General features: G+C 45.1%; 3 protein-coding genes and 1 long non-coding RNA gene across 5 annotated transcripts; 1 reads left to right on the plus strand and 3 right to left on the minus strand.

The window, feature by feature from the left end:
* Nucleotides 1–62,717: 62,717 nt before the first annotated feature.
* LOC142776792 (uncharacterized) lies at nt 62,718–266,757 on the plus strand. Its single transcript, XR_012887809.1, has 3 exons — nt 62,718–62,773; nt 134,122–134,176; nt 266,547–266,757. It is a non-coding gene; the product is annotated as an uncharacterized LOC142776792 (long non-coding RNA).
* A 5,461-nt stretch (nt 266,758–272,218) lies between these two features.
* On the minus strand, nt 272,219–366,672 carry LOC119187253 (AP-5 complex subunit beta-1). The gene is made up of 21 exons (XM_075881845.1): nt 366,417–366,672; nt 366,218–366,309; nt 366,023–366,146; nt 365,814–365,939; nt 362,976–363,092; nt 362,305–362,445; nt 358,873–358,947; nt 356,765–356,899; nt 346,472–346,592; nt 339,507–339,660; nt 339,326–339,427; nt 333,212–333,359; nt 317,805–317,940; nt 317,605–317,711; nt 317,292–317,361; nt 314,979–315,199; nt 296,862–296,943; nt 296,225–296,260; nt 296,100–296,160; nt 275,480–275,650; nt 272,219–272,988 (listed from the first exon to the last, which is right to left on the minus strand). The coding sequence occupies exons 1-21, from the start codon at nt 366,525–366,527 to the stop codon at nt 272,709–272,711; spliced, it is 2,610 nt and encodes an 869-aa protein (XP_075737960.1). The 5' UTR covers nt 366,528–366,672; the 3' UTR covers nt 272,219–272,708.
* Nucleotides 366,673–372,805: 6,133 nt separating this feature from the next.
* LOC142777437 (uncharacterized) lies at nt 372,806–373,651 on the minus strand. The gene is made up of 2 exons (XM_075881847.1): nt 373,285–373,651; nt 372,806–373,137 (listed from the first exon to the last, which is right to left on the minus strand). The coding sequence occupies exons 1-2, from the start codon at nt 373,570–373,572 to the stop codon at nt 373,051–373,053; spliced, it is 375 nt and encodes a 124-aa protein (XP_075737962.1). The 5' UTR covers nt 373,573–373,651; the 3' UTR covers nt 372,806–373,050.
* A 56,937-nt stretch (nt 373,652–430,588) lies between these two features.
* On the minus strand, nt 430,589–455,358 carry LOC142776793 (uncharacterized). Of its 2 annotated transcripts, none has more exons than XM_075881149.1 (10): nt 455,192–455,358; nt 451,411–451,490; nt 448,495–448,665; nt 442,302–442,391; nt 441,857–441,934; nt 441,318–441,401; nt 440,061–440,188; nt 435,649–435,699; nt 432,738–432,869; nt 430,589–431,491 (listed from the first exon to the last, which is right to left on the minus strand). In XM_075881149.1, the coding sequence occupies exons 1-10, from the start codon at nt 455,331–455,333 to the stop codon at nt 431,479–431,481; spliced, it is 969 nt and encodes a 322-aa protein (XP_075737264.1). In that variant the 5' UTR covers nt 455,334–455,358; the 3' UTR covers nt 430,589–431,478. The 2 variants fall into 2 exon arrangements, with proteins under 2 accessions (XP_075737264.1, XP_075737265.1); XM_075881150.1 differs by lacking the exon at nt 455,192–455,358 and adding an exon at nt 454,161–455,020.
* Between the last annotated feature and the right edge of the window lie 121,358 nt (nt 455,359–576,716).

Raw genomic sequence — 576,716 nt, forward strand, 5'->3', positions numbered from 1 at the left:
GCCTACATCATTTCCGCCTCCATCGCAAATGCAGCCGTCGCAGCCGGGTTTCAATCCCGCGACCAGCGGGTCAGCAGCCGAGTACCTCAGCCACTAGACCACCACGGCGGGGCCACAGAAGACAATGAAATAACTAAGGTTACAAATACGTATTAAAAGAAAATGTTCAGTGATCATTACAGTGAAAATTTTGAGCATGCTTATGCTTATAGATATCCCGTTCCAAAGTTTAATTGTGCTTTTCATGGTTACGCTTGCAAAGCAGTCAGGATCAGCAAAATGTTACTCCCTGGTGGGACGAGCAGTCACTTCTTGCTATTGCCATCTAATAGTAAAATGGTGGACATAATAATGTTTGCCCATGCCTTTGATCAGTGGTCACATTAAATGCATCACATCAGGGAGTCTGCTCCAGTGCTCGCTGTAGTGCATACATAGTGATGCAAGCTGGAACTACACTTTTCAGCAGCATATCTGAGCATAGGTAAGGTAGAATTTTTACAATTGAAGTTATATAGAAATGTGACTGGCTCATATATTTAATACATACATGACCACCTTCTGCGCTCAATAATAAGTTCATTAATAAATCTTACTCAATGGCATGGCTGACAGCGATAATTATTGTCTCACATTGTGTACTCCCTGGATACATAGCTATCTGCAAAGGTGGCTTTTTACATACACAACATACAGTGGTCACTTTTTAAAAAAAATCAAAAGGCTTCATTTTGAGCACCCTGGACATGCGAGCTCATTTAATACAGCTATCAGGTGACTCTGTGCAGTTCCCTCTTAACAAGAAACGGAAGCCATGCGCAGCTTCTGTACATCAGCAGCCAACTTTTCTGCAAGCCAGCATTGATGACAGGCTTGTGTGGACGTCTTGCACACTTGCTTCGTACGATAAGCATGCATATCCTGTGATGGAAACGAAAACACAATTTAGTGACATGTGTCTGTTAGCAAAGCTGAATTTGTCACACAGTCTTTAAAACGATCAGGAGCATAAGTCTTAAAAAACAGGATGCACACAAACTATACATGTTACCAAAAAAACTTGATCAATGTTCTTGGTGAATACAGCTACAAATTTAAGAATGAATATGCTATTTCTACCTCACAGATGTGTCGCAAATATGTTTGAGTAGTGCTCCTGCATAGTGCGTAGATATTCCAATTCAGTGATACGACAGCACATGCATGACGATATGCACTTTCATCAAGTATCCATTGCCGGTGACGTATGAAACAAAATTATGAATTTTATTTTGAACACAGCTAATGTGGCTTTCTTCAGGCTGCTTACAATGGGATAACTATACGTATTTTATCAGATATTGGTTTTACTAAATCACTATTGTCTGCTGCTAAATTATGGTCATTAGTTTCAATGATAGTAGTTTCAATGATAGTGGTTGGCTAAAAAAAAGGTAGTAACTCTCACTCATCACTCACATACCCCTCATCACAGGCTGTCCATTAACTGTATGGAAAAAAATGTGGCAGTTCTAAGGCATGCATACAAGGCAGCCATTTTTAACCACGTACCATACCAATAAAGCATGCAAGCTTCTGCTAAAATCTCTGGTAACCAGAATCCTGAAAGCTATTCATCGCCATTAAGCGATACACAATAAACATTTGATAAGACTGATTTCCGAAGTGCTATAATTGCTTCAATTCCAACAGCTTGAAAACACGCAGTCTATATTCGTGATTCTCAGATAAGTACATTGTCCAATTTTACATTTTAACGGCAACACGCGCATGCATCATGCATGCATACTGTGGCTTCTAACATCATCGCGAGTTTTGAGTGGTAAATAAAATATTCCCTCTCTGCAAATACCACACATCACTTCAACATCTGTAGCGCATGCCTCGAGAATTTACTCAAGTTTGCCATCTGATTTGAGGACACTTAAAACAACACGTACGCTGACCACGACTGAAATCAAATAAAAGCACGACGTTTTGGCCCCCATACAAGAGTCTTGTTCACAAGTGAAAAAAAAAAAAACGATCTGCTCTCACTCGTGGTCAATGTGGCTTTTAATTGTTTTGATGTCTGTTCCTAGCCAAACGGGTTTCCTTCCAACTATTGATTTCAAGCTTCTCATGCAGCAGAAAAAATGTCATTGCAGGTGCTGGTTTAAACTGTTCTTAATGTTAGTACACGTGAAAGTTTAGCAAAGTGCGAACACCAAGGTTGGACGAGGCGCACGCGACGTTTAATTAGCCAAAAAAATAAAGAGATCCAAATGTAGTGAAAACAAGCCGAATGAAATCAATTGTGCTCGAACGCGTGGACTAACGATCGAATTAGGGTTTGCACCGTTAAGGCACAGAAATTTGTTCGAAAATACAGTTGAAGTTTAAGGAACCGCTCAAAATTTATGGGTTCCGGCTGCATCAGGCAACCTATGTTGCGGCTCGGATTTGACTAAATGGGCTGCATGAACACCTGAACATAAGTGTAAGTTTTGCGAAGCCTAGCTAAGACGAAGCAACATGCTGCATACGAACACTCAACTCGAGTAATATATGGTAGTTCAAAGGCGCGTGCTGGCATAGATGCAAACACTGGCATACGTTCGGCCACTCGCAAGAAAAGCTCGCCTCTGATAGCAGTCATAACATATAACGATCTTGTACCTTTTTAAAATAGGACGTACATCATCAAAATAGGACGTGCAGCATATGAAACTACCTTAGACAAGGTCAATTGTATTGCACACAATATGAACAAGCGTGCAAAAAATATATCAAATTAACACATCCAAGCATGCGCGCCCTTAACGTGATCAACGCTTGCAGCTAACAAACGTTGTCTTCACCCACCAATTATTTAACCAAAATAGTGATCCATCGCGAGCAGGGCCGACAGAGGGGGACACCGCCACAACTCTGCTGAAATCTACCACCGCATTCCCGCTACACAGGCATGCACTCTCTGCTTCACACACCAAACCATGCTTCAAACAAGAAAAAAAAAAAAACACATCACCCGCGCTTCATTTCACACAAATTTGTCTTTATCCTTATGAAGAGATGCACGCAGACAGGTTCGCTGCGTTAACAAACCTTACTTATAGTCCACATGTTAAAAAACATAGTCCGGCGGCATTATCGCGCTAGCGGTGTTAACAAAGCGACAGCAGTAATGTGGTACATACTTGGCGAATGCCCCACAATAAGAAGCCACACGCCCTCGCTTGAGTATAGCTCATATTCGTAATAAGCAGCAGCGGCAGAACTGAATACACGAACACATAGCGTAAGCACACTTCAAAACACGAGAAAAACTGACTCAAACCCAACACTCTGCGACGCGCGGCCGAGCGGCAAGCACCACGTCAAACCAGTGGCATGTTGAGAGCTTCCCGTCCGCGCCTTCAGATGTCGCCCCCGTCGAAACGACGACAGCACACCGCTAGCGGCGGCAAGCGAAACACCATCTAAGCCTTTTTTTCGGCGATTTTGTCTATAAGACACGAGAATGGTACGCATAAAAAACTGCTTCTCATTTAATCTTAGGCATTTAAAGCGTGAATTGTGCGAAAGCGTAGAAGATTGGAAAGTGACCAACTTTAACTGGCAGCGCGAACCCGAAAAGAAAAAGTCACGTCGCACTGCTCGTGAAAGGCACGTGGATACGTTGATATCAATTACAGAAAGTTTGCCGCATACTGTCAACGAGGTGTTACATCTCAAGCTACATAAGGGCAGGGACGTTGTGGGTATACCTTCACTTACTGCAGCAAAGCTTTTGCGGAGTGTTATGGGATATATCAGCCAGCTCTGCACAGCTGCTGTGCTCCGGACGTATGCGTAGTACGTACCTTGTTTGTACACGAACACTAATGCATGCGTTTTCATCGCTACTGTACATGCCAGAACGTTAATTACGTGGCCTGTATTTTATATAAACACTGATTGGCTCATAATGAAACGACTTATTGCTGCATGTTTGTGTGATCTGCGTAGTCGTTTCGCTCGCCCTGCATGACGCGTCACTTACTTACTAAAATAAGTATGAAAGATACTTGTGAGCTTCCACTGAGTAGTGTGCTGCGTTTTACTATATGAAAACGAGAAAAATTGAGAGTGGGGGCTGCTTCAACAAGGGGCAGTCAGCCATGACACAGAAGCAGACAACGATGGGGCCGTCTGCTATGCGGCAGGCCAGCCACCATATCAAAATGCCCTGCTGCTTTTGAAACCTACTTCATTTTCTACGCAGCTATAAATTATATAAATGCCAGTATTAGTTATTGTTTGTTCAAAAAATTTATTTGAGTGCTTAATATAAGAACTTTTTCAGTCAATAATAAAATAGGGATTTTTCAATCTTTTTACAACTACCGCCAGAATCCAGATGGCGCTCTCATCGCGTCCAATTTTTGTCCCCATTGGCTCTATGGACATGTCAGTGATGCCACTCCTTTTACCACGTCCAGACAAGCATTACCATGGTTACATACCCGCAGATGTACACCCCATTTGCACACTAAAAAGCTATAGCATTGAATTCAATTGTAAAAAGAAAGGTATATGTAAATATATTTTATCAATACGCAAAGCGGAAAATATTTAGACTTTCAGGAGCGAAAAAATAAAAAAGTAAAGGTAAAAATTTTTGCGCGTGACATTTGAAACGTCCACAGGTACACAGTGAGCGCGAATTCGAACAAATGAACAACAGCGCGCACAATTGCCTTAAAACATTCATGCCTATTGAATTAAAAGTATACAATTGTTGATGCAGGCGTGTACATGCGAGATTTTATTGCAATGATTGATGGCTGTTATGTCAAACTAAATAGATATCAAATACAAATTTTACACACACCGTGGTACGCTCACCTATAAACACACACACACACACACACACACACACACACACACACACACATATATATATATATATATATATATATATATATATATATTTATATATATATATATATATATATATATATATATATATATATATATATATATATATATATATATATATATATATATATATATATATATATGTGTGTGTGTGTGTGTGTGTGTGTGTGTGTGTGTGTGTGTGTGTGTGTGTGTGTGTGTGTGTGTGCAGGGGTGGGGTGCGTGTGTGTTTCATAACGCGAAAATAAGGAAGGAGTCTTTGGCACCCCTCTGGCCGCGGCACTGTGAGGAACTGTCTTTCGTTACTGCTACTTGTTACCAACTTGTAAGATCAGGTGCACTTGCGGGTAACATATGGTTCGCTGTCAGGTAACATACTGTCGTAAACATGAAGCATCCTTGAGGTGAAAAAAAAATCACAGCATACCCAAAGAGCTATTGATGGTGAGTGGGGCGAAGCTTCAGAGTGTTTTATAGTAAACCGTGAATCCTCCGTCCGTCCATCCGTCCGCTCGTCAGTCTGTCTGTTCTTCCGTCCACCCCCACCTGCTGAGGGACTCATAGATCTAGGCGGTCACGTACCAAGAGACAAACATATACAGATCGACGGCTTTAGGAGCTTTGCCCCTAAAAGGAATCCTTTCATAGGAAGAGGAAGGGTCAGGTGTACTTGCATATGGTTCGCTCCCAGGTAACATCCTGCAGTAAATATAAAGATCACATCCTGGGGGTAACAAGAACGAATCTTCCCATAGGAAGAGAAAGGGTTTCGTAAACATAAGGTATCGTCCTACAGGTCACATAAAGAAAGAGGAACCATAAAGGTCGCGTAAGATATTAGTAGGAACCAGACAGTACATTGCCCAGATATCATTATTTTCATACGAGAGTCGTCCACCGGATAATTATAAAGTATTTCTCTCTCTCTCTTCATCTTGTACTACCATTGTAAGTTCGAAACTGCAACTATTGTATATTATCTATTGCATTGGACGTGAGGTGGCGCGATTGTTTCTAAGGAAACGAGTGCCGGAACGTTCTTTCATTATGTTGCTTCTAGAATTTTCCCGTAGTTTTGGGGTTGCGTCCCGTTGGACTAAGAGTGGGAGTTCTCCCTGATGCTTCAAAACAATTAAGTAAGCCTAATGGAGCCTTGTGCCTGTTACGGGCTCGAAGAGCAGCACAATACCGAAGAAAAAAACCGACACATTACACATATTGACTTCATACGCGTTGTCAGGGCAAGCCCTTTGTATTTAAACACAGATTTTGGAGAAAGAAATCGAATACAGCTTTGCATCTCTCAAAGAAGCGCGCCAAACGCCCGTTGCAAACGTGACAGCTCCATCTCATGGGTAATATTGCTACTAAAATGTAACTTTTGTCTAGCTAATAAATATTTCTATCATAGAAGCTAACTACTTGTGTTTTCCTGTGGCAAGCACTTGGTATTTAAATGTAGATCCACGCGAACCAGGCATCTTTTAAATAAACGCGTGAAACGCCCGCTGCAATGGTGGCAGCGCCATCTCAATAGGACAAAAGATAGAGGCGAATCCGCGTGTCCCCCCAGTGAATCACGACGCACCTGGAGTATCTATACCCAACGGGCCATTGATGAGTTACTCAACACCTAAAACCAAACCAACAAACAGCGTGCATGCCACAGTAAACGTGTTAATAGACCTGGCTCAGTATGATTCAAACAGGTGCGGGATTTGTTTAATTCTTTATTCGAAACTAGCTTTTGTAGTTTGTTACTCTAAGGACTTGCGCGATTATGGTTACAATTGTTTCCAAAGTTAAAGACACTTAGGCTCGCTTTTCTCATGAAATTCCGTCAAGTTTCGGTTCCAGGATTTGATTTTTGTAGAAAAAACAAATGCCAAAATTATCGCATTTAAAATGCAGACTTCCACCCACGGGTACAATAATGCATTATCTTCTATGTGGCTGCTATAAAAGAGAGGGCGAGAGACTCTTTCCACTCACAAACCGATACCGCTCCTAAACCATCCAGTGAATCACTGCACTGGCTAGCGCGTTGCGATGCCAGAGAACTCGCAAAACAGTAAGGGACGGACGCATATGTATGGCCTTTTTAGTTCATCGCGCATTGAAAGAAAGGAAATGTTACGTACTACACGTCGACTGCTTTATTTTTAACGATAGTAGCATTATGAGCCAATAATTAGTCACTAACATTTCGACATATTGTCGATAAAAACTTAAGGAGCTCATTTAATGATGCGTTACTCATCAGCATCATCAACAGCCTGACTACGCCCACTGCAGGGCAAAGGCCTCTCCTGTGATCCGCCAATCAACCCGGCCCTGTGCTTTCTACTGCCACGTTATACCTGCAAACTTTTTAATCTCATCGGCTCACCGAACTTTCTGTCTCCCCTTTGTGTGCTTGCCTTCTCTAGGAATCCAGTTAGTTACCCTTAACGACAAGCTGTTATTCTGCCTACGCGCTACGTGCCCAGACGATGTCCATTTCTTCTTCTTGTTTTCGACTATGATATCTATAACCCCGGTTTGTTACTTCCCTGACCCACTCTGCTCTCTTTTTGTCTCTTAATGTTACACCTATAATTTTTCTTTCCATAACTCGCTGCGTCATAATCAACTTAATTTATACCCTCTTTGCAATCCCCGAGATTTCTGCTCCGTAGATAAGTACCGGCAAGATGCTGCTGTTATATACTTTTCTCTTGGGGGTTAGTGGCAGCTAGATTAGCATTCGTGATTTGAGAATGCTCGCCGAATGTGGTCTACCCCATCCTCATTTTTCTAGTTATTCCACTCTCATGGTTCGGCTCCGCGGTTATATACCTATTTTAGGTAGACATATGCTTTTACAACTTCCAGTGTCTGTACACCTATTTCAAAGTCCTGTTTTCTGCTGAGATTGTTGCACATTACTTACGATTTGTGCATATCAATTTTCAGAGCTACTCTTCTGCTTTCCGTGTCCAGTTCAGAAATCATGAGCTGTAATTTGCCCTCTGAGTTACTCAAGAAGGCAATGTCATCAGTGTATCGCATGTTACGAAGATACTCTCCATTAACTCTTCTCCCTAACTCTTCCCAAAGGTAGGGTTCTGAAAACCTTCTGTAAACACGCGGTGAACAGAATTAGAAACATCGCGTCTTTCTGCCTTACACCCTTCTTTATTGGGATTCTGTTGCTTTTCTTATGGAGAACTATGGTGGCTGTGGACCCACTGTAGATTTCTTACAGTATGTTTATGTATAGGGTTCACCGATGCTCTGATTCTGTAGTGCCTGCATTACAGCTGATGTGTCGACTGAGTGAAACGCCTCCTCTTACTCTATGAAATCGATGTATAGAAGCTGGTTGTATTGCACGAATTTCTCTATTACCTGATTGATAGTATGAATATGGTCTATTATGGAGTAGCCTGTACGAAATCCTGCTTGCTCCTTTGGTTGATTGTACTCTAATGTTGCGTTATTTCTATTAGTTATGATTTTTGTAAAGAGAACGGACAGTGAGCGGATCGGTCTGTAATTTTCAAGTCCATGACGTCTCTTTTGTTATGAATTAAGATGACGTTGGCGTTTTTCCAAGATTATGGTACTTTTCTCGTCAGGAGGCACTTCGTATATAAGGTGGCCAGTTTTTGTAACAAAATCTTTCCGCCATCCTTTACCAGGGCCCTTCTTACGTTATCCTCACCAGCGGCTTGGTCTCTTTGCAATCCTTCTAGGGCTTTCCTTACTTCCGTTGTCGTTATTGGTACGTTGTCGAATTCATCTGGGATATTATTGCTTCTTGCTGTGTCATCCTAGATTGTTCGACTTCTGTACAGCTATCTGTAGAACTCCTCCGCCACCTAAACTAATCTATCCATGTTGGGTATGACATTGCCTTCCTTGTCCCTTAATGCATACATCCGATTTTCGCTTGTGCATAAGTTTGCCTTCCCAGCTTTTAGACTTCTGCCGATTTTTACAGCCTGCTCAATTATCTCCGTGTTTTATCTTCTGATTTCGGCTACCTTGCGCCTATTGATTGACTTCAAAAGCTCCACTAGCTCTATATTGTCGGTTGCATTTGAGGCTTTATTAGTTCGTGCTTTCTTCATAAGATTTTTTGTCTTTTGAGATACTTTACCAATGCCCTGTCAAGCGAGTGTACCTCTGGCTTCCATTACACACTCTTTGATGATACTAGTAAGATTATCATTCATTGTGTCAGCGATAACGTCACTTACCTCGTTTAGAGCCTCAAATGTATTCTGAAACGAAACTCTAAATTCCTGTGCTTTCGCTCTCACCGCTAGCTCATTAATTAGCTTCTTGCGTATCAGCTTATGCCTCCGCTTTGTTAAATCTAGGTGAATACGACCTCCTGCTGTTCTATTGTCACTGCACCGAATCTTTCCAACTACTTCTACATCTTGTGGAATGCGTGGGTGTGCACACAGAATTAAGTCTATTTCATTTTGAGTTTCGCCATTAGGACTTCGCCATTAGGACTTTGCCATTAGGACTTGCGTTATTACTGGCAGGTAGTGACGTCAAGTTGGAGGTAGTACGATGATAAAGGAAATCACCGGTATTTTTATAAGTTATCATGTAATACCGACACTACGCACACAACTGCTGGTTAATAACTCATACTGGGAGCACCTACAAGAGCATGACAAATAAAACAGCTAGTCCTTGATATCGTGTGCAGTAACAGTAACAAATAAAAATAAAATCGGAATCTTTAATGTGTGGCACATAATATTACAATGCATATTTTTTTCGTGTGCTAATGAAGCGTAAACTGTGTAGTCTTTCGCAAACAACAACAAAAAAGAAAAGCCTGGAAGATTCCTGAAGGACTCCTGGTTTCACTGAAAAGCTTGCCTGAAAACAGGCTGAAGAAAGAGAGGGCGTGTTTTAGCGATAGCCGAGGTACTCTAACTCAAAAAAAAAAAGGGGGCATTTTTTAAAAGCAGCGACACTTTAACTGAGATGAATCGACAGGATGGCCTTCTCCTCAAATGCTGACCCGACGGCCAAAGTGAAGCCATACACAGAGGAGCGTGTGCATCTGAAGTGCCGTCGTCCTTCTATCGGGTCACTTCTGTCTGGGCGCATTTCTCTCAATTCGCACCGATCGATCTTCGTTTGCCCCCAGAGGTGTCCAGTGCTGACCACAAAACCACCTTCTTTCATCAGTCTCTGTCCACTTTTTTTTTTCATACGCCACAAATCGAAAGGCCGTTCATGCGTAGAAACCCTGCTTCCATTAACTGCCTATAAACGACGTCTTCAGTGAGGGCGTAGCCAATATTTTAGTTCGCTCATAAAGCACATGTCCGTGTTTGTATGCACCCAGTAATTGTAACAATCGCTGAATATAGTGTGCCGAGAGGCAACGAAGGACGTTATTCTCTATTATCCAGCATGCTTCTCCCAGTGCAATGGAAGTCTTGCTCTTCAACACACCTTGCATATTCATCACTATATATCCTCGCTCTGGTACCATGCGCTTTCAAAGTACAGGAGTCGTTGAGGAATTCACAGCCATCAGTAAGGCCAACTGCTACATAGAGTTTGTGGCAATATTTCTTATCGTGATTATTGTTTACCTTCAAGCAGTGAAAGAAAAACATAACTGCTCATAATGAGCCAGTCGTGAAAAGGCACAGTCAGGCATAATATATGAAATTATATAAAGTAGCGCTCGCTAGCAATTTCGCCTTGTAGACTGTTGCATTCTACATTGGCGCTAAGAATAAGAAGCCTGAGTAAAAGAAAATGTTTCACCACGCACGGGCAGGGTCCTTAATGACTCAACATACCAATTAGATAATTCAGTTCTTTAATCTGAAATGTCACGTGTGAGCGGGTTCAGTAATACTGACTGTTTTTTCCTATTGTCATGGTGTCGTGACGCGGACGAAAGAAGAAGACTGGATGTGCAGGCTAAACTGTTCATTTGGCCGAACTTGTTGCCACGGGAAAGGAAAGTCAGATTAGAGCAAGACTAGCACTAACAGCGGCGAACTGAGCGTCGTCCATCGATCAACTGATAAGCAGCGAAGCGTGTCGGCATTTATACACATGCCATCGAATAATGAAGTCATCAGTGGTCGTCGCACAAGATCTGGAATAATCTCTAGCGTTCGCGCCTTGCGCGCAATAATAACAGAACGATCTACAATGATCGCGAACCTTCTCGAAGCCTGTCAGAAATGCTCAGCTTGCGCTGAGCATTCCTGACAGGCTTTGCGCGAGAAAGTCGAATGAAGCAAAAGTGAAAATAAGAAACGCGCGTGGCACTACATAAGGGCGTACTTTGATACGACATCTTGTGAAAACAGCAGCTTCCTTACTATAACGGGAAGCAGACGGGATAGCTAGAGGAAAACTACGCGGAAAAAACACCATCGAGTATTGCCTCGTTTTCTTGCGTTGGTGCTTCCCACACAATGAATACCTTTCTTTTAAAGGGCCACTCACCACCCCGCGTTTAAAGACAGGGGCGTGGTTTTTTCCTCTCCTTCATACACACGGTGCATCCTCCTTACCCCTTAGTTCTTGAATGCGCGTGAACAATATCACCACTAAGCGCTAGAGCCTATCACGATTTCGCGTTTCTTGGCTGCACGCTGTTATCGCCGCTTGTGCATTCGTGAACACAGAAAGGGAAGTTTGATCAGTTGATTTTGCACGATATTCATGCGAGACAAAGAAGAACGTATGGGCGGCTGCATGGCAAAGCAGTGCAGGAGACAAATCACTTGTGATATTTCGCGTATATCAATGAATCGAGAACATGTAGGCTGTAGACGTCCCGGGAACTGCTCTCTGCGTCACAGAAGTTCACAAGAAGGACAACATATATCAAGAGGAAATATTGCGCTCTTTTTTTTTGTATTTGAGGAGCCTGATGAGTGGCCCTTGAACAAAAAAGAGGGTGTATAAGACGAGTCTCAAAACACGTGACTTGTGGACGTTTTACTTGCGGCCAGCAGCTTGTAAATAAATGCCAGTGACTTGGATAAGTCATACTCGTAATATTTACTCGCCTATCGCGTTTTATAACGCTTTATTCGGGGAAGCAACAGTGACGAAATTTGCCTGAAGTAGTGTTGCCTGAAGTAGTGTTGCCAGTGTAGTGTTGCCTGCGCAGTGTTGCCTGAAGTAGTGTTGCCAGTGTTGCCTGAAGTAATTTTTTTTTCGTGAGGCACCCCGCGTGGCCACCATGTTGTGAAACGTAACAACGGAACGAAAAAACTATTGTTCACAATTGGCGTCCAGATTGGAGTCATTTTGGTAACTGTAGGAATCGACCACACCCTCCCCTTCAGCGCCTTGCTCCCCAGCTTACGAGAGTGATGGCCGCGTGCGACTCGAGTGCCGGGATCATGGCCACAGTGGTTTCGCAGCCAGGACTTCTTGTATGGTGCGAGCCGTGCGTCGATTTTCCCTGCACGGAAACTCGTTAGCGAACATTCCCGGACAACGTCTACCCTCGCGTCACGCTAGCACACACGGAGGAAGGAAAAAGGTAAAGAGAGGGCATGCCCAGCCGGCGCAGGGCGTAAGAAGTGTGGCAGAAATGACATCATGGCGGCCATATTCACTAGGCACAATGGCAGCATTGCTATGGTTACGTGTTGCGCAGTGGAACTGGTCTAGCAGTGAGCGGCCGTGGCTGGCGGCGGAATGTGTGCCTCCCCAGGTCTCGTGCTGAGCCGTGGCGGACAATATCTGTGCTCTGCGCCGCGTTATTGGTTACGCACTGTTCTCCTGGCTGTTACATTACTCTTAGCAACGTTTACAAATCCCTTTGTCCATCACGGGGTTTCAACAGTGCGTAGAACAAGTGCATATCCATGTGTCGTGCGGCGGATGACGCGGATGAAGCAGTTAGTGTTCAGCGAAATCGCGTTGGGCACCATGACGAAGCTGAATGACGACGAACGCCTTCCAGGTCAGTGACGGTTGAGAAGTGCTCCTGCTTGTGACAATGGACGGCGCTGTTGAGCCCAGCAAGACGCCGTGAGGACCATGTGCACATACGTAGTTTCGTGTTGTGTGTGTACAGTAACAACTTGCATGTGCGTATTAAAACACCTTTTCTGTTCCACTTGGTACACTCTCCACCAGCAGTGCATGTAATCTCAACGTAACAGCAACCACGTTCAACTGTCACTAGCACCGTGCTCAGTCACCACGGTCGCAGAATGCTGACGCCGGTGATTTTCACGCGGAACACGGACACAGTGGCAGGACGCTGCGTCGGCCGCGTGGCGGAATGCAACCGTAGAAGGCGCACGACCGATCTTGTTGTCTGTACAGTTGCTGAATTAATGACGTGAAAGCACTCGCCGTTGTCAGTGCATCTAGCGCGCGTTCTCTCGTAGTTGCTTCGTTGTCGGCGAGTTGTTACTCCTTGTTATTACTTGGACGAAGCGATTTCGCTGAAGGTGTCCCGCTGGCTCAGAGTGATGAGCCCAGTTCCATTAGTTTCGGATCGTCACGACACACGCGCTGCTCAGCCCACGTGCTTTCCGAGCGGGAGAGGGAGTCGCGCCTTCTACTTCGCATTCATATGCAAACAAGAGAGGAGAATTTGCCTAGTCAATATGGCCGACTTCCGGCTTCATCACGGCTTCACAATGAGTGACGTCAGGGCCTCTCCTTACCTTTTCTTCCTCCGTGCTAGCACACGTCGCGGTGTTCTGCCGGTCCTCAGAGGCCGCCCGTGACCACCCCCTCTCCCGGCAGTAAGCGCGTTTGCCCGGCGCTTGCCCGCCACCACGCAGTTTCACATTCACACAGACCTGCACGTGAGGTAGACGCATTGTCCTGCAGGTGGCTTCTCGTACGTGCGATCAGCTGCTGCCCTTTGTGTGCTAGCCCTAGCAGCTGCCGGCTAGCATACACTCGGTGGGTCTTGCGGAGTTTCCCTGCCACAATACAACCCCGTGATTGCCGCACTGATCTGCATCTCGGATTAATAAACCCATGTTTGTGAACGACCTGTTTCGAGTTCCATCTCTGCACCGTGTCAGAGAGTTGACGAACCCTGCCGTAGTGTTTTTGTGCGTGACGTGACTTCCCGGTCGCTTCGTAGGTTAAGCCTTTAGCAAATATATCTCCACAAAATCAACGTCGATTTATTTGCTGAATTTGGACGCCAAATCAAATCCCCTTAAGAAATAGTGTGACTTACGCGCAATGCATCCAACCAAGTGATTGTACACTTCATATCGTTCAAACTTTCACCCCGCTTTAACCACTTCCGCAGTCCCGGCTATTAAGACGCCTATATTAAAAGTTTGTCGCTGTGGCCCTCTAGTTGAGGGGAGTTTTAGGTCCCAGACATTACGTTCGCAAACAAGACTGTAGCTTTAAAACACCCAGTAAACAAGAAAATACCCGCAAGTATGGTGTTCATGCAAAATGTGAGCATATTTTTACGCATTTCGACAATATGAGATGCTTATGCAGAACATTGAGTCAGAAATGCATGTACGCACAGTTACAAAAGCTTTTTATAATAATAATATTATTATTACTGTTATTCTTTTCATGTGCTTTTGATTCTCAATTTTTATTTATTTTGTGTTTTGGTGGCGGTGACTGACGATACTGAAATTTTAGTATGTTACTGTTCGTAACACCACTTGGCCCTTCTATCCTCCGGAAGACCACGTGCTACGTTTTCAGACGTCATAGCCAAGCACCTAAACAGCATTCCATTAGGATATACGCCAGCTGCGAGAATGGCATGTCCTTTGTGGTACCTCGACCAGCCGCAAGTACGTCTAGAAATTCCCGGAATCAAAAAGAAAAGCAATCACTGCAGAGTAGCATTGAAGCAAGCAACACTGCTATATTACACGAGTTGTACTTAGACCGACCGCAGATATACACTAATGGGTCCGTCTCGACCAGCAGCTCATCAGGTGACGCTGTAATTCCGGCTGCAGCAATGACAATCAAGTTTAAGTTTTCGCATATGACTACATCTACGGCATCAGAGCTTGCTGCTATAAGGGCTGCTTTACAATATCTCGTTCAAGAACGTCCAAGAAAATGGGTCATATTCTGTGATTCGAAGGCAGCGCTTCAGAGTTTGCAGTCTGCCATGCGTAGGAGTCATGGACAATTAGTACAAGAAATAAGACATTGCCATCATGAAGCTCTAGCACGAGGGCATGATATTATATATCAATGGCTGCCTGGACATATCGGTATTACCGGAAATCAATTAGCCGATGATGCAGCCCGCTCAGCCCATGAAGGAACCCGTGTAGTCCCGGTTCCTCTATCAAGGAATGATGCAGCAAGACAGCTTTACCTGCTTGCTCGAGATCTCACACGCACGTTCTGGTCGTCTACCAGCTTCCAAAGGTGTCAATTTTATGAACTGGATCCTTCGCTCAAGCTAAAGCTACCATCACAACTTTCCCGCTCCGACGCGACACTGTTATGCCGCCTTTGGTTGGGTGTTACATTTACAAAGGTGTACTCTTTTCGCATTGGTATGGCAGACACTCCTACATGCGACTACTGCGGAGCTGAAGAGACCATCGAACACGTCCTGTGCAGCTGCGCTCGCTACGACACACAGCGATGCCAGCTCCGGATGGTTTTGAATAAACTTGACCCCGGACCATTTTGTGTGCAGAAGATACTAGGACCTTGGGCATCTGCCTCAGTTGCGCAGAAAGCGACTAAAGCACTGCTACTTTACTTAAAGTCAACAAACCTGAGCGACTGCCTGTAGACTGTGTGTGCTCCCCGAGTGTGCTCGTGATTGTGTGTACCTTCTCATCTCTCTGCAACCTCTTTTCTCCCCTTCATCCCTTCCCGAGTGCAGGGTAGCAAACCGGATGTGCGTTTGGTTAACCTCCCTGCCTTTCTTTGCATCTTTATCTCCCTCTCTCTATACTCTTCGTACTATTTTGTTTTTCTTCAACCTTTTTTTTTTAATTTTCAATTAACTTTTTCTTCGTTCATAAGTATTCCGTCCGTCATGGTGGAGCAGTAGGTATGGTACTTGGCTAGTCACTTGAAGGTCGCAGGTTCAATCTCGGCTGTGGTGGTCGCACTTTGATCGAGGCGGAATAGTAGGGCGCCATGTACTCTGTGATCTGTAAAGTCACATGAAAAAAAGCACTCGTGAGGAACAGAAACTCACACAAATCACACACGCACTAAGAAAATGCCCCCACATCCCCGAAGAGAATCGCGAGGAAATGCGAATGCTTTGTGGAGCTTCACAACGGCGTTTCGCACTTGAGAACACAGCGTTAGAAGAATAATGCTTTTTTTTTTCGCTTACACCGTGCAGACAATAGCGCCGTTTGCCGCACGTGACGTTTTTCTATCGCGAAAAACGCGGTATGCGTTTCCAGCTCTAGTAGCTAGCGTGTAGGGCTAAAAAATATTGTGAAGTGAACATAACAAACAGTGATCTCGGCTCGGCGTTTCACAGCGGCGTCTCGAGCACTCATTTCCGCATGTTCGTGAGAGGCGCCCAGCCAGCGAATAGTCGAGAGTGAGGCGTGAGTGGGGTGAACGGAGGAGAAAGACTGAACGGCGAGAGAAAGAGTGGCGAAACACTGCACCTACCTTCTCCTACACTCGCTCGCACCCACGGTGTAACAATGATTCTTACACCGTGCTCGCACCACATGCTCCGGTTGCTAGGGGCGAGGAGAAGCGCGCGCGCCCACAGCTGTTGCTATGGAAGAGGGGGGAGAGCAGAGGGAGAACACCTACTGGCACGCGGACACCGCCATGGACAACACTGGATGCCTGACATAGCCCGACCAAGAAATGCATTCGCATTTAAAGCACCAACGCGCCTGCAAACTCGTGGCTGCCGACGCGCGATTAACGCAGCCGCTTCGTTCTTTCGACGTTGTTGTAACTGAAGAGATACGAATAAAAAATTAAGGCCTATAAGCCTGAAGCACCTGAAGTGCTGAGCTGGACAACCTTCTTTCTCCTTATTGACTTTTCTGTTGCTTAATTAAAGACAATAGTTTTTCTTGGGGTACTTCGACGCCAAATTGTCATCTGTCTGTCTGTCTGTCTGTCTGTCTGTCTGTCTGTCTGTCTGTCTGTGTGTACATTTGTCTGTTTGTCCACCGTAACAATACCTTAAACGGCACCAAACGATACCTCAAAGGCCAACCCCATCTGCAGCAGCCAATAATATTGCTCAATTCAGCGTTCATACTTGTACGATTGTCAATTAAAAAGCAATTATTGCGCATATCTGAGGCACCATAACAACACGTCAATATTTTGTATGTGTGTCTTTATACTAGAGAAGGCATACATAAGTAATTCTAAGGACCGTACCGTTTATCACGCTGCGCTGACAATCCATCGCGATGCTTGAAAGGGCATGTGTTTCCAACGCTTTGCTAAGACGACACGGTGGTAGCGTAGTAAAGTGTGAAATTGGGCTAGTTGGTAATGCATTATTGAACTACTCAGCGCAAAAACTTGTCGGGAGTTTTTGCGCTGAGAAGTTCAATTACGGTGGTGGCACCTGCTCGTCACTTTGCATTCTGCACCTTATCGCCTCCAAGACGGGCGCGCACGCCTTCCTTCGTTTTCGAAGATAACTGCCAGATAGCGCTCGTGTCTAACGTGCCTCAATGCGCTCCTTCGCCTTCGCGGCACGGATTGAGACTCTCTAACGTAGCACCTCCAGAATGCAATTCACCCATTTTCTCGCGCACAAAATCAAAACAAGCACTTCGTTTACTCTCTCCAGACGCAAGACTATCGTTTTTCAACGACATTTACGGTGAAACATGCAGATATGGGGCCATTTTTTCTTGTTTTCCATTTTTTTCAGTTTATTTCCAGGTACTTATATATTTTCTTTGCATTTTTTTCTTTCTAGTTCTTACTTGCTTTCTGTTTTCTAATATTATACGTGGTATTTGCTACGTGACGTAGGTCGTATCAATCATGTAGCTTGCTGCGCCAGCGCTGCGGCAAGCTACATGAGAAGATGATAGCATACGGCAGCCCGGGCGCCTAAGGTGCTTCGCATTTAAAGAGAGCGACGTTCAGGGCCTTGGCCTGAATTCGAATCATCACTCGACCACCGCTTGGATTTAAACGCGCCTTAACTTCGTCCGTGAGATGGTCGCAAGATCAATTGGTTGATATCCTTTCAAATTACCATCGCACCTCGAGCGTCACATCAATGAAAACTACACTAGCATTACCCCTACTGTCTCTTCGCAGGAAAGTGTCTCGGCTGTGTATATTCCATAAAATTTACTTCACCAATCCGTTACTCAGAAGCAGATTATTGGCCCAACCAACTTACGTTTCCACTCGCATTGATCATCGCCATAAAGTAGGACTTCCTTTAGCGCACACCAAGTGTTTTCATAATTCATTTGTGCCAAAAACATCTGTATGCTGGAATCATCTTCCTTGTGATATTGTTGGTATAAAAGATGCTGCTTTATTTAAAATTGCCGTCACTAATGTTATTTGTACGTAGCCTCAGTTCAACCCTGTAGCAAGCGACGATCGCAATTTTTCTGTTGTATTTTGCTTTGTATGCTATGCATGTATGTATGTACCCACTCCCCTCTGTAATGCCCTCGGGCCTTGATGGTAACTGAATAAAATAAAAAATAGAATAAAATAAAATAAAATATATGTGGGGTTTAACGTCCCCAAACCACCATATGATTATGAGAGACGCTGTAGTGGAGGGCTCCGGAAATTTTGACCACCTGGGGTTCTTTAACGAGCACCCAAATCTGAGCACACCAGCCTACCAGATTTCCGCCTCCATCGGACTTGCAACCGCCGCAACCGGGATTTGATCCCGCAACCTGCGGGTTAGCAGCCGAGTACCTTAGCCTCTAACCCCTGCAGTGGGGCGGTCGCGAGACTAAACAATAATTAGAAGAGCAACTTCGCCTTTGCGGAAGTGTCAAATAAGATGAGGTAAAAAGGAAAATATCGAAGACGATCTCTCGGCGCAGCACTAAAAGAAACGTGGCTGATCCCTGTTTTAAAGGAATAGGTATGTAATGAACGGCGTCACTAGCTTGTCGCCACTTAACGCGTAGGCATTTTGGTCAAATGTACTCTGATTTCTTCCGGGTCACTGCCCCCGAGTGCCCCAAAAGCGACGACAGTGCAACGGTCGTACTTCGCATTCTTCAGGTCCGTCGGCTCTCGTCATCAAAAACTCTTTCGACATGTCTGACCAACTGATGGTCTTGGAACGGCTGTAAATTCGTGTCTTGGTTCACCAAGGTGCACCGCACAATACACGAATCGTCTGAGATCCGTTTACTGGTATGTTTCTTGCCTTCGCGGAACTTCGGGGATCAAGCCCTGACTGCGCCTGATTTCACAGCTGATTTGCATGCGTGACACCACAAGCCCGTTATTGTGTTTTGTTTCTCCGTTATCATGCGACAAATTGGGCGTTCCTCTTCCCTGTTTCCTGTGTTGGGAAGGATGCGGTGATTGACCTTCCGATCTTGGGGGTGGAAATGAAACCTACCCCGTCACTGGACTGTCATGGACTCATTTGTTTTCCGCTGCAAAGAATCTCGGGAAGACCCAGGATTTTACCCGTGAAGGCCGAGGCGCTGTGGTCACGCTACCATCACGCTACCGTCAATCAGTATGCAAATATTGATGATAAATGTTCTTGTTATCAGCTCTGGCTAATTTGCTCGTCTTGTTGCTGAGACTTGGCTGAACCCTGTAGACCCCCGATCGCATCAAAGTATAACACGAAAGTGAAACGTGTCTTCGAAGAGGTACTTGAGCGTTTATTGAGGTACTTGAGCGTTAGTTATCTATCTATCTATCTATCTATCTATCTATCTATCTATCTATCTATCTATCTATCTATCTATCTATCTATCTATCTATCTATCTATCTATCTATCTATCTAATCTAGCTAGCTAGCTAGCTAGCTAGCTGACTAGCTATCTATATATCTAGCCACCCACGACTTTCAGCTCTCCTGGCCGTTTTCATAATGGTATCGATACCAAAAACGGTATGCCATAACATTACTGTATGATGAGCATAAGTGACTATTCATAACATGAACATAATGTTATGTATTTCTTGAATGACATAATTTGCATTTCATGGTCTTGCTGCATGCTCTTGTTGTGGCTTCGTTCACATGACATATTGCAAAACTGGTATGGTATGGCATGACTGCATGGAGAAAATTAGTTACAGGCCCTAAAGTGAAATCATAAGATGCATGTCATGTAAGTCGTGACTACACGCTACTCACAAGGAGCGCTAGCGATCGTTTAGCTAGCTTCACATATGCCGAATTCGGTATTATGGGAGGTGAACAGATGACGAAGGTATATGAGTGGTGCAAATATGATAATCATGAAATGCGTGTCACGTAAGCATGACTACATGCCAAGCTCATGATGCCATCACCGTCGTTTCGCAAGCTTCCCATATTCCAAATTTGGTATTACGTGGCGTGAATGGCCCATGAAGGTAATGGACATGACCAAACATCATAATCATAATATGCGGGTCATGTAAAACATGACTTCATGCTACGCTCATAGCGCGCTCACGGCCATTTCACTAGCTCCACATTTACCAATTTTGGTATTACGTTTCATGACGTGAATAGATGACGAAAATAAATTACACGTCCTAACGTGATAATCACAACATATAAATCATGTACGACATAATTTACGTCCGCCTCCTAACGTTGTGCTGATTATTTCAAAGTGACATATTAACCTTCCTCATTCGTGCTTCGCACACCATCCATGCCCACTGTACGTGGGATCTGTCAATTTTTTCTTCTCGTTTTTCTTCTTTGTATTCTGTTAGTATATATTTTGCAACGTTCTATGAGCCACGGAAATACGTCAGTCGAGCCTTGATGGGCCTTGACACAAAATACATTCGTGTTAAAAAAAAAAGGTGTGTTCGTGGAACTTCTTGCGGTGCCATAGAAAAGTGATTTTTATGAAACAGTGCACAAAAGGACACCATCACGTACACATAAAAAGGCGCAAACGCAAGCCCTGTACCACAACTCATTCTTTATTGCCGAAAGACCCGCCTCATAATCGCAGTGTCACGAAGTATATGTGGTGCGCTGTACGATTTAAAATTGTGCCCGGAGGACAGTCGACCTATTTTTCAGCATAGGAGCACATAAGACGAGTGGACATACGGTCTGTGCCACTTTCAGGTTTCACGTTTATTTTCAGTTATTTGTACAGAAAAGGAACATCATACAGGGTAAATATACAGTAGGAGGTCCTAATGCACAAGGCTGCAAGGGGCCCTCCTGTGTAAAATTGTATAACAATTATTTAATTAGCAGTAGCACGGGCAAATCAGGGAAATTAGTGAGTTGATAAAACCAACACCACATCACCCTGTGAGCAAAAGTTAGCCGAGATGGGAGTTTCTCCTGCACATGAGTTCACAAAACTCCCCTGCCCAAATTCTTTACTCCCTAGTAGGGAGTGAACTCGGCATATGTCGTCGTAAAACGCCCACTGCTTAATGAGAGAGTCTATGAACGACATTACCTTGTTAAACTCCCCAGAGAGTTTCAGGTCACGTGGTTACAAACTCCCTATGGTAGTTTTATAAACCCTTTTTTGATGCGACGTGCGTGTGTGCGTGTGTTTGTGTGTATGTACGGCCATATGTTTGCATGTCGGTGTGAAAAACCAGTGCTTTGTGTGGCTTACCGTGCGAGCATCTGTCGACAGCCAACGAAATTATAAGTTCAGTGAATAATTGCAACAACCGGTTGGTATTTACTGTGAACATTTCAATATATTTCGCAACGTTGAAGCACACTGGGCATCGGTCTGATTCCTCAACGAAACGCCGCGAATGCCGTGCTTGCAAGGACCAAGTTAAAAAAAAATTCGATGAATAATTCAATGGTGGCAAAAGTAAGCTGTTACGATCGTCAGCGATTGCTCCTGGAGCTTCACCGTAAAACTTCAAAATGGTCTGAAGTAGGCTTCGCTCGACCACAGCAGGCTGGCTGGCCACTGGTGTGAGAGTTGTGCCGGCAACGCACTCGTCCCGTCTCCGCCGATGGTGGCTTCTCGGAGTGTCACCGGTATTTCACCGGCTGCAAAATCTAAGCGGTAAGAAGGCCTCGCTATGCCGTCGGTATCAAGCCGGCATCGTATCGAGCTCGCACTGCGCACCAGCCGCCGTGGCGAGCTCTACGAGCTAGCTAGCACTGACTACCGGGGAGGCAATGAATGTGTTTTACAAAAAATAAAGGCTGCTGGTATGAATAACAGATTGCTGCGCCTCGCGAGTGCAGCTGTCAAATAACTAACTCGAAGGCGAGCGCAGAACGAGGCAGAGACGCACAGAAACAGTGTACGGCATGCATGCATGCCCATGCAATGCAATCGAGCAACGGGAACAGCAACTGCGAACCGTCTCGTTCGTTTAAGTCTATCGCTCTGTAGCTTAAACTGCGCGGATACGGGACACCTATTCCTGTGCATGAGAAAAAGAACAAGACGTAAACTGCACATTGGGAAGCATTTTGTGATCGCCAGCTGTCAATAATCGAATCACCCTGCCGTACTCATGAGTGAGGCCTATTCGTCAAACGCGGTAGCAGCGGTCTACCTCGGTTCATCGCTGAAACTGCTGAATGTGCCTCGTTGATGCGTTCATCCAAGCCTGCTCGGGCTTTTGTATGATGCAGTGCATTTTACGGATTCACAAACAGTACCATTAATGCAAATTCGGCCCGTGCGACAGAGCGCAAACTGATAAAATCCTTTAAACTTAAAAATTATTGAATATCAGGCAGGCTTAGGATAAAAGGCATGTGTGTTGAAGTGCTTACATCAGGACACCGCAAATTTATACTTACGCCGTGCGTGTTTATTGCTTCATTATTAGCAGAAAGGGTCCCTTCAGAGCTACATAAGAGGTCTGAATATGGTGCCTATATATACCCAGTGACTGAATCGTAGGTGTGCAAGCGGGTGGCAAGCTGTGGTGAGTGTGAGTGTTGTAATATTGCATGAACGTTGTGTGTTTGCGTACTATAATCATTATTGTGTGCTAAGAAGGTATTGCAATTAAAGTTACGCTTGCGAATGGTATGGCTGCTGACGTAATTTTTTTTCTCGGTAGATGTAAAAATTTACTCCAATACTAAAAACCCCCCTGGTACCATGCAAAAACCCTCTACTTATCGGGAGTAAATTTTTTACTCTCTCCGGAAGGTGTTTATAAAACCATCATCGGGGGTGCACTAGAGGACAAGTCATTTACTTCTATCTCGGCTTATTTCTGTTTACAGTGATATAGGTACAGGTTAGGTATGTTTGGAAAACGCTTACCCTCTACACTGAGAGGGAAAGTACAGGAATTCAGAGTGTCGCTTCAGAACAGGTGCTCGGCTCTTAGTGTGGAAACCAACCTTAGCGTAGATACAATGAATGATAATCTGACGAGGGTCATTACGGAGTGTGCAGTAGAAGTTGTAGGCAGGGTAGTTAGACAGGACACTGGCAAGCTTTCCCAGGAAACGAAAAATCCAATTAGGAACCGTCAAATCATGAAAGTCTCAAGTACAACAGACAAAATAGAACTGGCAGAACTTTCGAAGTTGATTAATAGGCGTAAGGTATGCGATGTGCGAAGGTATAACATGGAGAGAATTGAACATGCTCTGAAAAACGGAGGAAGCGTCAAAGCAGTGTAGAGGAAACTTGGGATAGGCAAAAATCGGATGTATGCACTAAGGAACAGACAATGCCAAATAACTACCAATATGAATAGGATAGTTAAAATAGCGGAGGAGTTTTACAGAGATCTGTACAGTAGCCGAGACAACCACGACCCCAATACTATAAGAACTAGCAGTAACCCAGACGATACCCCACCAGTAATGATAGAAGAAGTCAGGAAAGCTTTGGAGCATGCAAAGAGGCAATGCTGCTGGTGAAGATCAGGTAACATCAGATCTGCTGAAAGATGGAGGACAGATTGTGTTTGAAAAACTAGCCACCCTGTTTGCGAGGTGTCTCCTGACGGGAAAAGTACCAGAGTCTTGGAAGAACGCTAACATCATCTTAATACATACGAAAGGAGATGACAAGGACTTGAAGAATTACAGGCTGATCAGCTTGCTCTCTGTAGTATACAAGCTATTTAGAAAGCTAACAGAGTAAAGAAAACATTAGAATTCAATCAACCAAAGGAACAAGCATGATTTCGAACAGGCTACTCAACAATTGACCACACTCATACTGTCAATCAGGTAATAGAGAAATGCTCAGAATATAACCAACCACTATACATAGCCTTCATAGATTACGAGAAGGCGTTTGATTCAGTAGAAATATCAGCCGTCATGCAGACACTTCGGAATCAGGGCGTAGATGAAGTATATATAAACATTCCAGAAGAAATCTACAAGGGATCAACAGCTACCATAGTGCTTCATATAGAAAGCAACAGAATACCAATCAAGAAGGGTGTAAGGCAGGGGGACACAATCTCCCCAATGCTATTTACCGCGTGCTTACCGGAGGTTTTCAGAAGCCTATAATGGGAACAGTAAGGGATAAAAGTTAATGGAGAATACCTTAGTAACCTGCGCTTTGCCGATGACATCGCATTGCTCAGTAACTCAGGGGACGAATCGCAACTCATGATTACGGAGTTAGACAAGGAGAGAAGAAAGGTGGGTTTTAAAATTAATCTGCAGAAAATAAAAGTAATGTACAACAACCTCGAAAAAAAAACAGTGCTTCGAGATAAGTAATAGTGCACTTCAAGTTGTAAAAGACTATGTCTACTTAGGGCAGGTAGTAACCGTGGAGCCGAACCACGAGACTGAAGTAATCAGAAAAATAAGAATGGGGTGGAGCCCATTTGGCAAGCACTCTCAAATTATGACAGATACATTGCCACTATCCCTTAAGAGGAAGGTATATAACAGCTGTTACTTGCCGGTACTTAGCTACGGAGCAGAAACCTGGAGACTTACAAAGAGGGTTCAGCTTAAATTGAGGACGACGCAGCGAGCAATGGAAAGAAAAATGGTAGGTGTAACCTTAAGAAACAAGAAGAGAGCAGAGTGGGTTAGGGAACAAACGGGGTTAAGGATATTGTCACGCAGCAAAGGACGACGCAGTTGTCTATAAGGAAAACAAGTTTATTGGAGCGAACCTGTGCTCCCCTAACAACTGAAAGAATACACAGGCGGCGAAGCAGCGGCCGGCAAAATGACGTGCACGCTAGTGAGCGTCGGCGGTCGAATGTCGCGGCATCGGCTGTGCGAAAATTTATATCCCTCGGCGCGAGGGTTTCTCGAAAAGTCGAATTGTATCGAGAACGCTGTGATAGCGTTTGTTCGAAACGCTGTTTGTTCGGAACGCTCGAAACGCTGTTCGATAGTGTTTGTGCGAAACGCTGCGATAGCGTTTGTTCGAAACGCTGTGAAAACAGTGATAGCACAGGCCGGCGCAGCCAGGCCGAAAAAGCAAAACGCAAATAAACAAACCCAATGCATGGTTCGTGGCATTACCTCCCCCCCCCCCTCTAAGAGTGCATTGACCCGATGCTAACATAAGGGACAGTCCAAGCAAATTAAAATAAAAGTTTGTATCGTCCGTAGAAAGGTTTTAAGCGAACCACATGGACGACTTCGGGCCGCGTGCGGCGTCGTGATGTACGGGAGTCACCATCGGGGATCACTTTATACGTTAGTTCGCCAACACGTCGTAGAATCCGGTAGGGTCCGAAATAGCGTCGAAGAAGTTTCTCACTGAGTCCACGTCGTCGAATGGGAGTCCAAACACACACGCGATCTCCAGGATGGTACTCGGCGTCTCGGCGTCGGAGATTGTAGCCTCTGGCATCCACCAGTTGCTGGTCCGTTATACGAACTCGAGTGAGCTGGCGGGCCTCCTCCGCACGTTGGAGGTATTTTTGGACGTCGGCGTTGAGGTCGTCGTATTCTACGTGCGGAAGCATGGCGTCGAGCATGGTAGTCGGCCGTCTTCCGTAGACGAGCTCGAACGGTGTCATCTGAGTGGTTTCTTGAATAGCCGTGTTGTACGCAAACGTGACGTACGGGAGGACTTCGTCCCAGGTCTTACGTTCAACGTCGACGTACATAGACAGCATATCCGCGATTGTCTTATTCAGCCGTTCCGTTAGTCCATTCGTTTGGGGGTGGTACGCCGTCGTCCTTCGGTGATCTGTGTTGCTGTAGCGTAAGATTCCTTGCCTGAGCTCCGCAGTGAAGGTCGTTCCGCGGTCCGTGATTAGGAACTCAGGGGCTCCATGTCGCAGCACAACTTGGTTAACAAAGAACTTGGCAACTTCTTGTGCAGTTCCCCTCGGAAGAGCAGTGGTCCCTGCGTAGCGCGTCATGTAGTCTGTCGCTACGACAATCCATTTGTTCGCGGATAGGGATGTAGGGAACGGGCCCAGAAGGTCCATTCCGATCTGTTGGAAGGGCCTCGTTGGGACGGCGATCGGCTGCAGAAGTCCGGCGGGTCTCGTCGGTGGTGTTTTTCGTCGCTGGCAGTCACGGCAGCTCCGGACGTAGTCGGTGAAATTGGATGTAAGGCGGGGCCACAAATATTTTGCCTTGATTTTTGTAATCGTGCGAGCTGTTCCGAGATGTTCGGAAGACGGGTCGTCGTGGCACGCTTCCAAAATTTCGTCACGAAGGTCTGCGGGGATGACAAGTAGATAATTTGTTCTCGCTCCGGGGTTGAAACTCTTCTTCACTAGGATGCAGTTTTTGAGGCTGATCGCTGGTAAGTTGCGCTTGAACGCCCTAGGCACGGCGACTTTGCGTCCATCGAGGTAGTCGATCATGGCGCGGAGGTCAGCGTTGGCGCGCTGCTGGGCGGCTAGGTCGCTCTCTGTCACGACTCCGAAGAACGCGCTGTCCTCATCGGAGTCCTGTGGTGGTGGGTCGACGGGGGCGCGGGACAGGCAGTCGGCGTCGGAGTGTTTCCTGCCGGATTTGTAGAATATTGTAACGTCGAACTCTTGCAGGCGCAAGCTCCACCGCCCAAGACGGCCAGAGGGGTCTTTCAAATTGGCGAGCCAACACAGCGCATGATGGTCTGTCACAACCTTAAACGGTCTACCATAGACGTATGGGCTAAATTTTGAAATGGCCCATATGATAGCGAGGCACTCTTTCTCGGGGGCAGAGTGGTTTCTCTCCTCCTTCGACAGACCATGGCTTGCATAGGCGATTACCTTTTCGTAACCGCTTTGCTTTAGGACGAGGATGGCACCCAAACTGATATCACTGGCGTCCGTGTACATTTCCGTTTCGGCGTTTTCGTCGAAATGAGCGAGCACGGGTGGGTTTCGCAGGCGTTGTTGCAGCTCGCAGAATGCCTTTTCTTGGTGTTTTCCCAGCTGAAAGGCATGCTTTCTTTCGCCAGGCGCGTGAGTGGCTCTGCAATGCGTGCGAAGTTTGCGACGAAGCGCCGGTAGTATGCGCACAGTCCGAGAAACCTTCGCACACCCTTCTTATCTTTCAGCCTTGGGAAGTTCGCAATGGCTGATGTTTTTGCCGGGTCAGGTAGGACTCCCGCGGCGTTCACGACGTGACCCAAGAACTTGAGCTCCTCGTACGCGAAACGGCACTTCTAGGCTTCAGCGTTAACCCCGACGTACGAATGGCCTCGAGTTCAGATTCCAACCTTGTGAGGTTTTCGTCGAAAGTCCGGGCGAATACGACAACGTCGTCGAGGTATACGAAGCAAGTGTGCCACTTCAGGCCTGCTAGCACAGTGTCCATGACTCTCTGAAACGTTGCGGGCACCGTGCACAGCCCAAACGGCATCACCTTGAACTCGTATAGACCGTCCGGGTTTATAAATGCAGTCTTCTCTCGGTCTCTCTCGTCCACTTCAATTTGCCGGTAGCCGGTCTTCAGATCCATGGATGAGAAGTACTTGGTGTGGCAGAGGTGGTCGAGGGCGTCGTCGATTCGTGGCAGGGGGTACACGTCCTTTTTGGCGATTTTGTTTAGTCTCCGGTAGTCAACGCAGAATCTTAAAGTTCCATCTTTTTTCTTCACGAGTACAACCGGCGCAGCCCACGGACTTTTCGATGGCTGTTTTATGTCGTCGCTGAGCATGTTATCTACTTGAGTCCGGATGGCTTCGCGCTGGTGTGAAGAAACGCAGTATGGTGACTGTCTTGTAGGTCGGGCTCCGGAGCATCTTCGGTTATTATCCGGTGCTTCGCTTAAGGTGTCTGACGTAACTTCGAGTTCGAGGAAAAACACTCGCTGTAGCGACGGAGCAACTCCAGTAATCTGTCCCGATTTTCTTGCGACAGCGCCGGGTTCACGTCGAAAGGATGTGGCAGCCTGGAAGCATCTGCGCGTGCGCGTTCAAAGGTGGCGACCGCGATCACTTGACTCGCTTCTTGCGTTTCTTCGAGGAACGCAATTGCAGCACCCTTGTTTAGATGCTGGTACTCCTCGGTGAAATTGGTGACCAGAACGTGGGATCTGCGTTGCTTGAACCGCGCAATGCCTCTTGCGACAGACACACCGCGGTCTAGAAGCAACCTTTTGTCAGTCTCCACGATAGCGTCGACGTCAGGAACAGCACCTTCACAATAGACGGCGATCATCAAGCTTGCGCGGGGTGGCAGGGTGACGTGATCGTCGGCGATCCTTTCAGCAGCATGGTGTCCGAGGTTCGGCTGCGGCGTCGTGTAGTGATCGGAAGAAAACGTTATTGATCTGGTCTGCAGGTCAATTATTGCGCCATTGTCCGTCAAAAAATCCATTCCGAGAATTACGTCGCGGGAGCAGTTAGGCAAAATGACGAACTCCGAAGGGTACGTAGTGCCGTCTATGATGACGCGCGATGTGCACATTCCACTTGGGGTCACGAGGTCGCCTCCTGCTGTGCGTATGAGCGGACCGTCCCATCTGGTCGTAACTTTCTTTAGCTTGGACGCGAATGACCCGCTCATGACCAAGTAGTCGGCTCCCGTGTCGATGAGGGCGACTACGTCAAGGCCGTCGATGGACAACTGGACGTCGGATGCCGCTTTCCTCGAATTTCGGGTGCGTCGGGGCGTCGTATCGCGGCTTGCGCGTGTTGATGGTCGGGCACTATGCGTCGTCATCGTCGTCTTCTCAGCGGCAGGCTTCGTCATTTCGGGTACGCGTCGCGCAGAGTAGCTGTCGTCGTTTTCGGGGGTCTCGTCAGGGTGTCGTCGGGTCGTCGGGATGAGGGCATGTCATGAATCACGGTCGTGCGTCGTTAGAGGGTTTTCATTTTCTTGCCGTTGTGCAACTTCACCTCCAGAAGTTGCTGCTTTTAGTTTCCCCCTCGTGGGCTGGGGGATCTTCCACGGGCGAAGTCAGCATTGCTGCGATGGTTGGGGGGATTGGTACGGGTAGGGCGACGGCGAACGGTTGAAATGGGATGGTCCACGGCTGGTGTTCGACAGGTATTCTTCGATCTCAAATGGGTGTTGGCCGGCTCGCGGGCGGGGTGCGTCGACGGAGAACCCACGCAAACCCAGCCTCTTGTACGGGCAGCGGCGGTAGACGTGGTCGGCCTCTCCGCAGTGGTAGCACAGCCGATGATTATCTGGCGTTCGCCACACCTCGGTCTTCTTGGGAGCCTGGTTTTGGGTTACAGGGGGTCGGGCGGGCGACATTGGGCGGTGGTACAGCGGGGCCTCTTGATAACGGGTTGGGACGGGTCAGGGTCGACGAGCAGCAGTGCAGTCGGTCGCTTGTGGTTCGTAAGATGCTTCCGACGGCGTAGAATTCTCCAGTGCTTGCTGAACCTCCTTGCGGACGACGTCAGTGAGGGAGGCGACTTGGGGCTGCGGCGTTGCTGGGAACAATTTCCTCAGTTCCTCGCGAACGACGGCGCGGATGGTCTCCCGCATGTCTTCCGTCGCCAATCCAGGGGCGTTTACTGGGTTCACCGAAAGGGTGTTGAGTGGTCTATCGTATTGCCGTGAACGCATATCCAAGGTCCTCTCGATAATCGAAGCCTCGGGGACGAACTCAGCGACGGTCTTAGGGGGGTTGCGGATGAGTCCAGCGAAGAGCCCTTGTTTAACTCCCCGCCTCAGAAAGCGCACCTTCTTCTCTTCTGCCATTTCGGGGTCAGCTCTCCGGAACAGCATCGTCATCTCTTCAGCGAACAGTACAACACCTTCGTTAGGGTGTTGCATTCGCGTCTCCAACAAAAGGGCGGCTCGTTCTTTCCGCACAACCGTAGCGAATGTTTTAAGGAATTCGCTCTTAAAGACAGTCCAGTCGGTTAGGGAGCCTTCACGGTTCTCAAACCACGTTCGAGCTGCATCCTCCAAATAGAAAACATGACGAAAAGTTTCTTCGTCACCCACCTGTTAAAGATGCGAATGCGCTCCAGCTTCTCCAGTCACTCTTCCGGGTCTTCACCAGGAGATCCTCGGAATGATGGGGGCTCACGAGGTTGTTGCAGAACGACGGGAGGGTTGGTAGCGCTGGTCATGGTGCCTGCGTTGATCATCGTGGTTTTTACGTCTTCTTTTCTCTTTTTATCCGGGAGCAGTCCAAGATCTGGCTGTAGGCCTTGCTGTCGGCGGCTGACACGAGTTGGGCGTGCTTGTCGTGTTGGGCTTGCTTGTCGGCTTGGCAATGGCTTAGGGTTCATGCACCCCGCACCTCCACCAGATGTCACGCAGCAAAGGACGACGCAGTTGTCTCTAAGGAAAACAAGTTTATTTGAGCGAACCTGTGCTTCCCTAACAACTGAAAGAATACCCAGGTGGCGAAGCAGCAGCCGGCAAAACGACGTGCACGCTAGTGAGCGTCGGCGATAGAATGTCGCGGCATCGGCTGTGCGGGAATTTATATCCCTCGGCGCGAGGGTTTCTCGAATAGTTGAATTGTATCGAGAACGCTGTGATAGCGTTTGTTCGAAACGCTGTTTGTTCGGAACGCTCAAAACGCTGTTCGGTAGCGTTTGTTCGAAACGCTGTGAAAACAGTGATAGCACAGGCCGGCGCAGCCAGGCCGAAAAATCAAAACACAAATAAACAAACCCAATGCATGGTTCGCGGCAATATCATAGTTGAAATCAAGAAGAGGAAATGAACAGAGTGGGTTAGGGAACAAACGGGGGTTAAGTATATCATAGTTGAAATCAAGAAGAGGAAATTGACATGGGCCGGGCATATAGCGCGTAGACAGGATAACCGCTGTTCAATAAGGTAACTAACTGGATTCCCAGAGAAGGCAAGCGGGTTAGGGGGAGACGGAAGGTTCGGTGGGAAGATGAGATTAAGAAGTTTGCGGGAATAAATTGGCAGCAGCAAGCACAGGACCGGGTTAACTGGCGGAACATGGGAGAGGCCTTCGTCCTGCAGTAGACATTGTCAGGCTGATGATGATGATACGAAGCGACCGGTAAGGGACGTGATGCGCTTCACTGCCGTTGCGCAGAAAGAGGCTGCGGCGGGGTTCGTCCACTCTTCGACACTTCGCAGAGATGGTGCTCGAGGCAGGTCGTCAACAAACACGGGTTTGTTAACCCAAGATGCAGCACAGTGCAAGAACCACGGGCTCGCGGGCCGGCAGGAGAATTCCGCAAGGCCAACCGACTGCACGCTTGCTGGCAGGTGCTTGGGCTATATCACACAGAGGCCAGCCGCCGAGCGCGCGTACTACGAGAGGCCGCCTGCAGAGCAGCGCATCCATTTCTCGCGCAGGCCTGTGTAAATGTGGCCGGTGGTGGGCGAGCGCCAGGCGAACGTCAGCTTCCGGGGAGGGAAGTGATTTTAAATGAATAGAAAAAAAGTGAGCCCCGTAACTCTCAGGGGGAGGACACCTCAACAGTAGCTCACGAGGGATGGGGGTAGGGAAGGGATAAAAAGATAGGATTAAAAGGTAAAGAGATATAGATAGAGGAAGGAGATAGTGAGGTGCAGGTACAGCGAACGACGGAAGTAAGGGGAAGAAAAGAAAGATGGATACGGTTGCAGGAGTCCAAGGACGGGGCATCACTGTCGAGACCTCTTGTCGGCGTCAGGAGATAGCGTAGGGCAAGTCCAGTAGGCCAGAGCTACGCTGTCGTCGAAGCTCGGCGTCAGGAGATGGCGTAGGGCCAGTCCAGTCGGCTAGAGCTACACTGACGTCGGAGATCACCAGGGCAGAACCGGTCGACACGAAATCCAGCGAGCGAGTCACGAGCTTCTGGAAAACGGGGTGTCACGGGCGGCCACTGAGGATCGGCGAAGCACCGTTACGTGTTCTGAAGTGACGTGAAAGGGAGGCATTGTCCAGACATGCTAGGACACGCATCTTCCTGTAGAGAAAACCGACGCACCGCTCGCACCAGACGAAAAAGACCTGGGGGTGTAACCACCGTGACCATGTGCCCGGCGTTCAAGCCGCACGTGGTAGCACTCGTGTAAACTGGGGAACGAGGCACGAAAGGGGAGGTAGCACTCAATCCCCGCAGGGTAAAGAAAAGAAAAAAGTGGTATAAATAGAAATAGTCGAAGAAAATATATACATCTAGTAGTTAACCAAACACGAATAGAGTTGTTTTTTTAAATAAGTCAATCGCAGGATATTGCTTGATGTGATATTGCTGATAAGTGTAAGCAGCGTGGTAACCTAAATTAGTAAGAAATGCAAGTAGTAAAAGATCAACTTGAAGCATAGTTAGGTGAAAGTTGGGCAGAGCATCAGGACGAAACACATTTCGTGGTACAAGACGGTTCAGTGACTTGACAGGCATTATGATAAGTTAATCTTGCAGTAGGAAGTATCTCAAAGTGGAAAATAATGGTGATGCAGTAGCGCGATATGAACTGAAATTTAATATTATAACGGCTTCGTTTTGAATGGGTTGAATGGTGAAACTTGTTGTAAGTTAAAATATACAGCTACGAAATGATGGCAGCATAACTTACCTAAAAAATCCGAAGACTCTCAGCTGAGTTGATGTCACATTCCTATCCAGTCAAGTGGCCCCTATGTTTGGCTGGTGTACAGACTTCGAAACTCGAGGGAGCGATCACTACCCGATCGTCATCTACGCCCGACATTCGCGGCCTCGCCCAAGCAGGTGACACTTCAGTGGGTAGACTAGGAGGCATACGCAACAGTGGTAGACAGAAGGATCACAGCCTCGACTACTCATGGCGAATGAATACCGACAATAGCTCAATGCCTCCGAAAAAGGAAGCACTTTGTCGTTAAATATCTGTAAGGCACCAGTTAGCGACAGAGAATTCGAAATATTATGTGTCATTATAAAGCTTGCCACAAGCAAGGCTCTACGTACGAAAAATATTGAAGACGTAGGAGCTTAACGACGGGCACAAAGACACATGCGGCATTACCTAACCGAATTGAACCAAAAAAGGTGAAAATACTTCTGTGGTACACTGGATATACTACAACCACTGCGCAAAATCTGGCGAGTCATCAGGGGCATCCGTCATGAGCCACAACAGCTGTACCCTTTCATCGCACTTTCGTGAGCGCGCATCGTAGAAAGAGATGGCAGGACAGCACTGCAGGGTCCTTTCCAATAGAGAAAATCCTTGACTGAACACGGCAAATCATCAGCCTCGTACACCTCAAGTTACCTTTGCTTTCTGAGAGGTGCCTTTTACAATCGAGGAACTGACGTCAGCAATTGGCCCCACAAACAAGAGATCAGCACCTGGTCATGAGAGAGTGAGTTATGCAGCGCTCTTCTGGAGTTTTACAACGCATCATGGATGAATGGGTGGTTCCAGCGGAGGAGAAATTCGGAAAAGTTATACCTATATTCAAGCGAGAAACACAGCCAACAAATTACGCCTCCTTCAGACCTATTTCTCTACTGAACTGTGTAGAGAAGTTATTAAATATTGATTCATTAGTAACTCAGTTTGGCTTCTAGAAACTGTGAAAATTTACCTTGGAGAAATGAATAGCTTTAGTCAAAATAGGTCTGCAATCGATGATGCCATAGACTAGATCTCATCTATAGAAGAAGGGTTCGTCTGTAGAAGCACACCTATTGCGTTATTTTTTGGACGTTAGGGCAGCTTATAACTTCGTTTATCATAGATTGATACTCGACTCCTTAGAATAAACGCTCTATCTTGGAGAATGGCTTTACGCATGGGTTGTAGACTATATTTGAAAACACCAACTTTTCATGTGTACTCCGGAGGGCCCTGCTGCGTTTTATGCCATCGAGAAAGGAGTGCCGCAAGGAGCTGTACGAAGCCCGGTATTATTTAATCTCATGCTTATCTATATCTGAAAAGAAACCTACCCCGAGGCATCAGCATCACACTACGCGGACGATATCTGCATTTGGAGTGCGTTGTGTTCTCGCAGTAACATCCAATAGCCTCTAAAGCGAGCATTGGTAAATAGATCGGCCTATCTGAACTCAAGAGGTCTCAACCTGTCCTCTGACAAAAGCGTTGCCATAGCTTTCTTGAGGAGGAAAATGGAAACGCACCCGTTAGTGTTAGGTGGTCGCTCTCTTCGATACGTCAAGACGCAAAGGTTCATTGGAGTGACCATTGATATAAATCTGACATGGTCTCCTTAAGTGTAAGAAAAACGAAGGAGAAGATTTCGTTGGCGTAGAGCGTATTCCGATTTTAACGCGATAGCGTTAGAGAGCTCGTGTCGCAGAAAACCCGCCGCCGGCGTCTGCCTTGTTGGTTGTGAGCGAAAAATCGTCTGTGTGTCTGTGACCGAAAAATCAAGTTACCGAGATAGCCGCGGGAGGCCGCTACTTGTCCACGCGTGCGTGCGCGATCACACTGAGAAAGCCGCGCATTCGAAAAAAAAAGTGCTCAAGATCTCGAGGGCCGGCAGTTTTTTTTTTTTTTTTGCCCTGCCACTTCTCTCTGCTTAGCTTCCAGCGCTTTCGTAGGGACTAGAGAAGAGATAATACGATTGCAGCATGCGACAAACCTTCGTAACTCCACTCGCACTGAACAGATTCTTAAAATTTTTGCGGCGTTGAGTTTGTGAGGCAATAAGCTCTTCTAGTAATTTCATTCCATGGTTACTTGAAAAGTGTTTCAGGGCTCCTTTAACGCATTTTGTTCGACAGGTGTCACGACGAAAACGAGCCCATTCGACGATAATAGCTCTCGCTGGTCCAATCTACTGTGTGCGTGTTTGTGTGCGTGCGTGTGTATGTAACAAAACATATAACTAATTATGCACTTAGCAGTTAAAGGGGACACTGGGGGCCGGATTTCGCTATCGCGTTCTACTTTTAAAGGCGAAGTCTAAGGGTTCCCTAATTTTTCAGCGGGATCGCAGAGGGGCAGCAACTGCCGATAGACGGTGCTCCTCCATAAAGCCTACGTTCATGGGACATGGCGTCATCACCTACCTGTCCTACGTAATATAGCGTATGTAAACAGGAGAAAACTTGAGGCAGCACGCACCATTCTTCGAATATGTCTTGGTCTTCCAAAGTAGCCTCTCGAGCAGGCACTGTAGCAGAAGCCAGCTGCCGGCCTCTTCTTCTCGGAAGATACTTCGGATTCACCTCAGACATGTTATTCGTATACCAAGACTCACCGCTTAAAGAATATTTCTCAAGCCAATTATCCGTCTAGCTTCGGCGAGGCCGTCTGAAGTATATGCGCTCGTTTCTCAATCACTGCGCAGGCGTCATCTATTATGCCAAAGAACATCTCTCCCTGGACACTGTCACCACTAAAAATTGGGCCATAGATCTCGAAATCAGTGCAAAAAGAAAAATGCGCCAGGCAGACACCCATGAAATAGCATTGCAGTACATGTGCAAAGAAGACGCTGACGTAATGCATATATTAACATGTGGCTCTACAACACAATGTCTATTGTCGTACGAAGTATTGGTGCCCTCCACAGTAAAATCTCTCATGATTCGCCTAGAGAGAGTGGTATCATCGACGTTAGCAGAGTTGTATGAAATTAGGAAAGTTCTAAAGGAGGCGGAGTAGCAATACACTCTTTAAAAAAAGGCAGTGCTACTTACTAACTTTGAGGTAGTAAATTGTTGTCACAACATTCACTACATAAGTAGTAACTGTAGGTAGTAGACCAGACATTTCCTACTTCTGGTTGTTTCAAGGTAGTAAACGTCTGTGGTATACTACCTGCAGTTACTACTTAGGTAGTGAATGTTGTGACAACAATTTACTACATCAAAGTTAGTAAGTAGCACTGCCCTTTTTTTAATAGTGTATATGTGAAAGACTCCCTTTCTTACTCGGTGGTCGAAGAGCTCTCAAAATCAGAAGGTATGTCGAGTGTTTAGCATTGCAAATAGGAAAAACAATAATATATGTGATTTACAGATGCCCGAGTGGGCAAAAATTATTTTAGTCATTTTTGAAACAGTTACTTCAACAGCAATAAGAAGCAAATTAGTTGTTTATTATCATAGGTGATATTAATATCAACTTGATCTCCGAAGACACATGGTCACATGAGCTAAGTAATTTTGTTCATTGTCATGCCTTCAAAAACTTCATCGATTCACCCACAACATTAACGGTCACTTCTAGTACTTTAATAGACGTATGCCTATCAAACATTTGCATTAGTAGGGGCGTAGCCAGGCGTGGCACATCGGGCATGCACTCTTTTTTGCCGTGCCATAAGAGCAAAAAAGGGCCATTTTAAGAGAAGGGGGTACCCCTCCCGAAATCAAGATTGTGCCCCCCCCCCAAAAAAAAATTCTGGCTATGCGTAGTAGTGACATCAAAGCAAGCTTATAGCTTCAGACGTAAGTGATAATCTTTCTATTTTTTTTCATAATCAAAATGAGCTGTAATATCGGAAATACAAGTTCCCAAATTCACTTTCAGTGCAAAATTAATGATCAAGCAATGGAGAACATTAGATTGTTGGTGTCGAAGCAACAGTGGCAAGATGTTTATTGTGAATCCGATCCTGGAAGGGCTTACAGTATCTTATTACAGCGTATGCGTGAATACTATGACATTTCTTTCCCATTGCAACAAGCATATCGCGGAAACAAAAAAAAAAATAAGACAGCCATCGGTAGATAAAAATTTATATAAACGCATAAAACATAAGATTTCAATGTTTCACAAGTTCCTTAGAAATTGCGATCAAGAAGTACTCAAGGATTACAAGAAATATAGAAATAAATTAAACAGTGATATAAAAGAGGGGAAAGACTCATACTTCGACAGGTAAAGGCTGTGCTGCAAAGTTGAGGACGAAAAAATCACAGCATATCGACAGAGTGAATTATGATGAGTGGGACGAAGCGTCCGACAGCCCGTCCGTGCTTCCGTCCGTCCACGCGACCATCCGTGCGTCAATCCATGCGTCCGTCCGTCTGTCCATTCATCTGTCCGTGAGTACGTCCATCTGTCGGTCCGTCCGTTCGTGCGTCCATCCGTACGTACTTCCGCGCGTCCATCCATCTGTCCGTCAGTCTGCTAGTCTGTCCGTTCATCCATCCGTGCGCCCATCTGTGCGTTCATCTAGTGAACACTCAAAGTACCACCATCTCCCATCTCGCAACGTCGGTGACACATACCCGCTCTAGAGCGGGTATGTGCTACCGGTGGCTATGTACATACATACATACATACACACACATACACATACATACATACATACATACATACATACATACATACATACATACATACATACATACATACATACATACATACATACATACATACATACATACATACATACATACATACATACATACATACATACATACATACATACATACATACACACATACACACATACATACATACATACATACATACATACATACATACATACATACATACATACATACATACATACATACATACATACATACATACATGCGGAGGAGCGACAAACCCACGCCATAAGGAGTTTCGCCCCTAAAAACTGGACTGGAACCGGGAAAGCGCATCTAAGAAGTGAAGTCTATTGAAACAAAGATGCAAAAAAAAAGGGTGGAGTAACAAACAAGGTATACTGGGCACTGCAAGCAAACCACGCATGATCCTAACTTCAGTTGATAGACGCGCATCCCGGTGTCAGTCCCGTTTTTCGTCTTCAATTTTGTAGCGCAGCCTTTGCCTGCAGTATGTTCCAACTAGCCCCCACAGAAGCTTTTCTGGATGTAATTTCGCACTTCGAAGCACTTTTTTACTGGTTTCGCGATCAACCGAAAAAAAATGTGGGAACCGGGGAACAATCTGAAAGAAAAAATTAAAAATGACCAATGGCACTCAATCCTTACAAAAGCGGAAAACAGAAAGTTAGTGGACGACATGAATAGACACTTTATAAATAAAGTCGGCGCTTATCCAACTGGCGCAGATAGCTGTATAGAAATGAAAATAAAGTTATAACCTAAGTCAGTCAAACTATTTTCTTAACCGTAAACAGATCGTATGTATGCAGGATGTTTCGTCAAATTATTTAATGCTTGAACAAGGCACCTGTCAAGGCTCCAAACTAGGTCTGCTATTATTCATAGTTATCGTAAACAATATAGTTGATATACCTGATTCACAAAAACCGATAGTGTACGCCGACGACACCAATCTATTTTTTTATATCACATGACCTGAATGAGATGGGAACACAGTGGTAATCACTGCATTTTACCACTAGATTGTTGGATGAACCGAAATAACTGGCATTTAAACGACATAAAAACAAAATACCTTATATCACACCTTACACCCATCGATAAGGAAATAACTATTACTTATGCAGGAGTGAAACTGCAACAAGTAACAAGCCAGAGGATTCTCGGAGTGATGTTTAATGAAGGGTTAAGCTGGAACGCACATATTAACCAACTGTGTATAGACTTACCAAAAGAAAAAAACACCAAGCCTGGGCGGAACGCGCAGCAGAATGAGAGCGAAAGCTAGAAGAGTGGCCTTTCCGAGCCTTTTCCTAACACTCTTTTCTAAACCCACTAGGCCATAAATAATCATACTTTTTGTGTAGTAGGCCAGCAGTCACTATGCTATATATCCTTTGTCATTCTGCGGCGAATGGTGGTATCCGCTGCACACTTGCTAGGAATTTAGTTCATTTTTTTACGCAGTAGCTCACGACAATAAAGAATAATGCCTGAAGCGGGTATGCGCCACCGTTGAACGTGAACAAGAACAAGTTTTCTAATGAGTTGGAGCATTGCATGATACACTCGTTACGCAATTCACATTGTGGGACGGCTGTTCCCTTGATATTCTAAAAGGCTTTATTACTGATTTCTTTCGCGACAACAAGCCTGCCTAAGTTCAGTTTAAAAACGAGCTCCAAGCACCGACACGGCTTAGTGGTAGAATACTGGGCTGGCTTGCAGTGAACTGGGTTTCGAATCCCATTGCATCCTTGGTGTTCCTTATTTAATGTGTCTTATTTCATGCGATACTGCTTACGGTCAACGGCGGTGGTGGCGGACGACTACGGTGTCACGCGTTACCCCTGTTCTGATCTTATAACCGTGTTCACTGTAAAGGTATTGGTATTATGCAGAGAATTGCTACACGGATTTTTTCTATGGTTGAAAGAACAGCTATACTATTGCTTTTTTTTTTTCATTTTATATAAGCAATGCTATGGAGCTCTGGTGGAGGGAACTACTACAAAAATTAAATATAAGAAACTTGTACTTCTGCGGAAAAGAGTTCTCTGCCTGTACTCCAATCACAAAGAAAATTACGCAAACTTGAGAACAGCACCTCTACTTGAAAGATATAATATGCTTCGTGCTGATCAAGTCTTCTACATAAAATAGTTGCAAATCAAATACATTAAAAAATTGTATGAGCACAACGAAGGAGCTAGAAAACACGTTTATTTCATCCGCCAAAGCTTACGCCGTTCAGAACGAACACGCGTAAATGATGATAAACTAACGTTTACCTGTCAAACAACCTACATATTGAACAATTAGGAACGTTTGCTTAATTTTCACTGTACGTAAAAATCCTTCAAGGTGCGAGTTAAAGTGCTAATGCAGGAGAACATGCGGTTTGATGAATCATAAAAAAAAAAGACTGATGTAAGCAATGGAAATACGCCAGCGGTGGAAATTTCTACTTACTGTGTTGTGATAACTACAAAAATTTTAAGGATATGACATGTCTCTATTGCTCTAGACTAATCATTTTCCTCAGTGAATAATAGTTATGTTCGTTATATACCAGTGGTGTATAGTCTAAGCCAGATTCCGTGTAACACAAAAGTTTTTACGCGATCTGTTATCTCTATTGCTTCTTTTGTTTATGATTGGATGTATGCTGAGAACACTATTTTTGTGTGTGTTTTTAATCAAAGCTGATTACTATACACATATATGTGCTGCATGAACTGTGTACAAGAGTGTAGGATCATCTGTCAGGCTATATTCATTTAGTTATTTTACGACACCACCTGCCAAAAAATGGGCTGCATTTACATAATACAAAGCAGCCCTAGAATGTATATAAAAGAGGCAAAAGAGTAAGAATCAGCAACCTGTAACGCCTGATATCGCGTATCTTCATCACAAGGCTAAAACTTCAAGACATAGTAATACGTTTCAATGAATACCGGACCATGCTGGTATTTCGAGAAACGAAAAACCGGATGAAACTGCCCGAAACTGACTACAATTTCAGAGAGAGTATTTTTTACTGAAGCCGACAGTTGGAACGTCGCAAAATGAACCTGCCTACCAAAAAAAAAAACGACCACATTTTGAAATCGCCACTTCACAAAGACGGTATTCTCTATTGTATTGAACCGAAAATGAGTGCGTAAACTTTCCATTCAGTCCCTGGCCACCTACAGAAGCTATGTTATCGTCTTCGACTGAACGTGGCATTCACGAACAGTTATATGTACCGCATACGGCGCACCACAAGTCCATGTCGTGAAAACTGTGGCATCATAGAAACATTGGTGCACATACAACTCAATACCCCATGTATCGCGACGGGAGACAATTGTTTGAACGAAAAAGGCACACGATCTGCCACGAACAACTAACGTTGCGCAACATAAATGGCCCTGTGCGCGGACCTTGAAAACAGCGCCGGGCTGTACTCTCATTAATTCATTACCTGTCCGAAATCGGCCTTGTCGATGGCTCTAATGATAAATATCTCATACGGGAAAGCCTTGATTTACCCGATACTCTATTTGAGATATTTTTATCAGGTTCACTTGGTAACTACTTTTTCTTCAAAATTTTTTTCTCTCTTTTCTGGAATCTTTTATTCTGCCCAGTTTTTTTAAATAAAGAGCTTCTTTCTCTCTCTGCTCCCCGTGGAACTACGCAAGCAGGCGTTTGGTGTGTGGCGTCACTACGGACCCGAGCCAACAGGGGGGTTCTGACCACCTCCCACCCCTCACCGCGCGAGCCTTAGCCAAGCCCGAGGAAAAAGGGATCCTGGGGGTTGAGCCGACACTGTGCGTTTGGACATTTAAGGCCTCGGCAGAGGCAATGCACGCCTTTGGTTCCACATTCACGTAGACGGCACCCTTAGGTTGACCCACCCTGGAGAATCGGCAGTCGCCTTTTCCTGTCTCTTTCTCGCCACATCTTCGTATTTCTACCTAACTTTTAGGGGCGAAGCTTTTTAAGGCGTTAGTTGGTCGTCACCTGTATGTATGCATGCATGTATTAACCCCCTAAAAGCATAACCACTGAACGAATGATGATGAGTGGGGCGCAGCTTCAGGGGGTTTTATCGCCAAAGCATGAATCATCTACTGGCCGCGTCCGTCCGTCGTCTGTCAGCCTGTCTCTGATACACGGACGGACGGACGCATGGACTGACAGACGCACGCACATACGCACGGACGCACCGACAGATAGATGGACAGACGCACGGATGGACGGATGGCCGCATGGACTGTTAGGTGGACGCATGGACGGTCGGATGTACGTACGGACAGATGGACGGAATTATGGCAGTAAGAACGAACGGATGGACAGAAGCACGGATGAACTGACGGACGCTTCGCCCCACTCATAATCATTTACTCCGTGAATATGCTTTATCTTTCCTGTATATTCCTCTCTTCTATTTACTTTCTTGTTTTCTGGCGGCGAGGGTTCACCTTGTATGGCTGTTCAACCATGGGCACACCATCTTCGGTTATAGTAACAATGTACAGTTGGCATGGCAGGGCTTGCAACATCACAAACTCTGCCGTGTCTCCTCGTTGGGCTCGGCGGTGGGCGACCGGCATTGCTATCGAACAAACAACACATTTTGTGGGACCACAAAATCCTCATTCAACTGATCGTTTCCATAAAAGAAAGCGCACCAACAAAACTTTTTCAGTTTCTTTCCTTAAAAACAAGACACCTTTCGAAAATACCTGTCTTACATTACGAGACAGAAAAGACAGCGAAAAACTTCTCACATTTCCTTTTGTCCAGATGTGCCATTGAGACCATTGGAAATGGCTATAAAGCCACCAAGATGGCCAGTGGTGATATCTTCTTATCGAAGTGCAAGATAAGTCCCATTGTGAAAAACTAACAAACTTTGATGTCTTATTAAAAGACAATCATATCAGTGTGACTGCTTATCTAACAATGAACACCGTCAAGGTTGTTGTATCCGATGATGACTAGCTGGATTTCACAGATGAGGAACACTGCTGGATGATTGGAAAGGTGAGAATTTACTACAAGTCGAACGCGTAAATATAAGTGAGAAAACAAGGAATCTCAACCAAGGCATATAATAATAACGTTTGCGGCAAGCACACAACCAAATAAAATACAAACAGGTTATACCTCAAGTTGAACGCCAGACAATATATACCAAACCCACGAAGCTGCTTCAAGTATCAAAGGTATGGCCATGCTTCACAAAGCATCACTTCGGTTTTCGGCGGTGCCCTGGACCCAGCATGGCGTGCCGAGGCGGATGTCATTTGCCCTCACGGAGGGAGCAGCCACGGCGGCCCCGCCATCTCTGAACACGGCCCCACCGAAGGTCTCCGTGAGCTTCGGTGGCTTCGTCCTCCCTTAAGAAGCGTATACCCTACGCAAACACAGCTCGGTAGAGTGACTGTCCGTCGCTTCGGCTGATGCAATAAGCGCTTCCTGCACACCGGTACAGGCAGCGCGAAAGCAGTGGCGACAACCCCTCGACCGCTCCAAAAAAGACAAACAACCCATCACAGGGTCTGACAAAGGCTCTGTGAAATTAGTCTAGCTCCTTCTTTACCATACACAGCACACGTACATTCTCACATGAAGAATATATTACAACGGGACGCTAGAATACCATTACACAATCTCGATGATATCGAAGAACTCCTTAACAATTTTGGTCCAAACGTGCTGTGTGTACAAGAAACACACTTAAGCCTAAAACAAACAATTTTCCTCCATTTGGCGTTGTTGCAATTCTGGCGGCTTTGCAATGATTAGGTGGGGCGAAACTTCAGAGGGTTTTATCGGCAAACCATGAATCATCCGCTGGCCACGTCCGACCGTCGTCTGTGTGTTTGACACATGGACGGACGCACGCAGGGATAGATGGACGGACGGAAGCGAGAACAAGCAGACGTACGGAAGCGCGGGTGAACTGACGGACGCTTCGCCCCACTCATCATCATTCACTCTGTGGATATGTTATAATTTTTTCTTGTGATTCTCGTACTTTACGCAATGAAATCGTAAAAATACAGCTGCACTTCTTCGCTGACTGTACGAAGTGCTACATAACTCACTCGAAAAAGTTTTACGCTTTCCATGATGCCTGACTGCCAGCGGGGTCTGCTATGGCCCTCCTATATGAAAACCACGGGGGCCGAGCGCGCTGCTTTTGTAAAACGTAACGACTCGTTATGTGTCGACTTGAAGCATCGAATGGGTATTAGCGCATGTTTGCGGCAACGAGACTTATTTTAGTGAAAGAAATGTGTGCAACCACGCTGCTTCATTCATTGTAGGTTTGCATCTTAAGACGGGCCTCGGTTGAGACGACAAGCATGCGCAAATCAGCAGTTTTGTTTAGCACACACATATAGCCTTACGAAGCACAGCGCAAGTTGATTCCCCGCTTTGTGGGAAGCAACACAGCCCTCTTACGACCAGATAGAGCCGCAACCTTTCTGTTACGATTACGGGCAAACTCTAGAGCCACATGCACGCACGTGGCCCATTCAGAGTTGTTGATTTATTGATTCATTTATTCATTGATTGATATGTGGGGTTTAACGTCCCAAAACCACCATATGATTATGAGAGACGCCGTAGTGGAGGGCTCCGGAAATTTAGACCACCTGGGGTCCTTTAAAGCGCACCCAAATCTGAGCACACGGGCCTACATTTCCGCTTCCATCGGTAATGCAGTAACCGCAGCCGGGATTTGATCCCGCGACCTGCGGGTCAGCAGCCGAGTACCTTAGCCACTAGACCACCGCGGCGGGGCCCCAGCCTGTGATAAAGCTTACCTTATCGAGAGAAGTAGCCTTAGCAGACTGGAGCGGCACATGTATGATGCAATCAAGAAGGTTTCGATGAACGCGCTGGCCGAGCAAGCAAAAGCAACTGGCCACGAAATAGACCGCATGGGGTTAAAAATAAGCGAAAGAACTGAACTTCCGGGTTTTAATTGACTCTGACAATTCAGACAATGGCACACACTCTTAAATGTAATGACGGCAACCTTCCCCACATGTACGCATGCACGTCGTATTTGAACATGTACATAATCTGTCTGTTGTGCATATTCATTTTACCTTGTGAACAAGGCTCCCGTGTGATAACAGAAACGTTCTGCTTTTATGTGAAAAGTCGTGGTCAGTGCTCATTTTAACCCCATGGGATTGAATTAACAACCACACCAACGAAGAAAGAGAGAGATGACAGCGGCACTGCCAGCGGCTTGTGACAATAGCATCGCGTACGTAGCACGCTGTGGTGTGCAGCCGGTAACTTTTACTGCAGTTTTCTGGACTTTGTAATCTCTGAAAGTCCGCACACATAAAGTTAGAGCAACACAACGCGGTTCGAAAGAGAAAACACCGCGAAGTCGCAGTTAAAAACAATGCATCCAAGCGCCAACTTTCATTCGCCAGAGCGAGGCGAGATCGTGGGATACCACCCTACACGTCACCGCGATTGCAGCGCCCGCTCCTCCAGTGGTGGGCATCCCGCCCAATATCCACCGAACGGGATATCCAGTTAAATCGGAGCAAAGCAAATCACGTCTTCAAACCCGGTTATTCGTTTATCCGAATTTGAACAAACGGGTATTCTGCTGTACCAGTTTTAGGAAACGAGCAACCAGATATTCGAATATTTGGAAACAAATATATGGTGCCGCTTTGCCCTCATGCAAATTTTAGCTTCTAATGTGGGGTTCCCACTAACCCAGTGTCGAGGGTGGTTATCACTAGAAACTCACGTGACGTCACCACAGTTCGCCACCATAAATCATCATCATCATCATCATCATCATCATCATCATCATCATCATCAGCCTGACTACGTCCATTGCAGGACAAAGGCCTCTCCCATGTTCCGCCAGTTAACCCGGTCCTGTGCTTGCTGCTGCCAATTTATACCCGCAAACTTCTTAATCTCATCTGCCCACCTAACCTTCTGTCTCCCTCTAGCCCGCTTCCCTTCTCTGGGAATCCAGTCAGTTACCCTTAGTGACCAGCGGTTATCCTGTCTACGCGCTACATGCCCTGCCCATGTCCATTTCTTCATCTTGATTTCAGCTATGATATCCTTAACCCCCGTTTGTTCCCTAATCCACTCTGCTCTCTTCTTGTCTCTTAAGGTTACACCTACCATTTTTCTTTCCATTGCTCACTGCGTCGTCCTCAATTTAAGCTGAACCCTCTTTGTAAGTCTCCAGGTTTCTGCTCCGTAGCTAAGTACCGGCAAGATACAGCTGTTATATACCTTCCTCTTGAGGGATAGTGGCAATCTACCTGTCATAATTTGAGAGTGCTTGCCGAATGTGCTCCACCCCATTCTTATTCTTCTAGTTACTTCAATCTCGTGGTTCGGCTCTGCGGTTATTACCTGCCCTAAGTAGACATAGTCTTTTACAACTTCAAGTGCACTATTACCTATCTCGAAGCGCTGCTCCTTGCCGAGGTTGTTGTACATTACTTTCGTTTTCTGCAGATTAATTTTAAGACCCACCTTTCTGCTCTCCTTGTCTAACTCCGTAATCATGAGTTGCAATTCGTCCCCCGAGTTACTGTGATGCAAGTTCTTATTGCTGATTTGTTTTTCTCCCGGGTTGAGCCCCGGAGAGTTTTTCTAATAAGGACAAAGCCGTTCGGTTTCCAAGAAACACACAAAAAGTTTAATTGAAAAGAAAAAAAAGGCAAAGATTCCTCACACAACAAAACACTTAATAAACAGTTGACTGGACATGACGAAACACATCTGTAAACACCCAACAAAAACGTTCACAGTCAGTAACTAAACCTAACGTTCGAAAGGGGCTGAGTGAAGGGAGTAGCGCAAGATATCTGTTCGGTCTCACCCACACGCTGAATTCCGCCGACGATGAGCAAACCGGAACGCGGTGATTCCGGCTTCAGGACGCGGGCAGGACGGGGATGAAGGAACGCTGGCTGCTGACGACACGTCGAGAAACCAGGCCGGAACGTGGTGGCTCTGGCTTTAGGAGTGTGGACCCGTCTGTGACGAGAGAACGCAGGCTGGTGGTGACGCGTCAGAGAACCAGGGTCGACCTAGTCAAGCAGCTGGGCGCACAGCTCGGGCCCGGAGCCCGACGGCTGTAGCTCGCCTGCCGGAACCAAAGTCCGCAGGCCCTGGAAAGGAGTTCAGGACCGGATGGCCACGGTCCTTTGGAGCGGGAACCCGACAGCAGGAGGCCCCGGCCGGTGGAAGTCCTGTAGGCTCGGGTCCGGAACCCAACGGCCCATCTTCAGCGCCCGGTCCGGTGACGACCTTCCGCTTGCACTGCCTGCCTCGAATTCCCCTTGCTCTGGTCTGCTCAGGCTCCTGCTTCAGCTCTGGCCCACTTGTCTCGTTCTCATTGGAGATACTGCTGTTTCGTGGTGTCAAGCCATTGGGCCTTGAAATCTCCGTGTTCGCTGCCCATTGGATGTTTTACCTTTTGTTTACTTCACGTCCTGCCACGCATCCTCGTGCTTGACGCTCTTTAACGTCGTCATTCTTGTTTAAGCAGCACCGCACGTGCACTCTGGTATTTCTCCTTTTGTTTTTTTTTTTTTCGTGACGCGCACTTTTCGAAGGCGCGCACTTTGAACGCGCACCACACATCACAGTTACTCAGCAATGCAATGTCATCGGCGAAGCGCAGGTTACTAAGGTATTCTCCATTGACTCTTATCCCTAACTGCTCCCATTCTAGGCTTCTGAAAACCTCCTGTAAGCACGCGGTAAATAGCATTGGGGAAATTGTGTCTCCTGCCTTACACCCTTCTTGATTGGTATTCTGTTGCTTTCTTTATGAAGCACTATGGTAGCAGTTGATCCCCTGTAGATTTCTTCCAGAATGTTTATATATACTTCATCTACGCCCTGATTCCGCAGTGTTTGCATGACGGCTGATATTTCTACTGAATCAAACGCCTTCTCGTAATCTATGAAGGCTATGTATAGTGGTTGGTTATACTCTGAGCATTTCTCTATTACCTGATTGATAGTATGAATGTGGTCAATTGTTGAGTAGCCTGTTCGAAATCCTGCTTGTTCCTTTGGTTGATTGAATTCTAATGTTTTCTTTACTCTGTTAGCAATTACCTTTGTAAATAGCTTGTATATTACAGAGAGCAAGCTGATCGGCCTGTAATTCTTCAAGTCCTTGTCATCTCCTTTCTTATGTATTAAGATGATGTTAGCGTTCTTCCAAGACTCTGGTACTCTTCCCGTCAGGAGACACCTCGTAAACAGGGTGGCTAGTTTTTCTAACACAATCTGTCCTCCATCTTTCAGCAAATCTGATGTTACCTGATCCTCACCAGCAGCTTTGCCCCTTTGCATGCTCTCCAAAGCTTTTCTGACTTCTTCTATCATTACTGGTTGGGTGTAATCTGGGTTACTGCTAGTTCTTATAGTATTAAGGTCGTGGTTGTCTCGGCTACTGTACAGATCTTTGTAAAACTCCTCCGCTATTTTAACTATCCTATCCATATTGGTACTTATTTTGCCTTCTTTGTCCCTTAGTGCATACATCCGACTTTTGCCTATCCCAAGTTTCCTCTTCAATGCTTTGACACTTCCTCCGTTTTTCAGAGCGTGTTCAATTCTCTCCATGTTATACCTTCTTACATCGCATACCTTACGTCTATTAATCAACTTCGAAAGCTCTGCCAGTTCTATTTTGTCTGTTGTACTTGACACTTTCATGATTTGACGCTTCTTAATTAGGTTCTTCGTTTCTTGGGAAAGCTTGCCAGTGTCCTGTTTAACTACCCGGCCTCCAACTTCCACTGCACACTCCGTAATGATACTCGTCAGATTATCATTCATTGTATCTACGCTAAGGTTGGTTTCCTCACTAAGAGCCGAATACCTGTTCTGCAGCGACACTCTGAATTCCTGTACTTTCCCTCTCAGTGCTAGCTGATTGATTGGCTTCTTGCGTATCAGTTTCTGTCGTTCCTTCTTCAAGTCTAGGCGAATTCGAGACCGTACCATTCTATGGTCACTGCATCGTACCTTGCCAATCACTTCCACATCCTTAACGATTCCAGGGTGTGCACTCATTATAAAGTCTATTTCGTTCTTATTTTCGCCATTAGGGCTCCTCCATGTCCACTTGCGGTTTTCTCGTTTTCGGTAGAAGGTATTCAAAATCCGTAAATTATTGCGTTCTGCGAATTCTACTAGTAGCTCTCCTCTGGCGTTTCTAGTACCGATGCCATAATCTCCTACTGCCTGGTCTCCAGCCTGCTTCTTCCCTACCTTTGCATTAAAGTCGCCCATCACCATAGTATACTGTGTATTTACCTTACTCATTGCCGATTCCACGTCTTCATAGAAGCTTTCAACTGAAGCGTCATCATGGCTGGATGTAGGCGCGTAAGCCTGTACTACCTTCATTTTGTATCTTTTATTCAGTTTAATTACGATACCTGCCACTCTTTCATTAATGCTATAGTATTCCTCTATGTTGCCAGCTATGTTTCTGTGAATTAGGAACCCCACTCCCAGTTCTCTTCTGTCTGCCAAGCCCCTGTAGCAAAGGACGTGCCCATTCTGTAGCACCGTATAGGCCTCATCTGTCCTCCTAACCTCACTGAGCCCTATTATATCCCATTTAACACCCTCTAGCTCCTCGAATAGTACAGCTAGACTTCCCTCACTAGATAAGGTTCTAGCGTTAAACGTTGCCAAGTTCAGGTTCCAATGGCGGCCTGTCCGGATCCAGAGATTCTTAGCACCCTCTGCTGCGTTGCAGATCTGACCGCCGCCGTGGTCAGTTGCTTTGCAGCTGCTGGGGACTGAGGGCCGTGAGTTATTTGACGTAAGCATGTGGGAGGTAGTGGCCAGATACTGCACCAGGGTGGCCAATCCTTCTCTGGTGAGGGAGTGCGTTCTCGGCGGTGTTTGCCGGTGAGGCCGCACCCCAGGCCTCCTAATGCAGTTCCATCAACACGCGGATTTTTTTTTTTAATCCGGTTGGGAACTGCGCGGTACCGGGATTTGAACCACGGACCTCTTGCATACGAGGCGGATGCTCTAACCACTACGCCATCGCTGCTCTCACCATAAATGTGCTATCTCAACTAGTCGCAATGCATATCAAACGAAATGTCTTTCAAACCAGACCGCTAGCACAATATCGTGACGTTATCCCAAGTGATTTACAGGACGTTACTCCGCTTCACTGTCATGACTGATTTCGCCCAATCTGCCGACATGCATGTCAAATGAAATGGCTTTCAAGGGATAATGTCAAGTGACGTCAAGTGTCATGTGACGCTATCACTACAGAGTCACGCGATGTGGCCATTCTCCACTCCCATGGATGTACCCACGCAGGCTGCCAAAATAATGTCAAACAAAAGGATGTCGCGAGTTCTTTGTGATGGCACGTGTGTCGCAAACATCATGTCGCGTGGGAAAATCATGTGACATTATATCATCAGTCCGAGGATGATCCCCAGCCCCACCGACATGGGTATCAAAACGAATGGAGATAGCCAGTACTTTGGGATGGCATGCGTAGTTGAATGCAGGAGACATGCAGTATAGTTATATATCTGTCGCTTGCAACTAAGCCGCGCATAAGATTTCGTTTGCTTCCGCCTTCGTGCACAGCTTCTGGGAAACGTTCATTTTCTCAGCATATATTTCTGTTCGTTTTCTTTACTCTTCCTGGAAGCATACTACAGCTTGGGCGTCACTTTGTTGCAGACGACAGATATGTAGCTATACTGTGTATGTACGGCGTTTTGTTGTCGCCCTGCATGGTGTTTCTTGGCCGTTTTTTTATTTTTATTTTTTGTTGGCAGCAGTTCTGCAAATAGAAAATTGTTTTCAAAGATACTATTTCGACGAAAGTTTCTTCTTGCGCAAAAGACTTACTTGCCCCGCCGCGGTGGTCTAGTGGCTAAGGTACTCTGCTGCTGACCCGCAGGTCGTGAGATCGAATCTCGGCTGCGGCGGCTGCACTTCCGATGGAGGCGGGAATGTTGTAGGCCCGTGTATTCAGATTTGGGTGCACGTTAAACAGTCCCAAGTGGTCGAAATTTCCGAAGCTTTCCACTACGGCATCTCTCATAATCATATGGTTGTTTTGAGACGTTAAACCCTACATATCAAAAGATTTACTTAACTATTTTCGGGGGTAAAACTGATGAGCAGACAAGCGTTGGAGCGTACAGAAAGAAGCTTTATTGCAGACGTTATGCTTTCTGTTCGAAGAGATTGACTTGCTTTTGAGCAGTACATGCTGGTATGGCTTTCGCTGTGAGTTATATGACGTTCATGAGCAACTTCGACAACGCCTGCTTTGTAATGATGGATGTAGCCAGTACAAATCCGTGTAAAAATTAGTGTCTACAGTGTACCGAGAAAGGATCATCGACACGTTGAGACGGGGCGGAGACCTGAACGAGCTGGCAACTATGCTTGGATATACCATCAAGACTTTGCGCTCTATTGCCGCTAAAGACTGAGATGGCGCACTAAAGCGTGGGGGACCTGCCAAAAATTATATGCCAGATGTGGCTAATACAGTTTGCAACAATGTGGTTACAAGCCCGGCATTTGCGTTGAATCGAATACGTAGGGCCTTAGCAGAAGTGTACCAAGGGCTACGTGTAATCACATCGACCATTGACAGAATTTTCTATGGTAAAGGTTACACGCTAAAGCTGACCACTCCAATACTGGTGGACCGCAACCGGATTGACGTGAAGCGTGAACGGAAACAATACGTGTAATGGCTGCAGAACTTAAGCTAAATGTGTCCAGTTTTTATGTTGACGTTACGAAAAACACCGGTAGTGCGCCTGAAAGTTCGCAAACGGATCGGCAGCCGTACATGTGGGACAAGCACACAAGGTGCCAATATTAACAATATAGCGTGCATGTCCGAAGGAGGATTCATTCACTGCAAATCAGCGAAGTTCACTGGATGGTGTCAATAAATGTTTTGCGTATAGGCCTTGAAGAAACTTCAAGAGAAGGACCCAAACAGCCCCGCAATAATCATTTTCGACAAAGCACCACCATACCATGCATGGTGCGGAAAACACCACCCTCGCAAGCGCAACACACTCCCTGAAGAAGCTGCCACCTTTCAGCCCATTCTTCAGTGCCATTGAAGGGGTGTTTTGAAAGATCAAAAATCACGTTAAAGCTTACCTGAGCGAGCGCCTCAAAGAACTACTCACGAATCCGCCGGGAATCACGAAGAAACAGCATCCGCGGACTCCTGGAGACTGCCCTAAGCTCTATGCCGCCAGTGCAGCGCGCGGTCTGCAAGTTACAGAACGAACACATCTTTTCTTTCGTAGAAGCCACGCTGAACAGCAGGGACGTGTGAAGGGAAGAATAACTCGGTGGAACAGTCGTCTCACCCAGTGCTGCAAACCAAGCAAGAAGTATTGATAGATGAGCGAGTGTACTTATTCAGTACTTTTATCCAAACAGCAATGCATTCGTGGAAGTTTCAATTCTATCAAAGCCGTCCCAATATACGACCTTTAGTAGGTGCAGTGAGCGTACGCTAAAAAGACTGTTGCGATGTAGGCAGGTTCAAACAGTAAAAAATTGGTCAACTAACATCATCGATATTCATCCGAAACTAAAATGTAGCGGTCATAAATGCCGTAACGGGGACCTTCACAAAGGGCTCACTGCATGCACGGTAACCGGGTACATCCAGGAAAGTGCACAAGCACTTGTGGGGTATTTTATGGCGCTGGCTAACACTCCAGGGCATTAGAAGGACACAAATACCAAGCAATGTGGACGAGCAAACACCCTCAGTCGCAGTTCTTTTGGCAACACGTTGGATACGTATTTCTAAGTTTTCGGGCACAGATGCAGCCACCGCAATGGGTCACTTGACATCATTTAACCATATGGTGTAGTAGCGCAATTTTCACGGGGACAAAGAGAACAAGAACACACGACACTCGCTACCTTCGTGTTCTTGTTCTCTTTGTCCCCGTGAAAATTGCGCTACTACACCATATGGTTAAATGATGTCTCACACACTAGCCCAGCTCTCAACCCTACTGGGTCACTTGACGTCCACCTTAATTGCTTTCAATATGGGACAGAACCTATAAATTAAAATAAATAAACAATGTGTGCTATTTCTTCTTTGAATAATTGTCTGTTGTTTTCATGAGCTTTGTCAAACACAAAGCCATTGCATTAACTGCATCCGATAACGAGCGCCTGAAGGCGAGACGTGAGCGACAACCGTGTTATCAGGGAGCTGCTTCTAAGCCCGTTTGTTTGATATCAATGTCGATATGGGTGCGGGCTAGCAATGTACTGGCGCGAGTTGCACGAATTCATGTGACTCTCTCTATCGCAACCTGAAGTTAGCAACACACAAGCCATCGCGAAGCACCCACTATCTCCTTTCGTTTGATACCCCATATCGGTATAGTTGGGAATCGCTCACGGAGGTGGAAAAGTTTGCACTTGGTGATCGCTTTTCGTCAATGTGTGAAGTGCGCGACGCAGGTACTATCGAAGAACTGCTTCGAAGTCCATTCGTTTGATACCCATAGGGTTGGGTATCACCCTTGGAGGGGCGCAAGTTACACGACGCCATATGGCTTTCTGGCCTGACCTGATGTTCGAGACATACGTGCCATCGCAAAGCACTCGCAAACTTGTTTCGTTAGATACCCATGTGGATAGGGTTCGGGATCACTCTTAGACGGATGAACGTTACACGTAGTCACGTAACTTCCTCACTTGACCGCATGTTCGTACCGGCGGCGGCAGCTGCATTTCCGATAGAGGCGGAAATGTTGTAGGCCCGTGTGCTATGATATGGGTGCACGTTACGAAACCCCAGGTAGTCGGAATTTCCGGAGCCCTGCACTACGGCGTCTCTCATAATCATATAATGGTTTTGGGACGTTAAACCTCACAAATCGATAAATAATCATCAATGACCTGATGTTCGTGACATACGTGCCATAACAAAAAGTGACCGAGAATACGGGCAGTGTCGAAATCGCCGTCTTCAGTTCGGCGTGGGCCTTTTGCAGTGAACTGCTGCGCCGGACCCGTGGGCTGTCACGCTCGGAAGCGCGCCACACATTTCCGTGTCGGCTTTAACGAGTCTAGTAAGTAAAAGAATTTCGCGTGCATTATTTATAGGGAGCGTGCCGTGGGGTGGTCCTTGACCGTTGTTTTAGAGACTTGATCGCAGGCGTGTGACGGCGTCAGTGGTATGATTGGATAATATATGAAACAGTTGGACTTTTTCCTTTTGAACGTAACTATCAAAACGTTTGATGCAACTGTTTCGCATAGAACTCACTCAAAAAGAAAATTCATTTGCGTGTTTTATAGACACAAATATCTCGCCTTTTTCTCACGTGAAAAATAAAATAACGTATTGGAGCTTGATAATATTAAAAAGAATGTATCGGCAGTTCATTCAAGAATGGAAGTGGCCATGCTTTTTTATGGCTAAAACAAAATTATATTATCTGACAAGAAACATACTTCTTGTGGACGTCACAGCAAAGGTGAGGAAAACTTCGGGTCTGCTTTCATGTGGCACCTGGTCAAGACCGATAGCACCTTTTCGGTAAATTCGATCTTGAGAGCTCTGCCGCTTCACTAACGGGTGGCTTTCTGGCAGCGTCAATGACAGCCGTCATTCTGCCTGGCAGAGAGCTGTACGGGATGCGCTAAGGCCGCGGTTTACGCTGCCCTCATTCTTATTCTGCAGCAGTCCACAGTGCGTCCGCCAAGAGTCCATAGAGCTGCCGGCGTATCATTGACGCCTTCATGGTGCCTCACATTGATAATATTAAGGTCTAGAGATTTCTCACGCCACTCAAGAACTTGTATATACAGAAACTTCACAAGTTCTCCAACATTTGTGCACTTGTGAATGGGGAAGTTGTCGAACTGCAAATTAAAGTTGCCGTCAGGGAAAGGTTGCTTCAGAAGGTATGGATGGCAACGTGACATCGTCCAGTACTTGGCAGTACATGACACCGGTGAACTTGTTTCTATCCCCACATATATATATTGGGTTCCCGGCCGGCCAGTGTGATTGCGCCTCAGACACTCACAGATGAACGGGCACTGGCTGCTACCCGCCGGATGAATTCAGGCATAAATTCAAAGGAAAATGAATATCTTTTGAAGAGCTTAGCTTTCTTATACAAACAAAAAATACAAAAGTGTGCGCCTCTTCAGATTTTCATATATGCATGAACACGCTCAGTAAACGTTTTGAAATTCTGAAAACTATGTTTCAACTTCTGGTGCACGAAATTCTGTGTGCCTTCATCTCCAGGCTTTTAACACTCTTTTTCACAATGAGAAAAGTTGAAGTAATGTCTGAAATTCAGCCTTCGGCTTAGGTAAAAAGTGGAAATGCAATTTCATAAAAAACATGGCTGTAATGTCGTGTTTCCACTCTTACTTCCAAAAACGACGACTGCCCTGGCTTTAAAACACTGTATGTCAAATTTTAGTGAGATTTACTATCACTATATTTAAATTAAATAAGGACTGGATTTGGCGCTTTAGGTTAAAGCTATGCATGGGACCACGATGGAACACAAAATTTTGTTCTACACGTACTACGTACAAATTTTTCGGCTCGCGTGACCTGTTTCTCACCCACAGTTGTCCGAGTGCCACACGCGCTGCGTTTGGTCCCACCTTGTGGTAACTGTCGACTTGTCGGTGAGGAGGGCATTTTGCCACTCGTCAGTCCAGTGCTCACTCTTGGGCAAACAAGGGGCGCCTGTTGTCATTGACCACCCTCACTATCAGCCTTTGGAGGCTCTCCTGTTTTTGAGGCCGCTGAATGTAGGCGACGTTTCCCCGTAGTATCCGATGCAACCGACACTCTCAGAATTAGCTTGAGTTCTCTGAAGAAAGCAGGAACGTCATTTGCCGGACCGAATGCCCCATGACCATGTTGGCCGAATTTCGGCAGATGCTCGTGTACAGGTTGCCTATAAAAAACCTTACATGATGAAAATTTCCGGGCTCCCCATTACGATGTCCCTCTTAAGCACATCTTCAATTTGGGGCGAAAAACCCCAACAATTATTGTAACAAGTGCGAGCGTGATCCCAGTGTAATACCATACTATGGATTTTCATTGCCAATATCCTTGAAGAAATGCAATAGAAGCCGTCACTTTCGTAATACGATACAACATAACGTGAAAATACACTGGTTCGTTTCAATTTCTTCATTTTGCAGCAAATGCAATTCGGCGTCATCAATTTTTGGGCGCAACTTCACATCTTTCTTCCCCCCGCCGAAAGAAAACATAAAACTCACGTAATTTTTATCTTCAGTGCCGAAGAGTATGAAGATATGAAAAAAAAAGTCGGAAGTGTTCGTTAACTTCAGCAGCTTTAAAGGTGACACATGTGCCTGTAGGTAAAAGGGACAATTCTTTTTGTATAGTCGATAAAATGGAGACCACTTGGCGTCTGGGACGTCTTTAGGGTGCGACACTGAAACTAAATGTTTTATTGGCTGCAGAAAATACGTGACACTGTAAGCAAAGTTTCTTTCATGGCAGTGCACGGTCGGCGCGCCAAAGAGCGCGAGCATTGTAGCAGACGACGCGAAGCCACGCCTGCAAGCACTGCGGCGCCTGCGCAGGTTTGCTTCGATGCGCGGCCGCACTGGTGGAAGTGGCGCTTCGCGGAGCACGGCCATGCGCTTACGCGTTCGCCCTAACAGTGGACGGCACTGTACGTGGACTTTCCGCGTAGGCTTACGTGAAGTGCCTTCGTACGTGAAACAAAATTCCCATTGAAAGCACAAGTTACCACAAATTTTCACGTAAACATCGCGTGTCGCAAGCATAAATCAGATTTACCTTGTCACGGAGAGCCCGCTTTGTTCACTGGTGCAAAAAAAAAAAGCAAAGTGGTAGTGTTGGTTTCTTGCTAACGCGTTAACACTCAGACTAGCATTGCTAGCACAGCCGAAAAAGAAAGGCCAACCATCCTTGAGAGGACGCTCCTAAATTACACTCGGTGGTGTGACAGTCTATGATCATTACGAATATAGTATATCACGCTGGAAGGAAAGGTAGGAGAGGCCCTGACGTCACTCGTTGTGAAGCCGCGATGAAGCCGGAAGTCGGCCATATTGACTGGGCGAATTCTCCTCTCTTGTTTACATCCGAATGTAAAGCAGAAGGCACGACTCTCTCTCCAGTTCGGAAAGCACGTGAGCTGCGCAGCGCGCGTGTCGTGACGATCCGAAACTAATGGAACGAGACTTAACACTCTGGGCCAGCGTGACACCTTCGACGAAATCATTTCATCCTAGTATTAACTGCGAGTAACAGCTAATCGACAGTGAAGCAAGTACAAGAGAACGCGCGCTAGATGCACCGACAACGGCGAGTGTTTTCACGTCATTAATTCAGCAACTGTACAGACAACACGATCGGTCGTGCGCCTTTTACGGTTGCATTCCGCCACGCGGCCGACGCAGCGTCCGACCACTGTGTCCGTGTTCCGCGTGAAACTCACCGGCGTCAGCATTCTCCGACCGGGGTTGACTTTGAGCACGGTGCAAGTGACACTTGAACGCGGTTGCTGTTACGTTGTGATTACATGCAATGCTGGTGGAGAGTGTACGAAGCCGAACAGAAAAGGTGTTTTATTACGCACATGGAAGTTGTTACTGTACACACACAACACGAAACTACGTATGTTCACATAGTCCTCATTGCGTCTTGCTGGGCTCAACAGCGTCGTCCGTTGTCACAAGCAGGACCACTGCCCAACCGACATTGACCTGCAAGGCGTTCATCGTCGTTCCGCTTCTTCATGGGACCCAACGCAATTTCGCTGAACACTAATTGCTTTATCCGCGTCATCCGCCGCACGACACATGGATATGCACTCATTCTACCCACTGTTGAAACCCCGTGATGGACAAAGGGATTTGCAAACGTTGCTAAGAGTACAGTAACTGCCAGGAGACCACTGCGTAACCAATAACGCGGCGCAGAGCACAGATATTGTCCGGAACGGCTCAGCACGAGACCTGGGGAGGCACACATGCCGCTGCCAGCCGCGGCCACTCAGTGTTAGACGAGGTATACACTGCGCAACACGCAACCATAGCAACGCCGCCATTGTGCCCAGTGAAAATGGCCGCTATGATGTCATTTCCTCCACACTTTTCACGTGGCGCACCTTTCCTTCCTCCGTGTAGTATATGCAGGATAACGGGCGCAGGTGCAATGACAGCAGGGAATATGACCAAGGCAAGAAAAGTAGATAATAATAGAAAATGTTGAACAGATATGAGTCAATGACGTGTTTCTGGTGACAAATTGCAAGCAGCAAGTTCGCGAGGGCAGGGGTCTCAAAGTCACCTTAACTAGCGGGCCGCAGTGACGTATACTTACAAAAGCCGGAACAGCGGAAGTGGTTAAAGTGAGGAGAGAATTTGAACAATATGAGGTGTGCAATCATTTGATTGGAGCTATTGCGCGTATGTCACATTATTTCTGAAGGGCATTTCACTCGGCATTCGGCAACCATTTCACACTAATTTCCAAAGTGACTCTAATCTGGACGCCAATTGTGAGCAATGGCTTTTTGTTTAAAGGTTACGTTTCAAGACACGATGACCACGTTGGGTGCCTTACGAAAAAAACAAAAATTGAGGTAAGTTCCTTTTGCGTAGTTGCCTGAATAAAGCGTAACAAAAATGCAATAGGCGAGTGAATGATACAAGTGTGACTTATCAAAGCCCCAAACCTTTATTTTTATGCAGCGGGCAGCAAGCAAATCATCCACAAGCCATGTCTATTAAGACCCGTGGTGTAGGGGATAGCAAACAATGCAAACACGATTGACCGTATTCCCGCATGACGCCTGTATAGGGTCATTTTCCAGAGCAGTTTCAGGCACTGTCGGGACTCCGGGGCCGAATGCTTACGCAGAATACCATGCAGGTTGCTCAATTTTAACGCGATAGCGTTAGAGAGCTCGTGTCGCAGAAATTCCGCCACCGGCACCGTTGGTTGGGAGCGAAAAATTGAGAAAGAAGCAAGCGAAATAAAGAATAAATTTTTCGGTTACGTTGAGGAAGCAGGTGCCCTACCACAAAGCCACTATGGTACTTGCAGCGGCTTCAAGAAATAAAAAACACTACACAAATGCCAGCAGTGCAAGGAGACTCCTTAACGTATTTCGTTCGAGAGGTGTCACGACGAAAACGAGCCCATTCGGCGATTCATAGGCGCATTCGGGAGGCCATCGAACTACGTCGAAAAAGGCCGGGATACTGCAGCCATCACCGCTAAAAACACACAGGAACTTTCAAACAGCTCTAACAATAGACAACTATGCCCATCTAGTGGAAAACATATCATGCCTTTCCTGAGACATTGTTCAAGCAAACAGCAGACGCTAGATAATGTGTTACCATCTGTCAGGCATTGTGAGACTCTTTATGGCCTTCGCAATGACGAGCGTGCGGCGTGTATCCTGGTGGCCATGCGACTATTGCTTTAGATAAAAAACCTGTATGTATCATTCGCGCGCGCTCGTGTGTCTGTCTGTGTGCCATCCGTCAGACATAGTGAAAAACGCTCTCGACTACAGCACAGCGCTGTTCTAGCAGAGGGAAGTGGTCACACTTTACAGTCACTGAATTACTATAGATACATTGTGATTGCACACGTCCGTCTGTCCGTCCGTCCGTCCGTCCGTCCGTGTGCGTGCGTGTGTGTGTGTGTGTGTGTGTGTGTGTGTGTGTGTGTGTGTGTGTGTGTGTGTGTGTGTGTGTTGACCCCTGCATTTGCATGTTAATTTGCAAATGTCGTCGAAGGACGATAGTCTTGCGTGTGGCGAGAGTGAACACAACAAGGAAGACGCCCTAGGGACCGGATTTCGCTATCGCGTTCAATTCCTAAAGGCGGAGCTTTCAATTTTCGATTTCAGCTCGTGTCGTGGGTTTTTGTTCATGGCGTCCTTTTATACTTCTCGCTAACGCACAATGCCACGGACGCCAGCACCATATAAAATTCGAAAGTACATTCTCAGGGGTTCGATGCAGAAAGGCCCAAGCTTCTCGGGTGCGAAGTTGCTACGAGCTCGCTCTGTGGCGGCCATGGCATGAAGATAGTGTGGAGTGTGGGATAGAAGCGGGGATAAAAATGGCTACAGGAACGCGCGTGAGGTTGAAGCGCATGTGAGACATTTTCCGCGGTTATCAAAGACACACCACATGCGAACACGTCAGCGCCGCCACTCAGTCAACATTATAGCAGTGCAGCGGCGTCAGCGTGATTGTCACACTATCTTTTTTACCATCTAAACACGCGCCTCTGACAGGTGTGTCCGAGTGAGTATGTCCTCTTTCGGACAGGTTCTTTTGTTCCACCTGCAGCAGGTAAATTTTGATTATCGAAGCCATCAAGGGTGCACACGCAGCACTCTCGGGCTGCTCGTTTTGCTTCTATCAAGTATTGCAGATAAATATAAGGACAGGTGGTCACCTGTGGCGCGATGCATCATGGCGGGAACGCGGCTGTGATTGAATGGGTCGCGAGCGCGGTGAAATTTGATGTGACACATCGTAGCCGCCTGGTGATATCACTTTTACTTCTGCGTGCGTGTGTGCATAGTCCGCGCGAGAAAGCTGATAGGTTAGTCGTGCCGCTGGACGTAAGCAATGTTTCTCGGCAAGAGAAAACTTGGCGGGCGTACCCAATCTTCACCGCGGGTGTCTGTCAACTAAACTGACGCGTGAACTTGTATACAAACTCGTTGATTCTGATAAGGCCCGAGTTCAACTCGTGACTGTGAAGGTGCCGGTGTGACTGTCAAGCGTTTTGACGCGGCAAACGCTAAGCGGCAGCTTCTTTGCATATAAAATAATTTGGTGAGCTTACACTACTTGTGGAAGTATACCGTCCAGCCAAAAAAGTCGCAGCATATCCACGGAGTCAATGATGATGAGTGGGGCGAAGCTTCGAAGGGTTTTATCAGTAAACCATGAATCTTCCGTCCGTCCATCTGTCTGTCTGTCTGTCTGTCTGTCTGTCTGTCTGTCTGTCTGTCTGTGTGTCTGTCTGTCTGTCCGTCCGTCCGTCCGTCCGTCCGTCCGTCTGTCTGTCTGTCTGTCTGTCTGTCTGTCTGTCTGTCTGTCTGTCTGTCTGTCTGTCTGTCTGTCCAGACCTGCTGAGTGAGTGATCTAACTAGGTGGTCACGTACCATGAGCTAGAAGGGACAGACCTACGGCTTTAGGAGCTTCGCTCCAGTAGCTAATTAACCGGCGTGACGAGCAAGACTAGCGCGACTAACAGGCGAGGACAACAAAAACGGCACGCACCGGCCGAGGAGCGTGCTAGAATGTACAAGCTGACCATGATGATTAACATGTGGCGAGGTTCAGCTGTGGTTGTGATGTTGTAAGGTGCTCGGCCGGTACTGAACTCAGAGGCCACCGTGCATGTTATTCTAAAACAGACTTAGTGCAGGCATCAAAAGCTCCAAAATAAATTTTAACTACCCGTTCCTCCAAAAATGTTATCACAAAACGTTTCTGACACTTTTACTGCATGGATGCACTTCTGTACTCAGTGGAAGGACAAACAAGTGAAAGAATATGCCTCTGGTTTGATTAAACCACCCAACTTACTCGACCATCCTTGACGCGATGTCTGGATCCATCGTAACCAATGAAACACAGCACGCTGAGGGGTTGATTTGACTTTTTTCGTACTGTCAGCTCGTTAATAAGGGAGTTTCGCCAGAGCTCGGGAAGATCCCGAGTTTCGCGAAACACGGGCGATCCTGCATAGCAGCCCTGGCCATTCCTTGGTTGGTATAGACTATTCATCAGCTGTCCACGCGTATTCCAGGAGTCGTGGGTATCCGGGCATGTGCCACATGTGACTGCGAAAAAGACTTGTATCATGTACGCAACAAACATGTCGTGTTATCCATGTCGTGATCGGTCAGTCAGGTTCGCTATACGCTAATGCCCTCTTATGCAAATTGGTATATACTAAATGATGCCTTTCGGCCCTATCGCCGTCCATTGATGACGCCACACAAAAATTCACCTCACAAACAAAAACAAAACTGATCATTCTCGGGAAAGTATTTTTTCAACGCTCCCTGCTGTGATCCGCACAATCACAACACCACAACTTATTAAATCGAACAATATTGAAATAAAATGTTACCGTCTTTAAAATCACTTGGTGCATATTTCTTTGAAACTATGTCATGGGATTGCGAAGGGAATCACTAAATCAATTATCTAGAGCAATACGTCTAATAATTTGTCCATTCATATGATTTTATATAATTTCATAATTCTTTCTTTGGTTAAATACGGAATTCTAGTCTGGGGGATGACTTCAGCTGAAAACATTCACAGACAGAACGTATTACAAAAAAGAGCCATACGCCTTTTCTCCAAGGTTCCATTTCTTTGGCATACTGCTCCTTTGTTCACAAAGCTTAGTACCATAAAGAATTGAATCTTTGTTCACATATAGGCTTTGGCACATGTATAGCATGGAAAAATTGAAAACAATGACGCTTTAACAGAACTGGCGTTCTTACAGCAACATATATTTGTATAAAAATTGTCAGTTAGAGCCTTAGATTGTCAACAAAAACCAAACTAGACACGGTGAGTAAATTCTACAGTTACGTTTACCGAGTATTATAAATCAGTTACCCAAACAAAATGGTCCCAATGTATCTACTCTGTCGCTAGGAAGGCTACGTGAAACATTTATGTGATTCTTTGCGCTGCCATGGGATCATCTGGTGTTTTCTTTCTTATTTTGCTGTCATCGCTATACTGTTTTTTTTCTTGTTTTCTAAGTAATTACACAATATCATTGTTCATTATTTCTTACCATGTTTCTTTACAGTTTTACTGTTTTGTTCATGGAGTATGTATAAGGCATGCTTCTGTTTCCGCTGTTATTGCTCAGTGTATGAGGTGGCCAGCTCCCTCTCAAGCTGCTCAATGCAGCTTTTTCGCCTGGTCTCCTTGCATCCTTGTTGCAAATAAAATCAATTCAATTTAATATATTTCAATTATGTATTTTTCTTGTGCAGAGAGCCGCAAAAAACAAGAAGCTTGACCCAAGTCTTGGGTGAGGCCGAGGCGGGTAAGCACCGTTTTTTGTAACCAAGTCCTGAAGTTGCTTCCAGGACTTCCGCACTTTCAAATACGACATTGGTTTAGATTTCGCACAGTTTAGTAAGCAGCAGGAATTAAAAAAATCATTTTTTTTTTCATTTCACGACGACTGAGCATTAATGATCAAATTTGAGACCACATCTGTATAGGTACAGATACTTATACAACTAGCTCAATTTTTTAGTTCTTCTCAGGTGCTAATTACGAAAATGCATGCTAAATAGGTATGTTACAAAAATGAAAATTGCAGGAATGACAGGGTTAAGAAGGCAAACTTCAGAGTAGCAAGACAGAATCGGTCAGTCTGTTTTGGTTCTCTAAGAAATGCTTCGCATTTGTTAATGATTAGTGGGACTCTGGCTGAGAATCAGTTCTTAGCCAATTTAGCCCATGGTGAGCCTAATGTGGGTGATCGAAAGGTGATACGTCATGGGGACCACTCGGTCTATTTCAATCTTCTTTTCGGCGGCGAAGTTGTTTAAGCGATCGTTAATTTCTACTCGTCGTTCAAAACTTCACAAGAGGCGCCATAGAAACTTACCAAGCCCGCTACCGAGTACAGCAGGTGCGAACGTCAAACACGGCTCGTTGAAGTGAAGCACGCCAAAGAGAAAAAAGAAAAAAATAGAGAGAAAGAAAATTATGAAAAGAAAGCAAGCGGCAAAGAAAAAGTAGATTAAAAAATAAATCGATAGAACAATATAAAAGAAACACCAAAAAGCGATAGACAAATAGGGAAGCAACACAGAAGGGGAAGCCCCACTGCGGAGGTATATGGTGGTTGTATATGGCGCTAAACTGCTAACTCCATGGCCGTGGGATCGTATCCCTGCTGAGGCGGCAGCATTTTCAATCGAGGAGAGATGTTTGAGGCCCCTGTGTTTTGACTAAGGTGCGATAACACCAGTGGGTTTAAATCTGCGGAGCCCTTCACTACGGCGTCTTTCATAAACGTATCGTGGTTTTGGGGCGTTCAACCTCCAAAAGTAATATTGTACAGTCGGAAAAGAGAGAGAAAAAGTAGACAGACAAAGAAGCAACAGAAAAAAATAAAATAGCAAGAGAGAAAAATAAACAGGTAAAAAAGAGGACAATAAGGAAAAATAAGAGCAAGAAGGCCACCTATAACAGTGGTCTTACGTCACGATTGGGGCCGCTAGTGAGACGCTGTCATAATTTTCTTGTTTTTGTTTTCGAGCTACGATAATTTTAAGTACGCTCTCAAATGAAAATCAAAGAGGTCAGAATGATGGCAAAGAGCTAATGCAATCTGTGTCTCCACGTTGCTCACTGGTGCCTATTAAACTTTTTGGTAGAACACAACATAAAAAAAGACAAAAGTTCAAAGTTCCACTCTGGGTCAGATTAAAGGGGCGAGAAGCCGCCCTAAAACCATGGCCTTCATTCAAATTTAAACTTGACTGTCTCACTTCGAGCCACACCGCGTAATTGAACCCGGCCCGATGTAACCGCATATATCGATCTTTGCGGTTCCACTACGCCAATTCAGCCTCGCTAATGCACTCACCCACGAAACGCCAAACGAAGCGAATAATTTCCTGTAACCGCGGGGGCCAGAAGGTGGCGTGTATAATATACATATATCAATAGGATCGCTGCGTGAAAATCGCATTGCCTCACAGGCGCCCGGCTCAAATGAGCAGCGGGGTTACTAAGTGAAACACAGGAACAAACACAGGAGATGTAATTGCTTCCGAAGTGTTTCTATATATGTATATTTGGCCGTTGGGTTGGGGTGATCGCTGAAGCGTGGCTCGAAATTACTCGTGCGTTCCTTTAAACGTATTTCGTACACTTTTACAACCATTAAGGGTGTTCCCCATGATTGCTTGTCAAAGTGACGAAGGCAAAATTAAATAAAATAAAACAGCTCTCCTTGAATGGGGCATCGCTCTCTTTTCTTGGGAAGTGAGCAGAAGAGGAAGCAGTTGTGGTATTTTGATTGACGCTCGATTAGGATCCTCTCTCCCCAGTGGACTCTTGCTTCAGGTCAAAACGAGAAAAAAAACCCTTTCAGATTCTGCGATGCTGCGAAGGTTTCATAGGAGAAAGCTGGTTTACTATTTTACATTGCCACGTAGTATTGTCACGTAGTTTTACATTGTCACGTAGCCGGAACTTGGTGGCAGTCTTGGGGCATACACTTTATTTGGGCAGAACTGGGGCCCTAAATGGCCGGCGGTAACGCCCGACAGGCGCAGCTGCCGCGTTGGCGTGTCACACGAAAGAACATTCGTGGCTCGGCACAACACGCTATTTTCACCCGTCAGTGTGCCGGCTGGCAACTTTTATCAATAAGATAACAGAATGGGACGTGACACCGTCATTCTCACGTGTTCATACAAAGCGACTACTTTTGCACATGAAAAGACGATTCGTACGAAAGATAGGCGTGCACTTCCATCGCGTCAAACCGGAAGACATCACGTAGCAACATTAGCTGGGAGTATAAAAAGAATGTATGTAAGCGGAAAAAATAATTGTAGACTTTTTTTTTCTATAAGTGGCAGTCTTTCAAGAATTTCACACAGCTTCGTAACCCTTCATAGCTCGACAGTGCAAAGTTGAGCAATTCAGCAAGTGCGACGTACTGACTTCAGGTGAAATATCTGTCATTAGGGAGTTTTAGAATAGCGCACCGAATGGAGGCGGTAATGTTGTAGGCCCGTGTACTCAGGTTTGGGTGCACGTTAAAGAGCCCCAGGTGGTCAAAATTTCCGGAGCCCTCCACTACGGCGTCTCTCATAATCAAATGGTGGTTTTGGGACGTTAAACCCCACAAATCAATTGATAGCGCACCACGAGCCTTTGCGGTACGGTTGCGGCCACTGCGCATGCGTCGTAACGCGAGCATACGTTCCCGTTCGCGGCCCGCCCGCAGAAAATCCGAAACAGCGGGCGGCGTGTGCGGCCCGCAAACGCTAATTTCTAGGTTATGGTGTCGCTGAGATTGTGCGATGAAGTTTGCCGGAGGGCAAACGCTATTCTAAAACTCGTATGGCGCCCACTATGCCGGCAACGCCCGCAACGCCTGCAAACGTTATTCTAAAGCTCCCTGATATCGAACGCGTTGCGCCAGAAAAGCAGGAAATCTCTATGAGAAAATCGTGAGCAATGCTTGTGGCGGCGTTTCTGATGATCATGACTGCGTCAGTGTGAACAGATAAAATAGAAAAGTGTGGAAGCACAGAGCACAAAATTAGCACTCTGACAGGAGATCACAGAAAAGGGTGAGTGTGCAAACACAGCGTGTTTTCATAACTTCTTTCGGCGTCAGGACTTCCACTCGTATTGTATATACTTTCGGTTAATTACGCGCGTAACATTCTTACGAAATAATAGCAGGGCAATATAAACTATCACTAGAGTCATAGCTGACGCTACGTCTCACGTACGCTCAGTGCTCACCACGCAGTATTATTTTTGCATTTCAAAGAATGGCTGCAAAATATATTACCACCATAAAGTGGAAGAAAGTGTATTTTTAGCTTGAATCTACATAAATATACGAGCTTGGGCTGTTCAGGCCCCGCCGTGGTAGTCTAGTGGCTAAGGTACTCGGCTGCTGACCCGCAGGTCACCGGATAAAATCCCGGCTGCGGCGGCTGCATTTCCGTAGGAGGCGGAAATGTTGTATAGGCTGGTGTGCCCAGATTTGGGTTCACGTTAAAGAACCCCAAGTCGTAGAAATTTCCGGAGCCCTCCACTACAGCATCTCTCATATTCATATGGTGGCTTTGGAACGTTAAACCCCACATATCAATCATCTATCAATGGGGTTGTTCAGTAAAGTATCAAGTCTTCGGCAAACTTGATTTATTGCGTAATGCAATCAGATAGGAAACATGCTCTAGCTGCTTCTGAAATAGTGTTGCGCAGCTCTGAGTCCAGAATTGGAATGATTACGGAATAGTTCCACATTTTTTACACCCCGTAATGGAATGGGAATAGAATAGGGGCAACGCTTGGTAGAATGGAGGTAGAGCTGTGCGTCGCCGCTCGTTTCCGCTCACACTTCCGCCGCCCCACAGCAATTGCGGCGCGCCGCTGTTTGTCTCATTTTGATTCGAATGCAGCATCCGATCATAAAGTACATCACTTCACATTCTTTCCTTAAGCTTTAATTTTTTCCAGAGCTGCATTCGCGGTGTCGTGACTGCTCTCTTGCGGCCATGTTTCCACGCCCTGTATATAAAGGGCCCTCAAACAGCTTCTGAAGATACAGAATCGAGCGTCTTATTCTCTTTTGGCGTTTCTCGTTCTTTTGGTGCTCTTTGTGACGACAGAACGGTGATTCACGTGACGTGACAGAGCACATACTCTCCAATGGCCCATATACGAGAAATATCAGTTATAAATTGTTTTCCACCCTGCTTTGCCATGCCATCTCCCCTGCTCTTCCTCGCGTCTCGCATGATTATCACGTGCGATGAACTTGTGATTTCAATTAATTTTGTGAGTTGCCGTTTGCGTTAGTGGAAATAACAGAGTGCAGCCCTCAAGCTCGAAATCCTGATAGGCACAATGTTTAGCGCTTACATCGCACACGTCTTTTATGAAAACATAAAAGTCAAAACGTTATAGCCTGTAAGAATTGTAGTTAAGGCAGTATAGTGGAGTGTAAGGCAGAACAAAACTAAAATAATAGGCTCTGAATTATTTCATTCAAAAACGGGTGAATTTTTTACAGCGAAGAAGACGAAGCTCTCCATAAACAAAGGTCAGCCCGCTTCCGACAGTTCTTGCGTGTTGGCGTATATTGGTTTGCGTGTTGGCGTATATTGGTGCGAGAAGATCACGCGGTTTTGCAAGATTGGACACACTCTCCAGGATTTCATTGTCACCGTCATGTTCTGTATGAGGTCCCAATCAATAACTTTTGTATTCACACACTATGCTGTTGCCGCGGATGAAATATCGCGAGTGCTGTAGCAAGGAACAATGCTAAAGCATAGATGAAATCACTGCCCATCTTCATAGTACGGAGGGTGCATGCCATAACATCACTTCACGTGTGATGCCTGCCGTCGATTGCTCCTCAACTAGAGAGGAAGTTCTGTCTGTCTGACGAAGCAGTATCAAGAGATACTCAGGTAGGAGGCTGCGTTACTCGATCAGCAACTGTGAACTTTGATTAGAAGGGCGGGGTTGCGAGCGCTATCGCGTGCGATATCTCAGCAGGCATTAGCGAATGGCTCGTGTACCCTTCTACGCGCTATGATATCACCGCACAAACACTGCTCTTTCCCCGGGAGCAGCCGTATTTTCTCATAACCAGTGTTTTGCAGTATCGCGAGATCAGACGAAAAAGAGGAGCAGTCTACATGTTCGTTATGGGACTGCGTGCTCCTATCGCACGGTTTAACATGTGAAGCCAAAGGGTTTTCATGACCACAAATATTTTGAAGTCGCCTCGAGCATAGCGCGTTCTCCTCGAAGACCTCAGAACAAGACTGTTTTGATCATTCCTAAAGTTGACATTTCCATATACCGGACACTTTAGCCTTACATCATGAGAAATTTGAATGTTGTAGTGAATTTCACGATGTAGGTGCATTCCTTTCTACTCTTTGTGACATCCTGCGTGAGAGCTTACCAAAATATGTGCCTAAAAATATATTAAATGGAACCCACACCCATGCTACCATAAAGATGTAATTATTTCACTCTTTGCATATAGTGCAAACGTTAGAAATATAATTCCAAGTGCAATGATAATGTTTCTACATTTATTGCCGTGAAAAGTAAATTAGAAGCTAAATGAAACAGGCTAAGAACTACTACTTTAACAACACCTTCACTACATTTATCGGAAAAAATCTATCCAGGTTCTAGAGGTCGATTAGTAGTGCATCGTCTATGCCCTCGTCGTATATTCTTGATGGCCAATCCTTCTATAAATCTTGAAGGTGTAGCAGATGCCTTTATAATTACTTCGAATCAGTTTTTTTCTTTTTATTGATAATGGCATCACTCCTTCATTTTCAGAGTGCAAAAACTGCCTGCTCGTTTTAATCCAGAATTGTGTTTCACTAGAGTATATAACCTTTCGTGTTATTCTTTATAGAATAATTACCCCGCTTAGTCTGAAGGCACTGTAGCAGGCGCGTTACAGTGTCGAAAAAACGCATCTCATTATTACAGCACACTCGTTTATTGGCTAGTGATTTCATTCGCTGATAGAACGAAAAACAAAATAGCGTACAAATTAAATCTGGTACGGCATTTTAAAGTCTTGAAACATTGATAATTTTCCTAAGAGACATGCATAATGAGGACTGTGAAGGTAGTTTTCGAATGCTGGTTTTACCATGAAATATTTGGTACAGGCACTTTAGCCGCATTTTCTTTCGGTGATATGAAAGTAATTCCCACCCTAGTTCATTTTTCACATTTTTTTTTTTGCAATTGTCATTTCCTGAGTACCGACTTAGGACAAACCTTGCAGCTGTGTTCCGTATTTTTTTCAAGTTTGTCAGTTAACGTACTTTTCCAGAGGTCACACATGGCACAAGCGTATTCAATTTTTGGTCGAATATAAGTTGAATACGCCATTGATTATCTTCAGACATGTCGGCGTGTGTCGCAGGTTTTGATATATAATGTTTAGTGACTTGGCGGGCTTCTCAATTACTCAATCAACCTGTGAATTCCACGAACAGTTGTGGGGATATTTTTGCTTACAGCTTACCGTTCGAAGCACCAGGAAGTGACGCGACGTACTCCACTGCCGTCACGCACAAAGACGCAACGGCCGGGTTCGTCGACTCTCTGACACGGCGCAAAGATGGCACTCGAGGCAGGTCGTCCACAAACGCAGGTTTATTTACCAAGGCTACAGTACAGTGCGACAGTCACAGTCTTGCGGGCCGACAGGGGATTCCGCAAGACCGACCGAGTGTACACTTGCCAGCAGGACGCTAGGGCTAACACACAAAAGGCAGCAGCCGAGCGCGCGTACTCGAAGCTGCCTGCTAAAGCAGCGCGTCTACTTCTCCTGCAGGCTGGTGTGTATCTGCCCAGCATCAGGCGAATGCAAGCAGCCGGGAAAGGGGTTGTTACGGGTGTCCAGTGAGGATCAGCGAAGCACCGTGAAGTGTGTGCCTATAGCGGGACGCGAAGAGGACGCATGGTCCGAGCATGTTCGGACACGCGTCTCCTAGCAGGGAAAACCGACGCGCGGCTTGCCCCAGACAAAATGGCCTGGCGGCGAAACCATGGTGGCCATTTTCCCGGTACTCGAGCCGCACGCCGTCAGCCCTCGCACAAGCTGGGGGAATGAGACGCCAAAGGGGAGAGCTTGCTCGATTACCACATTTCCCCCTCCGAAAGAGTGAGGCCAGCCTGTGAAAGAGGCTGTTCGAGGCCAAATGGCAAGGTCAGCTCAGCCGCAAGGGGGCTGGCCAACGGCACGATGTGCTCCAGTAGGGTACACTCTAAAAAAAGGGTGCGAAAATGGAGCGACAGGCTTCGTTTCTCCTTCGGCGCAACAACTTTCTCCCTTTCGGGCGATTTACCCATCGCGCCCTCTTGCGGCAAGCGCTAGAGAAGTAAAGTTCTTCCTACAGTGTTCAAGTTTCTCCTCATTCATGGGGGTTGACGAGAAGCAGGTAAAATTAATCGCGCGTGACTTTAATCGTAGGTAAAAGTAATCGCAGGTAAAAGTAGTCGCGTGCGATCACTTTTACCTACGATTGATGCAAGCAATCCAGGAGTGGCGTTAATACTTTTGTTTTATTGGTGTAGAGTAAAAGCCTTCTTTTTTATTGCCAGGCTCTCGCACCAGGCACTCCCCACACTTCCGCGTGTGTCGCGACTTGTTTCCTGCTATACCAATTTGTCCCAAATAGGAGCTCTGCTTCGCTAAACAGTCTTGCTTTATGGATTACCTTAGACTGCAATCAAATAATGGATTTTTTCGGTGTGGAGAAATTTGGTCAGCATACCCAATTTTAGTTTTGCTCGGCACCAATAGCAATCATCAATTCAACGAGCTGACACCCAAAGCATCAATGTTAATTTTTTCAACTCTCTAGGAAACGTGATACCGCTGTACAGTCCATGCGTGAAAGCACGATCGTATACAATTGCTGGAGTTATACGTGCCGCTACCGCCATATCATTATCAGGCACACTGTTGTGGGGGTCTGCGGGTTAATTTCGACCCACTGAAGTTTTTTGCCGTGAATCCAAGCATAAGCACATGCACTCTAAAAAAAGGGAGTGAGAATGAAGAAACGGGCTACGTTCCTCCTTCGGCGCAGCGACTTCCTCCCTTTCGGGCACTTTACCCGTCGCGCCCTCTCGCGGCAAGGACCAAAGGAGCAACGTTCCTCCTTCAGCGTTCAAGTTTCTCCTCAATCACGGGGGTCTTGCTCGCGCGCATGCGCACGCCAAGCCTATAGCCGGCCGCGGACAGTCGCGAGCAATTGCTTTTACCTAAGATTGTTGTAAACAATGCAGGAGTGATGTTTTCTTTTGTTTTACTAGTGTAGAGTAAAAGCCTCTCTTTTTTTATTGTCAGGCACTCGCACGATGCCCCGCACACTTCCATGTGTGTCTCGTGTTGTTTCATACTACCAATTTTTCACGAATACAAGGAGCTCTGCTTCCCAAGCAGTCTTGCTTTATCGATTACCTTAGAGTGTAAAAAATTAATAAATTTTTTCGGTATCGACATATACTTGGTAAGCCCACGCATTTTTAGTTTCGCACGGCACCAACAACACTCATATATTCAATGAGGCGCGTAAAAAAGCATCACACTTAATTTTTCAACATTCTAGGAAACCTGATACCACTTACAGTCCATGCGTGAAAGTACGGTCATATACAATTGATAGAGTTATACGTGCCACTACTGCCATATGGATGTTCTTTGCAGCTTTCCCCCATGCGAATACGGTCGCCGTGGCTGGAAGTCGAACCTCCGTCCTCCAGCATAGTCACACGACCCCCAATAAGGCTATGCTACCACGGCAGGTGAAAGCACAAAGGGAAACAGGCTGCGAAGTTTCACCGAGCGTTTATTCGCCAGACTAGATTACAACCATCAGAAACTTTTTAAAGGTCATCATAACTAAACTTTTGTGAAAAGTGAACCAATGACTTCTGTAGGTTAAACCAAATTCTCAATCGCAATCGTTTGGAATTGCCCATGCTAGCACTGAGAAGTAGGAAGGAATTATGCACGCGAGCAGTATGCCTTTCTCGTCCATGATGCGCATTTGTCTTGAGAAACTCAACACAAAATGCACTTCTAGTAACAGCTGTGCACAGCAAGTAAGTACTAACGCTCACTCACCTTTGTGAAAAGAGTATTACCAATCCAGAGTAATAACCACCACAGCCACAGCGCTAACAACAAAATTGTGGCGCGCACTATGATTGCAAGTTGACACGCGAGGCGAATCGCGAGAGGCATCTGAAGCAGAAAAGTATGCAGGCACAACATTCTATAAAGTTATAGTAAACTTGCGCACTGCAGCGATAGTTCCTCCACTCAAGTACTAGAGCTGCCGCGACGCCAACAGCCACTGTCATAGCTCACAAAAAAATACCGTCGGATGCGAGGTCATCGCTTATTTCTCTCGCAATACCTGCGTTTTAACGTACGTATACACTGCTAGGACGGTCGTAACCGCATCAAAAACATTGTCATTGAAAGCTAGTGGTGTACTGTATCCATGGCTAACGGTCACACTTGTGGTACGCACGTAAAAAGAATATAAGCAAACGTTAAGACGAAACAACTAAACGAGGTCGACGTGACCACAGAACACCTACCACGACGGAGACAAAGTTTGGTCTGCATGCTGTGCCTTCTCCAAGTAACAAGAAGAAAAAACAAGGTGACCTCCGAAATGGCTAACGCGCGACAAGTGTTTGCACTCTCGGATGCTTCAAGAAAAAAAAGTAACTGTGGCAGTGGTCGACAGATGGCGCAGCAATCGGAATGCCGTGGGCATTCTATGCATGGCTTGGGGTATCCCCCTTCGTGAAAACCTGATAAGCTCTAGTAAACATTCCGTTCAATATTGTGCAACCATTGATAAACTTGCGTTTGTCTAAGCATCAGATACAATATATTTACGTGTGCGCATGTTGTGGTATTGATACAAAACGTAAAAAAAGTGTAAGAAAACCTACTTGTAACCTGTGCCACTATGGTCAGTCGAAATTCATCGCTATATAAGCTGGTGCGCTTTCATAGTAGGGTGTTAGTAAACACGTTAAGTTGTGGGCCGTTTTTTTTTAAAAAAGTAAACACGTTGGGATGTGGGCCGTTGCTGTGAATGGTTGATTGTGCTCTTGTTGTGTACGTGTTAGCGTATATGTTAGTGTACTTGTTGCGTACTATATGTGTACTATGTGACCATGTGTGCATGTGTAGCTATATGAATTGCATCAGCACATATTACACATCCGGTGTCCGTGAGTAATCCTGAATGGGCTGAGGCGTAAACAATCCGCAAGGGAGCCGTGATAGTGGGTATGATGACGTACGTCGCGGCAGGCAACTTTTTTAGTTTCGTTTAGTCCCTCCAGATGGCGCCAGCTACCACCTACTTCATTGCTATGACACTCTCACACCTCCAGCTACTCATATAACGTTGAACATCTATCTATCAAAGCTGCAGTATACGGATTCTGAATGGTTTCGCTGCGATCGAGTGTACGGTTTGGAGCCACATCTCGTGACCTGCGGACCCGTAAACGCATGGATAACGTTGCTACACTATGTGAATCTGGGAGAAATAAATACTGCAAGCCTAGCAAGCACTCTTCAGGTGAGGGCTCTGCAGTATCCGTGTCTTTCGGAGTGAACGTGGCTTTGCTGACCCAACAAAACGTACTTGCTCCGTCGTTCTCTTTCGCGATGTGTTCACCGCCACAGGTTCGTCTGCTTGTTTTTATAATCAATTCGTTCAATATCAAGCTCCGCGGGACCGTTTTTTGTAACTTTCAGTGCCGTGTACTCCTTATCAGTCGAGAATCGTTGCATTTGCTAAGCCTACTCGCTTCGCCGGGAGGCAGCCATGTTGATTTTCATAAGGAGGAACGTGTTTCTCCGTGGATGAGCGAGCAACGTTTCTCTATTTAAAGACGAACATTGGGGACATCGCCGTTCCTCCCTAAATGGAGAGAACGTCACTCAATTTTTTAAGAGTGTAGGTGTTCTTTGAATTTTCCCCATCCAAATACAGCCGCCGTGGCTGGCAGTCGAACCTGCGCCCTCCAGCATAGTCACACGACACCCAATGAGGCTATGCTATCCCGGCAGGTGAAAGCACAAATGGAAACGGGCTGCAAAGTTTCACCGTGCATTTATTTGCCAGACTGGGTTACACTTATCAGAAACGTTTTAAACATCACCATAAATACACTTTTCTGAAAAGTAAACCAATGGCTTCTGTCAATTAAACCAAATTTTCAGTCGCATATGCGTTTTGAATTGCTCATGCCAGCACTGAGAGTTAGGACGGAATTATGCACGCGCGCAGTATGCCTCTCTCGTCCACATGATTCTCCTTTGTCGTGCAAAACTCAACACAAAATGCACTTCTAGTAACAGCTGTGCACAGCAGGTAAGTACTAACTTCTCACTCACCTTTGTGAAAACAGTGTTCCAAATCCAGAGTAACAGTAACCACACTCTAAGCCGAAAATGACCAAAGTGGGGTATGCCATTGGTCCTTTAGGGGTCTAAATGCGCTGCCACAGATTTTGAACCAATTTTGGACTAACTGCGGGAGTAACTGCAAGGGCTCAACTGTTACCCCAAGCACTTACTCCACTTGGTTTAAATGTTGGTCGCAGTAGAATGTTCCAGTGGGACTAACAGTTAAACCGTCTGGACCAATGGCAAAAAAAAAAAAAAGATGCCGACACTGCGTTTGTGGAGTATATTTTATGTTCATTCCAATTTAATCAGCATTGAGAAACATAGCGTGTTATTCATGCAACACACACACATATACATACGCCCTATTATTTCAATGTAAAACACCGCAAACACTGACTTCCCGCGCTATGCTACGAGAACAGACTATCGGGTATATATAGCACAGTATTTTGACCTCCCATCTAGTGCCAGTGGGCGAATTTTACTCGGCTTAAAAAAACAATAAATATTGATACCGTAACGCTAAAATTTACATGGGCTAATTCGTAGCACCGATACGCACCGATCTTTTAATGTGGATCCATCTAATCTTCAACATGCCTCCAGCCCAAGACTACAAATTATCAGCTGGCATTCGATCATGTCGGCCGAACCAGCGTTCGCAGTGCTGGCGCGCGAGTCCGCAAACACAAACATAGCAGCGGCGCTTATGCGGGAAAGCCGGCGAAGCAGCCAGGCGCCCCGCCGATGCCATACCGTGTCGGCTTGCCGACGGCGTCGCTAGGCTTACGACGAGTACAGCTAAACGATCACCGGCGATCACAACATGCGGCTCACGTGGAATTTTCGTCGTCGTTAGTTTATTGTCACAAATGAACAATAGATAAGTGTCCCATGTTCACGGTGTCTTACCGGGTGATGTAGATATCTGTATACTTACAGCGACGAGACCGTTCGCAGGCACGGTTCTTTCATCGTGCTGGTAAGTCGCTCCCTGTGTACCGCCGGCCGCACGATTAGTCGTTTCCGCGATCGCCTACACGCTGGATTTTTGATAACGATTGTCGCATGGAGAAAAAGACATAAGTTTGTCTGAGTTACATTTTCTGTGAATTTGTACGCGACGTTTCCTTCGCTTGTGCCGGCAATGCACTCACACCGGCAGCCAGCTTGATACCGATGACGTACGAAGCCTACTTTTTCTATATATCGCTTTGAAGTTGTGGTCACTGTGTGGGTACACGACCGCTGATGAACAGCTTACTTTTATTAGCGTTGTCAGTGTTGATCGTAGTTCAAACTAATTCAGCACATTGAAGCGAGTTATCCGCCTTGCCCGTGTTCGGCGATTTTCACTTGGTTTCGGCCAGCACGTGCCGGCATGGTGAAAACGCGAGGGCGCTTGTTGTGTGCACTGACTGCGTGTTGTACTACTTGCCTCTCTAACATCTTCTATTTGTTTCATAGTGCTTCGCTTTCACAGTGGCGTATAGCCTATCTAACTTGTTTTCATGATCGCCGACCACGCCGAGCATTGCAGTGCAGCATCGACAGGAGGCGATCGCGGCGCAGTTGTCCTCCCCGTTGGTCTCTTCATTGTCGGGCGCTTGCGCACGACAAGCATTGCCACGCATTTAGTCCCTGTTGGATGAACCGTTCGTCTGTTGGTTTAACGGCTGCAGTTAGTCCAACTTTGCCGAATTTTGGCTTAGAGTGCACCACAGCCACAGCGCTAACAACACAATTGTAGCACGCACAATGACTGCGAGTTGACACGCAAGGCGAATCGCGAGACGCATCTGAAGCAAAGAAGTATGTAGGCACAGTATGCTCTATTGTTATATTAAATTCGCGCACTGCAGCGATAGTTCCTCCACTCAAGTATTAGAGCTGCCGCGACGCCTACAGCCACTGTTATAGCTCACGAAAAAATACCGTCGGATGCGAGGTCATCTCTTTTTTCTGTCACACGACCCGCGTTGTAACATACGTAACAACCTCTGAGATGGTCATTACCGCATCAAAAACAATGTCATTGAAGGGCTAGCGCAGTACTTATCCATGGCTAACGGTCACACTTGTGGTAAGCACGTAAATAGAATATACGCAAACCTTAACACGAAACAACTAAATGAAGTTGACGCGACGACAGAGACCAAGTCTGGCCTGCATGCTGCGCCCTCTTCGAGTAACAAGTGGAAGAATAAAAAAAAAGACGTGACCTCCTAAATGGCAAGTGCACGGCAAACGTTTGCAGCGCATTTGCCTTCGCGGAGGCTTCAAGAAAATAAAATTATCTGAGGCAGTGGTCGAGAAATGGCGCAGCCTTCGGAATGCTATTGGCCTTCTTTACGTGGCTTGGGGTCATTGTTTTCGCGAAAACCTGATAACGTCTAGTAGTTATTTCGTTAAACATTGTGCAACCGTTGAAAAACTTCCGATTGTCTAAGAATCAGATACAATATATTGTAACGTGGAAATAACAGTAGACAGTCCGCAGCCACAACACAGCTCACCGACAACGTCCACTTCTTCACTCTCAGTCTGAGGCACCCTTTTTTGGGTATGTCCCACTATGCCCTGTTACAGTCAGCCGAAACTACGTAACAATATTTATGTGTGCGCATGTTGTGGTACGACCACGAAACGTGAAAAATGTTGACCAAAGCTTACATGTAACTTGTGCCTTTATGGTCAGTAGAAATTCATTGGTAAATAAGCTTGTGCGTTTTAGTAGTTGGGTGTGAGTAAACACATCTAATCGTGTGCCACTGTGACAAAATGTTGATTGTACTCTTGTTAATTGAATTCATGTACTCTATATGTATGTATGTGTACTATGTCTCCTTATGTGCATGTGTAGTTATATATGCATTGCATCAGCATAGATTAGGCGTCTGGTGTGAGTGAGTAATCAATAATTGGGCTGGATCGCCGACTATCCGCTAAAGAGCCGTGCGGGTGTGTCAACTTAGAAGTGGGGCAGCTTGGGCTTGTTAGTATGAGATGACGACAGTTATAGCGCGAGAATAGAACGACGACACAGAGACAAGAAGTGTCCTTCGTGTCCTTCTTGTCTCTGTTTCGTCATTCTGTTCTCGCACCATAATTATTGTCAGGTGTGTGAACTTACGTCTCCATAAACAACTTTTTTTTTCGGTATCGTTCAGTCCCTCCAGATAGCGCCAGCTACCGCCTACTTGACCGTTGTGACGCTCTCACACCTCCAGCTGCTTATATAACGTTGGACATCTATCTATCGAAACTGCACTGCAGTATCGACAGACAGACAGACAGACAGACAGACGGACAGACGGACGGACGGACGGACGGACGGACGGACAGATAGATAGATAGATAGATAGATAGATAGATAGATAGATAGATAGATAGATAGATAGATAGATAGATAGATAGATAGATAGATAGATAGATAGATAGATAGATAGATAGATAGATAGATAGAAACTGCAGCGAAGTGGTTCCGCTGTGATCGAGTCTACGGTTTAAAGGCACATCTCATGGCTAGCGGCCCCGTAAACACGTGGATAACGTCGCTACACTATGTGAATCTGCGAGAAATAAATACAGCAAGTCTAGCATGCACTCTTCGGGTGAGAACTCCGCAGTATCCATGTCTTTCAAAGTGAACGTCCTCTCGCTGGCCGAATGAAACCTACTAGCTCCGTCGTTTTGTTTCACGATGTTTTGATCACCACAGGTTCGTCTGCTTTTTTATATAATCATGTCGTTCAATATCAAGCTGAGTGGGACCGTTTTCTTTGTAATTGTAGTGCTGTGTATTAGTTATCAGTCGAGAATTGATGCATTCGCTAGGCCTACTCGCTTCGCTAACCAGGGGTCGGCCATCTTAATTTTGGTGGGGAGAAACAGTTTCTCCGTGGCAAAAGGCATCAACGCTTCTTTATTTAAAGACGGACACTGGGCACATAGCCGTTTCTTCCTAAATAAAGAGAACGTCACTGCATTTTTAGGAGTGTAGAGCCGTCTCCACGAAAACCAGGACAGAAGGGTGCTGCACAATACAGAGAGGCGAGTTTCTCGCTTCCGTTCACACCAGTGCATGGTCGGCCAATGTCAGACAATGGTCCCCAAAAGTTCCACCACATCAGGACGAACCCACTGCCAGGAAGTAGGTCCACATCCCAAAAGGAACAGGCCAGACTGCACGACGGGTGGAAGCCAGCTTCCTTGAAGTTCACCGATCTGAAGATGGCAGCCGCATACGTACGAGACGTGGCTGCAAGTGTGCCGCCAGTGGGTTGGGCTGAAAGGTGGTGTCAGCTGGCTGAAGGCGGAAATCGGGCCACAGCGGAGATGATCAAGGACAACATGTCATCACTCAGGAACAGGCTGGCGGCAGGGTAGAGCTGCAGGTAGTGGAAGACGACCGGGTGACGAAGAAGCGAACAGGATGCCCCTGGCATGGCCGGCTTGCCAAAAGGAGTGCCTCTGCAGGGCTCTCCGCATTCCGAGTGTTGAGATCACCAACCGGCGGCGGCGGGGAAAACAGTCTTTCTTGGCGAGTCGCTTTTGGGGAAAGTGGCTAAGCGCGGATAGGTAACAAGTGAGACGACTGCGCTGGTTGTCATTTAAAAACTTCCTATAAACAAAGCTGCATAATGACCATACTAAAGTTACATTGTAGTGAAATATCAATTTTCACCGGGAAACGCTCAAGTCCGTAGGGCTCTAGCTTCTTTGATGGAGGACAGACATGTTTGCCTGCTGCTCTTGCCTAGAGCCAACGCTTGCACAAAGCATGGTTCACACCCGTAGGCGTTGACATAAAGACGTGTATAGGCGGTATTCACCTCCGAGCAACCAAGTGCTCCCACAGCCAACTACTCAGCATATTCGCACAGTATGCGAGGAAGCCACTACTTCCGGCCGCCATGACGGCCATGTACACTCTGGGGGCCCCGGCGGGATACTAAAGTTGGGCCGTTTATTACGCCCGCCATCCGTTATCACGTTTGATTGTACCGTACTTGTGTGCACCCATCCCACAAAATGGAAGGGTGACGAGCCTGACAACGCAAAACCAGTTAAATTTTATTTTTTGCCAAACTTTATTCGCGGTCAATGAACACTGCAGGTTTCAGTGAAGCGTCGCGACGAATTATTCAGCCGTCTTCTTCGCCGGGCTGATTTTAACAAGCATCGGTGGTCAGTGGCTCTGAGTGGTTCACGTGCGAATGGAAACTCAGTTGAGTTCACATTCTCACAGATCTGAGTAAAAAAATGAGAGCCATTAAATCAGACGCGAACGAAAGATAAGAAAAAATAAATCGCAATAACAGAGTAAATACAGTTAGTTTGAGCGCACTGGCAGAGACATGTGCAAAAAGCATGGTACAGCAGCGTACTCAACGTCAGACTGTCCATACATGCGTATACTGCGAGCTAAAATGTGAGGCGCCCGCTTTTGTTTTTCTGGCTAAAGTGACCTGGCTCATTATACTTGCACCTTGGTCTAGTGAATATTTTTATGCCCCAGAGACTTTTCATTCGATTGATCCAAGCGATGGCCGAGTCAACCACGTCATAACTTCTGTCTCGTGTGCACTCGACTTCAATCGAATGTGCCCTGTGCAATCGTGCTTTTACGTGCGACTTCGTAAGCGCTGTTAAGCCTGCAGCTTCCACTAGATTCATAGAAAATTCCACTATTATAAAAGTAATAGGTAAGCTCCACTTAGGCGCTTACAGATGGAACATAACTTCAGATTATCTTACATTTGCACACACAACGAGGAAGTCGCCGAGATTTTTCAGCGAGGGTTCGTAGACAAACCTACGAGTCAAGCATCCTAATATTTATTCGTGTGTTACAGAACTTGAAGTGTGCACCAAGTAGTCCATTATATGTCCGAAAGTTCCACCTTCGGGACGAGTTCGATGTCAAATGCCGCTTCCTCACTCGGCAGAATGAGTGGGTCAGCGCACACTGCAGAGAGACACTTTCTCCGTGTATTGTTGTTTAACATCGGTGTCCAATTGTCGTCGTACACGCGCAAGCGAGTCAATCACGCATCAGCCAGGTCTGCAGTGGCTTCACATATGGTCAATCTCATACTTCAACAGCCAAATAACATTAAAAGAACATCAAAGTACCCGCAGTGACTTATAGGCAGTGGACGAGCAATGGTGAATGAATGCACCTGTCGTAACCGCCAGCCTTCAAAATCTAGGCCACGTGGTTCCCCCAGCCTGACGTCGCGTGAATGCAACCTATTCTCAAGTGCAGAGTGCAGAAATCACTTTTAAAGCAAACACGTGTACTGAACAAAAATAAAACATACTTGATTACTCCATCAATCGTATCGGTATAGCACTAAAGTGAACAAATGGTTTTTCGGTGGGCTAGTTGGCTGACATCTACACGGTACTCGATCAATCAGAGCCTGTTTCAGCCCCGAACGTCAAGCCACATTGTTTTTGTTGAGTTTTACACGTATGGTGCGAACTCCTCTCATTTTAATGGGACCGACACCTGCCCAAAAAGTGCGATTAGATCTTTCTTAGTAGAAATAAAAAACCCAAATATAGTGAGATATTCCAGCATTCTTTACGTGTTTGGATTAAAGGAGCCCTAAAGAGCTTTTTGAAGCCCCGCCACGGTGGTCTAGTGGCTAAGCTACTCGGCTGCTGACCAGCCGGTCGTGGGATCGAATCCCGGCTGCGGCGGCTGCATTTCCGATGGAGGCGGAAATGTTGTAGGCCCATGTGCTCAGATTTGGGTGCACGTTAAAGAACCCCAGGTCGAAATTTCCGGAGCCCTCCACTACGGCGTGTCTCATTATCATATAGGGGTTTTGGGACGTTAAACCCCACATATCAATCAATCAAGCACTTTTAAAAGTAACCATGGAATGAATTCCCTGGAAGAGCTTATTTCGTTACGAATTCAACGCCGCAAAAGTTTTAAAATTAGTTCTGTGCAAGTGGAGCTACAAAGGTTTGTCGCATGCTGCAATTGCATCCTTTCTTCTCTCGTCCCGACGAAAGCACTGAGAGATAAGCAAGGAGGGATGGCAGAGTCACAGAAAAACGTCACGCGCACCTCTTGACCTTCTGCACTTTTTTCTTTTTTTTTCTTAGAATGCGAGGTTGGTTCAGTGTATACGCGCGCGCACGCGTGGAAGAGTAGCGGCCTCCCGCGGCGATCTCTGTAACGAGCAAGCGCGCCATGCTCAAATCAGCCAATGGCTGGTAGATGGGCTTTCTACGTGTGACTTTTGGGCATATTCGGTGATTTTTCGAGATAAGAAAAAGCTATTTTTAGCTGACTTTAATAATTTATTGTGAATTCCAGGCCGCGTGCTGCGCTACATTATTTGCCTCACGTGTTATCGGGATCCTCTACTACCAATCGGCAGCGTTTTTTGACCAAGCTCAAAAAGTGTTGCAGGGCCCCTCTAAAGTCATTACATATGTACTGCTATGATAAAGCTGCCACATGGCGTTCACGTTAAATTCAGTGTAGCAATATCGGCTGAAGTTGATTTATAGTTTCTATCATCCTCGCGATAACAAGCGCTACATATAAGCTTACCACTTCTGGTGCTCTTAATAGCGATGTTGCTTTTCGCATCGCTATGCAACTCTAAACAACTGTGTATATAAAACGTATATGTGCAACTCTTTACCATAAGTCAGTGTGTGGATTTGTACATATCTTTAGCGCCACTTCTTAACGTTTCGCTCAACTAAAAAATTGCAACACAGTAACCTTTCATACGCACGCTTCGCATAACATCGATTCTCAAGCTACGTGGGATCATCTGCCCTTTAACTAGGTGAAGATTCTTCTAGACCTAAATAAATGTTTCTTCTCGTCTGTTGCATGATCCAGTCTTACAGCAATCATTTGGGCTGTTCTGGACCATAGATTGTTGCACACTTTGGAGAACTTTTACTTGAAATTCAAAAACCATCGAAGCTTACTGTGAGGCCACTGCCAGAAAAGCGTGGCTATGTTTCACCTTGGCGACTTTTCCGTTCGGGCAATTCGAAAGTAGCTTTTTTTTGTGTGTGTGTGGCTGAGTATTTGAACGGTTCTCCTACGCGTTCATATGACCTTGTAGGAAAAAGAGGGCGGGTGGGGGAGCCGACTTAGCGCAGTCGAGGCACTTGCACGTGCTTCCACGGAACCTTCGAAAGGCACGAATCATTATCGCGAATCGGGTGAATCAGGTAAATCGGGCACAGGACAGGTGGACCCATTGCAAAGTTTGAGGCTGCAGAAAGTCAGAGAAGAGCCGGTGTGCTAACCACCATAATCCCACGTAGAGAGTTCACACTGCGCATGAATAAAAGTGGGCCCCAACGTAACGGTGGCGTAGTTACACTTTCATTATTGGCCTCGTGTGCGACCGGTGGCGGCGCTGCGAACCGCGCCTGTGTGACGACAGAGAGGGGGGTTCAGGCACTTTCGTCTCGCTGGTTGGCATGGCACCGTGTATAAATCACCGTCGTGGTAAAACTCAACAAAGACGCAGTTAGGTTGGTTATCTCGCGAGTGGTCCGACGCTGCTTGAGCAACTGTGGGTCTCTGCTTTTGACTTTCATTTCAGGAGCACGGCGCTTTATTTCAACGGCGGCCGCTATTCTAGGTGGCGAGTGCTGCGAAATGGCGATGTATACGGCTCCATGCCTCGGTGTACTTCATCCACCCGTTAAAAGGGCGTCCGCTTTCACAACTCTCCTCAGGGCCCGAAGCTGAACAATAGGTGGATAGTCAAACTGGGGATGAGAAAGCGTCCCACACCTTCATCGACCGTGTGCAGCAAGCACTTCACTGACACGAACTTCTGCTATACCCACCCCGTGTTTGAGTGCCTCGCCAGGGCTTCATCTATATATTGCACGCAGACATGTGACTTACACCAGGTGCGGTGGCGTCCCAAAACTTGCCGCGAAGGCCGAGACAGGGAGCCGGCTATGCGGCCTCCGAGTCGTCTCGCTGGTAACGAAGTGCGTCTCATGAGCGCAGTTAAGCTTTGCTGGGTGTGTGAGATAACGGCTTTATTCGGTTGGTGTACGTACACACGTAGTTTTCTTATGAAGCCAAGCGCGAATAGCAGACTAATTAGCAGTCTAGTGGCTAGTGCACTCGGCTGCTGACCCGCAGGTGGCGGGATGAAATCCCGGCTGTGGCGGCTGCATTGCCGATGGAGGCGGAAACGTTGTAGGCTTATGTACTCAGATTTGGGTGCACGTTAAAGAACCCCAGGTGGTCGAAATTTCCGGAGTCCTCCACTACGGCGTCTCTCATAATCATATGGTGGTTTTGGGACGTTAAACTCCACAAATCAATCAAATCGATTCCCGCTTAAAGCAGGTGATCCGCCTAGAGGAGCATGGGTTGCTACAGCGCTGTCGAGAGTGAAGTCTCCCTCCCCGCTCTTACGTCATACGCGAGAGGGTGCTACTCCAAGATCTCACGGCCAATATATTCGCGCCAAGGTATATTCGAATGGGTCACTCAGGTGAAAAGCGGTTCAGAAGCTGTAGCCAATAACAGCAGCATGGGGAGTTATGAGTGCAGCGATTGAAACACGACCATGTGCGGAGGGAACAAACACTAATAGTGAAAAACCAAGTTTGATTCAAAGTCGACGCAATATTTATGTTTTACAAATGACATTTCCTTTCCCCAACAATATTACGTAGGTGTAACTAGGAAATAATTCATAACTTTTTATTATTACGAAAAACCTTTTTAGCACCCTCTCCCCACGCTATTATTACTCCGTGCAGCCCTTGCACTGCATGAAAAGGTGCACTCATACAAATCGTCTGCGATGACACAGCTGTGTTTTATAATGTTCAGCACTTGCTTTACCATCGATATCATCGCAGATCTCGTATCTTCACTTGAGTCATCTCGAGAAAGCAGACACTGTGCATATATTCTGTTTCTGGACTTACAACAAGCCTTTGATTCGGTGCCATATCAGGCGATTGTTTTTGCACTTATGGCCGCGGGAATTTCAGGTCGGCTGCTTTTCGTGCAAAACTTTGGGATGGAGCGCAAAATTAAAGTAGCTGTTGAAGATGCAACGAGCGGATCGCGCACTCTGATGTGCGGTGTCCCTCAAGACAGCATTTTATCGCTGCTTCTGTTCGCCAGCGTGCTTGCTGGACTGCCAAGCCAATTACCTCAAGAATATGAGTCTCCAATAGGCGTAGCAATTTATGCTGACAACTTGGTACTGTGATCAGCGGTAGTTTCTATCAGGGCCACATCTTCATGGAATCTCACAGAAAGCGCTTCATACAGCTGCAGAATACTTAGAAGAAGTTGGTGTACAAATTGCTCCTGCTACATTAGCCGCCATTGCTGATCATCCAAGGCAGCGCGCTCGATGGAGCATGAGCTGGCTGTATATTGGAGACACACCAATTGCGTGGGTACAACAACATTGCTACCTCGGGGTAATTATCGATGATCGCCTGTCTTCACGCCCTGCCATTATCTCCATGAGGCGGAAATCCCAGCCGATCTCAATATATGTGGTTGCATTGACTGCTAGGGGCACAAGCTGTTACCAGACAACAGCACTACAGGTGTATCAATCAGCTGTGCTCTCTGCATTGATGTGCGCTTTGCCTATTCTGAATGTGCCACCAAGTTTGATGTCTCTACTTGAACGGGACCAGCGTGTTGCCCTCCGAATAATACTTGGCTTACTTCGCGATGCGCTATCTGTTCCTCTACCCATCGAAGCGCACCAGTTACCCCTGAGGCTGCAGGCTGACGAGAGAGCGCTGCATCATATTGAGCCCATATACAAAACTGCAGATTGTAATGCACTTATTAATCGCCTCTATCAGCATCAAAGCTCTCGCATGTGAAAAATGGCAGCATTCTTTACCACAATTACACGCAGTTTGGCAAATTCTACAACTTTCAATATTCCAAAAGAGCGCGACAGATGCATCTTCCCCATTTATCTATCCATTTCCGAAATACTCAAAAAGTCTGACCTGCCTGTTTTGGCACTATTTCAATTGGCCCAGTCACACCTGTTTGAAAATTTTTACGGTCATCTTCATCACACAATGAGAGCCAAAGTGGCTCTGCAGCTTTTTTTTTTTCGCCCTTCAACTAACGTCCGACGGGTGTTTCGTATACCTCATCCATCCTCTTCAACGACTGCGGAACTAGCTGCAATAGATGTTGCACTGAAAAATGTACTAGAATAGCTAGAAGAATCGAAGGTTGTCATACTTACAGATTTTTGTGCTGCCCTTAGCAAATGGTTGAGAGAAGACTCCATTGACCCAATTAAAAGCAGCATCGTTAAATCTGCCACAAAACTTATTACTCCTGGGGTGTCCCTCATTCACCGGTGGATACCTTCGCATCTTGGTATTCCTGGGAACGAAGAGGCCGACCACCTCGCTTCTAGTAGTGCCCACAACGAGTGTGACTACCAAGACATTTCTTGCCGGTTTGACAACGCTCGTCTGCTGATTCACCGACATCTAAAGCACCATCCCGATCAGCGTGTCACAAGCGGATCGTTTCCTCCTGGCATTCGCTGTAGTGGATTGAGTCATCTTGACGCAGTCCTCTTATACAAGCTAAGAGTCGGTTCTGTGTCAGTGCGCGAATGATTATACCGTCAAGGACAGTCCGATATGTTCGTCGTGTGGCTCCTGTGAGACACTAAAACACGTCATCTTAGAGTGCCCTAAATTCGTTGTACAGCGAGCACTACTCAAAAAGAGCTATGAACTGCTTGTGATTAGATGCACGACCCTTGATGATTGCTTGTTTCCAAGATGATGGGCTTCTTCACTTCACTTCACTTTATTACCTTAAAAACCCCGGTGAAAGGGTATTACATAAGGGGTGGGTTAACAAATGGAGGTTACAGAGAGTGATCTTCTGACAAACAATATGTATTTATGTTTTGCGCAAACGTTGATGAACACGTGATGGCTGCAATGTCACGGGGAAGGCCATTCCAGTCCACTGCTGTGCGAAGAAAAAATGAGGCAGCAAAAGTAGTAGTGCGGCGCGTGCACGTGCGCGTGCGATTGAGTAAGGATGGGTTGTGCGGCGAGATATGCGCGTTGGTGGGATGATGTAAGGTGCTTGATTGAGGGAACTGTGAAAGAACTTGTCAAACAAACAGAGGCTGGCGATGCGGCGACGCACAGAGAGATTAGCAACATCAATGTCACACTTTAGGGATGATATGCTTATGTCGTATGAATATGAAGAGTGAATGAACCTAGTGGCACGATTTTGTACAGATTCTATTTCGTTTATTAGGTATATCTGGGGCGGGCTCCAGATGGGCGCTGCATGTTCTAGTTTAGGTCTGATGAGCGATTTGTAAGCCTGAAGTTTTATGTCTAGTGGTGCGTGACGCAAATGACGCTTTAGGAAACCGAGAGATCTGTTCGCGGATGATATGATGTTGTTGATGTGTGTGTTCCAGGAAAGGTCAGCTGTTAAGGTGACGTCTAGGTATTTATATGACTGAACTTGTTCGATAGTGGAATTAGAGATTAGGTATGAGAATGATAAAGGAGTACGCTGGCGTTGAAATGAGACGACTTCGCATTTAGTGGGGTTAAGCTTCATTAACCAAAGATCACACCACTGTTGCACGAGATCAAGATCCAGGTGGAGTGTAGTTTGATCAGAAATGTTAGTAACTGTGCGATAGATGACACAGTAGTCGGCAAACAAACGGATATGGGAAGATACATGAACAGGAAGATCATTCATATATATTAGGAACAAGAGGGGTGCGAGTACAGATCCTTGGAGGACGCCGGATGTTACTGGGAGGGAGCTAGAACGAGTATTTTTAATGGAGACGAACTGAAAGCGGTTAGTAAGAAATTGTGTGATCCATGCAAGAATTTTGGGGTGCAGGTTCAGCTGGGAAAGCTTTAACAGTAGGCGTTTGTGCGGTACCTTATCAAAGGCTTTTGCGAAGTCGAGAAAGATTGTATCGGTCTGAAAGTGACGGTCGAGATAATAGTGTATATCATGAATTAATATAGCAAGTTGGGTTTCACAGGATAATGATTTACTAAATCCATGCTGGGAAGAATGGAAAAAAAATGTTAGTGTCAAGAAAGTGCATGATGTGTGAATATATGACATGTTCCATGATTTTACAGGGGACGCTTGTTAGAGAGATGCATGGGTCGATAATTTAGGGGGGACTGTCTGTTACCTGATTTGTGGACTGGAATGACCTTTCCCTTCTTCCAGTCGTCTGGTAAAATTCCTGTTTCAAGTGACAATGAGAACATCATAGAAAAGTACACTGCAATACATTCCTTAGTATTTTTTAACAATTTAGAGTTAATATTGTCTACGCCAGCCGATGATGAAAGTTTTAATTTGTCAATGAGTGATGAAATGCCACTAACGGATAACACTACAGGGGCCATCCCTGGTAATGTCGTAGTAGGTGGCGTAGGAAACGGTACGTTGGCTTCTTTAGTGAACACTGATGAGAACGCGGTGTTAAAAATATTGGCACAAACAGTGTCGCTTATGTCTTCATTTTTATTGTTTGTAAGCGTGATGTCTCGTGTTAGTTGCGGGCTTATGATTTCCCAGAATTTTCTAGGGTGAGATTTCAGAATTTTAGATAAATTATTGTGATAGAATGTCTGTTTCGCTTTTCTAATTTCAGCATAATAATCAACATTAGCCAAAGAATTCGTCGCCCTGTGCTCTGTATTTTCTTTCTCTCAAGTAGTTCATGAACCGACAAGAACAACATTTTCAACCGCCAATACCCTTGACCTCGTACTAACAACCAGTCCTGACGTTGTTTCGAACATTTCATTACCTACGCACCGGGCCTAAGTGATCATTCTTTATTGTCGTTCAACATTAAGCTCTCGCGTCCGAAGCCGCTTAAGAGCACCAAAATAATTCGCGATTATAATAAAGCAAATTTTGAAGGCATCAACAATGACCTGTGCAATTTTCTTGACACCTTTCTGGAGGGTTTCGATGAACGCACTGTCCAAACTAATTGGAATCTGTTTATACGTAAGGTAGATAAACTGACCAACAAATACATCCCCGTCCGCTCTATCACTACAAACTTACACGCCCCCTGGTTTAATAACCACATTAAACGGCTATCCAACAAAAAGAAGCGTCTATACAGATTAGCAAAGCGTTCTAACAACGCTGCCCGATGGAATGCCTACAAATTAGCGTCTGCTGAGTACATCAGAGTCATCCAATCTGCTAAAGACACATTTATCAATACCACTCTTCCATCCATGCTATCCAACGACCCTAAAAAGTTTTGGCGCGTCATAAACCCAAGTAGTGAACAAACGATAACCCTTATCAATGGCTCTGGAGACGCTGTAGCCCCTGAGCAGTGCGCTTCATCTCTCAACATCTCTTTCACTGGCAATTTCTGTCGCACTATTAATGTTCCTCTGCCACCTAAGATATGCTATAACTACCCAATCATGTTCCCAGTTATGATAGATTCTGTTGGTGTAGAAAACATAATTAAGTCCCTCAAACTTTCATCTGCCCCGGGCTGCGACCTGATTACCACCAGGTTCCTTAAAGGTACCTGTGCCTACTCATCCATTATTCTTACTAAAATTTTTCAACAGTCTCTTCACGAAGGCGTATTACCAATCGAATGGAAGATTGGCAAAATTGTGCCATTTCACAAGTCCGGTGACAAGCATTCCCCTTTAAACTATAGACCCATCTCACTTACTAGCATTCCATGCAAAATACTGGAGCACATTTTGTACTCTAACCTTGCAACCTTCCTTGAATCTAACTCGTTTTTTACGCGTCACCAACATGGCTTTTGAAAAACATTCTCGTGCGAAACCCAGCTTGTAGCCTTTACACACAAATTAAACGTTATTCTCGACCAAACTAGCTCTGCCGATTGCATATTCATAGATTTCTCCAAAGCTTTTGATAAAGTCTGTCACAACTTGCTGTTGCACAAATTAAATGAACTTAATATAGATCACAAGCTTCTAACATGGCTCGAATGTTTTCTAAAAAATCGTTCTCAATTTGTTTCAGTTAATAATGTAAGCTCTGAACCAAGTGCCGTTCATTCCGGCGTACCACAAGGCTCCGTACTAGGCCCACTGCTCTTCCTTATATACATTAATGATTTACCGTCCTGCATTACCTCCAATATTCATTTATTTGCGGATGACTGCGTAATCTTCCGAGAGATAACTTGTGATGGCGATATTACCTCTCTTCAACATGATCTTAACTCCATTTCTCTTTGGTGTAAAACATGGCTCATGGAATTAAACAATAAGAAATGCCAATTTTTACGTGTTTCGAGAGCGAACCATCAACTTCCAAACTATTACCTTGATAACACCCCTCTTCAATCCGTGACAAACTATAAATACCTTGGGGTGCATATAACAACTGATCTGACCTGGACTGTTCACTGTAATTACGTCATTAAAAATGCTAACCGAATGTTAGGTTACCTCCGCCGCAACTTTTCAACGGCCCCTTCTTTCTTGAAACTTCTTCTTTACACTACACTAATACGACCTAAACTTGAATATTCCGCTGCAGTATGGGATCCTAGTCATGCCAACCTAATACACTCTCTTGAAATGGTACAGAATAACTCAATTCGTTTTATACTTTCTAATTACAACAGGACAGCTAGCATAACAGCCATGAAATCTAGCCTCAACTTACCTTCACTTTCATCCCGTCGTAAAATGTTTCGTCTCCACTTGTTTCACAAGCTGTTTCATCACACATCGCTGCGGGACGGTCTTATCTTGCCTCCTAGTTATATCTCACCCCGGCTGGATCATTCCCATAAGGTCGGGTTGCCTTCTTGCAGGACTCGCGCCTTTTCTCAGTCTTTCATACCTCGCACCTCTGAGGACTGGAACCGGCTTCCCGCATCAGCGGCAACCATTGTAAATCACCTTCATTTCAAAAGTGTCTTAGCTAGTTATGTGTAATTACAGCCAACAAAGTATTGTAATACCCGATGCTGTGTTGTTCCTGTACAGTATTTATTTTGTTGTCGTTTTTTCTGTCTTGATGTAATTCTCATCATTCCCGCGTTTTTGTTTGCTATAAAGCCTGTTAGCTAACCTGTATAATTAAGATCTTCTGCTCGATGTAAGATTCGCCGCTGCATTTGTAAAAATTCTTGTCTTTTCTTTCGCAACCACTCCCCTCTGTAATGCCGTTTGGCCCTGAGGGTATTGCAAATAAATAAATAAATAAATAAATCTTCCGCAGCATAGTACTTGCCCCATGCGCACGCATTACTATTAAAGTCTCCCAGCTCGGAAGAGGCGCTTTTTTATTTTCAAGTGTTTTCAAACTTTTGGAAAACCATGGTTTATTTTTATTGGCAGTAAAGCTCACTGTGGGGATGAATTTATTAGTCAAGTCAGTTATCTTGACCTTAAACATTAGCCAGCTGTCATTGAGAGAACAGGAACCGAGATTGAGTTCGAAGTATGGTAGGAAATCTCGTAGTTCACGATTAATTAATTCATAATTACCTTTATCATACAAGTGAATCGTTTTGCGGAAAATGGGGCGTATTTTGGGGGTGAAGTTAAATATGGTATGAATGACTTTGTGATCGCCGATTTCGCGTAAGTATGCAATAGATTTTAAGCTTTCGGGGCTGTTTGTTAGTACCAGGTCTAAAATGTTTGAGTATTCACTAGTGACGCGCGTTGGTTCGGTTACCTGTTGGATGAGGTTAAAGTTGAGGCAAACATAGACGAATTCTCTTGCTTCAGTATTTCCCGAGGTTGGTGAAACCTGATTGAGCCAATTAATGGAGGGAAAGTTGAAATCCCCATAAAGCTGAATACGTGTGTTAGGGTGTTTATTAGTTAGCTGGGATAAGATTTCGTTAAGTTTGCGGGGGATGTCTGGGTCAGTTCGAGGGGGCCTATAGCATACGCCAAGTATTATTGCTTCGGGAGGGGCACGGCATATTACCCATAATGATTCTAGTTGTGAAGATGTGTTGATTAGAGAGCATGATAGTTCTTTTTAGTGGCGATGAGTACGCCTCCGCCACGTGCATTTCTACGATCGTGACGAAAGACGTTAAAGTTTGGCAAGTCGGCCAGTACCTCTGTACCTTAAATGTCGTCACTGAGCCATGTGTCTGTTAGTATCAGTACACTACTGCCGGATGATTGTACTAGATTAGACAGGGGCACGCGCTTGGGAAGAAAACTACGTATGTTAGTATAAAGTACAGAAAATGACAGGTTTGCTCTTGCGTTTGTACGGGGCTGATGGCGTGCTTGCTGACGGCGACATGATCCCTACGATACGTCTCTGACAATTCCTGCTGCATTGTCATAGATATATCGCTGCGCTCCGATGTGCAGGGTTTGGAAGCGTAATGAAAATGGTACGGACTTGCATCTAGCAAAGGTTACAAGCTATTTTCGTGCAGTTCAAACTGGACACGTGAAATTTTCGCCAATGCTGAAATTAGTCCCTTTTAGTTTTGGGCCGCTCGAAAGGATAGATTCTTTAGTTTTGAAGGATGAAAGCTTAACAATAATGGGCCGTTTCTGGTTAGTGTTGTAATGCCCTAGACGATGTGCATGCCCTATATCTTTAGTCTCGACTGTAAGACCAAAGCTTTCGAGGCAGTGGTTAATGATTATTTGTTCCGATTGAGCGTATGTTTCCTTCGCGTTGGTGTCGGGAAACCCGCAAAATATTAATTTGTTGCGTCGGAAACGGTTCTCGAGGTCGTCAAGGCGCTCTTCAATGTCACACATACCATGCGTTAGTTGACCGGTCTTAGAATTAAGGGCGTCGACTTCTGTTCGGAGAGCTAGAAGACTTTGGTAATGCTTTTCTAAGTCTGCGAGACGGGTGCTTAGGTTAGTGATAGAGTTGTTTGTACTTGTTAGCTGCGTTTTGAGGCTCTGCATCTCGGTTATTAAAGTGGCCTGCCCGGCAAACAACCTTCTCAGTTCTTCGAGGACGATTTTGTCAGAACCAGGGTTTGTCTCTACATCCCCCGACAGCAGTAGCAAGGCGCGTATGACATCAATACATTCAGAAACAAGTAAAAGGCAGCACTGTGGGCTTGGCAGCTGCACCAAAAAGTAATCACTTAATTTTTTAGTAAGTGTTTATACGAGCTACTAACCTGCATGATCAGGATGAACGGATTAGCGGTCTGTGAATCGGCACAGCCGTGAAGCCCACAGTGCGCGGTGAACGGTGGTTGCTGCTTTATAGTCTGCGCATAAGATGTTGTCGACGGCGATAGGGCAGCTAGATTCCTTTCGATGATCCACAGCGGGATTGCGGGCTCTGCTGAAGGTCCTGCAGCATGGGTGACAGGCAGGAGTAAAACGCAAGGTTCACTTCCGTTGCCAGCAGGCCCGAAGTTTCCCGGAGTGGCAGACGAGGCTGTCAGAAAGGCAGACACGAGCAGGTCGGTGATGATGCGGGCAAAAACCTGCATGATCAGGATGAACGGATTAGCGGTCTGTGAATTGGCACAGCCGCGAAGCCCACGTGATCCGGCTCATAGAGCCCTTTTAACTTTCTCAAGCAAAACAGACATGGCATCACGTTTAGAGGCATTTCTCATGTGACTATTTATTCTTTTTTTGCATCTCTGTTTTTATGGGCGAAGCTCTTTAAGGCATTGCCGTTCGTTCTACGGTTATAACCACCGGCGGAACATACCCGTTTGTAACAAACGGTGGCACATTTCCGCTCTCTCGGGCACATATCCGCATGTCCACATGTTACGAAAAACGTAGCACTGTGTCTTGATCACTCTCTCGGTGTTCACAAAGCACTGGCCACATATATGCGGTACATACTCTCGTTTAGTCCTCGGATATCATGCTGGGTAGCGGTACTTGTATATGATGAATATATGGTAAAAAGAAGTGAAATGGTGGTACTTAGTGTTCACTAGATAGACGAACGAACGCATGAACGCACGCACAGACGGATGCACGGAATGACGCATGAATGGATGGACAGACGGATGGACACACGGACGGACGTACGAACAGGCACTCGTACCGACAGACGGATGGACGGAAGCACGGACGCATTGATAAGCGCCTCGCCCCATTCATTCATTCTGTGGATATGATGTGCTTTTTCGTCTTCTTTTTTTAACACTCTTCTCTCTTATTCTTTCTTCCTTTACTTCGTTTGTGCCTCCCCTTCGCGAACGAGCAGGCAGGCGTTGTGCCCCTATAGGTGGCAGTTGTCAGCCTGTTCCCTCCCTAATTCCTCTGTCTTGGTGTTTTCTGTGTACTCAAACCAAATAAAATAAATAAAAACAAATTGCTTATGTTCTCTGCTGTGCGCGAAATTGCGAGGTGAGTTTTATTGTTGGTGAACTTCTTGAAGTGTCCAACGGACAGCGGAATAATGTGGATTACATTTAACGCCAAGTGCTTTCGTCGGTACCTGCGTAAACGATCTACTTTGCAAGTATGCAAGCAACAAACATGTGCCTGGTGACCCATGTCCTCTAGATAAGAAACAAGCACAATGCGTTGGAATACAGTGCTCGCTAGTCTTTCATCCATCACTTTTCTTGCAGCCCGTTTTCCTTCTTGAGCAGGCAGTGCCTACTATTATTCGCGTTATCGGTGAGCAGATCGACGAGTTATCTATCACGCTACGATTCGCATGTCTGCATTCGCACACGTAGTGGTAATTTATCGGAGCATTATGCGAAGAAAAACATAACACAAGTAGTGTTCGCAAGCTTCTTCGTGCTTATTATCATTTTGTGCAGTGTCATAAATTTGAGTTATTGTGACTTTTGAAATAAACTGAAACGCCATAATTTTAGTGTAACTAGGCGTCATTTCTTCTTCTCAAAACTGGAGAACACAAGCATTGTGCATGCTAAAGAACCTGCGTATGTGTGAAGAAAATAAGCAATGCTGCAGATATGAAACAAATACGCCATTGCTTTTTTTTAATTCATCTGACGAAGATGCCACGAATGCTGAATAAAAGTACGAAGAATAAGTTTGCTTGTAAAACTGATTCAAAGTGAACAGTAGTACAATTAAACATCACAATCTAGGCATGAGTCGGTATCAGGTTAGCTGGAGTAGACTTCAAGCGCACTCCTGAAAGACTCACCGGCGATCGCCTTAGCGCGAGTCCTTAGTGATCGGGTACCTATTATACACAGTAAAAAAAATTTACACCCAAAAGGGTGTAAATGAGCTTGTCCCATGGACGACACCCTAAGGGCCTTAATTCAGCACCTTCCAAAAAGGGTGCTTTTCCATGCACCCTTAGAATACGGTGTACATGTAAAAAACTGTAGGGTGTTACAAAAACACCCTTAAAGAAGGGTGCCTTCAATGTCCTCCACTTTTAGCACCCACTGATGAGGGTGCGAGAAGGGTGCACAAGGGTATTGAGTGCCCATGGCAGGGGTGCCAGTATTCTTTTAGACTGCACTAATAGATATCAGCATGCACTGATTACACACTACTTGAAGAAAGTGGTCCTGATTATCAATGGTGCGCCACCAGTCGAGCTCCATTCATTGCGTGTGGGCAAAAATATAAACACGTACAATCGTGTATGAACTTCTGCCGGATCTATATATACTTCACAGTATATGCATAATGCGTGTTACAGAAAACTGAGCCTTGCTGCTCTTGCATATTACATTTATTTAATATGCAAATAAAACTTATAAACTTTTCTTCTGCCAAACAACTTTGTCACCAGATGTCTAACATGTTCACGTATACGTACACTACACACGTAACACCTCAAATGTTTATTATGTTTTTTTTCAGTTTCACTTTATTGACAATTGTTTGAAACATACAATTACACTGGTTTCAGTTTAGTATGCTGCTTCAAGTACATAGAGACTACAAATGAAATACACGCTAATATATCCCTATAATTCTTTCAAGTATCTACAATCCCAGTGATTGCCACGCCGTGGTGGTCTAGTGGCTAAGGTACTCGGATGCTGACCCGCAGGGCGCGGGTTCGAATCCCGGCTGCGGCGGCTGCATTTCCGATGGAGGCGGAAATGTTGTAGGCCCGTGTGCTCAGATTTGGGTGCACGTTAAAGAACCCCAGGTGGTCGAAATTTCCGGAGCCCTCCACTACGGCGTCTCTCATAATCATATGGTGGTTGTGGGACATTAAAACCCCACATATCAATCAATCAATCCCAGTGGTTTCCAGTTTATTACTTCTTCATGTACACAATCGGTTAATAGGAATGAAATACAGGCAAATATATACTTATAAATCTCAAATATATACAATCACCATGATTTCACTATATACGCCTTCATGTACACAATCGTTCCCAAGAAGTGATGCACACGAAAATATATACCGATAGTGTTTTCAAATGTATACAATCACAGTGGTTTAAGCTTTGTATTCCTGGATGTATAACAATTGGTTATGAGAAATGATGTACATGAAAACATATATGGGTTTTCGCACATATAACTTTAGCGAATACTTAAAAAACCAATACAATGATCAGAAACAGAATAGGCTAAAAACGAACACAAAACCGAGTCAGGACACACAAAAAACAAAAGAGGCAATGCATAATTATGGCTAATGACACAGCTGGGTCATATTATGCCAAATGTCCCAGCCATTTTGGCGACCATCTCAAGTGTATTCGAAAAACTCGTGCTGCGTTGAAAATAGTGAACTTCTGGAATATTTAGAAGAGGAAAATTATTTGGTAACATGGCTGCCTTCTGAACTTCCTGGAATGCCGTCTAGGTGTTGTATGTGAAAAATTTTATTTTAAAAGCACCGCTCCTTCTTTCTATATGAAACTCGGTCTACGTGTTAAGTAACAAGAGTTTAATGTGGGCGAGTTGGTTCATCGTGGTTGTGTGCTAGTCACAGCGCGACAACTTCAGGAAGAGACAGAAAGGACAAGAAAGAGCACCGACTGTCAAGTGAATTTAATGAATGTGCTACGAGCGCCTTTATACGGGGTACAAGAACAGTGCTCATGCGCGATGACACGTGTGACCACTACAAAATATTATTTACTGAGAAAAGAATACTCCCTCTCGGAAAGGATGAGTGAACATGCAGTGATGCACTGATCATTGGTCTTCCTGATAAAAAATACTTCTGCAAACTTTAAATTAGCATTAAGTAAACCTATTCTTGTGACGAATGGGGCAAGATCGACTATTCCTGTTGCTGTCTAGTACACAAACTTTTGAAAGCTTGCAAGGAGTGGAAACTAACACGTTAATATCATATCTGCTGGCTACTTTTTTTAATTGTGAGACACGTTATGTGGTATAACATGCAAAGGTATTGGTCATTCTGTTTTTTTTTGTTGGTCCTGTCTTCTTTCACTTTACTTTCTGCAGGAAGGTTTAACAAACGGGTGTGATGATTCTGTTGGGATATCCAGCATCTTTTAGTCTTTTAATCTGGTTTTTAAGCCTGACTTCACCCTTGTGCTAACATGACATCTGAAGGGTGGCCTGAATACATGTGGTGTCAATTCCTCTTTTTACTAGTTTTAAATGCCCACTATCAAAAGGCAGAATATTCTTAGCACTCCTGAGCTGACAGCACCAGCCGATACCCCAACGGCATCACACTCGTTTGCGAAGCCCTCCTGCAGAAAGTAAAGTTAAAGGAAACAGGACCAAAAGAAAAACAGAATGACCAATGACCTTTGCATATTACACGATACTACGTACATAAGGTGTCTCACAATTTTAGAAAAGGAGCCAGCAGATATGATATTGTTGTTTTCTACCCCTTGCAAGCTTTCAAAAGTGCATGTGCTTATAGCAACAGGAATAGTCAATCTTGCACCATCCGTCACTAGAATAGGTTTACTGAATGCCAATCGAATGTGTATGTGATACCGCTAACATGTGGAAAAATAAACATAGGACAAACTGGGCAATGCTTCAATGATCGAGCAAGACAGCATGCTTTAAATGTTAAGAAGGGCTATAGTAGTCTCATGGCCGGACACCGTAAAGAATGTAAGTGTATTCCTAGGTTTCATAAAACAAGGTTTTTGAAAAAAAGCAAGCAGAAAAAATGAGAGATTTTAGAACTCTTTATCAGGAAGGCCAAGGATCAATGCATCAGTACATCTTCACTTATCTTTTCCGAAAAAGAGTATTCTTTTCTCGGTTAAAAATATTTTGTCATGGTCACACACGTGTTGTTGCAGATGAGCCCTGTTCTTGTGCTCAGTATAAAAACGCTCGTAGCACTTTCAATAAAATTCAGTTGACAGCACTCTTTCCTGTCCTTCTTGTGATAAGATTTTTATTATAAAAAGAACTTTATTTTCTTACAATTTAGGTATATTGATGAGTTTTCATTGTATCACAACATGGAGCAAATTGCATCTCAATACGGGCAAAAATCACGATTTTGTGACATTCATGATATTTTCTCGTATATTTCAGCAGCTTGAAAGCTCTAAAGATATTTTTTCCTCAAAATATACTTTCTGTGGAGTAAGTATTCACTGCACAGATAGTCATACAAAGTGCAATATTGCAATAAAAAATGCAAACATAACACATTTTGGCTTGATCCTTGGAAGTGAATGTGGCAAAAAAATTGCACTAATATTATTGAGCTTCAAATAACTTACACAAGCACATTTACTTAACATGTAGACTGAATTTGCTTTAGAAAAAGTAAGCGGTAGTTTTAAAATGAAATTTTTCACAAACAGCACCAAGACGGCATTATGCCAGGAAGTTTAGAACCCAGCCACATGAACAAAACTTTTTTTCTCGCTGAGATATTCTAGCAGTTCACTGTTTTCAACGCAGTAAGTCAGCACTTTTTTTTTTCAAATACATTTCAGATGGTCGCCAAAGTGGCTGGGATCTTTGGCATGGAATGGTCATGCTATATTTAAGCAAAATAATTTACACAAATAACAATATTTATTCATCTACCATGACCACACTAGAAAAAGTTGTTCAGGCATTGTGACACTAAACGTTTCAGCGTCGTACTGCCTGAACAACTTCTTTGGTAAACTCCAAACTCACGCCGAGAAAAAGCGCTCTATCACGGTGGTTGTTAAAGGCTTTGAGGCCGTAGACAATGTTGAAAATAAAAAAAACAACTCATCAGTGCTGTCACTCCTTCTTCGTCATTACTGACACGGAAGATTTTTCGGTCATCCACGTGGAGGTTCAGGAACTAGGCTTGCTCTAGGCTGTGGTAGGGGTAGACTACGCAGGGCGTCAGTGGCACCCTCTCGTCCTGTAATAAGAGCAAATATGATTTCTCATAAAATGATGTTCGTGCTGTTCCGGCAGCACCATATATGAAGAATGTGTAGTGTATATTCTTTGAAATGGCGTGTAATTGAAATTACACTGAACTCGAAGCATACAGCCCATACATTCCAATAATTTCGTATGATAGAGATAAGATAGTTTTTCAGCATACAGCCAATTCCCGAATTGAGGTGAAGTGTAAGACTACAGCTCAAAAATGGCACTTACGAAAGCCTGACCTCACCTAAGAATCAAATTTCTTATAGGGTAATGAGCCAGTGTGAAAAACAATTCTTAAAGTACAACATTCAGAACATGTGGCATTAATCAAAACGCACAAGAAACTTACCTCTTCATGTAAAAACAGTGAAGGCATCTCTGCTTTCTCTTTTACATGAGAACAAATGATCTTGGGCGGGGCACTAGCAAAGAGGTCCGCAAAAAAAGTAAAAGATTTATTGACTTTAATCACGCCTCTAACAATTTGAGGAATTGTGACAATTCAGCAATCAGTGCGATTCTGACTGCCTCTTTAAGGGCATCAAAAATGAACAATTTTCTCGTTCTTTCTACCCTCACAAGAAGCTCCGTCCATGGCATCTAATCGAAATTTGACGCTGTGCTTCCTATTCGCCTGCTTTCCAGACGTAGGGCTGCGAACATGTATTTTGTGCACCTAATCTAGCACAGAAATTCGTCATCTATAATTCAATCGTCTTTATTCATTGTAATTTGATAAAAGATGTGATAGCTCGTCCAGTTTTTAAAGAGTTGCGGGCCTGCAATAGGCACTGCCTAGCACGCATGAAAGTATTTCATTTTTAAAAAATTTCTTTAAAGCTTGCTTTCAGAAAAAGTATCTGGCATATTTCGACAACCAAGCCCATCCTCTGATGGCAATCAGGTGCACGCTATTAGCGATTATTGACCACGGGATTCACAAACGTAACCCGTGCCTAAATACTCAGTTAAACACAATCAAGCAAGCACGAGTGCTCGAGCGACACCAACGGGCGCGGACGCCGTCTACGTTGCAGCAGCCATGGCTTATGCTAGAGCTACCGCACATAGCTCCCACAGTCACGTATACTCTTTCGATTCTGTTATATCGCCGAACGTTATCGCAGATGAAAGCAAAGCACGAAAACAGCCAACACAAACGAGGGAAAACAACGCACGGCGATGGCCACAACAACGCGCCTTTGGAAGTCTGCTAGATCTTTCCCTGTTGCGGGTGACCCTTGTCCTAAATAGCTTCAAAGACCGAGGCGCACGTGCTGGAAGCATCGCGGCATATCAGCACCTCCAACTATACCGTATTTAAGCAAAAAAAAAGCCATTTCGTACAGTGCGCCTCTGTACATAAATTTTTTTCTTTCTTTTTTTACGCTTACACCTACAGAAGCACGTTGCACATTTGAGTATTAATAGAAATGTTATTACGATGTTGCCTAAAGCGCATCTTGAAACAATATCAATCACTTTGAGCAGTGTAGAGACTATGTGCGGTCAGCAACTAATCGCGCACTTGTTAAGTGATCACATCACTCACTGTATGAGCTATGCAGGCACTTACACAACATCGCGCATAGCAGTGTGAGCTCGTTAAGTGACACGTTTAATCGGGCATCTGCAACAGGCCCGCGAACGCATGCTGTTGTAAATGGCTGGCAGCCTACTTTGGTAGAGCTGCTGCAGGCACCCAGCTAGCGCTGTATGATTGCTACCTACGAAAACAGTACAGTCACTGTTAACAGGCCCACGTTGTCCGTGTCCACCGCTCCATGAATATTCCTTAATCCCAGCGTCGCTTCGAACACGGTGTCATGCGTCACCACCATTGAAGATGCGCCTGTTCGCTAGAACTCACACAGCGACCAAGACCCCAGACCAACGCAACGCATTTGAAAGACGGATGAGACAGAGAGAGCAACGTTGAGAGAGAGAAGGAGGAGGCACTGGCAGCTGCGCCGCAGCTGTCGACGCAGGTGTTCGGTGACGCAACTATTCGCTTATCTACACCACCGTTGTGGGGCAACGCTGGCCCGGGTGAGCAGGGGGGGGGGGGAGCGGGAAACCCGCCAAGAGGGCGCCGAAAGACAAACGCTATGGCGCATACGGCGGGCGGCGGTTCGACACGGAAGGCAAGGAAAGCAATCCTACTGCGCTTCAAGAATGACTCCTTGTAAATGGCAACACTCCTTCCACCCAGCCGCACAGCGGCGCAGGTTATTTCCCAGCCTCGGGTTCTTTGAGTATTTTCACAGAATGCGACTGCAGTGGGCGAAAAATAGTGAAGCAAAACTTTCGGAAAACAAAGTGCACCCTGGAATGGCCAGAAACAATAATTATTTCGTCCTCGGTGGCATTAGCGGAAGAGCATCGCTACACCTTTTTTCAGAGGAATTTCTTTTCGCATTGTCTGTGTCTGGCAATTCCGCATGTGGAGCCGCAAACACTGAATGCGTAGTCGAAGCTGGAACAAATTAATCCACAGTCACGGATGTTTAGAAGGCTTGTCACGCACCACGAAACGTGCCGAGGTTGTTATAACAAACTTCTTGCTGACCATATGATCTGCACATAATTCCATATGGTTGCCCAATGAGCTCGCTAAGCACCTGTAGCAAAGACAGGGCATGTTCTTGTTAATTGTTGTTAATATAAACGATGGTTGTGCATAAGTGCAGTGACAGCTTTCCGTGTGAATTGGTCATAACCCACGTTTTCGAGCGTAGAAGCGCCTCAGCATACCTAATCAGCTACCACAGCAAGTTCGTAAGCAATGATGAGGTCCGAGAATGTGCAGCTGTTTTCCATGTACTGAATAGTCCGTGTACAGTGCGTTGACCACCGCCATTCCTTAAGCCACCTCCCATATAGACTCCCAGTCTGAACAGGTGGGGGAATTAAACACTAAGAAGCAGTGCCCCCCCCACGCACACACACACACACACGAAATTCGAGGGCGCACGGGCTGATACACACGCATACTTATTCACAGGCGCACACACATACACGTATACACACATACGGCCACACACACGCGCGACCGTAAACGCACGCATGCATGGGCGTACACATGTGCACAGGCACGCTTAACACAAGCACGGACTCGCACATACACGTGCACGCACACATGCACGGGTGTGCACACAATCGCGCTTACACACGAACACATCCGCAGGCTCACGCACACACACCCATACTCGGGCGAACGTTATGTTCGTGTATATAATCCATAGCAAACATGTAGCTTATAACCAACGCTAAGGAAAGCTTTCGTAACATGGATTGCAGTTATTTGCCATTATAGATGAAACGCGATTTGCTTCTGCTGGCATTCTGCTGTATTCGGAGAGCACCTTCACACATTCTAAGTCAATTAGGCCGTCGTTTAACGCAAGGTCCACATATTCGTGCAGTAGCTACGCTGCTCGGCCGCCAATTCGAAGGTCGCGGGTTCGATGCCGGCCGTGGCAGTCGAATTAAGACGGAGGCGAAAAGGTAGAAGCCTGTGGACTGTGCGATATCAGCGCTCATTAAAGAACACCAAATGGTCAAAATCTCTGGAGCTTTCCACTAAGACGACCCTCATAATCATATCGAGGTTTTTGAGACGTAAAATCCCAAATTTTATAATTATGTGTTCTTCTTTTGCTGCATATTCCTTCTGATGAATCGTCACCTACACCCTTCTCAGGCACGAAAGCACCCTTAGAGCCTATTTTAGGGTGCTATCGAGGCAAGCACCCAAACAAAGGGGTGCTTTTTTTTTCAATCGACCATTTATGGGTGTTAAAGGGTGTTGCAAAAAATGCTTTCCCGTAAAAGCACCCTTTTTACACCCTTTTGGGTGTAAATTTTTTATTGTGTAAAGAATTTGAGATCAAATTTCGCGCTTCTGTACGCCAAATTACGTCACTTGTTTACTAGCTGTTGCATCACATCCACTTTATTTTTTTTGTTCCACCGTAAGTGTTCCCTCCTCAGAGAGATGGCGCTAAGCCCAATGAACAGCTGATCAGCCGCCGTTTTCCGAACGTATGGGCTTCCATGGAGCCTCCGCTACAAGTTGCATGTATACCTTGGTAGCGCTTCTTGCCGCGTGCGTAGCGTATACACTTGCGAATTTTTATTATTTTTATGTTTGCGAGCTCGAAGACTGCAAAGCTTCCGCCCAGTTCCTTGAAGTGTTTTTTTTTTCTTTCTCGTATAATCTTTAGCGGTATAGGATTGATCGTCCCTTTCGTATTTTCTTCTTGCTTCCACCATCGGCCCTGTAGATTTTGTGCTTGCCACCGGCTATCGACAAATCTGTCTTTTCACACCTTGTTGCGTCAATGGCAGGGAAGAGGACCAAAACATTTTTTACTGATTACATGAGAACTGAACTGGACATGGAAAGCAGAAAAGTGGGTCAGAAAATTATTATGCATAAAACTAAAGTAATCCTAATAATTGGAAGCACAAAATGGACGAGGACAGGAACACAGGCAGATAGGAGAGGGCGTTGTCCCATCTTTCTATGTTTTTTTTCTGTCCTCTTGAATTTTGCGCTTCAAGTTTAATTGTTATGTACCAACTAGCCCAGCAACGCACTCTTTTAAACTAAACTGATGGGCGACAATCTCGGCAGAAAACATCCCTTTGCGATAGGTCGCGAGACACTGGTAGTTATAAAGAAATATCTCTATTTAGGACAGGTGGTAACTGCGGAACCAAACCATGGCATGACAGTGAAATAAATTGAAGAATAAGATTGAGGTGCAGCACACTTGACAGGCATTCTCGAATCATGAATGCTAGTCTACCACTATCCGTCTAGAGGATGGTGTACAACCGCTGCATCTTAACTGCTACTTACTGATGGAAAAGAAGCCTGCAAGCTTACTAAGAGGGTTACACTCAAATGGAGAATGACGTAGCGATCAATGGAAAAGAAAATGATAGGTGTAACCCTAAGGGCAAGAAGGGAGCAGAGTGTATCAGGAAACAAACGGGGATTGATGGTATCATAGCTGAAATTAAGAAGAAATGAGCCGGGCACGTAGCACGTAGGCAGGATAACCGCTGGTCCCTAAAGTAACTAACTAGATTTCAAGAAAAGAAAAACGCGTAAGAGGGAGAGAGGAAACTGGGTGGGCAGATGTTATTGGGAAGTTTGCAGATATAAAGTAGCAGCAGAAACCACAGGAACGCGTTGATTGGCGGAACATACGAGATGTCTTTGCCCTGCAGCGGGCGTAGTTGATGATGATGAAGATTATATCAAGATAGAAAAATGGCGGAATAAAGACAGGATAGATAGATAGATATGTGGGGTTTAACGTCCCAAAACCACCATATGATTATGAGAGACGCCGTAGTGGAGGGCTCCGGAAATTTCGACCACCTGGGGTTCTTTAACGTGCACCCAAATCTGAGCACACGGGCCTACACCATTTCCGCCTCCATCGGAAATGCAGCCGCCGCAGCCGGGATTCGAACCCGCGACCTGCGGGTCAGTAGCCGAGTGCCTTAGCCACTAGACCACCGCGGCGGGGTAATAAAGACAGGAAGGTTAGGTACTTAGTTTATTACTGGCCAGGCGTGCCCGATTGCACAAAATGCCGGACAAAGCAAAGGAAACACAAGACGTTATACATTCAGTGTGTCTTGTCCGCATTCTTCACTTCTCTGCGATGCTTCACAGGAATTGAATGATGGTCATCGATTGGCCATTTGTGGACCTTCCTGTAGCTTCCCCCTCCCCCCTCTGTGTGTAACAAGTTTATGTTAGATCTGTGAAAATGCAGAATATTTATTTTATTGTCACTGTACTTTTGTTTCTTTGTGTTGCCAAATACTGATATATTCAGGGATAGACCACCATCGTTGCGGCCCTGCCGAGACAGCACGATGGGGCAAATGCTATGGTCGTTCGTACGCGGATAGAATCATGGGGCGCACTGACGCACGCGTGGGTTTGTCACGTGGTATTTTTTGTATTTTGCCAGAATTTGTAATTAGCAGGAAAACACTAATACTTGACCGATACAAAGTTCTAAACTATCTACTCGGACGTTTTGCAAACCGATCTACAACTTTAGCATAAAAATGTTTTATCCATCTTTGTTACTTCAAAAGTTAGTTAATTAGACACATCTAATTAAACAATATTTGAGAACACAAAAATAGTCTGACTAACTCCAGGCAACGGTGAGCAATATGCATTTGTTCGCCTCGTAATGGCACGTGCCGGCATATTTTTAAACTCTGGCTAAACTTACCCGGTACACCATGTATATGATGTCCGTGGATGCGTAGCGTGCATATGTAGTGTACCTGCATATGTCTGCTATCAATGTCAACTACTTCCATCATTACCAAGAGAGTGTTCTGCAAGCACACGACCTTATTCACTACAAACCTAACAACATGAATTGGCGAACGAAAAGAAAGCTGCACTTCAATTAAGCTTCGACTTCACTACCCTTAATATAAACAGGCCCAGGCATGGTTCCGTTCTGTAATCAAGTGAATGGCTTGCGTACTCAACTTTTGACGGGACGACGGAACTCAATGGCATCCATCCAATCTGCAGCACGAGTTTCAGCTTATAGTTACCTCCACAAGTGTTAAGGCCTCGCCCGTATCAGCGCAGCATCACAGCGCTAAAGTGCTAGCACGTTTCAGAAAGGCCTGCGTGAGCAGTTGCCTTCTTCAACCTCGGGCTCGCTTGACAGGTTCTACAACAAGTAAATCTGATGTGGCTTGCCGATAAGGGTCAATTTTAGCGTGCACAGAGCAAATTTTTCCGCTGTTTTGAAAGTGAAATTCTTTAGACGAATAAGAATGAGGTGGTCCGTGTACAAGTACCCTTTTGCATTCGACGAAGCAATGCGATCCGACGCCACAATCACGAAACTTCAGCACAGCGCCAAGCGAAAGTGCCGCGTTGACTTCGTTAAGCGCAGCCATCTTCGTTTTTTATCAGTGTTGCCAGCACATGGAGCGTTTTATGCAGTTGCAAAGACATGCTTGCAACAAGTTAAAGTCATTCACTGCTTTGATTAACAAAAACCATCAAATACTACCTCAAAAAGCTAAGTGTTTGTTATACAATGGGTCATTTTTATCATCGTTAAACTATTGTCACCTTGTATGGGGTTACACATCATCTGGCAACTTGCAAAAACTCAGTTTATGCCAAAAACGAGCAATTCTTGCTATAGCTGACGTTCCGTGCTACTCACACTGCTCCTTATTTTGAAGCATTCAATATACTTAAAGTTAAACTGACCTACGCATTTCGTCTTTCCTGTGCATACCGTCTCGCCATAGGGACTAACAATATAGACTTAATCACTTCGTTTCGCCTAACAAGACGCCACTATGAATACGACACAAGAAGACAGGACCTCTGGCTCTTGCCATTATGTCGAACAAACTAAGGAAATCAGTCCGTATCATTTCAACTAGCTGCTCTTTTAAATAGACACTCCAAATATGGCATATCGGCTGAGACGGCTTCAATACGCACCCTTCGCTCATTTTTATCGGCTGATGATAAAAGTTTGCTTTTCCACTAGCATTTCGTTGTGATAACCAGATGCGTATGCGTATGTGTTCGGCACATGGTGTTTTCTTTGCCTTCATTATTTTTTTATTCTCTTCCTGTTGTACTTTCATTGCCCCCATAGTAATCTGTTGGCCTAAATTGTAAAGTTATGTCGTATAGATTACAATATTTTCAATTGCGATTGTGCCTTTTTTTTTCTTTTGCCCCCCCCCCCTCCTTTATTCTTCTGAATCTCGTGACTGTGTCTCATTGCGTATGATGTTTCTTAGAGAATCAAATATTTTGATGTTTAACCTAGATTTTACTACATGTTGCCACTACCTATATTAGTGCACTGAATTCAAATGTTATATTTCAAGCAAAGTTTTTCTTTTTCTACTTGACTATTAGCTGCTGGATTTTGTAGGAGGCCGGAACTTTGTCAAGCCGCAGTACTGCGACTTCTTTTCCGCTACCTTCATATTTCTCAAGAATAAATAAAAGCTGATTGATTGAACAAACGCGGCAGAATAAAAATGGCGGCTATGACATCATCTTAATTAGTTTCATTGACTGCAGTTTTGTGACGTGATGGAAGTAAGGGGCTCCCCATGGGGTTCCTCTTGATGGCGTCAACACCTTCCAAATTCTAACTTCAAAATTGCTGTAAAATACCTCTTCATATTTTGCATGTGATATACGCAGTTTTACGAGAGTCGATCCCGCAGGTTGTCTCTTTCACTAAATCTTGTGTCATTGCCCCTTTTAAATAGCAGTAGAGCGGCTTGACCCACGTAGGAGTGTCACCGGCAAGAGTCATTTGACTCCCTGAGAAGTGGCAGTGTGATCGCTCGCAGAAGAGTCCTGCCAATCTGCATGCCTAAGAAGGTCAGGGGACTATCCTGGAGTGCGCCTGTACTCTGACTCACCAAGAGAGTCACTGGCTAACTAAAAAGAGTCTCATACGACGCAACTCCGAACCCTGTGAAAACAGACATGCATTCTGATTTTTTTTAGAGCGTACCCGTACGTGCAAATGGTAATTGAAAACAGTGCTTAAACGGTACACAGAAAAGACTGCCCAACAGGGGCAGTGTTGTGAGGCCCCTTCTGTGTCCCGTTTATGCACTGTTTGGAATGAATATGTAAGAAGTAGTCCACACTCGTTTTTTCGTTTTCGTCTAATTTCTAAACTAATAATTAACTAACTTTTGAAGCAATGAAACTTATGGCAGTTTTGCTGATGAGAAACCTGTAGATCGGCTTGCAAAAGTTTCATTGTTATAATTCGCAACATTATTTATTTATTTATTTATTTATTTATTTATTTATTTACAAAGTACCTACATCGCCATATATGCATTACGGGGGGGGGGGGGGGGGATAAAAACAATCAGTAGAAAGGAATTAGTAGAAAAATACATAACCGCACATACAAAAAAACACCATCAAATTTATCAGAACATAATTATTGATCAAAAATACACTTTCATACACACAGAACGTACATAATGCAAAAAAAATTCACAGCGCAGATTGCCTTGATTGATATGTGGTGTTCAACGTCCCAAAACCACCATATGATTATGAGAGACGCCGTAGTGGAGGGCTCCGGAAATTTTGACCACCTGGAGTTCTTTAACGTGCACCCAAATCTGAGTACACGGGCCTACAACATTTCCGCCTCCATCGGAAAATGCAGCCGCCACAGCCGGGATTTGATCCCGCGACCTGCGGGTCAGCAGCCGAGTACCTTAGCCACTAGACCACCGCGGCGTTGCTTTCACAGCTTAGAAAAAAATCATTATTATATCTGTGATGTATTCGTGTTTTTTTAGTTTTCTACATATATCTGTGATGTATTCGTGTTTTTTTAGTTTTCTACATATGCCCGCGAAATATAAAAAGAAAATACCGCGTCACAAGCCCATTTGCGCGCGTCATGTTCCGGGTAGCCAGAAATTGTACTCAGTGGTGGATTATACAACCTACCTTTCATGAGTGTCTTAGTATGCGTAGGGGTATAAATGCAGATACAAAGTTCGAAATTTTGGGAGGGTACTCTGGCTGCGCCAATCATCGTACTTTAATCTCTAAGAAGTGCGTGGTTAAAATGGGCTCCACTGGGTGCAGCCACTAACCCAGCTCCTCGTCCGTTTATTCAATTAAGCATCATTAGTTTTTCTGACAGCTCATCTGAGGTAAACGTATGGCTCCAATAGCATAGGTATCCAATACAACATCCAATTTGAACCAGAATAATTGACTTTGCACTAGTTTTATTTGAATATTTTTACACAGCGCAACGACAACGCGAACAAGGCAAGAAAAAAAGGGACAGACCACAACGCTGCTTCTTTTCAGGTCTTTTTTTCTTCGTACGCGTTGACATCGTGCTGGGTCAAAAACTTTCTAGTATATGGCCACCAACTTTAGCTCCGCTTTTAATGCTTCTATGGATTTAATTTTTGTGATATCCTTTCTTTAATATTCGGAAAAGCGGAAAACTCTTCGGGAAGCACGCGCAACTTAAACAAAAGTTTCACCCGTCGCTTCTAATTTCTTCTTTAGCACTTATCAGCACGGCGTCCGTAAAACAGTTTCATGCGAAACGCAGTTGCTGTGTTTTGCTAGCGGCTTGTTTATTAACGCAGATTTTGAATTTGATGCTAATTGCACTTACTTAGATTGCGCTAACGCATTTGACTCCGTTAAGCATGAATACTTATTTTCAAACTTGCTCAGCTGAACATCGACCCAATGTACTTACATGGATTAAGGAATTCCTCTCTAACCGCAGCCAGCACGTGATATCTAATCATCTTTGTTCACATAATTCCACAGTACCATCTGGTGTTACGCAAGGATCCGTTTTAGGCCCGCTGCTTCTATTAATTTGTATTAATTATCTTCCTTCTCGTGTTTCTTTTTCTACTGTCCGTTTCCTTGCAGATGACTGCGTCCTCTACCCGAAAATAACCAGTAATGTGGATCATCTTAACCTTCAACGTGACCTAGATATAGCATATCCACATGGTGCAGCACATGGTTCGTGACACTTAATATATCAGAATGCAAGAGCATGCAAGTTTCACGTCGCACTGCCACCCACTGTCCACGTAGTTATTCCCTCATCAACATTCCACTACCATCTGTTGACAATTATAGATACCTTGGGGTTCACATATCTTCGAATTTTCCCTGGAATAAACACACAGAATATGCGCTTACCAACGCTATAACCACCTCGTTGGTTATCTGCGCTGTATCTTTTACTCTGCTTCATCGTCACTCAAGTTACTCTGTATAAAACATTGGTGAGATTAAAATTAGAGTGCACATGCGCCCATGCCGAGCAACTATCGTTGGACGGATACACCGTGGAGGGCGATTTGAAGGCTATCGTGCCAGCGCAAGAGTGAACACAGCGCCACGGCCCAGGATTCTCTTTCGAGGAGAGGATGATATTGTGCAAGCTTTACTCAGAAGGACCGACAACCGGGCAAGTTGGTACGAATTCATAAATGGCGCCACAAGGTAAGAAGAACGCACACGAAGAGAAGGAAACACGAAAGACAATCACTTGTGTTTTGTGTTTCCTTTTTGTGTGTGTGTGCAGTTGTCTTACCTTTAAGCTTCACTCCCTCTTGATGCTGCTTAAGCTGCGATCACACCCGTCTGAGGAAGCTGTTTAAATCAAGCCGTGCCAAGCACCAGCTGTAACTCATCTTTCTCCGCAATTTTGTAATCACCTGCGCTAATAAGAGCCCACTAAGAATATACACTTGATCACGACGAATAGAAAGCTCCAACTAGAGAGAAAGGATGTAGATTTCTTCTTAGGGGTGATTTTCTAGCATGGAATGGCCAACGAGGGCAATAATAAAGCAAAATCTTGATTTTCATTGTTCCGGAAAGTGCCGCTGGGCCCTTGGGACGTTAGACAGGTCGACACTAGCGCGAAAGCCTTCATATCACGCGCGACTGTGTACGTGAAAGCTACAAACCGGATTGCTGCTTTACACGCACTGGAGGCGCGCTACGCAGTGACACCAGGCTGCAGCTACTGAAACCACTACCACGGCCCCGTTAAAGAGTTGCCGCTCACGTCACCGCGTAGAGTCTTCCAAGCAAGATGCACAAACGACACGCAGAGCCCACAGAGCAATCTCCAAACGCTACGCAGCTTTTGGAAACCTATGGATACTTTAAGGAAACCGTGCGTAGTGTTGCGTATTGCGCATGCGTACTGACACCTCCACGCGTTTCCTACGTACACATAGCTCCTCCGTACGCAGAAGCATAGCCAGAATGTGGCACACCATGCTGGTGCCCCAACCCCCGAAACATTTTTCGCCATGGCATCAAGAACGAGAAATGACCATTTAAGGGGGACAGGCGAGAGCTGAAAATTTTTTCGACGGTGGAAAGGGGGGAGCCACCACCTTGATTTCGGGAGGGGCACCCCTAAAAATGGCAATTTTCTCCTCTCTATGCTATGGCAAAAAACAATTCGGGGGGTGGGGGGCACGTGCCCGGTGTGCCACTCCTTGGCTATAGGCTCCTGCAGGGGGAAGCCCCCCTAAAATCAAGGAAGTGCCCCCTCCCCCCAAAAAAAAATTTCTGGCCCTGTCCGTAGCCTAACTAAATCTGCATAATATCAAGGCGTAAACGCGACGTATACTCGAACAGCATCTTTAAATATATATATAGCCCCTACCTCGATCGTGATATGAGACATCGTACCGTTGCCCCGCCGCGGTGGTCTAGTGGCTAAGGTACTCGGCTGCTGATCCGCAGGTCGCGGGATCGAGTCCCGGCTGCGGCTACTGCATTTCCGATGGAGGCGGAAATGTTGTAGGCCCGTGTGCTCAGATTTGGGTGCACGTTAAAGAACCCCAGGTGGTCGAAATTTTCGGAGCCCTCACTACGGCTTCTCTCATAATCATAGCGTGGTTTTGGGACGTTAAAACCCCACAAATCAAGACATCGTACCGCAGAGAAGCCATTTGCCAGACATATGGGGGATATTTTATACCCGGATTCTGACACCTTCCTACTTGCATGTGTTCCATAACAAAGCGCAATACTGTTCTTGCAGCATAATCAAGAAAACTTACGGTTTGCTTGATTTTTCCTTAATTCGCACAATTACAAGCCATTAGCGGTATAGTAGCATTTACTTACACGTTACGTGCGCATTGAGTGACCTTTAAAGATCCCTCATTAGTGGTGACACACTGAGTAGTAACGATGTTTACCACTTCTTAAATATTATTGCAATAGTAAAACGTTAGCAACATGTATAGTAACGTATACACTTGGGAGTAGTAAATGCTGAAGCTACTAAGTTTTTACCATTTCAAGCGTGCTCTATATACATTTTTGTTTCATATCGCACCACGCATAAAGAATGATTTAATGTTCATGAGCTAGAGAACTTCGAATGAATACTTTACCTCAGAAGATAATGGGGCAAAGAGAAAGTTTCCTCATTTATAACGTACCATATATCAGCAAAAACTGTAGTGTCCCCATATTTCTTTCTTTCCAGGGTATTTTGTATATCGCAACCATTTACTACGGCCTTGTTCATTCACATATATTTACTACGTGTTAAGCTCTCTCACAACACGCACCCCATGCGAAGAACAAGTGCGTGACTTTTTTTGTTTTACACACTCCTGTCATACCTATATGTGTTGACTTTTTCCAGAGACCCGTAGCTTGCGCGATAAAAGACCACAGAGTATATATTATCTTTGGGTGGCATAATGACTGTCGCTTATTATTTATGTCTTTTACGCGTTGACTCCTGCCAACTGTGCCAAATAGCTGGTATGCATACATTCAAGTCATGCACCTAAATATAAAGGCGTTTGTACAATGTTGGGCAATTATTTCACAATTAAAGCTGTTATGAGATCACAACAGCCGAGTTTGGTGGTGTAGTGTTCCACCGCCGCCGGTCAGCGTAAGCGCAATCGGATGAAATGAGAATAAGATACCTGGGATCGGATCGGATTTGAAGCCAGGCTCCCTGCTACGCAGGAGGTCCCGTCTTTGAGATGGCCCGGGTGTGCCATCTTGATCTATTTTAGTCTTTGAAATGTTCAGGACGTACTCCTTGTACGGAAGATAAGTAGACGCACATTATCATGGCAAATATTTTAACCCTGTTGTCAGCCTTCATCAAACGCCGATCATAGTTGCTTACACAAGGATTTGGGTACTGCAGCGACAAAGGCCCCCCTTTGTCTCGAGGGGGTGCAGCGTGCACGCATCTGCTTACATGTCAGGGCGCGAGAGCATCGGCGATAGATGCTGTCTCCATCCATACTGGTTCCGCACATGGGAAGTGTCGCATGACAGGCGCGAAAAAACATGGGACCCAAGGAGCCTTCGGAAAAGGATCGCGCTTCGGTCGTCCCCGATGTCTCCTCGGCGGCCATAATCCATCCTGGTTAGAAGGTCAAAGAGCTCATCGCGTAAACAAAGAAGCGCCCAATTGATTCCCGAGACGCCCGCGGGACATGTTTTATTCAGCTTGGCTGCTGGCGCCGGCCGCGCAAAGTTTTCGCCAAAGTAGCGCGAGGCCGGGGGAATGCAGTGGCGCGTAGGCCTGATAATGAATAATGTCAGCGGCGGCAATGGAAATTGCCGCACCCGGTGCGGTGATGAACAGCATCCGACGGAAAAGCGAGGCGAGGAGGGGAGAAGAAGCAAGACAAAAAGGAAGAAGAGTAAAAAATAAGGCCGCACCAAAGTGCGCATCACCAAGGGTGGAGCTAAGCCCTTCAGTGCCGCCAACTCCGCCTCTGGGCGCTTTTTATTGGCTCCGAGGGCGAAGCCGCGGGCCTCGTTGCTCACAAATCAAGTTGTTCCTTCCCGGGGCGACGCGGGCCCCGGGCCCGCCCTCGAGCGACCTCGGTTTCCCCCCGGGCCTCGGGGCTTTTCGTGACCCACAAATGGTGAAGCGCGGCGGTCCACGGGGACACCCAGCCCTGGGCCTCGGCTTCTTGCCGCGTTCGACATGTGTGAATAAAATACCAAATGTCCTCCACGACATACGGTACCCGTAAAGTTGGCAAAACGATCGCTATTTTTTGCACCAACCTGCACCGAACCAACTTGCGTTGTAGGAAAGCATGTAATCAACAGAATGCAAACGATCCCGTAACTGGTACCATAAAGGAACCTAAAGGGTGCGTATACTTGGACTACTATCAACTACTTCCGCTCTGGCTGCGTCAAAAGAATCCGTGTGGAGAAGCACAACAATAAAAAATTACTTTCCTTTCTTGTGCCATACGTATCATCTGTAGTTGACTCTTCTAACTCAGGATATCGAACTATCAAATAGGAGGTTGTGAAACTCTTTATGAAAAGAGACATGATTTTTCATTGTACGCTAACGATCGTAGTAAACATCAAGATTAGGCATTACGCTTCTTATGGTGTTGCAGAGACTTACTTTGCAGCAGGGGCGTAGCCAGAACTTTTTTTTCGGGGGGCTTTTATGATTTTGGGAGGGGTGCCCCCTTGAAACGGTCATTTTTTGCTCTCTAGCCTATGTCGAAAAAGATTTCGGGCAGGGTGGAGGTGGGGGGACGAGTCCGGTGAGACACCCCCTGGTGACGCCCCTGCTTTGAAGGTATCTGTCTTGCACGCCTATGATAGTTTAACCCATTTTTCCCGATGTGAATTATTCTTCGGCCATGACGAAACTTCGTTAAATGCTGGATGCTTAACGTTTTTTTTTAAGTAGTAATCCTTTCACGGGTATTAAATTCACTATTGGCTTCAAAAGCACATACAATAAATGATAAAAAATTTGCGGACACCTAAAGCAAAAATATTGTCATAAAATTGTGACAAAGTTGAATAGCGTTTTGGTCCATATTAAGCTTCATTTTCGCAGTCTAGAGATACAAGTAAAAATATGAGCTAAACAATTCTGTATGGTATACGTCAATAATAATAATAATAATAATAATAATAATAATAATAATAATAATAATAATAATAATAATAATAATAATAATAGTAATAAATATATGTGGTTTTGCGTGCAAGATATATTTATTATTTACGTCCCAAACCATATTGTGGCTTTAGGACGTTAAACTTCAAGAAATGTTCAGAAAAAAAATTACGGAAAAAAAATATGGATGACTCAATATGCCACTCCCCAGCCCGACAAAAGTGTTTTATTCTACAAAGTCAGGGTGTAATCTTCCCAGAGTCTCGCCACGTTATCAGTGAGAACAGGCTGTTGTATTTATTGCTGTTAAGCGTCCCAAAACCGCCATACGATTATAAGAGATACCGTAAAGTAGAGGGCTCCGGAAATTTCGGCCACCATGGGGTTATTTGCCTTGGGAGATGATTTAGACTCCAACCAAAAGATTTGCAGAAACCCGACGTTCCGAAACCGAAACCGACTTGGTTCCTTCCTCAGGGGTGACTGCGGGACTACGTTTCCAACCCAAACGGACAGACTTCTGACGAACGTTTACATTCAGGTTATTCGCCCTGCATCTAAATATAAGTGCACGGGCCACAAGCCTTTGCTCCTCCATCGAAAACGCGGCCATCGCGGCCGGGATTCAATACCGTGACCTGCGGGTCAGCGGCCGAGTACCTTTGCCACTGGATCACTGCGGCGGGTGAATGAGAACTGTCGGCCGTGAGATATGCGTAATGACAATGGCGTACCATTGATCGGGATGAATCGTTGTGAAATTCAGACGTACATGCATTGTTGGCATCCGACATATAGCCAAAGTGTGCAATGGCTGTTTTTGGCAACAGAAAACAGGCAAGGCGTTTGCTTTCTGAGAGCACTGTTTTCTTTTGCGGAGGAATGCTTAGTGACGTGCTATTTTTCAGATTTTCTCTGACTTTCTTTATCCTCCGGGAAACAAAGTTAGCTCGTAATGTGTAAAGTTGTTGGAAATTACACAGTTAGTTGTCCTTTGAGCATTCCTACGTATCCTCCATCGACATTTCGGTAGCTACGTGAGCACTTGACGAGTTACAAACCTAGTCTTGACTAATTATATTTCACAAAGAAAAATGATTCGAGGCTGCTCCAGTCTTCTGAGAACCATAAGTACAATAGGTGCACTTGACGTAACGCCGTTTTTTTTAGTGACGCTGCAGGTGAAAATTCCTGAAATTGTTTTTGAGTGCGCAAGTGTTGCACAGCACTCCTTTCCATATATTGCAAGAAAAGCGGCTCACAACAACACACCTGCATTTTTTTTTAATTTCCCCCCCATGGTATGCAGCTAAGGAACGAGGGAGGTTATTCAAGGTGCGAGAGAAATGAGTGTGCTCTCATAGACGTCTTCATAGGCAACTATGCGTGCTCATCGGGTGCCAGAACCCACCCGGGATTTTCATGTCATACTCAGTGTGCCTCGTGCGTCGACTACGTGAGGCATTTTTCTTAGTTCGACTGCGTTAATAGCTCTGTGGAGTCAGGTGCTTCTCTTTTAAAGGGCCCTTCACCGCGCAGCGTTGAAAGACAAGAGAGTGGTTCCTCCTCGCGTTAGCTACCCTTCCTAGAGGTTATATCTCCTCCTTGCCACCTATTTCTCGTAAGAACGCGTATAATTTCAGCACTAAGAGTTGAGCTTATCGAGATTTCGTGCTTGCCGGCTACACACTGTTGTATTCTATTGCGAACACGCATAATAAACAATCAAGTGAAGTGACTTCATTGCGCACGATAGTCAGAGAACGTGTGTGGGCAGCCACGAAGTGTAGGAGAAGACAAATAACGTGCTCTTACGGACACCCATCGACAGTATGCACCGTAAAGACATCACCGAAATTACTGTTATTGCATCACAAAATGCACAAGAAACAACATCAGGAATGCCTGGAGAGAAGAAAGTTCGCTTTTTGTGTTTACAGAGGCTTGTAAGGTTCCGCCGCGCTAACAAAAGGAGTTGAGAAGTGAACAGCGTGACTAGGAATCGGGCACGCGATGGCATTTCCCACTCACTCTGCGTGGCGCCCCCTAAACATCCCGAATGTAAACACAAAGCTTCCCTTCCATGACAAAGAGCGGATTTCTCGTGAGGGAAAGCAAACTTCTCGGGGTCAATATGGTTGATTGGGTGAGTTTGTGATACCTGATTGTTTTGAAATGACAGCGCACTACTTAGACGCGGACAGAAAGACAGGGACAAGCACTGCCCCATTTTTGATGGGTGAACTGTTCGGCTATTTTCACTCGACACAGCCGTCGCTTACCGCTTACTATGAAAGTTGTAGGCTATCTGGGGGCAACTAATGCAAGTACACATGCAAGGTATGCTCACTACGCCATAAACCACCTTAACTGTCAGGAAGTTGTGAAGCACCCAATATGCCACTGTTCGGTATTCTGCAGATAAGCCAGGTACCCGCAACACATATGTAAGGCACTACGCTTACTTTGCGCTGTGGCTGACGACGGTGAAGAATTAAGGCTGAGTCACGTATAATTAGTTGCGAACAATGAATGACCCACTCGTTCCGCAACTCATTATGGAACGCCTAGTTATCATTTTACTCTTCTACGATGATATAATATATATGTTAACACGGTTCCTAGCTTGCTCGACGTGGCTCCTGCATAGTGTGTTTTAGCGAAGGAGTTCCAAGAGCCAGCGTGGCTGTGTGAATATTTGACGGCCACGCAGAAGTCGCAAGTTCAAATCTCATCTATTCCAAGAATCTTTTTAATTACAATTCCTTTTTGTTTTTCACGACAATACAGCGGTTACGGACACCAGCGCGGACGGCGGCCTATTACTACAGCACGTAAGTCACTTGTTTTAGCGATCTGTATAAAGTTTTCACTGTATATATTAAAGGCCTCAAACATCATCACTGTCCCTGGAGTCATGGCAGAGAACACGGCGTGGCTGCTTACGAATGGTTAGGTGGGTGGAAGCAAAGAGTAACGGCCACTACTGGTAGCATCTCATCGACGTTGACTCTGTTGCTTGATGTTAAAAAGCGAGGTTGAAGCACGGAACCTCACCCGCTGTTAGATGGGCTCAGGTTTGAGTCACGATGATAATCAGAATAGCAGACTATTCCGGAATATTTTAGGGGCGCAGCTCCTTTTTTTAGGGGCGCAGCTCCTGGGTCGTTCCCTCCTTTGTAGTAGTAGTAGTAATAGCAGTAGTAGTATGTAGCCACCTATAGTTTATGAGATGGTCAGTATGGCGTTTCGGTATATGTTCTTGGGAACAATATAACTAGATGCCGTTAGTGATATTTACAGCATATGCACGGAGTGAATGATGATGAGTAGGGCGAAGCTTCCATCTGACCATGCGTCCGTCCGTCTGTCTGTGCATCCATGCCTCCATCTGTCCGTGCTTCCATTTGTCCGTCCATCCATGCCTCTGTCCGTCCGTCCGCACGCACCGACGGATGGACGCTTTGACCCGCTCATCATCATTCACCCCGTGAATATGCTGCGATTTTAGGAGTGAAGCTCCTCTTTGTTTAATCTTGTTCTGCATCAAGCGCGTCAGGCCAGACAGATACACAAGACAGATGGACACATGGATAAACAGACGGACAGATAGACAGACAAACGGACAGACAGACGGACAGACAAACGGACATACCAATGTACGGACGCTTCGCCCCACTCAACATCATTCATTCCGTGATTATGCTGTAATTTTTTTCCTGCTTTCTTTTGTCTGATTTCATGCGGTGTGGTTGCGGGTGGCAGCAGCATACTACACCACTGCAACTGCCACTGTAATCTGATGAGAGCTTTCTCCGTAAAATTGAGCTTTTATGAGTTACGAAACTTACATTTTGCGTTAAATAAAAAAAATGCTGATGGTAAACAAGTTTTTAAGGAGTGTGTGACTACCAAATAGTATAGCTTCCGAATCGAATCGAAGACAGGGAAGACGAATATCGAATGCAATATAGAAGGTTTTCTTTTCACAGGCTTCAATTTTTACGAGTTCTCACGACAAATAAATATCCGTGGTGGGACACACTCGTGGTATTTTGTTGTTATTTGTTGTTGTTGTTGTTGTTTTTGGCATCGGGTGCAATATACAGAGGAGGGGGAGGGTACAATTGCATAAATGATTGTGTAAACTGTGCGAATAGTGTAGACCAGTTGTGTGAATTGTGTACACCTTACACAAAATCTGCGGCCATCTAGTCGTCACCGTATGCCTTTCCCCCATGTTGAAGGCTAAACACGATCCGCAAGTGTACACACAGAGAGTATAAGTAGCAAACAACGTGTGGCGGCTGACAGGAACGCAATGTCAACATATTTGTGTGTGTGTGTGTGTGTATGTGTGTGTGTGTGTGTGTGTGTGTGTGTGTGTGTGTGTGTGTGTGTGTGTGTGTGTTTGTGTGTGTGTGTGTGAGTGTGTGTGTGTGTGTGTGTGTGTGTTCAGATTGAGAAAACTGGGACGCTGGAAAAAATCGCAGCATATCCACGGAGTGAGTAATAATGAGTTGGCCGAAGCGTCCATTCGTCCGTCTGTGCATGCGCCCATGCGTCCAATCGCGTTCGAGAATGCAGATGGCACGCGGGTAAAACTGACGAGACGCAAGCCAAAGAGGTCGAGCACAGGCGTCTTCAACGCGCCCGCCTCTCAGCTTCGTTTATGCTTCACCAACGATCAGCCATGTACGGCGACTATCAAGGAAACTGGGAGAGGTACTCGTTCTCCGCGTACCCAAGCACGGCACGCGCAGCAGCCAATCGGAGAGTAGAGGTACAGTGCCATCTTAAATAACCTCAATCAAGTGCAGTTTGTATGTACTGCTGTGAGATAGTGCCGTCTATTACACTGTTCGGGAAATACTGTCTTCATTTCTTTCTCGTCTCCTTTTCTCTCTGTTACGCGTGACGCATGACAAGGTTAGCCTAAGAGGAGCTTCGCCCCTAAAAGTCTTACTCAAAACTAACCCCTCTATCATTATATTTCTTAGCGGTCAATGAGAAGCAGCAGATCGTTCCGTTTCCCGGCTACTGCTTACGACTAACTTCCCGGCGCATACAAAATGGCTTCGTGTACGAGTTTCAAAGCTGCATCGTGGCTGTACTCGAGCCTACCTGTACTGATCTTGACGTTATTGCTTTATTACATTGCGTTAACGTATACATGTTGGACAGGTAGCTCGTGCGTGCCATCGATTCTCGGTGAATGAACCGAGTACACTGCAGCGTGTTTCTATTTCGTTGGCGATTGTGGTGTTTAACAAGGTAGCGATGGGTGTGGGATGCTTTACACCTTTATTGCTCCACTATGCATAATTTTCAAGCATTTTATTTGTTATCATTCCCATTTCATAGGGGTGGCCAAAATTTTCAGACCCCGACCCCCCCCCCCCCCCTGATTTCATTCTTTTATGCCGGGGTCCACCAATACTTCGGTGGCGTATTTCTGGCACAAAAATGGCGTCCAAAATGTATTCACGATCAGAAAGCAACCGAATCAAAGTTCTATTAACGGGAATCGAACCGACAATACTTCGACCCGCGACAATAGAGGCCGGGCACGCTACCCAAAGTGTCATTGCCACACACTCTGGAGGCTTTTTTTTTTCAAACACATCTCTTTTTTTTGTGACAGTGTCATTTCACAGTAACCTTGGTATGGTGAAGTAATGCTTGATTACCGTGCCCTCCGCGACTAGTTCTTCAATGCGTCATTCCTATGCGTTCACCATATTCGGCAAGTTTCTAAGAAGATAAGTGCAACATTGTCCATTGATCAACACAACGCCAGGTGGTCACATTACCTGTACCGTCAGCCTCCCTCATAGCATCCATTCACAGAAAAAAATAGCTTTGCGTCGTTTGGCTGTAATAGCTAATCAAGTTATACTCGGCGTACCATTTTTCAATAGAGCCCTTTATCATGCATTGTTATTCGTGCAAGAGCCGCTCAAACCTCAAAAACTTTGCGTGCCAGTGTGAAAGTAATTTCATATGTCTACCATTAGATAGTTTTCCTTGCACTTATTTGTATTTGCGTGTCTTATTCTTAACCTTCGCCTTAATTTCTGCTGGTCTTGTTCATAGCCGTCCAGTCGCAGCGAAGCGTCAATCTCGTTTCACGCACCAGAGTTTCACTTCTGGCACCTCAAGTCTTCCATTCGCTCTACCTGCGGTCAATTACTGTAAGTTTAGGGTTTAGGTCCCTTCATTCCCTCCCCTCCCCTCCAAACGTAAAGCTTCTTAGTTATTTCACTTTCGTTAGGCCGAAGCTGGAGTATGCGAGTATCGTGTGGGACCCCCATACTAAACAAAACGTTAAAAAACTTGAAAGGATTCAGCGGAAGGCCATTCGGTTTGTTTATTCTAGGTTTTTGCGAACGGACTCCCCCACAGACCTAATGCTAGTTAATAATATTCCTTCCCTTCAGGATCGTAGAAAGAAGTCCCGCCTTGATTTTCTGTCTTTTTTTGTATAATCGCAAACTTTCCCTTGATCCAACCCCTTTTCTTTCTCCATTAAACACAAGACCGACAAGACATCGCCAACCAAATGCACTAACTCCGTACTTCGCGAGAACGGACACGTTCAAATTTTCATTTTTTCCACGCACCATTTCAGACTGGAACCAGACGATCGAATGTAGTACTTGCGATACTGAGTAACTGTGCACTGTTTTTCTTTTGTTTTGCGTGTATTGTATTTCTCTTTGCATTACACCATGCCCTCCTGCTTGGACCGAAGTGTGGTCCGCAGTATGTATTAAATAAATAAATTCCACTACGAGGTGCCCGTTTGTTGCGACATAGTCCAAAGCTGCTCCGACAGCTCAAACAGTGCGAGCTAAGAGGGCGGAAAGCAGTGGTCGTCTGCTTGTCGTCTGCTTCTGCCATAACTACATGTGGTCGATACGAATCTTAAAATCAATAATTTCGTTATAGTTCCAAGTTGAACAGGTTAAAATTTGCTTTTTATTAACATCTAGCTGTTTGAAAGTTTTTTTTATTGAACTATGCTCGATTTTCTTGTTTATTGGGCTTTCAACAAGTTCAACCAGGGTGTGCAGACCACAGCAAAATAGCGATATCTCTGGCAGATCGCGATGCGCGGGTCCAAATAGTCTTGATTCCCATCACGCCCGATTTTGATTTAAAGTGACCGTGTAGCAGTACCTAATTTTGATGGTGGCTAATCCGGATCGATACTGATCGCGATCGAAAGTGCACGTGTGACACTGGTATAAAAGTGGGCTGCGGGTTACTGTGCCAAATCAGAATTTTCTGTCCCCTTTTGCTCATCTGTGGTGATTTGCATGTCTCAGTAAAAAACACTGGTCCATCACTGTGTTCTTTGCTCCTTCCCAGGTTTCTCGCCTTCGTAACGCCACGATGAGCGCCAGCGTCAATGCTGCCGCAAGTGCAAGCGTTAGCACCCGCTGTTTTCCATTCACACATGGTTCTCTTTACCCGGAGATGGTGTAAATTTTTCATAATGTAGCAGCTATTGGCCACATGCTTCGGGAGCAACTAACACTTTTCATGTTCACTTTTAGGTGTGAGATGTGCGTATTTTTTACATTTTAATTGTATGGTAGGTCTATACATAACACACGTCGGTGACAGCAATTCTGTGTACAACTTACGTCGTTGACTACAACAGCAAAATATTATTTCATTAAACGATCACGGACCATCTCCCTGAAAGGAACCATGATGAGATACGAAGAAGCAGCGGTGCGCACGCCATTAACTCTGCTGAAACAGGCAACAACGCGGGTGCAGAAACAACTGTTTGAAGCGGAACATGATGTAGCCTTTATTCTCGTAAACATTTCTTTGAAACGCAGACATGGGAGATGGGTTGGGTTTCGTGTAAGTTTCATCAGAGATAAACGATCCGGTAGAGTGTTTCTACTCGACGTATAGTCGAGGGTTGCGGATGGTGGAGCCCTAGGGTGAAGTGAGAGAGAAGTGTGTTGCGAGCGGGCGGAGGAGCAACACCACCTAGGTGTGTTGGGAGGAGCCGGCAGCTGCTGCGGGTGAGAGAGAAGTGACGTAACCACGCAGCTGCGGCTTAACCTACTTGGCATCGTTCCAACAACTGCGGTGGGGGAAAGTGGTGCGGCGCGTTGGCACGGAGACGCGAACGAACATCGTTACACAGGCTAGTCAAAGAGCTACTTCGCATCTAAAAGATTGTCTTAAAAACAATGGATACTTAGAAATATTATGTTTAAGATTAGAAAGTTAGAAACGTAAGAAGCAGGAGGGTATACGTTTTCCGCTAGTATATGCATTTTACGAACGTTACACGTTAGTTTAATGCTTGTATAGGCACATAGTCACTTCCACTGATACAATATTTTCGAAGCTACGTATCTGCTACGTTACTTTGTCTGTAGGTGGTGGTGGTGGTGATTGTGGTGTTGCAACAGTCAGGGTTACCCTGCCCTAAGTGGTTGGCAATCGTTCCGCCCGAGCATCTGAATAAAATGGTCTGTCACTAACTTACACACAGCCCAGGGTCTCGCAGGAAAGCCATGAGAATACGTTGCACGCTCCTACCGTTGCTTTGGGCCCTTCAGAAAAAAGTCACAGTTTCGGCACAAGGCCGAAGCAATGAATGCGACAGCAACGCATCGAGCTAGGGTATTTCGGAACCATGCCAAATGTAATGAACGCGATCTATCGTGCTTTAATTGAAAGTAATGCAGTAACCACAATATCGGAGCAGGTGTTGTGAGTACTTAACTGCTTGACGTTTGACAGGAGGCGAAGTGCAACGTCGGCACTGAAAAACGCGACAACCCACTGGTTTTCACGTCGAAGTACATAAGCGTTCAAGTCTCCAGACAGATTCTGTAGGGCACACCGCACATAAATTGCACCGCAAGAAGTTCACGACGGCAGTCCGCAATGTTCCTGGTGAGTAATATGCTGTTGCGAAGACAAATTTGTGCCATATTTCAACGGCGCAAGCGTCAACACAACAAATCTGGGGCCGTGAGCTGACTTTGCCCGTCTAAAGTGATAATACCGGTGCGCATTTTGATGGGAACCAAATCCATAAGCACAACAGGACCAGCAAAAAAATGGGGGGGGGGGAGGCAGACCTCAATTTCAAGTCTCGCGGCCCCATGCCGCTAATTTTCCACAGGATGGGTGCCTTCCCATCTGACAACAACTTCGCTTTGCCGAGCACCACGCCGGAAGTGCACTTGTACCTATTTAACCAGGACCTGACGGCACCAATTCTCTGCCTCCCACAGGAGCGGCGGATGCTCAACTATTTCACCAAGGCTGTGGCGGGTTAAGTTACGCCTAGGGGCCTTCGCAGAACCTTATGGGGCTACCTTTGGAGATGAGTACCCAGAAACAACCGAACGCCAGGTCGGTTTACTCCTCTACCCATTGGGAAAAACCGGTGGGTTTCCGGTCGACCCTGGGAATCGAACCCGGACCTTTCGAATTGGAAGCGGACGCTCTAACCATGTAACCACCGCAGTGGTCCCGAATAGTTCTAAACTTGATGCGAGCAATTTTCGTTTCTGCTGCTTCAGAGTTGAAGTGGAGCCAAAGACATTTTGAAATGCCCCTTTCATCCAACTCTATGTGCTTCGTGAACCCACCTTTCCATTGATCAAGCCATCGGACACTTCAATATTTAGGGAAAGCATGTATGACTTGTCCAAGCAATGTACGTGCTTTGTTGAAGAATGCTTCTTTCAAGATCATTGACTGTTAAGTCAGTGGTAAATGGTGTATATACATAGCTCGCCGTTAGCGATATCACAGTATGAGCGGCGTGGCCTAGTTGGATAACTCAGTACGGTGGCGTGTGATGGGTCACTGGTTCGAGTCCCCTTTAAGTGTCTGAAATTTATTTCTTCCTATCTATATTCTTTGGGCATTTTATAAATATATACATGCATATACATACCTGGGACATGGCGAAGACGGGGGTGACACAAATCAGCCGACTGTGTTCATATAATGGCTATCACAATAAAACCACATCTTAGACCATCCCATGCCAGTGACAACCTTTTTGTAAGCTCTTATGCCCCGCCGTGGTGGTCTAGTGGCTAATGTACTCGGCTGCTCACCGGCAGGTCACCGGTTCGAATCCCGGCTGCGGCGGCTGCATTTCCGATGGAGGCGGAAATGTTGTAGGCCCGTGTGCTCAGATTTGCGTGCACGCTAAAGAACCCCAGGTGGTCGAAATTTCCGGAGCACTCTACTACAGCGTCTCTCATAATCATATAGTGGCTTTGGGACGTTAAACCCCACATATCAATCAAATCAATCTTTTTGTAAGCTCCGTACCATCGCTGCTCTTTTCCTCTCCGAACGTGGGAACAGCCGGACAAAGTGTTCGATGTCGCTGATATCACCACTGAAGACACAAACTGGGGAAGCGCCCGTCCCAGTCTTGAAAGGCCAAGCCGACGTGTATGCTGAGTCAGTCGATATCCTGTAAAGAAGCGTCAATTGTTCTCCAGAAAGTCTGTTGATTACAAATGACTGGTGTGGAAACTTTGGCATCATCCTGAAGTAATTGAAGATTACAGTCTTGTTGTTGTGGTAAATTTTAGCAGCTCTTATTTTTTGAACACAAGTTTACACTTTACGTGCAAGGGCATCAGTTTTTTTTTCATTGCTTCAATTTCATTGTGTGATGGTATTCATTGAAACTTCACATTAAAGCTCTTGTCCATCAGGTGTTTGATGGGTGCCAGATATTGCCTGGCGAGCTCTTCTTGGGGTATATCTCGATGCAGTTACTCTAATGCCGACTATGAATCAGTCAGGAATACTACATTTTGTGCAGAAACGGATCGTAACTTTCGGAAAGCCGTGGTGATTGCGGCACGGTTTCTACTGTTGTGAACGACGCAACATAATCCAGGCGACTCGACCCTGGCACACCCAGGGAGGGCATGCAGAAAGCCGCTGCGCAGCTATTCGCTTGCGCGCCCACCGGTCTGTCGCTAACCACAGCACACGGTAACCACAGTAAACGGTGCTTAAACGGTCTAACAATGAGAAAGTGCTTCGGCAGCTGGAACGGTGGGTTTCACCGGTAGTTTAGGAACTCTGAAGTTACAAGCGACGTCCACAAAAGACCATGGCAGGTTGGTATGGCTGCATTGAGGCGATTTCAAACCTAAATGTCTAAATGTGTTCAGTATGGTGCAGGAAGGGTCTTCGCTTGGTGATGGGAGTCCCTCAGGTGGCGTCACGAAGTTGAGTCTTTACACTCCGTCTTTTGGCGTCTCGGGCTTTGCTGACGCAGCTATCAAGATTAGGCGAGTTCACCGCAGGCACGGCCCTGTTTCGACGGCTAAGACCAAGAACTGACTCACATTTCTACTTTGTGTGTAGACTGGTAGAACACATGTTTGTCGGGTGTGCGCACACAATTGTGTGTTTAGTGGTGTTTAATATTATCAACCATGCCTTGAACCACAATCAGACTGAGGTACAGTAGGATGGAAAAATGGCTACACCATTGTCACTCGTTGTTTTCGAATGATTATAGAGTCATCCACACAAAAAGGCGTCCGCTCCTGTAACCGCTTCTTCTCTCCCACTTAGGCCTCACTACACCATGAGTACCTCTCAACGAGACCCTCCAGTATTCTCAGGCCCCCGCGGCGAAGACTTCGAGGAATGGCTCGATCATTATGACCGCACCATCGTTTGTAATTCTTCAGACGAGGCGCGTAAATTGCGCTACATTCCTTTTAACCTCAATGGGGTAGCCAAAACCTGGTTCTACAACCACGAAAGCGACTTCTCGAATTGGCCGGCCTTCACGGGGTATCTCCGTCAGATAATAAGCACGTCTGCCGAATGCTCTGAGGTATCGAAAGAGAAGCTTGCAACTGACATCCGAGCTAGCACCCGACGAATTATATACATCCTACTATGAAGATGTTCTCGTTGTCTGACACCGTGCCCGAAGTAACATGGCGGAAGCCGATCGCATACGACACATTGTGAAATGTACCAACTCTGCGGCCTTAATGCTCTCGTCATCCAAACTCCAAATACAACGGGACGTCATTACCACACCCCTACGCCTGGACGTGCTCCATTCCATACGCCTTCCACACGCCTCCTGTGACGCTCGCCTTACTGGAGAACATGAATTGCGAGTCCTTATACGCACAATTTTCAGAAAGGAACCACATGGCCTTGTGTCGGGCAACCCAACCATTTCGTCTGTCCGCACTTCTGCCCACCTGCATAAAATCATCAAGGATGAACTGACATCAGTGACAAATATCGCACATGCCCGTCTCCTGCGCTATTTCGTGCGCCTTCGTACGCAGACGTTTCATCACGTGCCCCTGCACCGATTTCAACCATGCCTGCGGAAATTGGATGCGACCATTTGGCAGCGATGGGAGCGCAGGCACCCATGCCACCCCACTACTCTACATGGCGATCCTTGCACCCCGTCTGCACCAGCATAAGGGGTCATATATCCCGTTTCTGCCACCACCGTCAGCAGGATGAACGACGTGGTTATTCAGCTAACAAAAAAGTCTTTGCCCCGAGACCTTATGCCTACGATTCTGCACAGTTTCCGTCCACTGCTATTCTCCGTCACCATTTCGGCGTACGTCATCACCCCTGCGTCCTGCTCTCATCTCTCTGGACAGGCACTCGGAAAACTAGAAGGTGCAGTTTTTGGAGCGAAAGGTGCTCGTTATCAAAACGTTACAACTTCTCCGTCTCGTCCAGCTAATTATTGTCTGTTGGTGTGGAAGGTGTTTCTTTTGACGCCTTTATAGAAACTGCAGCCACCATTTCGGTAACCGATCGTGAATTGTGGTCTCGCCAGTGTAAAGTGCAAACTCCTTATGCCGGCCCCACAATATGCAGTGCTAATGACAGTCCAATTTGGCCAACCGGACAGTGTACTGCTCGCGTTCTCATCGATGGAATCCGCCATCACATACAGTTGACTGTGCTGTCTTCTTGCTTTCATCAGGTAATTTTAGGCTGGGACTTCTTGTCAGCTACGTATGCTGTAATTTCGTTTAGTCGGCCCCTCAATCATATTGCAACGAAGATGCGCGAGTCTACGGGACGTGGAAGAAGAAGAAGAGTAGTGGAGCAGTGCTTGAACTGTGTGGCTGGGTGAACCGGACTAGGCCTGTCTCAGAAATACGCTGCTCTTTTCCAACGCCATTTCACCTCACCTGTAAATAAACACAATCACTCGTAACAGTTTGGTGGAAAGTACCAGGTACATCGATCTGGGGGACCCAGCTCTACCGATTTTGTGACGGAGCAGACGCTTGGCAGGCTTGCCACCGCAGCTATCAGACATGGAGGACGCGGGAGCAGGCCATGCCATAACAACCTCGTTGCTGATGAGCCACACGCTCACTCGCCAGGAAAAGCTCGCTGCAGCACGCCGGAACGTCAACCAAGGACCTTTTCGGGGCAGCCGGATGACGACGTTGAGGATTGGCTAAAGCACTACCAAAAAGTGAGTCGCAGCAACCGCTGGAGCACTGCTAAGCAGCTCGAGAACGTGGTGTTTTTTCTCGTCGGCACCGCGTCTCTTTTGTTCGACTACCATGAGAGTGCGTTGACCACATGGGATTTTTTGTGGACGAGCTGAAGAAATGTTTTGGTGACTCAACTGCTAAGGTGAAGCAGGCGGAGCAAACGCTTTCAAGCAGAGCTCAGTTACCTGGTGAAACATGCACCACCTACATCGAGGCCGTCTTGAAGCTTTGCGGAATCGTGAATGCGACCATGTCTGACGAAGATAGGGTAGGTCATCTGCCCAAGAGAATCGCGGAAGACGTGTGCAATTTTCTCATCACTAAGAAAGACCTACACACACCTTCCGACTTAAGGAGACACTGCCGAGCGTTTGAAGCGCTAAAGAGGAGGAGAGTCCTACCAAAATTCGATCAACTAGCGCGCCTTTGAACATTGTCTTCTCAAGAACACAGCAGGAGTTGCAACGATGCCAAGCATATCCCCATAGAGTTTTCTCCTGGTGACTACGTTTGACTGTGGGCTCCTGTTCGTAGAAAAGGATTGTACCGGAAGTTTCTAGCAAACTATTCCGGCCAATTCGTGATAGTTACTCGTCTCAGGGACGTCGATTACGTTGTCGCCCGAGGCACAGCCAATTACCGGCGTTCGCGCACTACGCAAGTTGTTCACGTAGCCCGCCTCAAATAGTACCACCATAGGCCTACTTAACTCGCTCGGCGAGCTTCGTCTGCCGCCGGGGTAAATGCAACAAAGATGAGTGAGCCTATGGGACGCAGAAGAAGAAGAAGAGTAGTGGAGCGGCGCTTGAACTGTGTGGTTGGGTGAACCAGACTAGGCCTGTCTCAGAAGTACGCTGCTCTTTCCCAACGCCATTTCACCCCACCTGTAAATAAACACAATCACTCGTAACAGTATTACGGATCCTGGGCTTTCTTCTACTGCCATGGTTTCGTCGCCCAACCTTGTCACAGCTGCAGATTTTCACCTGCCCCTCGGACAAAAACGTGTTCTTGCGATCGAGTCACGAGACATTCTAGAGGGTGACGCAGTGGTTGTTCCTTGCCAGCCGGCCATTTTTTGCGGGATCGTCATGGCAACTTGTTCAGTGTGGTTCACACGTGGTTATACAAGTATCACCGCCCTGCTGTTGGGCGGAACCACTGTTGCCAACACTAGCGAAGAAGCACTGGTATGTGTCGTCACTGGCTTATCTGCTTCGTCATTCTGAAAGTGTATGCCAGCGGAAGGTTCATCTTCTCTTCTCAAGGCCACTATATGTAAAGATCTCAATCCAACACAATCTGAGGTCTTGCTAGAATTATTGATGAAGCACAAAACTTGCTTTGACGTTTGTTTCAAAACCATGGGTCAAACAACAGTGCCCGCTCCTCGTACCAACACCAGTGGTATTCGTGTCATTCACCGCCGCCCTTACCGCGTGTCGGCTTCTGACCGCAAGGTCATAGAAGAACAAGTCAACCACATGCTCGCGGGCAACGCCATCAGGCCTTCGACAAGCGCATCATCTTCTCCTGTCGTGCTAGTAAACAAACAAAGAATGGCTCGGTTCAATTTGGCATTGATTACAAAGCACTCAACAAAACTACTCGTAAGGACGTCTATCTAATGCCTGTCATTGACGACGCTCTTGATACTTTACAAGTTGTCGAGTACTTTTCAAGCCTCGACTTGCTCTCTCATTACCGGCAGATTTAGATGCACGAGTCTGATAAAGAAAAGACTGCGTTTGCTACGCCAGGTAGGCTCTTTGAAATCAATGTGATGTCTTTTGCCTATGCAACGCCCCAGCCACATTCGAACGAATGACAGACATGGTACTGCGTGTATGAAAATGGAAAACTTGCCTTTGCTACCTGGACGACATTGTCATCTTTTCGTTCAGATTCTCGCAGCACTTGGAACAGCTATAGGAAGTTCTCACGCATTTAGCTAAGGCCAGTTTCCAGCTCAACACTAAGAATTGCCGTTTTGCCAGTCACAGCATCAAGGTACCGTGGCAGCCTCATCGGGATCGGGCTCAATGCCATGTTTACTGACGACTTGAAACATGGAATTTCACCCAATCTTCTGACTGCGAGCGCACCCTTTGCCTGTCGGATGACTTTGCAGCCTCCCTTCACACTCTTAGGCGATGCCTCACAATATGGCCAGTGCTTCGCCATTTCTCCCCTGCAGCATCTACTGTGCTACACACTGATGCAAGTAGACTTGGCATCGGTGATGTCGTTCTTCAGTGGAAACAGGCTTCCGAAGAACAAGTCGTGGCCTACGCGAGCCGTACTTTTTCACCTACTGAGTGGTCTAGTAACTTAAGTACTCGGCTGCTGAACCGAAGGTCACAGGATCGAATACCGGCTGTGGCGGCTGCATTTACAATAGAGGCGAAAATGTTGTAGGCCCGTGTGCACAGATTTGGGTGCACGTCCAAGAACCCCAGGTGGTCGACATTATCGGAGCCCTCTACTACGGCGTCTCTCATAATCTTGTGGTGGTTTTGGGACATTAAAACGCACATATCAATCAATAAATCAATCGATCAAATCACCTGCTGAGGGAAATTACAGCATCACCGAACAAGAATGTCTCGCCATCGTGTGGTCCGTGCAAACGTTTCACAATCTTGGCTCACCGCAGTGTTCTGTGTTGGTTATCGTCTCTCAAAAATTTGTCGGGATGCCTTGGCCGTTTGGTGCTACGATTGCAAGAGTATGACTACAGCGTCACATATAGGTCGGGTCGGCAGCACCAAGATGCCGATGTTTTGTCGCGTTGCCCACTCTCGCCAAGCGCCTAAGCGTCACCTTCCATCTGTTCGTCACCGACCAGCCAAGTGACTAAGCAGACGGCTGTTGGTTCGAAACAGTTCACTGCCTTGGCGGACCTTCTTTCGTCCACAGATCCTACCTCGCCTCAACATGCCGATACCTACAGTCGTACAATCATCGATCGGCTCATTGGCTTATCCCGTGCTCCATAAAGCCGCTTAAGACGATAGCATGCATGTTTAAAGCTTCAAGATTGAAGATTATGTCGACAAATTTACCATCCTCTCGGTAACCAATGGGGTCTCGTCATTCCTCGCTCACTTCTTCTGGAGGTCTTACATGCGTTTCATGACGACGCGACAGCTGGCCACTTAGGGTTCCACAAGACTTACGACCGCCTCAAGACTCGCTGCTTTTGGCCTGGCCTCTCCACTTGTCTCGCCAAGTACTTCGGTTTCTGCGCGTCATGCCATCACCGAAAACGTACCACGTTTCTTCCTGCGGGGCCATTGCAACTACCGTGCCCGTCCATTTCCCTTGAATTCGTGGGCATAGACTTATACGGAGCCCTTCCGCTAACGTTGTGTTTTTACTGTCACGGGCCACCTTGCTCGCTACGCGGAGACGGCAGCTCTACCATCTAGTGCCACCTCTGAAGTCGCCGATTTTTTCCTTCCCGCCATTATTCTATTCCATGGCGCACCGCGTGTGCTTCTTAGTGACCGTGGCAAGACATTTCTTTCGTATGTCCTTGCTGAAGTCCTCCAGGTCTCTAACACCATCCACAAGACCACATTAGCGTATCATCCGCATACTAATGGTCTGACAGATCATTTCCACTAAACTTTCTCCGACATGATCTCCATGTAGGTTCAACCGGATCACGAAAACTGGCACACAATACTTCCTTGCGTCAAGTACGCATATAATACTGCCATACAACGTACGATGAATTACAGCCCGTTTTTCCTCGTGTATGGCTGTGTATGACCTTGGTTCTGGACACCACCTTTTTGTCCATATCCTTCGTTCGATCTTCATCTCTCTCGGAATAGTTCGCTGCTCGCACCACCCGCTGCCGTGGAATTGACTGCGCCAACACTGTTACCATTCAAGACAAGAGGAAAGTCAGTGTTGACGCGAAACATTGAGTTGTTCTGTTCCGCCCAGGCGACGAAGGCATTTTGTGGACACCTTTTCGTGCACCTTGGTTCTGCGAAAAATTACTTCACCGATATGACGGTCTATACACCATTATGAAACGAACATCCGACGTCAATTATCGCGTCGCTCCTGTCAGCGCGGCTCTTGATCGTCGTCGCCGCAGCACCACGTCTTTCGATTAAAACCATACATTCGGCGTTCCAATCGTTTCTAACTTTCTGCCCTTTTTCGCTAAGGGGAAACAATAGTGCGAGTGCTGATTATGTACATCATCTTCATGTGTATAACCAAACCATTGTAATGATCATCATTGTTTGTTACGTGGCCTGGGCCGCCTGACAAACAATGACGATCACTATGATGATCACTATGTACTTCATCTTCATGTGTATAACCAAACCATTGTAATGATCATCATTGTTTGTCACGTGGCCTGGTACACTTTTGCTTTCGCGCGTATGGATCGAAATATAGCCTGGTCACTGCCAGACCAGACATCGTCTCGTAATTTAAATATCACTGTTGAAGGCACTCACTTATAACAATACCAGTTTAAGCAGTATCTTGATTACGCCAATGGGAAGCTGACGAACCGTCAACTTTTCGATGTTTATATGGTGAAACAACGCACTTACAGTAACGCACACATACCGCATTATTGGTTATCACAATAAATTATGGCTGTTGGGGTCTATGCCCTGAGGCGATGGAATGATACATTCTCGAAAAGAAAAAGAAAAACAAGAAATTCAAGGTTCGAACCTCAGCCCACAACTGCAGCTTCGCCCCGCACCTCTTCAGAGTTACATTATGCATCACTGCAACGCGGTTTCGAACTGCGGCAATGCTAACTTTTGAAATTCACTACGGCGTGGGAGTGGGGTGGCTTATGCAAGCCTTTTATTGCGATAACAATTATAAGAACAGTCTCAGCTGGTTTTTTCCATCACCACCATCACCATCGTAATGTCATCATCATCATCAACCTGGCTACGTTCACTTCAGGACAAAGGCCTTTCCCATGATCCGCCAGTCCACTCCACACACACACATATATATATATATATATATATATATATATATATATATATATATATATATATATATATATATATATATATATATATGAATACTTAAGTAAGAAAAAATTGCCCCCGTATCTGCATGTTACACTGCAAAGGTCACTTCGCTCACTGGGCATGCCCCGTTTCCTATCAACTGAGAACTCGTTAGTTGCACTCGTCTCTGTACCTGCGATTACGTCTCGTGCGTCGTTTTTATTTAGACAGCGTGTTAACCATCAAGCTATAAATATTGTGTGTTAGCTCACGTCTTACGTGTGTTGTTTTTGTGCGTCATTTGTGCGTGAGCAGCGCACTGCACGTCTCAATCTGCTAGCCGTTCTGAGCGTTACATTCTATGTTGTTGTTATCGCATTAATTGCTTCGCCCTTGCGGCGAAACTGTGACTTTTTTGACATGCAATTGCAGTAAAGAGTAGAAACTGAAAGGTTTTGGCATTAAAAACTTCAGACGTTGTCATACATATGTTACACGGGGCTTGTGACAGTTGCATGAAAGCGTCCACATTTTCAAGCATGTCCGAAAAATTGGCAACTTTGTTATCCTTATCACTGATGTGTGTCGGCATATCTGATGCGATAATATAGTTTTCTGACAAGAGCCTGCCATCCTCTTATTTTGCATTTCTTTTTATTGCAAACCAGTTTCTAAAAATCCTCAATCATAACAATGAAATTTTGAGATCATTTGAGTATTGTGATAAGTAGGCTGAACTGTATACGTGGTATTTATTTATTTATTTATTTTATTTATTTATTTATTTAATAAATACTGCCGGCTTCTACGCCTGTGCGAATTTTCGCATGCGATATCTAGGCGCAAATAATTGTTCACGTGTTTCCACACTTTACACATCTGACTACAGCCACGTAAACAGCAGCATTCCCGACAGTACGGTTTTTGATCATTCCATGGACTTTCGCTAATGAATAACAGCTGTTCTATAAGCATAGCGTTTTTAATGTGGGTAGCAATAACTTCACCTTGTATTTTTCGTGATTAGTGCTGCATTGTTTTAGTTCCGTATTTTCAGTTTTACGTATAAAATACTTTGCCTTGTTATCGTCTAGTCAAATGGTGTATCTCATACGTTGTTATTGATATTGAAAATAATACGTTACTATTTGGTTAACCACATATTTTTTTTGAAAGTGAGAATCTGCTATATAAGATTCGTAGCATCTTCTTTATACTCATCGCATTTTCAACATTGTACGTTGATTGTATGTTTGCAGGTGCGATGCTCAGGTGATAGACGTCTTCACTGTGGCATCTCCTGCTCCTCATTGTGTAAGTATACGTGAAACTAGCGTTAATATTACTTTGTTTTATTAAACTATCACCTGGTGGAAAAGAGCAGCGACTCTATACATAATAAACAAAACACTCTATCACGCGCTTTTCAATCAGTAAGGCTTTGATTTGGGTCACTTGGTTCATGGTTATTCAGAAGGGCTGCACTTACAAAATAGTATAGTAAGAAGAAACACACAACGAGATCATAACTGCTAACTAACAAATGCTTTTATTTGAAACAAACCCTGACTTTACTGCAACGTGTGATTTCATTTGTGGTTAATTATTACACAAGAGGTCCACCTGTATGCCATTGGCCAAAAGGACGCGTTATAAAGAAGCACATTGGTTGATGCAGCCTACCCTTAAAGCTTACTATCTGTAGTTGTATGTCATATAGGTGAACTGTCGGCATCACCGCAGTGTCTCGATGTTGTCCAAACCATACCTAACCTGTCAGCCGGGCTAGTTAGTCTTGACGCATTTTGAAACTTCTTGCGCAACGTAAAATACAACTTGGATGACAAAGAACCACGAACTGACGGCGCTGAGTATATGTACTGAGCTTATTTCAAATCATATAAACGCGAAAAAAAATAATAATAAGCAGAAATAAGGAAAAGAATAGGTTCTCTATTATATTTACCACCTGCTTTGACTTAATTTTTCGGACTTTGATCTCATCGCTTAATAAATTGGACGGCTAACTGATGCACTTTGTATTTTTATTGATGTGGTTAGTCTATACAATTCCCTTTAAATGCGAAGCATTACTTTGCGTACTGCAAGCACGTTTGGCGTCTATCTATCTATTTATCTACCTATCTATCTATCTATCTATCTACCTATCTATCTATCTATCTATCTATCAAATTTTCTACGTTCATCTTAACACGAGGTGATGTCTGTATCATAAGAGCAAATATATAATGCTTATACAATTGTATGACCAGCACTGCAACCTCAATTGATGTTTCACGAACATTGGAGCCTATTTGAAAAGCAGTTCCGAGGCCTGGCATGGCTCTGTAGTAGAATAATTGGTTGTCACGCAGGATGGTGGGGTTTGATTCCTGCTGGGACCCTGAAATTTATTCTTTGCATTCGGTGGGTCAATGCTGCCGATGTCAGCTTTTTTTTTACACTCACGCGTTGAAACTACCCATGTGTGTTCTCACCGTTACATAACAACCAACGGCGTTGTGCCACACGTATGGCAGAATGTATTTCACGGTGTACGCGACGAGATAGTGGCCTTATTCATGTCATGACCAGCGAGTCGTATTCACCAAACCATTTTTCATTCCCATAAAAAGTCACAGCTTTGCCACAAAGGCGAAGCAATAAACACGGTAGCAACAAATTGGAAGGCCAAGCTCAGATCGGCAAACAGATCGAAACGTGCCCCGCGTTTCTCACGCACAAATGAAGCACGAAACGTACTCATAGGCAAAGATGAATGCGAATAAGCGTCTCAGTTGTTACTCCGCTGTGTCTGAAAAGCGCACCCTTTTCGCAAATGGAGCCTGTGCAACGATTGCAGTGACCTTCGTGCGCCCCGTAACCACAACAAAATCGTTCCAGTGCAAGCCCAACACCAGCCAAAGACCCATGGTCTTCCCTACCGGGAGATCAGGGCACGCGAGACATCATCCACTACCCTCCTCTCCGCGGGCCAAAGTCCGTGTGAGAGATAAGAGCCGCCGCCGCGCGCTCATTGCGCCATCTTGCTGATCATGCCGAAAAAACGATATCTCCCCCCTGAGATGCCTGCCAATAGCGGTAAATGTTACACATAAATAGCTTGCTATTTGAACGCTGAAGGAGGCACCTCTCGGTAGCTCAGTGGTTGACGCCTCGCATTCACGACGTGAATGTCCCACGTTCGGTTCCATGCCCCCGAGTATTTTTCTGAATTTTTTTCTTTCTTGCGTTTTCATATATAAATAGACGTATACATATACGGTGCATGACATCGACGCTGACACCCACGCCGGAGGTGAAATCCAGCCGAGAGTGTCCATATAGTTGCTATCGCAATAATAATTTTGGGATAGCCCAAGTTAAGGAGGTCACCAGACGTAGGTGGCTAGATAGATAGATAGATGCTGAAAGTGCCTACAGTAGCAATGAAATGCTTCGCATTTATTAAAAACTCAGAGGATCCCTATGCTTTTATGACGACTCGAAGGCCAAACTCATTTGGTATAGCTATTCTACTATACACTTTACATCGGCGTCCAATGTTTCCTAATTAGCTATCTCTGACTTGATACCAGTATTGTCAGCCTCATTATATAAAATTGAACGTATTAGCTACCACTTATTCACTGACTACTCATTCAAATGGCATCTAAACCACCGGTATGTTAATAGTTAGTTGTGGTGTCCCAGTTGTCCACAAACCTACGACGAATACGTGGGCATAAATTTTTTAATGATGCCGTAAGAGAGGAGTTACACGCACATGTTCGGTGATCCGAAACGGGGCCCTCGATCATTTCGCTCTTTCTATTTGTCAGCTCATCTCTCCTCCTGGCCATGCCAGCAATAAAATCAGGCAGTTCACGTACCTGCAGGCAGAAAAGCATGTTTTTTTTTTCTGCCGCTGAAAAAACTACGTTCTTCCCGTGACGTCACGATCAACGTTGGGGATACCAACACGTCCGCAGAGGATTGTTTCGTCCTTTTTTTTCTTCGCTTTCCGCACACTTGGCACTAGCACTGTCGCGTTTGGAGCTTTTGATTGTGATGACACTTTAAACTCGATGCGCACTCTCTTAGAGTACAAAAAATATCGAAGGTGATTTTTGGGCCCTTTAGTTTCCTACGATTATCATCACATATATACACAGTCATTCCTTTACTCGCTTTTCGGTCTCTTTCCCTCACGCAGACGTCAGTAAGTCGAGACAATTTAGACACGCTGTCTGTTATAATTTACAAGCGGCCAGCGCCACTCCGCGGAGTCTTTCCGTGGCGTCTGCTCAGTCACGGTATCACCTACTTTAGTTCCTTTATCGACTCTATTTCGCGCTTTCGCAAAGGCCAAGTGAAGGTAATATGAACGTTGGTTATTTTTCATATTTTGTATTTGATCACCCGAAGACCACAAAGCGAAATTCATCTGTTTATATTTTGTCGGAATTGCCATTTGTTGACATAGCAGAGGGCAAGAATCTAATAACAAAACTATGGTAGATACCAACTATACAATGGGACTTGAAGCTAGGAGGAGCACACATGACGTAATCTTTTATACTGGGTGAAACGTTACAAAATTACGCTCAAGATAAGTGCAAATGGGATAAACACATATATCTCCAAAAGTAGAATATGTTTTATATCACCATTTCCTTACGGTAGCGTAATTATGCCAACAGCAATATGAGTATTACCGACACTAGAAGCGGTAAGCCGAGGCGTAGTGCTTATACTCGTCTGTTATAACTATGACTCCTTGGTTCCCAGTTAATTTTTCTTAAAAATCACAGGTTGTTTTTTTGGCGTTCATTTTTTCGGTGGAAATTCAACGTTTATCGTAGTTAATTCTTCGTAATTTCATAATTCTCCATATTGCGGTGTTTAGTTTCCCATATTAAGCTGTTGCAGTTGATGTGATCTCGTTATCTTCATTTTCAATGGAAATGCGCTGCATACTGTACGAAGAACTTTATTTAGGGATCCGGAGAAGTGCCACCCCTTAGGGCGACACCATGGGCCACTCCCACGTGGGGACAGTTAGACCTAACTTAACCGCCACATCGTGGGCTCTCTGGAAAGCCTGAAGTTGATGCTCATACTCCTAGCTCTTGAGGGCCGAGTTCATGTGCACTGCTGAGGCTGCTGTCAACCCGCCAAAGTAAATTTTTCTGGACTTTGTAGGGGAGGGGGTAGCCGCTAAACAAGCTGCTTTCACATTTTCTCTTAGCCTCCTTAATCGTCTTGATAAAAAATGAAGGAGCTGTTAATAGATGCGAAGCAGCTTGGCGTCGAGCTCAATCCAAAGTGTGGCGTAACCACCCCTACTGCGCATGCGCGTCCGCACCCTCTCTCTCCAATACTATGCTTCCCTCTCTTGTCTCGCAACGCCGACGCAGGGAGCGTCTGCTAGCGAGTTTCTTGATTGAAAAAATTCGGCAGATCTCACGTATCTGGGAATCGACGTTATGCGAAGCATGCGAAGGGAAGGTGACCGTGTAGCAATTTTTTCATTAAGCCGGTGACACGTCATGAAAGGACGCTAAATATATGTACAAATGTTGCCCGCACAGACATGTTGAAGAGTTGCTGTTGTTTATATCACCAGTTGTTTGCACTTGCTCAACGATGCTAACTGGAACATGCGTATTACATAGCAACATTAGAAGCTGTTATGAAGCGCTGATGCTCGCGAGGATGCTGGCCTTATGCACTGCTACATAAATGAACGTGAGCGCATGGCAACTAACCACAATTGACGTTAGCCTGACGTGACGGCTGTATCAAAGAAGTACATATGTAATGTTTATAAAATTGAATAGGCATGCGTACCAAATTTATATTAGTGACGTTTCACTTTAGTGACGTTTCACCATTAGTGACGTTTCACGAAGGTTGGCGTCTATTTGAAAAGTAGTTCCGAGACCTGCCGTAGCTCGGTCGTAAAATGCTTCATTGCCATGCACACAATGCTTGTGTTCGATTCCAGCTGGGACCTTAGCATTTAATCATTGCACTCGTCGGGTCGACGCTCCCGATGTCGGGTGTTTCTTAACACTCGCGCATTCAAATCGCCCATTTGTGTTCTCGTCGTTACTGGGTAGATATTGTGCGAATCACCTATGGCACATACCCGCATACCAGCGGCACATACCCGCCCGTGGGTATGTGCCACTGTCTGGTGGGAATTGTTTGACGACATATGTGACGGGATTGTGACATTATTCATATGTCTTGACCAGTGCGTCATATTCGTAAAGCCATCTTACCCTCCCATGCTAATTTTGGTCCACACCGAGTTAAAGGGGTGACCACGAGAGCACCCAAACATAAGCGGATAGATAGATAGATAGATAGATAGATAGATAGATAGATAGATAGATAGATAGATAGATAGATAGATAGATAGATAGATAGATAGATAGATAGATAGATAGATAGATAGATAGATAGATAGATAGATAGATAGATAGATAGATAGATAGATAGATAGATAGATAGATAGATAGATAGATAGATAGATAGATAGATAGATAGATAGATAGATAGATAGATAGATACGCTCAAAATCACCGAAGTTTGCTAAGAAATGCTTCGCATTTAAAACTGACTGCTCACGCTGCACAACCATTCACTGGCCACCCCCATATATATTACCACCCGTAAAAATGGGTCAAATGCATGGCCAGTGGCACAGGCTGCGATAGAAAAACGTGCGCGTGCTGTCCTTTTCTAGAGCGAGCTCAACCGACGTGTTTTTCCAAGATCCCTGCCGCTCTATGACCAATAAACCTCGCCTGGACCTCTGAGGTGACGTGGAAATCAGTGGAGGTGCGAGGTGGCCCTCACGGATGTTACGTACCTTTCCTGGAAGCCGGGCCACAAGCCCAGTGCCAGTTAACACCCCTGTGCGTGGGGCTAGGATCAGGGGATTTCCCTTGCAAGTCGACGTTCCCGTTAGCAGCACCTCAGCCGGCATGACCAGCACTTCTGTACAATCCAACCCAACCGGTATGGACAACAGAGCGGTGAATCGCTACACGCTTGAGAGCCCACAGGTTCCAACGCCGTTCCATGGCACGGAGCTCGAAGATGTCAAAGACTTCAAAGACTAGCAGGTTGATGTCGAACGTGTGGCTGCCATGAATGGATGGGATGAGACAGCCAAATTGCGGCACGTGTACTTATAATTGGAGGATGGAGCACGAACATGGTACCAAAAACATGAGGAACAGCTGACTTCCTGACGCGAATTCCACCGTCGGCTACTGAACACGTACACCAGCACCGATCACCATGAATGAGTCAAAATAGAAATCTATGCCGCACACAGATGCCCAGTGAAACTGTGACACGCCTGTTCAAACGGGCTGATCCAAGAATGACGGAGCAAACAAAAAGTTGCGTCATCTTAAGCGAGGAGTCCAGGAGCAGCTGTTAGCTGGTCTTGTTCGGAGCCCTTCGAAGACTGTCGCTGAATTCTTATCCTAGGCTGTCACAGTGAAAAAGATGCTTCAACACCGATCCACTCTGTATGAGCGGCAAATCAACTGCACGTCCACTACTCACAATTTCACGGCTATAGGGAACGTAAACCTTTACGTAACGTAAACTACCCACCAGATAGGCTTTGCGTTTGCGGCCCCTTCTCAGAAACCCACCTTCGTTCGTAGAAACTTGTGGTATTCGCACTGCAGAGGCTCTAGCCGTTGAGTCAAAATAAGCTGAAGTGCAAGCGTAAATAGCGATTACATTGTTTCAGCGAGATTACCAAAGCCTAGAACATTGAAGCCGTAAACGTGTGAGCCCCCGAAAGGCTGGATAGGTGGTGCCATTTAGCAGGGTCAAAATGAACCAGGTGATCACAAAATTGCTATTTACAGAAACATCGTGCATTGTACGTCTGTCGAAAAATTCACGCAACGGCGTTATTATGAATGAGCGACCTGTTTAATTAATTCCACCTCAAAAACATTGCGCGTAAGCCAACGTGTTTCTGACTGGTTGCACAAAGTTTCACACAATGTCTACATCATCGTTGCACTAACCTTGTATTCCTTCACTAGAAGCGAAAGTAGGACTAGTTGGGGGTTCATGCTTGGGAAGTAGAAACAGCGCAAAAATATCGACAAATGCTGGAGAGACGACAGAGCACTGTTATTTGAGATGTCTGCTTTCAGTAGTCTGTCGTCTCAGTCTTTGTATATTTTTTGCACTGTTTTTACTTCCCAAACATTTTTTCACTCATCTGCACATACAAGGATACTGTCCACAATAAAACAACGTCTTGCGATTTTGCCGCAGCGGTGATTCAATCCTACCTAAGTTCGATACAGTTCCAGTGCAGTTAACATCACTTTTTGTGGTTTGCAAAGACGCAAAGATATGTGTTTACGTACGTATACGTAACCATTTACGTATGGGGAGCTGAAACGTTGCAAAACATGCACTCTGGTTAGACTGTTAATAACACGTTAACATAAAGATGTATGCGTACAAGCTAAAAGCCCCTATATTAGCACTGGAAATGCACTGGAAAAGCATTTTTAAAATCGGAGCTTATTAGATTATTCAGCATTGTTAAAATCTTTCCCGGCGATTGTTCATCCAATTTCTTCAGATTTATCCGAAAAAATGGACCCCTATTGTAAGATATTTAGCGCAACCTCGACTTTCGCAAACACTCACACAATCAATCACACACCCACGGCGGCGGGCTTCCCTTCGTCGGTCATAAACACGGTCGCCGAGTCACTACTGCAGAAGATGAAACGTGGAACACAAAGGGATGAAGCTGCTCGGGATCCAATGGGTTCCAAGCCACAAGTGCTGCCCTACTTGCACAAGCTCTCTCATAACCTTAATAAGGTCGCTGCTAGGCATGGTGTCGCTGTGGTTTTTACGGCACCAGATAAGCTAGCCAAGTTGTGTCCGCGCATTTGCAATGGCAAGAGACGCGGCTGCGGGAAAAAAAATATGAGAAAGCCTTCGTCAAATGTTCTATGAGAACTCGATTCCTTTATCCTGTGGAAACCTGTACATCGGCATAACCGAGAGATGCCTAAATGACCGGCTTAGGGAGCATGCGCTAAAAATTAAGAGGAACGAGGATAAGTACGCACATCTTGTGGTACATACCGCCGCATGTGGGTGTGAACTACGATTCACAGGCACGTAGGTTCTCGGAAGAAGCTTCAGTTTATCTGCACGTTTGATGTTGGAAGAATATTTTATAGACAAAAATAAGAACATCTGTGTTAGCGAGCCGTCTTTGGTGATACATAAACAGGAAATATCTTTTTTTTCCGTGTGCTCAGATTTGGGTGCACGTTAAAGAACCCCAGGTGGTCTAAATTTCCGGAGCCCTCCACTACGGCGTCTCTCATAATCATATTGTGGTTTTGGGACGTTCAACCCCACATATCAATCAATCAATCAGGAAATATCTTTTATCGATGCAAGTATTTAGTGCTTCTAGCTGGTGTTTTCTGCTTTTCGTATTTTTTCTTACTTGTTGTCTTTTTGTGTGGTGGTGCTGTATTCATCGCGATAGCCTGACGCGATTGCGGTTGCGCTATTGTTAAAGGCTTTTCACATGCGCAGCTTTGTTCTTTGTAGGCTTTGCGCACTCTTGTACGTATATAAGGTCTTTTTGGTGCAATAAACAGTTGGTAGTGAGCGCTGTAAGCTGTGTGTGTTACTCGGGTGGGTGGGTGAGTGATTGTGTGAGTGTTTGCGAAAGTCGAGGTTGTGCTAAATATCTTACAATATGACGAATAACCAACTAGCCCAAAAACAAGTTGTATGGAGCCCTAGTTTTAATGAATAGTCCATGTACGTTGTGGAAGGGGGTTTTTGACTGCTATTGAACGAGGCCATTGTTGATCATCGTGCACCTGCAGCTACGTTCGTGATCGCGACGACGAGGATTCTATACGTTGTAAAGTGCACTCCTCCCCAGCTATGCTGATCTTGATATATTACAAGCTGTGGAGACGACAAGGAGAGCCCCAGACATAAACTAAATCGTTTGGGGGAAATTGTCTACGATGCCTTTTCTGCTGGAAGTGGGAAGGAGGTCTTCTGATTCCCTGACCGCATCGAAAAAACGCATTTCATGCAGTGTAATAACGAACTTTGCTGTTGGATTTGGACAATTCAATGTCGAAGTTACCGAAAATTATGAGGTGCTCGTCCTTTCGGCAAGGTAAAAATAATTGAGTCCGGTTTTTACCTAATTGAAGAGGTACAGCCGCCCATTTTTTTAGCCTGAACACGTGAGAATATCAGCCATCGAGTCAATAAGAGCTCATTCTTGGCATACCGTTGTCCGGTTCCAGCAACCCCTGGGCCAAAGGCAGCTGCACAGGACTGTTCATCAGGAACATGCGAATATTCTCGATGATTTCGCCACAGTGCTTGGTTATACGGCGCTTATCAACTGTGCGGTTGACACTCGCCTGTTGAGGTTAAAAAGATGGGCCCTGTATATTGATACAAACCACTCCACAGACTATTTTGCCCACCAGCCCACAGGTATGTTACGGCCAGCGCCATATCCTTGTTACTGAGATTGACGTTCGCAACTCAGACGTCGCCGACTCGGCTGCTTGTGCTCAGTGTCTGGCGGCGGGCAAAGGGTGATGCGGCCTACCTTGAAGTTGCGAATCACCATGTTCTAATATCAGCCACCCCACCACACCTGCAATCAAGCCGCTTGCTGCGAGCACACTGAAATCTCGTGATTGCAGTCGGATGATAAATTTTAAAAAGTGCTAACATACCATTTTCTGTGAGCACTGAGCCTTTCTCAAGGCCGTGCACTTGGGCATGCATAGACAGTACGTTGAGGTGTTCGGTCTTTAGATCTTTCTCGCGCCCGGCGTTACAAGGTATGTTCGCTGTTAGTGAGTTTACTGCTGATAATTCCCAAGGTTTAACGTTCCAAAAACTGCGATTTGATTATAAGAGACGCCGTAGTGAAAGGACCCCTAGATGTGGGGCACCTAAGGTTCATTAACGGGCACCTAAATCAAGTAAAGTGGCCTATTTTCGCCTCCATCCAAAACGCGCTCTCTGCGGCTGGGATTCGGTCCCGCGACATGCGGGTCAGCAGTGTAGCACCTTCACATACTAGACCGCCGTGACGAGCGATGTGTTTGTTGAGGCTGTAAAATACCTGTGGCACATATTCGCATAACATTAACTGTTGTATGCAGGTGTGAGTCCCACGTGACTGAGAAAAGGGGTTTAATGACGTACGCGAAAGGCATTTAAGTTATTTATCTAATGACCTGTTTATCGTCTTCGTCACACACTGATTCCAGCTTTGCTAATCTTGGTTTATTACAAGTTACTTATAGATAGATAGATAGATAGATAGATAGATAGATAGATAGATAGATAGATAGATAGATAGATAGATAGATAGATAGATAGATAGATAGATAGATAGATAGATAGATAGATAGATAGATAGATAGATAGATAGATAGATAGATAGATAGATAGATAGATAGATAGATAGATAGATAGATAGATAGATAGATAGATAGATAGATAGATAGATAGATAGATAGATAGATAGATAGATAGATAGATAGATAGATACGGCAAAATTCTCCTAGGCTCACGAAAAATTGCCTCACATTGAAAAGTACTGGTTGAATTCCGTCACTGTACTTTTCACTAAGGAAGTGTAATGCACATATTAGTGAACTCTGTTCAACAGTCAGGTGCATTCACAGGTCTACAGTTTTAGCTTGACGTGATGCTAGAGCGATCATAATAAGTACCTGGTCATTTATTCTGAGTTCTGCAAACGTCCAACTATACATTGGAACATATCCACTTGACAGCTTGAAGTTTCATGCCGGTATGATGCAAATTTTTCGTTGCGCTGTTGTTGCTAAAGTGTAAGGACATATATTTTTTGCAATTAGCACTTGCATATTAACTCCTTGTGAATTCTAAAAGTTTTATATTTTACTGTTTATGATAGCAAGAGCGCTTCTGTTTCTTACACAGTTTCATCCAGGTCAGATATTAAGTTTTCGGTTATTCGGAAGCTTGACCATGCATCATCTAGTGGACATCTGTAACACTTTTCCTTGTGTAGTGGAATTATCACAGATACGTGAATTTGTATACTATTTTAAAAAGAAAGTAAGAGAACTTTCCGATACAGGATGAAACGTTTCTTTGTTCGGTGTTTATGTATATGCAATGTATTTTGCCACTTGCACTGTCTACTTCTGTTCACCTTACTGTAAATTATTGCGTTTCAATTGTTAAGTTGCACACTTTGTTAGCTTCACTTGGACTTTGATTCGTATGATTGTACCTCTTCATTATTAAATCGCAAAACATAACGGTGATAACATATCAACATGAAAGGGCTTAAAATTTTGTACTTACATTATAAAATGTGCTTCAACTTGGTATGAATCTTCCATTACTTTTTCACAGTGATGCTATTGAATTGTGTTGTTCTGGATATTTTCACTTACCTCATTATTGCCCTCGTTTTTGTTCACGAGCCGGATGTAGAGGAAACAGTTTGCTCTGTTTTATTTTGTCTCACCTCCATGACATGTAACTTTCTTCAAGACATACCAGAATAAAGTATCATAATTATGTTTCCTTTTTTGCACGAGGAGCTTCCTGTGCTGGTAAAATTGATTTTAACAATTTGTTCACAACCCTATGGAAGCAGAGCCAAATTTGTTCTCGATCAATTCGATTACATTAAAATTAATGCTTCACAAAACTCAAGTAACCGATGGGACCCCTGAAGAATGCCACAGCTTTCGTAGAGAACTAACGCTCGTCCTTTGACTAAGAGCTATTGTTTCAGCGATTACTTTCAACTCTAAACTGACCTCACGAGATTCGTCTGATTCGGTTTGTCGTCTCCATCCCCTGAGCCCTCTTTAGGTAACGTTTCACAGAGTTAGTTTTAAAGCTTTGGCTCGCATAGTATCATAGTGCCGGTATAATCTAGGCACTATCATACTATGCCAGGCTACGCATTGATATACCTCCTTCTAGCTTACTTGCTTTACCCACGCTACTGCTGTACTATACAATGCAAGTTTAGGCTTTTATATACCGTCTCCCCTATTCCTTCCTCCTCCACACCCTCGCTTTTCTTTCCCACCATACTGTATTACTATCGAATACAAGGCTAATCTTAGATAGAGCATCTCCCCCATTCTTTTCCTCATCCACGCCTTCACTTCCCCTTCCTACCATACTGCTGTACTATAGAATACAAGGGTAAGCTTGGATATACACCCCCTCTTTCTTTCTTTCTCACTTCTCTTTCCCACCTGACCGCAGTACCCTAAATGCAACGTTGAGCTTTAAAATACGCCCTTCCCTATTCTATTCTGTCCTCATCAACCTCCCTTTGTTTCCTACCCTACTGTTGTACTATATAATACAACGCTAATCTTAGATATACCCTCTCTTCTCCTTTCATCTCATTTCCTTAACACCCCTTTCCCACCCTATCGCAGAACTAGAGAATGGAAGGTTAAGTTTTAAAACAACCCGTCCATTATTCATTTTTATCTGCTCACCTTTGCTTTCCTTGATAGATATGTGGGGTTTAACGTCCCAAAACCACCATATGATTATACGAGACACCATAGTGGAGGGCTCCGGAAATTTCGACCACCTCGGGTTCTTTAACGTGCGCCCAAATCACCTTCACTTTTCTTTCCTACTCTAATGTCGTACTATAAAATACAAGGCACTGCTTGGATATACCATCTCCCCTCTTCTCATTCCTCCCTTTCTCACTAACTTCCCTTTTCCAGCCTACTGCAGTACTATAAAATGAAAAATTAAGCTTTAAAATACCACCTCCCCTATTTACTGGTCTTCTTACTCTCACTTCCCCTTCCTACTCTACTGCTGTACTGTAGAATACGAGTAAAAGTTTTGATTTATTCTCTCTCCTATTCTTTTCTTTTCCCTCACCTTAATTCTCTTTCCCACAGTACTGTAATAATATTGCCGCATGTTGTTAGGCACCCTTGTTTGTTACAATATATTTGTTCGTTACCATATAGAACACAAAAGCATGCTTTGATATAACATCTCCCATATTCTTTTCTTATTACTCACCCTCACTCTTTTCCTAGTAGACTGAAGTACCATAAAATAGAAAGACAAGATTTGATATATCCTATTCTCTATTCCTTTCTCTCCCCATCACCCTCATTTTCCTACCCGACTGTATTACTATAAAATGCAAAGAGAAGCTTTGATATACCCTTTTTCCTATTCTTTTTCTCCCGCTCACCCCTAATTTCCTTCTTATGCGACTGCTGTACTACAGAAGATAAAGTGGAGCTTGGATGTACCCTTTCCGCTATTTCTTTCACTCCCCTCACTCCCACTTCCCTTCCCTACACGACTTTTGTACTATAGAATACGTGGACAAGCTTTGATACACCACCTCCCCCTAATATTTTCTCTCCCCCTCACTCTTCCTTCCCTTTCTTACTCACCTGCTGGTCAAGGTTAAGTTTTGATATTCCTTCTCCCCTATATCTTTCTGTCACCTTCACTTTCCTTTTCTACCCGACTGCTGTACTATAAACTACAAGGTCAAGCATTGATACACTCTCTTCCATATTCTTTTCTCAACCCTCACCCTCACTTCCCTTCTCTATCTGACTGCTGTCCTATAGAATACAAGCATTTCTCTCGCCCTCGCCCTCACTTCCCATTCATTCCCAACTGTTGACTATAAAATACAAGGTCTAGCTTTTATATACCCTCTCTCCTACTCTTTTCTCTCCCCTCACCCTCACTTTGCTTCCCTGGCCTACTACTGCACTATATATACAAAGTTCGATTTAACCTCTCCCTTCTTTTTTTCTCTTCTCCTCACCCTCACTTCCCTTTCTCACGTTACTGTATTCCTATAAAATACAAGGTCAAGCTTTGATACACCGTCTCCCCTACTCTTATCTCTCTTTCTCACATTCCCTTCTTCTTTCTACTCGACTGCTGTACTATACGATACAAGGTCAAGCCTTGATATATATTCTCCCCTGTTCTTTCCTGTACCCATCCACCCTCACTTCCCTTTCACATTACTGTATTACTATAGAATACAAGGTCAAGCTTTGATACACTGTCTCCCCAATTTTTTCACTCTCCCACTACCATCACTTCCCTTGCTTACCTGACTGCTGTACGGTAGAATACAAGGACAAGCTTTTATATACCTGCTACGTAATTAACACTCTGTTACGTGAGTCATTTACACTTCCGGCAATTCACAAAATCTGTTTTTAAGAGTGGTTGCAGCGCTCGCCAGTCCGGCTCCGAGCTCGAGCAGAAAGCGACCTTCATCCTCTTCGTCGGGCGCACACGCGCGCCGACAATTTGCATTCCGGCAGCCTACGTGTAGCGTAACCCCCGCCGGCAAAGGCGCCGTCTCGGCACATATAGACGGCAACATCATTGGGCGAGTGGTACTGCTTCAGGCGTGCGACGTGTACGTTGTCACTGGCCTGAGGCGTAGATGAAGAGGACTAAGCAGCAGGAGCGAATTCTTAACTGACGGAAGTCATTGCATAAAGCACTCTGTATGGCCCTGTGTACTGAGAGAGCAGTTTGTCAGACAGCCCAACGTGTCTGGTTGGAGACCACAGCAGAATCAACGAACCGGGTGACAAGTGCACTTCGCGGTGTCGTTGATCATACAGACGCCGTCGGTTTTTTCGGGAGATCAGAAGACGAGCACAAGCGGCCTCGCGTGCGTGGGCGGCCCGGCTGATGGCGTCCAGGAAATATGCAGTGGTCGGAGCTTCTGGCAACGGAATGACTGTATTGAAGGGGCAACGTGGGTTCGTGGCCGAACAACCAGACAATGGGGAATAACCAGCCGTGTCATGACACGATGAATTGTACGCAAATGTCACGTATGCTAGAGCGAGGTCCCAGCCGGAGTGGTCTGAGGAAACGTACTTTGAAAGCGTGTCGGCTATGTTCGGTTTAGACGCTCCGTGAGGCCATTTGTTTGCGAATGGTACGACGTAGTGAGCTTGTGGCGCGTTTCACATGAGCGCAGGATGTCCGCTATGACTCTCGATAAAAATGTGTGGCCTCGGTCCGTGAGCAGCTGGCGTGGAGCACCATGTTGCAAGATCACGTCACGCAGAAGATCAGTGACGTCAGTGGCGCAACTTGTTGGAACAGCACGTGTGATGGCGTAGCGCGTGGCGTAGTCTGTGGCCACAGCTATCCACCTGTTGCCAGCAGAAGGCAGTGGAAAAGGGCTGAGTAAGCCCAAGCAGACGCAAAAGAAAGGTTCAGAAGAAATGTCGAGTGGTTGAAGGCACCCAGCTGGAAGCGTCGATGGTGTTTTGCGGCGCTGACAATCCTCACACGCCGCAACGTATCTTCTGACAGAGCGTGCGAGACCTGACCAATAGAAGCGACGGTGAATCTGGTTGTATGTGCGGGACACGCCGAGGTGACCAGCAGTTGGAACATCGTGAAGTTCGTGGAGAACAGCTGAGCAGAGGTTTTTCGGTATAACGAGCAGCAGAGATGGGCCGTCTGGATAAAATTTATGGCGGTATAACGTACCATTCCGGAGTACGACAAGTGATGGGATCGGTTCGATGGAGAGGATTCGAGACGCTCGATGACAGCTTGTAAGGCTCCATCACGGCGTGTCTCATCGGCTATGTGGGTCAGTTGGGAAACCGAGCACACGCAGGCGTTCTCGTGGACGGCGCTCCGCAAGTGTAAGGAGGTGGCTAGCGTAGGCAATAACGCGGTCGTTGGTGTTGGGCGAGAAGGGCTCCAATACCATGATCACTGGCATCAGTTCGCACCTCAATCTGGGAGGATGGGTCAAAGCGGGCCAGATAGGGGGCGTCGTCAAAAGTGTGATGAGGCGAGAGAAGGCGGCAGCTTGTGTGGACCCCTACAAAAATGGGACGCCTTTCTTCAGAAGATCGGTAAGTGGTCGAGCGATTGCTGCAAAGTCTTTCACGAACCGCCTGCAGTAGGAACAGATTCCCACAAAGCTCCAGACATTCTTTGGCGGAATAGGGTACGGAAATACTCGTCACGGTGCGAATTTTCTCAGGGTCCAGCCGCACACCAGACGCATCGACAAGGTGGCCCAACATTCTAATCTGTCGGCGGCCGAACTGACACTTCGAGGAGTTCAACTGGAGGCCAGCATTGCGGAAGACCTCGAGAATTGCCGACATATGCTCAAAGTGGGTCTCAAATGTAGGTGAAAATACGAGGACGTCGTCTACCTAACACAGACATGTTGACCATTTGAACCCATGTAGCAGAGAGGCCATCATATGGCACAACGTGGCTGGGGCGTTGTATAGACTGAAGAGCATAACCTTTAATTAGTACAGGCCATCGGGAATGGCGAAGGCAGTCTTCTCTTGGTCTTTCTCATCCATAGCAATCGGCCAATAACCATAGCGAAGGTCGATGGTTGAAACGTAGTGCGCGCCATGGAGACAATCGAGAGCGTCATCAATACTGTGGCAAAGGATACACGTCCTTTTTTTCGTAATTCGGTTTAGAAGCTGGTAATCGATGCAGAAACGCCATGTGAGGTCCTTTTTAACCAGTACGACGGCTGACCCCCATGGGCTTGATGAGGGCTCAATAATGCCTTTAGTTAACCTCTCTTTCCCTTCGGCTGGAATGATCTGGCGCTCCGATGCGGACATGCGATATGGTCGATGGTGAATGGGAGCAGCATCACCTGTGTTGATGTGGTACTGGACAAGAGAAGCTTGGCCGAGTGGTCGATCGTACAGGTCGAAGATGTCACGGTAGGAAGCTAAAAGCCGGATTAGGGTGGGTGATTGCGCTGGGGGGAGTTCAGGGGCGATCGTTGGGCGCAATGACACGTCGAGGCGTGTGGCATCGGGTGGGTGACGAGGTAGATTAGAGCATACGCCGGCTGCCAAAGTGGGGACGTGATCATCGATTAAGAACCACAACGTGGTGATTAAGATGCCTTCAGGGATGACTCGCTTCATGAAGCCGAAATTTATAACGGGTAGGTGTATCCGGTTGGCGACTATAGTTTCAGCGCAGTGATGGACAGTGACGTCACGGGCCAGTAGGACATCAGGAATCGGTGTGACGATGTAATCCCTATCCAACACGGGTGAGGTCGTGGCGAATTCGCCAATTTTGAGGGCTTTAGGCGGTAAGCGGAGAAAATAGGTAGCACAGAAGTTCTGGGTGAATATCCGGCTAAAGAGGAAGGTCCAAGCAAAGTGTACCAGCGTAACAGCCTATCAGAGCAGAATGGGTCGAAAGAAAATCCATCCCTAAGATGAGGCCATGAGGACCGTTATGAAGCACCGTGAATAGAACAGGAATGTTGCGGTCGGAGACGCTTATGCGAGCCGTACACATTCTGATGACAGGAACAGTTCCGCCATCGGTGGCACGTACTGCTTCTGTAGTAGGAGGCGTGAGTACTTTCTTTAGGTGGCGACAAAGATCAACACCGATTATGGACACCGAGTGTGGTTAAATGACTACCATCCACATGCACATCGATAAGATTCTTGTTCGTAAGAAGCGTCAACGAAGGATTTCGTTCAGACGAAAATGATGCAGCACTATCTCCCGAAGCTGCACGATCTAGTTTTTTGTCGGCTACGATGCAAAGTTGGGTGATGAGGGATGGCGGCATGGTTGGGGCGACGGGGAGCGATGGCGTTGAGGAGACGGTGAACGAGCAGAAAGGAGGTTGTTAGGTGTGTCAAAAGCAGGGTCCGTGCAGCTGGGCGAATACTGGCGACCATCTTCATAAGGGAGAGATGGTGCAGAAAACTGGTTCTTATGCGGTGGCATCCAAGTGGCATTGCAGTTGCGTGAGATATGTCCAACGCGGTGGCACCAGAAGCAGATCGGTTTGTCCTCGGGAGTTTGCCATTTCGTGGGGTTGCTCGATTGTGGAGAGACAAATGGGTCACGTCGACAGGCATTGATGGCAATTGGTCTGGAGGAGGGGCGAGAGACGGGGCAGGCGACAGAGAACCCGAGGTTGGCGAATTCTTGCCGTACGACCGCCTGAATAATGAAGACCGCGGGGGTTGTTGGTATAGTAGCATGTTTGAAAGGAGAGGGCTGACGCGGAGCTGGACTCGCTGCTTCAAGTTCCCGTCAAACGATACGCGTGACACTCTGCTCAAAGGGTGGTGTGGCGGCGGAATTGGAGCAGGTGAACGTAGCTGCCGTGTTTGGCAATTGAGAAAAAGGAGGGCACACACGACGGCTTCTTGCCATTTAGCAACGGTGGCATTCTTGGATGACGCGGTCGATAGTCGAGACGTTGCTGTAGACCAGCAAGTTGAAAGCGTCGTTCACAATTTCCTTCAAAACGTGACCAACCTTGTCAGCTCCAGACATCGCCTCGTCCACTTTCCGGCAAAGAGCGAGAAATTCTTGTGTGTAGGGCACATACAATTCACTTGGCGACTGGACATGGGTAGCGAGCTCCTGCCGTGCAGCTGCGTGGCGACCGGTCGGGTCCCCAAAGATGTCACGTAGCTGGTGAGTGTGGACTCGTTTGTTTCGTACCAGACACGCGGGGTTCCTTCCAAGTGAAAGAGAACCTCAGCGAGCGTTATGGTATGGTTCCAGCGCTGAGTTTCATTGACTCGTTCATACAGACGAAGCCAGCAGTCGACATCGAGGCCAGGTTGCGCGGAGAATGTCTCGGGATCACGGGGTGTTGGGACTGCGACAAAGGTTCTTGGAGAAGCCGCAGATGGAGAAGGGGACGGGTTGTCACTGGAAGCTCTGGCGGGAATCTGGAAGATGCGGCCACTGCGGACCTGCGTGGTGACGATGGGGAACGTTCCACCTCCACCAAACGTGTTACGTGATGAACGATGTCGTCTACACTGCCGACTATTCGCAAAATATATATTCAAGAGCGCTTTCAGCGCTGGCCAGTCCGGCTTCGAGCTCGACCAGCAAGCGACCTGTGTTGATGTGGTACTGGACAAGAGAAGCTTGGCCGAGTGGTCGATCGTACAGGTCGAAGATGTCACGGTAGGAAGCTAAAAGCCGGATTAGGGTGGGTGATTGCGCTGGGGGGAGTTCAGGGGCGATCATTGGGCGCAATGACACGTCGAGGCGTGTGGCATCCTCTGCGTCGGGCATACCCTCTCCCCTATTCCTTTCTCTCACCTTCACTTCCCTTTCCTACCTGCTCTCTTGTAGACTACAAGGTCAAGCATTTATATACCCTCTCCGTTATTGTTTTCTCAACCTTCACTCTCACTTCCCTTCTCTACCCGACTGCTGTACTAAAAATACAAGCACAAGCTTTGATATACTCTCTACTCAATTCATTTTTCTCCCCCTCACCCTAGTTCCCTTCCGTACCTCACTGTTGTACCTTAAATACCAGACAGGCTTTAATATAACATTTCCCTTATTATTTTCTTTCCCCGTCACCCTCACTTCTCTTTCGTACCCGACTGCCGTACTAAAGAATACCAGGTCAAGTGTTATATACTCTCTCTCCCATTCTTTTCTCATTGCTCACTCTCAATTGACTTCCATACCCTAGTGCTGTAGTATAAAATACGAAGTCAAGCCTTGATATACATTCTCCCCTGTTTTCTACCCACTCACCTTCACTTTCCTTTCTCATGTTACTGTATTGCTATGAAATACAAGGCTAAATTTTATATACCGTCTCCGCTATTCTTTTCTCTCCTTCGCACCCTCGCTTATCTTTCCCACTATACTGTATTGCTGCCGAATACAAGGCTCAGCTTAGATATAGCATTTGCAATATTATTTTACTTCTCCTCACCCTCACTTCCCCTTCCTACCCTACTGCTGTTCTATATAATAGAAAGTACACTATATATATATATATATATATATATATATATATATATATATATATATATATATATATATAAAGTAATAATAACAACAACAACAATAATATTAATTATAATTGTTGAATAGGAGGTAGGTATATACCTACCCCCTATTCTTTTCTCTCCCCCTCCCCCTTGCTTTCCTTTCTATGCAACTGCTTTGTACTATAGAATACAATGCGAAGCTTGGATATACCCTTCCCCTATTCCTTTCATCACCCTCACCCCCACTTCCCTTCCCTACCCGACTTTTGTACTATAGAATACGTGCACAAGCTTTCATAACCATCTCCCCTTATATTTTCTCTCTCCCTCACCTTCCGAGGTTACTGTATTACTATAGAATACAAGGTGAAGCTTTGATACACACTCTCTCCTACTTCTTTTGTCTACCTTATCCTCCCTTATATTTCATACCTCACTGCTGTGCTATAGAATACAAGGTCGCGCTTTAAAATACCCCATCCCCTATCTTTTCTCCCTCCTCACCCTCAGTTCCCTTTTCAACACTACTGATGTACGATAGAATACAATGCTAAGCTTTGATATACACTCCAGCCTGTTTTTTTTTTCACCTCACCCTCACTTTCCTTTTCTATGTGTCTGTAATACTATGGAATACGAAGTCAAGCTTTGATATACCATCTCTTCCGTTCTTTTCTCTCAGCCTCACTTTCCTTACCTACCCGACTGCTGTACTATAGAATACAAGATCAAGCTTTGATATACCTTCTCGCCAATTCTTTTCTCTCCTCCTAACCTTGACTTCCCTGTTTCGCCCTGCTGTAGTAGTATAGAACACAGAACTAAGTTTGGATACACCCTCTTCTTTTTCTCCTCAACTTCCTTTTCCACCCCACTGCTGTACTATAGAATACAGCGTTAAGCTTTGAAACACCGCCTTCCTTCTTTTCCCTCCTCCTCCCCCTCCCTTTCCTTTCCTACCCTACAGCTGTACTATATATTGCAATGCTAAGCTTGGATATAGCCTCTCCTTTCTTCTCTTTCGTCCTCTTTCCTACACTTCTCTTTCCCACGCTACTGCTGTACTAAAGGTTACGCTTTAAACTACCTTCTTCCCTGTTCTTTTAAAGACTATCATCTTTCTTGGGATACTTCAATGCGAAAATTTTGATCTGTCTATCTATCTGTCTGTTAGTTTGTCTGTCAAGCGAAACAACTCAAATACGACCATATCCACAGCGCCCACCAACATTGCCCAGGTTTCTGCGTTTCATCTTCCTTATTATTTTTCCCCTTCTCACCCTCACTCGCCTTTCCTAACCTGATGTACTGTTGAATACAATTTGAAGTTTTGACATACGCTATTTCCTTCTCTTTTTCCTCGTCACATCAATCATCCCCTGTCGCTCCACCCTGCTGTACTATCGGATCATTCCACGTAAGACATCCCCACTATTCTGGCGAACATCTGCAATGTATTCGAAAAAACTTTTTTATTGCTTTGAAAGCAGCAACTTGTTAGAATATTTCAGACAAATAAATAGTGAAGTGAAAGCCTTCTTATTATGCATAATGAAATGGGCTGCACTAAAAACAAGGACACAAGCAGAAGTACATTTTTTATCATTTGTTTTTATTTTTGAGGCGCACCCCCCCCCCCTATGTATTGTCCCTTAAGACCCTTGAGGTATCAATATTTAAATATATAAATAAACAAACCACACTGTGGCTGGGTGTGTCCCCAATTTTTGAGTCCTTGTTTTACGCGCTGACCTTCTCGAGACACATAACGAATTCCAACTTGCCCAAACGTCAATTTTTCTGGGGCCTTCTGAATTGCATAAAATCTCGTATGAGCATTTTTGTCACAATAAATAAAAGCATCATTTATCATCCCGATACCCTCTTTAGCTTCTATATTAAGCAAAGCTATTTCAGTAGGCAAGTGTTCAGCGTTCAATATTATCACTGGAATTTTTATGCTCTACACACCTCCAGAAAACTTACCGAAATGTTCCATGTTTGTAGTCTTTCTCCTGTGTTGTTGCTTGATTATTGATTACCTGAGTAATCAATACTTTGCGGAAGATGCATTTTACTCAAAATTATGTCAAGACAACTGAATTTTGTAGATCTTGCGGGATTTCAGTACATATTGACACAATTTACGCGACGTGGTGCTCCAACTAAAAGTCAGGGGTATGCCTCACTTGAAAGCGAAACCTCAGGTGACATCAAATAATTAGTTCATCTTATATGGGAAGTTTTACCATCACAATTCTTTTATTTCATGGAACAAAATAATATTTGTAATTCCCCATTGAAAACCTTTATCACTACAAACTTTGCCTAAAGAAGAAATTATTTTTTGTAGTTCCACGTTGACTTTATTTTGTTCCTTAAAGCAAAGACTATAATCATAAATACTGATATATAAGTAGACATTATTTTACTTCAATTGTTGTACAAAGAAGATCTTCAATTGGAGCATCACACCGTTTAAAATAATTGCATCGCAATGCGTACAAAAATGAAGGTTTTCTCAAAGTTCTAATTTTTCCTTGTAAGAGTTAGAAACTTCAGTGGTCTTAACCGCTACAACAACTTAACGCTGAACAAACCATTTCTAGAGTAGCTAGTGATCCCTCAGACCTTCATACATAACGCAATAATACAAGAAAAAAACTGCAAACATGAAACATTTCGGCAAACTTTTTCTGGGACTGTTTATAGTGGAGAAGTTGCAGTAACATTATATCGCTTCAGACTCACCACACAAATGCCTTCACTTAATTTGTAAACGAGATTTAGTATTAAAATAAAGAGACTCCCAGCCAAGTAAAGTTTTTACTTAACACGCAAGCTTCTTCATTGAAATTCCCAATTGCCGCAAATTTGGAACTTCAATGAGGTATAGCTGCCTTATGAAGTAATGGGAAGGTAGCTGTGAATAGTTTTTTCCCTAGGACTATTGCCGACTGGAACTACTTACCAATAAGTTATTTTGAATGCGAAGATATTGAAAAACAGTTTGTAGCTTTTTTTCTCTAGTTTAGTTTTGAATGGTGTATTAATATGGCGTGTTGACAGTGGCCAAGTGAATTATTTATTGAGGTTCGTTGCGTATGTTCATTGTTTATCTGCCGTAACACAGCTGGCTAAAAGCTCTATTAGTCGTCTGATTATACGGGATGTGACAGGGTACAACTTTCCAATTTTTTTTTCGCCCCTCCTGCTAGGGCTTAAGTATATTCCTGCAGAACCTGTCAATAGAAATAAATATAATAAATAAATAGTGAGCTCTAAATAAAACCGTTTTCTTCCTTAAAACAAAATTGTATTGATAAAATTTTCCGTATGTAAAAAACCCTTTGTTTTCATGCTGAGGTCACTGTTTTGGAGAGAAAGACAACCACTAAGGAAAAGCGCTGGCTTCGGAGCCGGCTGGACAGTCAACCCCTGATGAAGAGGCCGAACGGGTCTCGAAATTTAGGACTACTTTTTGAAATTGAAAACCTAACTTGGCCGGAGAGCCTTTTTTCCTTTTAATTTTACCCAACCCGACACACTTCTATCAAATATGCATGACTTTAGATTTGGTATCGCAACGAGCAACTAAACTTTCATAATAATTTTGCTGACAGCATTCAGACGACATGCTGCGAAACTTGGAAGGCTCTTGTGGGAGCAAAAAAAGCTTCACCTCGGATATCTTCTATAGGAATGGAGTGCTTTTAATACAATATATCAAAAGGATTTTTTAATGTATTTCAGATGAATGGTCATCAAATGTCTGCAACATTTGTCGGGGGATGGCCATGAACAAGACTGCGCTATATATTTCCACTTGACTATGCACAGCTGACCCGAGTTTTCTGCCGCCACGGTTAGCTTCAACAGCTACACTGTTACGAACAACAAACGTGTGCATCAACAAGGTGCATTATGTGCAAAATCTGCTTGTGCAGCGGATAGTGTGCTGTCCTTCTTTCGTGAACGATTTACACTTCATAAGTATTGCGTGCACTCTGATCATGGTACTTTTTAAGAACCTAGCTCCAGCGAGCAAGGAAAGAGGCTGCACCGCCATAAGTAGGAAAGACTACGCAGCTATGGTCGACTGGGCGATCAACACAAATTGGCGAGCACAGTCGTCTCATAAAACTTACAAACAAACAGCAATGTCTAGCAACAGTGCTGTGTTACGAAAAAAAGGGAATTTGGTCCTCGTAGATACCAGCACAATGCGCTTGGCACCAGCAATGTTCAGGATACTTTTGTGTATGCCCGTAACTATCCATTTCCTTAGACGCCAATAACAGTGAGTGCCTTCCGCTTGGTGTTATCGAATATGCGCCGTTCTTCAATTAGCTTCTCTAACACCAAGTGGCTTTGTGAAATTAGTTATGCTTCACAATTAAAGCGTGTAATAACTCCGAATCCTCCAAATTACTGAGACACCGTAAACTACTGCGCAGCGTCACCGAAATGGCAGCCCATTGAAGCCTCACCTCCAACCACTTCCTCGTCCTATAAAAACTATAATGACGTCCTTACTCTCGAGCTTGATGACAGCCGCCCTTATGCGAGCATGACAAGTGCGTGGTAAACGGCCGCAGGATCATTAGCCAGGCAATAACGTTCCGTAGCATTCAATTAGGTATTAATGGAACCCCTCTTATGCCTCTCGCAATAAGTGCCTGTTTAAATCTCTACACCACACGGGCCACGCAGACGACGTCTCATCAGTGCATGCCCGGTGGAGACAGCTCCTAATTAGCTTCAAGTAATCTGACACGTCGCGTTGGGGCCTCGGCTACTGTGCCCCCAAAGCTTTCCTGGTGGTCATTTGCCGCCGCCATGTCCTCGCGTTTATTCAGCGCCGCTGTCTCGGAGGTTCAAGGGGACGATGGACGGACAGTGCACATACGCGAACTCTTCGGAACAAAGTAATCAATTTTCTAACATAATGTAATCGCTCAACATACGTACGTTACTGCGACAAACTAAAGCAAGTGGATCTAACGCACTGTGTAAAAATCGCTGTTCTAACAGAACATTTTATTGCCTCAAGCATTGCAAGCATCATTAGGAACGAAAATCGCGAGTTCTCTGCCCTCCACCCCAAAAATGTAAAAAAATTAAAATACTAAAGATGAAATAATTAAACGCATTACGAAAAAAATCTTCTAGATGATTATTATGCATGAATAGCAACCAAAAGTAACAATCAGCAGCCCATCTGCAGGACGAAAGCACCTCCTAATAATCACCCTCTGCTGTGCGAGCTGATTATATTTAACTTTTCGTTCCTCCAGCAGACATTGTCTCTCTCGTTTTTCATCTACTGGTAGGCATTTCGTTGCGCTAACTGACAATTCGGTTGTCTGCCCGACGTGTACCGGTCCAAGTCGGTTTGCTTTAGCCTGACCTGAACCAAGCCTTTATAGTCAGGGAGGCCAGACCCACTTGCATTTTTAGGAGTCGCTCGAACCCCCTCAGCAGATCAATTGTAGCACCCGTTCGACAATCCATGTAGCTGTTTTTTTTTTTTTGCAGTAGTGCCTTGTGCGGCGAAATTCTTACTGTCCACAAATTTAATCGCGATTAGTCAGTTAATGTAGCACGAGCAAAACAAGTATTGGCGTACATTTCCTCGAAACACTGCGGCACATGACATGCCACCACAACTCTGTCCGACTTTAGGCGCCTAAGAAAACCTAGGCGCCTAAAGATGGATGCGCGACGAAAGAGCGTCTCTTTTGCTGGTGGACGCCACTGGGCGTGGCAAGCGTAGGCACCCTGAACTTGAAAGCAGAAAATTGGGGACACGGCCATTTCACCGTAAACTGTCGTATGCAACCTAGGTCACCTATACTGCCTGTCACGAAATCTTCGAATGATTTGAAAACTCTGTGTGTCAAAATGACGAACACGAACTCAAAAGTACATCAATATAACACCCGAACTTTTTTGCAATCTCCGGACAGTGCCTTGATCCGAACGGGTTTGAATACAGTAGCCCACCACTAATCTGGCCAGTGGGTATTCAAAGCTGCTGAAAGAATCAATTTATTTGCATAAGATGTACGTTCATTAGTTTTACAAGGCTGTCGCTTCGTTTGCGTGCATATATGACAACGCCCTGCCAACTCTTCTTTCATACCCCACCGCGGTGGTCTAGTGGCTAAGGTACTCGGCTGCTGACCCGCAAGTCACGGGATCGAATCCTGGCTGCGGAGGCTGCATATTCGATGGAGGCGAAAACGCTGTAGGCCCGTGTGCTCAGATTTTGGTGCACGTTGAAGAACCCCAGATGGTCGAAATTTGCAGCGCCCTCCACTACTGCGTCTCTCATATGGTGATTTTAGGAGGTTAAACCCCACATATCAAACTCTTGTTTCGTGTAGCAAAGTTGATTCAACAACTTGTCACAAGCGCCTGCAATACAGGGTGTCTATTTTTCAAGCAATACAGATTTTCTCTTAAGCAATTGTAATAGTGACACACTTGTCGTCTTCGCGACCAATTTCTAGGCTGATTCAAAATGATTTTGTCTCTAATCTAGCCATTCAGAAAGAGTCAATTAACAAAAAAATGTTAACGTTTTATAGACCATTTCACACCGGTAGTTCAAAGTAGAAAGTTTTTCTACGTCCCAATTGATGGCTAGCCTAGTTTTTTAAAATTGAAAATATCACGCGTAGTTTAAGAGCTCCACAGTCAGATTTCGGGACCTCGATGCCGAAGAAACCAAAACTGAACGCACCGGGTGGGCCGGAAGGGCTGTCCGTGAGCTGCCTCACCTCGGAACTTCATTCTACATAATCGCAGTGAGACACGTGACTAATCTGCTTCTTTTCGCATCGTTGGCACTCTCTCGATTTGCACCCCGCCACGGTGGTCTAGTGGCTAACGTACTCGGCTGCTGACCCGCAGGTCGCGGGCTCGAATTCCGGCTGCGGCGGCTGCATTTCCGATGGAGGCGTAAATGTTGTAGGCCCGTATGCTAAGATTTGGGTGCACGTTAAGGAACCCCAGGTGGTCGAAATTTCCGGAGCACTTCACTACGGCGTCTCTCATAATCATATGGTGGTTTTGGGACATTAAACCCCACATATCAATAATCAAATCTCTCTTTGCGCATTGTCAGGTGATACCCGCGTTTCAGTGCTCATAAAAGTCATTTATTCTCCCGCTTGAGTGGGAGATGCCACAGCTAGCACCGTGCCAATGGACCTAGTGCAGGTCGAGTATGAAATAATTAAGGCTTGCGCCCTAATATCCGAGTCTACGCAGTCAGTCTATGCGCGCGGGCGTGGCGTGCCTACTAGGGTAATAGATCATTGAAACGCTTGCGAGGCTAGCATCACGATTCGTACGGACAGGTCGAGACAGCGGACTAAACGGCTATTGCGCTCGCAGGGGCCACCACCGCGAACAAAGGAGAAATCAGCGAATCACAGACAGCAGTACGCAACTTCGTCAACTGCCGCGTCTCTCCCGAGACGTGGCAAATTTTACTTGCGGGCAAAGCAGAAAATTGGGACCTTCGCATCTTATGGGAGCCGTCTCACTCTACCTCGCTCTCTGGCAGAGTCGGCGCACGAGGCGGCTCAAGGAGACCAAGCCGCCACCGTCAACACCGTCGCCGTCTTGGCCGCAACGTCAGGTGAGGAGTGGCAGTGGGAGGACCGCGTCACCAGTTTCACGGATATTACACAGCATTACAGACTGGCCAGGTGCGAATTTTCGCCACCACGCCAAAAACGGAACAAGAAGCAAGCGATTACGTGGCGACAGTTGCAGACCAGAACGTTTCCAAAACCGGTGATCTTGATTATCTCTAACCCAGAGCTTTATCCATCATGCTGCAGGTTTTTCAAGGCCAGGGCAACCTTGGAACTCATGCTGTGGAAGGGGACAGAAATGGACCTCAAGACGGGGACGCAGTCTCAAACCAAACGCACTCGAAGACAGCACAGCACCGCCCTCGAAGACCAACTGTCCGCCAGAGCTCAAAATGGCTTGTTACCGACAGCAAGACGGAGATATTCACCAAAATTTCCGAATAACTCGCCGGAGTTTGTTTAAATGCGAAGCAGCCCTTTGACTAGCCTTTGTAACACTGTCCATCCATGTCTCCGTTCATACGCGCCGCACCACGCTACCCTTGCTGCAGGTGTTGGGGCGGTCACGCCTTCCCTTGCAGTGTTCCGTGACGTCACTCTCTTCATCACCTGCTGTGCTCTCGCCACGTGTCACCTCTCTCTCGGTTCATCCTCTCCGCCACTCACAACGTTCGAGCGCACAACAAGTGAACTCTTTCGGCTCGTTTCTCTGCAATGTAGAGGCCCCCGAAAACGAAGCTTCTTCGCCCACCGAAACATGCGCGAAGGCGATTTGTCCTTACCCGGCCGTCACCGTCGTTGCGTGGGTTAGCAGAGCCGATTGCGTTCGCGAATAGTGACGTCGCACCTGCAACACCGACGAGGCGCGAGCCAGGGAAGCCGGACAGAAGCGTTGTCAGTGGAAGACCAACGACACCGACGAGGCGCGAGTCCAAAACGCCGACCGCGTCCGAGCGCAACGGTGCTGCTTCCCACCAATCAGGATTTCCTTTGGGAAGATGTTAATTTTTTTCATAAAGTTGTTTCTCCCTCTCTCTCCGAAGTTGAAATTACAAAGAATCACACAGCCACCGCACATTACGAACATGAGATCATTGGTCATTACCATCTACTAAGATGACATATCGTTTCTGGTGTGGCACGTCGTCGTTTGAAATACGTAAAAGGAAGTTCTGGAGCGACCTGCAGTGCCCTTCCGGCGCAACCATTGCGCTCAGTTCCTGTTTCACCAGCATTGCTGTCTCGAAATTCGACGATGGATCTTCGGAACTACGCTTGATGTTTGCGATTTGAAAAAACCAGATTTGCTATAAATTAAGATGTAGAACAACTTCGCCATATAAAAAAACCGTCTATATAAAACCGCCATATAAAAACAACTGAGGATTGATCGAAGAAGAGAACGACGAGGCGTTTTATCAAACAAACCTCTTCCGATCACAGATCTTGTCCGTGACAATATTTATTCTATATGTTCATTCGGTCAACGCAAAGGGCGAAGCTCATAGGGCGAAGCTAGGTCGGCCCTAGGGCGAAGCTTGTGATGGAATATTTGGTTTCCATGCAGAATGCTGGGGTTAGATTCCTGATAAGACCTTGATACTTTTTTTATATTCGTCGTGCCAATGGCGCCGACGTCAGCTTTTTCCTTAACGGTCGTCCGTTAAAATTATGTATGTGGGTTCTCGCCGTTCTTTGGTAGATATAAAGTGTCAATTACCTGTGGCACATACCCGTATACAAGTGGCACATACCAATCCGCGGATATGAGCCAGACTTAGGTGCCTAGATATATATTGAAAATTGAATCAGGAGAAAAGAAATGACTGGGAGGTTAGCCAGTTCTTAGCGCTATCCTGTGCTGGGGAAGGGGAGTTGAGGGCGAGAGAAAGGGAAAAAGAACAAAAGATACATGACACTGCGTGTCTCTGAGGCCAGTTGTCCGCAAGATGCGCAATGACGCTCTCAATGCCTTGCGGGCAGAGGACGGTCTCAGCCAGTGTCCTAAGAAACTTTCTTCCGATAACGGGCGACTGTCAAGTCTATCTAGAACTTTCAAAGGCTCTTTTCTTGGTGCACTGAAACAAATACTCTCACGGAGAAGATGGGCAAGTATTTCTGTGTAACTACTAATGTCACATATCCGGCTGCTCGCCATTCTGATTTCAAACGAATAAGGACTCTTAAAGGCCTCTCCGAGCAACAGGCGGCACAGGAGTGCCTCTTCAGCTCTGCTTATTCCGGACAGAAGAGGGAGCTGTAGAATTGGGTTTAAATTGTGAAGACGGGCACTGGTAAAGGCCGTCAAATTCCACTGAACGAGTGTCAGTTCTCGTACAAATTAACGAAGCCTTGCGTCCGTTCTTGATAATGGTATGGCTACACAGGGGACAGCATCGCGAGCAGATCGGGTTGATTCATCTGCACGACTGTTTACGCAGATACTGCAGTGGCACGGTATCTATTGATACGCTATATTATGCTCTATGTCTACCACCCGGTCATGAAGCAGTTTTATGTAAGCGACCATAGCTGTTCAATTGTTCCATGACGATATGGTGGGGAATGCATTGGAGGGCTGCTTTGGAGTCTGAGAAGATTGGTATGCCGTAAATTGTGATGGCCTGCAACTTTCCTTTATAAGTAGGTGTATCTTAATTGTCTGAAACATTGCATTGTCAAAAACAGGAGTTCTGAAACGTCCTGAACTTTGGGCACCTTATAACGACTTTTCCAGAGTGCCGCGTAATGCCTAATTCAATCAAAAGCGGGAAAATGGTTTGAGGGGGGTGGGAGGATAAGTGCTATAACACCTCTTGACGCGTACAACCACAGTAGCAGTGCCCACATTTTGTCCTGTTCTTTTCTTTTTTATATCGAAGGCCATCGCCCTTGACATAGCAGAACTTCTGATAATATAGCGACCCCTCCTCGAGTCGTTTGAAGCGCCCGCCGATCATACATTGCATTCTTCGGGCACCGTTTAGCGTAAACAATGCGTTCATACAAACGAAGCGCCGTTTATTTTTAGCGAAACAAAAAGCAGTCGTGCTATGTCGGAGAAACGGCTATCAAGTGATATAACCATTCGTAAAGCGAAGCCTACATACTCGTATAGCCCATAACAGGCATAAAGCGATCCCTCTTATAAAGCGCCCGTTGGACGTTTCGTTACCAAACCAACCTAGAGCAGTGGCAAATCATCGTTTATGAACACTGTGCCACGGGAACTCTGATGCGCCAGGAGCCACGAATCAAGCGCAGAGGTTTCGTTTGAACTGATTTGAACCCTAGCGGATTTGAGTTATTAGCCCTCCGCGCGTTCTGTCATCACGAGTCCTCAAATTGTGGAGATTTCATGGCGTGCTCTATTGACAACGAGTCTTTGATGCTGCTATCATGTGGGTATCTCGTTGTCCGCAGACACCCGATGGGCACATGCGGCTTGCGATGACTTGTCAAATGCCAAATGCAATGTGAATTTGTTGGTCTAAATAAATAAATTAGTCACTAATGAGTAAAACAGGAACGAGTTCTATTCGCTCTGGCCACTCGCAGAAACCCAAGATGTCCTTCATGGAACCCGGTTTCAGAACCTTAAAACACTTTGTTTATATAGAAAAGAAGAAGGGTCCATTTCATTGGTGATACACATTTTAACTGGAGCGCACCGGCCACATAGGTGGCGGGCAGTGTCATCAGTGGACTAACCACGCCTTTGCTTACACCGCTCAGTCTCCCCGAACTCAGGGTGCATTGGTGCACTAGATGCAGCCCTCTGGTGAGAATATATAGGACATGCATGCCCATCCGACCAACGCGGTGGAAAAGCTTGGAAACAATAGTTATCCTTAAGAAAAAATAATTGTGCTTGTCATTTGGATGGTACGTATCACAGCGGCCCCTATTAAGGCAGTCTCTGATATAATTTGTTATGTGCTCTCTCATTTATGTAATTTAATCTTGAAACTAGTACGTTTTCAGACAAAATGAAAATCCCCAAAGTTATTGTGTTATACAAGAAAGGCGCGGTTAGCAATATTTGTAATTACAGGGTAATATCTATCCTCCCGCTTTTTCCAAAGATCACTGAAAAAGTAATTAACGCCCGAATACCTATTCACCTAAAAAAATATCAACTGTTATTTCCAAAACAATATGTGTTTCAAAAGGAAAAATCAACAGAATCATCTTTAGTTAACATTAAAGAAAAAATAGTTTCCAACATAGAAAACTGCCTCTATTCAATTGGTATTTTTGTTGATTTTAATAAAATCTTTTGATTCAATCCAGCATCATATTCTTTTCAGAAAGCTCCCATATTATGGAATACGTGGCATGGTGTATAAGCTACTGCAGAGTTATCTCTTAAATATAGTACAGTTTGTTGTATATAATAACGTATTATCATATGCTAAATATCTTGCTTTTGGTGTCCCACAAGGGTTTATATTAGGACCGGTACTATTTCTTCGTTATAATAATGATATTGTCAACATTCCTGAAACTCCTGAAATTGTGTTATACGACACAAATGCGTTTTTCTCTTCAAAAGATCTAACAGTCATCGTACGTGATGCTAATATTTACCTCCAAAATTTATTGCAGTGGTTAAGTGCAAATCAGCTACTTTTAAATACACTAAAAACTAAGTATATTATCTTTCTGCTATAAATAAACCGGTCCAACGTCAAAATGCCATATCGTTCGAATCATAACTGTTACAACAAGTTTCAGAATGTAAGTTTCTTGGTGTCTATTTTCACGAATTCCTTCGGTGGACGTATCATGTAAATTATGTAAAACGTAGTGTAGCCCAAACAATTGGCGCCCTAAATAAACTTCGTATGTTGTTACCCGAAAAGAGAAAACGACAACACTACCATTGTGCTGTTCACACAAGGCCATATTATTGTATACTAGTTTGGGGCGCTACGTCAAAAAGAAACATTCATGGTCTTTCTTATGCAAAAACGTGGTTTACGATTCATTCACAACTTATCAAGTCGACAACATGTTTCTTTACATTTTAAATATAGCTCCATATTGACTATTAAGGACATATATAATCAACGCCTAGCCTAAACAACCTTCGTTAACTTGAAATCAGACTCAGAAATATTTTTATCATTATATACTAATGTTGATCCACATTATAGTCTCGGACACGCGGCATTTAAAAAAAAATCAGGCTAGGACAGGATACGGCATACTTCTCCAATGGCAGATACCAACTCTTTTAAATATGTACCCTTCTCTGCTTGATGTGATGCACAGCTGCTCTTCTTTGCTAACCTTCCGGAAAAAAATGTTAAACAGCTTCTACTCGAGCAATAATCTCATGTTCTTCTGTCTCCTCATTTGTAGCTCTATTATTGTGTGCGAGTGTGTTTTTGTGTTCTTTTGTAAAAATGCTTTTGTGTTGAATCTCTAAAAAACTATTTTTTTGTGTGTAACAAGACTTATTTTATTACACATATTTGTGCTTACAAAGTTTGACTACAGATTCCAGAAATTAATACAAATTGTGTATGGTTTGCCAGATATTGTTGTATAGTTGAACATAGTATCGTATAAGGTTTTGAATTACAGTTTCTAAGCTATTTGTGTTTTGTATTAAACTGCTGCTTGTGTGATTGTGCTGCCTGGGGCTAGAGGCCTAGTCAGGCGACATTAAATGTTGCCTTTTGTCATAGCCCCAGGGCAACCTCTTTTGTTGCCAAAAAATAAACAATTCAATTCAATTCAATATGCTTGCTATTTTATCTGCAAGTAGTAAAAAAAACTGTCTAGCAAATGTGGCAAAATAGACGTTCAGTATGGCCAGAAACTGGCCATAGCGCTGACCTGAGAAACTTTTAACACCAGACGGAGTCCTATATAAAGTAGCGAATTTGGTGCAATGTAGCCACCAACGGCCACCGTGGCTAGTTATACTAAGTATGTGAACGTGCATGACTGTTGCTGGGTGATAACCCAAGAATAAATGAGCTGGAAGTGCCAGCCGCATCGTCTCCGCGTTCATCAATTGTGGCCAAAACGTGTCTTTCTGCCAGCTTCAACAGTCATTCCTTGCGAATAATTGCGTCAAGACCAAGCAATACACAATCTGAAAGCACTTAGTAACATCGGTAGCGTCTGGACGCACGCACTGCATCTCACTAAGATGGATTAGGTTCATTGTGATTAAGTGACAACTACCGACAAAATTCATTTGATTGTTTATACGCGTCAGCAGCAGATAAACTATACGCAACAGAAATTTCTGTGGCAGAGATATTTAACCTAATACCTTTGCATGATATAGACAGGAGCAAGATGCAATAACGCCGGCGCTTAGATTGGTATGCCCGCATATAAAAAAATCAATTGTCTCTCAAAATTCAGTTTGCGCGGCTTTAGCATGGAAGTTGCTGTCAGGTATACCAGTCTGAAGCGATGGAAGCATATTTCAGAGAGAAACTTGTCATTGTGTCGGTATTCTAGTGCGATCGCGCGTGTCCAAACTGAAAAAGATACGTGAAGTATTGATTTATCGGTGCAGAGTTTAAAAGCTAAAGAACAGTCGTATATATTCATTGTCAGGGAGGAAAAAAGGTTGTCTAGTTGATCATGTTTGTGCATGCAAGAGTGGGGGGCCCGGCAATAGGATATTTCACAGCGTAGCATCCTCGCTTGTTTTGGTCAACTTAACCAAGGGGAGCAGCATATAGGTCCTATTTTCTCGTGAGATAGTCGCGGTACAAGATCCGTTGAGAGCAGGTCACGCGAGCGGTCTGACACAGTGCATCCTTCGGCTGCACCACGTTTACCCTTGCACAGAATGTTCGAGGCTGTGGCATCATGAATACTTTAAAGGAAAAACAACTGCAGTGGGTCCATGCATCAAGGGTTCTCCCCACGCGAACAGGAATGCAACTTTTTGTGTGTGTGTGTTTTTTAACAACCGTCCATTCCTCCTCAATACTTCCTAGATGAAATAACGCTTCACCAAAGTTAGTCGGCCAAGCGGCGCCTTTCGAAGCCCTTGCAAAAGAAGATGCACGAACATTCAAGCCGTATTTTTGGTGATACGGCAAAGGTCGTGGGCTGTCTTGGACTGCGTCCATTTGCTCCGTTCACTTTTCGCAGGAAGATCAGTGGAAGGAGAGAGAAAAAAAACTCGGCTGGTGCCTTGTCCCTCGAGGCCCCGCTCGGGGCGCCTTTCTAATTGGCGGGCCCCTAATGCCCCCCAGGGGAACTGGCTCGCGCGCCACTATCCTCACTTTTTCTTGATGCAATCTAATTGACTTTTGACAGTTTTTCCGGTACCGTCCCGGTAACGACTGCTGGGGGACTGAGGCGCCGCCGGTGCGCCATTAATAATGCGCCCCAACAGTGACAGTGCGCGGGGGGAGGAGGGGCGCCGTGCGCGAGCCAAAAAAGCAGCGCCGCCGGACCCCAGGGCACGGCCCGCTCCTAATGGCCGCCGCCGCCGATTAGCGTCTTGGCCTTCATTTGTTTCGCCACTGAGAAATGGATCCTCCCGAGGCTGCTGCTAATGCCAGCAGCAGGCGACCGCAGATCCTGCGGTGCGCCACACTCTCGGGCGCCGACGATCGAGCAGCTCCGACCGCCGGAACCTGCGCCTTCGCAGCATCAGAGTAAATACCGAGGCGCACCATTTTGGCATTTCGATGTAGTCACGAGTGCGTCCACTGTTCTTGTCTCAACAAGTGATTATCGGCCCGAAATTTTCGAATGAAGCAGATCGAAGCCGTTTTGTCGCGTGTAGACAGTGGTACAAGGTATCGCGGCAGCAAGGCGACGAAAAAGATCAGCAGGAATTTGTAAATGCCACAGGTGTCAAGAAGGCTTTTCAATGCAAGTGCTTTTTCGTCGTTGCCGGTGTGCTGCGAAGGTCCAGGCGCGCTGGTTGGTTGGTCTCCGCAAAAGCGGCCAAGTCAAGGGCTCTCAACGCCCTGCTTAAGGTCTGGACAAGCCCGCCGCACCAGCCATTGGCGAGGAAAAAATTTACTTCGGAGGAGGCGTGTCTTTATTCTGAAGTGAGGACTGCACGGGAAGATGTCATTGAGTCTCCTTTTGTGTTTTTACACTAACGAAAATGTGTTTCACCTTTCTTACCCCCGTCACCCCAGTCCGTTTCCCGCCGACTCGACCTATCTGTAGACCTGGTCTGCATATTTTCTCCACTCACTGAGCAGACGGCAATCAGCCTTGTCTGAAAATGTGTACCCCGTGTGTGTGGGTGTAGCTATTATATACGTATATACCTATGTATTTTAAGCCACGACAACTTGGATAACAATGATTAAAGAGGTTTCACGTTTCATTCAACTATTAATCACCCACCAGTCACCCACATCAAGCCCTAGTCTGATTATTTTCTGCAGGCACACCAATAAAGTTCTGCGCCCACCTACCCACCGAGCAAATGGTGAACAGAATATGCTGTTAATTTGAATCCGTGAGTGAGTGTCGATGTATATGTTCTATACGCATATATTTGAAGAAAAGGATAAGGACGCAACCCATGTAAACAAAAAATCTCACCATCTCCACGAAGTGAATGATGATGAGGGGGGGGGGGGGGCTAAGCAGCAATTAGAATCGATAAAACCGTGAAGCGTTCACCCACACATCATATAAAGACTCAACGCGATCCAATGGGGGGGGGGGGGGGGGGGATTGTCATCATAATCATCATCATTCACCTGGCTCCAGCCACTGCAGGGCAAATGCCTCTCCCATGATCCGCCAATCAAACTGGTCTTCTGGTTTCCGTTGCTACGTTATACTTGCGAACATTTTAATCGCATCGGCCCACCTAACTTCCCGTCTCCGATTCGTGCCTTCTTTGGCAATCCTGTCAGTTACCCTTAATGACTAGCGCCTACGGGCTACGTGCCCGGCCCATGTCAATTTCTTCTTTTTGATTTCAACTACGATATATTTAACCCCGGTTTCTTCACTGACCCATTGTGCTCTCTTCCTGGCTCTTCAGGTTACACCTTTACACCTCTAATTTTCCTTTCCATCGCTTGCTGCACCGTCCTCCAATTCAATTGAACCCACTTTGTAAGCCTCCAGGTTTCTGCTCCGTAGTTAAGTATCGGCAAGATGCAGCTGTCATATACCTTCATCTTGGGGTTCAGTGGCAGATTACCATTCATGATTTGAAAATGCTTGCCGAACGTGATCTACCCCATCCTTATTCTCCTAGTTATCTAACTCTCATAGTTCGGCTCCACAGTTACTGCTTGTCCTAAGTAGAATTATTCGTTTACAACTTCCAGCGTCTCTCCACCTATCGCAAATTGCTGTTTTCCGATGTGACTGTCGCACATTACTTACGTTTTGTGCATATTATTTTCAAGCCTGCTTTCCATGTTCAGCTCAGTAATCATGAGTTCTAATTAGTCCCCTGAGTTACTTATCAAGACAATGTCATCAGTGAATCGCAGGTCACTAAAATGCTCTCCATTAATTCATATTCCTAACTCTTGCTAATCTAGGGTCCTCAAAACCTCTTATAAATATGCGATAAATAGAATTGGAGAGATCGTGTCTCTCTGCCTTACGCCCTTCTTTATTGCATGTTTATGTAGGGTTCTTCGATGCCCTGTTTCCTATAGTGCCTGGATTACTGCTGATGTCTCGACTGTGTCAAACGTTTTCTCGTAATCTATGAATGTAACGTATAGGGGTTGGTTGTATTCCGCGGATTTCTCTATAACCTGATCGGTAGTATGAATAGTTTCTAATGTGAAGTAGCCTGTAGGAAAGCCTACTTGTTCCTTTCGTTGATTGAACTCTAATGTTGCCTTAATTCTATTAGCTATTATTTTTGTAAATAGATTGTAGATAACGGTCGTTGAGCCGATCGTCCTGTAATTTTTCAAGTCCTTGACGTCTTCTTTCTAAAGCATTGAGATGATGTTCATGTTCTTCAAAAATTGTGGTACTCTTCCCGTCAAGAGACACTTTGTATATAAGGTGGCTAATTTTTCTAACACAATTTCTCCGCCATTTTTCAGGAGGTCCGTTGTTACTTTATCCTCACCAGCGGCTTTGCCTCTCTGCATTACTTCTAAGGCTTTCCTTACTTCCCCTGTCGTTACTGGTAGGATGTCGAATTCCTCTGGACTATTATAGTTTCTCACGATATCATCCTGGTTGTTCTGGCTTCTGTACAACTTTCTGTAGAATTCCTCCGCCATCTCGCCTATCATATCCATATTGGTTATGACATTGCCTTCCATATTTCTTAATGCACACATCCAATTTTGCCTACGCACAAATATGCCTTCACAGTTTTCAGGCTTGTGCTGTTTTTTACAGCCTGCTTAATTCTTTCCATGTTACACCTTCTGATGTCTGCTACCTTACGCCTATTGATTAACTTCGAAGCTCCATTACCTCTATTATTTCAGTTGCATTTCAGGCTATCATGGTTTGTCGTCTCTTTTCGTCTCCTGAACTAGTTTGCCAGTGTCCTGTCCAGTGACTGTACCTCTGACTTCCATTGCACACTCTTTGATGATTATAGTACTCGAATATTTTGTTACAGCGAGAAAGGCAACTGTTCGCGTTAATGATCCATAGTTCATCAGTCAATAGAGAAGGTGTTTCTGGCTACGAATGTGTAATATCACATCCCAATGTTGCTATATGCGCGTGTGATGTACGTTTTTTTTTTACGTATTTAGGGCTCTTAATAAAGAGTGCGCGTTTGTGACCACACCCTGCCACATGAACTTATGCTTATCTCGCATCAGCAGAAAATACCCGCATTTGAGGAATTTATTGCAGCATACAACTAAAAATAACGAAACTCATTACATATTGACTTTAATGTTTTAAGCTTTCTTGTAAGCTTTTTTTTTTCAAAAGATAATATGCTTCTCACAGTCACGTATACCCTTCAAAATTGTGTCGAAAAGTATCTGGTTTACCAAAAACGCTCCAGTTTGAAGATGCGTACCTTTTCTAGAAATGCTCATGGGGTAATCATTATTCTCTCTAATTAAAGTCAGAAAGCAAACTGTGAAGCAATTTGCCAGAAAAGGAAGGCTTTCATTTGCGCACTCAACGAGGCTCCCGCTCTCGTTTTCGTTAAGAAACTAGTTTTCGGTAACACGTTATATAAGCAATACACTCGTGTCGGTGGTGTATAGTGTTACGGTGTGGTGCGCCAAGAGTGGTTTTCAATTCACATAATCAGTCTACGTGTGTTCACTATTCCCATAATCCCCGATCACTTCTTCCATCTCTTCACTTCACTCGGAGACACGAAGGTTGCCACTCGGGATGGGAAAGTCACGAGCAGCGCCGTTCACCCTGTGAACTAAGCTTGCACTACACTCCCCTCGGTTGAACACGAAGACGCAGGAAACGAGGTTACTGACAACTTACGCAAAACATTTGTTGTTTAAAAGAGGCTCGCATCATCTCGCACTTAGTCACATGTTTCAAAAGCTATTGGGTTTTACACGATAATGGCAACCTTTTCTGCCAAGTCTGTTTTTTTATTTATTGTTTTCTTGTGAACCTTTGTTGTGTCTTAGAAGGATAGACTGTTTTGCGGGTTGGTAAATTGTGGTGAAAAATTACTGCATGAGAGAACATGGGACAAGTCGAAGAAAACGACCTGCAGACTACACTGCTGTTTTTCGTCCCACCTTTGTGCGCGTTATATCTTTTCTTCATTTCATATATGTCGATGAGTTATTGCGGAGAATTTGGCAAACTCTCAAACTACACCTGACATACAATGTGGTAATTGCATATGCGCTTGAAAAAACTTACTTTCGCGTATTCTTTTTTAAAGTATCATGGCTTCGAAGTTCGGTGGGTCCACTCGTGTTGGATGCATCAATATTCCCTGATGTTGTTGCAGCGCGGTTCCTTACCTAAGGCAGTGGAGCACGAGAGAATTTATTCAATGATGCACACAATATTTAATTGAACTTTTGACCCTGCACAAGCCTTATAAACCCATTACACGCAAACAAAGTCTCCGAGCGAGAGTTGAGCCATTGCCGATTGCGCTATTTACAATGAGACCACCTACACCGCGGTGCATGAGTTTAAAAACATTTGCACAACATTTAGTCTACCGGATCTTATCAATTAATGTTATAGTAGCTTAAAGATGCCTATCGAGTTGTATTACATAGTTCATGGGTGTGGCACATGGTGAAGTCATTTTCGATGTGAAGCACCTAATAAACGAGGCCTGTCCGCTGTGACACCGTAGCCGCCAGTGGTGATGAAGAAGATGCTTATGACGATGAAGAACAAGTGCGTTCTAGACCACTCATTCTTTTTCTGCCATCCCGGCACAGCACATGCAAGGTAACCCAATATGCGTCATGACCATCACGCTAATGATTATCGCGGACAACGACTGGCCTGGGCACTAGGTGACATCTCGATATGCTCCACGACGCCTTTCGAATGACTGGAAACAATCAACAACCATCATGGGGAATGTGCTGAGACCTCGTATTCACCAACTTCCGGCTAGATCCGCTACCACAAAGCAGTAACAATGAAGGCAAAACGAAATTCACAACTCAACACAGCACAGCAGCTATGTCTAATAGACACTGCATATTATTCTCTATTCTACTGCATATAATAGTCATTTATTTCATTTGTCAGATACTGCTCAAGTATATTACGCGGTTCCAGCAAATAAATCTTGATGTAAGTCAGTGCTGCTGTCCGTCTCCTTCTTTTCTTGTCCCTCGTTATTAGTGCTGTTTTCTATGTGAATCATTGCACATAACTGTACATCGTTTCACACTCATTTACATGCGTGAGTGGATCATGCGTTAGTGGTTAATATCATGGATGATTTTCGGCCACACCCAATTATCCCACTGCTCCGCTTACTCATCATCATTTACTTCATGAATATGTCATGATTTTTTTTCTCAATCTGCCATTGTACGCAATATCTGATTCAATTATCTCCCCTATCAACAAAGAAAGCACCACTGAACCTGCAAGAAATGTACAGCAATCTGTCTTTTTTGCTCCCAACAGCACCTCCAGTGGAGATCGTCTAAATCGAAGCTGTTGGTCCTTGGGCTCCGAAATTGTGCGCCGCACGCTGGTAGACATTCACGGAGGCCTGGGCATTTTTTTTTTTGCAGGGGGGGGGGATGAGGGGGGCGGGGGAGGCGTTTGTGACACAAGTCTCTCGGTCCTAACATTTTGTCGCACTTTGGCCACCAAAACTTAGGTGCATGCACAGTTTTCCTATGCGGAAAAGGCCCATTACGACAACGTGCTTTTACTAGTGATCTCGATACGCAAACATGCAGTATTAAAGAAATACTTTAACGTCCTAGTCACTGAACAGTATATCTTGGCGCAAACATTTTTCGTACTCTTTAACCTGTTTAACTATCACAAAAAGTTTCAGAGCATTTATATCAAGTTCAACACAAGCCTCCCTCGTTAAGGAGTTCAATAACCACAGACGTAGCTGCCGTTCCTAAGAGAAAGAAGCTAGATTTGCCTTACAAGGTTGAGTATTCTTATCAGCTTTGTAGCAGCTGTTAAGCAGCAACTATTATGAAATGTCAGACTTTTATGTATTTTTAAACAGCACTTCCCCTCACTCTACAAGTTTTAGACAACTGGTTTACTTTTAGCTGTACATACATTTCATGCACAAAATGTCTTCTTTGTAACAGTAATATTTGTGTTACATCGTCGTGAATTTTCGAGAACGATGGGTAATGAAATCGTTACCTCCATGTTGAATATGTTCAATAATTTTGCCCCCTAAATTAGACGCTAAGTTTACTTCTGGGCAAGTGTGTTGGTATGTGCATAAAATTTAATATACTCAATCAAATCTAAATTTCCAGCTTCGCGTCCCTGTCCATCTCTCGGGGAATCACCCGTTCGCGATAACCATGGTTAGAAGACCAACAGTGGTTATGCTTCTGTGTGGTTAGCCGTAACCGTGGTTAGCCATAGTGCACGTGTGATAGAGGTATTAACGAACAAAAGTTGAAACAGAGAGACGCCAACCAAGGAGTGAGTTAAAAACAAAGTCGACGTTTCGCACGCCACTGCCATTTTTTAAGGCTATTTCTCCTTGCCATTGGTCATGCCTATTCTCCTTGATTCGCAAAATTCTCAATCGTCAGCACATCTGTAGACCATTTGAACTTACCAGCTGCCTCCTTGTGTGCCAGAGTTTCACAAAAAGCTGTAGATGTGGGACTTGTCAAAATCGATGCGGAGGTCATTCACCGCGCTGTGCTCAGCGAGTGTAGACTAGAACTTGTTGCCATCGGGGAACATGTTACCATCGTGGAAGCTTTTCGCTTCACCCACGAACGAAGAGTGACAACGATACTAGAGATACTGTATAAACTGAGAAAACTATCCCATGCGCTTTCTCTTCAGGCATCGCATCTTTTGAGCATGGCAAGACCAGCTGCCATCAATCCGCCTTCTACAATGCACTTCCACGAAAAGCACGTCCGTGCAGAGTCTCATGGCAGATTCCGAAGCTTTTTTCAACATTCACCACAGGTAACGATATGTGGGGTTTAACATCCCAAAATCCCCATTAGAGTAAGAGAGACGCCGTAGTGGAGAGCTCTAAAATTTCGACCACCTGGGGTTCTTTAACGTGCGCCCAAATCTGAGCACATGGGCTTACAGCATTTCCGCCTCCATCGAAAATGCGGCCGCCGCAGCTGGGATTTGATCCTCCGACCTGCGTGTCAGCAGCCGAGTACCTTAGCCACTAGACCACCGTGGCGGGGGATTCACCACAAGTAGTCGGCCTATGTAATTTACACCCGCGACTTCCCCAAACAAAATCGATCTTTCTTTGTCCATGCCTGGCAGGATAACAGCTGCTCGAAGGTGCGTCGAAAAAATCGTCGGTGCGAGTGCTGGGGAAATTGCATCCAGATGATGAAAAAGTAGCTAGTACCATGACATCACACGTTATCAAGAAATGGCAACATGAGTACGTTACAAAACAGATAGAAAGAACGCGTTACCGGTAACGGCGTTACTTGTAACGCGTTACCGTCAACACCGAGTGTAAGGCACCTAATCAACTGGCGACAACCTAAAAAACACAGCATATCCACGTAATGAGTGACGATGAGTGGGGCAAGCATCAAGGCGTCCATGCGTGCTTCCGTCCTTCCGTGCGTCCGCCGTGTGTTGGTCCGTGCGTCCGTCCGCGCTTTCATCTATGTGATCCATCTGTGCGTCCGTGCATCCGTCCTTGTGTCTGTCTGTGCATCCATTCATTCATCCGTTCATCCATATGCCTATCTGTCTGTCTGTCCTTCCATCCGTCCGTGTGTCTGTCAGTGCATGTATCTATGCACCCGATCGCGTTCGAGAATGCAGATGGCGCGCGGGTAACACCGACGAGACGCGAGCCATGGAAGCGGAGCACAAGCGTCTTCAACGCGCCCACCACTCTGTTTCATCCATGCCCCATCAATGATCCACCACACACGGTGACTATTCAGGAGACTGAGGGAGGCATTCCTTCCTCGTGCACTCAGGCACAACCCGCGCAGCAGCCAATTGAAGAGTATCGGTACAGCGTCCTCTAGAATATCCTCACTCAACTGCAGTTTGTATGTATTTCTATGAGACAGCGCCGTCTATTATACTGTTCGAAAGATACTGCCTTCCTTCTTTCTTCTCGTCTCTTCTTCTCTTGGTTTCTCGTCTTTTCTTCGCTCAATTACGCCATACACAGGACAAGGTTAGAGTAAGAGGAGCTTCGCCCCTAAAATACCAGCAAGCTGTGAAAGAAACAGCTTAGCCTTCTCGCATTACAATGGTATATGTTTCTTCTTTCGCTGTGAAGTCTTAGGTCCAGATAACGTCGGTGGCATCAAAATCTTTCTCGTACGCTCTAACGTGTTCAATACCGAAAGTACATTCAACAGCTTCTTGTCGCGGTATCGCACGTTCCCATTTATCCATCTTATCACCATCTCTAGGCTAGCTACACATTTTGGGTCTTACATATGCAGTCGGAGTGACAACAAGGCACACAGAATATTTTGGGCATCGTCACTTATGTACTCCATCCGTGTCCTTTAATACAAATATCACAGCCATAAGTAGCAAAAACTGATTACTTGATATGTGGGGTTTCACGTCCCAACACCACCATATGATAATGAGAGACGCCGTAGTGGAGGGCTCCGGAATTTTCGTCCACCTCGGGTTCTTCAACGTGCAGCCAAATCTTGAGCACACGGGCCTCCAGAATTTTCGTCTTTACCAAAAAGGCAGCAGCCGCAGTTGCGATTCGATCACGCGACCTTTGCCGCTAGACCACCGCGGCGGGGCAGTAGCAAAAATGAAGAAATGCGAAAAAAAAAAACGAGGAAAAATGCACACTGATTCTGCCGAATTATCGGGCCCCCAGCGCTCTCAACGCAGCGAAACTCTCCTCAGTGCCCCCTGCGAACACCGCCCTGCGGCGTGGTGGCGACAACGTTACGGGTGAGTTTTGTGACCAGAAAAGTACCGAAGTACCCTGGTTTTACGAAAGTAATGCTGATCGTGAACGCTGCATTTTTTTTTTTTGCAGTGACACGGTACAACGAGGTCATTAGACTTGCATAATATGAATACGCCACTAGTTCGTACAGTAGTTGCGCAACACTAAACATGAGTACGGGGAGTCACCTGACTATGCAGTGCTAGCGTTTGAGCCACTTAGCAGCGTTACCAGCAATAGTCGCGTGAATTTCACAACAGTGGTCACGTGATTTTTCAAATTAGTGTCTTTGCACAGTACCTAAGAGAGCCAAGGTACAGTCCTAGAGCGCACTGCCACACTGACCCGAAAAGAAAGTTCTCTTTATCTCTTTAAAAGGAGTCATATACGTCCGGACTGACCAAAAATAGTTATACGCGTTTTTTTCTTAAGAAGACGTTTAAGATAAATAGGTTAGAACGGAATTATTTGACGTAGCAGCGTGATAATTCACACTATCGCAGGGCATGTATATTCGGCAACGCCGAAGCCATAACACCAGATTTTCTTTGTTCGCCAAAATAATGAACAATTTAAGCAGCAAAATTTGGAAAAGTAACCCGTCATACTATTGCTTCTTTGTTCAACTAGCACAACTTGCCATTTTGTTACTCTGATACTCAGTCCCTGCATATAGTTGACGTCCCTAATTGATCAGTATTCTCAGGGTTTGCATTCCTTAGACAGTTGCTGTTTAGTGGGCTTACTAGATTAGCGGGATCAAAATCCGCATGCGCAGTACGCTGTAACGTCCATAGAGCTTACCGTGCGCACGCTATTCTAATATGTAGCGTTACCATGTTTGCGTGAATATTGTAGTGTATACAGTGTACGTAAAACATGGGAGTGGTGTTGGAAACCTGCTTCAAACTGTATTTAGCGTTTATGTGCCCGGATCTACCTCTTTCACAGCAAAATGTGTAAAATGGCTTCGCTTGTTTTCAGGTATACTTTCGGAGAACGAGTATTGCAAGTAACAGCGCATATTTTGAGATCGCTTTCTGAATTTCTAACGTCATCAGGCCTAACTAGAAGGTCGGTGTAAAGAAATCTGCAATTCTCGCTTTTGGTACATGCTTAGTATTTATTTTGATGGTTACTCAAGAAACGATAGGATATTGATGCGCGCGGGGAATGTCCAAGCATTTTTTTTTCGCTTTTTTAACACACACACACCCTCAGACAGGTGACGCCACAGCTTGGGCATATTAGTGTCTCTGTATAGTGTGTATCCTACCGCAGGTAGCAGAGTTGCGCATACCTTTTCACCGCACCTGCAATGCTGCTATTTGACGACCTCCGTCACGTGGTGCACAATTACGTCAAGTTTTCAATTTATCCGCGGTGAAGCCAACATTATGAACACGACTGCACCACTGTCAGTTTCATCGTCATTGCTTTTTCGAACAGCAAAGCAGTAGCGAATCATGGTGGATAACAAATGTCTTTTTGTCGGTGGTTGCCAGCGTGATCGTACGTGCAATAGTCTTCTGGCAAAGGTCACTCACTTAGACGGCCAAAATGCAGCCGCCTGATTGTCGACCATACATGCGTGAAGTTGCTTTCAAAGTGTCTTCCGGACAGGCGGGAAAATGTTGTGAGCACGTGAAAAATAGTCAGTTGCAAGGTAGCAAGCGAGCTTTTGAGCTGTTAGATTGCAGCATGTATGCAAAAGCTGTGGTGGTCGCCTCCACTGTATTATTCTTTGACCATCATTATCATCGTCATCATGAGCCTGTCTTTACGCCCACTGGAAGGCAAAGGCCTCTCCCATGATCCGCCAATCAACCCAGTCTTGTACTTTCCGTTGCCGTGTTATAACTGCAAACTTTTTAAGATCATCAGCCCGCCCAACTTTCTCTCTCGCTTTCGTGCACTTGCTTTCTCTGGGAATCCAGTCAGTTACCCGTAATGACCAGCGATTAACCTGCCTACGTGCTACGTGCCCGACCCATCTCCATATTTTGTTCTTTATTTCAACTATATATCGTTAAACTCAGTTTGTTCCCTGACCCACTCTGTTCTTTTCCTCTGTCTTAAGGTTACACCTGTTAATTTCCTTTTCATCGCTCGCTGCGTCGTCCTCAATTTAAGCTAAACCCTCTTTGTAAGCCTCCAGGTTTGGGCACGTTCCAACTGTTATATGCCTTCCTATTGAGGGTTAGTGGCAGACTCCCATTCATAATTTCACAATGCTTGCTGAATGTGATCCAACCCATCCTTATTCTTCTACTATTTCACTCCAATGGTTCAGCTCCGCGGTTACTACCCGTCCTAAGTAGACATATTCCTTTACAACTTCCAGCGTCTCTGCACATATCGCAAAGTGCTGTTTTCTGCCGAGACTGTTGCCCATTACTTTAGTTTGATTGATTGATATGTGGGGTTTAACGTCCCAAAACCACCATATGATTATGAGAGACGCCGTAGCGGAGGACTTCGGAAATTTAGACCACCTAGGGTTCTTTAACGTGCACCCAAATCTGAGCACACGGGCCTACAACATTTCCGCCTCCATCGGAAATGCAGCCGCCACAGCCGGGATTCGATCCCGCGACCTGCGGGTCAGCAGCCGAGTACCTTATCCACTAGACCACGGCGGGGCCCATTACTTTAGTTTTGTGCATATTAATTTTCAGGCCTACTTTTCTGCTTTCCGTGTCTAGTTAAGTACCCATGAGCTGTGATCCATCCACTGAGTTACTCATTAAGGCAATGTCATCAGCGCATCGCAGGCTACTAAGATACTCTCCATAAACTCTTAGCCCTAACTCGTCTGAATTTAGTGTCATCAATACTTCCTGTAAACAAGCGGTGAATATGATTTGCAAGATCGTGTCTTGCTGCCTTACGGCGTTTTTATTGGGATTCTGTCGCCTTCTTTATGGAGGACTATGGTAGGTGTGGATCAGCTACAGATTTCTTCCAGTGTGTTTATGTAAGATTTTTCGATGTCCTGATTTCGTAGGGCATGCGTTACCGCTGATGTTTCGACTGAGTCAACGCCTTCTCGTAATCTATGAAAGCTATGTATAAAGCTTGGTTGTATTTCGCGCACTTCTCTATTACCTGATTGATTGATAGTATGGATATGGTCTGTTATGGAATATATAGCCTGTACAAAATCCTGCCTGGTCTCTGGGTTGACTGAACTCTGACGTCACTTTATTTCTATTTGCTATTATTTCTGTAACTAGTTCTTGTGAATAGTTTCAGCACATGAGCCAAAAATAAACTTTTCCATTCCATTTCATTTCACACGAGGCAATGAGTGGGCGTACGTTTGCTAAGAGATGCATATACAGCTTCACTAAAAGCATTATTCCTTCGGTTCTATTAGGGCGCCTTCGAACAAGTTTCACATTCCAATCGCTAATCACGATAATTAGCTCCGTAACCTTTGGATCACATACAGGACCTCCGATTAATTTCAATTCTCACTTAGTTCCTTTATTTTTAATTTTGTTGCGCGTATGAGTCACTGCTACTCCGCCGGAATTGGGTAAATTGGTGTCACACAGGTCATTTTGCCAGCGGACGCGATGTTTTAGAACCTATTGGCCGCGAGGGCCTCCACTCAAAATACCAGCGCGGCGATCGTTTTGACGTCACAGATAGGATGCGTGCGCTCGCTTTGCTGCGTATAGTAGTTGTGGAATACGACAGCTTTGCTTTCGCGACGCCACTTGCATCGTCCCCCATGGCTGCACCTGTTTTTAGTCTAGATTTTACGGTTCAAATTAGGCCCGATGGTGCCACCGGGCGCACCGATTCATAGTTCGCTTGCCCGTACTATCATTTCTTACCATTTCTTATGCACTGAGCTTCAAAACAAACGAAATCACGCACAGTGTCCACAACAAAAGCGCAGGAAATGCGGTGTTCTAGTACACAGCTCAACCCTTCATCCTATGAGTGACGTCATCACGCAGGGGGCGTCACGGTATGTCCTCGAAGCCAATATTGACTGAGCTGGTGGCGTTATATAATACTTTTCAAAAAGCTTCGATGTACAAGTGCAATCACGCTCAGTGCGTGCTTAGCGTAAGTCTGAGACACGTCACCCCGTTCCGAAACGTCACACCATATTTTTCTCTTGCGTGCGTGACGAGTGGCTTCACTGTACAGCCGTTGAACATTGTGGCGGACGTATGCGCAACGGGAAAATATACAGTAACTCTATGGCACGCATGCACTATCCCGCTAAACAAAAACGCGCTGTCTGCAACGAACGTTCGCGTTACAATAACGCTATTCCCTTAGACCCCGCTAGCATGCCAAAAAAACGGTAAATGTTTATTGTATTCTTATTGCGATATCAATTATATGGACGCTCCATCTGCGTGCATCGTATGCTCTACCCGTGGTAAGAGATGACGTTTGGCAGGTCTCGTTATGGAGTCGTCCACATAGCCGATTTTTCGCAGTGATGAAACGCGTTCCTACGAGAAGGAATAGGTTTATGTATACTTTATGGATGTCGTTGTCTAGATAGGAAGAAGACACGGCGCCCGGAGGCACTTTGTCTCAGAGTCTGACGTAACTCATCAACCCATCATCATCCGTACGTCTGTCCCGGAACTTCCTCTCCCCAGGGTTGTGTGAGAGGGAAGATTCGTTTTGGGCTAACAGCCATACCCTGGAAAGAGGGCCACCGCTCGGTGCCAAACAACGTGGCCTGCCTCCCGGCGTACAAGCCAGGGAGATCCAACAAAGGGATTACCCTTCAGCACAGTAACTTCGGTCACAACACACAAAGCGGACTTACCCTGGAAAGGTGGGCTGTCGCAGCGCGTGGGGCGGACTGCGGCCGTGGCCCGTCTTCTGGCTGCAAGGGTCCAGCGAGACCCAACGGAGGGGCTACCCTCTGGTGCAGCGACTTCAGTCACCACACGCAAAGCGGACGTTCCCGGACTCTCGACTAAGGGACTACCCTTTGGCACGGTGACTTTCGTCACCGCCCACAAAGCGGACGTAGCCCGACACGTGACAACGGCGCTGCCCTTCGGCGTGGTAACTTCTGTCACCGCCCACAGCGTGCACGTGCCCTCACACTGCCGCACGGCTGGGAGCCTGCAGCGTTCCCTCAGGACGGATGGACAGTCGCTCGGCGCAAGGCGCTTTGGGGTCATGGCCCGTCTCCTTACCACTAGAGCGCAGTGAGACGCAATCCGTCCCTTGAAGACTACGGGACTACTGCTTGGTGAAGCCAATGCCGCTGCACACAAATCTAACGCACCCTGATAAACCAGCATGGCTAAAAGCCTGCTTAATCCTTCCCGTAGAAGGGAGCCATCCTCCGTCTCGGCGAGTAGAGTCGCCGGGCACGGAGAAGGGGCCAACACAGACCTTGCGGGTGAAGCCCGACAAGGTGACAGGATCGTCACAGCGCCTCCAAAACTCAGGGGAACAACCACGCAAGCTACACTCAGGGGCGACCAGCTCACTAGGCCGAGTCTTGGAACTTGAAAAACGCCATCATTAAAAACTGATGGTTATCTGGACTCCTGATTCACTGAAAATCACTGCCGTATGGTGCCACATTTCATAAAACTTCTTTCCACCTAGGCGCTGCCACTCTCGGTGAAGAACGAACGTGACCTCCTTCCATATTTTTGCAAGTACTTCGTGAAGCCCACGGTGCTTCCTACCAAAAACGGTACAGCACCGTGTGACCCAAACTTGGTAGGAGAACTCGACGAGCAGAAGCTCGTACTGCTTGACCGCTCGCCCCGACAGGTGATGCCTGGAAACACATAAATGGAAATTATATATATATATATATATATATATATATATATATATATATATAATGAAGAAGAGCTTTATTCGAGGCGAGCTCGAGCTGGGACACCTTGATGATGATATCTACAGATGAGGAAATTATACAAATGATGATGACACGTCCAATTGATAAAGAAGAGTCGGTGACTGCGCTCACAATATACATATATATATATATATATATATATATATATATATATATATATATATATATATATATTATTGAAATAGAAAATAAACGAAGCAGTTTTTGTCACCGTTGCTTGGCGATGGCTACCCCCTTCCACTTAATTGGTACAAATAAAAATATGAAAAAAACAATAGCAATATACATATATACAGTCCTACATAGGTATATATATATATATATATATATATATATATATATATATATATATATATATATATATATATATATATATATATACGTAGTGTGTGTGTGTGTGTGTGTGTGTGTGTGTGTGTGTGTGTGTGTGTGTGTGTGTGTCTAGCGCGCTTGACATCCAGGAAACTGGCAGTAATGAACTTCCCGTTAGGATTCTAGTGGTACAGGTCAAATCTCTCACAGTGTGCCAGTAACTCTGGCGTAAGTCTATCGACTAACTCGTGGAGTTCGATCGAAGCTAAATCTATCTCAGTGTCCACCTCTTGGAGACGGGCCAAAGTAGAAGCGGCCCCTGCAAAGAAGACAGAACGCGTTCCCGCTCGAGGCACCAAATTCGAATATGCCTCGGGCGAGAACAGCCTCAGCCACGTGCTGAGAAAATACTACGCGAAATTTCTAGTGAGGAGCATATCTGAATCGAGAGCTACTCATGTCCATCTAGCGTGTAGCGCCGTGGCCACGATGCCAGGTCAGAAATACCGAGTCGTCCTTTATCCCTGCGCACCTTGAGCACGGGGTGCGGCAAGTGCGCAGCTGACCAACTTCAAAGAAAATAGGAAAGCGTCCCCTCCAGGAGAAGCCTGGTTCAGGGTTTATTCGGGGTTTAACCGGCGTAACTAAACCTACATACGTAAGGAAGCTAAACAACAACGATTGAATTATCGTGACCCTAGCTGAAAGTGGACAAGACAAGGCACTGAGTTCCCGAATTCTGTTGGTCAGCTTCTTTCTTTAGCTAAACGCCAGTTTTTGGTAGCCAGGTGATCCGGTTTAAAATGGAAACCCTATATGCGTATACGGTCCTTTATGGGCAGGCCGTGTACGGGACGTGGGCTGGAGGGAGCACAGTTAGGATACATGACTGCACTCTTGGACTTATTTATCCTGACGCCGCTCACCGAGCAGTACCCCTCCAGAACGTCCGAAACGGTGCAAACAGTTGCCTCATCCGAGACGACATTGGAGAGGTCATCTGCATAGGCGAACATTGCCACCACGGAAGAACCTGGCGGAATTGTAAATTTATCAAAGCTGGTGTCCCTAGAAAGCCTCGGCAGGAGCGGCTCAAGCGCTGGCACATAGAGGGCATCCACCTGGCGCACTCCACGGCACACACTGAACGGCTCCGAGAGGCGATCCTGTATCGCGACAGCATAGCTAGGCCTAAATCCTAGGGTCCTACAGATGACTCAGCGCTCCACCAAGAAGAGAGAGAGAGAGCAGAAACTCGGCCCCTCATTTGATCGGCAAAAGTTCCAGCAAAAGCATGGGCAAAAGGTCCAGTCTTGGTCGAATGGGGAGCCCGAGCACACAGCACATTGATGTTCTCGCCCCACGACTCGAATACTCGATTATGTAACGCAAGGCGAGGAGGTAGAGTCTGGAGAAGGGGTGGAGGAAAAGTAGTTGACCTCTTAGGAGAGGATGGCCGCTGACACGAACACCTGCAGGTGTCAATGGCAGCGTGCACGTGCTGGCTCCATGAGAACGTCCTCCGCGGCGATGCTTTTCAACCACGCTCGAGAAAGGGGTGTTCGCGATATCTCCGTTGGTATCCCAGTAGCGAACTGCCGGCAGCAAAACGCGGAGCTACGTGCTTCTGACCAACCGCCTATATCGTGGTGAAACCATTCTGGCATACAAGTTTACACACTACGGGGTCTTCCACAACGAACTGAAGGGTGAAGCGTAGCATTGTATAGGTAACAGCATGCGAGCGGGGGCGACGGAGGCGGCTGAAGCAGAGATGAAACGAGCCGGCCCATCTCCATCGCACTTACGGCACATACTATAGCATCCATAGAATATATGATAACATCAGCCCAGGGGAGAGGCCTCCGTTTATTGCTGATCAAGAAAAAAAGGGAAGCGGCCCACCCTTCTAGAAAGAGCATGTAAGAGGGGGCTGTGTAGCTCGAGCTGCTACTGCGATCTTTGATTAAAAGGGTGCGAACGCGATAGATGGCGCACGCACTGCAGGCATCAGGAAACGGCTCGTAGACCCATTTACTCGGTGTGCTCTCAAAGCGAAGAGACTGCACGAACACCGATTCTGTCCTTGTAGCGGCCGTATTCTCACACACCAAAATTTTGTAATGTTACGCGATGTCGAAACGAAAAAACTTAGCTTCTTGCTTTATTTTGTAAGACATTATAATTTGTTGCTATCGCACCCATTGCTTCACCCTTGCGGTGAAACTGAGCTTTCCAATATTCAACCATTCTTTTTTTCTTCAGCGCATAGATATAGTTTCCAAGAGTCAAGTCCCCTCACATACCAGATCAAGTTTTCCCCTCGGCTGGATGAATAGAGTAAATATATAGAGCGAGTCGTGCATTACGGAGCCCTTGCTACCATCTGCACGCGTCTGTTCTGGCGTCATATATGGCACCCAGTTCAATGCGTCTAAACTAAAGAAACTCACATATTCAAACAATGGTCGTCGAAAAGAGAAATGTGAGGGGGGAAGGGCCGCTCCCCCGAGGGGAATCGAATTTACAAACCTCGGGTCGAGCCATTCCACTTCGAGCGACGCTCGCCCCTCTTCGCCGCTCCTGTTCTTTGCTAGCGTAATATTTTCCGAGTATGACACCCTTTCGACGTCCCACTGGAAATGTAGCCGAAAAGTGCGCAACAAAATGAGAACTCATCGTGTAGGGCGGCCAAGGTTTCCGCAGAGATTATCAACATTGAAGCGAGAATACGGGAGGGGCTTTTTGACACGTGCAAAGAAAAATTCGAGCGTCACCTCCCAACAAAGACAGCTGTCAAAATAAGCGAACAATTCTAGCAGCCTTTAAGCGGCCATATACGGGGTGCTGAGATACGCTGTATATTTTTCTTCAAGGGCAGCTAAGCAATCACATAAAGAAAAGGCATTTTTGTCAAGAACCGCTATTGCACGACTGATAACCACCGCTATGCCATGACCTATTGTCTCTTGTCAGCTTCTGTGCACAAAATTCGAATGCTTAAATCGCCTGCAGTTGACGCATGGAGTAGCTGCCCCCTCCACTAACCGCGTTGACAACGTATTCAAAATGCCTCTTTCCACTTTCGCTGAAACTTTTCGGGACCGATGCTACGTGTGCGTTCTAATCTTATATTGGCCCAAATATTTTGATAGGCCAAATTTTTACTCGATAAGCATTTATTGATTGTGTTGTAACAGTAATTAACTCGCTCAGCGAGTATCAGTCATGCCGCACACTTGCAATGCGGCAATACTCCGATGCATAAACGCGACCCCTAGTAACGTGAGGTGAACGGACGCTCTAGATGTTTACCTACTTTTATTGCGCAACTACTGCCCAGTAGTTTTAGTATTTTATATGTGCTTACATAAGCATTCCGACAACAGACAACGCAAATCTCTCAATAAGCTTCGTAGAATATGTTAAGCGAATATGTCTTTAGAAAAGTACAAATCAACCCGTACTGTAAGAGGTAAACAGCGTGGAACACGAAGACACAAAAATAGAAAGATACAAGACAAGCGCTGACTATCAACTAGAAACTTTAATGAAGAAACATCATAAATATACAATTATTAGCGCATGCTCTTGCGTGGCGAGAATAGTAAACAAACTAAAGCAACTAAAACAACCGCTGGGTAGACACGAGGCATAGCAACGTTAGTGGCAATAATATAAAAAAATATTTCGTTATTAAGGAGAGCAATTGACGGTTCATTGACGCATTTTGGGCCTGCCTTTTGAATTCAATGGGATTCGAATATTTCTATTGTCAGGTGGTTGCGGTGGTGGAAAAGAACCCTCGTTGTCGAAAAATCTGGAGTGCATCCACAGTCCCGGCAGTGCATGGCCAAGTGTGTCGAAGGTGCAATACCCGAAGAGGATTTCAGGTAGAGTCCACATACCAGCCCGCCCCGTCTGGCCAATATAAACGCATCCGCACGGGAAGAGTACATTACTCCAACGGCACACTCTACAAACATATTTTTGTGATTAATAGAGCATGCATTCCTCGTCAACGGGGCGTTTTCGGCGCATTTTTCGCACGACCGCTCCAACATTGCCGACATTATTCTTGGCAGCAAAAGCCACTTCAATTCCATGACGTGAACCCACCTTCTTAAGCCTATGCAAGTGGGTGAACGTAAGGCAACATGACGAATTTCTTCTTTTCCTTTTCTTTGGCTGATCTTGTGTTACCTTTAAAGTTTTTCGTCAAACTACGATTATTAGATTATTAACTACAATTATTAAACTTTAGATTCTAGCCACTAACGTTGTTAGGGCAAAATGCCTCGTGTCTACACAGCAGTTATCTTAGTTTCCTTAGTTTGTTTAGTATTGTCGCCTGTAAGGGCATGCGCGAATAATTGTATACATATATGATGTTTTTTCATTAAATTTTTCAGTTGAAAGTCAGTGTTCGTTTTGTGTCTTTCTACTTCTGTGTCTTTTACCAATAAAAAGAAGCTTCTACAATTTACATACGCTTTGGGAAACACTACAATCTCTAGAACAGATCATGTTAAATATTTAGGTGTCACACTCACGAGTAATCTCAGCTGGGAACCGCATAGGGAGAACGTCTGTAGGGGGGCACCAAAGAAATGGTCCTTTTTAAAGATAAAACTGCGAAATGCTCCTCCTACAGTTAAAATTAATGCATACAAAGCACTAGTCCGACCAAGGTTGGAGTATGCCGACGTTATTTGGAGCCCTTGGAAGCAGTACTTGATTAGAAATATTGAACGAGTTCAGAATTCAGCTTTGCGTTTGATATATTCTGTGAACTAATGGCATTCTAGTGTAACTAATTTACGTAATAAGGCAAGCCTACAAAAACTTGAGCAGCGCAGGATAGTATCGAGATTAAAATTCATTTACCAGCTTTATCATGGCGACTTTAAATTATCATGGGAGCATTATCTTCAACATACGTCAAAACTTTCAGCCAGAACGAATCACAGCAAAACTTTAAGGCAACCAGTTAGCCACATTAATGTCCACAAATTTGCTCTATTTCCTGACGCGACTTGTTGTAATAACTTGCCGAGGAATTTGTAAACTGTGGGACGTTGGCTTCACTTACAGAATATATTGTAAATAATACTTTTTCTTGGCGTATGTGTCCTGCATGTATGTGTATATGTGTGTGTATATATTAGTATAAATGTGTAGGTGTGTATATACTGCTGACTGCTATGTCTTTCGACTTGTTAATTTGATATATAATATTTTTTCAGCAATAACAAGATATGCTGTGCATTTGTATTTATTTTCTGTTTATACTTTTTGTATTCACTCCTTCATGGGCCCGTGAAGGGCCTGCAGTATCTATAAATAAATAAATAAATAAATAAATAAATAAATAAATAAATAAATAAATAAATAAATAATAAAGTCTTTCTGTTTCGCACTGTTACCTCTTATAATGAATTGTTACCAACTTGCCCAGTTTTCAATACTACTCACTTCAATTTCAATACTACTCAATGCCACCTTTGGGTCATGAAGAGAACGGATGTCGACGTTCTTTCGACGAACGGCACGCTACCAAATCGTCCTTCGGTCGTCTTTAAGAAACGATAGCGCTCACACCTTCGGTCCATTGTCGTAATTGCCGCATCAATTCGGCACGCAGACCCCCCCACACCCCGAGCGGATTTGTAGCCGTACACTATGTGAATATCCAGTGCAAAATGCGCATCATATATGTACGCAGCAGTTCGCAGACACGGAAAAACACGGTCTTCTTCAGTCGCTAGATTGTGGTTATAAGAGGGAAAAGAAGAGAAAAGTGAGCCTCGTAACTGTCTGCATCGGGGTGCAACACCTCGACAGTAGCTCACAAGGAATTGGGGTGAGGAAGGATTAAAAGAATATGATTAAAAGTATAAAGAAAGAGAGAGGTGCGCTAGGACAGCGAGCGACGACATAGGGAGGATAGGAGAGATAGCAAAGATGGCAACACGGTCACAAAAGTCCGAGGACGGGGCACCACTTGCGAGAGCTCTTATCGGCGACAGGAGATGGCGTAGGGATAATCCAGTCGGCCAGAGCTGCGCTGACGTCGTCGTAGGGGACCGGCAGCAGGAGGTGGCGTAGGACAAACCAAGTCGGCCAGAGCTGCGCTGTCGTCAGAGATCGCGAGGGCACAACCGGTCGGCACGGAATCCAGCGAGTCGCTAACGAGTACACCTGTACACCACGAAGGCGTTCGTCAGGCTTGTCAATCCGTTTCTGTCGAGGGGCCTGAGCAAGCGTAGGCTCGCCCGTGCAGCAAAACCCGACGGTCACAATGGAGTGACGTCAGAGTTCATGGCAGGAACAGTGAGCAGCCCTGAAATTATCTAGGTAGCATTGGCTAAGTACGTGTGAACAGGACGCTTTTTAAACGGCAGAGCCAAACGTGCGAACAACGTTCAGGCGTGCGCAATCACAGGCCACCTTTTATCTGATTATCGGGCATGTCGGTGCTAAGGACGCTTTGACAACACGACAGTAAAAGCCAAAATGCAGGATATGGACGCTCGTGCATATATAGAAGCTATCGTCATAAAAATGAAAGGCACAGATTGTATCCGCGCCCCATCAGTGTTGTTGTGATGAAAAAAAAATTGACTACCTTCATGACAAGTGTTCGACCCTTCCTAATCTTGTTTAGCCTATGTAATCTTTGACCGCATTTTTTAACTGTAAATTGCTGCACCTATTGTCACGAATGCTATCTTGATGAGGTTGGTTTAAAGCCAGAAATACATTGAGTAATACTCAGCGCAGATCACGCCTCAGTGCTCGAGAAGTTTCTCGTTTGTAGTAGATCATTTTGCTAAGAAAGCTTGCAGGACGTGAACACTGAAGATTATTCCAAAGCTTGCACGACCACCAGTGATAAATCTGCACAATTTTACGCGTGATGCAATAAAGACAGTGCGACTCAACGATCATCAGTTGATCGACTACCGAAGCTCTCTTCACCGCTATCAGTGCCAGTGTGTATCGCTGTAATCTGAGTTTCCACTTACCGGCCACAAGTTCGGCCAAATAAACAGTTTCATTTTAGACAAGCCGTGTAATCTATAGAGTCTCCTAAAATTAGCTAGACGGGACTCTGGCGCTGAAATCGTTCAGTGACCACAGGAATGATAGATAGTACATGGGATTGCCTAGTCTGCGTACTTGCGGGTGGTGAATAGCACTTACAACTTTGCTTATTTCTGGTTTCGGTTTCGTTTTGAAAGAAAGAACGAATTCTTTTCAATTTCGTGACCCGATTCGAAATGGTAGGCCGAAAAGAATATGGTGGTGAAGCGCAAACGGTGAAAATTCGTTGTTGTTTTTTTTCGTGAGAAAACAGCTCCAAGCCCCACGAACACATACGCAGCCAGAAGCAGGCCAGAAGTACGAAGATAAGACAAATCTGTGTACTACCCATCATTCTCGTGCTCGCTGAAGCGTCGTTCGCTGCAGCTCCCATAGACACTAGCGCCAGAGTTCCCTCTAGTGTATATTAGGAAGCTCTAAGGTATCTTCCTTTGTCAGCGTACGACCCCATGACAACATTATGCGGAGGGTTTCAGTAAAGTGCCAGTTGTCAGTGTCAGCACTGTCACCGTATTTCATTCCTTTGGCCATGCGTTTAAATCTAGCTACAACCAGCAGACATGCTTGTGTGAAGTATGTGGTCGCAACATCTGTCTTTTCCTTATCAAGGTCCAAGTTTTGTAATTTCACTCACTACTTCTTTTGAATTGCAGGTAGTGTATGCATTGCGTTTTTGTCTTCAACGATTCTCGAGTATAACCAGGGGGCGGAAACACCCTATACCTCCCATGTATTCGGTCTCGGCAGCGGCAGTGCCACTTTTACCACTGGCGGTTGCTGGGCATCTTACTAGAAATAAATCACGAACAGAAAACTTATTTCATGACGTCACTGGTGAGGTCCCCAAACAAAGCGAAAAGACGAAAAAATCGAGAGGAGGGTGGTGTCCGCGGAAGCCCTCCTTTTCCACTTCACATGCAAGCGGATTGCGCTTGTGCCTTCTGTCAGGTACGCTGGCCGCTTGAGCGATGCGACCATGAAATTTTGTTTATCTTTTTTTTAATTATGTTCGTGTTTTCTGAAAAGACGAACGTTATAAACGGACCAATTTCTCAGTAAGACGGAACTCAATTGGCCCAGATGAACATTTTTCTTGCACGTTTTGTATAAAAAAACAGACTCCCGTAGCGTGAAAGTGTCAATGTATAACAGCAGCTTTCATTTACAACTGACATACGGACTTTAAGAGTAGACGTTGAACCCGGAACATCCGAACGAATATGAAAATTATCGATAATCGCGATTAGGACACGTCGTATTTCACTCAATCACGTTGTTATGAAGGCGCGCACAGTGTTCTTACAGAACTTACCAAACGAGAATAAATTTCAGAGGCATGGAAAGGCTTGAAGCGATCAGAAGGTTTTCGAGGAAGAACGTCACTGGAAACAATGTTTCGGCAAGTTGAGTCGTTTTCGTGAGGATAACAGCGTTGCCTTGACGAAGAAAAGTTCACTTTTCAAAACGTTTACTCCACGGAAGCTTTATGTAATGATTTATAGAGGTATTTATTCCGGCCATCACACGTGTTTCTGGGACAATATTAGTAGTAAAGACTCACAACTTTTTCAACAGCGGCTACGAGAATTTTATGAGTAGAAGCAGCCTATATATCATTTGAACTACATGCGAAAAGCAAAAGAAACTATATAGCCGAGCCAACTCGAATTCAAGCATTTCAATAACCGCATTTTCTCGACAGTACCTTGGCTGCCATTTTCACCAATTAGTCAAGCGATACTGGATTTCTGTCATCAAGTCATGCTTGAACAGAACTGGGTTTACTCACATGTCCTCATGCCGAATCTATACCTGCTCAAATAATGGGTTGCCCCGCCGCGGAGGTCTAGTTGTGATACTCTACTGCTGACCCGACGGTCGGGGAATCGCATCCCAGCTGCGACGGCTGCATTTTCGATGGAGGCGAAAATGCTGCAGGCCCGTGTGCTCAGATTTGGGTGCACGTCAATGAACCCCGGGTTGTCTGAATTTCCGGAGCCCTCCACTACGGCGTCTCTCGTAATCATATGGTGGTTTTAGGATGTTAAACCCCACATATCAATCAATCAATATTAGGTTCAAATTTTCGTGCTAACCTGTTGTCTTTAGAAAACGCTAAAAGACCTTCGCGGAAATCAAAATCCTCGGGTTGGCACACCGCAGAGCAGCGGAAAACATGTGCTGCCCGATTAAGCCATCTTCGACGAATGTATATGGTTGACCTGCTCGGCGTAGCTTTCTGCGGCTTTTGTTTTCTGCCCGACACAACTTTCTGTCTTTACCGTAGTTGACACGCCATCCGAGCGAGATAACTGAGTACGATACATCTTCTAATATCGCTGAGCGGGGGGTGAGAAGGAGCGGAGGCAAGTGCTATACGAACGCAAGTCAGTCACTTCCCGCGCTTCGCCTGACTTAAACTACATAAAATCAAGAATAAAAAAAGAAATAAAAACAAAAGAGTTGTTTCTCTCAGGAGTATCATTTTTTTTTTATACTTGTGAAAGTCAATAAATGTGAGCATTCACATCAACCTCACTTCGTTTCAACCGAATGTTAGGATGCCCGGCAACCACTCCGTGCGTGCATGTTCTTTGAAACCGAATCTAGCGCCGAGTTTCCGGGGCCTGGTATAAACTTGTTGGGCGACCACTCCCTCTAGTGCATTCAAGTAAAAAAAACTTATGTGTATTTTTGCACAGGCTGTGTAGTATGTCTGCAGTGTGCATTGCATCGCATTTTTCCGTGTTTTTGATTATGGTAGTTATTTATAACTCCTGGCGTGTGAAGGCCAGTCGTCTACTCGATTCGGTACTAACTCAAAATGCGTACAGGCAGTGCTTCCTCTATTTTATCAATGCCAGCCAGATTAGGGCTCTGCATGGACCCTGCCCGAAAGCCCGGGCCCGGCCCGCGGGCTGGACCGGGTAAGGGGTTGTTGGATCGGGCCAGGCCCAGGCCTGAGTCAGGCTCGAAATAAGTCCGGGTCTCATACGTATCGGTATAATGACGTGGGTACGCTGTTTTACTTTGTTTTGTGGAGGTTTAACGTATCAAAGTGACACACACTATTTGAAACGCTGCAGATGAGGGCTCTGGGTAATTTAGAACGCTTTGAGTTTATTAGTTTACATGGAAATCGCACAGTAAAAGAGCTCTAGCCTTTTCCTCCATCGACATGCTATAGTAATTTAAAGAAAAAAAAACTCTCAATGTGTGTTTATACCATTGAGTGAAGGGCGCTCTTGAGTGGCGTGTCAGTAAACGTGTACCAGGTGGTATTGCGGCGAGAGCAACAATAAATTGACTAGAGTAGTGCATCTATTACATACGCGTCTCTCGGGAAACATTTCGAGCATACAGCTGTACACTCTCGCGGCCACCGCACCTGTTTCCAGCTGTGTGACTCCATATACTGGTAGACGCGACTAATAAGTCTATAATGTATCAGGACCTGTTTTTCCTGCACTTTAAGTGCATGATACGGAATTATTCTTACCCTAGACGCGCCTATCGATGCCAATGTTGCTCATTTGTTCTGCTAGCAAGGCGGCTTCATATCTGTAGCATACTGTAATTAGCAAATAATACTTAACTTGAATTCCCATCGTAAAGAACATACCTTTAGTTTATTTTTACAGCCTCCTTTGTTTTTTGCCATATTTTGTTAGTTATTCACAAGTGTACTGCTTTGTGGAAGTGCAAGCCTATGGCGCTGAAAAACGTAAAGACTCTCCCACAGCGAAAGTGAATAAAAGCTATAAAGAAGGTGATGAATATGATGGTGATTTGCGGCTGTACCCTTTGTAACACGGAGGTGTACTGTCATGGCTGTGTCGACACATTTTATGGCACATATTTCTAAATGCCCCAGTCACACCCAATGCTCAGGATTTTTTAATTCTCTGAAACTTCTTCTTCAAGCTTCTGCCATTTTCGGATATCAACGGAAAAGTAAAACGCATCAAAAGTGCTGACATGATCCTTATCTCTTGTAAAATTTCAACGTCGTTAAATTTCAATACAGGTCGTAGGTACTGTGGGGTCTCAGCGAGGCGAACGCGCGCATCGCCACGCCACGCTCTTGGAGTGAACGGACACAGCAGACGCGGTCGGTACAAAGCACACAACATACATACATTTATTAACTAATTTAGACGACGATATCGTCCGCCGAATGATACATCAATATTGATTAACACGCTACCATACGAACAGCATAACGTTGTGACACACTAAACACGCAATACATGATAAACTTACACTAACACATTAACACATACCCAAGGCGGCGTCGCCAACGCCTGACTTTCCACGTGGGACGGTGCCGAGCACCGGGGACCCACGCTACAGACAACCGTTGGCGGCAGCCGCCACGCGCAGAAGAGGCTCGCTCAACTCTCGCCCACCACCAAGGCCTGCCTACCGCCAGGGGCCACCGCCAGCGCTACCACTCTACCAACAGTGGTACTCAAAGTGAACACAACGCCATCTATCGCCCGGCGGTGGTCACCACCGAAATAAAGCCTTGGGGTGAGACACGTGCGCCACGCGGCGCAGACAACTTTACAGGGGGGTGTCAGCACCCCCACAGTACTTAGCTAATCTATGTTTGGTGTCTGCAAAGGTTCAACTTGCTTGCCTCGCATAGTTTCGCAAGCTGCATAGTTGCTGCATAATAGTGACCTGAGGGGGCCGCATGCACTGCATGCCGTATGTTTGGCGGACATGTGGCTTTATTCGCGAATCATCTCTTTGTGTGTTGCAGGCACCATATGCCTGCGTATCTATCTATCTATCTATCTATCTATCTATCTATATATATATATATATATATATATATATATATATATATATATATATATATATATATATATATATATATATATATATATATATATATATATATATCTTACGCCTGGGTGCTCACGTGATTAATTAACTTAGGTTAAACCAAATTTAGTACGGAAGGGTAAGATGGTGTGAAGATCACGACTAACTATTAATGACATACAAGATGAGACAATCCCGTCACGCACATCGTCCAACCCTTTTCGCCAGACATGTGTGGCACGTACCCATATACCACGGTTGGGTATGCGCCGCAGGTATGTGGCGAAATTGCGCCTCTGCCTTGTTGGAATATATTCATCGTGAAGTTTGTGCACCTGTTTGTGCTTCTCCTCTTTGTCTCCATGTGTTTTCGCAAAAAACTTCAAGATGAACCGATATGCGAATATATGCCACAGTTGATTGACAGCTTATATCCACCCAGGAAGGAAGAGAATAGGCATTCGTAATTTTAACGCGAGAGCACTAACGAAGAGCCGACGTCGACAGCTTTCATACGGCGAATGTAAAGAATAAATATCAAGGTCCCAGCAGGATTCGAATTCCTGCAATCTGCTTGAAAATTATGTATTCTACCACAGAGCCAAGCCTGGTCTCACAACTACTTTTTGAATAGACCTTAATTTTCACGAAAAGTCCAGTGTGGTTGCAGTGCTGGCTATGTTCAATGTTATAAACAATAAATATGTACTCCTATAATACAGTTGTCTCGTCGGGTTAAAGTCCATTGTACATGGCTGCCATCCGCTGAGGTTAATTTATGCAGCAAAGTTCGGGGCTACTATCCTCGCGAGTGCAAGCGCGATATATCTGCTTAGTATACTTTTGGTGTTGCCAAAAGCCATGTTGCTGTTGGTATCATTACGCAGCTTTAAACAACTGTTTATATAAACCATATGCCACTGTTCATCATAAATCTGTGTGTATACAACTTTTGAACACATCTTTACCTGTATTTTTCGTAACGTATCGCTAAAAAAACTACAAAATAGTCACCTTCTCTCCGCATGCTTTGCATAACATCGATTGTTAAGTACGTGGGAACTGCCTATTTTTTTCTTTACCTTTTACTTTTTTCTTCCCCGCCATATTCGCCACATTTTCTTTTTGTCGCGCATCTCACTCTCCTCTACTGTCGCTGTCACTAGATGCAGGTCTGCAGCCACTACCGTGGACACGGTGCAAGAATACTTTAGATTAGCGAACGCCGTGAAGCGAGCGCTTGGTGGGGAGGGACCGATTATGTTCTCATTTACAGCATGCCGATAGATGGCTCGCCCGACTGAGGACCGTGGCGGGCTGCTGACAAGTTCCGCAAAGCACATCCGGCACGCGGGTGATGGCTTCGAAATCTGAGAAAACAGGGTTATCGCGTGACAACAACCACGCCACACGCATAAAGTGGCGCCGCGAAAAGGGGGCTGATAAGGGAGGAGGTCGACAGTGCGGCGAAGGTGTTGTGGCAATGATAAATGAGCGCCGCTACTTTCCTACGTACGGGGCTTTCCTACACCGAGAGGGAGGAGGGGGAGCCGGGGCATAAAGCTCCTTTAAGGTCAAGAGGCCTTACCGGGGCAAAGTTTGTAGCACCACCTCTCGAGCTCCTTGCGAAGCAGAATATTATCGGGCACGGGATAGTTTCGGCGTTCACTCGTGTAAAGTATTCTTGCACCGTGACTGTGGGCCACGGATAGCCCGACTTCATTCCCCTGATACCACCGAGGACTTCGGCCATTGGCCACCCAATCTCCAGCTTCGGGTCACGGCGGCGGATCTCACTCCGGACACTCGACACACAGCGTACTGCGGGGATGTAGGTAGGTAGGTAGTAAACGGGGAGGCGGGTGCCAAAGATACCGCAGGCTGGTTAACACTTTCAAAGATCGAACGCGGTCACACGAAGACGACGAGATAGGCATTGTCAGGGAAGATCGAGTACGGTGGCTCGATTAAACAGATCTATGGCAAGGTAGCGGCAGTGATTCGGGAAAGAAGGGTGGGATGAAAAACCTTGTTGTTGTGAGAGTGAAAACGTGGTGTACTTTAGGGACAGTTGCTTATCCAGGAGTCGACACGACAGTTTTATGTAACGCTACTCAGCCTGCTGTTTCCCTGCTAGAAATAGCTAAAGCGTGTTTTAAATTTGGAGCGTTTTTAGTCGCACGCACGATATCGCACTTCGGCGTCGGCGGCGGCTCGTGTCGGCCGACACCCGTCAAACTGTCGCTACCCTCCCCCTCTCTCGCTTTACAAGGCCGACGCAGGCAACGTCTGTTAGTAAAAAACGACTGCGCGCGCTCTGGATCGCGCGTTCGCAATTCAGTCAAGGGCGTCTTGGCTTTCGCTTGACGTTGAAGGCAACGCACCTGCTTCATTTTATAAATAAGAATAATAAATAGGAAATAAGAATAAAAAATGGACAAGGGCAGGGTACGTAGGCTGGATAACCGCTGGTAATTAAGGGTCGCTTACTTGATTCCTAGAGAAGGCAAGCGGGTGACAAGGAGGCAGAAAGTTAGTAAAATGTTCGCAGGTATAAAGGGGCAGCAAAAAGCACAGGACCTGGTTGACTAGAGAATCATGGGCAAGACCTTTGCCCTGTAGTGGGACTAGTCAGGCTGCTGCTGCTGCTGAAGACGATGACGAACAATTAGGCATTGCCAAACCATACCTGATTACGCGATATTCGAGCGATACCTCCCCCCCCCCACTCTGCGATGCATTTACTTGAGTTCCCCCCCCCCCCCGAGGAGATGCAGGCGCCAATTGTGTTTATTGCAGTGTTCAATAAACAAAATTTGCAGGAGACTTACTACAATAAATCAATAGCGACAGCTCTTATGCACTCTAGATAAAGTCGGAGCATAAATGTATGGCATTTTTTTAACTTTATGAGGGTATTAAACTTTGCAGTCTTTCTTGAAATGCAAAAATAAGGTAGCGTGGTTAGCACTGCATATATGAGAGAGCCAGCGATGGCTCCAATTTTATTTGACATCGCTCTAGAATTTATTTTCCCCAAAGTGTTGCAGGTGTAATTAGCCGGATATATACACAGAAGCGGTTATAGTTGGGGCTCCTAAAGAAATGCTCACGACACTCGTTAGACGTTATCTTGCGCGCTGCAGATAGAAACATGATAACCGAAGATTGGAGAGTGCTTCGTTTATGTTTAAGGCATATTCGGCTGAAACCGGCCGGGCCGGGCCAGGCCGGGCCCCAACCTTTCGGGCACAGGCCGGGGAAGGGTCATATTCAAAAACCCCGGGCTCGGGCAGTCCGGCACATTCATTTTTCGGGCCGAGCCGGGCCCGGGCCGGTAAAATCTGCCAGTGCATGGCTCTAAGCCAGATACGCTCGATCCTGCTGTTCACCACCCTCTCCTCTGGCCCTTTCCTGCTCGCGCCCATCACCTAACATTCCTGTGTGATTTCCTGTCATGGGGAAGAGAGCCCTTTATGCAGTGCCTCACCACGGGAATAATATAAAGCAATGGTATGTTCAGTTGTGCACAGATCCGTGGGGTAAGCGTCTTTCATTCCTCATCATCACAATGTTGGCGGTCACGCTGGCTCTTTAAGCGGTATGGTCTTTTGAGATAGCGTGTCGCCGTTCATGGCGCTATGCGGGCAATCAATAGAAACATGTCACGGTGACGCCACTGCACAAGTATAGCGTTGTGAGGTGGCGGCGGCATTGCTTCCAGCCACAAGAAAGGAGCCCTAAAAGAACAAATCTGACAGACCTATGATATTGAAGAGGGACGCGCGTCTATAACAGAGAAACGTGCTATATAAAGAGTGGCCACTGGAGCCTTTTCATGGCCTAGCAAGAAAGGGTCTTACCATCCACTAGATTGTGTACCCATCTTCGCTTTTACTCTTTTGTTAAGACATGTAATAGCCTCCTCGGGAGGACAATGTATACCCAAGTTTTGCATCAATTCTTTGCAAAGAAAACTTTTTTTCTTTTAATTTGCGCAATTTTTCATATCTGATGTACATCATATGCCGCTGAGCCATTGAATGCCTAACAACAGAAAACAGTAAAATATGACTAGAAGGTGTTGTCTTTCTGCATTTGTTTTGCACAAATAGACACATTCATGTGGTTTAAATGTACTGTACATGTATTCCCTCTATGGACGCATGGGTGTGTAACGTAGTGGTAAAGACTCGTTTTCAGATCATGAGGGCACAGGTTCAAATCTCACCGTTGGAACGGAAAAAAAAGCTTTGTTATTTTATTTATATTGGAGAAATTATCGGGTCTGACCAACCACTCGTGGCACTAAAAGCAGCGCACTAGCTGGGCCACAGGGCCGTATACGGGAGTGTCCGCTCTTTATGTAAGTATGTTTCTCTATGCGTCTATCGTGTTTCCGAGGGAAAGTGCTCGTAAGCACGTGTGATTCAAGTAGCCCTTATGGCGTCGCATCACGACCACGCTTTCAACTAAGGCGGACCGACGGCTCCTGTTGAAAAGCGCCCGTTTGCACTGACATTGAATGAAATAAAGGAGGCGTTGGTGCGGCGGTCAATGGTCAATCGCGATTTATTTTCTTTTTCATTAGTGTTGATATAAAGGAGTTGTCGGCGCCATTTCTTGGCGTCAGAGGTTTCCTCTTCTCACTTATTCAGTATGCAGAGCGAACTTCCATAAGCAATACTACTTCCACGGTTTTTGTGTTTTGTGAGCGTACGATTATAAGAACACGTTTGTGCATCGTTCCCGCTAGCGCATTTCGTTGAACAAATCTACACGGAGAGAAGAGCGAGCGAAGATCGCCGGCAAACCAAGTCAGTCCCGTTGCTGGCATGCAATGATTTGCCGTACGAGCAACTAATGATTTTAGACATATGGCTCCTGGCTCCTCACTAGCATTCTGGTGGCATCAACGCTGCCAAAGGGTTTTCGCTCAGCCGAATTACACAGACTGGTAAAATTTGAAATCGCAAATAAACGAGGAAAATAAATTAAAGGACTGGTTGCTGTTTTCTTTTTTTGTGCTTTCAAATTTCTGTCAGACCGTGGACTAACTTGCCCAAGAATACGTTTTAGACAACCTATATGGCAACAGCTTCAATGTAAAAAAGTAGCCCCGCCGCGGTGGTCTAGTGGCTAAGGTAAGCGGCTGCTGACCCGCAAGTCGCGGGATCGAATCCCGGCTGCGGCGGCTGCATTTCTGATGCAGGCGGAAATGTTGTAGGCCCGTGTGCTTAGATTTGGGTGCACGTTAAAGAACCCCAAATGGTCGAAATTTCTGGAGCCCTCCACTACGGCGTCTCTCATTATCATATGGTGGTGTTGGGACGTTAAACCTCACAAATCAATCAATGTGAAAAAGCCACTGGTCGTATCTACGCATATCAGTGCACGTAATGCATAAATGTTTTGCAGCCTGTGGCTTTAGTCTTTAACCTTGAGAAGAATCACAGCTGCGGCGATGCCGTAGAATGCATGTTGCTCTCTTCTCCGAGTATAATCGGCTACTTCGGCCCAAAGTGTTCGGCTTAGAATTGAAGGAGTAAGTAAGAATTTGTAAAAAAAAATGTTAAAGCATGTTTCTTGACAATTATCCCAGAGCCAATTCAGAAAACGCTACCACTAATCGTTATTTCACACTTTCGCAGTTTGTTGTTTATAGAAGTGTCCTCCTTTTGCTTATTTCTTGCGCTAGTCTATTTTCTGTTCCCTCGTTTTTTGGGTGAAGAAGAAGTTTATCTCTCAGCCATATTATAATAGAAATTCATTACACAGAGTTATCATGATCACAGTAAAAATGCACTACGCTTTCTTGGCCAATCCCCTTGAGTGGGTGTGAGCCAAGAGTCCAGGGAAACAAACAAACAAACAATGTGTACTTGGGAGATGGCAGGCGGTGGAAAGTCACTTTCGTACCAGCAAGTTATCATTTGCCCGGAAAGGTTACCCACGGTGAGCTACCCCAAACTCCACCTTGCCTCAAAGATATTAGTTACGTGCCTGCTAACTAGAATGCACCATGGTTCTCTGTGCATTGAAAGCGACATAAAAAAGGCGGCTGTTTAGTTCAGCCAAAGGTTGCAATGCAAGGCAATTTCGGCAAGTTTGGAACCCTAAGCACACTGACTAACGACTCGTCACTTGACCATGAGGGTGTGTGAACAATTAACTAGGCATTCACATCTGTCTTAACTAGAGAAACTCATACATATTTGTATTCACCATAAGTTAATATAGACGCATTCACGCCAGATATTAGATTTTTCAAATAAGATGTGGCATCCGTAAATGATAGTATGAAATATTCCTCATCAGCTGGCGTGAACATTAATAAAACAAACCTACTGAAAACGTCAAATAAATTATGCCACAAATTTGTCCTTATTTCATCATAGTCACTCTTTTCGGAAACCATTCCAGATGCCTGGAGAACGGGGAAAGCCTTCCCAATGAGCAACTTAGGTAACATAGACGCATCTTTGACCTACCGTCCCATTTCGTTCACTATAGTGTACGCTGTAAAGTCATGTGCAACGTAACCTATTCTCAAATTGCAAATCTCTCGGACTCGAGTCATTTCTCCCTCCCATCACAAAGCACATTTTGTAAGGGCCTCTCTTGCGAAATTCAATTACCGCTCTTCTTTCACGACCTGCACACTAACCTTGACCGTAATATCCATTTTTCTGGACTGTGCGAAGGCTTTCAGTGAAGTTCCCACCACCTCATTTAACTAAAAATTGTAACTGAACGAACCGACACCTTAATAGCCTTCAATAAATTGAACAGTTTATGATGAATTGCTATCAGCAAGTGCTTGTTATTGGTCGTCTGTATAACATTTTACCAGTCGCATCCGGCATTTACCAAGGGCCTGTCCTCGCCCCTTTTCTAATTATTGTATATGGTCGATTTTCCCGAGTATGTGTCAAGCATCATCCTTCGCCCATGCCTGTACAGCTTATCACACCACCGGCAATCGGCATGATCTGCCAAGTGTCTACTGGCTGATCCTCACAGTGTGCTTCATTTGCGCGGTAAAAGTTTCATCAACTCGAATCTTTTCAAAAGCAAATTCGTATCCTTCTCTCGTCGCCACAGCCCACATCGCTTCCAACATCGTATTTTTAACACCCGAACTGAAGCACGGTCACCTTATAAATATCTAACCTTGCCTTACAATTTGCCTTAGCGTGTCCACATTGGTAATATAATTTCAGCATCAAATAAAGCACACGGTTTTCTCAAGCGCCATCTTCAACCGACCTCCCCCCCCCTCCCGTGTTAATCACGGACCGGTCACTTATTACTCGCATATAAATAACTCACCATAGTAAATAAAATAAAATAGGAATATATATCTGCCACGTAGAGCCTGCATCACACGTGTACTTAATACATTAGCAGAGTTCGAAATCGTGCCAAGGTCTATTTGAATAGGTCGCGAACGCTGGGGTGAAAAGTGGTTAAAAAGCTATCGCCAATGACATCAGCATGAGGAGTTATGGGAGCTGCGATTGAAGCGCCACATGTGTGGAGGGAACAAACACTAATAGGGAAAAACCAATTTTCATTCAAAGTTGACGCAATCAATAGGTTTTACAAATGAGATTTCTTTCCCCCAACACTATTATGTAGGTGAAACGAACAGAGAATTTATGGTGGTTTTTAATATTACAAAACACATTTTTTCTAACGCCCTCTGCCCATGCTAATATTACTCAGTGCAGGCCTTGCAGTACATGGGTACACGTGGCAAGGCCCGCTTGGAACATTCGTTTGCAAAGGCACCCCCTTCCCCCCACGTGTTTAAGTGTTTGCGCTTGCTTGTGTTCTCTGTCGTGCGCGAAATTGTTTGGTGCGTTTTATCGTTGGTGAACGTCTTCAGTGCAGTGTCCAACGAGCAGATGAACGATGCGAATTACATTGAACGCCGAGTGCTTTCGTCGGTAGCTGCGGAAACGATGTGTTGTGCAAGGATGCACTAGCAACAAACGTATGCCTGGTAACCCACGTCTTCTAGATAAGAAACAAGGACAATGGTTTGGAATGCACTGCTCACTGGACTGTCATGTATCAATATTCCGGCAGCCCGGTTTCCTTCTTGAGCATGCAGTGCCTACTATTCGCGTTATCGGTGAGCAGATCGACGAGTTATCTATCATGGTACGAGTCACATGTCTTCATTCGCGTACGTAGCGGTAATTTATCGAAGAACAATGCAAAGACAAAAGAAATATACCACAGGGAGTGTCCGCAGATGTTCTTGTTTTTGTTACCATTTTCTTCAGTGTAATAAATTTCAGTTATTGTGACTACTGAATAAAACTAAAATGTCACAATTTTGGCGTGACTATAGTAGGTGTCATTTATTCCTGTTAAAACAGAAAATCACGAGCATTGTACATGCTAAAGAACATCCATATGCCCCGCCGTGGTGGTCTAGTGGCTAGGGTGTACTCGGCTGCTGACCCGCTGGCCGCGGGATCGAATCCCGGCTGCGGTGTCTGCATTTCCGATGGAGGCGGAAGTGTTGTAGGCCCATGTGCTCAGATTTGGGTGCACTTCAAAGAACCCCAGGTGGTCGAAATTTCCGGAGTCCTCCACTACGGCGTCGCTCAAATGGTGGTTTGGAAACGTTAAACCCCCCCCCCCCCATATAAATCAAAGAACCTGCATATGTGTAAAACAAATAAACCATGCTGCAGATATCACATGTATACGCTGCTACGCTGTTGGTTGCCTAAACCTATCGGTGGAAGATGCCACGAACAGCGAATAAAAATTCGAAGAATAATTTTCCTTGTAAAACCATCACTATTTAGTCTTGAGTTCGCATCAGATTAGCTGGCGTTGACTTGAAGCGCACTGGTGGATGAGTCACCGGCGATTGCCTTATAGCGAGTCATCATCGATCAGTGACCTATTAAAAGTAATTTGAGATCAAGTTTCGCGTCAATTCAAACAAATTGGCGTCACTTGTTTATCAGCTATTACGTCACATCCGCTTTATCATTCCGCCGGAAGTGTTTTCCTCCTCACAGAGACGGCGCTAAACCCCATGAGCAGCCGATCTGCGGCCATTTTTAGAACGTATGGGTTTCTATGGAGCCTTCGCTACCAGTATATATATACCTTGATCGTGCCACCAGGTTCATTCACTCTTACACGTATGCAAGTACGTAAGCACATCAGTATTTTATCCTTGCAAGCAAAACTCGGACTTCCGCACTCCCCCCCCCCTTTTTTTTTTCATCCGTGCATTACAAGTATCAATCTTGTCACTCAATCTGCCACCTTACAGTCACTCAATCTACCACCTTACAGTCACTCAATCTACCACCTTACAATCTACCACCTTACATAACAGCCACAGCCCGCGAATCTGGCCGCACCAACTCCAGGTTGATTGCGTACAGTCACTTTTTCTGTCTTGTTCTTTTTTTTCTGAGAATGTCTACCTTGGTGGACCAGTGGCCAGGGTGCCCGGCTGATAATGGAAAGGTTGCGGGTTCGATGCCTGCCGCAGTGATCGCATTTCGATGGAGGCAAAATGGTAGAGGCCCGTGTCCTGTGCGATGTTAGTGCACGTTAAGGTATACACCTGATTGTCGAGATTTTCGGAGATCTCCACTACAGCGTCTCTCATAATCATATCGGGGCTTTAGGACATAAAACCCCATATATTATGAATATTTCCCGAACAAAATGGCCGGCTTCGGGACACTATCACTACTTGACCTGCTTTTCAAGACCGTGTCGTTGATCACAATCAGAACTCAAGGAATCTACTGATCTTATTGAAAACTGAATGATTCATTGATTGATTCATTGATTCATTGATTGATTGAGTGATTGTTCGACATGTGGGGTTTAACGTCCCAAAACCACCATATGATTATGAAACACGCCGTAGTGGAGGGCTCCGGAAATTTTCACCACCTGGGGTTCTTTAACGTGCACCCAAATCTGAGCACACGGGCCTACAACATTTTCGCCTCCATCGGAAATGCTGAAAACCTAAACAAAACCCCACCCATTACGTAATGCGGCCGCACTTGTTTTTGCCAACTAGACCTTTACCGATACAGGTGTTACAAACACTCCTTGTCATGCCCTTGCATTTCACGTTCAAGTTTTGATCAATATTGCAGGGAATGTTGGCTTCCGTGGTGCTTGTCGGGCCCTTATAAAAAAATGAAGCAGAAAATTGCAGCAGTAAGCATTCCTGTGTCTCATATTTGCTTGTTAGACAATCTGATGACCACATAGTTGCACCATTTTTTTTTTCAATTGCCCTGCCATACAACGATAAGCCTTAAAAGGTAGCCAAGAAACAATAACAGCGTTCGATGCTTGGTGCCACTGGAAGTAAGGCTGCAGAAAAAATACGTCCAAGAAACACGAAGCCCCGTGAACGCAGCTTCTTCAAAGACTCGCGGGGGGGGGGGGGGGGGGGGGACGAACTCAATAAGAGCGAGAGCGACCGCAGAAGCGTGTGAGGTGGCGTGACGGGGGGCCCACGTCGGGCACCGCAACAGCGATTGGCCTGCCGCGTTTCCGATCGGCTGCGCCGGCAGTCCCCCCATCGCATTAGCGCGCAAGGCGGCCGCTGTGCCCTTGATTTCCCTCGGGTGCGTGTGTGCGCGCGCGCCGGACCGAGGGTTCGCAACCTCGACTGGCGGCGTTGGCGAGCTCTTTTCCTGCGCGCACACAAGTCAATAATGCAGCCACTGCTCCGTAATTAGCAACAGTGCCGACAAAGTGCCAACTTGTAGACAGGCACAAAATTGGTCCCACTTGCTGCTCTAATTGAGGGACAAGCCGGGCATCAAGCGGTGCCTAAAACGCTTCTCGCATACACCATGACGCTACCGTCCTGTTGGGGCGCTTACTATGACGCTTCCTAGCCGTCTTTGTACCAAAGGTCGTCACAGAAAAAAAAGAGAGATCCGGAGCAGCTGGAAAGACTACCATGCATTACCAGTACATGCAGCCCAGTGGTGTACTTAGTCAGTGATGATCCAACCGAGTCTGCGGCGAAGATTCGCTGCAGCCGGGATCGACACAACGGGCTTAGTGTGCTAATTTTTTTGTGCTCAGATTCTCACAAATACGTTGTATTGTACTCATTCGGCCTTTCATAGATACGCATCATATTTTATTACCAATGCGCTGTGAATTCTGTGCTTCTCATAATCAGAGCACAATATTATTCAATTTTTTCTTGTATGAAAGTATACCTGTCCATTCGTCCGTTACATCCCTTTTTCCTCTTCCCAAGTGCAGGGTATAACAGCGGTGTCTTCCGCTGGTTAACCTTCCAATCACTCCCCGTTGTCTTTCTCTCTCTACATGCTGCACTGCCCCTCCAATGGTGAATACGAAAGAAAAATGCAGTCTCGTTCAACGTCACAGCTGTAGGAAGTGCGGAGCAGCGGGTCACCTGCCCTTCAGCGACGCTCGCAGACACAACTGGCGTTTCAAACGTGGTCGGCCTCCATGGCGGGAGGGGAAGCCTTCGTTTGAGATACAACGGCTCTCTCTAACCTCATCCTTTCCCATGGAGGAAGGAAACAACTTAGGAGAGGCACTGACGTCACTCGCTGTCAAGCCGAGCTGAAGCCGGAAGTTGACCATATTGACTGGGCAAATTCTCCTTACGCGTTTACTACCGCCCCGCCGCGAAGGTCTAATGGCTAAGGTACTCGGTTGCTGACCCGCAGGTCGCGGGATCAAATCCCGGCTGCGGTGGCTGCATTTTCGATGGAGGCCAAACTGCTGTAGGCCCATGTGCTCAGATTCGGATGCACGTTAAAGAACGCCAGCTGGTCGAAATTCCCGGAGCACTACGGCGCCTTTCATAATCATATGGGGGTTTCGGGGCGTTAAACCGCACATATCAGTCAATAAATCGCGTTTACATCCGAATGTGAAGCAGAAGGCGCGACTCTCTTTGCAGCTGGAGTAGCACGTGGGATCTGCGAGGCGCGTGCCGTGGCGATCCGAAAGAAACGAAATGAGGCCCAAGACGCTACGCCAGCGCGATACGGATGGCGAAACCATTTCGTCCGGGTATCGAACAGCGAGTAACAGATCGCCGACAAGAAAGAAAGCGCAATAGCACGCGTGCTTGATGCACAGACTACGGCGAGCGTGGTGCATGTTTTCGCGACATTTATATTCACGCACTGTACAGACAACGCGATCGGCCGTGCGCCGCCTTCTATGGTCAAGGCCAAACCACACGTACCCGCTACAGGGCGGCAGCGCGTGACTTTCTTGACGCGGCATCGCGCCCTTTCCCTATGGAGAGAGCGCACGCAGCATCACCTAGCCATACGCCCTCTCTCTCAGGGAAGAGGGCACGAAACATGGAGGAGGAAGATTATTATGTCACTAAATAAAATCAGCACAATGTTACGAGGCGGACGTGAATTATGCCGTACATGACTTTAATGTCATGATGATCGTGTTTAGACGCGTCATTCAACCTTATCTATTCACCTCACATGATACCATGTTTGTTATGTTGAGCTAGTGAAACCACCGAGAGCGTGCTATGAGCGTAGCATCTAGTCATGTCTTACATGCCACGCATATCAATATTATCATGTTTGGACGTGTCATTTATCTTCGTCTTTTATTCACGTAAAGTAATACCAAAACTTGGTATATGTGGAACTAGCGGAATGGCCGCGAGCACGCTATGAACGTAGCATGTAGTCATATTTTACATGACACCCATGTCATGATTATCATGCTTGCACGTGTCGTTTACCTTCGTCGTCTATTCACATCACGTAAAAATAAATTTGGTATAGGTGAAGCTAGCGAAACGACCGCGAGCGCACTATGAGCGTAGCATGTAGTGATGTTTTACATGACACGCATGTCATGATTGCCTGTTTGGACTCTGGTCGCATAACCTGTGTGCATCGCCTGTGCTCAGCGCCACCACTCTACCCAGCTGTAAATAACCATGTCACTCGAGACGGGTCCATTGGGCGTGGCAGCACTAACGGAATGCAGTCACCTAACAATCCGTTCGTCTTCATCTTACAGGTGAGAACGCGATATGGAAAGTGTATTCGTTCAAACGACCTTTTCTTGTGTGCTGCCGTGCCCACGGCTATGTGCTATTGTGATTGACTATGCGCTGTACTAATACTTAAACTATTATTACTCGCGGCAGACGTTGAGATAAATCCAGGCCCCGAAACCAGTCAACAATTAAAGGAAATAGCCGCGGATATAAAAGAGATAAAGGAAAACAGCCTAACCAAGATTGACAAGAAACTAGACTTGCTCACAAGCCTAAAGTGGATTCTTTTCAGGAACAGTGGATTCTTTCAGGAACAGTGGAACTGTGGGTTCAGTGAAATCCAGTTTTTCTTTCAGAAAAAGTGGGTTTTTTTTAGGAACAAATAGCAAGCATGAAAACGGTAATCAGGCCTTTTGCAAGAAAAAATTGATGATCTAGAGAATCGTAGCAGGCAAGATAACCTGATAATATATGGCTTTCCGGAGGTAGAAGGAGAGACACCCTTACTCTTGGGCATGCAGTGAACAAAAAATTAATTGAAGACACACTAGAATTAAAACCGGTAGCAGTCGAACGCATACATCGGATTGGTAGAGCTGATACGAACAAAACTAGGCCGGTAATTTTCAAGCTCCTAGACTCAAGAGACAAATCTTCAATACTAAAACGGGGACATAAACTTCGAGATACAGGCCTATGTATCGCAGGAGATTTTTCGAGACCAGTACGTGACATTCGAAGGAAACTTCAGCACAGTGCTAAGGGAAACCTAGAAAATAAAGATAAGGTGTCCTTAGTTTTTGGAAAGCTGTATATAAATAATCGCGCCTATGTTTGTAGCAACGAAAACAATGAAAAGATTCCGCTGAAAAAAAAAAAACACACGTGGGAGCTGGCTTAGAAAACTGCGCATACAGCGAAGGCGACGAACATACCCGGTGACGAAACAAAAAAAGGGACCTATTACCCCTCGCGCTGCAAAATTGGCGAGCTAACACTGCTCACGGTCAATGCTCGAAGTGTGATTAATAAGCCTGAAGAACTTGAAAATTTGATCATTGATCGTGAACCCCACATAGCAGTCTTCACAAAAACGTGGCTCACGCCCGAAATTTTTAGATGATGAGTTTGCACCACCAAATTATTCAGTTATCCGGAAAGATCACCTCACACATGGTGGTGGGATCGCACTACTGTTTAAAAAAAAAAGCCTTGCTTTTGTGGCCCTTCCTGAGGTGCAAAATACCGAAGCAGCTTTTTGTAAGCTACTTTGTGATGTTACTAACATATGCGTAGGTTGTGTTTATCGAAGTCCCAATTCGGAGGATGATTCTATCAATGCAATTTATGATTACATACAAAGTCATGTATCTGGTTCACGTGTTGTACTCACGGGCGATTTTAATCTACCAGAAATTAACTGGGATAGTACGCACAATTCGTCATCCGCTTCGGACATACTGTTTGATCTCATGCTCACCTTCAATCTTCATCAGGTTGTTTCGCACCCTACCCGCTCGCACGGCGTAACTCAGAAAATACTTATCATATTTATCATACTTATATCATATTTATCATACTTATCTCACATTTATCAGCGACCACTTCGACATAAACCGCATAAGAGTCGATGTTGCCAGTGGAATATCCGACCACGACGTACCGATGCGCGTCGTCCCGATTGGCGATATCATAACCACACATGTTTTTTTGCATCTGTTGTAACAGACTTCGAAAAATCCGATGGCGATAGCATACAAACTCACCCAGCTCATGAATTTCAAAATTTCTCAGAAACGGGTTCGAATACCTCAGTAGATGTCGATTACCTTTGGCTTCTCTTCAAATCTGTTGAACTTTATTTGCATCACTCATTACGTACCAACGAAAATCAAGCTCCCACCAAAAAATAATCCTTGGATCACGCGTGACGTCACTGCAGGCACAGCGACGTTTGAAAAGGTTGCGCAGAGCAATAAAAACGGAAGGCAGGGGAGAATCAAGAATTCAGAAGCTACAAGATGCCAACGCGGAATGCAGGCTTAAACCTAAGCTTGCTAAACAGGGTTATTTCGACGTAACGTAACCTACTTTTCTTATCAATAATCCCGCAGGTTCTGGAATCACTTTTGATTTGATATGTGGGGTTTAACGTCCCAAAACCACTATATGATTATGAGAGACGCCGTAGTGGAGGGCTCCGGAAATTTAGACCACCTGGGGTTCTTTAACGTGCACCCAAATCTGAGTACATGGGCCTACAACATTTCCGCCTCCATCGGAAATGCAGCCGCCGCAGCCGGGATTTGAACCCGCGACCTGCGGGTCAGCAGCCGAGTACCTTAGCCACTAGACCACCGCGGCGGGGCTGGAATCACTTTTGCACTAAGAAAACAACGTCGCATCTCCTCCCTGCAAAAAAAAACGGTTAAGGCCAACACATATAACGATTCTTTTCGATGAGTGTTTACTGTAGCTGATAACGTTATTCCACCAATTATTCAGCAACATGACATAAAAGTTGGACAAAATAGATATTGCTGACACTGGTATTTTCAACTTGCTGCTAAAACTCGACCCCAAAAAAGGTAGCGGCCCCGACGGTATACTCAATAGTTTCCTAAAAAATATGCCGAATGATGTAGTCAGTATCTAGGTATTATTTTCCGAAAATCACTCAAGACCTCATAACTTCCTAACGATTGGAAAGTGGCTAAAGTGATAAGAATAGACAAAGGAGGCAACGCATCGTTACCTTCAAATTTCAGACCTATCTCATTGACCAGCACTTCATGTAAACTCTTTCAACACATAATCCTAAAACACATGATATTATTCGTAGAGCGCATTATTTTTTTTCTCTCACAACCAACATAGCTTTAGAAGTGGCTTGATGACAGTTACCGAGCTTAGTGAACTAGTTCACTATCTTGCTGCTACAGTTCACAACTGTGGCCAAACTGACCTAATTCTATTCGACCTGTCTAAGTCATTTGACTGTGTATGTCACAGCAAAATAAAAGCTAAAATCAAACCTGTTTTTGTAATAGGGGAAATTTCTTCCTGGAAAAAAGGTTTCCTATTCAGCCAATCACAGTTCGTATTTTACGAACAAACGTTTTCTAATACAGTTGCAGTGACATCCTGAGTTCCTCAAGGCTCTGTGCTTGGGCCTCTGCTCTTCCTAATCTACATTATTGATATTACTGATAACGTTGCTTGCAGTATAAAATTATTCGCGGACGACTGTCTCATTTATAAAGAAATTAATATTTACAACGACCATATCAAACTTAACGATTCTTTAGCCGTCTTAGCTGATTGGTGCTCTAAATGGAAGATGAAAATAAACATATAAAAATCAGGGGTATTGTTGCGCCTTTGGGTAGCGTGGTGCGGACTCGGGCCATCCGAGTCCCCGGAGAGGACGAGTAGAGAAGCCGGAGAAGGAGAAAAAAATGTTTATATACAGTATTTACATGGTAGCGTGGTACAACATGAAAAGAGAATCACACACGAGCGCCTCTGCGCTAGCGTTTTTATACATCGTCCGCCTTCCCAAGATCCCTTGCAAAGAAAATTTATGCGCAGGATACTCCAATGAGATCGTCGACTTCCTCTCCGTCCCCGAAGAGGGAAAGCCAAACACCGCCTCCCTCTGAACCTAGGAAAGGGGCAAGACATGCCCAGTTCGCTGTTTGGTGAGGGAGACCCCACGCGCCAGCGTGGCACCACAGTGAGATGACGTGGAATCCCATGCGCAAAGTCGCTCCCTGATGCAGCCAGGTTGACTCAAGCAAGGCAGAATACCCCGTACAGCTGCTGGGTCGACGCTGCTTCGGAGTGTTGCTCTCGGCGGCTGACAAAAGCTTGGCCAACGACTTTTGTGTCAAGAGGAGCCGGCGATGTGGTTTTTCCAGATTGTCCGCGTCCGTCGCCGTCCCGGTGCAGGGTTGACTCATCAACAGCTGCCAGGTGCCAGCAGGCCGCGAAGACCACGTGGAACTTGGGCGAGGCACAACAGCACCCCCGCCGCCAGATGATACATCGGGAGGTCGAGTTGTTCCATGCAGCTCGGCCGGGTCGATGTCGGCGACGTTCCGGCAAGGCTCTTGCTTTCTCGAAGGGCCTGGTCAAACTGGAATGCTCCAAGAGCTGGCCTCTGCGCCCCGCTTCGGTGAAAAGTGGGTGACAAGCTCCAAGAAACGACCTTTGTCAGCCACACACAATGCGACAAGCACCGCGTGCACGCCACTCTCATCGCCAGGCCTCAGATTTTACAAAGCAAACATCTTATCTTAATAACTTAAGCTCAAGGAAACAATGTGCATACCAATCGGGACAAGTGTCCAGTAACTCTTTCATACGTAACTCCATTTGGAATCGAGATACATTATAATCAAGCTAAACAAGCAAACTGTAGAGCTCGGGACAACGAGGGAGTCAGTGAAAAATTTCTCTACGCCCTCACTGTAACACATTGAAAAAAAAAGTACACATAAACTAGGTAAAGGTAAACAAAAAAAAATCAAACAAACCTTCCGCGTCTTTTGACGAGTCAAAACGCTCGACTTAGGGCGTCTGCATTTGTATGAAGGCCACCTCTCTTGTAGCGCACCTCGAAATTGTGCTGCTGCAGTGCTATGCTCCATCTGAGCAAACGACCATTCTTAGGTGACATTTGGTGTAACCAGGTTAGTGGAGAGTGATCAGTTTCTATAATAAACTTAGAGCCAGCAACATAGCAGCCTAGTTTTCGTACGGCCCAAACAATGCAAGCACATTCTTTTTCCGAAGTGCTATAAGCCTCTTCCCTGCTGCTCAATTTGCGACTCAAATACAAAACCGGCCGCTCCTCTCCACTCTGGTCCGTCTGACATAGCACTGCTCCTAAACCGCGTTCGCTTGCATCACACTGAATAGTGAAAGGTTTTGCAAAATCCGGTGCCCTCAAGACGGGTTTCTCACTCAATGCGTGCTTCAGCTTCTGAAAAGCGTCTTCCTTTTTAGAGTCCCATTGAATGTTCACAGGTTCGGTCTTGCGTAAACTATCTGTCAAAGGGCTGGCAATCTCGGAGTAATTCGGGACGTAATGCTGATAGTAACCTGTGAGGCCGAGGAATGCTCTCATCTCGGTCTTAGTGCTGGGACGACGATAACCGACCACCGCGGCTACCTTGAGTTCGGACGGTCGACGACGCCCATTTCCTACAATGTGCCCTAAATAGCTTACTTCAGCACAGCCCAAATGACATTTCTCTCTCTTTACCGTAAGACCTGCATTTTTGACCCGTTCCAAAACCATCCGAAGGTGTTCAACATGGTCTTCCCATTTGTCCGAAAATATCGCCACATCGTCTAGGTAAGGCAGCGCAAATTTCTCGAGCCCGTGGAGAACCTTATCCATCAGGCGGCTGAAACAATACGGCGCGTTCTTGAGCCCAAAGCTCATCATCAAAGGACGAAAAGTGCCCAGGGGTGAGATAAAAGCAGCGTATCGACTCGCGCGCTCTGTCAAAGGGACCTGCCAATACCCCCTAACAAGGTCTAACGTAGAAATGTATTTCGCCTTAGACACTGTCTCTACCCTCTCTTCAATGTTAGGAATAGGGTAAGTCTGGTCGACTGTTACAGAGTTCAGGCGGCGATAGTCCACGCATGGCCTTGGATCACGGCCCGGAATCTCAACCAAAATCAAAGGCGAGGTGAAATCACTGTCTGCTTCGATGATAACACCTAGGTCGATCATGCGGCGAATTTCGGCCTCTAGTATCTCTCTCTGTCTAGGTGACACCCGATACGGCTTACAGCTGATCGGCTTGTTAACCGTCAGCTCAATGTCGTGCTTAATCACATCCGTTTTGCCTGGCTTCTCGGAGAAAACGGTAGCGAATTCCTGTACTAAAAGCTCTAAATCTTCTTCTTGAGCCTTACTTAGGGTGTTCCCTGTGTCTACCCTATCGGACAATGTGCTGCTGACCGTGCCATCGGAAAGACAAAGGATTTCCGCGCCCTCATCCTCAGGAACATTGAGTGCAAGGTTTACTACTGCTTTTCGTCGCATGTAGGGTTTCATTAGGTTACTGTGATACACTTTGGGGCATTTCCGGCCCCACTTTACCTCGTAGTTGGTGTCTGAAAGCACTGACAACACTGTCGCTGGTCCCTCCCATTGTACGTCCAGCTTGTTTTTTCTTGAAGGGCACAACAGCATCACCTCATCGCCCACTCTAAAGACTCGCTTTCGAGCTGACTTATCGTAACGGGCCTTGGAAAGCGCCTGTGCTGCGCGCATGTTGCTCTCCACCACTTCGCGTGTAGTCCCCAGTCGCCCCAATAAATCCAGTACATAGGAAACTACATTAGGGTCCTCCCCATATCCAGTCCATGACTCTCGTATTAAGTGCAGCGGACCTCTCAAGTTCCTGCCGTAGACAAGTTCAGCCGGACTAAAACCCGTACTCTCGTGTGGGGCCGACCTCAGAGAAAACATCGCAGCTGGTATACACCCCTCCCAGTCACTTTTATGCTCAAAGCACAAAGCTCGCAAAACGCGTTTCATGACCGAGTGCATGCGTTCCACAGGGTTCGACTGTGGATGGTGAATAGAGCTATGCGCGATTTTTATCTCGCAGCGTTCTAGGAATGTAGTCGTAAGGCAGCTTGTGAACACACTTCCGTTGTCACACTGTATCTCCGAGGGAAAACCCACCCGAGAAAAAATAGACAACAATGCGTCCACCACGCATACTGAACTCAACTCTTTCAGTGCGATTGCCTCCGGGAACTTGGTGGCAACGCACAGCGCGGTCAGGACGTACCGATATCCTGATTTAGATGGAGGCAGAGGCCCCACGATGTCAATCACGAGCCGACGGAAGGGTTCTGTGACTATTGGCACTAGTTTCATTGGTGCCTTCCATTTGTCTGTTGATTTTCCTATCCGCTGACAAGTGTCGCATCCACGGACAAACATCTCTACATCCTTCCAGCACCCGGGCCAGTAGAACTCCTGAGCCAGCTTAGCTTTCGTTTTCTTTATACCTAAGTGGCCCGCCCAGGCGTTGCTGTGGGCCAGGTCGAGAATGTTCTGCCGGTATTTTAGTGGAACTACCACTTGGTTGTAGACCCGCCCTTTAGCGTTCTCATACCTGCGATGCAACACCTCGTTTTGGGTGTAGAACGAAACGTTCTTCCTAGAGTTACCTTCCTTATGTATGGCATCTAGCAGCATAGAGAGTGCGAGATCCGCCTTTTGATCGACCACTAGCGTTGCACGGTCAGTTCTGGCTAGCTGACACCAACTGGTGGACGCGGGTGTTAACACCGAGCCTGTCACCAAGTCCTCGTTTTCGGGCGTTAGAGATATTTCCTCGCTGTTGTCGACCATAGCCCCAGTTTCCGTCTCGACAACTCGCATGGCAGACTCATTTTCCGTCGCAACTACCTCAGGTTTTCCTACACTGCCCTCGGACGTCTGTTCCCCAGAGGGTGAGCTGCTCAGCTGTTGCGTCAGCTCGCGCGCCTTCGAACGGGTAAGGGCCATGCAAGCTATTTCGGTGGCAAATGATTCTCCACGTGTTTTTAACATTTCCTCAGACTTATTTGAAAATAGGTAAGGGAAGTGCTCCGGGAGGTTGGCTGAAATTGCTGCTTCCGTACACAATTGGCCGAAAGGGCCCTCGATTACAACCCTCGCTATCGGTAGGCAGACGCTTTGCTTTTCTGCCACTTGCCGAATCCAGGCACACTCTCCTATATAGTCTTCGGAAGATACGCAACTTGGATGCGCTACATCCATTGTGGCCGCCGAGTCCCTCAATACCCTACACATTCGGCCGTTCACTGAGAGTGTCCTCATGTAAGGCTTCAACAGCTTTAAGCTATCCTCTGACTCCTGAATTGTGGCAAATGCCATGTGCCTCTTACAGCTCCTGGCCATGTGGCCCTTTTCTCCGCAGCTGTAGCAAACAACTGGCTTCCGCGCTTCTAACGCATGCGCTATGTCACCAGGCGCCTTTGAACCTGATGAAGGTGCCGCCTTAGTCCCCTCACTGTCCTTTCCCTGCTGATTGTCTAATAACTTGGAATTTTCGGGTTTCCAGTTATTTCTTGCAAACCTCTTGCGTCCCTGGTTTCCCGACCAGCTTTCTACCTTTTCATTTTTTTCCGAAGTTCGTGGTGTATTGCGGAGACTACGGCGTGAGCAGTAATCTTCGGCGAGTTCTGCTGCCCTGTTCATGTCTACGTCTTTCATCCTATCCTGCACCCAAAGCCTTACCTCCTCGGGAATTCCCCGGTAAAACTGCTCAAGTACCATCAACTCAATGACCTTGTCATGGTTGCCATAGACTTGCGCGCTTTTGAGCCACTCTTCAAAGTTGGCTCTAATTTGGTAGGCATAGTCTGAATGAGATTCGTTGCCCCTCTTAGAGTGCCTGAACCGCAGGCGGAAAGCCTCTGTCGATAGGCGACATTTTCGTAGCAATGCAGCCTTTACCCTGTCATACACCTCGGAGTCCTCTTTATTCATTCTTGCGATAACATCGGACACTTCGCCTGGTAGTACGCATATCAGTTTTTGTGGCCAAGTCTCCCTACTAAACCCTGCATTTTCGCATGCTCGCTCAAAATGCACGAGGTATAATGCAATGTCGTCACCCGCCTTGAAGGTGTGGATTAGATCCTTTATCTTTGATTCTCCACCCCCTGAATTTTGATTTCCCACGGACATACGAAGCTCCAGTTCTTTCAGACGGATTTCATGTTCTTTATCCTCGCGATCCCTCCTTATTTCCTCCTCTCTTTGTTCACGGGCTAAGCGCTCACGCTCCTCTTTCTTTGCCAAAATGGTTTCTCTGGCCTCAATGGCCTCTTCTAAACTCACTTCCTCTTTTCCCAAGTGCTCCAAAATTTGTTGTTTTCTTTTAACCGAGCCGACCGAAATATTCAGCTCCTGACAAATTTCGAGGAGTTCTTGGACCTTAAACTTCTCCATCTTAGATATGCACACCGTTTCTCTTCTAAGGTAATTTTGCCCACGAGCCACCCAATTCTTGGTCTGCGAATCAAAATTTACCAAAATCACCCTACCACGTTACCGACCATCTGCGCTAACGAGTCTGGCGAAAAGAAGAGCAAACACGCGGCACTCACCACTTCGATGTAGCCGACGCAGGCGAATCCCACCGCTGCCACCACTGTTGCGCCTTTGGGTAGCGTGGTGCGGACTCGGGCCATCCGAGTCCCCGGAGAGGACGAGTAGAGAAGCCGGAGAAGGAGAAAAAAAATGTTTATATACAGTATTTACATGGTAGCGTGGTACAACATGAAAAGAGAATCACACACGAGCGCCTCTGCGCTAGCGTTTTTATACATCGTCCGCCTTCCCAAGATCCCTTGCAAAGAAAATTTATGCGCAGGATACTCCAATGAGATCGTCGACTTCCTCTCCGTCCCCGAAGAGGGAAAGCCAAACACCGCCTCCCTCTGAACCTAGGAAAGGGGCAAGACATGCCCAGTTCGCTGTTTGGTGAGGGAGACCCCACGCGCCAGCGTGGCACCACAGTGAGATGACGTGGAATCCCATGCGCAAAGTCGCTCCCTGATGCAGCCAGGTTGACTCAAGCAAGGCAGAATACCCCGTACAGCTGCTGGGTCGACGCTGCTTCGGAGTGTTGCTCTCGGCGGCTGACAAAAGCTTGGCCAACGACTTTTGTGTCAAGAGGAGCCGGCGATGTGGTTTTTCCAGATTGTCCGCGTCCGTCGCCGTCCCGGTGCAGGGTTGACTCATCAACAGCTGCCAGGTGCCAGCAGGCCGCGAAGACCACGTGGAACTTGGGCGAGGCACAACAGTATCGACTGTAGACAGGAAAAGAAAACCATGCAACTACACATACACCATTAACGGCACTCCACTTAATAAAGTTGAGAAACGTAAATATCTAGGAGTTACACTCACTTCTGATCTTAAATGGGACAAACACATAGATAATATTACTTTGAAGACGCTGTGCCAACTATTTTTTTAAACAAAGTCTAGCGCTCTCAACAACATCAATGAAGCTGTTGGCTTACACATAATTTGTGAGGCCAATTGTCGAATACGCTAACGCGGTGTGGTTTCCGCATACGCCGACTAACATAGGCAAATTACAGGCGATACAAACGAAGGCAGTTAGGTTCATCCACAAAAAATGCAGACGCTTATATTCGCCATCATATCTTTTCATCCACTCCGGCCTACAGACACTGTCCACAAGAGCGAAACATGCTCGCATAAAATTTCTGTTTTGGCCTTTGCCTATGTGCATGCGGTCCTGGGCGAGGCGACGGGCGCGGCAGAAAGCCAGGCACCCTGGCTTCTGCGTCGTTGATGCACGGTCGATCAGCTGATATCACCACCCTTCACACTGCAACAAGAAAGAAGGTAGCGAACACTGAGAAGTTCCTATCATTTGGGATAGTACTTTGGTCCGATATACATTCATTCGACGGTCAAATGTTCATCCGATGACAGCGGCATGGGGCGTACGTCCTATCTTTTCTTATGCGAATTGAGGGGCTGACCCTCCTCCCGCAGCCATCTTGGATTGCACGGCGCGCCACCTATAGTCCAAGAGCATTGCGAACACAAAAGCGTGTGCGTTATTTTCTCCGGGTGTTTCCCGTCCTTGTGGCACAAATCGTGAGCTGTGTACGTTATTTTACACGCGAAAGAGGTTTCAGAGATTACTAGCCGCAAAAAATTGCAATGTCGGATAGCTTTTGCTTACGGCACATTCGGTTGGGCGTTCACGACCGCTCTGTAAAGTGGCTGCGCGTTTGGTTGCGGAATTCGAGCGCTAAGACTTACCTTCGGTTAGTTGTTTCAGAGCGTCAGCTTCTGACTCGGAGGGCTACCAACCGTTGTGGCTTCGAAGTGAGAGCATGGCGCGATCTGACCGGGAGGATGGACCACGTGACACAAGCTGGCCAATCACGTGGCGGCCGGCAGGTGAACCAAGTGAGAAGCGCGAGCGCGCATTTCAGAAGGAGGCATCGCCGGGCACGTAATACTTCAAACACATGCGTTGTTAGGGGCGTTTTTGAGCGTGTATGTGACAAGTTCACATCTACGAAGCCATACATGCACCATGTCGATAAGAAGACGGATAGCGAGCGCGGAGGAAACTTCAATGCTGTCGTTACAGCAGCTCGCAGAGAGCTTCGCGATTTGCCTTGAATATAGCAGCTCGCACGGGGACGATCGCCATATTTTTAGGGGCGAAGCTTCTCTTAGTATAAACATTGTATTGCGTGTGGCGTAACCGAGAGGAGAAGAGACGAGAGAAAAAAACCACAGCACATCCACGGAGTGAATGATGATGAGTGGGGCGAAGCATCCGCCAGTCCGTCCATAGTCGAAAGCTAAAAAAAGACATGGTCATTGGCAGGGCACGTAGCGCCAAGGCAAGATGACCGCTGGTCATTAAGAGTAACTTACTGGATTCCCAGAGAAAACAAGCGGGTGAGGGGGAGACAGAAAGTTAGATGGGCATATGAGATTAGGAGGTTTACGGGTATGTAGTGTCAGCAGTAAGCACAGGACATAGTTTACTGGGGGACCACGGAAGGGGCCTTTGTCCTGGAGTGGGTGTAATCAGGCTGATAATAATGATGATGATGATGTACTACTGTTATAAAGGCATCATGTTAGGTTAACGATAATTGTGGTTACAGTTTTGGCTCTACTTTTATATCAGTGCAAGAAATATTACATTTGTATACGAACCCCAAGCTCAAGTTTGCGGAGCGACGATAACACCACGCGGCGGCAAGATCTGAGGAAACTGGGGATAACCGCGAGAGAGGGCGCGGCCGATTGAGCCAGTTTGACCGGCCGCCGGCAGCGGCGTCAAGCGTGCGTATACGCGTTTTTCGGTTGGTGCAGGGAACTACGGCGCTGTGCCGTGAGCTTGACACGCTGAACCGAAAGGCTTGTTTTGCAAAGCTGCATGACGGCGATAGTAGAAACAATCCCACGAAAGCGGAAGCGAGGCCCGAAGTATTCCTGTGTGCCATGACAGAGTAGACAGTACGAAAGGCACGTGATCCTATTGCAAAACTAACGGTTACCGCACAAGTCGTACGAGAGAGAAAGAATGCAAGCGTGGATCACCGCGTTTAAAGGAATAAAGTATAAGTTCTAGCTCTGTCTCGCCTTCCCTTTTGATTGGCTCAATTCACTTAAAATCATCTGTTTCGACTACCTGAATCAGTACGTAGCACAGCGCGTCCATGTAACAACTGCAGTAATAATAGCTCGCTGTTTTACCGCATTGGGAAAGTCCAGTTACCTGTGTAAATTGAAACAACTTGCTCAAGCTTCCGTCCTTCTAACAACTTTGTGTTTTGATTGCTTGTGTTTGTGGGACGTAGCTGTCGTTGTTGACTGTTCACACTCGCACACATCATACCGCGGTTATCGTTGCGTTCTTGGTTGCTTTGAACTGAACTTCACACGATGTCTAAGGTTCGCCTCCAAAGATTCACGCGTCGGGAAGGCTGCATCGTTGCGCCGGAACGACCGTATGTGCATTTTCAGCAGACTTTTACATCGTTTTGCTCGTTTGTTCTATTTGTGTCGCTTCTAACTAATATAATTGGCACTTAATATAAGAATTGTAATTATCACCTTCAGATATTGCTTGGTTTTCTTTTACACGCACCTCGCGTGTGCTTGTTACACTCTGTATACAGTGCTTCGAGTGTGCGTTTACGTGTGCACTCGTCGCGAACAACATAGCACATCGTTCCTGAAATTCGGCACCTTTGGCACAAAGGTGGAGTCCCGTTTGCGCAGCAGGTCTTACACCTGTGAAGTCTATATTCTCATGAAAAGACAGCGCGAGAACAAAAAAAACCAAGAAAAAGCGAGCAGTTCAACTTGCTTCGCAGCGTTCCTTCGGCGAAGCCAGCGCGTGATGATCTAGTGGTACTGAGGACATTACTCTAACCTTATCAGGCTTTTTAGTTTAATGGCCGCGTAATCTTTGTTTCATTTCTTTTCTTTTTCGTGCTCCTCGAAAGTTCGTTCATGACAGTGCACGTCTGCTACTGCCAGCATGCACATTCAAACAATAATCATGTTTTTCCTCGCCGACAACGTAGAACGTCAATCGATTGATTGATTGATATGTGGGGTTTAACGTCCCAAAACCACTATACGATTATGAGAGACGCCGTAGTGGTGGGCTCCGGAAATTTCGACCACCTGGGGCTCTTTAACGTGCACCCAAATCTGAGCACACGGGCCTACAACATTTCCGCCTCCATCGGAAATGCAGCTGCCGCAGCCGGGATTCGAGCCCGCGACCTGCGGGTCAGCAGCCGAGTACCTTAGCCACTAGACCACCGCGGCGGGGCTAGAACGTCAATCGAGTGCGCGTCTTCGTTTCACCGGCAATATAGGGAATTATTGAACGCATCACAGAATGAAGCTTGCCTCGACGTATACAGTCGTGCATGGCAATGTCGGACTCTTCGAAAATGTATTTCGCATTAGGTCGGGCGTCATTTTTGTCCGTCGTCTGCCCCACGTCGTAAAAGTGATCACGCAGTTTTCTGCTTTGATTACGTTCGCTTTGCGAAGTGCCTAACCAGCTGGGAGATGTTTTACAAGCGGTGCATTGCGCAGCGTTGCAAATGTGGCGCCGGAAGCGGATAGCGCTATAGAGAGGAGGGAAAAACAGGCGAAGTATATTCCCAGTTGACATATTTCTGCCAGAATAGGCGCTGCCTGTTCAGAGTCGCAGCGTCCCTAAGCGATGCTTGGGGAGCTCATTCCTATGCTTCAGCCACCTATATTCAAGTGTTATTGGACCACGGAGAAGTATACTAGCGAAAGTTACGTATGGAATTCACATTATTACATCGTAAAGTGCACTTCGTTTCAATAATACTAACGACTTCGTTCTAACGTGAGTACTGGCTTTACGTCAGGCCATAAGTCACCCTTTAAAGGCAGTATAGTTGATGTTCCTGGCAACCCCACGATGTGCGCGCAACTGCCACACTCACGAAAACACATCGATCCAACTTGTGACGCCTGGCTTAGTGTGAAAAGATCAGTAGAGACAAACACTTATTGACTGCTTCGCATGAAACAAATTCAACAAGGCATGGTATGCATGTTAAATGCGAAGCATTTCTTAGTGAACTTTGACGACTTTGTGCGGATCTATCTATCTATCTATCTATCTATCTATCTATCTATCTATCTATCTATCTATCTATCTATCTATCTATCTATCTATCTATCTATCTGCTTACAACTTTCAGGTCTCCTGGCTGTTTTGACGATGAGATCTATACCAAAATATTTATGGCATAACATGGCTGTATGACGAGCATAACTACTAGTCATAACATGAATGTCATGATTTACATGTCACGGTCTTGCTTCTCTTGCGGTAGTGTTTATTCACATGGCATATTACAAAACTGGTATGGTATGACATGACTGCATGACGTACAGAAGTGGCAGGCCCTGACGTGGAAATCGTGATATGTAAGTCATAACTACATGCCAAACGCTCATGGTGCGCTCACAGTCGTTTCGCTATAGCTTCACACAAACACAATTTGGTATTACGTGACCTGAATGGACGATGAAGGTAAATGATACGTTCAAATATGATTGTCATGGCATGTGTGCCTTGTAGAACATGATTATACATGCTACGCTCATAGCACACTCGTGGCAGTTTCGTTAGCTCCACATATACCAAATTCGGTAGCACGTGACGGTGAATAGACGACGAAGGTAAATGAAACGTCCAAACATGATAATTATGACATCCGTATCGTGTAAAACACGACTACATGCTAAGCTTGTGATGTGCTTGCGGCCGTTTCGTTCGCTTCACATATGCCAAATGTGGTATTACGTGACGTGAACGGATGGGGAAGGTAAATGACCGGTGCAAACATGATAATCATGACATGTGCATCATGTTAGGTAGGTAGGTAATAAACTTTATTAAGGATCCAACGAGGAATGCGTCGCCCGGGCTAGGCCTCCAGGGGCCGTCGTCCGCGGAGCATCATGCGTTGTCCTGGACGATAGCACTGGCTCGCAGCAAGGCCCAGATTTGGTCCACTGCACGTGGGCTGAAAAGGGCGGCTAGCGACGGCTTAGCCAGTCATCCTGGCGACAGCCGGGTGACGGGTGAAGCGAGGGACACAGTCTATGCAGGTGTGGGTGATTCTCAAATGTGTCGGTCTGCAGCCGCCTCCGATCAGATGCTTGAGACCTTTCTAGCTGCATATGGGGTGGTGGGTAACGTCGCCGCGTTTTTTTTTTATTTATATAATGATTGAGGATCTCGTGTAAAGTAACCATGATGTCCTTGCAGTTCTCCTGTAAGGCCTCGGGATCTGTTATCGTCGTCGCAGAGGTATTATGTCCTCCGACCTAGGGTGCCTCGCCATCGTCGATGTGTCGCACCGTCAGACGGGTGTGTGTATCATGTAAGAACATGACTACATACCACGCTCATGATGGCCTCACTGCCGTTTCGATAGCTTCACATATACCAAATTTGGCATTACGGGACGTGAATGAATGACGAAGGTAAATGACACGTCCAAGCATGATAATAATGATATGCGTGTCATGTGAAACATGACTACACGCTACACTCATAGCGCGCTCGCGGTCGTTTCGCCAGCTTCAAATATACCAAATCTACTATTACGTGACCTGAGTGGATGACGAACACAAATGTCCAGCGAAAGCATCATAATCATGACATAGAAGTCATGCACGGCATAATTTACATACCTACTACTGCTGGGTCTGGTATCGCAAACGTAAGTGGTGCCGTCGTTATGCGACTATGAACAACATACTTGATACGTGAGTGCGCGCAGCGTTTCTAACTGTGTTTACTGTATACTGCATCCGTGCGCCGCGTAAAGTTGTCAGTTTTAAAGTGACATATCAACCTTCCTCATTCGTGCTTCGCATATCATTGATTCCTACTGTATACGTGGGATCTGCCAATTTTTTTTTCTCTCTCAATGCTCGCCTTACATATTTATTCGCTGTCCTCATCTTCCCTAGAACTTCTTGACGCAGCTCAGTTTTCAACCCCCGTGATACCGGCCATGTCGTTTTTCTGTTTGCAGCCGAACTTAGGTTCACCTCGATCATCAAAATTAATCCGGTGTGCCTCATTCTTATATCGTGATTAATTTATGGAACGTAAATCTCAGAGAATGATTCAATTAACCATTTTATTTTATTTTTTGTATTTTTACGTCGATCATTTGCGGTACTGTAGCACATGTAGTGAAGGTCATAATGATGCTTTTTAACAAACATCACAGGAGCCCAATGCCGCTTTCGCGCTGTAAGCCTTCCAAACATTTTAATATTTCAACCATCTGCTTGTTTGGCTCAAGAAAGAAAAAAGAAGCAACGGTTGGTTTTAGCATACCTACGTTGCCCAAAGCTGTCTAGCGAGCGCGGTCTGACGCAGCGTCTTTATCTTTGGTGCCGCGTGAAAAGGTCCGAACAGTTCTCTGGTAATAGTGATTAATCATTATAGCATTGATTTCTTTATGCATTTCATTTAATCGGCTCTATGTGGCCTTGTGCGCTGTTTCCTGATGCGACAGCCTGTACTCGCCAACTTTTTACAGGCTTATTAATTGACTGGTGAAACGCTGTCGCTGCCGCCACTACGTAGAAGTGTTCCTGTAGTGTTCAACCGCTGAAGTGATCACATTTACTTTTCAGGCTGCGTCCTTTTCCGAGTCATTTTGAAAGAGTAACTTTGGCATGGTTGTCTGTCACGCAATCAATGTTAACGGCGAAGCTACACTTGTGTGACTGTGTGACTCATATACAAGCACTGATAACTCAAAATTAAGGCAGAAAATCATTCTGCACTTGCTCAGCAACGACTGCTATAAGGTGCCAGGTACTTTCGTAAGCAAGAGCTTGAGAGCTTAAGTGCACTCGATGTTTACTGTAGAAGGAAATGTGACGAATACATGTATGTTCTAAAAAGACGGAGCGTGCCAACACGTTCGCAAGAAGGAAGTCGGCACACCGCAGACGCTTACCGACAACGAAATGTGTGCACAACGGTGGAAAAGACGCAAGCCATGAAAACGATAGGAAGAAGGAAAGCAATAGGTAGACACGTGGCGTACGTATACCGTAAATTTATAACGTATATCTCACAGGTTAAAAAAAGGAAGTAGACATGACGTTAACGTTGTTTTTCCGGCTGCTAATAAGATAGGCAACATGTGTGCCGCAGAGCAGAGAAGGAATGTGTGAGTAAAAAAAGAAATCGGCCCCGTATCTGCATGTTTCACTGCAAATCTCGTCAAAAAAACGATAGTCGCGTCTGGAGAGAGCCAACAAAACGTTTATTTTGATGTTCTGTGCCAGAAAACTGGTGGATTGTATTCTGGAGGCGCTGCGTTAGAGAGTCTCGATCTGTGCAGTGAAGGCGAACGAGCGGATAGAGACACGTTAGACACGAGCGCTATCTGGCAGTTATCTTCGAAAACGAAGGAAGGCGTGCGCGCCTATCGCAGATGTGATAAGGTGTTGAACGCAAAGCGACGGGAAGGTGCCACCACTGTGTCGTCTTAGCAAAGCGTTGGAAACACTTGCCTTTTTGATCATCGCGTTGCATTGCCAGCGCAGCGTGATAAACGGTACGGTCGTTAGAATGAATTTTGTATGCCTTCTCTATAGTATAAAGACGCACATACAAAATATTTACGTGTTGTTCTGATGCCTCTAATATGGACAATAATTTCTTTTTAATTGACAATCGCACAAGTATGAACGCTGATATTTAAGCAATATTGGCGGGTGCTGCGGATGGGGTTGGCCATTTGCGGTATCGTTTGGTGCCGTTTGGGTATTGTTACGGCCGGCGGGCAGACAGACAGACAGACAGACAGACAGACAGACAGACAGACCAAAACTTTTGCGTCACATATCAGTCAATACAATACACATATGTGATTTTGGGACGTTCTGTCCCAAAGCTTTTCGCTCGCATATTATATCTTAGCTGACCTGACCCTTGTTTCATGTAACTCTTTATCCAGTTCAGTCCTTTTTTTTTTCACTGCAGAAATCCCAAAAGTTTTCTAGATGAAAGCAACAGAGGACGAAAATGTCCGAAAGGACGTTTCCGCGGGCAAGGTGTTCCTCGCAGCGGCCAATACTTGTTTCGGCGCCGTCCTATCATCGGACCGGAAGACGCAGGGAGTGAAAAGTTAATACTGTTTTCGGAGCCGGGGGAAGAGAGTCATTGCGCGACGACGTCGCGAAAGCCAAACACCGGGGACTCAATTTCTCGGCAGGGAGGCAACATCCAAGACGTGACCAGGTGCAGCAAGCGACGTCAATCCAGCGGACCATTGCAGTCAATAACGCTGTCACCGGAAGCGCTGCTGGCTCGCCCGACTCAGCGGCGGCAATTAGGCGGCTCCCCAGTGCAGAAGAGATATTGGCAACCAGTGCCCGTGGGGCCAGTCTCCCCGCACGCTGGTAATAAAATGGCCCGAGGGGTGCCCCCTGCCTCTGCGCGCACCTAATGCCGTGAGGCTGGAACATTCGCAATGCATACCGGATACCACCCGGAGTTTGTTACTGTGTGAAAAAAAAAAATCATCTTCATGACGCTACTTGCACCTATAACGCACGTTCAAATTAATGTTCCGCGTCAACGCGCTCTGACACCAAAAAGGCCGCGTCCAGCTGAGTCGCATTGCTACGAAACGCTGTTCCGTACAGAATAAGGGTACCTTAACATTTCCAGGCTGCCGATTCAATGGCCAGAAATTAAGGGTATACAGTAGAGCGTGCGGGGACAAACCATCTCTCGGCCACCTGCTCAATTTAAAATAGGTCACCATATCCGAATATAGTTGTCCAAATCGGCTTGCAACAATGCCTACTAGAGACCCACCGTTCCATTCTGGCGGAATTCTAGACACGTGGTACATAATATGTGCGTTCCTGAGACATAATAACACCACCAAAATGCTTCAAGTGCGGCATTGTAAGATATTGAAATTGTTTTGTGATGCACATATTGTGTAACGATACTGCACTTTCACCAGGGCGTTCCAGTTTTGTCTAACCATGAAGAAACTGCAATTATTGGTCGGATATGATTTCGGCGTCTATTCCTCATACACATGCAACGGTGCGTAACGTCCCAATGCATTTCAGGGACCAGGATACTGCCAAGAGATGGCCGTACGAGCACATGTCCAGATCTACTGGAAAATGTCCCAGACAAACGAACACATTAAATTCATACTCAATTATATTCACAATTTGTTTATCAAACAAAAAATAGAAGGTCGCAAAGACTAAATGCTGCGACAACTACCTGACAATGTCCCTTGTGAACTGTGTACATACACGTGGTAGTAGTGCGGATATGATTCGAGGTACGTAACACGCAGGCACAAAAGAAAACATGAAAAATACGTGCTAATTCGTAAATCATTTTACAACTTAATATATTCCAAAACATAATATAAATATGTTATAAAGAGAGTTTTCAGAAATCACAGTATACAGAGCTGTCAGCACTATTACTGTACGTCAGAGAAAGTGTACACAATTTCTTCTATTAGTCTTGGTCTCTGTGTACTAGTACTACGAACAGCCCTGTAGCACAATGTGCCAACGATACTGCAAGCTTCTGTGCAGCTTCCGTATCCTTCCCAATGGGCGTGCCAACCAAGCTCACATCGTAAAGCAAACTCAATACTCGTGGCCTTGACATCAAAGCAACAAGACTTTCGACCACTTACAAGCCGCTTACATACGTCTTGCACCTTGCCGCTTCCTGTGATTAGTGTCAACTGAAAGGGCGACCACGTGCTTTGCAGTGAAGTGGCGACAAAAGAATGCAGGGTGCGTTCTGAGAGCCAGCTTCAAAAATTATTTTCATCCTTAGAGCAAAGAAATGATTTGATTAGACTTTCTTCAATACTTTGCCATGTAGTGGTCTCTCAAACGGCGCATCATAATATTTTTTTCTTGAATCGCATCAATACGAAAAATAAGGTCAAAAATATGGGACAAACCGCATACTTTTGCCGATTTCAAGATATTTTTCGCAAATATTTTAAGCTCATTTCGCCCCTAAACATTTTCGTACAAACGTAAACTTTCCTGAACACCACAATATTATCAAGATTGCTTAAGGATGGTTCCGGCTAGCATAAAAAGATGGCGAACTTTGAAGATTTTTGTTGTTTTTGAAATGCCTAGCTGCTAGGTAAATTCAAAATTTTCGAAATGCTGCCGTAGCGCAACTAAACAGAACCTCTTTAGTATATCTAGCACTATATTTTAAGTTCCGCAAACAAATATCAATTTCATATAAATTTTTCTGTTGTGCTCACTTTTTGCAAAAGCAAATGAACTTTGAGAGCTCACCATGGTCTGGGAAATTTTTTTCGAGCAAAAATGTTTGGCCGCAATACTCCATGGGCTATACACAAAGATATTTAGCAGAATCTGTGGTGGTCGAGTACTTGTCATTGAATGATCCATATATATATATATATATATATATATATAAATATATATATATATATATATATATATATATATATATATATATATATATATATATATATATATATATATATATATATATATATATAGTTTAACACCGCAACGTGGAAAGAAACAGCTAACTCAAATGTCATTAGATTCGAAGTATACAATTTCGATAGGTTTCGAACAGGGACTTCCAGCAGTCGATTGATGTACTTAGACGTCATGAGACGGAAAAGGAAATATAAAATAAATAAAAAGACACTTAGAGAATGGTAAATAGGTATGGAATGATAGTATCCGGGCCAAGAAAGTGGCCCCGGGGCAAGATTTGGGGGGGGGGGGGGGGGCTAGGAGTGAATGGTGAGGGGCTGACGAAAATGCCCTGCCCCTCACCTGGTAGTGCACTATCCCGGCTGCGGAGGCTGCATTTCCGATGGAGGCGGAAATGTTGTAGGCCCGTGTGCTCAGATTTGGGTGCACGTTAAAGAACCCCAGGTGGTCTAAATTTCCGGAGCCCTTCACTACGGTGTCTCTCATAATCATATAGTGGTTTTGGGACGTTAAACCCCACATATCAATCAATCTGGTAGTGCACTGGCTCTGCGACGCCCTGTAGTATTGGGCGTCGTCACGTGACGTCACAAAATACTTTCTCGTCACGTGACTTCTTTTTGCACCGCTCTCGTTGATGCTCACTCATTTTCTCGTTTGATGAGGCATGCACCCGACAGCGTTAAAGAGCTCATTTCACACCGATTCCGGCTTCGTTGGTTGTGAGTACAAAATCGCCAACTTTTCCGTAATAGAAAAATCGATGAAGATGCAAACTAAATAAATAATAAGAACATCCGGGTCCGGCTGAGGATCGAACACCGGCCGTTTGCCTGACAAGCCGGTGTTCTACCACACATGCACGCCTCTGCTTGGAAACACTGTGAAAATAACTTCCTCTACCTAAAAATGCAGTGAAGATAACTTCCATGCTCTAAAAACACACATGTCCTGCATACAAGCTTCAGAATGCAACATGTAATATCCCACTAATATTGCGTGGTGCAAGCGTACATTGCCATTGGGCGTCAGAACATGTGATTATCATAACCACTTCATGCTTTAAGGCCAGCTATTACAAAAGACGCACACGTAACTGCGCTTATTTGCTTAAGACCACGTATTGGGTGCATAGCTAGTTCGAAAATATTTCACGCACATGATTTTTTTTTTTTTTGTGGTTCAAAACGTGCTACCCATTACAGAAATGCAACCATATGCGAAAACTTCACTGGCGCCAGCCACTTTTAAAGTCATGGATTACAATGTTGTAATCCACACTTTAAATTTCTCGAGTAACATTAGAGAAAAAAGGTATGCACTAATTGGGTTAAGGAGGTACTGACTGAACCCCGCCGCGGTGGTCTAGTGGCTAAGGTACTCGGCTGCTGACCCGCAGGTCGCGGGTTCATATCCCGGCTGCGGCGGCTGCATTTCCGATGGAGGCGGAAATGTCGTAGGCCCGTGTGCTCAGATTTGGGTGCACGTTAAAGAACCCCAGGTGGTCAAAATTTCCGGAGCCCTCCACTACGGCGTCTCTCATAATCATATGGTGGTTTTGGGACGTTAAACCCCACAAATTAATCAGGTACTGACTGAAGTTTTCGTTTTTTTCTTTTTTTTGCATCAAATGATAGGCCAAGCTTCTGGGAGCGCATGAAATGTACAAGTGCGCGCTCTGAAAAATTAAATACAGCATGCTTTTAAAAGCTAGTTTTGGTTCCTACTGAACCCTGACGTCATGACATGATAGAAGCAGCGCCAGCAGGCGCGCAAGTTTTCGTGACGTATCCTCGTCCGCGCGTCACTTTTCCGACAGTCAGCTTTGTCTGCTGAGCTAATACCACTTATAGATAACTTCAGGCCTGCTCACTGTATCGACCATGGGCTCTGACGTCACTCCCTTTTTACCAGTGTGTTTCGCTGCACAGGTGGTCCTACGCCTGCTCTCGTTGCTCGGCAGACTTGGATTGCCAAGCCCGATGTAAGTTTTCGTTGTTGTTGGCGACTTCAGAAGAGAATACCATCTTTTTCTGTGTCCGTGAACTGTAGCATGAATATGTGATGCGTTTTGTGCACTGAATACTCGCAATCTGTGCGGCTGGAAATCCGAACGTTTGGGCGATGCTGCGTGGCGAATTGTCATGGTAAAGGGATCGCTAAGTACATACTTAATATTATGTTTTGTTACACACACGCGCGCGCGCGCGCGGCAATTGTACATAGAGGTTTCTGATCTAAAGCAAGAGTCGCGTGGCCTTCAAGATACACGCCAGGCGCTTGCCATCTCGGAGGCCATAGAGTGGTCTCACAATGCCTAACAGATGGCAGCACCTTATCTAGCGTTCGCTGTTTGCTTGATTAACGCCTCTGGATAGGCATGATATGTTTTCTACTATATGGGCATAGTTTTCTATTTTAGAGCTGTTTGAAAGTCCTTGTGTGTTTTTGGCGGCGATGGCTGCACTATCCCAACTTTTTCAGACGTAGTTTGAGGCCTCCGAAATGCGCCTTCAAATCGCCGAATGGGCTCGTTTTCGTCGTAACACCTGTCGAACAAAATGCGTTAAAGGGGCCCTGAAACACTTTTTCAAGTAAAAATGAAATGAATTCATTAGAAGAGCTTATTGCCTCACAAATTCAATACCGCAATATTTTTAAGAATCCGTCCAGTGCGAGTAGAGTTACAAAGGTTTCTCGCATGCTGCAATTGCATTCTCTCTTCTTTTGTCCCGACGAAAGCGCTGGAAGCTAAGCAGGGAGAGGTGGCAGGGCGAAGAAACTTCCGTGCCTCGTGACCTTGAGCACTTGTTTATTTTTTTCTTCGAATGCGTGGCTTTCTCGGTGTTATCGCGCGTGCACGAGTGGACAAGTAGTGGCCTCCCACGGCTATATATGAAACGAGTTTTTTCGCTCACGGACAATTTTTTGCTCACAACCAACAGGGCCGACGCCGACGGTGGAATTTCGGTGACACGAGCTCTCTAACGCTATCGCGTTAAAAGAGGACACGCCGCTTCTTGTGTCGGTCACAAGAAATTTTTGTGAAACGAAAGATTTTGTTCCCTCTTCCAATGGTCATCTCCCTAATATCGCGTTGAATACCATACTTGTGGCAGCAGCACATACTTTCCTCAATAACTACGTGTCTGTGAAGACAGATCTTAGAAAGAGTACAAATAAAACTGCAGAAAATTTGCAGATTAACTAGGAACAGTTTATCTGCATGCTATAGATAGTGTGTGTGTGTGTGTGTGTGTGTGTGTGTGTGTGTGTGTGTGTGTGTGTGTGTGTGTGTGTGTGTGTGTGTGTGTGTGTGTGTGTGTGTGTGTGTGTGTGTGTGTGTGTGTGTGAGAAGAAAATAAATTTTACCGTATTTATTCGTGAATTTTGTGGTCCATCAGTTTGTGCTCTCATAGATCGACCACACGTGCGATAGCGTCAATCTCTGGCTTTTTCATGGAAGAAATGGTGAGTGAGTCTCCAAATGCTTTGGAGCGCAATACTTGAAGCAGTTCCTTTTTTTTAACCCAAAAGGCAGAATAAAGTTGGTAAGCGCCTAAACCTTGCCGCAAACGCTTTACCTTTTAACGGGAGACGATTGTGGCAATGGATTCACAGATTCCCGCACGTGCGCTCGCTCGGGTAAAACCATGAATGACGTCATGGTGGCAGCGAGCAGGCCTGATAATCTTCTTGGTGGCATTGGCAGAGTGACACACGCGTGGCAACTGTCGCGGCAGGGGGCACAACGTTGAGTTCGCACCACAATAATTGATTGATTGATATGTCGGGTTTAACGTCCCAAAACCACCATATGAATATAAGAGACGCTGAAGTGGATGGCTCCGGAAATTTCGACCACCTGGGGTTCTTTAACGTACGCTGAAATCTGAGCACACGGGCCTACAACGTTTCCGCCTCCATCGGAAATGCAGCCGCCACAGCCGGGATTCGAACCCGTGACCTGCGGGTCAGCAGCCGAGTACCTTAGCCACTAGACCACTGCGGTGGGGCTTCGTATCACTTTTAAGGCGCAGGTTCTTCGTCGACAATCCGACGATGGTCAGCAACTGCACGTCACGCGTGTACGCGTCCGGAGTGAAGCACAACGAACAAAGTAAACTACAGTCCGCTTGGTTGGCGTCTAGCCTGCGCCTCGGTCGTAGCGTACGAAGTCGAGCCACGCTCGTCTCTGTGCTGAATCAGAAAAGAATTGGTAGAACGTGCACCTACTGTACCCAGTATCAATGGAACGACACTTCATAACAACTTTAAACCTCTCCTTACATACATTTATTAAAAAAACAACTTTCAAATCAAACGATTCATTCGCCCTCTGATAAGCGTATATCTTGTATTCTCGTGCACGTACGCTATTCCAGACTCGGCTAGCTCGCTTCACAGAGCCGTTGGATGACAGTGGCCACACGGCGTGAGCAGTCAATCGAGAAGGCGACACGCAAATAAGCTGCCATTTTTGTGTTTTGGTGCTGACGTCATCACAACTATAGGCAGACCGTTGCGTGAAGCCACCAGGATTAGTACTGTGGCCTGACGTCAAGTTAGTGTCGATGTTGGCAGGTGCACCGCTAGAAACTTAACTTTAATGTCCAAATAAAATATCAGCATTTGTTGTGCGTCACACTTGCTCAAAGCATTCTTTGTATTCATGAGATTTGTATGGCAGAGTGAACTCGCCTCCGAAAAAAACCTTAGTAGCCCTGATTGATGGTTGATATATGGGGTTTAACGTCCAAAAACTACCATATGATTACGAGAGACGCCGTAGTGGAGGGCTCCGGAAATTTTGACCACCTGGGGTTCATTAACGTGCACTTAAATCTGAGCACACGGGCCTACAACATTTGCGTCAGTAGCTCTTTAGGTATGCACTTAAGACACTATATTGTTGTCCAATTCAAACCTTAAAGGCGAAGCTAAAGGATCCCCTAATTTTCGCCTGTGGACAGTCTCGGCTGGTTTTTTCCGTCGCCGCCGCCACCACCATCACTCACGTATATGTGGCATCATCATCATCATCAGCCTGACTACGTCCACTGCAGGACAAAGGCCTCTCCCATGTTCCGCCAGTTAACCCGGTCCTGTGCTTCCTGCTGCTAATTTGTACCCGCAAATTTCTTAATCTCATCTGCCCACCTAACCTTCTGTCTCCCACTATAACCCGCCTGCCTTCTCTGGGAATCCAGTTAGTTACCCTTAACGACCAGCGGTTATCCTGTCTACGTGCTATATGCCCGGCCCATGTCCATTTCTTCTTCTTGATTTCAGCTATGATATCCTTAACCCCCGTTTGTTCCCTAATCCACTCTGTTCTCTTCTTGTCTCTTAAGGTTACACCTACCATTTTTCTTTCCATTGCTCGCTGCGTCGTCCTCAATTTAAGCTGAACCCTCTCTGTGAGTCTCCACGTTTCTGCTCCGTAGCTAAGTACCAGCAAGATACAGCTGTTATACACCTTCCTCTTGAGGGATAGTGGCAATCTACCTGTCATAATTTGAGAGTGCTTGCCAAATGTGCTCCACCCCATTCTTATTCTTCTAGTTACTTCAATCTCGTGGTTCGGCTCCGCGGTTATTACCTGCCCTAAGTAGACATAGTCTTTTACAACTTGAAGTGCACTATTACCTATCTCGAAGCGCTGCTCTTTTTTGAGGTTGTTGTACATTACTTTTGTTTTCTGCAGATTCATTTTAAGACCCACCTTTCTGCTCTCCTTGTCTAACTCCGTAATCATGAGTTGCAATTCGTCCCCTGAGTTACTAAGCAATGCAATGTCATCGGCGAAGCGCAGGTTACTAAGGTACTCTCCATTAACTCTTATCCCGAACTGTTCTCATTCTAGGCTTCTGAAAACCTCCACGCGGTAAATAGCATTGGGGAGACTGTGTCCCCCTGCCTTACACTCTTCTTGATTGGTATTCTGTTGCTTTCTTTATGAAGCACTATGGGAGCAGTTGATCCGCTGTAGATTTCTTCCAGGATATTTATATATACTTCATCGACGCCCTGATTCCGCAGTGTCTGCATGACGGCTGATATTTCTACTGAATCAAATGCCTTCTCGTAATCTATGAAGGCTATGTATAGTGGTTGGTTATACTCTGAGCATTTCTCAATTACCTGATTGATAGTATGAATGTGGTCGATTGTTGAGTAGCCTGTTCGAAATCCTGCTTTTTTCTTTGGTTGATTGAATTCTAATGTTTTCTTTACTCTGTTAGCAATTACCTTTGTAAATAGCTTGTATACTACAGAGAGCAAGCTAACCGGCCTGTAATTCTTCAAGTCCTTGTCATCTCCTTTTAGCGTTCTTCCAAAACTCTGGTACTCTTCCAGTCAGGAGGCACCTCGTAAACAGGGTGGCTAGTTTTTCTAACACAATCTGTCCTCCATCTTTCAGCAGATCTGATGTTACCTGATCCTCACCAGCAGCTTTGCCTCTTTGCATGTTCTCCAAAGCTTTTCTTACTTCTTCTATCATTACTGGTGAGGTGTCATCTGGGTTACTGTTAGTTCTTATACTATTAAAGTCGTGGTTGTCCTGGCTACTGTACAGATCTCTCTAAAACTCCTCCACTATTTTAACTATCCTATGCATATTGGTAGTTATTTTGCCTTCTTTGTCCCTTATTGCATACATCCAATTTTTGCCTATCCCAAGTTTCCTTTTCACTGCTTTGACGCTTCCTCTGCTTTTCAGAGCGTGTTCGATTCTCTCCATAATATACCTTCTTACATCGGATATCTTACGCCTATTAATCAACTTCGAAAGCAATGCCAGTTCTATTTTGTCTGTTGTACTTGAGACTTTCATGATTTGACGCTTTTTAATTAGGTTCTTCGTTTCCTGGGAAAGCTTGCCAGTGTCCTGTCTAACTACCCTGCCTCCAACTTCAACTGCACACTCCGTAATGATATTCGTCAGATTATCATTCATTGTATCTATGCTAAGGTTGGTTTCCTCACTAAGAGCCGAGTACCTGTACCACCGTGGTCAGTTGCTTTGCAGCTGTGCCACAATCATGATGCCACAATCATGACTACCAGCTCTTCGCTTGTGGCCGCACAGTATTCCTCATCACGAGGCACCTCTCTCCAGATCTCCTGCGGTGTAAGAACTACGTGCCTCATCATCACAGTTCATTTAAAGGGGCCCTGCAATAACATTGCAGCCGCTTTATTTAGCTCCGGAACGAGCCTATAGTATAATGATTGTCGTGACGAATGCAACAGGAATGATGCGAATGGCTGCACAAAAAGTGAAGTTCTCGAAGTTCAAAGCTTGAGCAGGAGAGGGCGAGAACCGTTTCCTTTCTCACTTCACTCGCCTGCTGACGTCAAAGACTGCTTCCAATCACAGCGCGCGTCTCATAAAAGTTTACGGAGAAGACCACCTCATGGTGGTCTTTGCAGAGTACAGCCGCCATGGAAGAAAAAAAGGAAATCATGAGGTACTCGGCTGCTGACCCTCCGGTCGTGAGATCGAATCTCAGCTGCGGCGGCTGCATTTCCGTTGGAGGCGAAAATGCTGTAGGCCCGTGTGCTCCGATTTGGGTGCACGTTAAAGAACCCCAGGTGGTCGAAATCTCCGGAGCCCTCCACTACGGCGTCTCTCATAATCATATGGTGGTTTTGGGACATTAAACCCCACATATCAATCAATTTTTTTCAGGATAAGTTACACAAATGCTCTTGGCTAAGCAGAGATCTATACTGATAACTTCCCTGAGGCGGCGGATCGGTGTCTTCGGGAACGGGGTCCTCAACATTGTAATTACCGTTATGACCATTTTCTTTAGAGCATGACTCTTGGAACATCAATAAGGTTGGCGTGAAACCGTTGATATAATAAGGCTTTCGTCGATGGTTTCGAGCACTCGTTATTACTTTATCACAAACCGCTGTCACTGTTTGCGAATATTCTGGGAACAACGTCCCCACAGTGCTCTTTCCGCGAAAACTCGCCATTGCGACATCACAAAAGACTCGCTATACACACCAAAATAGAATAATGGTGCAATATAGCAAGCACGCACATATAATTTGCCGACGGTTAACCGTGCTGTAACGAAGAAGGGTGGGAGAGAGAAGGTAGATGCAGTAAGCTGTGGTACCTCCTTCTGACGCCCCCCTCCCGCCCGCGGCGTGCTTGCAATAGAAGCCTTGGGGAAGGCTTGGAGGTAGATGTCATAGACGACGGATACTCAGCGAGTTCATTTCTGCCTCGATTGGGCCGCAGACAGCTTTGGCCTTGTTCTACTATATAGCGTAAAAATATGTGCTGTAGTGAGAAATATTAGGCGTACTCGACTTCTGCGTCTCAGCATCACTCACCTAGCACTCGCACGCTTTTGGGGGGAAAGGGCGGTGGTTGGCGTTATCAATTAATGGACATGTTTTATTCGATTATATCGATTAGTCAAAAAGCGGACATTCATAATAAATTATCAAATAATTGTGCACCTTTCATTGAATAATCGTTAATATATGTTTATCGTTTCTAGAGAACGGCCAGCACACGCGAAGCCGCAGGCACGAAGGAGGTAATCAAAAATAGCGCAAGCGTGAAGCACGTGCCAGCCGCCAGCCAACTCACACTCGTGACGTAGGTTCGTTTACATTGCCCCCGTGTTGATGCCGGCGTTGCGAGGGGCTCGGCCTTGCACTTTAAAACTAATTTTAATCTAATTTCTATCACCGCTTCCCATCACCGCGCGCCTCTCACAGAGACTTACCGGACGACTCACCCAGTGGTGACCGTTGTGCAGCGCTCGTAGCGTCCTTTTGCAATGGAACTTTTCAAAAATTGGCGCGTGCCACCTATAGCGGCTGCACAGCATTATGGGAAGCCGGAGCGCCGACGGAGTGTCGTCTGCTCGCGGAAGCATTTTCTCAACTCGTTTCCCGCAGCGCGCGGGCGTAGGAATCCATCGTGGCGGGAATATCGCGCGTAATAACCTTGTGTAAGTACATTCTGCACTCACAGAAGAGGAACACCCAGAGCAACACTGAAGCAGGAAACAGAAAGTATCTTTGACTTAATAAAGACCCTGGAAAATTGTCACGTTAGCCACGAAAAGGCCTATTCAATGGGAAACATTATTGGGCTTTTGCGGCGAGACCCCTGCACTTTCTTCATCCTATTTCTACTTAGTGGAAGCTTTTTTTGTTTGATTTATTGTCAGCATGAGCGTACAGCTTCCTTATTAGAACTTTATGTTGGGCCCTTTCACCCGTGATATGACTTTGCGCGATACTCAGTGCAAGACAGTGGGACTTCGTGCATGTAAAACAATGTCAAAATCCGACCCCTATAAACTGGCTCGAGCCCCACCATACTGTAAATATTTGTTTATTAATTGCCTGATTCAAATGCTGCGTATGACAAACTTTGCACTTGGAATGATGAGAATAGTAAAAGCAGTTACCAGCACGTCCATAGAACATCAAGTGAGGGCTGTCAGGTGCGGATATCGCATAATTACGGTGCATCGTCGCACAACATAAAACTATAATACTATGCACATTTCACTTCGCATCTAGTAATTGTTTTCATCGGCATAAAATTTGTAGTGCCTGTGTAGTTCCTGTTTTCACAATGGTGAGTTAGAAATTAACTCAAGAATTTCGGACCTGACTGTGCAAAATATCGTTACGAGTTAACATTACTGAAATTAAATACATAACGAAATGCGTGTTAGCATGCATAATTTACACAATATTCTATTTTACTGTTCAAGCTCTCGCGATATCTCGTTTAATCACAGTTTATGATTATGCTAATTTAGTAATTTGTAGTTAGGATGAAGATGCCTCTCCAAGCTGCCGAAAACATACAGCTGTTCCTGTCACCTTTTCCAAAAATAACACGGAGAAAACATCTGAAGGACTGTTCACAGGAATATTCAGAAGGAAAACTTCCGCAGCACGAACATTCTTATGGCGCTAATAAGCCCTCAGTATCTTGGCAGAGCATGTTAAACCAGGAAACGTTGATATGTGATGATGTGCAAGGATTTTAATAGTGAGACTGTGACTTTAAAAGCAAAGGTGGAAACCTCATTCAGTAGTGGAAAGGTACAGAAGGCCGCAGCAGCGCTTTCGTCAGTCGGCAATGTGAAAGAACCTGACGGCGAGTGTCGCTTTTGTATCGATAGTCATCAAACTACAACTAGCGTTATCTGCTTTGACAAAAGGAAGAAAAGAAAATGAGATGCACGAAGCCAAAATATGTGAGGCCTCTACAGGTTTATGTTGAACAACAAGCAGATCCAATTGAACATAACGAAGCAGTAAACAGCAAAATAAACACTAAAACAGTATAATATAAAACTCGCAAGGCTGTTTATGCATGCACCGAAGGCGACTTGAAGGCGGAATCTGTTTTCTTTTTTTTTTTCAGTCAATTGTTTGTTCGTTCCTATATCTCATCCGAAAGTTTTCTGCACCTAAAGTGTCTCTGCATTGGTTCGGTGACCAGAGGCATTCCAAACATTTAGCAGCTCAGCTGCTTTTCCTTGGCCTCCGTGATTGGTGGACCGATCACAGAGGCAGTGCAAAACGACGCTTTCATGTGATGACGTGATCATGAGACCATGATGACCTTACACATTCCGGTGATCCATGACGCCACGATGACGTCCCATATATGATGACGCCATCACGCGATAATTTTTGTATTACTCTCGTTGACGATGCCGCCGCGGAACATCAAAGCCACTCATGGTATTTTTTTTTCTTTTTCGGCAAAAACCTTAGATGCATCATCAAACGTGAAACTTGACCGTTTGCGTCCCGCGTCGGCGGCGTTGAGTGGTGTGAAAAATGATCACGTGATAACGACCGCGTCAGACATCACCAAATATTGTGACGTCATTAAAACGTCTCGTCGCTTCACGTGATCACGTCATCGCATAACATGCGAGCTTGGTCGAAGATGGCCTCACCGTGGAGGCAATGCAAAGTCAGTTTTGCACTGCCTCTGATTTTGGAGGCAGTGGAACACCTCACTAGGGGCAGCAAGTTTTCGAGGGATGGTGTGAAGGTTGGCGGGCATGGGCGTCGGCAGGGGTGTGCAAAAGAGGCACTAGCCCACCTCAAGCCATACCAGTGCTCTCCCCTTCCTCCAGCTGTGATGCAGGACGAGTTTGCGCCCATAGCAAAATCCTGCCGACACTCGTGAAAAATGGCGGGGTAGGATCAGTACATCGGCTGAGAAGAAAAAGAAGATGGCCTTATCCATCACAACAACTTAGGCAGAAAAATAGGGGAGCCTGGGAGTTTTTAATGAGCTATCTAAGGCTCCCACCTTAATACATTCGCCTAGTTAATCACACGGTACTCTTCAGGTGTAAACTACCAGACCCGTAATCACAGTAAGAGAGAAAACAAACATCTTAACAAAGGTCAATATAGCTGCAGCATCACAAAAACCCGAATCGTGAAGTATCAACGAGCAACGAAGAAAACGTCCAGGGACAATCGCTTATTCTCCACATCTAAGAACCGAGCCAGTGTGTCCACCGCTCTCCTTCTTCTTCGGCATGTTCATTGATTATTACGGGTGTTTGGGACAAACAACACAGTCTAGTTTGCGTGCATGAAAGTCAGAGCTGTTCGACGCAGCCGTTTCTTCACAACAGCAGCTCCTCACACCAGCAAAAACCACTCACGGCACGCGATAGAAGCAGGCGAAAGCGGGAAAGCGTCGTCTGCTCTGCTCGCCTGCGCTCCGCTCTCCCATAATGCCCCAGCACCGATCCACTAGGGGAAGGCGCGGCGCTGCGATTTCTAGAAAGGCCCATTGGCTTCACACTTTCTTAAAGGGAGAAAATCGTTTGTATTTGAGGAAGTATGAAAAGAACTTTTATAATGTTTAGTGCACAATAGCGTGGCCTATCTAGGATCATATTAATATGACGCGTTACTTTTAGCGTCAAAACAATTAAAACGTACGGCCTATGTCGTCACTCCCACGTAGTGAAGCGTCACTTCTGATCACAAAAATAGCTGCTGTGTGTCGCCCTAGTCTGAAAAGAGTGGTTTTCTCTATAGAAATAAAATTATATAACAACCTTGTTTTTGGCGTTGATACTCGCGCAACAATATTGGTGTATTTCACAGTTTAATAAGAAGCGATGAAAGAACGCACCTAATTTGTGTCGTCTGGCTCCTTTAACAGCAGCATTCTGCGTACCGGAACAATGGTTGTGTCTGAACGAGTGGTGCGCTAGTGGGGACGGCGCTGCGTGAACAAATTTTCACCGTCCAAGGTGATTTCTAATGGTATCGCAGGTCAATGTCGGGGCATCTTACGGCGTTTGCGATACGTGATCGCACTATGTTAAAAAAAATGTCCGTGTCTGTGTTTCGGAACCGAAATTGTGGAGGGCTTCACAGTATTCTATAGTGTGCTTTTTTTGTGCGCGCGGAAATACCATAATGCTTTTTAAAATAAAGATGCATGCGCTTTTGACCCAGGATATCGGTGCAAGTTCCTACAAAAGGCCTACTCTAACGACGTTGGGGCTCGTTTTAACAACCCGCCCAAACCAAGATACTTGCCCAGTCAAATTATTTGAAACTTCACATACTAGCTAATTGAAAGTTGGGTCAAATTGTTTGATTAGGTAATATTCTATTCGAATACCAAATTTGAGTATTCGCACATCCCTAGAAAATACCAGAATAGCTATACTATAGGAAGGTAAGTGTATATTTAAGGGCTCGTTTTTCCTTGTTAGGCATAACATTAATGAGAGCTGACAGACAATAATGTCAGGTAACGAATGTTATTAGAAGTAGTTGTAATGTAAGTTTGAAGAAATTAAGTGTACTCAAAGATAACTTGGCCAACAGCAGAATCCAAACCAGTGACCTTCGAATAACGTGTTCGACACTCTACCACTATCCCCGTCCACTTTTATGGGGTTTATATGTGCATTGAAACATGGGAGCATCAGTCAGCGCCACCTGTTGCCAATACAGCGAATGTGGACTACTCTTTTCATGCCTGTTTGAGGTCACGTAGTGCGTGACCTTGTCACGCAGTGCGTGATCTCCCATACCACCTCAAGGTGTGTGTAAGTATATGTAATATTTATGACCTCTATTTATCCAGCATATTTCCGGGTTCACACCATGCCTCACCAGTTGATTTCGGGAGTGTTTGCTTGCAAAAGTGTGCTTAAATTATATGAAGAATTCTATGGGATACAGATGTTATGGTCATGACTCAGAAGTTTTTTCTGGTGTTCTCTGCGAGCACCTAAAAAGAGGTACAATGCATTCTTAAAGCTTCTTTTCTTAGAGTTCTGCTTCTTAAATCTGTAAGCACTCACCTTATCTCTATGTTTTCTTTAGCATTCATCTTCGCTGCCTACCTACCAGCATGATTCCTACTTGCACCTAGAAATTCTAGCACTGACGCGGTGGTCTAGTGGCTAAGGCACTCGGCTGTGCTGACTCGCAGGTCACGGGATGAAATCCCGGCTGCGGCGGCTGCATTTTCAATGGAGGCGAAAGTGCTGTAGGCCCGTGTGCTCAGATTTGGGTGCACGTTAAAGAACACGAGGTGGTCGAAATTTCCAGAGCCCTCCACTACGGCGTCTCTCATAATCATATGGCGGTTTTGGGACGTTAAACCCCACATATTACAATTAGAAATTCTAGTCATATACACGAGGTGCAACTGATCGGCTATGACAGCTAATGAATCCGGCAAACAATTAGGCCAAGGAAAATACATTACTTGTGGTTTCTCAATGGATGCATTTCAAATAAATTGAAAGGAATTATAGTCGTCACCCTTTCCGTCCGAAACCACAACCTTCGATTACGCCTCCAATGCTTTACCACTTGAGCTCCCCGTCTCTAAGCTTTTGAACGCTAAATTTTTTTGTCGGTTCTCTGAAGACTTATCAATGTTCTTCTGGCAGTATCTTGCTATGGATAGCAGCCCTAAATAATACTGGATACAAATTTGGTCTTAATTTATTTGACATGGCTACTTTTCACTTTAATATTTTCGTCACTTTTCGAAACCATGATGCAGCCGACTCGCCATGTTCTGGTCCCCATCACAGTTTCAAAATAAAAGCGGGCAAACCACTGCTAAAACTTAGTGACGACTGTCTGCAACTTTCTCGCATAAAAAATTGCCCTCAGGTCAACCATTACAATTGTAAAATAGAATTGTAACTGATTAATCAATTGGGTGTCGCTTTCGCTAAGCGTTTTCCTTCGATGCAAATTCCCTGAGCTTGAAAATCATACCCTTTTTATAAAAAGTATTTTTAAATAAAAGACCTTCTATTTCATTCAGTGTGTTTAACTAGCGGCACCGACTTGGCTTGGCACAATCGAGGCAGTGGGTTTTGGACAATGGCGTTTTCTCGTACTCATCAAGTTCAAATGGGAGTGTCTGAAAGGTTCGTCTTCAGGGGATAGACATCCAGCGGAGGGCTGGACAGAAAGGAATAGAATGACCCCATACTGTGCCACGACGAACTTTTGTTAAGTTGTAAATGAAAAAGTAAAATGAATATCAAGGCATTCTCTTCACCGCCACGCCCCAAACTCGACCGATACGAAGCAGTATAGTTTGAAGGCAAATACAAACCCAGATCTTCCCCAACCCCATTCGTTTTAGGTGGTTATATCCAGACGTCTATCCAGATGATACTTGCAAATTGTGCGGCTGGACTGATGCATCACTTAGGCAAACTTTCTGGAACTTTGCAATTATAGCAGAAGAAAACACAGTCTCCCCAGATGAGCTGCAGCGCGGTGGAACGCCGCGCTGCGCAGCTCCAACCTCCAGAGAAAACTGTGGGCCATCCAGCAAGCTCGTGAGGCGGCAAGGCGGCAAGGAGACATGGCCTCCGCTCCTCCTCGGGGGGGGGGGGGGGTGGAGGGGCTTGGCCAGGCCATGAGTTTGCCTGAGTTATTAAAAAGTCACAGCTTTGCCGCAAATGCGAAGCGATGAACGCGATAGCAACAATTTGAAAGGTCACGCGCAGAATAGAAAGCAGATCGAAACATGCCCCGCGTTTCCTGCGCACAAAGTACGCACGAAACGTACTCACAGGTACGGATGCACGCAAATAAGCGTCTCATTCGTTACTTCGCTGAGTCTGAAAAGCGCGCGCTTTTCGCAAACGGAGACTGCAATGATTGCAGTGACCTTTTCGCGCCCGGTAACTACAGCAGAATCATTCCGCGTGAAGCCCGAAGCCAGCCAAGGCGCACGATCCTCCCCTCCTCGCAACCACGAGATAAGGGCGCGCGAGGAGCGTTGCTTCCCTTCTCTAAGCCGGGCAAACTACGCGTAGGAGATCAGAGCGGGCGCCGCTGCGCGATGTGGAGACGTGCCCTCGTTGCGCCATCTTTCTGGTAATGCCGAAAACACAGCAGCGGTAAGTTATATATATAAATAGCTTGCCGTTTGAATGGAAAAGATCGTTTCCGGTGTGGCTCAGTGGTTCACACCTCGCCTTCACGACGCAGAGGTCCCACGTTCAATTCTGCGCGCCGGAGTGTTTTAAAGACAACAGTCTTTCTTGGGGACCTTCGACGAAAAAATTTTTGTCTGTCTGTCTGTACATTTGTCTGTTTGTCCACCCTTAACGATACCTCAAACGGCCGACCTGATCCGCAGCGCCCACCAATATTGCTCAAGATACAGCGTCCGTACTTGCGTGATTGTAAATCAAAAAGCAATCATTGCGCATATATGAGGTACCTTAACAACAGTCGATGTTTTGTATGTGTGCCTGTATACTAGAGAAGGCACACATAAGTAATTCTAAGGACTGTAGCGTTAAACACGCTGCGCTGACAGTGCAGCGCGGTGCTCAAAAAGGCAAGTGTTACCAACGCTTTGCTAAAACGACACAGTGGTGGCACCTGCCCGTCGCTTTGCGTTCTACACCTTATCACCTCCGAGAATGGCACGCATCTTTCTCGGCGGCGCGCACGCCTTCGTTCGTTTTCGAAGATAACTGCCAGATGTCACTCGTGTCTAACGTGCCTCGATGCACTCGTTCGGCTCCGCTGCACGCTCGAGGCACTCTAACGAAGCGCCTCCAGACTACAATTAACCAATTTTCTTGCGCAGAACATCAAATAAATGTTTTGTTCACTCTCTTCAGACGCAAGACCATCGTCTTTCGATGGCATTTGCAATATAACATGCAAATTGGGGTCATTTTTTTTATTCTGGATTTTTTTCTTGCTTGAGTTTTCACATATATAGATATGTATACATATACGGTGCATGACATCGACGTCGACGCCGGCGGCAAAATCCAGCCGAGAGTGTCCGTATAGTTGCTAGCACAATAATAAAGTTGTTAGCAGAACCGGGTGAAAGTCACCAGATTGTATGCATATACCAGGAGTTACACAGCTCACCTTTCCGCCGACTCGGTTGGTGATTGGGTGCATTTTCTTTCTCGGAAGCCATAACTTGGCGTGGTTGAGAAGATTAACGGATTATAGTTGTACGCAGTGGCACAGTTTCCTCTCTCTTCCTATAGGTATATATTTGTGTGTGTGTGTGTGTGTGCGTGTGTGTGTGTGTGTGTGTGTGTGTGTGTGTGTGTGTGTGTGTGTGTGTGTGTGTGTGTGTGTGTGTGTGTGTGTGTGTGTGTGTGTGTGTGTGTGTGTGTGTGTGTGTGTGTGTGTGTGTAAGTGTGTGTGCACGCGCGTAAAAAATGGTAGAACCCACGTACTGTGGGAATTGATGATATGTGAAGCACGAATGAGGAAGGTTGAATTGTCACATCAACATCAGTACAACATGATCATCATATTCGCACCTAACATTTGCGCTCATCGTTCATTCATGACACGTAATACAAAATTTGGTATATATGAAGGTAGCAAAACGGTCACGAGCACGCTTTGAACATAGCATGTAGTCATTTTTAAGTCACACACATGTCATGATTATCACGTTAGAACTTGTCATTTAATCTTCGTCCTCTATTCACGTCACGTAATACCAAATTTGGTACATGTGAAGCTGGCGGAACGGCCACAAGCGCATCATGAGCGTGTATGTAGTGATATTTTTACATGACACGCATATCATGATTATCATGTTTGCACTAGTCAAATACCTTCTTCATCCACTCACGTCTCGTAACGCCAAATTCGGTATATGTGAAGCTAGTGAAATGGCCATGAGCTTACTCCAAGTGCAGCTTGTTGTCATGTTTTACATGACACGCATGCCATGATTATGTTTGGACGTGTCATTTATCTTCGTCGACCATTCGCGTCACGTAATACGCATTGTGGTATTTGTGAAGCTAGCGAAACGTCCACGAGGACGTCATGACAATGGCATGTAGTCATGTTGTTACATTGCAAGCATGTCATGATTACCATGTTTAAACCAGAAATATACATTCATTATCCGGTCACGTCACGTAACACCAAATTTGGTATATATGAAGCTAACGAAACGACCGCGAGCGAATCATGAGTGTAACATGTAGTCATGTTTTTATATGACACGCATATTATGATTATCATGTTTGCACAAGTCATATACCTTAATCCTCTATTCTCGTCATGTAATTGCAAACTTGGTGTATGTCAAGCTAGCGAAAAGACCGCGAGCACATCTTAAGCGTGGCATGTAGTCATATTGTTACATGGCACGCATGTCATGATTGCCACGTGAGGGTCCGTCACTTATGTTCGCCATGCAGTCATGTCATACCGTACCAGTTTTGCAACATGTCATGTGAACGAAATCACTGCAAGAGCAGGAAGATCATGAAACGTAAATCACAACATTCATGGCACACATGTGATGATTTGCATGTTATAACCAGCCACTTATGCTTGTCATGCAGTCATGATATGTCATACGAACTTTGGTATAGATCCCATTACCCAAACGGCCAGTAGAGCTAAAAGTCGTAGGCGGCTAGATAGATAGATAGATAGATAGATAGATAGATAGATAGATAGATAGATAGATAGATAGATAGATAGATAGATAGATAGATAGATAGATAGATAGATAGATAGATAGATAGATAGATAGATAGATAGATAGATAGATAGATAGATAGATAGATAGATAGATAGATACGCTCAGAGTCACTGAACTTCTCGTATTGACGCACCCCAGCGGATTGTCCCGCTAAGTGCAGCACACCACCGCGCACTACATCCAGACCACTTCAGGCACCCTGGCTTTCTGTCGCACCCGTAGCCTTGCCCCGGACCGCATGGTATACATGAATAGATTGCGATCTGGCAGCTGACCAATAGTCCCTCGTATACGAGGGATACGTGCGACTATTGGTTAGCTGCCAGATCGTAATAAGTTCACGTGTTACTTGACGTTAGACAGGCTCATAAAGAGTGTGCCACACTCGCCGCCATGGCTACAGATGGCGCTGACGGACACTCCCATGTTTAAATTCACATATATACCCAATAAAGTGGCTGGGGGGATAGCCGCCGTGGTAGCTCAGCGGTAGAGCATCGAATGCGTTATTCTAAAGTCGCAGGTTTGGTTCATGCCCGCGGCAAGTTATATTTTCACCCACTTTTCTTTCTTCACCTTTACATCACAATTCGGTCTAATAACTTCCCCTATACTTTCCTTGGTATTATTGTCTGTTAGATCTCATTATTATTGTTTCAAGACACGAAAAAACAAGCCCTAAGTATACACTTCTTTGCCATATATATATATATATATATATATATATATATATATATATATATATATATATATATATATATATATATATATATATATATATATATATATATATATATACGCACGAAACGTACTCAGCTGTTACTTCGCTGTGTCTGAAAAGCGCGCCTGTTTCGCGAAAGGAGACTGTGCAACAGTGACCTTTGCGTGCCCGGTAACTACCGCAGAATCGTTGCAGTGAAATCTCAAGGCTATTCAAGCAGTACGATCCTCCCCACCGCGAAATAAGGGCGCGCGAGTGAGCGTCCACCTAGAGTTACTGTATATGCTCCCTACAAAGGTTGCATATACAGTAGCTCTACGTCCACACTCCTTCTCTCTGCGGGGCCAAGTACACGTGGGAGATGAGAGCGCGCGCCGCCAAGTCGTAACAATGTAGCGACGCGCGCTTACTGCGCCATCTTGCTGGTAATGCTGAATACACGATAGTTCCCCCCGAGATGCCGTCAACAGCGATAAGTGGTAGACAAATAGCCTGCCATTTGAACGTTCAAGGAGGTGCTCCTCCGTGGCTCAGTGGTTAACGTACAACATTCCCCATTCAGAGGTCCCACGTTTGATTCCGCGCGCCGGAGTATTTTTCTCGATTATTTTTCTTTCTTGCGTTTACATATATATATATATATATATATATATATATATATATATATATATATATATATATATATATATAGATGCGTCTGCATATACGGTGAGTGATGTTGATGACGGCGGCAAAAGGCAAAATCCAGCGGAGAGTGTCCATATAATTGCTATCGTAATAAAACAGGTGGGGAACCTCGTTACAGGGACCTGCAGACAAGGTGGAGTCTCTTTTCTGGGACCCCATTGGTGACCGCTGCCCTGTATACTGTTACGATCGGCACTTGGGCCGAAAGGGGAGCAGTGTTCCCTCGAATGTGCCTTCCTTCCTCAAAGAGGGGACCGAACCAAAGCCAAACCTTGCGATTGGCAAGGTTGAGACATTTGCGCTTGTTTGGCATGTATTATGTCAAATCAATGCGTGGTAGGTTTATTCTTCTTAGCGTTGATGTCATGTGCCTCTAATTGCTGTGTCAGTAACTGCCGGTAACTGTGGTTAAGAATGAATTAACATGGCAGAGCCCACGGCGACGCGACTGTCCGCCCCAATCTATACTTGCACTTTCTATTCGCTCACTATACTGGAAATCAAATCAAATCAAATCAAACTTTATTTCAGGAATGTATACATTTACATGAATAAAATTCTACAGTACAGAGGAGGTCCCGAAGTTAGAAAACTGTCGGGGGGACCTCCGTTAGAGAATAAGTCAAGTGCGATAACAATGCAGCAAGCAGTGAAAAACACTTTGTACGAATTAAACAAAGAATGGTTAAAATTTCATAACAACAAGGCAAGAAAAAGTTCTGTGTAACAGCAAGTGGTATAGTGAGTAAAAGAAATACTAAAATCATGAGTAAGGCACGACGGCAGAGTTTAGCAAACACGTTTTGTGATTAGGTACTCTTTAAACATTTTGCGAAACGAATAGAATGTGGGACATAACTTTATTTCGAGTGGTATGTTGTTCCATACGGATACACCTGTAAATTTAAGAGTTAATTTTTCATAATTGCTACGCACTTTAGGGAGAAGGAAATTGTGACAGGCTGAAAACCTGGTGTTATTAGTATTGACAAGATGTTGTGTGGATAGCCCTGAAACACATAGACCATGATAAATGAGGCGGTACATCAATATAGCTAACTTTAGAGTGAATAAAAGATTAATTGGAAGCACGGAAAAATAAATAAAGAGTGGCGTAGAAGGCGATTGAAATGGAGCCAAGGCGATCAGACGTAGTGCCCGTTTCTGAAGATGTAGAAGGGGCTCCAGGTGACTGGCATATGTATTACCCCAGGATGAAATGCAATAGGAAAGATGGCTATGAATATATGCATAGTATAATGATAAAATAATGCGTGACTGAAAATAAGGGCGGGCTTTAATGAGAACATGAATGCCAAAAGAAGCTTCTTTTAATAAACAACAAATAAATGGTGAAACGAATCATCACTTTGTACCAACTACCACTGAGGTCAAATATCTGGTACACTTTATTGTTTTTGCGAGATAAGATCTTTGTTTTCACACGGCTGCTAAGCCTAACTCCCGAAGAATGTGACATGATTTTTAGAATTGGTACAATATACAAATACACTGCTGCGGATGCATCATCCCATCATTGTAAAGCAAATACAAGCGCCAGTTTGTAAGTTCCGAGCCACACAGCACACGATGACGACGTGGTAACAGTGAAGGGGAGGACGCCCGCTGTGATGGGTGCAGCTTTTTTTTTTTTCTTTTCTCGGCAATGCCATCTGCTCGCCCGCCCTATGCGTGCCAGAAGACGTTAGGCAGATGCCGAGCAGACGACGTGGCGTGGGTGAATACATGTGAAGAGGCTAAACAACCTTACTATTCGCTAAGGGGCCCTGTATCCTTCGCAGTGCTGAAAATAGTTGTGAGATAGAGTTCTTTATGGGCTAATATGTTTGGGTTGCAGGAGTAATCCAAGCTTCCTACACGGTCTTTCGGCGTGTTCTTGATTGTCGCATTTTGGAGACCGCTGATGCCATGAAGAGCAGTTCGCTATGTGCTGCTCTTCTTCATCAAGCCAGCAACGGCATGCTTAGGGACAGCATTTTCGTTTATTCGGCATGCGAACGCTAGCTTTACATAATCTGGCATCTATAAACCTTGTTTTGTGTAATTCCTGCGACTGTTTCGCTTTTATAGAGTGACTGGAAGCGCCTACCCTTTTTGACGTCTATGTCGTCTTTTCCTTTCTTTTCTTTTTATATGTACAAGCTAAGTTCACGGATAACCAACTCGCCCTATCCACAACGCTTTCGATACCTTTCCCCATTCACGACGAAAAAAAAAAACAGAAGCTAGAAAGGTAATCAGGTGGCGAATCCGCGTCGAATAAGATCGCATTTTGACAGCAACGGTAAATTTATTTACATCAGTGCTTCCCTCGCTTCTTTTTTTACGTGAGTCCAATGCGCAATTCTTTTCACCGGGGAACTGCGAGCAGTTTTCCAGCAATGAGTGAATTTCCCCCGAAAAAAGAGGCGGCGCAGGAAGGAGGAGCGCCGTGCGGACAAGCGTCTATTTATGCGGTCCTCGTTGACACTGGCGTAATTGGGTTGGTCCCGGCCGGGGACGGGCCCCCATAATAACTTGGCCTCCCTCGGCTGCCCCCCCGAGCGAGCCAATTTGTTGGGCCCGATCCAATTTTCGATCTCTCGTCCTTGGATGTGACAGTAATTTGGCGAGCGTTTTAATCTCGTTCAACTGCGTGCAGCTCATAAATAATTATTAGCGCTGGCCCCGTCTGTTTTTGCTCGAAGCCGGACGTGTGTAGCCCCACTTCAAGAGCGTGTATCGCACTTCCTTTTGTTCCCTCATTCGTGAGTTTTTGTAAAACAAAAAGTGTAACCTTGCCTGATGTCATGCGCCCTCAGTTCTACTCTTTTCTTGCCACGTGCTCACTGTAGACCTTTACAAGTCCAATATATAAAAATAAAGAACACGAACACCTCAGCCTTACTACTATGCGCCACCGAAGCTCTCGTGCGCATCGTCTATGGTTCCGTACATGGAGTGCTTACTGCACTGTGTCCAAATCTCTGTCATCGCCTTCCGGCTCTAATGCTTGTGTGGGCGTAATGAACGTTCAACGCCTCCAACTATTATAAAGTATCCTGATGCTTCTGCGGCTCCAGTGCTTCGTATGCGTTGAGAAACGACGGACGAACGTGCGAAAATGTTTATTGCTTCCGACGTTTCGTAAGGAGGGTCTGCCTTTGTCAGGGAATGCAGGGCACAGGAAAAAACGCACTTCCTAAATACATGAGTATACGGTGAGGGCCCCCAACACGTGCCTAACCATTATCGTCATTGATGTAGCATATATTATGTCACTATCAATACATATAGGCACTTTTGCCATATGATTATGACTTAATGAAAAAAAATTGTGAGGAAGAGATTTCTTCAAGTACAAAGTGTAAGCTATGCGCAGGTACCGGCTTACTTGTGGACACGAGAACTTACGTAAAGAAAGAATTCAATAAAAAAGAAATTCAACCAAAAAAATTATACAATATCACTGTGTTAAATTTGTGCAATTAGCAGGGTGTGGCAGAACGTGTCACCGGGGAGGTGTGCAACAAATGAAGTGAAAAAAACTTTTGTAAAGGCTAACACGAACCGGTGTAAAAAATTAACAAAAACAAGTAGGTAAACAGCAACAACGGTGAATATGGGCAGTGAACGTATATATTACGCATGAAGTGTGCTAACGCTAACAAGGGCAAACTAACAAGAAAATAAAAGGTAAAATATAATAAATTTAAAAACGGTTATACTGGTGTGAAAATGAACACAGCAAGGTGCGCCACAAAAGGCGGGGGGAACAGCTGTAAAACGAGCAGAGAAAATGTGAAAATGCGGTTAATTAGCGGGTGTATGCGAGAGTGGCTGATCTATTACATGGTCTTGAATGCCGGCTTTCCAGCGCTTTCAATAAAACCAAATGATGCGGCTATACATCTATAGATAAGAACGATTCACGCACCTCTCTTTCGTAGTGTGATCGAAAACCAGATTCTAATATCGTTGATGTAAATTGGTCAAGCGAATGCCCCGGTATGCTGACGTGCTTCGAAAGGGGCAGGTTAGGATATGTGGTCGCGTGTGCTTTGTGATTATTGAAACGTCCTCTAAATGGTGTTTCAGTGTAACCTATATACTGAAATTTGCAAGCAGAGCATTCGCAGCGGATAGACGCAGTTGCTGGTAACGCAGTCAGCGCTCCCTTTAATTTTCATTGTAAAATTGGACACCGAACTTTAACTGATGCTGCGGTGGTCATATGTGACTGCACACCTTGCACCGTAACTTAAGGCAGGGACGGCAACCAGAATAAACGGTGGGAATGGGGTGGGTTGTCATAGATGACGTCAGTATGTCGCGCAGGTTCCTTCATCGTCGGTATACTACGCATGGTGGTTCAAAAAAAAATGCTTTTTAAGCGACTGCTCTGCATGGCGATGTTGTGATGTATTCTTAAGATGTAATTCATGTTCGGTATTGATGCAGAATGCGTTAATACTAGGTTAGTAGATGGCCGCTGTGAAGTGCGCTCCTTCGAGTTATAAAGGTCACGTTTGCCTACTGCCATAGCACGATTACTGCCGTGGTCGATTATTTGAGGTGGGTACTTTTGACCTGTAAATGCATTACGCAGCTTTTCACAGTAATCGCGAAAGTCCGATAGCGCGGAGCACGACCTTTTAAATCTGAGTCCCTGACTATATGGAATGCTTGTCTTGTTATGCTTGACATGGCTACTTTCGAAATGCAGAGAGGCCCCGGAAACTCAGCGCTAGTTTCGGTTTCAAGGAACATGCGCGCTCGTAGCGGTTACCGGGCATCCTATAAGATCCGGTTGAACGGAGTGACGTTGATGTGAATGCTCGGATTTATTGTGTTTCACAAGTTTTCACGAATAATAAAAAATGAATGCCGTTGTAAAGAACTTCTCTTTTGTATATATGCATTTTCTTGATTTTTGTGGGAATTTTTCATCGGGCGAAGCGCGAGAAATGATTGACTTGCGTTCGTAGCCCTTGCCTCCACTCCTTCTTGCCCCTCGCTGAGCGATGATAGAAGTTAGATCGCGCTCAGTTATCTCACTCGGTTGGCGTGTCAACCAGGGGCATGAAATCGCTCTTGGCAGCGGCAGTGCCACTTTTACCACTGGCGGTTGCGGGGCATCCTACTAGAAATAAACCACTATCAGAAAATTTCTTTTATGATGTCACTGGTGACGACCCCAAATAGAGAGAAAGGATGAAAAATCGAGACGAGGAGGTTTGCCGCGGAAGCCCTCGTTTCCCGCTTCGCATGCAAGCGGGATGCGCTCATGCCTTGTTTCGGGTCCGCTGGAGGGCCGCTTGGGCAAACGCGGCCAGAAAATTTTGTAAATTTTTTTCATTCAAATTTGTACGTGTTTTCTAAATACACGAAAGTTAAGCTGACTTCATACTCAGTAAGATTAAAATCGATCGGCGCAAATAAAAGGAACTTATTTATTTAACATTATGTATAAAAGAAACGGACACTCGTAGTTTGAAAGTGTCAGCTTTCATTTACAGTCCAGTCAGGCTTGCTGATGAACTGGATTGACTCATATGAACTTATGCAAAAGCAATACCTGCTCAAATAATGGGTCCAAGTCCTTGTGCTCACCCGTCGCATTTAGGAAACGCTGAAGAACCTTCGCAGAGCTATAAATTCCCGGGTTTGCACACCGCAGAGCCGCGGAAAACATGTGTTGCACGATTAAGCCATGTTCCACGCATGCATGGTTGAGTTGTGCGGCGTAGCTGCTCACTGCGGCTTCCGTTCTCTGTCCACAACAACATGCTGTGTTTATATATATATATATATATATATATATATATATATATATATATATATATATATATATATATATATATATATATATATATATATATATAGTAGCGATATCGAAGGACTCGGGGGTGTAATAAAACGTGTTTATTAAAAGGGCGAACTTGTGCCCACAACTTAAAAGTGACTATTGTCGTAGAACGTGTCAGTCGAACACCAAAGATGTCCGCCTTCTTCTTCCTCTTCCAGAGAAGTCCCGAGCGCGTGGCGCACTTCAGCCGGGTCCAGCTAAGTGCTCATGTCATCATCGTCGTCTCTCCGCAACACTAGGCGGCGCGCATGTATGTCCCTGTAGTGATGGGTGCGTTGTTTGAATGCAGGCAACATGTCGCGGCAATATATATATATATATATATATATATATATATATATATATATAAGGGAAAGAAGTGTATACCTAAGGCCAAGGAATGTAATGTACTGGGGAAGTTATTAGAACCAATGAAATGTAAATAAGAAGAAGGAAGAAAGAAAAGTGGATGAAAAAATAACCAGCCGTGAGCAGGAATCGAACCTACGACCTTCGAATAACGCGCTCGATGCTCTTTCTCTCTCTCTCTCTCTCTCTCTCTCTATATATATATATATATATATATATATATATATATATATATATATATATATTGTCACGGGGTCGTGACGTGGCCGAAGACAGGAGACTTCGTGTTGGGATTTAACTGTTTTTTTGGGCGAACCTGTGCCCAGTAAACGGAAAGTCCAATTACAGCGGCAGTCTTGCACAGATAGCATACTCGGACTGATAGCGGCGAACGGAGCGTCGGCCTTCGTTCAACAACTGACAAGCGGCGAAGCGCGTCGGCATTTATACTCTTGCCATCGAATGTTCTAGCGTTATCGCTGGCGGTGGCGTAGGTTCCAGAACAATCTGTACCGTTCGCACATTGGGCGTGATCTTATCGAAATGATCTACTACAGTCCGGAACCTTCTCGAAAACTGCAGGCGCGGTTTGCGCTGAGAATTGTGTGGTGTTTTGGGACGATAACAAAAACTTGGGAAATGGAACGTGGCATTGCCCCCCTCTGAAAAAAGGCATCGTCCCGATGCTTAAACTAAAGATGAAGGTACAATAACAATGCAAGAAAGTAGAATGAATAAATTACGATGCAACAATAATACAAAAAAACACTGTTTCAGTTTGTTAACCAAATGAAACGGCTTGAGGCGCGCGACCTGGACGACTTCAGGTCGCGATCGGCGTCGTTGAGAGTTCGTGATGCCGTCGGGGACAATCTCGTAATCAAGTGGGCCGAGACGTCGAACCACCCTGTACGGTCCGAAGTAGCGTCGCAGAAGCTTTTCACTTAGTCCACGTCGGCGTATTGGCGTCCACCCCCAAACACGTTCACCGGGCTGGTATTCCACGAAGCGTCGTCGAAGGTTGTAACGGTGGCTGTCTGTCGTCTGTTGATTCTTGATACGGAGACGCGCAAGTTGTCGGGCTTCTTCGGCGCGTTGAAGGTACTCGCTCACATCGAGGTTTTCTTCGTCGGTGACGTTGGGTAACATGGCATCGAGCGTCGTTGCCGGGCTCCTTCTGTAGACCAATTTGTATGGCGATATCTGCGTCGTCTCCTGCACCGCCGTGTTGTATGCGAAGGTCACATACGGAAGAATGGCGTCCCACGTCTTGTGTTCGACATCGACGTACATTGACAGCATGTCGGCGATCGTCTTGTTAAGCCGCTCGGTGAGGCCGTTGATCTGTGGGTGGTACGCTGTCGTCCGGCGGTGGTTTGTTTGGCTGTATGCCAAGATCGCTTGAGTTAAGTCGGCAGTGAACGCCGTTCCTCTGTCGGTGATAAGGACCTCCGGGGCGCCGTGACGTAGGACAATATTTTCGACGAAGAACTTAGCTACCTCGGATGCACTGCCTTTTGGCAGGGCTTTTGTCTCGGCGTAGCGGTTGAGGTAGTCGGTAGCTACCACGATCCACTTGTTTCCGAAAGCAGACGTCGGGAACGGTCCTAGTAGGTACATACCAATCTGCTGGAAAGGTCGGCAAGGTGGATCAATTGGCTGCAGAAGTCCCGCTGGCCTTGTCGGCGGTGTCTTGCGTCGCTGACAGTCCCGGCATGTCCTCACATAACGAGAGACGTCGGTAGTAAGACGTGGCCAGTAGTACCTTTCTTGTATCCTCGCGAACGTGCGAGAAACACCGAGGTGCCCTGTTGTCGGATCGTCGTGCAGGGCCTGCAGGAGTTCTGCTCGCAGAGCTGAAGGCACCACAAGGAGGTACTTAGCTCGAAGCGGTGAAAAGTTTTTCTTCTGTAGAAGACCGTTTCGTAGAAAGAACGACGCAAGTGCGCGCTTGAATACCTTCGGGACTTCGGCGGTCCTGCCTTCGAGGTATTCTATTAGGGCCTCAAGTTCCGGGTCGGCCCGCTGTCGTTCAGCGAAGTCGTCGGTAGTTATCGTTCCCAAGAAATAGTCGTCATCCGGGTCGTCGGGTAGCGGTTGGTCGACAGGCGCACGAGAGAGACAATCGGCGTCGGAGTGTTTTTTGCCGGACTTGTAAATGACAGTAATGTCATATTCTTGAAGTGTCAGGCTCCATCGTGCGAGGCGACCTGAAGGGTCTTTCAAGGTGGCTAGCCAACACAAGGCGTGGTGGTCGCTCACAACTTTGAAGGGCCTGCCGTAGAGGTAGGGGCGAAATTTCGACGTAGCCCAGATGATGGCGAGGCACTCCTTTTCTGTTGTGGAATAATTTGCTTCTGCTTTGGATAGCGATCGGCTGGCGTAACTAATAACCCTTTCAAGTCCGTCAGCCCTCTGCACAAGAATGGCGCCAAGACCTACGCTGCTTGCGTCAGTGTGTATTTCTGTCTCAGCGAATTCGTCGAAATGGGCAAGTAACGGAGGCGTCTGGAGGCGATGTTTAAGCTCCTGGAAAGCGTGTTCCTGTGGCGTTTCCCACTTGACTTCCACGTCGGCCCTAGTAAGGTTAGTGAGAGGATCAGTGATGCGGGCGAAGTTTTTCACGAACCACCTATAATAGGCGCACAGGCCCAGAAATCTGCGCACGGCCTTCTTGTCAGTGGGCGGCGGGAAGTCGGCGATGGCGGCTATTTTCCGTGGGTCGGGACGAACTCCAGACTTGCTGATAACGTGCCCCAGAAACAAGAGCTCCTCATACGCAAATCTGCACTTTTCTGGCTTCAGTGTGAGTCCGGACGTCTTGATGGCTGGAAGTACAGCTTGAAGGCGCCGAAGATGCTCGTCGAAACTCGAGGAAAACACGACGACGTCGTCCAAGTACACAAGGCAAGTATGCCACTTCAATCCTGCCAGTACTGTATCCATAACGCGTTGAAAAGTTGCAGGCGCTGAGCAAAGGCCGAAGGGCATCACCTTAAACTCGAAGAGGCCGTCCGGTGTTATAAACGCCGTCTTCTCTCGGTCTCTTTCGTCGACTTCGATTTGCCAATAGCCAGTCTTGAGGTCCATTGACGAAAAGTACTTGGCGTTATGGAGCCGATCAAGTGCGTCGTCTATTCGTGGGAGAGGATACACGTCCTTTCTTGTGATTTTGTTCAGGCGGCGATAATCGACGCAGAAACGTATGGTCCTATCCTTTTTCTTCACTAACACCACGGGGGATGCCCATGGGCTCTTGGACGGCTGGATAATGTCATCCCGCAGCATTTCATCAACTTGTCTCTTCATGGCCTCACGTTCTCGCGTCGAAACCCTGTATGGACTCTGACGGAGTGGTCTGGCATTTTCTTCGGTTATGATGCGATGTTTCGTGATTGGGGTCCGCCGAATTTTCGATGACGACGAAAAGCAATCTTCGTATTGCAGGAGCAGGGCCTTGAGCTGTTCTTGTTTATCGTTCGGAAGTCTGGGATTGACGTCGAAAGCTATGGGAGGGGCTTGGTTCCTCTGAGCAGGTTCCGCAGAATCGGCGAGGGCGAAAGCACTGGTGGCTTCGACAATTTCTTCGATGTATGCGACCATTGTTCCTTTGTTCACATGTTTGTACTCATTGCTGAAATTCGTGAACATAACCGTTGCTTTGCCTCCCCGCAGCTCTGCAATTCCTCTTGCGACGCAAATATTTCGGGTGACCAACAGATGCTGACTGCCTTCAACAACGCCTTCCAAGTCAGGTGATTTAGGAGCGCCGACTGAAATAATGACGCTTGAGCGAGGCGGAATGGTGACTTGTTCTTCCAGCACATTCAAGGCATGGTGTCCTGACGGCGTGCGCGCCGGTAGTGCTTCTGTGGATAACGTTATCGACTTTGTTTTTAGGTTCATGACAGCACCATGGAGGCATAAGAAGTCCATGCCAAGGATGACATCTCTTGAGCAACGCTGTAGGACTACGAAGTCTGTAGGATAAATACGGCCGTTAATGGTGACTCTCGCTGTGCAGATTCCTGCAGGCGTTACGAGATGACCTCCAGCTGTGCGGATTTCAGGGCCTTTCCAAGCTGTCCTAACTTTCTTTAACTTCGCGGCGAACGACCCACTGATGACAGAATAGTCGGCTCCAGTATCGATGAGAGCGGTCACACTGTGGCCGTCGATAAGAACGTCGAGGTCGCTAATTCGCCGTCTCGCATTACAGTTAGGGCGTGACGTCGGGTCACGGCTGCGTCGGCTTGTTCCGCTGCTTCCATGTTGCGTCGTCAGGCCACCTTCGGTAAGTGAGCTTTCGCCGTCAGGGCTTTGCCTGGTTGGCGTTGTGTTCGGAAAGCTCCGTCGCGGCGTCGTCGTCGTCGGAGGATCTTCTGTAGTTTGTCGCACAGCAACCGCACCTCCACCGGTTGCTGTCCATAGTTTCTCGGATACGGGCTAGGACCGGCCCCGCGTTGGGCCGATACTGCCGGGGGTGCGGTGACATGCGGCGGCTGGGCGACGGCGAACGGGAAGGACTTCGTGGTGTCCATTGAATTCCTGTCTGGTAGTCGGCAATGTCACGTGGCCGTTCCCCTGGCTGCGGACGTGGTGCATCGACGGCGAAGCCACGCAGTCCCATCTGTCGGTACTGACAACGGCGGTAAGTGTGCCCGGCCTCGCCGCAGTGGTAGCACAGTAGGCGGTGATCAGGGGTGCGCCAAACGTCGGTTTTCCTCGGCGCACTGCGCTGGCCCGCTGGCGAACGGTAGGTCGTCGGTGGGGGTGGTGGCGGCGGTGGTGTCTGGCGACGGAAGTGCGACGGGGCGGCGTTTTGGCGTGGACGGGGAGGAGCGTTGTGGTGCACTGCAGCGGCGTAGCTCATAGTTTCTGGCTTGGGCAGCGGTGTTTGGGGAATTCGAAGCGATTGCCGAACTTCTTCTCGCACAATGTCGGCAATCGAATCCACTTGAGGTTGCGCCGAAGGCAACAGTTTGCGCAGCTCTTTCCGCACTATCGCTCGGATCGTTTCACGCAGGTTTTCGGAGTCACTGGCTTGAGCAGCAGCGCATTCTGGAGTCACGCGACGATTATACTGTCTGGTGCGCATGTCCAGGGTTTTTTCGATGGTGGTCGCCTCGGATACAAATTCTTGGACGGTGTTCGTGGATTCCTCATTAGTCCCGCGAAGAGCTCCTTCCTGTTTGACCCCTCGCATGAGGAAACGAACTTTCTTCTCCTCAGGCATGTCTGGGTCAGCGTGACGAAATAGGCGGGTCATCTCCTCTGTGAAAATTCTAACCTTTTCCTTTGGTAGCTGAACCCGGGTCTCTAGTAGAGCAGCGGCCCTTTCTTGGCGAGCGACGATCGCGAACGTTTGCAGAAATGCGCCACAGAAGACATCCCACGTTCGGAGCGTGGACTCCCGATTCTCTAGCCAGGTCCTTGGGGTGTCTTCCAGGTAGAAGTACACACGACGGAGCTTTTCTTTGTTGTCCCAGTGGTTGAGGGCGGCCACACGGTCATATGTTTCTAGCCAGGTTTCCGGGTCTTCAAACGATGACCCATGAAACGTTGGTGGTTCCCTGGGTTGATGAATGACGATCGCGGGCTGGGACGCTCCGGTTGTCATTGTCGCTGCAGTAGAGGTCATGGCCTTGGCCTTCCGCGCCTTGTCTTGTAGAAGCCCGTACTCCGGTGGGAGGTCTTGCTGTCGGCGGCTTGTTCGCTGCTCTTGGTTGGCGTCGGTGTCTTCTCCGCGACGTGGGCTGGGTTCACGGCTTGACGGGGGCGTCCGGTACATGAACGAAGCAGCACCTCCACCAGATGTCACGGGGTCGTGACGTGGCCGAAGACAGGAGACTTCGTGTTGGGATTTAACTGTTTATTTGGGCGAACCTGTGCCCAGTAAAGGGAAAGTCCAATTACAGCGGCAGTCTTGCACAGATAGCAGTCTCGGACTGATAGCGGCGAACGGAGCGTCGGCCTTCGTTCAACAACTGACAAGCGGTGAAGCGCGTCGGCATTTATACTCTTGCCGTCGAATGTTCTAGCGTTATCGCTGGCGGTGGCGTAGGTTCCAGAACAATCTGTACCGTTCGCACATTGGGCGTGATCTTATCGAAATGATCTACTACAGTCCGGAACCTTCTCGAAAACTGCAGGCGCGGTTTGCGGTGAGAATCGTGTGGTGTTTTGGGACGATAACAAAAACTTGGGAAATGGAACGTGGCAATATATATAGTTATAAACTTCGAGAATAGTGCAGTATAAGAAACAAAACAATAAAATAATAATCCTAACAGTTTCGGCTGGTGGACCAGCCTTCTTCGGAGGATGTAAGTGAAATGGTACAAGTTCCCGTAGCAGAGGGTCACCCTCACAGTTTGAAGACCTTAAAAAAAATGAGACAAACGGGCGAACGAGGTAGCAACAGACAACAAGAAGCAGAAGAAGGAGAGGAACTAGAAAGGAGCAACGCAGAGCCGCCGGAAACGAGCGGGTAATTCTGGCATTGTTACTGGGTATAGGTAAGACGCGCCGCCAGCGGAGGCGACCAAAAAAAACGGAAAAATGTGGAACATGTTGCCGCTTACTCGCATCCCACACATGGATCGAGTTTAAGTTCACGTGGTTCGGCGGCTGGCCCGCGGCATCGGGCCACACACACACACACACACACACACGCACGCACACACACACACACACACACACAAGAAGCATACGACCCGCTCCAGCTTTCGGAAAATAATGGCCACGTTGGAAAGCTAATGTGCCCTCTCCCCCTCCCTCCACCTGCCCTCTCTTGCAGTATGACTGGTTGTACAGTTTTCTACAAACAGAGAACTGATATGTTTGCTCGTATCGCGGCACTCAAGTAAAAAATTAGCGTTTAATTATCTCTAAAGTGAATATATTGCGAGCACTATCCATGTACTCCATCTGCTCATTTGTACGTACTAATCATCACCACGCTGGCCCGGGTTTTGGGGCTCAGTTTCGTGGAATAAAAGAAAATGGCCTTCTGCAACAGAATTTAGAAGAGAAAAATAATATAAATATCATAGTTACAAATGCCTCGCAATCTGAAGAGAAATCTAGCGTTGGCATTTTCTCTGAGACCTTCAACTATAGCCTTTCTCACTAAGGCTACCCGATTTTTTGAGAGTATTCTCGGTAGAATTTACGGCGGTGATCATGGCATTAAGAAAGCTCAGCCCGCCACCCTGGCCATAGTTACCCATTCGTTATCTTTGTGTACGGCTCTCGCCTCCAACAGTGACCCGTACTTATCACGCATGTTTCATTTCCTGGTCCCAACTCATGTAACTTTAATCCGATTGATCTGGGTTCCGGGACACAAGAGAATAAAAATGATTGAAATGGCGGACACTCTGGCGAAAGCCGCTTTCAGTGGTCCAGTACTTTCAATTATTCCCGCATCAGCACTCATAATGCGTGACAGATTTCGAAAGCGTGCCATAATTCAAAAATCTGGTAAAATATTAATCACTCACCTAAACGAATATTGACACCTCTTGCTCCCTTGGCGTAGGAAGTTCTGGTCAACACGCAAAGAAGTTATTTCTAATAAATTACGCTGTAGAGTTTTAAAACTAAATTACTACATACATGAAGCTGGTCTGGCTCCTTTTACTCTTTGAATCTGGAACAAGGATGAAACAATCCAGCATTATTTTTATCGTGTAGTTGCTTCAAGTCACTGAGGGAAAACACCCTTAAAGCGCCTTTTATTCAAATTAGCTTAGATTTCATTGTTTCTAATATTCTCTCCTTGTGAGCATCCTCATTAGGTTATTGTTACCGAGATATCTCTTCTGCTGTAGAAAGGTTCTTAAACGAATCAAGGTGGTTGTGATTGCAAATATCTCAATTAGTAAAATTTTACTTGTTCTAACCATTTTATATATCATTACACTTAAACGTAATATGTGAACCACTATGTCTAATTACTCGTTTCTTGGCCAATCCCCCAGAGTGGGTGAAAGCCATGCTTTTAGACTATCGTCATCATCGTCATCAACGTCGCCTTGCAAGTGGTGGAGAGTGCTTTCCGGTCCTCTAGTCCTCTTTGTGTGGCGGGTCTTCATCAGCTACGTTCCGGTCGCCGTCTTTACAACCAGCCCTCGGCCATGTCCAGCGACGACAACCGCACCTCGGCTCCATCCGCCCAGCCTGCGCCCGTGGGGGCGGTGCCTACCGTCGCCACCCCTCAGCAGAATTCACCGATGTTCGCTTGCCCTCACGATGGAGATGTTGAGGAATGGTTGAGCAGTACGACCGCGTGAGTTTTCTCAACCACTGGGAGGAGACTGCGAAACTGTACCGCCTCCCGTTCTAACTGCGGTTGCCGAGACTTGGTTTTTTTTGCGTCTCTAAGAATCATATGTTGGTTTTGGGATGTTCAACCCCACATATCAATCAAGGCTTGCTTTTCCGACTATGAGCGAAATTTCGTGAACTGGGCCACCTTTAAGCAGCTCCTGCGTCAGATATTTGCAAACCCTTCTATCCACTCAGACATCGCCAATCAAACGGAAGCTTGCTGAGCGGGTCCAGCACTCAGACGAGTCCTATACATCGTACATTGAAGACGCCCTCACTCCTCGCCGCCGCGTTGACAGCTCGATGGCGGAGAATGACCGCATTCAATATCTGCTCAAAGGCATGATTGATATGTCGGGTTTAACGTCCCAAAACCACCATATGATTATGAGAGACGCCGTAGTGCATGGAGAGCTCCGGAAATTTTCACCACCTGGGGTTCTTTATCGTGCACCCAAATCTGAGCACACGGGCCTACAAAATTTTCGCCTCCATCGTAAATGCAGCCGCCGCAGCCGGGATTTGATCCCACGACCTGCGGTTCAGCAGCCGAGTACCTTAGCCACTAGACCACCGCGGCGGGGCCTGCTCAAAGGCAGCAATACCGTGGTATTCAACGCTTTGGCAGCAAAGAATCCTACCACAGTCGTGGATATCATCAGTACTCATCAGCGCCTCGATGACATCCAGCTTATCCGCTTGAAAACTGACGTACCTGCCCCCAGGGCAACCAAATACCGCGAGCTACGTATGTTGATACGTTCCATTATCCGTGAGGAACTTGAACTCCAAGCTGCGTCGTGCTCTCTTGAGCTCCACACGACACCTTCTGGTGGTAGCCTCCGCACCACCGTGAAGGAACACTTGGCATCGATGGCGTGCCCACAAGTCCCGAGCCCGCATCCCGTACCAAAGACCACCCATGCTCAGGTGGCTATACTCTCGCACCACTTTTCCTGCAGCCACCGCAGCCTGGGTCAGCAGTGCCCTCTTCTCTCAATGCTGTTTCCCCAAGGACGCCGTCCGAGTTTTCCAACGCCTGGCGTCTACTTTGACCGGTCTGTTATTACTGTGAAATCCGTGGCCACATCTCGAGGTTCTGCCGACGGCGTCAACAAGACGAGAGGCGCGGTTATTATGATTTTGAAAGAAATGAGCGCGGCCCTGTTTTCCAACATCGCCGCTCTTACCGATTTTATCCAGGTCGTTCATCTCCTCAGACCATGCAGCCTGTACGTACCGGTCTTAGCATCGTCAATCTCCATCAGCAGCGCTCCTCTTCTCCCCTTCGTCCGGCTACCACGGCATCCGATCTTCGTCAGGGAAACTGAACAGTGCAGCTTCGGGGGGGAAAGCTTCATCTTACAGACTGCGTATAAAACTCCTCCGGGACGCCCCTCAAATGTATTTCAGCGTCTGTCGAAGGTGTGTGGACTGAAGCCTTGGTGGACATCGGTGCGTTCCTTTAGTCGAACTGTGTTCTCGCTTGCGAAAAGTTCAAACTCCGTATGATGGGCCTCCTCTTCACTGCGCTGACGGAGTTTTCGCCCAGCCCTCCAGTGTTTGCACAGAACGCGTCGTTATTGAGGGCATTCTACATCACATACAGTTCCTCGTTCTGTCCTCCTGTACTAATGCGCTCATTTTGGGTTGGGATAGATTGTTTTTTACCTTTGAGATGAACACGTGCGTTGTGAGACAGTGATGATGCGGTGATGTTCACGTTTCAGCGACATTTTTCATATTGTGGTAGTCACGTGTGTTTTGTCCGCAATGATATAAATGTGTTTACGTTCCTAAATAAAGATTAGTTGCAAGTCAGCGCTCTGTTCTGTCTCCTCCTTTTCTTTCCTGCCGTTTTCATGCTGTGTTTCTTTTCACTATGTGAGCCAACTCACCCAAGCTTTGACCTTAGAAAGTTTCATTGGCAACATCCTCATTATGAATTTTTGCTACATAGCCTTCTCCATGCTGTGATAGTTTGGTTGCAGCTCTCTAAAAAATGTTTCACTAGTACCGGAATTCTCCACATACTGCATCACTGATGTTTCTTGGGAAACTTGGCCTACTGATACAAGTTTTTTTTTTTCAGTTTATATATGCTGCCTCTCTGAATAAGGTAACTTGTACCATCTGGAGCAAGAATAAGCATTGAAACAGTTTTACTGCTACCATAAGTTCAGCACTTCAATTGTTGTATAATCATATTTTCTATTGTATCAGCTTTCCAATTTGTAGAAGCTCAAAACCAGAGCACATAAACATGCAATTTTCTCGCTTAACAGTCAGGTTCACAGCTGAGCAGCAGGACTGTTAACAGAAGCTGCATAACAAAAATAACGCTAGTAAATGAAGGTGCACTACCTCAGCCATGTTCATAAATATAAAGGTACGTACATACAAAAAAACACTAAAACACTATACAGTGCTCCTGCGCCAATGCTGCTTTCATAACGCTATCAGAGAAAAATTACCTTTTCTAAATTACATATGTTCTGAAAAAGGGTGCGAGAATAGGATTTTTAAAAATTGTTCTTTTTTTCATATTGACGGGGTTCTCGCATGACTATGCATGCTACTCCAGTAGCAAACTTGAATTTCAAACTACAAAAGAAATGCATCATGCTATCCAGCAACACTTTTCTTTGTGCACGTGTTGTCATCCTCATAATTATGCATAAACAATTAGCCTCCCAACAAAAGTTCGTGCTCTGTGTTTTGTTGAAAATTGGGGAAAGCAACTGCCTAAATGACCGCTTTTTAAAGAAGGGAAGCTCATGATTTGTTTTCTTATTTTACAGCTCAAATATCCTGTTCAACAATACTTGTGCAGCTGTTTAGGACGCTTCCGATCAAGAATGGGCACCTATCCAACGAAGGCACGCCAATATGATAGTAGACTCCAACAGAAGTCCCAAGCAGCACTTCAGAATCACAAGAATTCAGGGAAGAATGGGAAAATGACATATTGCCTTCTATCTATTGAGTTGAATAAATTTGAAGCACCAGAAATATGTGCCTTGTGAGTTATCTGGTTTGGGGGGGGGGGGGGTGCATGCAAAAATCCAGAAAAAAGTGGCCGGGCATCACATTGTAGCCAATACAAAAAAAACTAAAATATATGTGCCACACACTACAACACACTAAACAAAAATGACCTGAAATAACCTCAAAAACTGGTTAAACCATTTGTCCTCTAGCGCACTACCTTTCCTGGGTTTTTTTTACCACCTACTACCGATGTAAAAATTTACTCCCGTGCTAACTGAGTTTTTGAACGTAGGGAGAGTAGTAATTATTTACCCCAGTGAGGTTTTCAGCGAGTATAGAGAGAGTAAATTTTTACTACCTTCACAAGGTTTTTGAGGTGATTACTGGGAGTTATTTCTGGTGGTAAAAAAAAATAAACATGACGGGTGCATTTGCCCAGAGTGGACAAATTTATTGAATAGCAGAATTGATTGAATTTATTGAACGGCAGAATTGGTGACACATACATTCACATACAGACAAACAAGCACACACAACAAATGCAGAATAATACACCACTAGCACAGACTGCACGCGTTGCTCGACTACACTTCGACAATCCGGTATATATATACACACGACTTTTTGACCGGCAATGTAGTACCGGTAGGAGAGCTCTTTTTTTGCATCGATTAACAACAACGCTGGAAGGTGCAAGCGTAAGCTTCAGGTGGGCTGCAGGGCACTAAATGTCACTAAATTTCGACCACCTGGGGTTCTTTACCCAAATCTGAGCACACGGGCCTACAGCATTTTCACCTCCAACAAAAATGCAGCCGCCGCAGCTGGGATTCGATACCGCGACCTACGGGTCATCAACCACGGCGGGGCTCCCGCATGTTTACAAGTGGCTCGTAGCTATCTTTGAGAACCTCATCAAAACGGGACGGAGCCTAACTACGGAAATGCTGCTCATTTGCAAAATGCCATCCCCATTGCGACAGTTTACGTCACGCGAGTAAATTTGAACTAATGCAAGGACAGACCCAGTTCAGCAAGAGGCTCTACGGTACGATATGCATATGCGCGGTGTAAAAATACGTATCCACGAATCGTTACGGCCAATCCTCATATATTGTAAAGCTTTCATGCAAGTGACAAGGGCACGTGATATCTAGGCGACACTTTGTGAGTCAATGCAGTTACGTACCAGTCAGGTGTGCGGCTCAATGCGTGCGCTCAAGCCGAGGCAAATGCGTACACAACCGTAAACAGACTCGGCAAGTTTCCCGAGTGTTGCTTCTTCCGTGAATTCTCACAGACGTGAAAATCTCGTGCGGTGCACCGAGTTAGAACTGCCCTGTCCCCCCCCCCCCCCCCCCCGCAGTTGTTGGAACGATGCCAAGTAGATAACGTCGCAACTGCGCGTTCACATCATTCTCCCTCACCCGCAGCAGCTGCTGGCTCCTCCCAAAACACCACTTCTGTTCGGAACTACCAAAGTTATGGGGTCTAAGAAGGGCACGCACTTGCGCAGGAAAACATTGTTCGAGATATAAAATTCACCGGGTTGACTAAAATTTGCGTTTCTTTGGTGTGCTACATCCCATCGATATGTGATTCGTTTATTCTTCGCATTTAGTTCGTACGCATGAAATTACTTTTGTCACTTACCTGAGGTAACTGCTTTTACAATTCAACATGGCAGCGCCCACGCAGAAGCGACCGCCCGCTTCGATCCGAACTTGCTTTGCTACACGCCCACTGCGTTGACAGCAACGAATGAATCGTGAAATCCGCCATCGATTTGTTTCATCTTACTCTGAGGATAAAACACCAGGTAAGTTTGGCCGTTATTAGCGAGACGTGCTGCTTGCTTAGCCGCACCTGCTAAGACTAACGCGCTGAGGCAGTGCTTGGGCTGCGTCGCCAAACCGAGAACGCTGCAGCTCCAACAGACATGCAACATGGCACATCACTTCGTGCACATCAGATCCTCCTTCAATGGAAACAAAAAATAGAAAAAGGAGCATTGCAGCGAGAGACGCGAAAGAACGCATAGACAGAGAGGCAGCCAGGAACATCGTTGGAGAAAAACAGCCACAAAGTGAAGTTATCCACAGCAGAGCAACAAATCCACGCTCGAAGTTCCTGGTGTGACTGCTTGTTTTGCAGTTTTACTCTATCTTCAAGTTAATAAACCAGCCTTATCTGCAATGAGTGTGTATAAACAATTCGGCGAACAGACGCCATGAAGACGGTGAGCGAACGACATGGCGCGGATGAATACATGCGGAGGGGCTGGGGTGGATCACATTCGGCAAGCATTCTCACATTATGAATAGTAATCTGCCACTAACCCTCAAGAGGAAGATGTATAATAGCTGCATCTTGCCAGTACTTACCTACGTTGCAGAAACATGGAGGCTTACAAAGAAGGCTCAGCTTAAATTGAGGATGACGCAGCGTGCGATGGAAAGGAAAATGATAGATGTAACCTTAAAGGGACACTAAAGTCAAATAACAATTTACGTCAGAGTGAAAGCTTAACGTATGATAACACCTAAAACGACAATATTATCAACAACACTGCCCTACTTACCGAGAAATCAAGGTAAATGCACAAGAACACAAGCGCCGCCGTAGGACATTTTCAAAATGATCCCGATGACACCAGTCGGACCGCCTACAATTAATCACTAGTAATCGATCTAACTGCACTAAATAACGAACTTTCCGTGGATCAAGAGACGCAATAAAATACTGCTTGTTCGTTTCTGTTTGATTCATGAAGAAAAAAAAAACCGCCGGACGTTACTATGGCGAATTGCGCGAGTTGTTCACAAATTCAATTTTCAAGTAGTTACACGGGACATGTGATGCCATCTAGCGGGGCGCAGCTGAAACAAAAGCGTCTGCAATCTTAGAGCCAATGGAGGGAAATTGATCAATGGCAGTTTTTGCTGCTGTGGTTCTCACTGCTTTCGGTGTGCTGCTACTGGCGCAGTAATGCCGGGAAACGTTGTGCACGGCAACAGTGACGTGAGAAGGACCGGTCAGTCTGCTTCTTGAGGCGGGTAATTTGAAGCGTGCTAACCCAATGTGGATCACTAAAACGCGATTTTATTTCAAAATATGTCCTTCCTTGGCACAAAATCAACACTACGAGGTTTCTGGACTACCATTTCAACAATCAACATCCGCTTAATAGTTGACTTTAGTGTCCCTTTAAGAGACAAGAAGAGGGCAGAGTGGGTCAGGGGACGAACCAGGCTAAAGGATATCATAGTTGAAATCAAGAAGAAATGGACAGAGGCCTGGCACGCAGCACATAGGCAGGACAACCGCTGGTCATTAAGGGTAACTGACTGGATTCCCAGAAAAGGCGAATGCACGAAAGGGAGACGGAAAGTTAGGTGGGCTGACGAGATTACAAAGTTCGCAGGTATAACATGGCAACGGAAAGCACAACACTGGGTTGCTTGGCAGATCATGGGAGAGGCCTTTGCCCTGCAGCGGGTGTAGTAAGGCTGATGATGATGACCAACCAAACAATGTTACCATGGCAAGCGGCGTCTCTGCGACTTAAAATACGAGAAAGCTAGATAGATATGTGGGGTTTAACGTCCCAAAACCACCATATGTTTATGAGAGACGCCGTAGTGGAGGGCTCCGGAAATTTTGACCACCTGGGGTTCTTTATCGTGCATTCAGACGACGGATCGAATCCCGATGTGGCGGGACGGACGGCGCGTCACGTGACCTCACATCAGCGATTCCCCTCGTCCGCGACTCGTCCGCGCGGCTCGCGGACGGATGAACCCAACCTGTTTCTCACATCGGGATTCTGGCGGGGGAGAACCGGTACTTCAGCGGAATAGCTTGGGGTCGGTGGCAACCAGTACACTTTTCGTCTGCTCGCGGCATGTCCTTCATGGCTCGCGGACAGCTGCATGACTGGTCGGCATCATCTACGCTTGAGCATTGTATACTTAGTTTCCGGAGACTTTGTTCTCAGGTGATTAAATATGCAGAAATCACTTTTGGTGGTTCGGGAAATGTCGCCGCCGTCGCTCAACACGCGAGATTAATCTTAGCCGTCATGGTGGTGAAATATTTTAACTTTTGCAACCGGCGACGTGCCGCTTCTAAAAAAAGGCGGGAGACACGTTTAGAAGTTCTACAAGCGGGGAATAATGTAGTTGAAAGAATATCCTGCTAGCAACTCCCTTTTTTCCTGAAAGAATAACACTACTCGTTCATTTGTCACAACACGACAGACATCGCAGCCAAGCTTCACTTCTTGCGGGCATCCATGTTGAATACTCTCAAACCGGTCTGCTGCCAGCGGGCGCAGGTGAGCGCCAAATCTGCTGTCGAGGGTAATCCGGCTGTTTTCCCCTAGGACACCGTCCGTCGTGTGGATGCGCCTGCAGGCGGACCATCCGCGGATCAGATGTCCGCGTCCAAAACAAATCCAGATTCGGTCCGTCGTCTGAATGCACCATTAACGTGCGCCCAAATCTGAGCACACGGGCCTACAACATTTCCGCCTCCATCGGAAATGCAGCCGCCACAGCCGGGATTTGATCCCGCGACCTGCGGGTCAGCAGCCGAGTACCTTAGCCACTAGACCACCGCGGCGGGGCAAAAAAATATGAGAAAGCGTCTATTCAAGCTACTTTCGTTCAAAATAAGTCATCTGGGCACCTCTCGCCACCTTTGGATGTGAAAACAATTAGCGCAAGAGGAAGACATTACTTGGCGTTCTCTGTAAATATCGCACCACGAAGCACCAATCGTGCCGGCACAGTGTTTTCCGATTGCACAGATTTACATCCGCAACGAAAAATGCTGAGCTCCGCCGCCAGTGAATAATTGCAATCAACAAAAAAATACGAGCCTAGTAAACGAATAAGTACACCTAGTGCGTTTATTCAAGCACCACACAATCTGGTTTGCTCTACAGCAGTGATTAAATGGTGAGCAGTACACATGTAGTAAGTGGCACATATTCGTTGCCGTACTCTTTCCCAGGCCGCATGACAATAACATGATATTTTAAGACTAACGCGTGCGTGTAAGCACGACAAAGAAATGTCAACACTGCAGGGAAAAATGTGTCTTTCAACTCAGTCGAACTGCGGTGTGGCATGCCTTGACTGTCGCTAGGCAAATCTGCTTTCAGTCGGCCTCACTGCAGCCCCGTAAGTCTTGCTCTGGCTGACACTTTCACACCACTTGTGTGTGTCCTGCAAGCAAGGCATGACTGGCCAAAGATAAGCATATGCAGTGCATGAGCGCTAGTCAGAAGAGGATCCTATAACTCTACAGAGACGTTGGCTTACAGCACAAGTTTTGCCTTGTTACAGCCAAGGCATGCTGCCTTTTGACCGAGTTGAAAGCAATGCTCTCCACTGTTCGTGCTTCTTTTTATCGCCATAGTAAGTACCTAATGAAGTTGCTTCCGTAGTCCACAATGCACGTGCTGTAGACATTCTGGACTGTCGAGGAAGGTCTCCTTGACGTTTCACATGAAAACAGCACAATATTTCAGGAGAAGAAAAACACGTAACATGCTTACAGCCGGACTTGGGTGGTGAAATTTCGCGTTTGATTTGCGGAGCGTCTGTTTGCGCGGCAGTGCAGGGTGTTGCTTCGCCGTGCTTGCAACAGACGGCGCAACAAGAATTCTCAATATGGCAGCACACACAGAGCTCGCTGTGTTCTGGTATACACTATTCAGACATCATAATGAATTTTATATAAAAAATACATCAACTGTAAAATTCTTTGTAGGGTATGCTCATAGACACCTGCAGAAAGCATACTGGCCCTAGCACTAAAGGCACAGACATTATTCATCCTGTGTCATCTGCCCTCATCACCTGGCTCTGAAAGTCTTTCTACAAGCATGTTCAAAGTGAAAGTAACTAAATAGCAGTGATGGTGAACAGTCTTATGGTACAGGCAATTCATGAAACCCTGCAGTGCTATGAAAGAATGCACAAGGACTGCAGAAATGCTTGTACCCTAGGCAGCAATGACAAGTCCTCAACCAGCAAGGATGCAACAAGGTGTGGTCCACGGGATTCCAAGGTGAGCAAGATATGAATCTTCTTGGGTGCCACAAATCCTGCCAACAGTCCACGTGACTGCCAATGTACCACAAAGGGTGCTAGACCCTCGCATAATTGCAGCCAAAGCTGCTGACTGGGAGGGCTTGGGCCTAGTCGCAGGGTCGACATATGTGCTTCAGGAGAGCTGCTGAGCCTGAAGTCAAGAGAAAGAAACTTTTCACTGACAGTGTCAGGAAGACAACGTAGGTGACTGTGAGCATTACCACAAAAGTGCACAAATTATATCAATTATGAATTTTACAAAATTAAAAGAATAAAAAAGAAAAGGTGGAAAATGAACATACACGTACTACCATTTCTCAACTAGTTGTCCAAGGTCACACGAGAAGCATTTGAAGAAAAAAAAAAACGTGTACAGCAGAAGGCTGAACTTTCATAGGGCAGGAAGGCATGCATGCAATTAAATGAAAAATGAAGTTAAGTAGCATGTTGCCAATTCAGATTTTTAGTAGTACTAGTGGTACTTACTGCCGCAGTGCAAGACCAATCCTGGACATTCAGCGTTACCAATATATTGCAATACTTCTAAAAAAAAGTAAACTAACGAGAAACCCTCACTCGACCAGCCTAGACTTTTGGCAGCATGATAGGAAACTTGAATGAGCAACGATTCTATACAGGTGGATTTATCAAAAGTGAGAACACCAATGTGGTTGTAATGGTATATATTTAATTTTTATTCAGTATGATAGGACTATAGCCATTGTCCCCATTGCATCTGGACAGAATGTTACAAGCAGTAACCTGCTTTGTCGGCCCAGAACATTAGCAATTGTTATCACTTTGCCTGCATGGAACACTAGACAGGCTCTTTTTTCCCAATGGCCAGTAAGCTGGCTGGCAACAGCCCAGTCATCCCACTGTGTTGCCAGAAAGGTTAATGCTGGCATGAGGACTGTTTTGTCTAGCAGTTTTTTCTTGCTGTTATTTCCATTTTCATCGCCATCTGTTCTTTCATACTGTCATGTGTAGATAACATGACAGTATAAAAAAAAGAAATGGGCACTGCCATGAATCGACAGACACTATGGAAGAAGTTGTTTTACTGAGTGCTGCCATGAATTGGCCAACACTATCAGAGAATTTTTCGTCTTACTGAGCTAACATACATCAAGTTGCTTTCCATGCAGTGATGATATCTGATAGATGATACACCATAGACCATATTTGAATCACTCCTTGCGCTCAACAGTTTCCATTATATTTGTGTCGGTGCTAAAGCTTCATCTCAAGAGCGGAATTCAACTGCTTAACTCAGCTTCATCTGCATTGCCTTATTCGCTTGCCACGCTTACCTTCTCCATGTAAACCTCAACTGTGCTGTGAGGAAAAAAAGAAGCCTGTGCATGGTAACATTTGCCATTGCAAGTGGGTTTGCAATGTGCCCACTACCCGATAATTTATTGTTTTGCAAATTAACAAAGTACCCAAGGCATACAGCATATTGCCTTAAGGCAATATGCTGCCTGCTTTTTGCTGCTGTGGCCGATGACAAAGATCACTTATGCCCGAGTGCATTGCATTAGGTTGGCTTTTAAATCACTAACTCGCTGTGCAATTCACATCTTGTGCAATTCCCCGCTTTTGCTACACAATTTAAACATGTTAATGTAACTCCTTGCACTGAATTATCAAACACATGTCACTCCTCTATTATGACACATTCTCACTTCTATGAGTTTCTTTAAGACCTGCGACTTCAACACCAAAACAAGATTTCGACCCCTATATTGCTTGTGGCGCTTACCAATATTGCGTTAAAATTCAGGAGGGGGGTGGCATTAAACACCATAGCCAGATGAGTTGACGAGATACACCTGAGAAAGCATGTGCATGGTCTATGCACACCAGGTCCGAATTGAACTCTCACTCTTCATTCACCACAGTTGCTGTGGATGAAACCTAGCTAACAATGCCATCGTGAATGGTAACCACACAGTTGCGATGGCAGGCGGCCACAGCCGCCTGCCATCGCAACTTATACTTGTTGGCTCCCCCCTTGACTCTTTCAGTCATTCTTGTGCTTGTGCTAGATTGTGTAATAAAACTATTGTTTACCACAACCATTGCTGACAAATCAGTCATTGCTGTCAAAACGATCATGGATTCTTGGCAGTTTTGAAGGCACATGACCAATGAAGTGGCAAGCGCACGTAAACACAAAGCATTGTAGCTTTTCTATTGCTACAGTACGATTCATGCTGATAACTATGGCGATCCTGACAACACGACTTTATTTTGATCAAACACCTCACTATTTTTGCTGGTGTGTGTAACGTGCTCGTCACATTCTGGAAATGAGTCGAATTCACCTAAGTGTGACCAAATGTACCCAAACTGATGAAAGTTTGATGCCTTCAAATAACAGATTGACTGGTCAAAGTATAAGAGTACAACTTCAAGTTATCCCATTTTCTGAATATTTTACTCATATGCAATACTATTTAATTCTGGTGGAATTCAAGCCTTCCCTCCCTCTCCAATTTTCAATTTAAAGAGCTTGTGAACAGTCACCTCATGTTTTGATTAACCTGATAGCACAACCATGAGAAAGGGTGTTCATCAATGCATTGCTACAAGTGAGGCTTCGGTGAAAAACAACAAACAAACAAAATGCCACATACCGTTCCCACAGGCTATGCCAGATCCTAGCCTGGTAAGTGTCCGATGGTAGGTCAGCCTCAACAGAGACAGACTCCAGATTCGGCAGTGGGAGAAGGAGGTCTTCAAATCTCACTTGAAGCGGCTCCAGCCAGCACACGTGACTGCAGCTGTCCAGACTTGTGAATTCAGCCCTGCATAAATTGATCACTGGCTGCAGCCAAAGTAGTGGCACCATTGAAGGCCCAACAAAAATATCTCAATGCACACGAACTATAGGCGACGTGCTGTAGAATTCAAGATGGCACCCAGAGGAGGGTCAAACCGTTTGTTAGAATAGGAACAGATAGAAGGGGTGGACCTATCAACCGTGCTGCTTTCAGAGAATAAAGTCGTGAGCTGCATTGAAATGTATATGAGACCAAGATATCGTCCGAAACCATAGAAGCTCAGCACATGATTATTTGTTGTGGTGTGAAAGGTTACATTTCAGTGTAGTCGGTTATAATGATGTTTGCTGGAATCTGAAATTACTTCCCTATAACCACTTTTTCACTATATCCAGACTCTAAAAAAAAATTTCTGACATCAAGCAAACCAAGTAGAAAATTTTATTTGTACTCACTGGAAAAAGTGGCCGGGGGGTTCCCTACACACACTTCGAGAGCACGCAATTTAGAACCCTGGCCTCAACACTGTTCATGAAAGTGCAATCGTCCAGTTCCGAACTCGAATAAATACGCAGTGCATCAACAGCTGCGAGAGCTACTCCCGAGGCCACTGGCTGAGCTGCAGCCATGTCGACGCCTTCGGGGTTGGAGGAACTGCCGTCGGCGATTGCTTCCTTTTCAGAGACACTAGTGGCAAGTTTGTCAGTGGTGAGCTCCTCGGTTGCGACGAGGTCTTCATCTCGGAGAGCGATGTCCATATATTCCATCCCACTTGGGACTAAGCTTGCATTGCCAGCGACCTCCCAAAGCTGCTTTAAGCTCGTCACAGCTGCAGCATCAGCTGCTGCTGTTTCTTCTTCGGCAGCGCTGCTTCCCCGCGAGAAACCCGCTTTTTGGAAGCAATGAAGGATCGTCCTAGACTTCACGCTCCTCCAGTCTCCACTTACGAAAAATATTGCCTTCACCAGCGGCACCTTCAAGTCAGCTAAGTTATCAACTGTTTGGATGTCGATGAGAAGATGCTCGATGACACGGCGGTGATAGTGGACTTTCTAAGATCACTCTCTGGTCCATCGACTCTACCTTAGCGGTTGTGTTGGGAGGCAGAAAAAGGACTTCGACAGCGCTTAGATGTGCACCGACATGGTGTGCAGTGCAGTTGTCAAGAAGAAGCAGCATTTTTCTGGTGAACTTCATCCAAAATGGTGTGTTTCGCATTGAGAGAGAGCCTCTTTCGTTTGGCCATAGACGAGATCGACGTTCCAGGCATCACTGGACTCTAAATTGTCAAAGAGTTCGTCTGTGCACAGGGCAGGCCAAGCTATTACTGCGGGAAAGTCCAAGTGCCCTGTGATGACCAGTTTTTCACGAGAGGACAGAGCTGAACAAGCGTACAAGGGCTTCTGCTGTTCAAACTGTACTGCTTTGTTTGCGCAAGCGAACCACACCAACCACACTAACAAGCATGACAGGCTTAGACAGCTGTCTCTGCTGATGCCACGCCGTGGAAAAAAAGAAATTTATGAGTGCACTTCGCTTTTTCACCATGATATGGCATCACAAGCACAATTGGGCTGGCGTGGCCCCAACGGTCGCCCAAGGGCGCTAAGTGTGGGGCAGCGTTTTTGTGAAGCAAGCCAGGGGATGAAGTGCACAGTGTAAAAAGATAAGATACCAGTAACTTTTTACCTGCGGCCAGGTAAAAAGGACAGACACCGGGCGACAAGATACCAGTAACTTTTTACCTGCGGCCAGGTAAAAAGGACAGACACCGGCGACCGTGTGATGCGGTGAAGCAAGCCCTCGCAAAGAGCCGAGCGAAAGGGCAAATGATGCTGGGGGAGACTGCCGGAAGCCAAGAATTAGTGGTTTTTCAACCGTTTTTATTTGCACGAAATCTCGAAAGAATGTTTGATGACTTTTTAATTTTTTTCAAAAAAAAAAATGTTTCACTATTTCCGCTGAGGTAGGTCTATATACTTCGTTAAAACTGGACTTAAAAGGCATTGAAAATGCCAAAATTAGAAACGGGAGATCAATATCGCTTTGTTATAACCGTTATTTCACTGTAAGTAGGTTCGTTATAAATGGGCTACACTGTACCGTGCATGGAACGACAGTTTACAAAATCCTGCGCGTGCAACAGAAAACTGCACTAACTATAGCATTAACGTATGAATTGAATGGCACTCCGAGGACGTATGTACCGAGCCTGTCCAATAGATTTGCCGCAGTAGTAGGCCGCTAGCAAGTAGCGTCATCACGGCTGCAACACGGGACCGAATGTTTAATGTGGTTATGGCTTGCAAACATATTACACCATCATAATTACTTGCCTGGTCAGGAACATAGAGTTGTTTCTTCAACGAAACACAAGCATTTGACATGTCATTAAGTAGCATTTGTGTCACACCCATGCTCGGACTCTAGCTGTGCCCCATTCACTGCACTCATACGTTGCAGGTTAGATCAGCGCAATCAAAATATGAATATTAGAAAGAATACACATGTAGGCTTTTAGCAACTTCAAAATTGCTAAATTTCATCAAACAACAATGCTGTTCAGAAGGCACCAGTAGTTCAGCAGAAGTTAGCAGAGATGCGTGAATTGTAGCCATAACTGCAGGTTTCATCGCTCTAACCATTTCACTTCCCTGTTCGAGCTCGAGAGTGTTAGTGGCATGCAAGGCTCCATAATATCCACAGTAATTGCACTACGTACAATGCACAAGAAAAACTATGCTTTTATTTTGACCTCGCTGAAGAATGTTATACATTAAATACAATCAAAGTGACTTGCGTCGCTTTATTTATGGAGGACTATGGTGGCTGTGGAGCCGCATTAGATTTCTTTCAGTATGTTTATAAAGGCTTCATCTATGCCCCGATTCTAAAGTGCCTGTGTAAATGCTGATATCTCGACTGAATCAAATGCCCTCTTGTAATCTATGGACCAAATTAATGCAGAGGTAAGCAAGAAACCATCTACTGGAGGCTTCTTGCCTACTTTGACATTAATGTTGCTTATCAGTACGGTATAATGTGTCTTTATCTTACCCGTTGCTGATTGTACGTCATCGTAGCTGGTAGGCGCACAGGGCTGTACCTCCTTAATCTTTTACCTCTTATTAAGCTTCATTATCATACTTCCCACCCTCTCACTCATGCTAGAGTAGTCCTCTATGTTGCCAAGTATATTGTCACGGGGTCGTGACGTGGCCGAAGACAGGAGACTTCGTGTTGGGATTTAACTGTTTATTTGGGCGAACCTGTGCCTGGTAAAAGGAAAGTCCAATTACAGCAGCAGTCTCGCACAGATAGCAGTCTCGGACTGATAGCGGGGAACAGAGCGTCGGCCTTCGATGAACAACTACTAACAAGTGGCGAAGCGCGTCGGCATTTATACTCTTGCCATCGAATGTTCTAGCGTTATCGCTGGCGGTGGCGTAGGTTCCAGAACAATCTGTACCGTTCGCACAGTGGGCGTGATCTTATCGAAATGATCTACTACAGTCCGGAACCTTCTGGAAAACTGCAGGCGCGGTTTGCGCTGAGAATCGTGTGGTGTTTTGGGACGATAACGAAAACTTGGGAAATGGAACGTGGCAATATTCTGATGAATAAGAAACCCCGCCCTTAGTTCTATCAACTAAGCCACAGTAGCCTAGGACAGGTCCGTTCTTCAGCAATATACCAAGCCCATGTGTCCTCCTAACTTCGCTGAGCTCTATTACATTCCATTTAACACTCTCATTCCTCAAACAGCACAGCTAGACTCGCCTCACTAGATAACATTCTAGCGTTGAATGTTTAATATTGCTACGGACCGTCATAATAAAATGAATAGATTGAAGACGATGACGATTTGAAGACTGTTTTGTGCCACTGCTTTAGGATGAAGTAAACCGTTTTGTAAATGCACTTGCCCACAGCCTCTCGTCTGTATCAGAGTTATTCAATCATATGAGGTGCGAAACTCCCCATAGGCTCCATGCATGGAAATTCGACACATCATGACTGTACACAACATTGGCCCAGATCTTCGGAGTGAGGAGATTGTCATGCCACCTGTTGATCAGCACACCTACTATTAAACGCATTATTTGTGTTTTGTGTTGCTGCTTCCAGATGGCGTGACAGTCTGCTAACTCCCGAAAAAAATCGGGCCAATTGCATGTCTAGGTTTCGGATTGTAGTTTTCCAAGTGGCATGATTGAATAACTCTGGTCTGCATCTCTTCACCTAACATTTTGGTGGAGCTTCTGGGTAAGTGTATTATCTAATTTTTGTTCACTGACTTGTGCACTGGCTATTGGAAAATCGCTGTGGACGATCTTAACCATGAGAAAACCGCCTTTACGACACCTGATGGTCTTTGCCAATTCAAGGCGATGCCATTCAGGCTACGTAATGCTCCAGCTACTTTTGAACAAATGATGAACTTCCCGCTTAAAGTATTCAAGTGGTCCACATGTCTATGCTATCTGGACTGTTGTAGTGTTCTCCCCCCCACTTTCACTACTCATCTAAATGCGCATCTGCAATCCTGCACGTTTTTCGACACTTCAGTCAGCGCCAGATTACAGTGCTTGGTCACCTCCTTCATACCAATCGAGTACAGCCGGACCCAGGCAAATGTGCACCGTTACAAATTTCCCTGTTCCAAAGTGCATTAAGGATACACACAGCTTCATCGGATTATGTTCGTACTTTTGCTGCTTTGTGAAAAATTTAGCGCACATAGCTCGACCACTTACTAAACTTTTGAAAAAAGAGGTGCCACTTATATGGGGTGATGCCGGAGCTTTCGCCTTTGCTCATTTAAACTGGCTGCTTACAATCTAGATACACAGGGCCCTACCACATCATCCCCCAATACCTGTAATCTACAAAATTACTCTGGCCAATCCTCCGTCTCCCTCCTGCCGCATCGTCCAGTGACAGAGTGCACGTCAGTAGACTCAAGGCTTACTCCAGAGTATTTTAACCCTGATTTTAGAAGCTGCGGGCAGTGCTGCCACTGCCGTGGGTAATGCTACCGACAGCCACCAAAAAACGAATGAATTCAAGATGGCGATTATTCAAAAACTGTTTTGTGCCACTGCTTTAGGATGAAGGGCCTTCGAACTGTCTCATAAATACTCTTGCCCACTGCCTCTTGTTTGCATCTCTTCACCTAACAATACAATCAAGTTCAAAACTACTGTTAGAAAAATAAGGCCAGAACTCCCAATGTGCGCAACTGAATACCTATAAACACACCACCAAGTCGTTACTGACAGTTAGTCACAGCCAACTCCTAAAGTGTGCATTCATAATTAATCAATGCACATTCAGTAAATACATGATATGCATACTTTTCTCCAAGAGATGCAAGTGTGTGGGGTTAAAACTGTGCTAAAGTGACAAGAACAGGCTGCAGGAAAGAACACCAAAAGTGCTGTGATGTTATGTTTGTTCTTTCCACCTGTGGCCGTTTTTTTTTTTTTTTGCACAGTTTTAATCTCCTAAGTATAACCCAACAAGCGTGAAAGAAAGCTGCACTGAAGTACAGTAGACTCTTGGTAAATAGAAATCAGTTAAACGAAACTGTTGTTTAAGGGTACGCACAGGGCTTATACATCCCACGCATTCTTGGTCACTTTAAGGTACCATTTTCTCAGTGACTAAAAAAGATATTCACATAAGCCATAGATAATTTTTTTTCGAACTTTCCAGTACTTTAACTGAAGCAGATTTATTAAAATCAGGCCAATATTAGAATTTTTTACAATTTTTTACCACTGACTTTTACCACTAATTTTTTACCAACTTGACTTTTGAGTTAATTAGAATCAATGAAAATATGTAACACAAAAACTATAAATGCATAACTTCCATTCTGCACATATCCAAAAAGGAAAGCACAGCACTGAATGGACGAAGATGGGACAGAGAGAACACACACACAAAAGCGCTACGTGTGTTCTCTCTGTCCAGTCTTCGTCACTTCAGTGCCGCACTAAACTTTATGAGCCAACAAGGCCACCAAGCCGCTCTCGTTAAGTGCAATTCTGCTTCAGTAGCTTTGAGTATATTAATTAAATACAAAAATAATTATAATAATCAACTGGTTATCTGCAACTACATAAAAAGTAATGGTACCTAAGTAGTAGACAGTTTTGAGATAATAGAGTTTCAACTTAAACAGCTGGAAACTGAACACACCTTACCACAAACACCATTCAACTATTTTATTTACTAGCTACAAGCTTAGTGATCATTGGTAAAGTCAATTTTTCACTTTGGATGCTCTTGTAATGCTTGCATTGCTTCTTTTGTGAGATGTCGTGCAACTCTATTCGCAATGTATGACCGAGTATGGTTAACGATTTCCAGCAAATGGACTTAAAGTTTGGCCAGACTTGAATCCTAACCATTTCACAATTTTGGATCGTGCAATACTACCATGCACCATACCATACTACCATGCAAGAACAACATAAAATGTCGCAATCCTTAACACTCAGAGCCTAAACAAAGACGGCAAAGGCAATGCAACTCAATTCCCGATAACTCAACAGTTTGTGGGGGTGCTATCACCCCTGTAAAGTTGTTTGCGCCTCATGGTGCACGTGTTTCGCGCATAGGCCGCATTTCGGGTTCATGACTATCGAGCGCTAGATGGCATTGTGCTCACGAGCGTTTGTTATTACCATCATCATCATGGTTAGTGCGTAGCACCGGCAGTGATGCGTGGTGGCGCCCAAGATATGAGCGGTCCTCTTTGGCGGTTGGCACGAACGCTTGTCTCTAGTGGTGGTTCCCCGGTGAGCGGCACCGCGGGTTGTGCGCTGGGGGGGTCCCCTTGTGGTAAGTCGGGCGTTGGCGAAGCTGCCTTGAGTGTATTCTTGTGTTTGTTATGTTTTGAGTGCTGTATATTTTGTGTATTGCTGTGTAAATTTGTTTAGAGTGTTGATCACAAGATGTTATAATTATTTGGCTGACAATAACATCGATTTAAAGCAGTAAAATAAACGTCTGTTGTTTTCGTTTGGTCTGACCGCCTCTACTGTGTCCATTCACTCCAAGAGCGTGGCGGCGCTCACCACGTTGAGACTCCACACTGGCACCCAACGTGGGGTTCTTGGAGCTTCGGACAACAGTGGCCAGAGTTCAGTGCAAGCTTTTGTTTGAGCCGGGGTAGAGTAGACCTAGGGGGACTTCCATTACTAGCGTAGATGGTGTGTTTTGTTGAGAGCGAAGAGATCAGTTTTTGTGACATGTTTGAACTTGTCAGCACATTAAGTTTTTTTTTTCTGCTCGCAAGTTTTTTTTGTTGTTGTTGTGGTTGGTTTTAAAGAACGCTGTTCAGTTCAGTTGGGACGAGAGGCATGCAATCTGCATCCTGGGGTGAGCAAAGCTTAGAGTCCGTGGATTGTAGGCCAAGCCCGAAGCGAGCGAGTATGGAAAACCTCGTGGGTGGCCTAATTTTTGTAAATAGCTTCTTCTATCTCTTTTGGGCTCAGGGAGTCGGGCGCCATTGCTGTCTTGTCTTGCGGCTCGACGCCGGGGTGTAGCGACACCGTCCGGGACGATGGGCGCCCATCGCTTGGTAAGCTGCTGTGTGCGGCGAGCAAGTAGTGCTACCTTACAGAGTGTATGTCTTCTTGTGGCTGCTTCTCCTGCACCTAGGCTGGGTGCTGGGTGGATGCCGGTTGTTGTCAAGCGACTGATTAGGCCTAAGGTTCTGCGCAGCCACCTGTTACACCTGGCACAACTAGGTGGATCAAGGCGTTGAGGTGTTGCACTCTGCTTCCCTCACTTTTTTTTTTAATCTTGCGATGCACGAGTTGGGAAAAGCGACCTTTGTTATATTTTTGCTGGGCGTCTCAGCAGTGGCGTAACTAGATAGGACGGCGCCCAGGGCAAATATATTTCCGCGCCCCTCATTATGCCCGTGATAATTTCCGCGCCCCCCCCCCATTAAAAGCGCTAATGTAGGCTTCCGCGATTGCCTACTGGCGCGCGGCGGGCCATTTCGGAGGCCAAGGGCCACCAGTTCTGATTTCGATGAGCTACGCCCGCGTTTTTGTATAGTATTTTTCTTTTTTTATTCAAACTTCCGGAAGTCCCTTACCCGTCATTGTTCTCTTCCAGTCCACACTGCAAAAATCTTGACGGCACGGGCGCTTCCCAGGCCCAAGTTTCTCGTACCTAAGCTTTCGCGCTATTTGTGCATCCCAAGGAATGCAGGGTGAGTACAAAACAAAGCAACCAGCTAGACACCGCGCCCTCGGGTCTGGTATGGGGGTTAAACTGGTCGGAGTGTTCTGCCGTTTCGCTCCGTTCGCTGTTCCATTGATGGAGGTCATCCTTGTGCGGCCGCATTCTTTCAGGGAAGTTCTTGGTTTCTCCAACGTACGAAGCGGGGCAGTCGGCACATGCTGTCGGGTACACTACGCTCTGCGCTTTTTTCGCAGGTGCGTGTTCTTTGGGCCAAAGGATGAACCTGCCCATGGCGGTGGATGGCATGTGGGAAACGTTGACCCCCGCCCTTCTATTGCTTTGCTGGCGCCCGCGATGCAGGGAATCAACAAACGTCGCCGTCGTGTCACGCTTTCTCCGTCTTTCCTCCAGAGAACTCTGCGAATAAACGCCTTTGTTTAGCCTTTGGTGCCGAGGTCACGGATTATATTCGCCCTTCCTTCCGCCGCTGCGTGGACGATTAGTCGTTGGACGATCGGCTATTTCGTTGGAGTTTTCTGTTCTTACTCAAAAAAGGTGCATTCGAACTTTTTTATTTTATTTTGTTTACGTACGTGGTTGGTTTCAGGGAAGCTTTCAGTAAGTGGTTTGGGAGGCTGGTGGGGTTCGCTGAAACTCATCTAACCCAGTGCTGCGGAGCACAAAACAAAGCTTAGCCGAGGGTCATGGGAAGGCACGGAGGTAGCGCAGCAAAATGAAAATAGAGGATCCTTTTCCCGATGCAAAAGCCATTGCGGCAACCCTTTCCTTCACCACCATCCCCACTTCCAGTCGTACATTACAACCTCGCCCCTCCCCCCTTCCAGGCGGTTTTACGGAAAAAAACATTGACAACCTTTCCAGGGGGCGCCAACCCGAGGACTCGGCTTGGCGCCCCCTCCCTAGTGGCGCCCGGGGCACTTGTACCCCCTTGCCCCCCCCTAGTTACGCCACTGCGTCTCAGTCACCACCGATGTATTAGCTAGCAGCACTGACCATCGTACCACGTGGGCAAAGAGCCCAAAGCTCCCTTCCTTTTACCCTACTGTCTTGTTCTGTCGAGTGTTTTGGAATGTACGCAGCGGGAGTGATGAAACCCGCAGCTTGCTGTCTTCTGCAGACCGTCAGCGCCACCTGGCCAGGAAAGCGAGGGGTCGTGAGGTCGGGCGATGAACATGCCTGCGACCTGCGCGACTGCCTGCAGTCCGGCACCCTCCTGAGTGCTGGTCGCAACCAGAAGATGTGTCCGTGCGAGTGACGGTTCCTCACACCGACGGCAATGTTACCGTTGCGGGACCGGTACTGAGGTGAAGTCATCGAGCCGTACAGTGCAGCTGTGTCAACCGGCGGCGGTGTCGTGGTGGTGCACGGACATTCTTTAGGGACATGTGTTGGCACTTTTTGTTAGGGCTTGTGCAGCTGATTTCTTTGATGGTTTTTTTTTTTTTTCGGGATATGGTTTGAATTAAGGTTAGGGGAATGTTTTTTTATTACTATTTATTATTTAGAAATACTGTCAACCCTCTATTGAGGGTCATTACAGGAAAGGTACGACACACTGTACAAACAAATTGGGGATATAACTATACATCTCCCAATGATAAACCAGGTATACATATATACAAATCCGTGAAACCTCTGCATTCCAAACGAAAAACGAAAAACACACACCCTGTTCGTAATGTAACAAATGAGAATCGCAATAATATTTACAATAAATCACATAAATGCAAATCAAGTAAATGCACAAATTCATTAACATCACCCGGATTGACAATGTTACTCGGTAACCCATTCCAGTCTTCGATGACATCGGGGAAGAAAGTATGATGGAACCCCTTCGTTCGTGCAAAATAAGGTTGCAGTACTCGTGTATGGTTTGCCCTCTCGCTTCGTTTCCCAGGTTATTCTATGTAGTCATTTCTGTTAATTTTAAACTCACCTACTAGTATTGAAAAAACACTTCAATCTATTTTTGCGTCTGCGCTTGTGGAGCGTCTCGAGATCACATAGTTGTAGCATTTCTATGACTGAGTCGTTCTGCTTATATCTCGAGCATGTAAAGCGAGCTGCAAGCCATTGTATGTGTTCAAGTTTATTTACAAGCACTTTTTGGTGGGGACTCCAGACAATACTGGCATATTCCAGCATCGGCCGTATGAAAGTTTTAAAAGCAAGAAGTTTTACGTTCATACTAGCACCCTGAAGTTTTTTTTCTTAATATGTACAATTTTTGTGAGGCCTTAGAGCAAACACTATCAATATGTGTGCCACTTTAGATTATGCCTTATTGTGAGACCTAAGTACTTGAACGCATTAACTGTCAACAAGGTGTGATTCCCGATACAGTATTCAAATGGAATTATCATTTTTTCTTAGAAATGTGGGTGAGGGTAGATTTCGAATAATTGATTTCCGTTCCCGAAGCTTCACACCATGAGTGTAATTCCTTTAGACATTCGACAATGTTCAATTGGTCCTTCTTACCAGTCATTCGCGCGTAAATTAAACAATCATCAGCAAACAGTTTGAGCTTAACATGGGGTTTTGCTATATCTGCGATATCATTGACATATATCAGAAACAATAAGGGCCCAAGAACCGAGCCTTGTGGAACCCCAGAAAACACTTCTAGTGAGCTAGACATAGAGTTATCAATTTTCACAAATCGCTTCCTGTCATTTAGGTAGGCTTTAATCCAATTAAGTAAAAGTCGACTTAGTCCAGCGCAGTGAAGCTTATACAGTAATCTGTCGTGAGGTACCTTATGGAAGGCCTTAGCGAAACCTATGCAGATGACATCAATTTGTTCATTCATTTCTAAAGTTGTCGCAAAGTCATGAATAGTTTCGATAAGCTGTGTTGTAGTCGAGACTTCCCTCCTAAAGCCATGCTGATAAGGATAAAAGTAATTTTTATTTACTAAAAATGTGATGATATGCTTGACAATGACATGTTCTAATATTTTGCAGCAGATAGATGTGAGCGATACGGGACGGTAATTATTGGCAGACAACCGATCACCACTCTTAAACACAGGGACAACTACAGCTGTGCGCCAGTCCAATGGCACTGAACTAGTACAAATAGACTTTTGAAAAATAACTTCTAAGTAGTAAGATATCCACTGTGGAAGTGCTATCACCTAATGTGGAAGTGCTATCACCCCTGTAAAGTTGTTTGCGCTTCATGGCGCCTGCGTTTCGTGCATAGGCCACATTTGGATTCACGACTAATGAGCGCTAGGTGGCATTGTGCTGGCGAGCGTTTGTTATCACCATCATCATCATGGTTAGTGCGTAGCGCCGGCAGGCCTGGGTGGCGGCGCCCGAGATATGAGCAGTCCTCTTTGGTGGGTGGTATTTAGCACAAATTCTCGTCTCTAGCAGTGGTTCCCCGGAGCGCGGCACCGTATGTTGCGCGCCTGGGGGGGGGGGGGGGGGGGGGGGGGGGGGCTCGTGTTAAGTGTCAGGCGTCGGCGAAGCGGCCTTGAGTATGTTCTTGTGTTTGTTATGTTTCGAGTGTTGTATAATTTTCTGTAATGCTGTGTAAGGTTGTTAGAGTGTTGATCACAAGATGTTATTATTTGGCTGACGATATCGTCGATCTAAAGCAGTTAAATGTCTGTTGCTTTGGTTCAGTGCGACCGTGTCTACTGTGTCCGTTGTTTACTCCAAGAGCGTGGCACTCACCACGTCGAGACCCCACAGCTTACACCAGGCAGTTCTCACATGCTATTCAGTCTTATTGCACCACAGATAGTCATGTCCATTAGGGCATACCCGTTGTCACCCTGCACGTGATTCGTCTCGATGGACGCTAAAAGGCTGTGAGGTTCAATTATAATGCACTTGCTGATTCAGCGTTGAATGCCTTAGTACGTCACTGGCATTTATTCACATTTACAACTGTACTGTACGAGTTCCTGCAAAATTTACACTAGCTGAAAACCATCTTCCCCCCCCCCCCCCCCCCCAGCAGATAAACTTATCGACAAGCACAACAAACGCAAAGGTGTAATGAAGCTAGGAGCTGAAAGTGTACCATTGTGCTCGCACAGTGCCTTCGGACTTACCTTAGAAGTTACCCAACAATTTTCTGTACACAGCTGACACATCTTGACTCTCGTACATGAGGTTCTTTTTTAGAAAAATATAGTGTAAGCACAGAGCTCATACGGAGGCTTGCACAAGGGTGCATTTTCACTCACTACTTGCTTTTGCAAAAACTGGTTTGAGCCACAAAAAATGCTGTTTAAACAGAGCACATATGTGGAATTAAGAGAAAGGGACACCCTTCCCAAATTGCAAAGAAAATAATTCTCACATTTTGCCTTAACCTGTGCCCTTAAATAGAAAAAGTGACAAGACTGGTTTCGTTCTCATATTTTGCACTCCTGTTCATCTCTCAGTGAATAGAACCCCTGTTAAATCGAACATATTTTCCTGGTCCCTTCAGGTTCAGTTTAATAAGAGCCTACTGGAATTGTTAAAAAAAATATATTAAAGAACAAGGTAAAAATATTCCAGAACAGTTGCATATTTTTTTATTATGACAATCATATTAATGCAGGGCGATCATAGTGCAAGTAACTGTGAATACATTCAATGAATAAAAAATGAAATTTTATGAGTGACGCTTGCTTAAAGTAAGAAAAACATTTCTTTGAAGTTGGCAACCTGGCACTACTCAGTGCCCTGAGTAGCACAAAATAGAGCAGTAGCATAGAGCAGTTGATCGAATTAGTGCTTTTCTGGTTAAGAAAGATCTCATGGGTCGCTTAGAATGCAAAAACTATTATACATTGTACCTACATTTTGTTGCATCTGCAGTCCTACTATGGCGTTAGAGGGACAGACAAATTGTTTTTATAGGCCAAGCTTGTTTTTTGTTTGGCAGAATAAAAAGCTCACACTCAGTTCTGTTTACACCTGCAGCAGCCCTGCCGTAGTGGTCTAGGTACTCGGCTGCTGACTCGCAGGTCGCGGGATCGAATCCTGGCTGCGACGGCTGCATTTCTGATGGAAAGTAAAATGCTGTAGGCCCGTGTGCTCAGATTTGGGCGCACGTTTAAAAACCCCAGGTGGTCAAAATTTCTGGAGCCCTCCACTACAGCATCTCCCATAATCATACGATGATTTCGAAGCGTTAAAACCCCCCATATCAATCCATCAATACCTGCAGCACTTGATGCAGAATTTGCATCAAGTGCTGCAGGTATTCTGCAAATTCTGTAAGCAGAATTCGCAGAAGTGTAAGCAGAATTGTGTAAGCCAAATTTTTCTCTCTGAGAAGCCTAAAAAATGTACAAGCCTTCTCCTGCAATACTGATAGCTTTCCTCACAAATTCATTGTTCTACTTTCCAGACACAAGTGTAACTTTGGGAGATGATTTAGACTCCAACCAGACAGACTTCTGTCGAATGTTTACATTCAAGTGTAACTTTTTTAGCCACCTTCATTCTGAAATATTCAACAATTTTTTATAAGAAGCTAGTATGATAGGCTTGTGCTAGTGTACAGACCCTTCTAAGATATTTGTACCATGGTTAACCCCTCCCTCTCCGAAAAAAATATATGTGCCTACATTGTGGATAGCTGGTTGCCAGCGTCACCTTTCTGTCAGAAGACAAGATCAAACCAAGTCACTGAAAACAAAACCACAGTTTTGCTTGACGCCAGCAGCCCTTGATGGCTCTTCAAGCCAGGCAGTGCAGGAATTTACTCAGTGCTCAACAAAGCAGCTGAAGCACTTGAAACAGGTCACAAAGCAACAAGCAACATTGTACATGCAGCCAGTGAAATGACCTTGCATGCAGTCATTCATGAGCATCAAAAAATTTTTTTCAAACGTAGGCTTGAAAAAATTGCTTTTACGCTCAGTGCAGACAAAGGCTTATTTGAACATTTCAGGCTAGATGACAGAAAAAAGCGCACTGCATTTCAATACAAATACAAAGACTATCAACTATGTACAAGAGTAGAAGGTCATATGAATGACTGTCTCTGTGGTCACGTGCTGATGCAGCGCCAACAACAAAGTGGGTTGAGGTGTGAACAGAGCGAACATTTGAGCTTCAGAATAAATCACCCGACTTTTGTTTTTTATTAATTCGTTACGTTACAATGGGATAAAATTAGGGAAAAAAAGTAAGGCTCCCATTTGACAGGACACGGCACTGCCTAGCAATTCAATTTTTTTTATTCAGGAAACATGTTCTTATAGAGAGGGCCAAAGCTGTGTGCCTGTGTACAGTTAACTGCGACATACATGTTTGCAAAAATCATGAAGCTTAAAGATTAAAAATGGTTCCCACAAGTTTGTCTTTCTGCTGCTCATACGAAGTCTAGAACTGCTATTTCATTGTCAGGGAGGATGGATGGCCTGCTGATGCATTTGTCTGTTCTTTTTTATCGAATCTCTGGATAGGGCATCCTTGTGTTTGTACATAACAGCGGCTTGGTTGAACAGGGGATGATGTGCACTTTCCCCGCAATTTCTGCAGTGCACAGCTAAATAAGACCATGCAGGGATTATTTTTAGATTGTACTTGTGCGCTCTTAGCCTTTTGTTAAGGTACTGCACTGTATTGCCCATGTTCACTTATCCCCATGAAATAGGTATCTTGTGAAACACAGTGGTTGCATAGTTGACAAACCTCTTTTTATATTTTACCATGCATGTTGTAGTTGTGTTTTATATCTTTTCCTTAAGCCCTTTTTTTTTTCATACCTGAACAAATTGCAATCAACTTGTTTTTTGCACACAAAAAACACCTTCGTTCCATACCTTCTTCCTATTTTGTCTAGACTGTGCGACAGGACATGAACACACAGCAGGAAAATGGTATTCCTGTATATTTCCTCGATTTCCTTACACTTCAATTTCAAATAGACCCTCTATGTCTTCCTTGATTCGAATATCTATTGGCTCCATATGATTGTGTCCAATAGAAACATACACTTCTCAATCCCTAGCCTTCTCTCATCCCAAAGACAACAAACGTATTTATGTGTTGAATGCCACTTAGCTATAACACGGCCTCATGCCATCAAATAAGAATCAGTCAGCATCGATCACGATATTCTGCGAAGTTAATTGTTGTTTCTTTCAGTGGCTGTTTTGTAATTTGAAGTCACTGTTGCCAAATATTTTTTCCAAAACATCCTATACAAATGTGAAAACTACCCTACTTTACCCTGCACCTAAAAATAGCGCCGTGTAACACTCACAGCATACAGACAACATTTGCAACGTGCAGACATACGGTGATGCTGGAGTCACTTTTAGTGGTTTGAAAATTAGTTCGACAAAAGACTAAAGAAAAAGAAAGACAGCACATGGGAGGAAAAGGCATTCTGGTAAATACATAAAAAAACTACAGACTCAAGGTTGAAAGAAAGGAGACTTAGCAAGTAAATGTCTCGCAGTGTAAACGACATGGTAAGGAGAAACTTAAGAGAAACATCACAGATGCAGAAGAAAAAAATTGGCCAGGAGGGGTGGACAGAAAACAGGCTGCGGGTAACAACAATAAGGGTAAAGATGAAATGAGCAAGAATACAACATACGATAATTCAAGGAAAAAAACTCCGTTGTTTTGAGGGAGGCAGTGTTGTGTTAGAATGCATAGTTTAGAGATTCCTAGGCTTGTGTGAATATTGAATTTAGGTTTGAAGCAAATAGTGACTTTGGTCGAATAATTTTGAGTCTTATTTGAAAACCATACATCTCATATTATAAAGAAAAATATTTGTCATGAACAAATTACTCTGCACAATATCTTTTTAAAGTGAAACAAAGTCTGTGAAAATGGCATTTTTTTTTATTTCAAGGAAGTAGAAACAACTTTTTATAGTAGCAGGATTTGACTTTTAGTAGACAGTAAAAGACAACGGTATAATTTGTTACATTTTGAAATTTACTGTACTTATAGCCATAGGTCGGCGAACTCACTCATGTGTCAACTAATCTGCGGAACAATTTTAACTCCAACCAAGAAGTATGTGAAAATGTGTAAACCCGACGTTTCACAACCGACTTGGTTCCTTCCTCAGGGGGAACTGGAGCTACATTGTAGCCGTGTCTTCAAGGGACTTGCGGGGCGGTTAACACCCCCTTCCCCCTTTTCTCTCTTTTTGCCATGGAGCGTGGTCCATGTGCATACTACAATGGGGGAAGAGTTCCGACAGAACGATTGATGTTTTGGGCTGTTCGCTATATATGCCGTGACTCGAGTAATAACCTTCTCCTCCCGTTAGTCTCACTTTCAAGGATGGTCATTGCGTCTCAGAATGCTCAGCAACGGCGCGGCGCTCTTTGTAGAGCTTCCAGACGTCGTTGGCATGTTGTTTTAGTCGTTCTGGTAGGTTTTTTGTCTTGTCTATATACGAAGAAGGGCACTCGGCGCACGGGAATAATAACACCGGGGGTCCTGTCCATTGTTGGCCGGTCTTTCGGGGAAGGGAGGAGGCGGCGCAGCGTACATGAAGGCACGTGCACGACGCAAACCCCTTCCAGCATCTTGCTGGTTCTTTGAACGTATGGGACCGGCACACGTTTTGGAAGGCTGCCAATTAATGCTGATTGGAGTTTCTATATCTTCTGTTGCTCCGCGCGGCGGGTGACGGCTCGTATGAAGTTTTTTGGGTATCTGTTTTTATCTGATGTTCACAATTACGCGGGCCTTTTCTTTCGCTTTGTGCCATTGCAGAATATGTTCTTGGCTATCTGGAGTAACATGGTCGCAACCGAGGCCTTGTGGCAGGCGGGATGAGATGAATCATATTAAAGGTAGCAGCCGGTGCACATTGCTTTTTTGTGAACGGAGAACTCCAATCCGTTCCACTTTCTTGCCTCCTGGACGTCAAGAAAAGGCAGGCTGCAGTGGCTTTCACACACGGTGGTGAATTGTATGGCTGGTTGCACGGAATTTAGATGTTCTCAGAAGTTTTCAATTTCAGACGTCTTTATAAGGCAAAAGCAATCGTCCATATAATGAAGAAAGGGCTTGGGTCATGACAAGAAGGAGCTGAGTGCTTTCTCTTCTATATTTGCTTCATGGTTAGGTTTGCCATCGTGATGGAGACGGAAGCTTTTATTGCAGTTCCACTGTTCTGCCTGAAGATCGTTCCTTTGTAGGAGAAGTACGTACTAGACAGGCAGAATTCCAGTACACGGCAGAGCTCATCAACAGCCAAAGGAGTCTTTTCACTCAGGCTTGCATCGCCCTCAAGTGCAGCACGGACAGAGGACCCAACTAAGGGCACTGGCAGATTGGTGAACAATGAAATGACGTCGAACAAGATCAGGATCTCATCATCGTCGATGCTCACCTCTGGTGCTAGCTGCACAAAGTGGCTAGAGTCACGGGCATGAGTTGGTGTCTTCTGGGTTAGGGGGGCGAAGGTTCTGTGTAGGAAATTCGAAAGGGCTCAGCATGGAGAAGAAGTGAAATCTACAATTGGTCAGAGGAGGTCGTCAGGCTTGTGAATTTTCGGTAGTCCATAGAAACCCGGTGCGGATCCTTTACGGCAGATTAGTCACAGGTAAAGTGTTCTTAGATCTGGGTAATGCTTGAAAATTTCAGCGAGTAGCTTGTTTAGCTGCGTCTGGGTTCGCTTCGTTGGGTCCTTTCCTAGCTGCGTGTATGCATCCCCTTCTACAAGAGCTGGAATCTTTCGATCGTAGTCGCGGCTGTCCAAGACCACTGTCGAATTGCCCTTGTCAGAGGGCAAGATCGCAATGCTCTGATCCTGTTGGACTTCCCGAAGTGCATGGTTCTTCTCTGCGGTCAAGGTCTTTTTTTTTTCTAATGGTAATTTAAAAAGGATCCCAATTGATTTCAGCCTGATTTCTTGTCTGACGCTCGGCTTCACGCTTTGGACGGCTTTCTCTACAGCCGTGACAAGTTTCGGTAGACGGGGCGTCATTGATATGTTATAGCCTTGTCCCTTTGCCAGAACAGAACTTTTCCGATCAGTGAGTGGGCAAGATGAAAGATTGGTGACAAACCTGGTATTTTAGATGCTTTGGAAAGAACTGCAGTCCAACAAGTAGCAAAGTTTTTTATCATGCGTGGTCTGGTGCTTTTTCGCTGTCGACGCCACGAAGAAGTCCACGAACACGTCGACTGGAGACATCAGTTCAGAGATGCGGTGGTCAAGTTGACGCTTGGTGAAGAACAGGTCCAATTCTTTTTTCAGTGGAGAGGCGTTGATTTCATGAAAGCAGGCGTTTTAGGCGCAGGCTTTGAGGAACAATTTTCTTTTCTTTGCAGGTGTGGTTTAAGTCTAGATGAGTCTTGAAGACCGAGATGCTTTTCTTGATGTGTATGTGGCGCTTGACAAGCTGCATGGTATCGTGGCCAAAGTTTTGACTGATTGACTTGAATCTAAACATTCGACAGATGTCTGTCTGGTTGTGTATGTCAGGTTTGCCATCGTGACGGAGATGGAAGCTCCCATCGTGGTTTTACTGTTCTGCCCGAAAATTGTTTGTAGACCCGACATTGTTTGTAGACGAAATGTATAGACCGGACATTTCGGAACCAACTTGGTTCCTTCCTCGGGGGGGGGGGGGGGGACTGGGGCTACATTACAGCGGCGTCTTCAAGGCACTCTCGGGGCTGTTAACAACCCTCTCTCCCATTGAACAATGAAGCATGTTTTAATTGAATGTGGAAATATACACTTGGGTGTATCTCAAGGAGCTAGTCTACTGAAGCCTTGGGTTTTAGGGACAACACTGAAAAAGTAAACAGGTCGGTGATAGAACAAAATAAAAGACTGCAAGACTTGTGCTAGAAAATAAAGAAGTATGAAAAGCAGGCAAGAAGCAAAAAAAGGGCAGTAAAACTAAAGATAATCTGCAATGAAGCGCAAAAAGATGGAGTATGAATTTATACAGTTATTTTTTCTATGAGGAAAGTGCGTTGTTTCACCTGGAAAAGATTTCACTGTAATGTAATAATAAGAACAATAATATCTTGAGCTTGGCAGAGTGTAAGTAACAGCCTCGTTACAAAACAGACATTACTTTATCTATCCATCCACTGTCGTCGAAAAAACTCTTATGGTCCCTTATGCGTTCAGCTAAGATGACTGAAAGAGGAAAGCGATTTTCTTTTCCTTCTTCTTAAGAGTTGATTGTGTTGACAGAGTTGAAGAATTTCTGCAACTAGCGTGGTTCTACACTGCCTCCGGAATCGGCAGCATCGCAAGCTTTCAGCAATTCCCGTGCTTCCAGAATCAGCCCACCAAGGGGTGTAGGCAGAATTTTTTTTCAAGGGGCCACCTTATTGATCTGAAGTGGCAGCCGTGCAGGCAGATGAGGTTGATCGTTATTTTGTGCTCTATATGCAATGGCAAGAACAAATTTCAAACTGTCGGGGGCCCACTGTGCCACCTCCTGATTGCGTTACTGGGCCCACCTAGGACCATGCGACGATGATATGGGATGATATCATTGCTTGACATTACATTGTGAAGTCCCAGTGACATCCCAATGACTTCGTGAAGACAAAAAATTCTGGCGATATGTGATGTCATGATGACAACATGAGGTGAAGTCATTATCTCATGATGATTTTTTAAAACACTTGCATTGACACCAAGAATCACTTTTCGTGTTTAATATAGTATATATTAACTGAAGCTGTATCGTCGCAAAATTTAAAAGCCTCTCCACACAATGAATAAATGGAAGACAACAGAAAAAGCACCATGCATGAAAAAACAACAACAATGGTAGCACAAGGATGTGCGTCATATTTCGTCTCTGCACTGTGGTGGTGAAATGTGAACCAAGACATTTCCAGTTCTATTTAAAAAAAAATGTTCGAATCTCTTCAGGAATCTAACCCACGGATATCTCACGCAAATCTTCAACATTTTTCACTGATCAGTGACAAAATGTTGAAATTATACTACATATTATACGAAAATCATTAGCGCCACACGACCCCATACTATACCGAAAATTCCAAAACTACCCTACAAGTAGGTTGGCAACCCTGTTTGGAGTACTAGCCAGCATTAAACATAGTGTATATGGGATGTACCATTTTAAATAAGCAAACATTTAATAATAACCAATCAAATACATTCGCATGCTAAAATCCAGATTACTATAAACATGTTTCCAATAGACCACAGGAAGTCCAAGGCAAAAGAAATACCACACTTTGCTGCAGAGAAAAATTTATGCACTCAATGCATAGCGATGCACTTTTAAATGAGAGCTAACCTGATGGCTATGCTGCAAGGCGCTGAAGTCTGTGGTGAGAGCGAAAGCGATGTTGTGACTCCTGGAAGGAAAAAACGCACGATTCAAGTAATAATATGAAGCAATCTTGCTGAAATTTCTCTTACCACTGTCACTTTTCCAGAATAGTGAAGCCTCTAGACCTAAAAATAGAATAAACAAACAGTGACAACAAAATGAGCGGAGCTGAGTAGGCGAAGAAAAACATACACAACCCTTAGGCAAAACTAGAGTGTCCACATAAATCAGTGAAGTCTTGAGAAGCCTATATATATGAAAACCTTTAGAAATGTGTAGATGGTTATCCACTGGCTGCCACAACTAGCCCAGATTAGACAAAGCAGTGCTGGATAAATTTATTAAATATTCTAACAGAAGTGAAACATACATAGACTTGAAGCTTGCCCTCTATTTGCCACTGCAAAACAATTTTTCTACAAAATACCGATAAAGAAACAGTTATTCGCAAAAACAGTGTGGCCTTTGCCCCAGTGGTTGCAGCTTTCGAACACACTCCTCATGCGAGTCCCCATAAAAAAATTCTCGCAACTTAGAAAAATCATCCTCGCTGAAAAAAATGCAAGAAAAGAAATGGCACACACAAGTGAATGCACGTTTCAAGACAATACCTTTCAAGTAATAACACCTTTCACGTTTTTACAGCAAAGAGCATACTTATAAGCCCGAACCCACACTTTGCAAAACGTTCGTAGTAATACGGTCATTAATAACATGTTCAAGTACCTTGTGCAGTACCCCAGCCTTCAGGAGGGGACAGATTAAGTTGCAGTCCCATCAAACAGTCAAAACGAGGTTCAGATGACTCCTATAAATAAAAAAAAATTGAAATTGTGTGGCTTATAAAAAAATAAATGGTAACAATATTACATTGATATGTTAAACAAATAAGGTACTAAACAATAAACTATAAACAATAAAATATGTTAAACAAATAAGGTACTAATATGCACCTTATTGTTCATTTTGGCAAAATGTTTAACAAGTCAAGTTTGAATCGAAGCAAATTCGAATACTGCAATATTCATTCAAATACCCTAAGCACTTGAATATTCGCAACAGCCTAGCAAAAACACTTTGGAAGGTCAACATACATTCTGGCATAGCCTGTGCCCAGTGACAGTACAGGAGTTCAAACGATAGACATACAGTCCTAATGAAAAAAAAAAGCAAGTAGGGGTATGTCACGGATCTCAGGGGTGTGTGTGCTAATGGTGATAGATCGGGAGAGGGGGCTAGTCGGCACATCAAATACGATTAACAAACAGCAAATACTAGAAGCAAAATCTGAACAGTCAATGAGCTAACAACAGTTAAAAAACTGAGAACACGACCAACAAAATTTATAAAAGTAAACTCACACTCAAATATTCTGAAATCTGTAAAACCTATAAATACTCCATTCCTTCCACTACATTTAACTTCAGTCTAACTGAAATCTGGGCACTTAAGCCTCATCGTCCTAATCGAACACTTTTTGTCTCGTCCACTGCCGTAAGTCCAACATCTTCATATTTGCAAGTTTTTCAGCACGCAAACATAAGAAAAAAGGAACAGGGTAAACAGAGCACTGCACTCTTTCTGTCTACCCTGTTCCTTTTTTTTTATGTTTGCGCACTGAAAAAACTTGAAAATATGACTACACACAAACTAGCTCAAGCTTCCACTCTTTCGAGTCCAAAATCCATTGTGTTGGGCCTGCGGTCGATGCTGCTGACGATCCTGTTGCAATCATTGCTCCGATTCATCACAGTCAGCCAAGCTGCTATGATTTGCTAAGACCGTCCTTCTCAAGTGTCAGCGTGGATTTCTGGGGATTGCGGTCCGACATTAAAAAGGAGACTGTGGTAGGTCCATACAGATTAGCCGAAAGATTCTGCAACACCTCCAAGGACTCTCCCGAGCCTCGTCAAGGTGATTGGCCACGGCTTGCATTGCGGCCTTCGTAACCTAACGCCCGCTGCACCCTTCAGCAGATCGTAGCTGCCAATGCAACAGTCTTCTACAGTAGCCACGCAAGCAATGCTAGCTCATTCTATGGTCGTCTTGCATTGCTGCTCCTTATACACCCATCGAGTTGTGTATTCCTCCATGCACGCGCTCATGCCCCTTCCACGTGCTTCTCCTCCTGCTTCGTTGTTTTCATGGTCTACATCATCTCTACCCCTCCCCCTCTTCATTTGCGAGCAAATGAGGAGGCGGGAGCTGAACTGGCGAAATATGAAAATGAATAGCGTGAGCGTTTATGTGTATCTACATATTTTTTCACCCCAGTCTCTTTGTTTGTTTGCCTGAACAGGGGGAAACCCGTATTTTGTGAATGTTCTAGTGTCTGCATGTTTAGGGAGTTTTTCTCATTTTTTCTAGTTTTTTAGGGGCAAAGCTCCTTATAGCGTCACCCATTTGTCTCCCGTTATCGTTTGTAACCACCGCTTGTTAAGTCTCCAATCCGGCCATAGATAAAGAATGCATGTACGCTGAGAAATGCAAAATTGTCCCACACTAGAGGGCGTTTTGTAGCAAAAGATAATAATAAAAAGTGAGTTTTATGAAAACAGGATTTACGTCACACGTACATAAGGAAAGAGAGACGATCACGCCACTGCGATCGCGTGTTCTTTGGCGGCGCCGTGTGCCCCGGCGCTCTATAGTAAAATAAAAGCACCGTTCTGGCACGCGCGCCAACAGACGCTTGTCGACAGAGGATGGACAAGGCTGCCGAGCGATGTGCGCGCAGGGTGGCGGCGGCTCACGCTTGAAGAAGCAATCCTGCCGTGCGGACATGGGAGGCTGAAGCTAGCCGTGAATGTGCACGGCGGCGGCGCGAGGACTATGCAGTACGAGCGCGATAAGACGAATTGGCGCGGCAGCGGCGTGTGTACCCAGCTTCGCCCCACTCTCATCATTCACCCCGTGAATATGCTGTCATTTTTTTCTCCATTTTATCTATTTTTTCCTTCTTTTTTTTTCCTATCCTCTCACTCGTTTCGGAGGACGACAATATGAAAGCACATCAAAGCCTTGATGAAGATTGGTCTCCGATTGAAACATCAACCAATAAACAATTTTGGACAAACGTAGACATTTTTCCAAAATATATATTGAGATCTAACAGACAATAATGCCAAGGAAAGTATAGGGAATGTTATTAGACCGAATAGTAATGTAAGTATGAAGAAATAAAAGTGGTTGAAAAGATAACTTGCCGTGAGCAGGAACCGAACATGCGACCTTCAAATAACGCGTCCGATGCTACACCACTCGGCTACCACAGCGGCTATCCTCCCAGCCACTTTATTGGGTATATATGTGAATTTAAAAATGGGAGTGTCAGTCAGCGCCATCTGTAACCATGGCGGGGAGTGTGGCGTCACGTAGCACGTGAACTTATTACGAGCTGGCAGCTGACCAATAGTCCCTCACATAGCTCGGCATACTCACTCATGAGTACACTCACTCACACTCATTCATACTCATTTGAATGAGGTGAGTGTGAGTATGAGTGAGCACTGATGAGTATGAGTAGGAGTGAGTAGAGAGTGAGTGAGTACTTATGAGTAGGAGTAAGAGTGAGTATGAATGTGAATGAGTACTTTCAGTGTGAGTAGAAGTGAGTATGAACGTGAGTGGGTGCTGATGAGTGTGAGTAAGAGTGAGTATAAACGTGAATGAGTATTCTGAGTGTGAATAAGAGTGAGTATGAACGTGGGTGACTACTCTGAGTGTGAGTGTAAGTGAGTATGAATGTGAGTGAGTACTCTGAGCATGACTAGAATTGAGTATGAACGTGAGTGAGTTTTGTGAGTGTGAGTAAGAGTGAGTATGAACGTGAGTACTTTGAGTGTGAGTATGAGTGAGTATGAACGTGAGTACTCATGAGTGTGAGTAGATGTGAATTTGAACGTGAGTGAGTACTCATCCGTGTGACTATCCGTGAGTATGAACGGGAGTGAGTATTCATCAGTGTGAGTAGGAATGAGGGAGAGCTTGTGAGTGTGAGTAGGAGTGAGTATGAACGTGAGTGAGTACTCCGAGTGTGAGAAGGAGGGAGTATGAACGTGAGTGAGAACGTGAGTGAGTAGGAGTTTGAAAATGAGTGAGTACTGATGAGTGTGAGTATTCGTTAGTATGAACGTGAGTGAGTATTCATGAGTGTGATTAGACTTGACTTCGAAGGTGAGTGAGTTGCTGCGAGTGTGAGTAGCAACGAGTAGGAACATGAGTGAGTTACTATGAGTGTGATAAATATTTGTAACCATTGCAACGGTGTCCTCAATACGTTGAAAATAACGGGCACTATGGCATGCAAGCTTACTGTACGTAAAAGCCTTCAGTTAGTTTGGAAACTGGGGGAGCCATCCGACATCAAATGGGGGGGGGGGAGGGGGGGGGCGAGGTGACCACGCAAAACTTGAGTTGAGGGTAGCCGTCCATTTTATTGTTTTTTCAATTTTCTAGGCTGAATAACTTTGAACTGCCTGTCCCTATAGCTACCGTTCTTGCTGCACTTACCTCTTGCACCTTCAGTTTACGCAATCCACCGATAATACATGTAAAACAACAAGGTCTTGAGAAGCCCTTTAACAAAAATCGCCGCAGCCGGTTCAGAAAAAAGAAATGCACTGCACAAGCGACAAAAAAAAAAAAGCGCTGAAACGGCCCACGAGAGAAAGCACATTGTGTGCGCGACGCACATTGTGCGCAGCGATTTTGCAGTTTCTATCTCTGCGTTGTCCCTCAAGTGAAGGTTGCCTTGAACGAAAACCTTAAGTGATCTCATGACCTCTCAAGCGTGAAGCTGTGTGCAAACTTCGCCTTCTCAGTGCCCCATTAAGAAAAAAAAAAAAAGGAAAGCTTGAAGGACGGTTGAGCTTTGCCGTCAATAGTGTAGTATGGGATAGCGTACTCGGACCCTGTTCGCATCGCCGTTTCAATCTCTACCCTCGCTTCAGTTTTCGGCAGCTTATTATGCCTTCAACAGTGCAGACACAATGTGCAATATGAGCCCAATCACCCTTGATAATTTATTCCATCATTCACATAATGCGGGCTAATACAAAAACACACATAACGCAATTCTTTAATTACCGTTTTATTCGGCTGTCCGCGATAACCCTGCGTACGCACACTGCCAATGAACGTTAACCGCGTCCGCAGATCTATAAATAAGGCCCCCTGCAATCGTCAGTGCCGGCACGGAGCCAACAAAGTCTCCGCGTGAGCGCGACCCACGGAGGAAAGAAAATATCTCCGAAGATGCGCACAATTTCTCGAATGCAAAACTGCCGTACGAAACGCATGCCATCAGAAGGCGAGGCAGAGAGGGGAGGTGCCGTCTCGACGGTCGCGCCGGGCCACAAAACACCTACCAGTGGCCGGGCGGCCGGGGTGGCCGTGGCGCCGACGTGGTGGCGAGGCCCCGGCGCCCGCCTGTCCCGCTAGTGCAGTCAGAAGGGGCTAGGGGCAGTGGAACGAACGAAGCGGCCGAGCCGGATGACATGGCAAAGTCGTGGGTTCTGGCGGGTAATTATAGCGGCGGCCGTGTAGTACTACTGAAGCTGTCGAGAGCGTCTCTATTTCGCGCGCGTGCGTCGTAGCCTATGAAAGCACGTTTTGAGTGCTTGTAACACATTACTGAAATTCTAAACAATGTCTCAGCATCTCCTACGCGTAATGACACACAAATGAATGTGCAGGTGCGTCGTAATTGCGCTGAATGCAAATGAATGTAAGGTGCGTCGTGCTTGCTGCTGCCATTATGTACCCGCGAACTTCATAATCTAATCTGCCCACCGAACTTACTGTCTCCCCCTAACCCGTTTGCTTTCTCTGGAAATCCAGTCAGTTATGCTTAATGACCAGCTGTTATCCTGCCTACGCGCTACATGCCCGGCCCATGTCCATTTCTTTTTCATGATTTCAACTATGATATCCTTAACCCCGGTTTGTTCCCTGATCCACTCTGCTCTCTTCTTGACTCTTAAGATTACAACTACTATTTTCCTTTCCATCGCTCTCTGTGTCGTCCTCAATTTAAGCTGAACCCTCTTTGTAAGCCTCCAGGTTTCTGCTCAGTAGGTAAGTACCGGCAAGATGCAGCTGTTATATACCTTCGTCTTGAGGGGATAGTGACTATCTACCAGCCATGAGCTGAAAATACTTGCCGAATCTTGATGATGATATACGGTGTTTTTTGGCGCAAGGGCCATTTGATGGCCAAAGAGCGCCAGTTCATGGGACAAAGAATGTGGACAATGATTGTGATTAGCGGCTGTATAAGGGCCATAAAATTCCTCGCAGTAAGGCGGGTAAAAACATACAAGTAATAAAATCATGACCATGTCGTGAAAGGTGTGTGTGGTGTGAATAGGTGACAAAAGTTGGTGATAATGAAAAACGATGGCGGACATGTGTGGCATTAGCACAAGTACCTCACTCGTTCATACCCTTGCGTGCAAGGGCCGTGAGGCAAGTGCTTTCCTGTGTAGCCACCGCAGCAAAAACCTCCCTGGAGAGGTCGTGCTACGGGATGCCCGGGTATATAATATGAAAATTACGAATTTCTTTTAAAAACGCTAACAATGATTTATGACTAAAAAGCGGTTCCCTACCAACGAACATTGCAGGGTGTAAAGGTATATGTTGTCGGTAGGGTAATGGAAAATGCTGTTTTCTTGTAGTTTCTAATTGTTTACATTGGATTAAAACATGAAGGACTGTTGATGCTTCACCACATTTTTCACACAATGGTGGATCACCACCGGACAGAAGATGTGTGTGTGTCGTGTATGTGTGTTTTATCCTGAGTCTCGTTAGTATTACCTCTGTATGACGCGATTTTGATACTGGCAGCCAATGACCAAGGTGTGGCTTAATAATGTGTAGTTTGTTTTGTGTGTGTGTATCCCACTTGCTCTGCCAGTAGTCCCTGAGGTTTCGTTTGAGAAACGGCTTAAGATCAAGGGCCGGGATTAATATGGGTGTAGGGCCAGTGCTTTTGTGGACGGATGCAGCGAGCTGATCCGCCCTCACATTGCCTTGGATCTCACGGTGCCCTGGCACCCAGCACACTACAAAATGTTGTTTTAGTGTGTAGAGTGTGCACAAAATGGAGTAAAGTGAGACAAGGACCGGGTTTTTTTTGTTTTTTAAGACTGTGCAGAGCCGTTACCACACTGAGGGAGTATGTATAAATTACTGCTTTTTGTATTTGTAGTTGTTTGATGTGTTTAGCTGCCACAAGTATCGCGTAAGCTTCTGCTGTGAAGATACTTGTGCCTGGATGTAGAGGGCCAGCATCCGAAAAGGATGGGCCGACAGCAGTGTAGGACACAGAGGAGTTGGACTTGGAAGCATCTGTAAATAACTCAGGACGTGTGTATTTGTGTCAAAGTTCCAGGAAGTATGTTCGGATATAGGCAATAGGTGCATGTTTTGTAACTTCTAGAAAGGACACATCGCAGTCTATAGTCTGCCATTGCCACGATGGCGGATATGCTACAGGAGCCATTAAACTGTGTTCTAGTGAGACTCCAGTTTCCTCGGCTAGACTTTTCCGGCGAACTGAGAAGGGCTGCCTCATCGAAGGCCTGTTTTGAAACAGAAATGAGCTCGACAAATCATTAATAGTAGAGTATGAGGAGTGCTTCTTATCTGCTTTCAGCTTAAGGAAATAAACAAAGGCCATATAAGTTCTCTGCAGATGAAGCGCCCACTCATTTGACTCAACATAAAGGCTTTCTACGGGGCTGGTGCGAAAAGCACCCGTAGAAAGGCGGATGCCCAAATGGTGCACGGGGTCCAGCATCTTCAAAGCACTTTGAGTTGCAGACTGATAAACAGCGGCCCCATAATCTAAGCGGGTGCGAATGAGGCTTCGATACAGATTTATGAGGCATTGCCTATCACTACCCCAAGTAGTACGTGACAGCACTTTTATAACATTCATGGCTTTTAAACATTTTATTTTTAAATTCTTGATGTGCAGTACGAAGGTCAGCTTGTTGTCCAAGATTAAGCCTAAGAATTTATGTTCGGCTTTGACGGACAGACGTTGCCCGTTCAGTCGAATGTCAGGTTCAGAGTGCATGCCTATCTTTCGAGAGAACAAGACACACATGCTTTTTTGTAGGTTAAGTCGAAATCCGTTTTCATCTGCCCATTTGGAGACCTTGTTTAAGCCCAGCTGAACCTGCCGCTCACACATTGCCAAGTTGCATGACTTGAAGCCAAGCTGAACGTCGTCGACATATGTACAATAGAACATATTGCGGGGGATGGACAAGTGCAAAGAATTCATTTTGATAATAAAAAGTGTGCAACTAAGCACACCACCTTGTGGCACGCCTGTTTCCTGGACAAATGTTTGGGAGAGAACACTGCCCACACGGACACGGAATGTCCGGTTTGACAGGTAACTTTCGATTATATGAAACATTCTTCCGCGCACACCAAGGTGGGACAGGTCTCTTAGAATTCCAAAACACCATGTTGTATCATAAGCCTTTTCGATATCGAGGAACACAGAGAAAAAATATTGTTTATGGACGAAGGCGTCTCTGATCTGTGCCTCGATACGAACAAGGTGGTCTGTGGTAGATCTATTTTCTCGAAACCTGCACTGAAATGGGTCGAGCAAATTGTTCGTTTCAAGGATATGTATAAGTCGGCAGTTTATCATTTTTTCGAAGACTTTGCACAAGCAGCTTGTAAGTGCAATAGGCCTATAACTTGACGCTAAAGAAGGGTCCTTGCCCTCTTTCAAAATGGGAATAATAATAGCCTCTTTCCAGGAGGTAGGGATAGTGCCAGAAAACCAGATAGCATTGTATAAAGAAAGTAAGGTTTTTCGTGCTTCGGCTGGTAGGTTTTTTAACATTTCATACACCACACGGTCAGAACTTGAGGCAGAAGTACTGCAGGAGTTTAGAGATGTTCGTAGCTCAGCTAGACTGAAACCTTGGTTATATGCCTCGTATCTAGTGGATTTGTGTTCGAGTTTCTGCTTTTCTATTCTTGTTCTGTTTTTTTGGAAAGTGTCAGTATAGTGGGACGAGCTGGATACCCGTTCAAAGTGTGCACCGAGGAAGTTTGCCTGATCTTCCAAGGTATCACCTTGAGTGTTTACGAGTGGAAGTGTGTGTACTTGTTTTCCTCCTATCCTACCAACCATGTTCCAGACTTTAGCCTCCTGTGTGTATGAATTGATCCCCAATAAAAACTTCTGCCAGCTTTCTCTTCTGGCCTTCCAACGCGTTCTCCTGCCTTGAGACTTTATTTTCTTGAAGGTGTCAAGATTTTCGGCTGTTGGTGAGTTCCGAAGCAGCCTCCATGCCCTGTTCTGTTCCTTTCGCGCATTACGACACTCTGTGTTCCACCATGGGACGTGTCGTTTGCCGGGCATTCCAGATGTTTGCGGTATGCACCTGGCTGCTGCGTCAGTTGGAAAAGCTGTGAAGTACTGCACAGCTTCATCTATGTCTAACCTACATATGTCTGTCCAACTCAAACGTGTAGTGTTGTGGAACTGTTCCCAGTCTGCTTTGTTCATCAGCCATTTGGGAACATGTAGAGGACATTCATATGTTGTTTGTGAACTCAACACTACAGGAAAATGGTCACTTCCATATAGATTATTTATGACTTTCCATTTCAGTAGGGGTAGGAGTGAAGGTGATACGATGCTGAGGTCTATAGACGAGTAAGTTTTGTTGGCAACGTTATAGTATGTTGGCTCTTTCCTATTCAACAAACAGGCACCGGAAGAGAAGAGAAATTGTTCAATGAGACGACCTCGTGCATCACAGCGAGAATCGCCCCACAGTCCACTATGTGCATTTAGGTCTCCAAGAAGCAAATAGGGTTCAGGCAGTTCGTCTACTAAAGACTGGAATTCATGTCTTTCAAGACGTTGGTGGGGAGGTACATACAAAGAGCAGATGGTGACGAGTTTGTTTAAAAGTACCGCTCGAACAGCCACCGCCTCAAGAGATGTCTGGAGTGGTAAATGTGTACACGCTACTCCTTGGTTAATAATAATGGCTACGCCACCGGATGACGCCACAGCATCATCTCGGTCCTTTCGGTACATGACGTAAGCACGTAAAAAATTTGTATTGGAGGATTTTAGGTGTGTTTCCTGTACACACAGCACTTGAGGTGAGTGTTTGTATAAAAGCTCTTGGACGTCGTCGAGGTTTTTAAGCAGGCCTCTGATGTTCCAATGAATAATTTGTGTTTCCATATTGGAAGTAAAGTAGTGCTGTGTGTACGTTAAGGGAGTGACTTGTTTAAGGTGAAAGGTCGAGCTTAAGTAACAGGGCTATTATCAGGCCCTGTTATGAGCTTTTTAGTTCTCTTGGCGCGCTCTAGAGAGCCGCGCCGCTCTTTTGGCACGAGGGGTGCCGCCGTATCCATTGCCTCCTCGGAGGCACTGGATGCCCGCTCATGCGAGCTGGTTTTTCGAAGCTTGGGCCTCGCCTGGCGAGGTGAGGCCTTGAGACCCGAGGACCCTAGAGTCTCTGGTCTCTGTTCAATAGTAGGCGGAATAGACTCAACTACTGCCACCTTGGGGGCAGGCGCCACAGCCAATGGCTCGCTCTGCGCAGGCCGAAGGAGTGGCGAGGGCTGGTGCGACACTGCCCCCTGGCGCACCGCATCAGCATATGTGGGGCCATAAAATGGCGAGACTCTTTTTCTTGCTTCTTTAAATGTAATGTTTTCTTTTATCTTTAAAGTGATGATCTCTTTTTCTTTTTTCCAGAAAGAACAGGAACGTGAGTACACAGCATGATTACCGCCACAGTTCACACAGTGTGCAGGTGCTTCGCAGTTGTCGGACGCATGGCCCACGACTCCACACAGAGCACAAGTTTTCCGGCCACGACAGCTTTGCGAGCCGTGGCCATATCTCTGACATTGGAAGCAACGGCGGGGGTTGGGAATATATGGTCTCACGGATGTCTTTGTGTACCCAGTCTGAATAGTTTCCGGCAAATCGCTCGAAGCAAAGGTCAGTACTAAGTGTTTGGTTGGGATTTCCTTTTGATCTCTACTGATCTTAATATGCTGTACGTTTGTCACGTTCTGGCTCTTCCATCCTTCCAGAAGTTCAGCTTCGGTCAGGTCAAGCAAATCTACGTCCGATACGACCCCGCGAGATGAGTTCATGGACCTGTGTGGCGTAATACTGATGGGTGTGTCTCCAAACGTTGTGAGGGTGTTCAGTTTATCGAATTGGTCTTTGTCACGTATTTCGAGGAGTAGATCTCCGCTGGCCATTTTGGTAACCTTGTACCCGGCACCGAGAGTTTCGGTTAGGCACCTAGCCACTATGAAGGGGGATACAGTTCTGGCTTGTTTGTTAGTTTTTTTGCAGTGCATAACGTGAAAATGAGGAAAGATTTGTCTTGGCCGAATGAAAAAATTGATGTCTTCGGTGCGTACCCGCTTTGAGGAGGCACGATCACTAAGTAAAGGGAATGCTTTGTGCATGCTAATTCTATGTTGTTCAGCAGCGTTGGCGGCCACCCATCACGGAGCCTAACGAGGGGACGCTGCAAGTTTGCGGATGCTGAAAGCTTGCAGACGTCAGCCGTACAACTCTGCTATAAATAACCCAATGCGCCTAGGCCAAGGTAGGCTATTTGCACAGGGTTAACCCTTGCCGCCGAGAAAATTGGAAGTAAGCAGAAGAGAGAAGTAGACAGGAAAGCTAAAAAAGTAAGAAAGACGAAGATGTAGGGAGAGAGAGATAGGAAAAGGCGACTGCCGATTTCCCCTGGGTGGGTCAGCCCAGGGGTGCCGTCTACGTGAAGCCGGGGCCAAAGGGGCGTGTTGCCTCTGCCGGGGGGCCTTAATGGTCCAATCACCCAGCGTCGGCTCAACCCCCAGGATCCCCTTTTCCCCGGACACGGCAAAGCCACGCACGGCTAGGCGTGGGAGGGAGTAGAAACTCCCCCGTTAGCTCGGGTCCGTGGTGTCGCTACACACCAAACGCTTACTTGCGCAGGCGCCCCTGCGGAGTACTTGCCGAATCTTCTCCACCCCACTCATTCTTCTAGTTACTTCAGTCTCGTGGCTTGGCTCCGCAGGTACTACCTGTCCTAAGTAGACGTATATACCTTTTCCAACTTCAAGTGCACTGCCACCTATCTCAAAGCGCTATTTTCTTTCGATGTTGTTGTTCATTACTTTAGTTTTCTGCCGGTCATTTTGTAGATTCCAAGATAAGGAAAGCGGGAAAAGGGGAGACAAAGTTTGGTGGGCAGATGAGATTATGAAGTTTGCGGGTATAAAGTGGCAATAACAAGCAAAGCACCGAGTTGACTGGCAGAACAGGGGAGAGGCCTTCGTCCTGCTGTGATGATGATGAGTATGTGAATGTAAAAGTATGTGGGTGAATGCGCCTGAGTATGGGTAGGTGTAAGTATGAAGGTGAATTCTTATGTGAGTGCGGAGGTGAGTGAGGGCCTATGATCTTGAGCAGGCGTGAGTATGAAGGTGAGTGAGTAACTATGAGTCTTAATTGAGGTGCACGAAAAATTGAAGTACAAAAAGGAGACACCTGGACCTGGCGCGCTGTCTCGAGGTGTCTTCCTTTTGTACTTCAATTTTTCGCGCACCTCAGTTAAAATGAATTACCAACTCGCCCAGCAGTTCGTGCTTCTCTAAGAGTGTGAGTAGTCGTGAGTATGAACGTGGGCCATGAACATTGAGTGTGAGTAGGCGTGAGTATGAGTAGGCGTGAGTATGAACGTGAGTGACTTTGAGTAGGCGTGAGTATGAACATGAGTGAGTACTTATCAGTGTGAGTAGTCGTGAGTATGCACGTGAGTGAGGGCCTAGTGTGTGAGTTGGCGTAAGTTTGAACGTGAGTGAGTACTCAGAGTATGAGTATAAGTGAGTATGAATGTGAGTGAGTACTCATGTGTATGAGTAAGAGTGAGTATGAACGTGAATGAGTACTTTCAGTGTGAGTAGAGGTGAGTTTGAACGTGAGTGAGTACTCATGAGTGTGAGTAGAAGTGAGTATGAACGTGAGTGAGTACTTTGAGTGTGAGAAGGAGCGAGTATGAACGTGAGTGAGTACTTTGAGTGTGAGAAGGAGCGAGTATGAACGTGAGTGAGTAGGAGTGAGTGTGAGTAGGCGTGAGTATGAACGTGATTGAGTACTCTGAGTGTGAGAAGGGGTGAGTATGAACGTGAGTGAGTACTCTGAGTGTGACAAGGAGGGAGTATGAACGTTAGTGAGTACTCATGAGTGCGAGTAGGCATGAGTATGAACGTGAGTGAGGGCCTATGAGTGGGTGTAGACGTGAGTATGAACGTGACTGAGGGTGAAGGCTGAAAAAATTGTGGTGAGTGAATATGAGTGAGTAGTCTCTCAAAGTGCCGACCTATGGTCCCTTATATACAACCTAAGGCACCAAGTCTGCCAGTACGAGACCCTCGTTAATGAATAAGGGAAAGAAGTGTATACTTAAGGGCTTGTTTTTCCAATGTGAATTTAAACGTGGGAGTGTCAGTCAGTGCCATCAGTAGCCATGGCGGCGAGTGTGGCACACTCTTTAAGAGCCTGTGTGGCGTCACATAGCAGGTAAACTTACTACGAGCTGACAGCTTAAGGCACAAAGTCTGCCAGTACGAGACCCTCGTTAATGAATAAAGAAAGAACAGAGAAAAACGAGCCCTTCAGTATAAGTATACACTCCTTTCCAACACACGTGTGGGAGCGAGTCTCTTTGCCACCCCTTTCTTAAGGAACTAATGGACTTGGCCGCCCAACAACTCCGCGAGTGTGTGCGTCAGCCAGCCTCCTCTCACCTGCGAAACATGTTGAACTGCCCGTGCATCTGACCTCCTTCTCCCCTTCGGCTCCACGCTGGGGCTTCCCCAGCCACTGAGGCGGCGGAGATTGCCACGTTCGCCCTTGTCGTTCGCTGCGGAAGAGCTACACCACCTCTATCAGTTTCTGCCAGTAGACACGAGATGGGCAACGGCAGCGGCAAACGTAAGCGCAAAAATAAACAATCGAGCAAAAGTCGGCAATGCTGAAAGCAGTTGAGTCTGGCATTAAGAAAACAAATGGCAGCATATCCACGTAGTGAATGATGGAGAGTGGGGTGAAGTATCCATCCGTTCATTCGTTCTTGCTTCCTTCCATCCATGCGTGCGTCTGTGTGGCCGCCCGTGCGTCCATCCGCCTGTCTGTGTGTGCATCTGTCGTGCGTTCGCACGTCCATCTGTGCATCCGTCCCTGCGTTCACCAATGCATCCGCTCCTGCGTCCGTCCATGCGTCCATCTGGCCGTGCAGCCATTCGTGCGTCCGTTCATGCATCTGTCTGTGTGTCCGTTCGTCCACCTATTCAACACTCCAAGTACCACCATCTTGCATCTTTTCAACATATATTCCTTATATAGAAGCACCGCCATCCAGAGGACATTCCAAGGACTGAACGAGAGGCACAAGCACACTTTCTTGTGGCTAGCGCTTCGTGTCTACTTTTCACCTTTAACCACCTCAAGTTCATGGTATATACTAGTTCACTGCATTCATGGCACTGCGGCCCAACACTCGCTAAACCTTTCTAAAACCAAGGAGGTTACGCCCAGCGAGTATAACGTAGCAACCCTTTCTTGTCAGATTGTGCTCAATGTACATGCCAATGACTGCCAAGGAAAAATGAGAGACAGGAGAATTCGGCTTTTAGTTAACGCGCACGCTGCAAATTTTTTATTGTTCAATAACGCACGAAAGAAATCTCCCAGCGGCACCACCTTGGAGGTCGAAATGCAAGACTGGTTACACACTACTACTACTACGATTACGAGGGACGAACGGGTGCCGCTATAAGGAGCTTCGCCCCTAAAAAAAAGTGGCTGAAGATTTCGGCGATGTCGTTGGGTGTCGCAGGCGACCAGGCCCAGATGTCATGGGAAGCTCTCTTGACGCAGGCGTTGTGCCTGACTGCGACACTTTGTGCATGTACGTCGGTGCCGATGCTGACACGGTGACAACCAAAGAGTTGTCGGATGCAGAATTTGTGCCGAATGAAAACAAAACAGTGACGTGGAAACAGTGACGAATGTCCCGACACCCCCGAGCCTAATGTTGGCGAACCCGACGCCCGCGCAAGCGCTGAATGCAACAGACTTGCTGTGCACCTTCTTTAGTGCTTACGATGACGGCGAGAACGGACTCAATATAGCTCCTGCGGCTGAAAAAGCAGTCATCCGCGTGAGGAAGAGTCGGCAAAGTCAATAATATTAAGGACTATTTTCTTCAAAGTGACCTTCCAGCTGGTGTGCTGAATTTGGCGGAAATAAAGTGCATTGTTTTTTGTTATTTTGCTATTTTTCCTCTTCTGACGGCCGTTTTTCTCTGCGCGACGGGCTGCTGCGATATTCCTTGATGTGTACATTTTCTCTTGCTGGCTAATTGCTAGCAGAAATAGATATTGACTATAATGAAGTAATGGTTATAACAAAGGAATTACGACTCCCCTTTCAACTTTGTTATAATGAGATTTGACTGTATATATATATATATATATATATATATAGGGCATCCTAATTATCACACAGTACGATTTAAAAAAAAATCTCAGTATATTCACGGAGTGAATTATGATGAGTGGTGCAAAGCAGCTGTCTGTCTGTCTGTCTATGGATATGCTGTGCTGGCTACGCTGGCTGGACGACTGCCCTAGGCTGTAAAGAGCTTCACCCTTAGGCCTTAATGAGCTTCACCACCGAGACCTATATTCGAACATGAACAGTAATTCATGACAGATGGTTTATTTCATGACTTTGCAAAGGCATTCGATTGTGTTGCTCATTGTCACTTGATTTTAAAATTGTCATCACTAAAACTAGATTCACTCATGATAACATGGCTCAGAAATTTCTTAACTAACCGCCAACAATTCACTATCACCAACAATCACTCTTCTTCACTTTGTTAAGTTTCCTCTGGTGTTCCACAAGGCAGTGTTCTTGGTCCCTTACTTTTTCTCACCTACATTAATGACCTGCCTGACAACTTGTCCTCATGTATGCGTATATTTGCCGATGACACCATTATCTATCGTCCTATCTGCAACAGTAGCGATCATCTAACCTTTCAAAAAGACCTCACACGTATCAATAAGTGGTGCAAAACCTGGCAGATGACACTTAATATTTCCAAATGCAAACTAATTACCTTTAGTCGCAACCGTGATAACTTTATATGGTCAATACATAATTGACAATAGCATTACAGAGCGCACTGACCATTACAGGTACCTAAGCATAAACATGAGTTCTACGCTTTCGTGGTCCACACATATCACTTCTATCTGTGCCGACATATCAAGATCCTTATGAATTTTCTTCATGGAAACCTATACAGTGCTCCCCCCTAATGTACGTAAACTGGCTTATCTTGCTCTAATCCATCCTCAACTTGAGTTCACATCCTCCATTTGGTCAACATATTAACAATACCTCATAGATAAGTTAGAATCTATACAGAACTACCGTAATTACTCGAATCTAACATGCACCTTTTTTCCGGTTAAAAGAGTTCATAAATCACATGCGCCTTAGAATCGAGTACAAAAAAAAAATGAATACGGTCATTCTATTGCCATCGGCATTTTCAAGATGGTCGCCCCCTATGCGCGTCGGCCATTTCTGCCTATGTGTTTCCCATGTGCGGCACTTCGTACGTGTGCTGAGGAGTTCGTCATCTTGTAGTGCATTAGCATCGACGTCATAGAAAGGCCGACTCCAAAAACTCAAGTGCACCACGATGCTGCTTTTAAAAGGGAAGTCATCGCGTGTGCAGAAACGGACGGCAATCAGGCCGCATCGCGGTCGTTCAGAGCTTTTGAAATGTGCAAGCGGGACTGGCGGAAACAAAAGCAGAAGATTATTGACAGCAAAGCTTCATGCAAAGGCTTCATTGAACCACAGCAGGGTCGGTTTCCACAAACTGAAGAGCTGCTCGGCGAGTACGTGATTGAGCAGTGAGCGGCACAGCGGCCCGTGACGACAGAACTGCTCCAAGTGCGGGCTATGCAGTTAGCCTTAGAAAAAGGTCTAATGCAGAGCCAGTTTAAAGCGAGCAGGTGCTGGCTAACTAACTTTATGAAGAGGAAAGGCTTTTTCCTCCGAAAGTGAACGGGCATATGTGATAAGTTCTGCGGAAAAGTACGATAAAAAGCTTCACAGTTTTCCCAGGTTCGTCCTAAACTTGCGGCACAACAACGGCTACCTGCTTAGGCAAATCGGGAATACCGATCAGGCGCCTCTTTACTTCGATATGCTTGGCACCGCAACCGTCGAGAAGAAGGGGGCAAAGCAAGTTCGCGTGCTGACGTCAGTCCATGGTAAAACTACAGTGACGGCAACGCTCTGTTACACGTCAGATGAGCACAAGCTTCCCCCCGTACCTCATATTTAATTGGAAGACGCTCCCAAAAGGAGTCGTTTTTTCGAGTGGTGTGATCGTGCGGGCCGGCGAGAAAAATGGGTGCGCGTTGCAATCGATGTCATAATTTTTTTTTCGTCGTGAAAATCGGATGCGCTTTACAATCGAGGGCGCGGTAGAATCAAGTAAATATGGTACTTAATTCATAGTGCGTAATCACAGCTACACACTTATCTAATCACATTTTTTTTTTTTTTTTCAAACGTATAATCTGTAAGGGCCCCCTTACACAATGCCCCTCGAGGGCTCTGTGAGGTACTGCAAATAAAAAATAATAACATAGAGTAAAGGCGTTACACAAAGCAAGCTTAAGTGCATATCGTTCCCAGTATGCTGAAGTAGCTGCTACTATTTTTTTCATTAATGACATTAGCTAATCATTCTAATTATATTTGTAACTCAAAAAGTACTCGTCTAATTATCAAAACATCAACGAGGCAGATGTGCACTTGTTGAAATGACACCTCTCTGCGACTTCCAGCAACGTATTAATTGCACGCTCATATTTTTCTGTGAATACAGAAAGCCGGTGAAATATGAAAAGCAACACATGACTGCACTCCCACCCACAAAAAAAAGCAGCGCCCTCAAACAATCATACTGAAAGTAGCCGCTTTGCCTCTTTTCGTTGCCAAATTTCTCAAATTTTTTTCAGATTTCAGATTTTTTATTGATACGAATACAAGAATGTGACATGTGTCTAGTATACAAAAGGAGGTCCCGAAGTCAAAGACTGTATCGGGACCTCCGACAGTGTTTTCCACATTAGCAAGGGTACAGGTCGGGTGTGAACAACATTGTGTCCCATTTTTGCAGGGATTCTTTCCCTGCTTGATTGTGCATCGCTATCACCTTTCATATCTTAGGGTCAACTGTTTGTGGCGGGATCACTGTTCTGATTAGAGCAATTACAGCCTCACAGTGTAAGATCAAGGTGAGAAGTGGCAGATAGCGCTATCAGTTTTTTTTTCTTTCACATTTTCTTCATTGCTAGTGCCTATCTCAAAGTGAGCATGTTTGAAGGCTCTTATTCCGGATGTGGGCAGCCGTCTAGACACGTGTTGTTTTTCGTATTTCCCGGGCTTGCTATTTGTTTTTCTTTAATATTGACCTGACTTAGTTGGGAAACATCTAGATGATCAAAAATGCAGCCAATTATCTGTAAATTAAAAATAATAGTTGGACAATAACAAGTCCTCAAGGAACTCTTATACTAAAAAATTTTTCCAAAAATAAAGGTGCACATGAGGCATTACCTACCTGCATTCTGCCTTTTGAGAAAAAAGTCACGAAAGATCCATTTATGTACCGACTGCATGTGCATCAATCTCACAAAAGAACTACACAAAACATCCAGCAGCCTTACCAAAACAAGTCTGCATGGGATGCTGACAACATGGTCAAACTCGGACTCCAGGAAAGCTTGGTACTTGCGCAGCTCATCCAGGCACGAACTCTGGCCTCCCTGTGCTTCCCTGCTTGGCACCTCATCACACGGCTGCAGATCACTGCCACTTGGGTGCAGCCTCTCAAGCCTCAAAAGCTCAGCTGTGGAGCAAGCCACTGGGCTCGGCACAGGAAAATCGGCTGAAGTGAAACGCAGTGACATCATTAAATAGTTATTGTTTCAGATATAGGTAATAATAATAATTGTAATAGTAAAAATAATCACAAATTACGAAGAACTTGCATCCTAAAACAACCATACCAATATGAGGAGTGCAATCATTAAGTACACATTATTTTTGGCCACCTGGCATTCTTTTATGTGCATTTCAACTAAGCACACACGAATTCTTTGCATTTTACCTCCACTGAACTGCAGCCGCTGTGAATAGAAATGAGACCCACATCCTAGTTAAGAAGAGTGAAACCTTTCATGAGCTATTTCATGAGAGAGATAACATGCATATCTTTGCCAGATATTGTTCTGTTTTTTTTTTTTTCATATATTACGAAAGCATAGTAAAAGTGTGTGGAACCAAAAAATTTTCACTCAAAAATGCATGTGGTGATGTTAGTGTCCCGCAATCGCTTACTACAGTACTTCTTTATTTCTTGGCCACGCTTCATGCAAATTTTATACATTGTGTTGAAAATTTTTGCTGCTAATTTCAAACTCATCACTATGACTTACATCCAGGCTTTCCTTATGCTGTGAACTAAAGAAAAAACAAGTGAAAAAATGGCTAAAATGACCTCAGTAAAGAAAAAAAGTGGTAACTTTTATGTGCCTTGGCAAGTTTTCAATTTCAGACAAGAGAAGGAGAGACTCAAATTTTTTCAAAAAAAAAAAAAGTCTGGCAAGTTATACAAGGGTTTGGGCAGATATCCCCGCCTAGGCATCAGCCACGAGCCCTTGAGCTCTGGCGGCGGCCTCGGCCCGCTGGACGGCCCACAGTTGGTCTTCGAAGGCATAGCTGAGCAGAGCACTCTTTCAGCGCGTTTGGTTCGAGGCTGTGTTCTCGTCTGGAGCCCCACCTTTTTGCACACTTCTATAGCATGTGTTTCAGGGTTACTCTGGCCTCGCGAAACTTGCAGCGTGACGCATAAAGCTCTGGGTAACAGAGATTCATGATCACCAGGATTAGAAAGGTCCTGGTCTGCAGCTGTCACCACGTGACCACCTGCCTTTTGTTCAGTTTTTGGTGTGGTGGTGGAAATTTGCACCTAGCCTATCGGTAATGCTGGGTAATATCTTTAAACTGGTGAGGCGATCTTCCCACTCCCATTCCTCCCCCGACGTCGCGGCCGAGGCGGCGATGGTGATGGTGGCGGCTCGGTCCGTAAGCCCTTGAGCCGCCCCGTGCGACGCCTCGTTGCCGGCGAGCGAGGAAGTGTGGGCGGGTGCCCATAATACGTAAACATTACTATTTTTAACCTAAAAAAAAAAAGGTGAAATACCAAACAAGGTCTGCAACATTCCGGCTGAATAGTCTTACTACAAGCAGTGCAAAAGATGAGAAAGAGAGTTGAAGAGGCAAGTTTTTTTCAAAATAGTTCATTTTCAAAAATAAAAGAAACTTTGGTTCCAACTCTAACCAAAATTTTGAATCAAAGCCCATTTGTATCAGTCAAAGTTCAATATAATGTGTGCTCATTTGCTTTGTTAACAAAATATACCGAGCGAAAGTGGTCCTTGCCAAGTATGCTGGCTTCGGTCCGTTTGTTGATTGTTTATTGTTCTGTGTAGTGCATAAATCTACTACAATTTTACTAGTTTTCCTGCAGCAGAACTTGGTATGCTCTGGTGGCTTGTCTTCAACAAAGATGCATTCTCAGATTTATTTGCCTGTCGTGTGCTGTAACTGCTGCCTTTCAAAGGGCAAATGTTTATGTAAACCCCAAGTGAAAAGTGCTACAAGGCCCCTTTCAGAATAATGTGCAAGCGTAGGATGATGCTCTCAAAATCTAAAAATGTATATTTACTGCATGTGAGTGTACTCTATTTAGGGAAAGCCACTTCAAAAGCATGCCTAACATGGCTACAGTGCCAAAGAGAATTTGATTATACAAGAATTTTCTGCCACATCAAGTCACCAATGCTTACTTTTCAAGCAGCTTGCATGAAGCAATAGTGCATGCAATGCAAATGCTTGAGCTACGCTTCCGACACTGTTAGTGTGAGGGCATCAGCAGCTGGCTGAGTACTTTAAAGAAAAACATAGAACATACTAACACAGAACATTGTAGTCTTTCTCAGAGTCCAAGGCTGGGTCATGACTACAACAAAGCAACAGCTCTCGAGCCTGCAACATAAAAGGAGAATGTAATAAAATAGAGAATAGCACTTAGACACCAATGGTTTCCTATACGAAAGAGCAACCCTAACTGCTCCTTACTTGGGAAATGTTCTTGACTGAGAGGTAATTCACACATTTTAATTACAGAGAGCAGAAAACATCAGCACAAATGAGTCAATAATGCCACTTTGCAAGCAGCACATCCTACACAAGCAACTACCTTCCATTACCCAAATGAAAAAAATGTACCTTCAACTCTGACAGAACGGAAAGAGACGTGTACAGCAGCTTGACACGACTCTTGACATCAACGTCTTCTGAAGAATCCATTAAATACGACAGCACTGTACACAGGTCTGAAATATAGAAGCAGTAACAATGTACAAACAAGTATAACCAACTTGAACATTGTCAAGCAAATTGTGCCGTGCTTTCAACAGGACACTAACCTGAGCGGACTGCATGGTTTGTTTGGTGCAGTACAACACTGCAGCAGAGATCAATGAGCCTATTTCCCAGCAACCACCTACGGTGGGCAGCAAGTCCTTGGTTGGCAACCAACCGCTCTATGAAGTGGAACAGTTGCTGCAAAGCCAAAGCTTCAGTTAGCAAAGGCATGGCTACAGCCCAAATTAAGAGATGAAAGCATCATTTGTCTTCAGGTGAAACAAGCCTCTCACTGGACATAGATAAACATTTCCCACCTTGATGTGACTGTGGAAAACTTCTTTCCCTTCAGCTTTTTCTCACAGCTCTAATCACTTGGTATCATGAGTACAAAGGAAGGGGAACAGTTTAAGAGACTTGTTTATGAACTAACACTTCCAGGATAACAAAATACCCAATAAAGGACAAAGTGAAAGTGATTACCACAGTACCACATTTAGTAGAGTATTAGATGCATCATCTGAAGATTCTAGGTTCACTCCCTACCTGCAGCAAGTTAATCTTTCATCCAATAATTATTTTTCATTTATGTCATAGTTACAGTTAAAACATGCAATATCCCTTAAGCTTTCTTCAGCTTAATATAACTGCTCGAACGTCTCAAACAGTGAGCTTTCTTGGTTGTGTCAAGAAGTTGCATAGTTCTCATGGGATTGCATGTGTTGTTGTAGTGCATTGAAATGTGTTCACGTTGAATTTAATGTTTCAGCGCTTCAATTTAGCCACTTTTCATCCTTGTACTAGTAAAAATGTTACATCGGCTATGTCACTATTACGTCAAGAGTACTTGCAAAACATTGGACTAAGAGAGCCCGGAGACCGTGGTGACAAGACAAACGCACTTCATACAATGGACAGTCAGAGGAAACAAATGGCTACACGAAATTCGCATCAAACCGGCATGCACACATAACTCTGCTAAACACCACAACCAAAACTAACAATAGATCCCCTTAGGGTCACTTTTAGCCCTAGACAATCTTTAGCCACTATGGCTTCCCTAATTACTCAAAAACGCTCGCTCTCCAATGGAACGTTCTATGTATTCGTGATGGCAGTTTGCAACTACGATGAAGTTTTCCATTGTCAAAAACCTGGAAGCCATCTCGCAGTCAGCAGCGGTGACCCGCATCCGTTTGATAATCCACTTGTCTTCATTACCCGGTCGTTGAGGATGCCGGCAGGTTAGGGCTATCCGTTGATGTCGAACTCTGGGCATTGCTAAGAGGGACTGCAGGCATACTGTGACAAAAGCATAGGGCATCAGGTATCCGAAGAACTGCTGTTGCAAGGTACTGCAAATACGGAGAGCGTCTCCCGGTGACTACCATGAACAATGGCTGCTTTCCTGCACCCTAACGCCGCCACCTTCAAATCTATGTTAACTAAGCCTTTGCTGCGAAAGCGATGCTGTCTTCAACCTTCCTCAGTCAGCGCTTCCCAGGACAATGCCACCTCATCTTCTGGGGGTTTCCCACCACAGCTCGGGTCGTGGGCCATGAGCTTTCGTTCGAATCATTTTGTCAGAGAACGTGGAACTATGCACACCATCGGGTCCTCGCACACCATTGCCGCATTCCAGCATATAGCACGAGCCTCGCACCCTTTTACTCATGGCAGGCTAAGATTTACAACTGCTGGCCATGTAATATAGAAAAGTGATTTGGAAGTTCTGCCGTACATCAGTGCAGATTTTCAGCCAGCCTCTGCACATCGGTATCATCTTTCACTTTCACTTTTATTTCTTAAAGACCCTACTAGGGAGTATTACATAAGCGGTGGGTTACAATATATACAACATGAAGAACTTGTTACATGTATAATGAAGAAGAAAGACGTTGACACCAACGGCTCAACTATCATCAACTCGAGAAGAAGGTACGAGATCGGCGATCGAGCACTATCATCTGGGTCCGCCTGCATTCTTTGCGAGCTTCCACCTGCTTGCTCGGCTCCTTCAATAAACCCCCTTTACATTTGGTGGATCATGTTGGGTAACTACATTGCTTACACTCTGGAACTCCAATCCCGCACCCTGCTGTCGACCATGCAAGTTGACACTGCCCAATAGACAGTACTTCTCGCGGCCACTACTTGCCCCGGCCCGATTCACCAGCAAGACTCCCTGATCTTTTCGGGCACCGAAAATCAGGACGTCGAGGACTGGCTGTTGTCCTACGAAAAAGTCAGTGGACTATATAGGTGGGATGAAGCTGCTAAATTGAGCACCATCAACGTTTACTTGGCTAATGTGGCGAAGCTGTGGTACACAAACCACAAATCCGAGTTAGAAAACTGGGCCGCTTTCACGCAGGCAATATCCTCCATTTTTGGTCGCCCTGTCGTGCGGACGTTGTGCGCCGAAGAACACTTGTGTACACGAGCACAAGAACCTGGCGAAACGTTTAACGCCTATATCGAGGACATACTCGACCTCTGCAGGCGCGTCGATGCCGCAATGAGCGAAAGTGCCATGATCCAGCACATTATGAAAGGTGTCGATGACGACGTGTTTCAAATGCTCCTTGCAAAGTCTCCTGGCACAGTGTTTGAAGTGGTAACTCTGTGGCAGAGCTACGACGACTTGCGACGGCAACGAGCTCTCACCTGTCATTTATTTTAGCATAACCAACCACTCGCTTCACTAGACGTCGTGCCTGACCACTCCCACCTTCTAGCACAAATGAAAGACTGTGTGTGAGGAGGTCGCACGTCAGCTTTCCCTCCTTCCGTTTTTTCAGCGCCAAGAGCTCCAGCAGCAGCAGCAAGTGCGACCACCAACCCCGTTGGCTACCATGCTCCAACATGTGCTTCAGAACCAGATTGCTGAGGCTATGCCAATGCCCTTTCAACAGCGCGTTGTCACCTTGCCTCTTACTTACGCGGACGCAGTAAAGACTGGACTGTCGCATGTCCCCGCTCCTCCTCGGTCGTCCATTGCATGGGCTTCTCTCCTCGCTACCACAACCTCGACTCAGCTGTACGCCGCGGGACGGCGCCCATCGCTGCTAATGCCTAGCGAACGCGTGATAACCGGCCGATCTGTTGTGCATGCGGCGGCCATGGCCATATCGCCAGATACTGTCGTCGTCGCATGCCTGGCAACAAACGCCGTGTCACGGAGCAACTACACAGACCGATCCCCCTCTGGTTACTAAAGTTCAGCTCATCAGTCGAGCACATCTTCTCGTGACTATCGGGCGACTTCATCCCAGTACTCATCTTCACCCAATCGTCGCTCCTTGTCACTCATACGTCCACGACCAACCCCCTCAAAATGAGGGATACTAGCCGTTACAGTTCAGGAGGCAAGAACTGCGCTATCTAAATGCTCAAGTGCTAAAACTTTGCCCTCAAATGTTGTCAAAGTTTTTGTAGACGGCGCCCATGCATACACTCTTGTAGATACTGGTGCCGCTGTGTCCGTTGTCGATGCCAAACTTTGCCGCAAGCTCTGAAAGGTGACCACGCCGCTTGATATGACGTCCTTACGTGCGGTGCATAGAAAACCTGTTCGACCTACAGCTGCCTGCATTGCCCGGCTCACCACTGCGGAGGACCACTACGTTGTTCAGTTTATCGTCTTTTCCTTCTGCTCTCTTGACATCATACTTGTCTGGGATTTCCTATTGCGTAATCACGCCATTATAGATCTTGCTCGTTCCGAACTTGAACTGCTCCTGTTATTTGACCAGCCCTACAACCACACACATGAAGTCGCACACAAGCTAGTTGTCAGAGAAGATACAGACATTCCACCGACAGCAGCTGTTTTGCTCTCCGTGGTCTCCGATGGCATGTGTGATGAAGTAACATTCTTTGAGCCATCAAGCCTCTTTCCAAGTCGGAAACCACTTCTGCTCTCTTATTCGGCCCTCTAAATTTCTAATGAAACCAGTGATCTCTGGCTCACTAATCGGTTTTTGTATACCATCAAACTGTTTAAAGGCGAATCCCTTGGATGCGTACAGCCATTGATAGTGAACAAATTTTTACCGTGCAGCAAGAATCATCCCAAAGTGACCATGCCGCCGTCAGTGCTCTTAACCACTCTAATGTACAGGCTTCGAAAGTATTCAATTCGGCGATCGCAGACGGACAGTCACCATCTGAGCGATCTGAACTCCGACTGCTGTACCAGTAATGGGAATCTTTCTATGTTGTTCTACCTGCACTTCTACCACTCTTCATTACATCGATACCGGCTCCCATGCACCACTTCGGCAACGACGATATTGTGTTTCTGCGGCAGAACGCCAAGTCATTATTGAACAGGTGGACAATATGCTCCAACACGATGTCATTTAACCTTCACAAAGCCCATGGGCCTCACCTGTAGTGCTAGTTAAAAAAAAATGGTTCCATTCGCTTCTGCGTAGATTACCGGCGCCTAAATAAGATCGCTCGAAAAAACGTGTACCCTTTACTCAGGATTGACAATGCCCTTGATACTTTACACGGCACAGAGTTTTTTTCATCGTTAGATTTGCGTTAAGGGTAATTGCATTCAGGGTAATGACAGGTGCCCCTTGCAGATACTGATCGACCAAAAACAACCTTCTTGACACCCAATGGTCTATATGAGTTTAATGTCGTGCCCTTGAGCCTCGCCAATGCACCTGCCACTTTCGAGCGCATGATGGACTCGGTTCTTCAAGGTTTTAAGCGACGAACACTTCTCTGCTATCTCGACAATATTGTCGTTTTTGCGCCAGACTTTGCAACACATCTCAAGCACCTGAAACATGTCCTCACGTGCCTGAAGAATGCTCAGCTCCAAGTCAACCTCAAGAAGTGCCACTTCGCTGCTCGGAGACTTACACGATTCTCGGTCACGTCGTATCAAAGGACAATATACTTCCAGACCCGGCTAAATTACGTGCTGTCGCCAACTTCCCCAAACCAACGACTGTGAAGCAGTTACATAGTTTCGTGGGGTTATGCTCCTCCTTTCGCCAATTCGTGCGCAACTTCGCCTCTATCATTGTGCCTCTGACCGAACTTCTAGGCAGTGCCACTGATATTTCGTCATAGTCTTCCGAGTGTGACCAAGCCTTCTCCACCCTTCGTTGTCTCTTCACTTCACCACCACTATTGCGTCATTACGATTCTACGGTGGCAACTGAGGTCCACACAGATGCCAAAAAGTCGGCCTCGGTGCGGTTCTTGTGCAACGCAAGCCTGGATTCGACGAGTGTGATGCAGGTTCTTACCGATTTGTTTCTCCTGGGCTGAGCCTCGGAAAGTTTTGTTAATAAGGACAAAGCCGTTTGGTTTCAAAGAAAACCCACACAAAAAAGTTTAATAGAAAAGTAAACAGACGAATATCCCCCACGAAGCTAATACACTTAATAAAAGTTTCACTGGATGCGGTAAAGCCTTCTTAACTACAAACAAAACACAGATTGAGTTAGTACAACTACGCTACATAGTCTCAACGCAGGTGAGCGATCGAGTGGAGAAAGGTGGCAGTTTTGTCTCATCAACACGCTGAGTGCTGGGCGACGTTTAACAGACAGGAACGTGGGAGCTCCAGCCTTTGAAGCCAGCTTGTCGGTGATTAGAGAACGCTGCAGCTGGCGATGCATCACGCTGAATTTCGGTGACGATGAGAAAACCGGAACGCGGTGTTTCCGGCCTTAGAAGCAGACACTGGCTGGCTATTGGCGAGGTACAAACGCTGCCTGGTGGCGACGAATCGAGGAACCAGGGTCAACCTGGCTAGGCAGCTGGGCGCACACTAGCCTGACTGCTGTTGCTCGCCTGCTGGAACCAAAGTCCACAGCCATTGGGCAGGAGTTCAGGACCGGATGGCTATACGGTCCCCTCGAGCGGGAATGCGACAACAAGAGGCCCCGGCCGGTTGAAGTCTTGGAGGCTCAGGTCCAACGCCCGACGGCCCATCTTTAGCGCCCAGTCAGGTGACGACCTTCCCGCGCCCCCGTCCTGTTCGAACTCCTCTTGCTCTGCTCTGCTCTGCTCAGGCTTCTGCTTCCGCTCTAGCCCACTTGTCTCGTTCTTATTGGAGATACTGCTGTTTCGTGGTGTCTAGCCATTGGACCTTGAAATATTCATGGTCTATGATAATTGGTTTTTTTGTCTTTTGTTTTTTTCACGTCGCGCCACGCGTCCTCGTGCCCGACACTCTTCAACGTTATCGTTCTCGTTTGAGCAGCACCGCGTGTGCACTCTGTTATCTCTTCTTTTTTCCGTGACGCCCCCTTTTTTAATGGTGCGCACTTCAAACGCGCACCACACACCACACCGAGTATGTCGTCGCCTATGCCAGCAGAACTCTCACCACGGCTGAATCGAACTACAGTGTCACCAAGACGGAATGCTTGGCGATTGTTTGTCCGCTTGACAAGTTCTGCCCATACCTTTATGGCCGTACTTTTGATGTAGTAACGAACCACCATGCATTATGCTAGTTGTCTTCGCTAAGGATCCATCTGGTCGTCTTGCCCGTTGGGCTCTTTGGCTTCAAGAATACGACATCCACGTTGCATATCGTTCCGGCCACAAGCATACCCATGCTGATGCACTGTCGTGATCCCCCCTATCCCTTGACATTACGTCTATTTTTTCAGACAACATGTTGTCAGCTCTTGACGTGGGCACCATCTCTTCTCCACAACGCAATGACCCATGGATCGCTTCGCTTCTTGACGCGTTATACGAGGCACTGACACTTTCGACCACTTGAACCCTGCGCTGCCAGGCTCGGCACTTTAGTAAGCAGATGTTAGAAAATGGCTACTAGTCATTCCCCGAGCGCTGCGCTCTACAATCTGTGCATCGTACCGTTGCGACCCCCAATGTGCTCACGCCGATGTCTTCAAGACCTACGAGCGCCTACGGAAAAGGTATTATTGGTGTGGAATGTTAACCTTCATCCACCAGTTCCTTCGCGGCTGCCACGAATGTCAGTGACAGAAAAACTAGCCACATCCTGCAACAGGTTCATTGCAGCCACTTCCATGCCCAGACCGCCCATTCGACTGCATTGTAATTGACCTCTACGGACCATTGCCATTGACAACGGCAGGCAACCGATAAGCTATCGTGGCTGCGAATTATCTTACACGGTACGCTGGAACTGCTGCTCTTCCCACAGCAACAGTACAAGATGTCACAACTTTCATACTCAATCATTTTGTGCGTCGTCATGGTCCTCCTTGCAGACTCCTCAGTGACCGTGGGCGTGTATTTCTCTCCGATGTAATCCAAGAACTTCTTCAACAATGCCATATTGTACACCGGAAGAGTACAGTCTACCACCCACAGACAAACCGTTTGACTGAGCAGTTTAATCATACTCTGGGGAATGTGCTCGCGACGCATGTTGCTTCTGATAAAAAAAAAACTGGGACCTCGTTCTTCCCTTTGTGACATATGCATATAACACCGCTACGCAAGTCACTACTGGGCTTTCCCCATTTTTTCTCCTGTACGGTCACCAGCCATCACACACCATCGACACTTTGCTGCCATACGCGCCAGATTCCTCCGAATGCACCCCTGTCTCGGAAGCCGCTCGTTATGCAGAAGAGTGCTGCAAGGTAGCCAAGCGGCTTACTACAGCCAACCAACAGCGCCAGAAGGAAACCCGCGATGACGACCGTCGTTCTGCACCAACGTTCGTTCCTGGAGCACTTGTATGGCTGCATGTACTACTCTGCGCTCCTGATGTATCGCCCAAGCTACTCTTTAATTATCGTGGTCCCTATCGCGTGGTCGAGTGTACCTCACCCGTCAACTACATCATTGAACCCCTCAAGCCACCGAACGACCGTCGTCAGCGCGGACGTGATATTGTTCACGTAATGTAAACCGTCTCAAGCCTTACTCCAACCCGCTTGTCCCGTGTTAGATTGCCAGGATGGCTTCATCTTTTCCGCCGGGGGTAATTATAATGAAGAAGAAAGACATTGATACTAACCGCTCAACTATCATCACCACGAGAAGAAGGCACAAAATTGGCAATTGAGCACCATCATCTGGGTCCACCTGCATTCTTTTCGAGCTACCACCCGCTTGCTCGGCTCGTTCAAATAACGCCCTTTACACATGGTATACTGTGATGTGATTGCTTCAATGAAAGCAGATGGGTTTGAGTTAGCGATATCTTGCGCAAGATAGTTCCAGTCCTTGAGTCCTTGGCTGCTTGAAGTAAAAAAAAAAATGTGAAGGGGACAGTACGAGTATGAGGACGGGCAACCTTTAAGGCGTGGTCAATGTGATAAGACGTGAGAGATGGTGGCAAAATATACAGTGCTTGATTTAGCATGCTGTGGTAGAACTCGTGCAATAATAATAATCTAGCAATGAAGTCGATGAGACATAGCAATGAGGCCAGCTGGTCAGACATCTCACCAGCTGACCAACTCTGCTGTCAAGGCACACACCTCACCATCATTGTTAGCTACGACCAACTGTGATTTGAGGTGTTAACAGCGTCATATGAAACGCGAGCAGTGGTTTGAAAGCACTGCGCATATGCACACTTGTCAGTGGGGATGACTGGATGGCGCGCAATATGCCAGTGCGAGTGCTTGCCACTGTTTGCATTTGACATTGATAGCATGTGAGCATTATAAAGCTTTGACACTGCACAATGTGAACAATGGCAGCCGCAAGCTGCAGTGTCTAAAGCGAGGTGTCGCGTCACAGTTGTTTTGTTTAAACATGTCCAGAACATGATAAATAAATGAAACGTGAACATATTGGGGCTATGCGAAATATTGCCATTCATTCATATAGATATTAAAAATTAATTCTTACATTTATATTGTTACAGGGAAGATTTATTCGGTGATAGCGAGTCTAGCGAACACCGTGCCGAGTACAAAGTATTGCAGGCCAACAGGGCAGCTCAAGAGTTCAGCCTACAACAACGTTGTCGTCTTCCTTTTTTGGGTGTCATTTCAGCGCTTGTGCCGGAGTAACAGTTCCATGCATGCATCATCACCTTGGCTGGTATGGCACCATCCCTGTGACTGTTAAATGGGTGAGTCACCATTGTAAGGCTTAAGACGAGAAACGTGAACTACTACTGTTATGGGAGTAGCAGCCAATAAGTTTGTTGCGGAAATCTCATAGGTGACAGATGACACTTGATGAAAGACTCAGTGGGATGCAACGTAGCGTGATAAAGAGTTTTTCGCAGACGCCAACATGTTGAAATGGGAGCCACAGTAGAACAAGAGAGCCCAAAGAAAAAAACGGCACCGCTATGTTGACGATCATCAAGAGAATTTTGTGCTCTCTGCGACGACGATAACTAAGATGGGGCTGCTGTGCATGCCATGAGGGCACGAATGACAGCATCTTGAATGCACGAAGTGGAGGATGATTGGTCAGACGAAAGCAAGGTGTCGAAGGATAGTAAGTAGATAAGGGTGTCAAAGAGCAGATAAAACTGTGAGTAGCCAGCTGTCTCATGACATGACGAGTTGGAGAGGAAGGTGACAAGCAGCAAAGCTATGTCCCAATCAGTGTGGTCGCTAGGTACGTACATAGAAAGCCTGTCTGTCGGTGTACGGTTGAGGCGCTCCACATTAGCTTGAGGGTGCAGACACTGCGAAGTTGTGACAGGTAGCACAGGATCGAAGTAGATTATCAATCACACGAGACAGAAAGCAGCGATCATAATCTGTCAGCAGGTAAGATGGAACACAATGCTGGAGAATGATGTCGTAGAGTAGAAAGTCGGCATCATTAGTCGCGCAGCTTGTCGGTAGCATGCGACTGATTGCATACCAAGTGGCATAATCTGTGGCAACGGCAACCCATTTATTTCCATTTCTTGAAGTAGGAAATGGACCTAGGAAGTCAAAAAATGACTCGGCTGGAACTTCAACAGGCTGAAGCAGACCGGCAGGGGGGGGGGGGGGGGGGGGTCGTTTGCTTCTTCCAGCACTGGCAGAGGTTGCATGCTGCAACGTAACGGCGAATAAAGTGATAAAGATACTTCTCGAATACCCGTCTTGAACATGTTCGTAGGTCTGGAGACTCCTAATGTGCAGAAGTTGGAGCATCTTCACATTGTTGCAGAACATCCTTGCACAGGTGATGTAAGACATGTAAAAGTTACGTGCCATGTGGGTGCAAGTTGTGGCGGTACAAAACCCTGTCTTGAAGCAGGAACCTGCCAAGTGAAGGGTCAGTATTGCCTGATTGATTGCGGTCAATGATGGAGAGCTGCGATGGATATCGCCATTGTTCATCCACCACGTGCATAAAGTCAATGATGGCCAAGATGCATTTTCTAGCTGACGCTGCTGATCTGCATTGTCATGTGCGTGCTTACCATTAAGAGGAAAGCCTTGGATGCCTAATCCAAACACGAAATAAGACTGGCGGTGTCCCACATCAAGGACGTCTCGCATCGTTGGGAACAGGCGATGCAAAAATCACCATGAGATGACGTCACAATATGATGCCATGATGAGTGATTTCAAAATTTGTGTTGTCATAATAACATGACAGCCCTGTCACATGACGTAAGTTACACCACATAATCATAATATAATACCTGATTTTCGTATTTTCGCTATCAGGAGATTATTGTTTTTCTCGATAATGATTTTTTTTACAGTGCTTGTGGTTTTTTTTTTTTTTGTTTAGTACCACATCACACTAGTGTCATTACGTTGTGCTTTCACCCTCCCCCCAAAAAAGAACCTCATCTGGTGACCATCACCCGTGCCACATCAATCTATTCATTCATTCACTTATTTTTTTCACATCCATGTTCAACGAATCCTAGCAATCACACGAGCTCAATTGAGAAGCTGTATCATAGCAGGTAACTGTTCGCGGCGGAAAGCAGTTTCTGTAGTTCTTCTCAGACTAAACAACAGTTGCCGACGTATGATTTGATGGAGCCTCAGCAGTATAATCAGTATATTGAAGAGAACCCTATGCTTATGCTACGTACAGTTGGCCAACAATATTGCCACGACATATTGCCTGCATTCAAACAACGCGCCCATCACCGCGCGCACAGGGACATACATGCGCGCCGTCTAGTGTTGCGCAGAGACGATGATGATAGCACGAGAACCCAGCTGGCCCCGCCTGATGTGCGCCAGGCGCTTGGGACTCATCTTGAAGAAGTAAAAGAAGGAGACATCTTTGGTGTTCTACTGTAACGTGCCACCTCCATAGTCCCTTTGAGTTGTGGGCACAGGTTCGCCCTTTAATAAATACGTTTTATTACACCCCGAGTCCTCCAACATCGTTACATTTCTGGTAGAGGTGCTGGATAATGAATCAAAGCCCTACGAACGCAAGACAGCGCAGCCCCAACCACCAGCGAGTTGATCCTGGGGAGCTGACACCTGTGCATTAGAGGACCAGTCCCCGTCTTCGAGGTGATTCACCAGAATTCAGTCCACTCCACTTCACGCCAAGGGGAACTCAGTCAAAGGACGCCACCACCATGACAAGTCATGTAATGCCGGCCCAAGTGGTGATGAATCAGCCTCACCAGCCACCAGTATTTCATGACGACTCGTATGAAGACGTAGAAGATTGGCTGAACCTCTTTGAGAGAGTGGCAAGTTTGAACGGTTGGGACGAGAGAGAGAAGCTCCGCCGCGTATACTTTGCTTTGGAGGACTTCGCAAAGACGTGGTATGAGAACCATGAAACTTGAAAACTTGAGAACCATGAAAACTTTACGACCTGGGATGAATTTCGGTGACAAGCTCTGGCGACTTATGCCAGCGCGGATCGCAAAGGAAAGGCGCAGGCAGCGCTCGAATCGAGAAACCAACTCACCAACGAAAGTGTCGCAATGTATATCGAGGACATGATCCGCCTGTTCAAGCGCGCAGATTCCCATATGACTGAAGACAAGAAGCTGCGCCATCTCATGCGTGGGGTGAAGCAAGAGCTATTCGCTGTTCTCGTCCGCAACCCACCACGAACAGTTGCGGAGTTTTATATGGAAGCGACAGCCATCGAGAAAACACTAGAACAGCGGGCTCGACAGTACAATCGAGACATAAACTGTGCACCTGCCAATGTCTTCTCTGGAGGCCAGCGAAGTGACATGGACGCCCTGTGAGAACTCATCAGGTCGGTGATCAGGGAAGAGCTCAGCAAGTTGCAAGCATCTCACACTACAACAACACTGTCTGTCGTCGACGTAGTACGAGATGTCTGTCGTCGACGTGGTAAGAGATGAACTGAGGCAGATAATACGTGAGCCGGAGCATGCGCCACAGTCGATCCAACGCATCCCAACGTACTCTGAAATACTCAGTCAACCCGCGGCGCACACCAATGCAGCAGTTGCGATGGCCTCTCCTTGGCCACAGACGGTACGCAGCGCACCTCGTCCACTGGAACCGACGGCTACCTACCTGCCACGAGCCCGTGGTGTAGCTCGCTACGTGGATCAAAGGCCCCGGAAAAGTGACATCTAGCGTGACCATGAGCGCAGGCCTTTGTGTTTCCATTGCGGGGAAGCAGGTCACCTGTATAGGTTCTGCCCTTACCGACAGGCAGGATTAAGGGGCTTTCTGTTGTACGCACCATGCCCTCGAAACGGTGAACGGCCAACGGAGATCGAAGAGTACTTGTCCACGCGCCAGAGCCCACTCACTCCACGCCAACATCAGCCAAGATCATCGTCGCCCAGGCGTTACCGATCACCCAGCCCACGTGCTTCTTCCGCATGGTCTGGGCACCGTTCTACAAGCCCACACCCGGAAAACTGAAGCAAGCGACCTGTGGAGGTGAGGCCGCTGATAACTACAGTTGCGAAGGTCTTCCGTTACGGTTTCAAGATAAACATAGCATCTCCTTGAAACCGTTACGGTTTCAAGGAGATGCTATGTTTACAGAGAATAAGTGCAGCAGTGCGAAGATTACTTCAGATTTGTGGTTGAAAATAGACGGATACGAGCTAAATGCTTTAGTTGACACCAGCGCTGATTATTCGGTAATGAGTCACAAATTGGCTAAGAAACTGAAGAAGGTTGTGACGAAATGGAGTGGGGCACAGATATGCACGGCAGGTGGCCACACTATTACACCGCTTGACAGATGCGCCTCAAGGCTCGAAATAAGAGGCTTTACTTACGTTAGGTAATAGTGCACTTGAAGTTGTAAAAGACTATGTCTACTTAGGGCAGGTAATAACCGCAGAGCCGAACCACGAGATTGAAGTAACTAGAAGAATAAGAATGCGGTGGAGCACATTCGGCAAGCACTCTCAAATTATGACAGGTAGATTGCCACTATCCCTCAAGAGGAAGGTATATAACAGCTGTATCTTGCCGGTACTTAGCTACGGAGCAGAAACCTGGAGACTTACAAAGAGGGTTCAGCTTAAATTGAGGACGACGCAGCGAGCAATGGAAAGAAAAATGGTAGGTGTAACCTTAAGAGACAAGAAGAGAGCAGAGTGGATTAGGGGACAAACGGGGGTTAAGGATATTATAGTTGACATAAAGAAGGGGAAATGGACATGGGCCGGGCATGTAGCGCGTAGACAGGATAACCGCTGGTCATTAAAGGTAACTAACTGGATTCCCAGAGAAGGGAAGCGGGTTAGGGGGAGACAGAAGGTTAGGTGGGCAGATGAGATTAAGAAGTTTGCGGGTATAAATTGGCAGCAGCAAGCACAGGACCGGGTTAACTGGCGGAACATGGGAGAGGCCTTTGTCCTGCAGTGGACGTAGTCAGGCTGATGATGATGATGATGATGACTTACGTTGCTGACTTCATCGTACTGCCGGACTGTTCAAGGGAGCTTCCACTAGGAATGGATTTTCTGCAAGCCAATGGAGCCATAATTAATCTACGAAGATCCAGTGTAACATTTTCGACCGAACAAGCTATGTCGGTGGAGGAATCAGAAAAGCGACGTCTTACTGCTCTGCGCGTTGTTGATGATGACGTCACAGTGCCACCATGCTGTAGTGTAATGGTGCTTGTTCAAAATAAGGCATTTTGTGACCACGAAGGAATAGCGGATGGAAACGTAGAGCTCTTTTTAAACAAAGGAATTTGCGTGGCGAGGGGTGTTGTTCACTTAAGGAATGGCCACTCAGTTGTGCTCCTTGCGAATTTTGGGAATGAATGTCAGTACATAGCGCAAGATATGGCTATCACCTATTTCCACGAGTTCTGCATAGCGACTGAACTATGCAGTTTAGCAACAACGCCAACCACTCCACAAAAGACCTGCAATGTCGACGCATCAGTTAACGTCAACCATAGGCTCCCAGAATATCAAAAGAAACGATTGTTCGCCCTTATAAAAGAATTTTCGGACTGCTTTTCAACGTCCTCTAAGGTGCGACGCACGGCTATTGCAAAACACAGGATTATAAAAGAAGAAGCCCACGAGACCGATTTACCAACGCCCATATCGAGTATCGCAAAAGGAAACAGGCGTCACCAAGAAACAAGTGGAGGAGACGCTTTCAGATGACGTGATCCGGCTTTCCAGCAGTCCATGGGCGTCTCCCGTAGTGTTTGTTAAAAAGAAAGATAACAGCCATCGATTTTGCGTCGACTATCCGAAACTGAATAGCGTAACGAAATGGGATGTATACCCTCTTCCACGTATCGATGATACACTCGATCGACTACGTTGTGCGAAATACTTCTCCTCCCTTGATCTCAAGAGCAGATATTGGCAAATTGAGGTGGATGAGCGCGACCGCGAAAAGACGGCATTTATAACCCCAGGCGGCCTCTACAAATTTAAAGCGCTTCCATTCGGCCTGTGCACAGCGCCAGCTACGTTTCAAAGAATGATTGTAAGTGGATGAGATTCACTAAGAAATGCTTCGCATTAAAACAAATAAGGAACGGGGGAGAGTGAGGAGGGGGAAGCAAGGAGGAAATACATATTGATTTCAGAATATGGCACGCAACCTATCTTGGTAATCACACATCGACCTACAGAGAAATCTGCTTATGAGCCTCAGATCCTAGCCGTGAAGACCAGCTTTTAATGGGGTAAAATGCAAACATGCTTTCACCTTTCAGAAGCCAAACACCACATAAATCCTACAACCAATCTCCAGGTGGGGAGCTTAATGTCTGGCTAAAGCAACAGCATTCTGAAGAAAATGGAATAGAAGAAAGCCTTATGCACTTTCGGTCAAGTCCCCCAAGGGGTCAGAGCACTACACTAAAAAATATTCCACAGCCCCTAAAAACCTCACAAACAAGTTGGACTCAAGCTCCAAAGTTCTGCATTTGATGCACATCTTTCTGTATAAGAATGGCATCTCGTATCCTTTCCAGCTCTACGTGAGCAGGATCCCAGAATGATCACCAATCACTCCATGACACCGAAAAAACTTTCCACACCCCAGTCATTCCACCAGCAGCACCTGCCACAGTGTCATCATGCTTCAAGCACATGCAGAGCACTGACCTTTGGCTGGCACAAATTGCCTGGTTTCTGCACAGCTGCTGTAAATACAAGCAGGCAGCTTTCCACAGCGCTGTCCTGGACACAGCCCTCCCAGTTTCGTTCGGTAACCATGTCCACAGCTTCCATTAGTACTACTTGGCTCAGGGAACTGCAGGACCATTGCAGAGGGGCAACAGTTAAATTTACACATATTGTGGTCTAGCAAACATCAGCAGAGTGTGCAGATGAACTAAACTGAAAAATTGCCAAATTGGCATCGCCTCAGGCTAACTTCATATCAATCCAAAAATACTTCATTTTGGGAAAGTTGGTGCTTACTTGGTGCAGATGACTAAGGCGCAAAAAACATTTCTTGAAACGAGAGGAGCAGAAGAGAAGAAAAAGCAGCACCCTCAATCAACTGTTTAATGACACTAAGAAATGCACAGAAAAAGAAGAGATTTCCGTGCATGAGTTGAAAGCGAACAAATGACATACAGCCTCAAGACACGCTATCGAAAAAATACATTTCCCTCAAATTCAAAATTATAGGTATTTTACTGCAGTGTCGCTGTACATCATTTGTTGGCTGTCCACGCATGCGCGGAAATGTCTTTTTTCCTGTGTGTTTCTTAGACTGTCATTAAACAGCTGGTAGTCGGCGCCGCTCTTTCTTCTCTTCTGCTCATCCCGTTTCACGAAATGTATTTTGTGCCTGTCATCTGCGCCAATGCAGATACAATGTTCAACTACATGCACAATGTATCCAATCTTTTCAAGATAATGCCTCAACCATATTGAACAAAATTTGCTGCATTTATGAAAACAGAAAATAAGGGTCATATTTTCTGTGTACTTCACACTGGCAGTGACTTAAAGCAAGATTTTAACGTTATAGCGTTAAAGAGCTTGTTTCGTGAAAATTCCGGTGACGGCATCAGTGTCAGCAGTATTGGTGCCGTCACTATCCCTGCAAAGCTGTAAAATCAGTTACTTGTTGAAAATGCAACAGCCTGTTTAGCAGATTAGGTGCATCTAACATGGTGATTTCCTGTCTTGTGTATTTACTCGCATAATTTGTGCACTGTTTCTCGCAATTTTGGCACTTCGAGAAGTGGGAGCACGAATTATGCGTGAATTTGGCAAACACATACAAAATAATGTACAATAGTCCTGCACACAGTATATAATATAAAAAAGTTGATACCTTAAAGCACAAACGAAGTGCACTTGTTTATTTAAAGGAATTAGCGCATACTTAAACCAGTCAGATCAGGTCAAGCGCGGTCTTGCCGGAATCGCTAATTGAGAGGCCCGATTGAGAATCATCATTTCGGCCGCTGTCACCGCGCTCCCAAAGCGCATTGCCCTCGGTTCTGTTCAGCACGTTCGAATGTGCCATTTTCTTGACGCTTTTCTCGACAATGCTGGGAGAATAAGTCCGAAGACACAGCGATACCGGCGTTTGCAAATAACTGAAAAAGACTTCAACGGGCAGGAAACTTGTGTTAGCAAGCGCGGACTCTTCTGCTTTCTCTCGTACTAATTGCACCGATCGTCACACGTTGAAGCAATTCTCGCTGAAGTTCTCAGCCGTTGCACGATTCCCATTTTCTTCAGCAAAGTTTATAACAGCGAGCTTGAATTTTGTCGTATGTATAATTACTGTAGCTTGTCGCGAAAAAAACAAACAGGAAAAGTGCGGTGGAAGGTTAGCGAATTCTAAACTTCCGAAATCAACCAAGTGTGCGTTGCAGTGTGAACGCAGACAACAGAGGAACAGTTGATGTGACAAGCAAGCCCTCGCAAGCCTTCAGTGCTGAAAGTTATCCGTGCCGTGACGCGAGAGGGTATGCCCATGGTGATAGAAATGGAGGGATAGAGGGGAGAAAACAATGGAGGAAAAAATTGGGAAAACGCTCGAGCGGTTTGGGCAACCTGTCAGCATAGACCCGTGAATAGATTTGGGCGTTTGGGTATGGTATCCTAGTAATGCCAGTTCGGGGAAAGTCCTTGGAAAAAGGAACTTCGGGCTCGCAGCCCATTTGACTGCGCTCGCCTGATCAGCGAGGCCTGCACCCGGCGCGCCCATGCAAAAAATCCAAAGGACCAAAGCATTTGTCCACGCGCTGGCGAGCTGGCTCGGGCGGGTCGGGGAGTGCAAAATATGCTAGTAAATATTTTTTTTCGCAAAGCTGACAATATACTAGGGCTGCACAAATTATGCAAGGGGCCAAATTATGCAAGTAAATACAGTATTCCTGTACCAATACAGAGTTTTATGTTGCTGTTCTGCACAAAGCTTCTGTAGTATATATTTTGCATATCCCAGCAATAAATCACTAGTTTTTAGTTCAGCACCGTCGTCTGTCGTCCTTTCAGCATCCTGTGGCCAGCACTGTTTGTTTCCATGATAACTATGTACCAAAGTGCCCAGTTAGGTGCACTCCTGCGGGAGAATGTTAGCTTCGAGTCTAGGATGAAGATTACAAATTGATGCTCGTAGCTCACGAGTTACTCCCCATGGATATTATAAACGATACACAATCTACACAGCTTGGAAGAACACAGAAAAAAAGAAACTAGCAATTGTTTCATATACGACTACAACTGATGAGCGAAGCTCCTTAATAATGGGACCTAAACATATGCGCTTCATCTCGCTGCTGGCTTTCATAAAGGCGGTATGGTGGGAAGCGGGTGGGGAGAGCTACTGTTGCGCTCAATGGCAGCAACGACTAAGCGAGTGAGTGTGTGGCGCAGCACAAGCAATCTGCCGTCGCGCCTTTTCTCACGTCGTGCTGAAGTGGGAACGCACATGTTGTTCTCCTTGGCGCGCTTGCTCAGCGTAGGGAGCTTCAACGGCTACGGCAGAGTGCAGGCCTAAGAAGCTTCGCTCCTAAAAAAAGTAACAGAGCAAAGTTGGGACTAAATTTTACTTCAGAGTTGTTAGCCCAGCTTTATTCTGCCGCCCCTCCTTTTTTAAACACCTTTGTTTTGCCTATAGTTGGCTTTTTATCTCCAATGAATATTATTACTGGGATCTGGTACTAAATGTTTATCGTTTTTGAAGATACCTGGGATGCTCATTTTAACTGACCATTAGGACAGCTTCTAAATAATTGCAGACAGGGAAGGAAAGCTTTGTCTGCAACTTTTACACAGTATTTTGTAGCTTTGCATATGGTTCCATGCACACAATAAAATTCGCTGACGTATTATGTGAAACAGATGACAACAATCGACGAGTTTTCCCCACACACGACCAGCACGGCAACTACAACTACCAATCTCGGAGGCTTAATATCTCAGCTTCTCATAAAAAAACTTCAGAGCGCGGCGACAAGTGGCGACACAGTAATACGGTGTGTTCCAGCACTGCCGGCCATCACAGCAAAAAGAGCCTTGCTTTCAGCGCCAGACGACACACTGCCCCATTTCAGTGATACACCACGTCACACCACTGGAACTGTTGTCTGAGACAGTCCCCCAAAGAAACATCAAACATGACGCAGGAACAGTGAGGAAATGAAGGCATACAAAAAGAAGGCCAATCAGTGTATAGCATTTTTCTGTGATGCGAATAAAAAGAAATATAAAAATGTGCTCACATTCCAATCTGAATAACAATTAATAACAGAAACAATAACAATAACAATCTGAATAACAAATTACAGAAACTACACATCGCCTCAAATAATTTTCGCAATCACACATGCTATGCTCTCAAATAAGGTTCCACTCAAAGTGCTGGATATAGCCAAGAAACTGGACATTCTTCAGCTGTTCTTTTGGACACAGCCAGTATTTAACCGGGACCTGATTAAGAGTGCACAGTGAGTGACAATGTCTGACCGTCAATGTCTATGTACAGGAGCAACGTAAGAGCAGGATCATTACTAGTTATATGCCACTCCCTACATCTCGGGCTGTGAAGCCCACAAGTACAAGGACAAGAGTCATTCAGTTTGAAATTTCACAACTTTCCATGACGCATAGCATTCCAAATCCTGGCAGACGTGATCATGAGAGCCAAGTGACACACTTTCCAGCTCGAAATGCTCAAACCTGGTGAGGGGCACTTCAAAAGGGCCCTGCGACACAAATCGAGTGTGTTGTTTTGATCGCTTTTTCTCGCACCGATATCGTTGCGCAAGTGGCAACATCAAAAACATAGCTGTTGTAATTTTATTTCTATGGAAAAACCACACTGTTTTCGGACCACAGTGACACATTGGACCTATATCTGTGATTGGAAGTGACGCTTGACCATGAAGTGACGACTTAAGCCATGCATTTTGATTACTTCAATGCGACAAGTCGTGCATGTTTATGCCGTCTTAGATAGGCCACACTATTGAGTGCTAAATATTATAAAAACACTCTTTATACTTCCTCAGATACAACAGAATGTCTGTTTTAATGCTATAGCGTTAAAGAGCTTTTTTTCACAGAAATTCTGGTGTCGACTTCTGTGTCATTGATTGTGAGCAAAAAATCATCATCTTATGCGTGACCGAAAAATCGAAAACGATGCAAATAAAATAAATAAATGATAAAAAAACCCTGGAGCAGAGTTGGGACCGAACTGTGTTGTTGGGGTCCATGGGGATAAAACCTGGGTCGTTTACGTGGCAAGTGGATGTTTTACCACGCGGCCACGCCTCTTCTTGTGAAAACCGTGAAAGTAACTTCCTCTGCTTAGAAATGCAGTGAAAGTAGCTTTCATGCTTCACAAACACACGCATCCTGTACAGTATATACTTCACAATGCAGCATCAAATATTACAGTAAGAATGCGTGGTCAAGCGTCCATTGCCAACGGGTGTCAGAATATGTGATTATCATAATGGCTCCGTGGCTGAAAGCCAGTACCCCACTACAAAAAGCACATACGCTACTGCACCAATTCCCTAAGGCTACGTAGTGGGTGCATAGCAAATTCAAAAATGTTTCATGCACTAAGTGTTTGAAGTACCCACTACGAACAGGATGTCGCTATCGCGTTCAACTCCCAAAGGCGAAGCTTTAGGGTCCCCTAATTTTTTAAATATTAAAATGTGAAAACAACTGCAAAAAGACGCTAGGGGTGTTGCACAATGGCCACTGCGAGGAAAGTCATCTGGTTTGTCTCTGCAAGAGGCACGCAGTGATTGGAAATGGCCTTTTACGACAGTGGAAAAGTGAAATGCTAAAGGGAATGTTCTTTTCTCGTTGTCTGCCGAGGTTTTCAAGTTTGAAGGCTAACAACTGCTGTTACCGAGTAGCGATTTCGATAATTCTTTTTGCGTTCATCTGAGTATTCGGCACTACACAAACTCCAGCGCTGCAGAGTGAGAAAGAAAAACTGTCGCCGGGCCCCTTTAAGGTGTTCACTGACAGGGGGGAAATCAACCCTACATGATTAGACTCACCTAGTATGAGGCGATTGTTTCTGATCAATTAGTGGTCTGGCTATTCGCTCCTGTGCTGCCCTTCTCAGCAACAACAAAAAGAAAGAGATCCAGGCCATGCTAGGCAATAAAAAGAAAGACTATGTTCTGCAAACCGTGTGGGGAATGCATGGCTATGTGAAACCATAAAAGACTTAGTGCTATCATTTCGTGCTTTCTGTCGTAGATAAAGGTCGTCCACGTCTTAGTTTCAAGTATTTGAATTTACGTAAAAATTTATGGTGCCTATATTTACGATTTTGGAGGCCTAATTGGTCTTTTACCTGCCTATTTTTGGCACCTCACCTAAAACACACTTTCTTAGTGCCTAAAATTTTGGCCTCTATGATAATCACATTCTGATACCTGACGGCAATGTGTGCTTGGACCCCGCAATATTACAGCGATATTTCATGTTGTATTGTGAAGCCTGTATACAGGACACATGTGTTTGTAAAGCATAAAAGTTATTTTCCATACATTTGGAAGCTGCCAAGCGGCTGTGTGGTGGAACACTTTCTTGCCACGCAAACGGCCTGGATTCGATCCTCACCCAGACCCAGAAATTTTTATTGTTTATAAATTATTGTATTTGCATCTTGATTTTTTGGTCATGGACACAATTTTTCGCTCACAACCTGTGACACCAGATATTTAACTGTCTGATTAAAACAAAGCCTAGCATCGATCTGCAATATCTTACCTTTCAGGAAAGCGAGTCTCGATGCACTTGAGAAAATTCAGCAGGTTGCGGCAATACAATGGTCCCAGCATAGCGATGTTGATGACTAGACGTGTAATTTCTCTGTTGGCAAAAAATACGCCTTATATATTTTTCTAACTCATTAATTCGTTCAGTCTAAGGAAGATAAAACTGTACATACTCAGTCAACAACGCCCCAACGGTAGTACTTCTCAAGTCAGCATACAGCCGATACAGCAGATAAAATAGTAAGTGGACGCCAAAAGGTCCAGGTGCTAAACAAACATGCCTCTTGAGAACGCGCAGATAAGGTATCACAGCATCTAGCATTTTTTCTGGAAGTAAAAAAAAAAAAATGTTCATCGCATTCGAATGAGAGAATGTATTTCAGCAAATTGAAAGTGAATCTAGATGAATCAGTTCCAGTAGAAAGCAATGCTAAAAGGCTGGAAGAAAGTGTACAAGCTGACTAACAACCAGGTTTGTTTTATTCTTCCAGTGAGCGTGATCAAGTACACGCTTTGCCAATTGGTATACTCTACCACAATCTCAAAGAAACAGAAAAGAAAGAAAAAAATGATCCAGTCTGCATAGAACTAATAAAAATGCTCAACGGGACAGGAATGCTAACTCCTTCAGGAGGAAGGATATAGAGGGGACATGTGCCTCGCTGCCTTTGTAGATATCATACGCTTCAGAAATTAACACGCACATCCATCGCATTTTTTTGTGTTTTTTTTCTGTTTCATTAAGATCATGATGGTTTATAGTATATATTTATGCTCAATCGAAGAATAAAACATAGGTACTTGGTTGTTAGTCAGTGCCATGGTTTGTGTACTTTCCTCCTCCAGTCTTTTAGTGCTGTTTCCTACTTGAAATCATAAACCAACCATCCCAAATATGTACCCTACTGTGGTATCAGTACACTTACATTAACCAAATTATAAAAGAAGGTCTAAGACAGCTGCAGCTTTACATAGTACTACTCTTACACAACCATGAATCATTTCAGCCTAACGTGGTGAAGTGCACTCAGGTCAATTTTTTTTAAAACCAAACTTCCTTCTTCCACACTGCACAAGAGCTAGCCAAAAGTGGATAAGAACCAAGCGTGGATAAGAACAACCAAAGCATGCTTGAGCTGTCTTAGGGGCTAAGCTCCTTAACTCTTTCTTTACCGGGCAGAAATGGTTATTTTTCATATGTCTCGGGAACATCATTTTTGCCAGTTCGAAAAGTACTCCAGCCCGCATTGCAGCATACCAAATTTTGGGCATTGAAATGCTCTTTTAAAAAAAATATATGCTATAGAGCAACAAAAATAGTTTGGAATGAATAAAAACGTAGAAAACGTGTAATTTTTGGTTGCCAATAGGTAAACAGAGCAATAGAAAACACAATATGTGCAAAAATATTTAAAATAAAGAAAATTCAGAATATACACTTTGAAGAAAAACAATCCAGGAACAGTATAAAAAATAATAAATGTTCAACACAAAGTATCCATTCACATTGACAAAGAAAGTCGTCTATTTCGTTTGGCATCGCTTCTTTCCATGAGCCACCTCATTTCGTTTAGGTTGGCATTTCTATATAAGCGTCCAAGCATATTTCTTAGCATTTTGCACATCGTATTACAAAAAAATACAATATCATACGCAGTTCTAAAACGTTTTGAGCTGCTCTGTATATAGAGCCAGGATGTGCTTTAGAAACCTTCTTGTTGTTAGGAGAAGCTGTACAGCCGGCGCCAGCACACAAAGTGCGGACCTCGCACATAACCAGACTAGCTATAAGATTGTGCACAAAAGTCAGCAGCTACGCACTTGCAGCGAAAGAGACAACTTTTGGCCATAAACAAAAACCTATGGATGGCTGTGGATGTCTCAGGTTGATGCAAAACATAGTAACAGAATCGAAAGTTGGGCTAGTTGGATATGCATGATATAACTGTCAGTTCAAGCGCACGAATAAACAGAAAGGAAGAGAGGACAAGCGCTTTCTCCCAACTAAACGATTTATTAGAACGGTTTGTATATTCTTCCGTTTCTAATAAATCGTTTAGTTGCGAGAAAGCGCTTGTCCTCTCTTCCTTTCTGTTTATTCGTGCGCTTGAACTGACAGTTATACCATGCAAAACATCGTCTCCACAAAACTTGAAGTTGAGGTGCTGTCATCCTCAAACTTTAAGCTCGTCCTCACTCAATTCAGGTGCGGCGGTTGCAAGATGGTTTGGAGCGGTGCATGTGTTTTGCGGCGCTGGTGCGCACCTATGTGCACCACGTGCACCTATGTGATGACTGCGCCATAGGCTTGACTAGTGACACACTGAGACTAGATGTGACCCTGTGTCTGATATAACAATATGGTCAAAACCAAAGCTGCTGGAAACTGGCTGAAAAGGCCATCTCGACACTTTAAACATGCGGCAGACCATCGTAAATATTTTTTGTAGAATAAATTTTCCCCAACTCCAAGCAACAGCTGTCTATCGAATACCTAGCATGAATTTCTGGCAATTATTACTGCTAAATATTATCAAACTGCGTAGCTGACACCTTAATTCGATATTTGGTTTGCAAATGTTCCTTTCATAACATAACTTCGATGTTTCTGCAGTATAATCTCGAGGGGCACGCACTTTTGTCAAGTTCGCCAGTCTAGTGCACTTTTTCAGCAATACACGCACATTGGTTCGTGCAAAGGTCTGTTAAAAATCACCATGTTGCCCAACGGACAAATTCAAATTGATTCTGAAAGTTGAGTGGCTGGACTAACTACTAGAAAGTGCTGGCTACACGAGAAACATATTTAGCATGCTAGAATCGATTATCCAAATCATCGATCACCGGTGATAGATTTGAATAGGCGTGGTAATGAAAGAGTTAAGACATCACCCGATCGTCCTCTGTAGTAACCACATCTCTCGAGTATATGCCACAGGGGAGTTTAGTTCTTGAAATGTCTGCTAGATTGCGGTATTTGTATATAATCAATATATGATGAAAAGATGCGAGATGGTGGTACTTGTAGTGTTTACTAGACGAACGGACATACAGATGGACAGACGCATGGACGGACAGATCAACCCACGGTTGGACAGACTGACATACAGACATATATGATGAAAAGATGCGAGATGGCGGTACTTGGAGTGTTCACTAGAGGGAAGGACATATAGACAGACAGACATGTATGAAGAAAAGATGCGAGATGGCAGTACTTGGAGTGTTCACTAGACGGACGGACATACAGACAGACAGACGCACAGACGGACAGATCGACCCACGGTTGGACGGACTGACATACAGACATATATGATGAAAAGATGCAAGATGGCGGTACTTGGAGTGTTCACTAGACGGAAGGTCATATAGACAGACAGACATGTATGATGAAAAGATGCGAGATGGCAGTACTTGGAGTGTTCACTAGGCGGACGGACATACAGACAGACAGACAGATGGACCCAGGGTTGGACGGACGAATGCATGAACAGACGAACGAACGCTTTGCCCCACTCATCATCATTCAGTCCGTGGATATACTGCGATTTTTTTCTTTCTCATGCATTAGCCTCCCTAATTTCTTTGTCTTGCATACATATCCCCTGCGGATAAACCACTAAGTTTATGAAGACATTGTGCAACCTTGACGTCGCAAACACTCTGTGGCCTGAGGCAACTGAAATTATTTAAAGGCAGCCAGAAGATGCCCTGCTTTAAACACCAGTGAGGCTCAGCTGAATGGCCATATTCGTGTTGAATGTACATGGCTTACTTTTCTGTTCTCATTGCGGTAGCCTAGTTCATGACAGCACCTTTCTAACTGTCTTTAGCAACACGTTCCCAGCAAGATTCACGGCATGCGAGCTGGCTGCCATGCCAGCTTCGTGGTGAAGCCCACCAGCAAAATGCTCAGATGCCACGAGAAAAAACAAGTTACGGGAAAGTGCGAGCACCCTTACAGGGAGCACCAGGTGCACACTTTTGAATAGCATGCCTTTGCCGACTGTTAGCATGGCTCATTTTACCAGCACTGACCACTGATCCATGATAAGAGCTTTATCCAGCATTTTTGGCAGACTTCATTGACTGCTTGTTACGCTCTTGCTTTTTCAAAGAGGCTAGCATCGATGATGACTGACATACAGACATCAAAATGACGCTAACATTCAGCACATGGGCATCAATATTTTTGCCTGAATTCGGGCCCTCGACCCTACAGCTGCAGTAACTGCCGCCATTCTGAAGGTACGCAAGGACCACTGCAAGGAATCTTGCAAGGTGTATAGATGGGTCATAGAATTTTCGTTCCACATTTTCAGACAAACAAGCTTCAAGTGTTTACTTCATGCTTCAACATTTAACAGGCGTTCAGCAAATCATTCCTTATTCACCACATACAATAAGACCATCCCCATAATGAACAGGTATGCACCACAGAAATGGGTAAAACCCCTTACTCATCAGTGGGGCACTAAAGAAGAAGAAGGCAGCAGTTAGCTCAACATGCCACAGAAATTTGTGCAGCCGATTAGAAAACTATTACCATCGTAAATGGGTACACTATAGATATTGGGTGAATCCCACTACTTCCACTAAAAACGAAGAAGGAAATAGCCCAACAAATGATTGTGAAGCAATGGCAGTGAGCCAAAAACCCCAGTAGGAACGAGAACTTACCGTAATTACTCGAATCTAACGTGCAGATTTTTTCCGATTAAGCGAGTTCATAAATCGCATGCGCGTTAGAATCGCGTACGAAAAAAAAATGAATACGGTCATTCTATTGCCATCGGCATTTCCAAAATGGCCGCCCCCTACGTGCGTCGGCACGGCGCGTCGGCCATTTTCGCCTATGTGTTTCCCATGTGCGGCACTTCGTACGTGTGCTGAGGAGTTCGTCATCTTGTAGTGCATTAGCATCGACGGCATGGACGGGCAGACTCGAAAAACTCGACGAGTGCACCACGATGCCGCTTTTAAAAGAAAAGTCATCGCGTGTGCCGTAACGTACGGAAATCGGGCCGGATCGCGGTCGTTCAAAATTCCCGAAACGTGCGTGCGGGACTGGCGGAAACAAAAGCAGAAGATTGTCGACAGCAAAGATTCACGCAAAGGCTTCATTGAACCACAGCAGGGTCGGTTTCCGCAAACTGAAGAGCTGCTCGGCGAGTACGTGATTGAGCAGTGAGTGGCACAGTGGCCCGTGACGAAAGAACTGCTCCAAGTGCAGGCTATCCAGTTAGCCTTAGAAAAAGGGCTAATGCCGAGCCAGTTTAAAGCAAGCAAGTGCAGGCTAACTAACTTTATGAAGAGGAAAGGCTTTTCCCTTCGAAGGCGAACGGGCATATGCGAAAAGTTTCCGAAGGAGTTCGATGAAAAGCTTCACAGTATTCAGAGGTTCGTCCTAAACTTGTGGCACAACAACGGCTACCTGCTTGGGCAAATCGGGAATGCCGATTAGACGCCTCTTTACTTCGACATGCCTGGCACCACAACCGTCGAGAAGGGGGCGAAGCAAGTTCGCGTGCAAACATCGGGCCACGGTAAAACTAAAGTGACGGCAATGCTCCGTTGCACGTCAGATAGGCACAAGCTTCCCCCGTACCTCATATTTCAACAGAAGACGCTCTCGCAGGGAGTCGTTTTCCCGAGTGGTGTGATCATGTGGGCCATCGAGAAAAATGGGTGCGCGTTGCAATCGATGTCTTACTTTTTTTTTTCGTCATGGAAACCGGGTGCACGTTACAATGGAGGGCGCAGTAGAATCGAGTAAATACGGAACTCGGGAATGGGAAAGGCAACGGCAGCTGCGAGAAAACCCCAAAGCAATGCCAAAAACTCAAAAACTATGTGCCCAAATCATGCCTGTGTTGTTTAACTCATGCCTGTGTTGTTTAACCTACCATCCCCTAGCTCAGTGGTTCTCAAATGGGGGTTCCGCAAAGCCATTTCTATGATCCACGAAACCCACACCCGCATTTTTCTTTAAGCGTGACTGTGTAGCGTATTGATGAACTGTCCAAAATGAAGTGACGTGGCACGTTCGTTAGACGTTTTCGATAGCAATAAAAGGCACCTGTTTCACGCTCCAGTTGTGTTATTTCCTTATGTATGCCCCCGCCCCCGCCCCTCTCTCCACTCCGCTGCAAGGGGTCTCCCATCACTTCCACCAGTCCACAAGGGGTCGCCGACACATCCATGACTGAGAACCCTTACCCTAGCTAGAGCCTAGCAATGAAAAGGCCTAGCAATGAAAATGACGGGGGTTAAGAATATCATAGTTGAAATCAAGAAGAGGAAATGAACATGGGCCGGGCATGTAGCGCGTAGACAGGGCAACTGCTGGTCATTAAGGGTAACTAACTGCATTCCCAGAGAAGGCAAGCGGGTTAGGGGGAGACAGAAGGTTAGGTGGGCAGATGAGATTAAGAAGTTTGCGGGTATAAATTGGCAGCAGCAAGCACAGGACCGGGTTAACTGGCGGAACATGGGAGAGGCCTTTGGCCTGCAGTGGACGTAGTCAGGCTGTTGATGATGATGAATGAAAAGGCCTAGAAACAACCTTGAGACAACCATATTAGTCTTCAAATTCACCCAGTCTTGCTGTTGAGGCTTGTGTGGCTTAGTACACACTTCGCCAATTTTTTTTCTTCAAGCTCACCTCAAAGCATCAATACAACCTTTTGTGCTTCCTTTCCTTGACTTAACACCAACTGCAGTCAGTACCAAGAAAGTGTTTACTGTTCCTGATGTGCCATCATTGATGTGCCTTTCAATATCGCCGGAAAAAAAAATGTTAACATATGTGCATGATGTGAATATTGTTTTTTGCATTCTCAAACATACACTAGCAGGCTTCAATGTGGAACAAAAAGTTTAAAAAGTCAGCACACTTGACTCTTAGATCACGCTTCGACGAATGATGATTGTGCTTAATGTATCGGTTATGCTTAGTGTGCTACTTGTTTTTGTGGGCACAAGTTCCCTCAATAAAGAACCACACTCATAACCCATCGTTCTGATACTGTCTCGTTCTTCATTACTACAATGCGGAAAATATGTAGTAAATGAACACAATACATAAAAAAAACCTAAGAACCAAGAGAATCAGTTTCCACATCTTTGGTGTTCTCACCAGGTCCTCCCCAGATATCAAAGCCAGCTGCTAATGTAGCTTGGAGCCGCAGGCCCTGTTGCGTAACATTATCTCGTGGTATGGGCAGCAGGCGCCGAGAAGCATTGGGCTGGTGGCCAGCCTACAATGGTCACATTACCAGTGAAGATCATGTCTAATGCTAGCACTGTGGTTCTACGTCTACTGCATGCTTAATTATCACAAAATCAACATTTCCAACTTCATGGCAGTAATTTCAATGATTATAAAAACAAACACCACACCATCATGGTGACAAAACTGACACAACAGCAACAATGTCGACATCTATGATGCAACACAATGGCATGACAACAAGACCAGCTGCACCATGGCATGAAGATGAGACTTTGTTGAATAAAACATCATACATTATATGTATTTACATTTCTGTTAGACCTCCTATGACAATCACTTAACCCTTCAATAGATCAGCTATATTTTCTACACAATTATACAAAATCGATTTATTGATATATGGGGTGTAATGTCCCAAAACCACCCAATGATTATGAGAGATGCCGTAGTGGAGACAATTATACAAAATAAGCTGCGATATATTAATATAAACTACAAAGAAATAGTATGATGCAAACATAAAAATTAAGCGAGTAGTTTACCAAAAAAAAAAGGGGACATATAAATTGTCGCTAGGTGAAAATAACAGAATACAGGATGACGGTGCGACCAGGCAAAACGAGGTCTGTATTAACAGAACAAAAGAGCAGCCGCTTCGACGTCGTCTTTGCATGATACTTTGCTTCTGCGCCAGCAGCAAACTTGGGCCAACATCAACAGATTGAGGTGCGAGGGGCCGATCAGTTGAATTATCTTTTTCAAGAGTTACGCAGTCTGTCATCTCGGCGAGCTCTTCCCCGTACGCGACTGCCATGCCCCTCGTTAGATGTCGGCATTCAGAGCTGAAGTTCGTTAAAAGGATGTGCGTGTGTCCGCATTTTATGCTTACGACGCCTCTTGCGATAGATAAACCATGGCTGAATAGCAGTGTTGGAATTTGCTCGGCGATGTTTTCAGAATTGCTCGACGTGTCACATGTCACAGCAACGAGTGCACTTAACCGCGGTGGGATGGTCACGTCGTCGTCGAAGACGCGCAAAGGTTGACGTCGCTGGTCTGTACAGGGCCCATCCGAAACTTGATCTGGGATCGTCCAAAATGTAACCGATCTCTCAGGAATGTTGATAATGGCTCCGTATTCACGCAAGAAGTCCATGCCCAAAAGCAGGTCTTTGCAGCATTCCGGTAAAATTACAAAAGTAGCGACGAAATCTGAACTGCCGATATTAAGTCGAGCGGTACATTTGCCCGTTGGCGTCACCAATTGACCCCCTATGGTTCTTATGTTTGGGCCCGTCCATATTGTTTCAACTTTCTTTAGGCAGTTGGCGAGTTTATGGCTGATAATAGAGAAGTCCGCACCAGTATCTACCAGCGCTGTTACTGGGCCTCCGTCTATACAAATGTCTAGATTGGCGCTTACGATTTCCGTTGATGTCGGTGACGTCTTATCGTCCTTGATATCGTGCATCGTACGATCCGTGGTATCATTCATCGTATCGCGTCGTGTAGAAGATGTTGGGGGTGTGATAGCATCTCGACAGGCGGCAACCTTCTCCCCAAAGGTCGCTGCTGTTAGTTTCCCCAATGAGGGCTAGGAGATCTGCCCCAGACCACCTCGGAGTAACTGCGCTGCTGCGGCGAGTTAGGCGCAGGTGAAGGAGAGCGGAGTCGATGATACGGCACTTCGAGTTGCTGTGTTTGTGGGCCTGCACTTCTGTCACGGCGGTTATCGAAATAAGCATGAGGGGAGGTTTGTAGAAAGTTATGATGTCTACGGTCATGGTACGGACGATTGCGGAAAATATGGCCGGCTTTTCCGCAATGAAAGCAAAGTGGTCGACGGTCAACGGTGCGCCACAAGTTCGTCTTACAGATGAATGGTCGACTGGTCGGCATACCTTGTGACCAAGATCCAGATATCGGCGTAGTGTACATCGGCGACGTGTGCATAGGCACGTTACACTGTAGATACGGCTGCGGCGGATTGGGAGCTGGGGCCCACGGCTCGTTGTAAGGCCCTTGGCTGACGTCACGATAAGCCAGTGGTGACGAGTTGTACGACACTGGAGTGGGTCGACTGACAGCTGATGCGCAGCTTACAGACCGCTGGTCTGAGAGCAATTCTGGCAACGAAAATGCCTGGCGGAGTTCTTGCCGCACAAGTTCAGCAACGCAAGCCATGGTATTTTCCTTGCAGAATCACAAGGAGGTTTCGAATCTCCTCCCAAATGACCTCACGAACGAGCTCACGCAGAGAACACTCACTACCGGCAGTCAAAGCAGAGAGGCTAGGTGATGTCTCGTTTGGTTGGTCATGGTATCGGCGCCGTTGCTGCAGTGCTCGCTCGATTGTCACAGCCTCTTTGACGAATTCCGCTACGCATGTTGGGGGGTTGCGTAGGAGACCGGCAAACAGCTCTTCCTTGACGTCCCTCATCAAAAGTCGCAGTTTTTTACCTTCAGGCATCTCGGGGTCAGCCCACTGAAAACGGCAGGCCATGTCTTCCGCAAACATGGCGACGCTCACGTTTGGTATCTACATGCGTGCCTCGATGAGCTGCAGAGCAGAATCACGGCGGTCGGTGTTTGCGAATGTCCCGAGAATTTGCTGCCCCACAAAGACAGCGTTGACTCGTGGTTCTTGTACCACGTACGAGCGCTGTCTACCAAAAAAAAGTAGACGCGCGATAGCTTTTGTTGAATGGGAAAGCGGTTGGCTTTGGCGACTCGCTCATACTGGGCTAACCAGTCCTCAACGTCTTCATAAACCTCACCGTGGAAGGTCTCAGGAATTAGAGGCTGATCAACAGTAAGCTGTGAAGGCCCTCCGGTAGCCATTTCTCCAGGCACGGTGTGTTGCTGGAGAAGTTCGAGCGGGATTACCTCGGGACAAAGGCCTCGCTGTCGGCGACTGTAGCAGTGGACAGGAGTATCCACTGCAGGAACGGGTTGCAGTGACGGACTCGATGTGCCAGGGCGCAGAGGTGTCCCAAGCATCAGTTGGAAAAGTCCAGAACCTCCACCAATGTCGCTAAGTGAAAATAACAGAATACAGGACGATGGTGCGACCAGGAAAAACGAGGTCTGTATTAACGGAACAAAAGAGCAGCCGCTTCGCCGTTGATTGATTGATATGTGGGGTTTAACGTCCCAAAACCACTATATGATTATGAGAGACGCCGTAGTGGAGGTCTCCGGAAATTTAGACCACCTGGGGTTCTTTAACGTGCACCCAAATCTGAGCACATGGGCCTACAACATTTCTGCCTCCATCGGAAATGCAGCTGCCGCAGCCGGGATTCGAACCCGCACCTTGCGGGTCAACAGCCGAGTACCTTAGCCACTAGACCACCGCGGCGGGGTGGCCGCTTCGCCGTCGTCTTCCTCGGAAGAACCATGGGTGCTGTCTACGCTCATCACTTCGTCGTCCTCTGTCTTCTTGCCCGGCCTTTAGCCGTGACAATATCCCATTGACTTGTGAGAGCGTTTTCCAAATGTGGGAAAACACTGTCCCAATGTCTCATGAAGGCACTATCTCGCTATTGCATCAACGCATATTTGCAATAAAACGGCTGGAGCAAGCAGCACAAGGTATCATCTCTGAAGTGGTGAAGAGGAAAGCTGTGCAGACCTCATTTCCAGCAGTAGAACACCAGCTGCAGTTGTGTCTCTTGCGAGCCTTCATAGCGTTTGGGTCTTTTCCCGTAAAGCTTACTTCACCACACGTGTACACCCTTCTTTTTTGTTCATTTGGCTCTTCTTGCTTTTTGCTGTTGAAACTGTCGTGTAGTTGTTGAAGTGCCTACTTCTGAAGAGGTATATGATATCAAAAAAAATATTTCCGCACACCGCAAGCATGCTACGGGATGATTGGTGTGATTATGCAGGGGATCATTCAGATGCATTTATTGGTCAAGTTATTGTGCAAACTTACAAAAACACGTGATAACTAGCAGTTAAAAACAAGAAGAGGAAATTATTCGGCATTTTGATTGGTAGGTCAATTTTTCGAAGAAGAAAACTCCGGAGGCTACCATAAAAATTGACCGAAACACAATGTTATTGTAACACTACATATCCTCTACGAAAATGTGATGAAAGAATTTTCCTCGATACTATAAACACTTAGGTAATATCTGAGTCACTTAGCATTGTGCTAATTGTAACAGGTGGTGTAGCAGAAAAATTTTTTTGCTGAACGAAAAGTCGGACATATGTGTCCCGCTGTCACACAACAGGTCAATGAGCGATAAGCACGGGTTTTCAAGCAGGGTTTCACTGGACGCACAGCTTCCTTGAAGGGCAAGGGGTTGAGATGAAACACTCACTGACCACATTGCCTGATAAAATAATCACAGGTTTCAAAACTGCTTACTTGACTGAGCTAGACTAGAAGTCGTCAATTATGCAGCCAGTAGGTGATGCAATGAGCGTGTGTAGACAGCAGGCATAGTCCTTGTTGTCCTATTCACTGTAGCTGGTGTCAACTAGATGATTAAGAGATTCTAGGAGCTGGCAGAGTCACATGTTCTTTTCCTTGGCGATGACAGTGGCATTGTCCCAGTCAATGCTGTGATTATAGTCATGCGCACGCTAAGTAATGCCATTTGTCATGTGACTTAATAGTGATGCCACGTTGATGCTCCTCGAGGCATCAGGAGAACTATCCTGTTTCACCGAAGTACACTTGACAGCAGTCAGCACACATCTTATACATAACCCCTAGGAATGACTCATTTGGTGGCTTGTCTATTCATTGACTAGATTCCTTGGAGAAGGGCATTATATATAGCGTTCCACAAGTGGTTTGGATGAATGAAACTCACTCCTATTTTACTCGCACTAGCACCTAATTTATCAACTAAGACGAGAAAATTTGCATTGCAGCTTTCATTTTACAAAACCATCACGCCACATCGGCCCATAAAGAAGCTGCGAGTAGTGAGAGAGGGACACACGCAGTAGCAGCACTATAGTCACAGTCATGGCACACATAATGAACTTTGTGCAATTTCCAAAGCCGCTGTGACACGAGCGCCAGCAGTTGATACGAGCGTAGTTGGTAACACGTGCATATAACTAATTAAATAATTATGCAACCGGAGAGAAGAAAGATGATACTGGCTGTTTAAACATACAACAATAAGCACGAGGGTCATGTAATTTGTGGCTCACAACACATCAAGATTCACGTGGCGCATATTTTGTACCTGCCAATTTGTTACTGCATTACATTGGTTTTGCAATCAAAATGGCCAATGTGTGCTTTGATACTAAAAAGGAGCATCGCACAGAACCAGCTGTGGGTGACTTTGAGTTTTCAAAACAGCAGTCAATAACTTTTGTGGAAAAACGTAATTCTACCAATTTCAGCGGCGAAACCAAAACTACAACACCGGAGCGTGCAATTGCTATACTCTTCTGGGACGTCCAGAATAAGCAATTCTGTGTCACCTCCTCGATCTACTTCACTTCATAGGTCTTCAGGCTGTGCTTGCCATGATAGCCCACATGGGACACAGGTTAACAAATGCAAAAGAAGTGCCACCACTGCAATTGCTGTCAAAACAGTGTCATCATTCACAGGATCTACTGAAGTTGGCCGAATTTGATCACTCCACAAAAGTTACCAACAGCCACTTCTCAGGGATCTCGAAGAGACTGTTTGCCAGAAGGACATCTCCCATTTAACCCTCCCCCCTCTCTTGTATAACAAGCCAATTATGTATGTTAATTTGTAACCAATGATGTAATTACTGGCTCTAGTCATTTAAAGATATCACCCCAAAAGACTAATTATAAGAGCAGCACATAAATATTGCATTGCCCTTATTAAGGCGGCAGCAGCCTTAGATGCCTTCTAGAACGCGAGAATTGACCATTTACGAGATCAGCATCCCACATTAGTTGCATCAATATGAAAGATGCATAATAACACCACCATATGACGTCGTCGTTTAATCACGAACCACCGGGCTTTCTGCAGTCACCGTGGCATCATCACATTACATCGTTGCTTGATCAAAAATGGGCCGCTCACAGAGACAGCGAAACCTGGTGAGGTGCAAAAGGCTTGCAATGCCTCTAAAGCGGGAGGGGGGGAATGGACTGAAGAAAACAAAAATGGCTTTCGCATTTAAGGGGGGATGCTACACCTTCCAAAAACTCTTTTATTTTTGCGAGTACCTCAGTCAAATTTGGAGAGCCTATGTAGACTTTACTGCTGATTTCAAAAATCTAATTGTTTTTTTGCTGCGACAATTAGTTTTAAAGATATAATGAACTGCAACTTTTTCAATTAAGGCCTAATTAGCTAATTAACTGTAACTTGGATATTGATGTGCAACCTATAGAACCGATTCGGTATGTTCACAGTGTGCAATAAAGTATAAATCATTGTTCTGGGCTATTTCGAAGCAAAGTTGTGGGATGTTGAATATGACATGAAAAATTTCCCCATCTACACTTGAAACAAAAGATCCATTTAGAGAATTTTCTCCAAAAATTATTACAATAAAACTTACTTTACGACACATCCCCTGCATTTATCTTCGAAACAAAAAAGAAATCGTAATGATAACCCAGATAGAACAAGAGATATTGCTCCGGCATAATGGGAAGCACATGAAAATTGTCGTTTTGAGAAATCGAGAAAAAACGTGGGCACACATTTTTATTGCAGAAGATGCAACAAGACAACCTCAAAACGCACCAGAAGCATAGTCTGAATGCATTCTGTGCTCATGCCTCCTCTTCACTAGCTTCCGGAGTTCCAATAAGGCTGTTCTTTTCTTGTTAGAGACAATGCTGCGACGGTGGTCTTTTTCCCTCGCTCTCCTGGCACCAGTACTTGTCGCATTCATGTCCATTTCACCTAAGATTGCCGTTGCAGAATTCAAATTGCCCGTGTTGAAGCGCAGCACTGCTTCTGCAACAGCTGCTTCAACAGCGAACAGGGACGCATGGTGCTCCTTGGGGGCCAAACTCCAGATTACCGAATGTAGGCTCTCGTTGGAGTTCTGCGTTTTGCCGCGTTCGCATCTCTGAAGCAGGGCTCTTTCCGAAAGCCGGGTATAAACCGGTAGTAATGCCTCTGCCACGTCTTTCGGTAGATTGTAGGCATGCCTGGGGTCGGGCTCACCCTTTGCTTTTGCGGCATTGTGCCGACACCATGAAGTTTCACCAGCTGGGCACAGACTGTGGTCCGAGCATTCATCAGTGGAGGTGACGTGGCGGTATGTGGCCATCACAGCCTTTTGCATCTCGCCCACGTCACCTTCATGCGATTTCAGAGCCCGGCCATAATATGTGCTCAGCCTGGTGATCAGCTCACCTGTGAGCCTGCCTTTCCCACCAAGGCCTCTTTTCCCATCGCACTTTTGTTTCTGCACCAGGTTTCTCAATGCGGTGCCCATCCGTTTCTGTACATGATTAATACAGTCTTCCTTCTGCACGTCAATGTAACCATACACCTTGGCGTCTTGTATGGCGCAAAATGTCTTAGAGTCTCCATCAGACAGCATAGTTGTGTAGCGCAGGCCATGGCGTTCAAGCGACCACTGAAATAGAATTAGAGCCGCCTCCACTTCCATTTGCCCCGCTTTGCTGTTCGTATTTTTTTGGCATTTGTGGTTAGCCTTCCATTCTTGATAGCCCTCACTACTAGGCTTTGGGCCCACCTCGCAGCCTAGGCAAAAGTTGGAAAGAACGACGTAGTCCAACACGTAGCCACTAAATAATTCGATAACTGTGCCCATGCGGATGTGGGAAGAATGGCCTCGCGTCTTCCACGTGCCGTCGTAGCTAACGGCAATATTGCCCCGGTGGCCGAAGCACAAGTCATCATAAATTGTTCTAACCTTTTCCGCACATTCGCTCATAGCGGACTCAGCCGCTCGCGTTGCAGCGGGTGCCAGCGTGTTCTTCAAATGCCGCTGAAACGTCTTGTGGTGCGTACCGCGGTGTGAGATGCCCATTGTTGCGAAAATATCGTTCATTTTCGTTTGGCCGTTGCCGGTAGCCACCATCGCCCTCGAAGCGAGAAGATTTACTTCAAACGGATTGCACGTTTTCGTGCCGTTCGCGCGGGGCGAAGTCCATTCATTCGCGATCTCGCCGCACCTTTCACACTGCACTAGCACTTTCACGGCAAGTCCGTAGTCCCGATCCCCTCTGACGATCGTAGCCGGTCCGTGGCAGGCTTTGCAACACAAGGCACCCATTATCGCGTTTAGGATATCTAGATGCATAAGCAGATAAGGAGCAGCGTGGTCCGAGTCCTGTGCGGTTGCCTCGCTACAACTCGCGGTGAAAAAGTCAATTTTCCGTGCAGTTGCTGGCGCCGATGAAAGCCGATCGAGCGTCGCTTTTTCCCGGGCATGATTTTCTTCAACTTCGGCGTTTGTCACCACTTTGGCGTCGATTCGTAGTCGTCCGGAGTTCGCTTCACCGTCATCGTCGTCGGAGGCAACGCGCTCGGTCGCACCATCGCTGAACGGCCGCGGAGCGTCGACACATCGTTCGTCGGAGTCAACCAAGGGCTCTGATGACTTCGTAGACTTTCTCCCACGACCTTTGCGTTTCCTGCGACCAAATGCGTGCACGGTCCGATACTTTTTTGCGTTTCCAGGCATGGCGATACGATCAGAAGCTTCAGAGTGCTCTGCCGATTTCGAGGCGTCACAGCGGTAACCCTTTCAAAATGGCGTCGGGTCGCGTATGCAGGCGCAAGCCGCGAGCTTCCAGCCAACCGGAAAGCGCCATTTCAGTCACGTGCGCCGTTTAGCTAATGGCAGTGAGCGCGGCTCTTCGTCTTTGAGGCCCCGTTTTTCGAGCCAGGGAAACGCTCAATGTTGCTTACTGAATAAAAAAAACAGCTGAAAACGCGTTCTTTCAAACAAGACCAAAATGGCGCCGATCGAGCGCGTAGTTCCCGCGTATCGTAGAGCCGAAACCTGCGCTATTCGCCCTCAATTTAAAGGGCAGGACGCCCGTTTTCGGTTTTTTAAAGTTGAATAACGATAAAAGTTGATGGTATTCGGCTATGAAATTTTGTAAATAGGTGCGCAATGATGTCGGGAACGCGAGAAGAAGGTCTGCGAAAACTCGATTTTTTGGCTGATTTTCGGTCCCGAAGTGCCGCGTCCCCCCTTAAGTAGTCTTAAGTGCAGAAGAGACCATGCGTTTTTTTGTTGTTATAGTTGCTGTTTTTTTTTACTTTTTTTACCGTTTTCGGACAAATTTTATTAAACACCCTGCACAGTGCGTTGCTACTAGTGTGAAATTCAATGGGGCACAATAGACTAGTGTTTCAAACATCTATGTCTAGTTTTATTTTGCACAGGCAAAATGTCACATGATTTATTGATTGATATGCGAGGTTTAACGTCCCAAAACCAACATACAAATATGAGAGACGTCATAGTGGAGGGCTCTGGAAATTTCGACCACCTGGGGTTCTCTAACGTGCACCCAAATCTGAGCACACGGGTCTACAGCATTTTCGCCTCCATCAAAAATGCAGCCGCCGCTGCCGGAATTCGATCCCACGACTTGCGGGTTAGCAACCGAGTACCTTGGCCACTAGATTACCGAGGCAGTGCAAAAAAATGTCACATAACTTATTAAACTCAGCTACTAGCAAGTTACAACTTTTTACAGTAAACACGATGCTATAGATCAAGATTTTGCTATCAATAATTGGCAAAGTTAACTTTGCCTCTGAAGTGAAGCTTTTCCTTCAAATAAAGTTAGTGGTTTCCTATTGAGAGAATTTCGGTGATTGAAATTCAGATCAGAAATATTCAGCAGATACCAAGTACCATGAGAATGTTATTTTATAAATAAGAAGCATGCGGAGTAAAGGTGACTGAGTAGCAATTTTTTCGTTAAGCGAAACGTTATTAAATGTCGCTAAAGATATGTACAAGTGTTGTACACAGACACATACTGAAAAGTCGCTCGAGTTTCACATAACCAGTTGTTTACAGCTGCATAAGGATGCCAACAAAAACATCAGCATTACTGGTTCCAAAAGCGGTAAGATGTAGTGCTTACACACACACACACACACACACACACACACACACACACACACACACACACACAAACACACACACACACACACAAACACACACACGCACGCACACACACGCACGCACACGCACACACACAAAAAAAAGAAAGGCCACCCACCACTTGTGACAACGCCGATCCCAGCCACGAAATTTTCAAGGCTTGCTGGCTCTCAGGGTAGTGCAAACCATCTGCAAGCCGCTGAATGACTTCCAATCGTAGCGCTTGCCACCAGTCCTCCTTACAGAACTCGCCCTGCATTTTAATGCACATATGCTGCTTAATACTACTTTCACATGCCCAGAGAAAAAATTTCTAATAGTACAACTTTCGAAAATGTGCAACACATGAGCATAAAAGCCACATACTGAATTCAGCACAAGCTGGAGCACGTGGCATGCTTCTGGTTTTGCTTCAGCAATACTGCACAGCAACACTGCAGCTAAACTCAACGATTCCAAAGCTGCAGGTGATGTCTGGTTCAAATTTATTTCTGAACAAAACAAGTGACGCAGTGAAGCTCTGAAATAAACGGTATCAACCCTTTGATAACTGCTGACAAGTATAGTTCACACAAAATTATGTACGAATGTAACCAATGATGACTACATTCATGAAGACAACGAAAATGGGGGGACCCTTAAGCTTCACCTTTAAGGGCGAAGAGTAAGCGTTTTTCCTGCTATGTATTTTAGCCGAAGTGTAAGTACCTTTTTCTCCATAGCATAAAAGTTACAATAATTATATTACTATCAATGTGAACATAAGCCATTCCTTTTTTGAGTGAAGCAGATTTAGTACTAAAAGTTGCAACGCTAATTTTTTGTAAATGTTTAACTTATATCTAATCATCACTCGGTAATAGCTATTAGTTGTGTTAAAGAAGAGCGATTCTTCACACAACAATAAGTCTCCTTCAGCATATTGCCAATTAAATTATCTAAATACTGGCTAAAATCTGCAATTCTAGGTGCTGTGGTTGCTGAGATAAAGAAAAATGAGTGCAAAAAAAAACATGTTTTGAGATAATTACAGTTGAAGTTAAAAATTTGAAATATTTCAAAAGTACAACAAGCTAACAGCAAATGGTGCCATTTTATTCAGGAAAAAAAATGCTATATCAATTGTGTGAAAAAATTCAAGTAAACTGGTACAACTTTTTTTATTATTTTTTTTTTTTTTTGGTCGTGAAAAGGTCAAACTGTATGTACCAAGAAATGTCACCTCTAAGCAAATATCTACCCAGAACAGTGATGAACATCTGGCGTGCCTGTTTCTAGAACATTCGAAATATGTCATAAGCTGATACAATATTCTAACCAGTGTCCGGCACATATTACTATTAAATGATAGCATTAAAAGAAAATAAGACGGCCATATTCATGCTCACTTATTTCATGACACCTTGGCCACAGCCAAAAGAAGAGCACTTTACTGTCATAAATGCACCCATACACAATCTTACTTTATGCACATACAATAGTTCAAATATTATGATGAATGAAAAAATACACATGCTTCTGTTGTCTTAGAGAAATTCTCATTGACTCCACAATTTTGTATGCACCTCTAATGCAAGCTCCCTGCCTCAGCTTTCTCAGATTCAGCGGCCTGAGCACACAGCAAGCCACCTTGGCTCTAGCCATGATGAGAAAAAGAACAGTTTTCTTCAGTTTTTCGATTTTCATATGAAAAGACTTGTGCTTCCTCGTTGAACAGGCCTACATGACATTGGTTGGACTGTTCCTTAAAGCCTGTCTACAATGCAAAAAAAAGCCTTTTATCGTGAACAAATATATGTGAACACTTTTAAACAGTGTATCGAGCATAAGTGTAGATAGCTGGGCCAATTGGTATGGATCCACGGTAGCAAGAAGCATGAAAACAGAAGACACGCACAAAAGAAGAAAAGAGGGGAACAGGTGCTTATTCCCGTCATTTTCTCCTGTGTGCCTGTCTTTGTTTATTGGTGCTGCTTGCTACTATGAGTCGAGCATATTGCAAATGTGAACAATTTTGGCTAGAATCAGATGTGCCTGCATCACTGCTATTGTAACCAAGTCGAACCGTTTCTATAGTATTGCCGCTAATTGCAGCTATGCACGTGGCTATGCACGCAATATGCTCCCTAAACAGCACCTTACAGGTTCCATTGCGTAATCAAATCAACAGGCTGAGTAAGGCAGCCTTTGAAATATGCACCACCAGAACTCTCAACAGGCACCTACCTGCATAGTTAGCATCAACTGCACCAAGGGCAGTTCATAGCATAAGGAAAACTGAGTGCAGCACAGTTTCAGCAACTGAAAGAAGGAAGAGAGGATCCTTAAATGAACCACACAGCAATAGCAAAATTGCTTTTCGTGTAGACAACCAACTACCACATGCATCACGAGTTTGTGTGGGCTGCCACAATCATTGCAAGTGCCCTCTCCTGGCATTCTTTTTCAATGCAAAGAGGGAAAATACTTCCATGGTAGTACAAACCTGCCAAAGCACTGTGTTTTTGGGGGGAATTATAGGAGCACCGAGGGAGCCTTCACTGAAAAGGGTTGTCTGCACGATACTCATGTGGATGCAGTTTCATGTGTCCACATAGCCAGCTATGTTTACACAAAAATCATTCTGGGTGCGGTCTCACTAAGCACTCTTTGAAACCAAAACTGTGATTTGGTGCTACACAACATTATCCAAAAAAATTAGCCACCATGCACTTGAGGCCACGAGTCATTAACTGCTAATTGAAACATAAAAAATTAGATATAAAATTTTTTTTTGGGTGTCAGCGCTTTCCAAGGGGGAGGTGCGCAAATAGAGAACTCTTTCTTACGCTCGAGGCACAGTCACAAAACTTTTTTTGTTGTTCAGGAACAGAACTTTTTTCACTGGAATGAAACTAGACCAAAAAAAAAATTATCATGGCAGCTGGCATGAACGAAGAAAGAAGCTGAGTGGGCCACCCTTTTTCTCCAATTTTTTTCTCTCTTTCTCTCCGTTCCTGGTACCCATTTATGGTGCCTCTTGCTTTCTATTTCTTTCTCTTTTTGTTCCTCTTTCTCTCTCTTCTTATGTCTCTTTCTTTCACTTTGTTTCTATCAGTTTTTCTTTCAGAGTTGCTGTTTTTTTCCATCTTTTTTTATTTCTTCTTTTTCCTTTTTCTTCGTTGATTTTCCTATTTTTCTCTCTTTTTCTATCACTTCCCTTTCTCTTTTTCACGTGCTCCACATCCCCGAGCAGAGTTTTCATTAACGCTCGCACAGGCTGCTATACTCGGTAGTGGGGGCAGCCCAATTCCTGTTGCACATGTACCCACCTGTTGTCCACGGGCACCACAGTTTTTACAGCCAGCTTAAACAGCTTCAGTGTTAGAAACACTTCGTTGACCCCCTGCTGTCCACATTCATGTGCTACAGAAGGTAGACATAAAAACGTTGCAGAAAGTCAAGGAGAGTTTCTTTGGGGACTTAAGATTACAGAATGGTATTTTGAAGCAAACGGGCAATGTCCTTTTTCTACTCTATATTTTTCACCTCAAGACCCAGAACTAAGAGCAATCGCTCAAATTAATGCACAATATACTCAAGTATTACGGCTAGCACAGGATACCACGGCACTACAATGAGCTTATGAAACTCGTTAAGGCCATCGCAACGGTGGGAACTCCTTCCAGCATTTTGAAGAAACCATTGGATCAGGCAAAATTTGCTTTTGGAGCAGCTACCTCTGTGTTTGGAGCACGCATGGGCTTTCCATGACACAAAAAGAGGAGGCGAATTTGACTTAAATTTAGTTTATTATTCCTTCAGTTTAAATAATCATTTATACAGAAACAACAAGCCCACAAAATAATCACAAAAAATTAACAAAGGTAGGATTATGTACAGAAGCAGTGACATAAGATAGCGAAGGATATTGCCCCAACGAGCTAGCTGCAACATGAAGTTCGTAGAAGCGCGTTCACACACACACATGCAGACACATTTAAAGCTCGTTACAGTAAAACCTCGTTAATACGTACATACATGCCAAAAACCTGCCGAGAACACGACTACTACACAATAAACATAGTATGCATTGACCACTGAATACATAAGCGTGTGCAGGATTCCCCTTCAGAATGTTTGTTGCCCCCCCCCCCCCCATGTTGATGCATGGGGCTGACTGCACTTCCCTTTTGCCCCAGCCCCCTTCCCCCCTGTGCAAACGCCAATGACTACTTGCCAATTTGCATTTCTTTACGTGTGCCGTCACCGCTAAAGAAGAAATGAATACAGTGCCTAGCAAATATTTCCTAAAGTGTCCACCGAGAAACCATTTCTTCCTTTTTGCCAATGTTCAGAAATTATTGGCATTCTCGCACAACCATCCGATGGCACACGGTGGCGACACCAAAACTTTTCGAATATTTCCAATACGCAGCCAAAGCAGCGAGTGACATAGCGACGAAACAGACATAATTGGCTATCGGCGACAAATGTGTACCCTCTGCTACTCAGCGAAAACTGACAGTTTTCGCTAAAAGCCTCAACGTAAACTGACAGCATTTCGAAACTACTGTGGAGTCCGGGATACGCAGCGACTGGCATAGAGACGAAACAAACATGAATGCCTGTCCGCGATAAATGTGTACCGCGATCTGCTACTTAGCGAAAACAGACAGCTTTTTTGAGACGCGGTACAGTCGCAGGGAGCCGATCGTCTACTGGTTAGTTGCGTGCAGCATTTCGCCTACTTGGCGCACACACCGTATCGAGCCGCTTGCGCCTACTCTCCTTTATACCTTGCACAGATGCAGTGAGAAGCTTGTTGCCTTAACCTGACGATGCAAGCTTTCGTCAAGCGATGCTATAGCAGTCTTAGCAGCAGGCGGAGGCGTGTTTGGGTTTTCGCCTCATGATAGCGTGTGCTACACTTGCTGTCTCGGTGCCCGCAATCCACAATGCTCAACTCTTCAACACCGAGCTGCTTTCGTTTCTGCAAAGCAGTGTATGCTGAGCATGGTCCTGCACAACCATTCAGACGGCAGCGATCGACGCCTCAGATAGTCGCCGCCTATTAAAAGCGTGCAGTAGGCTTAAAGTGGCCCTAAACCGCACACGTAGGCTTTTTGTTGGCGATAAGCCATACTGACGCGTTTTTTGGTAACAATTACTTCATTCTTTACCCATGGTTGCCAGAAAGGCAGCACTGCATTCGCGCGGAAATTGCAATAATTGATCAGCCGATTCAGTGCTTTTGCCGCAGCGCACGTGTACAAGATGGCGACCATCACATAATATCCGCTCATGACGCACGCTGTCAACATTACTTTCTGTTCCAAAACCACCTTTTGGCACAACAATGGGGCAAATTAGACAAAAAAAGGCAATTTTGGAGCAATATGGCACAGCAATTTCCAGTCGGCGCAGGTTTCCCACCACTGCGCAAATGCAGCAGCACAAATACAATAGTGGAAATGTACAAAATCGCGACCTTCACATCATATCTGCTCCAGATGCATGCTGTAAGCATTACTTCCAGTTCGAAAACCACCTTGTGGCGCAACAATGGTGCGTATTCGACAAAAAAAAAAAAAAAAAAGACACTTTAGAAGTTGTATGGCACAGCTATTTCCAGTTGGCGCATGTTTCCCACCACTGCAATCAGATAAGAAAACTTACTGCTGGTGGCAGAAAACCCCCAAAGTTTGCCAGTAGCGACTGCATCACTGCTGCTGCTGCCAGAGGAGTCATGAGATGCATGGATCCTAGTAATGATGACACTTCATGTAAACTTCTTGCTGGTTCATCAGAGCCATTTCCCTGCCAATGATAGAGATAAAGCGACAAAAGATGCACGATGTCAGTTCAACAAAAAATACATATTCAGGTCATCCCACATAACTTGAGCCATGATGTAAAAAATGAAGGGCACGTCAGACACAAATTGAATCAAATGCATACTGAATTGAACGAAGAGCTACACATACGTTGCTGTCACATATTAACAAAGTTTTTTTTCTTTTTTTTTTTTCAGGTTCCCTTCCCAGATGAATATGATTCTATGTTTTAGTTTCTTTTCTGAATTTACATGTCGACACTTGTTGCCCTAATTTCTGCCATCTTCATCAGTTTTGTCATTCCTGCATTTGTTCTTTGATATACAGCTGAACAACTGAAGTTACTGCTGTGTGTCAGCAAACCTGTCAATTTGACTTTCTCTAAACTCCTTGCCATTTCTTTCAAAGTGACATTTTTTTTCAGCCAGCAAAAGAAGAGTTTTACACGTGTTCACTCTGGTCCTGAAGAGTTATGTTACACCCAGCAGAGTGCAGGTGCAAAGACAACATTACCGTTGGTGTGGTAGGAGTTGTCCCAACTGCCAGAACCAGTGCCAATGCTTGGCATGCCCAACTGTTGTCTTTTCCAAATGTACCCCAAAGCTGCTCCATGTGCTTTGCTAGAAAGCCCTAGGGCAAAGAGGAAAAGTTTGCATATAGTGAAATGGTGCTTTTGTGTATTACGCAGAAATAGCCCTGGAGCTAATTAATGGCTCAATAATTTGTCTGAGTAGTTTATCGTAAATAAACTAGAATTAAGTACCAAGAAAATTAAATATCTAATTTTCCACTCCAGAAATTAGTAAATCAAGAATGATGTACACTTTAAATTCCGTGGCGAGATTATTGAGTGTGGAAGAATGCATGAATTTCTTGGTGTTTTTTTTTTTTTTTTAAAGAAAACTTCAGCTGGTCCCTTCATGCTGATAACCTTACAAGAGGCATCTCCCCTTCAATAGGTATGATAAGTAGAGTAAAAAGATTTTGCCATGGTGGTTAAAAAAAGTCAGCTACATTAAGCACCAATTTATTCTTATTTACAATACTGTCTCCTTATATGAAGAATAATAATAAAAATAAATATTATTAGGCTGTATATGCGACAAAAACTTTTTTTGCAAGTTATTGAAAATGTGCCTTCACAAGTCACTCCACGCCACTTTTCAAAAATATACTAACAATGCAACACACACTTGAAAAGAGGATAAGCATTGCAATATTTCAGAAAATAAAGTTATGACATATTACTTTCATCAACAATTTTTGTGGAAAAGACACCCTAAACTAAGGCAACCATGTATGACAAAGGTTTTTCACAGACTAACTCTGGCATGCAAAAACTATCTTATGTAGTCATCACCCTACCATCATAAATATGGTACAAGAAATGATGTGCAGGACTTGCTTGAAAAAAAGGTAGCTGCATACTTTCTATTAGTTCAGAAATATTTATCTTTTTTTTTCTGTCTTTATATTCTTGTTGTTCTTTTATGTGCCTGTATTATATTCGTATAATCGTATGTATTACCAAATATGTATAGTATATGTAATCATGTGCATGTACTAATTTTTTCTCATGTAATGGCCTCTGTTGTTTGAATTAGGTGTGTCTAGAAAGGGGTGTGACAGGCATTCATGCCTTTCTGTCCCCCTCCTAGACTGGACAAATGTACAGTGTAAATTTTTATGAAAGACAACAGGCAAGCACGTGGCCTGCGTTCTGTCGCAGCTGCCTACAGCACCATCAACAGACAAAGAAAGTGCATCCACTTTTCGAGTCATCTGTTAGCAAAAGAAACAACAAGTCATGACCATTGGACAAGCACTGCTGAATTGTGCTCCCTTTCTGGCCTCACAACCGGCGATGCCGCCAAAAGCAGATGTGCTTTCTTTATCTGCTGTCTGATCGTGTTGTAGGCAGCCCCAGCAGGACGCAGGCCACGCACTCGTGCGTTCCCTTTCATAAAAATTGATACTGTACATTTTGTTTTGTTATTTGTCGCTGTCTGAAATAAATATGAATATTAAAACAAGGCAGTTCACGACTATGTTATGACTAGTGGTTATGTAACCACTCCTGCAAGGGCCGAGTGAGCCTGGAGTATAATCAAATAAAAAAAATGTATAGCAAGAAATGTAGACCAAGAAATAGATGAACACATATAATACTTCCCAGCAGGAAATGACCTGAACTGCGCTATTTCGCCTATTCACTGCATGTTCAAAGTCGCAGCAGGGGACATAATGTCGCCTTGATGACAACTTCAACGATGCTGTGGAATTTACATAGTGTGTCAAAGTAGCAACACAGCTTAAGTGAATATACACCAACACCCAGTAAGACAAGGTTACAAAGCACCACAATTGAAAAAAAAAAAAAAGTAAACATGACTGACAGGAGCGTGTGGATTTGTGCCCCCATATATATTTTGAGTGCTCTACAAAAAACTACTAAGGTGACAACTTTGGCTGCAGTGTTATCCAATGCCTGAATGACAAACTATGAGACAAATGAGGAGGGTCGAAATTGCATGTCAAGTTGTTGCAGCTAAATTCAAACGTATGCATGAAGGAAAGAAACATGAGCACAGTGCTGACTTTTTTTTACTTCGTGCGTAGGTTTAAATTTACTTGCAAACATTCGACATGCAGGATCCCAGACTAACGCAGATTCAAATCAATATCAGCATTTACCCAAAATGATGTGCTGACGCCACACCTCGACAAGTGTTTTGGAAAATAGTAGACCATAGTGCATATCTTAAGCATTATGATAACGCTTGTTTAGAAAAAGTGAATCTGTAGAGCAGCCGTCATTTTTATGAAAGGGAACACGCAAGCACATGACAGATCACCTTCTAGCACACATGTGGCACGCCGCAGTGGCAAAATCTGAAAATATAGGGAGAGAAAGCTGCAATGTCTTCTGCTGCCTACACTCCCATGAGGTATGTGTCTATTATACGCTTTCTTCTTGAGATCCATCTCTGTTGGGACATTTCAGCGAATAATTACTGCTTTTGATAAGAACTGTCGCTGTCCCAGCTTCGTCTACCTAACAGCATAAAGTGCTAAAAAAAAGAAGGAAAAACTGTAAGAATAGGTGAAAGGCACCACAGTTCACTTCTATGTTTACATTTTGCCCCTGCACCACGCTACATGCGCGGTACTAGGCTGATTGCGTGTTTCCTTTCGTACATTTAATGAAGACGCATGTTTTTTTGTTTTTTTTTTTAAGAAAATGCCAGAAGTCAATTATGTGCAGTAATGAAATTGCACTGTTTTTCTCAATACGAGTGTTCTTGTCTCCCGAATTCAATTATGGCCCAATAGAGAGTACCGACTATTTACCGGATGAAAAATCTCTATTTCTCTGAGACAGCTGCAGCCAGCAGCTCGAACCAAGGGATGGTTTCGCTTCACTTGGACAACATTCTCCACAAGAAGTTCCACCAATTCATAGAGCCGAGTGTCATTCTGAAAAGTAAATAACAGAAAAGAACGAAAGATTATATGTGTGCCGCGCAAAACAAAAACTCTAATTACAGCGCCTTACTTACTGCAGACTGCTGAGAAAGCATGATGGTCGTCATGGTGATTAAAGTCTGGCTTTGAACATTATACCTAGTCGTTCGTCTCACAGCACCATATGCACTTTTAAGCGACTCTACGGCATCGTAGGCTCTGGAAAATGACGTGCAGGGCTTGAATTATAACGCAGAACCAAGCTATGTCAAATTAACAACAGCGCTTACGTTTTTTCTGAGTGATAGCTGCTCCCGGCCTCCTGGAGCATCAACAGCAGTGCGAGTTGACTGCTTTCATCCTGGCGATCGTCCACAAGGACCTTAAATAGCAAGAAAGACCATGCAGCGTCGAATGGCACTTCCGTCCAAAATTAAGAACGCTGTCTGGTCTTGGGTTCGATGACAGTGCGTTAAATGCAACGCCTACCTTGACGACGTCCGAGTAGTGAAGTCCAACAGAGACCGCTTCATTGCCGGGGTCAGCATACAACTCTTGGCGAAGCCTCACCAGATTTGCAAAGCACTCTTGCTGACCCATGGCAACAGGAACCAGTGACTATAATTATAGTCGAGCGACTAGCCATGCACAACCAGTTCAACCGCGGAGATTTCTACTATGGCTCCGCGCCGAGTTTCAACACATCAACAGCTGAGTGTAGTAGAATGAGAGAGTGGGTCCACTGGAGCAGGCGGAGAGCGGTGCAAATGAAGCAAAAAGCGCTGAAAACTTGTATTGGCGCTGCAGTCGCAGCGCAGTTTTTGTATTCTAGTAGAGTGTACTAAAACTTTTGAGTGGCGCGACCGAAACGCTTTCCCCTTGCTTTCTCCATCCCCAACTTGTGGCGAAAGTAGCGGCGGCGCTGCCATCGCCCAATCTTCCCACTTGGTTTACTCGGCTGGCTCAGCGGCATGGCCGGCATCTCGGTTTTAGTCGCGAAATGACAAAGAAGTTGCGTCTAAACGATTGTTACGCGCCAGGTTGCACAACTGGATATCCGCGTGTGCAACAAAGTCGGAAGTTATCACTTTTTAAGGCCCCGAAAGACGAAGAACGACGACTTCTTTGGGAGGGGAACCTCCATCGACTTGACAAGCCGCTTGACGCCGATTGTGCTGTGTGCGAGTTACATTTCAAACCGCAATTCATTGTGAGAGACTACGTACATGTTATCAATGGTGTTCAAGTCCGAATTCCTAGGGGAGCGCCGACACTCGCCCCTGATGCAGTCCCGACGATCTTGCCCAACCTGCCTGCATATTTGACGCTCAAAACTCCGGCTGCACGGACCCAAGCAAAGCGGCGTCATCAGTGTGTGCCGGCTGAGAATGACAACAGAAAACAGCGACGCATTAGCACTCCTGCACAGCTTTTTGTGGATACCAACGGTGCAACTTCTGCAGATGGCGATGAAGCTGACGAGGCAAGCTCAAGTCCCTCGTCTGACGCAGTTGTCACTCTCGGTGACCTTCGTAGTCTTGTCTTACCATCAAAGTCATGGGCGCTGCACGAGTTTCCTGGATTTGCTGGCGTGTCGTACGTAGCGTGCTCACTGAATCCTAGCACTCGTGAACTTTGCATTCAACGAGCCGTATACTTCACCTGTGCAGACAATGGAATCGTGCAATGTGAAGCGTTCGTGCAAGAGAAACTAATCAGCAAGTCCAGTTTATATAGTAACTGTTCGAGAAGCCTCAGATGCTCTGCAGCTTGTTGCAAGCGTCCCACTCTGTTGTAGAGCAGCAGAAACTTCATTTTTGCCACCATCGGACCTTACCCACGGTCTACACGCGCAAATGAAGTCAAGATGAGAAATCTTCTACAGTGTCAAAAGCGCACAGAAGCACCTAAAATTGAGTAGGCTATAAATCGCTACAGTGGCGTAAAAAGGATGTCATTTTTCGTGCATATTTTCTTACACTCTTAATTTGTTGACGGTACACCAAGAAGAAAAACAATTTTTCCTAGAAGAGGCTTGTAAGCGAGAGAACGTGCAAATAATGACGCGAAATCTCAAAACAAATCTTTGATCTTCAATCTTTTTGTATTAAACCTGTGATGGTAAATTTAGCAGCATTAGGTATCGCGGTGCATAATTCATCGATCTAAGCCAATTCATTGTTGCACTTCAGTGTCCCTTCAAACGATCTTTCGACCATACCATCTTTTTTTTTAAATGCATTTTGGAAAGACAACCTTAACTCTGTCATTGTTTGCTTTGCTTTATGTTATATTTTGTTTCCTGGCTCTATATATTACGTTTTTTACAATTTACCTAATTGCAAATGTATTGTTTTATAAATATGTAAACCTTGCATTTTTATGTTATCAATTATGATTAACATTAGTTACGACTCTGCTTTGCAGTGTTGTTGCGTTTTTTTAACTCTCAAAATCTTCCACTACTATGTTTCACCTAAGACATTCTTTTGCAGTATTACGTATTTGCATTTCTGTGGGTCCTACAACAATGAATCTATTCCCATATATTAAAACCAAAGGAATGTTTGGAAAAACTCTGCTGTTCTTCAAATATTATCAATAAAGCCTACTTTTTTGTCGTGTGTGCACGCAGCCACAAGCAATGAGCCTTTTATTTGAGTCCAGCTTTGGTGTTTTACGTGGAATGGACCAAGAGTTCTTCGTTTTGTGTGCACCATATTCCTTTTTTTTTTGGGGGGGGGGGGGCGCTTTCGGTGTGTGCCGGCCTCGCGTACCGGCCAGCTGGTTTCTCGTCTAAAATGTGTACACTTTAAAAATTAAAAAAAAAAAACGCGCTCGTTATGCTGTACAATGTGCTATGCTGCTTCGGGCTGCAGTGCGGGCCTCAGCAACTTCAATAACAATAATGTCAAATAACCTTTATTTGCGTGAAAAAGGGGAGCTATGTGAATAAGAAAAAAAAAGAGGGAGATCATCTTCACACTAGGCGCGACAGAGAGGTACCAACACGTACGCGGAACGCCTGCCAGCCATTCGCCCGGGTAGATTGGTCGACGCCAGCGCCACCGCATCATTCCACGCCGAAACGACCGCTCCCAGGCAGCTGCTCGCGCCACTTAAAAGCTTCTATACCCGGTGACAACTTTCTGTGGCAGCCAAGGAGGATATAAAAACTTGCTGGAGTGGAAGCGACGCCCGTCAGGTGACGCCAGCGGCAGCCATCTTGCCGGAGGCAGAAAGCGCGCTGCCGGTGTGTCGCCTCCACGCTTCGTTGCTGGTGCACGCTGTTCTCTTCAAAGTTTTCAATGAGTGCAAGTCTTGCCCTTGGATAATGGTTACCTCCTGCGTTGCCTACGGATGCACAAACAGGCTGAAGAAAGGTTGTGGCCTCACATTTCACCTGTAAGTGCATGAAATTTAGCGTGTTCTACTCGCGGTCATTTCAGCCGCATCGTAGTTGCTTTCAGGCCCGCGCATGAAAGAGCAGCAAAATGGCATTGTGTGTACGTGTGCCGCAGTTGATTGTCGTATATTTCTTGACAGGTTTCCAAAGAATGCAGAAGTTCGGAGTCTTTGGGAGCGGGCAGTTCGCCGTGAAGGGTGGCGCGCTAAGGATGGAGACCACCTGTGCTCTGTACATTTCACTCCTGAGTGCTTTGACCGCACTGGGTTAACGACGCGACTGCGGGTGGGAAGTGTGCCCACGTCGTTTCCAGCTTTTCCGCCTCATCTGCAGAAACCTGTGAGTATTACTGCCATCGTTGGACGAGAAGCGTAATGTTTAGCGTGCATAACGCTTGTGGCGTTACGGTCGCTACATAATACTTGTTCCACGAAATGTTGTTGCGGGTATACGTGGCATTGATTGCGTGCCGAGAATTGGCGGTACTGTGGAGGAGTAGCTGTAGTTTTAGCATATCGTTACCGTGTTTGCGTTACCGTTTACCGCATTACCGGACGCCGCCGGCAAAGGTGAAGTTACCGGTAATGGTAACTGCTTCACCTTCGCCTTAACTGGTGATCAAGATACATATTCATTTATTTATTTATTACTGCTGACCTGTTTACCAGGTCTTAAGCAGGAATGGGCATACAGCAATGTTTACTACAAAAACATTATTGACATCCACAGCATACTGACAGTGGTTACAATTCAATACTTAAAGGCACATCCGGCGAATGGAAAGTTATACCAGAGCGGGTGCATGTCCTTTTTGCTGGCATACAATGTCTCGTGCACGATTATGAAAAACCTTGTTACTTAATACATTTATTATTTCTTCAAAGAAAATGTGTAGCTTAATTGTACCCACATTATACGTGAGAGGTTTCATTTAGTTTTTGCGCTTGCTGCCTTTTTAGCTCGTCTGAGAAAACGTATGCTTTCAAACCCAGGTCAAACAGAAGCGTCCCGACCCCAAGTCTCGAGATTTCCTGGCCCCGCCTGGTCCTGAGTGTTCTGGGTTGTGCGACCTGCCTGGAGCTGAAAATTTTCCTGAAGACTCGCCAACCAAACAGTTCTACAAAGACAAGGTCCTTTCCTCACAAGAAGAGATAACCCAGTTGAAGAAGAAGGTCAAAACACTGCAACAAACTAAACGAAGGCTGGCCAAGAGAAATGAAACCACCCAAGAAATCATCAAAGAAATCAGAGAGCAAAAACTCTTGTCAGAAGAAGGCTCGCATGTGTTTTCATCTGTTTTCTCGGATGACATTCAGCAACTACTTTGCAGGGTGGGCAATGAGCAGAAGGGCAAGTACCCACCTGAGCTGCGAGCATTTGCACTGACTTTGCATTTTTACAGTCCAGCCGCGTACGAGTATGTACGATCCAAGTTAAACGAAGCCCTCCCATCTCAGCGAACACTAAGGGGCTGGTACAAGTCGATTCAAGGAGCTCCTGGCTTCACAGCCGAAGCATTTGCTTTCCTTGAGAAGTTTGCGGAAGCACGTGATGAAACCTTCTACTGCGCTCTCATTGTAGACGACATGGCCATCAGGAAACACGTAGAGCTAGTTGGAGATAAGGTAGTAGGGTATGTTGACTTCGGAACTGGGCTTGACGATGACGGTCTTCCTGAAGCTGCAAATGCGTGTGTCTTCATGATCGTTGGAATCAACGTCAGATTTAAGATGCCAGTTGGATACTTCTTAATAGACTCACTCACAGGAGCAGAGAGGGCCGAGCTGGCCAAACAGTGCATTGAGAAGCTTGCGTCGGTGAAGGCTGAAGTAGTCTCTCTCACATTTGACGGAGCCTCGTCGTATTTCACTATGGCCAGGTGTTTAGGTTCTCAACTTCGTGTTGACCGTGAGCAAATTTCTTCAAGCTTTGTGAACCCAGCTGACGATGCTAAGAATGTTTACATTATCCTAGATGCCTGCCACATGATTAAGCTTATTCGCAATTCCTTGGCGAACTTAAGCTACATTGTTGATGCTGAAGGAAAGCACATAAAATGGGCCTACATAGTGGCATTGGAGGCATTGCAGCGTTCCGAAGGGCTGCGGCTGGGCAACAAACTCACGAAAGTCCACGTGCAATGGGAAAAACAAAAGATGAAGGTGCGATATGCTGCGCAAGCATTGAGTTCCTCTGTGGCCGACGCCTTGGACTTCTGTGAAAATGTGCTGAAGCTACCCCAGTTCCGGGGCGCCAGTGCAACATCGAAGTTCGTGAGGGTCTTCGATCACCTGTTCGACCTTTTTAATTCTAGGAACCCTTTTACAAGGTCGTACAAGGCTCCTCTGCGGAAGCAGAATGAAGCCTGCTGGAAGCCATTCTTTGCCTACACCCAAGCGTATATAAAGGAATTGAGAGATCCGGCTGGGCGGCCAGTTTTAGAAGGCTTGAAAAAAACTGGTTTTGTGGGCTTCTTGATCTGCATAGCGAGCACTGAAAAAATGTTCGACGAGCTTGTTGGCCAGGGTAAGCTGAAGTACTTGTTGACGCACAAACTGAGCCAGGATCACGCTGAGAACTTCTTCGGATCTGTTCGTGGCCGAGGTGGGTATAACAACAACCGAACCGCTGCTCAGTTCATGGCAGCATACAAGCGTTTGCTGGTGCAAACAGAAGTGACGTCTTCTAGCTCGGGAAACTGCACCAAAGACATGGTTTCCATCCTGAATGCCACTACTGTTGTCGCCCAGGTAGACGCAACAAGCGCGCTCATAGACATGCGCAGGTCCTCGATCTTGGAGCCTCACGATGACCACGACTACACGCACCCTGAAAACCTTTCTGCCGTAGTTGTTGCGGTGGTGCCTTATATCGCAGGCTTCGTTGTACGCCAAGTGTGCAAGACAACAACATGCGAAGAGTGCATTGCAGCCCTGTACTCAGATGAGCTAGTTCCCCTAGTTGAGCAGAAAAACAGAGGTGGGCTTGTGTCCCCGTCCAAGGATGTCATTGGCTTGTGTGAAGCCGTTGAAAAGGGGCTGCGACGGCTACAGATTGAGTGTGGAACACTTCAAGCAGTTAACTCCCAGTCAAAGCATCTCGTTTTGGAAGTGCTACGACTGTCTGTAGAGGAAAACTGGTTTCAGAAGCTAGAGCAGCACATTCTTGACCTTGATCCCCTCGACAATCATATCTACAGCTTGTGCAAAAAAGTTGCGGAGCTGTATGTGAAAATCCGCATCGACCATATGACAAAAGAAGGAAACCGCGAGATCATCAAGGACAGGGTCAGGCCAGTTCTTTCAAGAATGATCATTTTCAAACATCAGTGAGTCTCCCCGCACTGCTTGTTTCCGCTATACTGTTCGCATATATCTTTAATGTTTGTGTGATTGTGTTTTTTCTGCCATTTTCGAGCTTCTCAAAGCGTTATCGTAGGCCATTTCGCCACCAAAAAGCAAAGAATAAATGCTTACAACCTGACACAACTGTTTTTATTGCTTTGAAGACGCGAGAAACTGCACCTGCTGCTTAGATAAGCGCGAGCGCAGCTGTACTCGGCTGTTTCTTGCCTCTGCCAAGATGGCCGCCGGCGGCTCGGCGCGGCTTCACCCCCTCCCATGGGTAAGCATAGGCGGCTTCCACTCCAGCAGGTTTTTATATCCTCCTTGGTGGCAGCACGGCCAAAACTACGTGGGATGAGCCTATGCACATGTGCTACTGCGCCAAGTAGTCAGACCGCTTCGACGGGTGTTTCGATTTCACCAGCGCAGTCCGCGTCGGCTCCCGTTTGCTTGCGTTTCGCTGCAGGAAACGCGAGTCGCATCTTTGTGAACTCGAGAGCAATTTTTAATATTGTGACGTGATTTACTGACGCGTGGACCCAGGTCGCTGGGTGAATGATACATTCAATTATTCATGTAATGGTTACACAACTCATCATGCACGTACCGTTTTCGGTGACTTCAGGGTTCCACTGTTAACGTCGAGCTTAATCCGGAAGACACCGCGCTCGCTAACACCAGTGAGCTCGCTGACTTTTCGACATGCGGCTCTCACAGACAGCTGCGGGTCGCTTTTCCTTACTTGCGCGCAAACGTTGTATGCCACCTTCTTGGCCTGTACGGACAGCTTTTGATTTGACAACGCCTGGTACGGCTGCGCAGCTGGTGGACTCGCGGCACGCGGCGGTGTTTCCTCCGTAAGCGACGTTGACGAGCTGTAACCGGCGGACGCCATCTTTGACAGTGAGGAATGCGGTGAGGTAAAAAGGCGATGGAAGCCAAAAAACCCCCAAAAAACCTGAGAGAGCGTGAAACGAAATTTTTGCTACTGCGCAACGTTTTTATTCACTAATTAAAAAATAAATCCCCGAAAAATGTAAGTGACGAATAGTAAAATCTTAGTTACCCAGAACAGTATACAAACGTTTTTGTTGAGGGACTACATGCTGTGGCGCCGTAAGACAAGCGTGCTTCGGCTCCGTAGCCTTGGCTGTGCTGCCACAGAAAGTTGTCGCGGGGTATAGTACATTCTAATTCTAGTTAGGCCGCGTCTGCTGCTACCGGGTGGCACGAACCTTTTGAGGGCCAAAACGTTCGGTTCACCCAATAGCCGCTTAAAATCGGCATGATTTGGCTGAAAATGTATGAATAGACGGCGACAGAATCGCCGTGTTGGACATTTTTTGGGGACGTTTAGGTGGTGGGAACGAAAGGTCTAAAGTTCCTCACTAACTTGTGAGGATTTTTACCGTGCGGTGGTTATTTATCCGTGGTCTTTGCTTGAGCGGGAGTTGTATGCATTCGCGAGAACCGCCTCTGCGCATGGATACATGGTCTCGTTCTGTAACACTGTCTATAAGCAATGTGGTAACGACTTGCCCGATCATGAACAGCGTGTGTTATGCTATTTGTGGATGTATGCCATACGTGTATGTCTGGTAAGTGCGTGTGTAGCATAAGGATCGATGTGTCGCTTGGGTGAAGTGTATGCTTGCGCCAAAACTTTCATTGAAGCTTCTTCTTGCGTAACTGCGTGAGACAGATACGAAATGCACAAGTTGGAAGCGATGGAATATTACCAGGCGTTCACACGACGTTATTTTCCAAGTGGCTTAAATATGCTGTCGCCGAATACGATAATCGGTTTTCTAAGCTATGTCTGTTCTTGTGGGTGTATACAAAGAAAAAAAAAGAAATAAAATTGAAGATATTCTGGGAGCACTATAAATATTCGGTCAAAATTGCCACCTTAAGCGTCTTCTTAAAATTAAACAGTGCCGCAAGGCAGTCGTGCCTTGCGGTGAAGTGCACGCTGTGTATTGCGGTAAAGCATACATATTGCGCGCGCTCGTGTGTAAATTGGAAATGTAGCACCGACATTGGGCCTCGTGTGTGCACCTAAATTGTACACGCGCTATCCTCTGTCTCATCAGTGACGATGCGGCAGTCAGTATCGTCATCATCTTCAGCTTGTGTAACAAGCCCAGAACAATTTACCTAGTAAAATACATTTTGGGGCAGGCAATTCGCTTGGCATTCAGATTTTAGTTCATTGCAGGATTAATTCAAGATTGTTAAATTGCACCTTCAAATAAACGAAACATGCATATGAGAGGCTTCAGTTGTACTTCAAAATTTGTGCCATGCCTCAAATTGAAAATGATTATAAAGGAAATATGTACTAAGGCCGGGTGTAGATTACCATTCACAATTCAATTACCATTCATATTTTAGAAACTTGGAAAATTTGTAGCTCATGTTTTCCTATCGAGTAAGCGCGAAAATAACTGTTGAAGAATGGTCTACAATTACTCACACAGCTTGCAAGAAATAAATCTTTGAAACCTACGTCGTGCCAGAACTAAGTGCAAGGTGGTTTGAGGAAACTGGTTATGACCCGACATAATAGCGCATGTTCGAACGTCTTACATGGGCTGCTTGTTGGCAAATCGGGGTGGTAATTAGGTAAGTGCCTGCAGGGATCTGCACCAAGAGACGAAACCTGCTACGTCTTTTTCAAAAATTTCATTATTTGTGTCAAGCATGCGTGCACTCTTCGTTGTTGTGTTCTCTCAAAGAGCAAGTATATGGCATACACTTGAAATCCATACGTTACCCCTGCGATTTGGAGATGTCATCACAGTGGACATGAACGTGCAATGTAGTTGAAAACGTTGCTGGGCACCAACGTTTTTAACAATTTGAACCCACTTATACTACAAAATTTACCACGTGACTTCAGCCAAATAGTTTCTAACTGTTGTGGTTACTGTCAGATAAAAGTGATAATGAGCTATTTGCGCTTGGAAAACAGTCTTGCTTTACTGTATGAAAATACAGTAATTTAGCACCTGCATATAAAACTGACCACTTAGTTATTTTTTTTATTTGTGGTCCTATTTATTACATTTTACTTTCAAAATATTTCATACAAGGTGGTTAAGTTTCAAGTCCATACAGTGGGCAAATTTTATCAGCAGTACCGCATGCTGTACAATCACTGTTACTTCTCGTAGAAAGCATGGTGTTCCACTATTCCGGTATGTCTCGGCTGGGCTTCTCGACCTCGACGACTGTACATGTCAAACAGTTTGCCAAGTGTAACTACTTACTCCCCCATAACTCTAAATTTTGTTGCGCCATAATAAATAATGGGTAGTAAGGACCAGTTACAAAACCCTTTTTTTTATGAAGCGCTCATTAATAAGGAACCTAACAATTCTGTACATAAACGATGACAGCAACCACTTCTCTACACATTGAAGGATTAGGTTGTACTAATAAAAGCATTAATATAATCAGACTCTTTTTTTTCGAAAGTAAATGCAATGCATAAATAGTCTTACCAGTCCCTGCTTCAATATTGTAGCTAAACTATCACTGAAAGCCAGAGTCATTTACAAATGCCATGTGAATTCCCGGAAAGCGCTAGGTAGCTTGATATAAATTGGGGATGTCTCCAAGGAAGCAAAAAGCCTACGTTTATGTTAAGCAGAAGTCCAAGTGAACATGCATGCATATGTTCATGAACTAGTTCCCTGTAACACGTGGTGCAACAGCTCTAGCTCAAAAGCTTCAGGCGGCTTTTATGCTGCTCCAAAAAGATTTTAGTTGCACCACAACCTCCGGATATGCCTTTCATGAGTCACGTAACTGTGCCTGTTGAGTCTTTAAATAAACAGGTTTGAAGGGGATGCTAAAAATTTTTTTTGAAGGGGTGAGTAGCAAAGAGCAATAATTTATTAAAGTCTTCAATTTTATTATGTTAGCTCTGAGGCTTGCAGGTATGTTAAATGAGCATGGTCACATGAGTAACACCTCATAGGTCAATAATTTTTGGGTTGACAGCAAGGTATGCATGAGACAGCATTATGCAAATTGCAGAAGTAGAAGTAATGAAGTTGTCGAGAAGACTTTGTTAACAGTACAATTACAGGCTTCACGCAGAATTTGCTTTCTAGCAGGGTGAATTTACTTTTGCTGATGCTTCCGATGGCATCATTGCACTTCATAAGCACTGGTTTTATGCACTGCACGTGACGATCTTGTTTTTTCAAGGTTCATGTACTTATTAAAAAGTATAGGATCAAGAAACTTACATGCTGTCTTAAGGCATAATCAGGCTCGCCATAGAGGTAATTGGTGACATTTTGGTGAGTTGTATGAGGAAGGTTTGTGTACATAACATCAGAGTAACCTTGCAATGCTGTAGTTTTATTTGTGTAACGAGTGAAGCTTCTTTTCCTGTTAAAAATTTCTGCCAAGCAAACAAGTTCCAACAGTAGGATTTGCCCTTGGCTAAAGCAGGGGGTAAGAGTGAGCTTATTCAAAAGCCCTTCAAGAGTACCCACTGAAGGAATTAGTACCTATAGGGCGAAAATTCCAGTGCACCAAGAAGGGCAAGGGAGGACGGTGCAGGTTAACATTTCAGGAGGGTATCTTCTGGACATCATGCTTCTCTAGCCACAAGCTTATATGGCCAATGTTTAGCAGACTCCTACTAACGTAAACTAGGTATAAATGTTGCTTCTCTATTGCAAGATGACACACCATATACCTTTTGAGAGTCTCCTCACCACAAGCCCTTACATTAGCCTAAAAATATTTTTTCTACGGTGCCCTTTTTTTCTCCTAAACAGTTGTCTCAAGCAACAATATGCACATTGTGATTGTCTAGCTGGTGACCACAGAGGTGGCTCCAGCCATCACGATGTATACTCCACTCAAAATGTAAGACACTGCAAAATCATAGTCCGGTGTGCGTGTATACCACCTTGAACATGCAAGCAGTGACCACTTCTCATGTGTTCTCTGCACTGGAGCATGCTTGTTGCACACCTGTTCAAGATTGTGACAGTGAAATTAGTTCGGGCAATGCTGTCTTAGAGGTAAGACTGTGTACACCCTTAGGAACACCATGGTGGAGCGAGCAGAGGTGCATATCAAATGTAGTAATAAACTGGCAACACCATGGTGATATAAGCACACTTGCATTAATTTATTACATTTTTATTGAGGCAGACATCACACAGCTAAGCCTTGTAGTGATCTCTTTTCGTTATTGTCTACATAGTTTTCCAGTTGGTCACAGCACAGGAAGAAAAAATTCTCTGTGGGAGCACCATATTTTAAGCTTGCATGACTCCAATGAAGCACTGTGCGAACAGATATATTGAAAATGTCAATACTTCAGGTCCTATAAATGGTGAACTGGTTGTTACATTCAGCCGGTGATCCTGCAGGAGCTTCAGCATATACTCTAAAGTCATTTTGCATCAACAATGCCATATACAATAGTTTAACAATGGTTGTTAATGGGCAAGATGATGCATAGCTTGAGGGAGGTAATTAAGCTAAGGGGGAAAATTATAGATGCCTAAGCACCACTGGAAAAATGAAAAAGCACAGAAAAAGAGCGTCAGTCGTAACTGAACTACAGAAAATATTTACACTGCACCACACATTCGCGTCGTCTAGAATTTTCCCTAATAATGTTATACCAACCTGCCCAGCAACAAGTGCTTCTAAGGTAATAAAGTGCAGAATGACACTTGCATAAGACAGGAAACACAGGACGCGAGTTAACTGCCATCTATCTTTCTTTGTGCAGGGTGTCTACCAACCTGGGAAAGTCGGGGAATTGGGGCCTTGCTGGAAAAGTGGAGGAACTTTGGTAAAACCTGGCTAATTCATAGAAACTAGTGGCAGTCTGTGCCACCATCACAAAAATAAGCATTACCCTTGATCAATGCTCAAAAAGTCACTGCTTGACTGCAACTACAGTGAACAGCTAGAAGAGGCCTAAAAAAAGGCAATGCATAACTGTTTCTTCTTAGTGTACAAACAAAAGGATACACCGACCAAAATAACACAAAGTTTATTGACGTTTGGGCACCTGATATTGTTCTGAATGACAGCCATAAGAAAGGTACATCATATTTAAGTATGGCTAGGTTCGTGATGTAAGCACCAAAAGTATATGGACAGCGTTCTACAAATCTTATTGAGGATATGGGCAGCTGTGGGAATGTGCAGGGATTCCAGGTGCTGGCATGATGCAAGCTTGTTTTCTTCGACCAGAACACGGTTGCTTGACCAGTCAATTTGAAAGCCTGTATATTCAACATGTTCAGCGAGGGCATTCAAGGCCACCCATGATTTGGCGACTTCATTTTGAATTGTTGTGTTGTTTAACTGTTTAATTGAAAGCACAGGTCTCATAGACTGACATGTTGTCGCACTTGTGGCAGTGTAAAGAAGACTACAGAAAGTTCGCTTGGCAGCTTATTCTTCCCATTGACTAAAGCATTTCTTAGCTTCCATGTTGGTACATGCACTATTTTGATGTATGTTCCTTCTACATATCACATACCATATCTGACTTTCCAAGCACAGCATTTCTCGCATCGGTAAATTTGTGCATATTTGCCGTGGGCACAAATTCGGCTTGGCTTGAAGGCCTTTTAGTTTGGTGCTTATGCTAGAACTGCCATCACAAGAGGTTTGCTGGGCTCTGTGTTGCCTTGTATAATATTACTGCTATTATTATTATTATTGGCGATGCAGCTGCAAACTTCCTCCTCTATGCACTTATTGCAGATATTTCAAGAGTAGCACACTCTCTTCTCATTTCATTTCCTTGAGATGGTGTTATTAAATTCATGAGTATTTTTTACCATTATGTTCATAGAAAAGTACGTAAATGAAGGTAGCATGAAGGTAACCAAAACACGTAACTTAGCTTCACAAAAAAAGCCTACTGGCTTTTTCAGCTTACCTTTGTTGTACATAGCCTGGTCACTCCTCACAACGGTGTTCATGCTGTCTTAGACGCATCTGGAAGCTAAGTTGCATGTTTTGGTTGCTGACAAGGAAGGCTTCTTTTGAACTCTAGATGGCTCTATGTATAATGATAAGGTAGCCACTGGTTTGGAAAAAAGCTGAATAAATCATTTTCTGAGCAACTGCAGCCAATCAATTTTTGTGAATGGACATGCATCTTCACTTTCACATGAAAAGTCTGGTGTTCCCCAGGGATCAATTATGGGACCAGTTTTGTTTCTCATTTACATCAACGACATTGGACATGGTTTGTCATCTACTATCAAATTATTTACATACAACTACATTTATAGAAAATTTGACAGCACCCAAGCTAACGAGTCATTATAGTTGGACCCTAATAAACTCGCATTTTGGTGTCACCATGGCAAACAATTTCAAAACGAAGGCCATGACGTTTACAAGAGCACATAAAACAGAAATGAGTCAATATAAAATTCAAGCTCTCCCCATCGAAAAAGTATCCCTATTTAAATATCTCGGAATTCGTCTATCTTCTGACCTGCCTTATAATAAGCACACCGATATTGTAACTAGTGAGGTGTCAAAAGCACTTGGATTTATTAAAAGGAACCTTTATTTGGTGAACTATACCTCTAAAATGCTAGCATACACTACACTTGTTCGTTCAAAGATAGAATATGCATCTATTATCTAGAACCCACATCAATCATATCTCATCGATTAACTAGAATCAATACAAAATGAAGCAGCAGGATTTATCACCAAGTAGTATTCTCGCAACTGCAGCACTACAGATATTACACACTCACTTTCATTACCCCTTCTTGAAATACGCAGGCTGTCGTCGCTGTTGTTGCATTTTCATAGATTTCATCGTAGTAAATCTGCCTTCGTAAAGCTTGTACAAGCACACCTCATAATATTTTGAAACATATTGATCACCAATTCAAAATACACCCTTTTTTTGGCACACACAGTTATGTATCAACACTCACCATTATTTCGAAGCGCACATCACTGGAACACACTGCCGGGCGACATCGCTTGATTCATTGATCATGCTGCCTTTGTAAACCAATTCAATATTTTCTTGGACATATGACTTACCTATCTGTGTGAGTTTGTAAGTGCATGTATGTGCTTATTTTTACTCTTCTTTCATTGTAAATATATTTTCTCCTTAAAGATGATAGTCTTGCTTGGGATATTCTAACGCTAAAATTTTGGTCTGTCCGTCAGAAAAAAGGCTCAAGTACGGCCACATCCACAGCATCCACCAGTATTGCTCAAGTTTCTGCGTTCATACTTGTACGATTGTCAATAACAAGCAAATATTGAGCATATTTGAGGCACAATATCAACACGTCCATATTGTGCACTGTGTTTATTTATACTAGAAAAGTATAAAGAAGTAATTCTAAGCACTGCAGCTGACAATGCGACGCTTCGCATGAAAAGGCGAGTCTCCTACGCTTTGCTAAGACGATACTGTGCTGCTACCTATCTTGAAATCTACAAAATATGGCCTCCAAGATTGCACGCATGCTGCGTGCTCACTATAACAAAGACCATCCTTTTGTTTTCTGAAATTACCGCCAGATGGCGCTCATGTCTCACGCAACACCTCCAGGATCCCATTCATTAGTTTTCTCGTGCAAAACATCAAATAAATATTTCTGTCTATTCACTCTTTTCAGGCGAAATACAATTGTCTTTCGACGACATTTTTAGTCTAATATGCAGATAGGGGGCAATTTTTTTTCATGGCAATTTTCTGTATATATGTATTTTTTGTAATATAGCTGTGTCTCTCTTATTGAGTTTTCATTGCTGCCACAATTTTTTTTCCTTTTGCATCTTTGTCTATGGAACTGTATTTTACTTTGTTTACCACTTTAATTTTATAATGGCAATGTTCTGATTTGCAAATTTATTGTATAACTAAAACCCCCTGTGTAATGCCTGAATGGGCCTTTGGGGTATATATTAGTAAAAAAAAAGTGTTGATGCACAAAGCGGGTGACTGAACGAATAAGTTTATGCCCTGTTACTAACGCTTAATCAGGAACGCGTAGCGGCAAGTGTGAAAAAAGCAAAAAGGCAAAAACTATCAGTTTTTTTCAGTGAAGATTCATGTTGCCACTAAGAGCTGTTGTTTCAGAAAAAGACACTTGGTAAATAAATGTTTCAGAGTATATTCAAAGAAATTTGGAGCGCTTCAAGACTTGTGATCCGCTAAGAATTTCTAACTCAGAATCTATCATCTTATCACTAAGTGAACAACCTTCTTTGTGCCGTAATGCATTCGGTATAGACGTAAAAGATTTATATTATTGTTTGCCCCAATGTGAAGATTTGAAGTGTATAAAGCAGTGCATGAGAGAAGATAATGATGAGTTGTTGTTTCAGTGCCAGTGTGGCATCTCTATTGCGTCGTTTTTAGAGCTCATGCAGGCCACCTAAATTCTACCGTTGTCTCTTGGAAGGGAAATAATTTTGTCCAAAAACCTGGTATCTGCATTGAATCATGAATATACCTGTAATTAGTTATATTCTTCTTGGGTATGTAGATGGGCAGCTGCAAAAGCATTTGAATTGGTTATCATCACACGCTGTTTGATATGTCCATGACTTCTTAGTTTTTCTGGACATTAACAATTGCTCTGTACTGGTTGCTAATATAAAAAAAAAGATGTTAAGGAAAACGAAATTTCAGCATTGCACTTTGGAGTTTCAAAAAATTGATGAGCTACAGTTTCTCGATTTAAGACAGGCTTTCGTCAAAGATCACATATATAGCAATACCAACCTAGATTCATAAAGGCAATTCTGAATTTTAATTCTGGCCACTCAAAACCATACAGGGAGCCATTGCGTCAACTGTGCTGGGTGCTGCTCTTCAGAAGTTACGCGAGCACCTTATGGCGCATGCATTTGATACAAAAGTTGCTCGCCTTGCAAGTTCTGGCTTTCCGGGTGACGTGATTTGTCGGAAAAACTTATTTCAAAGATCGAGAAGTTTTATCATTGTGACTCTAGTGCACCAGAAATTAGCAAGAAAAAGAGGCAGGCAGTTATCCCATGCATACACAGGATAGCACATGGTTTGAAAAATGTTGGTGCTCGTTATTGCATAAACATGTCATTCTCAGCACGTCATAAAGTGAATAATGTGTGTACTTTGGTGGATAGAGCATTGTGTCAGCAGCCAGGGAAAGCGAACAAATGTGTCTCCAGTCATGTCCACAGATATGCTCCTTTCACTACTAGCGGGGTTTATGGGATTCCACTGTCTTGCAGCTGTGAATATTTAGGTGAAATGGGGCGTTACATAAACGTGCGCTTAAGAGAGCATGAGCTAATGCTATCAGATGCTAAAATCACGTCTAATTTGCCAGCTCGTTGTAGGCCATGTGGATGTGTGCTCAGGGCTGGGCAGAGATGCCCGAAAAAGTATTCTGGAATACAGATATCAAAATGCATGGTTTGGAAGCATAAAATACAGATAGTGAGATACATTTGTAATTCATGTGATAGGATATTTCAGAGATACGTTTGGAAAAAGACAAAAAAGTATTCCAGAATATTTATTTATTTATTTATTTATTTTACCCTCAGGGTACACAGTAAATTGCAGAGGGGAAGGGCATACCCAACAATGAGAAAAAAAACAAGGATTACAAAACAAATGGCATAAAAATGTTGTCACTAATTGGGGTACAAAGATTATTACTCCTAACAACTCACATCATAATAAAGCAAATGATAACACTAATTTTATTTTTATTACATGGTGAAGGCACAAAGCAATACAAATAAACTGTTCAACAAACATACAGGGGGTAATTAAGTAATCATTGTTTTAAGGACATTCTTAAATTGAATGGGTTCATTGATGCTTGTTATTGATGCAGGCAGGGAATTCCATTCATTACAAGTTCTTGGGAGATATGATTGGGAATATGTTACTGTGTTGCAATGGGGGACTGTGACTTTTTGTTGGTGATTACGGCGAAGAGAAATGAAGGGAGCAGCTTGGATTAAACGGGAACGGAGTTTCGGATTATGATAGAATATTTTATGAAACAGACAAATGCGAGCGCGCTTTCGGCGGGTAACTAGTGAGATGAGGTTTAGAGATGCCTTCATTTGAGTGACACTAGCTGAACGATGGTAGTTAGCCAAAATGAAACGAGCTGCACGATTTTGAATGTATTCCAACATGTGTGATAATGTTACCTGACCGGAGTCCCAAACAGATGAAGCGTATTCCATTTGAGGACGGACGTATGTGGTATATAGTAATAACTTTAGTGATGATGGAGCAAGAAAGAAGTTTCTTTGAAGGTAACCCAGTGTTTTATTAGCTTTGGACACTACATGTTCTGTATCTAATTTCCAGGACAAAGTGTTAGTTATGTGGACGCCGAGGTACCGGTAAGATGTTACAGTTTCAAGAGGGTGACTGTGAAGAAAGTAAGTTGGACAAGTTGTACTCGACCGAGAAAACCTCATAGACTTGCATTTTTGAATGTTTAGTTCCATTTTCCAAATATGACACCAATTAAGTATGTTATTGAGATCAGCCTGCAGAGAATGAATATCATTGTCATTAGATATTTTACGGTAAATCACACAGTCGTCAGCGAACAAACAAATATTGGAAGTAATAGTAGAAGGTAAGTCATTTATATAGATTAGGAATAGCAGGGGGCCAAGTACTGATCCTTGAGGAACCCCAGAATCAACCTGTGCAGTGGAAGAATTAACATCGTTAGTGCTGACAAATTGAACACGAGAAGAAAGGAATGCACGAATCCAGTTAAAAACTGCAGGGTCAATTTTTAGAACACTTAGTTTATGTAAGATCAGGGAATGGTTAACTTTATCAAACGCTTTAGCAAAGTCAAGAAATATACAGTCAGTTAAAGAAGCAGAGTCCAAAGATAAATGCAAATCATTAGTAAAAGAAATTAGTTGAGTATCACAAGAAAACATCTTTCAAAAGCCATGCTGATTTGAAGAGAAAAAGCTTTTATCCTCTAAAAAATTAACAAGATGAGAAAATATTATATGTTCCATTATTTTGCACGGTACACATGTGAGAGATATAGGACGATAGTTAGATGGACTATGTTTATCACCGCCTTTATGTACTGGAATAATCGCAGCAGTTCTCCAGTCTTCAGGTAGTACACCATCATGATACGATTGTGAAAATATGCATTTAAGGATGATAAAACTGTATTCTTTGGTATTCTTTAAAAATTTACTATTAATTCCATCAATACCGTGAGAAGAGGTTAGTTTGAGGTTGTCGATAATCGTGATGATGCCATGGGAGTCAAACGTGATGGAATCCATCGCAAAATGATTGTACGACTGAAGCTCAGGACGTTGGGTATAATTAGATGAAGAAAACAACTTAATGAATGTATCATTTAGCACAGTAGAACAAAGATGGTCGGAAACAGGATCGCCGGTGGGTGTAACCAATGATACTTTACTGGTGCTAAGTGGTTTCATTATACTCCAAAAACGTTTAGGGTTAGTCTTCAAGATATTCGGCAGGGTTACTTTGAAGAACGAAGATTTAGTATCCTTTAGCGCTCGCGAATATGCTAAAGAGGCTGTCTTGTACTTTGTCCAGTTGGCCGGTTTAAGTGAATACTTAGCGATTCTAAAAAGTCTTTTTTTCCTGTTAGAAAGTCGGTTTAAGTATCTGTTATACCATGGAGCTTGGTTATTGGAGTACACCCGGCGAAGAGGGATATGGAGATGAATTAGTTCAGACACTTTATTACGGAACAAACACCAATTGGTTTCTACCGAGCGCCCAAGATAACCTGGTAAGAAAATGTCTAAAAAGGAGCACAGTTCATTACTAATGGCTAAATAGTTACCCTTCTTGTAGTCTCTGATGTTCTTGGACTGTTTTACTGATGGTGCATGCGACAAAACGAATGTGAAATGCAAAATGTTATGGTCGCTCAGGCCAGGCATGTGCAATACGGGTGACGTGACAGTCTCTGATGACGTTAGTACTAGGTCTATAAGGGAAGAAGAAGTTCGAGTGACACGTGTGGGTGAGGTGACGATTTGTGTGGGTGAGGTGACGTGTGGGTGAGGCAGGAGCCGTTCGGCAGGTCTCGGCCTTGGACCTTGAACAGACACACCGGAGCTCGACCTCGAACCGACACGTACGGGTCTCACGTCCGAGTCTAGCGCGTCGCTCGGTACGGCTCGGCACCGCTGGCGATCCTCGATTCAGCCAGCAACTCCCCTGGCCCCTCGATCCTCGGCCACCCTGGACCTCGCCCGGCTCCGTGGTCCTCCGTGCACACGCCCGCGTCTCACCCGGCAGAACGTCTCGCTCGTCCATTGCCGATGTGCGACACTCTGGTGACACCAGCGCTTGATGGCATGGGTGCGACTACTGAGCAGTCAACCCGCATCGGAGACGCGATGCTCCATGCGGGGAATGGCCAGCCCGTCCAGCGAAGAGCGTGCGCCGAGACGCGATGCTCGACGCAACCGTGACCATTAGCCAGGCCACGTTCATCGCTGTGCCGAACGGCTGACCGTGGAGACGCCTCGCCGAGATTCCGCGATGCCCTCGGCAAGGAAGAGAACAGCAGGCCAGGCCGCGCCCCGAGATGCAATGGCTGCTGGTCACTTACGCCTCGTACTTCTTCAGGTTCTGCAGATGGTGTCGACTTTCCACGTATCCGGAGCGGGCCGGCTTTTCGACCACGCAGACGGTGCCTGGGATGTATGCCCTGCCCTGCACTTTTTCACTGAAGCGCACCTTCCTTTGGATATGACGGCGCTACCGTCGCTGTTCGACTGTCGCTACGCTGACTGGCAACCTGGCACATCGGAACTCAACGTCACACTACATAACCTACCGCCCCTGCATACCACCTTGGGATCTGGCGCCGACATGGCTGCTGGTCACTTACGCCTCGTACTTCTTCAGGTTGGTTTTTTCTATCGCCCTGTTAACGGTAAACCATTTCAAAAATTGGCGCCGGATCCCAACTCCGCCTTGAACTTTTGTACGCGCAGCATTACTTTTGTGCGAACAAAGTGTTTGTTATGTGTACGTTATCTGCGAAAACTACTGCAGCTTGCAGGTGATGTAGAACAAAACCCAGGCCCTCTGACTTCTGAGCAAGAACAACAAATGTTCACCGCTGTCATGGCGATTCCCACGGTACTGCAAAAGCAGACGGAAATTCTTGGGGAACTACGTTCCGTAGCGTCACGGCAAGAAGCACTCGAGCAAAGGTTTTCGCAGATGGAGGACAAATTGAACGTCTTTGAGGACAAATTGCTCTCGGTGCTTCCAATAAAAGACAAGGTGATGCAGTTAACTGCGGAGACTGACAATCTTGCTGCCACGTTTTCGAAGCTGCAAGAATTGGAAGATGATATGGAAAATAGATCTCGAAGAAACAACCTTATCTTTTTTGGCTTTCAAGATGCAGCTGGTGAAAACTGGCAAGATTAGGAGACTAAGGTGATCGCCTTTTGCGAGGAAAAGTTAAAGGTCGCTATTTCGGCTGATGCGGTTGAGAGGGCCCACAGGCTAGGTCGCTTCATGGCAACAAAAAACAGGCCTATAATAGTTCGGTTTCTGTCGTTTAAGGAAAAGCAGCGTGTTTTATCAGCTACTTCGAGGTTGAAAGGTACAAGCTTTGCTATTAGCGAGGACTATAGCAACAAAGTTCGACAAGAGAGGCGGAAATTAATTCAATTTGCGAAGAATAAGGGAGGGGACTTCAGACTATCGTATAACAAACTAAAGATTGGCAAGGAAACTTTTGTCTATAATGCTGAAACAGACAGCGTGACTAAAACCAAGACATAGCAACTAAAAAAGGCCCTCGTAACTTCTAGACAACCATCCAGCCCGGATGACATCGTGTGTATTGTGGTAAATTGTCGTAGCGTAAAAAATAAAATTATAGAACTCGCCGCCCTCATTGAAACGACAAAGCCACATGTAGTACTTGGTTCTGAATCTTGGTTAGACGACACAATAAATGACAATGAAATCTTTCCAACCTGCTACACAGTCTACAGGAAGGACAGAAACGCGCATGGGGGAGGTGTTTTCATTTTGATTCACAATACTATATCTAGCTTCCTCGTTGACGTTGAAGCTGGCTCAACCGAAATTGTTTGCTGCAAAGTACTCTTGAACAACGGCTCGTCTGTGGCATTCGTTTCCTTCTACAGGTCACCGAGCACGAGAGACCCTCAGCCCCTTTTCAATTTAAGCAATGTGCTGCTGACACTACAAACTACTTATATTGTTTTGGCAGGTGACTTTAATTTACCAGATGTGATATGGCAGCAGCTTACACCAGTGTTATTCAATTCATCCCTCCTGTACACGACCTTCCGCGAAATGATAAATGCCCATTCGTTACTACAGTTTGTGCAAAAACCAACGCGAATTGTGGCTAGTAGTGCAAATGTACTTGATTTATTTTTTTGCAATGTGCTTGATCTCGTGTCTTCGATTACCTTGATTCCTGGTATTAGTGATCATGATGTTGTCGTCGCTAAGATGTCCTGTGCCACCAAGAATTGTCGGTCTGCGCAGCCTCGCAAGGTCTTTTTTTATGAAAGAGGCGATTACGCAACAATATCATGTGAACTAGACAATTTTTTTCCAGAGTTTAGGGCTCAATGTTCGTGTCTAGACATAAATGCATTGTGGGATCTTTTTAAGACTAAAATACTGTCCTTGACACAATCCTTCATTCCCTCGCATGTCATTACTTCCCAGCGTCGAAACGATAAGCCATGGATTACTAAAGAGATTCGTACGATGTTAAACAGGAAAAATAGAGCCTTTCGTAAGCACTGCCACTCGCCGAATCCTACACTGTTCGCAAAGATGAAGGTAATGAGCAAAACGATAGCGAGATTGATGCGCAATGCACATAAAAAGTTTCTTTTCACTCTAGGACACAAAGTGAAAACTAATCCAAAAGAAATGTGGAAATATGTCAAGAGCAAAAAGAACTCTGGTGACGCTATCCCTGACGTCATAGATGGAAAAGCCTACGGCGCAGATATTTTGGCAAAAGCAGAGGCCTTCAATGCTTATTTTCACTCCGTTTTTTCATGCTCAAAAGCCGCACTTTTGAAATCTAATGACGTCAGAGAGCTTACTCAGATGAGGGAAATTGAGTTGTCTGAAGATGGTATCGCATTATTACTACGGAAGATAAACATCCACTCGGCTACCGGTCCTGACTTTATTTCAAATTTTGTCCTAAAAAACTGTGCATTGTCTGTCACCCCTTTCTTAATACTGTTATTTAAGATATCTCTTCAAGTTGGTGCTCTACCTTCGGACTGGAAAACTGCAAATGTTATTCCAATTCACAAAAGTGGTTCAAAAACAAGAACGTGCAACTACAGGCCAATTTCACTCACAAGCGTTGCTTGTAAAACATTAGAACATGTTGTTTATACAAATTTAATGGCACACCTTCAGGAAAATAGCTTCATTATTCCAACGCAACATGGCTTCAGGGCTGGATTTTCTTGCGACACTCAGCTTGTAGAATTTTGCCATGACATCGCAGCATTTATTAACTCAGGTTTGCAAGTTGACTGCATCTTTTTAGACTTTAGGGAAGCTTTCGATACCGTATTTCACACCCTGTTACTACTAAAGTTGTCCTACCTCAACTTGCCGAACACCCTCCTGAAGTGGTTGGAAGCGTACCTGTTAGATAGAAACCAACGCGTGATACTTCATGGTGTCCGCTCTTCTGATGTCTCTGTATTATCTGGAGTGCCACAGGGGTCCGTCTTAGGGCCCCTGCTTTTTCTTATATTTATCAATGACCTTACTGAACACTTGTCTTGCCGTGTGAGGTTATATGCAGATGATTGCTGTATTTACCGTGAAGTTTCAAGTGAATCAGATAGTCAACTGCTACAGAATGATCTGAACAAAATCATGTCTTGGTGTTCGACTTGGAACATGACACTCAACCTGTCCAAATGCAACCTCTTAAGGTTCACAAACAAAAGACACCCTCTGTTGGCAAGCTATGTCATGAATACAACACAGCTGTCCATCGTAACAGAATATAAGTACTTAGGAGTCATTTTTTCCAGCAATTTGACTTGGAATGCCCACATAAATTACATCGTAGCAAAGGCAAGCAACACATTAAACTTCTTAAGACGTAACTTTAAACAAGCACCGGCCAGCCTGAAAGAAATCCTGTATATGTCGAATGTACGCCCACTTTTGGAATACGCGTGCAGCACGTGGGACCCTTTTACTAAGGTGAACATCGACGCTCTAGAACGCGTGCAGCTGAGAGCGGCCCGTTTCGTCACGGGTGATTACAACTTTTCTAAAAGATCTTTCGAAATCAGGAGTACTTTAGGATGGCCTCTTCTTGAAGACAGGCGCAAATTCCTACGTTTATCTCTGTTTCACAAAATATTCCATGGTTTAACGGGTATTCACAAAGAAAACTACATATCGGAGCCTACGTATATATCTGCTCGTACTGATCACCCCCTTAAAGTGCGCGAGTTCTCTACCAGAATTAACCTTTTTAAATATTCATTTTTTCCGCGATCAATTAAGCAATGGAACAAACTACCTCATGAAATTGTAGCCGCGTCCAGAGAAACTTTCGCCACTGCGCTGGAACATCATATTTTATCGTAGCCCGAGCACACATTAAGGTTGCTTACACTTTCGTCTCATCTCTCTACCGATTTACGCTTCAGCTCTTTTTTTTTTCGCCTGCTTTTTATCTGTGTGTATATATATGTATGTATATATGTGTGTGTGCGTATGCATTTTTATATATATGTATATATATATTTTTTTCTTGCTGCTGTACCTTCACACACGTCAATGTTTATTTCGTGTCACCATTGGATGCTTTATTATGTATCTGTATTTCTTTTATGTTCAACTCAGTGTTAATGGACTGTCGCCTTTCTGCATTTTGAAATCGTTATCTCCCCCCTACACTAATGCCCCTCGCGGGCGCTGTAGGTACTGTAAATAAATAAATAAATAAATAAATAAATAAATAAATAGATGCAGTACTCGTGCCGGCAATGCCGCCCCAGCTGGTGGTTGGACGGCAGCAGCGTGGACGGCCGCGTTCCCTGGCCGGAACCTGGATCGCCTGCGTCCGACGCTTCAGCCCGCTGTCTCCCGTCTGCCGCTGCTCCGGCTCGTCCCCAGCCACCAAGCCTGCTGCCACGTAATGGTCGCACGTGGCCCAATCGTGGCACGCCACCTCTATGGGCCACCACTGGTCATCAGCTGATTGGCGCACAGTTGCCTCGTAATCGCACGTGCCTTCTCCTCTTCTTCATTTCTTGTTGTGGCCTTCGCGCCACCTGCCGTTCGTCTTCTTCAGTTCTGGTTTGACGTTCCTCGGCGTCTTTAAGTCCTTTCCTTACAACTGCACATAATTGTTAATAACCACATATTTACAGATATCAGTTGCAATAAAAAACTATGCCATATGAGACCATCAGTCACACGCATTGTACACTGAAATCCGGAACTCAACAGCAACACTATTAGTTATGCTAGCAGGAGCATAGTTCAAGCGAAGTGCTGGAACCATAAACAAACAAACTTCCAGTTGAAGGTTTAGTGTTTTCTAGAAACATCTTAGAAAAGACAGAAAGAATTAAGAACGGCCAAAACAAGGAATGCAAAAGGAAACTCAAAAAGACCTCTTTCAAATCGCTGTTTGGCCATGCTGGCGTTTTTCAGAAATGCTCTGCAGAAAGAAGTATCGTAGATGGCACACGGCACCAAATTCTTTGGGTGGTTTGTGGCTTCCGCAATAAGCTCCAGTTTTTCAAATGGGCGTTGCAAAAGAAAAGTGGGAAAAAAAACGAGAAAAACAAACACTACTCGTTCAATTGGCATGAGGAAATACATTTAAAAAATGGCGCCCATTGTGCAGTATACAATACTCCTCACAATGAAAATATCTGCGCTGGAATTCAATATAGCAGTACATATAACATTGTTGTCACGCTGAAGCAGGCCATCATTCAAACACATTCCAGTTCTGCCTGAAGGAGCACAATGGGATGGGGGTAGCAAAGCAACTAGCTCGCTTTCAAGAAGGTAGAAGTCAGTTTCGCCCTCAGCAGAAATGTAGAAATGGTGGGTGCATATCTTGCCGTGGACTGCCAAGGTCACAGCAGGAATTTTTTTCCCCATTGTCAACACGTCTCAGCTCATTTACGAAAAAAAAGTAATGGGATTCCCGTGTCCTGGATAGTATCGCGATACATGCGATACACCGTAAAAGTATTTCACTACCGAGATACAAATACACTTTTGAAAAGTGCCTTGATACAGCAATACAGACACTCAAAAGTATCTTTTAAATAATATTGCGATACTACCCAGCCCTGTGTGTGCCCCACTTGTAGAAAACAAATATCAAATATTGACATGTTGATTAGCGCATGTGTGAAGTAGCCGAAGCATTTTTCATTAGATCTAACAACAAGTGCATAAGTATTTCATGTAACACTCATCTAGATGAAGAACATAAGGTCTTAGAGAAGACATGAATCATTCTGTGTTGTAACACATGTGTACATGTGCACAGTTTTGATGAGCCAATATTTTCTATATATGTTCTTTCCTTTTCCAAATAAATTTCGGTTGTGAAATCAGCGCTGTGACCCTCTCTGACTGCTTCTAACCCGTTCCTTTGTAAAATATTATATGGTGAACACTCACCAATTTGCCTGACTCACGATTCTGCATCTTTTATTTACCTATGGAATTCGGGAAGCTGTTGTGGTCTGACAGATTCCTTTTTTCCACCCCATATTCAAACATCAGTGCTTCAAACGCTACCCCAGCTTTTATTGCAGGTGTCTGAGTACTTTCATTGTGCTCCACGTGTCAGAACCCAGAGAAATAAAACACCAACAAGCATGTGTGCATTGTGTAAAAAAAAAAGAGGGTGAAAGAAAGGATAAAGTAAATTTTGCTGTACGGTTTCGTTGTTGCGACATTGTTGTTAGTCGTTGTCAAGACAAGGTTGCATAAAATACGTATGTACTCCTTTTTGCTGAAAAGTATATTTTAGACATGTACAAATGAGACGGGGATGCAAATCATTAGTAAATACAGCAGTCTAGGTCAAGGTAATCTAATCCAATCCTAAATGGCCTGCAGGCTATAGCCATTATAATGAACTAGAATGTGCTCCAGTAAGCCAACTGGCCGGGCTGCCGCATCCTTGTTTTATATGAATGCCGTGAGATAGCGTCACCTTTACGTTTCCTAGCAGCAGTGGCTGCACTGTTGGACTATCGCAGGCTCCTTCAAACTTGCAGCTGCAGTTGATCTTATTTGTGTGATTGTGTTATGGTTGTTCTAAAAACCGAACAGCCAACTTCCTCAGTGCCTGGGTCACAAGTTTTGTTTTCACCAGATACACACATTGTTTTCATATTTACCACATACACTCGCAACATTATGAGTGTGTGTGCAAAATGTGTTCATTTGTTTTATATGAGTGCCTCGTATTGTATTTTTTTACCGCTAAAGTGTTCTTTCCACCGCACATTTTTCCAAGCAGACATTATGGTCATGGAGTTTGCTTTTAATCTATGTGAAAAACCTGGAAAAATCACTAAATTTGAAAAAAATTTAATTGATAAACACCCTGTTACTAGCAAGTATGTTAGGAAACAGACACATGTGCAGTATGGAAGTGTGCAATGTCACAGTCATGTACTGTCAAGAAACGTCACATACCTACGCTTTCACATACCTACGTCACATACTTTCCTGACCTTCCAAGTTTCAACAGATGTGTCAATGACACATCACTTCTTTCCTAGCATGAAATGCTTTAGAGAGTCCACATCTATCAGGACCCCTGCCTGTGATCTTTTTCAGGTATTTAGTTTGAACTGACATGCCCTAATGCTTGCATACTTGCACAACAATCTGTCAAGTTTGTCCATACACTCTTAACAGCCTGTAAATTCACTGCTAACAGCACCCCATCCACTCTTCCAGTATAGGCCAAAAAGGTGATTACTTACAATACCATGCTCGTGGAACATTACTATCTATGACTCTTACAATTGTTTGGTGAAAAAAATTAGGGGACCCTCAAGGTTTGAGTAGAACACAACACTGATATCCTATCCCTAGTGCATACTCCAACCACCTAGTGCATACTTTTTGCAGTGTAACATTACTTGAAAAGTTTATGCTGCAGATTATTACCACATGATCAATGTTTAAAGTGGCTTGTGCTAGTAAGGGTTTCGCATATAGTTGCAGTCTGCATAATGGATTTCTAAATGGTGGCTAAGCGAGCTTGTTGATACGTACACATAGTTACTTCGAAGAGCGCAGAGATGGGACACAGGATAGACCACGCAATACAGGTACTGTGTAGTATGCTTTAAACCACGAGCAACTATGTGCATGACATGTTTTTAAACTTGATATGCACCCAGTACATGGTCCTAAGAGGATACTCCAGTAGCATTTGTGCCTTTTGTTATTTGTGGCTGGCTTTAAACAACGAAGTCATTATGATAATCACTTGTTCTGATGGCCAGTGGCAATGCACATTTGTACCATGAAATACTGCGATATTACATGTTGTATTGTGAAGCGTGTATACAAGACGCGTGTATTTGTAAAGCATGAAAATTATTTTTGAGCAGGCACGTGGCTTTGTGGTAGAACGCTTGCTTGCCACACGAGCAGCTTGGCTTCTATTCTCACTCAGACCTAGAAGGTTTTGTTTGTTATTCTTTTTATTTCCATGTTTTTGTATCATGAACCAGATGTAAAGTGAACGTGGAGAATTTCATGCACCAAAAAAAAAAATGCCAACACTGCAGCTGTACAGGTGGAATCACACTTGTCCAGAGCAGAGGAGCGCATGGATCTTGTAGAAGCGACGGCTTCTATGTCACCTTCTGTTCAGCTTCTGTTCACGCTTCTGTTCATGCTTCTGTTCACGCTTAAATTATCGCACAAAAGGCTAGCACACCGTATGCCATGTTAGATATTCATACGGCGTTGGCATTAACATATTTCTGCAGAAAACGGCAACTGGAGCGGTCGGCTGGGTGTTTTAGACAAGTGTGATTCGATCTGTAGAAATATTAAGTGATTTAACACTCCAAATTTAATTTTGTTGTGTTCGATTCAACAGTCATGATTTGCAAAGTTGTATATGTTTTAAAAGTTTACTAATATTTTAAAATGTTAAGTACACTAAAATAAAAGGAAAGCTTGTGCAACAGTATGATACCTAGCATCCGCCCTGGCACATTAAAAGAAAAGACTTGAGAAGTTGTGTAGCGCAGCTGGCTACTCAGCTCCAGGAATTTGCTTGTATCAATAAATACTTACCCTTTCTTAACAGTTCTGTGGATTTCGAGGGCCTGATTATTTCCTATGGCCCACCAATTTTTTTTAATTTTTTTTAATGTTCATTTCTTTTATGTCATTGGAAAGCTCGTAATTCAGAGTGTCTAATCACGCATTGGCAACACAAAAAAGGCAATGAAACAGTTTTCACCAAACGTTGTTGCTGATGGAGTCTCATATGCAACACATGTTGAAAACAGTGGCCTACAGCTGTTCACTGCATTGGTACCAAATTCTGCCATGACATAGTGCATGAGCAAAGTGCTGGAGAGATGGTGTGTGCATGCACTGTGGTTCAATGCAGGTTTTTTGTGGCTGTGGAGGAAGCTCCACTGCTGAGCATCAATTTCTTAACCTTTTGGTGGTTAATAGGATGAATGCATCCCACTTTTTCCTCAGTAAAACTTTCTCTGCCACTTTACGTTGCCATCAGCACAATGCCTTTCAGCTGTGGTGTACCAGAAACATTAAGGAAACTGAGAAACTATATATTGCACATTTACGATGCGTGGTATCAGTGATACGTTGAGCTTAAAATCTTTTATTCTGTTAATATTTTTTTCAGCCGGTGTCATATAGCGTACCAGGTAGCTAAAGTTTCAAATTTATGGTATTCTTCTGTTCAGATTTTTTAAAGAATTTTAGCGTGCAACTATAGATTTTCTTTCTAAATTGCAAAAATTATATCTGCCTAAAATCATTGTGGAAGTGCACTCGAATGAAAAATGAAGCAGTTCCTTGCATAGCCTAACAACATAGCATACATACATAACTGTTTTTTCATGTTTGATGGATGTCACAAAACAGCACATTCTTTGATATTTTTTATTATTATGAGGAGAGGCAATTAGACCAAAAGCTGTGGCGAAGACACTGTTGCTAAAATTTCGGGCCAAATAAAGAAATATCTTTTTACACTTCCTGGCCAGTTAATTGCTGTACCCCTAAACAGACATAAAAGTGAAAACCATGACATTTGGTAGTCTAACAATGAACCTAGGGATTTCAACATCACACCAATGTGATTTGGCATAAGCTGTAAAAGCTTATTCAATCAGTCATACATTGTTACTCTTTTATGCCAGTTTTAACGCGATAGTTTTAAAAATATCGTGGGCATCGTTGATTGTGAGTGATGAACCTTGTGAGCAACCGGAAAAATCAAGAAAGTTGCAAATAAAATAAGTAATAAAAAATTTCCCAGTTTGTGGGAGGATCAAGCCCAGGCCGTTGGCATGGCAAGCAGGCGTTCTACCGCACAGCCACACATCTGCTTGGAAATTAAGGAAAGTAACTTCATCTGCTTGAAAATGCAGTGAAAATAATGTTAGGCTTTGCAAACACATGTGTCCTGAATACTGCTTTCACAATTCAATATGTAATATCACAGTAATATTTCTTGATACAAGTGTGCATTGTAATCAGGCATCAGAACATGTGATTATCTTAAGGACTTCATAGTTAAAAGGTGGCCAGCCATAACAAAACGCACACATTTTGCTGCACACATTTCCTTCAGACCACATAGTGAGTGCATACCAAGTTCGAAAAGATTTCATGCACCAAGTGCTTGAAGTACGCACTAGGGCCAGGGTATCATTATCGTGTTCAATTCTTGAAAGCGAACCTTAAAGGTCGCCCAATTTTTCTTTTTTAAGTGATGAAAATGAAGCATTATTCTAACCATTGATATTTTTATGCCAGCAATTAGACTAAAAGGTTAGCTCAGTGAGCCATTTTTGCGTTTATATCAGGTTTATTTGACTCAAGGAAAACAATATTATTTTCAAATGGCACTGTATGCCAAAGACCTAACAAGGTGTCTTTTGTTGGACATTAATCTCCAGGTATCCTCGGCCCTCCCTCTTTCCCTCGTTGAAGGGCCTGTTTTTTGTTTGAGAAAAGGTGGCAATTAACCCTGGTGGCCGCAAAGTGTGAAAACAGTATAAAAATATTGAAGCAGGTTGTGTAGACAACAATCTACAGACAGTGAGTGGCATACAGAATTGACTTGGCTGTCTTCAATGTGTGTGTGTGGGGGGGGGGGGGCATAAAAAAGCTGCTACAGGGCCAAAACAGATGCCTTGATTGCAGTGGTAACTATGCAAAGGGGCAGCTGGAAAGTCTACTTAAATCTTCCAAACATGAGCGTCTTGAATTCGCTCTAGTGTTATCTCGAACGAAGTAGGACATGAAAAAAAAAAAGAAAACCTAGTTCTCATATATTTGAAACAGGCACATATTGCAAGAAGGCTGTTGATAAACCAGGAACAAGTTTAGCCATGCCTTCATTGTTGTCAATTGTGAGCCCACAATACATACCACAGCGATACTTTTGGGAAGCACACCATGATGTGATCGAGGGTAGGGGCACAGGCTTTCACCCAGGTGCCGGGGAAGGAGACACCTTTGAGAGGCTTCTTGACGACAGAAACACACGATTTATTTACATATTTACAGGTGTAAAAAACACAAGGTGTCGACATGCGCTTTTACAGGAGACAGGACTGGCCGTAACGAACGCCACAGAGAGAGCCCCAAGTGCACATGCGACGCGCTTTTCATATCCTCGGTCCGTGCATGCGCCTCTCCTCAAACTCGAACTGTCTGTCCCAGCAACGCTGATGCGTGTTCCCTGCAGCACACCCAGACACCTCTTGCGTTTCTGCTGGACGCGTACCACATTTGGCTGGTACGCCAATGAGCGTCCATTGCAGACTTGGTCCTTGCACTGCCAGTCATAACATTTGAATGGATACTGGCAAGCTAACTGGCACATCCGAACCTGTGCAGCTTTAGAAGATGGGTCCCATCTGCAATGAACCACTTCTTAGCAGCAGAAGAAAAGAAAACAAGAATACTTCTTGGTTTTTTTTTTGCTTACCCGAGGCAATATTCGAACCAGCGAATTGAAAGCTGAGCATAATAACCCTTGAGCTATTTATGCATGGTGACAGAAGAAATCATAGCATTAAATAGTAAGTAGTATAGGGGGTGGAAAGGCATGGGAGGATGCAAAGGAGAGAGTGAAAAGAAGATGGGAGAACCATTAGAAAGAGGAGAAAGAGAAGAAAACAAGGGGAGAAACCAATTGCGTAGGGAGAGCAAAAAATACAAATATATTAACTAAAAAAAGCAGGGTTGTGCAAATATTCAAATGCTTCGAATATTTGAAGGAACAGTACTGTATTCAAACTCGCTGCGACTCGATTTTAAATTATTGAAAATATTGAAGTATTTGCAATGAACAAATAGTTAACATTGATCTGCACAAAACCTCTTGTGAAGGTGATTTCACTGCAGCATACGTTGCTATGCCGTGAAAGCACCTATCCAAGGAAATTCGCACTGCCGCAAAACCTCTTCAAAGTTTGAGGGGCACTGCACCACTTATTGAATATGGTCGGAAAACGCGGCCAATCTGTAGTGAAAACTCCCAAGAACACGTGAGCCAAATATTGTTGCGCAGCACGAGGCCAGAGTTTCTCAATAAATGTTCAAACTCACCTGAAAATTGCTTTCCTTTCACTCGACAAATTGCGCTACAAGCTCAAAAATTACCCATCACAGCCATTGTATCAGCGATTGGCTGATTTGAGCATGGCACGTTGAACGTTAATGGGGTCAGGCTCACTTGGACTATGATCGAGTCGTGAGTTTGAGTGAGTACAGCTGAGTAATATTACATGAGTTTGAGTTAGAGTGAGTGTGGCTAAGTAAAATTTTAATGAGCTTGAATCCGAGTGAGGAAAATATTTACGAGTGTGAGATGGTGAGCTCTAAGCTCAACGTGTATTTCTTGGGTGAGCCTTAGTGAGCACCACATTTTATTTCTGACCTATGTTCCTATATACCCGCCTATCAGCATAACTATCGACGTCATATTTGCTTACATTGCTAATCAAGTCTGTTCAAGCATACGTCAACACACAACCGTTTATGTGGTTATTGAACAGAGGTGCAAGTAAGGAGATAAGGGGGTCACCAAGACCTCCCTTCCCAAACTCGCTCATGGGACATTCATGGCAAAAATTTCTGATGGGAGCTGCATATTTCATAAAAATATTCTTATTGGATTGCGACTAGTGACAGCTGTTTGCTCACTCAGACACAGGTCAAATCGCGAGTCTGAGCGTGCCGAACTGAGAAATATTGACGCAAGGCAAACGCAGTATTCAAACTACGCGCGCTAGTTCGTGCGCCCCCCAAGAGATCTGCGGCTTGATGATCAAACAAGAAAAGGCCGTGACGGCGCGCGCCTCCTCAGCACGGCATTTTGATGAAAAAGAAGTGGTGCACCGCTCGAGGGTTCTTTCGGAGACTGATCCCTTTTTGCTGATCGCCTGTTAGAGACGCCGCTATATTTTTCTTTACTTTCCGGGCACAAGTTCGCCCCAATAAACAGTTATTCATACACCATTTGGATTGTACGTAACAATATGTTGGTAAGTTTGAGCCGGAGTGAGAGTGGTTGACAAACAGTTTAGCGAGTCCCAATTAGTTCTGTTGAGCTAAATTTAAGTGAATTTGAGTCCAAGTGAGTTTAAATGGTGAAATGTATTTCTTGAGTGAGTTTAAATAGGTTCCACTTTTTCTACCGGCCTAGGGCTGCTGCTCTCAAACATCAACACTACATCCTTGGGCAGCATAGAAGAAGCTGCAGCCAGACAACCATCATGCCTGCGATGCAGGATCGTTTTACTGAGGCAGGGTCTCGTTTCAGGAAAGGATGAGCCAGTTTTTCACACACAAATGTCAAACATTTAAAACGAAAGTAATTTTAAATAAAAGCAAAACAACCACACTGAAACTGCACCCATTACCAAACTACTAAGACAAGCAAAGCTTTGTAATTAAATGAAGTTCTGCTGAACATTTGAAACAAAAACAGTCACTAGTAGTTCCAATGCTGGTGTCATCCACAGTGGCAGACTTACTCTTTGCAGGTGTATTTGTTGGCTGAAGCAGATGAGAAGCCCAATTCACCCATAAGTCATGGACAGAAGCGCTTTAGTCACAGTGTGAAAACAATCTCCAAATGTGAGCAGAGAGATCAGAACATCTGATAGATAGAGTTGCAAGAGACAGGATGTCCCTTGCAGCTTCTGTTTCTTCTTTCTTTGTCTAGTTGTAGTGCTGTTTATAGCAAGTTCACGACGTATTAACAAGCCTGCATTAACACTTTATATCAGACAGATCTACCCATGCATGCGCCATGGTGGCTGGTCACTGCACCATCGTGGCTGGTGACCAGAAGCAGAAACCCGCTCGCCAACCTAGACGGCTAAGTCAGCCTCCCAAAGGCAGGTCAGGACCAGGACATGATGGCTGGCAGCAGGTCCTTGTTATGGTCTCGTGAATGGTAACCAACATGAGCACTGCACTGATGTTACACGCACATCACAATGTCTAAGTATATGCACTGACTTAAATTTAAGTGATGTGTAAAAACCACTGGCCGCTAGCAGCAGCAAAAATATGGTTGCCACTAATATAAACCATGACTATATGCCTGTTGGTCGGCGGGCATAACTGCCTGTACCATGATATGAAGCAACTTTGTGCAACTTCACATCATGGAATGTTTCTCTATCCGCCACCCGAGAACGCGCTCTGTAGCGGTCAGGCTCCGCCCAGAGACTTAGACAGTATGAAACTAATACAGGCCATGCTGAACTGCTGCCTCAAACTGCGGCCAGCCTAATGGAATCAAACTTTGCCATAGCAAACATTTAGACTTTTACGAGAAATGATGCTGTTTTCTAGGGAATGTTAAGTATATGAACTATTTGTTAATGCATTAAGAAAATCTTACATTGTAATACAATCACATAAAATTTATTTACAGTTGGAAAAGTAAATTTTCACCAGCTGCCCGCATTAGCTTTCATTTTGCCGAAGTATGTGTTTCCACATAGCAAAGCTTAGAAAATGAAGTCAGGCATTCAATCACAAAGGAACAAACTTTCTTCATCTGAAAGGGACGCTAAAAACAAAAAAATTCTCCCATTCGAATGATGAGTGAAAGTTCAAGAATGCCTAAACGTCAGTATTATATACAGGGCTTAGTTCACCAAGAAAAAAGTTAATGTATGATAAGGCTCGAGTCACCCATGCAATATTCTGCGAACTCTGTAACTCTATAAAATGACATTGTTGAGTCACAGAAAAAGTATTTGCTGAAACTGTCCACAGTAGAAAAGGCGATTTCAGGACATTAAAATCTGGTATGAAATGCTTATTTTTTTATATGTAAGGTTTAACGTCTCAAATCCAGCATATGATTATGAGAGATGCCGTAGTGGAGAGCTCCGGAAATTTCTACCACCTGGAGTTCTTTAACATGCGCCCAAATCGGGTATGAAATATTGCTTGGTTCTTTCTATTTCATTCTTTGAACTAAGAGCCGCCGACAAGGCTCATGGCTAGCTTCAATCATCCCCCCAAAACGGGAGGGGAGCAGTGAAAGTTCTCTCAAATTACCTACCTGTGCCACAGAAGCTTCTCCAAAGCTACTGAATGGTGTCTGCTCATAATAGCAAAACTTTCCTTCTACCACGCCTGCTACTATTGTATTTCACGCCACCTAAGGGACAAAATGTCAAGAAGACCTACTTGGAAAGTTGTTAAAATACCAGTTGTAGCATGCTGACCACTTAATATATAACTTATTTCTAAACAAGGCATTTTCTTAGCACGGAACAAACAGTGCACCACAAACAGTGCACCAACAGTATGCCTTAAGGGCCCCTTTAAAAGGTTTCATACGTTTATATACTTAAACATCTAAAAAGGTTGCAACATGCTAGGATGCTCATGGTCCCTAAAATATACCGCAAAAATAATAACTTTCTGGCCTGCGTTATTCACACAGTTCATTTTATTGACCGATAGGCATCAAAATTTATTAAGTTTTCTTCAAACCACTTAGTTTTAAAAAGCAAGGTGCATATAGTATAATGGTTTGCATTATTTTCTGGATAAATAACGCCTGCAGAAAGTTATCTCACTGGATAACATGGACCAAAGAATGTCATTTTAAAATTCTTTGTGGGGCAGAAGAACTAAGAATGCTAATGATGATGACCGAGTATATTAATAACCTAGAGTTAGAATTTATAGAAAGGTCTCAAATCAGCAGCTATACAACTATAAAGTTTCAGTATAAGGCTGATTTTTTAATGGTTTAAACATGTAATATTACTTTGGAATAAAAAAGTAAGTTGATTTTGGTTTTACTCTGGACACTTGCATTGTAGCAATGGGGAAATGCACCATCTCATTGTCTGCAAGACATGATAATAAATGCCTGCGCATTAAGGTCTTATCAAAAGCAACGGTGCACGGGTCGACGCCAGATGCAATGGTGAATGTATTAGCAATGGCAAAAACGCTACAGTCATAAAAGTTCTCTTGACGCTGTACTGCCTTAGCGTGAATGGTGAGAGTGTTAGAAGCTAGACTTATTATGTTCATAACTTGAGTTGCTACACTTGGCATAATGTCCTGGTCTAACGAATCATACAGAAAAACACTGTTTGTAGGGGCACCATAATTTGTCACTGTAACCCAATGCCCAGGAATATTCAGAATTGAAATAAAGTTGTCTCGCTTCTTAAACTTCAAGCTCTGCCCAAGAAGAACATCCTGATAATTGCACAGACCAGGAAACTGACGCGAAATAATAAATTGCGCTGCATTTACGATTGCATCTGACAGCCATCCCGTGCCTCGTAAGGCCACTAAATCAGAGGAACTTATTTTGTACGGTTTGCAGTTATTTGGACCACAAATCGCGTCAGCTATGGGGTCACTAATTTCTTCCACTGTTCTACCAACGACTGTCACAGGTGCCTTTTTTTTAAATTGAGAGTTTTTCAAAACATGCAAACGTAGTCTTTTTTCTCCCCGCTTCGTATCATGTGCAGATCTCTTACGTGGTCGGCCGCGAGTGGATTTAACGAGAGGTATGCTAAGCGCTGTCAGTTGCTGTGCAAAATCACTAGGCGAAGAGCTAGTGTCCGATGTCTTTGCTAGAACCTGACATACCTTATCATCATGCGAGGCTATATTAAAGTTAATTTCATCTTTTGAATCAGATTTAACTTGACCAGATTGCACTTTCAGTTGCGATTTATCTTCTGTGGAGCCCTTCTTCATAGTGTCATCATCTACAGACTTGGCCGATAGATAGTCGTTCAGGTCCACTCCACGAATTACTGACTTATTTTGACTTTTCTAAGCCTTTTTCTTCCCCACTAACTTGTTCATTACTTTGTGCTATTTTAGGAAGTGGTTAATCATGTTTCTCATTTCTAGGGTAAGTAACAAGATTTGGGAAAAAGTCCTCACACTCGCTCAATTTTTCGCAAAGTTCAGTTGCGCTACATTGGGCTAGTACATTAGCAGCTTCCTTTGAAAGTTCCAACAGACATGCATATGCATATTTATATCTGGCCTCTGAGTTATCAAGTTTTGGCTGTACCTTTTTTACCATGCTTGTGGCTAAAATGCTTAGTTTGTATGGTGACACTGTCTGGCCGGTCTGCACAAAATCAGATTTAAGCCAGCCCTTTGACACACAACTTTCATCAAACAGTTCCATATTATTTTTTTGATCTAGCTGCAAGAATGTGCCTGTAGGGCAGCTGGTATTGCGCATTAAATGTGTATATGCATGTCCTCATATTTTTAGTAACTTCATAAAGCTTACTGCTAACAAAAACGATGCATTTGCCATCAGAGACCACACAGTCTCCTGGATATTTTATAAACAGCCTATATTCTTTACATACCAATTTTCTAGCATATTCGGTGCATTTTGCTGACACCTCAATGCAAAACTTATCATCCTTACTGGTGTCAATGGAAGTTCTCATTTCTTTATATTGCGTGTGGCTGAGTGCGAGAGCATCATGGGTCACACACCTTATCAGAGCTTTCACTGCTTCCACTAAGTGCATGTCACGTGTTAGATAATTTTTTAACTTTTGATTATGGCTTTCCATTCGATTGTTAGTATTATTTCCTAAACTACATGCATTTGCACGATAAGCATGAACCAACATGATCTTGCAGCTGCGCCAATTTTTATAAAACTACTGCAGAAGGGCTTTGTCATCTTCAAGTGCTTCTTCCGAGTCCTGCAAGTGCTCTTGATATATATCTACGGTATGTGCAAAAACCAGTTTCGTAATTATATCTTTAACATACTTCTTATCTAGACTGTTTGACTTATGCTGCATCACTTTCGTGTGTAAGTACTTTAACACGTGCCACGAACACAACAAGATTCTACATTTGGGCAGAAGCTGTTCAATCATATTCATTTCATTTAAATCTTTGTCCATTACCACAATTTTGCACTTCTCCTCTATGACAGGATTCAAGCAAAGGAATGTCTCTAGGAAAGACTTTAATATTTCTGATGTCTCCCGCTGAACAAATGCATAACATACAGGCCTCCATTCAGGTAAAAAATTGCGCTGAAATAGAAAGGACACCACAAAGAAGGAACACTTAAACAGATCGAGCGCAAACTACCAACTGTTTTTTTATTGACTGTAGAACGTCGGTAAAATAGGGAACCCGTACATAGCTGCGCCGACTCGTCGAGGATCAACACGTGCTACTTAACGCACCTTATCAATCAAAAAAATTTTGATTGATAAGGTGCGTTAAGTAGCACGTGTTGATCCTCGACGAGTCGGCGCAGCTATGTACGGGTTCCCTATTTTACCGACGTTCTACAGTCAATAAAAAACAGTTGGTAGTTTGCGCTCGATCTGTTTAAGTGTTCCTTCTTTGTGGTGTCCTTTCTATTTCAGCGCAATTTTTTACCTGAATAGAATGAACCAACTAGCCCCTCAAGACGTCCTGATCGATACAGGCCTCCCATGGCTTGTTCCATCTTCACACAGATTCGAATGCAAGATACACCCTTCTTTATTAACTTTATATGTACCATCAAAGAACAACACTTCAGGGTATTTTTCTAGTAACTGGGCCATATGCTATGAATGAAGCAATATGTACAAGAGACCATTTTCTGTATTCTTTTCAATATGAACCTTCCACCCAGAATTTTCCGAAAACAATTCGTTGATTTTTTTTTAACAGGAGGGCTCCATGATGAGCATTGTCCTGAACTTTTTTAACTGTTCTATGCTTCATGTTTATAATATCACGAGAAGTAACGTGTTTTCCCGTTTTCCTCAGAATGGCATCCTTTAGGTCTTTGGGTTTCACATTACAAGAAATCAACTCCTGAAGTTGCTCTTTTTCAGAAGCACTTAATGCACGATTAATATTGTACCATATAAAAATCTCGGGGCCCATTTTATGGTTGTGCACATCCGCTAAATTGACAACTTCATAATAGGGCTGTAGAGAAACCCGCAGCGCAAGCTTATGTTCAACGTTGCAACCTGTACCATTGAAGCGTTGATTGGGTCGAATATTTTGTCCCCTCGGATTTGGATACCCTGCGTGGCAACAGACAAATTTAACTCGAACAAAAGAAAAGTCTGCTTTGTTTAAATCTTTCTCAGTACACAATGGGTTTTTATCTGATTTTTCAATACGCGTCGGATGGAACCCTTCACTTTTCCATCCTTCAAAGCTAGCTTTAAACTCCTTATAAGTGCTGAATGTGCTCCCTACAGAAAGATTTCTTCCACCTGTGCAAATATGGCTGTGTGGCAATTTTGCTAATGTTGCTTTCTGCTCCTGTTCAGGGTCTTCACCACGAGGTGAGGAAGTACTGGTGTCAGCCGCACTGCAGTCCTTGCGCAGAGCCACACCTTCTGACTGGGGGCTCACCGTGGATGTTACGCCGCAGGGGTCAGGTGGCCCACAGTCAGAAGGTGGGCTTTGCTCAAAAGCAGCAGAGCACAGTGGCACGGCAGTACGCCCAGTCTTCGTCACTTTGTGGTGCACACTCGCACCACTGACAAGAGCAGGAGAAACTGGTTTCTTGTTACTGTGCCCTTTTCTATTTTCGACTCTAACCTCCTTTTCTACACGGGGATCACCACGAGGTGTGGAAGCGCTGGTGTCAGCCGCACTGCTGCCCTTGCGCAGAACCACACCTTCTGACTGGGGGCTCACCGTGGATGTTACACCGCAGGCGTCGGGTGGCCCGTAGTCAGAAGGTGGCCTCTGCTCAAAAGCAGCAGAGCACAGTGGCACGGCAGTACACCCAGTCTTCTTCACTTTGTGCTGCATCTACACACCACCGACAAGTGCAGGAGCACGCACAGGGCGCCGTTTTACTTGAGCAAAAACAGTCACAGCTGGAGCCCTGGTGCATGCCACTGCAGTTATTGGCAGTGAAGGGTACCCATGAACAGTGTCTGTTTCTGCGACCTTAGGTGTCACTGACATCGCACTGTGACATTGCATGGTAGCAGAATCAGACTTCTGTGCAACGTCCGACCACATTTCCTTGCATGGCTGTATCTGGCACGACAGGCATGAGAATGTTGGGACAGGATGTGACAACGAGCATGTACGCTAAATCTGAGTGCGCCATCAATTAAGTCGATCTGTGTATAGGAGCAAAAATTCAGCCAGGTAATGGTAAAAAAGTGACGCATAGGGAAAAAACGAGGAGCCCTCAAAAATGAGGGCGAGAGAAGTTCAGTGTGCGTGTGCCTCCTTCTTTCTCTCTTTTCTTCTCTCTTTCTCTTTGAGAGCTTGCCTTTTTTTTCTTGCTCTGTTCCCTGTTTTATATTTCCTCTTTGTTTTCTTTTCTGCCTTTGGATGCATCACTTTCTACATTCTTTCCTTTCCAGGTGAAAATACTCCACGGTTTCAGTTCACTTTAATTGAAGCCATGGCTGTATACAGCTAGGACTAAGTACAAGCCAACAGATTAGCAACATGTTCCATTTGGTCCCAGCATGAACCACTCGAGACTGAAAATGAAAGCAGCTGGCCTGGAAATGTAATCAGCTAGAATCATTTGTTATAATGAAACCAGTTGGTGTGAATTATTATTATTATTATTATTATTAATATTATTATTATTATTATTATTATTATTATTATTATTATTATTATTATTATTATTATTATTATTATTATTATTATCTTCCTTATGGCCATTCTCTTCATCCCAGAATAGCTGTAGTGCAAGGCAAATAAGTGATAAGGGCTCATTTTCCCATGATGGTTTTTTTTGTACATCTAATGCTGACAACATTTACAGTTCATTGTATGCCAGTACAAGTTTCATTTCGAAAAGGCACAGGGTATTTCAATCAGTGCAAACAACTAAAAAACAGTTTGTGTGCAGCACAGGACATATGCACAACCAAATATTGCTGTGTGCTGCATCGAAGTTTAAAGGGGCTGGCACTCCCTTACCTCCTATTGCCTAGCACCTCTCTGCCAGAGGAGGACATGTCACTGCAATTTATAGAAAGGCATAAAGCTACTCTGAAAAGGTCTAACTGCTTTGCCTCATACTGCCATCACCTGATCTTTTGGAGATGTTGCATGAAAAACAGGTAGCCGTGCATCAGTCATTCCCTAATACGTACCTCCTTCAAAAATCCAAAACATCCCCGGGATGTCCCGAAATGGCGAAAATATTCTTGTCCTGTAGGGTGTGCCACAAGACTGGCTGATATATCTGAGTCCATTAAATGCTGTTCAAATATGTAGGTCTCTGTAAGGACATTATAAATACTGCCTTGAACACTGTAACAGTGAAATACAGATTTAATGAGTAAACTGCAAATCAAGTGCAATGTCATCAATGCAATGATAATAATAATAATAATAATAATAATAATAATAATAATAATAATAATAATAATAATAATAATAATAATAAATGAACATATTACTAACATGATTATAATAGTATTGTTTGGTTTCCGCATACAAAGTAACTAATTGGGAGGATTAAAAGGGGGTGCACACAGGAAGGCAATTAGGTATATTTATAACAACTGCAATCTAACGAATTCTCCTACTGAGTTGCAAAGGAAAGCTGGTCTATTAACACTACAAGGTAGGGCAAAAATAGCAAGACTAAAGATTTTGTTTCAATTAATTCATAGTGACATAACATTGACACGTCAAAAATTATTTTTTCTGTCGTTTTAAGTTAACACATTACAGGCACTCACAAACACTTAATAAATACACTTACAAATCAAGTTGCTATAAATATTCATACTTCCCCCAAATCATAAAAGAATGCAAACCAAATAAGTTCTTTTGGTACTGATGCCTCATCTTTCACTGTGTCCTTAGATATGGTACAAGCATCACGCATAACCGAGAGGAGAGAAAACAAAGAAAGGAAGGCAGTATTTGCCGAACAGTATATTAGACAGCGCTTTCTTAAGAATTACATAGAAACTGCAGTTGGGTAAAGATAACTAGATGGCGCTGTACCCCTACTTTCAGATTGGCTGCATGAGGGGCTGTGCCTGGATATGCATAGAACGAGCGGATCTCTCAGTCTCCTTTATAGTCACCATATGTAGTGGATCGTTGGTGGGGCATGAACGAAGCAGAGTGGCGGGCACGTTAAAGACGCTTGCCGTCGACTCCTTTGGCACGCGTCTCATTGGTGTTACCCATGCGTCATCCGCATTCTCGAACGCGATCGGACGCATAGACGCATGCATGGACGGACGCTTCACCCCACTCATCATCAATTACTCCATGAATATGCTGTAATTTTTTTCAATTTTCTTTTTTTCTTCTGGGATTTAAAAAATTTATTATTATTTTCCTCATTTTAACTTGCACATATGTTGTAATACCACTACTATTATTATATTCTAACAAAACTTATTCAGCAGCTAAGTACGTCTATATCGCCCTACATTTCATACAACACTACGCAGTATAGATTTAAAACTACGCTTCGAAGTTAGACTCCACTTATTTACTCATAAATTATGCCATTCTCTTGATGTAGTGATTCATAGACTAAATTATTTTAGAATTTTTAACACATTTGACAAGGTCAGTCATTAACATTTACTTTAAAATTAAGTCATCTGGACCTTAGCACTACCGAACAAAGTTTAGTACTTTGAATGCTTCGCGTGAAATTGAACTCACTTTGTGCTCAGCTAAGCCCAGCTTATTTCTCATTTTAACTGGCAATGCCCCTTCCTTGCTATCATCTGAATTTCGTCATGATTTGCTGATAATAGTGTTGTCATTTGTGAAATTACGAACAGAAACTATTTGTACCACATGTTATAGATATATTGCTAAAAAAATAGGGTGAAATTAATCTGAAACTCCCAAAATAACTATAAAGTTAGTGCGGGATAAATACCATAATCTTTCGTCACGATCGTAAAAATGCACGTGGCGGAGGCATACTCATCGCCACTAAAAAAGAACTTTCATGCTCTCTAATCAACACATCTTCACAACTAGAATCATTATGGGTAATATGCCGTGCCCCTCCCAAAGCAATAATACTTGGCGTATGCTATAGGCCCCCTCGAACTGACCCAGACTTCACCCGCAAACTTAACGAAATCTTATCCCAGCTAACTAATAAACACCCTAACGCACGTATTTTTCTTTATGGGGATTTTAACTTTCCCTCCATTAATTGACCCAATCAGGTTTCACCAACCTCGGGAAATACTAAAGCAAGAGAATTCATCGATGTTTGCCTCAACTTTAACCTCATCCAACATGTAACCGAACCAACGCGCGTCACTAGTGAATCCTCAAACATTTTAGACCTGGTATTAACAAATAGCCCCGAAAGCTTAAAATCTATTGCATACTTACGTGAAATCAGCGATTACAAAGTCATTCGTACCATATTTAACTTCACCCAAAAAATATGCCCCATTTTCCGCAAAACGATTCACTTGTATGATAAGGGTAATTATGAATTAATTCATCGTTAATTACGAGATTTCCTACCATACTTCGAACTCAATCTCGGTTCCTGTTCTCTCAATGACAGCTGGCTAATGCTTAAGAACGAGATAACTGACTTGACTAATAAATTCATCCCCACAGTGAGCTTTACTGCCAATAAAAATAAACCATGGTTTTCCAAAAGTTTGAAAACACTTGAAAATAAAAAAAAACGCCTCTTCCTAGCTGCGAAGTTTAATGGTAATGCGTGCGTATGGGGCAAGTACTATGCTGCGGAAGATGCTTATTATGCTGAAATTAGAAAAGTGAAACAGACATTCTATCACAATGATTTATCTAAAATTCTGAAAAATAACCCTAGAAAATTCTGGGAAATCATAAACCCGCAACTAACACGAGACATTACGCTTACAAACGATAAAAACGAAGACGTAAGCGACACTGTTTGTGCCAATATCTTTAACACCGCGTTCTCATCAGTGTTCACTAAAGAAGCCAACGTACCGTTTCTTACGCCACCTACGACATTACCAGCGATGGCCCCTGTTGTGTTATCCGTTATCGGCATTTCATCACTCATTGACAAATTAAAACTTTCATCATCAGCTGGCGTAGACAATATTACCTCTAAATTGTTAAAAAATGCTAAGGAAATTATTGCAGTGTACTTTTCGATGATGTTCTCATTGTCACTCGAAACAGGAATTTTACCAGACGACTGGAAGGAGGGAAAGGTCATTCCAGTCCACAAATCTGGTAACAGATAGTCCCCCCTAAATTATTGACCCATCTCTCTAACAAGCGTCCCCTGCAAAATCATGGAACATGTCATATATTCACAAATCATGAACTTTCTTGACACCAACCATTTTTTTCATTCTTCCCAGCACGGATTTCGTAAATTCTTATCCTGTGAAACCAACTTGCTATATTTATTCATAATATACTCTCTTCTCTCGACCGTCACTTTCAGACCGATGCAATCTTTCTCGACTTCGCAAAAGCCTTTAATAAGGTACCGCACAAACGCCTACTGTTAAAACTTTCCCAGCTGAACCTGCACCCCAACATTCTTGCATGGATCACACAATTTCTTACTAACCGCTCGCAGTTCGTCTCCATTAAAAATACCCTTTCTAGCTCCCTCCCAGTAACATCCGGCGTCCCCCAAGGATCTGTACTCGCACGCCTCTTATTCCTAATATATAATAATGATCTTCCTGTTCATGTATTTTTCATATCCGTTTATTTGCCGACGACTGTGTCATCTATCGCACAGTTACTAACATTTCTGATCAAACTACACTCCAACAGGATATGTATCTCGTGCAACAGTGGAGTGATCTTTGGTTAATGAAGCTTAACCTCACTAAATGCAAACTCGTCTCATTTCAACGCCAGCGTAATCCTTTATCATTCTCATACCTAATCTCTAATGTCGCTATCGAACAAGTTCAGTCATATAAATACCTAGACGTCACCTTAACATCTGACCTTTCCTGGAACACACACATCAACAACATCATATCATCCGCGAACAGATCCCTCGGTTTCCTAAAGCGTCATTTGCATCACGCAACACTAGACATAAATCTTCTGGCTTACAAATCGCTCATCAGACCTAAACTAGAATATGCTGCGCCCATCTGGAGCCCGCACCAGATATACCTAATAAACGAAATAGAATCTGTACAAAATCGTGCCACTAGGTTCATTCACTATTCATATTCATACGACATAAGCATATCATCTCTAAAACGTGACAGTGATAATGCTAATCTTTCTGTGCGTCGCCGCATCGCCAGCCTCTGTTTGTTTCACAAGTTCTTTCACAGTACCCTCAATCAAGCACCTTACATTATCCCACCAACGCGCATATCTCACTGCACAATCCATCCTTACTCAATTGCACGTGCACACGCTCGCACTACTACATTTGCTGCCTCATTTTTTCTTCGCACAGCAGTGGACTGGAATGGCCTTCCCCGTGACATTGCAGCCATCGCGTGTTCATCAACGTTTGTGCAAAACGTAAATACATATTGTTTGTCAGAAGATCACTCTCTGTAACCTCCATTTGTTAACCCACCCCCTACGTCGTACCCCCTCACCGGGTAAGGTAATAAAGTGAAGTGAAGTGAAAGTTAGCAATGCTAACCACATGCTTGGCTTGTGCCAGAAATGTCGCACAACTCCTTCTTTTCTTAATGTTAACGTACAATCAAACCAAAGCATGTGCACACATGTGCCTTTAACACATCTTGTAAACAGATTTGTCCAATGCTTATGAACAAGCCTTACGAATGCCTTTTGGCCTGTTTGACACTTCAGGGCCTTCGATGCACTGTAAGGGCACAAGAAAACTTGAGGGTCTTAAAAGTGACTTGTTTCAAGACTTTGCAATATGATGGTTGATTGAAAGTGATAAAGTACTGAAGTTTATAAATGATTTAGTTGTGGTGTCTTGTATAATAATATGCATACTCTGTGAAAAAGAAGCAAGCATGCAAATTAGTAAATTTATAACGAAAACATAATGACATCAGTGCAAGATTGGTTGTTGTGGTAACTCACCTGCAGTTTGATCGCAATTATGGAATATGATTGTTTACCTATCTTGAGTTTTAATGAACTGGTATTTAGTTTGTCAATAACAGTATGCTAAAGAGCATGTACATATTCTTGTTTGGTTGTACAACAACAGCGTTAGGAAATATTTTTAAAGAATGAGTGGCAAAAAATTTGTGGCACAAGCCAAGAACATTATTAGCATTGCTCATTTTGTAGTCAGCCTGGACATTCGAGAATAATTTAACAGACATCTGCCCAGCCAAGTATTTAAAATTACCAAGGATGTTTCAAGGGACGACTACATAATAATTGCACCTGCATGCATGAGCTCGTGTCTCTGAAGTTTCATGCATGTGCTTCGTCATGGCAGAGCATGGTGCAAATAAACCCAATGGTAGTCGGCCACTGTTTGGTACACAAGTTGTGCAACAAAACGAATTTGAAATAAATTTTAATACAAAACGTTTCATTGCTGTTTCCCAGTTGATGTATTATTTCCATTGCAATATAAAAACAAGTACATCAAATACTGGCTGTATCTCCCTTTGCAGCTATGATAAGGACTCCTAGCAATCTTAAAAGTAGGAATCGAGTATCTGGCAAAAACATCGAGCCCTTAAAATCTACAGAAGTGTTAAGAAAGGGTAAGTGACAACTGTATAGGAAGTAAAATCACTTTCCTAGAGCAAAGCAGCCAGCTGCACTAGAAAAGCTGTCATGTTTAATGCGTATAACCTGCCAGGGATGAAATTTATGATACTTTTACACATTTTTTCTTTATTTCAGTGCACTTAACATTTTGAATTTTAAAATAGTAAAAAATATTTAATTCTACAAATAATGAAGACTAAATAAAGTAGAACAGTATTCAACTTGGTATGTGAAATCGTAGAATAATTTGCACACCCTTCGAATTTGGCAGTTTCAGAATTTCCCTGGGACACATACTTCTCCATATGGGCTTTACATGTTTTCTAGAGAAAGCTTCTGGGCCATCATCGTGAAATATTTTTTTAATTAAGCCATCATAGCAACTGTTGTACTTCATTTGTTTTGTGCAAAGCAGTTGTAGGGTTCACATATCTCTATTTTCAAGAAATATGAAGTGAATGAATGAAAGTATACTTAAGCAGCTAATTGAATGATATAATGACCCTTATGGACTATGACCACTGGAAGGGTGGAGCGGGTGGTGTTACACGTGGACTTACAGGCTGTTAAGGGTAGATAGACAAATCTGGCTGATTGTGTGTAAGTATTAGGGCATGTCAGTTCAGATTAAATACCAGACAAAGATTACAGGCAGCAGTCCTGATAGATGGGAACTGTTGGAAGCAGTTCAAGCTGGAAAAGAAGTGGTGTATTTAATTGTGACACTTTTGTTGAAATTTTGAAAACCAGGAAAGTTTCTCGAGCAGGCATTGTTAAGTGATGTTTTTGATGACTGTGATATTACACACTGTCACTCTGCACATGTGTCTGCTTCCTTATATATTTTCTACCAAAGCCACAAACAAAGATAGATGGCAGTTAACTCGCGTCCCGTGTTTCCTGTCTTATGCAAGTGTCATTCTGCACTTTATTACCTTAGAAGTACTTGTTGCTTGGCAGGTTGGTATAACATCATTAGGGAAAATTCTAGACGATGCAAATGTGTGGTGCAGTGTAAATATTTTCTGTAGTACAGCTGCGACTGACGCTCTTTTTCTGTGCTTTTTCATTTTCCAGTGGTGCTTAGGCATCTATAATTTTACCCCTTAGCTTAATTACCTCCCTGAAGCTATGCATCATCTTGCTCATTAACAACCATTGTTAAACTATTGTATGTGGCATTGTTGATGCCAAATGACCTTAGAGTATATGCTAAAGCTCCTGCAGGATCACCGGCTGATTGTGACAACCAGTTCACCATTTATAGGACCTGAAGTATTTGCATTTTCAATATATCTGTTCGCACAGTGCTTCATTAGAGTCATGCAAGCATAAAATATGGTGCTCCCACAGAGAAATTTTTCTTCCTGTGCTGTGACAAACGGGAAAACTATGTAGACAATAACGAAAAGAGATCACAACTAGGCTTAGCTGTGTGATGTCTGTCTCAATAAAAATGTAATAAATTAATGCAAGTGTGCTTATATCACCATGGTGTTGCCAGTTTATTCATCATCATCATCATCCGCCTGACTACGTCCACTGCAGGACAAAGGCCTCTCCCATGTTCCGCCAGTTAGCCCGGTCCTGTGCTTGCTGCTGCCAATTTATACCCGCAAGCTTCTTAATCTCATCTGCCCACCTAACCTTCTGTCTCCCCCTAACCCGCTTCCCTTCTCTGGGAATCCAGTTAGTTACTTTTAATGACCAGCGGTTATCCTGTCTACGTGCTACATGCCCGGCCCATGTCCATTTCCTCTCCTTTATTTCAACTATGATATCCTTAACCCCCGTTTGTCCCCTAATCCACTCTGCTCTCTTCTTGTCTCTTAAGGTTACACCTACCATTTTTCGTTCCATTGCTCGCTGCGTCGTCCTCAATTTAAGCTGAACCCTCATTGTAAGTCTCCAGGTTTCTGCTCCGTAGCTAAGTACCGGCAAGATACAGCTGTTATATACCTTCCTCTTGAGGGATAGTGGCAATCTACCTGTCATAATTTGAGAGTGCTTGCCGAATGTGCTCCACCTCATTCTTATTCTTCTAGTTACTTCAATCTCGTGGTTCGGCTCCGCGTTTATTACCTGCCCTAAGTAGACATAGTCTTTTACAACTTGAAGTGCACTATTACCTATCTCGAAGCGCTGCTCTTTTTCGAGGTTGTTGTACATTACTTTTGTTTTCTGCAGATTCATTTTAAGACCCACCTTTCTGCTCTCCTTGTCTAACTCCGTAATCATGAGTTGCAATTCGTCCCCTGAGTTACTCAGCAATGCAATGTTATCGGCGAAGCGCAAGTTACTAAGGTATTCTCCATTAACTCTTATCCCTAACTGTTCCCATTCTAGGCTTCTGAAAACCTCCTGTAAGCACGCGGTAAATAGCATTGGGGAGATTGTGTCCCCCTGCCTTACACCCTTCTTGATTGGTATTCTGTTGCTTTCTTTATGAAGCACTATGGTAGCAGTTGATCCCCTGTAGATTTCTTCCAGAATGTTTATATATACTTCATCTATGCCCTGATTCCGCAGTGTCTGCATGACGGCTGATATTTCCACTGAATCAAACGCCTTCTCGTAATCTATGAAGGCTATGTATAGTGGTTGGTTATACTCTGAGCATTTCTCTATTACCTGATTGATAGTATGATTGTGGTCAATTGTTGAGTAACCTGTTCTAAATCCTGCTTGTTCCTTTGGTTGATTGAATTCTAATGTTTTCTTTACTCTGTTAGCAATTACCTTTGTAAATAGCTTGTATACTACAGAGAGCAAGCTGATCGGCCTGTAATTTTTCAAGTACTTGTCATCTCCTTTCTTATGTATTAAGATGATGTTAGCGTTCTTCCAAGACTCTGGTACCCTTCCCGTCAGGAGACACCTCGTAAACAGGGTGGCTAGTTTTTCTAACACAATCTGTCCTCCATCTTTCAGCAGGTCTGATGTTACCTGATCCTCACCAGCAGCTTTGCCTCTTTGCATGCTCTCCAAAGCTTTTCTGACTTCTTCTATCATTACTGGTGGGGTGTCATCTGGATTACTGCTAGTTCTTATAGTATTAAGGTCGTGGTTGTCTCGGCTACTGTACAGATCTCTCTAAAACTCCTCCGCTATTTTAACTATCCTATCCATATTGGTAGTTATTTTGCCTTCTTTGTCCCTTAGTGCATACATCCGACTTTTGCCTATCCCAAGTTTCCTCTTCACTGCTTTCACGCTTCCTCCGTTTTTAAAAGCGTGTTCAATTCTCTCCATGTTATACCTTCTTACATCGCATACCTTACGCCTATTAATCAACTTCGAGAGCTCTGCCAGTTCTATTTTGTCTGTTGTACTCGAGACTTTCATGATTTTACGCTTCTTGATTAGGTTCTTCGTTTCCTGGGAAAGCTTGCCAGTGTCCTGTCTAACTACCCTGCCTCCAACTTCCACTGCACACTCCGTAATGATACTCGTCAGATTATCATTCATTGTATCTACGCTAAGGTTGGTTTCCTCACTAAGAGCCGAGTACCTGTTCTGCAGCGACACTCTGAATTCCTGTACTTTCCTTCTCAGTGCTAGCTCATTGATTGGCTTCTTGCGTATCAGTTTCTGTCGTTCCTTCTTCAAGACTAGGCGAATTCGAGACCGTACCATTCTATGGTCACTGCATCGTACCTTGCCAACCACTTCCACATCTTGCACGCTTCCTGTGTGTGCAGTCATTATAAAGTCTATTTCGTTCTTATTTTCGCCATTAGGGCTCCTCCATGTCCACTTGCGGTTTTCTCGTTTTCGGTAGAAAGTATTCAAAATGCGCAAATTATTGCGTTCTGCGAATTCTACTAGTAGCTCTCCTCTGGCGTTTCTAGTACCGATGCCTTAATCTCCTACTGCCTGGTCTCCAGCCTGCTTCTTCCCTACCTTTGCATTAAAGCCTCCCATCAGTATTGTATACTGTGTTTTTACCTTACTCATTGGCGATTCCACATCTTCATAGAAGCTTTCAACTGAAGCGTCATCATGGCTGGATGTAGGCGCGTAGGCTTGTACCACCTTCATCTTGTATCTCTTATTCAGTTTAATTACGATACCTACCACCCTTTCATTAATGCTATAGTATTCCTCTATGTTGCCCGCTATGTTTCTGTGAATTAGGAACCTCACTCCCAGTTCTCTTCTGTCAGCCAAGCCCCGATAGCAAAGGACGTGCCCATTCTGTAGCCCCGTATAGGCCTCATCATTTTATTACTACATTTGATATGAACCTTTGCTCGCTCCACCATGGTGTTCCTAAGGGTGTACACAGTCTTACCTCTGAGACAGCATTGGCAGAACTAATTTCACTGTCGCAATCTTGAACAGGTGTGCAACAAGCATGTGCCAGTGCAGAGAACACAAGAGAAGTGGTCACTGCTTGCATGTTCAAGGTCATATGCACGCACACCGGACTATGATTTTGCAGTGTCTTACATTTTGAGTTGAGTATTCATCGTGATGGCTGGAGCCATCTCTATGGTCACTAGCTAGACAATATCAAATGTGCATATTGTTGCTTGAGGCAACTGTTTAGGAGAAAAAAAGGGCACCATAGAAAAAAATATTTTTAGGCTAATGTAAGGGCTTGTGGTGAAGAGACTCTCAAAAGGTATATGGTGTGTCATCTTGCAATAAAGAAGCAACATTTATGCCTAGTTTATGTTAGTACGAGTCTGCTAAACATACAAGCTTGTGGCTAGAGAAGGATGATGTCCAGAAGATACCCTCCTGAAATGTTAACCTGCACCGTCCTCCCTTGCCCTTCTTGGTGCACTGGAATTGTTGCCCTATAGGTACTAATTTCTTCAGAGGGTACTCTTGAAGGGCTTCTGAATAAACTCACTCTTACCACTTGGTTTACCCGAGGGCAAATCCTACTGTTGGAACTTGTTTGCTTGGCAGAAATTTTTAACTGGAAAAGAAGCTTCACTCGTTACACAAATAAAGCTACAGCATTACAAGATTACTCTGATGTTATGTACACAGACCTCCCACATATAACTCACTAAAATGTCACCACTTACCTCTATGGTGAGCCTGATTATGCCTTAAGAGAGCATGTAAGTATCTTGATCTTATACTTTTTAATCAGTACATTAACCTTGAAAAAACAAGATCATCGCGTGCAGTCCGTAATACCAGTGCTTATGAACTAAAATGATGCCATCGAAAGCATCAGCAAAAATAAACTCACCCTGCTGGAAAGCAAATTCTGCATGAAGCCTGTAAATGTGCTGTTAACAAAGTCTTCTCGACAACTTGACTATGTCTATTTCTGTAATTTGCATAATCCTGTTTCATACATACCTTGCTGTCTGTTCACCCTATAATTATTGACCTCTGAGTGTTACTCAAGTGACCATGCTCATTTAACATACCTCCAAGCCTCAGTGCTAACCTAATGAAATTGGAGACTTTAATCAAGTAATGCGCTGTTATGCTCACCCCTTTAAAAAAAGTTTTTAGCATCCCCTGAAAACCCATTCTTTATAAACTTGATCATCAGAGATGCGATGTATCTCCACACCTGATGACAGACATTTGTCAAATTACAGCCATATTATAACAACAAGCAGCCTTTGGAAGATGCTTAAACACGTGCCATCATTTCAGGTCAACATGTTTCCTGATACCACCTTGCTCTTAGTTATGCGACAGAATGGCTTTCATAAGTCATTTTCTTGTTAAGCTCAACTTGCCCCATGACAAACTGTGTGTTTATTTTTAGACCATTCTTGGGGAGCTATTTTTCTTAATAACTAAAGAAAACCCGATGAAGTGAAGCGTGAGCTTTTCAAAGGAAATTTGCAAAACATGCACAATCATCTCCAATACCTAGCCTGAGTATAACTTTCAATAATAATGATCATTTTCATTTTAGAGCACATATCTGATGGCACAAAATCTGGAGTACCAAGGAGTCTGTCACAGGTATTTTTCACTTCTTTATTGGGGGCCATGCAACAATTTTAAATTATTCATGCGATATACTAGAAGTTTACTGCAGTGTGAATCACTTGCCACAATTAAAAAAAATAATTATGGGGGGAACATATGGACTCTTTACAAAGGTTGAAGTTGGTGCTGATGCCGTCTGTCGCATGACCAGTAATGAGACAAAGCACGGCGCATCACATTAGGCCTCATAGCAGTGCTACGCTTCCATTTCACTCACACACGCGCGCGCGTTATGTATGCTTTACTGCAATACACTGCAAGCACTTCCCCCCATGACACTGCTGTATTGCGGCATTGTTAACTTTTAAAAAGACCTTTACGGGTTAGCAATTGAAGCTCGACAATGCTCCCAGCAATGAAATTTCTAGTTTATTATTTTTTTCATTTCTATGCACTTGCCTAAACTAGTGTTACCAGCCGTCCCGAATTTTGCTTCACTGTCCAAGACTTTGCCCGCGCTGTCCCAGTCGGGACAGATGTCCCCGATTTTTTCCGGACTGTTCAGTAAACGAAAAAAAAAAGAAACGTTTTGCGTTATAAAAGGCATGCCCAATAACGTGCGTCCAACTGATAACATAGACAAAGAAATGTTGCTGTGGTTAGCTGCAAGGGACTTCAAACACTTCAGCTGAACTTTATAGCGTCAACTTTTACTAGAGCATTCTAGAGCGAGAGGAAGTGTCACGAAGAGCACATAGCAAAATTTAGTGCCACATCAAGAGACCGACGCAATGAAGAGAAGAAATAACGGATTTGTTTGGAAGGCATCGAAACAAAGAAAACTAATTTCTTCACCCACACACAACTACTTTCACTGTTGGTTACCCCAATCTAAACACACACTGCTAAGCAAACAAATTGCCATCATCTGCGGCTGCTTAATAAAGCCACTCGGACAAGAACGTTCTCTAATTCCAACTTGTGCATTCCGCATCTATCTCGCGCACTTACGTCAGAACAAGCTTCAACGAAAGCGTTGACACAATATATACTTCCTCCGAAGTGACACCAGCTGTTTGATCGGTCCTCAAGCAACACGCATGCATCTACCATACATCCGCGTAGTACATGCGTCAGACCAACATTCACAAATTGCGTTCCAAAGGCCTTTATTTTATGCTCGTTATCATCGCTTGTAGATTTGGTGGCAAACACTTCGGGCTGGTAGGTGTTCTGTGCTTCGGGCGAATGACGTTAACTACTCGATAAGCACGGATGAGAAGCTCCTGAACACGGCGACATCACAGGAATTAACGAAAGCGGCAGCGACTTGCGTATGAATCACTTTCTAACAACAGAAAGCGACCACGACCCCACGGGCAGAGGTGGTTCTCGCCATTTCAAACAGATTACAGTCCAATCCAACACCAACATCGGAGAAAAAAACATCACGACTAGAACACGATTAATCCGCCACAGACTGTGTGTCACAAGCTAGTGAGGAACTCTACCTGATCCCCAGAATAAAGAACACCTAAATTGCCTGAAAAATGTTTTCTAACACACTGATTCTAACGCCATCTTTTCAAACGCTTTAAGCCAAGTCAAGCCGGTTTTAGGCGGCTATTGGGTGAACTCAACGTTTTCGCTTCGAAAAGGTTCGTGCCACCGGGTGAACCGAAACACTTCCCTTTCTACGTGGCTGAAAGAAGACCAGCGTCTCGTTGCCACAAAGAATGTTGTGAAGAAAGGTTACAGTCGTATTCTAATCGTATTCAAATTATGTTCTAGCTGTTTGCTTAGGAACATTTTGTTCTGCACATATCAGCATAAATCTCATAGCGTTCATTAAATTCAATTTCGATCACAAATGCGGTAGCTGATTATTATAACATTGTCCACCCCATCTGGTTCAGTCAGTTTGGCTTCCTCACGATACCCTTCCACCCAATAATGAAAAGGGAAAGCTAGGCCAGTAATTTCTGGGTGGCACGCCAACCAGTTGGGTGCTTAGCTCTGCCCTTCCTCTTTGTTCCCTTAATTTTAGTATATATCTATTCACCCTTTCAATGAGAGTGGGAGCAACCTCCTCTCCGGACGGGAACCAGGAGCACCAAGGCTGATGCACGCCGACGTCACTGCCTCATCAGTGCATCTCAGTGCGAGTTGCGCATAACTGAAGCAGCCCAGAAGAGATTATGATGACATTTAGGAAGCCTTAGCGATGTTAGTCGTCACCCATCCTAAGCGAGAAAAGCATCTATTAAACAATTATCGCTTTCTTCACTTAGCTTCACACATTTATTCTGGAGGACTCGCAACAATGTGCACGTTTCAATATGATATACCAAGTGACCCAAGTCGTCCACAAGGCCAGTCAAGAAACGTTGTTTGGTCCTGGATTCCAGCTGCTGTACAAACCGCCGCATTATCAACTTCTCACAAATCAAAAGTTACATTGCACACACTCGAAAAATTCAGCGTTCAGCACAGATATTGTATGATGGCTCATTTACTGTGTGTTTCTTCCTGCAGTGTCCTGTGATACGTATGTCCTGCACTTAATGCTTGTCATACCAACGAGGCCAGATATCTGCGTTATGCTAGTTTCCAAACACAAACTGTGTTGCAATTACGTTGATATGCTTCTCATGTAAATTATTCGCAACAGCACGAATATTTACGTGTACACTAGTTTTCATATAACCTTTAAAAAAATTCACTTGTAGAATGCTTGTATTTATTATGGTGCATTTTTTAATGTTTATATTTTTGCATATAAGAGGTTTACCTTCCAGTCCTTTTGAGTGCTGTTCATTCTCCTTCTTTATCATAAAAAAAGGTGGCAACAATAAACATACATTATATCGTCACCGATAGATGTGTAATGGGGAGGCCCCGCCGCGGTGGTCTAGTGGCTAAGGTACTCGGCTGCTGACCCGCAGGTCGCGGGTTCGATTCCTGGCTGCATTTCCGATGGAGGCGGAAATGTTGTAGGCCCTTGTACTCAGATTTGGGTGCACGTTAAAGAACCCCAGGTGGTCGAAATTTCTGGAGCCCTCCCCTACGGCGTCTCTCATAATCATATCGTGGTTTTGAGACGTTAAACCCCACAAATCAATGTGCAATGGGAGGCTCGGAACATGTTATTGCTTCAAAAGTTTTCAAGAGACATTATGCGAAACAGGGACATGGCATAGACTGCCACCATAATGAGCTTCTTTATTTTCATAGTAAACATAAAATGTTTAACAGTGACAAAAACAAACTGTAAAGGAAGGGATGCACCCAGGCATGCAAAACGTATAGCTTGCTTTCGACAGCACGCAACGTGACACTTTTACTCGGTATGATGCCATATGAGGGGGTATTTATATACGGATAATGATACGCGCTGCAAGCATAGGTAAAGCCGTATTGGAACTATAATGCAATAACCGCCGGGAAAAAAATTGCAGACAAAATTTTGTGCAATAACCTTGTCGACCACCCTATCCCATAGTGTTGTGGCAAAACGAAAACATGCTACAAACAGGTATGCCTTCATCATTTAAACATACTACTGCTTTAAAAAAATGTAAAATAGGTTTTGGCAGTCTTGGTTCATTCGAAATTGCTTGATGTAAACAACAACAAAAAAGTTAAATATTCAACCGACAAGCAAAGCAAGCATGACAATGTGGGTGCAAATACATTAGAACATGGCTGCAACACGTCAATTAGCCAAACTTGCATTTGGAACACACTCTCCTAGACACAAATCTGAAATTTTACACAACTCAATTCCTTTATTTCAATGCAGCCTTTATAGATGTGTATTGTTCTTTTATGTGTAAGCCATAAGCTCAATGTCCTAAATATAGGGGGCTAACTCATATAGGTTTAATTAACAACAAAGACAATTGCAAATAAGAAAAAATACAATGACCACAAAGATATCACATGTGTTGGGAGCACATGCTATCTTTATCACCAGTCTCTAATTTGGCAGTTGTCCGCAAATAATTGGTGCATATCTGCCACGACAGTATTTAACCTTCTGACTAGGGGCCCTATGTGTGCCTAAGAGCGAGTGCCTAGTCTGAAAAAGAGGTTTCACTGTTGCAGATGCCCATGAAACAGTAGAATTGGTGCAACCGACGCAAGCCTCGAAACTGCGAGCGGTTCAAGTGAAATGAAGAACGTGTCCCTCTATGTCACCGATGCTTTGTCGCGCTTTATGCCTGCCCACCGGCATTTTCAAGAAATAATGTAACGCAGAAATGCTTTCAGCAACATGCTGCTTTCATTTTATTGCTGCTCAAGGAGCAGCAATTGTGATATTTTTGACGCTGCTTCCGGGAAGCAGGTCCTTATCACACCCCCATTCGAGACACAAACAACCCACTCACAGTGTCTAAACCACCAAAGGAATCCACCGCATGGCCACGTACGCTACAAATCAAGGTGCCTCATTTGACACAGAAATTCGCAGCGCGTTCATACGTTCTGGCGCCGACCTGTTCTGCCTCAGATTCTCAAGCTTGGACCGCAGATCAGTGCCGGCCATTCGAACGGTCGATAGAAGCCTGCGAGCGTCCTCCTCGTCACCTTCGTCATCGTCTCTCCGGCCGAGTCCTAACTCCCTTCTTGATCCCGCCCTGTCCTCGAACCCAAAATCATTGCCGTAGCCGCCGCCATCAATGCTGTCGTCGGCAGGGTTGTAGTCGTCCCGCAAGCTCGGGTCGTCCAGGTCATTGTAGAGTTATCGTCTGGGAGTTGGGAATCGGTCTTGTTCATCGTCTCCATACTCGTCGATGTCTTCCTGTTCCTGTCTTCGGAACAGGTTGGCTCGCCCACCAGACAGGCGGTCCCAGACGCTGTTGCCACTGACACTGATGCTGAGGGAGTGCCTAAAGGCCTCATCGTCTGACGTAGGCGAGTTTCCGGGCGTAGACCATGGCGTTGGGGAGTCGGTGTGCCCAGGGCCCCAGGCCTGTTCCAGTGGAAATACAAAAATAATGAAGCCAACATTAATTCATGCTGTACCTCAGTCAAATAGACAATTACGAGGTATTGGACAAAGTCGTTAAAGGGACCCTTTAACACTTTTTGAGCACGGTCAGAAAACGCTGCCAATTGGTAGTAGAGGCTTTTGAGAACACGGTAGCCAAATATTATAGCGCTGCATACGGCTTGGAATACGCAATAAATTCTCGAAGTCAGCAAAAAATTTGCTTTCTCGCCTTTAATAAATAATGAGAGAAGCTAAAAAAGCACTTGTCAGAGCCATACTATCAGCTATTGGCCGAATTGAACATGGCATGCTCGGTCGTTACAGGGACTGCTGGGAAAACTTGTCCATTCGCGCGCGCGTGATCGCATAAAAAAGTTACGTATTCTAAGAACAAAAAAGTGCTCATGGCCACAAGGTATGTGTAATGCATTTTCTTTGCTCGTGCCATCTTTCTCTAATTAGCTTCCAGTGCTTTCGTCGGAACGGGAGGAGAAAATGTGATTACAGCGTGCAAAAAATGTTTGTAACAGCTCCACTTGTACTGGACAAATTTTAAACGTTTTTTCAACGGTAGATGCATGAGGCAATAAGCACATTTAGTGAATTCATTCCATGGTTACTCGAAAAAGTGTTGCAGGGCCCCTTTAAGCAAATGAGATGAAGTGCCTTTGAAGGGTTGTAAGCTAAACCTGCTTGCATACAGTATCTTCACATATTACGGAGGAGAGAAGAGGGGGCAACAATACAACAGGCAAGCACACAGAGACATAGTTTATATGGAAAAAGAATTTCACCAAATTACAAAACACTTAAGCATGCAGTTCAGTGAGAGAAATATGATGAAAGCAATGTCTAAATATTAGGTGTGTGCGAATACACAAAGTTTCAAATATTTATTCAATAGTGTTTTATTCCATTTGATTCACACTGGAATTTTACTATTCTGACTTCCCAAAGACAAAAAAATTGCCCGCAGCTTCCCTCGGGGGAACACTGAGGAGAATGCGGACCATATAATTGGTTGACGGGGTGTTAAAGTGCGACTTACTTGGGTCGATGGCTAAATTGGTTAACGTGGTTGTGAAATGGGGTGTTAAATTGCGACTTACTTGGGTCGATGGCTAAATTGGTTAACGTGGTTGTAGGAGGGGGTGTTAAATGAGTGAACACGTACACACGTATGCGAAAGGGCGGCGCTGGTCGAAGGGACGTCGATCATTGTGTTTGTGGATTCGTTGGAATTCATTTCACCGCGACCTTGGACGTCGACGCGCCGTACAAACCAACCGACGAGCGGCAACTGAGCGAGCGAGCGCCGACCTTGAGAATATATACAGCACGACGGCGCATGCACTGTCAGCTGTTGAATGTTCTCGAAGCGCGACGCCACATGCGCGTCCACTGGAGAATCAGGAGAATTGTAGATGTCGAACGCGGTGTGTAGAGGTGGAAGGGTGCACAGATGGTGGAGGAGTGAAACGCGCGCGGTGTGTAGAGGAGGAAGGGATACACAGATGGTGGAAGAGTGGGCGACGGCGCGACGGCGCATGCGCGCGCGTCAGCTGTCGAATGTTCGAGAAGCGGTGTGGACGGCGCGGACGACGCGGACGGCGCACTACAAGGCGCGAGTATAAGATGTTCCGCATCTAATACAGTCAACGTCCAATTAAAAGCGACCCCTTCAGATTTTCAATATACTTCCCTTCATCACCTTCTCGTATTGCGGCAAAGCTGCCTTTCAGGCTATGGTACGGACGCAAATTTATTGATTCTTGAAAACGCTGGTTCCAACAAGAAGATGATGCAACAGAGATGGGTCTCAATCAATGCTGTTTTTGGACCTGAAATTTTGGAAGGAAATCCTAAAAATCGGATGCCGAAGATTTTGAGCATCCCAAGTTTCGGATATACAGTCCAGCCCACAAATAACGGCCCCACTTAAAACAAACTTTCGCTTAAAACGAACAATATCCGCATGACCGTGAAAATATACATTGGTTCAATGGCACAAAATCGCACTTACAACGAACGTCTCCGAGCACTGGTGATCGGTTACAGCGAACGGAGTCAGTGGTCTGCCGACTTCCCGGGAAACCAATTTCGACCACCGATCAGGCATTGGCGAGGTGCCCATACATTCTTATTGTTAAACGCCGACCCTGCCTCTGCGCCCCTCTAATTGCCGCTCTCCCCGACCGCTTTTTGTTACGCACCCCTCCGTCCTTTGTCCCCCGCTACTCTGAGCACCCCGCATCGCCAAGAGGCCCGTGTTTTCACACTGCCACCGATCTTGCGAAGACCGGTCGGCCATCTACCCTGTTTCTGATCGCTGGTACTGTCGTTGGCGTCGCCGACCTGGAGTGACCAGACCATTTGCCAATATCCTCGGCCACCGACTGTATCCAATAGCCTGCGTCTAGTGCACACGCGTACGCTACCCCGACTTTGATAATTTGCGATTCGTTTCGTGTTTAGCACTTGTTCTCACTCACTTCGCACTCAACTCAGCATGCCTTCCGCGTGCATGCGGAACCGTGAAAAGGGCTTTTAATTTGCGCGGAACGAATCGCGAAATATTGAAGTTTGTGAGGCCATGCAAACCCGCTGGCGCAACTAAACGATTTTTTGACCATGGCCTCAGATTCTTCGAACACCGCCGCGCGCACCGATTCAGGGGGCCATGCACTCTTTCCAAGTTTTTCTACGTGCGAGTTTTGCGGACCTTTCAAGCAACCTGCCTCCTTCCCGTGTGTTTTGGTTTTCAAGGTCGCCCTCCCGTCACATCCTGCCCTCTCTTTATCGCAACTCCTTGCCCTTCTCTCACAAGTCTGCTCACCTCTCTTGATCACAACCCCTTCGCCCATCTCCGCCGCTTCGCGACGCCCACCATGCTGGCTTGAATTAGTTTCGTTTTTCTGACTGGAAACGGGCCTAGAGCTGTTCCACCCGCTCTGGCATGTGTGCGCGTCTTGCTCGCTCTTGGTGTGCATGTGCGGTCATGATGGCTGACGGGAGGACTAACACGTTTTTTTTTGTGCTGCTCAACAAAACGTCGAAAGTGTAACCGCTTGGCTTGAGCGTAATTAGCGCGTTAGGTGCCACGTTGCGGAGCGCTTGCTCATAGCTGTTGACCACCTGGACGCCAACTCGCCGCTTCGGGATCCCTGCATTCAGCTGTGGAGATGGTGAATATTTTGTGGGCGGCGGTGACGACTACATGCCCGCAAAACTGTTTTCGCGAGGCCGACTTTGTCGACGTCGGGCCCAATGCTGAGCCTGAAGCTTCCGAACTTCAGCGACAATTTACGGCCGCGCATCGTCGACTCCGACCTGGGAGAGCGGGTGGGACATCTGTTGCGATGGTTTAATTACAGCCGATGATGATGCCGACACTGCGGAACCGTGCACGGATTGGGGCATTGTGAATGAAGTACGTGGCGAGAGCGATTTGGAGGAATCGGATTGCAAGAACGACGAAACTTTCGAGCCAGTGCCTCATGCAGCTTATGCCTCGGGCCTCGGCGAACGAGCCCCCCACCATTTTAAATGAACTTGAGACCGCCCTTATCGCTCCTGTTCTTCGAAACACGTGCATCGTGGACTTTTTGGGGCAAAAAATGTTTGTGTTTTAACTCGCAACTTTTTTTAAAAGCTGTGTTTCATTTACTACAAACTTCGTGATACAGCGAACGGATGTCGCGTCACGCTCAGGTTTGTTATAAGCGGGCTCGACTGTATTGACAACTATGAGGCAGATTCTGGAACTCCGGAACCCCAGGGAGGACACCCTTGTGCACCACACCAGTTTGGCTTTCACAGAAGTTGAAAGAGGAGGAGAGGCCAAGGCATCTTTGCTGTTCTTGTGTAAAGCGTCACACCAAATCATGTACACAAATACAATTCGGCTTGTGCATTGCATCATTGTTGAAAAGGAACTATACAACACCACCCCGCCCTCACTTCATCAAACTAGCGAAAAGAAATACATCCATGTTGCTATCTCATGAGAATATATTAGGAATCCTCTCCAACTTTTTCTTCTGCAATATTGATTCAAAGTATTTGAAAAACATTCTAGAAATATTCAACTCACACTCACACTTAATAGTATTCAAGTTCTCTGGCATACCACATTGTGATGGACAATAAATATAGAGGGACCCACTCTACTTGAGCTCCTATGCTAGTTTTCTGCCTGGCCACTTCATCACAATGACCATTCTTGCCGAAAACTCGCAACTGCTAAAATACGCTTTGCGTAACATTACTTCACGTAAACACGTTTTGTGACTAAGTCACGAGACATTAATAGTATGGTAACAATGAAAGCCAACAAACAACCCTGCCAAGGAAAGTATAGGGGATTTTCTTAGTACTGATTGTAATGTAAATGTGAAGAAAGAAAAGTGGGCGAAAAGACAACTTGCCGTGGGCAGGGATAACTTGCCTTGCCCACGACAAGTTTTTTTTTTTTGTCCACCTTTCTTTATTCACATTTACATTGCATTTAGTACTAACAAAATACCCTATAGGTACTTTCCTTAGCAGTGTTGTTTGTTGGTTTTCATTAATATCATGTCTGACATAGAAAAACGAGCCCTTAAATGTCCTACTTATTTTAAACATTGATAAGTGGTTTACCTGATGTGTGAGATGCAGTGTAAACTGTATTGCATATCTGGCCCCTCGTCTAAGCCGAAATGAAGAACTACCCATAAAGAACACAAATTGTCAAGCAAATAAATCCGCACTTAGCATAACAGCACGGAACACAGTTGTTTGCAGTTATAACAGATTACTGGATAAACAAGCATATCTAAACTCTAATTGTTGCACTTGGTTTTCCCAAAAATCCAACTAATTCAACTAAAAACTAACTAAAATCCAACTAACAAAACACTAAAGGTAGCAGAGCCCATATTTGTTCACCGATAGATAGAGTTATGTGTCATAACATGGGCTTGTACGAATACTATCAGTATCTCGTAACACGCAACGTCATGTGATCTTTACTTTATTTAGGTTTCAGTATCCGAGATCTGAAGTATTTGAAGTGAATGAATGCATGATTGCTGAGCTTTTCTCACGTCGTTGCTTTTCTTCCTCATCGTCGGCGCACATCCTCATGCGCATCCGTTTCACTGCACGCTGCCTGGCACCCAACAGCGAACGATCTCTGTCACTGTCATCTGTAATGTGTTACGGTAAATGTTCGTTAATTCACATTTCATGAAACTGGAAAAATGTCCCAATAAACTGAATACCAAGTTATTGAAAGTATCATGAAAAAAATAAACGAATGTCTGTAGAATCAATACACTTTCATTTTTGTGATGAATACGTAAATGCTGCGCTCATTTTCCACCAGACCAGCAGAAAATCTGCAAGTTTTGCCATCCCATGCTTTTGTTCACAATGTGACAACAGCACGATATTCACGTGTTTGATTAGCCTCAAACATGCCCAGTACCTTTCCCTTAATAACCTCCACCAGCAATACCACCAAGCGCACATGAAAATAGATATCTTTTTTTTGACAGTAAAAATGATCTGCAACTGATCGTTCGCCCATCGCAATGTAGCAAGAGTTTGGTGGAAGCATGCGGACGCAATTTGGACGCTTCTGCATCGCACATTTGTGATAATAGATGCTCAGTGCACACCGAGGATTGTCCAAACTAAACAGGTTGCAGCCAAATATGACCAAATTAATGGGAGTTCGATGCCGATAAACTGTGCTAATGCCAGTCGGGACCGAATAACGCATTCAAAAAATCTGATTTTCCAAATTAACTAGTGACTTTACAGAGACTTTGCTGTAGTATAGCTGCTTCATACAGCCAAGCCCCTGCAGTGATAACCAATCAGATAGCCCGAGATACGTAAATTTGCAGTTGGCAGTTACTGTGGACTACTGTTTAGTGCATAGCTACGCCTGAAGCATAGCACAATGGATTGTTACTGTATTGAGGCCACTAAAAGTAGAACTGCCTAGTGCGATTTCAGGAGCGACTTACGCGTGAATGGTAAGCCACGTGCGTTATTCTGATACACACCCCACAGAATCCAGACAAAGTGTCTTTCGTGTCTCTTTGTCGTCATCATGTTCTCGCGCTATTACTAATGTCATGTCAATATTAGAGTGCACTGCTCGCGAAATTTAACGATTTTCAAGGATGGCAAAAAACTCGCTATCAAGGGCCTTGAAAATGCATTTTTTTAATTCAAGGGTTTTCAAGGATTTCAAGGACCTGTACGAACCCTGTTGTTTGTTACTCGGCCCGAGAGTTGCGGTGTGTGTGCACAACTGAATGGGAGCCTACATAAGTGAACATGCCAGCCCACTGATTCGTCTTTCTCTCAGTGCCACGACGCATGCGCTCTTCCCCCCCCCCCAACAAAAAAAAGCTAAGAAATTCTTTGGTAGGATCTCTGCACGCCTTTTAATCTCTGAGAATTTCGTTTTGGAAAGCCGGTTGCTTCGGATCACATTGCCAATATCTATCCCCCTTCCCTGCTCTCTGCCATAACGGCAGCAGAGGAAAATGAAGAAGGTGGATTACCACAAGAGGCCACTCCCATACGTGTCGGCTGTGGCAACACTAGCTCCACAATCCTTTTTATCTCGTCTGCCAACCAGTCAGCTGTCCCGTACCACACTGCTACTACCAAATGGTACAAACACTTGAAAACATCCAAATAAAGCCACTGAACATTTGCACTTAGTTTCTACGTGCCTCCCAAGACTTGCCGTATTCAAGTTTTGTGCGGCACATCATGAAGCATCTACACACTAGTGCTAAGGAAATCAGTTCTAGCCTTGAAGACAAGTCCACTTGTCAAAACGTTAACCCCTGTTTACAGTTTTCATCGCAAGCTTCCATTTCCCTTTTCCATTTTTTTTGGACATCTTAATTAGAAATCTACAGCACATAGTACATGAAACCTGGTCACATGCACCGCTTATGGAGGTAATCTGCATCTGCATAGTTTTGACCTTTTCACCATCTTTGTGTTTGTGCGCTAGTTCCATCATGCAATAATCTGAACTCGCCTAGTTTAGTGTGCTTAAACGACTGGTAAGGAAGGCAAGGAGTGAAACAACCAGGTAAAAAAATTGTTTTATTGAAATAGTAACTCCATTGACCAGTGCTCTGCCATCACTTCCGTTCACTCTTTGGTATGAAGGGAGTGAAGAATGCTGCTGCCATGTAGACGCATTCACTTCACTACTTACTTGTAATTGAACACATTTATTCATAATTTATATATTAAAAGCTTATGTACATATGATGGCTGGCATCTGTTTTTGCTTCAAAGAGAAAGCTGCGTTTTTGGCATGCTTTCCACCAGCGTGTCTTCTTTCGCACTCAAAGCAGACTCCTGGAAAAAAAATGAAAAAAATATATATATATATATTTATGTAGGAGAGCAGCCCAGCAGCAAAGAAATTAGAGAAGTCAATGCTACTTTAAGATACTGAACAGTGTTTTTAGCAATACATAAGCTCTACATTAGCTGCAATTTTTCAATTTTTTTTTAGGCAGATTAAGGAGTCAAGGATCACAATTTGGCTTTTAAGAGCCAAAACTACGATATGATTATGAGGGACACCGTAGTGGAGATTTCTGACAATCTATTGTTCTTTAACATGCACAAACATCCTGCAATACACCTGACTAGCATTTCGCCTATATCGAAGTGTGATCACCGCAACCGAGATCGAACCCACGACCTCTCGTTGAGCAGCAGGACACCTGCACCACTACAGCAGATGAGTACTTTAGGAGTACTGATGTTGATGTGTTAAGTGGCACAAGGTGCACTGCCCAGTGCATGTTTGAGCATCGCTCTGTGATGTGCAATGAAGCCTTGTACCTGCCTATGAAGCCCTATGCCGTAGTAACATGGGTACGCCAACCTCACTTACGACAAACTTCAGTTCACTTGTACAGGCCCGATTGCAGTTACCCACCGACCATGGTTGCGCTGAACTGAGGCTGCCCACCTCAGGTAAGGAAGCTAAGAAAATGGTGGTGCCTATGTCGGCAGTCAAACGCAGCATGACTGCAGAGGACGCTGACAAGTCTTTCCAAAAGAGAGTCAACTGGCCTGTTGGCTTTTGAACCCACTGTAGGTTGACTGCGCCCATAAATGCAAGACTAGCCCTTATTTATGTCAAGCATTGTTGAAAACCTTGGTTGGATATGCCCGGGGACTTTATTTAAACGAAATAAGTAAAACAATACATGCGAATAAATATACATTTAAATGAGTGCTTTCACGGCTTAGCACTCCTGCACTGCAGTGAACCCTCTTCAAGAGGGTTACATACTAATAACACCCATTCATTCATATTGAAAACTTCAAAATTTTAAACAATTTCAAATCGAAGTAAATTCGTATACAATATTTTGTTTGAATATTTAAAGCATTCGAATATTCACACAAGCCTCGTCATCACCCATCTGGGAGACTGGAGCTTGAGAGGAGAAAAGCAGGCGACATTCTGGTAGGAATTCGAACTTTTCCCGTGCATATAGTGACGCGAGTCTTGAGAGACACGACGGTGAGCATGCAATGTAAGCATTGCAATTGACAGCTTGAAATGGCCAGACCTGGTACTTACCGAGTGTTGTAGAACAGAACACTCCCCCTTGCACTGGTAGAGGGAGGAGCAGCTCCTCTGCTTTCTTGAGCACCCGCAGCGCCCCTGGCGGCATGTTCCCCGGCACTTGCAGGCAGCCGCCGATGTGGAACGCTACGAAATAGTGGCACAAGCAGTTGAAGGCCAGTCGCGGAAAAATTCAGACTCTGAATATTTGAAAGAAGCTTTCATAACAGCTTAGACACACAGCATAAGCGCAGTAGCATGTACTATACTGCAGTTATACTACAATTTACAAGTTATACTACAATAATACAAGTTATACTACAATTAAACCAGCATACTTATCAGCAAAAACCAATGTTTGAGGAAGAATGATGACTATCTATATCTGTCTTGTGTTAGCCGACAATAACAAATTCCATTGAAAGAAGGATCAAGCCACTTATTTTCACTTCGTTGAGAACATCTGTTACTGTTATGTTTGCTCTTGAGTCCTCCCTCTCATGTCGGTAACGCAGAACTTCGCTTCCTCATTGACCTCAACATGTCACCCCTCCCAACACACACACACCCACAAACATTTGCGCACACACACTTGCACCTCTTTATAAGAAACGCTGATGTAAGAAACACTTGGGGTATACGAGACCGTTGTGACTGCACTGACATGGGGGTTGAACTGAAAGTTAAGAAATGGCACCCTGCTTTTAAGAGAGTCCTTATGTAAGAAACAAAAACTGCTGCCTGGTACATGCAGATGAGAAAATGCACAAGACAACAGTTTTTCTAGGCAAAGGCGGCCGAATACAGAGGAAGAAAGAGGAAAGAAAATGTAAGGAAGAAGTGAAGGTGTGCTCCTTACGGGCAATCGATTCTGCAAATAGGAAATATAAATTTATAGCAAAGTATAAAAGAATTCAAAATGTACACATGCATGCAACTTCACAATGGCGCTACCAAACCAATATAGAATCATTTTATTGCATTGCACCACTCAATAGCACTTAAAAAGGCAGTTGAACCTCTCCTAGCGAAGCGTTGTCCAATGAACAAAGAAAAGAAAAAGTGACTAGCTTTAAGCATACATGCACATTTCACAGCAGCAGGCAGAATTCTGGTTATGAGAGGAGTTATTTTTGTAAATGTAATGCCGCTGGTGGAGCGCTAGTGACTTGTGTACAGAGATTAATGACGAGCGAATTGAACTAACTTTTTTGCCTTTTGAATGATTGTTAATGTGCACCTATGCAATAGGCATTTCAGAGTAGCCAACAATGTCTTGAATCGTTCTTGTTATTCTTAACAACAGAGAATGCTCGGCCAAAGAAACTGCACACTTGATTTATTTGAATGTTATACTTTCTTTTAGAAGCATAATTAACTGCCTATATCATTATGCGTGCAAACTACCACAAGGCATTAGTGGGGAGGGTTCAGATAATTACGTGGAGCGAAACTTTGCAAGCACACATCTGAATCAACAATAAGAGAAACATTTTTAGCATACATAAATACACCGTAAGAACGACAATAACCATGAAATTGTAACTCTTGCGTCAGCATGGCAAAAGTACGCTCTATGTACCCAATTTTGGGAGAAAATGCTGCTCATTTCATTCGCTGCAGCCGATAGTGTGCTGTATTGCAAATCGTCAAAAGCAAACTTCACTCCATTAATTTAATACACAGACCAAACTTGAGCTGAGTAATCATCCCTTGTATCCGAAAGTATTTGCTCCTCGATGTGGAGTTTATAAGTGAAAATAACTGGAGCCTTGCTGCAAGATTTCAATAAAAAATCTGTATTTGTTAAAAAAAAACACCCTGCATATATGCAAAGGAAAAGAGAGAGAGAAATAACACTACCAGTCATATCACAAAGCCAGAAAGTCAGAAAAAAGTGAAGCTACGAAATTCTCTATATTTTGCTTGTCCATTTTTCTGGCAAGTGCTACACATGTTGCCTCTAGAGTCCGTTTCAGACTTAGGGGAAATCTCATCGTGCGTGGCCTTGTGATGCGGCTATGATGCAGCCAGCACGGCAGTCGCACGCCGGTAGCAGCGCGCGCTTGCGCAGACGCTTGAGGGGTATTGTGTAGGACCGCGTCATCAGCTACGGCCAGGCACGCTGGCCGCATTGTGAGGCAGCGGGTGAATTTTATTGTTGTTGCGGGAACTGCGTCGATATTTCTCATCATGTCACGGTACGCCTTATTGCCACCCAAAATCAGCGCAGTCATCACTGCTGCTAGTGACGTGATGGGGTATTAAGTGAAGTTGGAAGCTGCACGCCTGCATTTCGGAGCCTACGAGTCAGTGCTGACTGAAGTGATGAAATGCCATTGAGAAGAAGAACGTTCTAGTTTGTTTTATTGTGTAGAACCTGCTTAGCTGCACAGCAGTCACTGCAGAGGGCTTCGTTTGTCTTTTTTTTTTTATAGCGTGGCTCGGTATGTGCTCACTGTGATATTCCCCGTCGCAGCACACAGCGTTTCACACAAAAAGAAAAAAAATACAAGTGAATGCACTCAGTGTACAGGTATTTCGAAAAAGAAAGCAACGTATGCTTTCAAACTGTCTTTCTAGAACCCCGTTATTGCAAATGAAGGCTGAGAGGTTGGCATTGCACAACATTTAGCACAGAATATCAATCTAGCTGAACGATGAAATCAGCAGACTGTCCGACAATGTGGCCATCGCGCACAGTCATCGCAGAGGATTCAGATCGATAACGCACTGGAGTGTCTGCGCATGCGTGAACTGCTGCCGGCGCGCGGCTGCAACTCTGGTCGCAATGCGATGCCATGTGCTCCGAGATTTCCCCCCAAGTGTGAAACAGATTGTACATGCATGGATGCATGGAGGTGGAGTTTTGATCAAAACTCCCCCTCCAAGGCACAAAAAAAAGAGAGAGAGAACAAGAACGTACCTTAATATTTTTGGGCTTGTCATCTTCGTTGGACTTCCGCTTGCGGTTGGGCTGAAAGGAAGATCAGAAAAGTAATCTGTTAAATTAATCTCGTAGCTTAAATGTGGAATTCAACATATCAAATAAGCGCTACAGCTATGATAGTTTATGTAGGTTAGTTATTATACATATAGTTTGTGAAAGTAGTGGCGCAAAGAATTGAACCTGCAACCTTGGGTTCTGCAGCAACCGCAATAACACAAACACTGTGTACTGCCCTGCTCAATACGAGGTGAAACCAGTGTTCCCGGCAATATGTTTAAGCAGCATACTTTTTTTCAAGGACTGAGCTTTTTGGCTATCTACCGGTGTACAGAAAACAATTAAAGAAGAGAAGGAAAAAATATGCCAAGCCTACATAGCATGAGTGGCAAAGTTTCAAGCTCACCTCCTTGCATCATGCACGGTAATAGTAATACCTCGCATAGTGCTGTGTAATTGCTAATGACCCAAGTAAATATTTTTGTGATGCAAAGCTTTTTACTGGGCACGCAAGAAGTTTTAGTCTAACTAAAATTTCTCATGTGACCTGGTCAAGTACCCTTTTAAGGAGCACCGACATTAAGTTTATTTATGTCAAGCTTTTTGCATCAACGACCCCTTAGTGACAATACGTGACCTAACACGCAAGTGCGGGACGAATAACTCACTTTTATTGAATTCTGCGACTGGTATCTAGCATTATTCAAAATAACCGGCAAGCCCGCCATTTCTTTACGGTAACCTCCAGATCGTGCCACAGCTGACCCCTCCTCCACAAAAAAGAGCGACGTGAGGCTCAGCTGCTCCGAGAACATTTCGTGTAGTAGGTGCACACATTAAGTCATGCCTTGTCACCTGCATTGCCGTCCTCACCGTACAAAGTGTTGACTGGGGCTGAATACTTCTATACCATGCAAACTTTTGGAGCACATATATTCTCTAACTTGGTCACCTTTCTAGAATCAAATTCGTTTTTTAGCAGGTCACAGCATGGAATTAGGAAGTCATTCTTATGTGAAACGCAGTTGCTTTGGTTTACTTATTCGTTACATATCATTCTAGATCGGAGTTCACTGGTCGACTGCATTTTTTCAGACTTTTCGAAGGCTTTTGGCAAGACTTATCATCACCTACTACCATATAAGCTCAGGACCCTTAATATTGAGGGCAGTATTCTTGCTTGGATTGAGTTTTTCTTAATTAATCGCTCACAATTCGTTGTTGCTAACAACTACAGCTCATCCTCTTCTCCCGTTACTTCTGGTGTGCCCCAGGGTTCTGTGTTGGGCCCTTTACTATTCCTTATTCATGTTAACGATTCACCCGATGTTGTAACTTCTTCGATTCACCTTTTCGCCAACGACTGCGTTGTTTACCGAGAAATTTAACCTAACTCTGATGCTAGTTCTTTGCAAAGTGGCATTATTATTGCCAGCTGGTGTAGAACTTGGCACATGGACCTCAACACTAACAAATGTGAAGTTTTACGTATCTCACGAACTGCCGGACCCTCTGCTAACTACATCTTAAATGACGTTGATCTAGAGTCTGTAACTTCGTATAAATACTTGGGGATTCATATAACATCTGACTTGAACTGGAAACGTCATATTAACTATGTTATTAACAATAGCAACCGTATGCTACGGTACCTATGACGCAACTTTAGCCGTGAAACTAACAATGTATAAAACACTAGTTCGTCCAAAACTCGAATATGCATGCTCCATTTGGGACCCTTTTCAACTGAACTTAACTCATTTGCTTGAAATGGTACAGAATAGCGCAGCACACTTCATTCTATCTAACTACCATCGCACTAGCAGTGTTACGTCAATGAAACGCAGCCTTTCGCTACAGTCACTTGAATCACGTCGCAAAGCATCTCGTCTCATACTTTTTCACAAGATATTCAATCATCCACTTTTAAAAGCTCAGTTCATTACTACTCCATCCTGTTACTCAGCTTGTTTAGATCATCAACATAAGGTACACGTCTTTAGCTGCCGCACTAACACAACGACTGGAACCACCTTCCCTCGGACATGGTTTCTATGTCAAATCATGACTTGTTTTCTTCAACAATACAGGAGTACTTAAGTTATGACGCGTAAGACGCGGGAAGTGTACATTGTACATATATATATTATACTCCGTTTGCCCCATGTTTCTGATGATACTTACACATACATTCAGTGTATTGCCTAACATCGAATTTTCATGTCTTGTAATCTTTATTATTTTAATGTTACTATGTTTGCTCTTGTTTATAATTTATTATTTTTTGTACCCCAGTCCCCTCTGTAAAGCTATGTGCGATTGAGGGTAAAATAAAATAAAATAAAGTGGTCATGTTGACGTGCAACATGCGTGCAATGCGCTTTTTCCGCACTTCCAACCAGGCAACGGCATGGCGACGAACCGTTAACAGTGGCAGAGTGACGAGTACACATTGAATCACGCCGAGTTCTTTTTCACAGTTTTTTATACACAATTTTTTTTAAATTCTGTAGTTTCAAGAAATCATCCAAAGCGAGGCGACGAAAATCAGGCATGAAGCGCGAGTGCGTTTGCGCGCTTTGGCGCAAGCGGGCACCATGATATGACCACTTAGATGTAGACTTCATAGCTACTAACGCATCGTCACTCAGGATGGTATGTGTGAAATGTAGAGGTAGCACTAGTATCGATGTTGCAGGGCCCTCCGTTTTCCGATGTATGCAATTAAAATTAGGCCAAGAGGACCTACGCATACCGAAAAATAGAATGAAGGGCACTTCTCAATTCTGATATTTGATGTCAGTGCTCCTTCAAGAAGTAAATGACAAACAAAACAAAAAGCATGTTAACATTGATTTTTTAACAAACACACTAATTTCCCCTTGATGACACTCCACAGTTTTGTATTTTTAAAATGAAATGTATATAAGGAGAAGTTGGCGCCAATGCGTGGCGCCGACTACTCCTCTGCTCTTGCACAATGGTTGTCATCGCATATTAGAAAACAAAAACAAGGCTACCTCAATACAAAACTACCCCGATAAATTTTTTCATGCAATATAGAATGTGAAAAAACAAGTATTTACACAATTGCGTCTCTCAATCATATGGGGGTTTTGGGACGTTAAACCCCTCCAACAGTCTAATCTAGTATTCACAGAATTGAAATACCCACACAAAAGTTCCCTAAATGTTCTCAAATGCAATTGTGTCTTTCAGCAGTAGTCTTAAATGATGCATTTTAACTGCAACAAATAGGTTTCCACAATGATTTATCTGCAAAAATGAGAAACATACCAGTTAACAATAACGCAAGAACATTTTCTTTTCCCATTTAGTGCTTCTGTGATATTTCTAATTTCTACCGAAAGTGAACAACTGTACACCCAGTAGGGCTTTATAAGTTTCATTTTAGCCATTGGTCCAAGACTTTTGCTATTGATGGGGCCCCCTTATCCACAGAATTTAATTTTGTGTAAAAGTTTTTTTAGAGGCCCATCATAATTTTCACAATGTGCTCAATGTCGTCTTCAGCTTCTCTTATTTTGTACAGGAAAGCCTTCACATAGGCCGTGCCAAGCCGAATCCTATGCATGGCTCTTTCTACAGATCGGCTAACCTTCAACGAAATGTTGAATTCTACGCTGTGATCAATGCTACATAACTAAGAGTTCTGTGCAGCATTTCCGAACCAAGTTTCCTGAAGCTCAACTTCAATGGTAGAGGTAGCAGTGATACAGTATTATCCTCCTATTGCACTGCACTGCCAAGCGATCAGATGTGCAAGGGACAAAAAAAGCTTGTGTCTATAATTTGATTTCTACTCATTACTATTTTGTAACTGTAACAAATACCATATTTTAACATTTTTTGGTAATGTGGGGTATCCCGTTACTAGTTATGCGTGTGCTGCCAAATGTGCCGTGTTTATCTCTTTCCTCTCTCCTCTCTATCTTTCATCTCCACCATCCCCCTCCCACATGCAGGGTAGCAAACCGGCTGCCTATAGGCTGGTTAACCTCCTTGTCGTTCTTTTCCTCCCATTTTCCTTCCTTCCTTATTTATTAACCTGGTGGTTTTACACAAGACACTTGTCTCATAGACTCCACATTACCAGCACTATAATCTAATTGCAGCAGTAATGGATAACATACTTCAACATTCTTTGCAATGCGAAGTATCCCATGACTAGTTACGTAGTTTTTTTCATTATAATTAGCCCAGGGGTTTTACACAAAACACATTAGTTTCATTGACTCCACATTATCAGATCTTTCCTCTAGTCACAGTGGCACACACCTGTCAGCCTGCCAGGCATTGAAAAACATGAGTATCATCTCATGTATCTATCAGTGCCACTACCTAAATGCAACTTGAAAAGGTATCATTACCTGGCGTCGTTCACTGCTGAGAACCCAGTCGGGGTCATTTCCTGGTCATTTTCTCCGTCGCTGTCAAAGTCGATGGTTGTGTCTAAGTCGGCGAAAGTGAAAGAGCTCATCTTGTTTCCAGTGTTTGACTGCAACAGACACAAAAACCGTGCGAGATGACACAGCTCCAAAGCATGGTATCGGTCGTATGTCAAGGCGTGGTGTCACAAATTGTGCTTGCTGGTGTCGCCAGTCACTAAGACCATAGAGTTTTCTAAATATACACTAGAGAGAACTCTGGCGCTAGCGTCTATGGGAGCTGAAATGCACGGTGTTTCAGCGAGAATGAGAATTGTGGGTAGTACACGGATTTGTCTAACCTTCGTACTTCTGGCTAAGTGTGTGTTCATGCGGCTTGAAGCTGTTTTCTCACAAAATAAAAATCAGCAAATGTTCAGAGGTTGCGCTTCACCATCTTATTCTTTTAGGTTTACCATTTCAAATCGGGTCACAAAGCTCAAAAGGGCTAGTTCTTTTCTTCGAAGCAAAACTGAAACACAGCCCGCAAGTGCGAAGTCTAGGCAAATCCGTGTACTACCCATCATTTACATGGTTGCTTAACGATCGCAGCATCAGAGTCTCTTTTAGCTAATTTTGGAAAACTCTATGACTAAGACTATTGCAAAAAGTCATCTAGAATGATAATACTGCTGTTGCCAATATTCATCACATGCCAACATAAGCATGTAACGAATGTAGTAACATTATTGTAGCTAAGAGAGCAGCTAAAGCACTTTGCAAAGATTAAACAATTCATCTGGTGAGCTTGTTTGCAAAGAAACCAAAGAGCTGCAATAGCTTTGAACAAATGTGGTCAGTGAAATATTGCTCTCTAACCGAATGCGTCAACACCAATCTTTTAGCGTTCTAGCTTAATTGCTGGCATTCACATAAGATGCCAATTGCAAGTGATTCATATGGTGATTCTAATGAGATTAGAGAATATTCTTACACTACAACATCAACACCACAAAGTTTCAATGTGCAAAGGTGCGTCTTGCCTTCAGAGTTAACATCTGTCCCCAGTGTGAATGTAAGCTTAATAAATATATTACTGAATTCGAAATTTCCAACAGCTTTTGCAGATCTTGTAAAGCTACAATAAAACAGTTTCAGTTTATGAGCATTAAGTGAAACCTGTCTTAAGATTAATTAGCGATATATATAAGTGGGGTGTACAAATGTGTACAATATGAGAGAATTGCAAACGATTCATACCGTCTCTGGCTTCTTCTTAGGCTTTTTAACAGGAGAAACGTCTTCAAAGAACGCCACACGACCTCCTTTGACGCTCGCAAGCTCCTGCAAGTGTGCAGCAGCAAACAACATTTTCAAAATGCAAACCTAAGCAAGGGCAATGTTGCCAGCATCTTTTGATTGCTATGGCACTTCCAGCCAGATGGCTGTGATTGACAGTCAACCATGTCTACTTGAACCTTGTAATAGAGAAGGAGCTTCAACTCTGCTTGTCTCGGCAAGACAGCCTTGAATACAAGTGTTACAGCAGTGAAATAGCTTTTTTCTGAAGCTCAGCATTGTCTTAAATTACCATGTAAACATTTGGACAAAAATTATGAAATTTTCAGGCATACAAAAGCACATTTTCTCTACATTAAGGTGTTATTTTCATTTTGTATGTTGACATAAAACCTTGACCAAATTGAGTTAAAATAATTGTTACACTATTGGTATCAGTACGACACTTGCATAATATAGTTAGAGCATACACTTATGGTACGAAGAAAGTGAGACCCTACCATTTCCAAAGCTTCCACTTCCTTAGACTTTTTCTTGAGCTGATCGTGTATATACTGCAGCCGGGATAGTTCCTGGACCTATGTCAATCGTGCCGGAAAAGAAACTGTACTATTACTATCTATACAATCTTGCAGAGGTTGTTTCAGCACTATACAGTACTGATCACAACGAATTTCAAAGCTAAAAGAGCAATTTGGTGAAATTTTTTTCCAATAAAAGCCTCAGACACATAATAAACAAGATGGCTACAAGAGTAACAAAATTGCATGTACATATGCGATACCCTTCGATGCAAGTAATATTTACTTGCAGTATTTGCCTCTATAATGTACCCAATGTCGTAATGCAATATAGGTCAGTTCATGGATTCCTCACTTTTCTCGCTCATACATTCCTCAGTTTTTTCACGTATGGGAGAGCACATTAAGGGGGCTGAAGAAGTACCTGGCCTTCCAGTTTCTCGACAATGGAAGTATCCAGGTCTGGGTTCGACTGAAGCGTTGCGTTGGCGCTGTGCTTAAGAAAGACGAGTTTCTGGATAATAAAAGGGGAAAAAAGTATCAGAGTATAAGCACAACAACACTCAGTATGCTTACCCTTAAACACTCAGACCTTAAAATACCTAAACCAGATATCTAACCCAGATCGGTTATAAGAAAGTAAATGAAAATTAGTCTTGCAATAGTTGCAGTGTTAGGAATAAACCTTTACAACAAAATTTCGCATATAACAAGCTTATTTTGTGCTAGCTGTAACTGTTATAACAAGGTTTTAGTGCGAACAGTTTGCAGGTTAGCACGCCATATGCTTACCTCAGCAAATCAAATTTCTGAAATGGTGTTGCTGCAGTAAATCAGAATTTCCGAAACGGCGTTGTTACTCAAATGGTACAACTGAGCGAAGTTTGTTAACTTTGATGCCCTAGTCCTGGCAATGCATAAGTGGGCGATTCCACGTAAGATCAAACCAAGCATGGCCGGTCTACCTCTCGAATTTCTTTGAAAATTTTATATATTGTTGCCTGATGAGTGGAAAGAAGAGGTAAGGTCTTTTTTTAACCCAGCTACGTTGGCCCTTCTGGATATCATAGGAGTATAGAAGCCTCCCACAAACTTAACTGCAATTGTCTTTGCCCGAAAAACTTTTGTTCGAAGCACAGTAAATCAATCATGATGAAGAGGTGGAATGCCACGCTTGCCTGCCTTGCTGTTATTCCCGAATTCGGCGACGAATTAAACAAACTATATTTAAGATACATGTACCTCAAATTTGTTTAGCTAAATCCAGACGTATTTTCACTTAAGCACAATATTTTTTTTTATTCTCTGCGTAGTGTAGATGTTTTTATAACAAATCCTAAACTCGACCTAGAAAACGTTTTTTTGTCTACCTTGCAGGTCTTTATTTCAAGAACGGCCTACAACAGAGGTGTAAATTTCGGATTACTTTCCCAGTATGCTTGTTTATAAAACTGCCAAAGCTTATGTTCATAACACTTTTCAATAAAAAGATACAGTCACGTTAGCTTCAAGACAGAAGCATGCAATAGAAAACTTCTGACGACGATTACAAAAAACCCATTTTTGACATATCTTAAACTTTCGCCACTACCCTTCACATCATTCTCTTGCACATCAGCTTTCGCAATCAGTAAAAGTACGTTGTATAGTGTGGTTTCACTAGCAGTTATGACCTGTCAATGCCCTTGAGTAACGATAGACAATTGTAGATCAAACTTCCGGCCCGCTAAGTATTGAATGCAGATTTATACTTCAGTTATTTAAAATGCAAGCAGCACTGGAATAGTTGATGGCTGCACTAAGGACGCCAATTTTGAAATAATTTGGTCAGGTATTCGGTCATGAGTACTGAATTAACGAGCAAGTGAAAGTGCACAGTCTGGTGTGTTCAAACGTGTCTGTATCTACAACGATTAACTCAACCGGGAGACCACTGGCTTTTGTTTCGCCTTGGAGAAATCTGCCCAGAATAATCAGCCAACTCATTTCTTTCATCTGTAAAACAAACGTAGCAATTGATTTACATGTATGCTTTTATGGTTGTAAATGTGTTTCTTTCTACTGCTGTAGGAATCGCACGGTTTAGTTGGGCAATGCTTGCCTTTAGCAGTGTCCCCCTTGGACAACTTCACTATTGTTTGGAATAAACTCAGTACGAAAGACTAAATTTTAATTGCATTAACTCTGCCATGTAAATAAACGTGTTTTGGAGCACAAATTGTTTTGTATATTTGGCATTAAGGCTCACTACTCACGTGAATGCAAGTCGCTGCTTGTTTCTGGCATAGCACCGACACGTCAATAAAGTCTGTTAGCTGTCGGGATGCGGGTATTGAAATGGCGACAAATCGCAAAAAAAGTGAATTTTCGTAAAAGTGTAGTATCCCGGCATGCAAACATTTATTTATCTTCCGGCGAAATCTGAACTCTGTATTCAATGTCAAAATATTTTTTTAAAAAGCAGCGTTTTGCATGCCTAGGTGGAAGCCAAATGACGGAAAATTGGCTAATTATGTTCGAAGTTCGTGCACTCGGAACTTCTGAACACAGCGACTGGGCGCCGCCATCTTGGTGTTGTTTTGAAGCTGCTTTCTTTGGTCAACTTTTACCTATCTTCAAAATGCCGCTGGTGCAGCGAGAGCGACGATACCATTATTTTTTCCGAAGGTCACTTGCGAGCACGTGATTGGTCAAAGCGCAAGCTCATCCCACGCGCTGACCTTCTATTGGTACCCCGCGTTTGTCTTGACTTTTTTTTTTTTCCCGGTCTCGCGTTGTGATCGCCCACTCGCTCTGTTCGGGTTTTCGGCTGCACCGCAACGTTCTTCAGGTTCGCATTTTCACTACTGTGTTTGAACTACTGCGATTATTGAGCTGCTCAAATGTCTGAGGACATTGATCTGAAGAAAACTATACAAAGTGTATTCGGCAAGAAATGACGGTGACCATGGAATGTCGTAAAAAATTTGGCGAGGCATGTTCTGCAATAGCCGCTGGACGGATTGAACACGCATCTGCATCCAGCGTGGACCCCTCCAATGCCAGCACAGAACTCATCATAAATGTGGAATTGCCTGTTGACGCATCAAATACAGCGCCCCGGCCCACTACATCTAGCACGTGTGCCTCGTTCAGCCATGCCTGAAGTGCTGCCGCGGAATGCATCGGGGTTCGTCGGTTGGCACTGTGTACGAAAACGCATCTTGGCACGTGTAGTGTGTATATTTTGTCGGTACAAGCCTCGAGTGTTATCAGAAAAAGTGTCCATAACATTTTCTTATCGGCTGAAGAAAATAGCCAGCGTGCACCAAGTGCGGCCGACGTGAAAAAGCACTTGGCGTCGTCGGAAACTGAACGAAAGTTTGAACTCCTCGGCGTTGACACGAAACGGGTGAACTTCAGTGATAATGGAACACAATTCTCTATGGTACATTTGAGCGTGTTTAATTACCTTCTCAAACTTATGATTTGTGCCGACGGCGGCGACAGTGTCCAAGAAGCAAAGAAAAGAGGACTTTAGTGTGAAAGTCATGAAGGCATGTTCAGCGTGCGGCATGCGCGATGAACGATTTACTTCGCTGAGAGTGACTGGAGATTCATCAATAACGTCATTTATAGTATATGCAACAAAGTCCATGTAGTCAGGAATGCCACGAAAAACAAGCTCGTCAAAGACTAACACTGCTTACAGTTCTGGTCAGCTGTTAAGTGTTGATTCAAGCCCTTGTCATTGCGTGAATTCAAATAATGTTAGTTTTTTTTCTTTTTTTATTTTTGTGACCCTGACCTAGGTGCGAATAGCGGCAGCATAGACCCCGTAAACATGTCATTTTCATGCACAGTGTACAAATACAAGCCGAAATACAACGGTGAAGTGTTTGGTAGCAGCTCTCTCGCACTATTTACAAGGACTATGCGTGCTAATACAGCAAATGTTTCATGGTTCCCGTGACATTGTTGTAAAATATATGATATTATCTTGTTCCTGAAGGGCAAAGCTACACAATGATGCCTTTTATACAATTATGCCGCAATACCACATCAATTTATAAAAAACTTAAACTTCAAATGCATTTTACTCAGTTTTACGATTTTAGACGTAACACGTAGCCTTACGGGGCATTTTGACACGTTTTTATTCACTCCCAAAAAGAAGTTTGATACCAATCATTTTCTTTTATATGTTGTTTACCAAATTGTAATTCATGATGATTGTAAACAATACGAGGCAGAAATTTTTCAGTCACATTTGTATTCATTTATTTTACATTTGAAGTTTGTTGCGAACAACATAATTAGCACCACCGGATATACCAGCTTTGTGGCAATCTGGATATAGACTATTTTTGTGTTTGACATGGTGAAATTGCCAAAAAGCCTCGTAAGAAATATGTTCATTGTGTATTATAAACATTTAGTACAGTCAAATCTCATCAATTTGAACACACTTAATTCAAACTACTAGTTAATTCGAACTCATGATGAGGTTCCATCAAAGCGATGTGTATTTCAATGGGCGAAAATGCCCGGTAATTCAAACGCGCAAGCACTTGCGACGATTAATTCGAACATACCGCGCTTTGAAAATGCTATCAGCACCCTGCCTAATCCTGCGGCGGCAGCTGCGACACCTCAACCTTGCGTGCAAAGGAAATAAAAAGGAAAGAATAGGCTGCGGTAGAATGTTTGCTCTCTCTCAAATGCCACCTGCGATGCGCCTGAGTCAAGCTTCTCCCTTTTCCGTCCCTGCCACATAAAGACCCTTCTCCTTCCAACGCCGTGCGCAGAGAAAAAAAAAAGAACAGAAAGCTGCCGCTGGGTTGAATGAATGTGTGGTTGAAGGAAAAGAAAAAGACACTATCTTCTGCAGTCCTTGCCCCTTGCGGGAGCATGGCTCTGCGCCCTGAGGGAGGTGGGGGGGTCTCACGCGCTGGTGCCCCGCTTCCCCCCTTCCCGTCCTTGCCACGTAACCCTTCTCCTTTCAATGATGTATGCGAGGAGAGCAAAAAAAAAAAAAAGCTGCCGTGTAGTGTTGGCTTTCTCTCAAATGTCGAACTCCTTCTTTCCGCGTGGGAACGCTCCTTCTTTCTCGTCATGTGCTGGCCATGCTGTGGCTGCTATGCAGTCATTGTTGTCCTCTTTAGAAAGTGTCGGCGCTGGACATTTCCGCGCAACTTTTCTTGCCAGGAGAATGCTGAAGCCGAAGAAATGCTTTGCAAGCTGCGTGCGAAATTGATTGACTCGCTGCAAGGCAAACGTGTGCAGACGCGCATCCCCGATTACTTCAATTAATATCGGTTGTTCTGCGATTTGTGAATAAATGTAAGTCTTCTGAAACTTCCCCCTCATGTGTTAGCTCAATGCACATGCCCCACTGCACCGAGAGCCCTCTGTTTATTAAGCTTTTGTTAATTTGAACTTTCTTTATTTCAAACACATTTTCGGGCCCCTTCGAGTTCGAGTTAGCGAGATTTGACTGTATTAGTGTTTCAGGATGCGAAATTTCGGACATAATTTGACATGGTTCCTGGTTAGCAGGCCGGCATGTTAAAAAAGAAAGCTCGATGTCGACGCCATCTGTGATCTAAGCACCTAGGCCCACGTAGGTGCATCAGTGCACATACATACACAGTTTCTGAAGCTACAGCTCATCCCTGAAGGTTTATTCTGACGAACTGGTGATGCGGCGTCTGGGGATTCTGAGCGCATGCATGGTTGTCACATCTACGACAGCACAGGCAGCATCTGTTTGTATTTGCATGGCTGCGTATGTTCCCATCAAGCATAACAGGGTGAAAATCTGTTCATAACGACCATACTTCATTACTTGCATGTTAATGAACCTTGGCCTGAACTAAAGAAAAATTTACATCACTTCAATATTCATACAATCAGAGGTTTTACTGAATGAGAAATTTTTGTGCTCTTCAGATTGAATATCCCGGTTCGACTGTATACTTTTATTTCTGTTGTTTCTCCTGCCATATCCAGCCAAAATAATTACATATGCCTCACTGTACGTAGAAAAAAACAAAACACAGAAAAAAAGATTGCAGAGGATACTTATTTATTTATTTATTTATTTATTTATTTATTTATTTATTTATTTAAATACCTTAATAGCCCGGAGGGCATTACATAAGGGGGGATACATACAAGAGGTTACTATAGCATCAGTAAAACAACATGTCAGGGAGTAATACTAGTAATCAAACAGACCGATAGCCCAAGCAACATTACTAATAACACAATAAGCAAAAAAACACAGTAAGCAGCCCACCATAACAGGAAACATATTTCAAGAAATAGCAATAAACATTCTCTGAGCATGCGTTACACATTAAATGTCAATGGTGGTTACAAATTATTGTCAACTTCTAAGTAAGTTTGTACTGCAGACTGGAAAAGGGAGGGTTCTGTAATAGCGACGATGTTTGAGGGCAGCGCGTTCCACTCGTTAATGGATAACAGCAGAGGTGAAAATTGGTATTTCTTAGTGCGTGAATATATTGTATTGACCTTATGTGCATGACCAACGCGATCAGAAACGTAGGGAGCTGGGTGAATGAATGATCGGAAAAATGACGAGTCACTATGATATAAACTATGCCACTAACCTCTTCTTGGTGCTCTTTGAGCAGGTTGGTCAGCTTCATGTCATAGTCCTCACGAGCCTGCTGAAACTCTGCCTGTAGTTGCCGAATCTTCTTCTGGCCCTCTGCTGTTGCTCGTTCTTGTTCCCTCAGCTTGGCAGCAGTGGTGTAGGTGGTCATGTTCTCTGCCACAAGCTGCAGGAAGTAGAGATGCGTCACTCTGCAGATATGGCTGAACCTCAGTTACAATGAGTACTGATATCAATTATCCATAGAAGAAAATTAGGCACCTACACTGCTACACAAAATACGGACTACTATTGCACTTTAGTCCTCCCTGATGGGGAATTTCAAAGTCAACGTACACTGCTAGACAAAATACAGACTACTATTGTGCTTTAGTTTTCCCTGATGGTGAATTTTGTAGTCAAACTCCTACAGTGCCGGTGGTACAAGCCAGCCAAGTGAAGGTAAATAGAAGAATACTCCAGGGTGCAGTACAAATGCACTAAATATGAACTTTGGATGGTTGCGCATCTATTCAGATCCAATGCTTTTTTTTATCAATCAAGAGGACGGGGAGGAGGACTACAGGGTTGCGAGTCTCACTAGGGTTCCTGCTGCCAAACAAACTTCAGACAGCACTCACCTTTATAATACATCACACTGAAACACTAGGCATAGAACTACTGAAACAAAAAGTGAATAGAGGCAATATGCACATACACAATGTTTCAGAGGCAGTTTCTCAGAACAAAACCGCTAATGCAAGAGCCATTGCACTATCATATGTAATTAAATATTCGATTTGCTAAAAGTTCAACCCTCAAAAAGGTAGCATAAAAATTGACATAAGTATTCATAAAATTCAAAACCACATAAATATTTGAAAAAGTTACGTAAACTTTGGGAAGCTAATGTGAGAAAGACAACACACAGTTGACTGCTTCCACTATTTTATAAATAGTGCGGGAAAACTTTGGAAGCTTATGCAATGACAAAATGTAGACCAGCATTCAATAAAGGCAAAAACAGCAGCAAAGAGAAGAGGTATTGATTGCAACGTGTGTATTGGGTTTGAAGCATGGAATAATGAGCAAGTTTTTTTTTTGTACGATTCAGACCACTTGACCACACACACACGCACACACACACAGGATTGATTGATTATTATGTGGGGTTTTGATTTGATATGTGGGGTTTAACATCCTAAAAGCACCATATGATTATGAAGGACGCCGTAGTTGAAAGCTCCAGAAATTTCGACCACCTGGGGTTCTTTAACGTGCACCCAAATCTGAGCACACAGGCCTACAGCATTTTCACCTCCGTCAAAAAAGCAACTGCTGCAGCCGGGATTCGATCCCGTGACCTGCGAGTCGGCAGTCGAGTACCTTAGCCACTAGACCAAAGTGACCCCCCCCCCACACACACACACAAAAACCAACAATGTATGCCGAATGTTCTCCACTCTTCATTTTACCAATGAAACATCAATGAGCATGCATATGTGTGCTGCCCTGACACAAAGTAAATGAACAAAAAATGTAAATATAAAGCAGATATTCTCCAACAATGAAAATTTTACCCAATCTTGAACACTACAGGTCACACGAAAATTTATTGGCAAGCACGTGGGCCCTGTACTTTCCTCATATAAATATGAAAAAATATAAACATATATAAATATAGAGGGTGTCCCACATAATTTGAGCTAAGAATTTCTTAGTGGAAGGCACTTAGGAGACGAATTGAACCAAATGCATACTACTCACACCAGCCTGTAGGTACTCTGGCTATTTTTTATTTCTCTCCATACTGATTTATTAGCAATTCTTAATCGCCTATTTTTGAAGTATAGGCTGGACACACAAAATATGAGCACCGAGATGTAAATCACTTTCAGAAAACACCTACTAAATTGTTTCCTGTACGATACGTCTCGCGCTGTTATTTTTGATACCACACGATTATGAGAGACGCCGTAGTGGAGGGCTCCGGAAATTTTGACCACCTGGGGTTCTTTAACGTGCCCCCGAATCTGAGCACACGGGCCTACAACATTTCCGCCTCCATCGGAAATGCAGCCGCCGCAGCCGGGATTCGATCCCGCTACCTGTGGGGCAGCAGCCGAGTACCTTAGTCACTAGACCACCGTGGCGGGGCGCGCTGTTATTTTTTCCACATTGTAAAGAAAGCCCGCGAAATGTGAAAAGAAGCTGTGTGACGACCACGAGCGCACTGCTACAGACTTTCTTTACAACGCGAAAAAAAGAACAGCGCTAAACATATCGTACAAGAAACAATTTAGTCGGTGGTTTCTGAAAGTGCTCTACATCTTAGTGTTGATATTTTGGGTTTCCAGCCCATAATTAAAAATGGGTAATTAAAAATAAAATAATTATTATGGAGAAAAATAAAAAAAGCCTGAGTACCTACAGGCTAGTGCGGGTAATGCACGTTCGGTTCAATTCGCCACTGAAGTGCAATTTTCAAATGCTTGGCTCAAGTTATGCGGGACACCCTGCATATAAATATATAAATGAGAGAATAGTCTATCTTCAATAAAAGCACACACCATGCTGAAGTTCAAGATAACTGATGTGGTAAAGGCTAGCAGGTATACATAGTTACTAAATGCCAATTATAAATTCTAATGAACTCTTCTACCAAATCCAAGCTGGAAACATATTCTGGTCTCTTTTTCAAGGATGCATACATTTTTTATCAACAGATTTTTGGAGGCCGTTCTACAATGTGAAGCAGGACGGCCAAGAAGATAAACTGAAACGAGTGCAGGAATAGGTATTTCCTTTCATCACTGTGATAGTGCAACATATTAAAAGTAAAGATTACCTGCTTTTTTTTTGTAAAAAAAAAAGAGCGACAGTGCTTTTAGTTCACTGCACAATAATTTGACGCAACCAAAGGCAGGCTCACCATCTCGAAGAGACTTCTTACGATGGCCCGGCTCTCAGTGATGTCCGTCACATTTGAGGCGAAGTTCTTGAAGTGTCGGTCTGTGGAGAAAAGAATTGTATTTGATTCACTGATTTCTTCGCATGGACTGGTGTTCCGAAGATACTTAGGGGCTACGTGAGCTGCAATACCATAGGATCTCCAAATAATTTTTACAACCGTCGTGATAAGAGTCTTAGCTGAAGGTGGAGCACACTGCGCACTTGCCCAGTGTGTCCTTCTAGCATGGGTATGCAATATTCTCCGATGTCAAGTAAAAACGATGTTAATGGGTCAGCTGGCATGTGCATTATGGCTATTGAACATTGAATCAACTGCCAAGGGCCAATTTACGACCAAACCGAGGAAGTTATTGCACATAAGTAACCGCAGACACTGGACTGTATTCCTGATAGAAATCAAATGCACAAAGTTAGTAAATTAAGCGAACTGGAGTGGCCAAGACAATGTGTGATGTTACAGAAGTCTGGTCACAAAACTTTTCCTTACGCAACAGCCTTAGACTAAGGTGGAAGCCATTTCAGTCAATGTATTAATCTTACCCTCCGAAAGCTTTCTGCTGCTCACCTTTTGAACTACACTCAAACCTCATTATAACAAAGCTGTATTTTGCACAAAAATACATTTGTTATATCCGAAAATTCGGTAGATAGATTGATATGTAGAGTTTAAAGTTTCAAACCACCATACCCATGTAACCATGAATATCCTCTGGCTGTCCATTATAAATACAAATATCCGGTCGTATAGATATCCAACACAGATAGCCAATGGACATACTGTGAAAAAGCCATGTCTTGTGTGGCTGTTTTTTTTAACGTCCGAATTGGATGTCTGACCGAACATTAAGTTTGGAACGTTGACTGGCTGTCCATATAAGACATGCCAAGGATATGTGCATTTGCTTATCAACTGTTGTAAAATTAGAATGTAGTGAAATATATTTGATCTGCATAATCCCAGATGAGAACATTTAAATTTTGGCACACACACGCATTTGATCCCAGGATTCCAAATAATTTTGCTTCTCGAGGCAAAACAACCTGATTGATCCAACAAGCGTTTCGTATGTCATAAGAAACCATGTATTTAGTGTTACTATTATGGCATGTGAACTGACAAAAATGCGGATCGAGTACGTCATAGCAGTCGTCATGTAGGCAAACTTTCATGTGCCAGCCTCGACACTTTTCAACAAGCGGTGCACCACAGTTGCTCAAACTCTTCAAACGTACACGTCATGCTAGCTGAGCCCCTCAGGATGTATTGGAAGGAAATGCGCGCCATTGTGCCTATTGTCCTGAAACCTGCTTGACCAGCAGGTTGTTCGTGTTGCATGACACATATGAACGCTGAGCCCACTTCGAGGCTCCGAGCGTCAGAAGGCAATTTTTTTTTCAAGTGCGCTCATGTGGACATCAACAGCAACATGTAAAGTTATGAAGGATTGCTTTTCTACAAGACACACCAAAACGCAGCACGAGTCCACCATTGTTTTCGACAGAAATTACCGTGGCAAGCAGCAGCAACCCTGATCACTCGCAAGGCACAGATAAGGCCATGTGTTACATCTTTGTCTCATATCGGACATTTATATGTTCTTATCACACGTTAACTTTGTCAATTTGTATAAGCCCTGCTAATACGTGGCATGTTTTTAGTTATTCATTTGCTCGCATATTGCTTGCTATTTACCAATTTAAGACGAGCACGTGGTCAGTGCCTGTGCATATTCTTTAGAAGCGTGTGCTACACCCATTAGTTTTTTCCTGTGCTTGTCTGTATGGACATATTGTGGTTACTAGAATAACATTGCTATAAAGACGTGCGAGTAAGGTTTGTTGCTAATAATTTAATAAACCCATAAAGAAGCAATTGCTGCCGCAAGCACTTGCGACGGTTAATTCGAACATACCGCTCTCTGAAAATGCTCTCAGCCCTTCCCCCCCCACCCAATTTTGCAGCCGCACCTGTGACACCTGAACGCTGTGCGCAAAGGAAATGAAAAGGAAAGAAAAGGCCACTGTGGAATGATTGCTCTCTCTCAAATGCCGATTTGCGACGTGCCTGTGTTTCGCTTCTCCCTTTTCCGTCCCTGCCACGTAAAGACCCTTCTCCTTCCCACACCGCGTGCGAGGAGAGAGAGAGAACAAAAGAGAGCTGTCACTGGGTTGAATGAATGTGTGGTTGAAGCAAAGGAAAAAGGCACTATTTTCTGCAGCCCTTGCTCCTTGCGGGACCATGGCTCTGCACCTTGAGGGGGGAAGGGGGGGGGGTCTCTCACGCGACGATGCCACGCTTCCTACTTTCTCGTCCCTGCCACGTAACCCATCTCCTTTTACAACACTCGCAAAAGAACATAAAAAAAACTGCCATGGAATGTTTGTTCTCTCTCAAATGCTGATCTGCTTCTCTCCGCGTGGACACGCTCCTCCTTTCTTGTCTCGTGCTGGCCCAACACCCTCTAGAAAGGCAAGGCCTTAGCTTTCTTCTAGTGACGTCAGGCGATAGGGCGGACTGGTAAAAGTACGGAGCACTGTTCAAGAGAGGTTGTCGCATAGAATTACCAAGCGGGCGCTTTTTTTTTTCTTGCAAGAACGAGCATGCACGTAGTTTAAAATAAATTTCACTCGAAGCAAATTATAGGAGCGAAAAATTATTTACACAAACTAGTTTCGTTTTGTGTTTGCGCTTTATCAGAAGCTGTTCACCTATTTGTTCTGGAGAGTTGTGGCTTTCCGTTTTTTTGCCTTGTCAGCAGCGTCAAGAAGTTTGTCGTTGAGCTTTCCACAAACGTTCTTCAGTAAAATGTTAGTGCTGCACCGCAGGATGTGTTTCAGCACTGATTCGCTTGTGTGACCGTTCTCACAGGTGTCCAAGTCAGATGGCTCTTCGTTGGCCAGCAAATGCAGCCTTTGTTTTTCCACTCATCCAGCCATTTCAAAAGCAAGAGCAAAAAGTCGAGCTTTACGTTTTGCCTTTCAATATTCGACGGGTAAAGGGCTTTTCTCGACAGCCCATAGCCATATTTCAACAGCTGGTCACACTCTTTGCTGTGCAGATCCCTGATTGTCGAAAATGACGCAGTTTGCATGCGCTCTGATTGTGCGGCGTCTGTTTGCATCTCAGGGAAGTAGAAGCATACTTGGTCATTCTTCTGGTTGATCCAGTTGTTTCGTATGCATTTTAGTATGTGTACCGGGTCTATAACGAAGAACAGCGGCCTCGCAGTGTCCGACGGGTGTTGATACACAATTCTGTTGGAGGGGTCGATTCGAAGTGAGACATCGCTTTCCTGTTCACGGAGTTGTTGTCACTCACGACACACACAACGCGGTACCCAATCTTTTCCAGCCCGCAAATCACATTTTTCAGCATCTTGTGCAGGAACTCTGCGTCTAGTCGGTGCACGGGCACGATGTGCGCAACTTTGAATTCTCGGGAACTTTGAATTCTCGGGAAGCTCGGGAACTTGGATGGTACAGCGTCCGGGCGGAGGCGAACATGGGATAATGGCACTGTAATTGTGCGGCAAGTAGTTACATCGGTATGCGAGGCTTCTCGGATGATGTCCTCCTCTCTGAAGTGAAGGTCGCATACCTACCAAGGAAATTTACATACAATGAGCAAACCAATGAGTATTTGACAAAGTGCGGCTTGTGAACCACTTATTCGAGCATATGCAAATATTGAATTTACATTTGCAATGAAACAACAATGCTCTACCAGAAAGAAAGCTTACCCTGGAATTCTCGGTCACGGAGAGGTCTTCCCGTGGCACAGCGCGTATCCACGCGTTCCTCAGAGTTTGATCCCTTGGGAACTTGAAAACGTGCACTTTCGTGTCCACGGTGTAGTTGCCACGGCATCGCGGCACACAGCATTTGCACGGCATCTCACCGTCGCACCATCAACATTCTGAAGCCGCACGTGCGTTGCTGCGACGTGCTGGGACCGGCCGAACTGGTTAAGCCGCCTCTTGCAGCCGCCCCATTAGCTGACGTGGCGCGACTGGAAAGGGAGGAGAACTGAGGCCTTCTCCCTTTCCAGTTGGCGTTGGCTGGCCATGCTGCCGCTGCGAGAGGCTCCCCTACGCAATCATTGTCGTCGTCTTTAAAAAGTGTCGGCGCTGGACATTTCCATGCGGAACTTCTCTTGCCAGGAGAATGCTGAAGCAGAAGTAAAAATGCTTTGCAAGCTGCGTGCAGAATTGATTGACTCGCTGCAAGCCAAACGTGTGCAGACAAGCATCACCGATTACTTCAATTAATAATGGATGTCCTGTGATTTGAGAATAAATGTTAGTCTTCTGAAACTTCCCCCTCGTGTGTTAGCTCAATGCACATGCGCCACTGCATGGAGAGCTTGAAAAAGCTTTCGGGCCCCTTCGAGTTTGATTTACATTGTGTGTGTGCGTGTGTACACACATACACACACACACACACATATATATAAATATATATATATATATATATATATATATATATATATATATATATATATATATATATATATATATATATATATATATATATATATATATATATATATATATATATATATTTTCTTTTTCACAATATATATATATATATATATATATATATATATATATATATATATATATATATATATATATATATATATATATATATATATATATATATATATATATATATATATATATATTGTGAAAAAGAAAACTCGTCGTTGGCAAGCAACATCGCCTCCGCTTGGGTACTGGGTCCTGGGCTTCGCTCGCTCGAATCGTGCTGATTATCGCCGGCATCTGCTTGACCGTTGCTCTTTCCCGATCGTGTTTCATCGGAGGACCACCGTCGCAACAGTCGCCAATAAACCCTTTTTCAATTGGTGGAGGGTGCTGACATTCCCCGTCGCCTGAACCTGGGTGCTGCCATTCGCCGTCGCCTAAACCTGGAGCTGCGCAACCGAACGCTACCTCCCATCATGGCTACCAACAACGCGCAACCTGGCTCTTTCACTCCATCCCCCAGCAACCCCGGCGTTCTTCGTTTGCGAGAGCCCAAGGTCTTTAGCGGAGCTGATGAGACCGACGTGGAAGACTGGTTCGCTTACTACGAACTGGTGAGCGCAAACAACAAGTGGGATGACGCAGACAAATTGACTAACGTCATCTTATACCACAATTCGGCCACGTCAGTGAGGTAAAACAACCACAAAAACGACATTACGACGTGGTCCATCTTTAAAACGTTGTTTGCTGACGTTTTTGGCCGACCCGTTGTCCGCAAGTCCAGAGCCGAACAACGCTTGCGGACTCGCGCACAAAAGCCAACGGAATCTTTCACCAGCTACATCGAAGACGTTATTGGTCTGTGCAACCGCGTGAACACCACCATGCCCGAGTCGGAGAAGATTCAACACATGCTCAAAGGGATAAATGACGGTGCAAATCAGCTGCTCCTGGCCCGTAATCCTGCCCACGTTGCGGAACTTGTCACTTTGTGTCAAAGTTTCGACGAGTTGAGCAAGCAGCGCGCCCTGACTCGGCCATTTTCCTCACACGCCGACTCGCTCTCCAGTCTCACTTCCGTTCCCGACCACTCACCAACCCTGCAAGAGATTAAAGACTTCGTGCGTGAAGAAGTAGCTCGGCAACTGTCGTTGATTCCCTTCACGCAGCAGCCGCCCTCCTCTCGTCTGCCCTCACCACTCCGCGACGTTATTGCTGAAGAGGTAGCTCAGGCTGTTCCCGTCGCTGCCCACCAGCAGCCTGTGGCCATGCCTGTTGCCCATGCACCGGCTATGCAGCCCGTGGCCGCGCCTCTTACGTATGCCCAGGCAGACCCCGTCAGCAGCATTTGCCCCCCATGTTTTCAGTTGCACCCCAGTACGCCCCTTTTTCGACACATTGGGCCGCACCACGAGTCAGCAATTCCCGGCGCACTCCTGACAATCGACCGATCTGCTACAACTGCGGTACTCCAGGACACGTGGCACGATATTGTCGCCGTCGCTTCCAACCACTCCACGACGCTACTCGGCCGTTACCGTATGACCCACAGCCCATGCACATACCTGCTCCCTATCCCTCACCGCAGTATGGATACACTAACCTTCCCGAGTCTCGGTCACCCCAGCCCTCACCTAAGACTCACTCTCCCCCCCCCTCCCCGTCTTCTCGCAGGCGATCACTGTCCCCAATGCGTCCTAGACCCGCTTCCTCCAACCGGGAAAACTGAACGCCGCAGTTCCAGAGGCAAGAACTGCGCCGTCGTCGAAATGCCCAAGTCCTCGCACTTCACCAGCTAACGTCGTCGCCATATCTGTCGATGGTGTTTCTACCTTTGCCCTCGTTGACACAGGTGCTGCCGTTTCTGTTATAGCCGCCCAGCTCTGCCGCTCCCTACGCAAAGTGACCACGCCGCTCTCTGGACATCGACCCGTACGGCCCGCATATTCATCCAAGGCTCCATGTACGTTGTCGAGTTCATCGTCCTTTCGGTGTGCTCGCATGACGTTATCCTCGGGTGGGACTTTCTGTCAAATCATCATGCCATCATCGACTGCGCACGCGCTGAAGTTCAATTTTCGCACCTGTGTGACGAACCTTTGCACGAAACCCTTGAGCGGTCGCCAAAACTTGTCGTTCGTGAGAACACTGAAATTCCGCCAGCCTCTCTTGCCGTTGTCCCGGTTTGCTGCGATGACTATAACGATGCTACGGTAATGTTTACAGCTTCCGACATTTTCATGAGCCGCAGAGCCGTTTCTTTGCTTTTCGCTACACTTGACGTCACTGCTGGCCGAAACAATATTTTCGTCCACCTGTCAACCCCCTTTCTGCACCGCTTACGCTACATGCCGGCGATGATCAGAACGAGCCGAGCGAGCGAAGCCCAGGACCCAGTACCCAAGCGGAGGCGATGTTGCTTGCCAACGATGCGTTTTCTTCTTCACTATATATATATATATATATATATATATATATATATATATATATATATATATATATATATATATATATATATCCTCTGAAGATACTGTCAATGTTCATGTTGGCTTTGTCACCTTTGTGCATCCGATGTACGTCAATCCGACGTACAGGGTGCATTCGTGGACATTCGATGGACGTCTGGAATATCCGCAATATACGTCTCATTGTATGCCGACCAGAAATGCGTGGTTACTTTGGTATGATTATGAGATATGCCGTAGTGGGGGGCTCCAGAAATTTCAACCACATAGGGTTCTTTAACGTTCACCCAAATTTGAGCACACGGGCCTACAGCATTTTGCCCTTCACCGAAATTGCAGCCGCCGCAGCCGGAATTTCATCCCGCAACCTGCGGGTCAGCAGCTGAGAACCTTAGCCGCTGAACACCGTGGCCGGGGAAAAAATTCGCTAAACAGGTTTATTCTTAGCACTATATTTACTTCAAGACTATTTTTCATTTACATTGTTATAACCAATATTTCCTTATATCCGGGTACGTTATATCAAGGTTTGAGTTACATCTCTGATTGGGGAATCTCTGACCAAGCAGTGTCATGTAACCACATCACATTACAAAACGTCTAGGCTTGTGTGAATATTAAAATGCTTCAAATATTTGAACGAATAGTAGAGAATTTGATTTTGCTTTGATTCAAATTTATATTATTAAAATATTTCGAAGTACCCACAATGAACGAATAAGTGCACATTAGTCCGCTTGTAACTGCCTTTAGAGGTGGTTTCACTGCAGTGTAGGTATGCTAAGCCGCGAAACCAACTAATAAAAAAATCTGTTCAGCCCTCTTTCTTCAAATTTAAAGGGGCCCTGCGACACTTTTCGAGCATGGTCAGAAAATTCTCCCGATCTTTAGTCAAGCCTTCTGAGAACACGCAACGAAAATATAGCGCAGCACGCTCCCTGTAATTAAAAAAAAATTCAAATTCAGCTAATAATTGCTCTCTCTCTGCAAACGACGCCACAAGTTCAAAAATCACTTGTCGCAGCCATTGTATCAGCCTTTGGATGATTTGAGCATGGCACGCTTGGTTGCCACTTGGGGGCTGCCGCCGGAGGCTGCTACTTGTCCACGCATACGTGGGCGATTGCATTGAAAAGCCTCATATTCGAAGAAAAATATAAAAAGTGCTAAAGGTCGCAAGGTGCACCTGACATATTTGCTTTCCCCGTGCCATCCCTCCCTGCTTACCTTCCAGCACTTTCCTTGGAATGAGAAGAAAGAAAGCAATTGCACCTTGCGACAAATATTTGCAACTCTGCTTGTACAGGATGGATTCTAAATGTTATTGCACCAATGAATTCATGAGGCAATAAGCTTCTTTAGTGAATTCATTTCATGGCTACTTGAAGAAGTGTTGCAGGGCCCCTTTAATTGAACATATTACCCTCAAACGAATTTATCATTTTATTGAGCTCAAAATAACGGCTTGATATGACTGTTTATTTGCTTATAGAATAAATTTAATATGTTATGTATTTTACAGGTCATGACTCGCATCCTGCCGAAAGTCAAATACGGTAACTACTCAAAGTTGTTTCGACTTCCTTTTAAAGAAAAAAAAAGCCTTTGCATAGAGACCCTATTTAAATTTTTAAAATACATTTTAGTTAGGTCATGATAAATATGCCCATTTTTCTTCATAAGTTTTATTACTAGTGTTTGAATTCTATTCCAAATTATTCGACTAAGCTCACTATTTGATTCGAACGTAAAATAACTATTTGCAGAAGTAAAAAACGTCTAAGTGACGTAAGACATAAAAAATGTTGGCCATATGCCATGTCATGAAGATAACTCGTAATGATTTCTTGCATTCCTCGTGTTAACACCCACGCTACTGATCGTCAATTCTCTTGCTTGATAAGACAATCTAAGGCTACATCTCTTAAATAAAGACAGCTACACAAAATCTTGTTTGAAGATTTGTAATATTACACATCAAATGGATTTAAAAGTCATCAGGTCCCAACATACAATGTACAGCTCGGTATTACAATGGGAAACAGTGAGGCTGCTGAACTCACCAGGATCTACATCCAGAATCTTCTGTTGGAGCTTGGCAATATCGTCATAGTGTTCTTTTAGGGCGCTCTTTAACTCGTGGAGACGTGCATCAAGCTCGACCCGATCTGCTTGCGCCTGAAGAAAACGTGCATGGCATGCAAAAGAATGGTCAGTTGAGGACTGAAGGATAACTGGAGCATTTTGATTAGAAACTTTTGAGGCATTGAATGGGATTTTACTGATACAAAAAATAGATAGTAATCAATGCCCAATCTCAACATTCTACAAGTCGTGTTTGCGCGAAATGTTTCTGTTTAAAAACAAAACACACAATGAAACTTGGGGAACAAAAACAATATTTTGTAGAATAACAGTACACTTTTTCAATGGAACGTGCAGGGACCAGAAAAATATGCTTACTTTAAAAAAGAACACTGCTCCTAGTTTTTAAGATTGATTTTGATGAAACTTGGCGACTTCATGATAATAGCGTGTTGATTTCAAATGCATATTTATTTTTCAAGCAATGTTCAGTTTTTAAAATGCAATATTAAAATGTATTTCATGTCACTTTTGGGGAGCTAGATTTTATCTAAACAGCGTTACAAAGTAAATCAACATATCACAATAATCTGAAATTTGTAAAATAAGAGGAGTGTAACAAAAATAGATGCTCCAAATGCACTGGAACAAAACTTATGGTATGCTGAGCATTTGCAAGTTACTCAATTCCAGACTGGAATTTCAATGCATGAGTACACCAAGTTTTAATAAAATCAATCAAGAAACTAAAAAAAATATGAGTGACATGTTTTCAGGAGTTCTCTTTTGTGAGAGTTGAAACGGGGGTGCCTAACTCGAGTATGAAGCCAATCATATTGAAGGTCGTTCGATTTAAGCATAGCTTGAGTTACAGAGAGTCTGCTGTAGTAATACGTATCAATTAACACTGAAGCTGCCCGATACCTGCTCCCTATCCCTCACCGCAGTATGGATACACTAACCTTTCCGAGTCTCGGTCACCCCAGCCCTCACATCAGACTCACTCTCCCCCCCTCCCCGTCTTCTCGCAGGCGATCACTGTCCCCAATGCGTCCTAGACCCGCTTCCTTCAACCGGGAAAACTGAACGCCGCAGTTCCAGAGGCAAGAACTGCGCCGTCGTGGAAATGCTCAAGTCCTCGCACTTCACCAGCTAACGTCGTCGCCTTATCTGTCGATGGTGTTTCTACCTTTGCCCTCGTCGACACAGGTGCTGCCGTTTCTGTTATAGCCGCCCAGCTCTGCCACTCCCTACGCAATGTGACCCCGCCGCTCTCTGGACATCGACCTGTACGGCCCGCATATTCATCCAAGGCTCTTGTGTACGTTGTCGAGTTCATCGTCCTTTCGGTGTGCTCGCATGACGTTATCCTCGGGTGGGACTTTCTGTAGAATCATCATGCCATCATCGACTGCGCACGCGCTGAAGTTCAATTTTAGCACTTGTGTGACGAACCTTTGCACGAAACCCTTGAGCGGTCGCCAAAACTTGTCGTGCGTGAGGACACTGAAATTCCGCCAGCCTCTCTTGCCGTTGTCCCGGTTTGCTGCGATGACTATAACGATGCTACGGTAATGTTTACACCTTCCGACATTTTCATGAGCCGCAGAGCCGTTTCTTTGCTTTTCGCTACACTTGACGTCACTGCTGGCCGAAGCAATATTTTCGTCCACCTGTCAATCCCCTTTCTGCATCGCTTACGCTACATGCCGGCGATGATCAGCACGAGCCGAGCGAGCGAAGCCCAGGACCCAGTACTCAAGCGGAGGCGATGTTGCTTGCCAACGATGCGTTTTCTTCTTCACAATATATATATATATATATATATATATATATATATATATATATATATATATATATATATATATATATTGTAGCGAAGCCTCCGAACTATGAAATGGGTCGAACTCTTGAGTACCTTCTAGTGGGGCTACCCAACAAGGACGCCGCTCGCACTGAAAGCCCGTGCTTGGCCGTTACTGTCGCCATTGTGCTTGCTCGCTGTGAACCGGCTAATAAACGCCTTAACATTTTGGTGGAGAGTGCTGTGCCCTTCAAACATCTTCGGTTCACATTCGATGCCCTTGGAGCTTAGATCCCGTACCGTGCCTTCAACCATGCAACAAGACGCCGCCCAGCAAACGCTTCCTCCTGCGCCGACGCCATGTTCCGGTGTCCCCCGCATCCGCGACCCACCTGTCTTCACCGGCGCGGATGGCACCGACGTCGAGGACTGGCTCGTCATGTACGAACGCGTCAGCGTCCCCAATCATTGGGACGAGGCAGGTAAACTCGGCAACCTGGTTTTCTACCTCGCGGGTGTGGCCAGCATGTGGTATAACAACCACGCGTCTGATTTCGCAACCTGGTCCGATTTTAAGACCGCTATCACCAACGTTTTTGGCCGCCCTGCCGTTCGTAAGCTGCAAGCCGAGCAGCGCTTACGCGAACGCGCTCAGCAGGCCGGTGAATCATTCACCAGCTACATTGAAGACGTCCTGGACCTATGTGAAAAATCCAACGACAGCATGTCCGAATCAGACAAGATCCGCAACGTCATGAAGGGCATTGCCGATGATGCCTTCACGATGCTGCTGGCCAAAAACCCAGGCACAGTAGCTGAGGTCATCACGCTGTGCCAGAGCTACGAGGAGCTCCGCCGGCAGCGTTCGATGACCCGTCGCTCCACACCACGAGATGCAGGGCTTGCAGGCTTGGAGGCGAGCTGTGACCAGGTGGCACTGCTGGCAGACCTCAAGTCCTTCATACGTGAGGAAATCGCACGGCAGTTCTCTCTCCTGCCCTTCGCCCACCCACCGGCTGCTCAACAATCAGCCACTACCATTTTCCCCCCCATCCGCCGAGCGATTGAGCAGGAAATAGCGGAGGTTATGCCTGCGTACCACCCACAACAGCTTCCGGCTCCTGTACCCCCAAGTTACGCCCAAGTGGTCGCCAGGCCGCCTCCAGTCGTTCAAGCGCCCGCCCCACTGACTTACGCCGAAGCTGCCGCACGACCTCCATCCTTTGCAGCGGGTATGCCGGCTGCGTATGTTGACGTGACCTCTCAGACTCAGCTCCAGCACCCCCTGCAGCCTTTCCAGCCACCGTTCCGTCCATCGGCTCTTGCGTCATGGACAAGACCTACCCCGGCGAACCGATGGCGCACATCCGACAACCGGCCCATTTGCTTTGCCTGCGGTTACGCCGGCCACGTAGCACGTTATTGCACTCGCGTACAGACGCCCCATATCTCGTCGCCTGTTGCTGGTCAGATTAGGCGTACCTATCACGAGGAAACGCCGTCTATGCCACCGCCAACTCGCCTAGCTTCATCTTCTCGTAGGTCACCGTCTCCACGACGTCGTTCCCCGTCCCCCATGCGGCCAAGTTCAGCTGCTCACGAGCGGGAAAACTAGTCGTCGCAGTCCCCGAGGCAAGGACTGCGATGCTATCGCATTGTGAAAGCCCTCAGAGCCGCCCATCTAATGTCATTGACGTGCTTGTGGACGATGTTCACGCATCTGCTCTTATTGACACAGGAGCTGCAGTATCCGTTATGGACGAAAAATTTTGCCGCTTGCTTCGTAAAGTGACGACGCCAATTTCTGGATTGTCCCTTCGTACCGCCGGTTTGCATCGTATCCATCCTACAGCAGGGTGCACAGCTCGCGTTGTCGTTCAGGACGTTCTGTATGTCGCCCAATTCATCATCATTCCCGCATGCTCTCATGACGTCATCCTGGGGTGGGATTTTCTCTCCCGCAACGACGCCGTCATCCATTGTGCCGCCGCCGAAATTGAATTCTCCCCCTTCTCGCATTTGACGCCGGAAGACAGTTCTTCGAAAGTGAGCAAGATTCTCGTGAAAGACGATACCATAGTGCCTCCAAGCTCCACGATGGGTGTATCTGTCTACTGCGCTGGACTCTCCGACACAATTGCACTCGTTTCGCCATCCGACCGTGCTTGCCGAAGGAAAGGGTTGCTAGTACCTTTCGCGACCGTGCAAATCACCCAGGGCAACGCCTCTATTTTCGTGACCAACCCATCCCCGTACACTGTTACCTTGGTTCGAGGGGAATGTCTCGGCAGAGTGGAACCAGTGGATAACGCACAAGTCCTGGACGTACCTGATGACTCGCGTTGTCCCAATTTGCGTACCATCAGTGCTGTTTCCACTTCTGATTCGTCATCTCCTGATGTATTTGGCCCTTGCATTGATGACAACCTCACGTCGGTACAGCGTTCCCAGCTTCTGAACCTGTTGCGAGAATATCGTTCTTCTTTCGATGTCTGGCGAAGTTCTCTCGGTCGTGCGTCCGCTGTTACGCATCGTATCGACACTGGTGCCCATCCACCATTACGGCAACGTCCCTACCGCGTGTCGCCTGCTGAACGTCGGGAAATTAACGAGCAGGTTGATGATATGCTCAGACGCGACGTTATTCGGCCCTCGGACAGTCCATGGGCGTCTCCTGTTGTTCTTGTTGCGAAGAAAGATGGTTCTGCGCGGTTCTGTGTAGACTACAGACGGCTCAATAAGATCACTCGCAAGGATGTTTACCCACTGCCGCGCATCGATGACGCAATTGACAGCCTTCATGGAGCCGAATTTTTTTCTTCTCTCGATCTGCGCTCGGGGTACTGGCAAGTACCCATGGCTGATGACGCTCGACCGAAGACTGCGTTCACCACACCCGACGGCTTGTACGAATTCAACGTCATGCCGTTTGGTCTATGTAATGCACCTGCGACCTTTGAGCGCATGATGGACACCGTTCTGCGCAACTTGAAATGGCACACGTGCTTGTGTTACCTCGATGACGTTGTTGTGTTCGCTCCAGATTTCTCTACGCACCTCCAACGTCTGAAAGAAGTTTTTGCACGTGTCAGCAATGCCGGCTTGCAACTAAATCTGAAGAAGTGCCGCTTTGCAGCATGGCAACTCACCATCCTTGGGTACGTCGTGTCCAAGGATGGCATTCTTCCTGACCCAGCCAAGCTTCGGGCCGTGGCCGAATTCCCCAAACCTGCGTCCGTCAAAGAACTGCGTAGTTTCGTGGGCCTGTGCTCGTACGTCCGACGCTTCATACGAAACTTTGCCACGATCATATCACCGCTGACGGAGCTCCTTGGAAGTAACGGGTCCCTCAATTCGTGGTCGTCTGAGTGCGACGACGCGTTCACGAAGCTCCGCCATGTGTTGACATCTCCTCCCATTCTACACCACTACGACCCTACGGCCCCGACGGAGGTGCACACAGACGCCAGCGGTGTAGGCCTCGGCGCTGTCCTGGCGCAGCGCAAACCCGGATTCCCTGAATATGTCGTAGCATATGCAAGCCGTACGCTCACGAGAGCTGAGACAAACTACACCGTCACGGAGAAAGAGTGCCTGGCGATCGTCTGGGCTCTTACAAAGTTTCGACCGTATTTGTATGGTCGCCCATTCGATGTCGTCACCGACCATCATGCACTATGCTGGCTTTCATCATTGAAGGATCCCTCAGGCCGTCTCGCCCGTTGGGCTCTTCGTTTACAAGACTACGACATCCGCGTGCTGTACCGCAACGGACGCCAGCATGCTGATGCCGACGCCCTCTCGCGCTCCCCTCTGCCTGAAGGTGATGTACTCTGCTCAGTATCCTCGGCTGCTGTTTCTGCCATTGACGTTGACATAATCGCTACCGAACAGCGAAAGGATAATTGGATCGGCCCGCTGATCGACTTGCTCTCTGATCCATCCGCAACGCCATCCACGCGTGCATTGCGTCGTCAAGCTCGCCATTTCGCCATTCGTGACGGCCTTCTACACCGACGCAATTACGACGCCGACGGCCGGCAGTGGTTACTCGTGATACCCCGCAGTCTGCGGTCAGAGATATGTGAATCCTTTCATTCTGATCCGCAATGCGCGCACTCTGGGGTATTCAAAACCTACCATCGCATTCGACAACGCTACTTCTGGCGCGGGATGTACCGCTATGTGCAGCAGTTCGTTCGCTCTTGCCTCACTTGCCAACGCCGTAAACCGTCAGCTCACATGTCGCACGCCAGTCTACAACCGTTACCTTGCCCTGACCGTCCCTTTGGGCGCGTAGGTATCGATTTGTATGGACCACTTCCTCTGACGTCAGCTGGTAACCGCTGGGCCATCGTTGCCGTTGACCATTTAACGCGATACGCCGAAACCGCCGCTCTCCCTGCGGCTGCTGCGCGCGATGTTGCATCCTTCCTGCTGCATCGATTTATACTGCGCCACGGACCACCCCAAGAGCTTCTCAGCGATCGAGGCCGTGTCTTCTTGTCGGAAGTCGTCGAAGCAATTCTGACGGAGTGCCATTCTGTCCACCGCAAAACTACTGCTTACCACCCACAGACGAATGGCCTCACCGAACGCTTTAACCGCACCCTCGGCGACATGCTTTCTATGTACGTCGCTGCCAACCACACTAATTGGGATAATATACTGCCCTTCGTCACCTACGCCTACAACACCGCCCCTCAGAGCACGACTGGTTTTTCACCTTTCTACTTGCTGTACGGAAGGCACCCGTCGCACACCATGGACACGATACTCCCGTACACGCCGGATCCATCTGAGTGTACACCTATTTCCGAAACAGCCAGGCTTGCTGAAGAGTGTCGCGAGCTTGCCAAGACTTTTACGACGCAAGAGCAAGAGCGGCAGAAGAGTATCCGTGATGCCAGCACCACTTCTGAGCCCACGTTCCTTCCTGGTGCGCTTGTATGGCTCTCGATCTCGACCTCTGCCGCTGGCCTCTCTTCCAAACTACGTCCCAAATACGAAGGCCCCTACCGTGTCATCGAGCGCACCTCACCCGTCAACTATCTGATCGAACCCGTGGAACAATCTTCGGACATGCGCCGCCGTGGGCGAGACATCGTCAACGTGGAGCGCCTGAAGGCTTATTACGACCCGCTCATAATAACAAGCATTTAGGTCGCCAGGCGGCTCCCTCTTCGACCCCGGGGTAATTGTAGCGAAGCCTCCGAACTATGAAATGTGTCGAACTCTTGAGTACCTTCTAGTGGGGCTACCCAACAAGGACGCCGCTCGCACTGAAAGCCCGTGCTTGGCCGTTACTGTCGCCATTGTGCTTGCTCGCTGTGGACCGGCTAATAAACGCCTTAACAATATATATATACATATAGGGCACGGCAGCATCACTGGCATGACGTCTAATCCGTTTGTTTTCATCGTCCAGCTCGTCGCTACCCTTCTGCTAATACCGGCAGAGTGCGATGTACTGGGCTGGCAAGCTGCGATCAACGCCTTGCAACCGGCTATCCTCCTGCCTGTCAACGTGTCAACCGCACATGCGCACCTGAGCGATATCTGGACTACGCCCCCTTCATCGACCTCAGTTGGTGCTCTGGCGGGCCTCGACGGAGGAGCGACGGCGCTACAAGCAATTCACTAGAGTATAAAGCCGGATCGCAACCATCCAGACGCCATAGGGCACGGCAGCATCACTGGCATGACGTCAAATCCGTTTGTTTTCATCGTCCAGGTGAGAAAACATTGCGGCAAATGCTTTTGCTCAAATAACCTTTGTCTAGTTGTGCTGCCGTGCCCAAGGCTGCTCTGCTTATTATTGACTGAAATGCTGTCTCATATTAAGAAATTACTGTTACTTTGTGGAGACGTTGAAACTAACCCTGGACCTGGACCTGACCTAACCCTCCTCCTTAAACAGATTCAACAAATTGCTGATGATGTCAAGGAAATTAAGAATGACCGGCTCACTGCCATAGAATCCAAACTGGAAAAAGTAGCAGCTCTTGATGAGAAGGTTTCCTCATGTGTAACCGCTGTAAACAAATTACAGCAATCACTTTCTGCTATGAAAAACAGGCTAGATGACCTTGAAAACCGTTCGCGACGGTCTAATCTAATACTGTATGGAATTCCAGAGAACGGCAAAGAAAATGACAGGGACCTTGCTGAAATGGTTAATGAAGATGTAATAAAGAAAGTACTCGAATTAGAACCCGTGGCTATCGAACGGATACATAGACTGGGAAGACCTTCTGCCAACAAAGCACGGCCGATAATACTAAAGCTTTTAGATTTCCGGGAAAAGACTACCATACTGAAGAATTGCTATAAACTAAAGGGATTAAAGATCGCGGTGGGGGAAGATTTCACTCCCCGTGTACGCGACATCAGAAAGAAACTGTGGCAAGCAGCTAGGGCAAGGAAACTAGAAGGTGACAAGATAAATCTTGTGTTTGACAAATTAAAAATCAAAACGAAGTGTTTGAATGGGACGATGATGTAAACTGCATTCGGCCTGTTAAGCGCAACCCTCAGCCAAAAAAACGAAGAATCCCATGTGCGCGCGTTGCGACCACGCAACACTCAGTCACGCACCAAGTAAAGTTCGCAAACATAAACGTTCGCAGCATTCTTCTAAAGACAACCTGCCTAGAATCATTTTTACTCAGCACAGATCCTGACTTTGTCGCACTCACCGAAACGTGGCTGTCAAGTGACGTCAGGGACTTCGAAATAACGCCACCCAACTATGTAATCTTACGTAAAGACAGAGCTACACGGGGGGAGGTGTGGCCATTCTAATAAGAAAAGATATCGCCTTCACGGCCCTCCCCGATGTCGATGGGGTGGAAGCAGTTTTTTGTAAAATGCACTTGACTGCCTGTCCAATGGTAATTGGTTGCGTTTATCGGAGCCCCTCGTCACACTCGGAAGCAATGCATTCCCTGTATAAATACCTGCACATTCACGCTCTTGCATGTAGGCTTATACTTGTTGGCGATTTTAACCTCCCTGATATCGACTGGCTCACCATGAACCATCAATCATCTTCGTCTGACATTATTACTGATACTATGCTGACATCCAACCTCTCCCAAATTGTTAAAGAGCCCACTCGTGTACAAGGGTGTTCCTCAAATATACTTGACCTAGTTTTTATTAGTGACCACTTTCCTGCAGATGAGGCCATCATTGAGCTAACTGATGGTATATCAGATCACAAGATTGTATTGTGTTCGATTCCCTTGCATGAACGTATCAAGAATTCAAATTCAGTTTTGTCATTTCTTGATTTCAGCAACGCTGATGACACTAGTGTACTGGACCACTTATCATACGAATTTAGCTCATTCGAGCAGCTTGCTGATAATCCGGATGTTGATATCGAAACGTTGTGGCAGAAATTTAAAGAAATTGTTTCGTATTGCGTCTCTCACTATATACCTTCTAAAACAAAGAAAGAAAGACAATTCAATCCATGGATAAACCGCGACATTATTCATGCTAAACGTAAAGTAAAGCGCCTAAGAAAGTCTTTCAAACAAACATCGAATCCCATAACTGGTAAAAACCTTGCGGAAGCCATCAGTTCAATGAAGTCTCAAATTAAAGCAGCTAAGAATCACTACTTTTCTTATACTCTACCTAATTTTCTTAATGATGCACCTCAAAAATTCTGGAACTACCTAAATCCAAAAAATAAAAAATATAGTACAATGTCCCAAGAAGAAAGTAGAGACCGAGCTAATCAGTTCAATAACTACTTCCACTCAGTTTTCACTACAGATAACGATATCCTACCGCCTCTCGAAATTCATGGAGTAGACCCCATTGAAACTCTCCGTATAAACGAAGCAGGTATATTTGACCTTTTGCTAAAAACGAAGATCAAGAAACAAACAGGGCCTGATAATATACCTAATGAGTTTCTCACACGTTACGCCGAATGGGTAACTAAATATCTGTTTATTATATTTAACATGTCCCTAACAAAATCTTCACTGCCCAATGACTGGAAAATAGCACAGGTCATACCAATTCACAAATCGGGTAGTGAAGCTGACGTCGCTAATTATCGCCCTATATCCTTAACAAGCACAATCTGTAAAATGTTTGAGCATATTATTCTTAAACATATAAATACTTACCTTGAAAACGAGAACATTTTGACACCTTCTCAGCACGGGTTTCGTAAAGGTCTTTCCACCGTTACGCAGCTTACCGAATTAACACATGAATTGTCATCGGCCATTGACCATCAAAAGCAGATTGACCTCATCTCACTCGACTTTTCTAAAGCATTTGACCGGGTTTCGTATCAAAAGCTCATGGAAAAATTGCAGGTGACAATTGGTAAAGGACCAATCACAAACTGGATTAGAGCATATCTAACCAAGCGGAAGCAGTTTGTGAAAATAGACCAGCAAACACCGGAAATAACGGAAGTTACCGCAGGTGTACCACAGGGCGGCGTCCTAGCTCCTGTTCTATTTCTGATTTTTATCAACGATTTGCCTCAATCCATCGGGACGAACATAAAGCTTTTCGCAGACGATTGTATTATTTACAAAGAAATCAACTCACCTTCAGATCGTATGGTCCTCAGCAATGCTCTATTATCAGTGTCAGAATGGTGCACGAAATGGCAGATGACATTAAACGTAAAAAAATCAGCCTTTCTAAGAATAACCCGTAGACAAAACATTTCAAATTTTGCCTACACTATTGGCGGCACGCAACTAACTTCCCTGAAACAGCATAAGTATTTTGGACTAGTCATTTCTAGTGACCTTAGATGGGAGGCACATGTTAATTACGTTACATCCTCAGCCTTAAAAAGATTATTTTTTCTTAAAAGACGACTACAATCCGCACCACCTCAAACAAAACTCTTAGCCTATAAAACCTTCATTCGACCTACAATAGAATACGCTAACTTAGTCTGGTTCCCGGCCACAAATAACTTAATTAAAAAGCTAGAAAGTGTACAAAGAAAGGCGGTTAGATTTATTTACAACAAATACAGTCTGCTCGATTCACCTACTGAATTAATTGCAAAAGCTGGGTTACAAACATTGCGAAATCGCGCTCAACTCTCACGTTTAAAATGCTCTTCCAACTCATTCATAAACAGCTAAGCATCGACAGCTCTAGGTACATATCAATTTTGGAAACTAGACAGTCATGCCATAAACATTCATTAACGTTACAGGAATACCGTTTCAACAGCAACTGCTTCAGGTATTCTTTCTTCCCACAGTCAATTAGAGAATGGAATAGACTACCCGGCTGTATAATTAATAGTAAAGATTTAAATACATTTTTGATGTTGCTTAATATTCATATTCGTGCCACCCATAGTTAAATTGATGTTTTTTTTCTTGCTCAATTCTTGAGTGCCTTTTGATCATGATAAGTATATCAGTGTCGTACGCATGGAAAAGTCTTTCATGTTTATTAGTGATATTTCTTGCATGTTATTAATAACCGTCTATTATGTACCAAATCTGTGTTCTAAATTGTTTTCACCACATTGTTTATGCTCCCATATAATCTATATAATATCGTATAAGATCTGTAGTCATACATTTTCACTTTTTCAATGTAAGTGTACCTATAGTATCTTTTGGTTGCCCTCCTGCAATAGTCCCCATTGGGACTGGCAGTATGTATAAATAAATAAATAAATAAATAAATAAATAAATAAATATATATATATATATATATATATATATATATATATATATATATATATATATATATATATATATATATATATATATATATATATATATATATATATCCTCTGAAGATCCTGTCAATGTTCATGTTGGCTTTGTCACCTTTGCGCATCCGATGTACGTCAATCCGACGTACTGGGTGCATTCGTGGACATTCGATGGACTTCTGGAATATCCGCAATATACGTCTCATTGTATGCCGACCAGAAATGCGTGGTTACTTTGGTATGATTATGAGATATGCCGTAGTGGGGGGCTCCAGAAATTTCAACCACATAAGGGTTCTTTAACGTGCACCCAAATTTGAGCACACGGACCTACAGCATTTTGCCCTCCACCGAAATTGCAGCCGCCGCACCCGGAATTTGATCCCGCAACCTGCGGGTCAGCAGCTGAGTACCTTAGCCACTGAACACCGTGGCCGGGGAAAAATTCGCTATACAGGTTTATTCTTAGCACTATATTTACTGCAAGACTATTTTTCATTTACATTGTTATAACCAATATTTCCTTATATCCGGGTACGTTATATCAAGGTTTGAGACACATCTGTGATTGGGGAATCTCTGACCAAGCAGTGTCATGTAACCACATCACATTACAATACGTCTAGGCTTGTGTGAATACTAAAGTGCTTCAAATATTTGAACGAATAGTAGAGAATTTGAATTTGTTTTGATTCAAATTTATATTATTAAAATATTTCGAAGTACCAACGATGAACGAATAAGTGTACATTAGTCCGCATGTAACTGCCTTTAGAGGTGGTTTCACTGAAGTGTAGGTATGCTAAGCCGCAAAACCAACTAATTAAAAAAATCTGTTCAGCCCCCTGTCTTCAAATTTAAAGGGGCCCCGCGACACTTTTCGAGCATGGTCAGAAAATTCTCCCGATCTGTAGTCAAGGCTACCGAGAACACGCAAGGGAAATATAGCGCAGCACGCTCCCTGTAATTAAAAAAAAATTTTCAAATTCAGCTAATAATTGCTCTCTGCAAACGACGCCACAAGTTCAAAAATCACTTGTCGCAGCCATTGTATCAGCCTTTGGATGATTTGAGCATGGCACGCTTGGTTGCCACTTGGGGGCTGCCGCCGGAGGCTTCTACTTGTCCACGCATACGTGGGCGATTGGATTGAAAAGCCTCATATTCGAAGAAAAATATAAAAAGTGCCAAAGGTCGCAAGGTGCACGTGACATATTTGCTTTCCCCGTGCCATCCCTCCCTGCTTACCTTCAAGCACTTTCCTTGGAATGAGAAGAAAGAATACAATTGCACCTTGCGACAAATATTTGCAACTCTGCTTGTACAGGATGGATTCTAAATGTTATTGCACCAATGAATTCATGAAGCAATAACCTTCTTTAGTGAATTCATTTCATGGCTACTTGAAGAAGTGTGGCAGGGCCCCTTTAATTGAACATATTACCCTCAAACGAATTTATTATCTTATTGAGCTCAAAATAACGGCTTGATATGACTGTTTATTTGCTTATATAATAAATTTATTATGTTATGTATTTTACAGGTCATGACTCGCATCCTGCCGAAAGTCAAATACTGTCACTACTCAAAGTTGTTTCGACATCCTTTGAAAGAAAAAAAGCCTTTGCATAGAGACCCTATTTAAATTTTTAAAATACATTTTAGTTAGATCATGATAAATATGCCCACTTTTCTTCATAAGTTTTATTACTACTGTTTCAATTCTACTCCAAATTATTCGACTAAACTCACTATTTGCTTCGAACTTAAAATAACTATTTGCAGAAGTAAAAAAAACGTCTAAGTGACGTAAGACTTAAAAATTTTGGCCATATGCCATGTCATAAAGATAACTCGTAATGATTTCTTGCATTCCTCGTGTTAACACCCACGCTACTGATCGTCAATTCTCTTGCTTGATAAGACAATCTAAGGCTACATCTCTTAAATAAAAATAGCTACACAAAATCTTGTTTGAAGATTTGTAATATTACACATCAAATGTTTAAAAGTCATCAGGTCCCTACATACAATGTACAGCTCGGTATTACAATGGAAAACAGTGAGGCTGCTGAACTAACCAGGATCTACATCCAGAATCTTCTGTTGGAGCTTGGCAATATCGTCATAGTGTTCTTTTAGGGCGCTCTTTAACTCGTGGAGATGTGCATCAAGCTCGACCAGATCTGCTTGCGCCTGAAGAAGACGTGCATGGCATGCAAAAGAATGGTCAGTTGAGGACTGAAGGATAACTGGAGCGATTTGATTAGAAACTTTTGAGGCATTGAATGGAATTTTACTGATACAAAAAATAGATACTAATCAATGCCCAATCTCAACATTCTACAAGTCGTGTTTGCGCAAAATGTTTCTGTTTAAAAACAAAACAAACAATGAAACTTGCGGAACGCCCCGCCGCGGTGGTCTAGTGGCTAAGGTACTCGGCTGCTGACCCGCAGGTCGCGGGTTCGAATCCCGGCTGCGGCGGCTGCATTTCCGATGGAGGCGGAAATGTTGTAGGCCCGTGTGCTCAGATTTGGGTGCACGTTAAAGAACCCCAGGTGGTCAAAATTTCCGGAGCCCTCCACTACGGCGTCTCTCATAATCATATGGTGGTTTTGGGACGTTAAACCTCACATATCAATCAAACTTGCGGAACAAAAACAATATTTTGTAGAATAACAGTACACTTTTTCAATGGAACGTGAAGGGACCAGAAAAATATGTTTACTTTAAAAAAGAACACTGCTCCTAGTTTTTAGATTAATTTTGATGAAACTTGGCGACTTCATGATAATAGCGTGTTGATTTCAAATGCATATTTATTTTTCAAGCAATGTGCAGTTTTTAAAATGCAATATTAAAATGTATTTCATGTCACTTTTGGGGAGCTAGATTTTGTCTAAACAGCGTTACAAAGTAAATCAACATATCACAATAATCTGAAATTTGTAAAATAAGAGGAGTGTAACAAAAATAGATGCTTCAAATGCACTGGAACAAAACTTATGGTATGCTGAGCATTTGCAAGTTACTCAATTCCATACTGGAATTTCAATGCATGAGTACACCAAGTTTTATTAAAATCAACCAAGAAATTAAAAAAATATGAGTGACATGTTCCCAGGAGTTCTCTTTTGTGAGAGTTGAAACGGGGGTGCCTAACTCGAGTATGAAGCCAATCATATTGAAGGACGTTCGATTTAGGCAGAGCTTGAGTTACAGAGAGTCTGCTGCAGTAATACGTATCCATTAACACTGAAGCTGCCCGATACCTGCTCCCTATCCCTCACCGCAGTATGGATACACTAACCTTCCCGAGTCTCGGTCACCCCAGCCCTCACATCAGACTCACTCTCCCCCCCTCCCCGTCTTCTCGCAGGCGATCACTGTCCCCAATGCGTTCTAGACCCGCTTCCTTCAACCGGGAAAACTGAACGCCGCAGTTCCAGAGGCAAGAACTGCGCCGTCGTCGAAATGCTCAAGTCCTCGCACTTCACCAGCTAACGTCGTCGCCTTATCTGTCGATGGTGTTTCTACCTTTGCCCTCGTCGACACAGGTGCTGCCGTTTCTGTTATAGCCGCCCAGCTCTGCCACTCCCTACGCAATGTGACCCCGCCGCTCTCTGGACATCGACCTGTACGGCCCGCATATTCATCCAAGGCTCTTGTGTACGTTGTCGAGTTCATCGTCCTTTCGGTGTGCTCGCATGACGTTATCCTCGGGTGGGACTTTCTGTCAAATCATCATGCCATCATCGACTGCGCACGCGCTGAAGTTCAATTTTAGCACCTGTGTGACGAACCTTTGCACGAAACCCTTGAGCGGCCGCCAAAACTTGTCGTGCGTGAGAACACTGAAATTCCGCCAGCCTCTCTTGCCGTTGTCCCGGTTTGCTGCGATGACTATAACGATGCTACGGTAATGTTTACACCTTCCGACATTTTCATGAGCCGCAGAGCCGTTTCTTTGCTTTTCGCTACACTTGACGTCACTGCTGGCCGAAGCAATATTTTCGTCCACATGTCAACCCCCTCTCTGCATCGCTTACGCTACATGCCGGCGATGATCAGCACGAGCCGAGCGAGCGAAGCCGAGCAACCAGTACCCAAGCGGAGGCGATGTTGCTTGCCAACGATGCGTTTTCTTCTTCACAATATATATATATATATATATATATATATATATATATATATACATTGTGTGTATATACGGTATATCCTCTGAAGAGCCTGTCAATGTTCATGTTGGCTTTGTCACCTTTGTGCATCCGATGTACGTCAATCCGACGTACAGGGTGCATTCGTGGACATTCGATGGACGTCTGGAATATCCGCAATATATGTCTCGTTGTATGCCGACCAGAAATGCGTGGTTACTTTGGTATGATTATGAGATATGCCGTAGTGGGGGACTCCAGAAATTTCAACCACATAGGGTTCTTTAACGTGCACCCAAATTTGAGCACACGGGCCTACAGCATTTTGCCCTCCACCGAAATTGCAGCCGCCGCAGCCGGAATTCGATCCCGCAACCTGCGGGTCACCAGCTGAGTACCTTAGCCACTGAACACCGTGGCCGGGGAAAAATTCGCTATACAGGTTTATTCTTAGCACTATATTTACTGCAAGACTATTTTTCATTTATATTGTTATAACCAATATTTCCTTATATCCGGGTACGTTATATCAAGGTTTGAGTTACATCTCTGATTGGGGAATCTCTGACCAAGCAGTGTCATGTAACCACATCACATTACAAAACGTCTAGGCTTGTGTGAATATTAAAATGCCTCAAATAATTGAACGAATAGTAGAGAATTTGAATTTGCTTTGATTCAAATTTATATTATTAAAATATTTCAGAGTACCAACGATGAACGAATAAGTGTACATTAGTCCGCATGTAGCTGCCTTTAAAGGTGGTTTCACTGCAGTGTAGGTATGCTAAGCCACAAAACCAATTATCAAAAAAAAAAAATCTGTTCAGCCCTTTGTCTTCAAATTTAAAGGGGCCCTGCGACACTTTTCGAGCATGGTCAGAAAATTCTCCCGATCTATAGTCAAGGCTACCGAGAACACGCAAGGGAATTATAGCGCAGCACGCTCCCTGTAATTAAAAAAAAATTCAAACTCAGCTAATAATTGCTCTCTCTCTCTGCAAACGACGCCACAAGTTCAAAAATCACTTGTCGCAGCCATTGTATCAGCCTTTGGATGATTTGAGCATGGCACGCTTGGTTGCCACTTGGGGGCTGCCGTCGGAGGCTTCTACTTGTCCACGCATACGTGGGCGATTGCATTGAAAAGCCTCATATTCGAAGAAAAATATAAAAAGTGCCAAAGGTCGCAAGGTGCACCTGACATATTTGCTTTCCCCGTGCCATCCCTCCCTGCTTACCTTCCAGCACTTTCCTTGGAATGAGAAGAAAGAATGCAATTGCACCTTGCGACAAATATTTCCAACTCTGCTTGTACAGGATGGATTCTAAATGTTATTGCACCAATGTATTCATGAAGCAATAACCTTCTTTAGTGAATTCATTTCATGGCTACTTGAAGAAGTATTGCAGGGCCCCTTTAATTGAACATATTACCCTCAAACGAATTTATTATTTTATTGAGCTCAAAATAACGGCTTGATATGACTGTTTATTTGCTTACATAATAAATTTAGTATGTTATGTATTTTACAGGTCATGACTCGCATCCTGCCGAAAGTCAAATACTGTCACTACTCAAAGTTGTTTCGACTTCCTTTGAAAGAAAAAAAGCCTTTGCATAGAGACCCTATTTAAATTTTTAAAATACATTTTAGTTAGATCATGATAAATATGCCCAGTTTTCTTCATAAGTTTTATTACTAGTGTTTTAATTATACTCCGAAATATTCGACTAAACTCACTATTTGCTTCGAACTTGAAGTAACTATTTGCAGAAGTGAAAAAAAAAAGTCTAAGTGACGTAATACATAAAAAAATTTGGCCATATGCCATGTCATGAAGATAACTCGTAATGATTTCTTGCATTCCTCGTGTTAACACCCACGCTACTGATCGTCAATTCTCTTGCTTGATAAGACAATCTAAGGCTACATCTCTTAAATAAAAATAGCTACACAAAATCTTGTTTGAAGATTTGTAATATTACACATCAAATGGATTTAAAAGTCATCAGGTCCCTACATACAATGTACAGCTCGATATTACAATGGGAAACAGTGAGGCTGATGATTTAACCAGGATCTACATCCAGACTCTTGTGTTGGAGCTTGGCAATATCGTCATAGTGTTCTTTTAGGGCGCTCTTTAACTCGTGGAGACGTGCATCAAGCTCGACCCGATCTGCTTGCGCCTGAAGAAGACGTGCATGGCATGCAAAAGAATAGTCAGTTGAGGACTGAAGGATAACTGGAGCAATTTTATTAGAAAATTTTGAGGCATTTAATGGGATTTTATTGATACAAAAAATAGATACTAATCAATGCCCAATCTCAACATTCTACAAGTCGTGTTTGCGCAAAATGTTTCTGTTTAAAAACAAAGCAAACAATGAAACTTGGGGAACAAAAACAATATTTTGTAGAATAACAGTATACTTTTTCAATGGAACGTGAAGGGACCAGAAAAATATGTTTACTTTAAAAAAGAACACTGCTCCTAGTTTTTTAGATTAATTTTGATGAAACTTGGCGACTTCATGATAATAGCGTGTTGATTTCAAATGCATATTTATTTTTCAAGCAATGTGCAGTTTTTAAAATGCAATATTAAAATGTATTTCATGTCAGATTTGGGGAGCTAGATTTTGTCTAAACAGCGTTACAAAGTAAATCAACGTATCACAATAATCTGAAATTTGTAAAATAAGAGGAGTGTAACAAAAATAGATGCTCCAAATGCACTGGAACAAAGCTTATGGTATCTGAGCATTTGCAAGTTACTCAATTCCAGACTGGAATCTCAATGCATGAGTACACCAAGTTTTAATAAAATCAACCAAGAAATTAAAAAAAAATATGAGTGACATGTTTTCAGGAGTTCTCTTTTGTGAGAGTTGAAACGGGGGTGCCTAAGTCGAGTATGAAGCCAATCATATTGAAGGTCGTTCGATTTAGGCAGAGCTTGAGTTACAGAGTAATACGTAGTAATACGTATCAATGAACACTGAAGCTGCCCGATACCTGCTCCCTATCCCTCACCGCAGTATGGATACACTAACCTTCCCGAGTCTCGGTCACCCCAGCCCTCACATCAGACTCACTCTCCCCCCCTCCCCGTCTTCTCGCAGGCGATCACTGTTCCCAATGCGTCCTAGACCCGCTTCCTTCAACCGGGAAAACTGAACGCCGCAGTTCCAGAGGCAAGAACTGCGCCGTCGTCGAAATGCTCAAGTCCTCGCACTTCACCAGCTAACGTCGTCGCCATATCTGTCGATGGTGTTTCTACCTTTGCCCTCATCGACACAGGTGCTGCCGTTTCTGTTATAGCCGCCCAGCTCTGCCGCTCCCTACGCAAAGTGACCACGCCGCTCTCTGGACATCGACCTGTACGGCCCACATATTCATCCAAGGCTCTAAGTACGTTGTCGAGTTCATCGTCCTTTCGGTGTGCTCGCATGACGTTATCCTCGGGTGGGACTTTCTGTCAAATCATCATGCCATCATCGACTGCGCACGCGCTGAAGTTCAATTTTAGCACCTGTGTGACGAACCTTTGCACTGAACCCTTGAGCGGTCGCCAAAACTTGTCGTGCGTGAGGACACTGAAATTCCGCCAGCCTCTCTTGCCGTTGTCCCGGTTTGCTGCGATGACTATAACGATGCTACGGTAATGTTTTTACCTTCCGACATTTTCATGAGCCGCAGAGCCGTTTCTTTGCTTTTCGCTACACTTGACGTCACTGCTGGCCGAAGCAATATTTTCGTCCACCTGTCAACCCCCTTTCTGCACCGCTTACGCTACATGCCGGCGATGATCAGCACGAGCCGAGCGAGCGAAGCCCAGGACCCAGTACCCAAGCGGAGGCGATGTTGCCTGCCAACGATGCGTTTTCTTCTTCACAATATATATATATATATATATATATATATATATATATATATATATATATATATATATATATATATATATATATATAATGTGTATATATATATCCTCTGAAGATGCTGTCAATGTTCATGTTGGCTTTGTCACCTTTGTGCATCCGATGTACGTCAATCTGACGTACAGGGTGCATTCGTGGACATTCGATGGACGTCTGGAATATCCGCAATATACGTCTCGTTGTATGCCGACCAGAAATGCGTGGTTACTTTGGTATGATTCTGGGATATGCCGTAGTGGGGGGCTCCAGAAATTTCAACCACATAGGGTTCTTTAACGTGCACCCAAATTTGAGCACACGGGCCTACAGCATTTTGCCCTCCACCGAAATTGCAGCCGCCGCAGCCGGAATTTGATCCCGCAACCTGCGGGTCAGCAGCTGAGTACCTTAGCTACTGAACACCGTGGCCGGGGAAAAATTCGCTATACAGGTTTATTCTTAGCACTATATTTACTGCAAGACTATTTTTCATTTACATTGTTATAACCAATATTTTCTGATATCCGGGTACGTTATATCAAGGTTTGAGTTACATCTCTGATTGGGGAATCTCTGACCAAGCAGTGTCATGTAACCACATCACATTACAAAACGTCTAGGCTTGCGTGAATATTAAAATGCTTCAAATATTTGAACGAATAGTAGAGAATTTGAATTTGCTTTGATTCAAATTTATATTATTAAAATATTTCGGAGTACCAACGATGAACGAATAAGTGTACAATAGTCTGAATGTAGCTGCCTTTAGAGGTGGTTTCACTGCAGTGTAGGTATGCTAAGCCACAAAACCAATTATCAAAAAAAAAAAATCTGTTCAGCCCTTTGTCTTCAAATTTAAAGGGGCCCTGCGACACTTTTCGAGCATGGTCAGAAAATTCTCCCGATCTATAGTCAAGGCTACCGAGAACACGCAAGGGAATTATAGCGCAGCACGCTCCCTGTAATTAAAAAAAAAATCAAATTCAGCTAATAATTGCTCTCTCTCTCTGCAAACGACGCCACAAGTTCAAAAATCACTTGTCGCAGCCATTGTATCAGCCTTTGGATGATTTGAGCATGGCACGCTTGGTTGCCACTTGGGGGCTGCCGTCGGAGGCTTCTACTTGTCCACGCATACGTGGGCGATTGCATTGAAAAGCCTCATATTCGAAGAAAAATATAAAAAGTGCCAAAGGTCGCAAGGTGCACCTGACATATTTGCTTTCCCCGTGCCATCCCTCCCTGCTTACCTTCCAGCACTTTCCTTGGAATGAGAAGAAAGAATGCAATTGCACCTTGCGACAAATATTTCCAACTCTGCTTGTACAGGATGGATTCTAAATGTTATTGCACCAATGTATTCATGAAGCAATAACCTTCTTTAGTGAATTCATTTCATGGCTACTTGAAGAAGTATTGCAGGGCCCCTTTAATTGAACATATTACCCTCAAACGAATTTATTATTTTAATGAGCTCAAAATAACGGCTTGATATGACTGTTTATTTGCTTACATAATAAATTTAGTATGTTATGTATTTTACAGGTCATGACTCGCATCCTGCCGAAAGTCAAATACTGTCACTACTCAAAGTTGTTTCGACTTCCTTTGAAAGAAAAAAAGCCTTTGCATAGAGACCCTATTTAAATTTTTAAAATACATTTTAGTTAGATCATGATAAATATGCCCATTTTTCTTCATAAGTTTTATTACTAGTGTTTTAATTATACTCCGAAATATTCGACTAAACTCACTATTTGCTTCGAACTTGAAGTAACTATTTGCAGAAGTGAAAAAAAAAAGTCTAAGTGACGTAATACATAAAAAAATTTGGCCATATGCCATGTCATGAAGATAACTCGTAATGATTTCTTGCATTCCTCGTGTTAAAACCCACGCTACTGATCGTCAATTCTCTTGCTTGATAAGACAATCTAAGGCTACATCTCTTAAATAAAAATAGCTACACAAAATCTTGTTTGAAGATTTGTAATATTACACATCAAATGGATTTAAAAGTCATCAGGTCCCTACATACAATGTACAGCTCGATATTACAATGGGAAACAGTGAGGCTGATGATTTAACCAGGATCTACATCCAGACTCTTGTGTTGGAGCTTGGCAATATCGTCATAGTGTTCTTTTAGGGCACTCTTTAACTCGTGGAGACGTGCATCAAGCTCGACCCGATCTGCTTGCGCCTGAAGAAGACGTGCATGGCATGCAAACGAATGGTCAGTTGAGGACTGAAGGATAACTGGAGCAATTTGATTAGAAAATTTTGACGCATTGAATGGGATTTTACTGATACAAAAAATAGATACTAATCAATGCCCAATCTCAACATTCTACAAGTCGTGTTTGCGCAAACTGTTTCTCTTTAAAAACAAAACAAACAATGAAACTTGGGGAACAAAAACAATATTTTGTAGAATAACAGTACTTTTTTTCAATAGAACATGAAGGGACCAGAAAATTATGTTTACTTTAAAAAAGAACACTGCTCCTAGTTTTTTAGATTGATTTTGATGAAACTTGGCGACTTCATGATAATAGCGTGTTGATTTCAAATGCATATTTATTTTTCAAGCAATGTGCAGTTTTTAAAATGCGCACATCCTTAGATATCATGCAACAGAACATGTGGACAAGAATAAACTATGACTGAAGGAAAACAAACAAAAGAAACAGTGCATAAAATAATTGAAGTAGCTAGTACAAATCGTGGAGTGCTTTTTAGAATGACGAGATTAGCGGTGTGGGTGGTTGAGGCGGGAAGATAATATCTGGAGTTTAACGTCCCCAAACCACAACATCATTATGAGAGACACCGTGGCGGAAGGCTCCGGAAATTTCGACTACCTGGGGTTTTTGAATGTCCACCTAAATCCACGTATACAAGCTTAAAACATTTTTGCCTTCATTGAAAATGCAGCTGGGATTCGATCCTGCGGCCTTCGGGTTAGCGGTCGAGCGCAATAACCATTAGGCCACCACGGCGGGGAGGTCTACTCGTTTCTTCACCTTTGAATACTTTGGGAAGCAAGTCGGAGATGCAGGCTTCATACACCTCCAGCTGGCTTGACTGCTCCCCAAAAACATAGTCGTACGTAAAGGTCTTGTCACCACCAAGGACAATGCACTGCTGGCCTGGAATTGTCCTCGTGCAAGTTTGGCAGCCTTCAATGAGCTCTTTGGAAACAAGCGGCCGGCTGCGCACTGCGACGAGTACTGGAATAACCTTGCCAGACTCCATGGCCCTGGAGATGTGAAAGATTGAGGCACAGATTACGGCTGCGTTACCACTGCTAAAAAGAGAAATTGAATTAGCAACTCCTTAGATAACATGCAACAAAACATGTGGCAACAGAATAAACTATGACTGAAGGGAAACAAACAAAAGAAACAGTGCATAAAATATTTGCAGTAGCTAGTACAAATCTTGGAGTGCTTTCTGGAATGACGACATTAGCGGTGTGGGTGGTTGAAGCTGGAAGATAATACCTGGGGTTTAACGTCCCCAAACCACAACATCATTATGAGAGACACCGTGGCGGAAGGCTCCGGAAATTTCGACTACCTTGGGTTTTTGAATGTCCACCTAAATCCACGTATACAAGCTTAAAACATATTTGCCTTCATTGAAAATGCAGCTGGGAATCGATCCTGCGGCCTTCGGGTTAGCGGTCGAGCGCAATAACCATTAGGCCACCGCGGCGGGGAGATCTACTCGTTTGTTCACCTTCGAATACTTTGGGAAGCAAGTCGGAGATGCAAGCTTCATACACCTCCAGCTCGCTTGACTGCTCCCCAAAAACATAGTCAAACGTAAAGGTCTTGTCACCACCAAGGACAATGCACTGTTGGCCTGGAATTGTCCTCGTGCAAGTTTGGCAGCCTTCAATGAGCTCTTTGGAAACAAGCGGCCGGCTGCGCACTGCGACGCGTACTGGAATAACCTTGCCAGACTCCATGGCCCTGGAGATCTGGGAAGATTGAGGCACAGATTACGGCTGCGTTACCACTGCTAAAAAGAGAAATTGAATTAGCACTTCCTTAGATAACATGCAACAGAACATGTGGCAACAAAATAAACTATGACTGAAGAAAAGCAAACAAAAGAAACAGTGCATAAAATTAATTGAAGTAACTAGTACAAATCGTGGAAAGCTTTTCGGAATGACGAGATTAGCGGTGTGGGTCGTTGAGGCTGGAAGATAATATCTGGGGTTTAACGTCCCCAAACCACAACATCATTATGAGAGACACCGTGGCGGAAGGCTCCGGAAATTTGGACTACCTGGGGTTTTTGAATGTCCACCTAAATCCACGTATACAAGCTTAAAACACTTTTGCCTTCATTGAAAATGCAGCTGGGATTTGATCCTGCGGCCTTCGGGTTAGCGGTCGAGCGCAATAACCATTAGGCCACCGCGGCGGGGAGATCTACTCGTTTGTTCACCTTCGAATACTTTGGGAACAAGTCGGAGATGCAGGCTTCATACACCTCCAGCTGGCTTGACTGCTCCCCAAAAACATAGTCAAACGTAAAGGTCTTGTCACCACCAAGGACAATGCACTGCTGGCCTGGAATTGTCCTCGTGCAAGTTTGGCAGCCTTCAATGAGCTCTTTGGAAACAAGTGGCCGGCTGCGCACTGCGACGCGTACTGGAATAACCTTGCCAGACTCCATGGCCCTGGAGATCTGGGAAGATTGAGGCACAGATTGCGGCTGCGTTACCACTGCTAAAAAGAGAAATTGAAAGAGCACATCCTTAGATAACATGCAACAGAACATGTGGCAACAGAATAAACTATGACTGAAAGAAAACAAACAAAACAAACAGTGCATAAATTTAATTGAAGTAGCTAGTCCAAATAGTGGAGTGCTTTTTGGAATGACGAGATTAGCGGTGTGGGTGGTTGTGGCTGGAAGATATCTGGGGTTTAACGTCCCCAAACCACAACATCATTATAAGAGACACCGTGGCGGAAGGCTCCGGAAATTTCGACTACCTGGGGTTTTTGAATGTCCACCTGAATCCACGTATACAAGCTTAAAACGTTTTTGCCTTCATTGAAAATGCAGCTGGGATTTGATCCTGCGGCCTTCGGGTTAGCGGTCGAGCGCAATAACCATTAGGCCACCGCGGCGGGGAGATCTACTCGTTTCTTCACCTTTGAATACTTTGGGAAGCAAGTCGGAGATGCAGGCTTCATACACCTACAGCTGGCTTGGCTGCTCCCCAAAAACATAGTCGTACGTAAAGGTCTTGTCACCACCAAGGACAATGCACTGCTGGCCTGGAATTGTCCTCGTGCAAGTTTGGCAGCCTTCAATGAGCTCTTTGGAAACAAGCGGCCGGCTGCGCACTGCGACGTCTACTGGAATAACCTCGCCAGACTTCATGGCCCTGGAGATCTGAAAGATTGAGGCACAGATTACGGCTGCGTTACCACTGCTAAAAAGATAAATTGAATTAGCAACTCCTTAGATAACATGCAACAGAACATGTGGCAACAGAATAAACTATGACTGAAGGAAAACAAACAAAAGAAACAGTGCATAAAATAATTGAAGTAGCAAGTACAAATCTTGGAGTGCTTTCTGGAATGACGAGATTAGCGGTGTGGGTGGTTGAGGCTGGAAGATAATATCTGGGGTTTAACGTCCCCAAACCACAACATCATTATAAGAGACACCGTGGCAGAAGGCTCCGGAAATTTCGACTACCTGGGGTTTTTGAATGTCCACCTAAATCCACGTATACAAGCTTAAATTATTTTTGCCTTCATTGAAAATGCAGCTGGGATTTGATCCTGCGGGTTTCGGGTTAGCGGTCGAGCGCAATAACCATTAGGCCACCGCGGCGGGGAGATCTACTCGTTTGTTCACCTTCGAATACTTTGGGAACAAGTCGGAGATGCAGGCTTCATACACCTCCAGCTGGCTTGACTGCTCCCCAAAAACATAGTCAAACGTAAAGGTCTTGTCACCACCAAGTACATTACACTGCTGGCCTGGAATTGTCCTCGTGCAAGTTTGGCAGCCATCAATGAGCTCTTTGGAAACAAGCGGCCGGCTGCGCACTGCGACGCGTACTGGAAAAACCTTGCCAGACTCCATGGCCCTGGAGATCTGGGAAGATTGAGGCACAGATTACGGCTGCGTTACCACTGCTAAAGAGAGAAATCGAATTAGCAACTCCTTAGATAACATGCAACAGAACATGTGGCAACAGAATAAACTATGACTGAAGGAAAACAAACAAAAGAAACAGTGCATAAAATCAATTGAAGTAGCTAGTACAAATTGTGCAGTGCTTTTTGGAATGACAAGATTATCAGTGTTGGTGGTTGAGGCTGGAAGATTATATCTGGGGTTTAACGTCCCCAAACCACAACATCACTATGAGAGACACCGTGGCGGAAGGCTCCGAAAATTTCGACTACCTGGGGTTTTTGAATGTCCACCTAAATCCACGTATAGAAGCTTAAAACATTTTTGCCTTCATGAAAATGCAGCTGGGATTCGATCCTGCGGACTTCGGGTTAGCGGTCGAGCGCAAGAACCATTAGGCCACCGCGGCGGGGAGATCTATTCGTTTGTTCACCTTTGAATACTTTGGGAAGCAAGTCGGAGATGCAGGCTTCATGCACCTCCAGCTGTCTTGACTGCTCCCCAAAAACATAGTCGTACGTAAAGGTCTTGTCACCACCAAGGACAATGCACTGCTGGCCTGGAATTGTCCTCGTGCAAGTTTGGCAGCCTTCAATGAGCTCTTTGGAAACAAGCGGCCGGCTGCGCACTGCGACGTGTACTGAAGAACGTTGCCAGACTCCATGGCCCTGGAGATCTGGGAAGATTGAGGCACAGATTACGGCCGCGTTACCACTGCTAAAAAGAGAAATTGAAAGAGCACATCCTTAGATATCATGCAACAGAACATGTGGCAACAGAATAAACTATGACTGAAGGAAAACAAACAAAAGAAACAGTGCATAAAATAATTGAAGTAGCTAGTACAAATCGTGGAGTGCTTTTTGGAATGACGAGATTAGCGGTGTGGGTGGTTGAGGCTGGAAGATAATATCTGGGGTTTAACGTCCCCAAACCACAACATCATTATGAGAGACACCGTGGCGGAAGGCTCCGGAAATTTCGACTACCTGGGGTTTTTGAATGTCCACCTAAATCCACCTATACAAGCTTAAAACATTTTTGCCTTCATTAAAAATGCAGCTGGGATTCGATCCTGCGGCCTTCGGGTTAGCGGTCGAGCGCAATAACCATTAGGCCACGGCGGCGGGGAGATCTACTCGTTTGTTCACCTTTGAATACTTTGGGAAGCAAGTCGGAGATGCAGGCTTCATACACCTCCAGTTGGCTTGACTGCTCCCCAAAAACATAGTCGTACGTAAAGGTCTTGTCACCACCAAGGCCAATGCACTGCTGGCCTGGAATTGTCCTCGTGCAAGTTTGGCAGCCTTCAATGAGCTCTTTGGAGAAAAAGCGGCCAGCTGCGCGCTGCGACGTGTACTGAAATAACCTTGCCAGACTCCATGGCCCTGGAGATCTGGGAAGATTGAGGCACAGATTACGGCTGCGTTACCACTGCTAAAAAGAGAAATTGAATTAGCAACTCCTCAGATAACATGCAACAGAACATGTGGCAACAGAATAAACTATGACTGAAGGAAAAAAAACAAAAGAAACAGTGCATAAAATAATTGAAGTAGCTAGTACAAATCTTGGAGTGCTTTCTGGAATGACGAGATTAGCGGTGTGGGTGGTTGAGGCTGGAAGATAATATCTGGGGTTTAACGTCCCCAAACCACAACATCATTATGAGAGACACCGTGGCGGAAGTCTCCGAAAATTTCGACTACCTGGGGTTTTTGAATGTCCACCTAAATCCACGTATACAAGCCTAAATAATTTTTGCCTTCATTGAAAATGCAGCTGGGATTTGATCCTGCGGCCTTCGGGTTAGCGGTCGAGCGCAATAACCATTAGGCCACCGCGGTGGGGAGATCTACTCGTTTGTTCACCTTCGAATACTTTGGGAAGCAAGTCGGAGATGCAGGCTTCATACACTTCCAGCTGGCTTGACTGCTCCCCAAAAACATAGTCAAACGTAAAGGTCTTGTCACCACCAAGGACAATGCACTGCTGGCCTGGAATTGTCCTGGTGCAAGTTTGGCAGCCTTCAATGAGCTCTTTGGAAACAAGCGGCCTGCTGCGCACTGCGACGCGTACTGGAATAACCTTGCCAGACTCCAAGGCCCTGGAGATCTGGGAAGATTGAGGCACAGATTACGGCTGCGTTACCACTGCTAAAAAGAGATATTGAAAGAGCACATCCTTAGATAACATGCAACAGAACATGTGGCAACAGAATAAACTATGACTGAAGGAAACCAAACAAAAGAAACAGTGCATAAAATTATTGAAGTAGCTAGTACAAATCGTGGAGTGCTTTTTGGAATGACGAGATTAGTGGTGTGGGTGGTTGAGGCTGGAAGATAACATCTGGGGTTTAACGTCCCCTAACCACAACATCATTATGAGAGACACCGTGGCGGAAGGCGCCGGAAATTTCGACTACCTTGGGTTTTTGATTGTCCACCTAAATCCATGTATACAAGCTTGAAACATTTTTGCCTTCATTGAACATGCAGCTGGGATTCGATCCTGCGGCCTTCGGGTTAGCGGTCGAGCGCAATAACCATTAGGCCACCGCGGCGGGGAGATCTACTCGTTTTTTCACCTTCGAATACTTTGGGAAGCAAGTCGGAGATGCAGGCTTCATACACCTCCAGCTGGCTTGACTGCTCCCCAAAAACATAGTCAAACGTAAAGGTCTTGTCACCACCAAGGACAATGCACTGCTGGCCTGGAATTGTCCTCGTGCAAGTTTGGCAGCCTTCAATGAGCTCTTTGGAAACAGGCGGCCGGCTGCGCACTGCGACGCGTACTGGAATAACCTTGCAAGACTCCATGGCCCTGGAGATCTGGGAAGATTGAGGCACAGATTACAGCAGCGTTACCAATGCTAAAGAGAGAAATTGAATTAGCAACTCCTTAGACAACATGCAACAGAACATGTGGCAACAGAATAAACTACGACTGAAGGAAAACAAACAAAAGAAACAGTGCATAAAATTAATTGAAGTAGCTAGTACAAATCGTGCAGTGCTTTTTGGAATGACGAGATTATCAGTGTAGGTGGTTGAGGCTGGAAGATTATATCTGGGGTTTAAAGTCCCCAAACCACAACATCATTATGAGAGACACCGTGGCGGAAGGCTCCGGAAATTTCGACTACCTGGGGTTTTTGAATGTCCACCTAAATCCACGTATACAAGCTTAAAACATTTTTGCCTTCATTGAAAATGCAGCTGGGATACGATCCTGCGGCCTTCGGGTTAGCGGTCGAGCGCAATAACCATTAGGCCACCGCGGCGGGGAGATCTATTCGTTTGTTCACCTTTGAATACTTTGGGAAGCAAGTCGGAGATGCAGGCTTCATACACCTCCAGCTGTCTTGACTGCTCCCCAAAAACATAGTCGTACGTAAAGGTCTTGTCACCACCAAGGACAATGCACTGCTGGCCTGGAATTGTCCTCGTGCAAGTTTGGCAGCCTTCAATGAGCTCTTTGGAAACAAGCGGCCGGCTGCGCACTGCGACGTGTACTGGAATAACCTTGCCAGACTCCATGGCCCTGGAGATCTGGGAAGATTGAGGCCCAGATTACGGCTGCGTTACCACTGCTAAAAAGAGAAATTGAACTAGCAACTCCTTAGATAACATGCAACAGAACATGTGGCAACAGAATAAACTATGACTGAAAGAAAACAAACAAAAGAAACAGTGCATAAAATAATTGAAGTAGCTAGTACAAATCTTGGAGTGCTTTCTGGAATGACGAGATTAGCGGTGTGGGTGGTTGAGGCTGGAAGATAATATCTGGGGTTTAACGTCCCCAAACCACAACATCATTATGAGAGACACCGTGGCGGAAGTCTTCGAAAATTTCGACTACCTAAGGTTTTTGAATGTCCACCTAAATCCACGTATACAAGCTTAAATAATTTTTGCCTTCATTGAAAATGCAGCTGGGATTTGATCCTGCGGCCTTCGGGTTAGCGGTCGAGCGCAATAACCATTAGGCCACCACAGTGGGGAGATCTACTCGTTTGTTCACCTTCGAATACTTTGGGAAGCAAGTCGGAGATGCAGGCTTCATACACCTCCAGCTGGCTTGACTGCTCCCCAAAAACATAGTCAAACGTAAAGGTCTTGTCACCACCAAGGACAATGCACTGCTGGCCTGGAATTGTCCTGGTGCAAGTTTGGCAGCCTTCAATGAGCTCTTTGAAACAAGCGGCCGGCTGCGCACTGCGACGCGTACTGGAATAACCTTGCCAGACTCCATGGCCCTGGAAATCTGGGAAGATTGAGGCACAGATTACGGCTGCGTTACCACTGCTAAAAAGAGAAATTGAAAGAGCACATCCTTAGATAACATGCAACAGAACATGTGGCAACAGAATAAACTATGACTGAAGGAAAACAAACAAAAGAAACAGTGCATAAAATTAATTGAAGTAGCTAGTACAAATCGTGCAGTGCTTTTTGGAATGACGAGATTATCAGTGTGGGTGGTTGAGGCTGGAAGATTATATCTGGGGTTTAAAGTCCCCAAACCACAACATCATTATGAGAGACACCGTGGCGGAAGGCTCCGGAAATTTCGACTACCTGGGGTTTTTGAATGTCCACCTAAATCCACGTATACAAGCTTAAAACATTTTTGCCTTCATTGAAAATGCAGCTGGGATACGATCCTGCGGCCTTCGGGTTAGCGGTCGAGCGCAATAACCATTAGGCCACCGCGGCGGGGAGATCTATTCGTTTGTTCACCTTTGAATACTTTGGGAAGCAAGTCGGAGATGCAGGCTTCATACACCTCCAGCTGTCTTGACTGCTCCCCAAAAACATAGTCGTACGTAAAGGTCTTGTCACCACCAAGGACAATGCACTGCTGGCCTGGAATTGTCCTCGTGCAAGTTTGGCAGCCTTCAATGAGCTCTTTGGAAACAAGCGGCCGGCTGCGCACTGCGACGTGTACTGGAATAACCTTGCCAGACTCCATGGCCCTGGAGATCTGGGAAGATTGAGGCCCAGATTACGGCTGCGTTACCACTGCTAAAAAGAGAAATTGAACTAGCAACTCCTTAGATAACATGCAACAGAACATGTGGCAACAGAATAAACTATGACTGAAAGAAAACAAACAAAAGAAACAGTGCATAAAATAATTGAAGTAGCTAGTACAAATCTTGGAGTGCTTTCTGGAATGACGAGATTAGCGGTGTGGGTGGTTGAGGCTGGAAGATAATATCTGGGGTTTAACGTCCCCAAACCACAACATCATTATGAGAGACACCGTGGCGGAAGTCTTCGAAAATTTCGACTACCTAAGGTTTTTGAATGTCCACCTAAATCCACGTATACAAGCTTAAATAATTTTTGCCTTCATTGAAAATGCAGCTGGGATTTGATCCTGCGGCCTTCGGGTTAGCGGTCGAGCGCAATAACCATTAGGCCACCACAGTGGGGAGATCTACTCGTTTGTTCACCTTCGAATACTTTGGGAAGCAAGTCGGAGATGCAGGCTTCATACACCTCCAGCTGGCTTGACTGCTCCCCAAAAACATAGTCAAACGTAAAGGTCTTGTCACCACCAAGGACAATGCACTGCTGGCCTGGAATTGTCCTGGTGCAAGTTTGGCAGCCTTCAATGAGCTCTTTGGAAACAAGCGGCCGGCTGCGCACTGCGACGCGTACTGGAATAACCTTGCCAGACTCCATGGCCCTGGAAATCTGGGAAGATTGAGGCACAGATTACGGCTGCGTTACCACTGCTAAAAAGAGAAATTGAAAGAGCACATCCTTAGATAACATGCAACAGAACATGTGGCAACAGAATAAACTATGACTGAAGGAAACCAAACTAAAGAAACAGTGCATAAAATAATTGAAGTGCCTAGTACAAATCGTGGAGTGCTCTTTGGAATGACGAGATTAGTGGTGTGGGTGGTTGAGGCTGGAAGATAACATCTGGGGTTTAACGTCCCCAAACCACAACATCATTATGAGAGACATCATGGCGGAAGGCTCCGGAAATTTCGACTACCTTGGGTTTTTGATTGTCCACTTAAATCCACGTATACAAGCTTAAAACATTTTTGCCTTCATTGAAAATGCAGCTTGGATTCGATCCTGCGGCCTTCGGGTTAGCGGTCGAGCGCAATTACCATTAGGCCACCGCGGCGGGGAGATCTACTCGTTTGTTCACCTTCGAATACTTTGGGAAGCAAGTCGGAGATGCAGGCTTCATACACCTCCAGCTGGCTTGACTGCTCCCCAAAAACATAGTCAAACGTAAAGGTCTTGTCACCACCAAGGACAATGCACTGCTGCCCTGGAATTGTCCTCGTGCAAGTTTGGCAGCCTTCAATGAGCTCTTTGGAAACAAGCGGCCGGCTGCGCACTGCGACGTGTACTGGAATAACCTTGCCAGACTCCATGGCCCTGGAGATCTGGGAAGATTGAGGCACAGATTACGGCCGCGTTACCACTGCTAAAAAGAGAAATTGAAAGAGCACATCCTTAGATATCATGCAACAGAACATGTGGCAACAGAATAAACTATGACTGAAGGAAAACAAACAAAAGAAACAGTGCATAAAATTAATTGAAGTAGCTAGTACAAATCGTGGAGTGCTTTTTGGAATGACGAGATTAGCGGTGTGGGTGGTTGAGGCTGGAAGATAATATCTGGGGTTTAACGTCCCCAAACCACAACATCATTATGAGAGACACCGTGGCGGAAGGCTCCGGAAATTTCGACTACCTGGGGTTTTTGAAAGTCCACTTAAATCCACGTATACAAGCTTAAAACATTTTTGCCTTCATTGAAAATGCAGCTGGGATTCGATCCTGCGGCCTTCGGGTTAGCGGTCGAGCGCAGTAACCATTAGGCCACCGCGGCGGGGAGATCTACTCGTTTGTTCACCTTTGAATACTTTGGGAAGCAAGTCGGAGATGCAGGCTTCATACACCTCCAGCTGGCTTGACTGCTCCCCAAAAACATAGTCGTACGTAAAGGTCTTGTCACCACCAAGGACAATGCACTGCTGGCCTGGAATTGTCCTGGTGCAAGTTTGGCAGCCTTCAATGAGCTCTTTGGAAACAAGCGGCCGGCTGCGCACTGCGACGCGTACTGGAATAACCTTGCCAGACTCCATGGCCCTGGAGATCTGGGAAGATTGAGGCACAGATTACGGCTGCGTTACCACTGCTAAAAAGAGATATTGAAAGAGCACATCCTTAGATAACATGCAACAGAACATGTGGCAACAGAATAAACTATGACTGAAGGAAACCAAACAAAAGAAACAGTGCATAAAATTATTGAAGTAGCTAGTACAAATCGTGGTGTGCTTTTTGGAATGACGAGATTAGTAGTGTGGGTGGTTGAGGCTGGAAGATAACATCTGGGGTTTAACGTCCCCTAACCACAACATCATTATGAGAGACACCGTGGCGGAAGGCTCCGGAAATTTCGACTACCTTGGGTTTTTGATTGTCCACCTAAATCCACGTATACAAGCTTAAAACATTTTTGCCTTCATTGAACATGCAGCTGGGATTCGATCCTGCGGCCTTCGGGTTAGCGGTCGAGCGCAATAACCATTAGGCCACCGCGGCGGGGAGATCTACTCGTTTTTTCACCTTCGAATACTTTGGGAAGCAAGTCGGAGATGCAGGCTTCATACACCTCCAGCTGGCTTGACTGCTCCCCAAAAACATAGTCAAACGTAAAGGTCTTGTCACCACCAAGGACAATGCACTGCTTGCCTGGAATTGTCCTCGTGCAAGTTTGGCAGCCTTCAATGAGCTCTTTGGAAACAGGCGGCCGGCTGCGCACTGCGACGCGTACTGGAATAACCTTGCAAGACTCCATGGCCCTGGAGATCTGGGAAGATTGAGGCACAGATTACAGCAGCGTTACCAATGCTAAAGAGAGAAATTGAATTAGCACATCCTTAGACAACATGCAACAGAACATGTGGCAACAGAATAAACTATGACTGAAGGAAAACAAACAAAAGAAACAGTGCATAAAATTAATTGAAGTAGCTAATACAAATCGTGGAAAGCTTTTTGGAATGACGAGATTAGCGGTGTGAGTGGTTGAGGCTGGAAGATAATATCTGGGGTTTAACGTCCCCAAACCACAACACTTTATGAGAGACACCGTGGCGGAAGGCTACGGAAATTTCGACAACCTGGGGTTTTTGAATGTCCACCTAAATCCACGTATACAAGCTTTAAACATTTTTGCCTTCATTGAAAATGCAGCTGGGATTTGATCCTGCGGCCTTCGGGTTAGCGGTCGAGCGCAATAACCATTAGGCCACCACGGCGGGAAGATCTACTCGTTTGTTCACCTTCGAATACTATGGGAACAAGTCGGAGATGCAGGCTTCATACACCTCCAGCTGGCTTGACTTCTCCCCAAAAACATAGTCAAACGTAAAGGTCTTGTCACCACCAAGGACAATGCCCTGCTGGCCTGGAATTGTCCTGGTGCAAGTTTGGCAGCCTTCAATGAGCTCTTTGGAAACAAGCGGCCGGCTGCGCACTGCGACGCGTACTGGAATAACCTTGCCAGACTCCATGGCCCTGGAAATCTGGGAAGATTGAGGCACAGATTACGGCTGCGTTACCACTGCTAAAAAGAGAAATTGAAAGAGCACATCCTTAGATAACATGCAACAGAACATGTGGCAACAGAATAAACTATGACTGAAGGAAACCAAACAAAAGAAACAGTGCATAAAATAATTGAAGTAGCTAGTACAAATCGTGGAGTGCTCTTTGGAATGACGAGATTAGTGGTGTGGGTGGTTGAGGCTGGAAGATAACATCTGGGGTTTAACTTCCCCAAACCACAACATCATTATGAGAGACATCATGGCGGAAGGCTCCGGAAATTTCGACTACCTTGGGTTTTTGATTGTCCACTTAAATCCACGTATACAAGCTTAAAACATTTTTGCCTTCATTGAAAATGCAGCTGGGATTCGATCCTGCGGCCTTCGTGTTAGCGGTCGAGCGCAATTACCATTAGGCCACCGCGGCGGGGAGATCTACTCGTTTGTTCACCTTCGAATACTTTGGGAAGCAAGTCGGAGATGCAGGCTTCATACACCTCCAGCTGGCTTCACTGCTCCCCAAAATCATAGTCAAACGTAAAGGTCTTGTCACCACCAAGGACAATGCACTGCTGCCCTTGAATTGTCCTCGTGCAAGTTTGGCAGCCTTCAATGAGCTCTTTGGAAACAAGCGGCCGGCTGCGCACTGCGACGCGTACTGGAATAACCTTGCAAGACTCCATGGCCCTGGAGATCTGGGAAGATTGAGGCACAGATTAGGGCTGCGTTACCACTGCTAAAAAGAGAAATTGAATTAGCACATCCTTAGATAACATGCAACAGAACATATGGCAACAGAATAAACTATGACTGAAGGAAAACAAACAAAAGAAACAAAGCATAAAATTAATTGAAGTAGCTAGTACAAATCGTGGAGTGTTTTTTGGAATGACGAGATTAGCGGTGTGGGTGGTTGAGGCTGGAAGATTATATCTGGGGTTTAACGTCCACAAACACAACATCATTATGAGAGACACCGTGGCGGAAGGCTCCGGAAATTTCGACTACCTGGGGTTTTTGAATGTCCACCTAAATCCACGTATACAAGCTTAAAACATTTTTGCCTTCATTGAAAATGCAGCTGGGATTCGATCTTGCGGCCTTCGGGTTAGCGGTCGAGCGCAATAACCATTAGGCCACCGTGGCGGGGAGATCTAATTGTTTGTTCACCTTTGAATACTTTGGGAAGCAAGTCGGAGATGCAGGCTTCATACACCTCCAGCTGGCTTGACTGCTCCCCAAAAACATAGTCGTACGTAAAGGTCTTGTCACCACCAAGGACAATGCACTGCTGGCCTGGAATTGTCCTCGTGCAAGTTTGGCAGCCTTCAATGAGCTCTTTGAAAACAAGCGGCCGGCAGCGCACTGCGACGTGTACTGGAATAACGTTGCCAGACTCCATGGCCCTGGAGATCTGGGAAGATTGAGGCACAGATTACGGCTGCGTTACCACTGCTAAAAAGAGAAATTGAATTAGCAAATCCTTAGATAACATGCAACAGAACATGTGGCAACAGAATAAACTATGACTGAAGGAAAACAAACAAAAGAAACAGTGCATAAAATAATTGAAGTAGCTAGTACAAATCTTGGTTTGCTTTCTGGAATGACGAGATTAGCGGTGTGGGTGGTTGAGGCTGGAAGATAATATCTGGGGTTTAACGTCCCCAAACCACAACATCATTATGAGAGACACCGTGGCGGAAGTCTCCGAAAATTTCGACTACCTGGGGTTTTTGAATGTCCACCTAAATCCACGTATACAGGCTTAAATAATTTTTGCCTTCATTGAAAATGCAGCTGGGATTTGATCCTGCGGCCTTCGGGTTAGCGGTCGAGCGCAATAACCATTAGGCCACCGCGGTGTGGAGATCTACTCGTTTGTTCACCTTCGAATACTTTGGGAAGCAAGTCGGAGATGCAGGCTTCATACACCTCCAGCTGGCTTGACTGCTCCCCAAAAACATAGTCAAACGTAAAGGTCTTGTCACCACCAAGGACAATGCACTGCTGGCCTGGAATTGTCCTGGTGCAACTTTGGCAGCCTTCAATGAGCTCTTTGGAAACAAGCGGCCGGCTGCGCACTGCGATGCGTACTGGAATAACCTTGCCAGACTCCATGGCCCTGGAGATCTGGGAAGATTGAGGCACAGATTACGGCTGCGTTACCACTGCTAAAAAGAGAAATTGAAAGAGCACATCCTTAGATAACATCCAACAGAACATGTGGCAACAGAATAAACTATGACTGAAGGAGACCAAACAAAAGAAACAGCTCATAAAATAATTGAAGTAGCTAGTACAAATCGTGGAGTGCTTTTTGGAATGACGAGATTAGTGGTGTGGGTGGTTGAGGCTGAAAGATAACATCTGGGGTTTAACGTCCCCAAACCACAACATCATTATGAGAGACACCGTGGCGGAAGGCTCTGGAAATTTCGACTACCTTGGGTTTTTGAATGTCCACCTAAATCCACGTATACAAGCTTAAAACATTTTTGCCTTCATTGAAAATGCAGCTGAATTCGATCCTGCGGCCTTCGGGTTAGCGGTCGAGCGCAATAACCATTAGGCCACCGCGGCGGGGAGATCTACTTGTTTGTTCACCCTCGAATACTTTGGGAAGCAAGTCGGAGATGCAGGCTTCATACACCTCCAGCTGGCTTGACTTCTCCCCAAAAACATAGTCAAACGTAAAGGTCTTGTCACCACCAAGGACAATGCCCTGCTGGCCTGGAATTGTCCTGGTGCAAGTTTGGCAGCCTTCAATGAGCTCTTTGGAAACAAGCGGCCGGCTGCGCACTGCGACGCGTACTGGAATAACCTTGCCAGACTCCATGGCCCTGGAAATCTGGGAAGATTGAGGCACAGATTACGGCTGCGTTACCACTGCTAAAAAGAGAAATTGAAAGAGCACATCCTTAGATAACATGCAACAGAACATGTGGCAACAGAATAAACTATGACTGAAGGAAACCAAACAAAAGAAACAGTGCATAAAATAATTGAAGTAGCTAGTACAAATCGTGGAGTGCTCTTTGGAATGACGAGATTAGTGGTGTGGGTGGTTGAGGCTGGAAGATAACATCTGGGGTTTAACGTCCCCAAACCACAACATCATTATGAGAGACATCATGGCGGAAGGCTCCGGAAATTTCGACTACCTTGGGTTTTTGATTGTCCACTTAAATCCACGTATACAAGCTTAAAACATTTTTGCCTTCATTGAAAATGCAGCTGGGATTCGATCCTGCGGCCTTCGTGTTAGCGGTCGAGCGCAATTACCATTAGGCCACCGCGGCGGGGAGATCTACTCGTTTGTTCACCTTCGAATACTTTGGGAAGCAAGTCGGAGATGCAGGCTTCATACACCTCCAGCTGGCTTGACTGCTCCCCAAAATCATAGTCAAACGTAAAGGTCTTGTCACCACCAAGGACAATGCACTGCTGCCCTGGAATTGTCCTCGTGCAAGTTTGGCAGCCTTCAATGAGCTCTTTGGAAACAAGCGGCCGGCTGCGCACTGCGACGCGTACTGGAATAACCTTGCAAGACTCCATGGCCCTGGAGATGTGAAAGATTGAGGCACAGATTACGGCTGCGTTACCACTGCTAAAAAGAGAAATTGAATTAGCAACTCCTTAGATAACATGCAACAGAACATGTGGCAACAGAATAAACTATGACTGAAGGAAAACAAACAAAAGAAACAGTGCATAAAATAATTGAAGTAGCTAGTACAAATCTTGGAGTGCTTTCTGGAATGACGACATTAGCGGTGTGGGTGGTTGAGGCTGGAAGATAATATCTGGGGTTTAACGTCCCCAAACCACAAAATCATTATGAGAGACACCGTGGCGGAAGTCTCCGAAAATTTCGACTACCTGGGGTTTTTGAATGTCCACCTAAATCCACATATACAAGCTTAAATAATTTTTGCCTTCATTGAAAATGCAGCTGGGATTTGATCCTGCGGCCTTCGGGTTAGCGGTCGAGCGCAATAACCATTAGGCCACCGCGGTGGGGAGATCTACTCGTTTGTTCACCTTCGAATACTTTGGGAAGCAAGTCGGAGATGCAGGCTTCATACACCTCCAGCTGGCTTGACTGTTCCCCAAAAACATAGTCAAACGTAAAGGTCTTGTCACCACCAAGGACAATGCACTGCGGGCCTGGAATTGTCCTGGTGCAAGTTTGGCATCCTTCAATGAGCTCTTTGGAAACAAGCGGCCGGCTGCGCACTGCGACGCGTACTTTAATAACCTTGCCAGACTCCATGGCCCTGGAGATCTGGGAAGATTGAGGCACAGATTACGGCTGCGTTACCACTGCTAAAAAGAGAAATTGAAAGAGCACATCCTTAGATAACATGCAACAGAACATGTGGCAACAGAATAAACTATGACTGAAGGAAACCAAACAAAAGAAACAGTGCATAAAGTAATTGAAGTAGCTAGTACAAATCGTGGAGTGCTTTTTGGAATGACGAGATTATTGGTGTGGGTGGTTGAGGCTGGAAGATAACATCTGGGGTTTAACGTCCCCAAACCACAACATCATTATGAGAGACACTGTGGCGGAAGGCTCTGGAAATTTCGACTACCTTGGGTTTTCGAATGTCCACCTAAATCCACGTATACAAGCTTAAAACATTTTTGCCTTCATTGAAAATGCAGCTGAATTCGATCCTGCGGCCTTCGGGTTAGCGGTCGAGCGCAATAACCATTAGGCCACCGCGGCGGGGAGATCTACTCGTTTGTTCACCTTCGAATACTTTGGGAAGCAAGTCGGAGATGCAGGCTTCATACACCTCCAGCTGGCTTGACTGCTCCCCAAAAACATAGTCAAACGTAAAGGTCTTGTCACCACCAAGGACAATGCACTGCTGGCCTGGAATTGTCCTCGTGCAAGTTTGGCAGCCTTCAATGAGCTCTTTGGAAACAAGCGGCCGGCTGCGCACTGCGACGCGTACTGGAATAACCTTGCCAGACTCCATGGCCCTGGAGATCTGGGAAGATTGAGGCACAGATTACGGCTGCGTTACCACTGCTAAAAAGAGAAATTGAAAGAGCACATTCTTAGATAACATGCAACAGAACATGTGGCAACAGAATAAACTATGACTGAAGGAAACCAAACAAAAAGAAACAATGCATAATATAATTCAAGTAGCTAGTACAAATCATGGAGTGCTTTTTGGAATGACGAGATTAGTGGTGTGGGTGGTTCAGGCTGGAAGATAACATCTGGGGTTTAACGTCCCCAAACCACAACATCATTATGAGAGACACCGTGGCGGAAGGCTCCGGAAATTTCGACTACCTTGGGTTTTTTAATGTCCACCTAAATCCACGTATACAAGCTTAAAACATTTTTGCCTTCATTGAAAATGCAGCTGGGATTCGATCCTGCGGCCTTCGGGTTAGCGGTTGAGCGCAATAACCATTAGGCCACCGCGGCGGGGAGATCTACTCGTTTGTTCACCTTCGAATACTTTGGGAAGCAAGTCGGAGATGCAGGCTTCATACACCTCCAGCTGGCTTGACTGCTCCCCAAAAACATAGTCAAACGTAAAGGTCTTGTCACCACCAAGGACAATGCACTGCTGGCCTGGAATTGTCCTCGTGCAAGTTTGGCAGCCTTCAATGAGCTCTTTGGAAACAAGCGGCCGGCTGCGCACTGCGACGCGTACTGGAATAACCTTGCCAGACTCCATGGCCTTGGAGATCTGGGAAGATTGAGCACAGATTACGGCTGCGTTACCACTGCTAAAACGAGAAATTGAATTAGCACATCCTTAAATAACATGCAACAGAACATGTGGCAACAGAATAAACTATGACTGAAGGAAAACAAACAAAAGAAACAGTGCATAAAATTAATTGAAGTATCTAGTACAAATCGTGGAAAGCTTTTTGGAATGACGAGATTAGCGGTGTGAGTGGTTGAGGCTGGAAGATAATATCTGGGGTTTAACGTCCCCAAACCACAACATCATTATGAGAGACACCGTGGTGGAATTCTCCGGAAATTTCGACTACCTGGAGTTTTTGAATGTGCACCTAAATCCACGTATACAAGCTTAAAACATTTTTGCCTTCATTGAAAATGCAGCTGGGATTCGATCCTGCGGCCTTCGGGTTAGCGGTCGAGCGCAATAACCATTAGGCCACCGCGGCGGGGAGATCTACTCGTTTGTTCCCCTTCGAATACTTTGGGAAGCAAGTCGGAGATGCAGGCTTCATACACCTCCAGCTGGCTTGACTGCTCCCCAAAAACATAGTCGTACGTAAAGGTCTTGTCACCACCAAGGACAATGCACTGCTGGCCTGGAATTGTCCTCGTGCAAGTTTGGCAGCCTTCAATGAGCTTTTTGGAAACAAGCGGCCGGCTGCGCACTGCGACGTGTACTGGAATAACCTTGCCAGACTCCATGGCCCTGGAGATGTGAAAGATTGAGGCACAGATTACGGCTGTGTTACCACTGCTAAAAAGAGAAATTGAATTAGCAACTCCTTAGATAACATGCAACAGAACATGTGGCAACAGAATAAACTATGACTGAAGGAAAACAAACAAAAGAAACAGTGCATAAAATAATTGAAGTAGCTAGTACAAATCTTGGAGTGCTTTCTGGAATGACGACATTAGCGGTGTGGGTGGTTGAGGCTGGAAGATAATATCTGGGGTTTAACGTCCCCAAACCACAACATCATTATGAGAGACACCGTGGCGGAAGTCTTCGAAAATTTCGACGACCTGGGGTTTTTGAATGTCCACCTAAATCCACGTATACAAGCTTAAATAATTTTTGCCTTCATTGAAAATGCAGCTGGGATTTTATCCTGCGGCCTTCGGGTTAGCGGTCGAGCGCAATAACCATTAGGCCACCGCGGCGGGGAGATCTACTCGTTTGTTCCCCTTCGAATACTTTGGGAAGCAAGTCGGAGATGCAGGCTTCATACACCTCCAGCTGGCTTGACTGCTCCCCAAAAACATAGTCAAACGTAAAGGTCTTGTCACCACCAAGGACAATGCACTGCTGGCCTGGAATTGTCCTCGTGCAAGTTTGGCAGCCTTCAATGAGCTCTTTGGAAACAAGCGGCCGGCTGCGCACTGCGACGCGTACTGGAATAACCTTGCCAGACTCCATGGCCTTGGAGATCTGGGAAAATTGAGGCACAGATTACGGCTGCGTTACCACTGCTAAAACGAGAAATTGAATTAGCACATCCTTAGATAACATGCAACAGAACATGTGGCAACAGAATAAACTATGACTGAACGAAAACAAACAAAAGAAACAGTGCATAAAATTAATTGAAGTAGCTAGTACAAATCGTGGAAAGCTTTTTGGAATGACGAGATTAGCGGTGTGGGTGGTTGAGGCTGGAAGATAATATCTGGGGTTTAACGTCCCCAAACCACAACATCATTATGAGAGACACCGTGGCGGAAGTCTCCGAAAATTTCGACTACCTGGGGTTTTTGAATGTCCACCTAAATCCACGTATACAAGCTTAAATAATTTTTGCCTTCATTGAAAATGCAGCTGGGATTTGATCCTGCAGCCATCGGGTTAGCGGTCGAGCGCAATAACCATTAGGCCACCGCGGCGGGGAGATCTACTCGTTTGTTCACCTTCGAATACTTTGGGAAGCAAGTCGGAGATGCAGGCTTCATACACCTCCAGCTGGCTTGACTGCTCCCCAAAAACATAGTCAAACGTAAAGGTCTTGTCACCACCAAGGACAATGCACTGCTGGCCTGGAATTGTCCTCGTGCAAGTTTGGCAGCCTTCAATGAGCTCTTTGGAAACAAGCGGCCGGCTGCGCACTGCGACGCGTACTGGAATAACCTTGCCAGACTCCATGGCCCTGGAGATCTGGGAAGATTGAGGCACAGATTACGGCTGCGTTACCACTGCTAAAAAGAGAAATTGAAAGAGCACATCCTTAGATAACATGCAACAGAACATGTGGCAACAGAATAAACTATGAATGAAGGAAAACAAACAAAAGAAACAGTGCATAAAATAATTGAAGTAGCTAGTACAAATCGTGGAGTGCTTTTTGGAATGACGAGATTAGCGGTGTTGGTGGTTGAGGCTGGAAGATAATATCTGGGGTTTAACGTCCCCAAACCACAACATCATTATGAGAGACACCGTGGTGGAATGCTCCGGAAATTTCGACTACCTGGAGTTTTTGAATGTGCACCTAAATCCACGTATACAAGCCTAAAACATTTTTGCCTTCATTGAAAATGCAGCTGGGATTCGATCCTGCGGCCTTCGGGTTAGCGGTCGAGCGCAATAACCATTAGGCCACCGCGGCGGGGAGATCTACTCGTTTGTTCACCTTCGAATACTTTGGGAAGCAAGTCGGAGATGCAGGCTTCATACACCTCCAGCTGGCTTGACTGCTCCCCAAAAACATAGTCGTACGTAAAGGTCTTGTCACCACCAAGGACAATGCACTGCTGGCCTGAAATTGTCCTCGTGCAAGTTTGGCAGCCTTCAATGAGCTTTTTGGAAACAAGCGGCCGGCTGCGCACTGCGACGTGTACTGGAATAACCTTGCCAGACTCCATGGCCCTGGAGATGTGAAAGATTGAAGCACAGATTACGGCTGGGTTACCACTGCTAAAAAGAGAAATTGAATTAGCAACTCCTTAGATAACATGCAACAGAACATGTGGCAACAGAATAAACTATGACTGAAGGAAAACAAACAAAAGAAACAGTGCATAAAATAATTGAAGTAGCTAGTACAAATCTTGGAGTGCTTTCTCGAATGACGACATTAGCGGTGTGGGTGGTTGAGGCTGGAAGATAATATCTGGGGTTTAACGTCCCCAAACCACAACATCATTATGAGAGACACCGTGGCGGAAGTCTCCGAAAATTTCGACTACCTGGGGTTTTTGAATGTCCACCTAAATCCACGTATACAAGCTTAAATAATTTTTGCCTTCATTGAAAATGCAGCTGAGATTTGATCCTGCGGCCTTCGGGTTAGCGGTCGAGCGCAATAACCATTAGGCCACCGCGGTGGGGAGATCTACTCGTTTGTTCACCTTCGAATACTTTGGGAAGCAAGTCGGAGATGCAGGCTTCATACACCTCCAGCTGGCTTCACTGCTCCCCAAAAACATAGTCAAACGTAAAGGTCTTGTCACCACCAAGGACAATGCACTGCTGGCCTGGAATTGTCCTCTTGCAAGTTTGGCAGCCTTCAATGAGCTCTTTGGAAACAAGCGGCCGGCTGCGCACTGCGACGCGTACTGGAATAACCTTGCCAGACACCATGGCCCTGGAGATCTGGGAAGATTGAGGCACAGATTACGGCTGCGTTACCACTGCTAAAAAGAGAAATTGAATTAGCACATCCTTAGATAACATGCAACAGAACATGTGGCAACAGAATAAACTATGACTGAAGGAAAACAAACAAAAGAAACAATGCATAAAATAATTGAAGTAGCTAGTACAAATCGTGGAAAGCTTTTTGGAATGACGAGATTAGCGGTGTGGGTGGTTGAGGCTGGAAGATAATATCTGGGGTTTAACGTCCCCAAACCACAACATCATTATGAGAGACACCATGGCGGAAGGCTCCGGAAATTTCGACTACCTGGGGTTTTTGAATGTCCACCTAAATCCACGTATACAAGCTTAAAACATTTTTGCCTTCATTGAAAATGCAGCTGGGATTTGATCCTGCGGCCTTCGGGTTAGCGGTCAAGCGCAATAACCATTAGGCCACCGCGGCGGGGAGATCTGCTCGTTTGTTCACCTTCGAATACTTTGGGAACAAGTCGGAGATGCAGGCTTCATACACCTCCAGCTGGCTTGACTGCTCCCCAAAAACATTGTCAAACGTAAAGGTCTTGTCACCACCAAGGACAATGCACTGCTGGCCTGGAATTGTCCTCGTGCAAGTTCGGCAGCCTTCAATGAGCTCTTTGGAAACAAGCGGCCGGCTGCGCACTGCAACGCGTACTGGAATAACCTTGCCAGACTCCATGGCCCTGGAGATCTGGGAAGATTGAGGCACAGATTACGGCTGCGTTACCACTGCTAAAAGAGAAATTGAAAGAGCACATCCTTAGAAAACATGCAACAGAACATGTGGCAACAGAATAAACTATGACTGAAGGAAAACAAACAAAAGAAACAGTGCATAAAATTAATTGAAGTAGCTAGTACAAATCATGGAGTGCTTTTTGGAATGACGAGATTAGCGGTGTGGGTGGTTGACGCTGGAAGATAATATCTGGGGTTTAACGTCCCCAAACCACAACATCATTATGAGAGACACCGTGGCGGAAGGCTCCGGAAAGTTCGACTACCTGGAGTTTTTTAATGTGCACCTAAATCCACGTATACAAACTTAAAACATTTTTGCCTTCATTTGAAATGCAGCTGGGATTCGATCCTGCGGCCTTCGGGTTAGCGGTCGAGCGCAATAACAATTAGGCCACCGCGGCGGGGAGATCTACTCGTTTGTTCACCTTCGAATACTTTGGGAAGCAAGTCGGAGATGCAGGCTTCATACACCTCCAGCTGGCTTGACTGCTCCCAAAAAACAGTCGTACGTAAAGGTCTTGTCACCACCAAGGACAATGCACTGCTGGGCTGGAATTGTCCTCGTGCAAGTTTGGCAGCCTTCAATGAGCTCTTTGGAAACAAGCGGCCGGCTGCGCACTGCGACGTGTACTGGAATAACCTTGCCAGACTCCATGGCCCTGGAGATGTGAAAGATTGAGGCACAGATTACGGCTGCGTTACCACTGCTAAAAAGAGAAATTGAATTAGCAACTCCTTAGATAACATGCAACAAAACATGTGGCAACAGAATAAACTATGACTGAAGGAAAACAAACAAAAGAAACAGTGCATAAAATAATTGAAGTAGCTAGTACAAATCTTGGAGTGCTTTCTGGAATGACGATATTAGCGGTGTGGGTGGTTGAGGCTGGAAGATAATATCTGGGGTTTAACGTCCCCAAACCACAACATCATTATGAGAGACACCGTGGCGGAAGTCTTCGAAAATTTCGACTACCTGGGGTTTTTGAATGTCCACCTAAATCCACGTATACAAGCTTAAATAATTTTTGCCTTCATTGAAAATGCAGCTGGGATTTTATCCTGCGGCCTTCGGGTTAGCGGTCGAGCGCAATAACCATTAGGCCACCGCGGTGGGGAGATCTACTCGTTTGTTCACCTTCGAATACTTTGGGAAGCAAGTCGGAGATGCAGGTTTCATACACCTCCAGCTGGCTTGACTGCTCCCCAAAAACATAGTCAAACGTAAAGGTCTTGTCACCACCAAGGACAATGCACTGCTGGCCTGGAATTGTCCTGGTGCAAGTTTTTAAGCCTTCAATGAGCTCTTTGGAAACAAGCGGCCGGCTGCGCACTGCGACGCGTACTGGAATAACTTTGCCAGACTCCATGGCCCTAGAGATCTGGGAAGATTGAGGCACAGATTACGGCTGCGTTACCACTGCTAAAAAGAGAAATTGAAAGAGCACATCCTTAAATAACATGCAACAGAACATGTGTCAACAGAATAAACTATGACTGAAGGAAAACAAACAAAAGAAACAGTGCATAAATTTAATTGAACTAGCTAGTACAAATCGTGGAGTGCTTTTTGGAATGACGAGATTAGCGGTGTGGGTGGTTGAGGCTGGAAGATAACAGCTGGGGTTTAACGTCCCCAAACCACAACATCATTATGAGAGACACCGTGGCGGAAGGCTCCGGAAATTTCGACTACCTGGGGTTTTTGAATGTCCACCTAAATCCACGTATACAAGATTAAAACATTTTTGCCTTCATTGAAAATGCAGCTGGGATTCGATCCTGCGGCCTTCGGGTTAGCGGTCGAGCGCAATAACCATTAGGCCACCGCGGCGGGGAGATCTACTCGTTTGTTCACCTTCGAATACTTTGGGAAGCAAGTCGGAGATGCAGGCTTCATACACCTCCAGCTGGCTTGACTGCTCCCCAAAAACATAGTCAAACGTAAAGGTCTTGTCACCACCAAGGACAATGCACTGCTGGCCTGGAATTGTCCTCGTGCAAGTTTGGCAGCCTTCAATGAGCTCTTTGGAAACATGCGGCCGGCTGCGCACTGCGACGCGTACTGGAATAACTTTTCCAGACTCCATGGCCCTGGAGATCTGGGAAGATTGAGGCACAGACTACGGCTGCGTTACCACTGCTAAAAAGAGAAATTGAAAGAGCACATCCTTAGATAACATGCAACAGAACATGTGGCAACAGAATAAACTATGACTGAAGGAAAACAAACAAAAGAAACAGTGCATAAATTTAATTGAAGTAGCTAGTACAAATCGTGGAGTGCTTTTTGGAATGACGAGATTAGCGGTGTGGGTGGTTGAGGCTGGAAGATTATATCTGGGGTTTAACGTCCCCACACTACAACATCATTATGAGAGACACCGTGGCGGAAGGCTCCGGAAATTTGGACTACCTGGGGTTTTTGAATGTCCAACTAAATCCACGTATACAAGCTTAAAACATTTTTGCCTTCATTGAAAATGCAGCTGGGATGCGATCCTGCGGCCTTCGGGTTAGCGGTCGAGCGCAATAACCATTAGGCCACCGCGGCGGGGAAATCTACTCGTTTGTTCACCTTCGAATACTTTGGGAAGCAAGTCGGAGATGCAGGCTTCATACACCTCCAGCTGGCTTGACTGCTCCCCAAAAACATAGTCAAACGTAAAGGTCTTGTCACCACCAAGGACAATGCACTGCTGGCCTGGAATTGTCATCGTGCAAGTTTGGCAGCCTTCAATGAGCTCTTTGGAAACAAGCGGCCGGCTGCGCACTGCGACGCGTACTGGAATAACCTTGCCAGAATCCATGGCCCTGGAGATCTGGGAAGATTGAGGCACAGATTACGGCTGCGTTACCACTGCTAAAAAGAGAAATTGAAAGAGCACATCCTTAGATATCATGCAACAGAACATGTGGACAAGAATAAACTATGACTGAAGGAAAACAAACAAAAGAAACAGTGCATAAAATTAATTGAAGTAGCTAGTACAAATCGTGGAGTGCTTTTTGGAATGATGATATTAGCGGTGTGGGTGGTTGAGGCTGGAAGATAATATCTGGAGTTTAAGGTCCCCAAACCACAACATCATTATGAGAGACAGCGTGGCAGAAGGCTCCGGAAATTTCGACTACCTGGGGTTTTTGAATGTCCACCTAAATCCACGTATACAAGCTTAAACATTTTTGCCTTCATTGAAAATGCAGCTGGGATTCGATCCTGCGGCCTCCGGGTTAGCGGTCGAGCGCAATAACCATTAGGCCACCGCGGCGGGGAGATCTACTCACTTCTTCACCTTTGAATACTTTGAGAAGCAAGTCGAAGATGCAGGCTTCATACACCTCCAGCTGGCTTGACTGCTCCCCAAAAACATAGTCGTATGTAAAGGTCTTGTCACCACCAAGGACAATGCACTGCTGGCCTGGAATTGCCCTCGTGCAAGTTTGGCAGCCTTCAATGAGCTCTTTGGAAACAAGCGGCCGGCTGCGCACTGCGACGTGTACTGGAATAACCTTGCCAGACTCCATGGCCCTGGAGATCTGAAAGATTGAGGCACAGATTACGGCTGCGTTACCACTGCTAAAAAGAGAAATTGAATTAGTAACTCCTTAGATAACATGCAACAGAACATGTGGCAACAGAATAAACTATGACTGAAGGAAAACAAACAAAAGAAACAGTGCATAAAATAATTGAAGTAGCTAGCACAAATCTTGGAGTGCTTTCTGGAATGACGAGATTAGCGGTGTGGGTGGTTGCGGCTGGAAGATAATATCTGGGGTTTAACGTCCCCAAACCACAACATCATTATGAGAGACACCGTGGCGGAAGTCTCCGAAAATTTCGACTACCTGGGGTTTTTGAATGTCCACCTAAATCCACGTATACAAGCTTAAATAATTTTTGCCTTCATTGAAAATGCAGCTGGGATTTGATCCAGCGGCCTTCGGGTTAGCGGTCGAGCACAATAACCATTAGGCTACCGCGGTGGGGAGATCTACTCGTTTGTTCACCTTCGAATACTTTGGGAAGCAAGTAGGAGATGCAGGTTTCATACACCTCCCGCTGGCATGACTGCTCCCCAAAAACATAGTCAAACGTAAAGGTCTTGTCACCACAAAGGACAATGCACTGCTGGCCTGGAATTGTCCTGGTGCAAGTTTGGCAGCCTTCAATGAGCTCTTTGGAAACAAGCGGCCGGCTGCGCACTGCGACGCGTACTGGAATAACCTTGCCAGACTCCATGGCCCTGGAGATCTGGGAAGATTGAGGCACAGATTACGGCTGCTTTACCACTGCTAAAAAGAGATATTGAAAGAGCACATCATAGATAACATGCAACAGAACATGTGGCAACAGAATAAACTATGACTGAAGAAAAACAAACAAAAGAAACAGTGCATAAAATTAATTGAAGTAGCTAGTACAAATCGTGGAAAGCTTTTTGGAATGACGAGATTAGCGGTGTGGGTGGTTGAGGCTGGAAGATAATATCTGGGGTTTAACGTCCCCAAACCACAACATCATTATGAGAGACACCGTGGCGGAAGGCTCCGGAAATTTCGACTACCTGGGGTTTTTGAATGTCCACCTAAATCCACGTATACAAGATTAAAACATTTTTGCCTTCATTGAAAATGCAGCTGGGATTCGATCCTGCGGCCTTCGGGTTAGCGGTCGAGCGCAATAACCATTAGGCCACCGCGGCGGGGAGATCTACTCGTTTGTTCACCTTCGAATACTTTGGGAAGCAAGTCGGAGATGCAGGCTTCATACACCTCCAGCTGGCTTGACTGCTCCCCAAAAACATAGTCAAACGTAAAGGTCTTGTCACCACCAAGGACAATGCACTGCTGGCCTGGAATTGTCCTCGTGCAAGTTTGGCAGCCTTCAATGAGCTCTTTGGAAACATGCCGCCGGCTGCGCCCTGCGACGCGTACTGGAATAACTTTTCCAGACTCCATGGCCCTGGAGATCTGGGAAGATTGAGGCACAGACTACGGCTGCGTTACCACTGCTAAAAAGAGAAATTGAAAGAGCACATCCTTAGATAACATGCAACAGAACATGTGGCAACAGAATAAACTATGACTGAAGGAAAACAAACAAAAGAAACAGTGCATAAATTTAATTGAAGTAGCTAGTACAAATCGTGGAGTGCTTTTTGGAATGACGAGATTAGCGGTGTGGGTGGTTGAGGCTGGAAGATTATATCTGGGGTTTAACGTCCCCACACTACAACATCATTATGAGAGACACCGTGGCGGAAGGCTCCGGAAATTTCGACTACCTGGGGTTTTTGAATGTCCAACTAAATCCACGTATACAAGCTTAAAACATTTTTGCCTTCATTGAAAATGCAGCTGGGATGCGATCCTGCGGCCTTCGGGTTAGCGGTCGAGCGCAATAACCATTAGGCCACCGCGGCGGGGAGATCTACTCGTTTGTTCACCTTCGAATACTTTGGGAAGCAAGTCGGAGATGCAGGCTTCATACACCTCCAGCTGGCTTGACTGCTCCCCAAAAACATAGTCAAACGTAAAGGTCTTGTCACCACCAAGGACAATGCACTGCTGGCCTGGAATTGTCATCGTGCAAGTTTGGCAGCCTTCAATGAGCTCTTTGGAAACAAGCGGCCGGCTGCGCACTGCGACGCGTACTGGAATAACCTTGCCAGAATCCATGGCCCTGGAGATCTGGGAAGATTGAGGCACAGATTACGGCTGCGTTACCACTGCTAAAAAGAGAAATTGAAAGAGCACATCCTTAGATATCATGCAACAGAACATGTGGACAAGAATAAACTATGACTGAAGGAAAACAAACAAAAGAAACAGTGCATAAAATAATTGAAGTAGCTAGTACAAATCGTGGAGTGCTTTTTGGAATGATGATATTAGCGGTGTGGGTGGTTGAGGCTGGAAGATAATATCTGGAGTTTAAGGTCCCCAAACCACAACATCATTATGAGAGACAGCGTGGCGGAAGGCTCCGGAAATTTCGACTACCTGGGGTTTTTGAATGTCCACCTAAATCCACGTATACAAGCTTAAAACATTTTTGCCTTCATTGAAAATGCAGCTGGGATTCGATCCTGCGGCCTCCGGGTTAGCGGTCGAGCGCAATAACCATTAGGCCACCGCGGCGGGGAGATCTACTCACTTCTTCACCTTTGAATACTTTGAGAAGCAAGTCGAAGATGCAGGCTTCATACACCTCCAGCTGGCTTGACTGCTCCCCAAAAACATAGTCGTATGTAAAGGTCTTGTCACCACCAAGGACAATGCACTGCTGGCCTGGAATTGCCCTCGTGCAAGTTTGGCAGCCTTCAGTGAGCTCTTTGGAAACAAGCGGCCGGCTGCGCACTGCGACGTGTACTGGAATAACCTTGCCAGACTCCATGGCCCTGGAGATCTGAAAGATTGAGGCACAGATTACGGCTGCGTTACCACTGCTAAAAAGAGAAATTGAATTAGCAACTTCTTAGATAACATGCAACAGAACATGTGGCAACAGAATAAACTATGACTGAAGGAAAACAAACAAAAGAAACAGTGCATAAAATAATTGAAGTAGCTAGCACAAATCTTGGAGTGCTTTCTGGAATGACGAGATTAGCGGTGTGGGTGGTTGCGGCTGGAAGATAATATCTGGGGTTTAACGTCCCCAAACCACAACATCATTATGAGAGACACCGTGGCGGAAGTCTCCGAAAATTTCGACTACCTGGGGTTTTTGAATGTCCACCTAAATCCACGTATACAAGCTTAAATAATTTTTGCCTTCATTGAAAATGCAGCTGGGATTTGATCCAGCGGCCTTCGGGTTAGCGGTCGAGCGCAATAACCATTAGGCTACCGCGGTGGGGAGATCTACTCGTTTGTTCACCTTCGAATACTTTGGGAAGCAAGTAGGAGATGCAGGTTTCATACACCTCCAGCTGGCATGACTGCTCCCCAAAAACATAGTCAAACGTAAAGGTCTTGTCACCACAAAGGACAATGCACTGCTGGCCTGGAATTGTCCTGGTGCAAGTTTGGCAGCCTTCAATGAGCTCTTTGGAAACAAGCGGCCGGCTGCGCACTGCGACGCGTACTGGAATAACCTTGCCAGACTCCATGGCCCTGGAGATCTGGGAAGATTGAGGCACAGATTACGGCTGCTTTACCACTGCTAAAAAGAGAAATTGAAAGAGCACATCATAGATAACATGCAACAGAACATGTGGCAACAGAATAAACTATGACTGAAGAAAAACAAACAAAAGAAACAGTGCATAAAATTAATTGAAGTAGCTAGTACAAATCGTGGAAAGCTTTTTGGAATGACGAGATTAGCGGTGTGGGTGGTTGAGGCTGGAAGATAATATCTGGGGTTTAACGTCCCCAAACCACAACATCATTATGAGAGACACCATGGCGGAAGGCTCCGGACATTTCGACTACCTGGGGTTTTTGAATGTCCACCTAGTTCTACGTATACAAGCTTAAAACATTTTTGCCTTCATTGAAAATGCAGCTTGGATTTGATCCTGCGGGTTTCGGGTTAGCGGTCGAGTGCAATAACCATTAGGCCACCGCGGCGGGCAGATCTACTCGTTTGTTCACCTTCGAAAACTTTGGGAACAAGTTGGAGATGCAGGTTTCATACACCTCCAGCTGGCTTGACTGCTCCCCAAAAATATAGTCAAACGTAAAGGTCTTGTCACCACCAAGGACATTGCACTGCTGGCCTGGAATTGTCCTCATGCAAGTTTGGCAGCCATCAATGAGCTCTTTGGAAACAAGCGGCCGGCTGCGCACTGCGACGCGTACTGGAATAACCTTGCCAGACTCCATGGCCCTGGAGATCTGGGAAGATATAGGCACAGATTACGGCTGCGTTACCACTGCTAAAGAGAGAAATTGAATTAGCAACTACTTAGATAACATGCAACAGAACATGTGGCAACAGAATAAACTATGACTGAAGGAAAACAAACAAAAGAAACAGTGCATAAAATTAATTGAAGTAGCTAGTACAAATCGTGCAGTGCTTTTTGGAATGACGAGATTATCAGTGTGAGTGGTTGAGGCTGGAAGATTATATCTGGGGTTTAACGTCCCCAAATCACAACATCATTATGAGAGACACCGTGGCGGAAGTCTTCGAAAATTTCGACGACCTGGGATTTTTGAATGTCCACCTAAATCCACGTATACAAGCTTAAATAATTTTTGCCTTCATTGAAATTGCAGCTGGGATTTTATCCTGCGGCCTTCGGGTTAGCGGTCGAGCGCAATAACCATTAGGCCACCGCGGTGGGGAGATCTACTCGTTTGTTCACCTTCGAATACTTTGGGAAGCAAGTCGGAGATGCAGGTTTCATACACCTCCAGCTGGCTTGACCTCTCCCCAAAAACATAGTCAAACGTAAAGGTCTTGTCACCACCAAGGACAATGCACTGCTGGCCTGGAATTGTCCTGGTGCAAGTTTTTAAGCCTTCAATGAGCTCTTTGGAAACAAGCGGCCGGCTGCGCACTGCGACGCGTACTGGAATAACTTTGCCAGACTCCATGGCCCTAGAGATCTGGGAAGATTGAGGCACAGATTACGGCTGCGTTACCACTGCTAAAAAGAGAAATTGAAAGAGCACATCCTTAGATAACATGCAACAGAACATGTGTCAACAGAATAAACTATGACTGAAGGAAAACAAACAAAAGAAACAGTGCATAAATTTAATTGAACTAGCTAGTACAAATCGTGGAGTGCTTTTTGGAATGACGACATTAGCGGTGTGGGTGGTTGAGGCTGGAAGATAACATCTGGGGTTTAACGTCCCCAAACCACAACATCATTATGAGAGACACCGTGGCGGAAGGCTCCGGAAATTTCGACTACCTGGGGTTTTTGAATGTCCACCTAAATCCACGTATACAAGATTAAAACATTTTTGCCTTCATTGAAAATGCAGCTGGGATTCGATCCTGCGGCCTTCGGGTTAGCGGTCGAGCGCAATAACCATTAGGCCACCGCGGCGGGGAGATCTACTCGTTTGTTCACTTTCGAATACTTTGGGAAGCAAGTCGGAGATGCAGGCTTCATACACCTCCAGCTGGCTTGACTGCTCCCCAAAAACATAGTCAAACGTAAAGGTCTTGTCACCACCAAGTACAATGCACTGCTGGCCTGGAATTGTCCTGGTGCAAGTTTGGCAGCCTTCAATGAGCTCTTTGGAAACATGCGGCCGGCTGCGCACTGCGACGCGTACTGGAATAACTTTTCCAGACTCCATGGCCCTGGAGATCTGGAAAGATTGAGGCACAGACTACGGCTGCGTTACCACTGCTAAAAAGAGAAATTGAAAGAGCACATCCTTAGATAACATGCAACAGAACATGTGGCAACAGAATAAACTATGACTGAAAGAATAAAACAAAAAAACAGTGCATAAATTTAATTGAAGTAGCTAGTACAAATCGTGGAGTGCTTTTTGGAATGACGAAATTAGCGGTGTGGGTGGTTGAGGCTGGAAGATTATATCTGGAGTTTGACGTCCCCACACTACAACATCATTATGAGAGACACCGTGGCGGAAGGCTCCGGAAATTTCGACTACCTGGGGTTTTTGAATGTCCAACTAAATCCACGTATACAAGCTTAAAACATTTTTGCCTTCATTGAAAATGCAGCTGGGATGCGATCCTGCGGCCTTCGGGTTAGCGGTCGAGCGCAATAACCATTAGGCCACCGCGGTGGGGAGATCTACTCGTTTGTTCACCTTCGAATACTTTGGGAAGCAAGTCGGAGATGCAGGCTTCATACACCTCCAGCTGGCTTGACTGCTCCCCAAAAACATAGTCAAACGTAAAGGTCTTGTCACCACCAAGGACAATGCACTGCTGGCCTGGAATTGTCATCGCGCAAGTTTGACAGCCTTCAATGAGCTCTTTGGAAACAAGCGGCCGGCTGCGCACTGCGACGCGTACTGGAATAACCTTGCCAGAATCCATGGCCCTGGAGATCTGGGAAGATTGAGGCACAGATTACGGCTGCGTTACCACTGCTAAAAAGAGAAATTGAATTAGCAACTCCTTAGATAACATGCAACAGAACATGTGGCAACAGAATAAACTATGACTGAAGGAAAACAAACAAAAGAAACAGTGCATAAAATAATTGAAGTGGCTAGTACAAATCTTGGAGTGCTTTCTGGAATGACGAGATTAGCGGTGTGGGTGGTTGCGGCTGGAAGATAATATCTGGGGTTTAACGTCCCCAAACCACAACATCATTATGAGAGACACCGTGGCGGAAGTCTCCGAAAATTTCGACTACCTGGGGTTTTTGAATGTCCACCTAAATCCACGTATACAAGCTTAAATAATTTTTGCCTTCATTGAAAATGCAGCTGGGATTTGATCCAGCGGCCTTCGGGTTAGCGGTCGAGCGCAATAACCATTAGGCCACCGCGGTGGGGAGATCTACTCGTTTGTTACCTTCGAATACTTTGGGAAGCAAGTAGGAGATGCAGGTTTCATACACCTCCAGCTGGCATGACTGCTCCCCAAAAACATAGTCAAACGTAAAGGTCTTGTCACCACAAAGGACAATGCACTGCTGGCCTGGAATTGTCCTGGTGCAAGTTTGGCAGCCTTCAATGAGCTCTTTGGAAACAAGCGGCCGGCTGCGCACTGCGACGCGTACTGGAATAACCTTGCCAGACTCCATGGCCCTGGAGATCTGGGAAGATTGAGGCACAGATTACGGCTGCGTTACCACTGCTAAAAAGAGAAATTGAAAGAGCACATCCTTAGATAACATGCAACAGAACATGTGGCAACAGAATAAACTATGACTGAAGGAAAACAAACAAAAGAAACAGTGCATAAAATTAATTGAAGTAGCTAGTACAAATCGTGGAAAGCTTTTTGGAATGACGAGATTAGCGGTGTGGGTGGTTGAGGCTGGAAGATAATATCTGGGGTTTAACGTCCCCAAACCACAACATAATTATGAGAGACACCATGGCGGAAGGCTCCGGACATTTCGACTACCTGGGGTTTTTGAATGTCCACCTAAATCTACGTATACAAGCTTAAAACATTTTTGCCTTCATTGAAAATGCAGCTTGGATTTGATCCTGCGGGTTTCGGGTTAGCGGTCGAGTGCAATAACCATTAGGCCACCGCGGCGGGGAGATCTACTCGTTTGTTCACCTTCGAAAACTTTGGGAACAAGTCGGAGATGCAGGTTTCATACACCTCCAGCTGGCTTGACTGCTCCCCAAAAACATAGTCAAACGTAAAGGTCTTGTCACCACCAAGGACATTGCACTGCTGGCCTGGAATTGTCCTCGTGCAAGTTTGGCAGCCATCAATGAGCTCTTTGGAAACAAGCGGCCGGCTGCGCACTGCGACGCGTACTGGAATAACCTTGCCAGACTCCATGGCCCTGGAGATCTGGGAAGATTGAGGCACAGATTACGGCTGCGTTACCACTGCTAAAGAGAGAAATTGAATTAGCAACTACTTAGATAACATGCAACAGAACATGTGGCAACAGAATAAACTTTGACTGAAGGAAAACAAACAAAAGAAACAGTGCATAAAATTAATTGAAGTAGCTAGTACAAATCGTGCAGTGCTTTTTGGAATGACGAGATTATCAGTGTGGGTGGTTGAGGCTGGAAGATTATATCTGGGGTTTAACGTCCCCAAATCACAACATCATTATGAGAGACACCGTGGCGGAAAGCTCCGGAAATTTCGACTACCTGGGGTTTTTGAATGTCCACCTAAATCCACGTATACAAGCTTAAAACATTTTTGCCTTCATTGAAAATGCAGCTGGGCTTCGATCCTGCGGCCTTCGGGTTAGCGGTCGAGCGCAATAACCATTAGGCCACCGCGGCGGGGACATCTATTCGTTTGTTCACCTTTGAATACTTTGGGAAGCAAGTCGGAGATGCAGGCTTCATACACCTCCAGCTGTCTTGACTGCTCCCCAAAAACATAGTCGTAAGTAAAGGTCTTGTCACCACCAAGGACAATGCACTGCTGGCCTGGAATTGTCCTCGTGCAAGTTTGGCAGCCTTCAATGAGCTCTTTGGAAACAAGCGGCCGGCTGCGCACTGCGATGTGTACTGGAATAACCTTGCCAGACTCCATGGCCCTGGAGATCTGGGAAGATTGAGGCACAGATTACGGCTGCGTTACCACTGCTAAAAAGAGAAATTGAAAGAGCACATCCTTAGATATCATGCAACAGAACATGTGGCAACAGAATAAACTATGACTGAAGGAAAACAAACAAAAGAAACAGTGCATAAAATTAATTGAAGTAGCTAGTACAAATCGTGGAGTGCTTTTTGAAATGACGAGATTAGCGGTGTGGGTGGTTGAGGCTGGAAGATAATATCTGGGGTTTAACGTCCCCAAACCACAACATCATTATGAGAGACACCGTGGCGGAAGGCTCCGGAAATTTCGACTACCTGGGGTTTTTGAATGTCCAGCTAAATCCACGTATACAAGCTTAAAACATTTTTGCCTTCATTGAAAATGCAGCTGGGATTCGATCCTGCGGCCTTCGGGTTAGCGGTCGAGCGCAATAACCATTAGGCCACCGCGGCGGGGAGATCTACTCGTTTGTTCACCTTTGAATACTTTGGGAAGCAAGTCGGAGATGCAGGCTTCATACACCTCCAGCTGGCTTGACTGCTCCCCCAAAACATAGTCGTACGTAAAGGTCTTGTCACCACCAAGGACAATGCACTGCTGGCCTGGAATTGTCCTCGTGCAAGTTTGGCAGCCTTCCATGAGCTCTTTGGAAAAAAGCGGCAGGCTGCGCACTGCGACGTGTACTGGAATAACCTTGCCAGACTCCATGGCCCTGGAGATCTGGGAAGATTGAGGCACAGATTACGGCTGCGTTACCACTGCTAAAAAGAGAAATTGAATTAGCAACTCCTTAGATAACATGCAACAGAACATGTGGCAACAGAATAAACTATGACTGAAGGAAAACAAACAAAAGAAACAGTGCATAAAATAATTGAAGTAGCTAGTACAAATCTTGGAGTGCTTTCTGGAATGACGAGATTAGCGGTGTGGGTGGTTGAGGCTGGAAGATAATATCTGGGGTTTAACGTCCCCAAACCACAACATCATTATGAGAGACACCGTGGCGGAAGTCTCCGAAAATTTCGACTATCTGGGGTTTTTGTATGTCCACCTAAATCCACGTATACAAGATTAAATAATTTTTGCCTTCATTGAAAATGCAGCCTGGATTTGATCCTGCGGCCTTCGGGTTAGCGGTCGAGCGCAATAACCATTAGGCCACCACGGTGGGGAGATCTACTCGTTTGTTCACCTTCGAATACTTTGGGAAGCAAGTCGGAGATGCAGGTTTCATACACCTCCAGCTGGCATGACTGCTCCCCAAAAACATAGTCAAACGTAAAGGTCTTGTCACCACAAAGGACAATGCACTGCTGGCCTGGAATTGTCCTGGTGAGAGTTTGGCAGCCTTCAATGAGCTCTTTGGAAACAAGCGGCCGGCTGCGCACTGCGACGCGTACTGGAATAACCTTGCCAGACTCCATGGCCCTGGAGATCTGGGAAGATTGAGGCACAGATTACGGCTGCGTTACCACTGCTAAAAAGAGAAATTGAAAGAGCACATCCTTAGATAACATGCAACAGAACATGTGTCAACAGAATAAACTATGACTGAAGGAAAACAAACAAAAGAAACAGTGCATAAATTTAATTGAACTAGCTAGTACAAATCGTGGAGTGCTTTTTGGAATGACGACATTAGCGGTGTGGGTGGTTGAGGCTGGAAGATAACATCTGGGGTTTAACGTCCCCAAACCACAACATCATTATGAGAGACACCGTGGCGGAAGGCTCCGGAAATTTCGACTACCTGGGGTTTTTGAATGTCCACCTAAATCCACGTATACAAGATTAAAACATTTTTGCCTTCATTGAAAATGCAGCTGGGATTCGATCCTGCGGCCTTCGGGTTAGCGGTCGAGCGCAATAACCATTAGGCCACCGCGGCGGGGAGATCTACTCGTTTGTTCACTTTCGAATACTTTGGGAAGCAAGTCGGAGATGCAGGCTTCATACACCTCCAGCTGGCTTGACTGCTCCCCAAAAACATAGTCAAACGTAAAGGTCTTGTCACCACCAAGTACAATGCACTGCTGGCCTGGAATTGTCCTGGTGCAAGTTTGGCAGCCTTCAATGAGCTCTTTGGAAACATGCGGCCGGCTGCGCACTGCGACGCGTACTGGAATAACTTTTCCAGACTCCATGGCCCTGGAGATCTGGAAAGATTGAGGCACAGACTACGGCTGCGTTACCACTGCTAAAAAGAGAAATTGAAAGAGCACATCCTTAGATAACATGCAACAGAACATGTGGCAACAGAATAAACTATGACTGAAAGAATAAAACAAAAAAACAGTGCATAAATTTAATTGAAGTGGCTAGTACAAATCGTGGAGTGCTTTTTGGAATGACGAGATTAGCGGTGTGGGTGGTTGAGGCTGGAAGATTATATCTGGGGTTTAACGTCCCCACACTACAACATCATTATGAGAGACACCGTGGCGGAAGGCTCCGGAAATTTCGACTACCTGGGGTTTTTGAATGTCCAACTAAATCCACGTATACAAGCTTAAAACATTTTTGCCTTCATTGAAAATGCAGCTGGGATGCGATCCTGCGGCCTTCGGGTTAGCGGTCGAGCGCAATAACCATTAGGCCACCGCGGTGGGGAGATCTACTCGTTTGTTCACCTTCGAATACTTTGGGAAGCAAGTCGGAGATGCAGGCTTCATACACCTCCAGCTGGCTTGACTGCTCCCCAAAAACATAGTCAAACGTAAAGGTCTTGTCACCACCAAGGACAATGCACTGCTGGCCTGGAATTGTCATCGTGCAAGTTTGACAGCCTTCAATGAGCTCTTTGGAAACAAGCGGCCGGCTGCGCACTGCGACGCGTACTGGAATAACCTTGCCAGAATCCATGGCCCTGGAGATCTGGGAAGATTGAGGCACAGATTACGGCTGCGTTACCACTGCTAAAAAGAGAAATTGAATTAGCAACTCCTTAGATAACATGCAACAGAACATGTGGACAAGAATAAACTATGACTGAAGGAAAACAAACAAAAGAAACAGTGCATAAAATTAATTGAAGTAGCTAGTACAATCGTGGAGTGCTTTTTGGAATGATGATATTAGCGGTGTGGGTGGTTGAGGCTGGAAGATAATATCTGGAGTTTAACGTCCCCAAACCACAACATCATTATGAGAGACAGCGTGGCGGAAGGCTCCGGAAATTTCGACTACCTGGGGTTTTTGAATGTCCACCTAAATCCACGTATACAAGCTTAAAACATTTTTGCCTTCATTGAAAATGCAGCTGGGATTCGATCCTGCGGCCTCCCGGTTAGCGGTCGAGCGCAATAACCATTAGGCCACCGCGGCGGGGAGATCTACTCACTTCTTCACCTTTGAATACTTTGAGAAGCAAGTCGGAGATGCAGGCTTCATACACCTCCAGCTGGCTTGACTGCTCCCCAAAAACATAGTCGTATGTAAAGGTCTTGTCACCACCAAGGACAATGCACTGCTGGCCTGGAATTGTCCTCGTGCAAGTTTGGCAGCCTTCAATGAGCTCTTTGGAAACAAGCGGCCGGCTGCGCACTGCGACGTGTACTGGAATAACCTTGCCAGACTCCATGGCCCTGGAGATCTGAAAGATTGAGGCACAGATTACGGCTGCGTTACCACTGCTAAAAAGAGAAATTGAATTAGCAACTCCTTAGATAACATGCAACAGAACATGTGGCAACAGAATAAACTATGACTGAAGGAAAACAAACAAAAGAAACAGTGCATAAAATAATTGAAGTGGCTAGTACAAATCTTGGAGTGCTTTCTGGAATGACGAGATTAGCGGTGTGGGTGGTTGCGGCTGGAAGATAATATCTGGGGTTTAACGTCCCCAAACCACAACATCATTATGAGAGACACCGTGGCGGAAGTCTCCGAAAATTTCGACTACCTGGGGTTTTTGAATGTCCACCTAAATCCACGTATACAAGCTTAAATAATTTTTGCCTTCATTGAAAATGCAGCTGGGATTTGATCCAGCGGCCTTCGGGTTAGCGGTCGAGCGCAATAACCATTAGGCCACCGCGGTGGGGAGATCTACTTGTTTGTTACCTTCGAATACTTTGGGAAGCAAGTAGGAGATGCAGGTTTCATACACCTCCAGCTGGCATGACTGCTCCCCAAAAACATAGTCAAACGTAAAGGTCTTGTCACCACAAAGGACAATGCACTGCTGGCCTGGAATTGTCCTGGTGCAAGTTTGGCAGCCTTCAATGAGCTCTTTGGAAACAAGCGGCCGGCTGCGCACTGCGACGCGTACTGGAATAACCTTGCCAGACTCCATGGCCCTGGAGATCTGGGAAGATTGAGGGACAGATTACGGCTGCGTTACCACTGCTGAAAAGGGAAATTGAAAGAGCACATCCTTAGATAACATGCAACAGAACATGTGGCAACAGAATAAACTATGACTGAAGGAAAACAAACAAAAGAAACAGTGCATAAAATTAATTGAAGTAGCTAGTACAAATCGTGGAAAGCTTTTTGGAATGACGAGATTAGCGGTGTGGGTGGTTGAGGCTGGAAGATAATATCTGGGGTTTAACGTCCCCAAACCACAACATAATTATGAGAGACACCATGGCGGAAGGCTCCGGACATTTCGACTACCTGGGGTTTTTGAATGTCCACCTAAATCTACGTATACAAGCTTAAAACATTTTTGCCTTCATTGAAAATGCAGCTTGGATTTGATCCTGCGGGTTTCGGGTTAGCGGTCGAGTGCAATAACCATTAGGCCACCGCGGCGGGGAGATCTACTCGTTTGTTCACCTTCGAAAACTTTGGGAACAAGTCGGAGATGCAGGTTTCATACACCTCCAGCTGGCTTGACTGCTCCCCAAAAACATAGTCAAACGTAAAGGTCTTGTCACCACCAAGGACATTGCACTGCTGGCCTGGAATTGTCCTCGTGCAAGTTTGGCAGCCATCAATGAGCTCTTTGGAAACAAGCGGCCGGCTGCGCACTGCGACGCGTACTGGAATAACCTTGCCAGACTCCATGGCCCTGGAGATCTGGGAAGATTGAGGCACAGATTACGGCTGCGTTACCACTGCTAAAGAGAGAAATTGAATTAGCAACTACTTAGATAACATGCAACAGAACATGTGGCAACAGAATAAACTTTGACTGAAGGAAAACAAACAAAAGAAACAGTGCATAAAATTAATTGAAGTAGCTAGTACGAATCGTGCAGTGCTTTTTGGAATGACGAGATTATCAGTGTGGGTGGTTGAGGCTGGAAGATTATATCTGGGGTTTAACGTCCCCAAATCACAACATCATTATGAGAGACACCGTGGCGGAAGGCTCCGGAAATTTCGACTACCTGGGGTTTTTGAATGTCCACCTAAATCCACGTATACAAGCTTAAAACATTTTTGCCTTCATTGAAAATGCAGCTGGGCTTCGATCCTGCGGCCTTCGGGTTAGCGGTCGAGCGCAATAACCATTAGGCCACCGCGGCGGGGAGATCTATTCGTTTGTTCACCTTTGAATACTTTGGGAAGCAAGTCGGAGATGCAGGCTTCATACACCTCCAGCTGTCTTGACTGCTCCCCAAAAACATAGTCGTAAGTAAAGGTCTTGTCACCACCAAGGACAATGCACTGCTGGCCTGGAATTGTCCTCGTGCAAGTTTGGCAGCCTTCAATGAGCTCTTTGGAAACAAGCGGCCGGCTGCGCACTGCGATGTGTACTGGAATAACCTTGCCAGACTCCATGGCCCTGGAGATCTGGGAAGATTGAGGCACAGATTACGGCTGCGTTACCACTGCTAAAAAGAGAAATTGAAAGAGCACATCCTTAGATATCATGCAACAGAACATGTGGCAACAGAATAAACTATGACTGAAGGAAAACAAACAAAAGAAACAGTGCATAAAATTAATTGAAGTAGCTAGTACAAATCGTGGAGTGCTTTTTGAAATGACGAGATTAGCGGTGTGGGTGGTTGAGGCTGGAAGATAATATCTGGGGTTTAACGTCCCCAAACCACAACATCATTATGAGAGACACCGTGGCGGAAGGCTCCGGAAATTTCGACTACCTGGGGTTTTCGAATGTCCACCTAAATCCACGTATACAAGCTTAAAACATTTTTGCCTTCATTGAAAATGCAGCTGGGATTCGATCCTGCGGCCTTCGGGTTAGCGGTCGAGCGCAATAACCATTAGGCCACCGCGGCGGGGAGATCTACTCGTTTGTTCACCTTTGAATACTTTGGGAAGCAAGTCGGAGATGCAGGCTTCATACACCTCCAGCTGGCTTGACTGCTCCCCAAAAACATAGTCGTACGTAAAGGTCTTGTCACCACCAAGGACAATGCACTGCTGGCCTGGAATTGTCCTCGTGCAAGTTTGGCAGCCTTCCATGAGCTCTTTGGAAAAAAGCGGCAGGCTGCGCACTGCGACGTGTACTGGAATAACCTTGCCAGACTCCATGGCCCTGGAGATCTGGGAAGATTGAGGCACAGATTACGGCTGCGTTACCACTGCTAAAAAGAGAAATTGAATTAGCAACTCCTTAGATAACATGCAACAGAACATGTGGCAACAGAATAAACTATGACTGAAGGAAAACAAACAAAAGAAACAGTGCATAAAATAATTGAAGTAGCTAGTACAAATCTTGGAGTGCTTTCTGGAATGACGAGATTAGCGGTGTGGGTGGTTGAGGCTGGAAGATAATATCTGGGGTTTAACGTCCCCAAACCACAACATCATTATGAGAGACACCGTGGCGGAAGTCTCCGAAAATTTCGACTATCTGGGGTTTTTGTATGTCCACCTAAATCCACGTATACAAGATTAAATAATTTTTGCCTTCATTGAAAATGCAGCCTGGATTTGATCCTGCGGCCTTCGGGTTAGCGGTCGAGCGCAATAACCATTAGGCCACCACGGTGGGGAGATCTACTGGTTTGTTCACCTTCGAATACTTTGGCAAGCAAGTCGGAGATGCAGGCTTCATACACCTCCAGCTGGCTTGACTGCTCCCCAAAAACATAGTCAAACGTAAAGGTCTTGTCACCACCAAGGACAATGCACTGCTGGCCTGGAATTGTCCTGGTGCAAATTTGGCAGCCTTCAATGAGCCCTTTGGAAACAAGCGGCCGGCTGCGCACTGCGACGCCTACTGGAATAACCTTGCGAGACTCCATGGCCCTGGAGATCTGGGAAGATTGAGGCATAGATTACGGCTGCGTCACCACTGATAAAAAGAGAAATTGAATTAGGACATCCTTAGATAACATGCAACAGAACATGTGGCAACAGAATAAACTATGACTGAAGGAAAACAAACAAAAGAAACAGTGCATAAAATTAATTGAAGCAGCTAGTACAAATCGTGGAGTGCTTTTTGGAATGACGAGATTAGCGGTGTGGGTGGTTGAGGCTGGAAGATAATATCTGGGGTTTATTGTCCCCAAACACAACATCATTAGGAGAGACACCGTGTCGGAAGGCTCCGGAAGTTTCGACTACCTGGGGTTTTTGAATGTCCGCCTAAATCCACGTATACAAGCTTAAAACATTTTTGCCTTCATTGAAAATGCAGCTGGGATTCGATCCTGCGGCCTTCGAGTTAGCGGTCGAGCGCAATAACCATTAGGCCATCGCGGCGGGGAGATCTACTCGTTTGTTCACCTTTGAATACTTTGGGAAGCAAGTCGGAGATGCAGGCTTCATACACCTCCAGCTGGCTTGACTGCTCCCCAAAAACATAGTCGTACGTAAAGGTCTTGTCACCACCAAGGACAATGCACTGCTGGCCTGGAATTGTCCTCATGCAAGTTTGGCAGCCTTCAATGAGCTCTTTGGAAACAAGCGGCCGGCTGCGCACTGCGACGTGTACTGGAATAACCTTGCCAGACTCCATGGCCCTGGAGATCTGGGAAGATTGAGGCACAGATTACGGCTGCGTTACCACTGCTAAAAAGAGAAATTGAATTAGCAACTCCTTAGATAACATGCAACGAACAAGTGGCAACAGAATAAACTATGACTGAAGGAAAACAAACAAAAGAAACAGTGCATAAAATTAATTGAAGTAGCTAGTACAAATCGTGCAGTGCTTTTTGGAATGACGAGATTATCAGTGTGGGTGGTTGAGGCTGGAAGATAATATCTGGGGTTTAACGTCCCCAAACCACAACACTTTATGAGAGACACCGTGGCGGAAGTCTCCGAAAATTTCGACTACCTGGGGTTTTTGAATGTCCACCTAAATCCACGTATACAAGCTTAAATAATTTTTGCCTTCATTGAAAATGCAGCTGGGATTTGATCCAGCGGCCTTCGGGTTAGCGGTCGAGCGCAATAACCATTAGGCCACCGCGGTGGGGAGATCTACTCGTTTGTTACCTTCGAATACTTTGGGAAGCAAGTAGGAGATGCAGGTTTCATACACCTCCAGCTGGCATGACTGCTCCCCAAAAACATAGTCAAACGTAAAGGTCTTGTCACCACAAAGGACAATGCACTGCTGGCCTGGAATTGTCCTGGTGCAAGTTTGGCAGCCTTCAATGAGCTCTTTGGAAACAAGCGGCCGGCTGCGCACTGCGACGCGTACTGGAATAACCTTGCCAGACTCCATGGCCCTGGAGATCTGGGAAGATTGAGGCACAGATTACGGCTGCGTTACCACTGCTAAAAAGAGAAATTGAAAGAGCACATCCTTAGATAACATGCAACAGAACATGTGGCAACAGAATAAATTATGACTGAAGGAAAACAAACAAAAGAAACATTGCATAAAATTAATTGAAGTAGCTAGTACAAATCGTGGAAAGCTTTTTGGAATGACGAGATTAGCGGTGTGGGTGGTTGAGGCTGGAAGATAATATCTGGGGTTTAACGTCCCCAAACCACAACATAATTATGAGAGACACCATGGCGGAAGTCTCCGAAAATTTCGACTATCTGGGGTTTTTGAATGTCCACCTAAATCTACGTATACAAGCTTAAAACATTTTTGCCTTCATTGAAAATGCAGCTTGGATTTGATCCTGCGGGTTTCGGGTTAGCGGTCGAGTGCAATAACCATTAGGCCACCGCGGCGGGGAGATCTACTCGTTTGTTCACCTTCGAAAACTTTGGGAACAAGTCGGAGATGCAGGTTTCATACACCTCCAGCTGGCTTGACTGCTCCCCAAAAACATAGTCAAACGTAAAGGTCTTGTCATCACCAAGGACATTGCACTGCTGGCCTGGAATTGTCCTCGTGCAAGTTTGGCAGCCATCAATGAGCTCTTTGGAAACAAGCGGCCGGCTGCGCACTGCGACGCGTACTGGAATAACCTTGCCAGACTCCATGGCCCTGGAGATCTGGGAAGATTGAGGCACAGATTACGGCTGCGTTACCACTGCTAAAGAGAGAAATTGAATTAGCAACTACTTAGATAACATGCAACAAAACATGTGGCAACAGAATAAACTTTGACTGAAGGAAAACAAACAAAAGAAACAGTGCATAAAATTAATTGAAGTAGCTAGTACAAATCGTGCAGTGCTTTTTGGAATGACGAGATTATCAGTGTGGGTGGTTGAGGCTGGAAGATTATATCTGGGGTTTAACGTCCCCAAATCACAACATCATTATGAGAGACACCGTGGCGGAAGGCTCCGGAAATTTCGACTACCTGGGGTTTTTGAATGTCCACCTAAATCCACGTATACAAGCTTAAAACATTTTTGCCTTCATTGAAAATGCAGCTGGGCTTCGATCCTGCGGCCTTCGGGTTAGCGGTCGAGCGCAATAACCATTAGGCCACCGCGGCGGGGAGATCTATTCGTTTGTTCACCTTTGAATACTTTGGGAAGCAAGTCGGAGATGCAGGCTTCATACACCTCCAGCTGTCTTGACTGCTCCCCACAACATAGTCGTAACTAAAGGTCTTGTCACCACCAAGGACAATGCACTGCTGGCCTGGAATTGTCCTCGTGCAAGTTTGGCAGCCTTCAATGAGCTCTTTGGAAACAAGCGGCCGGCTGCGCACTGCGATGTGTACTGGAATAACCTTGCCAGACTCCATGGCCCTGGAGATCTGGGAAGATTGAGGCACAGATTACGGCTGCGTTACCACTGCTAAAAAGAGAAATTGAAAGAGCACATCCTTAGATATCATGCAACAGAACATGTGGCAACAGAATAAACTATGACTGAAGGAAAACAAACAAAAGAAACAGTGCATAAAATTAATTGAAGTAGCTAGTACAAATCGTGGAGTGCTTTTTGAAATGACGAGATTAGCGGTGTGGGTGGTTGAGGCTGGAAGATAATATCTGGGGTTTAACGTCCCCAAACCACAACATCATTATGAGAGACACCGTGGCGGAAGGCTCCGGAAATTTCGACTACCTGGGGTTTTTGAATGTCCAGCTAAATCCAAGTATACAAGCTTAAAACATTTTTGCCTTCATTGAAAATGCAGCTGGGATTCGATCCTGCGGCCTTCGGGTTAGCGGTCGAGCGCAATAACCATTAGGCCACCGCGGCGGGGAGATCTACTCGTTTGTTCACCTTTGAATACTTTGGGAAGCAAGTCGGAGATGCAGGCTTCATACACCTCCAGCTGGCTTGACTGCTCCCCAAAAACATAGTCGTACGTAACGGTCTTGTCACCACCAAGGACAATGCACTGCTGGCCTGGAATTGTCCTCGTGCAAGTTTGGCAGCCTTCCATGAGCTCTTTGGAAAAAAGCGGCAGGCTGCGCACTGCGACGTGTACTGGAATAACCTTGCCAGACTCCATGGCCCTGGAGATCTGGGAAGATTGAGGCACAGATTACGGCTGCGTTACCACTGCTAAAAAGAGAAATTGAATTAGCAACTCCTTAGATAACATGCAACAGAACATGTGGCAACAGAATAAACTATGACTGAAGGAAAACAAACAAAAGAAACAGTGCATAAAATAATTGAAGTAGCTAGTACAAATCTTGGAGTGCTTTCTGGAATGACGAGATTAGCGGTGTGGGTGGTTGAGGCTGGAAGATAATATCTAGGGTTTAACGTCCCCAAACCACAACATCATTATGAGAGACACCGTGGCGGAAGTCTCCGAAAATTTCGACTATCTGGGGTTTTTGTATGTCCACCTAAATCCACGTATACAAGATTAAATAATTTTTGCCTTCATTGAAAATGCAGCCTGGATTTGATCCTGCGGCCTTCGGGTTAGCGGTCGAGCGCAATAACCATTAGGCCACCACGGTGGGGAGATCTACTCGTTTGTTCACCTTCGAATACTTTGGGAAGCAAGTCGGAGATGCAGGCTTCATACACCTCCAGCTGGCTTGACTGCTCCCCAAAAACATAGTCAAACGTAAAGGTCTTGTCACCACCAAGGACAATGCACTGCTGGCCTGGAATTGTCCTGGTGCAAATTTGGCAGCCTTCAATGAGCCCTTTGGAAACAAGCGGCCGGCTGCGCACTGCGACGCCTACTGGAATAACCTTGCGAGACTCCATGGCCCTGGAGATCTGGGAAGATTGAGGCACAGATTACGGCTGCGTCACCACTGATAAAAAGAGAAATTGAATTAGGACATCCTTAGATAACATGCAACAGAACATGTGGCAACAGAATAAACTATGACTGAAGGAAAACAAACAAAAGAAACAGTGCATAAAATTAATTGAAGCAGCTAGTACAAATCGTGGAGTGCTTTTTGGAATGACGAGATTAGCGGTGTGGGTGGTTGAGGCTGGAAGATAATATCTGGGGTTTAACGTCCCCAAACACAACATCATTATGAGAGACACCGTGTCGGAAGGCTCCGGAAGTTTCGACTACCTGGGGTTTTTGAATGTCCGCCTAAATCCACGTATACAAGCTTAAAACATTTTTGCCTTCATTGAAAATGCAGCTGGGATTCGATCCTGCGGCCTTCGAGTTAGCGGTCGAGCGCAATAACCATTAGGCCACCGCGGCGGGGAGATCTACTCGTTTGTTCACCTTTGAATACTTTGGGAAGCAAGTCGGAGATGCAGGCTTCATACACCTCCAGCTGGCTTGACTGCTCCCCAAAAACATAGTCGTACGTAAAGGTCTTGTCACCACCAAGGACAATGCACTGCTGGCCTGGAATTGTCCTCGTGCAAGTTTGGCAGCCTTCAATGAGCTCTTTGGAAACAAGCGGCCGGCTGCGCACTGCGACGTGTACTGGAATAACCTTGCCAGACTCCATGGCCCTGGAGATCTGAGAAGATTGAGGCACAGATTACGGTTGCGTTACCACTGCTAAAAAGAGAAATTGAATTAGCAACTCCTTAGATAACATGCAACGAACAAGTGGCAACAGAATAAACTATGACTGAAGGAAAACAAACAAAAGAAACAGTGCATAAAATTAATTGAAGTAGCTAGTACAAATCGTGCAGTGCTTTTTGGAATGACGAGATTATCAGTGTGGGTGGTTGAGGCTGGAAGATTATATCTGGGGTTTAACGTCCCCAAATCACAACATCATTATGAGAGACACCGTGGCGGAAGGCTCCGGAAATTTCGACTACCTGGGGTTTTTGAATGTCCACCTAAATCCACGTATACAAGCTTAAAATATTTTTGCCTTCATTGAAAATGCAGCTGGGATTCCATCCTGCGGCCTTCGGGTTAGCGGTCGAGCGCAATAACCATTAGGCCACCGCGGCGGGGAGATCTATTCGTTTGTTCACCTTTGAATACTTTGGGAAGCAAGTCGGAGATGCAGACTTCATACACCTCCAGCTGTCTTGACTGCTCCCCAAAAACATAGTCGTACGTAAACGTCTTGTCACCACCAAGGACAATGCACTGCCGGCCTGGAATTGTCCTCGTGCAAGTTTGGCAGCCTTCAATGAGCTCTTTGGAAACAAGCGGCCGGCTGCGCACTGCGACGTGTACTGGAATAACCTTGCCAGACTCCATGGCCCTGGAGATCTGGGAAGATTGAGGCACAGATTACGGCTGCGTTACCACTGCTAAAAAGAGAAATTGAAAGAGCACATCCTTAGATATCATGCAACAGAACATGTGGCAACAGAATAAACTATGACTGAAGGAAAACAAACAAAAGAAACAGTGCATAAAATTAATTGAAGTAGCTAGTACAAATCGTGGAGTGCTTTTTGTAATGACGAGATTAGCGGTGTGGGTGGTTGAGGCTGGAAGATAATATCTGGGGTTTAACGTCCCCAAACCACAACATCATTATGAGAGACACCGTGGCGGAAGGCTCCGGAAATTTCGACTACTTGGGGTTTTTGAATGTCCAGCTAACTCCACGTATACAAGCATAAAACATTTTTGCCTTCATTGAAAATGCAGCTGGGGTTCGATCCTGCGGCCTTCGGGTTAGCGGTCGAGCGCAATAACCATTAGGCCACCGCGGCGGGGAGATGTACTCGTTTGTTCACCTTTGAATACTTTGGGAAGCAAGTCGGAGATGCAGGCTTCATACACCTCCAGCTGGCTTGACTGCTCCCCAAAAACATAGTCGTACGTAAAGGTCTTGTCACCACCAAGGACAATGCACTGCTGGCCTGGAATTGTCCTCGTGCAAGTTTGGCAGCCTTCAATGAGCTCTTTGGAAAAAAGCGGCCGGCTGCGCACTGCGACGTGTACTGGAATAACCTTGCCAGACTCCATGGCCCTAGAGATCTGGGAAGATTGAGGCACAGATTACGGCTGCGTTACCACTGCTAAAAAGAGAAATTGAATCAGCAACTCCTTAGATAACATGCAACAGAACATGTGGCAACAGAATAAACTATGACTGAAGGAAAACAAACAAAAGAAACAGTGCATAAAATAATTGCAGTAGCTAGTACAAATCTTGGAGTGCTTTCTGGAATGACGAGATTAGCGGTGTGGGTGGTTGAGGCTGGAAGATAATATCTGGGGTTTAACGTCCCCAAACCACAACATCATTATGAGAGACACCGTGGCGGAAGTCTCCGAAAATTTCGACTACCTGGGGTTTTTGAATGTCCACCTAAATCCACGTATACAAGATTAAATAATTTTTGCCTTCATTGAAAATGCAGCTGGGATTTGATCCTGCGGCCTTCGGGTTAGCGGTCGAGCGCAATAACCATTAGGCCACCACGGTGGGGAGATCTACTCGTTTGTTCACCTTCGAATACTTTGGGAAGCAAGTCGGAGATGCAGGCTTCATACACCTCCAGCTGGCTTGACTGCTCCCCAAAAACATAGTCAAACGTAAAGGTCTTGTCACCACCAAGGACAATGCACTGCTGGCCTGGAATTGTCCTGGTGCAAGTTTGGCAGCCTTCAATGAGCTCTTTGGAGACAAGCGGCCGGCTGCGCACTGCGACGCCTACTGGAATAACCTTGCGAGACTCCATGGCCCTGGAGATCTGGGAAGATTGAGGCACAGATTACGGCTGCGTTACCACTGCTAAAAAGAGAAATTGAATTAGCACATCCTTAGATAACATGCAACAGAACATGTGGCAACAGAATAAACTATGACTGAAGGAAAACAAACAAAAGAAACAGTGCATAAAATTATTGAAGTAGCTAGTACAAATCGTGGAGTGCTTTTTGGAATGACGAGATTAGCGGTGTGGGTCGTTGAGGCTGGAAGATAATATCTGGGGTTTAACGTCCCCAAACACAACATCATTATGAGAGACACCGTGGCGGAAGGCTCCGGAAATTTCGACTACCTGGGGTTTTTGAATGTCCACCTAAATCCACGTATACAAGCTTAAAACATTTTTGCCTTCATTGAAAATGCAGCTGGGATTCCATCCTGCGGCCTTCGGGTTAGCGGTCGAGCGCAATAACCATTAGGCCACCGCGGCGGGGAGATCTATTCGTTTGTTCACCTTTGAATACTTTGGGAAGCAAGTCGGAGATGCAGACTTCATACACCTCCAGCTGTCTTGACTGCTCCCCAAAAACATAGTCGTACGTAAACGTCTTGTCACCACCAAGGACAATGCACTGCCGGCCTGGAATTGTCCTCGTGCAAGTTTGGCAGCCTTCAATGAGCTCTTTGGAAACAAGCGGCCGGCTGCGCACTGCGACGTGTACTGGAATAACCTTGCCAGACTCCATGGCCCTGGAGATCTGGGAAGATTGAGGCACAGATTACGGCTGCGTTACCACTGCTAAAAAGAGAAATTGAAAGAGCACATCCTTAGATATCATGCAACAGAACATGTGGCAACAGAATAAACTATGACTGAAGGAAAACAAACAAAAGAAACAGTGCATAAAATTAATTGAAGTAGCTAGTACAAATCGTGGAGTGCTTTTTGTAATGACGAGATTAGCGGTGTGGGTGGTTGAGGCTGGAAGATAATATCTGGGGTTTAACGTCCCCAAACCACAACATCATTATGAGAGACACCGTGGCGGAAGGCTCCGGAAATTTCGACTACTTGGGGTTTTTGAATGTCCAGCTAACTCCACGTATACAAGCATAAAACATTTTTGCCTTCATTGAAAATGCAGCTGGGGTTCGATCCTGCGGCCTTCGGGTTAGCGGTCGAGCGCAATAACCATTAGGCCACCGCGGCGGGGAGATGTACTCGTTTGTTCACCTTTGAATACTTTGGGAAGCAAGTCGGAGATGCAGGCTTCATACACCTCCAGCTGGCTTGACTGCTCCCCAAAAACATAGTCGTACGTAAAGGTCTTGTCACCACCAAGGACAATGCACTGCTGGCCTGGAATTGTCCTCGTGCAAGTTTGGCAGCCTTCAATGAGCTCTTTGGAAAAAAGCGGCCGGCTGCGCACTGCGACGTGTACTGGAATAACCTTGCCAGACTCCATGGCCCTAGAGATCTGGGAAGATTGAGGCACAGATTACGGCTGCGTTACCACTGCTAAAAAGAGAAATTGAATCAGCAACTCCTTAGATAACATGCAACAGAACATGTGGCAACAGAATAAACTATGACTGAAGGAAAACAAACAAAAGAAACAGTGCATAAAATAATTGAAGTAGCTAGTACAAATCTTGGAGTGCTTTCTGGAATGACGAGATTAGCGGTGTGGGTGGTTGAGGCTGGAAGATAATATCTGGGGTTTAACGTCCCCAAACCACAACATCATTATGAGAGACACCGTGGCGGAAGTCTCCGAAAATTTCGACTACCTGGGGTTTTTGAATGTCCACCTAAATCCACGTATACAAGATTAAATAATTTTTGCCTTCATTGAAAATGCAGCTGGGATTTGATCCTGCGGCCTTCGGGTTAGCGGTCGAGCGCAATAACCATTAGGCCACCACGGTGGGGAGATCTACTCGTTTGTTCACCTTCGAATACTTTGGGAAGCAAGTCGGAGATGCAGGCTTCATACACCTCCAGCTGGCTTGACTGCTCCCCAAAAACATAGTCAAACGTAAAGGTCTTGTCACCACCAAGGACAATGCACTGCTGGCCTGGAATTGTCCTGGTGCAAGTTTGGCAGCCTTCAATGAGCTCTTTGGAGACAAGCGGCCGGCTGCGCACTGCGACGCCTACTGGAATAACCTTGCGAGACTCCATGGCCCTGGAGATCTGGGAAGATTGAGGCACAGATTACGGCTGCGTTACCACTGCTAAAAAGAGAAATTGAATTAGCACATCCTTAGATAACATGCAACAGAACATGTGGCAACAGAATAAACTATGACTGAAGGAAAACAAACAAAAGAAACAGTGCATAAAATTATTGAAGTAGCTAGTACAAATCGTGGAGTGCTTTTTGGAATGACGAGATTAGCGGTGTGGGTCGTTGAGGCTGGAAGATAATATCTGGGGTTTAACGTCCCCAAACACAACATCATTATGAGAGACACCGTGGCGGAAGGCTCCGGAAATTTCGACTACCTGGGGTTTTTGAATGTCCACCTAAATCCACGTATACAAGCTTAAAACATTTTTGCCTTCATTGAAAATGCAGCTGGGATTCGATCCTGCGGCCTTCGAGTTAGCGGTCGAGCGCAATAACCATTAGGCCACCGCGGCGGGGAGATCTAATTGTTTGTTCACCTTTGAATACTTTGGGAAGCAATTCGGAGATGCAGGCTTCATACACCTCCAGCTGGCTTGACTGCTCCCCAAAAACATAGTCGTACGTAAAGGTCTTGTCACCACCAAGGACAATGCACTGCTGGCCTGGAATTGTCCTCGTGCAAGTTTGGCAGCCTTCAATGAGCTCTTTGGAAACAAGCGGCCGGCTGCGCACTGTGACGTGTACTGGAATAACCTTGCCAGACTCCATGGCCCTGGAGATCTGGGAAGATTGAGGCACAGATTACGGCTGCGTTACCACTCCTAAAAAGAGAAATTGAATTAGTAACTCCTTAGATAACATGCAACAGAACATGTGGCAACAGAATAAACTATGACTGAAGGAAAACAAACAAAAGAAACAGTGCATAAAATAATTGAAGTAGCTAGTACAAATCTTGGAGTGCTTTCTGGAATGACGAGATTAGCGGTGTGGGTGGTTGAGGCTGGAAGATAATATCTGGGGTTTAACGTCCCCAAACCACAACATCATTATGAGAGACACCGTGGCGGAAGTCTCCGAAAATTTCGACTACCTGGGGTTTTTGAATGTCCACCTAAATCCACGTATACAAGCTTAAATAATTTTTGCCTTCATTGAAAATGCAGCTGGGATTCGCTCCTTCGGCCTTCGGGTTAGCGGTCGAGCGCAATAACCATTAGGCCACCGCGGCGGGGAGATCTACTCGTTTGTTCACCTTCGAATACTTTGAAAAGCAAGTCGGAGATGCAGGCTTCATACACCTCCAGCTGGCTTGACTGCTCCCCAAAAACATAGTCAAACGTAAAGGTCTTGTCACCACCAAGGACAATGCACTGCTGGCCTGGAATTGTCCTCGTGCAAGTTGGGCAGCCTTCAATGAGCTCTTTGGAAAAAAGCGGCCGGCTGCGCACTGCGACGTGTACTGGAATAACCTTGCCAGACTCCATGGCCCTGGAGATCTGGGAAGATTGAGGCACAGATTACGGCTGCGTTACCACTGCTAAAAAGAGAAATTGAATTAGCAACTCCTTAGATAACATGCAACAGAACATGTGGCAACAGAATAAACTATGACTGAAGGAAAACAAACAAAAGAAACAGTGCATAAAATAATTGAAGTAACTAGTACAAATCTTGGAGTGCTTTCTGGAATGACGAGATTAGCGGTGTGGGTGGTTGAGGCTGGAAGATAATATCTGGGGTTTAACGTCCCCAAACCACAACATCATTATGAGAGACACCGTGGCGGAAGTCTCCGAAAATTTCGACTACCTGGGGTTTTTGAATGTCCACCTAAATCCACGTATACAAGATTAAATAATTTTTGCCTTCATTGAAAATGCAGCTGCGATTTGATCCTGCGGCCTTCGGGTTAGCGGTCGAGCGCAATAACCATTAGGCCACCACGGTGGGGAGATCTACTCGTTTGTTCACCTTCGAATACTTTGGGAAGCAAGTCGGAGATGCAGGCTTCATACACCTCCAGCTGGCTTGACTGCTCCCCAAAAACATAGTCAAACGTAAAGGTCTTGTCACCACCAAGGACAATGCACTGCTGGCCTGGAATTGTCCTGGTGCAAGTTTGGCAGCCTTCAATGAGCTCTTTGGAAACAAGCGGCCGGCTGCGCACGGCGACGCCTACTGGAATAACCTTGCGAGACTCCATGGCCCTGGAGATCTGGGAAGATTGAGGCACAGATTACGGCTGCGTTACCACTGCTAAAAAGAGAAATTGAATTAGGACATCCTTAGATAACATGCAACAGAACATGTGGCAACACAATAAACTATGACTGAAGGAAAACAAACAAAAGAAACAGTGCATAAAATTAATTGAAATAGCTAGTACAAATCGTGGTGTGCTTTTTGGAATGACGAGATTAGCGGTGTGGGTGGTTGAGGCTGGAAGATAATATCTGGGGTTTAACGTCCCCAAACACAACATCATTATGAGAGACACCGTGTCGGAAGGCTCCGGAAATTTCGACTACCTGGGGTTTTTGAATGTCCACCTAAATCCACGTATACAAGCTTAAAACATTTTTGCCTTCATTGAAAATGCAGCTGGGATTCGATCCTGCGGCCTTCGAGTTAGCGGTCGAGCGCAATAACCATTAGGCCACCGCGGCGGGGAGATCTAATTGTTTGTTCACCTTTGAATACTTTGGGAAGCAAGTCGGAGATGCAGGCTTCATACACCTCCAGCTGGCTTGACTGCTCCCCAAAAACATAGTCGTACGTAAAGGTCTTGTCACCACCAAGGACAATGCACTGCTGGCCTGGAATTGTCCTCGTGCAAGTTTGGCAGCCTTCAATGAGCTCTTTGGAAACAAGCGGCCGGCTGCGCCCTGCGACGTGTACTGGAATAACCTTGCCAGACTCCATGGCCCTGGAGATCTGGGAAGATTGAGGCACAGATTACGGCTGCGTTACCACTGCTAAAAAGAGAAATTGAATTAGCAACTCCTTAGATAACATGCAACAGAACATGTGGCAACAGAATAAACTATGACTGAAGGAAAACAAACAAAAGAAACAGTGCATAAAATAATTGAAGTAGCTAGTACAAATCTTGGAGTGCTTTCTGGAATGACGAGATTAGCGGTGTGGGTGGTTGAGGCTGGAAGATAATATCTGGGGTTTAACGTCCCCATACCACAACATCATTATGAGAGACACCGTGGCGGAAGTCTCCGAAAATTTCGACTACCTGGGGTTTTTGAATGTCCACCTAAATCCACGTATACAAGATTAAATAATTTTTGCCTTCATTGAAAATGCTGCTGGGATTTGATCCTGCGGCCTTCGGGTTAGCGGTCGAGCGCAATAACCATTAGGCCACCACGGTGGGGAGATCTACTCGTTTGTTCACCTTCGAATACTTTGGGAAGCAAGTCGGAGATGCAGGCTTCATACACCTCCAGCTGGCTTGACTGCTCCCCAAAAACATAGTCAAACGTAAAGGTCTTGTCACCACCAAGGACAATGCACTGCTGGCCTGGAATTGTCCTGGTGCAAGTTTGGCAGCTTTCAATGAGCTCTTTGGAAACAAGCGGCCGGCTGCGCACTGCGACGCCTACTGGAATAACCTTGCGAGACTCCATGGCCCTGGAGATCTGGGAAGATTGAGGCACAGATTACGGCTGCGTTACCACTGCTAAAAAGAGAAATTGAATTAGCACATCCTTAGATAACATGCAACAGAACATGTGGCAACAGAATAAACTATGACTGAAGGAAAACAAACAAAGGAAACAGTGCATAAAATTAATTGAAGTAGCTAGTACAAATCGTGGAGTGCTTTTTGGAATGACGAGATTAGCGGTGTGGGTGGTTGAGGCTGGAAGATAATATCTGAAGTTTAACGTCCCCAACCACAACATCATTATGAGAGACACCGTGTCGGAAGGCTCCGGAAATTTCGACTACCTGGGGTTTTTGAATGTCCACCTAAATCCACGTATACAAGCTTAAAACATTTTTGCCTTCATTGAAAATGCAGCTGGGATTCGATCCTGCGGCCTTCGAGTTAGCGGTCGAGCTCAATAACCATTAGGCCACCGCGGCGGGGAGATCTAATTGTTTGTTCACCTTTGAATACTTTGGGAAGCAAGTCGGAGATGCAGGCTTCATACACCTCCAGCTGGCTTGACTGCTCCCCAAAAACATAGTCGTACGTAAAGTTCTTGTCACCACCAAGGACAATGCACTGCTGGCCTGGAATTGTCCTCGTGCAAGTTTGGCAGCCTTCAATGAGCTCTTTGGAAACAAGCGGCCGGCTGCGCACGGCGACGTGTATTGGAATAACCTTGCCAGACTCCATGGCCCTGGAGATCTGGGAAGATTGAGGCACAGATTACGGCTGCGTTACCACTGCTAAAAAGAGAAATTGAATTAGCAACTCCTTAGATAACATGCAACAGAACATGTGGCAACAGAATAAACTATGACTGAAGGAAAACAAACAAAAGAAACAGTGCATAAAATAATTGAAGTAGCTAGTACAAATCTTGGAGTGCTTTCTGGAATGACGAGATTAGCGGTGTGGGTGGTTGAGGCTGGAAGATAATATCTGGGGTTTAACGTCCCCAAACCACAACATCATTATGAGAGACACCGTGGCGGAAGTCTCCGAAAATTTCGACTACCTGGGGTTTTTGAATGTCCACCTAAATCCACGTATACAAGATTAAATAATTTTTGCCTTCATTGAAAATGCAGCTGGGATTTGATCCTGCGGCCTTCGGGTTAGCGGTCGAGCGCAATAACCATTAGGCCACCACGGTGGGGAGATCTACTCGTTTGTTCACCTTCGAATACTTTGGGAAGCAAGTCGGAGATGCAGGCTTCATACACCTCCAGCTGGCTTGACTGCTCCCCAAAAACATAGTCAAACGTAAAGGTCTTGTCACCACCAAGGACAATGCACTGCTGGCCTGGAATTGTCCTGGTGCAAGTTTGGCAGCCTTCAATGAGCTCTTTGGAAACAAGCGGCCGGCTGCGCACTGCGACGCCTACTGGAATAACCTTGCGAGACTCCATGGCCCTGGAGATCTGGGAAGATTGAGGCACAGATTACGGCTGCGTTACCACTGCTAAAAAGAGAAATTGAATTAGGACATCCTTAGATAACATGCAACAGAACATGTGGCAACAGAATAAACTATGACTGAAGGAAAACAAACAAAAGAAACAGTGCATAAAATTAATTGAAATAGCTAGTACAAATCGTGGAGATCTTTTTGGAATGACGAGATTAGCGGTGTGGGTGGTTGAGGCTGGAAGATAATATCTGGGGTTTAACGTCCCCAAACACAACATCATTATGAGAGACACCGTGTCGGAAGGCTCCGGAAATTTCGACTACCTGGGGTTTTTTAATGTGCACCTAAATCCACGTATACAAGCTTAAAACATTTTTGCCTTCATTGAAAATGCAGCTGGGATTTGATCCTGCGGCCTTCGGGTTAGCGGTCGAGCGCAATAACCATTAGGCCACCGCGTCGGGGAGATCTACTCGTTTGTTCACCTTCGAATAATTTGGGAACAGGTCGGAAATGTAGGCTTCATACACCTCCAGCTGGCTTGACTGCTCCCCAAAAACATAGTCAAACGTAAAGGTCTTGTCACCACCAAGGACAATGCACTTCTGGCCTGGAATTGTCCTCGTGCAAGTTTGGCAGCCTTCAATGAGCTCTTTGGAAACAAGCGGCCGGCTGCGCACTGCGACGCGTACTGGAATAACCTTGCCAGACTCCATGGCCCTGGAGATCTGGAAAGATTGAGGCACAGATTACGGCTGCGTTACCACTGCTAAAAAGAGAAATTGAAAGAGCACATCCTTAGATAACATGCAACAGAACATGTGGCAACAGAATAAACTATGACTGAAGGAAAACAAACAAAATAAACAGTGCATAAAATTAATTGAAGTAGCTAGTACAAATCGTGGAGTGCTTTTTGGAATGACGAGATTAGCGGTGTGGGTGGTTGAGGCTGGAAGATAATATCTGGGGTTTAACGTCCCCAAACCACAACAACATTATGAGAGACGCCGTGGCCGAAGGCTCCGGAAATTTCGACTACCTGGAGTTTTTGAATGTGCACCTAAATCCACGTATACAAGCTTAAAACATTTTTGCCTTCATTGAAAATGCAGCTGGGATTCGATCCTGCGGCCTTCGGGTTAGCGGTCGAGCGCAATAACCATTAGGCCACCGCGGCGGGGAGATCTACTCGTTTGTTCACCTTCGAATACTTTGGGAAGCAAGTCGGAGATGCAGGCTTCATACTCCTCCAGCTGGCTTGACTGCTCCCCAAAAACATAGTCGTACGTAAAGGTCTTGTCACCACCAAGGACAATGCACTGCTGGCCTGGAATTGTCCTGGTGCAAGTTTGGCAGCTTTCAATGAGCTCTTTGGAAACAAGCGGCCGGCTGCGCACTGCGACGCCTACTGGAATAACCTTGCGAGACTCCATGGCCCTGGAGATCTGGGAAGATTGAGGCACAGATTACGGCTGCGTTACCACTGCTAAAAAGAGAAATTGAATTAGCACATCCTTAGATAACATGCAACAGAACATGTGGCAACAGAATAAACTATGACTGAAGGAAAACAAACAAAGGAAAGAGTGCATAAAATTAATTGAAGTAGCTAGTACAAATCGTGGAGTGCTTTTTGGAATGACGAGATTAGCGGTGTGGGTGGTTGAGGCTGGAAGATAATATCTGAAGTTTAACGTCCCCAACCACAACATCATTATGAGAGACACCGTGTCGGAAGGCTCCGGAAATTTCGACTACCTGGGGTTTTTGAATGTCCACCTAAATCCACGTATACAAGCTTAAAACATTTTTGCCTTCATTGAAAATGCAGCTGGGATTCGATCCTGCGGCCTTCGAGTTAGCGGTCGAGCTCAATAACCATTAGGCCACCGCGGCGGGGAGATCTAATTGTTTGTTCACCTTTGAATACTTTGGGAAGCAAGTCGGAGATGCAGGCTTCATACACCTCCAGCTGGCTTGACTGCTCCCCAAAAACATAGTCGTACGTAAAGTTCTTGTCACCACCAAGGACAATGCACTGCTGGCCTGGAATTGTCCTCGTGCAAGTTTGGCAGCCTTCAATGAGCTCTTTGGAAACAAGCGGCCGGCTGCGCACTGCGACGTGTACTGGAATAACCTTGCCAGACTCCATGGCCCTGGAGATATGGGAAGATTGAGGCACAGATTACGGCTGCGTTACCACTGCTAAAAAGAGAAATTGAATTAGCAACTCCTTAGATAACATGCAACAGAAGATGTGGCAACAGAATAAACTATGACTGAAGGAAAACAAACAAAAGAAACAGTGCATAAAATAATTGAAGTAGCTAGTACAAATCTTGGAGTGCTTTCTGGAATGACGAGATTAGCGGTGTGGGTGGTTGAGGCTGGAAGATAATATCTGGGGTTTAACGTCCCCAAACCACAACATCATTATGAGAGACACCGTGGCGGAAGTCTCCGAAAATTTCGACTACCTGGGGTTTTTGAATGTCCACCTAAATCCACGTATACAAGCTTAAATAATTTTTGCCTTCATTGAAAATGCAGCTGAGATTTGATCCTGCGGCCTTCGGGTTAGCGGTCGAGCGCAATAACCATTAGGCCACCGCGGCGGGGAGATCTACTCGTTTGTTCACCTTCGAATACTTTGAGAAGCAAGTCGGAGATGCAGGCTTCATACACCTCCAGCTGGCTTGACTGCTCCCCAAAAACATAGTCAAACGTAAAGGTCTTGTCACCACCAAGGACAATGCACTGCTGGCCTGGAATTGTCCTCGTGCAAGTTGGGCAGCCTTCAATGAGCTCTTTGGAAAAAAGCGGCCGGCGGCGCACTGCGACGTGTACTGGAATAACCTTGCCAGACTCCATGGCCCTGGAGATCTGGGAAGATTGAGGCACAGATTACGGCTGCGTTACCACTGCTAAAAAGAGAAATTGAATTAGCAACTCCTTAGATAACATGCAACAGAACATGTGGCAACAGAATAAACTATGACTGAAGGAAAACAAACAAAAGAAACAGTGCATAAAATAATTGAAGTAGCTAGTACAAATCTTGGAGTGCTTTCTGGAATGACGAGATTAGCGGTGTGGGTGGTTGAGGCTGGAAGATAATATCTGGGGTTTAACGTCCCCAAACCACAACATCATTATGAGAGACACCGTGGCGGAAGTCTCCGAAATTTTCGACTACCTGGGGTTTTTGAATGTCCACCTAAATCCACGTATACAAGATTAAATAATTTTTGCCTTCATTGAAAATGCAGCTGGGATTTGATCCTGCGGCCTTCGGGTTAGCGGTCGAGCGCAATAACCATTAGGCCACCACGGTGGGGAGATCTACTCGTTTGTTCACCTTCGAATACTTTGGGAAGCAAGTCGGAGATGCAGGCTTCATACACCTCCAGCTGGCTTGACTGCTCCCCAAAAACATAGTCAAACGTAAAGGTCTTGTCACCACCAAGGACAATGCACTGCTGGCCTGGAATTGTCCTGGTGCAAGTTTGGCAGCCTTCAATGAGCTCTTTGGAAACAAGCGGCCGGCTGCGCACTGCGACGCCTACTGGAATAACCTTGCGAGACTCCATGGCCCTGGAGATCTGGGAAGATTGAGGCACAGATTACGGCTGCGTTACCACTGCTAAAAAGAGAAATTGAATTAGGACATCCTTAGATAACATGCAACAGAACATGTGGCAACAGAATAAACTATGACTGAAGGAAAACAAACAAAAGAAACAGTGCATAAAATTAATTGAAGTAGCTAGTACAAATCGTGGAGTGCTTTTTGGAATGACGAGATTAGCGGTGTGGGTGGTTGAGGCTGGAAGATAATATCTGGGGTTTAACGTCCCCAAACACAACATCATTATGAGAGACACCGTGTCGGAAGGCTCCGGAAATTTCGACTACCTGGGGTTTTTGAATGTCCACCTAAATCCACGTATACAAGCTTAAAACATTTTTGCCTTCATTGAAAATGCAGCTGGGATTCGATCCTGCGGCCTTCGAGTTAGCGGTCGAGCGCAATAACCATTAGGCCACCGCGGCGGGGAGATCTAATTATTTGTTCACCTTTGAATACTTTGGGAAGCAAGTCGGAGATGCAGGCTTCATACACCTCCAGCTGGCTTGACTGCTCCCCAAAAACATAGTCGTACGTAAAGGTCTTGTCACCACCAAGGACAATGCACTGCTGGCCTGGAATTGTCCTCGTGCAAGTTTGGCAGCCTTCAATGAGCTCTTTGGAAACAAGCGGCCGGCTGCGCCCTGCGACGTGTACTGGAATAACCTTGCCAGACTCCATGGCCCTGGAGATCTGGGAAGATTGAGGCACAGATTACGGCTGCGTTACCACTGCTAAAAAGAGAAATTGAATTAGCAACTCCTTAGATAACATGCAACAGAACATGTGGCAACAGAATAAACTATGACTGAAGGAAAACAAACAAAAGAAACAGTGCATAAAATTAATTGAAGTAGCTAGTACAAATCGTGCAGTGCTTTTTGGAATGACGAGATTATCAGTGTGGGTGGTTGAGGCTGGAAGATTATATCTGGGGTTTAACGTCCCCAAATCACAACATCATTATGAGAGACACCGTGGCGGAAGGCTCCGGAAATTTCGACTACCTGGGGTTTTTGAATGTCCACCAAAATCCACGTATACAAGCTTAAAATATTTTTGCCTTCATTGAAAATGCAGCTGGGATTCGATCCTGCGGCCTTCGGGTTAGCGGTCGAGCGCAATAACCATTAGGCCACCGCGGCGGGGAGATCTATTCGTTTGTTCACCTTTGAATACTTTGGGAAGCAAGTCGGAGATGCAGGCTTCATACACCTCCAGCTGTCTTGACTGCTCCCCAAAAACATAGTCGTACGTAAAGGTCTTGTCACCACCAAGGACAATGCACTGCTGGCCTGGAATTGTCCTCGTGCAAGTTTGGCAGCCTTCAATGAGCTGTTTGGAAACAAGCGGCCGGCTGCGCACTGCGACGTGTACTGGAATAACCTTGCCAGACTCCATGGCCCTGGAGATCTGGGAAGATTGAGGCACAGATTACGGCTGCGTTACCACTGCTAAAAAGAGAAATTGAAAGAGCACATCCTTAGATATCATGCAACAGAACATGTGGCAACAGAATAAACTATGACTGAAGGAAAACAAACAAAAGAAACAGTGCATAAAATTAATTGAAGTAGCTAGTACAAATCGTGGAGTGCTTTTTGGAATGACGAGATTAGCGGTGTGGGTGGTTGAGGCTGGAAGATAATATCTGGGGTTTAACGTCCCCAAACCACAACATCATTATGAGAGACACCGTGGCAGAAGGTTCCGGAAATTTCGACTACCTGGGGTTTTTGAATGTCCAGCTAAATCCACGTATACAAGCTTAAAACATTTTTGCCTTCATTGAAAATGCAGCTGGGATTCGATCCTGCGGCCTTCGGGTTAGCGGTCGAGCGCAATAACCATTAGGCCACCACGGTGGGGAGATCTACTCGTTTGTTCACCTTCGAATACTTTGGGAAGCAAGTCGGAGATGCAGGCTTCATACACCTCCAGCTGGCTTGACTGCTCCCCAAAAACATAGTCAAACGTAAAGGTCTTGTCACCACCAAGGACAATGCACTGCTGGCCTGGAATTGTCCTGGTGCAAGTTTGGCAGCTTTCAATGAGCTCTTTGGAAACAAGCGGCCGGCTGCGCACTGCGACGCCTACTGGAATAACCTTGCGAGACTCCATGGCCCTGGAGATCTGGGAAGATTGAGGCACAGATTACGGCTGCGTTACCACTGCTAAAAAGAGAAATTGAATTAGCACATCCTTAGATAACATGCAACAGAACATGTGGCAACAGAATAAACTATGACTGAAGGAAAACAAACAAAAGAAACAGTGCATAAAATTAATTGAAGTAGCTAGTACAAATCGTGGAGTGCTTTTTGGAATGACGAGATTAGCGGTGTGGGTGGTTGAGGCTGGAAGATAATATCTGGGGTTTAACGTCCCCAACCACAACATCATTATGAGAGACACCGTGTCGGAAGGCTCCGGAAATTTCGACTACCTGGGGTTTTTGAATGTCCACCTAAATCCACGTATACAAGCTTAAAACATTTTTGCCTTCATTGAAAATGCAGCTGGGATTCGATCCTGCGGCCTTCGAGTTAGCGGTCGAGCTCAATAACCATTAGGCCACCGCGGCGGGGAGATCTAATTGTTCGTTCACCTTTGAATACTTTGGGAAGCAAGTCGGAGATGCAGGCTTCATACACCTCCAGCTGGCTTGACTGCTCCCCAAAAACATAGTCGTACGTAAAGGTCTTGTCACCACCAAGGACAATGCACTGCTGGCCTGGAATTGTCCTCGTGCAAGTTTGGCAGCCTTCAATGAGCTCTTTGGAAACAAGCGGCCGGCTGGGCACTGCGACGTGTACTGGAATAACCTTGCCAGACTCCATGGCCCTGGAGATCTGGGAAGATTGAGGCACAGATTACGGCTGCGTTACCACTGCTAAAAAGAGAAATTGAATTAGCAACTCCTTAGATAACATGCAACAGAACATGTGGCAACAGAATAAACTATGACTGAAGGAAAACAAACAAAAGAAACAGTGCATAAAATAATTGAAGTAGCTAGTACAAATCTTGGAGTGCTTTCTGGAATGACGAGATTAGCGGTGTGGGTGGTTGAGGCTGGAAGATAATATCTGGGGTTTAACGTCCCCAAACCACAACATCATTATGAGAGACACCGTGGCGGAAGTCTCCGAAAATTTCGACTACCTGGGGTTTTTGAATGTCCACCTAAATCCACGTATACAAGCTTAAATAATTTTTGCCTTCATTGAAAATGCAGCTGGGATTCGCTCCTTCGGCCTTCGGGTTAGCGGTCGAGCGCAATAACCATTAGGCCACCGCGGCGGGGAGATCTACTCGTTTGTTCACCTTCGAATACTTTGAGAAGCAAGTCGGAGATGCAGGCTTCATACACCTCCAGCTGACTTTACTGCTCCCCAAAAACATAGTCAAACGTAAAGGTCTTGTCACCACCAAGGACAATGCACTGCTGGCCTGGAATTGTCCTCGTGCAAGTTTGGCAGCCTTCAATGAGCTCTTTGGAAACAAGCGGCCGGCTGCGCACTGCGACGCGTACTGGAATAACCTTGCCAGACTCCATGGCCCTGGAGATCTGGGAAGATTGAGGCACAGATTACGGCTGCGTTACCACTGCTAAAAAGAGAAATTGAAAGAGCACATCCTTAGATAACATGCAACAGAACATGTGGCAACAGAATAAACTATGACTGAAGGAAACCAAACAAAAGAAACAGTGCATAAAATTAATTGAAGTAGTTAGGACAATTCGTGGAGTGCTTTTTGGAATGACGAGATTAGTGGTGTGGGTGGTTGAGGCTGGAAGATAACATCTGGGGTTTAACGTCCCCAAACCACAACATCATTATGAGAGACACCGTGGCGGAAGGCTCCGGAAATTTCGACTACCTTGGGTTTTTGAATGTCCACCTTAATCCACGTATACAAGCTTAAAACATTTTTGCCTTCATTGAAAATGCAGCTGGAATTCGATCCTGCGGCCTTCGGGTTAGCGGTCGAGCGCAATAACCATTAGGCCACCGCGGCGGGGAGATCTACTCGTTTGTTCACCTTCGAATACTTTGGAAAGCAAGTCGGAGATGCAGGCTTCATACACCTCCAGCTGGCTTGACTGCTCCCCCAAAACATAGTCAAACGTAAAGGTCTTGTCACCACCAAGGACAATGCACTGCTGGCCTGTAATTGTCCTCGTGCAAGTTTGGCAGCCTTCAATGAGCTCTTTGGAAACAAGCGGCCGGCTGCGCACTGCGACGCGTACTGGAATAACCTTGCCAGACTCCATGGCCCTGGAGATCCGGGAAGATTGAGGCACAGATTACGGCTGCGTTACCACTGCTAAAAAGAGAAATTGAATTAGCACATCCTTAGATAACATGCAACAGAACATGTGGCAACAGAATAAACTATGACTGAAGGAAAACAAACAAAAGAAACAGTGCATAAAATTAATTGAAGTAGCTAGTACAAATCGGGGAAAGCTTTTTGGAATGACGAGATTAGCGGTGTGGGTGGTTGAGGCTGGAAGATAATATCTGGGGTTTAACGTCCCCAAACCACAACATCATTATGAGAGACACCGTGGCGGAAGGCTCCGGAAATTTCGACTACCTGGGGTTTTTGAATGTCCACCTAAATCCACGTATACAAGCTTAAAACATTTTTGCCTTCATTGAAAATGCAGCTGGGATTTGATCCTGCGGCCTTCGGGTTAGCGGTCGAGCGCAATAACCATTAGGCCACCGCGGCGGGGAGATCTACTCGTTTGTTCACCTTCGAATAATTTGGGAACAAGTCGGAAATGTAGGCTTCATACACCTCCAGCTGGCTTGACTGCTCCCCAAAAACATAGTCAAACGTAAAGGTCTTGTCACCACCAAGGACAATGCACTTCTGGCCTGGAATTGTCCTCGTGCAAGTTTGGCAGCCTTCAATGAGCTCTTTGGAAACAAGCGGCCGGCTGCGCACTGCGACGCGTACTGGAATAACCTTGCCAGACTCCATGGCCCTGGAGATCTGGAAAGATTGAGGCACAGATTACGGCTGCGTTACCACTGCTAAAAAGAGAAATTGAATTAGCACATCCTTAGATAACCTGCAACAGAACATGTGGCAACAGAATAAACTATGACTGAAGGAAAACAAACAAAGGAAACAGTGCATAAAATTAATTGAAGTAGCTAGTACAAATCGTGGAGTGCTTTTTGGAATGACGAGATTAGCGGTGTGGGTGGTTGAGGCTGGAAGATAATATCTGAAGTTTAACGTCCCCAACCACAACATCATTATGAGAGACACCGTGTCGGAAGGCTCCGGAAATTTCGACTACCTGGGGTTTTTGAATGTCCACCTAAATCCACGTATACAAGCTTAAAACATTTTTGCCTTCATTGAAAATGCAGCTGGGATTCGATCCTGCGGCCTTCGAGTTAGCGGTCGAGCTCAATAACCATTAGGCCACCGCGGCGGGGAGATCTAATTGTTTGTTCACCTTTGAGTACTTTGGGAAGCAAGTCGGAGATGCAGGCTTCATACACCTCCAGCTGGCTTGACTGCTCCCCAAAAACATAGTCGTACGTAAAGTTCTTGTCACCACCAAGGACAATGCACTGCTGGCCTGGAATTGTCCTCGTGCAAGTTTGGCAGCCTTCAATGAGCTCTTTGGAAACAAGCGGCCGGCTGCGCACTGCGACGTGTACTGGAATAACCTTGCCAGACTCCATGGCCCTGGAGATCTGGGAAGATTGAGGCACAGATTACGGCTGCGTTACCACTGCTAAAAAGAGAAATTGAATTAGCAACTCCTTAGATAACATGCAACAGAAGATGTGGCAACAGAATAAACTATGACTGAAGGAAAACAAACAAAAGAAACAGTGCATAAAATAATTGAAGTAGCTAGTACAAATCTTGGAGTGCTTTCTGGAATGACGAGATTAGCGGTGTGGGTGGTTGAGGCTGGAAGATAATATCTGGGGTTTAACGTCCCCAAACCACAACATCATTATGAGAGACACCGTGGCGGAAGTCTCCGAAAATTTCGACTACCTGGGGTTTTTGAATGTCCACCTAAATCCACGTATACAAGCTTAAATAATTTTTGCCTTCATTGAAAATGCAGCTGGGATTCGCTCGTTCGGCCTTCGGGTTAGCGGTCGAGCGCAATAACCATTAGGCCACCGCGGCGGGGAGATCTACTCGTTTGTTCACCTTCGAAAACTTTGAGAAGCAAGTCGATGATGCAGGCTTCATACACCTCCAGCTGGCTTGACTGCTCCCCAAAAACATAGTCAAACGTAAAGGTCTTGTCACCACCAAAGACAATGCACTGCTGGCCTGGAATTGTCCTCGTGCAAGTTGGGCAGCCTTCAATGAGCTCTTTGGAAAAAAGCGGCCGGCGGCGCACTGCGACGTGTACTGGAATAACCTTGCCAGACTCCATGGCCCTGGAGATCTGGGAAGATTGAGGCACAGATTACGGCTGCGTTACCACTGCTAAAAAGAGAAATTGAATTAGCAACTCCTTAGATAACATGCAACAGAACATGTGGCAACAGAATAAACTATGACTGAAGGAAAACAAACAAAAGAAACAGTGCATAAAATAATTGAAGTAGCTAGTACAAATCTTGAAGTGCTTTCTGGAATGACGAGATTAGCGGTGTGGGTGGTTGAGGCTGGAAGATAATATCTGGGGTTTAACGTCCCCAAACCACAACATCATTATGAGAGACACCGTGGCGGAAGTCTCCGAAAATTTCGACTACCTGGGGTTTTTGAATGTCCACCTAAATCCACGTATACAAGATTAAATAATTTTTGCCTTCATTGAAAATGCAGCTGGGATTTGATCCTGCGGCCTTCGGGTTAGCGGTCGAGCGCAATAACCATTAGGCCACCACGGTGGGGAGATCTACTCGTTTGTTCACCTTCGAATACTTTGGGAAGCAAGTCGGAGATGCAGGCTTCATACACCTCCAGCTGGCTTGACTGCTCCCCAAAAACATAGTCAAACGTAAAGGTCTTGTCACCACCAAGGACAATGCACTGCTGGCCTGGAATTGTCCTGGTGCAAGTTTGGCAGCCTTCAATGAGCTCTTTGGAAACAAGCGGCCGGCTGCGCACTGCGACGCCTACTGGAATAACCTTGCGAGACTCCATGGCCCTGGAGATCTGGGAAGATTGAGGCACAGATTACGGCTGCGTTACCACTGCTAAAAAGAGAAATTGAATTAGGACATCCTTAGATAACATGCAACAGAACATGTGGCAACAGAATAAACTATGACTGAAGGAAAACAAACAAAAGAAACAGTGCATATAATTAATTGAAGTAGCTAGTACAAATCGTGGAGTGCTTTTTGGAATGACGAGATTAGCGGTGTGGGTGGTTGAGGCTGGAAGATAATATCTGGGGTTTAACGTCCCCAAACACAACATCATTATGAGAGACACCGTGGCGGAAGGCTCCGGAAATTTCGACTACCTGGGGTTTTTGAATGTCCACCAAAATCCACGTATACAAGCTTAAAATATTTTTGCCTTCATTGAAAATGCAGCTGGGATTCGATCCTGCGGCCTTCGGGTTAGCGGTCGAGCGCAATAACCATTAGGCCACCGCGGCGGGGAGATCTATTCGTTTGTTCACCTTTGAATACTTTGGGAAGCAAGTCGGAGATGCAGGCTTCATACACCTCCAGCTGTCTTGACTGCTCCCCAAAAACATAGTCGTACGTAAAGGTCTTGTCACCACCAAGGACAATGCACTGCTGGCCTGGAATTGTCCTCGTGCAAGTTTGGCAGCCTTCAATGAGCTCTTTGGAAACAAGCGGCCGGCTGCACACTGCGACGTGTACTGGAATAACCTTGCCAGACTCCATGGCCCTGGAGATCTGGGAAGATTGAGGCACAGATTACGGCTGCGTTACCACTGCTAAAAAGAGAAATTGAAAGAGCACATCCTTAGATATCATGCAACAGAACATGTGGCAACAGAATAAACTATGACTGAAGGAAAACAAACAAAAGAAACAGTGCATAAAATTAATTGAAGTAGCTAGTACAAATCGTGGAGTGATTTTTGGAATGACGAGATTAGCGGTGTGGGTGGTTGAGGCTGGAAGATAATATCTGGGGTTTAACGTCCCCAAACCACAACATCATTATGAGAGACACCGTGGCAGAAGGCTCCGGAAATTTCGACTACCTGGGGTTTTTGAATGTCCAGCTAAATCCACGTATACAAGCTTAAAACATTTTTGCCTTCATTGAAAATGCAGCTGGGATTCGATCCTGCGGCCTTCGAGTTAGCGGTCGAGCTCAATAACCATTAGGCCACCGCGGCGGGGAGATCTAATTGTTCGTTCACCTTTGAATACTTTGGGAAGCAAGTCGGAGATGCAGGCTTCATACACCTCCAGCTGGCTTGACTGCTCCCCAAAAACATAGTCGTACGTAAAGGTCTTGTCACCACCAAGGACAATGCACTGCTGGCCTGGAATTGTCCTCGTGCAAGTTTGGCAGCCTTCAATGAGCTCTTTGGAAACAAGCGGCCAGCTGCGCACTGCGACGTGTACTGGAATAACCTTGCCAGACTCCATGGCCCTGGATATCTGGGAAGATTGAGGCACAGATTACGGCTGCGTTACCACTGCTAAAAAGAGAAATTGAATTAGCAACTCCTTAGATAACATGCAACAGAACATGTGGCAACAGAATAAACTATGACTGAAGGAAAACAAACAAAAGAAACAGTGCATAAAATAATTGAAGTAGCTAGTACAAATCTTGGAGTGCTTTCTGGAATGACGAGATTAGCGGTGTGGGTGGTTGAGGCTGGAAGATAATATCTGGGGTTTAACGTCCCCAAACCACAACATCATTATGAGAGACACCGTGGCGGAAGTCTCCGAAAATTTCGACTACCTGGGGTTTTTGAATGTCCACCTAAATCCACGTATACAAGCTTAAATAATTTTTGCCTTCATTGAAAATGCAGCTGGGATTCGCTCCTTCGGCCTTCGGGTTAGCGGTCGAGCGCAATAACCATTAGGCCACCGCGGCGGGGAGATCTACTCGTTTGTTCACCTTCGAATACTTTGAGAAGCAAGTCGGAGATGCAGGCTTCATACACCTCCAGCTGGCTTGACTGCTCCCCAAAAACATAGTCAAACGTAAAGGTCTTGTCACCACCAAGGACAATGCACTGCTGGCCTGGAATTGTCCTCGTGCAAGTTTGGCAGCCTTCAATGAGCTCTTTGGAAACAAGCGGCCGGCTGCGCACTGCGACGCGTACTGGAATAACCTTGCCAGACTCCATGGCCCTGGAGATCTGGGAAGATTGAGGCACAGATTACGGCTGCGTTACCACTGCTAAAAAGAGAAATTGAAAGAGCACATCCTTAGATAACATGCAACAGAACATATGGCAACAGAATAAACTATGACTGAAGGAAACCAAACAAAAGAAACAGTGCATAAAATTAATTGAAGTAGTTAGGACAATTCGTGGAGTGCTTTTTGGAATGACGAGATTAGTGGTGTGGGTGGTTGAGGCTGGAAGATAACATCTGGGGTTTAACGTCCCCAAACCACAACATCATCATGAGAGACACCGTGGCGGAAGGCTCCGGAAATTTCGACTACCTTGGGTTTTTGAATGTCCACCTAAATCCACGTATACAAGCTTAAAACATTTTTGCCTTCATTGAAAATGCAGCTGGGATTCGATCCTGCGGCCGTCGGGTTAGCGGTCGAGCGCAATAACCATTAGGCCACCGCGGCGGGGAGATCTACTCGTTTGTTCACCTTCGAATACTTTGGGAAGCCAGTCGGAGATGCAGGCTTCATACACCTCCAGCTGGCTTGACTGCTCCCCAAAAACATAGTCAAACGTTAAGGTCTTCTCACCACCAAGGACAATGCACTGCTGGCCTGGAATTGTCCTCGTGCAAGTTTGGCAGCCTTCAATGAGCTCTTTGGAAACAAGCGGCCGGCTGCGCACTGCGACGCGTACTGGAATAACCTTGCCAGACTCCATGGCCCTGGAGATCTGGGAAGACTGAGGCACAGATTACGGCTGCGTTACCACTGCTAAAAAGAGAAATTGAAAGAGCACATCCTTAGATAACATGCAACAGAACATGTGGCAACAGAATAAACTATGACTGAAGGAAACCAAACAAAAGAAACAGTGCATAAAATTAATTGAAGTAGCTAGTACAAATCGTGGAGTGCTTTTTGGAATGACGAGATTAGCGGTGTGGGTGGTTCAGGCTGGAAGATAACATCTGGGGTTTAACGTCCCCAAACCACAACATCATTATGAGAGACACCGTGGCGGAAGGCTCCGGAAATTTCGACTACCTTGGGTTTTTGAATGTCAAACTAAATCCACGTATACAAGCTTTAAACATTTTTGCCTTCATTGAAAATGCAGCTGGGATTTGATCCTGCGGCCTTCGGGTTAGCGGTCGAGCGCAATAACCATTAGGCCACCGCGGCGGGGAGATCTACTCGTTTGTTCACCTTCGAATACTTTGGGAACAAGTCGGAGATGTAGGCTTCATACACCTCCAGCTGGCTTGACTGCTCCCCAAAAACATAGTCAAACGTAAAGGTCTTGTCACCACTAAGGACAATGCACTGCTGGCCTGGAATTGTCCTCGTGCAAGTTTGGCAGCCTTCAATGAGCTCTTTGGAAACAAGCGGCCGGCTGCGCACTGCGACGCGTACTGGAATAACTTTGCCAGACTCCATGGCCCTGGAGATCTGGGAAGATTGAGGCCCAGATTACGGCTGCGTTACCACTGCTAAAAAGAGAAATTGAAAGAGCACATCCTTAGATAACATGCAACAGAACATGTGGCAACAGAATAAACTATGACTGAAGGAAAACAAACAAAAGAAACAGTGCATAAATTTAATTGAACTAGCTAGTACAAATCGTGGAGTGCTTTTTGGAATGACGAGATTAGCGGTGTGGGTGGTTGAGGCTGGAAGATAACATCTAGGGTTTAACGTCCCCAAACCACAACATCATTATGAGAGACACCGTGGTGGAAGGCTCCGGAAATTTCGACTACCTGGGATTTTTGAATGTCCACCTAAATCCACGTATACAAGCTTAAAACATTTTTGCCTTCATTGAAAATGCAGCTGGGATTCGATCCTGCGGCCTTCGGGTTAGCGGTCGAGCGCAATAACCATTAGGCCACCGCGGCGGGGAGATCTACTCGTTTGTTCACCTTTGAATACTTTGGAAAGCAAGTCGGAGATGCAGGCTTCATACACCTCCAGCTGGCTTGACTGCTCCCCAAAAACATAGTCGTACGTAAAGGTCTTGTCACCACCAAGGACAATGCACTGCTGGCCTCGAATTGTCCTCGTGCAAGTTTGGCAGCCTTCAATGAGCTCTTTGGAAACAAGCGGCCGGCTGCGCACTGCGACGTGTACTGGAATAACCTTGCCAGACTCCATGGCCCTGGAGATCTGGGAAGATTGAGGCACAGATTACGGCTGCGTTACCACTGCTAAAAAGAGAAATTGAATTAGCAACTCCTTAGATAACATGCAACAGAACATGTGGCAACAGAATAAACTATGACTGAAGGAAAACAAACAAAAGAAACAGTGAATAAAATAATTGAAGTAGCTAGTACAAATCTTAGAGTGCTTTCTGGAATGACGAGATTAGCGGTGTGGGTGGTTGAGGCTGGAAGATAATATCTGGGGTTTAACGTCCCCAAACCACAACATCATTATGAGAGACACCGTGGCGGAAGTCTCCGGAAATTTCGACTACCTGGGGTTTTTGAATGTCCACCTAAATCCACGTATACAAGCTTAAAACATTTTTGCCTTCATTGAAAATGCAGCTGGGATTTGATCCTGCGGCCTTCGGGTTAGCGGTCGAGCGCAATAACCATTAGGCCACCGCGGCGGGGAGATCTACTCGTTTGTTCACCTTCGAATACTTTGGGAAGCAAGTCGGAGATGCAGGCTTCATACTCCTCCAGCTGGCTTGACTGCTCCCCAAAAACATAGTCGTACGTAAAAGTCTTGTCACCACCAAGGACAATGCACTCCTGCCCTGGAATTGTCCTCAAGCAAGTTTGGCAGCCTTCAATGAGCTCTTTGGAAACAAGCGGCCGGCTGCGCACTGCGACGTGTACTGGAATAATCTTGCCAGACTCCATGGCCCTGGAGATGTGAAAGATTGAGGCACAGATTACGGCTGCGTTACCACTGCTAAAAAGAGAAATTGAATTAGCAACTCCTTAGATAACATGCAACAAAACATGTGGCAACAGAATAAACTATGACTGAAGGAAAACAAACAAAAGAAACAGTGCATAAAATTAATTGAAGTAGCTAGTACAAATCGTGGAGTGCTTTCTGGAATGACGAGATTAGCGGTGTGGGTGGTTGAGGCTGTAAGATAATATGTGCGGTTTAACGTCCCCAAACCACAACATCATTATGAGAGACACCGTGGCGGAAGGCTCCGGAAATTTCGACTACCTGGAGTTTTTGAATGTGCACCTAAATCCACGTATACAAGCTTAAAACATTTTTGCCTTTATTGAAAATGCAGCTGGGATTCGATCCAGCGGCCTTCGGGTTAGCGGTCGAGCGCAATAACCATTAGGCCACCGCGGCGGGGAGATCTACTCGTTTGTTCACCTTCGAATACTTTGGGAAGCAAGTCGGAGATGCAGGCTTCATACTCCTCCAGCTGGCTTGACTGCTCCCCAAAAACATAGTCGTACGTAAAAGTCTTGTCAACACCAAGGACAATGCACTCCTGGCCTGGAATTGTCCTCAAGCAAGTTTGGCAGCCTTCAATGAGCTCTTTGGAAACAAGCGGCCGGCTGCGCACTGCGACGCGTACTGGAATAACCTTGCCAGACTTTATGGCCCTGGAGATCTTGGAAGATTGAGGCACAGATTACGGCTGCGTTACAACTGCTAAAGAGAGAAATTGAATTAGCAACTCCTTAGATAACATGCAACAGAACATGTGGCAACAGAATAAACTATGACTGAAGGAAAACAAACAAAAGAAACAGTGCATAAAATAATTGAAGTAGCTAGTACAAATCTTGGAGTGCTTTCTGGAATGACGAGATTAGCGGTGTGGGTGGTTGAGGCTGGAAGATAATATCTGGGGTTTAACGTCCCCAAAGCACAACATCATTATGAGAGACACCGTGGCGGAAGGCTCCGGAAATTTCGACTACCTGGGGTTTTCGAATGTCCACCTAAATCCACGTATACAAGCTTAAAACATTTTTGCCTTCATTGAAAATGCAGCTGGGATTCGATCCTGCGGCCTTCGGGTTAGCGGTCGAGCGCAATAACCATTAGGCCACCGCGGCGGGGAGATCTACTCGTTTGTTCACCTTTGAATACTTTGGGAAGCAAGTCGGAGATGCAGGCTTCATACACCTCCAGCTGGCTTGACTGCTCCCCAAAAACATAGTCAAACGTAAAGGTCTTGTCACCACCAAGGACAATGCACTGCTGGCCTGGAATTGTCCTGGTGCAAGTTTGGCAGCCTTCAATGAGCTCTTTGGAAACAAGCGGCCGGCTGCGCAGTGCGACGCGTACTGGAATAACCTTGCCAGACTCCATGGCCCTGGAGATCTGGAAAGATGGAGGCACAGAATACGGCTGCGTTACCACTGCTAAAAAGAGAAATTGAAAGAGCACATCCTTAGATAACATGCAACAGAACATGTGGCAACAGAATAAACTATGACTGAAGGAAAACAAACAAAAGAAACAGTGCATAAAATTAATTGAAGTAGCTAGTACAAATCGTGGAGTGCTTTTTGGAATGACGAGATTAGCGGTGTGGGTGGTTGAGGCTGGAAGATAACATCTGGGGTTTAACGTCCCCAAACCACAACATCATTATGAGAGACACCGTGGCGGAAGGCTCCGGAAATTTCGACTACCATGGGTTTTCGAATGTCCACCTAAATCCACGTATACAAGCTTAAAACATTTTTGCCTTCATTGAAAATGCAGCTGGGATTCGATCCTGCGGCCGTCGGGTTAGCGGTCGAGCGCAATAACCATTAGGCCACCGCGGCGGGGAGATCTACTCGTTTGTTCACCTTCGAATACTTTGGGAAGCCAGTCGGAGATGCAGGCTTCATACACCTCCAGCTGGCTTGACTGCTCCCCAAAAACATAGTCAAACGTTAAGGTCTTCTCACCACCAAGGACAATGCACTGCTGGCCTGGAATTGTCCTCGTGCAAGTTTGGCAGCCTTCAATGAGCTCTTTGGAAACAAGCGGCCGGCTGCGCACTGCGACGCGTACTGGAATAACCTTGCCAGACTCCATGGCCCTGGAGATCTGGGAAGACTGAGGCACAGATTACGGCTGCGTTACCACTGCTAAAAAGAGAAATTGAAAGAGCACATCCTTAGATAACATGCAACAGAACATGTGGCAACAGAATAAACTATGACTGAAGGAAACCAAACAAAAGAAACAGTGCATAAAATTAATTGAAGTAGCTAGTACAAATCGTGGAGTGCTTTTTGGAATGACGAGATTAGCGGTGTGGGTGGTTCAGGCTGGAAGATAACATCTGGGGTTTAACGTCCCCAAACCACAACATCATTATGAGAGACACCGTGGCGGAAGGCTCCGGAAATTTCGACTACCTTGGGTTTTTGAATGTCCACCTAAATCCACGTATACAAGCTTTAAACATTTTTGCCTTCATTGAAAATGCAGCTGGGATTTGATCCTGCGGCCTTCGGGTTAGCGGTCGAGCGCAATAACCATTAGGCCACCGCGGCGGGGAGATCTACTCGTTTGTTCACCTTCGAATACTTTGGGAACAAGTCGGAGATGTAGGCTTCATACACCTCCAGCTGGCTTGACTGCTCCCCAAAAACATAGTCAAACGTAAAGGTCTTGTCACCACTAAGGACAATGCACTGCTGGCCTGGAATTGTCCTCGTGCAAGTTTGGCAGCCTTCAATGAGCTCTTTGGAAACAAGCGGCCGGCTGCGCACTGCGACGCGTACTGGAATAACTTTGCCAGACTCCATGGCCCTGGAGATCTGGGAAGATTGAGGCCCAGATTACGGCTGCGTTACCACTGCTAAAAAGAGAAATTGAAAGAGCACATCCTTAGATAACATGCAACAGAACATGTGGCAACAGAATAAACTATGACTGAAGGAAAACAAACAAAAGAAACAGTGCATAAATTTAATTGAACTAGCTAGTACAAATCGTGGAGTGCTTTTTGGAATGACGAGATTAGCGGTGCGGGTGGTTGAGGCTGGAAGATAACATCTGGGGTTTAACGTCCCCAAACCACAACATCATTATGAGAGACACCGTGGTGGAAGGCTCCGGAAATTTCGACTACCTGGGATTTTTGAATGTCCACCTAAATCCACGTATACAAGCTTAAAACATTTTTGCCTTCATTGAAAATGCAGCTGGGATTCGATCCTGCGGCCTTCGGGTTAGCGGTCGAGCGCAATAACCATTAGGCCACCGCGGCGGGGAGATCTACTCGTTTGTTCACCTTTGAATACTTTGGAAAGCAAGTCGGAGATGCAGGCTTCATACACCTCCAGCTGGCTTGACTGCTCCCCAAAAACATAGTCGTACGTAAAGGTCTTGTCACCACCAAGGACAATGCACTGCTGGCCTCGAATTGTCCTCGTGCAAGTTTGGCAGCCTTCAATGAGCTCTTTGGAAACAAGCGGCCGGCTGCGCACTGCGACGTGTACTGGAATAACCTTGCCAGACTCCATGGCCCTGGAGATCTGGGAAGATTGAGGCACAGATTACGGCTGCGTTACCACTGCTAAAAAGAGAAATTGAATTAGCAACTCCTTAGATAACATGCAACAGAACATGTGGCAACAGAATAAACTATGACTGAAGGAAAACAAACAAAAGAAACAGTGAATAAAATAATTGAAGTAGCTAGTACAAATCTTAGAGTGCTTTCTGGAATGACGAGATTAGCGGTGTGGGTGGTTGAGGCTGGAAGATAATATCTGGGGTTTAACGTCCCCAAACCACAACATCATTATGAGAGACACCGTGGCGGAAGTCTCCGGAAATTTCGACTACCTGGGTTTTTTGAATGTCCACCTAAATCCACGTATACAAGCTTAAAACATTTTTGCCTTCATTGAAAATGCAGCTGGGATTTGATCCTGCGGCCTTCGGGTTAGCGGTCGAGCGCAATAACCATTAGGCCACCGCGGCGGGGAGATCTACTCGTTTGTTCACCTTCGAATACTTTGGGAAGCAAGTCGGAGATGCAGGCTTCATACTCCTCCAGCTGGCTTGACTGCTCCCCAAAAACATAGTCGTACGTAAAAGTCTTGTCACCACCAAGGACAATGCACTCCTGCCCTGGAATTGTCCTCAAGCAAGTTTGGCAGCCTTCAATGAGCTCTTTGGAAACAAGCGGCCGGCTGCGCACTGCGACGTGTACTGGAATAATCTTGCCAGACTCCATGGCCCTGGAGATGTGAAAGATTGAGGCACAGATTACGGCTGCGTTACCACTGCTAAAAAGAGAAATTGAATTAGCAACTCCTTAGATAACATGCAACAAAACATGTGGCAACAGAATAAACTATGACTGAAGGAAAACAAACAAAAGAAACAGTGCATAAAATTAATTGAAGTAGCTAGTACAAATCGTGGAGTGCTTTCTGGAATGACGAGATTAGCGGTGTGGGTGGTTGAGGCTGTAAGATAATATGTGCGGTTTAACGTCCCCAAACCACAACATCATTATGAGAGACACCGTGGCGGAAGGCTCCGGAAATTTCGACTACCTGGAGTTTTTGAATGTGCACCTAAATCCACGTATACAAGCTTAAAACATTTTTGCCTTTATTGAAAATGCAGCTGGGATTCGATCCTGCGGCCTTCGGGTTAGCGGTCGAGCGCAATAACCATTAGGCCACCGCGGCGGGGAGATCTACTCGTTTGTTCACCTTCGAATACTTTGGGAAGCAAGTCGGAGATGCAGGCTTCATACTCCTCCAGCTGGCTTGACTGCTCCCCAAAAACATAGTCGTACGTAAAAGTCTTGTCAACACCAAGGACAATGCACTCCTGGCCTGGAATTGTCCTCAAGCAAGTTTGGCAGCCTTCAATGAGCTCTTTGGAAACAAGCGGCCGGCTGCGCACTGCGACGCGTACTGGAATAACCTTGCCAGACTTTATGGCCCTGGAGATCTTGGAAGATTGAGGCACAGATTACGGCTGCGTTACAACTGCTAAAGAGAGAAATTGAATTAGCAACTCCTTAGATAACATGCAACAGAACATGTGGCAACAGAATAAACTATGACTGAAGGAAAACAAACAAAAGAAACAGTGCATAAAATAATTGAAGTAGCTAGTACAAATCTTGGAGTGCTTTCTGGAATGACGAGATTAGCGGTGTGGGTGGTTGAGGCTGGAAGATAATATCTGGGGTTTAACGTCCCCAAAGCACAACATCATTATGAGAGACACCGTGGCGGAAGGCTCCGGAAATTTCGACTACCTGGGGTTTTCGAATGTCCACCTAAATCCACGTATACAAGCTTAAAACATTTTTGCCTTCATTGAAAATGCAGCTGGGATTCGATCCTGCGGCCTTCGGGTTAGCGGTCGAGCGCAATAACCATTAGGCCACCGCGGCGGGGAGATCTACTCGTTTGTTCACCTTTGAATACTTTGGGAAGCAAGTCGGAGATGCAGGCTTCATACACCTCCAGCTGGCTTGACTGCTCCCCAAAAACATAGTCAAACGTAAAGGTCTTGTCACCACCAAGGACAATGCACTGCTGGCCTGGAATTGTCCTGGTGCAAGTTTGGCAGCCTTGAATGAGCTCTTTGGAAACAAGCGGCCGGCTGCGCACTGCGACGCGTACTGGAATAACCTTGCCAGACTCCATGGCCCTGGAGATCTGGAAAGATTGAGGCACAGAATACGGCTGCGTTACCACTGCTAAAAAGAGAAATTGAAAGAGCACATCCTTAGATAACATGCAACAGAACATGTGGCAACAGAATAAACTATGACTGAAGGAAAACAAACAAAAGAAACAGTGCATAAAATTAATTGAAGTAGCTAGTACAAATCGTGGAGTGCTTTTTGGAATGACGAGATTAGCGGTGTGGGTGGTTGAGGCTGGAAGATAACATCTGGGGTTTAACGTCCCCAAACCACAACATCATTATGAGAGACACCGTGGCGGAAGGCTCCGGAAATTTCGACTACCATGGGTTTTCGAATGTCCACCTAAATCCACGTATACAAGCTTAAAACATTTTTGCCTTCATTGAAAATGCAGCTGGGATTCGATCCTGCGGCCGTCGGGTTAGCGGTCAAGCGCAATAACCATTAGGCCACCGCGGCGGGGAGATCTACTCGTTTGTTCACCTTCGAATACTTTGGGAAGCCAGTCGGAGATGCAGGCTTCATATACCTCCAGCTGGCTTGGTTGCTCCCCAAAAACATAGTCAAACGTTAAGGTCTTCTCACCACCAAGGACAATGCACTGCTGGCCTGGAATTGTCCTCGTGCAAGTTTGGCAGCCTTCAATGAGCTCTTTGGAAACAAGCGGCCGGCTGCGCACTGCGACGCGTACTGGAATAACCTTGCCAGACTCCATGGCCCTGGAGATCTGGGAAGACTGAGGCACAGATTACGGCTGCGTTACCACTGCTAAAAAGAGAAATTGAAAGAGCACATCCTTAGATAACATGCAACAGAACATGTGGCAACAGAATAAACTATGACTGAAGGAAACCAAACAAAAGAAACAGTGCATAAAATTAATTGAAGTAGCTAGTACAAATCGTGGAGTGCTTTTTGGAATGACGAGATTAGCGGTGTGGGTGGTTCAGGCTGGAAGATAACATCTGGGGTTTAACGTCCCCAAACCACAACATCATTATGAGAGACACCGTGGTGGAAGGCTCCGGAAATTTCGACTACCTGGGATTTTTGAATGTCCACCTAAATCCACGTATACAAGCTTAAAACATTTTTGCCTTCATTGAAAATGCAGCTGGGATTCGATCCTGCGGCCTTCGGGTTAGCGGTCGAGCGCAATAACCATTAGGCCACCGCGGCGGGGAGATCTACTCGTTTGTTCACCTTCGAATACTTTGGGAACAAGTCGGAGATGCAGGCTTCATGCACCACCAGCTGGCTTGACTGCTCCCCAAAAACATAGTCAAACGTAAAGGTCTTGTCACCACCAAGGACAATGCACTGCTGGCCTGGAATTGTCCTCGTGCAAGTTTGGCAGCCTTCAATGAGCTCTTTGGAAACAAGCGGCCGGCTGCGCACTGCGACGCGTACTGGAATTACCTTGCCAGACTCCATGGCCCTGGAGATCTGGGAAGATTGAGGCACAGATTACGGCTGCGTTACCACTGCTAAAAAGAGAAATTGAAAGAGCACATCCTTAGATAACATGCAACAGAACATGTGGCAACAGAATAAACTATGACTGAAGGAAAACAAACAAAAGAAACAGTGCATAAAATTAATTGAAGTAGCTAGTACAAATCGTGGAGTGCTTTTTGGAATGACGAGATTAGCGGTGTGGGTGGTTGAGGCTGGAAGATAATATCTGGGGTTTAACGTCCCCAAACACAACATCATTATGAGAGACACCGTGTCGGAAGGCTCCGGAAATTTCGACTACCTGGGGTTTTTGAATGTCCACCTAAATCCACGTATACAAGCTTAAAACATTTTTGCCTTCATTGAAAATGCAGCTGGGATTCGATCCTGCGGCCTTCGAGTTAGCGGTCGAGCGCAATAACCATTAGGCCACCGCGGCGGGGAGATCTAATTGTTTGTTCACCTTTGAATACTTTGGGAAGCAAGTCGGAGATGCAGGCTTCATACACCTCCAGCTGGCTTGACTGCTCCCCAAAAACATAGTCGTACGTAAAGGTCTTGTCACCACCAAGGACAATGCACTGCTGGCCTGGAATTGTCCTCGTGCAAGTTTGGCAGCCTTCAATGAGCTCTTTGGAAACAAGCGGCCGGCTGCGCCCTGCGACGTGTACTGGAATAACCTTGCCAGACTCCATGGCCCTGGAGATCTGGGAAGATTGAGGCACAGATTACGGCTGCGTTACCACTGCTAAAAAGAGAAATTGAATTAGCAACTCCTTAGATAACATGCAACAGAACATGTGGCAACAGAATAAACTATGACTGAAGGAAAACAAACAAAAGAAACAGTGCATAAAATTAATTGAAGTAGCTAGTACAAATCGTGCAGTGCTTTTTGGAATGACGAGATTATCAGTGTGGGTGGTTGAGGCTGGAAGATTATATCTGGGGTTTAACGTCCCCAAATCACAACATCATTATGAGAGACACCGTGGCGGAAGGCTCCGGAAATTTCGACTACCTGGGGTTTTTGAATGTCCACCAAAATCCACGTATACAAGCTTAAAATATTTTTGCCTTCATTGAAAATGCAGCTGGGATTCGATCCTGCGGCCTTCGGGTTAGCGGTCGAGCGCAATAACCATTAGGCCACCGCGGCGGGGAGATCTATTCGTTTGTTCACCTTTGAATACTTTGGGAAGCAAGTCGGAGATGCAGGCTTCATACACCTCCAGCTGTCTTGACTGCTCCCCAAAAACATAGTCGTACGTAAAGGTCTTGTCACCACCAAGGACAATGCACTGCTGGCCTGGAATTGTCCTCGTGCAAGTTTGGCAGCCTTCAATGAGCTCTTTGGAAACAAGCGGCCGGCTGCGCACTGCGACGTGTACTGGAATAACCTTGCCAGACTCCATGGCCCTGGAGATCTGGGAAGATTGAGGCACAGATTACGGCTGCGTTACCACTGCTAAAAAGAGAAATTGAAAGAGCACATCCTTAGATATCATGCAACAGAACATGTGGCAACAGAATAAACTATGACTGAAGGAAAACAAACAAAAGAAACAGTGCATAAAATTAATTGAAGTAGCTAGTACAAATCGTGGAGTGCTTTTTGGAATGACGAGATTAGCGGTGTGGGTGGTTGAGGCTGGAAGATAATATCTGGGGTTTAACGTCCCCAAACCACAACATCATTATGAGAGACACCGTGGCAGAAGGCTCCGGAAATTTCGACTACCTGGGGTTTTTGAATGTCCAGCTAAATCCACGTATACAAGCTTAAAACATTTTTGCCTTCATTGAAAATGCAGCTGGGATTCGATCCTGCGGCCTTCGAGTTAGCGGTCGAGCTCAATAACCATTAGGCCACCGCGGCGGGGAGATCTAATTGTTCGTTCACCTTTGAATACTTTGGGAAGCAAGTCGGAGATGCAGGCTTCATACACCTCCAGCTGGCTTGACTGCTCCCCAAAAACATAGTCGTACGTAAAGGTCTTGTCACCACCAAGGACAATGCACTGCTGGCCTGGAATTGTCCTCGTGCAAGTTTGGCAGCCTTCAATGAGCTCTTTGGAAACAAGCGGCCAGCTGCGCACTGCGACGTGTACTGGAATAACCTTGCCAGACTCCATGGCCCTGGATATCTGGGAAGATTGAGGCACAGATTACGGCTGCGTTACCACTGCTAAAAAGAGAAATTGAATTAGCAACTCCTTAGATAACATGCAACAGAACATGTGGCAACAGAATAAACTATGACTGAAGGAAAACAAACAAAAGAAACAGTGCATAAAAAATTTGAAGTAGCTAGTACAAATCTTGGAGTGCTTTCTGGAATGACGAGATTAGCGGTGTGGGTGGTTGAGGCTGGAAGATAATATCTGGGGTTTAACGTCCCCAAACCACAACATCATTATGAGAGACACCATGGCGGAAGTCTCCGAAAATTTCGACTACCTGGGGTTTTTGAATGTCCACCTAAATCCACGTATACAAGCTTAAATAATTTTTGCCTTCATTGAAAATGCAGCTGGGATTCGCTCCTTCGGCCTTCGGGTTAGCGGTCGAGCGCAATAACCATTAGGCCACCGCGGCGGGGAGATCTACTCGTTTGTTCACCTTCGAATACTTTGAGAAGCAAGTCGGAGATGCAGGCTTCATACACCTCCAGCTGGCTTGACTGCTCCCCAAAAACATAGTCAAACGTAAAGGTCTTGTCACCACCAAGGACAATGCACTGCTGGCCTGGAATTGTCCTCGTGCAAGTTTGGCAGCCTTCAATGAGCTCTTTGGAAACAAGCGGCCGGCTGCGCACTGCGACGCGTACTGGAATAACCTTGCCAGACTCCATGGCCCTGGAGATCTGGGAAGATTGAGGCACAGATTACGGCTGCGTTACCACTGCTAAAAAGAGAAATTGAAAGAGCACATCCTTAGATTACATGCAACAGAACATATGGCAACAGAATAAACTATGACTGAAGGAAACCAAACAAAAGAAACAGTGCATAAAATTAATTGAAGTAGTTAGGACAATTCGTGGAGTGCTTTTTGGAATGACGAGATTAGTGGTGTGGGTGGTTGAGGCTGGAAGATAACATCTGGGGTTTAACGTCCCCAAACCACAACATCATTATGAGAGACACCGTGGCGGAAGGCTCCGGAAATTTCGACTACCTTGGGTTTTTGAATGTCCACCTAAATCCACGTATACAAGCTTAAAACATTTTTGCCTTCATTGAAAATGCAGCTGGGATTCGATCCTGCGGCCGTCGGGTTAGCGGTCGAGCGCAATAACCATTAGGCCACCGCGGCGGGGAGATCTACTCGTTTGTTCACCTTCGAATACTTTGGGAAGCCAGTCGGAGATGCAGGCTTCATACACCTCCAGCTGGCTTGACTGCTCCCCAAAAACATAGTCAAACGTTAAGGTCTTCTCAACACCAAGGACAATGCACTGCTGGCCTGGAATTGTCCTCGTGCAAGTTTGGCAGCCTTCAATGAGCTCTTTGGAAACAAGCGGCCGGCTGCGCACTGCGACGCGTACTGGAATAACCTTGCCAGACTCCATGGCCCTGGAGATCTGGGAAGACTGAGGCACAGATTACGGCTGCGTTACCACTGCTAAAAAGAGAAATTGAAAGAGCACATCCTTAGATAACATGCAACAGAACATGTGGCAACAGAATAAACTATGACTGAAGGAAACCAAACAAAAGAAACAGTGCATAAAATTAATTGAAGTAGCTAGTACAAATCGTGGAGTGCTTTTTGGAATGACGAGATTAGCGGTGTGGGTGGTACAGGCTGGAAGATAACATCTGGGGTTTAACGTCCCCAAACCACAACATCATTATGAGAGACACCGTGGCGGAAGGCTCCGGAAATTTCGACTACCTTGGGTTTTTGAATGTCCACCTAAATCCACGTATACAAGTTTTAAACATTTTTGCCTTCATTGAAAATGCAGCTGGGATTTGATCCTGCGGCCTTCGGGTTAGCGGTCGAGCGCAATAACCATTAGGCCACCGCGGCGGGGAGATCTACTCGTTTGTTCACCTTCGAATACTTTGGGAACAAGTCGGAGATGTAGGCTTCATACACCTCCAGCTGGCTTGACTGCTCCCCAAAAACATAGTCAAACGTAAAGGTCTTGTCACCACTAAGGACAATGCACTGCTGGCCTGGAATTGTCCTCGTGCAAGTTTGGCAGCCTTCAATGAGCTCTTTGGAAACAAGCGGCCGGCTGCGCACTGCGACGCGTACTGGAATAACTTTGCCAGACTCCATGGCCCTGGAGATCTGGGAAGATTGAGGCCCAGATTACGGCTGCGTTACCACTGCTAAAAAGAGAAATTGAAAGAGCACATCCTTAGATAACATGCAACAGAACATGTGGCAACAGAATAAACTATGACTGAAGGAAAACAAACAAAAGAAACAGTGCATAAATTTAATTGAACTAGCTAGTACAAATCGTGGAGTGCTTTCTGGAATGACGAGATTAGCGGTGTGGGTGGTTGAGGCTGTAAGATAATATGTGCGGTTTAACGTCCCCAAACCACAACATCATTATGAGAGACACCGTGGCGGAAGGCTCCGGAAATTTCGACTACCTGGAGTTTTTGAATGTGCACCTAAATCCACGTATACAAGCTTAAAACATTTTTGCCTTTATTGAAAATGCAGCTGGGATTCGATCCTGCGGCCTTCGGGTTAGCGGTCGAGCGCAATAACCATTAGGCCACCGCGGCGGGGAGATCTACTCGTTTGTTCACCTTCGAATACTTTGGGAAGCAAGTCGGAGATGCAGGCTTCATACTCCTCCAGCTGGCTTGACTGCTCCCCAAAAACATAGTCGTACGTAAAAGTCTTGTCAACACCAAGGACAATGCACTCCTGGCCTGGAATTGTCCTCAAGCAAGTTTGGCAGCCTTCAATGAGCTCTTTGGAAACAAGCGGCCGGCTGCGCACTGCGACGCGTACTGGAATAACCTTGCCAGACTTTATGGCCCTGGAGATCTGGGAAGATTGAGGCACAGATTACGGCTGCGTTACAACTGCTAAAGAGAGAAATTGAATTAGCAACTCCTTAGATAACATGCAACAGAACATGTGGCAACAGAATAAACTATGACTGAAGGAAAACAAACAAAAGAAACAGTGCATAAAATAATTGAAGTAGCTAGTACAAATCTTGGAGTGCTTTCTGGAATGACGAGATTAGCGGTGTGGGTGGTTGAGGCTGGAAGATAATATCTGGGGTTTAACGTCCCCAAAGCACAACATCATTATGAGAGACACCGTGGCGGAAGGCTCCGGAAATTTCGACTACCTGGGGTTTTCGAATGTCCACCTAAATCCACGTATACAAGCTTAAAACATTTTTGCTTTCATTGAAAATGCAGCTGGGATTCGATCCTGCGGCCTTCGGGTTAGCGGTCGAGCGCAATAACCATTAGGCCACCGCGGCGGGGAGATCTACTCGTTTGTTCACCTTTGAATACTTTGGGAAGCAAGTCGGAGATGCAGGCTTCATACACCTCCAGCTGGCTTGACTGCTCCCCAAAAACATAGTCAAACGTAAAGGTCTTGTCACCACCAAGGACAATGCACTGCTGGCCTGGAATTGTCCTGGTGCAAGTTTGGCAGCCTTCAATGAGCTCTTTGGAAACAAGCGGCCGGCTGCGCACTGCGACGCGTACTGGAATAACCTTGCCAGACTCCATGGCCCTGGAGATCTGGAAAGATTGAGGCACAGAATACGGCTGCGTTACCACTGCTAAAAAGAGAAATTGAAAGAGCACATCCTTAGATAACATGCAACAGAACATGTGGCAACAGAATAAACTATGACTGAAGGAAAACAAACAAAAGAAACAGTGCATAAAATTAATTGAAGTAGCTAGTACAAATCGTGGAGTGCTTTTTGGAATGACGAGATTAGCGGTGTGGGTGGTTGAGGCTGGAAGATAACATCTGGGGTTTAACGTCCCCAAACCACAACATCATTATGAGAGACACCGTGGCGGAAGGCTCCGGAAATTTCGACTACCTTGGGTTTTCGAATGTCCACCTAAATCCACGTATACAAGCTTAAAACATTTTTGCCTTCATTGAAAATGCAGCTGGGATTCGATCCTGCGGCCGTCGGGTTAGCGGTCGAGCGCAATAACCATTAGGCCACCGCGGCGGGGAGATCTACTCGTTTGTTCACCTTCGAATACTTTGGGAAGCCAGTCGGAGATGCAGGCTTCATACACCTCCAGCTGGCTTGACTGCTCCCCAAAAACATAGTCAAACGTTAAGGTCTTCTCACCACCAAGGACAATGCACTGCTGGCCTGGAATTGTCCTCGTGCAAGTTTGGCAGCCTTCAATGAGCTCTTTGGAAACAAGCGGCCGGCTGCGCACTGCGACGCGTACTGGAATAACCTTGCCAGACTCCATGGCCCTGGAGATCTGGGAAGACTGAGGCACAGATTACGGCTGCGTTACCACTGCTAAAAAGAGAAATTGAAAGAGCACATCCTTAGATAACATGCAACAGAACATGTGGCAACAGAATAAACTATGACTGAAGGAAACCAAACAAAAGAAACAGTGCATAAAATTAATTGAAGTAGCTAGTACAAATCGTGGAGTGCTTTTTGGAATGACGAGATTAGCGGTGTGGGTGGTTCAGGCTGGAAGATAACATCTGGGGTTTAACGTCCCCAAACCACAACATCATTATGAGAGACACCGTGGCGGAAGGCTCCGGAAATTTCGACCACCTTGGGTTTTTGAATGTCCACCTAAATCCACGTATACAAGCTTTAAACATTTTTGCCTTCATTGAAAATGCAGCTGGGATTTGATCCTGCGGCCTTCGGGTTAGCGGTCGAGCGCAATAACCATTAGGCCACCGCGGCGGGGAGATCTACTCGTTTGTTCACCTTCGAATACTTTGGGAACAAGTCGGAGATGCAGGCTTCATACACCTCCAGCTGGCTTGACTGCTCCCCAAAAACATAGTCAAACGTAAAGGTCTTGTCACCACTAAGGACAATGCACTGCTGGCCTGGAATTGTCCTCGTGTAAGTTTGGCAGCCTTCAATGAGCTCTTTGGAAACAAGCGGCCGGCTGCGCACTGCGACGCGTACAGGAATAACCTTGCCAGACTCCATGGCCCTGGAGATCTGGGAAGATTGAGGCACAGATTACGGCTGCGTTACCACTGCTAAAAAGAGAAATTGAAAGAGCACATCCTTAGATAACATGCAACAGAACATGTGGCAACAGAATAAACTATGACTGAAGGAAAACAAACAAAAGAAACAGTGCATGAAATTAATTGAAGTAGCTAATACAAATCGTGGAGTGCTTTTTGGAATGACGAGATTAGCGGTGTGGGTGGTTGAGGCTGGAAGATTATATATGGGGTTTAATGTCCCCAAACCACAACATCATTATGAGAGACACCGTGGTGGAAGGCTCCGGAAATTTCGACTACCTGGGATTTTTGAATGTCCACCTAAATCCACGTATACAAGCTTAAAACATTTTTGCCTTCATTGAAAATGCAGCTGGGATTCGATCCTGCGGCCTTCGGGTTAGCGGTCGAGCGCAATAACCATTAGGCCACCGCGGCGGGGAGATCTACTCGTTTGTTCACCTTCGAATACTTTGGGAACAAGTCGGAGATGCAGGCTTCATGCACCACCAGCTGGCTTGACTGCTCCCCAAAAACATAGTCAAACGTAAAGGTCTTGTCACCACCAAGGACAATGCACTGCTGGCCTGGAATTGTCCTCGTGCAAGTTTGGCAGCCTTCAATGAGCTCTTTGGAAACAAGCGGCCGGCTGCGCACTGCGACGCGTACTGGAATTACCTTGCCAGACTCCATGGCCCTGGAGATCTGGGAAGATTGAGGCACAGATTACGGCTGCGTTACCACTGCTAAAAAGAGAAATTGAAAGAGCACATCCTTAGATAACATGCAACAGAACATGTGGCAACAAAATAAATTATGACTGAAGGAAAACAAACAAAAGAAACAGTGCATAAAATTAATTGAAGTAGCTAGTACAAATCGTGGAGTGCTTTTTGGAATGACGAGATTAGTGGTGTGGGTGGTTGAGGCTGGAAGATAATATCTGGGGTTTAACGTCCCCAAACCACAACATCATTATGAGAGACACCGTGGCGGAAGGCTCCGGAAATTTCGACTACCTGGAGTTTTTAAATGTGCACCTAAATCCACGTATAAAAGCTTAAAACATTTTTGCCTTCATTGAAAATGCAGCTGGGATTCGATCCTGCGGCCTTCGGGTTAGCGGTCGAGCGCAATAACCATTAGGTCACCGCGGCGGGGAGATCTACTCGTTTGTTCACCTTCGAATACTTTAGGAAGAAAGTCGGAGATGCAGGCTTCATACACCTCCAGCTGGCTTGACTGCTCCCCAAAAACATAGTCAAACGTAAAGGTCTTGTCACCACCAAGGACAATGCACTGCTGGCCTGGAATTGTCCTCGTGCAAGTTTGGCAGCCTTCAATGAGCTCTTTGGAAACAAGCGGCCGGCTGCGCACTGCGACGCGTACTGGAATAACCTTGCCAGAATCCATGGCCCTGGAGATCTGGGAAGATTGAGGCACAGATTACGGCTGCGTTTCCACTGCTAAAAAGAGAAATTGAAAGAGCACATCCTTAGATAACATGCAACAGAACGTGTGGCAACAGAATAAACTATGACTGAAGGAAAACAAACAAAAGAAACAGTGCATAAATTTAATTGAAGTAGCTAGTACAAATCGTGGAAAGCTTTTTGGAATGACTAGATTAGCGGTGTGGGTGGTTGAGGCTGGAAGATAATATCTGGGGTTTAACGTCCCCAAACCACACCATCATTATGAGAGACACCGTGGCGGAAGGCTACAGAAATTTCGACTACCTGGGGTTTTTGAATGTCCACCTAAATCCACGTATACAAGCTTAAAACATTTTTGCCTTCATTGAAAATGCAGCTGGGATTCGATCCTGCGGCCTTCGGGTTAGCGGTCGAGCGCAATAACCATTAGGCCACCGCGGCGGGGAGATCTACTCGTTTGTTCACCTTCGAATACTTTGGGAAGCAAGTCGGAGATGCAGGCTTCATACACCTCCAGCTCGCTTGACTGCTCCCCAAAAACATAGTAACGTAAAGGTCTTGTCACCACCAAGGACAATGAACTGCTGGCCTGGAATTGTCCTCGTGCAAGTTTGGCAGCCTTCAATGAGCTCTTTGGAAACAAGCGGCCGGCTGCGCACTGCGACGCGTACTGGAATAACCTTGCCAGAATCCATGGCCCTGGAGATCTGGGAAAATTGAGGCACAGATTACGGCTGCGTTACCACTGCTAAAAAGAGAAATTGAAAGAGCACATCCTTAGATATCATGCAACAGAACATGTGGACAATAATAAACTATGACTGAAGGAAAACAAACAAAAAACAGTGCATAAAATTAATTGATGTAGCTAGTACAAATCGTGGAGTGCTTTTTGGAATGACGAGATTAGCGGTGTGGGTGGTTGAGGCTGGAAAATAATATCTGGGGTTTAACGTCCCCAAACCACATCATCATTATGAGAGACACCGTGGCGGAAGGCTCCGGAAATTTCGACTACCTGGGGTTTTTGAATGTCCACCTAAATCCACGTATACAAGCCTAAAACATTTTTGCCTTCATTGAAAATGCAGCTGGGATTCGATCCTGCGGCCTTCAGGTTAGCGGTCGAGCGCAATAACCATTAGGCTACCGCGGCGGGGAGATCTACTCGTTTGTTCACCTTTGAATACTTTGGGAAGCAAGTCGGAGATGCAGGCTTCATACACTTCCAGCTGGCTTGACTGCTCCCCAAAAACATAGTCGTACGTAAAGGTCTTGTCACCACCAAGGACAATGCACTGCTGGCCTGGAATTGTCCTCGTGCAAGTTTGGCAGCCTTCAATGAGCTCTTTGGAAACAAGAGGCCGGCTGCGCACTGCGACGTGTACTGGAATAACCTTGCCAGACTCCATGGCCCTGGAGATCTGAAAGATTGAGGCACAGATTACGGCTGCGTTACCACTGCTAAAAAGAGAAATTGAATTAGCAACTCCTTAGATAACATGCAACAGAACATTTGGCAACAGAATAAACCATGACTGAAGGAAAACAAACAAAAGAAACAGTGCATAAAATAATTGAAGTAGCTAGTACAAATCTTGGAGTGCTTTCTGGAATGACGAGATTAGCAGTGTGGGTGGTTGAGGCTGGAAGATAATATCTGGGGTTTAACGTCCCCAAACCACAACATCATTATGAGAGACACCGTGGCGGAAGTCTCCGAAAATTTCGACTACCTGGGGTTTTTGAATGTCCACCTAAATCCACGTATACAAGCTTAAATAATTTTTGCCTTCATTGAAAATGCAGCTGGGATTTGATTCTGCGGCCTTCGGGTTAGCGGTCGAGCGCAATAACCATTAGGCCACCGCGGTGGGGAGATCTACTCGTTTGTTTACCTTCGAATACTTTGGGAAGCAAGTCGGAGATGCAGGCTTCATACACCTCCAGCTGGCTTGACTGCTCCCCAAAAACATAGTGAAACGTAAAGGTCTTGTCACCACCAAGGACAATGCACTGCTGGCCTGGAATTGTCCTGGTGCAAGTTTGGCAGCCTTCAATGAGCTTTTTGGAACAAGCGGCCGGCTGCGCACTGCGACGCGTACTGGAATAACCTTGCCAGACTCCATGGCCCTGGAGATCTGGGAAGATTGAGGCACAGATTACGGCTGCGTTACCACTGCTGAAAAGAGAAATTGAATTAGCACATCCTTAGATAACATGCAACAGAACATGTGGCAACAGAATAAACTATGACTGAAGGAAAACAAACAAAAGAAACAGTGCATAAAATTAATTGAAATAGCTAGTACAAATCGTGGAAAGCTTTTTGGAATGACGAGATTAGCGGTGTGGGTGGTTGAGGCTGGAAGATAATATCTGGGGTTTAACGTTCCCAAACCACAACATCATTATGAGAGACACCGTGGCGGAAGGCTCCGGAAATTTCGACTACCTGGGGTTTTTGAATGTCCACCTAAATCCACGTTTACAAGCTTAAAACATTTTTGCCTTCATTGCAAATGCAGCTGGGATTCGATCCTGCGGCCTTCGGGTTAGCGGTCAAGCGCAATAACCATTAGGCCACCGCGGCGGGGAGATCTACTCGTTTGTTCACCTTCGAATACTTTGGGAACAAGTCGGTGATGCAGGCTTCATACACCTCCAGCTGGCTTGACTGCTCCCCAAAAACATAGTCAAACGTAAAGGTCTTGTCACCACCAAGGACAATGCACTGCTGGCCTGTAATTGTCCTCGTGCAAGTTTGGCAGCCTTCAATGAGCTCTTTGGAAACAAGCGGCCGGCTGCGCACTGCGACGCGTACTGGAATAACCTTGCCAGACTCCATGGCCCTGGAGATCTGGGAAGATTGAGGCACAGATTACGGCTGCGTTACCACTGCTAAAAAGAGAAATTGAAAGAGAACATTCTTAGATAACATGCAACAGAACATGTGGCAACAGAGTAAACTATGACTGAAGGAAAACGAACAAAAGAAACAGTGCATAAAATTAATTGAAGTAGCTAGTACAAATCGTGGAGTGCTTTTTGGAATGACGAGATTAGCGGTGTGGGTGGTTGAGGCTGGAAGATAATATCTGGGGTTTAACGTCCCCAAACCACAACATCATTATGAGAGACACCGTGGCGGAAGGCTCCGGAAATTTCGACTACCTGGGGTTTTTGAATGTCCACCTAAATCCACGTATACAAGCTTAAAACATTTTCGCCTTTATTGAAAATGCAGCTGGGATTTGATCCTGTGGCCTTCGGGTTAGCGGTCGAGCGCAATAACCATTAGGCCACCGCGGTGGGGAGATCTACTCGTTTGTTTACCTTCGAATACTTTGGGAAGCAAGTCGGTGATGCAGGCTTCATACACCTCCAGCTGGCTTGACTGCTCCCCAAAAACATAGTCAAACGTAAAGGTCTTGTCACCACCAAGGACAATGCACTGCTGGCCTGGAATTGTCCTGGTGCAAGTTTGGCAGCCTTCAATGAGCTCTTTGGAAACAAGCGGCCGGCTGCGCACTGCGACGCGTACTGGAATAACCTTGCCAGACTCCATGGCCCTGGAGATCTGGGAAGATTGAGGCACAGATTACGGCTGCGTTACCACTGCTAAAAAGAGAAATGGAATTAGGACATCCTTAGATAACATGCAACAGAACATGTGGCAACAGAATAAACTATGACTGAAGGAAAACAAACAAAAGAAACAGTGCATAAATTTAATTGAAGTAGCTAGTACAAATCGTGGAGTGCTTTTTGGAATGACGAGATTAGCGGTGTGGGTGGTGAGGCTGGAAGATTATATCTGGGGTTTAACATACCCAAACCCCAACATCATTATGAGAGACACCGTGTTGGAAGGCTCCGGAAATTTCGACTACCTGGGGTTTTTGAATGTCCACCTAAATCCACGTATACAAGCTTAAAACATTTTTGCCTTCATTGAAAATGCAGCTGGGATTCGATCCTGCGGACTTCGGGTTAGCGGTCGAGCGCAATAACCATTAGGCTACCGCGGCGGGGAGATCTACTGGTTTGTTCACCTTCGAATACTTTGGGAAGCAAGTCGGAGATGCAGGCTTCATACACCTCCAGCTGGCTTGACTGCTCCCCAAAAACATAGTCGTACGTAAAGGTCTTTTCACCACCAAGGACAATGCACTGCTGGCCTGGAATTGTCCTTGTGCAAGTTTGGCAGCCTTCAATGAGCTCTTTGGAAACAAGCGGCCGGCTGCGCACTGCGACGCGTACTGGAATAACCTTGCCAGACTCCATGGCCCTGGAGATCTGGGAAGATTGAGGCACAGATTACGGCTGCGTTACCACTGCTAAAAAGAGAAATTGAAAGAGCACATTCTTAGATAACATGCAACAGAACATGTGGCAACAGAGTAAACTATGACTGAAGGAAAACAAACAAAAGAAACAGTGCATAAAATTAATTGAAGTAGCTAGTACAAATCGTGGAGTGCTTTTTGGAATGACGAGATTAGCGGTGTGGGTGGTTGAGGCTGGAAGATAATATCTGGGGTTTAACGTCCCCAAACCACAACATCATTATGAGAGACACCGTGGCGGAAGGCTCCGGAAATTTCGACTACCTGGGGTTTTTGAATGTCCACCTAAATCCACGTATACAAGCTTAAAACATTTTCGCCTTTATTGAAAATGCAGCTGGGATTTGATCCTGTGGCCTTCGGGTTAGCGGTCGAGCGCAATAACCATTAGGCCACCGCGGTGGGGAGATCTACTCGTTTGTTTACCTTCGAATACTTTGGGAAGCAAGTCGGTGATGCAGGCTTCATACACCTCCAGCTGGCTTGACTGCTCCCCAAAAACATAGTCAAACGTAAAGGTCTTGTCACCACCAAGGACAATGCACTGCTGGCCTGGAATTGTCCTGGTGCAAGTTTGGCAGCCTTCAATGAGCTCTTTGGAAACAAGCGGCCGGCTGCGCACTGCGACGCGTACTGGAATAACCTTGCCAGACTCCATGGCCCTGGAGATCTGGGAAGATTGAGGCACAGATTACGGCTGCGTTACCACTGCTAAAAAGAGAAATGGAATTAGGACATCCTTAGATAACATGCAACAGAACATGTGGCAACCGAATAAACTATGACTGAAGGAAAACAAACAAAAGAAACAGTGCATAAATTTAATTGAAGTAGCTAGTACAAATCGTGGAGTGCTTTTTGGAATGACGAGATTAGCGGTGTGGGTGGTGAGGCTGGAAGATTATATCTGGGGTTTAACATACCCAAACCCCAACATCATTATGAGAGACACCGTGTTGGAAGGCTCCGCAAATTTCGACTACCTGGGGTTTTTGAATGTCCACCTAAATCCACGTATACAAGCTTAAAACATTTTTGCCTTCATTGAAAATGCGGCTGGGATTCGATCCTGCGGGCTTCGGGTTAGCGGTCGAGCGCAATAACCATTAGGCTACCGCGGCGGGGAGATCTACTGGTTTGTTCACCTTCGAATACTTTGGGAAGCAAGTCGGAGATGCAGGCTTCATACACCTCCAGCTGCTTGACTGCTCCCCAAAAACATAGTCATACGTAAAGGTCTTGTCACCACCAAAGACAATGCACTGCTGGCCTGGAATTGTCCTCGTGCAAGTTTGGCAGCCTTCAATGAGCTCTTTGGAAACAAGCGGCCGGCTGCGCACTGCGACGTGTACTGGAATAACCTTGCCAGACTCCATGGCCCTGGAGATCTGGGAAGATTGAGGCACAGATTACGGCTGCGTTACCACTGCTAAAAAGAAAAATTGAAAGAGCACATCCTTAGATAACATGCAACAGAACATGTGGCAACATAATAAACTATGACTGAAGGGAAACAAACAAAAGAAACAGTTCATAAAATTAATTGAAGTAGCTAGTACAAATCGTGGAGTGCTTTTTGGAATGACGAGATTAGCGGTGTGGGTGGTTGAGGCTGGAAGATACTATCTGGGGTTTAACGTCCCCAAATCACAACTTCATTATGAGAGACACCGTGGCGCAAGGCTGCGGAAATTTCGACTACCTGGGGTTTTTCAATGTCCAACTTAATCCACGTATACCAGCTTAAAACATTTTTGCCTTCATTGAAAATGCAGCTGGGATTCGATCCTGCGGCCTTCGGGTTAGCGGTCGAGCGCAACAACCATTAGGCCACCGCGGCGGGGCGATGCTGGAAGTGTGTAGAATGCACATTACAATGTTTCTATAAAAAAAACATATCTCTCACTCGTTTCTAACAAGGTAAGTGAAAAACGAGGGCAACAACATGTTCTCTGTGGTGCACAGTACCAAAGAA

The sequence above is a fragment of the Rhipicephalus microplus genome, chromosome X (genome assembly GCF_043290135.1).
Source record: "Rhipicephalus microplus isolate Deutch F79 chromosome X, USDA_Rmic, whole genome shotgun sequence".
NCBI lineage: Eukaryota > Metazoa > Arthropoda > Arachnida > Ixodida > Ixodidae > Rhipicephalus > Rhipicephalus microplus.

Bases quoted from the DNA above. Each gene is read 5' to 3' on its own strand.
- LOC119187253 (XM_075881845.1), bottom strand. From the start codon at position 366,527: ATGGGTCAGCAAGAGTGCTTTGCAAATCTGGTGAGGCTTCGCCAAGAG. The intron at 333,360-339,325 runs GTAAGATATTGC...ATGGTCCTGCAG, and splicing joins GAGACTCGCTTTCCTGAAAG to TTCCCTGAGCCAAGTAGTAC. The intron at 317,712-317,804 runs GTTAGTGTCCTG...TCTATATTTCAG, and splicing joins AAACCATGCAGTCCGCTCAG to ACCTGTGTACAGTGCTGTCG.
- LOC142777437 (XM_075881847.1), bottom strand. From the start codon at position 373,572: ATGGCGTCCGCCGGTTACAGCTCGTCAACGTCGCTTACGGAGGAAACA. The intron at 373,138-373,284 runs GTACGTGCATGA...CGTTTCCTGCAG, and splicing joins CCCTGAAGTCACCGAAAACG to CGAAACGCAAGCAAACGGGA.
- LOC142776793 (XM_075881149.1), bottom strand. From the start codon at position 455,333: ATGCTGTGTGCCGCGATGCCGTGGCAACTACACCGTGGACACGAAAGT. The intron at 448,666-451,410 runs GTGAGCCTGCCT...TACTTCCTGCAG, and splicing joins TAAGAAGTCTCTTCGAGATG to CTTGTGGCAGAGAACATGAC. The intron at 441,935-442,301 runs GTACTTCTTCAG...CGATTGACATAG, and splicing joins TCGAGAAACTGGAAGGCCAG to GTCCAGGAACTATCCCGGCT.